This window comes from Pelodiscus sinensis, chromosome 4 (assembly GCF_052426305.1).
Source record: "Pelodiscus sinensis isolate ZL-2025 chromosome 4, ASM5242630v1, whole genome shotgun sequence".
NCBI classification, from domain to species: Eukaryota; Metazoa; Chordata; order Testudines; family Trionychidae; genus Pelodiscus; species Pelodiscus sinensis.
Window position 1 is genome coordinate 80,777,352 of NC_143055.1, and position 556,366 is coordinate 81,333,717.

The 556,366-nt window shown below is 42.3% G+C and overlaps 1 protein-coding gene and 2 long non-coding RNA genes across 13 annotated transcripts; 1 reads left to right on the forward strand and 2 right to left on the reverse strand.

The window, feature by feature from the left end:
* The first annotated feature begins 30,295 nt into the window (after window positions 1–30,295).
* FBXW7 (F-box and WD repeat domain containing 7) lies at window positions 30,296–322,774 on the forward strand. Of its 11 annotated transcripts, none has more exons than XM_075930052.2 (14): window positions 42,681–43,464; window positions 95,457–95,509; window positions 106,019–106,171; window positions 192,649–193,206; window positions 286,408–286,490; window positions 289,843–289,984; window positions 298,833–298,967; window positions 300,301–300,424; window positions 311,026–311,162; window positions 312,678–312,791; window positions 315,264–315,445; window positions 316,554–316,779; window positions 319,920–320,130; window positions 321,709–322,774. In XM_075930052.2, the coding sequence occupies exons 3-14, from the start codon at window positions 106,154–106,156 to the stop codon at window positions 321,975–321,977; spliced, it is 2,199 nt and encodes a 732-aa protein (XP_075786167.1). In that variant the 5' UTR covers window positions 42,681–43,464; window positions 95,457–95,509; window positions 106,019–106,153; the 3' UTR covers window positions 321,978–322,774. The 11 variants fall into 11 exon arrangements, with proteins under 11 accessions (XP_075786170.1, XP_075786167.1, XP_089634096.1 ...); XM_089777970.1 differs by lacking the exon at window positions 106,019–106,171 and adding an exon at window positions 117,339–117,613; XM_089777972.1 differs by having other exon boundaries at window positions 42,681–43,459.
* LOC142829601 (uncharacterized) lies at window positions 298,964–376,710 on the reverse strand. Its single transcript, XR_012904163.2, has 4 exons — window positions 376,620–376,710; window positions 310,655–310,817; window positions 300,291–300,396; window positions 298,964–299,511 (listed from the first exon to the last, which is right to left on the reverse strand). It is a non-coding gene; the product is annotated as an uncharacterized LOC142829601 (long non-coding RNA).
* A 67,939-nt stretch (window positions 376,711–444,649) lies between these two features.
* LOC142829602 (uncharacterized) lies at window positions 444,650–498,883 on the reverse strand. The gene is made up of 4 exons (XR_016349343.1): window positions 498,731–498,883; window positions 489,957–490,045; window positions 456,244–456,312; window positions 444,650–444,943 (listed from the first exon to the last, which is right to left on the reverse strand). It is a non-coding gene; the product is annotated as an uncharacterized LOC142829602 (long non-coding RNA).
* Between the last annotated feature and the right edge of the window lie 57,483 nt (window positions 498,884–556,366).

A 556,366-nucleotide genomic window follows, 5' to 3' on the forward strand; every position in this document is an offset into this window, starting at 1 on the left:
CTGCATAGGACTGAAGCCCTTAGGTTTGGACTTTGGCTTTCGCCTGAACCCCAGGAATTTTAAGCCAACCCGGGCAACTCCATCAACACAACAAATTAAACTGAAGTAGTTTGATTTTAATCGAACTTTTTTTGTAGTATTTTCTCAACTCTTTTAGGGTATGTCTACACTACAAAGTTAATTAGAACTAACAGTTGTTAGTTCGAATTAACTTTAATAGGGGCTACACATACAAACCGCTAGTTTGAATTTAAATCGGACTAGCGAAGCGCTTAATTCGAACTAGGTAAACCTCATTCTACGAGGAGTAACGCCTAGTTCAAATTAAGTAGTTCAAATTAAGGGCTGTGTAGCCACTTAATTCGAACTAGTGGGAGGCTAGCCCGTCCCAGGTTGCCCTGGTGGCCACTCTGGGCCAACCCAGGGAAACTCTTCTGCCCCCTCCCAGCCCCGGAGCCCTTAAAAGGGCACAGTCTGGCTACAGTGATTGTGCCAGTTGCAAGCCTGCCAACACCCAGCCAGCAGACCCTGCACCTGGCACGGCTTGAACCAGCCACCTGCTGCCACCCAGCCCTCCGCCTCTTCCCAGGACCAGGCTGGCGGCTCACAGGAGCCTGCCCGGGGCCGCAAGAGGCAGGCGCCCGCTTGGTCTAGTGCGGAGATCGTGGACCTCATCGAACTTTGGGGGGAGGCTTCCAATGTCCACAATCTCTACACTAGCCATAAGAAAGCAGCCGTCTAGGGCAGGATAGCTGCCAGCCTGGCCACCAAAGGCCATATGCGAACCCAGGAGCAGGTCTGCATGAAAATCAAGTTGGTCCAGTGAGCCCCCCGACCATGAGCCAAGAACATAAGAACGGCCGTACTGGGTCAGACCAAAGGGTCATCTAGCCCAGTAGCCTGTCTGCCGACAGCAGCCAGCACCAGGTACCCCAAAGGGGATGGACCAAAGACAATGGCCAAGCGATTTGTCTCGTGCCATCCATCTCCACCCTTCCACAAACAGAGGCCAGGGACACCATTCCTACCCCTTGGCGAATAGCACTCCATGGACCCAACCTACATAAATTTATCTAACTTTTCTTTAAACTCTGTTATAGTTCTAGCCTTCACAGCCTCCTGTGGCAAGGAGTTCCACATGTTGACTATGTGCTGTGTGAAGAAGAACTTTGTTTTATTAGTTTGAAGCCTGCTATCCATTCATTTCATTTGGTGTCCTCTAGTCCTTCTATTATGGGAACTAATGAAGAACTTTTCTTTATTCACCCTCTCCACAGCACTCATGATTTTTTAGACATCTATCATATCCCCCCTCGGTCTCCTCTTTTCTAAGCTGAAAAGTCCCAGTCTCTTTAGCCTCTCTTCATATGGCACCTGTTCCAAACCCCTGATCATTTTAGTTGCCCTTTTCTGAACCCTTTCCAAGGCCAAAATATCTTTTTGAGGTGAGGAGACCACATCTATACACAGTACTGAAGATGTGGTGTACCATAGTTTTATACTTCCCCTCCTCCTCCTTTCCCTGGCTTCCCCCTTCCAGCTCCCTCCTCCCAGGATCCCCCATCCCCTCTTCTACCCTCTCTCTTCCCCTCTCCCACCTCCTTTTCCCAGTCTCCCCAGAGGTTAATCCCCTCCCCCCAGTTTTGTTAAAGAGAGTTTCTATTTTTGAACACACGTGTTCTTTATTTTTTACATCAGGAAGGGGGGCTAGGGAGGGGTAAGTGGAAGGAGGTGAGAGAGGAATGGGGCATGAGCCCCCGATGGGGAGGACTGGGGTGGCTCTGCGGGCTCCTCGGTGTGGAAGCTCTCCTGCAGGGCCTCCTGGATCCTGATAGCTGCCCGATTGACCCCCCCGGATGGCAGCCTGCGGGAAGTGCAGCTGGGCTGATGGCCAAGTGCTGTGATGTGCCGAGTGTGGGCACTCCAAGACAGGACTGCTTTGCTGTCCCTCACTGAGTTAGACAAGCAAGCGGGGAACCCTGAGAACTGTCTGTCCGGAGTGGGGGTCGGGTCCCTTTAAGCACAGCCCTTGGCTAGCCCTCGGCAGCAGCTCCACATTCTAAGTCCTAACCTGATGCCCTGCCGGCACTGGTTCCGGCCAGCCTTAACTTCGGTTCAGGGTCCACTCAATGTGGACATGCTATTTCGAATTAGCAAAATGCTAATTCGAATTAGTTTTAGGTCTAGATGCACTAATTTGAATTAGCTTATTTCGAATTAACTAATTCAAATTAAGTTAGTTCGAATTAGTGCTTTAGTGTAGACATACCCGTAGCAACTTAATAAACTAGAATGTGGATGTTCCTCTGGCATTTTTCACTCCTTGCAAAGAGTAATTCTGAAAGCAGCAGTAAAAGTAGGATGATTTCTAGAAGAGAATATGGTATAAGATGTATTTTGACAGTTGTAATAACTGAGAGTGATATGGCAGTCAGTTCCACTCTAACATTTTTAGAGCAAAGGCAAGCATCAGCTAGTCTGCTCCACCTCCTTCATTTCCCACTTTCTCCTCCCTCAACTTCCTGCTTTCCCCATTCAGTAAGGCTCCTGTCACTCACTCTTTTCTCTTTCAACTCATGCCATCTCTCCTTTCCTCCATGTGGCTGTCAGGAGCAGGGGCACAAGTTGTATGGGCCTCGGGTGCCTGGGCTCCATCAATGTCAGGGTTTGGTCTCTTCCCAGCCCTGCCTGATGCCACTATGCATCTTCGCGGGAGTGTTCTCTGGCCCTGCCTGCTAGTACCCATGCACCTTCCCCAACCCTCCTTGTCAGCTGCCTCACCTGACCTGCACCCTGTCCCACCTATAGCAGGCAGCTCTGCACTACTTTGCTGCCACTCTGTGTGTGTGGGGGGGAGGGGGGGGGGAAGAAATGGATGGGCCTAGCATGGGGTGGTAGCAGCTGTCATCTCCTTGCCACATTCACCGGGGCAGCGGGAGCCGGAGTGACCCAGCAGCATCTCCTCTGTGCTCCACCCTGCTGTCCTTTCTCGGCCTCCTATGCTCAGCTTCTCCAAGGCAAAAGGAAGCAAAGTGCCCAAGCCCCAGGGTACTCCATTTCCTGCCACCAAGGAGAAGCAAGGAGCAGTAGGCTGAGAGGGCAGTTGGGTGGGCGGGCCTGAACAGAGCAGGTTGCTGGGCTGCTCCTGTTCCCACCCCCTTGGTGAGTGTGTGTGTGTGTGGGGGGGGAGGCAACCCCTACTGCTGCCCAGCTCCCTCCATTAATTCCCCAACTTCGGAGAGAGAGAATGGGGTAGAACAGAGGCAGGGCTTGCGAGGAGTTACCCAGCGTCCTGCACATGGGACACTGAGGGTGGAAGCATTGCTCCAAGCCCTGCACCCCCTCAAGATGGGCCTGCATCTCAATTTCTCATCTCAAACCTACAAGACTTCAGCATCATTAATGATAGGTTATCTAACTTCTGTGTCTCACTTCCTTTCTTTACACTTTGTTTGATCCCCTGGTTTGGACAGACTTCTCTGCTAACCAAAGACCTGATCCATTGCTCGTTGACCTCAGAAAGTTTGAATTGGGCCCCATTTTGGTTGCTTTCTCGATTTCCCCCCCCCCAAGTATTGTTCTCACACAGCTCTGGGTATGGCTAGACTGCGGGGGTTTTTCAGGATACTTCTGATATACCAAAGAAACTCTATCGTGTCCAGGGAACGCATTTGCTCTTCCGCTTTTTTTTTGTGGAAGAGCAAACGCACTTTTTTGGAAGCCCCTATATTCCTCGTTCTACAAGGAAGAAGGGGGCTTTCGAAAGAGGGTTTTTCCCCAACATTTGGCCCAGTCTAGATGGGCCAAATGTCGGAAAAGCCTCTTCCGAGAAAAAAAATCGGAAAAAGGTACACAAAATGCGGAGTGCATTTTGTGTACCTGTTTCCGGCAAAAGCTTGTAGTTTAGCTGTACCCTTAGTCTCAAGGTTTCTTCTCTCAAGCTCACCCCTTAATATTGCTCTCACCATCAACCTTTGTACTGCTCATCTGCTCTCAATTCCTTTGTTTCTTAATTTCCCTCACCTCTTACAATTCTGTGGCCATCAAGTTCCTCTTCCTCAGATTAGTTCCCACTGCTCCTACAATTTCTATTGTTATTACATTTTCCTACAGGATTGCCCATCCAGAGATGCAGATATTCGCTTTTCCTACATCTGATTATACCACCTCTGATGGTCTCACTGCTGAGTACTTCTGAAGAGATTTCAGGGACCGTAACTGACTTCAGCTGTCTCTTGGCTTTGCCTGTTTCTTTGATAAATGAGTTGGCTCCTTGTCCAGGCTCAGCTTCTCTTCTTTCTTTTTGAATAGTCTCTAGATTTTGCAAAATAATCAGTGGGGCCATCAGCTAATAGATTAGCAGTATAACTGTAAATATCAAAATCCTAGTGGCATCAGATCACATCTGATTGTTAACCTGATCTGACCTAATTCACTATCATTTTGTGCCATTGCTACCACTCAACATAGATTGAGAAAAAATATTTTAAAGGCAATTAGTACAATGTTATTCTAAAATTTCTCCTATGTTGTAGTTTAATTCTTCCTACTTGTTGGAATTGTTGCCTCCTTTTTAATTTTCATCAATTCTTCTACTCATTATAAGGTACTGGTCAATAAAATTCAATATAAATTAGATAAACTACTTATTTGTCTTGTATAATGGGGAGGAGAGATTAAATTAGTTATCAAATAAAAAAAAAGTCGTGATTGAAAATTAAATATATAAATTAATAATTAATAACTGTCTTTTTCCTGCAAGTGATTGGAAATGACTGTGTATTAGCAGAGAATTGATAACTTTGAAATAAAAACAATTCTTCTGTGAGATTGTTATGTACAGGAAAAGCTCTGTTATCTGGCACTTAATTAACCAGAAAGCTCAGTTAACCAGCAGTTTTGGTATCTCTCACTACAAATATTCAATCTTATAACCAGGATTAGCATACGGCCCAGCACATTATGTAATTGCTTTTATGCAAAAGAGGCAGAAGACAAGTAAGCAAGATGAAATCAGGGATTTATTTAAAAAAGCAGCTTTCAGAGTGTTATAGGGTCATTACTTATAACTTCTACATCTACAATGATAATTGATTTTGATAATGGTGACCCTGAGGTTCTGCAAGATTTTGAAGTGGCTTCTGAATCAAAGATTAAATTATGGTCATTATAGTTTGTGTTAAGCATATTTTTAGTGATCTGGATGTACACCATAGTGATATGTAGTATCATAAGATAACCTATTGTACAGAAACTTCACCTGTATACATCTAAGTGCTTCAAGAAACACACTACTCTGCAGTGCAATACTACTCCTGGACTGGTGAGTACCAGTGTACTATTTTATCCTTTATTCATTTTATTGTATTTTAATTTTTTGAAAATTGGTATTCCATTGGTAAAGTATAGCTCTCCCAGTTAACCAGTATATTTGATTAATTGGTACCTCTATTCCCCCAACATGCCAGATAACAGAGCTTTTACTCTTAGGGTATGTCTACACTACCCCGCTAGTTCGAACTAGCGGGGTAATGTAGGCATACTGCACTTGCAAATGAAGCCCGGGATTTGAATTTCCCGGGCTTCATTTGCATAAGCGGGGAGCCGCCATTTTTAAAACCCCGCTGGTTCGAACCCCGTGCAGCGCGGCTACACGGGGCACAAACTAGGTAGTTCGAACTAGGCTTCGTAGTTCGAACTACCGTTACTCCTCGTGAAATGGAAACCTAGTTTGAACTACCTAGTTCGTGCCCCGTGTAGCCGCGCTGCACGGGGTTCGAACCAGCGGAGTTTTAAAAATGGCGGCTCCCCGCTTATGCAAATGAAGCCCGGGAAATTCAAATCCCGGGCTTCATTTGCAAGTGCGGTATGCCTACATTACCCTCCTAGTTCGAACTAGCGGGGTAGTGTAGACATACCCTAAGCTACTAAGCGCTAGTACCACTAACTGTGAATTAGCACCATGATATTTTGACTATAAACTGAGAGATCTCTTTGATTTAGATGAGTGCATCTAAAAGAATGAACTTTTGTTACTGTATATTTGTACTTCAGTAATCCATGCATAGCTATACACAGATATGAGGGCAATGCAAATTGGATAAAATAGGCAAAATTACTTTATAATACAGAATTTGAGAAAGATCTTAAAAAATCCATTTTCCAGTCACTTTCAGTATATGGAAATGATCTGTTTGCATCAGTAAGTTTCAATTGTTCTTTTAATATAAATATTTCAAAGGGGGAATATCATTCGGTTAAGCTATTCAGAAAAGTTTCATATTTTTTAAAAAACACTTTTGAATAAAAGAGTTCTAACAGTATTCTCATTGGCAAAGACTCCTTATCTTTTCCTCACTCCTTTTATTTGCCTAGGTTATAACTATCATCCATAACATCCTTTGGATGTTTGGTGTATTCATGTAGATTTTTCAGTCCAAAAAGAAGAGAACAGAGTCACCCGTGGCAGGTATATAGCATAACCTCAAAGGATTAAAATTTTGGGAGGGTGAGTATAATAATGAGTTAGTGCACTAACCTTTCATCCTTGTTGAAAAGCTTCAGCATCACTTTCTCTTTACCCAAAATTGTTACATTGTAATGTGAAGCTCTGCTATAGGCAGCTTCCTCTTTTCATTGCTGATCCAATTACAGTTCTATTTGGATATTCCAGATAACCAGCACTCAACATGAAATTCCCCTTAAAGTCAGTTACAAAATACCCACTGACTTTTTACCTTTCTACTATATCTGAACAGAGGGGTCTTCTCTTTAATGATCAAACTCTCTTGAATCCACCAAATGGAAGTTTTAACCTGAAAAACTGTGGAGGTCAACCAAATTGCTGAGGTCTTTTAAGGGGAAACAAAGTTTCTAAATAGAGATTCAGAGACAAACAAAACAGGACAGAATTTTTGTCCATTTTTGTGACTGGAACAGGTTCACTAGGGGGGGGGAAGGAAGTGGTCTTGGAATCCTCCAGAAGGCCTGATGCACTCTCCATTTCATTTTTATAATTTTAATGTTCAAGTGCTCTGAAAACTTCAATGAACATGAATTCCCCTTCTTTCCTGCCTAAAAATCTGTATATGAGAAGAATTTCTTTTGCACCTTACTGTTTCTTGAATCCAGTGGACACCTCTGAAATCCATTTTTAGGTTATTTTCTGTTAGTTCATTTGCTTTCTCTTTTCGCTCAAGTCTGAGGAGCATGTCTAGAAGCAAATGAATACCTGACTGCCCACTTTGAGAGTGCACACACATATTGGTCTGGTCATTTCCTACCTCATTCTAGGGAGGATTTGGGTCATGTTTCTGGTATGTATATCAGTTCAAGAGGAGCAGAAATGGAAACAGTAAATTGGAAAGTATTCTTTTCTCAGGTCTCAAAGGGCAGTGGCTTTCAAACTTTTTTTCTCTTGACCCAATTTGAAGAAAATTGTTGATACCTGTGATCCAACATAATTTGACTAGAGTGTGAGTTCTCAGGAGGCAGTGGGGCTGAGGATGAGAGCTTCAGCTCTGGAGGTGTGGCAAGACTGGAGCAGGAGGGGCTTAGCTCGAGCATCTCCAGGTCAGTGATGCAGTATGGGTGCTAAGGTAGCCTTCCATCCTGACAGACTTAATCAGATTTCTTTGAAATGGTGTGCCTCATGAGGAGCAGATAGGGCAGTGGTCTCCAACCTTTTTGATCATGAGATCACTTTTTGAATTTAAGTGCAATCCAAGATCTACCTCAAATATAAATACTCTTGCCCCGCCTCCTTCCCGCCCCTTCTCCAAGGCCCTGCCCATCCTCACTCACTTCCATCAGGCTGGGGCAGAGTGTTGGGGTTATAGGCTCTGGTCTTGGATTAAGGGATCTAGAGTGTGAGAGGGGCTCTGAGCTTCTCTTGAGGCAGGCAGTTGGAGTGTAGGAGGGGATTCTAGGGTGCAGGCTCTGGGAGGGTGTTTGGATGCAGGGGTGCTCGGGGCTAAGGCAGGGGCTTAGAGTGCAGGAGGGGGTTCATGACTGAGATAAGAGTTTGGCATGTGGGCTCCAGCTGGGCCCCTGGGTGGTAGTGCAGTGGGGCTAAGGCAAGTTCACCCCTGTCCTGGCTCTGGCCCATTCCCAAAAGCAGCCAGCAAACTCCATCCCAAATCCTGTTGTTCTCCCTGCCGTACACTGTGGAGAAAGGAGAGAGATTAGGAGGGGGCACCTAGACATCAGCATCTCTCCTCTCCTGCCCCTGCCCTGCATAGAAAGCAGGGGTAGCTCCAAGGCAAAGGGCAGGAGATGAGCAGCAGTGGGGAGGAGGGGCAGCTGAAGTGCCGGCACTTGATAATAGTCTCTTGGCCAAACCAGTCAGGATCACCTGTCAGAGGCTCCACGATGTATCATTAGATCCCGATCCACTGGTTGGTGACCACTGAGATAGGCTATTCAGAGTCATTGGAATGTGGCATTCTGGAGCTGAAAGGCCCACCAGAAAATAGCCATTCTTCTATGTAAGGGTATGTCTACACTACAAAGTTAATTCGAACTAACGGATGTTAGTTCGAATTAACTTTGATAGGCGCTACACTAACGCTCCGCTAGTTCGAACTTAATTCGAACTAGCGGAGCGCTTAGTTCGAACTAGGTAAACCTCATTCTACGAATACTAAGCCTAGTTCGAACTTACTAGTTCGAATTAAGGGGTGTGTAGCCCCTTAATTCGAACTAGTGGGAGGCTAGTCCTCCCCAGCTTTCCCTGGTGGCCACTCTGGCCAACACCAGGGAAACTCTACTGCCCCCCTCCCGGCCCCGGACCACTTAAAGGGGCACGGGCTGGCTACGATGCCCGTGCCAGGTGCAAGCCTGCCAGCACCCAGCTAGCACACCCTACACCTGGCACGGCTTGAGCCAGCCACCCGATGCCCCCCAGCCCTGCCCCTCTTCCCGGGACGAGGCTGGCGGCTCCCGGGAGCTTGCCCGGGACCGCAAGAGGCAGGCACCCACCTGGTCTAGTGCGGACATCGTGGACCTCGTCCACGACTTCCACACTAGGCACAGGAAAGTGGCCGTCTAGGGCAGGAGAGCTGCCAGACTGGCCACCCAGGAGCAGGTGTGCATGAAAATCAAGGTGGTCCACTGAGACCCCCGACCCTGAGCCCTGAGCTTACAATGGCTGTCCTGGGTCAGACCAAAGGTCCATCTAGCCCAGTAGCCTGTCTGCCGACAGCGGCCAACCCTAGGGACCCTGGAAGGGATGGACCGAAGACAGTGACCAAGCCATTTGTCTCGTGCCATCCCTCTCCAGCCTTCCACAAACCTTGGGCAGGGACACTGCTCCTACCCCGTGGCTAATACCACTCCATGGACCCAACCTCCATGACTTTATCTCACTTCTCTTTAAACTCTATACTAGTTCTAGCCTTCACAGACTCCTGCAGCAAGGAGTTCCACAGGTTGACTCTTTACTTTGTGAAGAACAACTTTCTGTTACTAGTTTGAAGCCTGCTACCCATTCCTTTCCTTTGGTGTCCTCTAGTCCTTCTATTATGGGAACTAATGAAGAACTTTTCTTGATGCACACTCTCCACCCCACTCATGCTTTTATAGACCTCTATCCTATCCCCCCTCAGTCTCCTCTTTTCTAAACTGAAAAGTCCCAGTCTCTTTAGCCTCTCTTCATATGGGACCTGTACCAAACCTCTGATCATTGTAGTTGCCTTCCCCTCTCCCACCCTCTCTCTTCCCCTCTCCCACCTCCTTTTCCCAGTCTCCCCGAGTTTTGTTCAATAAAGAGGAATTCTATTTTTGACCACACGTTTTCTTTATTTTGTACATCAGGAAGGGGGGCTAGGGCAGGGTAAGTGGAAGGAGGTGAGGGAGGAATGGGGTACGAGCCCCCGATGGGGAGGACTGGGCTGGCTCTGCGGGCTTCTGGGGGTGGAAGCTCTCCTGCAGCCCCCTAATTGCGCCCTCTCCCCAGATGGCAGCCTGTGGCAAGTGCAGCCGGGCTGATGGCCGAGTGCTGTGATGTGCCCAGTGTGGGCACTCAGGGCACTCCAAGCCAGGACTGCTTTGCAAGCAGGGCACCCCTGAGAACTGTCTGTCCGGGGTGGGGGTCGGGTCCCTTTAAGCACAGCCCTCGGCTAGCCTGAGGCAGCAGCTCCACATTCTAAGTCCTCATCTGATGCCCTGCCGGCACTGCTTCCGGCCATCCTTAAGCCTGGTTCAGGGTCCACTTAATGTGGACATGCTAGTTCTAATTAGCAAAACGCTAATTCGAACTAGTTTTTTAGTCTGGATCCATTAGTTCGAATTAGCTTAGTTCGAATTAACTAATTCGAACTAAGTTAGTTCTAATTAGCGCTGTAGTGTAGACATACCCTAAGAGAGTTTTGTGCAAAGCTAGAAAGCTAAATTTTGACAAACTGTACATCATTATTTTAATCTGTGGCTTTTTTGAATTTCCAAGGAACAGCATGGTACCCAGCAAATTTTTGTGAATTTTGTGAATTGAGAATGGTATTTAAGAAAATGTACATTTTAATACAATGCATGCTCCAATACAGAAAAATGGCTAGAAATTTTCAATTCTTGCCATTTATATGTCTTAAATTTGACTTCTGTAAGCACTCTAAAATCTGAACGGTTAATCACATTGCTTTGAAATTTGGTGTGCCTCGTGTGGGCGTGGGATGATATTAGTGATCCATATTTGGGGCCATATAACCAAATTACAATATCCGCCACCCAAACTGATTTCCTGCTGTGCCTTGTACTGTTAAACTGAGAAGTACTAATGACTGGATGAATCAGACCATTTAGTGGTGGAGAACTCACCCTTCAATTAACCTATCTAAGGATAAGTTAATCACAAACCCATACTTAAGACAAGAAGTTTTTAACTGACTGCTTAGAGGTTACTGCACTTTGTCAGTATCAGGAGTCAATTTTATTTTGGGAACTCTGTAATCAAAGTATTTGACAAGAAAAATAAGACATGTTACTGCTTCCGGGAGTGGGGCAGAAAGTGAAGGAACACAAGAAGTGTTTAGGACTTCAGTGAAGTTATGAGAAGGGGAGCATGTGGGATGAAGAGTAGGAGAGGAGACAGACAGATTGGGGGCTCAGCTGAGGGAGGCATTGCACCCCCCCAGCTTTGCCAGGGCACCCTAACCCTACATATAATCCAAAGCTCTGCCAGTCCATCTTCCTGCAGCCCCAGTCCTGCCAGTTTACCCGATCCAACCTGCAACTCCACCAGCACCCCAATCTTTATCCCATAGCTTTGCTAATGCACCCCTACCCTCTGCACCCCAGCCTTCCTGTACCCTATAGTTCTGCCATGGCACCCCAACTCTGTATGAAACATAAGTGTTGGAAGAATTAGGAAACTGGAGGGTTCCTGGCTGATCAGAAAATGTATACTATCGGGCATAGAAACATTACAAGCTCTGACACCTCAGCGTTTCTCAGAGATAGGATACATCTATTAGACGAGGCCCAGAGGATCTTTCTCTGACATAAAACTTCAGGATTTTGGAAAAGAAGCCCCGTCTCAGATTTCTTTTACCAGCCCTGCTGCAGACTTCACCCACAACCACTCTGAAACACAACCTGGAACACCATCATAGCAGCATAAATGTCCTTTGCTCCAGGGCAGACTAAGTATGTGTTGGGTTATAGGACAGGGGGAGTAATGGCAATAGAAATATTTGTATACCAGGTATCATGGGGCGACTTTTCCTGCCCCCTCCAGTGGGCAGGGATAGGACCCCGAGTCCCTATGTTAAGTCCCATTCACGTAGGGCCCACTGACCCAACGTTAATAAACAAAGTCACTGGCTGTCCCTTTAAGGCAGGGCCCTCTGGCCCGAGTCAATAAACTTCACTGGCTGGCCCTTTATGGCAGGCGTTGAGCTGGCGGGTCACGGATATGGTGGGGCTGCTCCCTGGTAGGGGGACCCGGGCCCAGCCCAGGGCCCTTTGAGTGGCGGGATGGCCTGCCACTCCCTCGGCGGGGAAAGCCCACCGAAATGCACCGAGGTTCCCGGGGTGGGAGAGGCTACTCCTGCCCCTGCCCTGGGCCACTTCCTACCTCAGGGGTGTCCAAACTTTTTTCAAAGAGGGCCAGATTTGATGAAGTGAACATGCGTGAGGGCCGACCATTTTGCCTGACATTCTTTGAACCATTAAAATTAAACGCAAATTAACTATTTTATGCAAAGTTTATTGCAAACGGCATACTTTTCATTTCGTCACATGGATGACAAATCTAAACAGGTGTTAAATCACTCTGCCTTTCATATCTGAAGGCCAGATAAAAAAAAATCCAGGAAGCTGAAATATATGTCAGGAACATTGTAAAGTACATTACATATTATTGGTAATAAAGGTTGTCTGTCAACTTTTAAGTTCAAAAAATATGAACAGGAACATAACACCAAGTATACATGTTGTGTCCAAATATATTTATAACTGATTTAGACCAACTGACATTAACTGAGATTTTACAATGTATTCATCTCAATACATATGGATTCGTTGGGGGCCATAAAAGATAGATATTGCCAAATTACCTGTGGGGCCGTATTAAACCAGAACACGGGCCGCAATTGGCCTGCGGGCCGGACTTTGGACATGCCTGTCCTACCTGGTCTGACGGGGCCTCTTCCCACGTACTCGCAGGATCCTCTGCAATCCTGGGAGTGACTTCTCTGCAGGCAACCCCAGTGACGTCCCAACTGGCCCTGGTGCCTCCGCTGGCTTCTCCTGGGGTTGCTAATGGATGCTTGTCAGGAACTCCCTTCCTAGGTCCTTTCCTTCTGGCTGCCAGCCCAGACTGAGCCTCTTTCTAGGCTTTTATAGCTGAGCTGCAGCCTGGGCATGCTTGATAGGGCTGCGGGGGCAGGGCCTCTGCAGCCAGGTATCCCTGTCTGAGCCCTGCGAGTTCTGTGCGGGGCTGCTTCGCCCCGTCACAACAGGGAATAAAGACTTCAGGGAGATGAGTTCTTTTATGCTGTGTGGAGGCTGGGGTATGTCAGTGGGGATGAAGCATGCTGGAGGGGAAGGGAAGGCAGTAAATGGGCCAGGGCATTAGTGAAGAAATGTGCCAAAGCAGGGCAGGAGGGGCACAGGTGAAGTGTGCATGGGATAGGGGGAGAGTGTATGTGGCTCAGTATTCTAATTACAGGTACAACTATGTTATGGCTACTAACTCTTACTAAACAACATCTCTTTTCCTGTTCAAAAATCTAAGAAATAACTGCAACCCATCTCCTAAATAATGCAGAGTTGCAGTTACTTGGTAGTATGTTATTTCCTTATAGTACACTGAGTTGAGTAAAATGCAAATTTCTGAAAACCAGGAAATGCCAAGTTAACTCTGCCCTCTTTCAACAATGCCCCGGTAAGCCCAGTTAACAAACATACCTTTACTCTGTCAACCCCACATTTGCTGAAGTGTACAAGCTCTTCACCTCCTTTTACAACCCATTCATTTTCCCCACAGGATTCTAGCTAACAGTATTAAAAGAAAAAATAAAATAAAATTGCCCATGCCACCTACCTTCTGTCTTCTTGGAGCAATCTCTCTGTATGCACACAGTACTAAAGCCAGCAAAGTTTGGACTACAAGAGTCAGGAGTATTCATATTTTGGCTTACAGTCCCACCCTTTATCCAGTTTCCCAGAAAGAATACCACATCTACAATTTAAGATCCACTTTATGGCCTTCTACAATTCCCTAGCCCTAAGGCAGTGTTTTTTAAACTTTTTAGGCTATGTACCCTTTTCTAAATAATGTCTACTGCATACCTCCATCTGAGATCGTATCATAATATACCTATAATTAGATTGTCATGTTTTACAAAATAAAATGTATTGTCCACTATTACAGGGTTTTTCTTGTATACTCCTTGATAAGAGCTTTTGTACCCAAGTTTGAAAACCACTGCCCTAGCATTATGCCTACATTTGAACTGGGAGACTGGATTTCCAGCTCACACTGATGTTCCTGCTAGTTAGGTTCATGCTAGCACAGTAAAAATATCAGCGTAACCATGGTAGAATGTTAGGTGGTGACTTGGACTAGTTGCCAGAGTACCTACCTAAGGGATGTTCAGGTGTGTTTGTTCTACTGCAGCTAGTCCTGCTACCCTTGCTATGCAGCTGTTTTGAACATGGTACTCCAGAAGAGGAGCATGGATACATCTACAGAAATTAGGAATCACAGATGAAATGTAGACAGGGCATTACTCACAAAATACTGTCTCATTTCTCTCCTACCCCATTAATGATAGAGAACAATACTGGTTCTATCAGCAACATCTGGGAAGTGGTGAGTTGGTAGTAGTTGGTTGTTGTGATAAGGTAGTAGTCAGAGCATTGTCAGTTCAAACATTAAGTGATGCTCTGCATGAACATGTCTCTGGATTATGCAATGGCCAGATCTGGAATAAGTAACTGCATCAGCACTTACCTATAATAAGACTGTGATATAGTTATTTCCATGAAAAGTGCAGAGAAGGCTCTGGAATTTACTCTGAACTGAGGAATACACCACCTGAGCCAGTGAAACAGAGGGCTGTGGGAATGTAAGGAATTTCCATGTGTCCATAGTGCACAAACTGTGCATACTGAGGGGGACTGTTGGGCATGCCAAGTCATTAGATGGAAGTGCCAGGAGAAAGGACACATTGCTGTAACCTCTTGTACAATTCAACAGTCAGCTACACACAGTAACCATCCATCCTAGAATACATCCATGGTGGCTGGACTGAAGAAAAGATGGCAATCAGGAATGCAAAATGTGATAAAAGGCAAGAGCTCTAGAGACACTGATCAAGATCAAATATCACACGTGTTATTAAAAACAGGAGCAAGGCATGGCATCTGGAGCATATTCTTGATTGAGCAGTTCCTTCAAGAAAGAGAGCTTGGTACTGTACTTGAGGTGCCATCTCACTGATCACTGCATCTAGCTATCATCAGACTTTGTAATAAATTCCTCTGGAAGAAACTTCCATCATTTTTAAAACTTACGAGGCTAGTTTCCATCAGCCTGTTAATTCCTTTCAGGGGGACATCAACTGCCCTTCCAGTCCCAAGTCCCCCCGAAAACTACCATTCCTGCAGTGTCCAATCCCTGTCACTGGAGCCTCACAGATGTTACGTAGTACACTGTCTCCAAAGAATACTCATGGCCCTGATAGTTTGGTTGAAAAAAATCACACGAGTTTAATACACAGCACTGAGATGGTTTTGTAATAAAAGAAGAATAAGCTTACTAACAAAGAACATATGTTTAAGATATTACAAGTAAGAAAGATAGGAAAGGTGACAAATAAAATACACACTCTAGTGCCTGTAACTTAATTCTAATAAGTTAAAATCTTTGCCTTTTCCTTACTTACATAAAGTTATCAGCACCTTTAGTCCTCCAGGCAAGGGGACCCAACTTTCATAGGCTCAAAGCCTGCTGTACTCCATCACCCCCTCAGTGATGGATACAAAAATGGCTTCTTGCTTGTGCTTATATCTTTCCACAGTTCACTGACCTGTTTCAAGAGGAAGAATGGCTTCTTCGGGATGTAGCCTATATTCCCCATTGAGATTATTAAGTGATCTACTCCCACTTGGTTTCCTAATGGCTTTGTTTCCTTTTCACGTACATTTCATCGTCTTTGGGTTTTACCTTGCTTAATTTATATTATATTTGTTGTTCCTGTTTGTTGTCAGAACAATAAAATCACCACAACAGAAAGAAATACAGCTATCAGCTTCTCTCATGTTTATTTCTGTCACTATTGGGTCTAAATATAACCTGGGTAACTTTATGTCTGCATTTCCTGGGTTTCAGAAGTTTGAATTTTGATCAACCCAATGTGCTGCAAAGGGACACCATTCCACCAAGAAATCTTAACCCTGTTAACATAAATTTAATGGTAAAAACCTGTATTTTATTAATATTACATATGTAATCCTCTTCCTAAGAAGTCATCTTCCCCTGGCAATGAAGGCTAAGAGTTAATCTGAAATGTAATGCTTAGGAGATTAAAGGATCGGTGGTCACATCAACATGGCCTTATCCTATGCAGCAAACTGCACTCAACTTCTGCATCAAAGCCTCTTACTTTCTTGAATACACTAGAGTGGATAAACTAGATGTTTTTATGGAAGATTTAGGTACGTTCAGAAATTGAGTATTTTAGAACATAAAAACATGAATAATGCACAATGCTATATTGCCCTGTGACATTTATTTTGATATTAAATCACTTACTTTACACTGCCCACACATTTTCAGTACAGTGTTTTGTTTTGTTTTTTTACTGACAATGTATAACTGTATTTTGGAAACTGGCAGGAGGAAAGGGGACATTTTGATAGCTGGGCACAGGGCAGTTGAGGGTTATAACACCAAGAAGGCAGCTTGAGATCTCAGTCCCCAATAGCATTTTGGCAATGGAGATGAAATTCCAGGCTCTTTCCCTCAGATTGGAAATAACATGACATTTGGGAAAAGGGTGAGACGGAACTCTTTCTAGCTCTTTACCCAAGACACCTGTGGGCTAGTACACTGACTCTACAGTCCACAAAATAAAAGTGAGGTAAACTTCAGGCAGTGTGGTCCAGTCTTCCCAGAACCAGTTTTATACGAACTTTTAAGGAGTCCAAACAGAACAAAACGAGCAACTTATAACAAAGGGTGCATCCACAACCATAGTTTCAACATACAGACCTATAGGCAGGGCCCCAATTCCACATTCCCTGCCCAAAAGCCCTTTATACTTCCCCCCTACTTTCTCTGATATTCCAGGGTTAATTGGCTGCTACATTTGAGTGTGGCTAGGAAATGCTCTCGAACCCTTTGAGAATAACCAGTTACCTCTGGCATACAACAAATATAGATAAGCAAGGCAGGTTTGAAATTTTTTGGCAAAACAGTTTTTCAATGAAAAAAATACTATGTCTGTCAATTGAAAAACATTTTAAAAGCCAGATTTTAACAAAATTTTAATTTAGAAAAAACACAAAACAGTGCTTTGATAATGTTTAAACATCTTGTTTTGAAATTTTCAAATTATATAATTTAATTTATATATATATATCAGAGCAAAATCAGAGCAGGTCAAAATCAGAGCAAAATGTTTTGATTTTTTAAATCCAGAAAAATATTTCATTTAACCCCAAATCAACATTAAAAAAAAAACAACTCATTTTGTGACAAATTCTATTTCAGAATGGCAAACATATGTAAATCATGGTGATTCCTGTGAAATAGAAAATCTGGATCCTGCCCAGCTCTAGAGTTAAGCATATTAGCAAGCTATTTCTACTAAAGATAACTGCACAGAAATGGGCAAAGATGGCATTTAAACTGTCATCATTCAGTTTCAGAGTTAATATGCAATTAAGATTAGAACATTGCACATATCTCAGGATTGTGATTTCAGGCTACCTGCAGACTCAAGGAGAGGGTATTAACTTAGTTTGCACATGGCTCATATTGCATATAAGGGACAGGTGTGTGTATGTGTGTGTGTGCATGCACGCACTTGTGTCCATGCTTAGAATCTGCCTTAAAATCCTGTGAGAGATGGAAGTTTCCATGAATGTGGAATACATTGGGATGTATTTATAAAACAAATCATTTTTTGTTCCATACAGTATATTGGGAGGAGCAAAGGAAATATTTTGCTGCTGTCATTAGGGTCTAGGAAGGATAGCATTAAAACTAGCTCCAATTCCTAGTAGTAAGAGCCATTTGGTTCATTCTTTATGCAGGAAGATTTCTACTGGGAATCATTTTGACTTTGTAGATTAGTTTTCACTGTTGTTTTGCTATATAATTTTAAAAAAAATAAAGTACATTACATCTCCTTGATTGTAAATATGTCTCTGCATAGTATATGAAACTATTGGGAGGCTTTTCTGGTCCCTCTGAGTACTGTGGAGTGGTGTTTGTATAACAAATGTATAGTAGGCACCACATGCACTGCTAAAAATAACTGATCTGCCTCAGGTTACACAGAGCTCTTCAGATAATTTTAGTAAACTTTGACACTGATTTGTTTTAATGTTTCTTCCCTTTTCACTCTCTTTCTGTAAGGAAGATACATACACACTACAGGTTGGATCTCCCTGATCCAGCACCATCAGAACCTGATCGGTCCTGAAACAGGGAGTTTGCTGGACATGAGGGCTGCGTCTAGACTGGCATGATTTTGCGGAAATACTTCTAACGGAAAAGTTTTTCCGTTAAAAGTATTTCCGCAAAAGCTCATCTAGATTGGCACAGATGCTTTTGCGCAAAAAGTGCTTTTGCACAAAAGCATCCGTGGCCAGTCTAGATGCGATTTTGCAGAAGAAAGCACCGAGTGCCATTTTAGCCATCCGGGTTTTTTTGCGCAAAACTTCTTCCCTGTCTATACTGGCCCTCTTGAGCAAGTATTCTTGCGCAAGAGGGCTTTTTCCCGAGCGGGAGCATGAAAATATTTGCACAAGAAGCACTGATTTTGTACATTACAAAGTCAGTGTTCTTGCGCAAATTCAAGTGGCCAGTGTAGACACACCCGAAGAGGTTAAGGATGGCTCCTCTGCTGTCAACATCTAGACTCTGCTCCTGACGGCCACCATGCTGGCCTCCTGGCCACCAGTATACCCTCCCAGCTGTTGGCCCCCACTCTTGGCCCCTAGCCCCAGGCTCCCTTTTCAGCTACTCAGTGCCTCTTCTGGCTGCTGGCTCCACATCTAACTATGGGGCTCTGTTCCTGGCCTTGGCTGGGCTCCCTGCTACCAGGCTCCTGTCTACCAGCCTGGCTTCACTCCTGATCCTGGCCAGACTCCCTGCCACTGGCCCCCCTGCTGCCGGCCCAGATCCACTCCCAACTGCTGGCCCCCTTTGCCACTGGGCTCCTGACCAGACCCTGCTTCCAGATGCAGGCCCCTGCCAGGATCTGTGCTTGGATGCCTGGATCCTTGCCATGAGGCTCAAGGATCCCTGGCCCCCAGGGTTCTCTGGACTGGCACCATGCGTGGTCCTGCTGCCATGTTTTTTCTCCTTGGGTGCTCCAATGCCAAATTACTTATGGGATCCCCAAGGATGCCAGGCCGCGGATATTGTTGGATCAGAGAGTACTGGACTAGAGAGAATGAGTAATCCTGTGGCACCCTAGAGACTAATAAAAATATATATAATATAAACAGTATATAGCTGTTTCCTCTCTAGCTCAGTCTCTAAGGTGCCACAGGACTAATAGTTTTTTTAAAGTTACAGATTAACACTGCTACCCCTCTGAGACTTTTGGGTTAGTAAAGTTCACCCTGTACTCAGGTTAAAACAGGTGGTTATCTTCTTCACTTGTGGTTTGTTTAAAGCAACTGTTTAAGAATATAACAAGCTCTATGTAAAACGGCAGGAAACATAAGTACTGTCCGCAGGAGAAATTTATAAAAATGAATATTACCTAAAAGACCTGGCTTTCCCCAACATAGAACAGCTAAACTCAGTCACAGCACAGCATTGAGCCACTGTACCATCATTTTAGTGAGTGCTCAGTTGATTTATTATTAAATTTAAGTGGGCATGTTGTGAAATGAACAATCTAGATGGGCATTATGATGATAATACTCCCAACTCTGTGTTTATGATGCATACTTCAAATTAGTTAAATCAATTCAGAGCTGTTTAGAAATGTTCTGAGGAATGCCACTTTCAAACGTGTTATTTATTTTCAGTTGTCAAAGCCATTCAGTTCTAAGCATCTGTATGTTTTTTATTGAAATACCTCATTCTGTGTAAGTCTCCCATTCACAAAAACACAAGCAAAAGCAAAATAAATGAGACATCACACTGCTCTATTTTCCCTTCATAAACTATAACAACATGCTTCAGTTTTCATAATATATTTCCTGTGAGTGTTTTTAACAGGGTTATACAGTCCTACTGTCTGTGACACTTGTTCTCTCATTATTGCTGATAACTACCAGTTCAGTGATTTGTTTGGTTTTTTGGGGGGCCAGGAGATGCTGATTTTTTAAAATGTATATTACTTCACACTCTTTTATATCCATTGTAAACAACCCATACAACAAAATGTAGCTAGAATTGGATGGCAGCAAACTGGTCTACTCCTAATGGATCAAAGGACAATGTGTTCAGAATACTAGTTAGAAGGATAATTAGGGTCAGTAATGCTCTCACCATCTGGAATGGTTACAGTTGTCAAGATCTGAGATGAGTCATTGTGCTGTGGAGACTGTATCTCTAATGGTAGCACTAATCATAAGGGAACAGTAGACAGGGGAAGAGACTCTTAATGTCATAGCTTGAGAAAAATCTTGAGCAAGAAAAAGAGGAAGGGGTCTTCTTTGACCTAATGTTTTTTCCACACAGAAAAACAAGATGCTCTGGCTCTCACCAGAGGGTCGTGTGACTTTTATGAATCCCAGCCAGAACTGGGAGTGCATTTCTTTATATTTTCTATCCAAACAAGAACTTATTCTATAGATTCTTATGTATAATCCCTAGAGACCTTTGTTTTACTATGCTCTGAATAAAAAACAAACAAACAAAGCAAAACAATCCCATTACAGTCTGGTAAAACACCCATTGAAATAAACGGGAGCATTGGCAGAGTACGGACTGCAGGATTGGGCCCCGAATGATGAAAGCAGTGATTAGTGTATATATATGGAATTGTTTCAGAAAAATTAACATAATATGATTAAAATAAAGCTTTAAAGGATTTTTGTGGGAAAGTCTAAACTATTCAAGAATGTGAAAACAAAATCTACCAAACTGCTTTTAGGTTTTCTTAATAATAGCTATGACTGGTGTGATTAGAAAAAATATAGTTAACATTTGTAAGGAAGTGTGGTTTTAATGCACTTCAGCAATACAATCAGAAAAATTCAGAGAGACATTTTTAAGTGGATTAATTTGAGAAGCATAGGTGCTGTAAAACAGAATCAGGCTTCTGAGTATAAGCTAACATAGTAGAGACTGTGCGAAAAGCTAAATATATTCTCCTCAAACTGAGCGTAAGGAAGAGAAAATTGAGAGAGACATTAAACCACAAATCCTTTTAGAGAAGTAGTAAGTAGTGTATGACAATATATAAGGAAATGTGCATCAGACATTGCTGTCTCTGTGTAACTGTCAGACTGTACTAATAATTAACAGAGCTAAAGGCAGTAGCTGAAGAGAAATAATTGGCTGGGAATAAAATTAAGAGACTATGACCATAAAGCTGAGGTTTTATATTCTTGCATGAAAGAGAAATATATTTAACTTTTGCTCGTAAGAATTTTTTATTTTAGAAGATACTGAAACCCAAATGAAAGACTTACTTACTATAGTAAATCAGATGAACGTTAAACACAGTGTTTCACTTAATTTAGCCATGGCTATTTCTTCCCAATTTCTACAATAACATGAATAGCTTTAGAGGGAGATTCCAAAACATACTATGGGTTGGACCTCCCTGGTCCGACGCCCTCGGTACCCGACTGGTCCCAGATGAGGGATTTTGCCAGACCAAGGGAGGTCATATTTGGCTCCTCTGCTACTGACTCCCCCCAGCCCTGGACCAGCCACCAGCCTCCTACCTGGCTGCCTCTTGCCACCATTCTTGGGTCTCTTGACCACCTTCCCTGCTATGCTGGGCAGCCCAGCTCCCTGTGTACCAGGCTCCTGGCCCTGTCAGGCTGTCCTGCTGCAGAGCGATGAGCTCCTGGCCCTGTGGGACAGCTCCGCAACAGAGCACTGGGGTCCTGGCCCCTCTGGGCAACCCCACTGCAGAGCCCTGGGTTCCTGACCCTGCCGGGCAGCCCTGCTGGGTTGTGCCTGGCTGAACAGTTGCAGTGCACCAGGGAGCCCAACCGCCAGCCATCCACCAGGACTCTCTGGTCCTGGAACACCAGTGGTCCTGCCAGACAACAAATGTTGCTGGACCAGGGACTCCTGGATTACAGAGGTTCTACCTGTAGTACAGGTAGTTAGAAAAACAAGGCAGTTTGTGAAAGACCAGTCTAAAAATGCCTGACTCCTATTTTAGCTGATTTAAAGCTAAATTGCCAAATGCAAAAGGAAATATTAGGCTAAACCAAAATAATCTATTTTAATATACCCTGAATATTGGGAAAGTTCAGATATTTATCCAAAACTTGCAGCTCCGGCCCATCTAAAGAAGAAATTAAGTCTCTTTCTCCATATTTCTGCTTTACAGAGATTAATTTTTTACTTAATGAATAGTGAGATCATTCACTCAAGACTTGATATTGAGTAGAAATGTGTCCAGAACAGTATAGCAACTTTGTACTCCCCTGTGAGTTTTTGGGCAAGTTTGGACACAGATTGGAATGTCTGAGCTTGAGACTCTACTTATTGCTTTAATTTAATAAACAAATAGTTAAACTAAAAACACCATATGTGATGGATAGGAGTGCTGGCCAGCACCTGGTTACTGAAGGGTTAAACTCAGGTAGCTAGCAGGGGAGTTGGCAGAGAGCCAGAAGAACCAATGGGATGCAGTGCTGAAATTTGAATTGTATAAGATACCTTGCCTGCTTTCTTTCCTGTGGGAGTTAAGCCAGGAGTTAAGTCATGGAATTCGGGGCATGGAAGTGGACTTAATCAGGAAGGGATCATGAGTAAATAAAGGGAAAACATGTATTTAGTTGCGATCAGGGTATTTTTCTATATTTTGGTTGTTTGGTTAAACTTCTCTATGTGAATCTATGCCTTCCCTCCCCCACTCACCATCTAACACTATGATTCTTTGTGGTTTTGATCTGTTCTTTTCTTAGTTGCTCTGTAACACCTAGCAACCAAGTATGCTTTATCAAGTATATCTTTTTGTCTTGTTAATGACTTGGATGCACTCTTCACAAGTTTCATACACCTTAGCCTCACTTTGAAGGTTTTGCCCATTTCTGTTCATTCCTTTACTCAGTCTACAATCATCTTTTTAAGGCAATAATTTGATTCTTGTGTCCTGTAAGCTAACAGGAGGTCTCTGTGTGTCTGCCTACCTTGGAGGTCAGCCATCAGAGATACAGTTTGTTTTTCTGTGCTTTTTGCTTCTTCAAGATCTCTTAGGGCAAAAGAGCTTGGGGGTACCCCGGGGAAGAAATTCAAGTGTTCCTTCCTGTTTTTTTCAGGGTTCAAGCACTTGATGGTGGCAGCTACCCCCCAAAGTCAGTAAATCTGAGATTCTGGGGGATTTTGGTAAGCAGAGCCTATAAAGGCAAGGTATTTAAGATCCTTTGCAGGCCCCCATCTTCTGCACTCTGTATGTCTAAGTGTGGGAATAGCCCTCCCCCATGAATGAGCCACTAATCTGAAGCATCTACTTAATCATTTCTGTTTACTCAGATACTAGAAAGAGGAAAGTGATGCTTTTGGATCCAATCAAATTTCCATTAAAGTCTGTGGGTATCATTCCACTGAAGTCTTAGGGAGCTGCATGAAACCCTTGATTGTCCTTAAATAATGCAAATGTAAAGGAGCCATTTTTATCAACCCAAACACATCCCAATTTGGGGTGCAATGTGTGACAGACCCAAATAAAGGGCACAAAAATTATTTGTATAAGAAACACTGAGGAGTTTGGGAGGGGGGTTCTAACCTGTTACATGCAGCTATTTCTCTGTTACCATGACACCCACGAATGTGCAAGAGACTGGAATCTAAGAACAGCAAAGTCACATGAGAAGATGGACAAGTTAACAAGAAGATGATGCTAAAGAGCAGACACCAGATCCTCAACTGGCATAAATCAATACAGCTACATTGAACTCAGAATTTGAAATCATCCCTTAAATGCCGCTGTAAATATTTTTAAGGTACACATTTATTAAAGACCTTTACTCACACTGTTTATTATTACAGCAAATATTGTATTACAACTGGCTATTAATTGGCTTAGAATTATTAAAGACACCACACATTTTGGAGTGATCATTGATTAGCTTGTCCAGTCTGAGACACCTTGACATGTCTGACACATTGCTATTCCTATATTTCAGGAGTCCAGAGCAGCTGTATTTCCAAGTTAAATCTATGGGAGCTGTGGGTGTTTGATACCTTTAAAAGTCAAATACGTCTCAGATCGGGCACCCAGAAACAACTGGTCACTTTTCAATAGCTTTGACCTAATGTTCTCTGATATTGACTAGTTTTCTGACAAGAGCAACAGAAAGTGTTCAGAAAGGTAATTAAAAACATTTTATAATAGCAATATTGAATATTACACCTTTCCTCACACTACTTCAAATTCTAAGACTATCCTTTGCTTGAAAGCACTGAAAAGATAGCAGGCAGCATGTTTGTTACCTAACATTCTTGTTTTCCTCTTGTTATCAGTGACCTACAGTTGTTTTCTCTGCTGCATGCCACACTTCTAGTAACACCTCCAATAACAAACAACCCAAAAACTTTAATTTTAACAACATCTGAATACCCTTGTTTCCATGTTGTTTTATACCTGCATAAGTTTTAGTATTTTGAGAATGAGAGGTTTGATAAAATGCAGTGTGGACAGGTGCTGTTCCAGATTCTTTTCCCACTGCATCTGATGGAAAGCCCCCTTTACATTCTGAAAGTCAACAGCTCCAGACTCTGCAGTGCTGGGCTTTCCTTGAACAGAGATTATTAATTATATCTATTACAGAACAGATTTAAATAATGAAATTAATGTCATCCTGTCACGTATGAACCGATCTGAATTAAAACATGGGTCTTCATCAGTAAAAACTAATGCATTAACTCACTATACCCTCCTGACATTCAATTTGTTATACATTTCTTAATTAAACATATTGCAATTACTCTTTAAAAAGATGATAGACAAGGGTGTAATTTATTTTAGGGCAATGCAAGCCTTATGAGAATTTTATTTAATGAGGTAGGATGGAAAACATATCATACTAATCATTTTGTCTACCAAGGCCAGTACAATGAAAGTATCAGTGACAAATACTTGGTTCTTCAAAGACAAAATCCTCCTGCAATGTATCTAGGTTTCATAGTGTTTTGTGGTACACAGTGACAAAGATTCCTTTCTGATTCCAGATGGTACTACAAAGCATGAGATTTAATTATATAAATACGGCTATTATCCAGTCACTTTAAAATTTCAGCCACAGCACTGGATTCTAGAAATTCTAGTTACGGCAAATGCCACAGGTTTATTTGATGGAAAGCAAAGTAGTATTTCTTTTCATTTGTTTATGCCAAGCTATTCACTTTATCAAATGACTCATTCTTTTACTATGCATTAAAGTATTAAAGAAGGGATTAATTATTTTTTACTAGAATTATCATACTTTAGAATAACAATCTATTCATATCTTCTCCACTTCAACCTCTCTGAGACTTTACACCAAGGCTATTTAATAGGGCCAGTGCTGTAGCCAGTTCATTGGATTCTTATGTAATGCAATAGGCAGGGCTGGTGGCAGACCTCACCAGCTCTGGGCTTGGCTCTGGGCCCCCCAGAAGGGGTGGGTAGGAGCTAGCCTTCCCCAGTGAGCCCTCAGCGCTGCCCAGACTGTGCCACATGGGGCTGTGGCAGCAATTTTCTCCCCCTCCCTGTCGGCACAAGTAGTCCACATAGTGAATACCTAATTCTGCCCTAGGAAAAAAAGCTAAAGAAATTGATTCCTTTGCCTATCATTACATTTTTTAAAACTCAAAATAACACGACACTCGGAAGTTACCAAACAATAATTGCTAAAATAAATTAATTCAACACTTCTTATGACTTCTTAGTCATTCAGATAACCTTCCCAAAAAAGAAGCTAACAGTATATGAAATATAACCTCAGCCTGGACCATTCCACATGAGATATCCATTTCCTGGACACCACAGTACAAATCAACAATGGAAAATTAAACACCATCCTCTACAGAAAACCCACTGACTCATACAGTTACCTACATGCTTCCAGCTCCCATCCAGCACACACCATACGATCCATCATCTATAGCCAAGCCCTTCGATACAACCGCATCTGCTCTAATCCCACTGACAGAGACCAGAAACTTCAGGATCTCTACCAAGCATTTATAAACCTCAACTACCCACCCGGAGAAATACAAAAGCAAATTGAAAGAGCCAAATGAATACCTAGAAACCATCTACTACAAAACAGACCCAAGAAAACCAACAATAGAACACCACTTGTCATCACCTACAGCTCCCAACTTAAACCTGTCCAACACATTATCAATAAATTACAGCCTATACTGGAACAGGACACTAAACTCCAAGAAGCTCTGGGAGACAGACCCATAGTCTCCTATAGACAACCACCTAACCTCAAGATGATTCTTACCAACAACCACAGGACATACCACACTAATACCAACTCTGGTGCTTTCCCTTGCAACAAACCCCGTTGCCAGCTTTGTCCACATATTCACTCTGCTGACACCATTATTGGGCCTAACCAAGTGAGTTATAAGATGAAGAATATATATTCCTGCGCATCCAGAAATATAATTTATGCTATCATGTGCTGAAAGTGTCCGTCTGCTATGTACACTGGACAAACATCTCAGACACTTCGCCAAAGAATCAATACCCACAAAACAGACATTAGACAGGATCACAAAGAAAAAACAGTTTCTTACCATTTCAACCAGAAAGGACACTGTCTCAATGACCTAATCACATGCATCCTACTCCAGAAGACTTTCAAATCTGCACTTGAAAGGGAATCCTCTGAACTGGCATTCATGCTAAAATTCGACACTCTCCATGGGGGGCTGAACAAAGACCCCAACTACCTTACCCATTACAAAGATAGCTTCCCCAATTATCACCTCTAATACCATTAGCTCACAGACATCCACCTTTCCCCACCTCTAATATCGTTAACTCACAGACATTTACCTTCCTTCCCCCCACCCCCGCATCCTCCTTCTGTTCTGAAATGTGATTTGTCCTTTTCATATGTGTTCACTTTTTTTTAATTGTATCCTTTGGTATATATGGTTGTGATATTTTCTTCCACTATTTGATCTGAGGAAGTGGGTCTAGCCCACGACAGCTCATAATCTAATAAACCATCTTGTTAGTCTTTAAAGTGCTGCATAGTTCTGTATTTTGTTTCAGCTACACCAGACTAACACGGCTACATTTCTATCACTAGTATATGAAATACAAATTTGAAAAGCAAAGTAGCATGCAAATCAAAATCTCAGACCCAAACTTGCAAATAGTTTTGATATGGATTTGAATTAACAACTTAGATATCACTCCCCTGAAGAGACACATGAATGTCAAAGAAATGAATGTAGATTAGTAATGCTGATTTAATTGTATTAAAGGTGACCTGAAAAGGAAAATTAATTGGAATGTGTGTCCCCCACTTCTGCTTTACAATGTCCAAAGAAGACCAGAAGTATTTTGTCTCTTATATTAGAAATTCAGGTCTTGTCTATCTTGGAAAACTTTATGGCAGTTGGAAGACAAATAGAGTTGTGACATCACGAGCACAAAGAAAGAGAAATCTGATTTAAATTAGATAGGAAATTATTGTCTTTCCTGTAGGAGAAATCCTGACCCTACTGGGCATAGATTTCAGTGGGGCCAAGTGTTCAGTCACAATTTAAAACTATTTTTGGTTTGTGTTGCAATAATCTATTTAACATGAATGACTGAGAAGCACTTGGAAGAAAGGATGGCTCTAAGATTCAGCACTGTTGCCTCTTCTGTTAAAAGTGTGAAATGTTCAAATCTACATTTCTAAGATTTCCCACAAGTCTGCTTGCAAAACTCAGGAAGATCAGACAGTCCAGCTATTTATACAGAGAAACCAAGCAGATTTTATATTTCAATACTTCTTTATACTGTACTTCCTAATATTTCAAATAAATAAATTCTTATCTTTATAGGTCAGCTTTAATTGTCTTGATAAACTACCTCAATAGCAAAAAAAGATAAATGGATTTTCAGTTACCAACAGCTTCTTAACACTCTATCTAGCAACAGTTGCTAGGTAGGATAAGCCTTTCTTACATTGAATCATTAACACAATAACTTGCCCCCTTTTCTTTCAAATCTCGAGCTTATCTGAAGAAGTGGATTTTGCCACAGGACTACTCATTGTTTTACAATATCTTGCTGACTCAGAGACCTTGCCTATAATTCAAACTCCCACAGGAAGGAGGTGCTTATCTGTATGATGTCTGAGAGCAGCAACCTGATTTTTGAAGAGGACACTTTGTCTACATGAAATACTTTTTACCAAACTCTGACTTAGTTGCATTAGAGAGACTCCTAAGCACCACTGCATTGCTTGGAAAACTATCATGCAATTAAAAGTAACCTAATTCAGCAGAAAACCCAAAAGACCCAAGGAATTTGTACAAAAATTCTTACAGTTGTAACAGTGCATCAGCTGCACTAGCATTAGCAATGTTGAGGACTAATGTAAACAATTTTCATTCTCCAGCAGCTGTTTTCAACATTGTGTGAATCGGATGTGCACCCAGAAGGTATAATTGGCATAATGCTGAAAATAGCTAGTGAAGTTTGAGAGCCATCTATATTAGTGCTTTCCATATTGCTAATATTCATACAGCTGAAGCAGCACTACAACAGAATGTTTTTTTGTACAAACTCCCCAAATTAAGGGTCAAATTGCTGATTAATTTAAATCATTTAGCATATATAGTTAATGAGATAGTAGAGTATGGCATTTTGATTGTTTATATTATATACATAACAGGGTTTCTTGAGGGTAATTTCCTAATTACATTAATTAGGATTTTAAAAGTGCCATAGTTTCATCCTACAGGGCATAAACCAAACACTAACAAAAGTTTTCCCTAGGTATAGGTGGTTATGAGAGAGAGAGAGAGCACTCCCTGTACAGGGGAGTTATGGAATCCCATACATACACACACACACACACACACACACACAAACCCTGTATTACACAGTTATGGAATAATGACCCATCACTAGGGAAGCTTCTGTTTTAACCTCATCAGTTAGTGGTTGGCTTATGCCCTGTAGGATGAAATTGAATCCCTTTTTAAAATCCTAATTAATGAAATGTAGTTAGGGATTTTCTTATCATTCTTTCATTGGATACATATAATTCCAGATCCTAACTCAGGTACTAAAATAATGGATTAGTCCTGCTGTAATTAGAGAAGAGGGCTACTATTTTAACTCCCATACTTCTGCCCTATATATGCTTTCAATGGATAATGTATTTGGATTACAATGACACTCTCATATTAGGAAGTGTCACTTCCTGCAAAAAGAATGATGAGATACTGCCTACACTGATTGAGGAAATGTCTCTTCAGGAAATACTTGTGGCTTGCAGTTTTTAATCAAGCAGGAGTAATATGCCAGTAAAATTACATATGCCAGAATGCTATCTCATAGCCCTGGCAGCACCACAAAACCACCATTATAAAGCAGATTCTTCCAAGTAAGCATGTTCATCAGCACAGCAAAGGAAATGTATATAATACCCAAATTGAGTCTAGCACAAAACCTGCAGAAAATGTGCTTGTGCCTACATTAGCCAAGAACATACCCAGCTACTCTGAAAACATGCAGTCCCTCCCTTTTCTGCATATTAGGCTTTAAAACAGTGTTAGAAAAGCTTGACTTATTCAGAATTTTGAAATGCATTCATTACTGTGACAGGATTATAAAAATTAACAGCTATTCCAAAAATTATAGTTTCCCAGTTAGTATGAGTATCACAATTATCTTGTGATATGCTGTGAAATGGAACAAAGGTTTGTTTGTTTAATTACATCATAAGCCACTCTTGGGAAATTAAAGGAATAAGGTGAAGAGATGGGTGTGATAGAACACATCCCTGTATTCACACCCTTTACACTATTGTGGTAATCATTGTACAAGATATTAATATATGCCTGATGAGGTATCATTTGAAAACTCATAATTTACTAATCAGTAATATGGTAGAACACATGTACCAACATATGAGTAAAAATAGGAACAGAAGCTGAAATCAGGATTGTGTTTCCAATGTAGGTCTGGGGGGAAAGGCTAAACTAATTTCCCAGAGACAAAGGGCAAGCTGATGGGCCATCACCTAACAAGTGATTGTTCTTTGGCAAGAAAGAGGGGGCATTGACAAAGAGATCTACACCTTAGCAAAGACACAGCATAAGGTCTCCTCCACTAGATCCTACGGTTCTCAGATGAAAATGTTTTTCAATGAGGGACTGAAACTATAAAGAGGAGGGTCAAATATCTCTCCTCCCCCACCTCATTCTACGCACCTGAGAAGACAAACATTGGATTCTGGAGAAGGGGTCCTGACCCGAAGAGTTTGGTCAGTAATGATGTTGGATGCATATGGTGAAAAACTTTGCTTTCAACCAAATATAGTTTGTTGAGTTAGGTTATTTTATTTTATTGTAACCATTTCTGACCCTTAAGGTTCATTACTTGTACTCACATCAAATCTGTCTCTCTGTAATACATTTGTTTTATCTAGTCAAATGTGTTGGAGTTAAAGAGCATGGGTAACCCCATTTAGGGTGGATAATTGTATGTTTATCATTCCCTTAAATAATGGATTTAATATATTGGGATCGTCCAGATGAGGGCTGGGCAGTAAAATACATACATTCCTGGGGGAAAACATGAGACTGTGAGTGTGTTGGCCACTCTGTGTAACCAAGTCTAGTGAGAGCCAGTGTATGACTGGCAAGGTGCAGTTCTGCAAACACATCTGAAGATGACCTGGGTGCTGGCAGGCTGTTTGTGAGTGTTCTAGATTGGGAGTTACAACAATAAGGCATTTTAAGGCATCCCACATACAGGGCAAGTGTGGCACAGTCATATTGCAGCCTGGTATGTCAGAAGGAGCCAAGCATTTTAATCTGAAGGTGACTGGATCTCAAGTAATCTAATATCTTGTGGAAGGGTGTTTCATAGCTGTGGGACCAAGTCCTTATACATCCTGAATGTTTTAATTTTAGAGTCCCTGAAGAGTGAAGCTCTCATGGTCAAGAGAGAGTTCTAACTCCTTTTGTTAGAACAGGATGGGAATTTAGGCATCGAGACATTGGTAGCATAATCAGTGGTGCTTAGACTTTAAATTGTTGTTTCTCTGCTAGGCTCAGGCTTCATCAGCTATGCAGGATGGCTTATATCTTGGCAATCCCATAGGCGGTCAATAATTTTGTGGAGATTTGTACTACAGAATTGGAGGAAGATACAAAAACAATAGATTTGGACACTGCAAATGGGTTTATTTTGCTCAGAACTTCTTACTTGTCTGCATAGCTTAACTTTGTGATTAAAATAGTCATGGGGCCGGGGCCCCCCCCATAGCCGCGCGCCCGGGGAAGGCGCCCCCTGGCAAGCGCCGCGCGCCCGGGGCCGGCGCGTCCCCCCTGTAAGCGCCGCGGGGCCAAGGCCGGCGCCAGAGCCGGCAAGGGCACGCGCAGTGCTCCCGGGGGCGGGGCCAAGGCCGGCGCCGGAGCTGGCAAGGGTACGTGCGGCGCCCCCGGGGCCGGGACCGGCCATGCGCCCGGGGCTGGCACCTGCCAGCCCACATTGCTCCGCGGGCGCCGGGTTGGGGACCATGGTTTTAAGCAATGGTTTCTCCTAAACAGGGTTTGCAAATGTTTTTAATATAAATGTCAGAAACAAATCATTTTCAATATCACTTGATAAACATTTTGAATTTTGTTTTCACCACATCTCAGTGGTTCTATCTATCAGAAGTTCAAACTGCATTAGGTCCAATGATATTTACATTTGGCTTATGCCAGAGATAGCCTTGGGGAAAATGGCACTCTGGGCGAACTTATGTTTTAGCACCTATGGCCCCTATTTCCCTTGGTCCCCATGGGCCCTCAACCCCTGCATACCTGACTTACACCCATTTGTCACTAAGGGTACCTCTACACAGCAGTGTTATTTTGGAATAGTGTCAGTTATTCCAAAATAACAGTCTGCGTCTACACTACAAGCAGTTATTTTGACATAATGTTGAGCTGGAGGACTTCTTACTCTGACTCCTGTATCCCTCATTTTATGAGGAGTAAGAGAAGTCAGAGGAAGAGTGCTCTACCTTGGACTTCCTGCTGGGTAGACTGCACCAAAAGCTGAAATAAGCTATTTTGACTTAAGCTACGCAATTGACATAGCTAAAGTTGTGTAGCTTATTTTAGCTTTAGCCCTGCTGTGTAGACTACCTTACTCCTACACTTTCCCCCCTATGCCTCTAACTCGTGCATTGTGCTGCCTTCACCCCTAAATTCTGCCCAGTGCTGCCTGCACCTCTAACTCCTGCATTTCCCTCTAGCCCTGCACTGCCAGCATGCACTGCCACACCACACCCTGCCTAGAATGCTCATCACTTTATGTCCACTGGCCCCTCACAACAGATCCATGTGATAGGGTGCGGTCACAAAAGACCCCTTGAGATTGTTCCCCAGCATGCTGATCATGCCATTGACACCTGCCTTCTTGCTCTCTGGGGCTTCCCACCACCCTTTCCTGCTGGGCCAGATCCTCTGGTGTCCCCCGGACAAGGCACAGGGTTGGGGTTACTGCCCCCCTGAAGAGCAAAGCAGACACTGAACCACTTCAGCTCTGAGAGGAACAGCACCCAGGAGTTCAAAAGGATCAACCCTCTCAAAAATTTGTCTCTCTGTGTAAAAGTTTTACACAAGGAAAGCTCTTTATGAATGTGTCCTAGCAGTGTCTCCATAGTGACAGGTCATGGAATCTTGTGCAGGCCTTGTGGAACCAGGTGCCACCACCTCCCTGGCATGAGGCCCAGTTTCTCCGAGCCTAGCCATGGAGGAATTGCTGAAACGCTGCGTGTCCCTGTGACACCTCCTCTCCCCCCCCCCCCCCCCGGAGACTTCGGAGAAGGCGCTAATGCTAGCTGAGCTCTGCAGTGTGGAGTTCGTGTACACAGCTAGGACACTTCAGCAGGACCCATGGCCAACAGAGCAGGGATCTGTGGCAGAGATATATGGATGAGGGACCTCTAAGCTTGGGGGTTGCTGGGCATAAAGTAATGGGGGTAGTAGGCAGGGGGGTGGTGTGTCAGGACATGCTGGCAGTGCACGTTTGGAGGCTGGGCCCGACTGATGGAGCTGCTGCCCGGTGTGGCCCAGGACTTCAGTGTGGACCAGGGTGGGGTGGCCAAGTTCAGCACTAAGGTGCTGCAGGATCTAAGGTGCAGCAGAGGGGGGGCACCCTACTACAGGCTAAAGACTGGCTCTGTTACCTCAGAAACTGGGGCCTCTTATAGCATCTGGGTCAGCTGGAGGGTAAGCATCACTTCCTGGTGGAGCTCATGGGCAACCTGATGGAGGTGCTGGAAGTGTGGCATGTGAAGGGGCTGCACATTAGGCTGAGAGGGGGATCCAGCACTTGGGCATTGTGGTGGCTGCACTCCCAGCCCTGAGCTCCCCCACACTTTCCAAAACCTTCTCTGAGACCCCCCACTCCCCTCAACCTCCTGCCCTGACTCTTGTGCACACCTCCCCACTGCTGAACTTCCCACCAGTCTTGACTCTTGCACCCCCCTTCAACCCACTCCCAATCCAACCCTCTGTGTGGACTCCTGTACCCTCCACAACCCAGCTGCATGCCCTAATTCCTGTGCCCCCAGACCTCCTGCCCTGAGATTCCCCACACACTCCCAGTCCTGTGCCCTGACTCCTACATCCCACATACCTCAACCCCCTGCCCAGAGCTCCTCATTCACCCCACCCTGACTCCTGCACCCTCATATCCCAACCCTCTGTCCTGAGACTCTACAGTTAAATTGCTTACAGGTACTGTCGTATCACAACCTCCTCCACCCCCTGCCTTCAGCCCACCAAGGAAGGGCAGGCTGTGAGAGGACAATACTTTCACCTCTGGACAGTTTTTAAATGTCTTTCCCATAAGTGAGTAAGAATGTGCTGCACTTTAGAAGGGACCTTTGAAATCTCACTCAGCACTGCACTGCTTAGAACTCTTGCTTGTTGAAAATTGTGACAGCCTTGGAGATAACTTGGTGCTACAAACAAACAACTCGTGTACCTTTTCCCTAACTAAAATTTCAGCTACTCCAGCTTTGTCAAGTGCAAGTTCATCTTCCTGTCCAGCTAAGAGGTTACTCCCTTCCTTTTATTAGTGTCAGTTTCCTGTTGACACTGGAATACTGAAGGCATGTGGGCAGATAATGGAAAAGTTGGAAGTGCAGCATGGGGTGGCTCAGAACAGCTGCTGTCCATGGGGCAACCAGCCTGCTCCTCAGGAAGCCCTGGCTAGCACATTTACTGCTAACTCACTGAGGATACGTCTAGACTACATGCCTCTGTTGTCAGAGGCATGTAGATTAGGCTACCAGGCATAGGAAAATGAAGCGGCGATTTAAATAATCGCCGCTTCATTTAAATTTACATGGCTGCCGCGCTGAGCCGATCAGCTGTTTGTTGGCTCAGCGCGGTAGTCTGGACGCGCGGGTGTCCACATCAAAGGCATTTGTCGACCACCCAGGTATGCCTCCTGGGATGAGGTTTACCTGGGTGGTCGACAAATGCCTTTGATGTCGACACCCACGCGTCCAGACTATCGCGCTGAGCCGACAAACAGCTGATCGGCTCAGCGCGGCAGCCATGTAAATTTAAATGAAGCGGCGATTATTTAAATCGCCGCTTCATTTTCCTATGCCTGGTAGCCTAATCTACATGCCTCTGGCGACAGAGGCATGTAGTCTAGATGTACCCTGAGACTCACAAAGACAACCCCTGCTTCCCATGCTCTTTTCCTTTCCCAGCCTGGTTCTCCCCTGCCCAGTTCCTCCTTTGCACCCCTACTCCCCAAAGTCCTGTGCCTAGCTGTACCCCTACCTTGCGTGGCTGCCCTCTTTTTTTTTTTTTTCCCAGCCTCTGGTCATGCCCCCTGCCAGCTCTGTTCCCAGTCTTGCCCAGTCCCCCTCTGTCTCCTGCTCACTCACATGTGAGCATTTGCTCTGTGGGGTCTAGGGATGTGAATGGTTAACCAGTAAGCCTCCCCCTTAATGGGTGGTTGCTCCAGCGGCATGGGGCCTGCCATGGGCAGGAGGCGCTCTAGCTATCCAGAGCAGGCCCTGTCCACGGTGGGCCCAGCCTGCGTGCACTGCAGGCAACGGCACTCCAGCTGGAATAGCCCTTGTCTGCAGCAAGTCTAGCAGTGGTTAAAAATTACGTTTAACCGGTTAACACATTAAATGAAATTTTACATCTCTACTGAGGCTCTTCCGCTGTTGGAGACAGAGTGGCACAGGCAGGGAGGGACTTCGGAGCTCTGAGCTCCCTGGAAGGAAGGGGGGCTGGAGGGAGCTGGAGCTTTTAGCCAGCCATGAGTGGGCAAAGGCTAAGAGGGTTGTGGAGAAACTTGCCAGTCCCATGCAGGGGGGGGAGGGGAGGGAAGCTGAACAGGAAAGAAGTCTATGTTGCAGCCAGCCAGGGGAGGCTCATAGCAGCACCCTCCCAGTTATGGTGCCCAGAGTGAGGTTAGAAAAGTGCTAATGCTTTCAAATTCAAATGGGGCCTAACCATGTTAAACTGATTTACAAGGAGTGGACTAGCTCCCACAAAATCATAGCTCAAGTCCTATCTGCAGGTCAGTGTGTGTTTCCTCTGGGGTATTCATGGAAAGATGCTGTTTTCAGCTAAATATTGTAATGTCTTGATTAATATTGGTGCTAGTGAAAGTGACATAACATTATTGGCTAGAAAGAAGCCTGATAAATGTTGTGCGTCTCCACATATTTCTGCCAACTCACTGGTCTGCAATACCGTTGCTATGTATATCTTCATTGCTCCAGAATACAATCGAGGTTTAAATATGGTGCTAACGCAGTTTTAATCCAGTTGTATATATGGCTGTAGTGTCCTTTGACAAACCTGGCCTGTATATGCTCTGATTCAGAAAAGCCTATCCAGGATAGCACTGAAGTTCAAAGCACTGCCTTAAATAGAAACATTAAGAAATTGACAATATGTACAAATGAATCAAACTGACTTTTTTAAATGATGTTTTTAATATTTTGACTTGCATTGGACTGTCTGCACTCCTTTTAGTGGACTGTTAGTTAATTTTACTGTTTTAAACATAACATATTGCAAGGTTAGATTTTGCCATTTAATTAGTTATTCTATTGTTGATTTGACACTAAAGATTGAAGTGTCTCTTCCCCAATTGTCAGAACTGGCAAAATTTTCTCATCTATTTTTCCCTCTACATCTGATGGCATATAATTCTTCCAGTTATCAAGGTTATACCTGAATTGAGTCCATTCCAGTGACTTGTCCCTGTACAAGTATATTGTGTTTTTAATTGTATTAAATGTTCAGTTGTATTACAATGTCATTGTTACTACTGTGTTTTAACATCAACTGCTTATATAGAAGGCAATGTCTAAAAATTAAGAACACCAGAGTAAGAAAATACATTCAGGCTATGTCTACACTCGCGGCTTCTTGAGTCAGAAATATGCAAGTGAGGCTAAGCGTGGAATATCGCCGAGCCTCATTTGCATACCTAATGAGCCACCATTTTTGCAGAAGAGGCTCTTGCACCAGCAGGAGCTGTCTACACTGCCCCTTTTTGCTCAAGAAAAACCCTCTTGCACGATGCCGTTAACTCCAATTAATTTCAGGAATAACGGCATTACGCAAGAGGGTTTTTCTTGCACAAAAAGGGACAGTGTAGACTGCTCCTTCTGGTGTAAGAGCCTCTTCTGCAAAAATGGTGGCTCATTAGGTATACAAATGAGACTCGGCGATATTCCACGCTTAGCCTCATTTGCATACTCTGCTGCAAGTGTAGACGTAACTTCAGAGTCCCTAGCTACATGCTCTAGCTTCAGATTAAGTGTTTGGAAGAAACGTTTCACTGTCTCACAAGAACAGTATAGTTTGGACCTCCCTGGTCTGGCACCCTTGGGACCTGACTGATCCTGGAGGAGGGATTTTTCTGGTCCAGGGAGGGCATTTCAGGTCACCCCACACCAGGCTTCCTGGCTCCCCATGCAGCCAAGCTGAGCTATGTGCTGGTTCCCACTCCTCCCCCTGCAGCCCAACTGAACTGCATGCCACCTCTCAGGCCCCCAGCAGCACACAGGGACTCTCTGATCCTGGATCATCCATGGTCATGCTGGACACGGATATTGCCGGATCAGATAATTGCAGATTTTAGAGATGCAACCTGTACTATGCGCTGACAAGTATCTGTCTCTTCTCTGCATTATTAATGAAAATAAAAAGGCTACAATTAAACCCAGTTACACTTTTTCTTTTTAAATTAATGTAAATGTTAATGAAAGGAAGTGAAATGATACTAGGGCTTGGCATAAGCAGGGTAAACTTTTCAATTCAATTCTGCCAGAACACTGATCTACAGTACTCTATTCTTTGACTAGCAAATCATAAAATTTCCATTGAAGACTAGACATTGAACCAGTTTAACTTGTAATGTAAACAATCAAAACTTTTTACTAGATGTTGATGCAAATTTAGCATTACCACTACTGCCAGATAACTACTGTCACTAAGCTTTTTGATCAATAACCCACCACTACCTTGGATGCATATTGATGAGACAGCTGACTCTTTCAGCTCCCAATTACATACTATCTATTATTTAGATTTCAGATGTACTAAGTTATTTCCAAACAGTTAAAAACTCAACTCTACCCCACAAAGTGTACTTTTTCAAATCCAGGAACTGTTGAGTTCTAATCCTAAATCTGGCACAGATTTCTTATGTGACCTTGAACATATCACTGCTTCTCTTTTGTCCCCTGTAAAGTGGGGCTAATGATACTTCTAATGACCTACCTCACAGGAGAATCCTCAGGATGCTCCTGTGCTTCATTTAAAGTCTATTGAGACAGATTAAAATTTGTAACAAAAACAATTAGACTAAACCACAGAAGAATTCTGGAATCTGTGGTTTTCTTAATTTTCTATATCCAGCATCACTTACCACTGCTTTCTGTGCTATATATTTTTCAGTACTCTTCATACTTATTTCTCTTTAGGGCAGTGTAGCTTAGTAAAGACAGCACTGGTGACCTGAGTTATTTTTCTGATTCTGCCATTAGCCTGTGGACAAATCACTTCATCTTCCATCCTGAATTTCAGAAAGGTAGACTGACTCCCTCAAAGAACGGATGGGCAGGATCCCTGGGGAAGCTAATATGGGGGGGGGGGGGAATAGGTGGGAAGGAGTCCAGGAAAGCTGGCTGTATTTTAAAGAAGTCTTATTGAGGGCACAGGAATGGACCACCCCAATGTGGAGAAGGAATAGCAAATATGGCAGCTGACCAGCTTGTTTTAAGTGAATTGTTGTTGATCTTAAACAAAAAAGAAGCTTACAGAAGTGGACACATGGACATATGATTAGGGAGGAAAATAAAAACATTGCTCAGGTATGCAGGGGGGTGATTAGGAAGGCCAAAGCACGACTGGAGTTGCAGTTAGCAAGGGATGTGAAGGAAAACAAGAAGGGTTTCTACAGGTATGTTAGCAAGAAGGAGGTGGTCAGGGACAATGTGGGACACGTACTGAATGAGAGAGGCAACCTAGAAACACAGGGGTTCCCAAACTTTTTGACACAGGGACCAGTAAATCCATTCACAAGCTTTTGGAGGACTGGTAAGTCATTTGCATATTCATTAAGCAACTGATGAATATTCAACTTAGTTGTTTCTGGTCTTCCCAAAGCCCCCAGTGCCAGCGTTAGCAAAGCTTTTGATACAGTCACCCACAATATTCTTGCCAGCAAGTTAAGGGAATATGGATTGGATAAATGGACTGCAAGATGGATATAAAGCTGGCTAGATCAGGGCTTCCCAAACTTTTTACTTTAGTCAGAACCCCCCCTTTTTTTTCAGTACTGTTTTTCAGCCCAAAAATATCAACACATAAAAATAATTAAAAATGAATAAATTTTCAGTGTTTCACTCGGCTGCCTCCTCTGCCCAGCCTGGGCCAGGGCTTGGGGGACTCGGCTCTCCATGGGCACTCCAGGAGGCAGGAGCAGGAGCAGATTGGGGGTGGGGTATCTGGCTAGGAGGGAGAGTGCAAGGAGGGGTAGGATTGCCAGGTGTCCAGTTTTGTACCGGATAGTCCGGTATTTGAGGCTTCTGTCTGGGGAAACAAATTGAGAAGATAACGGACATATAAAATGTCCAGTATTTTCTAATTCGGTAAGTTTTATTATTATTAGGTGTATCAGTCCTTAGCTGCGAACTGCCTGGCTGGTAGATGTGCTCAGGCTGCGTGTGTGTCTACCAGCCAGGCAGTTTGCAGCTACTCGAGGGAGGGTATGTGGGAGAAGGGGCAAAATGGAATCCCCGGGGCTGGACTCATTCATGTGCCCGGGTCAGTTCCACTCCCCCCCCCCCCCCCCCGCCCCTTTCTCCTCCTGATCTCCCCAGTCCAGCCCTGCTTCTGGCGACCGGTTCTCCCCCATCCCCACCGATCTCCTCTGGTCAGCACCACTCCCCCTATTGCCCCGCCCCCCGCTGTCCCATTCAGCCCTGCTTCCGGCAGCTGGTTCTCCCGTCCTCCTCCTCCTCTCTAGCTCTCCTGACCCCCCCATTCAGCCCTGGTTCCGCCACCCGCCCTCACCGATCTCTGCCAGACAGCCCCGCTGACCGCAACCCTGCTTCCGCCAGCCACCTGCTTGGATCTCCACCGTACAGCCCGCTACTCCTAACCCTGCTTCTGCTGCCCGCCTGGATCTCTGCCAGACAGCCCTGCTGCCCCCAACCCTGCTTCCCGGTGACCGTTTACCCTCCCCCCCCCGCACCTCCTCCCAGCCCACACCGCTCTTGCATCCCAGTCCCCCACCTCAGGCTTCTTTCAGCACCCAGCCTCCATCTCAGACCCCAGACCTCCTTTTTTGATAGCATAGAAAAGGGTGGTCCTTGATCACTTAAATTATTGGAATGGCCCCCTATCAAAAATTACTGCCCATTCCTGTCCTAGATCTTATTTAGGCTAGACAGTGGGTATAGTCCATTAGCCAGGGCAAATCCTTATAATAAAGTACTGTAGTGAAGCACTGCATATTAGGAAAACCATAAAGATACTAATACTTGCCTATATAGATGTTGAAGTGTCCATGATAAACAGAATCTGACCTAGAATAGTTATGGGAAACTAAACTGTAATACATTTCCTGAAACCCTACCATTTTACAGATGAACAGTGCTAAGTGGTTAGTGGATGAAATGAAGGATGAAAAAGGCAAGAATCCCTGAAACTGACTATTCTTGCAATTGATTAATAGTACAGTTTGGAATCATCTTGGGATAATGCTGAGGCACCATAAACCAGAAAAAATTGGATGCTCTTGAGGACTGGAGTAATAGAAATGGGATGAAATTGCACTTAGGGAGTAATAAGAATGTTATAAGTTGGGGGCTGCTCAAAAAGACAGAAGAAGCTGAGTGTATTAGTTAATCATAGGATGACCACAAGCCACCACTGTGTTGCAACTGTGAAAGGCAAATGTTATCTTAGGATGCATCAAGAAAGGTATTTCCAGAGGAGATAGAGACATATTAATTTCATTATATGTGGCACTGGTAAGAGCTCATCTGGAATACTGTGCACAATTCTGGTCACTTATGGTCAAGACAGACTCATTCAAACTGGAACAGATGCACAGAATGGCTACTAAAATGATCAGGGGAGCAGAGACATATCTTACAAAAAACATAAAAGAGCTTGCCTTGTTTAACTTTAGGGAAACAAAAGCTAAGAAAGGATATGATTACATATGTGAAGGGAGGGACAGCAGAGAGAGACGAGCTTTTAACCTAAAAGACAATGTCAGCACATGAACAAATGAACATATACTAGCTATATATAAATTTAGGTCCGAAATTTAAAAAGAATGTTTCTAACTATCAAAGGAGTGAGGATCACTTTCCAAAAGTAGTGGGGGAAAACTACCTAATTAGTTTTAAGATGAAACTGATACATTTATGCATGGGGATTACACACCATGGTTACCTGCAATCACAGAACTAGATTAAATGACTCAGTCTCTTCCTAATTCTGAAGGTTGGAAATAGAAGTGGAAGGGAATTATACCTGTAATTATTGGTGGTATTCTCGTAAACATTTGCTGGCCTCCACCCACAGTACCAACCCAGGTAATGATATGATGAGCCAGTAAAGGGATATTATCCTTTCCTCTTCCCATGCAAGCAAAACATTGTCAAGTATATTTGCTTGGGTATTGGTACTTGGATTCTCAGCTGATAATGGTAAAGTCTCACAATCCTGTCTCAAAACATTCACATTATTTTTGTGGGTTCGAAAGTATTAGTTATATTTAAGTACATAATTAAAGTGCTTGTTAATTTCAGTAGATGTTTCAAAATAAAATAAATTACACATTACTTAAGATACATATAGTGCTGTAAGAATGGAATAATGAATTTAAATCAAGACTATTTAGTTTTATGTACATAAACATTAAGTGTGCCTATGCTGGTGATAAAAGTAAGATGATTGAGGCACAAGATATGTCTTGTATAGTAAATGTATACAGGGAATCTAGGAAAGGAGCTCTCTACAGCAACTGGAGTCAACCTCTTTTCTGGAAAGTGGACACTGGAAAAATAGGGAGAGAATATAATTAAAAAAGGCTTTTTGGAGTGCAGTATGACAGCACCTAAATTCAGAACTGCTATGGTCCAAGTCAATCAAAGCATACTTGACACTATCTTGCTTGCATAGGAAGATGAGAGGATGCCCCACTTCCCTTCATCCAGTCATTGAATTATTTGGCCTGCTACTGCCACTGGAGGCCAGCAATTCTGGTGCTTGTGCAAACTGCTGTTGACTCTTGCTGCTCAAGGCCACAACACAACTTGTGCAAGGATTCCACATGTTTTCCCCACAATTGTGGTCTAGGTTGACAGCGACAGGCTTGTTTTCACGGATGCTTCTAGGGTGAGAATGGGCAGCCTGTTGCAACCAGAAGTTGCCATAAGGTTCCGGGGCAGCTGTGTAGGGCAAAAGGCAGCAGGACATGGAGCCTGCAGAACAGCTGCTGGTGCTGGGGTAAGAGCTAGTTCCCGTGGAGGAACCCGGAGGAGAACACGAGGGCAAGGTCATGCAAGGCCTTAGTTGAAGGCGGGTTTCTTTTCCGAACCACAGGCGAGGAGGCAGCGCGGGGCAGCCCGAGCCCGGGAGTCACTGTAGCGACAGCCCCAGGCCGCCCCAGCCCACGCTCCCGCGCGCAGGCCAGTCGCGGGCCGGGTTCAGCGGGGGTGTCCGGTCTCCAGGGCGCGGCCAGACGCTGCAGCGAGCTCAGCGCTTTGTAGCCAAGAGTCAGGAGAGGCCGGAGACTGTTGCTGCCGGGGTGCGCGCCTCAGCCCGAGTCTGCGTCCACCTCCCCGGCCCCGCCCCGCCCGTCACCCCCGCAGGCGGCTGCTCTCGGATCGGAGGGTTAAACTTCCCCCAGAAACCGAAACCTCCCTCCGCCAGCAGGCCAGGCCCGAACGGGTTAATCCCCGCCCTGCGCTCAGGCTCCACCCCCTCGTCCCGGCCTGAACCATCCAACAGTAGCGATACCTGCCTCGCACCGCCGTGTCCTTTTTGATGTCATCGCCGTGCGCCGGCAGGGAGGTGGGGCTGTTGCCTGGTTACGTCCGTCCGTCATTGCCGTGCGCCGCCGTTCTCTCCCTCCGCCCCCCCCCCACCCCACACCAATCGCTGTGTGAGAGACACAGAAAACAAGCGGATCCGAGGAGCGAGCTGCAGCCCGGACCGGTCTCCCCAGCGCCCCCTCCCGCCACAACCGCGGGGCTCCGGCGGAGGCGGTAACGGGCACCCCGGTGCGGCGGCTGCCGCCCGCCTCTGCCTGCGGAGCGCCGCGCGCCGAGGCTCACACATGCCTGAGCTCAGGGTGGGAGCGGCGCTGAGCCCGGCCGCCTGGGTTCCCCGCGCTGCCTGGCTGGGGCCCTAGCAGCGCCCCGGCCGCTGGAGCCGGGTCCGGCGGCTCCCGAGTGTATGAGAGGGAGCGCGGGGCGGGGGCCGCGGCCCGACCCACTCGCCTCGTCTCCTTCCCGGACGGCGGCGGCGGCAGCAGAGAGACCGGCCCGGGGGAAGCGAGGGGGCAGCGAGGAGGCGGTGGCTCCATGTGAAGAGTCCCGGACACGCACGTGAACCGCCGACAGCCCCCCGGAGCCGGGAGGCAGCGAGAGAGACGCGGAGACCCGGCAACCGAGGGGGCTGGACTCGTCTCTCACTAAAGTTTCCCGCGGGGTCTCTTGGGATTTGTCGTCCAACTTGCTGCGAAGTCTTAAAGCCCCTGCAGGGGAGCGTAACCCCCGCCCCCGGAGCAAGGGTGAGCTTTAGCCGCCTCTGTATCACCGATAGCGGGTCTGCTGCGTCCGGAGAGCTAAAGGAGGGAAACAGCCCGCCGCTGCTGCTGCTGCTCCCAAGGTGAGGTAAGGAGGAGGGGCCGGGTCTGATGATGTCTGTTCCGCTGATTATATGCCAGTCTAGGTGGAACACGTGGGTGCAAAGACCCCCGCAATCCTTTGAACGTAGGTTGTGACGGGGACTAAGTAGGAGCATGCGGTAGTGGCTCTGTCCCTCCCGGCGGGGCGGGGAGAGCCGTCATCACATCAGTCCCGCCCGAGGTATCCCCTGTTTCACATGCTCCTCACGTTGTCGGGAGCTTTGCACGGTCTGCTGAGCTAAGTGACCCTCCCGGGAGTGCGATCTTCTCTTTCCGACGAGAGAGAGACACTGTAGGGAAATCCTTATGTTAAATCAATTCCTGCCACTCTTCACCTTAGACTTAAGGAGCCTCGGATTTGTGAAGAGTTACTACAGTGAAGGGACTGATAGCGCCCAATCAAAAAACGAGTTTGGGAATTAGTTCCCCTTTGAAACTTGTACTTCTGGCTTTGTACTTGCAGCAAGGAACAGCAGAGATACTGAAGGCCTGAACAAAGACCAAGTTTTAAAAGCGACTTTGAACCTCCTTCCATTCACTATTGTTCTGTGTGAAATCTCTAGAGTTCAACAGAACTGTTCTTGTGCTTTATCAGGATGTCTTGTACACCAGAACTGAAAAATACAAGCCACGGTATTTTTAGTGGAACTGTTTTCAAACTCTGTAAGGGTGGGATTCATCTTAATAGAGACTGTGGATTCCTGGCTACCCACAGTTGCATAACATCCCTCTGAAAACTGCAGCAATTCTAGTATGGAAATATTAGGAAAGTAATTTAATGCATTTCACTTAAAATGCTGGGTTTTAATACAGTTTAGAATAGGGATGTCAACATGTAGAGGACTACACGATTAACCAAAAAGCCTGGATTTACCATTTAATCTTGTAGACTACATGCACTCTTCCCCTTCCCCTTGTGAAAGGGATGGGGGAGCGGGAGCTGATACCCTTGAGGAGCTGGCTAATGGCTCCAGTCTGCCTTCCCCCACCCCTATGCTGCTGCCTCTCTGAGGCAGCAGGGAGGGGGCAGGCAGGAGCTGGTGCTGGGGGGGAGCTGGCTTAAAATCTGGTTTCCCCCCAGCACCAGTTCCCTCAGTGCTGTGGTAGCAAGGGGCTCCCCAGAAGTGGAGCTGGGAGTGCACTGGCTGCTGACCCTGCCTTTGGGGACTATTAAATAGTTGTGTAATTGCTAAGATTTTGTGCAGTTACATGACTGTTCAATTACACAATATCTAACATTCCAATTTTAGCGATTGGGAATAAGAGTGAAAAACCAGCAGCATCTGTCTAGTAATCTCTCTGTCCAATACCATCAAGTGCTCTGTAGTTCTCAGTTTGAGAATTTTAAGCTGGATATTGAGCCATAAGCCAGGTCTGCACTACAGGGGAAGGTTGAATTAAGATATGCAACTCCAGCTACGTTAACTATGTACCTTAGGTACAACATACCTTAATTCAAGTTTCCACAGCGGGAGCAAATGTTCCCTTACTCCTGATGAGGTGCAGGAGTAGTGACACAAACTGAGGTGCTCTTTGAGTTTGATTTAGCAGGTCTTTACTAGATGTGATAAATCAAACTCCGGAAGATTGACCACTATAGCATTGATCTTCCGCGTCATGAAGACATGCCTTTAGTATACAGCATGTTTTTATATTGCCACATACAAAGTTACCGAAAGGGATATATAGTTGCATGAATAGCATATTTTCAGCCTCATTTGCCAGCAGTTCAAGTTGCTGCTAAATTAAGTAAATAAAATTTTATTCCACAATACAGGGTTCATACTGTATATAGTATCAGAGGGGTAGCCGTGTTAGTCTGAATCTGCAAAAACGAGGAGTCCTGTGGCACCTTATAGACTAACTGAAGTGTAGGAGCATAAGCTTTCGTGGGCAAAGACCCACTTCGTCAGATGCATGTCATGCATCTGACGAAGTGGGTCTTTGCCCACGAAAGCTTATGCTCTACACTTCAGTTAGTCTATAAGGTGCCACAGGACTCCTCGTCGCTTATACTGTATATAGGCATTTTGATTTGTCTAAATGTGGTTTACAAACCAAAAAATCTGCAAATACCATTTGAATATATTTCAGATCTAGTTTCAGAATTAACATTAGGATAACACTGATATCTGCAACTGTTTATCGATATAGAATATTTTTCCTAGTTGTCTTTCAGAAGGAGAAAAAGGTAAACCTTAAAGTTTATCTAACTTGTCTAATTTAGTAGAGAATAAACAGGTTGGCCAACTTTATCTAGATTTATTTTTAGAGAGTGTTGTTGATTTCCTTCCTACGTTTCCCTCCAATCATCTTTTACTTTCTCCTCTTTCAATCCTACATTGCAGCCACTGACCTTCCATCAGAGTGGAATGTACAATATTCGCTTGGAGTCCTATTAAATCATACTTTGTTTTGAGGGTTAATACAAGTTGTTAGACATTTTGTCTAAAAACTTTGTATTGCTAATATCACTGTCAAGTGAGATTATTTCAACTGAAAGATTAGAGGAAAAATATGTTCATTTGTTTGTTCAGTTTTCTCTAAGCATTTGACAGAACCATATGTATATTCTGGTTACCTAGTGTATCCGTGTAAAAGCTTCAGGGGGCAGTGGAGTTAGTCTGTAAATGGAAAAACTTAAACAACAAATAGTCTAGCAGCACCTTAAAGAGTAACAAAACATGTAGATGGTGGTATGAGCTTTCGTGGATACAACCCACTTTTTGTACTCATGAAAGCTCATGATAATGTTTACATGTTTTGTTAGTCTTTAAGGTGTATCTGTGTAGTCAGTTTCTCCAGTTGTGTAAAGGTCTTTAACCAGGTACAGAAACCCCCCAAAACTGGTGGAGTACTTGAAGGATACTAGAAATTTCTTGACTCCTTTTTTGAGATACAGCCACTTTGAGGTGTGCAGTACTTTCTTAAACCACAGTTGAGTGGTTTACAACACTCACTGCATTAAGGAAGGACGTGCAAGAATTGAGTGATGACTGAACAACACTTAGAGTTTCAGCTGACTAAAGGGGCCAGGAAACCATAAGTTAAATTACCTTCCTGCAGAGTAGAACAGTAGTCCCCAACCTTTTGGGGCTGCACAGGTGCACGGGGGTGGGGCCACACGGGCGCCCGGGGGCACCGCGTTGGGGACCACTGGTGTAGAAGATTAATAGGATAACCAGTGTCTTCCCATATTTGAATTATACATGTGCTTAAAGCAATATTATGATTTAGTTTAATCCTTGGAAGTTAAAATTTGCTGATATAGAGACAGCAACGGGGGGAGGCAGGGAATGCGAGTAGTCAACTCGACTACTCTTTTACATCCCGGCTACGTCTACACTGGCATGCTTTTAACGGAAAAGTTTTCCATTAAAAGCATTTTCGGAAAAGCGCGTCTAGATTGGCAGTACGCTTTGCCGGAAAAGTGTCCATGGCCAATCCAGACGTGTTTTTCCGCAAAAAAGCCCTGATTGTCATTTTCGCGATCGGGGCTTTTTTTGTGGAAAACACTACTGTGCTGTCTACACTGGCCCTTTTCCGGAACAGTTTTCCGGAAAAAGACTTTTGCCTGAACGGGAGCAGCATAGTTTTTCTGGAAGAGCACTGATGATTTTACATTAGATCGTCGTCGCTTTTCCAGAAATTCAAGCGGCTAGTGTAGACAGCTGGCAAGTTTTTCCGGAAAACCGGCTGATTTTTCGCAATAACTTGCCAGTGTAGACACAGCCCCCTAGCTTAATCTGACAATAACATTTCAGCTTCCTTTGGCATAAAGCTCTGTCAGTATATTGAATCCAAATTTAAATTTAACTTCCTCTCTTTCATTATTGTCAGACTCTTTCTAATACCTTTTTGCAATGGACAGATTGTTAGCTATAGTTTTTTAAAACTTGCACTCATTTTTCTGCATGGTCCACGTTCATAAACATCTTGATTATTCTGTATTGTGATAGCTTTCTCTTTTGAAGTAAAATGTGAAAGCTATAGAAAAAGGAGGGAGTGAGAGGTCCCATTGTAATGTCCATCTTCAATAATGTTTGCTAGAGCAATTTTTCGCTGGCTTTTTAAAAAAAGAAAAAGCTTATAATAGAACACAAAGCATCACCACTCAGCATACTCCAACCTTGATTTTATTCTGATATTTGGGCACACTTTTTCCCCCCTCTTCAAAACATACTAGAGGACTGCGCCCCCTGCTCACTAAGCTCGCCAACCCAGCTCTCGCTGGCCACTTTCACAGCCAGAGAGACTGTTAATCTTGCACTGATCCCAACTGTGCTCTCCTTGGCCCCAAGTCACTTGCATCTTTCTCTGCTCCTGCCCACCACACCGCTGGACGGGTCCCTCTTGGCCCATCCTGCCCGCTTGTGCACTTCAATTTCCAGCCAGTCCCCCTCACCCACACCCTTCCTGCTTCTGCCCCACTCACCAATAAAATAGTCCATGGCCCATAGCCTACCCCCCTTCTATCCTTAGCTCCACCTCTGTCTTCCATTCCTACACTCCCATTCCCCCATCTCCATTCCTATACAAATCTATCCTCCCTAACCCCTTCCTTTCCCCACCCCACACTGCCTACCCTTACCCCCACCTCCTTCCTCCATATTCCCACACCCCCCATCCTTCCCTAACCCCCATTGTACTCCCACTTTGCCCATCCCCCGCCTCCATTCCTATATCCCCTTTACCCCCATCATTGTCCCCTTACTGCACCACCCTTCCCCACATACACCCTTATCCCCTTTCCTCCCTACCTATGCACATCCTGCCTCCTCCCATGAACAGGCCACCTAAGCAGCAAAGAAACTGTACCAGGCCCATATGCATGAATTTCTGTGCGGAGACTGTTCCCAGTGCTGGGCAGGATCTGGGCAGATGCCTGGAGAGAAGGGTGGAATTTCTGGGGTGCTGTGAAGCAGAAAAGGGGAATATCTGTGGGCAGAGGAAATGGAAAGGAGGCAGAGAAAGAGGCTGGAGGAAGGGGCAGAGAGCAGGGGTCCTTTGGGGATGCTAGGTTGAGAAGGAAGGTGATGACAGTCTGTGAGGGAGAAGGAGAGGAACAGAGGCCATGGAGGATGGAAAGAGGGCAGGGGGGGTCTCTGGGCTTGACCATGCAGGGGCAGGCGCTCCCCCACCAGTTTCCTCGCCCTCACTCAGCTGTGTTGGCAGCCGCTGCGCTGCTGGGCCCTCACCTCTATGATGCCTTAGGGATTGCCAGGCTGCAGCTGCGGTTTCCACTGGGGTGGCTTGGCACTGAGGTGGCCACTCTGGGCACGGTGAACATGAGGCAGCTAGGGACGCAGGGCACGGAGCCTGCCTCTGTTTCCAGCGCGAGTGGGCTGTGACCAGGCCTCGCACAAGCTGACGCAGCCCCCTGGGCCAGAGGGCTGAGAACCCCTGCCTGCGAGGAGCATAGTCTTGTAGCCCCTGTCCCCAGACAGCGAGCCAAAGCTCAGCCTGCCCCACGCACATGGTTATGCACCACAGCCAGCTCCAAAAATGGATATGGTGCAGTGGTTGCTTCCCCTGAGCAGGGTGTGCCAGGGCCTCCCCTCAGGCCCCGCACTGGTTCCCTTGTGGGACTGCTCCTGTGTAATGCCTCAGGCCCTCTGGCCACTGGGAAGGCCCCCAACTTCCTCAGGTTCAGCCACCCCAGAGCTTTACCTGTGGTTTTCTCTGCAAGCAATGGTGGTAGCACTGCTGCAGCCCCATTCCCTGTGGCAAGCTGATCTATTGTGGTGCCCAGGCTCTGGATGGAATCGCTCCCTGCCCTGGACATTGTTCGGGGATGGCAAAGCCACCTGGTAGCCCGGCCTGGGCAGATTCCAACTCCGAAGGGTCCTGTCTCCTCATCTCTGGCTGCAGCCTTTTGGGAGGCAGAGTCTGCTTAAGTGTCTGGGGCAGGGAGGCCATGTGAGGGCAGAGTCTGTGAGATGCAGAGTGACGTGATGATGTCTCTCTGTTGTCCCACAGGAAAAGCTCTCTCTCTCTCACACACACACACACACACAGATTCACTAACTTAATTGACTTATACTATCTGCATATCTAAAATCTGCATGTATAACTTCAATTTGAAGAAGTGGGAAACAGTTTATAGATGATGGTGTTTTAACAGACTTAGCAAATACAGTACCACATTTTAATTCCATTTCCTGTAAATAGGCTATATACTCGCTGTGAAATGTTTTCATGCTGTTAGTGAATTCATGAATCATATAATATGAGAACTGAAAGGAACCTCGAGAGGTCATCAAGACTAGTTCCCTGCCCTTATGGCAAGACCAAGCACCGTAGACCATCCCTGGTAGATGTCTGTCTAACCTGCTCTTAAATATTTATGGAGATTCCACAGCCTTTCTAGGCAATTTATTCCAGTGTTTAACTATCCTGACAGAGAGTTTTTCCTAATATCCAATCTAAACTTGCCTTGCTGCAGTTTAAGCCCATTGCATCTTGTCCTGTCCTCAGAGGCCAAGGAGAACAATTTTTCTCCCTCCTCCTTGGCTATATCTAGACCGCAGGCTTCTTTTGGAAGAGATCTTCCGGAAAAACTTCTTCTGGAAGAGAGTGTCTACACAGCAAAAGTGCATCAAAAAAGCAATCTGCTTTTTTGAAAGATAGCGTCCGTTCAGTGTGGACGCTCTCTCATTTCAGCTGAGATTACTGTGGACCAGGACACATGTGCTTTTTTCCTCTTTCCTCTTCTTTCGAATGAACTCCCTCTTTCCTGTCCATACACACCTTTTTTTGAAAGAGCTGTTTTGGAAAAAGGCTACTTTTTTGTAGAAAGGTTTACCAATGTTGGAAAAACCTTTTCCTTTTCCTTTTCCTTTTCCTTTTTCTTTTCCTTTCTTTCTTTCAAAAAAAGTGATTGCAGTGTAACTGAGCTTTTTTTCAGAAAAACAGCTGTTTTTCCAAATAAACTCTGCAGTGTAGACATATCCCTTGTGACACCCTTTTAGATACTCGAAAACCAAAAGATGATGAAACCAACTGAATGGCAATCTGTAATTCACAAAACAGGTACGTTGCAAGCTGTGTCAGTACAAACTTTTAGTTATGGTCTTTGCCTCATTTCTGACTTGTTAGGACTGAGGCCTATGTGTTTTCAGTTCTAGGTCTCTGAGACTGCCATAGAGGGTGCAAATTATGACATATGTATTCTGAAATCATCCCGTGGAACTCCTTGCTAGAGGATGTTAAAGACCAAGACTATAACATGGTTTTTTAAAAAAAGAACTAGACACATTCATGGGAGATGGTATCTTGAGCTTCTTGTAGACAGAGGCTGGGAATGGATGACGGGGGAAAGATCCCAGGATAATAACTTGTTCTGTTAATTTTCTCTGGGGCGCTGTCAGAAGATGGGATATTGGGCTAGATGGAGCTTTGATTTTGCCAAGTGTGGCCATTCTTATAAGATGTGATCACTTGTCCAGGTCCGAGGGAACAAACTTAAGACTACCCAATTTTCATTTTACATAGATCCCTGGGCAGCAAATTCAAGTACTATGTAAACAAATTACCTGCCACAAGCAGCTCTTTCATTTTTGTGTTCTCTCCATGTACAGATCCTGATACATCTTCAAAAAGTGTCATAGCTGTCAGAAAGTTCATTACCCATATCAAAAATATACAATTCCTTCCTTAACAAGTTTTTCTGCCCAGATGTTAAGATGGAAAATTGTGGCCTTACTAGCTTACTGGCATAAGTGTGTGGTTTGAGGGAACTTGAGGTGATTTAGGGCAGGGGTCAGCAAATCAGGCCCAGGGTCTGGACTGAGCCCATCCAGCTGATTAGCAGAACGAGCATATGTACAGCCAGCAATGTGTGTTCTGCTGTCCCTCCTCCCACCTTGCTCCATCCTTCAGCTGAGCTGCTCCCAGGATTTTCTGCTAGCTGTGTAGGGCAAAGGACGGAGGGGTGGGGTGAGAGCAGGAAGTGCTAAAGTCATGGTGTGTCCCTGTATCCCATCTCTGCAGAGCAAAGGTCAGGGAGTGGGAGACACAGTGGAGCTGCTTCAATCTGAAGCATGGATGATAAGTGTCTCAGAGGAGTACCTGTCTTAAGAGGCAGTGCACTATTTCTAAGATTTCAATGCTCATACTCTCTCACTCTCTCACACACATCCCTTCTCTCCCCATGCCCCATCTCTGCAGAGTGGGAGGGGGGAGGCAACAGGGCAGGACGGCTTTCCTTGTCTTAGAGACAGAGCATGACTTTTCTGAGAAACTTACGTGACATGTCAGCTGCGGCCCCTCAGACTCCCACTCAGGATGGGGGGCGCAGTAGCCATAGAGTCTATGCCAGGGGTGGGCAATAATTTTTGGCGGGGGCCACTCCAAGATTTTGGAAAGTGGTCAAGGGCTGCATTCTTCCATGATATTAATGGAGGAGATGCGGGGTCTGGGATGAAGGTAGGATGCAGAGTGGAGCTTGGAGTAAGGGATTGGGGTGCAGGAGAGAGACTGGAGTCTGGGAGGGAGTTTGGGTGAAGGAGGCAGTTGTGACCTAGGGCAGGGGACTGGAGCGCAGGGGTTTGAGATGTGAACTACAGTTGAAGGGGATTGTGATCTGGGGTAGGAGATTGAGTGCCAGATCTGGGAGGAGGTATGGGTGCAAGAGGGGGACAGACGCTTTGGGTATGTCAAGTCGGGGGGGGGAGAGGGGGTGGTGGCGGCAGAGGGTTAGGACAGGGAGGGGGTGAAGTGCCAGAGGCAGGATGTGGCCAGGAGACTTACCAGCCAGCAGCCAAACCAGCCTGTCTGTCTGCAAAGCTAAGGCTTGCAGAGCTTAAAGCATTTCCCAGCCAGCCTGATTGCTTGCTTGGCCATGTGCTTCAGTCAATAACTGAGCCAAGGAGGGGCTTGGTACTTCTTGTTTGTCTGTTATTCAGACAAGCAGATCTCATTGGCTGGTTTCTGGCCAGAAACTGGCCAGTGGGATTGTGCTGGGGGTGGGGGTGGCACCTGAAGCTCCGCCCCCCCCTGTTGTTTTGAAACAAAAACAGAGCCTGACAGTCATGTTTCTGCAGGGGAGCAGTCATGTTTCTGCATTGGGCTGCCCGCTGTTAGGCCGGATCCGGCCCGCGGGACATATTTTTCCCAGGCCTGGTCTGTGTCCTGCAACCTGCATTTGGGGCAGTATGGCCTAGCAGTCACAGAGTCCTAAATGTTCTCCTCTGCATTCAGCGAAACATGGCCAACACACACACAATTTGTGCCACACACTTCCGTCTCTTATGCCGCACACACTCAGTCTGCGTCAGAAAATCTGTCTCTCACACAGTGTCTCTCTTTCACACACACACACTTTCTTTCTCTCTCTCTGTAGCCCCAGTCCCACCCCTTCCGCCTGAGGCCTCCCACTCTTCTAGGGGGCCAGAACAGCCTGTGACCACATACCAAAATTAACAAAGTGACCCCGCCGGCGCAAAAATGATTGCCTACCCCTGATTTAGGGGAAACAAGTACTCTTGAATTATAAAATGGTCTGGGGAAAAATGTTGCGTTTGAAAAAAATATTTTGATTTATATTGCATCTGGCTTGCTATTTATGAGGTGTGAGGGCGAGATACTTTCAGTGCTTCTTTCCAAAAAGACGTGTTGTTCCTATATTTGTCCACTACCTGGTGGGTTTTTTTTGTGTCTAAGATATCTTGTTCTAGTTGCCAGTCCAGGTCTGGCTTCTGCCTCTCTCCTTTTTATTAGTTTTAAACAAAAATGGTTAAAGATCTAGAAAACATGACCTTATGAGGGAAGATGGACAAAAAAATTTGGATAGTCTGGAGAAGAGGAGAAGACTGAGAAAGGACATACATTTTCAAATAAATAAAAGATTATTAGAAGGAGGAGGGAGAAAAATGATCCTCCGTAATCTGAGGGTGGGACAAGAAGCAATGGGCTGAAATTGTAGCAAATGCAATTTAGGATGGACATTATGAAAAACTTCCTAGCTATCAGGGTGGCAAGCACTACAATAAATTGTTTACGCAGACTGTAGACTCTCCATCATTGAAGGTTTTTAAGAGCAATTTACACAAACACCTGTCAGATGGGGTGTAGATAAAACTTAGTCCTTTCTTCAACACAGAGGAGTGGTCTAGAACAGTATTTCTCAACCTTTTTTTTTTGTTTGTTTTTTTTTAAATAAAATACCCCTTTTAAAAAAAAAAAAAAGGACCCCCACTACTTAGTTTTCAGACACACAATTTTTTTCTACCGTTGTAACCCATTTGTTTAAACAGCTTAATCGTAGCTGGGCTTGCAATGACATTTTTGGGTGTAAAAAGTACAAAAATAATAAAAAGCTGTAAAACTGAAAACAAAAATTCAGTTTTCTCCAAATTTCAGTTGTGTTGATGTACTCTCCCCTCCCTGACTTCTCTCCCTAAGGACACTCATACAAGTGGTTGAGAAACACTAGGCTAGAACACCATTCAAGGTCCCTTCCAGTCCTGAGATTTTATTATTTTAATTGAGGGCTGCATAATAACTCTGTTCTTCTGTATTATTAATCTTAGATTGAAACACCTTAGCGAATATAATTCTGATCTAGAAATATGTAAGTTGAGGAAGGGACAGATTATATGTAATACACATTTATATATCATGGCCAAAAGAAGTTAAAAAACAGCTTTAAAGTTGCGGAGTCATGCACTTAGAATTAAAGCTTGCTCCTGGTTTCCATCTCTGCCCCAGCTCCAAGTTTCCTTTCCCAGCCGGTCCTCAGTCTCCCCCTTTCCTCCACCCAAACCCCCACCTACTAGTGTCGTCTTCCTCATCTGTTTTCTCACTCCCCTATCCTCGTTCAAGTTTGGCTCTTGTCCCCTCAGCATTTGAATCTGACAGCTTCCTCCTCCGTCATTCTAGGGACCAATAGCAGAGGCAGTCTCCTTGCTCTGAGTTCAGGTGCCCAAACCAACCCAGCACAGCTTGTAGCAGCCTGCAAGGGGAAAGTTTTGTAGAGCCTTTGGCTGAAGCATGCCCATTGGAGACAGAATCCTCTAAGATATGCAGTTTTAAGTAAGGCTGTTAAGGACTAGTTGACTATCCGATAAGCAAATGGAGTATGGGCTCCGTGTGGCGCTGCCACTTTGAAATGCCATAGCGACTTTTCAAAGAGGCAGCGCCTCATGTAGCTGACCTCAGGCTCCGTGCGGTACTTCCCCTCTGAAATGCTGCTGCAGTGTTTTAAACGGGCAGTGCCGCACAGTCTGGGATCAGCTGTGTGGCGCTGCCCCTTTGAAATGCCGCCACAGCGTTTCAAAGCGGCAGTGCTGTGGAGCCCGGAGTCAGCTGGGGACTCTCATGGTGACTCCAGGCTCTGTGCAGCATTCCCAGCCAGGCATTTCAAAGTGGCAGTGCTGCATGGAGCCCGGGGTCAGCTGCACGTGGAGTTCCAACTTTAAAATGCACAAGAGCCCCCGCTGGGGCTCTTGTACATTTCAAAGGAGGAATGTGGAAGTGCCTATCGACTAGGTTAGTAGTTGATGGACGTTCCATTGACTACTCGACTAGTAGATTAATCGATATTTAACATCCTTAGTTTTCAAGTACGGATGTTAAATTTAACCATGTAACATGGTGCTGCAGGCACACACCAGCTCCCTGGGAGCCAGCTGCTGTCCCATGCTTCTGTCTTACACAAAGGCAGCAGCACAGGGACGCAGCCAATTAGTGTCAGAAAATGCCTTAGAAGCCAGCACCCAATGGAGACAATGTAACCTCTAAGTTTTTCAGCAGTTATATGTTTACCTGCTTTTTAACATCCCTACAAGCCTCTGGCTAGCATGTGAAAATGTTTTTTTTTTTCCTTCCAAAAAGACTTTAAAGATGGCCAAATTTGGGCACATTTTCTCAGACAACAAAAGGCACGTTCCTGACGCACAGACCACAATTCTGCCAAATTTCAGGTACCTGCTCCAAAGCATGGGTCTGTTTGGAATTTTTCAATAAACAGGTCACTAGAATTCTGTAACGTGAAGAAAATGTTTTTCCTAAGACTTGCTTTTGGGCATGGTGTAACCATTTTGGCCGACTTTTTCTTACAATATTCATCAAGGCAGATGCCCAGTATAGTAAATTTAAGCCCAAATAGCAAAGCTATAAGCAACTAAAATGTGGAAATGTTGGGAAACTTTTGTAATGGTAATGCACAAGCCAAATCAATACAGATACAGTGTGCAAATGTCATGATTTAAAAAAAAACTTAAACCCCTCCCCCCTTCTTAAGGAGTTTTTGTTGGGGTAATCTTTGATAAGTAGATGAAGGAGGAGAGGTGATAGAAAAGCAAATGCAGCAAGGAGTAAAAGAGGGAAGGAAGCACGGAGTGAGGCAGTTAGCTTCAACCCACTTCCTCACGATCAGGACAGAGGAGATACTCAATGTCAGAACTAGAAAGCAGTCTGACAGCATGCTGCTGAGGCTGCTTCAGTATTTAATCCTGCTGGTTTGAGGTTCTCTGGCTTCTGAGGCTAGCATCTTGCTAGGATTTGACTTCCCCTAGTTCTTATGGCTCTGTGGGAGAGGGATGTGCTACACAGTGTGTAGTATTTTCAGAAATGTTCCATGGAAAAAGTAGTACAGGCAGTCCCCGGGTTACACGGATCCGACTTACATCGGCTCCCTACTTACAAACGGGGTGAGGCAACCCCGCACTAGCTGCTTCCCCCCAGCAGACCAGGGAGACGCGAAGCTAGCGCCTCCCCCTCCCCCACCAGCAGACTAGGGAGACGTGGAGCGGCTTTTCTCAGCAGACACCTCAGCTTGAGAATAAAGGACTGAGGGAAGTGAGGTGTGGGAGAATAAAACTGAGCTCTGGAGAAATGTTTGGCTAGAGTTTCCCCTACAATATGTACTAGTTCCGACTTACATACAAATTCAACTTAAGAACAAACCTACAGTCCCTATCTTGTACGTAACCTGGGGACTGCCTGTATATGATCATCTGGGACCCGAGAAGCCAGTTTGCTATAGAAAAAGACAGATTTTTCCATTTTACAGAAAACATTTAAGTTTTACATTTTGTGAAAACAATACAATCATATTAACTACATTTTACTGAGAGTTAAGAGTGACCATGTGTCCCAGAGTGAAAATGGGATACGTTTAGGGCTGGCCAGAGCTACCCTGTGCTGGGGCTGATGTCCCAAGCTCTAGCACTTAGCATCTTTGCTGGGTCCTTTGAACATTCCTGATCATAAGTTGGCAAGAGAAAATGGGACAAATGCTGCGTTTGGTTAAGTCATAATATCCAGGAAAGGGCTTAAAAAGTTGGCTACCTTGCCAACCCTAGTGTACCAGTAACTGGTCTATTGTGACAAGGGAAAATAAAGTTCAGCGTTTCATTTTAATTGTAGAAAATATTGCTTTTTATATATTTTTTTTCAGAGACTTTTGTTTATCATGGGAATACTAGGATTCCTGTTCATCATGTATACTTTTATGGAACTTTCTTCTGAGAAACGGCAGAATCGTTTTTGCTGAAAGATTAAAAGACCCAAAAAACCCCTCCCAAAACAAGAAACAGACACCTGTCATTGAACATTTAAATATCAACAGTTAAAGTTTAAAAAAAAATATTTTAAGCAACTGAAAACAGGTCTTGTAATGAAAAGTGTTAGGCAACCTTAACTATAGGAGTTGCTCTTGCCTATAATTACACAATATATGTCTGTTGTACTAAACTCTGCAATTCCGTTTACTGGATTTTATATATTGCATTGGTTTTCTATTTCTGATATTTCTATAGTACACCTTTTATGAGAATCTTTTTCAATTGCTAACTTTCTTGACCTATTCTTAGATTTATTAAATCAAGTTGATCTTTAGTCATGAATACTCATACCCTTTCATTAGTTTATGGACTTACAATCCTTCAGAGAATTTCTTAAATTGCCATCATGTCTGTGCATGTTGGATTTGTATTTCTCATTTTGAGGAAAAAGGGTATATACTTGAATGTTATGGTGCTGGTGGTCATGTAAGAACTTTAATATGAGATAAAATATAGAAAAACAGTTGAGGCCAAAGCTATGAAATAAATGATATTAATATATTTTCAGCTACTACATTTAAACAGCGTATGAAAAACTGTCTAAACTCTGCATTTATAAATGCTTCATAAATACCTCGTGTTGTATTGAAGGGGCACAGTGAATTTAAAATGACACTTCTAGATGGAAAGTACAAAAATTGATCTAAAGCATATACAGGCAGTCCCCGAGTTACGCGTATCTGACTTATGTCGGATCCGCAGTTACGAACAGGGCTTTTCTCGCCCCGGAGGACGGGAGCGGCGGGACGCCCAGCAGACGCGGCGCAACTCTGCCTCGGGCTTCCTGTAGTCAGCCGCTGGTCAGTTTCAGCAGCGGCTGACTTGGGGACACCTGGGGCAGAGCAGCTGGGGTGCTGCCGGGTTGGTCCAGTAGTGCCGAGGAGTGGCGCTGCGGGACCAACCCGGCAGCGCCCCCGCTGCTCTACCCCAGGCGTCGTTGGCGAGAAAAGCCTGGTCTGCGGGGGGGGGGGGGGGACGCACTAGCTGCGCCTCCCCCCAGCAGACCAGGGAGACGTGGCGCACAGCCACGGAGGACGCGGGCAGGACCGCGGCGCGTCTCGGCGGTCCCGCCACCTGCGTCTCCCTGGTCTGCTGCAGGGGGAGGCGCAGCTAGTGCGCCCCCCCCTCCCCCCGCAGACCAGGCTTTTCTCGCCAACGACGCCTGGGGTAGAGCAGCGGGGGCGCTGCCGGGTTGGTCCCCGCAGCGCTGAGGTGCGGCGCTGCGGGGACCTACCCAGCAGCGCCCCACCTGCTCTGTCCCAGGCGTCCAAATTCAGCCGCTGTTGAAACTGATCAGTGGCTGATTCCAGGAAGCCCAGGGCACAGCAACTCTGCCTCGGGCTTCCTGTAGTCAGCGTCTGGTCAGTTTCAGCAGCGGCTGAATCTGGACGCCAGTTCTGACTTACATACAAATTCAACTTAAGAACAAACCTACAGTCCCTTTCTTGTACGTAACCTGGGGACTGCCTGTAGTTTAACTATGAGCTCCTGCCAGGCCACATCATGGGGGCTCCAGCTCCTCACGGACAGGGACAGCAGGCAGGAGCCAGTTTTTAAATCAGCTCCCTGCATGGACTGGCTCCTGCCTGTCGCCCCATGCTTCTGCTTCTGTATCAGAGGCAGCAGCATGGGGTGGCAGGCGGCTTCCCTGTGTGCCCTTCATTTAAAACATGGACTGATGGGCTGGGACTGAATTAGTCTGTTGATCTGAGTTGTAAATGCAGAGCATGGGGGAGGGGGTTATTGCAGTTAACTGGGACCATTGACCGATAAGCTACTGCTTAAATGGGTATCTGGCTAGCTGCTGATATCCCGAGTTGTGAACATGCACAGGTGTGCAGTAGGAGTTGCAGAGTGTTTGACTTGTGACCTGGGGAAGGGGTGCAGAGTGCTTGGGTTGTGATTTGCCGCAGGAGTGTATCAGTAAACTGGTGATCCAGGTAGTCGTTAACGTCCCTAATAAATACTGAAGGTGAAGCGAGGTTTGGGGCTAGAGGATGACAGTTGTGAACCCCCCCCCCCCGGAGGTCTCAGAATTCCCACTTTAACAATACTTTTAAAACAGGGGTTCTCAAGGAAATTAGCATTGATTAAATACCTGTAGTGTCCCCCTCTGTGACCCAGCAAGGTACCTGGCTCCTCATCTGTGTCATCTCTTGGGGAAAGTCCTGCATTTCTTTTCCTCTTGACCAGGATGGGTGGGGTTGTCAAGCAAAGTCAGGCTCTAAGCCAGCCTCCTGTTTTCCTCAGAGATGATAGTCACTTTAATTGCCACAGTTAAGCTACCATACATACAGCTTTTTCCAAGCAAGCACGTTAATGCTTTTTCTTAAGAATAACAGAGAAAATCATAAAGACATTCCGATAAGCTTAGCAGAGATCACCCCCAACTCCAGGAAGGACTCAGAAAAAACAGGATGTTTTCTTATAATCATGAGTTCATCGCAGCTTTAGCTCAGAATAAGCACATACTCTCTTCAGGGACCTCAGTAGGAAAAACTCTTTTGTTAAGCATTGGGGCCCCATGTGGACCAGTTTTCTCATTTATTGGTTAAAAAGAATGCCTTGAATCAGTTTAAACTCAGGATATTCATCCAAAAATCTTTTGTTTGAACCAATATATGCAACCTACTTTCCAGGTGATGGTAGTGTTACAACTGACTGAATTTGACTAACCACCCTCTGCTGTTCTCAGTTCCTGTAGTGGTGTAGTCCTGTTCTCTTGTTTTGTCTGGGATGTTGCAGGAAATTGCTGTCTCTGGTACATATACCTACTAATTACAGCCCTATTTCACAGTACAACAACCAGGAACTAAAGTGATTTGGTGTGTTCTGCCTCTCAAAAGGGGATTGTCCCCTCAATCTCTCCCCTTCCCATATTATGATCTGGAATTTGGGAATGGAGGGGAGCTGAGTGCCTCTTCCTAATACTCTATGTGAGCTGGGTTTAAATGGGGGCCACATCACACCTCTCTGACCTTTCTGTGCAGCAGATGATGAGTGGAGCCCTTTTTCCATATGGATCAAGTCCTGATTTTGGGTAGGTACTCTGCTGTTGTGCTGCTGCTTGTCTCCACCTGGTACATGTAGTTCTTATAACTCTCTCCCCCTGCCTTTCCCACGTTCTCCTTGCCCATTCAGGCTTATAAAAGACATAGAATGGTGGGGAAGGCTCTGAGCAATGCTTGTGCAGAGGGAATTTTGGGGGAGTTAGGGTAGTGGTGGGCAATGTGGGGTGTTGGATTAGATAAGGACGATTTCTGTGTGGGGTAGGAAGAGTGCAGGGAAGAGTGAAATGGAAAGTAATGTCAGGTATGCAGTAGGAATTGTTGGGGGTGGAATTTCAGTTCTGTCCCCCAGATTCCCTACCGTCAACCCATCTGTCAGTCAGTAGTCCACATCACAATAGTATCTGAGTGCCTTGCAATTTGTAATGTGTTTATTCTCAAAATGCCTCTGTGGGGTAGCATTTCTGTCTTACTGAGACTCTGGGTTTGTACTTGGGTCCCTCACCCATGCTACTGTGTCCACACTACTATTAAGTTGAGTGAAGTTAGTATGAGTCTTTCTACCTGTGTTGGAATGCATACTTCCAACTGTAATGTAACATACCCATTGAGACTAAAGGACCTGCCCATGATCACAGTGGAAGTCCACGGTGGACAAAATTTGAAGTCAGGTCTTCCAAATCCCTGGTCTTAACCATTGGATATTGCTTCCCATTGTTCCCTCTCTGTGTCAGAAATGTCCCTGGTCTCCATGTTAGACTGTGTGTTCATCTTCTGTCCAGTTTCTAAACTTGCAGGTCCTATACATACTTATGTTTGTGTTGGTAGGAGGGAAAATTAGGCAGAGAGGAGAGATGATACAATAGGAGACAAGATCAAGATGCTGCCAAAGCATTTTGGGGCTCAAGTAATCATTGCCAACATAGCAGAGGCAGAGGAAGGGAGATCTGGGCTGTGGAACAGGAATACATTGTGGTTTATAGAGGTGCTGAGGAATTACTTTTAAAAAAGCTTAAGGAAATTCAATGCCCAGAATTTGGTTAACGCAGACTTAAGGTTTTTCAGTAGTGTTTTTTGCTCGTCCACAATCTGGATAGTGGCTAAACAAACCTCTGAAAACTGCGATATGTAAAATTAAGGTGGGGTTACTATTAGGGATGTGAATGGTTAATGGAAAGCCTCACCCTTAGCAGGTGCGGCTTACTGGTTCCAGTTAACTGGTGGGGGCTGGAGCACTAGTGAAGGAAGGGCACTCTAGCCCAGCTGGAGCAGTCCCTGTCCTGCTGTGGGGGGACTGCTCCCTTTTTATCAGTTAACTGGTTAAATGTTCCGTTTAGCCATTTAACCAATTAAACAGGAATTCACATCTCTAATTACTACTGTAGCAGTCTTATTGCAGCCATGCCCCAACATAGTAATACCTGTAGCTCTCTATCCCCACAGATATTACAGAACACTTTAGGAACAGACCGCATGGGTCTTATAGTCCAGTGGTGGGCAACCTGCAGTCAACGGGCTACATGTGGTTCATGACAGTAATGATATTGCCAGCTGCGAGATGTTTTGTTGACATTGACCATCCATATGCACCACCCCTGTAACTCCCAGCACATCATTTTGGCCTGTTTGTTTCAGGTGTCACTCGTGCAGCTCCCATTGGCTGGGAATAGAGAACTGCAGCCAATGGGAACTGTGGGGAAGGGATGCCTGTGGACAGTCAGTGTCAGCAAAATGTCTTGCGGCCTGCAGTTAGATTGCCCACCTCTATTAAGATTGTGGTTGAATGTTTTTGCTAAGGCAAGACTTGGAGTTAGGTCAAATCAGACACCACATACAGGAACTACATGCATTCCAACACTGAGCCTACTGTACACAGACCAACCTAGATTGCAAAATGTTCTCTTTTGCCTTGAGGATTTTGTTTGAGATGTTGCCTTCATTTGTCCCTCCCTAAGCCCTGGTGGTGACTACAGGTTAACGATCTAGTCTGGCAAAACCTCTGGTCCAATATCATCGGGGTGACCCTGTGGGGCCAGGAGCATTGCTGGATGAGGGCAGGTGGAGTGCGGAGTCCCGTGCAGCTGTGGGGCTGCTAGGGAGAGCCCCTGGTGAGAAGTAGCTTGTGATGTGCCCCCCAAGGATTGGTTTTGGGACCAATCCTGTTCAATAAATTCATAAATGATCTGGAAAAAGTGTAAACATTAAGGTGGCAACATTTGCAGATGATACAAAACTACTCAAGACAGTTAAATCTCAGGCAGTCTGTGAACTCATAGACTCCTAGACTTTAAGGTCAGAAGGGACCATTTTGATCATCTAGTCTGACCCCCTGCACAGTGCAGGCCACAAAATCTCACCCACCCCTCCTAGAATAATCCTCTCACCTATATCTCAGATATTGAAGCCTTTAAATACTTTGAAGACCCCAAGATGCAGAGAATCCTCTAGCTGTGATCTGTACCCCATGCTACAGAGGAAGGCGAAAAACCTCCAGGGCCTCTGCCAATCTACCCTGGAGGAAAATTCCTTCCCGACCCCAAATATGGCGATCAGCTAAACCCTGAGCATGTGGGCAAGACTCATCAGCCAGACACCCAGAAAGTTCTCTATAGTAACTCCTATCATCCCTCCATTGACCTATTTCACACTGATAATGAATGGTCAATTAGTTACCAAGATCATGTTATCTCATCAAACCATCCCCTTCATAAACCCCTCTAGTTTAATCTTGAAACCAGATAGATCTTTTGCCCCCACTACTTCCCTTGGAAGGCCGTTCCAGAACCTCACTCCTCTAATGGTTAGAAACCTTCGTCTAATCTCAAGTCTAAACTTCCTACTAGCCAGCTTATATCCATTTGTTCTTGTGTCCACATTGGTATTAAACTTAAATAATTCCTCTCCCTCCCTGGTATTTATCCCTCTAATATATTTAAAGAGTGCAATCATGTCCCCTCTTAGCCTTCTTTTGGTTAAAGTAAACAAGCCAAGTTCCTTGAGTCTCCTTTCATAAGACAGGTTTTCCATTCCTCGGATCATCCTAGTGGCCCTTCTTTGTACCTGTTCCAGTTTGAATTCATCCTTCTTAAACATGGGAGACCAGAACTGCACACAGTATTCCAAATGGGGTCTCACCAATGCCTTGTATAATGGCACTAACACCTCCTTATCCCTACTGGAAATACCTCGCCTAATACATCCCAAGATCGTATTAGCCTTTTTCACGGCCATGTCACAATGGCAGCTCATAGTCATCCTATAATCAACCAGGACTCCGAGGTCCTTCTCCTCCTCCGTTACTTCCAACTGATGTGTCCCCAGCTTATAACTAAAATTCTTGTTATTAATTCCTAAATGCATAACCTTACACTTCTCACTATTACATTTCATCCTATTGCTATCAATCCAATTTACAAGATCATCCAGATCTTCCTGTATGATATCCTGATCCTTTTCTGAATTGGCAATAGCTCCCAACTTTGTGTCATCCGCAAATTTTATTAGGACACTTCCACTTTTGGTGCCAAGATCAGCAATAAAAAGATTAAATAAAATTGGCCCCAAAACTGATCCCTGAGGAACTCCGCTAGTAACCTTCCTCCAACCTGACAGTTCACCTTTCAGTATGACCCGCTGTAGTCTCCCTTTTAACCAGTTGCTTATCCACCTCTCAACTTTCATATTAATCCCTATCTTTTCCAATTTAACCAACAATTCCTCATGTGGTACTGTATCAAATGCCTTACTAAAGTCAAGGTAGATTAGATCCACTGCATTTCCTTTATCTAAAAAATCTGTTACTTTCTCAAAAAAGGAAATCAGGTTGGTTTGGCACGATCTACCTTTTGTACAACCATGTTGTAATTTGTCCCAATTGCCATTAGCCTCAATGTCTCTAACTACTTTCTCCTTCAAAAATTTTTCCAAGATCTTACATACTACAGATGTCAAACTAACAGGCCTATAGTTACCTGGCTCGCTTTTTTTCCCTTTCTTAAAAATTGGAACTATATTAGCAATTCTCCAGTCAAATGGTACAACCCCTGAGTTTAGAGATTTATTAAAAAGAGCTACGAAAGGTTCTCTCAAAACTCGGTGACTGGGAAACAAAATGGCAGATGAGTTTCAATGTTGATAAATGCAGAGTAATGCTTATTGGAAAATGTAATCCCAACTATATGTATAAATGATGGGGATTAAATTATCTTTTACTACTTGAGAGAGATCTTGGAATCATTGTGGATCATTCTCTGAAAACGTCCACTCAATGTGCAGCAGCAGTCAAAAATGCAAACAGAATGTAAGGAATTGAGAGAGGGATAGAGAATAAGACAGAAAATATCTTATTGTCTCTATATAAATCCATGGTATATCCACCTTTTGAGTACTGCATGCAGATATGGTCATCTTACCTCAAAAGTATTGGAAAAGGTTCAGAAAAGGCAACAAATTATTAGGACTACGCAGTACTTTTTTTGTGGCGGTACTGTCTCGTACGCGGTACCGGCACCTCCAGATGCAGTACCAGCACCTCCAGTCAGAGCTCAACAACTTTTCCCCTGGAGTACCGGCACTTTTTTTTACAAAAAAAAGAGCACTGGGAGTATGGAACAACTTATATATCAGGAGAGATTAATAAGATTGGGACTTTTCAGTTTAGAAAAGAGGTGACTAAGAAGGAATATAATTGAGGTCTATAAAATCATGACTGGTATAGAGAAAGTAGATAAGGAAATGCTCCTCATAACACAAGAACTGTGGGTGACAAATACATGGGATCACATTCATTTATGCAGAGGTGAAGAAAGTATGTCAGGGTTATGATCAGCATTGAAAAACTAATTAAAGGTTTTGAGGAAGGTGCTATATACACTGGAGGTAGGAAGACATTCAAAGTACAGTGAAAGAAGGTATAAAGTTGGATGTGAGGTCACAGAACAGTTTCTTAGGTATGCTAGGATATATAGGAGAAGATAAGAAGAGAAATGTTGGCAAAGGCCGTGTGTGGGAAAAGAACCTGAGCTCAATATAGGTAAAGATTGGATAGGCAGCCTGATGGGTAACTCGGGGGGGAGGGGGGGAGAGAACACTGATAAGAATGGCCATACTGGGTCAGGCCAAAGATCCATCTAGCCTAGAGTCCTATTTGCTGATAGTGGCCAATGTCAGGTGCCCCAGAGGGAATGAACAGAAACAAGTCATTATTAAGTGATCCCTCTCCTGTCATCCATTTCCTGCCCCTGACAAACAGAGGCTAGGGACACTATTGCTACCCATTCTGGCTAATAAGTAGTGGTTGAAGTGTTGGAAGCAGAATATAGATCTAGGGTAAGTGAAAAGTAGGATGACCATTATGGCTTTAATATCCCCGTTTGAGATTAGATTTGCTCTTTTGGGGCTCTTGTTGATTCATTAAAACACTTTATTTTAAAGGATTCTGTTTAAGTGTTGTAAGCTTTACTTGTATCTTTAAAATACAGTGTTTTTGATATAGAAATTTGACATCAAGATAAAATGTTCTTATTGTATAAAGACCTCACTTATTGGTTTAAATTCTGTGGCTTGTGTTAAGTAGGAGGGTTGAAGCTAGACTAGATGATCATAATGATTCTCTCTTTCTTTTAAAATCTCTTCCATTCTTTTTTGTAGCATGGAGAAATTTCTGCTGCTGGCAGGATCTCAGCTGTCAGCCCTGCGGTGAGGACTGTGCTGCTGGCAGTTTCCAGACATGCACAAATTCCCGGCTGCCAAACCCTCTTTTGGGATCTTAGCAGAATTAAACCATTAACAGAAACCAATAATCATTAGCTTAGTGGTTAACCAATTAAATACATCTAGACTGGCATGATTTTCCGCAAATGCTTTTAACGGAAAAGTTTTTCAGTTAAAAGCATTTGCGGAAAAGAGCATCTAGCACTTTTTGCGGAAAAGCATCCGTGCCAATCTAGACGCGGGTTTGCGCAAGAAAGCCCCGATCGCCATTTTCACCGAGGCTTTTTTGCACAAAACAGTTTTTAGCTGTCTACACTGGTCCTCTTGCGCAAAAGCATTTGCGCAAGAGGGCTTTTTCCCGAGCGGGAGCAGCATAGTATTTGCGCAAGTACACTGACCATCTTACATTAGATCGTCAGTGTTCTTGCACAAATTCAAGCGGCCAGTGTAGACAGCTGGCTCCGTAAAAGCGAGTCTAGATGCAGCCTTAAATATGTAGTTCACACTTAAGCTTTGGAAGGGACAAACAGGTGAAGTAATTTGTTTTGGGTTGCCTAGTAGGTCAGTCACAGTACTCAGAATGAATTTGTCTCTGACCTCCCATTCTAATGACTTGTCTACTAGATTGAAAAAAGCCATCAATAGGTGTCTTTTAAATTTTAGGAATAATTTCACTAATTTTAAAGCAAGTTTCAGAAAGTACTGTTTGGCTTACTCCTGAATGATGCTTTTTTTTTTTTTTTTTTTAACAATACAAATGTGAGATTTTAAAGATTTCTGTGTTTTAAATGCATTAGAAAAGTACTTATTCTATGTCACTTTCTTGTAGGATGTTTCTTACTGCTCTGCTTAATTTTTTAACTTTGGTAAGGTAAAACATCCAAAAGTCAGATTTTTGCGGCATTGGCACATATCACTTCAGAGATCCAGATTACAGTAACTTTTATCATACCAAAAACAGTGACACAGTTTTGTGTGTGTGTGTGTGTGTGTGTGTGTGTGTGTGTGTGTGTGTGTGTGTGTGTGTGTTTAAGACCAGACAGATAACTCATACGAACATGGTCATGAATGGAATATTTCTTAGCAGAAGGATTTGGGAACTGACAAAAGTTCAGTCAGGAAATTAAGGTTAGAGAAGGAAAGGAAGTAGTTATAAAATGATCAAGGTTATTGACAGTATGAATTTGCGTAGTCACATGTGAGGCCATATCAGTATTGATGGCTTTTTTCAGAATGTGTGTACTCTGCTAGGGTCCCAAGAGAGGGGTTGGCAGTACAGATGTTAAATATTGCTTAATTAAACCTCATGAATTAGCCTAATGAGTTCTGTCAGTTACGCAACTATTCTATAATCCCGGGGGGTGGCAACCAGTGCACTCCAGCCCCGCTCACGAGGAGCCGCCCCACCACTCTGCAGTGCCGCCTCTGCCTCTGGGGTGCCAGGTGGAAGCTGTTCTGCGAGGGGATCCAGTTTAAAAAAACGTTCCCCTTGCAGACTGGCTGCCTGTTGCCCCATGCTGCTGCCTCTAATATAGAAGCAGAATCGCAGGTTGGCAGCAGCCTCTGTCTGAGGCGGTCTGAGCTCTCAAACCCGGTGCGAGCCAGAACTGAACCAGGCTACCAATACACTTTAAATGCTGAGCCGCAGCAGGGGTAGGTCCTGGACTTCGCACAAGCTGACACTAAACCAGGCTGCTGGCCAGCCTGCTAAAAAATTGACTGGTGGTGGCAGGCAGGGGATGGTAGAAATTTGTGTAGTCGATAGCTTTAATGTATAAGCTTTTGCTTATCATTTAATCAACTATACTGTTACATCTGTAGTTGGCAGGTGGGACCTTGTGAGCACAGATGATTTCTGAAGTTGGAAAATTTGTAACAAAATTATCACTCCACTGATTGGAAGAATGTAATAGTATAGCCTGTCAAGGTTACTTATTGAGGGTCTTATTGCCCAGTATAGGTACGTTTTTTTTAATCCAGTCCTTATCAGTTTCCCATAAAACCTTAAAAATAAGTCTTTATATATAAGCCACATTTCTGACAGACTGTATACAAGAAAGATTCTTTATGCTAGATAATTAAATTGGGTCCAGACTTTGACCACAGTATTGTGGAACTGACTTATTCTTAGAAGTTGTAATGAGTGTGTAGTGGCTGTAAAAATTCTAAATGCGGAAGGAGATTTCATTATATTACCGGTACTTTGGAATTCTTTCTCAAGTATTGTAGTGCCAGACTACAAGGATCAGAGCATTGTTTTTTTTTGTTTGTTTTTTAAAGTGTTGTCCTTGGCTTGTAAAAAGTTGGCTGTCCTGAATAGTACAGGCAGTCCCCGGGTTACGTAGAAGATAGGGACTGTAGGTTTGTTCTTAAGTTGAATTTGTATGTAAGTCGGAACTGGTACATATTGTAGGGGAAACTCTAGCCAAACATTTCTCCAGAGCTCAGTTTTATTCTCCCACACCTCACTTCCCTCAGTCCTTTATTCTCAAGCTGAGGTGTCTGCTGAGAAAAGCCACTCCACGTCTCCCTGGTCTGCTGGGGGGGGGCGCTAGCTTCGCGTCTCCCTGGTCTGCTGGGGGGAAGCAGCTAGTGCGGGGTTGCCTCACCCCGTTTGTAAGTAGGGATCCGATGTAAGTCGGATCCATGTAACCCGGGGACTGCCTGTATTAGTAGTTGAGCCTATGATTTAGTGTCAGGATTAGAGGTGGTTATTGATTGAAATTAAATTGAGTCTGGATGCAATCACATTAAAAGACACCTGCAAAGGTGCTTTTGCCTCTGCCAATGCTTTGCTTCTTTCCTAGTCTGCTGCTTGTATATTCCACTGTTCTTTGGAATAAGCCTCAAATCTCAATGACGTCTTGAATCTAAACTTAGTGTGTTATGGGTCTCCTTCTCTTTTAGGGATTTGGATCAGTGGTTCCCTTCTTAATTCATGTCAGGCTAGCTGAATCCTCTTACATGGCTTGCCCAAGGTCACCCAGAAAGTCTGTGGCAGCGCTGTGACGGACCGGGCCGTGTCTGGGCACAGCTGAGGGTGTCCGCTCAGGGCGAATTGCTCAAATCCGGGGCTCCTTACAGCCCCCAGACTGGTGACCTCTCCAAATAGGCCACAAACCAGAATGCTTCAGCTGCCTGCCTGAAGCCTCACGAGCAAAACCCCTCCGACACCCCAGCAATATCCGTGCCCCAGATGGCCCCGGGCCTCATACACAGGTGGGGGGTCCTAGCACCCAATCCCACCTACCCTGAACAAGTTCTGTCCGGTTCCAAGAAACCAGCCACAGATCCCTGGTCAATTTACCCTCTGGACCTTACCCACAAATCACGCTGGGCCAATCCTTTAGAATATATATCTGAAGGTTTATTATTACAATAAAGAAAAGCATGAGAGTAAGGTTATTAAAGTACAGTACGTTACATGCACCGAATCTCCCAGTCCTCGATGCAGGCTCTAGCAGAGATGTTGCAGCTGCTGGTTTAAAAGTTCTTATTGCACATCCTAAGATCAGGATGGGTTCACAGGTCTTCCGGGCTCTTCAATCCCTGCAATGCTGCCTCTGGGATGAAGTGCTGAGCTGAGAACAAAATGGCATCGACCACATGGCCTCTTTATACCCCCTTCCTGGCCTCTTCTGGTCTCAGCCGGTCACCTGGTCCTCAGCCTCTCTCTGCTGGCTGCTCTTGGGTCTCCGCCCTCCTGCTTTAGGTGTGTCCTTGGGCCATCAAGTGCCATTGTTCCACAGGGCTTTGCTACTCAGCCTGTCCATAGCAATGCTTAACCACATTCAGAGAAATGTTCAGCTTCCACACAGATTACAGATTCCTATCTACTCACACAGACATTATACACTCACATAAATAGCGTACATAAGATCAACAAACGATAAGCTCCCATTCAATACCCCACATGGCTCCCTTTTATACCAATTTCTGGGGCCAACACCCCCACCTAGGGGTGCATCAGTGATCTGGCTGCTTCCCTCAAGATCCAGCAACGTGACAAGCGCCAGGAACTGAAGCTGGATCTTCTAGTTTCCAGGCCTGTGGCTCAGTCACAAGACAGTCTGCTTCCCCCAACGAAGACAGCCGTTCTACTCTGTCCCATGGACAGACTCCCTGGTGACACGACATGCTCTATGCAGCCCCAACACTCCATATCCCGCGTAACATCAACACACATATGTCATAGACTATTGCACAAGAACCCTCGTCATCTTCCCAACAGAGAATCTTGACAATAGAGACCTTTACAAATGTTGCACAAATGGTGACCTGTAATGTAAATGGATATGTCTACACTACACCTAAACACTCTCTCTCCTGGTCCAAGTCAGCTGACTTGGTCTTGCGTGGCTCAGGCAGCAGGCCTATAAATAGTTTGGATATTTGGATTTGGGCTGGAAGTCAGGCTCTGGGACCTTCCTCCCTGCTTCAGGCTGCAGCCTGAGTCCATATGTCAACGCTGCAGTTTTACAGCCCTGAGTCCTGCCACTCTGAGACAGCTGACTCCCATGTCTAATTGCTGTGTAGATATACCCAGTCACATACAGCGTATCAGCAATGTGATAAAGATTTCTGGGGGTTTCTGGTTTTGGTAGCATTTGAATTGAAAAATATTCAAAAATATATTCCTGGCCCTGTGTAGAAAAAGCATTAAGATTAAATAAATGAAAAAAAATGAATGTATGTAATATCTACAAAAATATAATTAAGCTGTTTTTCAGCCAGTTTCAGGATCCAAAAAAGTGAACTAATTTTAAGAGAACATTCCAGTTTTTATGGTAAAAACATAAATATTGCAAAGTTAGATGCACTCTGTGAGACTTCTGATGTTTCATAGACTAACAAAAGGTTGCTTTATTAGTACTTTTAATGAACAAATCGCTTTATTGGCTTAGACATACTGGTAGCTTTGTCGGTTGAAACAGCTATGAGTTCTTGTTTCAATTCACCATTGTGTTAGAGTAGAGAAGTGATAGCCATTGACCTTCTGTTAAAGCACAATAAAAAGTTTTTTTTTTTGTGAAGAAGAAAGTGTGCGAAGAACTGCATTGCTATTTTCTGACTTCAGTTCAGCATCTTAAAAATTAAGAGCCCTTGTACTTCTCCTTTACACTCAAATGGCATTATGAAGTGGTTCAATACAGAAATGTAAAAGAGCATTTACTTCTGACAGTTTTTCAAAGGATTTGTAGGTGAAGTAATTGCATTTGTTTTGGTAGCTATTACAAAGAAGTAATGAACACATATTTAGTGTTTATTCTGGACATTTAAAAACTCTGTGTTGAAGAGCAAGTTGTTTTATTTAGATGAGCAACCTACATAATTTTGAAGTTTCTACTTTGGATTGTAATACGTGAATATGTGCCTTATTTCTTGAGCATTTGGCTTAATGAGGACACATTTTGTTTCAGGCTATCAGTAGGGCTCTACCAAATTCATGGTACATTTTAGTCTGATTCAGGGTCATATAATTTTAAAAATAAATTTCATTATTTCAGACATGTTAATCTGAAGTTCCAAGGTATTGTAATTTTAGGGGTCCTATCGCAAAAAGGAGTTGTGTGGGAAGGTTGCAAAGTTGTTGTAGGGGGGATTGTGGTTCTGCTTCCCTTATTTCTATGTTGTTGGTGATTGTGGAAATAGCTTCAGAGCTATCACCCCAGTGGGGCTCTGAGTTCCAAGTTCTGCCTTTCCAGCCTCAAGGAGGCGCCGACCACCTTCGAATGCCTGGTGGACCAGCTGCTGCCGGGGATGGAGAGCTTTACCCTGGCTTATAGATGTAGGTAGGAAGGGTAAGGACTGCCCCTCTCGGAGGGGTGGGACTCAAACCCTCAACTTCAGACTGGTGGTCCCGACCCTGGGAGCAGACAGACAGAACTGGAGCCGGCTCCCACTTGGGGAAGGTAGGATAAGGGACACCCTTAGTGGTCAGAGAGTGGCAGTTGCTGGCTGGTAGCCCAGCTCTGAAGGCAGAGCTGCTGCCAGCAGCAGCAGAGCAGAAGAAGGATGGCATGGTAAAGGATTTCCACCCTTACTTCAGTGCTGCTTCTGGTGAGGTGCCTTCGTGGCTGGGCATCTGGCCAACAGCTGCTACCCCCCAGTTACCCAGTGTTTAAGGCAATGCAGAAGTATGGGGGGGAATGCCATGACCCTCCAAAAAATAACTGTTACCCCCCTTTGGGTCAAGACCTCAGTTTGAAAAATGCTGATTTCCCCTGTAAAATCTATATTGTAAAGGGTAAAAGCACTCAAATTTTATGAGCGGGGACCAGATTTCATGGTCTGTGATGTGTTTTTCATGGCCTAGGGATGTAAGTGACTAGTCAAGTACTCAATAAGTATATGCTTATTGGGTAATTGATTATTGACTTGACTAGTTTCCCCTCTTTCTCCTTGCTGCCTTTATCAGAGAGAGGCAGCAAGGGGGAGGTGAGCAGGAGCCAGTGCTGGGGGGAGCCATCTTAAAAGCCAGTTCCCGCAGCATCATCTCTATGCGGGGAGGAGAGGGTGGGGAAGGAGAGGGAAGGCCGGGAAGTCAGAGGTGTAGCGGGGGTACTGGGCGCCAGCTGGGAATCAGCCCTGCTGTGGCTCTGCAGTTTCCCCTCTTATTGACTAATAGATTAGTCAATGGAAATTCCATCGACTAATCAATTAGCTGATTGACTGCAATTTAACATCCCTATCATGGCCATGAATTTGGCAGAGCCCTGTCTATAAGGAAAAGGGGAAACTTGTTGAGAAGTTGAATTTAAATTTCCTTTGCAGGGATTCTTAGTGTGCAGTAGACCCTTCAATGGTTGATAGATATTGATTTTTGATATATTCTGTATAGTGATTACTGTACAACCCTTTCTTTTAAAATAATAAATAAAAGCAGGTACTTGGAAAAACTTAGTTAATACTGATAGTCCAAGAATTTAAAATAATCTGGTATCCTGAGCCACATCTCCCTCCATCTGGAATTTCGTGAGTCACCCAGCTCCTACTACATTTAAACTGCAGAGTCTCAGCATTGGTAGCTTCTGGGACCAGTGCTAGCTGGGTCAGAGAATCTTCCCTTATCAACTAATTGTGTAGTCGATACAGTTTGTATCGACTCTGTGATTAGTCAGTTACTTGCCTCTTAACATCCTTAGTAAATTACCACGTTATCAGAGTTACTAGGTTGACGAGCAGGGCTTGACCCGGAAGAGCTGGGTTTGGGCGATCTGCGCATGCGCAGATCGCTGGACAGCGCAGCTAGTGAGTGGGGCTCGCCATGGTTCGGCGAGCCCTGCTGATGAGGATACCTATTGTCTAGTAAGGGTAGTTATTAAAGAACTTGTTAATCAATATGTAGTTCTTGAAGTGCTTGTAGTAGTGAGGCTGTGGCTGTAGGGCACCTGGAACAGAAGTTACCACAGCAGTACAGTATAACCATGTAAAGATAGGTATATGGTGAGGTTCTCTCAATAGGAGCTTCATCCTGAGTCCTGGGCTGGGTTTCTGGCTGGTAATCAAGCTGACGACTTTATATGTCCGTTCCTCAACGTCTTGAGTTCTGAAGAAATCCTGGCTTTCGCAAGATAGCTCTTCACTGTCGTCCTTAAGTTCCTCCTTCAATGACTCTTGCTGCTTGTTCTTGAAGGGAGGGATCCACAACCTTCTCGGTTCACCTCTTGGTTCACTTGCTATAAAATCCTGTCCAGTTCATCAAAAAAGTACAGCTTATGTATCCATGGCTGGTGGTTGTGTGTCCTGCTGCGCCTGGCATTAATGTGAATTCTCCCAAGCTGTCTGCTTTTATCTGGCACAGGCTGACATTCTGGTTATGCCTAGTCTCACACAGCTGTCTAGTAGTGTCTGAGAACATCTTTGTTGTTGTCTGACCCCCAAGAGGTTGCTGCAAAACCACTTCTCCCCAGATGACAATGAGATCTAAGATTTGAGTGTGGCTTCAGGCATATGGTCAAAGGATGTTGCAAAGGCTGCTAGAGTAATATTGCTGTAATGCTAATACACTGGAATCCTGGAGTAAATAGGCCAATCCTGGCACTGTGCTAGATTTTAAATGAAGGAGGAGGACTTCTGGTTAGCCTGACCCTAGAACTTTGGTGGATACAGTAAGCAAACAGGGTGATCCTGGATACCCACAAAGCAGTTTGAATAAAAGTTGGATGACTGCCATAGACTGTGCACAGCAGCATTGTGTGTGCATGAAAAAAAAATGCACTTGAAAAAAGATTCTAGAATTTGCAGTAGGTCAGAATTAGATTTAGTCTGTACTACAGACCAATATCAGTATAACTGTGTGACGGGTATGAAAAATCCACACCTCTGAGTGACTTTGACTTTGTTATACTAACCTTGCCCCTTGTGTTGACAGCACTATGTTTGTGCAAGAGTTTCTCCTATCAACTTAGCTGCTACTTCTTAGGGAGGTGGATTGACTATATAGACGAGAGAGCACTTTCCCATTGTCTTTAGAGCATCTTCAGTAAAGTGCTACAGCAGTGCACTTGTATCACTCCAGCTACACTGATGCGGCATATTTAAGTGTAGTCTTGTCCTTATTGTTTTTTTAAGAATTGTCATTTGCAGGTCAGGTTAACTTGAGTCAGCGTGGACAAAACCTACTTTCTAGACAAGCTTTTAGTTTTATTTTTTGGTTCCTAATATGTTCCAGGCTGTAAAGTGATTAGGAATGCTGTGTTTTTAATTTCTAGTGTGAAGTTGTTTATGAACAGATAAAACAGCACAACCCACCATAAACATCTACAGTACATAACTATTGTCTTTTTTTAACTAATAAAACTGAATTTATATCTTGGACCAGTCTTGTATTGACAATGGTGTGTCAGTTCTGGGAATTGGATACAGTTTCTGGTAAACCTCATATACTGTGCTCTCATGAGGTTCTTGTGTCACTCTGACACAGTTCAGGCTGTTTCTGATGTCTTACTGTGTAGCACATCATTATATTTCATTGTGCAGATTATAAGCTGAGACATGATGTTGCAATGATATATTATGTCCCAAAACTGGTTGTTGCTCATTTTAACTGTAAAGAACATAGCTTTTTATTTCATTATTTGTAAGTTGGAAGACAACAAGTGGGCAAATACACATTAGTTGGAGATAGTGCTCTTTATCCCATTTGATACTTATTGGTTAATAAAAACAGAGGTGATTGCAGGGAGAAAATAACCGTTCTATAATGATAAAATTTTTGGAGTATTATTTATTAAATAGTTGTGATAATGTTTAGGAGTCTCATCTAGGGAATTATGGGTCCATAGTGATAAGCGTGTAACACATGTTAAATCTCCACAAACTTTATGTCTTAAAAGGAGAGAAATTACAGAAACTGAAAGTTATTCTGTTTTTTAAATATATTTAAGGCCAAAATATTTTACAGTTTTTATATCAAGTGTTACTATATATAGTATAACTTGCATGAAAAGCACTACCAAGTATTTAAGCTTTCTATTTTAATGTCCCAAAAGGCATTGGGTTGTCAGTCCTATTATACATGAAAATTCTGTTCACACAACAGATATAGCACAGGCAGTTACAGAGGGGGTGCTCCATAGTGAGAGGCTTAAATAATAGAGCTGTTCTGAAAGTTAGCCCTTTTAAAACAAAACTTCTGACAAAATGTAAAAACTTTAATCAGACACAGTGGAAAAATGTTAGTTTTCTAGTGAGATGTATTTGATGCTGACCTGAAAGACCTCACTTGGAGGAAAAGAATATTCTTAATTTCCCAGTTTATTTTGGTTTTTAGACTCTTAAGATGTCTCGAAGTATTACTTAAAATTGTTTTATCAGATAATGGGTTGATCACAAACAAGTCCGTGTACTTTTTGAAGGCCGAAAAGGATATGGTGCCTGAACTAAGCATACACGAAGGTGGTAATCTCTTTAGCAAAAGTGAACAGCACACAAATGTGTGTTTATACAGTTGAATCAGTTCCATTCCACTGTCTTAGTTTTGTATTTTCAGAGGGGTAGCTGAGTTAGTCTGTAACAGGAAACACTTAAAAAAACCAACAAATAATCTGGTAGCACTTTAAAGACTAACAAAACATGTAAATTATATCATGAGCTTTCGTGGGCACAGCCCACTTCTTCAGATAACTGGAGTGTTGGAAGTCCAGAACCAACCATAAATAAGGGGAGGAGGAAGAGCGAGGGAAGGAAAAAAATTGGAAGGGGGGAGGCAGAAGAGGACATTGGGGAGATAAGTTTCAAAGGGATAGCCGAGCCAGTCTGTAACAGGAAAAACTTAAAAAACAACAAAATACAGGACTATGTAGCACTTTAAAGACTAACAAGATGGTTTATTAAATGATGAGCTTTCGTGGGCCAGACCCACTTACCTTCCTTCCCCCCCCGCATCTCCCTTCTGTTCTGAAATGTGATTTGTCCTTTTCATATGTGTTCATTTTTTTTTAAATTGTATCCTTTGGTATATATGGTTGTGACTATTTTCTTCCACTATTTGATCTGAGGAAGTGGGTCTGGCCCACAAAAGCTCATCATCTAATAAACCATCTTGTTAGTCTTTAAAGTGCTACATAGTCCTGTATTTTGTAAATAGTTAAGAGGATAAGAACCATTAGTTTGCACTAGGAAAGGAAGATGACAACACCAGATTCTACACAGACATCAGGAACCATTAGCACCTTCATTGTTTGGTTGGTTGATAATCTACAAGCCATCCAGTATTGCGATTTAGACCATTTGCATGAGAGCTAAACTTGAGAATGAAGTGGAGTTCCAATCCTTCTCTGTGTATTTGGCATGTAGAATTGGTCTGAAACAAAACAGCAACTTGTAGATCCCTTAATGAGTGTCCAGGGAGGTTAAAGTGTTCCCCAATAGGTTTTTGTGTGTTGCCTTTCGGATATCTGAATTGTGTCTATTAATTCTTTCCCATAGGGACTGTCCAGTTTGTCCAATATATATCGCAGTGGGGCATTGCTGGCATAGATCACATTACTGGATGTGCAGTTAAATGAGCCTCTGATTTGGTGGCTGATGTGGCTGGGTCCATTGACAAAATCGCTTGTATAGATGTGTGGGCAGAGTTGGCACCGGAGTTGATTGCAGGGGTTGGTTCCTGGATGCTTATGATGTAGCTGTGTAGCGTGGTTACCGGAAAGTATTTGTGTCAGGTTAGGGAGTTGTCTGCAAGCGAGAATAGGCCTTTCCTCCAAGGCCTCTGAGAGTACGGGGTCATTTTCCACGATAGGTTGTAGATTGTGGATAATGCACTGGAGGGGTTTAAGTTGTGGACTGTAGGTAATGACAAGTGGCATTCTGTTTGCTCTTTTGGGCCTGTCTTGAAGTAGTTCATGTCTGGGTACTTTTTTGGCTCTGTAAATCTGTGTTTTCACTTTACCAGGTGGATATTTCAGTTTTAGGAATGCTCTGTGGAGATCAGAGTTTCTTAAAGTGTGTTCTGCGGCACACCGGCAGTTGGAGGTTTAAAATTGCCGCCCTTAAAAGGGCAATGCCTGAACAGAGTTCAAAATGGCTGCCCTTAAAAGGACAATGCCTGCTCTCCTGATAAAAGGGCAAACTGGTTTTTTTTTTGCTTAACAACTTCTTTTCCCTGTCCTTTTTTGTTTTTGTTTTGCTCAACAACTTTTCCCATGGCTGCCCTTAAAGGGTCTCAACAAAAAAATCTTTGGTGTTCCCCATTAAAAAAAAATGTGTTTGGTGTTCCTCGGTCTTAAAAAGTTTAAGAAATATTGATATAGATTCTGTAGGTGTTCGTCTCTGTTTGTGGGATTGGAGCATATCTGGCTTTATCTTAGGGCGTGGCTGTATACAATAGATTGAGAAATATGTCTGGGATGGAAGCTAGGGGCGTGAAGGTAAGTGTAGAGGTCATAGACTTTAAGGTTTGAAGGGACCATTATGATCATCTAGTCTGACCCCCTGCATAATGCAGGCCACAATCTCACCCACCCACTCCTGGAATGGTCGATAGGTTTCTGTTATAGGGTGGTGGAAATTAGTCCATCAATTAATTGTACAGTAGTGTTAAGGAAGTGGATTTCTTATGTGGACTGATACAGGTTGCTGGTGGGATGGAAGTTGTTGAAATCCTTGTGAAATTCTTCAAGGGTCTCTTTCCCGTGGGTCCATATGATGAAGATATCATCGATGTAGTATAAGTAAAGTAACAGTGTTAGGGGGTGAGAGCTGAGGAAACGTTGTTCAAGGTCAGCCATAAAGACTTTGGCATATTGTGGTGCCACGCAGGTGCCCATGGCTGTGCCGCTGACTTGAAGATAAAAATTGTTTCCGAATCGGCAGTAGTTGTGGGTGAGGTCTAAGTCACAGAGCTTTGCTATCAGTTTTTCAGTGCTGTCATCGGGTATGGTGTTTCTGATGGTCTGTAATCCGTCTTCATATGGAATGTTGGTGTAGAGGGCTTCTCTGTCAATAGTGGCCACGATGGTATTATCAGTTAGATCACTGATGTTCTGTAGTTGCCTCAGTAAGTCAGTGGTCTCACAGAGGTAGCTAGGAGTGCTGGTAGCACAGGGTCTGAGGAGGGAGTTTTGTGTGGTGATTTTTGGTTAAGTTCTTCTGGTTAAGTGCTTCAGAAGGGACCTTGTCTTTCTCTAACAAAACTGAAGAAGGGCATTAAGTATTTTTGTTGCTCTCCTATGTCAGGGTATAGCACAAAGAAAGAAGCTGTTTTTAAGGTAACAGTGTACTTTGCTAATGACCACATAGAGCCCAAGTGTACTCTTAATTTAATGGAATCCACTCCTTGTTTCACAAATGTGGGTGTCATTTTTTAAAAATAAACTTCTAGCTCTCATTTTTATGAAGATAATCCACAATGTTAAACAATCATTGTTTTCTTGAGGCTGTTTCCTACTATCCGTTACCCTTTTGATGAGTATAAACTGCCATACTCAGTAGGGATTTAAGTGACTAATCTACTAGAGAACTGTCTAATAAGCAAAAGCTTATCGGATAATCGACACACTAGTTGACTAGTCACTCCCGTCCCCTTGCTGCCACTATCAGAAAGAGGCAGCAAGGTGGATAGAAGGAGGGGTGCTGGGAGGAGCCGGCTTAAAACTTAATTTCCTTCAGCTTTGTGGGAGGGGGCGGGGGCTCAGCAGTGGCTTTCCACCTTTGAAATGTACAAGAGTCCTCGCTGGGGCTCTTGTACATTTCAAAAGCGGAAGTGCCACATGGAGCCCTTATCAATTATTTGATTAGTTGATCTAATTTTAACATCCCTATTACTTATCTGTCTTGCTGGTGGATTCTGAAACCCCAAAAAAGATGAGAGCTTAAATGTCAGTTACACACAGGTACCTTAAAAGAACATGACTAAGGTTGCAAAGTCTTTAAAAAGTTAGGAAAAATTAGAATTGCCATTTGCTTTTCAACCTTATTTCACCTCCCTTATGCTTGTACAGTATTGTAGAGTTTTTAATTACATGCTTATGTATTATTTTTCCATAGAACTCTTGCCAGAGTGGATTTGATTTAAATCATGATTTAAATCACTAATCAGGATCATTCTATATCAGGACTGCTCAACTCGCGGCCTGTTTGTTTGTGGCCTGTGGTGTGGTTTGGTTTGATATGTGTTGTGAAGCCAAAACAAAAAAATAGTCAATAGCATTATCTTCTCTTGATATGCTTTTTAGTAGTTAAATCCTTGGACTGTCATTGCTCATTAAGAGTATTGTCATATAGGTGGAAATCGGGTAAATATTGCATTTTATTAACATCAGCAGAACTGACTTAAATGGGGCCTGTGTGTTGTGTAGTTTTGCCTTAATCTTTGTATTCATGCCCGTCAGTGTGAAATAAGCTATTTGCATATATATTTTCATGTACAGGCAGTCCCCGGGTTACGTACAAGATAGGGACTGTAGGTTTGTTCTTAAGTTGAATCTGTATGTAAGTCGGAACTGGCGTCCAGATTCAGTTCTGACTTACATACAGAATCAACTTAAGAACCCCAGGCGTCCCCAAGTCAGCTGCTGCTGAAACTGATCAGCAGCTGATTCCAGGAAGCCCGGGGCAGAGCAACTCTGCCTGGGGCTTCCTGTAGTCAGCGCTGGTCAGTTTCAGCAGAAGCTGACTTGGGGACGCCTGGGGCAGAGCAGCTGGGGTGCTGCTGGGTTGCTCCAGTAGCGCTGCTCCTGGGTGCTACTGGACCAACCTAACAGCACCCCATCTGCTCTGCCCCAGGCGTCCTGATTCAGCCGCTGCTGAAACTGACCAGCAGCGGCTGAATCAGGACCTGGGGCAGAGCAGCTGGGGTGCTGCCGGGTTGGTCCCGTGCCTCTGAGGCTTTGCCAGAGCAAAGCCTCAGAGGCGTGGGGAACCGCCGCTGCTGCCGCTTCAATCTGGGTGCCTATGGTCTGCTGGGGACCGTCCCCAGCAGACCACAGGCTCCCGGACTGAAGCCGCAGCCGCGGGGGGGTCTGGCAAAGCCTCAGAAGCGCGGGAACCCGTCCGGTGCCCCTGGTCTGCTGGAGACGGTCTCCAGCAGACCAGGGGCACCGGAGCAGCTTACGAACGGGGCTTTCTCGTAAGTCGGGGACTGCCTGTATATGCAACCACACTTAAGTTGTGGCCCTTGGCATTTGCTGTATCATTCCAAAGTTGAGTAGCCCTGTTCTATATGATCATGGTTTTCTATATAAAAGTGCATTCTTGGAAGAATATGTATTAAGTTTATAACAACTAACAACTCAGAGATGTAGCTTTCATTTTTAGAAGGTACACACTATACATTTTTAAACGGTGATTTATTTTGAAAACTTTTCAGATTAGCGTTACAGCTATATCAGAGGATGAATGATTATTTGGTTATTTCATTTATAAAAGGTAGTCGAAGCAGACATTTATGAAGTCGTTGGGAGGTGAACTATCGCCAACTCAAGAGGTTAATCATTGATATTTGGAGGATTTTCTTGCCATGCTGTATTAGGAGGAGAACATCACCAGACAGACATTTACATTGTTTTATTTAATTAAAACAACAACATTATGTATTCTCAATTTTTTTTCAGCAGCAAACATACAATATGATAACAAGAATATGAATTTTTTAATTTAAACATTCAAGTTTTTTAAAATCAAGTTTGTTTTTGTTAAAATTGTTTTAACTAAAATAGTTAAATGGAAATATTAAAAAAAATAGAATGTGTTAGCCAGGTCAATGTGAGAAACTTAAAATATTGGCTTCTGCAGCAAAGTCAATCATCTTTACCTTCATTTTTCTGTTTGTTCACAATCTGGAAAAGAAAAATAAGCTTTCACACATTTTCAGGTCCCAAATAATTTCTCAGTTTGGAATGAATTAGTCCGAAGGAAGAAAATATTCTTTCTACACCAGTACAAGAAGCTGTTGCTGTTAAGTGAGATTATCTCTTGAACAGTCTCTGCATCCAAGTGCTTAAGTGACTTCCACCAGATCACCGGTGGGAGTCAGTTAAAAACATCATCAGCAAACATATTCCTTGAATAGTTCACCCTTGGCCAGCGGTGGGCAATAATTTTGCCTGGGGGCCACTTCAAAAATTTTTGAGGTAGCCCTGGGCCACCCCAGGCTTCTTGCAGGGCTGGGGCAGGATGAAGGAAGTTTCACGCAGCTCCCCTGCCTCCAGATCCTGATTGACCTGGGGGTGGGGGAGCACGCAAAGCTTCCTCTGCTCCCCCGCCCTATGAGCTGCGTGCAGCGCTTCAAAGCGCCATGTGCTCCTGGCAGGGCGGGAGGAGGCTTCACACGCTCCCCTGCCCGCAGGTCCTAATTGGCCTGGGGGCAGGGGACCAACAGGGCCTCTGCGGGCCGGATCCTCCCACTTGGCGGGCCGGATCCAGCTCATGGATGCCCTTTTGCCCACGCCTGCCCTTGGCTCTGAAGTTTATTATAGTTAGCATTATGAAAGGATGATTGCTGAATGCTCATGTCATAGCCAATTCTCCTTCAGCAGTTAAGATTGGATCCTGGTACCAAGTATTGAGAAATTTGCAAGAAAATGAGGTGGAAATAGTGCTTATCCCATTTTTTTTAATGCTTGTAATTTAACTCTGTCATTGCATATTTTTCTGTTAAAGATCTCACTCCATTGCTTCCAAATTTCAACAGCATCAGCAATCAAACTGTTGAAATTTGGTTGAACACTGCATTGGTATTCTACTGCATTTTGTTGAACACTACAAAAATAAGCTTCCGGGTACTCAGCAAGTGCTCAATATTTCTCTTACTCCCAATGTTGAGAACTTTGGCTGTGACGATGCCATTTCTTTTTTCATGATTTTGTTAACAAACTGACATCAAATTAGGCCAGTTCTTGACATAGTTCTCAAAACATTCCACTGCTGAGTTCCATTGCAGGTCTTGTGGGAAAATTAGCTTGGTTCCTCCCCCTTTTTTTCAGAGCAGTTGATGCAAAGTGGTTGTTAAGGAACTATTATGCAATTTCAACAACATTAGCCTTTATTTTTGGAACACTGAAGTGTTTGGCTAGGAGGTGCATCAAATGAGCATTGCAACCACATGGTATAATCTTCGGACTCTCTTTACTCTCTCTATCTTGGATACATTTGCAGCATTATCTGTGACTAAGCTGTGTACTAGACTTTTGAATCTTTTTTCACAGTTTGTTATAACTTTTTCTGCTACTTCTTGTAAGTATTCTGCTGTGTCTGCATTTCCTAATATATTGGGGAGGTCAATATGTGGCCTGAGTTTCAGTTAATCCTGTTGACTATACGCACTCATATTTCCCCTTCTTCCTCCCATGCATTCATCCCTGCCTCTCTCCCTGGCTGCCTCTGCATCAAAGGGAGCAAGATGGGGGAGGCAGTAGCCATTGTGTGGGGAGCTTGCTTTTTGGCTCTCCATGTACCACATGCTCTCCCTCTGCCCCCCAACTGCTGCCTCCCACAGAGGCAGCAGCAGAATGGGGGACACAGGCTTCCACAGAGTGGCCTCCCCAATGCTTGGGTGCAGGGGAGAGCCAGCTTAAAAGACTCTCTTCGAGCTGCTTGTCTCACCTCCTGGCATTGCTGCAGGGTATGGGGCAGGAGGCAGGGGCGCGGGCAGGAGCAGGTACACACAGGAAGTGGCTTTCAAGCTAGCTCCCTGTGCATATTGTGGAGCCACCCGCCCCTTCACGCTCTGCACTGCTGCTTTTTTATTAGAAGCAGTGGTGGGTGGTTGGGAGAAGCAGGCGAGATCCAATGCTCACAGGGAGCAGGCTTTTAAACTGGCTCCCCACCAACACTGGCTCCTGCCTGCCCCATCTTCTGCCCATGTGTAAACATGTAATTGCTATATCCAGCAGTTACACATTTACATTACACAAATACCTGATAGTTAACATCCCTATGATTTATCAATTGTTTCTGTAAGGAAGACATTCCCTTCTGTTGTCACACAGGCGCACATACAACAGGATCATTGTGGACATTGCTCTACCAATCAAGACTGAGATTAACAATTTTACCCTCTAGACTTTTTCACACTGCTCAGTTTCTTTCTCATATACTTTATCCAGAAATTTGTCTGTGAAATTTACTCTGTTGGGGGATGTATCCTGGCCTTAATGACTGAACCATGTTCATGAAGTATGGGTTCTCAATTACCTCTTTTTTCTAATCTGCTGGTTCTTATCACAAATTTATTTATTGTTTCTGATTATGGCTTTTTTTCCCCTTTGAAATACTGTGGATATCTGACATACATGATATGACTGAAACACTATCATTGGCAGATAAGTCTGAAACTATAGAAAATGATTGTGATCTTGAAGGTGGGATAGTCTTCATAATCCTGTATGTTGAGGATTAATTCTCTTAAGCAAGCTAAGTCAATGCAGTTATTTAAGTATTATTGCTATACTGCTCATTTAGTAGTACTCATTGTATTCATTGACATGCTATGCTACTTTAAAGGTGAAATTGTAAAAGGAAGATCTGCCTATTTCAGCTATTTATTTTTTAGCACAAAAATGATAGTACACTTCCGATAATTCCGATAGAAAGATTAACCTAAATAATCTGTAGAGATGCCTCTGCAATCCCATAAGAATGAGTCCCTAATCTATGAACTATTGGAACTCATTTACAAAACTATTCTTAATTGATATGACTATATTGTATTATACTGTAGAATTTGAATTTTTAATTCCTATTCCATGATGAGTATCTTGGAGTTATAATGTGTCTTAAAGATATTTTTAGAGAGGTTTTTTTTCTCAAAAACATTTTATCAAAAAATCTCATTTAAATAAAACATCTCTTTTTAATTTGTTTTAATTTGATTCTTATTCATTCTGCATCATTCATTGCATATGGTGGACCAGCTCCAGGGAGAAATCATAGATGTGTAGTGAAGCAGGTTGTTGTCTGTAGGATACCTGTCTCATTTTTGAAGAAGTGGGAGTGTGTGTAGCAAATGTAGTAGGCAACTCCAGGAAGAGTAAAGAGGCACTTGAATGGTGCTCTAGTCTAGAGGACAGAATTCTATCCTTTCTTTTCAGTGCCACACCATCTCTATATCATAATAGTCAAGTTACTTAAATGTAAATTTTATGGGTGATCATTGCTTGTATACACCCCTTTTTCTTGATGCAGGGCTCTTGGGTCTGATTTGTGAACATGCTGAGTGCTCACAATTACAAATGTAGTCAGTGGAAGCTGTGAGGTGTTATAGTCCGAAATACTGTGAAAAGGTGGGTCTTAACTGTCTCAGATTGGGTACTCAGAATTAGTGGATAGTTTTGACCTTTCTTTCTCTGTTTTTCCCCAAGAAATCAGCCAGATGCAGAAATCCAGCATGTAACATTTCAACCCAAATAGTTAAAGTTTGGTAAAGCTTTAAGTATGTTTTCAGCTGCTTATAATGGCAAATACTGACGATTTAATACACAATATTACCAGCCTTATCTCTAATACTGTTAAATATTTTACTCCTTTCATTTTTTGCAGGTATGCTTCAATGCTAAATTTTCCCATGCTTTTCTATATGTGGAATTCAATATAAAAATAAATGAGGATCTAATTATTGTTGTTTTTCATATTTAATTAAATCTTAATATTTCTGGATGGCCACAAATGTGAGGGACTTTGCAACAGAACTTAAATATAGCTTTTCACATGCTGCACCAGATTTTCGCTGATAGGCTTAAACTAGGAGTCATTAACTAGAATGCCTTTGCTGATCCTTAACAGTGATAGAATCACACAAGGAACTGAACTGTTTTGTGAGATAACCCAGATCCAACACACATTCAGCATCAGGTGAGTTTTCCAAGTTGTGTTAAGAAATAGCTTGACATATATTGTATAGCAGTAATGCAATTTGAAGGTGGCAAAAGGGATGGATTAGTATGGTGAGGTCTGCATCTGAAAGAAAACGTTTGACACTTCCAGCTAAATGCAGAAGATACATAATGTTAGTTGCAGCTGCTACGCAGATATGCAGAAACAACTGATAATCCAACAGGACTCCAAATATCAAAGCTGAGGCCACAACTGAAGGAGTGTATGTCACCTCTGGTATTTCTTCAAGCTGTTTTTCTTAACCTACATTATAACTTCAGTCTAGTCTGTATTACAGTCACACTATCTTTCTACCATTCAAGGCTATCTTTTCTCATGTCAGCAAATAAACCCTTAAACTGGACCAAATAGGTCAGTAGAATTGCAGTTGCATAGTGGAATTACATCTGATTATTGGAAACACTGCAACCCTTACCTATTTCATTGTATTCCATGTTTGGATTCATATACGTGCTGAAAAGGAAAGATGTGGCACTCTCATGAGAGTTAGGTTAGGGCCCTACCAAATTCTTGGCCGTGAAAAGGTCTCATGGACTGGGAAATGTGGCGGTCTGTATGTTTTATCCTATAGCTGAAGAACAGCTTTTCTCAAACTGGGAGTCCTGACCCAAAAGGGAGCTGCAGGGAAGGGGAGAACTGTGGGGGAAGTGACAAGGTTTATTTTAGGGAGGTCATGGTTCTGCTACTCTTATTTCTGTACTGCCTTCAGTATTGGGAAGCTGAAGATCAGTGGCTGATAGCAAAGCACCAGTTCTGAAGGCAGCACCCTTCTCGTCTCAGTACAGAAGTAAGAGTGGAAATACCATGCTATCTTTATTTCTGTGCTGCTGCCTTTGGGGCTGGGCAGTCAGAGGTGGTTGCATATTGAAAATGCTGCTCAGCAGATAGCAGTGAAGTAAGGGTGGCAATACTATACTATGCCATCCTTATGTGTCGCTGTCTTCCTTCCCTTTACAAATGGCGTGTGTGCATGTTCATGGAAAACATCTACATTTCTGGGTTATCATAAGAATAGGCTTATGCAGTGTTATTTGACTTTCTCTTGCACATCCTAAAGCATGACTACTGTGAGTGAGTGACTAAATGAGGAAGGCTATCACAACTATCTATGTAATTGCTTAGATTCCCAAAAATTCTTTCACAAAATGCTTACTAAATCTTTCTTATGCTATGGTCCCTCAGCCACTTAAATTGCTACACTTTTAAAATCCTGTAGGTCTTTAACTTCCTCCACAAAACAAAACAAAGCCCTTTTCTCCACCCCATACCCTGGTCATCTTGTATTTTCTATTTGGCTTGACAGCAGTTAAAATACTTAGACACATCCACACACACACCTTCCTTTTCAAAGGCCATGGATTAAAGCAGTGTTTTCCAACCTTTTAAAGCACAAGATCACTTCTATGAACTTAAGGCAAACCAAAATATACCTCAAACCCAAATACCCTTACCCCCCACCTCCTTCCCCACTCTTTCTCTGAGGCCCTCTATGGAGATGGGGTATAGAAGTGAGGGGGGGAGGACATCCCAATCTACTGGTTGGAGACCACTGGATTAAAGTGTAACTTCACCATAAAAATGTCAATTTAAAATATCCCGTTTGACTTGATTTCTTTTTATTTTTGTGACATAAACCCTTGCTCATATTTATACAGCTGAACCTACAGAAGATTGAACTGGAGTCTGTTTATTCTTGTCCATTGTTAGCAGAACTATTGCTAAGACCTTGATTATGCTACTGCTTAAGCTGATGTAAGTTACACTACTCCAGGATGTGAATAAAAAACCATCCTGAGTGATGTAATTTACATCAACTTAAAGTGGTTTCTGTAGCACCCTATGTTAGTGGGAGATGTTCTCCTACTGATACAACTTCCACCTCTTGTTAAGGTGGAGTAATTATGTTGACAGGAGAGTGCCAATTTAGCACAGCAGTGAAAACAAGTACTGAGTTTCAATTGGTTAAACCTGTGCAATGCTATGGAATACAATAGGTTGCTCCTTGAAGGCTTACCCATGAAGGCAGTGAGGCTGTAGAGGTGTAACTGAGAGGTAATTGACTTTAAGAAGTCTGTTGTGACGACAAGATTTAAGGAGCTACTTCTAGAGAAATGAACATTTTAATTATTAAACTGAGCAAATGTGAAGCAGAAATCATTGACACAAAATATGGAACCTCTTTAACTCATTTTTTGAAGTAACAATGTACTTTAATCCAAAATTTCACAAAACCTGCAGAGTAGTAGTCCCTCTCCCAAAATAAACCAATCCCCTCCACCCCCAATTACTTTTTGTATGGCCCTGAGATTGTTTGGTTCCTTTAAAGAACACAAGGACTTGCTTCACAACTTATAACTCATTCCTGGATCACCATGACCGGAAGTATAAAAACAGTTTGTTTACTTTTTAAGGATCCGTATTCAGACCACAATTCTTTTTTCTTGTATGATATTCAGTACACACTGTTACCAGGGCTGCTTGCGTATTTACCAATATGATGATTGTGGTGTCAAATCTATGTTCCATAAAGTTTGCCAGCTGCATTTATACTGAAAATCTGGTATCTTATTACTTGCATATAATGTTTCTAAGAGTTTAAGAAAAGCTATAACTTGCCTGAAAAGTGGTTGATGTGCCCCAAAAGGAAGAAATTTTAATAGTGATTTTATTGGGTGGTATTTGCAATACTTTACCCTCAGAAAATGAAAATTAATGTGGGAGGTTTACTTGCAAGATAACTAATGAGTTGCTAAGACAGCTCTATGGTTTTGTCACTTCTCTGCACTGAGAGAGAAACCTGATATGAACTATTTTCTGTACTTTTAATCCATTTCCTATGTAGCTGCTGTTGTAAAATATCCAGACAGAACTTAAATTTCATAGTGGGTAAAAACTGTATCGGGGGGAGGGGTCTCAGGCAGAGAAAATATAGGAAGGCAGAATTTTTTAATGACCTAAATACTGACTCTCCACTTCTGTAAAGCTAAGAAGTAATTAATTCTCCATGCTTGCACAGTCAGTCTTTTCCTCTTTAAGACAGACAGCTTGTGTCTAATTGGAGCTGGTGGTATTGAAATGTGGGCTGCTTTCATAAAGGAGTAAAACAAGACCACAAAATCTTCCCAAAATTCACAAGCTGAACTCAAACCATGGTCTCAGAAGTAAAAACAATGGATTCTTTATGGCTTTTAAAGGCCAAAGACAACTATTATTAGTTTTAAATATATGGAAGATTAACAAGTAAGATATAATTTAATATTGTTGGATGAAAATAAAGGAGGTAAAAGCAACACATTTTTAATGACACTAAGAGAAGAAAACAGTTGTGAAATTAATCAGTAGTTTTTAAGTCACCGAGAAATGGTCTCTGTTCTCAGTTCATCACTCAAGATGGTGTGAAGTTAAAAATAAAATAAGTAGTGAATAAAGTTAATAAAATTCATAATGTAAGTCTGCAGCAATCATCAGACAATCAAGGCTATGCAGGCAGAAGAATGAATAGCTGAAAAACCAGAGGCAAGAAACTTAAAGATGTACTGGTAATTCATTTGAATAATGTCCTTTTTACTAAAAGTGACTGAAGTAACTTAATTATATAATTGTGATTTAGTGATTTCAGTCATACTTCTAGATAAGTGTTCACCCCATAGGTTGGCACACTTGTAGAAATCATTTTCACCTAACATTTGCCATAGCTATATCTGAAATTGTATGACACATTGATATGAGTCTTTAAGTTATCTAAATTTCTTCACAGTAAATGTTATTTGTACCAGACAAAAATGTTAGACGATTAAAGTAATAATTTTGGAGATGGTGTATAGATATGCTCCACTTTTTTATATGATGGAATGTCTTCAAACAGAGAGATGTGTTGGCAGTGATCTATGCTTGTGGGCCTAGGTAAGCACAGGCATCAGTCTCCAAATTGTATTTGCTAAGAGGCTACTTATGAAGAAACTGGTTTATATCTTACAGTACTTTGAAGCTTCACAGCTAATCAGCGAGGATGATTTGAGTCTCAAATAGATAATTCCTTTGCTGCATCTGTCAGAGTGGACTGATGCAAATAGAGAACCTCTTCAAGGAAAAGAGTGACAGATGTGGTGAATCTGGGGTGGGAGTCATGCTGTATGATGATCTGAGAAATAGCCATTTCAGAGCCAGCAGGGAGAAGGAGCACTACTTGATATCAACAAGTCATGACTTCCTTCCTTCTAGCAGGGAACAGAAAGCGGACATGCTCCACTGGGAAAAGAGACTGATAAAATGGCTGAAATCATTGCCCATGGGTGTTCATGATGTAATTACTGCAAGAGAGCTTCTCTACCACAGATGCTGCAGCAGAAAAGGAGCACCACCCTGTATGCCAACAGGGAGAGCAAAAGGTTCTTTGCTCATTGTGGAGGGCTTTGTACTTGTCTCTGATTCGTCATACCTTAATGAGGAGTGTGCTGCACTTGCAGTGGACGGTATGGTAGTATGACACTTAAAAGCTAGGATGCTGAAGCCCACTGAGTCAGACCTTCTTCTTTGTATCTGTTCCCTACTTCTCCTGTCCACCATCAAACTCAGGGGTAGGCAAGATACAGTCTGTGGGCCGGATCTGACCCATAAAGCCTCCAGACCCAGCCTGCTGGCTTCCCCACCAGGATCTTCTGGCACAGAACAGCCTGTTCTTGAGCTTCAGAGCAGTCCTTCCCCACTTAAAGCAGCTGTCTGCTACCTGTGGCTCGGTGCTCCATGCACCCTAGCGAGGGGGAGGCTTCACGCACTGCCCCTGCCCCCCTGCTAAAAGCTTTCAGCTCCTATTGGCCAGAAGCCAGCCAATGAGATCTGAGAGATTTTGCTGGGAGGTGGAGGCAGCGTGTGAAGCCTCCACCTCCCCTGGGTGTGTGGAGCAGAGAGCCATAGTGAGCAACCAGCAAATTTGAGGAGGCAGGAAGCCTGCCTCAGCGTCCTGCAGGGCTGCTGGTTGGAAACCTGTCTATGGCACCCTAGTCCCTCGCTTCCCCAAACTCCCTGCCTTAGGCCACCACCAACTCATGCCCTACGTCATCACCCAAACTCTCTGCACTACCCTCCCCAGGTCACAATTCCTAGGCCCTGCACACCCGTCTTCCCCCCTCCCCTCCCCCCTCCCCTTTGCCCCTGACAGTCCTTTCCCAGGGTAGAATCCTCTCCTGCACCCCAAGCCTCTTGCCCAGTTCACAACGCCCTCCTTCATCCAAACTCCCTCTCAGCCTCCCACCTTCTCCTGCACCCCCTTCTGCACCTAACCTTTGTTTGAGCCCCACCTATAGAAAAATGTGGCCTTTGACCACTTTCACAATTTTGGCCATCCCTGCTCAAGTGTGTACTCAGAGTTTCTTTTTAGCACAGCTGTGCCACATTCTCCAGCATACGTCTTGACAGGGAATGTGGAAACATTTTCAGTAATCTAGATCGATACTGGCTTCCTCAGGAACCCATCCTGTGTGTAACACAAGACACGTAAAATTTGTGTTCAGTTCTAAATCAAAATGAAAATAATTTTTCAAAACTCTAAATCCTTCAAAGTTAGCTGCTGTTCTCAGCATAACTCTGTTGTCATGAACCTTTGATAATGTGAGGGGTTATAGAACCCAATCTCACCTACCCAGAACGGGTTCTTCTGGTCCCAAGAAACCAGCCACAGGTCAATTTACACTCTGGATCTTACCAACAAGATCACACTGGGCCCATCCTTTAGTATCTAAAATCTAAGGGTATGTCTAGATTACATGCCTCTGCCGACAGAAGCATGTAAAATAGGCTACCTGACATAGTCAATGAAGCTGGGATTTAAAGCTCCCCGGCTTCATTAAAATAAAAATGGCCGCCGTGCTGTACCGGCTCAGCTCATTGTCGGCACAGCACGGCAGTCAAGACGTGGATCGGTTGACAAGGGAAGCCTTTGTTGACTGCTATGTTATGTCTCGTGAAACGAGGTTTACAGGAGCAGTCGACAAAGGTTTCCCTTGTCGACTAATCTGCATCTTGACTGCCGTGCTGTGCCGACAATCAGCTGAGCCGGTACAGCACGGCGGCCATTTTTATTTTAATGACGCCGGGGAGATTTAAATCCCAGCTTCATTGACTATGTCGGGTAGCCTGTTTTACATGTCTGTCGGCAGAGGCATGTAATCTAGACATACCCTTAGATTTTAGATACTAAAGGATGGGCCCAGTGTGATCTTGTTGGTAAGATCCAGAGTGTAAATTGACCTGTGGCTGGTTTCTTGGGACCAGAAGAACCCGTTCTGGGTAGGTGAGATTGGGTTCTATAACCCCTCACCTGTGTGTTAGGCCTGGGGCTAATAGGGGCACAGAGGGACCTGGAGAGTCAGGGGTTTTGCTCGTGATGCTTCAGGCTGGCCAGATAGGCAGCTTGAGTGCTCGGTGTGACTGATTTGTGGCCTATTTGGGAAGGTCTCCAGTCTGGGGCTGTAAGGAGCCGCAAGTTTTGAACAATTCGCCCTTGAGTGGACGCCCTCAGCTGTGCCCAGACCTGGCCCAGTCCATGTCAACCCCCTAAAGATTTTTTTGAATGGAAATGCAGATCCCTTTAAATATGTAGTATGTGGCCACAGGTTAGGAAACACTGTGTTACCAGATACTTTATCGCTAGCTTAGGAGATGTGCAGAACACTGTTACATTTTATCTAGGAAACTGGTACCTCTTGATTTGAAGACCGAGCCTACAAGTGCCACCATAGAATTAGTAGCATGTCTTAGGCAGGTTCACTTCATGGAGATGTGCAAAGCAGAAACTTGGAAGTACAATGTACAATGTCACCAGATATTAGTCCTTGGGTTTAGTATTGTGGTCTCATGCAAAGTGGGAGAGTAGTGCTACTATCCACATTTACCTCTGTCTCTTGTCTGTGAAGAAGCTGGTGGTGTGCTGTTCGCTAAATTCCTACAAATGGAAATGCACAGAGGCTCCTAAAGCAGAAAATGGTTAGTTATTGGTAATTTGTTTTTCAAGAGATATTTTCATGAGTTCATACCATCATTTCATCTTCCCACCTAACTCTGAATTGTCTAACATCAGAACAATGTGGTTTAAGGCAGAGCCATCCCTACGGTATGTCACCCAGCAGCAGCCCCGGTACCAGAATTATCTCCTTCCCATAGTGTCTTCTGCCTGCCAGCAGGCCCCACCAATCAGCACTTCCCAGCCTTCTCAATGCCTACTGCTTGCTGCTAATCAGATGTTTTGAATCAGGAGGCACTGCTGGGGAGGGGAGAAGGGTGAGGCCATAACACACTTGGTGGGAGGAGTGGAACTTGGCAGGGAAGAGGTGGGTTGAGGTGGGGCCTTTAGAGAAGGGTGGAGTGGGGGCAGAGCTGGGGCAGTCCTGGCAAATTAGGCACTGAATTTCTATGTCCCAGACACCTCTTCTCCTCCTCCCGGATGGTCCTGGGAGAAGGAACTGAGATGTGTGTGTATTTTCTTTTATAACCGTGATTGATAAGAGTGCCTCCTGAGAAATCTCAATTGACATTGGTTTTGAAGACTATTCTGCAGCTTCATATCAGTCCCCTTGTTCTCTGTTCTGCTACTCATTGTTAAAGCAGTGTCTGGCAGTGAGAAGAAGCAATTTCAGGGCAATTCCTGCTATAGCCCCTGATACCATAGTCTGGAGCATGCGCTGAGTTAGTGATGTAGAAGCTATGTTTGAACTGGACATCCTCAGTATGTATCAAATTCTTTGAGAACTTTGCCACCATACTCTAAGAAGTCTGTACAGCACTTGTGCAAAGAGTTGTATGATTTTATCATTGTACAAATAGCTTCATTTTTGTTGTTGTTACTTTTTTTCTGAACTAGCTGACCTGGTTTTTCAGACTAAAACTAGAAAGTTCAACTTAAGCCCAACACTCATCATGGTAAATTACAGTCCAAATCATTCAAGTTTGGCCAAGCTGTAAAACTTCAAACAGGGTCTTGAAAACCCTGAACAACTGTAGCTTACATATTGATGCCACCACTATATAGAGAGCAGTGAAACCAAGGCTGAAATTATTCAACTGCACCGAGCAACCTGTGCATAAAACTAATGCCTGTTTCTTGTTTGCTATGATTAATTTGTTGTAGGGTTAATGGTTAGTGTTTGCATTTTTTGTTCAGGTTTGCATTCAAGTTGTTGACTTGCTTGGTTTCTTTTTCTCTTTTTTTTTCCTCTGGTCTGAAAATCACTGGACATGGGAGTTAACTCTGTTGTGAGGTTTAAAAGTTTAACACCACCAAGAATACTGTGGAGAAATTCTAGCATTCATCTGTGAATAACTTAATTCACAAACAAAAATTTCACCTATTTACCTCTGTGGTGGTGATTTACAGAATTCTCATTTCTAGATCTCTCTCTGTCCAAACAAAAGTCATCATCTCCTAGATGTTGAATTTGAGCCAATGGTTAGACACCATTAAAACAGAGCTCTTAATTTTTGTCCCTCCCCCACTTAAAAAAATCACTGCTCCCTCTTTTCTCAGTCACTGTGGACAATATCACGAACTTGCTGTTGTTCAAGCCATTAACCTGATTGTCCTTTTCAACCCAGTTATGCTACTAATGTAATTCAAATTACGTAGCTTAGATCAACTTGTCCTTGTAGTGTAGTTCAAAGATCATATTCCTAGTATCACTCTGAGTATGTCACTCTTCTCTTTGCATTCCTCCATTGGCTACCTCTTTTCTATCATACCAGATATTCACTACTTATCTTCTGTTTTCAAGACCATTCAGAACCTCTCCCCACTCAACCTGTGATCTCTCATTCACAATGGCGATGTTGGTTCCTGCTTCCTATAGTCACATGATGCCAGTGTTCCTAATCCACTTATTAAAATTTCAGTTGAGCACTTTTGTGCTTTCCCCATGCTACCCTTCATTCTTCAGAGGAACTACTGATGACGATATGTACAACTTCCCCATTATTCTCCTTTAAATCCTTCCATAACACTCTCCATTTCCATGACACAAAACTTGACAACTGTTTGGCTGCTGGTACCGGGCATCCCCACTATGTCGCCCTGGTATACGTCCATTCCACACTAAAGTCGTTCACGCTTGTAGAAAACGATGCGTTATAAGGCCTCCCATTCCCCACTCTTAAGTTGCACACAACACCCCCCCCTCCCCGTTTGTAAAAATGGAAGTGAGCTGCAAGAAAAAAATTTCCTGCTTTAAGTTGTTTCACTATCAGTCCAAGTTATTTGGAACATATCTTGGACATATACAGGCCATCCTCACTATGCTGAAACAACAGCGTAAGATGCTCTTTATTGTAATAACTGCACCTGTTTTTTACTTATATTGTAATCTCTTAAGCCAGGGGCAGGAACTGTCTTTTTGTCTGTTTTGTACAGTGCCCAACACCATGTATTCCACCTCTGTGATTAGGCCTCCTAAGAACTATAATATTACAAATGATAATCACGGATGTAGCTCTCTTTGGTGTACAAAAGCATTTCTAAGGTGTCATCAGCTTGCGGCTGCTGGAGACATTGATATGCTTTTTTACTTGTGGTACTACTTATAGTTGTAATAAGCTGTATTTGCTTGCACTCTAATGGTGCAAGTTATTTTTCTGTTTCTTTGGTACTATACATATAATTGTAAAACAATTTTACTGTATAATTTTATTATCTTCTTTTTGAGCCTTTTCCTAAGAGCAAGGATGACTGTTTATATTAAATACAAATATCTAGCAGCTTTACTCAGAGTTGCTTGGGTCCGTAATTTTGGGAATTCCATCAAGTATATTTTACTTTTTTCATCCAATAAACTCTTACCCTTCGATACTTTTTTTTTTTTAAAAGGGTTGGTTTCCAGTAACATACTCTTCCAGTTTTCAAGCCTTAAGCCATCTATCTAGCTGTGTCAAAATAGAGCACCACTCCAAATTTCTCCATTTTATCACTTTTCTGTAAGGTTTATTGAGAAGCAGTCCTATTCCAGGTTCATCCTATTTTTCTGGCTCATTTTGGTTCAATCTCTTTCAACATTTGCTCAGGTATATTAGTTTTGAGGATTGTATTTGCTTTAGTGATAGTCTTCTTTCTGTTTGGTTTTATGAGAAGCAATCCCATTCCAGGGACATCCCATTTTCCTGGCACACCAAACCCTTACCTTGCTTTAAGTTATGATAAGAGGAAGCTGTATACCGAATTTGGTGGTCCTAGCTTTTACAGTTCAGGAGGAGTTTTTGATCAGACAGACTCTCTAAAATATATAGTGGATTAAGGAGTCTTTATTTAATGTGGGATTATTTGCTGTTTACATGGGTTTTTAAAAATACTTTTTTTTTTTGTTGTTGTTGTTATACAGGCACCATATTAGATTACCAGAGAGACACTGAAAAGGTTATCTAAAGAAATCTGGTGAGTAACTGTTAGCTTTCTTTTTCCTCTCTTTGTTCATAAACCAATGTAGGGGTGCTAATGTCTCATTTTTTGGTTAGACTATATTTTTATGAAGTATCTAAGTTATAATGCTTTCTACATTTCCACATTTGTTTTTTTTTGTTCAACGTCTGAGTTTATATAAAGAACTTGCTACATAAGCAAACTATAATTTTGCCGCACAAAGTCCTTGTTTTAGTAGTAGTTTCTCCTATCACACTGTGTTCTAGGATTTATGGAGATACTAGGGATATTAAATATCAGTTAATTGAACAGTCGAATAACCTCATGAATTCAGTTACTTGACTATTCTATAGTCCCCAGAGGTGGGGCCAGCAGCCAGAGCCCTCTGACACCACTCGCGAGGAGCCCCCTGCCACTCTGTGCTGTTGACTCTCATAAAGAAGCAGCAGCGCGGGGTGGCAGGAGCCCCTGTCCAGGGAAGGATCTGAGCTTTTGGACTTGGCGCAAGCCAGAACTGAGCCAGGCTGCCTGCCCGTGTGGTTCCTAATATACTTTAAATGCAGAACCGCAGCAGGGATAGGTCCTAGACCCGGCGCAAGACAGAATTGAGCCGTGCTGCTGGCGAGCCTGCTGAAAAAATTACTGGCGGGGATGGTGGGTGGAAATGCATATAGTCTATAGCAGTGGTCTCCAACCTTTTTACGTCCAAAATTACTTTTTAAATGTAAGAACAAGCCAAGATCTACCGCCTCATCCTTCCCCCAAAACCCCACCTCCTCCTTGAAGCCCTGCCCTCTGTTCTCTTCCTCTCCATCACTTGCTATCCCTAGCCTTATATACTCTCAGGGTATGGCTACACTGCCGCTCCCCCCCCCCCCCGATTCTGTCTAGACTGGGCCAAATGTCAGAAAAACCTCTTCTTTCGGAAGCTGCCTTATTCCTCATGGAACGAGGAGTACAGGGTTTACCGAAAGAGCATGTTTGCTGTTCTGCTAAAAAAAGCGGAAGAAGAAACGCATCCTTGGACATAGAGTTTTTCCGGGGTACCTCTAGAATCCCGGAAACTCCTGAAGTCTAGCCATACCCTCACTGGGTTGAGACGGGATGTGTGGGCTCTGGGGTGGGAATGAGGGATTTGGGTGTGGGAAGAGGTGAGGTGTGCAAGGTCTGGGAGAGAATTTGGATGCAGGAGGTAGAGAAGTGGATCCTGGCTCGGGGAGAGGGCTTCAGGATGGAGAGTGTTGGGGTTGTGGATGTGAGGGTTCAGGAGTTTGGGTTGGAGTATGTGAGGGGCTCAGGGCAGGGAGGTTGGGAGTAAGATAGGTAGTGTGTGGATGGTGCAGGAGTGTTGTGGCAGAGACTGAGGATGTGGGGCTGCAGGAGTTTGGGGTTTTGAGAGGCTCAGGGTAGGGGGTTCCAGTGTATGATAGGCTCAGACCTTGGGTCCGGGCGGGGGTGTGTGTGTGTACAGGAGTGTTATAATACTGTGGCCAGATGGGGGCTTGGCCCCAATTGAGGGTTTGTTGGCCAGGCTTAATTTTTAAATAAAATATTATGTCAAACACAAAAAGTTTCAGCATTGTCTTTATTTATGAGAAGGACGGGGAACCTGTTTTGAGTCAGGGGTCACTGGCCCACAGAAAAGTCAGTTGGGGCCACACAAGTGAGTTGCAAAAAAAAAAAAAAACTCCTCCTCCAACACCCCCTCCCACCTCACTTATGTGGCCCCAACTGTGGTAGTGGGAGCAGAGGGCATGGTACTGGGGAATGGTGCTAGTGGATGCTGGGGCAGGGGACAGGGTTCTGCGGCAGGGGACAGGGTGCCAGTGGGTTCTGTGGCAGGGGACGGGGGTCAGGGGACAGGGTGCCAGTGGGTTCTGTGGCAGAGGACAGGGTGCCTTTGAGGACAAAGGTCAGGGGGCAGGGTGCCAGTGGGGACAGGGTGCCAGTGGGTTCTGCTGCAGGGGACAGGGAGTCCCCAGCACGCGCCTCTTCCAGGGACCAGGGAGTCCCCAGCATGCACCTCCTCCAGGGACTCTTTCCTCCCTTCCCCCCAAGAGGAGGGAAGTCCCCGCGCGCACCTCCTCTGGGGACTTCTGCCCCTCCCCCCCATGCAGAGAGTCCCCGGCGCACCACAGAGCTGCTTTGTGGTATGGCCCCGGTTGTTTGGGGGAGAGGGAGCAGCTTGCGCACTTCCTCAAACCCCGGAAGTGGCGCACAGCTGCTGGACTTCCGTCCACCCCGCAAGAAGCTGGCACTACCTCCCTTGTTTCTGGAGGTATGTAGTGGGGCTTCTTTGGGGTGGGGGGAATATGGCGGAGGGTTCTGAACGCCTTGCGATCAATTGGTCGGGGTTTCCCAATTGACAAGTCGATCGCAATCAACTAGTTGGTGACCACGGATCTACAGCATTAACATATAAACTGTTGCTTATCGGTTAATCCCTAGCAGATACAGCAATTAGTTGCAAAAAATTTCATAGCACGTAGGTCCATCTCTGTGACAAGAACAAATGTGATGGGACTTTATTAGTAGATGTCTGGTTGAATATAAGTACTCCGTTATACAGTTGGAGCTAGAACTAGTAAATACACTAGTTTTGCTCACAGCTGGGGGTGCCTTAACTCTTTAAGCATAGACGTTAACTGTGTCACTCCGTATTTGAAAATAACTCCTTTCGATTTTGAGTAATTTATGTTACAAACACAGAAGACAACTATGGATTTTTCATGGGTGCTTGTATATCAAATGTAGTTGTGGCTTTTCTGTTAATTGTGGAAGTTTTGTTATAGTTCAAGAAAGGAATAATTTAATGATTCTTCTGATCAAAATCTAGAGAGCATATTATGTGACATCATACATGAGCCTTGTACAACAGCTGTGCAGACAGAATGTCACTAAGCTCCACCCACTAAAAACCACCTATTGTAAACTAGGGAGAAAAAATACATTGGAAGAGGGAAATCTGTGGAGGAGAGAGCATCTAGGAAGTGGTAATCATTGTGTTTTATAAAATATTTCCAAAAATTATAGTCTGTGCAGGATTCTCACTGAATTTAAGCTACTTCGTGCAAGGCAGGTGAAACTCTGCAACTGCTGACTGCTGAGATGTTTTAGTGCCCAAAGTAGGGATGTTAAAATGTGTTTATTCAAGTTAACATGTAACTGCTGAAAATTGCAGCAGTTACATATGGGGGGGGGGGGGGGGAGTGCTAGTCAGCTTCCTGGGAGCTGGTGTGTGCAGCTGGCTTTTAAGCTGGCTCCTTATGTGCACCAGCTCCCCTTCCCTCCTGCCCCAATACTGTGCCTCTGATACAGGTGGGTGAGTGGAGGGGGGGTTGGGTAGGCAACTCCGCAGGAGTTGATATGCACTGCAGCCTCTGATACAGCCTGTGTAACTGTTCACGTTAATCAATGAGCTCATCGGTTAATTGTGTACCTGGTTACACATTCACATCCCTACTCTAAAGATGATTTGTGTGCTGGGTTATGAACACCACACATTTTGTCCTTTACTGGCACTCATGGGACACCCAGAACTCTGTTGCCTTTGACATGGTTGGTTCCTTCTTTATGGACTATGAATGAACTTGTGTAGGACTTGCACCATTTTAGCTGCTGTTCTTGCTATTTGTGTTGCCTAAGTCTAGCCTGCTCTGGGTATCTTTTTATTGATATGTCCCCTTATGCCTCTAAGTCATGTTTCTTTGCCTCCAAGTTATTTCATTTTATTTTAATTTTCTGTTCATGCAGAATACTATAAACAATTAGCAACAATGTATTTCACAGGATAATTGAGAGAGTACAGAATGGTTTGAATTATTTCTGAAAACTTGATTTTATGATGATTTGACGTGCTTAAGCTTCTGTTAAGAGCCTTTCTTGTTCCATAGGAATTAATTTTGCTTCTCCCAGGAGGATAGCTACCTCATGGGTAGAGTACAATTAGGTCTCCTGTGAAACTTTTGCAAATTTTATATAGTGTTCAGTAATTATTTCCACTAGGCATTGACGGTCTCAACACAACCTATTTCTCATCTTTTCCAGTCTCACATTGTTGGTTTTGAAGGTATGATGAGGCATAACCCACACTCCATGTTGATGGAAATTGCTGAGCAGAAAAGAAAATATTTATTGTAGCCTTTTAAATTGAATTTCTGCAAAGGTCCTTTCCAATGCAAGATCCCACCTGTGTGTTGTTTGTTTTTCAAAATTATGGTTCCACTTTCTCACTAAGGTAGCCAATAATCATTTGAAGGCAGATGCCAATGCAGGATTACTGAGAACACAAAATCCTTCTAGGATTGTGACTGAAAGTGTGTGTGTGTGTGTGTGTGTGTGTGTGTGTGTGTGTGTGTGTGTGTTTAAATCTACAAAAGGAGCAGCAGCAGCCCATGTTTTGGACTGGTAAAGCACTTAGGCAAAAAATTAAATAAATAAATAAATTATATATTCAAAGATAGATAGATTGTGTGTGTGTATTGGATAGGGATGTAAAATCCAGTTTAATTTAGTTAACAGTTAAACGTTAAGTTTAACCCTTCTTCTATTAAAGAAGATGGGCAGGGGGGCACGCCCCCACCCCTTTAAGGAGGAAGCAGGCAGGAGCCGATATGTGCAGGGAGCTGGCTTTTAAGCTGGCTTGCTGCACATGCCAGCTCTGCAGAGCTGCCTCCCTCCCCTCCCCACTTGCTGCCTCCCACAGAGGGCTCCTCATGAGCACTGGCTATGTGGAGCCACCTGTCCAAATCTTCCCCACATCCTCCCTCACTGCTGCCTCTCTGTCAGAGACAGCAACAGGGAGGTAGGGGGCAGGCAGGAACAGATATGCACATATTGGCTCTGTGGAGCTTCCTGCCCCTGTGCTGCTGTCGCTTTATCAGAAGTAGTGGGGGGCGGGGCGAGGCAGGAGCTGGTGCTCACGGGGAGCTGCCTTAAAAGCCCGCTCCACTTGCTCCCCTGCGTGTAAACATGTAACTGCTAAAAATTTCAAGTGGTTATATGTTTTCACAAAAACATGTTCGTTAACTTCCCTAGCTCCCAGCCTAGATGGGCTCATGTGGAGCCAGAAGTGGCAGGCTGCCGCTACACTCTCTCTCCCTCCCACTGACTTCCAGCCAGCGTAGACAGGTAGCTGGGAGCTGGAGCAGCTTTCTGCCTTCTGCGGGCCGCAGGTGAGTTGTTGCTCCAGGGTAACGGTTAACCATTACCTGGTAAGCCTCATCCTTATGCTTACTGGGTAACAGGGTTACCTGACCACATCCCTAGTATCTGAAAGACCAAAATGATATTTCTGTAGTTTAGTTACATTCAAAATATTTACTTATGGGACTGTATTAATTATGATGATCTCCTTAATTTACATTATTTTGAGTTGCATGCTAAAATACTATCAGAGGGCAGTGAAATAATTTTTTTAATGCATCTCCTGGAAAAAAATTAGGGAGCTTTTTGTTCTGAAACTGTGCTATACTTATTTAAAAACAAACAAAACAACACACCCACCCACTAAATAGGTTATCTGCAAATTGTCAGTCTTCTTAATTTTAAACAGTGTTGAGAAGACTGGTTGTATACAAAGACTTTTTTTTTTCTTGCCTTTCCCTTATTTTTCCCCATACAAACTGGTGCTTTTGCCAATGGCTTAAACATGTGGGTGGATGACATTAAACAACACTGACATAACTTTCATTCAGGCCCAAAGCATTTTACAAATATTATGTCTTAAAACCCTTTTAGGGTATGTTGCTAAACAAGGGCTTAAGGTTGAGGAGGGAAAATGAGTGGCTAAGAACACAAACTGTTGGTAGAGGAGAGAAAGCAAAGCAACAGATTGAAATATGGTTCTGAAGCAGCAGAAAATGCTATTAGGTGACTTTGAAGAAATCGCTGAAAGGGACTGAAGCCGCCTGAAAAACTTCTGGAATTATATCTTTTCTTTCTTTGTTTGATGGGACTATTGGTCCCAGTGTTGCTGGACAAACACCATGAAGTTAAATGCTAATAAATAGGGAAGTAATACTACTTTTATTTAAGATTTTCAGTATCTATCAGAAGTCACACATTAAATATCTTATTACAGCTAAATTTTTGCATTTCACTCTCATACTTTTCTGTTCTCTCTGGTTCAGAAATGAATGTACTCTAGTCAATTTCATTTTCTGTTTTTGTTTTGTATTCTGGCAACACAGTGTTATTTAGTTTTGGTAATATTACAAAGAAATATTTTTTCTAATAAACAGTTTTTACTTCGCTTATTAAAAACTTATATAGGTCAATGGTTTAGAAAACACTGTTTAAAAAACTAAAACCTTTGTGGGTCATCCACAATATGGACATTAACGAATCAGTACTTTTTCTAAATTCCCATCTGTTTAATAATCCATGGCACCTTGAAAATAGACTATTACCTAATTACTTGGTTGTTTTGGTGTAATCCATTGGGCTTTTTAGCATTAGAAGTTACTTTTTAGGCCCATCTTCTTACCTACCTCAAGTGACTTCCCTGCCCTTCTGAAGCTGTGTGGACATGGGTGTTTCTGGGGAAGTCCAGTTCTGCTTGGTGGCATGCTAAGAAAAGGCATACTGAAGCCACCACCAAAACACACTGCTGACACTGGCGTGAGGAGTGATGCATATCTGAGGATCTCCATCGTTGGATAGGAGAATGGGAATACCCACTGACATGAAAGGATCAATGCGCTCATTTCAGAACCATTTAAGGAAGGGTTCATATCAATTTGGGGTGTAACCATCAGCTGAAACTATCATATTGAGAAGTATTTCACCACTCTGAGTCTCCTGTGCTTTCAGGATTAATCCTGTGCTAGGAATATGCATGTATAGCAAATAAAATGGAGTGATACCTCTTCTACAATTGTCACCATGTAGTATAGCTGTCAATGTCTTGGGACTTTGACCATGTCTGAGATTTTTCATTGGCTTTGTTAGCAGCTACACATTGCAGACATTTCAAAGCACAACCAGTATTCCCAATCTACTGCAGAAAAGCGTATGTTTGGGTGTGTGGGATTTTGGAAATACATAGGTCACATGTGATCTAGTGAAGAGAACTGGGCAGGGACTTGTAATACCTGAATTCATTCCCAGCTTTTCCACTGGTCTGGTACTTGAGCCAAGTAATTTTGCAGCTGTGTGCCTCAGTTTCCCCATCTGTTCAAGATAATTAAGTTCTATAGAAGAGCTACAGATTATCATTAGCTGACCACCAGGTGTCAGTACTTTACACCTACATGATAATTTCAGCTGCCTAAATAACTACTAATTCTTACCCACAATGTTTCTTTTTCTGTTAATTTTCTTCTTTATTTTAAGTGGCAAAAATCTTCAACACAAAACTAAGGTTCTCCTGGTGGTGAGAGCTCGGGATCTTCTATGATGTCGAGTTCAGTAAAACTCACATTTATGAAAAACAAAAAATAGAGTTAAGGTGCATATCCGTGCAATCTTAACTCTGCCCTCTTTTGAAAACTGATAATATATATTCACTTGTTGCTTTTGTCCTGTGCTGAACAGGGATTTCCTATACTCTGGGCTTGTCTAGATTTAAAACACTGCAGTGCAGAAGACACTACTTATGGTGACAGTAGGGTTTTCCGGTCTGACAACATACTCTACACCTTTGAGTGGTGGCAGCTATGTTGTCTACACAATGATTAGGTCGGTTTAACTGTGTGCCAACCTCATCATACCAATCTAATTTCCCTATGTAGACTAGGTCTGATATACTGATACTGCACCAAAATAATGTCATTACTAAAGATTAGATCTCCTTCAGCTCCTTTTACAACCCTTTCATCCTTATTTACACAATGCCCTTTTGTGTTTAATACCATGAAAAACTTTCACATACCCGTAATCTTAGACCATGCTTATATCCCACCTAACTGCTGAGAGCCTGCATTGCATGAAGTCCTTTTGCCCCCCTCCTGCACAACATAGCACTGAAGGGACATACATAGAATCTATAAATGCATGTGCACCTTCTTTCTTTGATTTCACACATAGCGTATTGGGAGACAAGCTCACGTATACCCCGAGAGTGTCTCAGCCCCCAGATCTCCTCATACCACAATTGCAGCTCTTCAAAGCTGCTCTAGTTAATTCCTCTACCATTCAATATAGCTCTATTTAACACCGTGAATGCAGCAGGAATGCATGCAGATAGTTTTCCCTAGATCTTGCTAGCTGCAGGGAGGGCAGAAAAGATTGTGTAGGCCTGTACCTTGTACTGTGTATTTGTGGGTTTTCACAAGTCTGAATTTTTTCAGTGGGTAGCCTTTACCTTGTGTTAATGAAGTTTTTGCCATTTAATATATTAAAGAATAAAGCCTTTAACTAGGCTGCTAGCAAAATCTGTTTCTAAACCAAAAGATCTTGTATTTCTGAGATTAGCAGTCCTTCCTCAGACGTTGTCAAAACAAGGATAAATGGTGAGATGTTAAAATGTTGCCTATCATATGTATTAGGTGTATATGCTATACTTCAGTTCTGCCCAGGATGTTTGTGGAATCTTCATCTGTGGAGGTATTTAAGAGTAGGTTAGATAAATGTCTATCAGGGATGGTCTTCTAGACAGTATTTGGTCCTGACATGAGGGCAGGAGACTGGACTCGATGACGTCTCGAGGTCCCTTCCAGTCCTAGTATTCTATGATTCTGTGATTTGAAGGTGTAATGCATTACATATTTTTAACGTGATAAATTGGGGGAGTCTAAATTCTCATATGATCTGTTTAGCACCGTGGTCCCCAACACGGTGCCTGCAGGCGCCATGGCGCCCGCGGGGGCATTTGAATGCGCCCGCCAGGTGCTCGGGGCTGGCCTAGCCCCGGGCACATGGCACATGGGCGCTTGCGGGGGGGGGGGCGCGCATGGCGGGGGGGCGTGCTGGGCGCGCGGCGCGAGGGGGGGGGGGGCCGCTGGCCCCGGGCGCGCGGCGCTTACGGGGGGCGCCGGCCCCGGGCGTGCAGTGGGGGGGGGGGGGCGCCGGCCCCGGGCATGCGGCGGGGGGGGGGGCGCCAGCCCCAGGCGCGCGGCGCTTGAGGGTGGGGGCCCCGCTCTCGGGCGCGCACGTGTCCCTGGCGCCCGGCGGGCGAACGGCTACGCCCCCTGGTGCCCGACAACCTGAAAAGGTTGGGGACCACTGGTTTAGCACATGCTAACTCATACAATTAGGTGTATATGCTATACTTCAGTTATCTGTACTTCAGTTTTGTATCAGAGGCACATCTTCCTAGCTAGACTCTTCAAATCATCTTCTACTTTGTGCAGTTGAATGTGTTCTCCTACAGAAATGCCATCCACACCTACAAAGGAGAGGGAAGGATTTGGGAGGAGTGAAGTGGTGTATGTATTGAAGTTGTTGTCATTGGGCTAGAATTGTCAGCTGTGCACTTTGCCTACTGGGCACAGATGGGGAATGAAGCTGTTTTGCACTTTTCTAATCTTTACGTGCCATCTTTATATTGTATGGGGGTTAGCAATGGCACTACCGAATCTGTGCCATCTGGAGATCAGGTGACTTTTTTATCTCTTTACTATGGATGTGAATGAGTTGTCAGTTAGTTGATTAACTGATAAGCCTAGGCTCATCGGTTTATCTAGTAGACTACTTGCATTCTCCCTCCCCCACCTCGATGCCTCAGAGGCAGCAAGTGGGGGGAGGGGGAAACAGGAGCCGGTGCCGGTGGCAGCCTGCTAAAAAGCTGGTTTCCCCCCAGCACCATATCTGTTGTGCCACCTGCCCCCCTTTCTCCACTGCTGGCCATGGACAGAGGCTGCTCTGGCAGGGGGGACAGGGCCTGCGCAGGGGGGACAGGGCCTGCTGCCACCATGCACTGCTGCCTGTGTGTCAGACAGCCGATCTGCTAGGGGAGCTGGCTGCCGGTCTCATCCTCTGGGACTACAGAATAGTTGACTATTCTGTTATCTGCTATCTAACATTCTTGCTCTTTTCACTGACAGAGTATTGCAAAAGGATCAAATATAGAGGAGAATGTATGGTTCATTATGTATAGCTTTACTCGGAAAGTGTGTGTGTCCCTTTTGTATTGTCTGGAGAAACCAATACAATAGAATGTCTTACATCCATAGTGTCCAACCAGGTCTAAAGCAGTTGAGTAAAGCTATTGTTGTGGCTAGTTTGCTATAACACTCAACAGGCCAAATAGTTACTTGTAGCTAGCATGTTGGACACCACGATCCTAAATGTTATGTAAAGGAGTCATGTTCCAGCAACTTATTTGGAAGTTAGAGAGCCAAGGCAATCTCTCCTATTGAATGAAACTCTGTTGATACAAGAGACCAATTTTCAGTCTTAGAGCACTTTTCCAGGTCTGGGAAATGTACTCGGAGGTCAGATCTATACTGTCAATCCATATTGGTATAATTATATTGCTCAAGAGTGTGAAAAATACACACCTTTGAGTGACATAGTTACACTGACCCAGCCCCCTATGTAGACAGAAAGTTGATATGAGAGACTCTTTTGCTCCTTCCTTAGCTACTGCCTCTCAAGGAAGTGGATTAAATAAATGGACAGAAGAAGCTATCCAATTGGCATAGGAGGAGCATCTTCACTAAAGTATTACGGCCATGCTATATGTGAAGATGAGTCCAGAATATCACAGCTAAACACATGGCGGAACATACGAGGGTAAGTCAAAAAGTATCCATGATGTATTTATTAAAATTAACACAACAGCAATACAGAACTCATAAGTGTATAATTTTTCAACATAGTTCCCCTGCTTTTCAACACACTTGGTCCAGCATTACACAAGCTTCTGTATGCCTTCAGAAAAAAATGTTTTCGACCGGGCAGCAAGCCATGTATGCACCGCCTCCTTCAAATCACGGTCGCTGGCAAATGACGGCCTCTTAACGCATCTTTGAGGGGTGTCTCTGACGTTTGCTCTCCGGCTCATAGTGGTAGATCTACGTTTCATCACCAATGACAATGCGACTCAAAAAAGCATCACCTTCCTCATGATATCAGTTTAAAAGGTGGTTACGGATGTCCAAATGGTTACGTCTGAGCTGTTCCGTGCGTTGTTTGGGAACCCACCTTGCACAAACTTTACTGAAGCAAAGTTTGAGGTGGATTATTTCAGAGGCAGAACCGTGACTAATCCGCAGTTGGTTTGCCACTTCATTGACAGTCACCCTCCTGTTTTTGAGAATCAGTGCGCGGACATGTTCAATGTTCCTTTCATTAGCCGATGTGGATGGGCGTCCTGATTGTTCTTCGTCAGTGACACTTGTTCAGCCATTTTTGAGCATGTCAATCCATTCGTACACATGTTGCTGTGGCAAAACACTGTGCTGATAGTCTTCGATGAATTTCCACACCTCTTACACCTTGAGCCCACAAAAATCAAACCACTGCACGCTGCTCTTCTTTGGTGCATGTGGTAAGCGGAGCGGCCATGTTGACTCCACTAGTGGTGAAAGACATCTAAATGGTCAAGGTCAAATATGTCATTACAATATAGGGAGGTTCTATGCTTACGGTTGTGCGTGAATTCTGCAGTTTGGCTAAGTGCAAAAAAAAGATATGAACACTTTGTGGATACTTTTTGACTTACCCTCATAGTTAACAGATATTTCAAGAGGTGATTCAAGATGAATTGGGCTGTTAACTATAACTGAGTTGTTAGCATTTTATGCTTACTTTTTTTTTCTGATGTTATTTAATCAGTTTGATTTATCAATTTAAATATTTATCTAGTGATTACAAAGGGATCAGTTTCTGTCTCCACTGATGCTTACTGATTTGTAATTCCTGAGGTATGTGCAGATGTGCACCACTAGTAAGAAACAGACGCTGCTGACTGTGGGGCAGCCTGCCAGTGAGATTCTGCTGGGATTATCTTGTGTTTCTGAGAGATTCCCATTTTCGATGGTGGCAAGGTTAGATAAGGTCTTGAATGGGATATAATTCCCAACCTCAGCTCCATCTGTAATGATGGATATTGTGGCCCAAGGACCTGTTAGTGTCAACAGGCAGAGAACTCAGTGCATAGGGCTGGATGGCCAACCAGTTAAACACTAAGGGCCAAAATAACTGTGGATAGTAGTGCAAAGAACCACGCACCCCTCCCCCCGAACCAGGCACCCCCAGTCTCCTTGCTCTAACCCAATGCCCATCCCCTGCCTCAGAGCAGTGACGTAGCGAGGGGGTTATGTGTGCAAGAGCAAAGGCAAAATTTGCGCCCCCCCTCCCCCAAATCTTTTGCGCCGGGCCCTAGGGCAACAGTCCCAGGAGCAGCAGCACTTGCATGGTCCCCATGCCGATGATGACCTGGAGCCACCTGCAGGGAGGGAACTGAGCAGTTGGGAGCACAGAGGGGCTCTGCCCCTGCTCTGGTTGGCTGCAGACTGGCAGGGGCTCCAGGTCCTGGAGGAACTAGTCCCAGGGGTGGGCAGTGCTTAGTGGGTTGGTCTCCCTGTGCCGGCTGGAGCTGGAGTCCCTGGCCTGGGCCTGCTGTTCTGTGAGCAGTGCATGGTGTCGCGGAGACGCTCAGCCCAGCTCCCATGAGTAGCGAGGACAGCGCCTGGGCGTAGTGGGCTGGGGCCTGTGGCTGGTGCCCAGGATCTGTGGCAGGGCTCAGGGGTGCTCGGCTTTTCTTGGTGCATGGGCTTGTCTTCCCATCCCAAATCACATGCCTGGCAGAGGGGCACAGGGAGCCCGCTGGTGGGGCTGCAGTCAGCCAGCCCCTGCCATGCCCTCCACCCCTTGGAACTCAGTTGGGGGGTGGGATCCGGCCTCTGCTGTGCCAGCTCCCAGTCCTGTCCAGTCCAGGAGCCGAATTGTGCAGTGGGGACAGCAGTGGCTCCCAAGCCAGGGGCGCTGGGCTCCTGGGTAGGCCTTTGAAGTGCCTGCTCTCGCTGCCCGATGCTGCCTGGGAGGCTTGTCTGCAGGAAGCAAGTGGCCTGCCAGTGCTGGGCTTGCCACGTGGGGCCGTGTGCTCCCACCCCAGCCTGGCACCCCCCTAGTGTGGAATCCAGGGGCAACTGCCTCTCCTCGCTACGCCACTGCTGCAGAGCTAGGCCACCCCCTTTTTCCCCGCTCTAACCCAATGCCTGAGTCTCACAGGAGCCACCGCTGCAGCCACGTGCTTCTCCCTCCAGGTGCTGGGGCACGTGCTCAGAGTGGCCATGAGCAATCCGGGCATGTGGCTCTGAACAAGCTGTAACCCTAAGAGCTGCATTTCTTTGAGCAAAGAGCCGTGGGTTGGCCACCCTGTCATAGCGTTTTACAGCGATCCCTAGGATTGGATATAAATATGGATAATGGTTCATTGAGGGATGGTATGAGAGGTTTCTACTTAGAACCTCTCGTCATTGTCAATACTTGCTTCATCAGTCCTTGCATGCATAATGTTTAAGAAGTTGCAAAGCTATCTGAAAAATTTAGTGTTATGATATTGGAGTTAAGACAAGCCACCAGTAGATGACATAACTCAATAATATTCTTTTCAGGCAAGAGGCACAAGACACCTTTCTCCCTTTCTGTTCACTTGTGTATTGTGTACCTCATAAAGAGTCCGAGACAACCGTGTGAATTTCCTCCCTTGTATATTTTACAAACAGTGGAGATGCCCTTTTTTTGACCAAAGACAAAGGTATTTCTTGAGTATAAAGAAAGGTGCAAGATCTCTCATATGAGACAATTGATAGCCAATGTTGCTTGACAGACTTCTGCTGGCCCTTGGCAAGGTGGCTGTGTGGGGAGACAGCACTCCAGGCCCCAGAAGGGGCAGTGCTGCGTGCTAGCCTTCCCCCAGCCAGTCCTTTAGCGCTGCCCAGAATACATCACCTGTGGAGCCCTCAGCAATTTCAAGAGCCTAGGGCTCTGGCTACTTCCATTTCCACTTCAGTTGTTCCTCTGTTCAACCTAGGGTTGAAGAAAACTCAGTGAATTCAAATTACTTCACCTCTCTTTGGCTAAGAGTGATAGGCTTGCATTCTAAGCATTCATTCCTTTGATTATAGTTGAGGCAGTGAAGAGTCTCTCAGCTAGCAGCATGGCAGTGTATTACTTGAATTGGCAGGGAGATTTTTTTTCGACCTTTTATCTTTTCGAGTTTCATAAGTCTTTGGAAATAGTGTGTTTTGAACAAAGTAAATCATTCAGCTTGGCATCTGATAGGAGTGAATAGAACTCCTTAGTCAAACAGGGTCTGAAGAATGTGTCTGCGTCTCTCAAGAACTAAGTGGTAAGCATCAGAGGGGTAGCTGTGGTAATCTGAATCTGCAAGAACAACGAGGAGTCTTGTGGCACTCGTTCCATGAGGAGTAACGGTAGTTCGGAATAGGAAGCCTAATCCAAACTACCTAACTACCGTTACTCCTCATGGAACGAGGTGTACCGGTAGTTCGGAATAGGAAGCCTAATCTGAACTACCTACTCCGTGCCATGTGTAGCCGCGGGCACGGAGTCCGAACTAGCGGGGCTTTAAAAATGGTGGCGCCTGGTAAGATGCAGATGAAGCCCGGGAAATTCAAATCCTGGGCTTCATTTGCAATTTCGGTTGCCTACATTAACCACCCTAGTTCGAACTAGGGTGGTAGTGTAGACATACCCTTAGTCTGTAGGGTGCCACAGGACTTTTCATTGTTGTAAGTGGTAAGCAGGGCTCAGATCAGTGGCATAGTCAGGATAGGACAAGTGGATGGATTCTGAATTCGGGTGGGTGGGTAATGATGGGGGCCACCTCTCCCCTCCCTCTAGCTGAGCATGGCTAAGGGAGGGATAACTACATTGACCTGGCACTCAGGGCTTGACTTGTGCTGCCCCATAGGGTGCTTCTGCTAGGGAGGTGGATTGGGGGTTTACTTTGCTTCCCTGTGCAGTGCTTCCAGTGGGAAGCAGGATTGCGGTGTGGGGTCTTGCCCTGCTTCTTTCCCCCCTTGTGCCCCCTCGGTGCTTTGAGTGTGGTCAGGACATGGGGGACTGGCCCAGTTCTGGGTGATGCTCCCAATGGTGAGCAGGTTCAGGTCTTGCCCTGCTCTACCTGTCGAGCCCACTGTTCCCAGTAGGGAGCAGAGTTTGGGATGGGGCCTGCCCTACTCCAGCTGTCCTTCAGTGAAGAGTGAGGTCTGGGATTCTAGCTTGTACGCTCTCCACCTAACAGGATTGGAGGTTTACCATCCCCCAGTTCTGCTTCCTGGTGTTTCAGAAGGAATGAATTCAAGTGGTCTAGATCAGTGTTTCTCAACTTTTTTTTTTAATATAAAGTACCCCTTAAAAAAAAAAAGTACCCCCAGTACCTACAGTTTTCATACACACACAGTTTTTTTTTTATACCATTGCAACACATTTGTTTAAACAACTTAATCGTAGCTGGGTGGGTGATGAAATTTTTGGGTGTAAAAAGTACAAAAATAATAAAACGCTGTAAAACTTAAAACAAAAATCAGTTTTCTCCAAATTTCAGTTGTCTTAATGTACCCCCAGACTTCTCTTGATACCCCTAAGGCTACTTGTACCACTGTTTGAGAAACACTGGTTTAGCTCACTAGCTCCCCTGCCCCTCCAACTCCATTCTCTGGAGCTAGAGCTCTGGGTGGAGAAGGGCAAACCCCTGTGTCTGGGTTGGAGCAATGGAGGACTGATTGTGGATAATAGGGATGTCCGTGAGTAGTCGACTAGACGATTAACTGAAAAACCTAGGCTTATCTGTTAATCTTGTTGACTACTCACATTTCCCCAGGAGCCGGTGTGGGTGGGGCCGGCTTAAAACCTGGTTCCTCCCGGCACTGGCTCCGCGTTGCTGATTCCCCCTTTTCCCTGGGCTGCAGCCTTTGTCTGTGGAGAACTTGGACCTCTCACGGACAGGGATGCTGCCACTTTTTGTCAGGTGGCAGGCAGCCGGTCTGTGTGGGGAGCTGGTTTTTAAACTGGCTCCCCTTCCAGACCGGCTTCCTCTGCCTCTGATACAGAGGCAGCAGCATAGGGTAGTATAGGGACTGGGACTGGGAGCGCATTGGCTGCCGGTCCCACCCACGACAACTATTGAATAGTTGTGTAGCTGCAAAGATTTCATGCGGCTACATGACTATTCAGTTACCCGATAGTTAACATCCCTAGTAAGTAGGCTTGGATCCTAAGTAGGTGGGTTGTGGCCCACCCATGTCTACTCCCCTGGGTCAAGATTTGACCCAATCAGTGATTCTGCAGTTCTTGAGATGCTAAAGAGCAGATGGGCATCCTCTTTTTTTATGAAAACAATCTAATCCGTATGATTGCAAGGAAAATCTTGAAAATCTAAACTGAATGTAACCGATGTAGTGAATGTGAGGTGTAGACAACCTTAAACCAATAGGTTTGAATTCCTATTGCGATAAATGATCGAGACTGCCCCTTTCTTTAGAAAATCTACTAACTGCCCAGTGATTTACCTCTTGACTAGATTAGGGAAATCTGTACCAGTGTATATCTAACTACAAGGCTGTAGTTACATCAGTTCATCGCCTGACTGTAGACATTTAACAGTTGCAAAACAGAGATTACATTGGTGTGATTACCCCAGTGTAAAAGAAATATGTTTTAGATTCTGTTGCTATTGTGTTTCTGGTAGCTGGGACCCTAAGCACATATCTCTGCTTTAATCTGGCTGTTCTGATACAAGTATCATAATCCTAAGTGATGTGGAACAGAGTCTAAGGAGCCCAACAAAGTGCATTTGATCACATTTTGAATACCTGTGTAATCTGCTGTGGATGTCATCACATTTCTTCTTCAGGAATGTGATGGAGTTTAAGCAAGCCCTACTACTTTTTTCCAGTTTATTTGTTGCTGGCGAGTTCAGTTTTTGTCAAGTATGATCCTCCAGATAGCTGCTTATTTAACTGAAGCAAAAACACAGTGTGTGAAGATGAATTTCAGGTCAAACATGAACCTAAGTGTATATCGGCTTTAGGGTTATAAGCGAGTAGCTGAGTACTCAACTATCCGATAAGCCTAAACTTATCGGGTAGTTGAGTTTAGTACTTGACTACTCGCTTCCCCCCCCGTTTCCCCCGCTTGCTACCTCTGTAACAGAGACAGCAAGGCGGGGGTGGAAACAGGAGGCGGTGCTAGGGGGAACCAGCTTAAAAGCTGGTTCCCCCCAGCACAGTTTCCCCAGTGCTGCCTCTCCCCCTCTGCACTGCTGCCTCTGAGGCAACAGTGTGTGAGGGGGAGGGGAAGCAAGGCTGCTGTGAAGCATTCTCTGCCCACAGTGGGCCGAGGCTCACTGCAGGCAGAGGCTGCTCTGGTAGAAGACCCTGACTATGGGGGGGATCCCAATGGGGAGCTGAGCCCCCTAGCAGATAGGGGTTGCTGCTGCAAAGCAGCCGCTGTCCTCAGCGGACCAAGCTGGCTGTGGGCGGAGGCCACTCCAGGAGTAGCTGCACCTGGGGCTGCCAGAGCAGCCTTTGCCCATGGTCAGCATATGCCGCTGCGAACAGGGGCTGCTGGACATGGCGTGTGCTGGGACTGAGTAGTCCCAGCTCGCACCAATCCGGGACTGCTGTGCCTCTGCATTTTAAATGTAGTAAGAGCCGGCTCTTACTGCATTTAAAATGTAGAGCTGCAGTGGTCCTCATTCTGTTCTGGCTCGTGCTGATCCGGGACCTAATCCCGCTATGGCTCTGCAGTTTAAATTTAGTAGGTGCTGGGCTGCCTGTGCACTCAGCTCCTACTACATTTAAACTGAAGAGCTGCAGCGGGGGTAGCTCTTGGAGTGGCGTGAACTGGGACAGAGCACCGTATCGTATCGACTAATTGTGTAATCAATACAAATTGTATCCTTAATGTGCTCACTAGTAAAAGACCTGCATCAGTGAATTTTAGAGCCTGGGCGGTGGACTTGGGCTGTGGGTAGATGTTTGAGTTGGGTTGGAGCCTGGATTCTGAAACCCTGGAAAAGGGGAGGGTCTTAGAACTAGGCTCCAGCTCAAATTTCTACCCTGCTCTGTTTTAGCTCTCAGAGCCTGAGTCAGTCAGCTGGCAGCTAGTCTGAGCTCTGTTGTGACTTTTTTTTTTAATTATTGCAGTATAGGTCAGGGCTACTCAACTCTGGAAGCCCCAGGGGCCACAATGATACTCCCAGCACATACTGAGGGCCACAACTTAAGTGTGCAAATATATATGCAAATAGCTTATTTCACACTGACGGGCATGAATACAAAGATTAAGGCAAGACTACACAACACACAGGCCCCATTTAAGTCAGTTCTGCCTATGTTAATAAATGCAATATGTACCTGATTTCCACCCATATGACAGCACTTTTAGTGAGCAATGACAGTGCAGGAATTTAACTACTAAAACACATATCAACAGAAGACCATTATATTGACTACATTTTTGTTTTGGCTCCCACCCGTGGGCTGCAAACAAATGGGCCATATGTGGCCCATGGGCGGCATGTTGAGTAGCCCTGGTATAAGCATTACCCTGAGGTTCATGTCAGATATTTATTTTGAGTTTAGGGAGATATCGCTCACTCCCTCTTGACCACCCTAGTTCCTGCTAACTTTGGATATCAGAAGGCTTTTTTGGAAAACATGAATTAAAGTGGTCTAGGTCGCTTACCTCATCATTTTTTCCTTTTGAGTGTGTGCCTGTCAAGCAGATGTGTATGTGGAAGGTGCTACCAGACATAAGAATTTTTTCTGTTGTGTTAGATTACGGGTCAGAAGCATTGCCAATACTTGAACTTGTTTCTTCTGAGGTCATATGTGTTACAAACTCAAGTCACTACAAGTTGTTACCATGTATCGGTTGACTGCAGTACAGAGGTGGGCAATATGCGGCTGTGACGGGGATGCAGCTGTGCCCCACACTTCAGCTGCGCCATCCCCAGCGTTCTGGGGCGAAAAGCCACTGCAGCTTCTGCCCCGGCTTTGCTGCGCGGGCTCCGTGGCCACCGGCAGCATCAGGTGCCCGAACGGACCATGGGGAGTTGAAGGGGGAGTGGCTGGAAGTAGCTCCACAGGCTCCCCAGTGGCAGGTGCAGCGGGATGCTTAAAAGGAGAGCCCCCAGATCACCAGAGTGGGGGGGGGGGGAAGGCTCATCTGGGCGGTGGAGAGGAGTCAGTGTGAAGGAAGGTAGGAAGTCACCCAGGGCACGGCTTGTGGAATAGCCCGTGCGGGGTTGGTGTGTTTCGGGTAACTACCCCACCAACCGGACAGAGACAGATCTCTGTCCTTAGGGCCCTGGGTTGGGGCTTGGAGAGAGGGCAGGCCCGAGCCCCCCTACCTACCTTATGTGACGTAGTGGGGGGTACCTTGCTGGTTGCTATGCTGAGCAGTGGGCTGTGGGTGACCTCCACTGGCTGCTGTCTGTAGCACAGCCCAGCAGGGCAGGGGATGAGTCATTATGCAAAGGGGGCTCCAAACCTGTCTGACCCGCTCCCTGGGAAATAGCTGAACAATGGGAAGAAGGCGGAGAGGAGCCCTGGCTGGGGGCAGGGCTGGAAGTGAGGGAGTTAGTTTCTGTCTGGGAGCATGGAGGAGACAGCCTAGGGAAAGAGGCTGGAATTTAGGGGCCTGGTCTCCCCCATCTCAAGGGGGGCTGAGGCATCCTAGGCCTGCCCTGGAACCAGATTACATCTGTGCTGTGCTGTGCTGTGCTGTATCCTGGAGAAGCAATAAACTCCCTCTATTCCACTGGCTGGTGGAGTCTGTTTGTGCCATTATGGGGGTGCAGGAGATGGGAAAACCCCAACATGCCGTCACACGTTACTACCCTATGTACCACACTACCCTACCTACTGGACCCCTCCGAAGGGGTAACATCAGTACTTGGAAGTCGCGCGGATTGAGCGGCTTCAGATTCCACGGGACAAACATGGATGGAGCGCCGCAGACTAATACTTCTAAGCTCGGGAGCTGGAGCACCTGGGGGGTTCTGATGGGGCAGGTCAGAGTGCTGGGGACTGGGACTTTGGACCCCAGGAGAGGCAAACCCTGCCCCTTTTCCACGGTGCAGGCTGGGAAGGCCGGGTTTGGGGATTGTACTTGGCCCACAATAAAAGCAGGCTTGGATACGACCCTGGTCCCCGTTGATTGCAGTGGCCCATCAGGGTTCGTTATGTGGACCACAAGATGTTTTGTTTACCATTGTCCACATGCAGGATTGCCAGATTCTGCTAGTTTCTGTCCGCATAATTTTGTTCCTACCGATGTTGTTAAATTGACACACATGTAAAGCAAAGGCATGTGAAGTGAGGTGCATGCTTATTGCACGCAACATTGACTGTAAGAGCCATGTGCTCCCTCGGTATCCAGTTTAGTCGGCACACTCAGCATAGTCTAGGTATGCAAGCACAGTTAGCAAGACTACCTTAGGTTGGGAGAATGTCTTGGTTATGACAATCTTGCAGTCCACTGAGATGGAGGGCCGCTCGTGGTCCACTCACTAGCCTAGATTGTCCATTGCTGCTCTAATTGGTCATGTGTGCGCACTTGGACACTTGCATCAGCTCTATGTGTTTTCACAATGAGTGGCTACATCACTGTAAAATGCACTTCACCATAGGTAGGTATCTCACCATTCCCCATGCCACTGTCCAGCTTAGTGTTTTGTGGGATATTTCTTCAGTTTTGTGGGTTACCACTTGTCTGCCCTAGGATTTCTAGGGTCTAGGTGTGAAGTTTCCACCATGTTTCTTTCTCTGATCTATAGTACCTCATCCCATAATTTTGGTGCTGTTTTTCAAATCTTATTGTTTTGTATGCTGCTTAGTCTCTGCCATCTCTCTGGCAAAGAGTGGATTGATTTAAATCAAGGAAATGGTTTCGGCCACCAAGTGGAAACTTTGATTTTAAATAATCTATTTTAATCAACTTTTCCATTTGTACTTGAGTTATTTTCTAAAGAAGAAGGTACATTCTCATTGTTTGAGAGCTATTAAATCATGTTGATGTCTAACTAAATAGAGCCTTTTTTCGCTGGATTTGCTACCTACTTTTGCTACTTAGTAGGGTACACTATAACTATACACATTCATATAAGCAATCTATTCATATTTTCAGATGATTCTTATCGTACCTTTTTAGTATGTTAGGAAATGGTGATTATTGCTTATTAGCTAGGTAATTCATATATAATGCATGATTTGTGTCAATCCATTCAGAGGGTAACTGGAATTTAATTAAACATATAATCCATCATATTACATGTATAGTTAAACAAAACACCCTTAAATGTTTTGGATAGATAAACGTCATGGTTTTCCCAACAGATGGAGAATAAGTTCACATGGTGAGTGGAGTCATAAAGATTCATTATTTAAGAACTAAGCCAATCAGAGCTCATGTAGGAAGAAGCTATGAAATAAGGAGTGAGAGACCACTCAGCTGGCCTCAGTGGATGATCATGATGATGGATGGTAGTGAAGCTGAGAATCAGATGCCAGGTCCCAATGCCTGTGATGACTTTGCCAATCTGTTGCACCTAGTAGCCTAGCCCCTCTGGGTTTCTCACAGGATCATGCTCTTAATACACTACCCTGTGTGCCATGTGTGTAAAGCTTGATGTCAAAGGATAGTTGTTTATTCACTGAGTCTTTCCTTTTATAGGAAAGCAGCGTTTAACTCAGAGTTTTTGATAGAGGTTCATGGATTCATATTAATTCGTATTTAAATGTTAGGAAATGATAGTAAGTTTAGGCCTTCCTATATTTTTTTAAATTCAGATATAATTTTTAACGAGTATATTTTAAAAAGAAAAACTTACTATAATTTAAATACCAAAATCAGACCATTTAAATGCAGGTTTTTTTTAAAGGTTGAAAAAAATAAATTTGTATCTTTCCTGCTATGGCAGAAACATGGACCCTACACAGCTCAGTGCAACTCTCAAGAGCATTGCAAGAACAGAACACACAGTTCTCATGTATTTGCTGAACTTGAAGGAAAACTACCACAGACAGAATGGCAATGATGAAGATATAGGGATGTTCAAGCACGATAACTGAATGCTGATTAATACAGCAATGGAAAATGAAAGTTGCTACTGTTATTCATGAAGCAGCTCCACATAGAAGATCACTGAATATAGGGCTGAAGAATGAGCAGTGCCTGATGGATTTGCATCATGTGGTAGGTTTGGGATGACAGGGAGTGGCATTAGAACTTTTGGATGTAAAAGATCACATTCCTGGGACTGTTTGCTGAGTTGGGTCCAGCTATCCAGAGCAGGGACACAAAAATGAAGGCTGTATTGACAGAGAAGCAGGTAGCGATCGTGCTCTGGAAGCTTGCAACTCCAGATTGTTATAGTTCGGAAGGCAATCATTTTGGAGCTGGAAAATTCACCTGGTGAGCACCATTGTCTTGGATGGGTGTAAAGGCCATTAATTATATCCTGCTAACAGAGAATTGCTATTCTTGGTAGAGTGCAGGAAGTACTGGATGTCTTTGCAGGAATGGGGTTCCTGAAACGCAGTGGGACAGTAGATGGCACACACATTCATGTTCAGGCCTCTGCTCACCTTGCCACTGAGTCTATCAGCAGAAACAGATGCTTTTATGCAAGCACCAATGGATCACTGGGAAAACTTGACTGACATCAATGTGGGCTGGTTTTAAAAAGTGCATGAGAACATTGCACCTCTAAAAGAGTACTGAACAGGGACATTCTTCCCCCAACTGACACACACACCTTTGGGATGTTGAAATATCATTAATGAATCTGTGAGACCCAGTCTAGCTGTTGCTCCTCTTTTGGCAATTTTTCAAAGAGTCTTTTTAAGGGCTCGAGCAAAGTATTCCACTGTTTAGAAAAGATACAAAGTATGGCAAGAGATCACATTTACCAGGAGATCTTGAAAGATCTAAAAATCAAGAGAGTCCTATTAAAAGAGGAAAATAAGTCAATTACAAAGGATGAATATAAACAAATAGCACAAGTATGTAGGGTCAAATTTAGAAAGGACAAGGCACAAAACAAGATCAAACTAGCTAGAGACATAAAGAGTAACAAGAAAACATTCTACACATATATAACAAACAAGAGGAAGACCAAGGACAGGGCAGGCCCATTCCACAATGAAAAGGCAAAAACAATAACAGAAAATGTGGAAACACCAGATATGCTTAATGACTTGTTTGTTTTTGTTTTCACCAAGAAGGTTGGTGGTGATTAGACATCTAGCATAGAGAATGCCAGTGAAAATGAAGTAGGTTAGATGTTAAAATGAGAAAAGAACAAGTTAAAAATTACTTAGACAAGTTAGATGTCTTCACATCACCAGGACCTGGTGAAATGCATTGTAGAGTGCTCAAGGAGCAGATTGAGGGGATTTCGAGCCATTAGCTATTTCCTTTAAAAAAGCCATGGAAGTCGCAAAAGATTCCAGAAGTCTGGAAAAGGGCAAATACAGTGCCTATCTATAAAAAGGGAAATAAAGACAATCCAAGAAACTACAGATTAGTCAGATTACCTTCTGTGCCAGGAAAGATAATGGAGCAGATAATTAAGGAATCCATTTGCAAACATCTGGAAGGTAATAAGGTGATAAATAATAGTCAGCATGGATTTGTAAAGAACAAATCATGTCAATCTTGTGGATAAGGGGAAAGCTTCACATGGCACTGTTGCTGATCTGTCATACCTCTTTTCCAGCATCCCCAAGAAATCTGCTTGTAGATTTTGACATTTCAGTGGCTCTTGTGTAACTCTGCTTGCACATTATCTTTTCTCCAGAGGCCAAAGAGATCCAACACTTCTTGCCTGCTGTAGGCAGAAGCAGGTCTAGTAGTGTTCTGTGTGCATGGATCTGGCCTGGCGAGTTTGGCTGACTGGTGGTGGACCATTGGTAGGCAGGCAACCTGTTTGAGTCCTGCTACGATGCCAGCTGGGAGCCGCATGCTTCATATCAGAGCCTGCACTTTGAAACCCATCCTGCATGCCTGTCCAAGCCCGCCCTCCCTCAACAGCCAGTACCCACACCTCCACTTGCACCCCAACACTTTGCTCCAACTTGAAGTTCCCTGCCAGAGCCATCAGCCTTCCTCCACCATCTCCTGAACCTAAACAGTCTGTCAGCCTGGACCCCCTCCCAGAGCCAACACATATTTCACCCCCTGCTGCAACCCAACATGCTGTCCCAGCCTGGAGCCCCTACCTAGAGTAAGCCCATCCTTCCCCACCTGCTAGAGTACTTGAACACTCTACTCCAGCCTGGAGCACCCAAATTTCCTCCCACAGCTTGCACTCCTCACCCATTATGGCTCCCAAATCCCTCAGCACTGGGCTGGATACTGCATCCTCTGCCCCAGCCCAGTGAAAATAAGTGAGGATTGGGGAGAGTAAGTGATGGAGAGTGGGGTATTGAGTGGATGGAGCTTTAGGGAAGGGGTGTGACCTCGCCTTGGGCTTCCCTGAAATTTAAAAAGCGATCTTGGATGTAAAAAACTTGAAGACCACTGATCTAGATCATCCTTGACAGGTGTTTGTCTAACCCTCTCTTAAGTCTCTAGTGATACATTTCATCAGGTCCTGGTAACTTGACAGCATCTAACTTGCCTAACTAATTCTTAACTTGTTCTTTCCTTAACTTAGCCTCTGATCCTACTTCATTTTCACTGGCATCCCTATGTTAAACATCAAATTGCCAGCTACTTTCTTGGTGAAAACCAAAACAAAAAAGTTGTTTAACACCTCTGCCATTTCCATGTTTTTTGTTATTGTTTTTCCCCATTATTAAGTAATGGGCCTCCCTTGTCCTTGTCCCTTGTCCTCTTGCTTTTAATATATTTTATAGAATGTTTTCTTGCTACCAGTGTTTCTTGTTATGCTTCTAGTTAGTTTGATTTTGTTTTGTCACAGCTTTTCTAATTTTGCCCCTACATACTTGTGGTGTTTGTCTGTAGTCATTCTTTGTAATTTAGTCTAGTTCCCAACTTTTTGTAGACTTGATTTATTTTTTTTTTAATTTTAGACCATTGAACATCTCGTGGTTAAGCCATGGTGGTCTCTTACTATACTTCCTATCTTTCTTACGTGGTGGGCTAGTTTGCTACTGTGGCCTTAATAATGTCTCTGAGAAACTGCCAACTGTTCTTCCTCTTAGACTTATTTCCAATGGGACAGAGTTTGCTAAACTCTTTCTTCTTAAAATTCATTCTTTATATTGCTAGTCTCACTCTTACTATTTGTTAGAATCATGAACTCATCATTTCATTATCACTTCCACCTAAACTGCTTTCCACTTTCAGATTCTCAACCTGTGCCTCCCTATTTGTTAAAAACAAATCTAGAACAGCTTCTCCCCTACTAGCTTTCTCTAGCTTCTGAAATTAAAAATCGTCTATAACACATTTCATGGAAGAGTCAGTTCTAGCTTAGCATGAAGTCCACCTCTGTTAAGAAAAGTATTACAATTCTGTGGTTGGATATATAAGTTGCTAGGGAATGAGATATTTGCAATAAAGCATTTTTATTACAGAACAAGATTAATGCCTTTTTAAATTACTAATATTAAAAACTATTTTAAAACTTTAAAACTGATAGAAATATTATAAGGGTGTTAAACTTGTGAAGTGGTATATCAATAGTTCTGGCATTTGCTTGCCTTACTATACATTCTATTGAAGAATAACTTGAAGGGTAACTCAATAAATTAGAGTTTGTAACGGGAAAGTGAAGGTCAGGTTGATCTTGTGCTCAATTCATAAAAAACAATTTTAACTTCAGTGGTAACTTGCCTTTGTCACAGTTAAAGTATGTGCAAAATTACCAGTGTCAGGGTTTGGAGTACTTACTTGTTTTCTGAATGTAGCAGTAACACTTTTCAGATAAGACAAAATCTGATTTTACACGTGAAAATATTTTATAGAATAGTTCAGTGCAAAAAAATTTCAAGTTGTCATCAGAATTAACTTCTATTGGAATTGTTTTTTCCTTTCCTGAAAACAAAATTCTGCAGTGATAGTAGTATTTCTCTAAACCATCTTCCTTTTGTCTCTTCTGGATCATTGTTCTATATATATCTGGTTTGTCTGTCACTGGCCCCATCTGTATGCGTTCTGAGAATCAATAGTACATTAAGGAAACTGACATGAGGAGGGAAAAATCATAAATAATGAATAACAGCCTTTACTGCTGGTGTTTCATTTCTTTTAAGAGGAATACAAATTCCAATGAAATGCTAGTGTATTTCACAACCATGTTAAACCAAAAATCTTTACCTAGCGCATTAGTATTTTATTATTTTTTGTTGTTGTTTAGAACTAACATTTTGTAATGTTTAATTATGTGCTGCCAAAGGAAAAAATAAGCTTTCCATTTATTAGAGGTATTGTGCACAGTTAGAATATTTTATTAGAACTTATCTGCAGTCTACTGAGATACAAAGGTTTTGTTTTTGACAAGATCTCTCAGCTTTGTAAGCAGTAGCATCTTCAGAAGAGAGATACTGTGGCATGAAAGACATGAAGTATTAATGGACAAAGCGTGATCCTTGCACTTCAATTCTGTGTATTAATTTTTTTCATTAGCTCTCTGCACTTCCACATCCTGCATATTGCTGGCAAGCATGCATCAGCAGTAAGACTTTCTTCACCAATGTGTCTGACATGTCTCTGAAATGTGACTGGTCAAAGCAGTAGCTGATTTTTAGATGTCGGTTGCTTTCAATCCATCTGAGTAATTTCACCTGATATTACTTTAATTTTTCGATATAATGTGCTCTTTCAATGAATAGACGTGTAGAATCAGCACAGGAAGAGCAAAGTCCTTGGCAATACCAGCTCAATTGCATCTGCAGATGAGGATTTAAAATTCTATGCAGCAGACAGTACCTCAAGCAGGCGAGTAAAAGGTTATAGCATTATTTTGCTTATTTGCATCCATAGTCTTTATCTATAAAAGGGGTTTTTATTCTATTTATAGTGCATGCTTTATATTTAGATACCACTGGAAACTGATTGAAAAGAAACATAAAATCAAAAGGGCAGAGCAAGGTGAAAGGGAGAGGCAATACTAGCTCAATTCAGCTTTAAACCTAGGAAGGGGAGGGAAGGAAGCGGTGGGAGCAGGAGAGAGCAAGAGACAGATTAAGCTTTCAGTGCAGTAAGAAAACTGAAGTTTTCTTCTGTGTGTGTGTGTGTGTGTGTGTGTGTGTGTGTGTGTGTGTGTGTGTGTATAAAAACACACACATATATATAAACATACACACACATATATGTTTAAGCTGCTTTTACGTCATCTACTTTTTTGTAACCTTTTGATAGGGGTGCTGTTGAATTAGACCAGCACTGATAGCTCTATAAATGCAAATGACACTTACTTCAAGTCATTTTATCCTGTAATCATTTTAAGCATTTGTGTTAATATGAACCCTTTTATTTCAGAAACCATATTGCTTACTTTAGTAAGCTGGTTAAAATGAAGTTTTTAAAATATTTGTAATGCTGGCATATTGTTTCATCACATGAAAAGGGAAAATCAGTATATGGTTCACTGATTTTATACCCTGAGAAACAGTCAAGTTTTTGACTGAGACCGAATTATATAGATGCAGTTAGACAGGTAGAGAGTGTTATTGAGAGACCATATTTTGGTTTCAGCACATGAAATATTTTTGGAACAGACCTGGAAGCCTATGAGATATGACTACTCTTTTGAATTACTGTTGCTTTTCTGTGCAATTCTTCCTCTGAGCCAAAGACTTTGTGTAACTTTTTTTTCTCAAAGCTGCTTATCCTAGACAGTTCTATTGGGGATTGATAAGAGAAAGGTTATGTTTCAACTTACTTTCCTTTCTTGGTCCTCCTTTAGTTTAAATTTGTGTTTTTTTTTTTAAATGTTATCACAACTCATATAGGTTGGTAGCAGCCATTCTCATTTCTTTACAGAATTTTGTATGTTTCAGTGCAATCCTTTTGTTGCATACAAATTATTCAATTTACAATAAAATTAGAAAATATATATTGTAGAAAATCTATTGTAGAGTATAACAGGAAGACAAGTCTGTCATTCTTCTTGAATGTATTGACAGGTCCCTCTTGAACACTAGAGTAATAAAAGGTCAGTTGCTCTGATTGGCAGGTCAGCCTCCATCCAGTAATCCCTTCCCTGTTGTTGTTCTAAGCAATGCAACAGCAGTTCTTTTTTGAGATATTGAGCAGCTCTTGAATAGAGTGCATGGAGGATGTTGAGGGGTGTGGCTCTTTTCTGTTGGCTATTGGAATAGTGTGCACTTAGAGAAAGAACAGGTTGGATAGGCTGAGCCGTTAGAGTAGGTAACTGGACTTGAAGTGATGGAGAAGAACAAACTGTAGTGAGTGTGCAATTTAATGTATCTGACACCTTGAATCTATTCCTCTTAAGGTGCCTTTCTTCCTTTTATAAACCAGTTAAGAGCCTTAAAACATCTTACCTTGTAAAACTGTCTATATTTTAGTGTTGAATTTTGCTTCGTGTTGGGACTCTGGCTGGGTTTTTTTTTTTTTTTTTTTTTTTTTTTTTTGAGGAACACGTGTTTTGTTTTGTTTTTCTCCTGTTTATCAGTGTTAATTTCAGCCAGGGAACTGCAGAATGAGGCAGTCAGCCAATTTTGAGTATATATGGGAATGTACCAGTTCTGGTTTCTTAAGGAATAAAGTCATCTGATGAGCAAGTCAATGTGTGGATGTGGCTGCAGCATTATTTTTTCTTTAATGAAGAGGCTGGGCTGTTCGACCTGCTGCTCTGATCTTCTATCTTGCAGCCATACGTCAGACCAGTTACAGAGACTATCCACCGAATGTCCCAATCAACCAAAAAAGGTAACTATATAGATATTTATTTAAAATCTAAACTATACCATTAAATAGATGCATTATAATTTAGACTTACATTAAAAGAGAAATTTGAGCTGTTCCTAGCAGTTTTCTTGACCTTGCAGTAGCTATCCAATATCATTTTGCTATCATCAGGTTATGTAGCAATAGAAATGTGCTGCAGTAATTGATTTTGTAATAGGATCAGGTGATTTACTGGCTACAATGACAACCACTTGCTTGCTTGCTTGCTCTGAAACGTGGAACACTCTAATGGATGTTGTGATTGCAGCCTAGCGTTGCTTTGAAACTGCTGGATGCTTAAAGATGCAGTATCTTCTTTATGTCAAAATAAAAATTACTTTTAATGAAATTCTTCCCCAATGATATTATATGATAGAAGCATCTGACATCTTAAAATTTTAGATAATTTTTCAGTTTAGAGAAAATTCTCTATATAGAATCAGACGTCATCTTTATACATTTAACATGTAGCCTTTTTCTGGCAGTTATTTAATACATATTTTTCTTAATGTCCTTTACTCATTTCTTGAGAACTTGGCAAAACTAATGCTACTCTTTAAAGTACAAAGATAGAAATTATCTTTACCATTTTATCTACATGGGACATTGATGGGTAGGAAGCAAAATGCTGGCTCTGGTTGAAAATCAAACTAAACTAAACTGCAAAACTTCAGGTCCAGTTACGGATTTTACTGCATGGAAGTGACTATATATATCCCTGAAATTGAACCTGTGTTTTTATTTAAGTTTCTTATCTCTAAGATTTGTAATGCTGCTTTCATTTGCAAGGTACATTTGTGAATAAACAATATGTATAAGCACAAAATATGTCCCTATGTCTGATGCTGGTTTATATTTAGTCCTTTTCAGTCAAAAATTTTCAAAGTGCATTGTTAATATGTTTTTATTCAAGAATAAGCATACCTTTTTGTAGATACGTATTGGCTGCTATAGGACATTTATTTTGTGAGAGAGAGCTTAATAATTATTTCTGTGTTAAACATTCATTTTAACTTTTGTTATATTGTGCCTGTGCTGCACTGATAAGTAGAAAATAAGTACACCTATCAATGGGAAATTCCTGTATGAATTTTGAAGTCAGAGACAGATAAGTTAAAAGGTAACATGAATTGTGGATTAGTGTGCTAAAGTTAGGTGACCATGCAGTCACCTCAACCTGAAAATATCAGTCGGATCTGTATATTAAACAATCACTTGTTAAGATCAGGATGTTTTCAAGGTAATTTATAGAGTGCAGTGATTTAAATGTTCCTTCATTTAACGTTTTTCAGGGTTTATTTTATAGAGTAGTTGTTACTTAGGTCACAAATAATACCCCATACATAACAATTTTACTCTAGAGGGAGATGGCACGATTCACTCTATTTTGTGTCTCTAAACCTCATTGATATAGGGATCAGGGGTCATTTTTTGAAGTTAAAATATAGGTTGAACCCCTCTAGTCTGACATCCTCAGGACCTGACCAGTGCTGAACCAGAGAATTTGTCAAACTGTAAGACAGATCTACTCAACACATGGCCCATTTGTTTGCAGCCCGTGAGGGGGTTGGGTTTACATGGGGCTCAACGTGCGGCCTGCAGGTGAGATCGTTTGAGTATGGCCTCCCCTGGGAGCACGCTCCACAATGGCAAGTCAATTTAATGGTCTTCTGTTGATATGTGTTTTAGTAGTTAAATTCCTGGACTGTCATTGCTCATTAAAAGTGCTGTCATATGCGTGGAAATGGGGTAAATATTGCATTTTATCAGTATCAGTAGAACTGATTTAAATGGGGCCTGTGTGTTGTGTAGTCTTGCCTTAATCTTTGTATTCATGCCCATCAGTGTGAAAGAATCTGTTTACGTATATTTGCATATATATTTGCGTGTATATGCAACCCGCACTTATGTTGCAGCCTTTGGCATGTGCTGTGAGTATTACTGTGTCTCTCAGCTACTCAACTTTCCAAAGTTGAGTAGCCCAGCCATAGGAGGTCAATATTGTCTAGCAGCGTTACCAACACTTCCACTGCTTAACTGGGCTCTTAAAATACATTTAGGAGTAAATTAGAGCTAAATAACAGCACAGAACACTGAGAGCCAGGCCTAGTTGCTATAAACAGACTTCATGGGATACTTTGTCACACCCGTGATAAGTGGACGTTCTGCTAATTAAAATCATGTCGGACCATGGATGTTGCCAGACCAGAGATTGATGGACTAGAGAGGCTCAACTTGTACCTGAATATATTATACTTAAGTAAAATATTTGGGAGTAGAAGAGTTCAGCAGTTGCAGGTGTAAAATTTTAAAGAGCGAAATTAACTTCAGTAGGAAAAAACAAGTACAGTAAATCTCCAGTTGTCCAGCATCCAGTGGTCCGGCACTCCCAATATTCCAGCACCAACTGGAACCCGGAAGTGCTCCAGCCAGCTGGACAATTGGAGCTGCTGGCGGGGAACGGTGTGGCAAGGGGCGAACCTTTTGTCATTTTGCAGGAAGGCAGGGGAAGCCCTGCGCCGCCGCCGAGAGTTCCCAGCCCCCATACTGCAGATGTTATCGCCGAGCAGGGGGGTGAGGGGTGACGCTGCGAGACCAACCCAGCAGCACCCCAGCTGCTCTGTGCTGCTGCTGCTGCTGAAACTGACGAGCGGCCAACAAGCGGTGGAGCAGAGCAGCTGGGGTGCTGCTGTGTTGGTCCCGCAGCATCACCCTTCACTCCCCTGCTCGGCGATAACGACTGCAGTCTGGGAGGCGGGGAACCCGCTCCCCTCCTGGAAACTCTCGGCAGTGGTGTGGGGCTTCCCCCGCCTTTCTGCAAAACGGCGGAGGGTTTGCCCCCTGCCGCACCATTCCCCGCCCACCCCTCCCCCCGCAGATGCAGTGCGGGTCCCGGCAGACCCATCACAGTCCCCCACCGGAGTACCTTCTGATACTCCGGCATATCCGATAATCTGGCACCACCTAGCTCCCAAAGGTGCTGGATTATCAGAAGTCTACTGTATTGTGTGTTTTCACCACAGTTGCATAATTTGATGACTCTATAGTGATAAATATGGGATAAATAAAGCACACTATTTTTCCAGATATTGAAAATTTCACTAAAAATGGTGCTGTGTTACATGTGTTTATCACAGTGCCCATGACAGCAAGTGATGGGAATTTCCTTTTGGCTGCATAAATAGTATGGCTATTAAAATTAGTCATGGCACTCAGAAAGTTCATGTGGTAGAAAGTAAATGTATATGTACGTGTCTGTATTTCTAGAAGAACATACATATATAATAAACTGGAAATAAGGGAAATGAGGCAGTTTCTCGGATAGAATCTTTATTTCAGTGCAGCTATGGTAATTACAACAGGTGAGGAAGTCTTCAACCAGCTATCTGTCTGAAAGATATTTGCAATAGTAGGTGTTCTGGCTGTGCTCAGTCAAAGATCTTAAACTTTTTAGAGCTGTCGATTAATCACAGTTAACTAATGTGATTAATTAAAAAAATGAATAAAAAATTGCTATTAATCACAGTTTTAATTACACTGCTAAACAAAATAATACCAATTTAAATTTATTAAATATTTTCTATATTTTCTGCATTTTCTGTTACAACACATAATATAAAGTGTGTAGTGCTCACTTTTTTTACAAATAGTTGAACTGTAAAATATTTAAAGAAATTATATTCTACAATTTATGCTGTAGTACCCGTATGAGGTAATCTCTTTATTTTGAAAATGCAACTAGCAAATGTAGAATGTTACATAACTTCACTTCAGAAAAACAAGCAAAAGGTAAAACTTCAGGGCCTACAAGTTCACTCCTACTTTTTATCCACTAAGGGTGCGTCTACATAGCGGCGCTATTGTGGTATGCTTCCGGTATCCTGAAATAACAGTTTTGTGTCTTTAAATGCACCTGTTATTTCAAAATAATGAGCACGCTATTCCAGCATCCCTGTAACCATTGTTCCATGAGGGTTAAGGGACTTGTCAGAATAGCACTTTATTTCAAAATTCCTCAAAATTAGCTATGCAAATTGTGTAGCTCAAATTGCGTAGCTTATTTTGAGGCAAGGGTACAGTGTAGATTCACCTTAAGACAACCAAGTTTCTTTACATTTGTGGAATAATGTTTGCTTCTTATTTACAGTGTCACCTGAAAGTAAGAAATGGCATTGTTGTAGCAGGCATTGTAAGGTATTTGCATGCCGTGCATGATAAATATTTGTATATCCTTTGTGGTTCGGCCACCTTTGGAATGGTGTTTTACCTGCATTCTACCATATATTTCATGATGATGATGACCCAGCACATGTTCATTTTAAGAACACTTTCACTGCAGATTTGACAAAAGGCAAAGCACGGGTACAAATGTGAGATCTCAAAAGATAGATACAGCATTTGACCCAAGGTTTAGCAATCTGCATTCCAAAATCTGAGGTACAAGCATGGGTGAAAGTAGATGCCAGGACTTAAAGGTGCATCTTGCACCAGGCCCAGCATCTGTGCAGGAGAGGGTGAGTGGTCTGTACCCTTTCAGAAGGAGCGGGTGGGTCTGGGTTCAAGGCCTCTCCTCTCATGCCAGCGTTTCATGGGAAGGTATCTGGGGCTGTAGTGGTATCTTGGATCCCTTGGGTTCTGGTGGAGATTTGAAGAACACTGGGCTCCTGGCCCTTTTAAATCACTTCTCTCCCTGGGGCAGCTACCCCTTTTGCTGCCCCCCGCCCGCCCCGTTAGTCATGCATTTTTTTGTACATAATTCTACATTTGTAAGTTAAACTTCCATGATAAAGATACCGCATTAGACTACTTGTATTAGGTGAACTGAAAAATACTATTTCTTTTTTTTTAGTGTGCAAATATAAATTGACCACTAGTACTCTGAGTATTTTGTGTTGTAATTGAAACCACAGTATTTGAAATGTAGAAAACATCCAAAATATTTTAAATGTTCTTCTGTTGTTTAATAGTGCAGTTAATTGTGATAAAGTTTTTAGTTGCTTGACAGCCCTTAAGCTTTTAAAAAGTTTATATCCTGCTGAAATATCATTCTAGTAATATAAGAACTGTACTCTGAAAATATGAACCATTAGAATAATTTAAAATGTAACTCAATATTAACAACATTAAAGATGAAAACTGGCTTTAAATCTTTACTCGGAGATATATGTGTATATATAAATATACTTGTGAACATAAATACTTGCTAACGGAATGGAAGAATTCAGAATTATCTATTTTAGCATGCTTAGCAAGGTGCTTTTTATATGAATTTCAGTAATATAGTACACACATGGCTTTCCTTTAAACTCAAGGGAAAAAGAATGCTTTGGATCCAAAACTTGACTTTCCTGTTTTATTGAACAGCCTGCAAACCTTAAAATGTTTTTTTTATTTTAAAACTGCCGTCTTTGCAGTTAAGAAATCCTTTAAGAGAAACATTACATCCTTCCTTCCAAAAACAACTAGGAACTATTTTTGTAAGATAAACAATCCGTATAAATTATTCACCTGTTAGCTGTTGCTATAGAACTTTTAATGCCGTTCCCCAAAGACATGCTGATGAATGTTTCTTGAAGGACTTTGAAATAGATTGCATTAGTTAAAATACTGTTGAATTATGGTATCACTGTTTTTAGCGTATTGAGGTGATATATTTGCATAACCATAGTTTCTTTTTTTAAATAAACTAATCGGTTACCACATTATTGGAAATGATTTACTTCAAATGGCAAAAATCTAACCAGGGGTCGGCAACCTTTCAGAAATGGTGTGCCATCATTTAACTTATTCACGTCTATTTATGGATCTGTGTGCCACTGATACTTTTTAAAGTCAATAGGGGTACATCCACACAGCAATGTTATTTCAGAATAACGTCTGTTATTCAGAAATAACTATGCGAACATCTACACAACTTACCCATTTTTTTGACTAATGTTGAAATAATGGGCGGCTTATTTCGGTGTATGTAAACCTCATTCCACGAGGAATAGTGGCACTTCCAAAATAGCTATTTTGGAATGGTAGTTGTGTGGCTGCTCCATTGCTGTTAATTCAAAATAGCTTCTCCCCCAGGCCATTCAAAGTAATTACTCCCCAGTGCTTCCTGGGGTTCTAAATCGAGGTATCGTGTCCATGTTAGAGGCGCCTGCCTCGGACTAATTTCAAGGCTTCCCTGTAGTGTAGACGTACTATTTCAAAATAAGCTATTTTGAGAGTATGTCTTCCAGAATAGCGTACTCTGAAATAATCGTGCAGTGTAGACTGCCTTTTACTTACATTTTAGCGTCTTCATTAATAAATAAATAAAGATGCAGGTCTTACCATTTAGAGTGATCCTTGGCCTTGTTTTCCCTTGCTGAGTTTTCCGATCTCAGGCTCGTAGTGTGATGCTTTAAGCCAGTGGTTCCCAAACTTTTCGGCATCACGCCCCCTTTTTGATTTTTGAGAAACCCTCACACCCTTCTCCCCCCCCGCAATAGCAGCAAAACTTGTTGGGGAGTGGGGAGGAAGGGAACCGACTGAAAAACAAAAAGAGCAGCAAAACTTACGGTGGAGGGATTGATGGGAGGGGCCGGGGGGAAAGGGGCGGCACTGAGTTGCCTCGCGCCCCCTCCCCCGTTGGAATTTCTTCACACACACCCAGTTTGGGAACCCATGCTTTAAGCACACATGAGCTTCAGAGTTCAGTCATTGACCAACTCAGGGAGGGACAAAGAACTGACTTCATATGTGAAAATATCTGTTCACAGTGGTATGTAGATCCAAATGCTCAGAGCAAATGAAAATGCCACTTTCTTCTAACAGTCAAATTCACAGGCAGGAATTTCAACAAGTTATGATAGATCCTCAAGTGTGTGCAGCAGATTTCTAAACTTTGAGGCCCATAAGTCTGAGCATTGTAATTCAGTGAACTGCATTTTGAAATCCTCAACACCCATTCATGGAAATACTATCAAATCCATATCACGTGGCTAGTATCAAAATTGTCTGGTTTGATTAGAAAGGAAAACATCGGGCCAAAATGTAGGAAATCTGGCACAAATTCTTGCATGTACATCCTTCTCTCAGCAACACTGATGGTACAATTTTTCAGTAGTTCTTTAAGATGTTGGAAATAGCATAAAGTCAAGGTGTCAATGTCCTAAGGAGAAAATGGGAAGTTTCATAACAAATGCCTTTCATGTTTCAAAATACCCAGTTTAGCTTGCACTCTGCTGATGTAGGTTGAGTTCATTTAGACGTGCAGTGATGTCAGTTAGAAACAGTTGCGTGATCCACTTGTCATCATTCAGTTCGGGGTAGTTTTGACCTTTTTTTGACCAAAAGATCTTGATTGCATCCACATAGTCCACAAAATGTGTCAAAACCTTCCCATGGCTTAACCAACAAATATTGCTGTGAAGCGAAATGTGCTTGTATGTATCCATGTCCTCAAACAGAGCTTGAAACTGCTGATGCGTCAAGGCAGATCAAGCAACAAGAAAATTCATGATCTTCACCACTGTAGTCATTATATTATTAAGCTGAGAGTTAAAAATCTTGGTACAGAGCTTTTCTTGGTGAATAATACAATGAAAATTTACCGTCGGGTGGCCAATTTGATCCTCAATTATCTTTACAAATCCCTTCCATTTTTCTGACCATAGCAGGGGCACCATCAGTTGTTACAGAAAATATATTTCAGATAGCAATTCCTCTTTCCTCAAAATGATTAACATCTTTGCTGAATCTTCCCCTGTTGTGCCATGCATGGATTTTAGGCAGCATAGCTCTTCTCACACTTCATCTGAGTCACAATATCTCACAAGAATTGCTAACCGCGGTTCCTCATTTATATCCATACGCTGATCAAGCGTGACACTAAATACCACTGCATCTTTTAATGCCACCGTCTGTTTGTTAATGTTTTCTGCCATTTCACTTATGCGCCTCTCCACTGTCCTGGCAGATTTATTCTGGAGATGATTGTATCTTTATTGGGCAAACCACTGACCAAACATCCAAACAACTGAGAAAAGCCTCTTTTGTATATTTTCTATCTGTAAATGGCTTTCCATGTTTCGCAACACATTGTGTGATTTTTTTTTTTTTGGTAACTTCTTTCTGTGGCTTGATTTTTAATGACACAAAAGTTAGTAAAGATACTGCTTTGCTTTCTGTACCTCGCATTGGCCCATTTGATTGACTCAGCCTTGTCTGCCTCATCCTTGAAGTGTTTCTCATGCTTTGTCTGAAAATGATGTTGGACATTTGATGTGTGGCAAACTATGCTCTCACAACATGGAGCACAAGCAGCATGGTCTTTATGTTGAACAAATCCGTATTCATCTCTCCAAGAAGGCTGAAATAAGCGAACATCTAACTTGGCTTTCTTTGGCATCACCAATTTGTCTAAAATGTTTGACTCCCCTCCCCCCCTTAAGTGTAAAAAAACGTGATCAGTGGCTCTCATCATGAGCATTCCTGTGAATGGGAGAGACTAAGGGGACTTTTCTGGTGAACATACCCATAATACCTTTAGGCTTTCACGCATGTGCCACTCAGAATCATCTTGCGTGCCACATGTTGCCAACCCCCACCTAAACAATTCATTTGTTTTTTTTTTTCAGCTCTGTCATGGGGCGCACGCCCCCCAGTAGCCTCAGTGCCCCCTGACTGTCTTCACATGGCCCATCTCAGGGCGAGTTACAGTCTGTATGGGTTGCTCATCATCGGCTTTACAGCAGTTTATACTGGCCCTTTAAACAGGCCGAGTCTACAAACAGATTCTCGTCGTAGCTGGGCACCCCCCCAGTAGGGGGATCCGGGCCCACCCTACTCCACCGGGTCCCGGCCCAGGGCCCTGTGAGCAACCAGGTATAGGGTCACTCCCTCGGTGGGGCTAGCTAGCCAAACCCACCAGGTCTCTCGGGCCAAGAGGAACGCCTCCCGCTCCTGCCCTGGGCCACTTCCTACCTGGCCTTGCCCAGCTGGCTGCGATCTCCAGGCCAACGTCCCCTCGGCGGGTAGTCTCCAGGTGACACCCACTCGCCTCCGCTTTCCTCCAGGCCTCTCCTGGAGACCCCGGCAACTGCTGAGGGAGAGCTTCCCTCTCCAGTTCCTTTCCTGTAGCTGTATCCCTCTCAGGAGCTCTTGCTGCCTCTGCAGTCAGCCCTGCTTCCTCTCCAGCAACCGGGCCTCTCCTTTTATAGCTGGCAGCTGGGCTCATTAGCCTAACCATCTCAGCTGGTCTTCCAGCTTCCCTCAGGCTCGGGCCTGAGCCTTGGGCTTAAAGGCCCAGTGCAGGGCAGGCGCCCTGTCACAAGCTCACAGCAAAAACGTTATGCAACGTTTGAGATGGTGGTAGGCCTCAATTACTGAAGTTTTCTGTTAATGCTATTCCGAATAAACACTCCCAGAATGAGCTCTTTGTTTAATAGAGAGCATAGATATAACTTGTTAGTGGGGGACAGAGTAGAGACATGCAGAAAGTTACTGCAGAGTTTCATCAAAATACACTGACATTTTTTGATTGTCCCGGACAGTAACCTTAATCTTAGACCATCAGCGATCTGGGTTTGACAGATATAATAAGAGCCTCTGCTTTGTCCCTAAATAGGGAAAAGGTAGCAGATATCTTTTTAGTTACTAAGGGTAAGAGATTCTTACGCGGATAGCTATTCTAATTGTCAGTATTTGAATCAAATGTAAGTTATTTAGGAGTATAACAGTGGTTTTCATCCCCTATATATGCATTCATATACATGTCATTTTGAAATAGATACCTATATAATTGTATCTTACCTAAGTTTTTATAAAAGGTGTGAATGGTAAATGAGTAGAATTGTGGAAAAAAAATACTCAAAAGATATGGGGGAAATGTACCTTGATTTTTTTTTTCAAAGAATAAATGACCTTTTTCTTAAAATATTAAACTTCACATTAATTAGTCGGGAGTGGACTTCAGACAACTAACTGACATGGTTGGATAAATAGTCAAAACATTTTTAGTAGCCTAATTTTGAAATGTAGTACCCCTAGTTATTCAGTGAGGATGGTGATTTGCTGTGACCACAGTCACCACAATCATCACATTCTTTTTAACTATTTTTTCCTCTCCTTATTCTCAGTCAGGTCTTTTAGCACAAAATCATTCTTAAGGAGGAGTTAGCAAAGATTTGATCAGTAGAATTTTACTGATGATTTCAGTGGAAACTAGAACTGGTTCATTGAGGTTCAGTGTTTATTAGGGACTTTCCATTGATTCAATGTGAGAGTTGGCTATTGGGTTGAGTCTGTACTCCGTGTTAGGATTCGGAAGCTAGGCCATGTTCTGGTTTGAACAAAAGCACTAATTGTAAAGATTCTGCAAATGATATAAATCAGAAAATATTCTCTCAACTGTATATGGCTAGTAGTAAAATAAACAAAACAAAATATTATAGTTGTAAATAAGCAATTGGAATCGAAATAGAGATGTAGATGTCCTGAAAAATAAGGTGTTGTTTTTAAATAGAAAATACTTTTGATAATAATTGACTTCATGCTCCCCTGTTGAAATTGTTCACACTTAAGTGTATTCTCACACAAACAATTCAATAGTAATAGAGATGTCTTTATGGCTGACTTAGAACAACGTTTCCTCAGATCCCGTCCCCTTTTAGCCCTTCTCTACTTACGCCACATCTATGACATCTTTATGATCTGGACTCATGGCCAAGAAACACTGGAGACATTCCACTGAGATTTTAACAACCTAAACCCCACCATCAATCTCAGCCTGGACCATTCTACACAAGAGATCCATTTCTTGGATACCACAGTACAAATCACCAACGGTAAATTAGACACCACTCTCTATAGAAAACCCACTGACTCATACAGTTACCTTCATGCCTCCAGCTCCCATCCAGAACACACCATACGATCCATCGTTTATAGCCCAGCCCTTCGATACAACTGCATCTGCTCTTATCCCACTGACAGAGACCAGAAACTCCTGAATCTCTACCAAGCATTTATAAACCTCAATTACCCACCTGGAGAAATAAAAAAACAAATTGAAAGAGCCAGACGAATACCCAGAAACCATCTACTTCAAGACAGACCCAAGAAAACCAACAATAGAACACCACTTGTCATCACCTATAGCCCCCAACTTAAACCTGTCCAACATATTATCAATAAACTACAACCTGTACTAGAACAGGATACTGCACTCCGAGGGGCTCTGGGAGACAGACCCATAGTCTCCTACAGACAACCACCTAACCTCAGGATGATTCTTACCAACAACCACAGGACATACCACACTATTACCAACCCTGGAACTTTTCCTTGCAACAAACCCCGTTGCCAGCTTTGTCCACATATTTACTCTGCTGACACCATTATTGGACCTAATCAATTCAGTTATAAGATCAAGAACACATATTCTTGCTCATCCAGAAATATAATTTGTCATCATGTGCCGACAGTGCCCGTCTGCTATGTACATTGGACAAACGTCTCAGACTCTTCGCCAAAGAATCAGTGCACACAAAACTGATATCAGACAGTATCACAAAAGAAAAACAGTTTCTTGCCATTTCAACCAAAAGGGCATTGGCTGAACGACTTGATTACCTGCATACTGCTTCAAAGGCATTTTAACACCAGACTTGGAAGAGAAACCTCTGAATTGTCATTCATGCTTAAATTTGACACTTGATGCCAGGGTCTTAACAAAGACGCTAATTATCTTACCCATTACAAAGATAGCTCCCCCAATTATCACCTCTAATATCATTAGCTCACAGACATTTACCTCCTCCCCCCATTATTTCCCCTCTGTTCTGAAATTTGATTTATCCTTTTTATATGGGTTAACTTTTTTTGCTTGTATCCCTTTGGTATATATGGTCATGCCTATTTTCTTCCACAGTTTGATCTGAGGAAGTGGATCTGGCTCACTCTGGAAATCTCATCACCTAATAAACCATCTTGTTAGTCTTTAAAGAGCTACATAGTCCTGTTTTTTGTTACAAACAACAAACAATTCAGGCAGTTTAGGTGCTTGTTTGAACTCTGATTCTACACATATGGCATCTCATCCTTTCTTAGCATATAGACACAAGCATCCTATCTGCCTCGCCAGCCCCTGGTCCAATTTCACTTGAGACAGGAGGGGGACAGGAGCTTTGGGGAAGGGAAGTGGGGATTTGTCTTGGGCCCCCTGTGCCACTCTTGGGACAGCCCTGTATATGGGACATCAAAAACGTGCACTGTATTATATTTAGCTTTTCTTTTCAGTGAAGTGATTCATCATCACCCCAACTTTTGCTCTTTTCATGTACATTCCTTAGTTTCATGATGTTAGGGATCTGAATAACACTTGGATAATTTGTTGCCCTCTGCGAGATATAATCCTGCAAGGTGCTAACATATGAGTAGAATGCCCTCAGTGCCTATGACAATTGTTCTCATAATGAAGAGTGAAGAATGATTTTCTTTGGGGAAAAAGGAATTTGCCACATCGTTCTGTGTGGCTGGAAGGTCAAACAAGTGCTATAAAAGTAAAATATATAGTTTCAGTGGTGGTGATAAAGCTTCTAGTGCATGCAAAGGAGAATGTGGATTTTTTAGGGCTTTGCTGCAAGGAAAAAAATTCAAGTTGTTTGTGTGCCTTTTCTGGAAAGTGCTACTTTAACTCTGCATTCTTTGAGTTTACCTTTTTTGAATATTAATATTCTTGATAGGTAATATACATTCAAAGCATTGACATGTCTGCAGATTAAATTCACCTTTAACAGTGAGAGTAAATAACCATTGAAACAATTTAGCAAGAGTTAGGAATTGAATTCCCCATTGCTGGAACTTTTTAAAATAAAGTTTAGATGTTTTTGTAAGATACATGCTCTGATCCAAACAGGAAATAATTCATGGAAGTCAGTCTAAATGCAGAAGATCAGTGGCCCTTTCCGGCTTTATAATCTATGAATCTGGTGTCTTGTGACAGAATTTTATTTAATCTTTTTCTTTTTCATGGTTGTAAGCTCAGGATGGGATGCAGAGAGATATGTTCTTGATACCTTAAATGACTCTTCTTGGAGCAGCTGGTTCTAATTGATTTAGTCCTAAGTGGAGCTCAGGATTTGGTTCAAGAGGTAAATATAACTGGGCTGCTTGGAAATAGTGACCATAATGTAATAAAATTTAACATCCCTGTGGTGGGAAAAACAATTCAGCAGCCCAACACCGTGGCATTTAATTTCAGAAAGAGGAACTACACAAAAACGAGGAAGTTAGCTAAATAGAAATTAAAAGATACAGTGACAAAAGTAAAACTTTTCAAAGACACCATAATAGAGGCCCACCTTACATATATACCCCAAATTAAAAAAACACAGTAAGAGAACCAAAAAAGGGCCACCGTACTTAACAACGAAGTAAAAGAAGCAGAGACAGATAAAACATATCTTTTAAAAAGCGGAAGTCAGATCCTAGTGAGGAACATGGAAAAGAGCATAAACTTTGTCAAAGTAAGTGTAAAAATATAATAAGAAAAACCAAAAAGGAGCTTGAAGAACAGCCAAAATCTGAAAAGTAATAGCAGAATGTTTTTTAAGTACACCAGAAGCAAGAAGCTGGCTAAACAACAAGTGGGGCTGTTGGATGATCAAGATGCTAAAGGAACACTCAAAGATGATAAAGTAATTGCGGAGAAGCTAAATTCTTTGCTACAGTCTTTGCAGCTGAGGATATTGGGGAGATCCCCAAACTTGAACCATTCTTTTTAGATGACAAATCTGAGGAATTGTCACAGGTAGAGGTGTCATTAGAGAAGGTTTTGGAACAAATAGATAAACTTAATAGTAACAAGTCACCGGGACCAGATGGCATTCACCCAAGTGTTCTGAAAACTCAAATGTAAAACTGTGGAACTATTAACTGTGGTTTGTAACCTATCCTCTAAATCAGCTTCTGTACCTAATGACTGTAAGATAGCTAATGTAATACCAATAAGGCTCTAGAGGTGATCCTGGCAATTAGACTGGTAAGTCTAATGTCCGTATCGGGCTCATTAGTTGAAACTATTGTAAAGAATAAAATTGTCAGACACATAGATGAACATAATTTGTTGGGAGAAAGTCAACATGGTTTCTGTAAAGGGAAATCATGCCTTACTAATCTGCTAGAGTTCTTTGAGTGGGCCAACAAATATATGAACAAGAGGGATCCAGTGAGCATAGTGTACTTAGATTTCCAGAAAGCCTTTGAGATGGTCCCTCACCAAAGGCTCTTAAGTAAAGTAAGTTGTCATGGGATAAGGGGGAAGGTCCTTTCGTGGATTGATAACTGGTTAAAAGACAGGAAACAAAGGGTGGGAATACATGGTAAGTTTTCTGAGTGGAAAAAGGTAACTAGTGGGCCCCCCCCAATGTCTGTCTTGGGACCAGTCCTATTCAACTTAGTTATAAATGATCTGGAGAAAGAGATAAACAATGAGGTGGAAAAATCTGCAGATGATACCAAACTGCTCAAGATAGTTAAGACCAAAACAAGCAAGGGTGTTATGCGCCCGGGGGCAAAGGAAAAATTTGCACGCGCCCTCTGGTCGCTGCCATGTGGCGTGGCCCCAAACCTGGTGCACAGCTGAGGGGAACTTGTACCGCATCTTCCCCCACCCCCTACAGTTTGGGGCCAGGCTTCCACATGCACTAACCCTCCAGTGGAGATGGAGCAGGGTCAGGCTTGGAGCAGAGAGGCAGGGAGGAGGCTCCAGCTGCCAGTGGCAGGCAGAGTAGGAGCATGTGAGTTGAAGGGATAATGGGGGGGAGCAGAATGGAACCATTATGGACCCCTCCACACAGCCGGCTCTGGTCCCTTGTCTCCTATCAGGGCCGGCTATTGTGGACGGGGGGACGGGGGATCCGGGTGTGGGAGAGTAGGTCTCTAGAGGGTCTGGGGCGGGGGGGGGGGGGAGTGTTGCTCAGCAGTGGGGAAGGTTTGTATGTTTTGGGGTGCTGGGCAGTGGGGTTTTTTTGGGGGTGCTGGGCAGTGGGGGGTGGGGAGATGTGTGTGTTGGGCAGTGAAAGGATCTGTGGGGGGGGCCTCTGGGTGGGTGGGGGTGTGCTGGGCATAGAGGTCTGTGGGAGGGCACTGGGCATAGGTATTTGTGGGGGTCTCTGGGTGGTGTAGCACTGGGTGTTGGGGGAAGAGGTGTGCTGGGTAGATGGGGGGTAGCATGGTGCAGCATGGGCCCACCCCCAAGGGGAAGAAGTACGATGGCCACAGTGCAGGGCCGGGCGGGCCAGTCTGCGTCTGGCATCTGCCACTTTGGAAACAGTGCCCTTGTGCTGGGCTGGGTGGAGCGGGGCTGTCCCTGCCGTGCCATGACTCATTTCCCATTGCCCCTGGCCAGCCCCTCGCTCTGAGGACTCTGCCCGATGTCTCCATTGCCCCCATGGAGACCCACAAATATGTTTAGCACTGGGTCCACAAAAGGTTAACCTGGCCCTGTTTGGGGCGCAGGCTCTGGGACGGAGTTTGGGTGCAGGAGGGGTGCAGGCTATGGGGAGTTTGGGTGAGGGGTGCAGCCTCTGACCTGAGGCAAGGGATTGGGGTACAGAAGGGTTCTGGGAGGGAGTTTAGCACCTCAGCACATGATATAAGAGAAAGGAGCTGCAGTGACTTCATATAGACATAGAAAATGAGAGAAGACTCTTAAATATTCCCAACGTGAGAGGCAGAGTTTCAGGGAGGGACTGTCTGCACAATATTTCACAGCATTCAGTCTCCTGGCTGTAGCAGGAAGGTAGCCCTGAAGCACTTGTGTACGATAGAGAGCATCTGCGGCATCTAAGCATTGACAGTCTAGGAATTGGGCGGCTTGTGCCTTTAAGAACACAACCACAGGAACCTGCCCTCTGCTCTGGTGCTGACATCTCCTGTGAGGAGAATGAGAAAGGCCTTTGCACCCCTCGCACCCCGATATTCACAAGCACAGCAGGTGGCTCATCCCGCGGGGTAACTGTTCCCCCCTCCTCCCTCCCTAAACGGGGGTTTTGTCCCCACACAGGTTCTGTCAGTCTCCCCCTCCGCCCCCCCGGACTTAACCCCGGCTACCACCCCCCACCCCCGATTCTTCCCCTTCAGACCCTCTTCTGACGCTACCTACAGTAGCTTGATCACACCCAGTCGGTAAACTTCTGCCCCCTACTCAGACCCAGACACCCCCCACTGAAATTTGCCCCCCTTAATCCTTTTAAACCCCTCCATGGAGGAGGCAGCAAATCATAAGCAGAGAGAGGGCAGTGGCAACAGCGTAGGTTACAGAGTATTCTCATTTCTGGTGTGCATGCTCAGTGCACCCAAAGTCGGGAATTCTGAGAGGGAGGCTTTTCTGTTGTTACACTGGCACTTCTGGGTTCAGGGGCGCGGGGCCTCCTTAGACGCGGGGCCTGATTCGACTGAATCGGCCTAAGGCCGGCCCTGACTTGAGAGAGATCTTGGAGTCATTGTGGATAGTTCTCTGAAAATATCCACTCAATGTGCAGCGGCGGTCAAAAAAGCAAATAGAATGTTAGGAATCATTAAAAAAAGGGGGGGAAAGAAAGCGAATATCTTATTGCCTCTATATAAAACCATCATATGCCCACATCTTGAATATTGTGTAGAGATGTGGTCAACTCATCTCAAAAAAGATATATATTGGCATTGAAAAATGTTCAGAAAAGGGCAATAAAAATGATAAGGGGTTTGGAATGTGTCACATATGAGGAGAGATTAAAAAAGACTTGAACTTTTCATCTTAGAAAAGAGGAGACTAAGGGAGAATATGATAGAGGTCTGTAAAATAATGGCCGGTATAAGGATGTTAAATACTGGTTAATATAATAATTAAGTAGTTGATGGAATTTCCATGAACTACTTGACTAGTTGATAGGCACTTCTGCATTCCTCTTTTAAAATGTACAAGAGCCCCTACAGGAGTCCTCCGCTGACTCCTTGAGGGTGCTTTTACTTTGAAATGTCCCTGCTGAGGGCTTTTGTGCATTTCAAAGTGGAGGTACGTGCGTGGAGCCTGGAGTCAGCGGGACTTCCTGCTGGCCTCAGGCTGCATGCAGCATTTAGCATTCCTCCTTTGAAATGTAAAAGTGTCCCTGCTGGGGACTCTTGTGCATTTCAAATTGTGAGTACCCACCTGGAGCTTGGGGTCAGCGGGGGACTCCCCAGCTGATCCTGAGCTCTGCATTTCCGTGGAGCCGGGGTCAGTGGGGGACCCCAGTTGAACTGGGGCTCTGCGCAGCATTTCCACAGAGCCCAGGATCAGCTTGGAAATGCTCTAGGAGGTGTTGCCTCTTTGAAATGCTGCCACGGATGAATGGGCAACGTGGCTGGGTTACTGGTGTGTGTGTGTGTGTGGGCGGCAGGGGGGAGGAGAAGCAGGGTATCTGCTGGGGCAGGGGCTAGGAAGCAGCAGGTGGGATTTGAGGGCCAGTCTCAGGGGACCTCCCTTGGTTTGCAAATTCTCTTGTTCAGGACAGATCTAGGGACGTGGCAGAGGCAGCAAATCGGGGGGGGGGGGCAGGTACTGGTGCTAGGGGGAAGCCAGTTGAAAAGTTGGTTTTCCCCCAGCACCGCTTCTGTGGTGCTGCCTCTCTCTGCCCCGCTTCTTATCAGAGGCGGCAGCAGCGGGGAAGGGGATAGGGGAAGCTGCTGTGAAGCAGCCTGTACCTGTGATGGCTCTTGCTACGTTTTAAAGACTGAGCCTCTAACTTTTGGCTGTAAGTGTCTTATGGAGCACATTTTGAGAACTTCCAAAACCGTCTTCTCCATTAGAGGATATCTTTGTGTGCCTTTAGGAGGCTTCTGTTCCCTCTCCTCTTTGAGCCATACCACGCTCATCAGAATCCTTGCCTGTCCTCCCTGGGGCCCTAGCCTTTTGAATGCCAAAGAAGCTTTAAAATGGGTTTCAACGATCCAAAATGGACTCATCAGCAAGTCTACAAAGGCTTTCATAAGTTGGAGAAAATTTACAAACAAGGCCAGTGAGACTTATAAAGAGGAACAGTTATCCTAAGAATTGTTGGCAGGTCTCCTCCTGCAGACCTCGGGAGGTCCAGAAGACAAGAAAGAATGGCTACTTGATCTCCTCAGTCCTTCTCCCTATTCAGTATTTCTTTGTCATCTTCCCCCCTCTCCTCTCGACTGCCTCCAGCAGTAATTCTAAAGTCTACAGGAGTAGGGCTTAATTCCTTTTGACCCAGTTATTAATTTTTTTGAAAGCCCAAAGTGTGCTAGGTGCCTTACTAGAAAGACAAGGAGAATGTTTTATTAAACAAACAAGTTCAAAGCTTAAATTTTATGACATAACTCCTGAGTGTCAAACCCCAACGAAAAGTGGAGCATGGAGAGAGATGAGATGGGTCGCAATAGATAAGATCATGTACTAACACACTAATGATACCATCTACATATTTTGTTAGTCTTTAAGGTGCTACTAGACTATTAGTTGTTTTTAAAGTTTTTTCTAGTTACAGACTAACTTGGCTACCCCTCTGAAGCTTTTGTACTAACATAGTTAGGCACGAATCCTGCTTTAACATTTTTTAAAAAGTAGAAACAAAATAAAGGTTCTAACTGTGGAGTTGAGAATGTCATCTAAAAAAAGTTATCCAGTGATAGAATGGAATGGGAAGCCCCAGAGGAGCAACTTAATTTATAAATTGATCATCTCTTGTAAACAGCAAAGAGAAGATGTAGTGGGTTGGAGAAGTGAAAAGAAGAAACATTCTGTTTGTAGGAGTTATCAGACTATGCATAGAAGAAATAGAAGGAAGAGAAGATTAATAGATTGATGGTCTGAGAGGCTGTTATGGGCATCTAATTTGACCTATGTAATACAGTACAGGCCAAAGATTCCATCCAGCATTTCATGCACCAGATATACAAATTGTGGTTAATGTAGATTTTTTTAAAGGTAGGCTGTTAAAATATAACAAGGATAATTAATCACTTGAAGAGGTCTTATTTCTAATTTAATTTTTCTAGTATTTCCCAGACAATTGGATCTTGCCACGCTTGTCTCTGCTAAATTGAAGAGTCTTTTATGATCAGTAGTTTTCCTATGTAGGTGTTTTGCAGGTTTTCCAGACTCAAAATCATTCTTGTAGCTCTTTTCAGACACTTTGCATTTTTTATGCTCTTGAAAGTATGGTTACCAGAACTGGGCACAGTATTCCAGTAATTCACTAATATCATATGCAAAAGCATTCCACCTCTTCACTCTTACTCTGTATTCTCCTTCTTGTATATCCCAAGATTTAGTTCTCCTAGTTACCGAGTCACACCAGGAACTCATGTTCACTAGGTTATCCACCGTTAAATCCTTTTCAGAGTCTCAGCTTTCTAGCATACTGTCCTCTGTTCTGTAAGAGTGACCATTATAGTTTTGTTCAGAGATTTGCAATCTTTGAACAGGCTATATTAAAATAGATGTTCAAATGAGCCCAGTTTACCAAGCAATCCAGATGACTGTTGAAATGATGTGTACAGCTGGTCCCTAAGTTGCGAACAGTTGACTTACAACCATTGGTATTTACGACTGAAGCTGTCGTAAATGGCGGACCCCGAGCTATGAACGCGATCTGTAAAATCATGACTGGTGTGGAAAAAGTGAATAAGGAAAAGTTATTTACATATTTCCACAATATTAAGGGGTCACCAAATGAAATTAATAGGCAGTATGTTTAAAAGAAACAGAAGGAAGTTTTTGTTCACTCAGCGCACAGTCTGTGGAACTCCTTGCCAGAGGATGTGGTGAAGGCTACAACTTTAACAGGGTTCAGAAAAGAGCGAGATAACCATTGATGGACCTAACCTCCATGAATCAATTAGCCAGGATGGGTAGGAATGGTGTTCCTAGCTTCTGTTTCTCTGGAAGTGGGAGACAAAGGAGGGATTATGTGAGGATTACCTGTTGTGTCCCCTCCTTCTGGGGCATCTGGTATTGGCCACTGTCTGCAGTCAGGATTCTGGGCTGAATGAACCATTGGACTGACCCAGTATGGCTATTCTTATGACAATTTTTACCATCCTTCAGAGATACCTGATACCACTAATACAACTCTACCAACGACAGGAACAGTGCAAATGCTAGTGAAGACTGCTTGCTCACTAGAAAATATATCCTGTGTCACCTAACCATAAGGAGAACATAGTGATTAATATGCTCTGCCATTGGCCAACCCCCACACTTCCATTGTTGAAGCTATCCAGGAAGCAGCACCAATACAAGATTTTCAGGGGATCGTTACTGTGGGTGAGATCTTACTGTGCCTCTCCATTTCCTCTTCTACAACATCAGACTCTATTCAGCATGAGTTGTCAAATAAAATTATCTGAGGAGCGCTCTGTCATGGGCTGTTTTTGCTGAGAATGGCATGTCTTGAATTTTCTGTAAGATTTTGTCCTTGTGAAACTCATCAAGTAGTTTGTGATAGATTTTTAGCATTCATCTCTTCACATAATCCCCATCAGTGAAAGGCTTCCCTTCTCAAATAATGCTGTATGAATCCACAAACCTTGCAGAGTTTAAGCTCCCACCTTTTTTTGACCATGCCAGCAGGCTATTTTGTCCAGTGTTCATTTTTCACTGCAGCTCCTTGTAGGCTTTTTTTCTTGCGTCATCCTCTGAGTATTTTGTAGCAAATACGGCATGTTTTGGCATGAAATTTGTTTGTTTGTGAGCAGTCAGTCTTTCGCTACAAATGAGACAGTGTGAAGATCCAGACCTATCCACAAATGCATAAAAGTCTGTCTACTCCTTTTGAAAATTTTGGTACTTATCTTTCTCTTAGCTATTTTTACTGGTAGGAGGTTACAAAGTTCGACGTCACATATGACAATGGAAAGATTTCTTGACCAATAAAATGCACGACACCCAATGAGTGGAGAGGATGGATGGTTGTTCAAATGAACAGTTAAAGGTGAAATAGACAAAAAATCATTTTGACATGAGTAATTACAGGTTTTTTAAAATTTTGAATTTATTTTTTTCATTTAATTTAAAAAATTGTGTGTATTTTGGGAATGACAAAAGCCATATTTGGTTCTGTACTGAGCTATTGGTTGCAGACCCCTGCGCTATACCATCACTCAGCAGGCGAAGGACAATACAGCCTTTGGTAGGGCAATACTGAAGCCAGCAACTTGGTGCAGTCTGACCCTTCCTCTGTGGCAGCTGTTTGGGGATCACCTATTGGAACGGACATGACCAATCACCTAGAGAATAAAAAATGATTAGAGAAGAGAAAATGATTTCATAACTATTGTTCATTCCAAATCCCATCCACTTTCCCTTTGTTGGAATAGTCCAGCAAGAAGGAACTGAACAGATTGCAGGTCAGCAGGGACCTAAATACACTACCATAAAGGTGCCATTTCAGGGGGGGCTCCACAGCTGACCCAATGATACCACTAAGATAAGACCTTCTAACGAGCATACATGTGATGTGCCCACGCACAACAATTGAAATGGACGTAAACAACACATCTTGAAGAACAAGTTACAAAAGATTGGTAACTGTTTCTAATCTATTTAGAGCATTCTAACAGTGATTATTCCTGATTTTAATAGTCAGCTTTCTCATGGCATCTTCAATAGTTTTTTGCATCTACCTTGTAGTGCAAGTAAATCAGAACAGACATAGATGTTTTTGTATTGGTATGTGATGTTAAGCAATCCCTGTTTTGAGATTAATTCTACAAATAACTAATAAATGTTGGGATATCTTCTACAACCAGCTTCCCAGAGCCTTCAAAAGATCCGTATAATTATGCAAGTTATTTTCCTTAATTGCTTAACCAGCCTAATTTCTCTGAGCCTGTTCAGTTGCTGATGGTAGTGAAGTATTGATCCATTAAAAAGGCTTCCAGTGAAGCTTTTTACTTGATGTATGTTGTCTTTTTAATTATGGCTGTGCTGCTCTATAGTGCAAAATGCTGTAGTTAAGGTTGTGTCAGAACTTCCATTTAAAAATTACTTGTTTTTATCAAATTTAATTCTAGGCCAAAAAAAATTGCTTTGAGATAATTTGCAACATGCACAAGATGTTGGTTTTCAGGGGAAATTTACAATTGTAAAAATCTTTTGTCAGTGTTTGGGTTGTTGAAATGTTAGCATTCTTTTTATTTTACTGGTGTACTTGTGTGTGTATATGCACATACCATCACGTCTCTTCTGATGGTCAGTACAGTCCTCCAGGATACAACATTTATATCTGTGCATAAAAATTGGTATCTGCAGAGCTGCAGGGCTCTACCAGTAATCATAGAGGCAAAAGCCACTAGGCTGCCACTCCCAGGAGTCAATGCCACATGCAGGTACCTCTCCCAGGATGGCTTTACCACCCCCAACCTCACCTACTTGCTTGACCAGGGACAGCTGCCGTGAGCCTGATGTCTGCCCTAGTAGGTGGGGCTAAGGGCAGGGCCGGATTAAGGCATGGGCTAGCGGGGCAGCTGCCCGGGGTGCCAACCTATGGGGGGCGCCTGATGGCAGCTGTAAGGGGCGCATAGCGCCCCTTACAGCTGCCATCAGGTGCTGCGCACCCGGCTCCCGGATAGCAGGCTGCAGCAGCTCCCAGTGGCCACCCTGCAGCTGCCGCCCAGGGTGGGGGCTGCGTTAACCCCCGCAGCGCCAGCCAGCAGCGCCCTTCACCCCACGGCTGCGGAGCCCTGCATGGCCAGGCTCGGCTCGCCCGCGGCAGAAGCCGGGGTGGGCCAGGCCGGGCATGTGTGTCCTGCCGCCGCCAGCTCTGTGCGCCCTCCCCCATGCGCTGGGCAGGGGTGGGGCTGCGCATGCGCCCTCCCCCACGCTCTGGGGTGGGGCTGTGCATGCGCCCTACCTCAACCTGGGGTGCAATTAACCTGTATGCCTGGGGCGCTGGAATGGCTACTGGTAGCGCAGCTATGCCAGAGGAGCTGACAGCGTGGGATGCTGGCTCGCAGCGTGGTAGTGGTGGCAGGACAGGTTCCTGCTTTTGCTGCTGTGGGTCCTGGTAGAGCTCTGCAGACACCAGTTTATATCAGTGTATGTAAGTTTTCTTGCTATGCAGGCTCTTAAGTGTCAGAATACTGCAAGTTGACCATTGTTTGTTCCATGTTCAGCTTCCTTTCTCTGTGTAACTCAAGCACCTGACATTTCTGCAGCTGTTCATAACTAATTTTTTCATGTCTCTTCCCTGTTACTTTCATGAAAAGACTGAGACTCACTCCTCCCCCCGGCTACTTACTTTCACTTCTGTGCGTACATATGACAATTCACTCTGTAGTAGATCCCATGCACACTAATTGCAGAAAGTGGAACAACCTGCCCTGCCCTTTTTCTGAACCCCCCCTCCCCCATTCCCCCAATCACACTCTCTCCCCCTAACACTTTCTTACTTCCTCATGTTCATTAGATTGGGGTTGGGAAGGAGTGAGGGCTCCAGCTGGGGTTGAAGACAGGGATGAGGGGTTTGAGGTACGGAAGCAGGCTCCTATTGGAGGAAGGAGAATGGAGTTTGAGGAGGAGGTATGGACTGGGGTGGTAGATGAAAGGGTTTGGATATAAGGGTGCGGGTACTTTAGGCTGGGGCCAAAGAGTTTGGAGTGTGGCAGAGTGTAGTGGGCAGAGGCAGAGTGTTGGAATGTATGTGTGTGTGTGGGGGGGGGGGAGGGCGGGGGGGTTCCAGTGTGGCTGAGAGAGGTGTTTGGGTGCAGGAGGAGGCGGCTGAGGGCTGGGTCAAGAACTTGGGGTGTCGGAGGGCATTTGGATGTGGACTCCAGATGATGATGACCTCAAGTGACCCATGCATTTCTAGGATATAGAGGAAGTGTGCTCAACTTCAAGGAAGTGGCTGGAATGTCACATTGGCTCCTGGGCAGAGGGGTGGCTGGGGGTGTCTACATGCCACCCCCCTGCCTTCAGGCACCGCTCCCATAGTTTTCATTTACTATAGTTCCTGGCCAATGGGATCTGCAGAGCTGGTTCTTGGGGCAGTGTCTGTGGGTGGGGGCAGCATGTGGAGCACCTTGGCCATCCCTTTGCCTAGGAGATGGCGGAGCATGCCGTCCACTTCCCGGGAATTGCGCAGAGCTGGGCTTGTAGTCTGCCTGCCCCTACTGTGGCCAGCCAGACTTGTAACAGCCTGCTCAACTGTGCTGACCAAAGCCACTATGGTCCTCCGGATGCTTGGAAAACCTGAATGTGTGTCACAGTTGAGGGTAATTACATCTGTGTTCCTGGTCCACCAAGGGGGTGCAGGAACTGGTGCTTGGGGAGGAGCTGGCTTAAAAGCCGGCTCCCACCAGCACCATCTCCATGGGAGCGGGGGGGAGGAGACAAAGGTGTCCCTGCTGCTGCACCTCTACCTTTGAAATGTACAAGAGCCATGGCAGTTCCTCTGCACCTCTTCCTTTGAAGTGTACAAGAGCCGTGGGTGGCTCTTGTATATTTCAAAGGGAGAGGCAACGAGATAGAGTGCCCCCTCTTAATGACTACTTAGTTGATTAATCAAAATTTAACATCACTAGTTACATGTTCATAACTACTTATGGTTCAGAACCCAGAATACAAACTGAGCAGATCAGCCTGTTTCTTTATACAGTTTGAGCCTTTGATCTCCAGTCTTTGAGAACAGGTAATCAGCAGACAATGATTCACTGCTCTGGGCTTAGCTGCAAAAGGCAGTTTTTAATGTAACGGGAGGTGAAGGCATTTGGTAACCTCTTCCTTTGTATGTCTCAGGAAACCCACTTCATGGTATTGTTCCAGAAACCCATTCCTGTCTGGCATGCTTCCTCTACAGTTCCTCAACTCTCAGCCCTCGCATCACATCTGCAGTCCTGGCCCGTGATAATACATAAACATTGCATTTAATAAATGGAACCCTAAAATACTTAGATTAGAGGTGTAAGTGACTAGATAAGTCTAGGCTTATTGAGTAGTCGAGTCACTACTCAACTACTTGTCCCCCCCTCCCCTTGCTGCCTCTGTATCAGAGGCAGTAAGTGGTGGGAGCACAAGCTGGTACTGTGGAAAGACTGCTGAAAAGCCAGTTCCCCCTAGCACCATCTCTGCACCGGGGGGGGGGGGGCGGGTGTCAGGGGAGGCAGAGCCACAATGGTCTGAGTCCCAGCTCATGCCACCCTTGGCAGCTAACCCCCTTATAGAGTAATTGAGTGGTCAATGAAAATTCCATCAACTATTCAATTAGCTTATTAATTACTACTTACCATCCCTAAGTCATATTTAATTTAGTAAGGTCTCCCAAGGATATAGAAGACATGACCTTATTTGTCACAGTGCCTCTGTTTGCAAGGTTGAACAATTCCCCACTATCGTATATCTTTGCATATAAGTTCTTACACAAGTAAGTGATCAAGTTACCTCTCAACCTTCTCCTTGATAAACTGAATGGGTTGTGTTCCTTAAGTTTCACATCATAAGACATGCTCTTTAATTTTTGTGGCCCTCCTTTGAATTCTTGCAGTGTTTCATCCTTCATGAAGTGATTACAATATTCTAGTAGTGGTCTTGCCAATTTTGTGCAGAAAGGTCAAGAAGACTTCCATACCTCCTCTTTTTTTTTTAGACATTGAGGATCTCTAGCTTTTTTGTCTAGTATTGTACTGACATCCTATGTTGAGACGAGTGTCTATGATTACGCCTGTGTACTTCTCCAAGTCACTGTTTTGTAACATCTCATCTTGATTATTGATATCTTTCTATTAACATTTTGAAATCTGAATGTAAACCAGTTGTTAATCCATCTACTATGTATTCTGCTAATCTTACTATATATTTTAGAATTGTGCATTTGTCTGTCCATCCATGAATCCATTCGTTCAAGAGCTCCTCCTAAGTGGTAAGAGCTAAGACTACTACATAAGCTCCCTCCTATAATAATTTAAAGCAAACTCTGTGGTTGGTTATGCCAACATAATGGGATATGCATGGAATTTGATTTTCTGTTAAATGGAAAGGGAGGAGGTCTGGTCTGAGGGAGTTATACTGCAAAATGACCACAGGCGGCAGCAAGGGGCCAGAGATGAGGGAAAAAACCCTGGGGCCAGCCAGGGAAAAGGGAGACCTGTATATTTCAGAGAATTTATCTGTTTGTGTGTGTATCTCTGTGTGTTTGTCCTCAGCTGGGACCCCTAGCTGCTGCAGTGAGAATGGGCTGGGGTTGTCTTCTCTATCCCCAGTCACACCTCAGAACCATGGTCACCAACCAGTAGATCGCGAGCTACCGGTAGATCTCAGGGGCTCTAAGAGTAGCTCTTGAGCCCTCTCTGAACTGCGCACCTGCGCAGTACATTTACATTAGATTTCCTCATGTAATATAGGCGGGGCTTCAAGGAAGGGGCGGGGCAGTAAATCTTCGCCTGTTCTGAGACTTAAAAAGTGATCTTGGGTGTAAAAAGGTTGGAGACCACTGCCTCAGAAGAATGATTTAAATGATGAAAAACAAAACTTATTTGAGTTAAGAATCCGAGCAAAGTGGGGTAAATCTTCTAGCTCTATATATTTTTCAGAGTTTTTAAAAAATGTCATATGATACTAAGTTAAATACCTTAGAAAATCTGTGTGTAGTATATAAATATATTTGGCTTTATCAACCAGATTTATAACCCTGACCAAAAAAAAAAGTTTGACAAGACTTGCTTTCCCTCAAGCCATGCTGACTGCCGTTATTTATTTTTAGCGTCTAGTTCTTAGGTAGAGCTTATGCCAAAATAAAATTAAATCTTTAAGGTACTACTGGACACCTTGTTTGCTGAAACAAACTAACACGGCTACCCTCTGAAACCTTTCCTGGATATATCACATCAGATTTTATCTCCCACCTATAACGATAATTATTGTTCACAATATCTTGAATGACAGCAAAATATTTTCTGGAGCAGTTTTGGATAGGTGGAAAAAATGGTGTAGCAAAGGAATGGCTAAACAGAATGGACTGAGAAGTAGTGCTATAGCAAGCAAAGCCATTCTGTGGTATGTTTCTTGTACAGCTTTGACTGTAATTTTACATGCTAATTTAATAATGTAAGACAGGTCATTGCTTTAGTTTTCTATTCCGAAAAGGCATCCTGTGCTTCACTGACAATTCATGATTTTCAAGTGCAATATGAAAACCATTCTGCAAAATCAATGTAAGATAAAAGAAACAAATTGCAGTATGGCAGATGAATTTTGAACAAAACATGAATCTTAAATTTTAATTCATGTGTACAGTATAGATGGGTTTTTTCACTGTGAATTGACTGTATACCTGTGTTCTGCCCATTCTCCCTGAAAGTGAATCTGAAATCCTAGAAAATCACTGACCAGTACTTGGGTACCTCCTTGCAAACTGGAATGCTTAGAATTAAAGTTAGATGAGTACTGTTGCCCTGACTTCCATCTAATTCCATTTTTGTAATCTTTGCTGTCGGGCATTCTAGATCCTTTGGCATCTCCAGTACATGTAAAATGTTGTGGGCAAAGAAACCATTTCAGGATGCAGGGTGGGGGAGGGAAGGGCACCCTGCAGCTATGCATACTGATCATTGCTTGCTCTTTCCCCTCACTCCCTGACAGGGGAACAGGAAAAGCCCACAGCTTGTGTATATTCCTTTCACTCCCAGCTAGTAAGGGGAGGGAGCAGAGGAGTAATTCATGCAAGCTGTGTACTTTCCCTCTTGCTCCCTGATAATCAGAGCAATGGGAAGAAGAGCAAGCATTATGCTGGTACACACAGCTGCATCCCCCTTCCCTCCTGAAATTGCATCATTGGTTGTGGCTCCCAGGAATTTATTGGTTATTGTATATAGGTCAATATTTGAGTGTTCTTTGCCACCTTGTACACACACACGTCAATTTTTGAGTGTTCTCTGCTGCCTTGTGTATACACACGCATACACACGTACATTATTTCTGCTCTGTAGCATTCTGATGTGGTTTATCAATCCTAGACTGACCAGGAAAGGTCAGTGAGGTGGTCCAGGCTCCATCAGCCACATGGTGATTGATCTACAGTAGTTGTCAGGCTTAGTCTGTCAGGTCTTGTCAGGTTTCAAAGGAGTGGTTAAAAGAAGAGAATCAGCTCAGTTCAGAGCTGATTCGGAAGGAGAGCAGACTGGCAGCTTCCATTTGTGTGAAAAACTTGTTGGGGCCAAGAGTTGAATAAAGACTGTGATTTGCAGAGGATAGGACTGACACTGACTGTTGGATTGCTTACTAAGAAATCTCAGAGCTGCGAAGGCAAGAAACTGACACGAGAGTCTGCATGAAAGGAAGGGAGCTAAAATCTGAGGCCAGTATGTTGAACTTAAGCTTGGAGACTCCGCTACCCTGAAAGGTGTTAAACTTGTGACTTGGCAAGAGACTTAAGACATATCCATAACTGAAATGTGCTGAAAACGCTTTTGGGAAAACTGAAGCAGAACTGCTTTAGTGCTACATGATGATGGGACACACAGGGACTGATTTGTGCCACAAGAATCATTTCACACAATCTCTTCTAAATAGTTTATAAATGAGAATTGTTATAGTGCCAGAGAGACACATCAGCACATCGCTGCTCCTTTTTCAGAGTCTCTTGATGGAGACCTGGGGATTATTTTAAATTCAAGACTACATGGGGGAGGATGGCTTCAGTTCTGGACCATCCAGAACCAACCTCTTAAATTGTCTTGACATGTTGGCAGTGAAGTACAGGGACAGATTAATGTTTTTTTATGCCTTGTAGTGGGCAGGTGCCTCTGATGTATGTTTAACCGATTAACCAGTTAAATGGGATTTTACAAGCCTAGTACCAGTGTCATGCTTTCTGGAATGACTCATGACTTTGAGTGCCTCCATTAGGGCAGACACCCCAAACTGGCTTTGGATATTTGTTACAGCCAGTAACAAATGTGAACTCATTGACCACGATAACAGTCTTACCATGGCGTCAGATACTCCCTTTGGGCTCTCCGTCTTGCCACCAAGACAAACTGGACTTAGTGATAAATGGTAACTTACAGTGTTCTCTCTAATTATTCCATCCAGGTATGTAATAAAGGTTATGTGCACCAGGGCATGTGGCCCATCAATAGAAACACATCCTGCCAGCTGTGGGTGCCTATGGGTGCTATACTCATCAGCTGGGCAGCACCTGAATCTCTTCTGGGTGGCTACCTAATTGCTCAGCTTACAGGAAACACTGGTCACTTGCATCAAAAATTGCACGATATTAGGTTGCTTCCAGTCCCAAGAGACCAATCATTTATCCCAGTTGAATGTACTCCTGATCTGGTGTTCAACACACTAGACATATGTGGCTATTTGGCTGGATGACTGTGGCTAGTTGGCTTGAGCAATGTGGCTATTTGGCTGGTTGAGTGCAGCTAGTTCACTATAGCAGTAGCCGGTATAGTGGCTACTGCTTCAGAACTGGTTAGACACCACAGTCCTACACCAAAGGCAATGCCTATAGCCAATGCTATAATAAACTAACCAGGCAAAAGGAGTTATTTACAGGTAAAAGCAAGAAAGCCTGTATAGACGTGTGTGTGTGAGTGTGAGAGTGAGATCACCAAAGTTTTAGTCACAGCCTACCATGATGCTGTAGGATGCCCATGCCCCAGCAGGACCCTAAGACGGGCTCCTACCTGCTGCAGCCACACATTGCTCAAACCAGTCACTGCTGGGGCCAGCCTGTGCAGCTCTGCATGGCATGTGCCCTTGTCCCCAGGACAATCTTTGCAGCTCCCATTAAACTGGGCAATATGAGCTGCCTGGGCCGTGCTTGCAGGTGCAAGCAGTTCATGGAGCCCCCCACCTATGGTGTGCCCCACAGAGATGTGAATAGTCCCAGCAGCTAGATACTTTGAGCAGCTTGCAGAGTGCTGCGTTGTAATAATTATTTAGTAATTGTAATAAGCTATAGACTTTGCTACTAGAAGAAAGTTTTCAGCTAAGTTGAGAGAAATTTTCCAATCATGCTTGCAAGGTTTCTGCTTTCCTCACAAGTTATGGACTAGCTGTTCTTCACGTTCTACATAATGTAATTATAAGTCACATTAGTTATTTTAAGTATACATTAATTACATCGGTTATTTTAGTAATATGTAGCTGCAACAATTTTTAGCTTTTACATGTTTACTCAAATGTTCCCCTCTGAGAGTGGGGCTGGCAGCCAGTGTGCTCCTGGCTCCTGCCCCACTCCCAGAAAACCCGCTGCCACCTTGTGCTGCTATCTGATACAGAGGCAGCAGCACAGGGTGGCAGGTGGAGTCGGTCCATGAGGGGAGCCGATTTAAAAATTTGCTCCCTTTGCAGACTGGCTCCTGCCTTGCCACCCTGTGCTGCTGCTTCTGATACAGAGGCAGCAGCACAGGGTGGCAGCAGCCCCTATTTGGGGGGAGGGGGAGGGGAGGAGCCTGAGCTCATTGTAGACAGAGGCTGCTCCGGCATCTTGCCTGTTAACCTCCCCCCCACTCCCTGCACTGCTGCCTCTAATGGAGAGGCAGCAGGGAGGGAGGGGCAGGTGGCACTATGAAAGCCGATACATGTGGGGAGCCAGCTTGAAAGATGGATTCCTGTGTGTACTAGCTGCTGCCTGCCCCTCTTACCCTATGCACTGCTGCCTCTCTATCAGAGTCAGCAGCATGGGAGTGGGCGAGCAGGCAGCTCTGCAGGATCCAGTGCTCGTGTGGGAGGCAGCAGCGGAGGGGTAAGCAACTGCGGGAACTAGCATGCATGGGGGAGGCAGCAAGGTGCATGTAATCGTTTAGATTAACCAATAAGTTTAATTCTGGGCTTATTGGTTAATCATTTAAACGACTACACACTAAGATCCCTAACTGTAAATAGTGCTCTGATTCTCTACCTATGCTTACTTTAACTGAAGGTATTAATCTGGAAAAATGGGCATTTTTGCAGTTTTGTTTTTTTGCTTCATGTTTTGCTGCCTGTCATAGGATAGCTGCTAGAAGTGGGCCTCACCCTCCCTGACTGAATTAACCTCGTTATCGCTAGCCTTATCCTGGCCTGCATATTTATACCTGCCTCTGGAAATTTCCAGTACATGCAGCTGATGAAGTGGGTCTTTGCCCACGAAAGCTTATGCTCCAATACAACTGTTAACCTATAAGGTGCCACAGGACTCCTTATCATTTTTGCAGATCCAGACTAACACGGCTACCCCTCTGATACTTGTCATAGGGTAATAGTTGACTGAGTGAGTGAAATCTGGTTTTTCCACAATCAACCTCCCCTACCAATAGCAGTCATGAATGACTTGTAAATTTAAAATGTTTACCCTGTTGTATCAACACACATTTTGTTTTGATAGTTCCAAACTTTCTGAGATGTGCAAGGCAAGTTTAATGTCAGATGCTTTGCTTTACCCTACGTTGTTAACATTATTGAAACTACAGCATCTTTTGTTCATAGGATGAGGCAGATTCTAAAGGTAAAAAGAAACACAATGGCTAGTAATTCAGAAGACTCAAACTTTATCTGTGTACCAGGTCTACAAAACTTTGGACCTTTGATTAGCTTGGCATTTCAAAGTGGGTCTCCTGCTGATGACAGCGGGAGACTTGTATTGAAGGCTGGAGATGAATTATAGCCCTTATTTAATTATTTCTGTTGTGCTAATCCTGTAGGCCAGGTCCCCATTATGCCAGGTATTAGATAAATATATAACAACATAGATAATTTCAGCCCCCAAAGAGCTAGCAATCCAATTATGACATTATAGGCAATAAATGGGAACAATAAGTAGACAGGGAAAGAAAATAAAAATAATAATTGATATTAATCAGCATGATGAGGCGTATGGTAGAATTCTAGCTATTTGTTCCAGGGGCTTTTTTGTAGCCTTCACATAACCTTTTAAATAATTTCGCTAATATATTCTCAGGACATTGTTGATGCTTGGACTTCCCTCATCCTTCACAATATGGGAAGTTTAAAATATAATATAATATAATTAAATTAGAGAATTTAATTATTGGTCTTTATGGCCATGTTCTTAACTTGGCTTTGTGCAAATAAAAGTAATCTATAATCTTAAAATACATAACTGAGTGATAATACTATGTCATCTCATTTAGTAACCCTGGTGTTACTAAATATAAATTGGTATACCAGCAAGAACATTTATTTGAGTCCTCTATTCCAAAGCTCTGCATAACAAAGTAGATCAATAATGCACTTTCTTGGCTGTGAGTGCTGCATAGTTCTTTCTTTGCCTTGAGTACCTCTAATCATTTATCTCCCATTACTCTCCTTCTTGGGTCTTTTGCTATGCTGTGTAGTCTACATTTCATGTTTCTTCTCCTTACGGTATTTCTGCCCTTCCTCCAATGTTACCTTGTTTGCTTGGAATATTCTCCTGTATGCTGCATATTTTCTCCTTCGTATCCATTCTCTAAGCCCAGTCCTTCTCTCAAAACTTTTCCTGTATGAATACTTGGAAATAATAACCTTAACTAAAGTAAGAGGAACTAACAGGATGCAAATGCATACTACAGTAAAACTCCGATGGTCCGGCATCTGACGGTCCGGCACTCCTGATTGGTCCGGCACCATCAGGAACCCGGAAGTGCTCCGGGCAGCTGGACCATTGGAGCTGCTCTGCCCCCAGCTTCCCCGATTCAGCTGCTGCTAAAACTGACCAGCGCTGAATCCGGGAAGCAGGGGGCAGAACAGCTGGAGTGCTGCCGGGTAGGTCCAGTAGCGCTGCCCCTCGGGGCTGTGGGACCAACCCAGCAGCACCCCAGCTGTCCCGGATTCAGCCGCTGCTGAAATTGACCAGCGGCTGACTCCAGGAAGCCCGAGACAGAGCTGCTCTGCCCCAGTTTCCTGGAATCAGCTGCTGGTCAGTTTCAGCAGCAGCTGACTTGGGTACACCTGGGACAGAGCAGCTGGGGTGCTGCTGGGTTGGTCCCCGCAGCGCTGAGGTTTGGTGCTACCAGACCAACCCAGAAGCGCCCCAGCTGCTCTGTCCCAGGCGTCCCGATTCAGCCGCTGCTGAAACTGACCAGGGCTGACTCCAGGAAGCCCGGGGCTGAGCAGCTCTGCCTCTGGCTTTCTGGAGTCAGCCGCTGATCAGTATCAGCAGCGGCTGACTTGGGGACACCTGGGGCAGAGCAGCTGGGGTGCTGCTGGGTTGGTCTAGTAGCGCCGAGGAGCGGCGCTGCGGGACCAACCTGTCAGCACCACAGCTGCTCTGCCCTAGGCGTCCCCAAGAGCAGCTGGGGTGCTGACGGGTTGGTCTCGCAGCGCCAAGGGTCGGCGCTACCGGACCAACCCAGCAGCACCCCAGCTGCTCTGCTGCAGGCGTCCCCGATTCAGCCGCTGCTGAAACTGACCAGCAGTGGCTGTATCGGGGACTCCTGGGGCAGAGCCGGACTATCAGAAGGGAGGGCTATGAGGGAGTCTGGGGTAGCATCCTCCCACCCCACCCGAGACCCCTCATAGCCCCCCCTTCTGATAGTCCGGTATATCTGATAATCCAGCACCCCCTGGGTCCTAAAGGTGCCGGATTATCGGAAGTTTACTGTATTTCAAGCAAGTAACTACATAACCTATTTAATGTAGTTCTTTACTCTACCTTGCCTGATGTTGGCAAGCATAGAATATAATAAACTGAGTAATTCAGGTAGATATATATATATTTGTAGAAAGTATTGTAGTTAATTTGAAATAGTGGAAAAGGATTGTAGAGGTTAGTCTAAAACAGTGGTCTCCAACCTTTTTACACCCAAGATCACTTTTTAAATGACAGACCAAGCCACGATCTACCTCCCCGCCCCTTCCTTGAAGCCCCGCCTTCTCTATTCTCCTCCTTTCCATCACTTGCTATCCCCAATCCTTATACTGCTGCTTATTTTTTTTTATTCTTCTGTAGGAAGAGGTTTTTCCAACATTTGGCCTGTCTACACTGGACCAAATGTCAGAAAAAACCCTTCTTTTGGAAGCCACCTTATTCCTTGTGGAAAGAGGAATATAGGGGGTAACCAAAAGAGCCTGTTTGCTCTTCCACTAAAAAAGCGGAAGAACAAACGCAACCCTGGATGCAGAAGAGTTTTTCTGGGATATCTCCAGAATCCTGAAAAACTCCTGCGGTCTAGCTGGCCCCTTGCTGAGTTGAGACAGGATGTGTAGGCTCTGGGGTGGAAATGAGGGATTTGGGTGTGGGAAGGGGTGAGAGGTGCAAGCTCTGGGAAGAAATCTGGATGCAGGAGGAGGTGGAGAAGGGGACACTGGCTTGGGGAGGGGGCTCCAGGCTGGGCAGTGTTGGGATACTAAGCAAGCCACAGGCTTGCGGATGTGAGGGTGTAGGAATTTGGGTTGGGGTATGTGAGGGGCTGAGGGCAGGAGGTTCCAGTGTTTGATAGGCTCAGATCTAGGGTCTGGGGAAGGAGCAGTGCAGGAGTGGTTGTGGCCAGATGGGGGCTTGGCCCCAATTGGGGGTTTGTTGGCCAGGCTTCATTTTTAAATAGAATACTATGTTAAACACAAAAAGTTTCTACATTGTCTGTATTTATGAGACGGGCAGGGAACCTGCCTTAAGTCAGGGGTCACTGACCCATAGAAAAGTCATTTGGGAGCAGGGGACACAGTACTGGGGAGGAGTGCTAGTGGGTTGTGGAGCAGAGAACAGGTGCGAGAGGGGGCAGGGTGCCAGGACAGGTTTCTGCAGCAGGGGACAGGATGCTGGGGGGGGGACAGATTTCTGCAGAGGGGAGCAGGGGGACAAGTTTCTGTAGTAGGAGACAGGGTGCCAGAAGGAACTGGTTTCTGCAGGGCGGCCAGGGGGCCGGGGGACAAGTTACTGCAGGGGGGGGGGGGCAGGTTTCTGCAGCGGGTCCAGGGGGGCAAGAGAGAGGGAACAGGGGGCCAGGAGGGCGGGGGACAAGTTGGGGGCAGAGGAGAGGCCCAAGTTTGGGGCAGAGGTTTCAGCCCTCCCGACCTCCCAGCTCCCATCATTCCTCGCAGCTACTCACCTGTGTTGTTGCTCAGGGTATGTCTACACTACAAAGTTAATTCGAACTAACAGATGTTAGTTCGAATTAACTTTGATAAGCGCTACACTAGCGATCCGTTAGTTCGAACTTAATTCGAACTAGCGGAGCGCTTAATTCGAACTAGGTAAACCTCATTCCATGAGGACTAATGCCTAGTTTGAATTAACTAGTTCGAATTAAGGGCTGTGTAGACACTTAATTCGAACTAGTGGGAGGCTAGCCCTCCCCAGCTTTCCCTGGTGGCCATTCTGGGCACTACCATGGAAACTCTTCTGCCCCCCTCCTGGCCCCGGACCCCTTAAAGGGGCACGGGCTGGCTATGGTGCCCGTGCCAGGTGCAAGCCTGCCAGCACCCAGGCAGCAGACCCTGCACCTGGCACGGCTCGAGCCAGCCACCCGCTGCCACCCAGCCCTCTGCCTCTTCCCAGGACCAGGCTGGCGGCTCCCGGGAGCCTGCCTGGGTCCACAAGAGGCGGGCGCCCGCCTGGTCTAGTGCAGACATCGTGAACCTCATCCACGACCTCCGCACTAGGCACAGGAAAGTGGCCGTCTAGGGCAGGATAGCTGCCAGCCTGGCCACCCAGGAGCAGGTTGGCATGAAAATCAAGGTGGTCCACTGAGACCCCTGACCCTGAGCCCTGAGCATACAATGGCCGTACTGGGTCGGACCAAAGGTCCATCTAGCCCAGTAGCCTGTCTGCCGACAGCGACCAACACTAGGGACTCTGGAGGGGATGGACCGAAGACAGTGACCAAGCCGTTTGTCTCGTGCCATCCATCTCCAGCCTTCCACAAACAGAGGCCAGGGACACCATTTCTACTCCCTGGCTAATAGCACTCCATGGACCCAACCTCCATGACTTTATCTCACTTCTCTTTAAACTATGTTCTACTTCTAGCCTTCACAGCCTCCTGCAGCAAGGAGTTCCACAGGTTGACTATTTGCTTTGTGAAGAAGAACTTTGTTGTTTGAAGCCTGCTACCCATTCATTTCATTTGGTGTCCTGTAGTCCTTCTGTTATGGGAACTAATGAAGAACTTTTCTTTATGCACCCTCTCCACACCACTTATGATTTTATAGACCTCTATCATATCCCCCCTCAGTCTCCTCTTTTCTAAGCTGAGAAGTCCCAGTCTCTTTAGCCTCTCTTCATATGGGACCTGTTCCAAACCCCTGATCATTTTAGTTGCCCTCCCCTCTCCCACCCTCTCTCTTCCCCTCTCCCACCTCCTTTTCCCAGTCTCCCCGAGTTTTGTTCAATAAAGAGAGTTTCTGTTTTTGATCACACGTGTCCTTTATTTTGTACATCAGGAAGGGGGGCTAGGGAGGGGTAAGTGGAAGGAGGTGAGGGAGGAATGGGGTACGAGCCCCCGATGGGGAGGACTGGGCTGGCTTTGCGGGCTCCTCGGGGTGGAAGCTCTCCTGAAGCCCCTTGATTGATCCCCCCCTCCGGATGGCAGGCTGCGGCAAGTGCAGCCGGGCTGATGGCCGAGTGCTGCGATGTGCCGAGTGTGGGCACTCCACGCCAGGACTGCTTTGCAAGCGGGGAACCCCTGAGAACTGTCTGTTCGGGGTGGGGGTCGGGTCCCTTTAAGCACAGCCCTTGGCTATCCTGAGACAGCAGCTCCACGCTCTAAGTCCTAATCTGATGCCCTGCCGGCACTGCTTCCGGCCATCCTTAACCCCGGTTCAGGGTCCACTCAGTGTGGACATGCTAGTTCGAATTAGGAAAACGCTAATTCGAACTAGTTTTTAAGTCTAGATGCGCTAATTCGAATTAGCTTAGTTCGAATTAACTAATTTGAACTAAATTAGTTTGAATTAGTGCTGTAGTGTAGACATACCCTCCGTGAGTAGCTGCTCCTCAAATGAGGAAATCTAATGTAAATGTACTGCGCAGGTGCGCAGTTCAGAGAGGGCTCAAGAGCTACTCTTAGAACCCCTGAGATCTACCGGTAGCTCACGATCTACTGGTTGGTGACCATGGGTCTAAAACATGTCTATTGGAATTTTATATTTTGATATCACAATGTGAAAGTAAGCGGGTATCTGTGTGTGGAAGGTGAAACTTATATGTACACCATGAAAAGCAAATTCCAGTAATCTGTTCAAATGTTCAGAATCTATTGGTGCAAAACTTTCAGTAAAAGTATTAGTACTTTGCATTATACGCTGGGCATTTGAGCCACTGAGTGTTGTCAGTGAAAGTAGTAAATGATAATGCAACAATAATGTAATGTGTAAGATAGCTAGTATAAGTTCATTTTGTGACTCGGTTGTAGGGAAGGCATTAAGTGCTTTGGGAACAACACATTAGACATTAACTTGTTTTGTGGTTGCTGTTATTAGCTGATCCTCCAGAAATATTGTAACACCTTTCAAAGCAAGTAAAGGTAGCTGCTTCCCAGAAAACTGTAAAATCTTGATTTGTTATGAGAAATGAGAAATACATAAACAGATAAAAATGGAGTAAAGGGTCTAGAACACACAAGTATGCTTTGAGCATATAAAATATACATTCAACTGGCCTTAATTTGACCAGCTATGAAAATCTCCTATCAGATTACTTAAATCCCAGGTAGCCTTTTGCAACAAATTGTCCCTTTTATAAAGACAGAGTATTGAAGTCTGGTCAGCCATAGCGAGCTGCCAGTTCAAAGCTTGATTCTGTATTCTGAAAATTCCCTGATCTACTGTGGAGTAAGAACTGATTCTGTGTCTGTCTTAACATATTCTTCTGTATTAGAGTTGAGATTTTGTGTTGATCTTCACTTCATTTTAATCAAGTGCATTATACACATTATATACACTAGCATTACCTGTCCCGTTGTGACATACATGTGGCCATTTCCCTCCCCGCTGCTCTGGGGATACTGAGGCACGCACACACGTGCTCTTCCCCCCCCTGTGGTGGGGGTGGAACCTCAGCAGAAGGAGCAGAGCTGTAGGTGGGACTGGGGCCTGCCTTCCCCTGGAAACTTCTCAAGTCTTCTGAAATGTTTTCTGTGTGATGGGATGGTATGATGGACGCCTCTCCTTTTATAATTGTATAAATTATAAGTAAAGCAAACAAAACAAACCAGCCAAAGTGCTGGGTTTTTTTAATTGTCTTGGGTGTACCCTTATGCTGATGTGTGCCGATGATTCTACCCACTTTAATTTAAGGAATATAAAGTTTACAGCTGGCATGTTAGACAGTCATTCATATCCTTTTTTCTTTGCTGCCATTGTAGTATAGTCTTTTACTTGCAGATTATAGGAGGTTGTAGAAGTTATGTCCTTTGTCGTCTGGGTTATAATCTTAATCAATGCAACATGCTTTCGAGAGAACTCAGTGAGCAGGCCCTAAATAAACACAACAAATTCTGCAGCAGGCACTCCCAATTCTTTGGTATGAACTCCTAACTTCTTCATCAGTGTTAATTTATTATCTCTCCATGAAATGCCTTCTTCATAATACAAGAATTACACATTTTTTCTCTTTTTGAAAAATGGTAATATCCTAGTAATTTTGTAATTAATTGTGCACTTAATTAGCTATGTTAGAGATCATAATAAGATGCATCTAAATCCTGGAATAGAAGTTAAATATAATAAATCCACATAGTGGGTCACATGCACATCTATTTGCAGTTTGAGGGGAAAATATTTGATAGAATGTGATTAATTGCTGCCCTTCGGTGATCTGAGTTGAAATCCTAGGCCTACTTAAGTCAATGACTGTTTTCTCAATGGCTTTAATGGAGGTAGGATTTTACCCCAATGCTGTTTATAATTTAATTTTGTTTTTCACTGATATAATCAGCTTGTGTTGTAATCCTAGGGAAGACATAAAATCTGTTTGCTGGCTTGTAATAATCTATATTTCAGTGTCACTGTTGCTCGTGTTGTAAAACTGCTATCACCATTTCCATTACAACACCTATATATAAAGTTTACAGCTTTTTGACAGTTTTGTTCTTGTGTAATTTTTTTAAATGACTAAATGAAATTGTATTTTGTAAGCATATTCTAAAATGGTCTTTTCTCTGGGTATTTTGAGGTCCATATGTTAAGTTTTAAAAATTACTTATTGTAAATCTACCAAAGTTTTTTACTTTTTAAGAGATGTGTTGCCTGGTTTTATTGTGTCTCAAAGAAACATCAACATTCAATATCAAAATATCTCAGAGTGTTTGAATGTCTGGGTAAAAAATGCAATACAAACTATGTTTATATATATATGAGAGAGAGAGAGAGTACATATATATTTATGCATCCTAAATGTCTGTTCATATGTTCACATCTGGAATAAGTAACGGGGTAGTTACTTTGAAGTACTGATCCTTATCATTGTGTGAATCAGCTACCATTTCTGAATATTGAAAAGGCCGAGGCCTGCTTTTTATTATGAAAGCAGGTCCCTCTGGATATGTCTACATGTAATTAGATGTGCAGCTGGCCCATGCTGGCTGCCTTTGGGATGTGAGGCTCAAGCTGTGGGACTGTTTTACTGCAGTGTAGATTTATAGGCTCATGCTGAAGCCCAGGCTCTAGGATATGATAAGCAGGGAGGTCCCAAAGCTTGGGCTTGAGCTTGAGTCAAGGAATGAAATGACCATGCAGGCTGACCTCTGTGAGCCTGACTTGGTTGACATAGGCTAGCCATGGGTTTTTCTTTGCTGTGTAGACATACTCCTTGACAGCACTGGAACTCTCAAAAGAAATTTCTGACTCAACAGAATCTGATTAATTTAGATTAGTACTCCTTTCCAGTACTAATACCTCCTCCTTTCTTTAAGTAGGCTTATATTCTGTACCTGCAGTTAGAAATGAGGATATGAGAATGCAGATCTTTTTTTTTTTTTCTGAATAGGGTTTTGCTGTTTTGCTGAACTCAGTTGAATCATGGCTATGTTCTGAACATGCTATGGGTGATGTAATGCTCCTACTGAGGGCTCTGTGGTGATAAAAATAGTAAAGCAAAAACTTGGCTGCACACAAGAACAGCAAATAATATACCACCTTAGTTATACTAGTTCAATTACCTTAGTTTGGATAGTTAGATGAGTATAAAGGTGCTGTATACTGGTACAGCTTATTCCTAGTCCTGTACATGAATAACTATACAAATATAAGACACCTTTTTATTAACAATCATCCATATTGGGTAAAAATGGAGGTGGGATGGTACCAGTATAACTGCACAGACTAACAGTTATGCCAGTACAAAAACTGTGTGTAGACGAGTCCCAAGTTATCTAGCCTGGTTTCTTTTGATAGCCTTAAAGGGGGAAGTAGGGTTGTCAGTTCAGACACTCTCATAATTTAGGCTAGTGTCTGTGAGTATTATTTTATTACTTAGGCAGTTTCCAGTTAGACAATCACATTTAACTAGATTCAGATTCCTACTACTTGAGTACAATATAAACAGACTTCCTGAGAGTTGTAACTTGAACTCAGCTCTGGCAATTTATGTAAGCCTAACTCTAGTACCAAGGTTTGAAATCACAGACAATACCTGCTTTCAGTCTCTTGTTCCTGCATCTCTTCCTGGATGGTGATTTTTCAGTGAAATAATTCTCTTGAGACATATATGGCCTTCATCACCACACTATCTTTCATGTATTTCACTCTTTTTACACATCTTCACAATGTAGTAGTACACCCATTGTACAGATGGGAGAACAGAGGCACAGGTTTTAAAAAGTATTTAGGTGTCTAAAGTAAGGATATCAGTAATTGACTAATTGAATAGTTGATTCATTTTGCATCGACTATTCAATTAGTCGATAGGGTGCCTCAGCCTTTGAAGTATGCTGAGGACTCCCCCACTAGCCCCAGGATCCATGCGGTGCTGCCGCTTTGAAATGCTGCGGTGGCATTTCAAAGCAGCGGTGCTGCATGGAGCCTGGGATCAGCTGGGGAGTCCCCAGCTGATCCCTGGCTCCATGTGGTGGTGCTGCTGCTTTGAAATGCTGCGTACAGCCTGGGGAAACCCCAGCTGATCCAAGGCTACACATGGCTTTTCAAAGCAGCAGCGCCACTTTTCTGCCTTCCTCTATATTTTAGCCAGCTCCATCCCTAGAACAGCCTGTGTTGGCTGTCTGGCTGCTTCCAGGGTGGGCATGGGGCCTCCACTCAGGAACCCACTCACCTCCCTACCTTCAGAAGGTTCCTTATCCTGTTTTGGTTGTCTGGCTGCTCTCAGGGTGGGTGGAGGAACTTGGGCTTCAAGTGGCACGCCACTTTGAAGTACCCCTTCTTCTCACCCCCCCCCCCCTTGCTGCCTCTATGTGATAGAGGCAGCAGGGGGGAAGGGGGAGAAAGCGACTAGTCGACTATCCAATAAACATTTGCTTGTCAGATAGTTGACGAATCCTTCACATCCCTAGTCTAAAGATGAAGACCGGTATCTAAGTCTCATTGAAATCAGTGAGTTAAGCAATTGTGTGTTTTGGAAGGTACCTAATGGGGTTATCTTTATGTATTAGCACCTAAACTACCTTTTAAAAAACCTGGTTTAGGCTCTTAAGTGGCTTCCCCAAAGTCACAAAAGAAGTTTGTGAAGGAGAAGAAATTGAACCCAAGTTTCTGAAGCCATAGGCTAAAGTTCTGCCTCTTTATCACCAAAATGTGAAGGTTATCAGGATCACTTTAAACATATGAAATGGATTATAATTCCAATAATTTCCAATTCTTTGCCAGCATACTTGAGGAGGTTTAATTTGGGCCTGTGGAGGGCCACAGCTAGGCTGCAAGACAGGAGTTCGGACTTCGTCTGTTTTCACACTTGACAATTCTGTATGCTGTTTTTCACCAAATTTCCTGTTATTTATAGGGTCAAACTTCAGATCTATTCACCAGATGATGGTGTACATCAGAATGTTCTGGGAAGCATTTCCTGATGATGCACAGAATAAATCACTTTAAGAACCAAACAGTAAAGACAGTAGTGTATTGAAAAGAGTTGACGTCTTGGGTGTCCATAAGTGGATTTTTTCTCTTCTGAAATAGTCTGTAGAATCCTTAATTTAAGACAAATGTCAAATCACTAAAACCAGAGGAGAGTCAAAGGTTTATGAATAATAAATGAGGTATGTACATAGGTGTTAGCAAGGTTGAAGAAAGTTTCTTCTGTAGTTCACACTACTTTCCTTCTCTGTTCCTAGTTTTTTTTTTCCTTATTTTTAAGTAGAGATTGGAGATCTCGGGTGGGTGTTGAAGCAGAAACATTTCACAGGTTCATTGATTAACTTTCAGAGAGCTGTTCTTTAGCATACACTGTACAATGTCTGTACAGAATATGCAGGGCTGCACAGTTTATAAAGTGTGAACTGGGATGCTGGACTACTATATACCCTTTATAAAATACTAAAGAGCTCCAAATACAGAAAAGATGCACAGAGGAACAGGGCAGGGAAGGCGTGTGTGCAGACTTTCTCTCCTTCAACCTCTGTGGTAAAATATACTAAATGATATTGTGTATGTGAAATGTCTTCTCCACTCTCACTCCTTAATTTTACTCCCTCTCAACTTCCCCCTAGCTTATAATGCTGCTAAACCAAATCCATTTTCACTGTCAACTTTTCATGCTGTTTCAATTTTTTCCCACAGTTATTTTGATGTTTGTGGTAAACCATTTTTACATGTGTGTGCATGAATAGTAGAAATGTAAAATCCTGGTTAATCAGTTAACCAGTTAAATGGCCTGTTGCTACCGTCTCCCTGTGTGTGAGGCTCTTGGTTCCAGCTGCTGGGGCCAGGCAGCAGGAATCAGCAGACATGTGGGTGGGGGCAGGGGTGGCTTCTGCTCCTGGCTGCTGCTGCCTGTTCCCCTGTGCGGGGTGCCAGCAGTGGAGTGAGTGAGTGAGTGAGTGAGTGGGTGTGGGGAGGGGCCTTTTGCACCCACCCTCTGTGGGGCTGCTCCCAGATACTGGTTAACTGATACCCAGTAAGCATCATTTAGTAAGGGTGATGCTTCCCAGGTAACGGGTTACCTGTTCACATCCCTAATGTACACACACATTTTCAAGGACTCTTATGAAATACAGTACAGTTTGCACCTCCCTGGTCCGGATCCCTCAGGACCTGACTGGTCCTGAATGAGGGATTTTGTCGGACTGGGGAGGTCATAGATTCCTAGGGCTGGAAGAGACCGTAGGAGATCGAGTCCAGCCTCCTGCCCAAAGCAGGACCAGTGCCAACTAAATCATCCCAGCCAGGGCTTTGTCAAGCCGAGACTTAAAACTTCTAGGGATGGAGACTCCACCACCTCCCTAAGCAACCCGTTCCAGTGTGTCGCCACCCTCCTAGTGAAATAATTTTTCCTAATATCCAACCTAGACCTCCCCCACTGTAATTTGAGATCATTGCTGCTTGTTCTGTCATCTGTCACTACCGAGAACAGCCTCTTTCCATCCTCTTTGGAACCTCCCTTCAGATAGTTGAAGGCTGCTATCAAATCCCCACTCACTTTTTTCCTTCTATAGACTAAATAAGCCCAAATCCCTCAGCCTCTCCTCATAGGTCATGTGGTCCAGTCCCCTAATCATTTTGGTTGCCCTCTGCTGGACCCTCTCCAGTGTGTCCACATCCTTTCTGTAGTGGGGGAGTCAATGAATGTGTGTGGGGGGGGGGGTCCACTTTCCCCGGTCCTCCAGAGGTTCCGCTTTTCCCTAAGCAGCTTCACTGCTACCCAGGACTCTGCTTTCCCCACAGTGCTGAGGAAAGGGAGCTCTACTTTCCCCCGTGGTTTAGCTGCTGTTTGTGGCTCCACTCATCCACCAGTACTCCACTCCCCCACAGTGACTGGAGACTCCACTGCTGTCTGGAGCACCTCTGTCCCTGGTGGCTTTGCTGCCACCTGGGGCTCTGTGCTCCTGCTGGTGGACGGGGGCTCCTTTTTGTTCCTGGCGGCTCTGTCACCGCCTTGGGGCTCTGCTACTGCCCAGCGGCTCCATGCTCCCCCCAGCAACTCTGCTATCACTTGAGGATCTCTGTGTCCCTCTCAGCATTTCTGCACTCCCTCCCGCCCCTGTCCCAGCACACCACTATGGCCCAGCCATGCTGCTGTCCTCCACCATGACGGGGAGCTATGCTCCCATTCCCGTCACAGGGACTGGGAACTCTATGTTCCTCTTGGTGTCTCTGCTGCCCCATGGGCTTCATCTTGGCTCCCTAGTTTGGCAGTGCTCCCGGTCCCAGCCTAATGGCTTATCCCCATGAATACTCTCATGGGGCCACCCAACAATAGCAGACCAGGGGTGTTGCTGGACCAGGGAACTCCGGATTACAGAGTTTCAACCTGTAACTTAATATTTGTAAATCCTGAGATCCTCAGGTGGAAGTTGCTGGTGGTGATTGCTTGACAGCCTTTTCTGGCTGCTGCCTCCTAATAGGACTGGAGTGGCTGGAGAGCAGCAGTTAAAGTTTATCCCTCTGCTGGAGCACACTTAATTTGTATAGTAAGCTAGTATTCTTCATTGAGTAGTGTCCCCAGGGGTGCTCCACTCAAGGTGCTGGGCTTGTCCTGGCGCCGCAAACTGGAGGATTTTTGCTAGCAGTAGCCCTACCAGACTGCACATGCGCGACTGCTGCCTCGTGCCACTCAGCTGAGTGAGGTCCGGTCTTGTCAGTTTCCTTTCAACCGTCTGTGGACACATACGGAGTCTAGACACACTCCCCCTCCTGTCTGAGGAGAAAGGGAGATTAGTTTTAGAAAGTTACCCTGTTTCTTCCTAGTTTATTAGTGTTCGAGTAGTTGTTCTTAGTAGTTATACTTTCGTTCAATTAAAAAAAATCTTTTTTTCTTTGTACTAAGTTAACTTGTTCAGAAGGCTTAACAAGGAACTATGCCAGGATCTCCTGGTTTTAAGAAGTGCACTTGGTGTCAGGATGCCATACCAGTGCCAGATGGGCACTCACGGTGCATTAAATGTCTCAGGGATGGACATGTCCCGCTGAAGCGCATTCACTGCACAAAATTGACTGTGCGCACCAGGTGCGCCCGGGGGCTTGGGCTGAGGGTCCTTTTATTTAATAAAGCCCTCCAGACCTTCGAGATGTCTCAGTCACCCTCCGCTACCTCAGGAACGCCTGAGGCCCAACCACCCTCTGAAGAGACTTCCCACAGGACTCTTAACATTCAAGACTCTCGGGCTCATAATCAACTTCAAGAAGTCCTCCCTGCCACCGAGTCACGAACTAGAGTTCATAGGTGCAAAACTCGATTCCCTGACCGCAAGGGCGTACTTACCCACGAAGAGGTTCCAACTAATCTGGGATTTGGTACAGACTGTATCAATCTCTCCCAAATCCCGCATACTTACCTGTCTACAGCTGCTCGGCCATATGGCGGCCACCACATATGTGGTACTGCACATGAGACTCCATCTGTGCAGCCTTCAGCATTGGCTGTTCACTGTTTACACACCCAGTGAACATGGCACAAACAGGACAGTTTCTATTCCCAAACACATCAGGACCTGTATGGTGGGACAGCCCCAGGAATATGCTAACAGGGGTCCCTTTTCATGGCCAGAAGCCTTCACTGCTTGGCTGGAGTGCCCATTTACAGGAACATTGAGCTCAGAGTCTCTGGACGCCCCAAGAATCCCTGCAACCCATACACTTCCTTGAGTTACGAGCAGTATTCAACTCCTGCAGGCATTTCTTCCTCATAATCCGAGGTCTTACGATCCAGATTCTCACCGATAACATATGCACAGTGTATTATATCAACTGATAAGGAGGCACACGTTTACGCCCCCTCTGTGCAGAAGCCATACGTTTGTGGAACTAGGCGAATTGACAGGGTAGTACCTTGACCTCATCATACCTTCCCGGCAAGGACAATGTTATCGCCGATACCCTCAGCAGGCACTTCCTTCCCCAACACGAATGTGAGTTACACAATGAAGTCGTTCGCAGCCATTTCCAGCTCTGGGGATTCCCCGATCTAGACCTCTTCGCCACCCGTTGCAACAGGCAGTGTCATCAGTATTGCTCACGGACGGGCATTGGAACACATTCCTTGGGGGATACCTTCCTGCTCACCAGCAACTGCTATACGCCTTTCCTCTTCTCCTGTTCATCCCAAGGGTGCTGGAGAAAATAGCATTGGAAGGTGTAAGAGTAATTTTGATAGCACCCTTCTGGCCTCAACAAACGTGGCTAACACAACTATCGAGAATGTCGATAGCCCAGCCACGACGACTACCGAGGTGATTCAACTTACTATCTCAATAACGTGGTACAGTGATCCACCCACACATCGAGCGCATGCACCTGATGGCATGGCTCCTATCTGGCTCCAAGGGCATGAGTTGATCTGTTTGCAGGGGTAAAGCTCGTGCTGATTAACAGCAGGCAACACACTACTCGCAAGACTTACCTTCAGAAATGGTACCGGTTCCAGTCTTGGTGTTCAGCAAGAGATCTCGACCCTCTCTCCTTACCTGTTCAACGGGTGTTAGATTATATTCTGCAGCTAAAGGTGGCAGGGTTGGCAATTCCTTCCCTCAGAGTTCATTTGGCGGCAAGTTCGGCCTTTCGTCTTCCTGTCAACGGTTATTCGGCGTTCGCACAGCCTCTCACCAAAAGGTTTTTAAAGGGTCTCGACAACCTAGATCCGGCTCACAGGATCCTGCCGGAGCCATGGGACTTGCCTTTGGTCTTGGACACTCTGACTCACCCCCTCTTTGAACCACTTGCAACATGCGACTCGCGAATGCTCACAATGAAGGTGGCGTTCCTTCTTGCCATGACGTTGGCCCGCCGAGTCAGCGAATTAGCGGCTCTCTCTGCGGATCCACCGTACACACTATTCTCCGACCGTGGTGTGGTTCTTTGCATACACTTCATCTTTCTACCGAAGGTGAATTATGCCTTCCGTATAAACGAACCCATTAGCCTGCCAACATTCTACCCCAAACCTCACTCCTCACAAGAAGAGTCATGACTGCACATGCTAGATGTCAGATGAGCGATGTCAGATGAGCGCTGGTCTTTTACCTCGACAGGACACGTGTCTTTAGGAAGTCTCAGCGCCTGTTCCTGTCTATAGCCGAGTGTTCCAAAGGCAAACAGCTCTCCGCACAACACATCTCCAGCTTGATTGTCGCATGCATCACATGATGTTACGCTCTATGTAACAAGTCACTTCCAAGGTGACCTCATGCCCACTCTACCAGAGGCATGGCTGCATCCATTGCCTATCTTAAGGGTGTGCCACTGCAGGATATATGCTGTGCAGCAACCTGGTCGTCTGTTCTTACCTTTGCTAGACACTATGCCCTGGCAAGCATACTGAAGACTGATTCAGCGGTGGCCCAAGCTGTCATGTCCACAGTGCAGAGGCAATAAGTCCGAAGCACACGTGTAGCATTGGACCAGTGCTGCGTACTTACCTCGAATGGAGCACCTCGGGGACGCTGCTCACGAAGAAGCGAGAGTTACTCACCGTGTGCAGTGATGTCTGTTCTTCAAGATGTGTGTCCCCATGGGTGCTCCATGTCCAGCCCTCCTCCCTGCTTCGGAGCTTCTGTTTTCTCTTTATCAGATGCTTCTGGTTGGGAGGAAACTGACAAGACAAGACCATGCTCAGCTGAGCGGTGCGAGGCAGCAGTAGCACATGCGCAGTCCAGTAGGGCTACTGCTAGCAAAAATCCTCCGGTTTGTGGTGTCGAGATGAGCCCAGCACCTCGAGTGGAGCACCCACGGGGACACACATCTTGAAGAACAGACATTACTGCACAAGGTGAGTAACCTTCTCATAGTTTGATTATATCAATTTTTTGATTGTATCACTTTGTTATATATGATCATACCAATTTTCTTCCACAATTTGATCTGAGGAAGTGGATCTGGCCCATGAAAGCTCATCACCTAATAAACCATCTTGTTAGTCTTTAAAGTGCTGCATAGTCCTGTCTTTTGTTCCAGCCAGACCAGACTAACATGGCCACATCTCTATTACCTCTCATAGTTGGCATACTTATTAAATATAACGAGCCAAAAAGTTTAGAAACTAAATGAAGTAATAGTGGTCACTTATGAACAGTCATTAAGGTGTTTGCAAGTACTTTGGGTGACCCTTTTTGCTGTATATTTAGCTTTAGATTTGTTAACTATGTATTTGAATGTTTAACCAGTTAGTTGGAAAGCATTACTCTTAATGTGTGAGGCTTACCGGTTAAAGTTAACTGGAGCAGAGGGGGCTGAGTGGGCCCAGGTGTCTCTCAGGCAGGGGCTGCTCTGGCCAGGATGCTTAACCAGTTAAATGGGATTTTACATCCCTATAGTTAAAATGACTGACTGGCTGTTCATGCAGTTCTGTAAATATTGATATCTTATAGCTAGGGCCCTACCAATTTCACAGCCATGAAAAATGTATCACAGACTGTGAGATAAGCAACTAAGAGCAGCCCCTACCTGCCGTGCTCCCATCAGCATAGGGGAAATCAGACCCACTTCTGCTTGGAATCTTTTGCAGCTGCAAGAGGCTATGCAGTTGTTGCCTTAAGAACCTAGCTCTGAAGAAAGCACAGGATTGCAAGTGGCAGTCCCATGATAGCCCTGCTCCCTAACTGATTTGTGACCTCCCCATCTCCTTTTGGGTTGGAATCCCATGGTTACAAAACGGTGACATTTCAGGTTTAAACTAGGGCTGTCAATTGACCTGCGTTAATGCCTGGGATTAATGCAGGACAGGATTAACGATTTAATCACAGGTGTTAATGCTGCTGCCGCTCCAGCACTTCAAAGGGGCAGCACAAGCAGAGCTTCCAAGGGGCAGCGCTGTATGGAGCCTGGTGTTATTTGGGGACTCCAGCTGATCCTGGGCTCCATGCAGTGCTACCTCCTTGAAAATTTTTAATCACTTGACAGCCCTAGTTGAAACAGCTGAAGACGTGAAATGCATCAGTTTTTAAATCTGATGGCTGTGAAATTGACCATAATGGGCTGTGAATTTGGTAGGGCCCTACTTGTAAATTGTGCTACAGAAGTACCACAGGCTTTGTCCCTAATACCAAATCATAGATCATTGGTTGTCAGCCTATTTATAGCAATGAGCTGAGACAATGCGTGGCAGAGGTGGGGGCTTGTTGGGGGCAAGACAGAGGGTCTCTGACTTTACTCTTTGTCTGTTCCAGGCATGCTTGGGCTACTGTGCCTGGTAACTGGGCCTAACTGGGGAGTGGAGAGGGTGGGGCTGGCCACTCTGGGTCACACTCCCTGTATAACATAACAGCCTCCTGAGAGAGCATGACTGGGGAGGCAGCCACTTCTACTCCCTGCCTGGGCCTGGCTGCCAGGGTCACAGGGATCAGGTGAGCCAGAGCCCCCTCTGTACCTGGAACATTTGATTACTCAGCCCTTGGCAACTAGGCCTGGGCGGAGGAGGTAGGAGCGACTGGCCACTAATGATGTTAAGTAACGAGTAAATGACTAATCGTGTACTCAATACAATTTGTATTGAGTACATGATTAGCTGATAAGAGGCCTGTACAGTTTAAATATAGTAGAAGCTGGGCATGGGCAACTCAGCTCTTACTAAATTTAAACTGAAGATCTGCAGCTAGTAGGTCTGGGACCTGGTGCAAGCAGAGTCTGCTTCAGTCCTGGCTTGTGACAGGTCCCTCACTGCACCTCTCTGGGTGGCTCTGACAGCATCTAAAAGGCAGAGCTGCTGTGCCTTTGCCTCCTTCCCCCCTAACCCAGCCCATGCTCCCGCTCCTTGTTGTCTCTGAGTTAGAGGTGGGGGCGGGGGATAATGCGAGTACTCAACTAATTGACTACTCTTTTACATTCCTAATCCATGCAGTTGTGATCCATGCAGCAGGTGTCAATTTTGCAGGTCTGATGAAGACCCACTAAATCAACCACAGAGCATGTACTCCTCTGGAACAAGAGGTGCAGCTCAATGATCTAAGCTATGGCAACTCCAGCTATATTGTTTAAGTTACTGGAGTAGTGTGATTTAGATTGACTTACCCCTGTAGTGTAGACAAGTGGGTCCTTCCCGCAGCTGCCCTGTTGTTCCCCCAACCCCAGGTCAATCAGGGTCAGGGAATGGGGGAGTGCATGAAGTCGCCTCATCCATGCAAGAGTTGCATCTAGTTTTTAAAACAGCTGGAGTTTATCTCTAGCTCCCCTGTGCCTTTTGCAGGGGGAATGGAGCTTTTGTGTGCTCCCTGCTACCAGGTCAATCAGGGCCTGGGGGCAGGGAGGGCGTGAAGTTTCTCTGTCCTGTTCCCACCCTGCCAGGAGACACGCAGTGGCTAGAGACACACACTGGCTGTTTTAAAACAGCCAGCATGTGTCTCTAGTGCCACGCACTCCCCCATCCCTAGGCCCTGATTGGCCTGGGGATGGGGTAGTGTGGCAGGGCGGCCGCGGGCTAGATCCACCGGCTTGGCAAGCTGAATCTGACCCACAGAGGGCACTTTGCCCACCCCTGAGCTAGAGAGACAAGCCAGCTGTTTTAAAACAGTGAGCGTGTGTGTCTAGCTGCTGCACGCTTTTGCAAGGAGGAGGAGACTTTGTGCCCTCCCCCTTCCCCACAGTTGGCCTGGGGGCAGGAAGAGTATGCCAGGTTTTCTCCTGCTAGGTGCCTAGAGGGAAGCGCCAGCTGTTTTAAAACAAAGAGGAGGAAGACTTCTTACACTCTCCCACCCCAGGCCAATCAGGGTGGGGGGGAAGCACGAGAAGTCTCCTGGCCCGACCCCTTCCACCCAAGGCCTCACCACGTCCAGGGTGGCCTGGGCACTTGAGAAATTTCTGAAGTGGCCTCCTTTTAAAAATTATTGCTTATCCCTGATCTAGAATCTAGTTTTCCTGACAGAATAACAAGACATGAAACTACTACCCATAATGATAATAAAAGAAATGTAGAGAAACGGTTAACCAAACCTCACTTATTTCATTTGATTAATGTGATGGTCTTACAGTAAATGTCTATCTTATATATGAGTTGAAGTCAGTCCTTGCTTACTGCACTAACATGTTATGGGCAGTTTTGTTCCCAATTTGACAGTGTATTTCACTGATTTTTTTGTGATATCTGTAATGGCATACTTTTGGTATGGGAAAATTGATACAATATTTGAACTCCTTAGAGTCTTTCAGGGTTTCACCATTCCAGGTGTCCAGATAGCTTAAAGTAACTGCAAACTTATTTGTGCTGGGTAAAGCTAAAAACTCCTATTGATAAGTTATCAAGAAGCTGAGTGTCAGCTCCAGCAACTTTAGGTTTTTTTCTTAGGAATGCTATATGAGTGTAAACAAACATGTAGATTATTCCTTAAAAGTCTCTGGCCATTAGGAGATTTGCTGAAAATATTTAGGGGTTAAAATTACTGGGGGATATTTGCATCTTGCAAACCGATACTGAAATGCCCAACTGCCATTTGTGACTTTGAAGAGCTCTTTTATTATTTTTAACTTACGTTTTAGAGTCCACAAGCCATTACCCATTCAGAGGCTAGGACCTCACTGCCTTGCTGTGCAGATGAGTAGACTGAAGATGGTCCTTGTTTCTAAATTAAATTTTAGGACATGATGTTAATAAACAGGTAAATAGAATAGTGATCACAGAAAGGCACCAGCCCTAATAATAACTTTCACAGTAAAATAAAAGCCAGAATCAGGAACCAATGCTTCAGAGAACATTAATAAGAATACAGGCCTTGTCTCAAAATATCTTCAAATCTGACAGGGTAAAATGTAAAAACAATAGTTGAGCCAAGACTCTTCCAGCCACAGAATAAAACACAAATGAAAACGCTTAAGCAGAGCATAGGAGACAGGAGCAGTAAGGAGAAAAGATTGGATGGAGAGAAGAGAAATGTAAATTGTGGTAAGATTGTCATCACTGAGGGATTTGAAATGTGATACCCCTTGAATAGAACCTGTTTACGAATATATGAAGTCTCATAGCAAAAATCGCTTCTAAACCCAGAGTATTATCTATATGCTGATGATACACAGCTGTATATATTTTGCTCTGTGTACACTATAGGTTGTATCTTTGAAGTAGGAGAACTCATGAAAAATAGATTCCTTGCATGCAGTTATGAATACTTTGCTCTTGGTCATGAAGACTTAACCCATATCAAATTGTGATATTTACCTGTATGGGAAGCTTGTTCTTCTTTTTCATTTCAGATTGTGCCTATTGAAAATAATTTGTTTTTAGGCCATGAGCTCGATTGTCATCTTGGCATCATTTTTGACATAGAATGTCTTGTCTGAAAAGAGGAAAGAGATTTTCAGTTACTTAGTTTATATTGGCTGCTCTTCTTCTTCCTGTAAGTTTTTACAAAGGCAACACAACACATACCCTCATACTATTAAAATGATGTATATTTTTTCCTCTTAGAAAGATTGCTTCGTCACTCATGACTTGTTTGTAGCATGGCAGCACATTTGCTCTCACTCACTTGAGTTAATGTGTGATTCTCTTTTGCCTATGCTGTGATTTAAAAAATGTTGCCCAAAAAGGGGGAATTGACTTTAAACTGATTGTGTTTTTAAAAGCCCTCATCTCCTTTGTTTGAGCTGCAGGCAATACTTGCTTACTGCACTAACATGTTATGGGCAGTCACATATAACGAACACACAGGGTTACTATGCTTGCATCCAAAGTTAGCAGACTATCCTTTGCCTGTATCTGAAGACATTTCTGTCCTTTAATTTGTCTTTTGGCTCTCCTTCACTGATTCTTTAAAGAAAAAGAGAAAAATTAAACATGACTTCTTAAAAAACTGTTGTGCTTTTTAGTGTTGTGTGAATAATGCTTGGTAGGCTGTGTTAGTTTTAGTGGTTTCTGCATGTTATGTTAGAAATTCAGGTCTTGTTCATCCTGTTTTTCCTGAAGGACAATGTGGACACCTGGAGAACTATAGATTTGTGACAGGAATATCAAAATGAGTCTGTGGAGAATGTTTGAAGACTCATAATTATAGTCTGTAGGCCAATATATATATTAGTACTACATGTTAGAACCCCAACTGATGCAAACTGGACATTTGCACAAAGATCAGGAGTAGTGTATGGTCTTCATATAGTAAGTGGAAAAAATTAATTACTTGGCCAGTGCCATATGCAGCATTGCTCAGTGGTGAAAATGTTTACTTATAGGACTACCATCCCTTTTTTTGCCCTCTTTTTCCCTCTTCCTTCTCCATCCTTATTTCTTTTTTCCTCATATGCCTGTCTGTTTCTCTCCTTTTTTCTTTCATCTACATTTTCTTTCCTGCCACATCTCCCCATTGGCACTTGTCTGAGGTTCACTCCTGCCTTCTTCCTTGTTATATACATTAAAATGATCATAAATAAAAAGAATTAATACCATCATTTGAAGTATCACCATCAAGGTTATCCACTATGAAGACATAAATGTGGGGTAAGGGAGGAGTTCATATCTTACTGCTTCAGGCTCTCTGCAGACTCTAGGACCTACTGCAACATTCTGTTTGTGCCTTCAAGGTTTTCTTTAACATAGTGGATTGGCTTTTTTATTTTTAATGAAAGCTTAGATTTTTAAGGTCAGAAAGAACCACTAAAATAATATCGGTTATTACCTGCATAATATAGGTCATAATATTTTACTCGTTCATACCTTGGGGCCTTCCAAAGCCCAGATATGGGACTCAATATGCAACAGAAATCCTTTGTAATCTACAGTTTATTCAAGAAGGAAATGGAAGTTACTTAACTGTAATTAGAAGTTCTTTAAGATGAATGTTCCTCTCTGTTTCACACTATCTGCCTTCTTTCTCCTCTGATCTAGATTTGGGGTAAAAGGAGGAACTGTGCAGGTGTTGGCCTATATGTCTTCTTATGCCAGGGGTGGGGAACTTTTTTCTATACCAGGTCATTGACCCACAGAAAATATCGATCATAGGCCACACACACACAAAAGCAACTTAATTTAGGGGGGCTTTTGTAGAGTGTGGAACATAAATCATTCAACTCCTCCAGCAGGGTGGTGAAAGTGCTGAGGTTTGGGGCTTCCTGCGTGTGGTAGAGTAAACCAGAGCTTGTAGCTCCAGCCTCATGGAGGGAGTGGGGTGGCTCTGAGACTTGCTGTGGGTCAGATGAAATTAAGCAATGAGCTGGATCCATCCTGTAGGCTATAGGTTCCTCACTAGGGATGTAAGCAACTAATCAATTATCCAATAAGCAAATAATATATTCATGTGCCTATGTGCTCCTGAATGTAGCTTTCAATCAGCAGCGTCTGTCAGTTTGTCCCTACACCTCTCTCTATATACCCTTTTGCCCTGGTACAGTGGTATATGGGGAGGGGTTGTCCTGCCACCATTCCAGTTTTTCTCAACTGCCTGAGATGGAACATCATGGTGACCATTAATTAAGCCTCTCATCTTGTGTTTATTTTTTCTTTATTTTACTAATTTTCCCCCTTATGTAGTGCATTTTGTGCTTGTGGATGGAGAGGTTCTCCTTCCCCCCCCATTTTTTCCTTTGCCAGTAGGAGCCTTTTTTTTCCCCTTAGGCATTGATCCACAGTCTCGAGCATGGGTTATGCCCAATACCACAGCTTCAAGCCTTGTTATACCTGCCATATCTCTCCCTGCTGGTACATTCAATCTTTTTCCACTGCATTGTTTTTCTCATCCCAGTTAATTTTTTAACTTATCTATTTATTGTATGGTATCATAATAAAAATGTATGGTTTGAGGACAAGAGTTTCATTATTCACTGTGAGAACTGTGACCAGTATGGGTTTAATTTACGGGCAGTGCCTGCGAAAAAAGGGCAGCTTGGTAAGAAACAACACACATAACAGTCACATCAGCACTGGGCCATTCATGAAACTGGTTTACAGAACATGTTGGATATGCAGTGCACCTCAGTGTGCAATGTACTGCTGTGGTATGTGGCTGCTTATAAGTGGCAGCCTGGTGATGTGTGTCTACTTACCACCCGGCCAGAAACTTTCCCACTTACTTTCACAGATATTGTAGAGCACACAGGAAGCTGTCATCATGATGCTGAGCTGAGCTGTTTTGTTTGCTGTAACCTAGGTTTAGGGGAAAAAGGAACAAAGTATACTTTTGCCATTGTTTTCAGGGGAAGAGGGGGAAAGTGTGTCATGGAAGACTGATTTCATGTACCCAAAACTTGTGAAAACAGTCTGTCCAACGGGTATTGGGACAAAACCCCAAAATTCCAATCGGCAGCAGGAACTGGGATAGCTGCTCAGAGTGCATTAGTGATGTGAATGAGTAACTGGTTAACGGATAAGCATCATCTTTACTGAGTGATACTTACCCGATATTGATTAATCTGTGCCTGGGAAAGCAGCCCTCCTGCCCATGGTCTGCTGCAGGTTGAGGGCTGCCCCAACTCTGACCAGGAGTCGGTGGCAGCCACAGCCCCAGTACTGGAGGGATTGGGAACTTGGCGGCAGCAGTCCTGGCCCTAACACTGGGGGAGGGCTGGGAGATTGGAAGTAATAGCCTGGGCACTTCATGGCAGTGACCTGAAGCCCGGGCCTGGGAGCCTGCTGCTGCTGACCCAGGCCTCAGAGCCTCATGGGCTGAGGGCGCTCCAGCTGGTAAGCTCCTGGCCCTATTGCTGGGATCCCACTTGGTTAACTGGTTCAATGTTAGTTTAACCTGATGTTTAACTGTTAATTGGGATTTTACATCACTAGAGTGCATCACTCCATCCGTTGATGTGAGCTCTGGTAGTGGGGATACACTCTACGGACTGTGCAGAATGAGTCATGCAGCATTTGACTAGGGATGTTAGATGTAATTTAATTTAATAATCCTGTAACTGAACCAAAATCTTACTGGTTATTGGATTATTCGATGGTCGTTGGGGGGGCAGGGCCGGCAGCCAATGTGATCCTGGACCCACTCCTGGGGAGCCCCCTGCTAGTTGGTGAGGAGAGCCAGTTTAAAGACTGGCTCCTGCCTGCCATCCTGGATTGCTGTTTCTGATACAGAGGCAGCAGTGCTGGGCAGCAGCAGCCTCTGTCCACAGGGGGCCTTAGTTCCCCACAAATAGGGGCTGCACTGGCATCCTGCCTGTCCCTCTTACCCCATGCTGCTGCCTCTGATACAGAGCCAGTGCTTACGGAGAGCCAGCTTAAGAGAGATTAAGCAAATGGCTAAGAGATCAAGCAAATAACTGCTGTGTTCCTATTGTTGTGTATCACTCTATCAATTTTTATGTCATCTGCAGATAGGCTTGCCAGGTATCCGGTATTGAGCTAGACAGCCTGGGATTTTTGCCTCCTGTCCAGTAAAAAAAAATCAGAAAATACTGAACACCTAAAATGTCCGATACTTTCTGATTGTTTTTCCCCTGGCCAGGAGGCGAAAATCTCGGGCTGTCCAGCTCAATACGGAGGCAGCCTGGAAACCCTAGTTGTTACTGGGTTCCGCAGGGGAACTGTCCAGCCTGGCGCAGGGAGGCAAGATGGCGGTCAGCCGCCGGCAGCCTGTTAGGGCCAAAAAGCCTCACTACACATTTTTTATAAGGGCCACGGTGTGGGGTTTTTTTTTTTGGTTTTTTGTTTTTTGTTTTATTTTTTTGCTTAACAAGTCTCGGGGTCCTTTCTCCTTACCTCCACCCCCACCTTTCTCAAAAAAATTTTCCTGGCTTGGTTTGGTGGTGGCGGTTGTTCGATATTTTTTCTGAAACCATCTGGCAACTCTATCTGCAGACTATAACAGCCAAGTTTTTGTACTGTAGTCCAGATAATAGATTAATATATTGGCCCAGAAAAACAATCTATGCAGTACCCCTCTCGATGGTGATTCCAGTTTTTAATTTGTATGCTAGTTTTAATCCACTGTGCTATGGACTATGTTGATTTTTGTATATTGCTAATTTTATCAGAATGTCATGTGGGACTAAGTTGCTGTTTAATATTCTGTCTAGTTAAATGTGAAATATGAAGTAATTATCACTTTAAGATTTCAATTCATCATTTTACTTTCAAAATAGAGAACAGAATCTATGGTTGTAAATGAAGTGTATCTGCAAAAGGAAATGATTTTTGAACAGTCTCTCATAGTTTCTCCTAACATAGGGGTAGGAAACCTTTTTTGAATCAAGGGGTGCTGATCCACAGAAAAATCAGTGAGAGCTGCACACAAGCAAGAAAAAAAAGGGGGGGGGGGAAATCCTTCACTGATGTGGCCCCCTGACTAAGGAGGAGATATACATTCCCCACCTTCCCTTTTCACACCAGAGCCTAGGGGGGCCCACTCTAGTAGATTTTGTGAGCTCCAGCCCTGTGATAGGGCAGTGGGGTTGCTGGAGCACTAGTCCAGGCTCCCTAATGCTGGGATGGAGGCCCCGAGGCTTGGGGGCTGGATCCAGGCAGCCCCCAGGCCTGAGGTTCCCCACCCCTGCCCCAACATTTCTTCTACATGGTCTTGTATAGTTGTTCCTACATACTAATGTTTAACTTGATATTTAAGAAACATAAATAATATTTTGTGTGAGTTCTATGACAGGAAATATTTAATACTGGATGTTGGTCAACTGCATACTTAATTTACCATAAAACCCCTTTAAAACTCCTTCTTGGGTTTTTGGCATTCTGAGTGGGCACCGTTGTCTTTCCTTGCCAGAGACAATATAGTAATATGTTGTATATTTGCCTGCAAATGGCATATTAAATGTATGTTGACCAGTTAATTTCAATCTGATTGGTTGTATGTAACTTTGCAGTGCAGTCAGTATCTGTTACTTTGATGCAGATACACAATTATTCACTAGCTAACATCCTTACTAGAGACCCATTCTTGACTGGTAATAAATTAACATTTTTATGTGCAAACTGAAATTCTGTATAGTTAGGTTGGGATCAATAATACCATCCCTGTAAAAAGATGCATGTTTATGGCTGTCAATATGAAATATGCATACTTCAGTGTGGACTTGGATCCCTCTCATAGGCAGGTTTGTGATGGGTCTTCATGACTGTCAAAATAGAGTGCTTATTTTTTGGTTTGCTATAGTTAACTTTCCTCCTTTCTGACTGTTGCTTACTAGTCATCCACAGCAGAATACACATAGGGACCAGCACTTAAAGGAGGAATGAAAATTAAGTATTTGTTGAAAATGGAGATCTTTTTGAGATGGTACTTACCTATATTCTCTTATTTGCCCACCCTTCTAATTGGATCACAAGCTTCATTAATGGCAGAGAAGGAACTGGAGAGGCTGTTAATCCTCCTCACAAGCGTGGCGCACAGGGGAACTGGTATAGACCAGTGGACACGGTTGGTAAAATTCTGTGGGCTCAGACCTGTGGTGTGCATGTCTGTGCACCATGGAATATAGATAGGGACCATATATAGTTACAATAAGGTCAATAACTTCACAGTCAGTAAATCTTCATTATAGATTTTCAGATTACCAAACACTATTGTCCTGTTAGGATTTTTAGGAACTCTAGTAAGTTCTCCATTTTTTTTTCTTGATAAGTTACCATAGGAGAACTATGAATGATTTGTAGAGGAGCATTTAACGGCAAGAACATCTCCAAATGGCACTGAATGCGGTTGACATTACACAAATACCGTGGTCACATATTAGTAGTTATTAGACAGAATCCTGGCTTCAAAGTTCCAGGTTTCTACGTGAGGTTGAATCAGTAGTGAAAGATCAACCTTTTGAGGTACTGAATCTAAAATGCTAAATGTAATATTTGGTTGGATTGTATCCCTGAAATTTGTGTATAGATTTTGTCTTCTCAATATGCATACACACACACCATGTAACAGGGTAAAAAATAGTTGTTTCAAAAATGAATTTTCAAATATAAATCACATTTTTGTATTACATTGGATTTTTTTAAAATTAAAGACTTATTTAAAAACATTTAAAATTAAATTTGAAACTGACAACTTTTATGTTAAGCTCTAAACTAGCTATAATGTAGTAAAATAATGTAAATACAAAAAACTAATTAGTACATGTTTGCTGTTTAAGTCTGAAAGAAAGTTAAGCTACTGAAGTGGTAGGAGGATTTGGTTAAGCACCTAATACAGGTTAGAACCTCCTCCCTTGTTCAGCAGCCTCGGGACCTGACCTGTCCTGAAGCAGGGAATTTGCTGGATCAGAGGATGTCCCTGCCACCAGCCTCCCAGGATGCTCCCTCTCCCTGTGGTTGGCTCTGCTCCGGCCCCATTGCCTCTAGGCTCCAGCCTGCAGGGCTTGGACTTGGGCTCTGACCCACACAGGCTCGCAGGGACAGAGCTCCTCAGCTGTAGCAGCCCCACTTCTCCCCTGCCCAACCAGGAATTCCCAGGGACGGGGATTGCCAGTTTCTCCACTTCTGCCACCCTCTGCTGTGTATCCCCGGGGACGGGGCTTGCTGGCTGCCCTGCTTTTGCTGCTGGCTGCTCTGCTGATGCCCCACCAGGGCTTCCTGGGGATGTGGTTCACTGATCCTGCTGCTGTCCTGCCTAGCCAGAGCTCCCTGGGGAAAGGGCTTGCTGGTCCCACTGCTGCCCCGCCTGGGCTCCCTGGGTTCGAGGCTCACACTTCCGGGTGCTGGGGCTCTCTGCTCCAGCAACTTCTGTGGTCCCGTGGCAGGACCACACATGTTGCTAGACCAGAGTCCCGGATTTTGGAGGTTCAACCTGTACTGAAGTTTGTTGAAGTGCTGAACCAGTTTGTTAGACATAGCCTCTTCTGCAGATATAGAGAAAATATTTTCATTAAAGGAAACCCTCGCATTTTGTGATTCCTGGGAGCTGCGGCTTCTGGCCGTGGTGCTGAGCTCCCTGCGGCTCCCAAACTCACCGTAGCTGTCAGGAGTCACAGGAGACTCACTGTAGCTGTTGGCAGCTGTGCTGAGATTTCTCCCTGGCTTCTTTACCTCTCAGAATCACCCCAAGGCCAGGCCAGGAGATCTGTGACTATGAGGAATCATGAATCAGGGTCTCCTGTATTGCAGTTAATTCTACTAGTTCAGATCAAGGGTTAGTTCATTCAAAGTTAAGAAACCAGCTGAAAGCTGAAAAAAGAGAAAAGCTTGTTTTCTTTTTCCAATTTGAGTGAGAGCATATAGCGAACATAAGTGATCTACTTAGTTCACTAACTACAAATAATGTTTTCTTGTTTTAATAAATCAATTAGTTTTAAATGAAAAAAAAATGTTTTGATAATCTTTCTGGGATACATTAGTAAAAAAGTATCCAGCACATTTTAAGGTAGTTTTTTTGGTGCGTTTTGAATTGTCATTCAGAGTTTGATGCAGAGCACAAATTAAAAAAATTATCCAGTAAATAGGAAATGCACCATTTGCCATTTTTAGCGTAATAAAAATTAGGAATTCTCAAAAAATATTTTACAATATATAATTGTTTAAATAAGTGTGTTAGAAGACATAATACTAGAAGATTTTCTGGGCGTTGCTTGGGTCCTTAATTCAAATAAATTTGGTTTAATTCATTTTAATCTTTTCTTCATTTAAATCATTGCTCTGGAGTTGTTCTGGGGATGAGGGGTTCAGTATGCAGGCTATCTGGGGGGGGGAAGGGAGCTACAGCAGCTTGGGGTAGGGTTGCCAAATGGTCCCCCCCAAAATACCAGATACGCGGTATTTTTGTCAAGCAAAAAAAAAAAAAAAAGTGCAGGATAATAAGCACTGCCTCTTCCAGCCATTCCTCCCACCCCTTCTGATGCGCACAGACCAGTGATCGTGGCCCCACGTCCCAGCTGGGAGGCGGGGCCGTGATTGGCACTGGGAGCCTGCGATTGCGCAGAAACCTGGTAAGGGCGGAGGAGTCCCAGCCACTTTCCCCGCCAGGCTTCTGCTCAATCACAGGCTTCTAGTGCCGATCGTGGCCCCGCCTTCCAGCCGCTCCCCCCACCCACACCAGGCTTCCGCCCAGTGCGCAACTGAAAAAATCAGAGAATACTGGACATTGCACATGTCCGTCCCGTATTCTGATTTTTTTATCGGACAAAGAGCACAAATACCGGACTGTCCGATAGAATACTGGACACCTGGCAACCTAGCTCGGGGCCAGAGGAAAAATGTCTGTCCATGTAGCTGCAGCAGGCACAACTGGGGGAGGGGTGCATGTCCTCCCAACTGGAACACACACTCTGTGTCTCTGAAATATGTTGTACAGGGATGGAGAACCTTAGGCCCAGGGGCCAGATGTGTCCTCCAGCGTGCCTGGATCCAGCCCCGCAAGGCTCAGGGCCCCCCAGCATTGGGGAGCCTGTGCTGGCACTCCAATTCTATAAAAAAACAACAAATGGTCTGGTAGCACTTTATAGACTAACAAAACATGTAGATGGTATCATGAGCTTTCGTGGTCACAACTCACTTCTTCAGATGACCGGAGTCATCTGAAACTCCTGTCATTTGAAGAAGTGGGCTGTGCCCATGAAAGCTCATGATACCATTTGTTGTTTAAGTTTATCCTGTACAGACTCACTCAGCTGCCTCCGAAGCTATTTTATCTGTCTCACCCTGGGTAACTGTTACTTGTTCTCCTGAGTGTTCTCGGAATGTGAGAACATGTTTTATAGGGCTGGTCTTCAAGACAATGTGGTTGGAATGAGTTACTGGAACAATAGTTCCACAGGAACTTTTCTGCTATGGAAGAGGGTAGCAGGGAGCAGCTATCATGAAGGCTGATTGGCTCTGCTTGGTTTCAAATCAATGGGGATCCTCCAGATTCTTCAGCAGGCCCTGCAACTCATTTTGTGGGAAAAGAGGGCCTGTATAGTAAGCAAAGGGCATAATTTTATTTAACTGAGCAGTAATTGGGTTTTTTAAAAATCATAATTTGGACTAAACAATTGTATAATCTGCTCATCTCCATTTTCATAATTACGGATTTTTAAATTATTTTTGTGTCTGAAAACTTGTCAATTGACAATAAAAAATATTGTAGGGTTCTATTGACTACAATAAGCAAAAGAAGCATATTTAGAGTGGAAAAAAATACCATTTTGACAAAGTGCATCTTACTGTATTTTCTTTAATTTGTGGATTTATTAAAATTATAAATGTGTTTTTATTGATTTTTTGTGTGAAATATAGCTGTCAATTTTGATTTCAGAATGCAATATGCATTGTTGAGATCTATAATTTATACATCAAGTAATATTACAGAGACAGAGAAATAAAGAATTAAGAAACAAGTAGCATTCTGAATTTATTCATAGATCAGTGTTTCTCAAACTGCTCTGTGGAGGCCTGGGGCTCCACGAGACATCTCCAGAGGCTCCGTGAGGTTGACAAACTAGAAACATCGATAGGTACAACACATACAATCAGTGAGCCGCTGGAGTTCTGCATAAATTTTTATGCATGTAAAGGGATCCGGAGCCCAAAAAGTTTGAGAACCGCTGTCATAGATAATGTAAATATTTGTCTGTGACTTGATGATCAGAGGGCATCTCCCTCTAGTGGAGGGAGATGAGAATTTACTTAGCAGATTTCCTTTTGAATAAATTTTTTGGTTATACCACATTACTAGTATTATTGCCGCTGTTACTGTTTCCATGTAATACAGTAAAATCTGGCAAAAACTTGAATTTCATTATTCTAAGCATAATTTAAAAAATTGCAAACGTACTGTTTGCTTTTACATTATGGTTCGCTAGAGATTTGGTTTACACAAATAATATTCAATTAAATACCTGTGCCCTATGAAAAAATATATTCTAAGAGTATTATCCCTGTTTTGCATCATTTCTATAAAATAACAATACAAAATCTAGATTTCAGAGAAAATATTTCTTAAATCATTTTGTGTAGTGTTCTTATAGGTACTTAATAGAGATTATAGTGTAAAATACTACATTTTTATTAATACAATTAAAATTCATTCAGTTATTTCCCATATAAAATAAATTGTATTCTCACCACCCAGTGGGAGTTCAGGGACTTACTATATTCCTTCTCACTAAAGTGTTTTTCTGCAGCTCTTGGATTGCTGAAAACTCACAATTGTTTAGTAGAACATTTTACTCGGGCTTCTATTAGGAAGACACAGTCTTGTCTCATAAATTGTATATGTCTCTCACCCCATCTGTTTCCTGATAGTGGAAAAGAGTTGAAACCTGGCATTGGCTACAAAGGACTCCGGGGTGAGACTTTTGGGCTTCTCTTGTGGAAGTCAGACTAGGTGATCATCCCTTTTAGCCTTAATCTATGACACTAGCAATAGCTAAGAATCAAAATAATTTGATTAAATTAATGCCTTCCATTAGGAAAGACATTTTTGGTGAATGTGTATTTTCTCATTCACTGCATGAATGTAATAGATTGGTGGTCATTAGTTGAAATAAGGCTCTTGAACGTGTTCTTAATAAATAGAGATGTCATCATGTAGACAACAACATGATTAACCGATAGCTTGGCTTTATCGGTTAATCTCTCTCTCCCTCACTCACACACAACCCCGCCTCTGTATCAGAGACAGCAAGGGGTGGGTGGGAGCAGGAGCCAGTACCAATGAGGAGCTAGCTTAAAAATCAGCTCCCCATGAGCACCAGATTCGCCTGCTCCCTCTCACCAGAGGCAGCGGGGGGGAGGAGAGGGGAGGAGGGTATAGGCTAAAGCCAGTATGTGCGAGGAGCCGACTTTTAAGCCAGCTCCCTGTGTACATCAGTTCCAGCCTACCCCCTAACCCTCCTCTATCAGTGGCAGTAGCATTGGGTGGAGGGTGGGGGGGGTTGCCATGAAGCAGCCCGAGCTCCCTGCAGACAGAGGCTGCTCCACAGCAGGGGACACTGTTGCTGCAGAGCAGACTGTGTCTGTGGGATGCTCGGATCCCCCGGGACAGGGGCTGCTGCTTCTGTATCAGAGGCAGCAGTATGAGGCAGCAGGCAGTTGGTTTTTAAAGAGATACAGAGGGAGAGGTGCAGGATGGCAGGGGCTCCTGGAAGTGTGGCGGTGAACATGCTGGCTGCCAGCCCTGCCCATGGGGAGTATCAAATAGTCGTATAACCACTAAGATTTTATGCAGTTACATGACTATTCATTTACACAATATCCCTATTTAAGCTTTCCAAAACAAAGATTATTTTTTACATCTATTTCTTGAGTTTAGAGAGTCATTTTTTGACTAGTGCAAGAAAATATTCTAACTGCAACCCGATAACTTACATACGCCTGGCATAAACATAAATACAGATGTATATTGACTGATGTACCTGAAGCCCTTGCCCATTCAACCGCCAACAACTGCTGAAGAAGTAGAAACTTTTGCAAACACATTGTCGTTTTACTTGTATGTATATTATAGTTTAAATACCTAACAACGTATAAGATTTTTAATCACTTGATTCTTCTCTCCCCTTATCACTTTTTTGAACAGCACTGCCTCAGACTCTCTCCTCTTCCCCTTCGTGTTGCTGTCATCTGCCATCTACCCATCTCCTCCCCATCAGCCCTCCTTTCCTTATGGTCTCTCACATCTCATTTGACTTTAGCTGACTGACTCCTTTGCTGTATGTTTCCTCTTGTTCAGTTATTCAGTTGGCCTGCAGCTCTAAGTTCAACTCTCTCACCAGAAGGGCCATTCACTGAACTTGCTTTTCCCAAGCATCCATTTCTCTCTGTTACTAAGTTTCCCTTTACTGACAGTTACCTGGGCTATGTCTACACTGGCGCGATCCTGTGCCAGAAGTGTGAAAATGAGGCTAAGTGTGGAATAAAGCTGTGCCTCATTTGCATATCTAATGAGCTGCCATTTTGCGGAAGAGGTTCTTGCACCAGAAGGAACTGTCTACATTGCCCCTTCTTGTGCAAGAAAAACCCTCTTGCGCAATGCCGTTATTCCTGAAAATAATCGGCGATGATATGCAAATGAGGCTCAGCCTTATTCCACGCTTAGCCTCATTTGCATACTTCTGGCGCAAGATCATGCCAGTGTAGACATAGCCCTGGTGTTTTTCACCATTGCTTGTCATCTGTCTGTCTCTGCATTCCTATGACTTCTAGTCCATCAGTCTTGCAGACTTCTTATCTAGTCTCCTCTGTTCTTTTCTTCCACTGATACAGTGGTTGGTTGATTCTTTCCATTCTTCAGTTTATTGTACTCTTGACTTTTTTGCCTCTCCCCCATCGGAAGGGACAACTGTGCTAACCCCCAGCCCTGGGTTACTTCGAACAACTGATTCCTTTGCTCCTACTCTTGTGCTGTGGAGAATGTCTGGCAGAAATCCCATGATCAGGCTGACTTCCTCCACTACAGATTGGTTTTCCCTTACTTCAATTCTGCTGATCTCTCTCTAGTGTGCACTCTCATCCCCACTTTATTCTTCTCCTCAATTTCTCACTCTTTTGTCTTTTTCCTCTAACAATTAAAACATGTTGTAATCTCTCCTATTTTAAAAATAAAGAACACCTTCCCCCAAAAAAATCCTTAGCCCCCTTTGCCTCTCTATCACAAATACACTTCTGAATAGGGTCGTGGCCTCTTTTAATTGAAAAAAATACAATCCAAAACAAAGTCCTACTGCCTCAATTTTCCCAGATAGGGGTTACAACCCTGCAATTGGGTCCTCCAGGCTGGTCCCTCCACCCCGCCAGGTGGCCTTCCTAGCCCCAGTCAATTGATTAGGAGTCCTGATGTCCCACCAGAAAAAGGGGCTCAGCCACCCCCAACATCAGTATCTCCGGGCCTCTATGCCCGAAATACAGCTCTCTCTGTCCCAGTCCTCCCAAGCGAAGCCTCCAGGTCCTCCAATATCATGTAACACCCCCAAAGGGTGGGGGGAGGTAGGGACCTGGGCCCACCCTCACTCCGGGTCCCAGCCCGGGTGCGAAGGACAGTGGCAACGCCCACTGCCCGGTTGGTGGGGGTCATCACCCAAAACTCACCAACCCTCAGGCTTATGCGGATAGCCCTGCCCTGGGCCTCTTCCTACTCCCTCTCCTGAGTTAATGTGACAATTACACACTATGCAGGTAGTTTCACGAGGCAGGGTGCGCCTGCACTTGCCCCCTGGTTGATAACGGGTCTGGCCTCTGCGACGTAGGCAGAACGGTGCTGCTCGGGAGGAGGGTCCGCCCTCTCGGTCCATGGCTCCTACCCTCCAGTCACCTGTTTCCCAGAAGTCCTCTGCACAATCCCCAAGCCCGTTTGGTGGTGGAGGGTCTAACTCCTATGGTCTCCAAGGCGCTACTCCTCCGCCTCCCTACTCCCCCCAAAGGTGAACAAACCTTTTTAATGTCCCACCGCGCCAGCAGAGACGCCACTGGAGATGCTGAGCTGTGTCTTCTGGCCCTACATTCTCTCTTGCCCCAGGCCATCCTCCGGCCCCGGATGTTGTTGGTGGCCCAGGAGCATGCGCCGCAGAGCCACGGTCAGAGCCACGGTGCCCCCTTGCCCCAAAACGCCGGGACCGGCTGAGCCAGAGTGCGGGGCGCGGCCTTGGCCCCTTCACATTTTCTAATTACTACTTGATTTCCATTTTGAATTGGTTCTATTGTGATTAGTATAACATAAATAACAATATTGCAGTGTTAATGTAGTGCACCAGTGATGGGTAACCTGTGGTCCAAGGGCCGCATGCGGCTCATCGGGGTCATGTGTGTGGTCTATGTGACATTTTGTTTACTGTTGCCCAAGCACATGGTTGCCAGATTCCGCTAGTTTCCATCTGTGTAGTTTTTTCCTACCAGTATTACTAAAGTGACACACATGAAAAGCAAGGGAGGTATGCTGAGAGCAAAAGCTCTGCACACTCTGCATCCAATGAAAGCACTGCTATGGTTCTATCAGCACACCCTGCAAATTCTGGTGCACAAACATAGTTAGCAAAACTACCCTTTCCTGGGAAACGGTCTAGGTTACAACAGTCTTGCAGCCCACTGAAATGGAGACCCACATTCACTAGCCTATGTTGCCCATCTTTGGAGTATATTGCCAGTATGCTTGTTTTTTGTCTTTCAAGGATCTGTTCCCTTCCGAACTTTTGTTCAGATTTTTAAAAATCAGTTCTCAAGTAAAGAAAAGGCAAAGTTATTGCTGATAAAGTTTACTGATTACAGAGTGGTTAGATTGGTTGGTAGGTAGGTAGGTAGTAGTACTGAACTGAGTGGCTTTGTAAATTGTGGAGCCCAATGGTGGGTGGGTGGGTGGGTGTGTGTGTGTGTGTGTGTGTGTGTGTGTGTATACTACAGCAAAATGAAATGTCATACATAAGAAAAACAAAGACAACATACTAGTGTCTTGGAAAGCAATGACTATGGGATAATGCTAGATAATGCCTTGAACATGAGTTCACTAAAAGGTTTAGTGACATGATGTCACTAAAAGGTTATTATGATTATTGGATATATAAACAGGGTGGTACATAATATTGGGTACGTCTAGACTACATGCCTCTGTCACCAGAGGCATGTAGATTAGGCTACCAGACGTAGGAAAATGAAGCGGTGATTTAAATAATCACCGCTTCATTTAAATTTACATGGCTGCCGTGCTGAGCCGACAAACAGCTAGTTAGCTGTTTGTCGGCTCAGCGCGATAGTCTGGACGCGCTGGTGGCGACATCAAAGGTATTTGTTGACCACCCAGGTAAACCTCATCCCAGGCGACATACCTGTGTGGTCAACAAATACCTTTGATGTCGATACCCGCGCGTCCAGACTATCGCGCTGAGCCGACAAACAGCTGATCAGCTGTTTGTCGGTTCAGCGCGGCAGCCATGTAAATTTAAATGAAGCGGCGATTATTTAAATCACCGCTTCATTTTCCTATGTCTGGTAGCCTAATCTACATGCCTCTGACTACAGAGGCATGTAGTCTAGACATACCCATTGTTATGAAGTTGATGTTACTATTGTATGTTGTTAATGTGATCCCTAATGGGTGTTGGGGGAAAAAAGGTGACTTTGGTTGTGGAAAATACGTTTTAGATAAGAAACTATGTAATTTATAGGAAATAATAAGATCTGTCATTAAGGTTACCAAACACTTTCTGTTATAAGAGTCTGGTTTTGGTTATTAGCAACTGTGCTAAAACTGGGCTGCCTTGGACTAAAATTTTCCTTTCCGAGTGTCTGCTTGAGGCTGAATTTTTTTTAAATGTCAGCATAAGCACTTCTTTGCTTTGCTATCAGTATTCTACCTACAAAGTCATATTTAACAATCCAATCAGACTTTTTCCTGTTACATGGTTGTTGTCTTTTTAAGAATGTTATTGTACTGCACTGACAGTTTTTTTCTAATTCACATATAAATTATCCCTCGCTGATTTGTACTTGGAATTTTACGTCAGAAATAAGCCAATTATTTAAGAAAAGAATACTATAATAAAATAAAATACTTTTTAATCATTCTCCAACTTTTCTTTGTCTCCTTAGAATGTGAAAGCATTTGCATCATCAGATAGTCTAGCTAAAGTCCAAGAAGTAGCAAGCTGGCTGTTGGAAATGAATCAGGAACTGCTGTCTGTGGGCAGTAAGAGGCGACGAACTGGAGCATCTCTTAGAGGTAATGCTTCCTCAAGCCAAGTAGATGAAGAGCAGATGAATCGAGTTGTGGAGGAGGAGCAGCAGCAGCAGTTACGACAACAAGAGGAGGAGCACATTGCAAGGAATGGGGAAATAGGTGGAGCAGAATCTGGACTTGGTGACAGACTTGAATCCCAGCAAGAACAGTTAGAAGAAAACAATAATAGGCTTAATGCAGTGGATGAAGAATCCACTGGTAACCAAGAGGATGAGGAAGAGGAAGAACATGGTGCTGAACAAGAGGAGGAGATGGAAGAAGAGGAGGAAATGGACCAGGAGAGTGATGATTTTGATCAGTCTGATGACAGTAGCAGAGAAGATGAACACACTAGCAGCAATAGTGTCACAAATTCAAATAGTATCATGGATTTGCCCATACAGTCATCTCAATTTTACATGAAGACAAAGGTGAGAAACTTAATTGATTTTTTTCTGTTTTGTACTTGAGATGCTGGTTAATCAGAGTTTAGAAAATAAGTTGCATTTCTAACTCACCCTGAAATCTCTTTCTGAATTATGTTATCTGCTAGAACAATACACTTCTAGGAATACATTGATTATTAACAATCATAAATGCCTCCCCTATGACTAATCAAACTCTTTACATACATTTGATGTAAATAAAGCTGTTTGTAGACTTACAGAAAAAGGAGGCTGAAAGAACTTTGAGAGGTAATCTAGTTCATTCTCCCATACTGAGGCAGGATTCATTATACCTAGACCATCCCTGAAAGGTTTGTCTAAACTGTTTTTGTGATGATGATTCAACAACCTTCCTTAACAACCTGTTCCATTGCTTAACAATCCTTCAGAAACAGAGCATTCTTAACTTTTTTCATATCATTCTACAATCTCCCTAAAATGCACTAAAGAACCATTTGTGACTTTCTTTCTCAAAGGAAGTATAAAATCTTCTATCAAAAGATGTAGTTCTAAGGTACTGGACAATGCACTTTAAATCAAAGACAGGAAATGGGAGAATACTCAACTCCTCATCCTAGCCAGCTTCAAGTGACTTCTTTGGCTAAGTATATATGGAGAAATAATAGTTCAAGTACAAGCCTATAGCACTGTGGGGTATTGCTGCTGCTGAAGAATAAGGAAATCACATTTACTAATTTAAAGGGTCATTGTCAATTTAAAAAAAAATCATTCTTCTGTCTGAAAATGTTGAATTTACAAGTAGCTGCTGTGGGCTTTTTTGTACATGAGAATTAGCGTGCAGCAAGCCTGTGTTTGTTCAGTATGTGGCTGCATGGACCCTGTTGTCATGCATTAAAATTTCCTTTCCATAAAGGTCAAACAGCACTAGGCCAGAGTGTACATTGGAATTTAGTACATGCAGGTTGATGCATTGTAGATTACAGCCAGTGAATCAGGCTTGCTGTGGACTAGATCCCTGAATAGGCTAACCCACAGATTATACAAAGACCGAAAAAAGATTTAAAAGATCATCTTTGTCTTTAAATGTTTGGTGTGTTATCAGTTTAACTGTTTTCTGGGAGTGCAAGTCATTTCTCATGTTCTTCAAGAGGGAGTTTACTAATCTTAGCAGCTGCAAAAGTGAAATTAAAGCAACAAACAATAATGTGGACACAGAAAGAGATGGAAGGAAAGAAGCTATGAGAATTAATGCCATGGCTTCTGGGCCTGCCCAGCAGATTATTCTAAATGTCAAAAGCAGGAAGAGAAACCCCTTTTACTCACCCAATAAATAAATAAATAAATAATGTATTTAAAGTGCATTGTCAGAAAATGTATTTTAGACGATTGTTTAATACTTTACAAAATCAATTAGGTAGTGTCTCTTCAAATCCACTACCTGAATTTCAAGATGATGGCCCTATTTTAATGTCAAATGTACTCGTATAAGCATGTTGATAGAAATATCGTACCAGAATCTATGCAACCACACTTGTACAGACACCATTTGTTTTTGAAATTTGCAGTAGTATGTTTCAGGTATTGGTAGTTAGAGTATAAATCTCCCTTATTTCAGTTTTATATCTATTGTGTTGATTGAGGTGCTTGATTTCAAAAGTTATGGGAATCTTTCTAGGTTTTTTAAGGAAACAATTGATTTTTGCATTAATATTGTTAGCTATCATAAATGTGGAATCTCCTATCCCTGAAGAAATCTCATTTTAAAAGGTATTGCAATGGAAATGCTAGCATAACATTATCAAGTTTTCTGAGATTTTCTTGGGTCAGTTAGTCTTAAACCACTAATTATTCTGCTATGATGCTTTTTCCTCCCAACCAGCTCAGTGTGACTTCAGGAATAGTATAACTGCCTATACTCAACCATTTTGAACTCTATGCTGAAAATACAATATCCTTCTACCCAAAAAGCATTTAAACTTGAAAGATCAATAAGTTCAGAATTTGCAATACAACTATCTAAATAACAATTCAGTAAACATATGTGTGCACAGAGCAAGAGATGGTGGTTAATAGTCTTTCCTTTGGCTGCTTTTTTTTCTGTTTTCCATAATGAATAAAATCCTTATTTTTTAAACAAGGCACATGTGATGCAAATAAGTTTATGATATTAAGGAAGGATGCATAGTTAGCATTGTTCTGTGTTGTCTGATAGTCATCATAAAAATTAAAATAGCGCAACAGAAAAAAATAATTGTTTTTAAATAATCTAAGTTTAAAAAATAATCTTCTGTATAAAGAAACACTGCAGAAATCCTGCAAAAAGTTAGATGTTGTATCACACTCAGTCGATGCCAGAACATGAAAATTTACTGGCCAAAGCAGATTCACAGAAGGCTAAAGATATTGACATAATTATGCGTAATAGTATTTTTAGGACAAGTACAGTATTTGTGGATTCTTATTAGCACTGTTAAGTGCGACTTCTAGCTCTGACTATTGTCAGTTTAAATCAACTGGTATGTTGTATGAAAAGAATGCCATTCAAGTCAGAAGACTTTTTCATCCAAATAGTCTCAAAGTTAAAACTATATATTTTTACATGTGTTTTTCTGGGCTCATTAGTGTCTGATGATGTAGTCTGATTACTTACTGTTATTGGTCAGATTACCTAATCCCTTATTTGGATCTATGCATTAATTTAACATGTTTTGTACCTCCATCTTCAGTAGAAATTGTGTGTTGGATCTACTGTGTACTAACAATCAGCCATGAGTTTATGGTGTCCCTCGCCTCTGTTTGTCAGAGGCTAGACATCGGAGACAAGGGAGGGATCACTTGATGATTCCATGTTCTGTACATTCCCTCTGCGGCACCGGACATTGGCCTCTGTGGGAAGACAGGATACTGGGCTAGATGGACCTTTGGTCTGACCCAGTATGGCTGTTCTTATGTTTTTAGGTAAAACTGAAAATATATTTGTTTTAGGTATTTGTTTTGCAGTAATTTTTAAAAATCTCCACTGGCGTGGTAAACTTTCTCATTTGCAAAATGAGAAAATGAAAAAAAAAATCTCTACTGGAGTGGTAATGCAACAGAAAATGTCTGTTAATTTTCCAGCATTTAAAAGATTCATTCATTGCCTCATTAACTTTTTTGCCCAGAAGGTCATACAAAAGTATGTCTGGTCTTTCTGCACTAACTACCACAATTTGCTGAACCCAATGAAAAAGTCGTTTCTATGCTATATCAGAAAACATGCAGAGTAATATTTACATTTCATTGCAATAGTTACAGTATTTGATAACTAATCAACTATTGCCAAACAAATGCTAATGATGAGTGCTGTTTATTATAGTTAATCTCATGAGCGACAACCACCAATGTAGAATTGCTGTTTGTCCTATCTTCCGAAGTAGTGAAGACAACAAATGCCATTAATTTTCTTTCTACAGAGATTATAAGTAGCATACTTCTAACAGAATACTAATGCCTGTATCATGCAGCTCATGTTAACTATCAGATCTCATTTTAAAATCTTTTTAATTGGACTTAAAATGCTGAGTGAAGTATCTAACCTGATTTTGTTATTGTAGTTTCTTGTTTAGAGGAATGCTAGAATATTAAGGGAAGCACCTCAAGATTCACACAAAGACCTAATGTATCCTAGTGATGCTTGCAACTAACATGTCTAGTTACATGTGCCCCTCAAATATGTTTTCTGTTAAAACAATTGCTGAAGTGGCCACACAGATTATATTTAATTGTAATGTGTAAAGGAGGTGTCTGTATGATTGTGAATGGGAGGGAAGTTCGTTCTTGGAATATTTAGATGTGATCTATGTTGTTAAAAAAAGAGAGAGACTATTCAGGCAGCTGAAACCAATCAGCCTAATTCTACCAAATATTCACATATCTCTCTGATGGAAAACAGAAAATAGCCTCCCCTGTGCAAAGAGTAGGAGTTGTTGGGAGATTGCGTCTCCACAAAAAGCCCCGAAGCAGGTCCAGTGAATAAGGAATGTAGTTCCTCTGTCTGTTCCCCCTCCTGAGGAAAACCCCAAAGGCAAGATAACTATGACAGTACAGTCAGAGTTGGCCCAAGCTATGGGTTTACCGAGCTACCAACCGGGCACTCGATTGTAGGGGGCTGCCATGCAGGGTGGTGGGTGGGGCCACGCATGTGCTGGGCACCCAGGGGTGGGGCTGCGCATGCACTGAGGGCAGCACTGCGCTCCCAGGACCTGGGGGAGCATGAATGGCTCGGGCCAGCCCTGAGTACAGTGATGCAATTTTAAGAGTTCAGGAGTGCAGTGAATTAAGGTTCATGGCACAGGGTTTGGTTTTGAAGTCACAGGAAATTGTTCCCAAGTTGTTGAGTCAGAGGAAGATGAATGGCAGTTTCTCTACATTGAGGAGCATGCCCATTCTTTGTAGGTAGATATCATCTTGAATTTTGATGAAGTTTTATTTTGTTTCACATCAGTGTCCTTTTTGCCAAGTGGAACTTCAGCCATTTCTCATATGCCTATGCAAGAGGAGGTTTTGCCCAATACTGCTCCTTTGCAGGGTTAGAGCTCCAGATTTCATTGTTGGCTGTACTTACTCATCCTGTAGGATGCAAAAGGACTCACATTGTGAAATCCAGGTCGATAAGATGGGGAATTTTTAGACAGAAGTTGGTTCTTTCTCTCTCTCCCATCTCTGCCATAAATTCAAGTGACAGGAAGCTTCTTGTCAAGACCTTCCTTTCATATAACAAGTTTCATAGTTTGGCTTGCTGGAAGTCTAGGAGAATTGTTGATAGGCTTGGCAGACTATTGGATGCTTATTTCAACATTTCTTATCTTCCTTCTCACCAAATAGGCCTGAGGTTCAACAATTTTGAGTTTTCACGTGCCGGTGGCTAATGAGGATCCTTGCTGCAACACTTCTGCAGAAACATATATGTTTGCACACATACGTGGATAACAAAACGAAAGCCAGGTCTGCAGTAGCAATGAATCAAGTATGGGGGTGGGGGTGAGAATGGGTTGGTCAGCAATTAAGAATACTTTGATTTCCTTGCACAAGTTAATGTATTTGATTGAGGGTTTGCTTCATTATTGAAGTGGTCAAGATGTTTCTATCATATGCAACAATGACAACATTTAGGGAATGGATTAGTCATTTTATAGACATATTGGGTCCTACTGTGGCAGTACATCCAGATTCTGGTTTCTAATGTAGCTTGTCAGGACATAAATCCGTGGATATGCTTTTACATGAATCTTCCTTCTGTTCTTTCTAATGAGTTATTTAAGTCGGAGACTACTCTACTTTGGTTCGTCTTGTCCCTCCAGAATCAAAGAGAAAACAGGTTCAAGATGAAAACTCTACATGAACATACCAGAAAACTTTTTTTATATATGTGGTGAATTTGAAGAACATGCTCAGATAACATTGTGCACAATCAGTCTCTAACTAGCAAATTCTATATACATGTATTTTGACTTATCCATCAGCCTTTGTGGAGTTAAAAGGGCATTCTGATCTTTCCTCTTTGAAAAGTTTTCTGGTCAGTGTTATTTCTTAAAGAATTGGCTCAGGTTCTTCAGCAGGATGACCCTACACTAGAAGCTTGATTTTTCTGTGGTGGGATCACTCTCAGATTAAACTGGCTTTTTGCCAACCTCCATATTGCTCCAGACACCAGGAGCCAGAGTATTGGAAAATGACTGAGAGTGCACTCTTTGCTTCCTTTGTTCTTAAAAGGCCAAATAAATTAATTGTCCTCCTTGACACCAAAGTGTTCTATTCTTTTAGAAGTTTAATTCAGGGAAATATTGAGATCTTTACATTTAGGGACTCCTGCTCTTGAAGTGGCCAAATTAATCTAACTAAAGGTTGATAGGATAGATTTGGAAATAATCTCACAGCAGATTCGCAGCTGTTGTAAATTGTAGTTCTGTTGTCTTCAGTGGAGCTGTGATAATTTACACAAGCTGAAGATCGCCTCCTAGCCCCTGGAATTTAAATACTTGCCATAGGAACTTTGAACAAGGCTTGCAGACATTTCATTAAGTCCTGAAGAGACTCAAGCATATGGAAACATAGGTCCTATCTGCAGGTCAGACAAAATTATCCTGTACTGTAGAGACTATTAGTTTCAAAGTGGTACAGAGAGCTCCTCAGTGTAAATGAAATCAAATACTGCTTTGCTGATGTGAAATTCTGACTGAATCCATTTCAGTAATTTTGCCAAATTGTTGTGAACGGATAGAAGTCTTTTTAAAACAAACGAAATCTTTGGTAGTGAAAAGTACTGCAGGTGTGATGTATACATGGGATCTGCTGTCATACTCCAAATGGGTAGAAAATTAAAGGGGAAAACTAAAAACTGGAGAGGTGGTGTAAGCTGGCTGGCTTAGTCCTGGGCCCCTGACTTGTACTCAGCCCTATAAGTGATGGTTCAGCAGCCCGTTTTAGACCATGGGTCCTGAGGACAGGGCAGGCAGCAATGCAAATGCAGCTCTAACGTCAGTACAGCCCAGGATGGGGCAGACAAAACAAACACAGCTCCTTAAGCATGAGTGGGGAGGGGGAGACTGCCACCCGGTATGTGGGGTGGCAGGGGGGATGCTACTCCACCACTTCCCGGCCTAGGGCCCTAGCAGTGGCAGCTTTGGCAGCCACTGGAGTCAGCAGGGATCTGATCCACAACATGCGGACATACCTTAAAGGGTTATTCGATTAGCCTGACAATCGTTGGCTTCCCCGGGCCACTTCCTGGCTTCCCCTTGGTATCTACCTGGCTCCCGGTCCAGGGCTGGTCTCTTCTTCCTCCAGTGGCTAGGCCCTGATTGGGCTCCTGGGTTGGGCTTTTATGCTCCCTGCCCCACCCCTTGGATTCTGTGGAATTAAAGGGGCAAGACCCAGCTTGGCCCACCCGGGCTCGGGGAGGGGTTCTTCCCTCTTAAGGTCAGTGATGGCCACCCTTGCTCACTACAGATGGGGAAACAAGAATTAATTACAGAAATAATGATCCTTGAAAAATTGGTTCTTCGCTTATGCACAAGAAGTAGACATAAACAAGGACGCCAACTCTTTAAATTGTTTGCTGTATGTGTATATTTATTTTAACATCACTTTCCATTTTTTAGCTTTTTGAACACCAGAGGGCACAGTCAGAAGGTTTATGACTGTTCTTTACCTGAAGCTGTTTAATATGTCTTGATAAATGGGATTCCTCTGCGTTGCTGCTAACAATTAAAAACACCATTTTTAACTCAGATGAATATTTGTCATACATAACACTGCTTTTGGTTTTAATCTACCCAATATAAGGAAACATACTACTGCATCTTTTTTTTTAAAGTGTGCTAAGCTTAAAGCATTTTCCAGCTCGCTTGGTTATTAGGACTTTAATGTATACCCCTTCTCTCCCCCCGGAATACAAAAAGTAAAAAGTGAAGTGAATACTTAATATAAAAATGAGTAGCTAACTTTTTTGATAGGGACCAAACCACGGGAAATAGAAATTTGTTGATTTTTTTTTCATGCCTTTAGTCTCTGAGATTGTAAACAGTTGCGGCAAACTATTAACTGAGTAAACCAAATAAAGCTTTGTCATAAAGGAAAGGCATTAAGAATTGTTCAAGTCCAGCTATGAAAATCATTGGTGATGTGGTCTGTTAGTCTAAATACCCCTTCTGTATGTCTATTCTGGTTAGTGCATTTTCTTTTCTCTCTTCACCCTCTTGTAATGAAAACAAATATAATGTATCTTAACTTCATGGCTAATGTAGAATATAGTGACAAATGGTGAGTACCTTGAAGCAACGAACATATTTTCCTCTGTGTATTAAACTGAGCACACTAATAATACTCAATAAAAATTGCTTTGATCAGTAAAATTATTGTTCAGGGACTTTTACAATCTCAGGTTAGAATAATTTTTAAGTAATCATAACTGTTAGATTATTTTGGATAAGTCATATAATAGAAGAAAACCTGAGTTTCTTGACTTTTTTAGAAGCAGGTGTATTAAAGCCTTGTGTTTAGAATAATCTTGATTAAGTATAGAACTTCTGTTTTTTATTCTGTACTAGAATGTAATTTCGTGTACTACATACTTGAAGGTTAAAATAAGTCAAAATATATATTTGTTAGTTATTCATTCAGTATACAGATTAGTTGCTAAAATTTCAAATAATTGTTTTAGCTGTGCAGCTTACATTAAATTACTGTATGCATCTATCGTAGCAGTCAGGAACCAGTTTGATATCTGTGGTAACATCCTTCCATCACGTGGATGTAAATTGAATGTGTATTAAGCTTCAGTTTCTCTTTTTGTTCGGTATAGAAAAATTGAGGTGCCTCTAGTGGCGGCTGCACAAAGGGGCTAGATTATCCTAGCAAAGAAGTCCTCACCTTCATACAAAAGCAACTTTTGGGGTACAATCTATACTTTTGACATTGGGGACAGACCTATAATTTGGAATACCTGGCTTAGGACGTTCATCCTGTGGAGTTCACAGAAAGTGAGTGATGAGGGCAGTAATAAAGCATCATTATGACCTGCCTTCCTCAGCTGAATGACAATACTTAATTACAACACTTTCTAATGTATTAATTTGGACCAAATGCCCTCAGAATGGCAGAGGTCCCAGAACTATGTGGAGATTTAGAAATGCTTTATGAACTTCCCAGGCCTGTGTCCACTGTGCATACGTTAAGGTTCAGGAACTTAATTAGCCTGGAGTTCAGTAAAAAACTCTGGGAATAGGATTTATCCCAGCTCTTGGAAAAAAAAAATCTTAGTGGCAGAACATATTATGTAATGTTAAAAATATCTGTTGCTCTCTTGATTCAACACAAAAGTTTATTAAAAATGAATTGGTCTCCATGTTGGTAGCACAAGATAAAGCCCTTAATATCTGATGTCTGTTGAGATTGTAACAGAGAAAAAGAAACTTTGATGCATATGCTGTGGGATTATTCAACCTTCAGGCTGCTGTGAAACAGGATGGAAACATGTTAAGATGGTGCTCAGCTTCGGTAGCCAAACCTCAGCTGAAAAGTATATTTTAGGTTACCAACCCTTTAGATTACTCCCCAAAAAGACTTGGTCACTCGAGGGTCCCAGTGACCATTAAGTGCATGATTTTACAAAAATTGAATAGGTATATGGCCATAATAGAGCAGTAGTATTCAGACCTTTCAGAGTTAGAAGCTAAAGAAATAACTGTTCTCTGAAATGGTAAGCTGTTACATGAATTTGAAGAAAATTGCACCCCATTTCTAAATACACTGATAAAAAGGGTGAGGTCGCTCAGAGAATGTCAGACCTATATTCCACATAGCTCCCTCTTTCCCTTTGGCACCTTTCTTCCTTCCTCTCCATCATTTTGTATGTCTGCTTCCATTTTATTGCCATTACACCAATCCTAACATGTTATGTGTTTGTAGTATTGTCTGGGTTTTTATTGTGAGGTACTGAAATTCTGAGAAGTTGTAAAATTGTGTAATGTCCTAATTCTACCATAAAGCTTGTGAAGCATACATTATTTGAACACATACAACCTTTTTTGTTATTTTTATTGTTTGTCTTTATGAAAATCAAATAATTACAAAATGTAGCTTTTAAAATAGTATATTTATGAAATAAGTACTGATTCTGTCTTTGTCTGGCATTCTGGTGATATTTTTAGATTCTCCCCTCACACACGTTAAAGAAATAACCCCAAAATTATGATTATGTACTCTTTCTGCGGCTAGGGATGTGATAGCCCATAGACGCAGCTTTTTAAGAAGAATTGGTCCCAGAGAGCAAGTTTCACATGTTGACGACTTTGGCCAAGAAGCAACTCCTGCCTGCTACTATCTGAGGTGGGCATATGCTCCTCCATTCCACATTCAAAAGTGGGGGTTATGTTTCAGTTCTGCTTACAGGTAGCGCTAGGCCTGTATTAATCATAGCTCTGCTAGTCTTGTCTAGCTTATAAAGGAGTAGGAAGAGTGCTAATTGGTGCATGGAGGATGGGCTTGGATTCTGACAGTGATAAGTAGCTCACATGGTGATTGCTCCCTGCAATAGTGTGTGATTCGTAAGAACTTAGCTACTGAGCTCTTTCAAGGAGAAAGCTTGAAATCTCTACCTATTAATTATATCTGTTATTAAAATGTCACATGTCATTTGTTTTATACTATTTTCCGTTGTCCTTTTTATGGTCACCATACTACTTTTCTCTATGGTTTCCAGGGGTGGTGCTTTATAATTGAATGAGCAGTGACCAAAAGTGTCTACACTAGAACCTATATTAGGTCAACTTACAGGTAATTACTGTGGTGCTCCATGTCCACACTATCCTCCTTGGGTTGATGTTGCACATTCTCACATGGAGTGCTTCCACCAAACTAAGAGGGGCTGTGTGAGTAGATGAGGGCCTGGTCTCAGCCCTGCTGGCAGCTCCCTGCTGCCCTATTGGACCCCTGGACTCCTAGAGGATTTCCTCTCCCCCCCCCCATGAAATTGACAAGAGAGCCAATGTTCCCAGTATTCCCAGCAAAGGGAAGGGAGAAGAAAGCTGTCTGGGCTTCTTGCCCTGGCTCCCAGATGGGAGCAAAGTCCAGCTGCCTAGCTCTCAAGGGAAGTTTGGGCAGGCTCAGATGGGCTAGCTGCTCAGCTTTCTTGTCAATTTCATGGCTCCTTCCTGAAAAGACAGCTGACTTGTGTAAGTAACAGTGTCTACACAGATGATGTGCTGCTCAGCTTCCCTGATATAAGCCCTATACCTCTTGTGGAGATGGATTACTGTGTTGATGTAGTAGGGTACATATACTGACTCAACTAATTTGTAGAGAAACTGCGTGTAAGTAGGTAGGCAGGCAATAGTCCTAAGTCTTGATTTAAAAAATGATACTCATTTTTTAAATGAGAGAAATTTACTTTGATAGTCTGGGTTGCTGTTTTAACCAAAGACTTAATTTAACTACCAGTATTTTCTTTGACTTTGTCTTCACTGCAAAAAAGATGTGATTTTTCCACTAAATTAACAGTCTCAATATAAAGTCTGAGTGGAAAACAAGGACACGGGTATAGTAACTTAAACAAATCTCCATATTGGGGGAGGGATAGCTCAGTAGTTTGAGCATTGGTCTGCTAAACCCAGGGTTGTGAGTTCAATCCTTGAAGAGGCCATTTATGGATCTGGGGCAAATCTGTCAGGGATGGTAGTTGGTCCTGCTATGAAGGTAGGGGAGTGGACTCAATGACCTTTCAGGGTCCTTTCCAGTTCTAGGAGATAGGTTTATCTCCATTCATTTTTTTTTTCATATTTCCTTGTCGCTTCCTATAGCTTAACCATTCATCTGTTTGTGTGGGTATTTCTAGCACCTTCCTCCAGAAGGCAAAATGCCAAAATCTCTTAAACTGTAGTCAGGAAGTAATTTCTCACAGATTATCACTGTATCGAATCTTCAGTTTTTAAGGGAATGTTATTCAAAAAGGTGGTGATACTTAGACTTTTTCATTGCAAGGCCTATATGGAGCCCCATTGAAGTAAACTTCAAAATGAAGGTATCCTCACTACCTCAGCTGCTATGTCAGAATAGACATGGAGACTCTCTAGGATTTGATCTAAAGGTATCTTAAAATGTTAATTTATCTTAATTTAATTACCTGAAAGAGGTAGTTGTGAATCCAAGCAGTGTCTTGTGTGTAAATGGTCTTTTTAAAGCATTTTAAGTGAAATTCTTTAAACCTATCAATTATACAAATATATCATGAGAATACTCAGAAATGTAAATCATGAAAATGAGTGTGAGGATATTTTAACTATGCTTAGACAAGCCATGTACTTCTTAACAAATACACTTGGGAGCTCTGCCCCACTTAAAAATGCCATTTGTTCCTTATGTTGTTCTTGGCAATGTGGCAGGTGCTGTTGGCTGATGTGGTCATTAGCCCAAATATCTCTTGTGTAGAGTGATACAGCTGTATTTACTGAGTACTTTATTAGTGGATGTTGTTCTCAGAGTGTGGATTAAAAGTGCTTCACTTTTTCTGACTTGGCTTAAATTGACATTACTTGTTATGAAACTCAATACAAATGGTCAGTCGAAGTGTGAAGAAAGTAAAACTTTTGCTGGTGAGTTTGCATTATAAGAAAAAACAACAATCACTAACAATTTATTCAGTTTTAGCCTTATATTTTTAGTAGTTGTAATTGTTTACAGATCCATGTGTTAATGAAACCAATAATCAGTTTGTGATTGTGAACTCATTGCTGCTTATACAACAGTAGTAACATATACTTGCAAAAATTGTTGCATTTGGAATTGTGTTGGGGGGGGGGGGGGGCGATGATTCCTGAAGGCCAAAGCTATGTTTAATGCCTATATCAAGACTACATTTTATGCAGTAGCATATTTGCTACTGTTGTCTGTTTCAGTAAAGTAAAAGTAATAGTATAAACATCTATTTATTTGTAAGTATTTATTTTTCAGTGTATCTGAATATATGCTGTCGTGACAAATGATAAATAAGTGGTATTATTCATATTTCTTTAAACCTGACTCTGCATAGTCCAGCTTTACTTTTAGTGTACATTTTCTATCCGGTTTCAATTCTGTGCAGCAATCGTCATATTTAGAAGCAAAACTGTTCCAGGTAAACGAGGAATACTTGGATAATAAATAGCTAATGTGTATCATTGAGGAAAGAAATGTTTTGACTCTTAATACCACAGCTATTTATCTTCAGTGACGTACTAGAAGTTGCTTAAATTAGTGCTATTAATGATCAGCACAGTCAGAATAGTTTATGATGTCACTTAAATTCTTTGTTCTGTTGTAAATTTTTTTGCTTGCTACCAAAAGCCCATGATAACTTTTAACCATTAACTACATTGGGCAAGTTCAGCTTCCTTCCCCACTCTCCTCCATCTCAGCCCAGACATCAAAACACAGAGAGTGTGGGAAATATTAAAAACCAGTACACCACTTTACTCCCTCACAAATCTTGTAGCTACTGTCTTTCTGAATTAAAGCCTCTTGTTTGTTGGATAAATTATTGTTGTTTGCATCTTTTCTTGAATTGTGTGGATAATTTAAACAATTTGCAAATTGAAATTTCCTTGATCACTTGTGAAAATTTTAATTTCAGCATTGTAACATGTTTGTACTTCTTAATCTAGTAATGTAAATAATGTAGTAAATTAATTATTAAGCAGTAACATTTGATTTATATATGACTTTATATAAATCTGTGTATATAAAATTAATTCTATTTTAAATAAATTGTTAGTGTCTTTTTAAATTGGCTAACTCACAGACGGTCTCACAAGTTCTCAGTCACTGAAAGGACAATAGCTATTCATTATATGTACCTGCCATTAGAAAGCACAGAATACTATTCCTTTCAGACACTGTTGCTGTTCTTATTTTCAGTTGCCTTGGTTAGCTGGAAATGGTTGTAATGAAACCCACCTTTCTTCATTTCCTCCCCTTTCCTTCTCTGTATCCCTATCTTAAGTGATGTGGTTACTGATGGTATTCTGAGATGTACTATCCAAGTTGAATAGGTCCAAACCTGATAGTACAGCATCTCCTTTTCTCTATGAAAGAGCCACTCATCCTTACTTAACTTGTATATTTGGTCCTGGCTTATCAAAAGCTGTGACTTTCTCAGCCAAACTTAATTACCTGGTTATATGTTATATAAAACAAAACAAGCAAATGCTCAATTATTGGGATTGTTAATTTTTTTTGAATCAGTAGCTGTTTTCTTCTGTAACATGAAATGTGACTTGGTTATTACTTAGTAAATTTTATCATGCTCTCTGTCCATGGTCTCTCTGAAGTGTTATAAATACTAGGTGATACAAGTACAGGCACACTATAGATTTTCAACAGGGCTGAAACTGTACTTTTTGACTCACAGCCACTACTAGCTTTACAGAGTAAAGTAGTAGAGGGGTGGGTGTGTGTGTGTGTGTGTGTGTGAAAGATCGAGAGCCAATCTTTGGTCCCTTAGGGTGTGTTTACACAGCACCCTAAACTCAAAATAACACCCAAAACTTGATTCTATTTCAAAATAGCTTATTTTGAAATTTGGCATGTTTACACAGTGCCAGATTTTGAAATAACATACTATTTCGAGATATCCTTTAACAAGGATCAGAGGGGTAGCCATGTTAGTCTGAATCTGCAAAAGCGGCGAGAAGTCCTGTGACTAACTGAAGTGTAGGAGCATAAGCTTTCGTGGGCAAAGACCCACTTTGAGATGCATCTGACAAAGTGGGTCTTTGCCCACGAAAGCTTATGTTCCTACACTTCAGTTAGTCTATAAGGTGCCACAGGACTCCTCGCCCCTTTAACAAGGGTTACCGGGATGTCAAAATAGTACATCTGTTATTTTGAAAAATATTTTGAAATAACAGGTGGTTTGTGTAGATGCTGGATAGCTATTTTGGGATATCTCCGGTGAGTGCCCCTCCAATGAAAACTACTTTTGTTTGCTGCTGACCTGAATATAGTTAACTATTTTACTTCAAAGGCAACATATGCTGAATCCCGCCTTACTAATTTCATGAGTTATCCAATTGCCTCTTAGTCAAATACAACTGGTCTAGTCCTTTACCTTAATTAAAAAGGTCTGAGTAAAGAGGAACCCTAAAGATGAAAGGTATAAAAATTATGAAGTGATGCAGCTAATTAATTACATTTTGGGTTTTAAAACTCATTCCAGCTGAGAGTGATGCTTCAAGGTTGTTCTGAAAGACTGGTCTGGGACTTTCACCAAACTACATCATTTCTGACCACAGCCAGCAGTACTTCTCCAAAAGTGTGGAGGTCAAACTTATTTTTACAAAGCTGCTGTTAAACAAATCAGCCATCAAGTACGCTCAGGATTCCTGTGTTCTGGGAAGTCTGAACTATCTTTTCTATTCTGTCTAAATTTTATAAGGCATAAGGAGGAGAAATGTAGATGTGATTAATAGTAATGTGTCTCATTTGATTTTTTGAAGTGTTACCAATTAACTTATATTTATTCTGAAGACTAAAATTTTTCTTAGTCTTAAGGAGTAACCGCTGTTGTACCTTGTAGGGTTAACAGACACATGAACCAATGAAAGGAAACAAAAGTTTGTATGAAAATATAAACACGATGAAGGTAATAAGTCTGAGGCAGCCCAGAATGTCAGTCCTTTGTTGGCCTACCTGCTTTTTTCGGTAACCCAGACATTCTTTACTTTGCATATTTTGCATAGCCTCACACCCCTTTGCAGTATGCTATTAACCAGCTGAGAAGGATTATGTAGCTTAATTTGTCTACCATGTGAATGCCTGTGAGAGTATTGGTTATATTACATTCATTATGTTTTCATGTATTTTATAGTTATAATATGAAAAATTTAGTATATTTAAGGTCTCCAGCCACAAAATGAGTCACTCTTTTTATACTTGTTAATAAACTGGAAATGTAATTCCTTCTTTGGGGTGTTAAACTCTAGAAATGGAAGGAACTGGGCAAGTGAAGGCCTCCTGTATTGTTATATTTTATATAAGAACAGTTTCTCTAGTCTGAATGAAAGGTGGCTGGGCAACAATTTACACCAACAAAGAATTATTGAATGTTATATATTGAAACTGACATTAATAATTTTCATCCCTTTTAAGGCCGCCTTAGGGTTGATTTTTATAGTGAAAGGAATAGGGGAAATCACACAACAGCATACTTTTTAGTAGCTCTTCCCAATGAACACTAACAGTCTTTTTCAAGATTTTCAATGCTGTTTTGGAAATGAATACATACCTGGGTAGTTTCTAATTGAAAATCGTATACTTTTTTATATATTAAAGTAGCATAATGAGCATAAAATGTAATTTTTGATGTGTAAAGTTTAATATTGCAGTTTTCCACTTTTACTATTAAATTCACATTTCCCTCTCCTAAGGGTTAAGGATTTGATCTTTTAACCCATTGTTAAAATGTTTTGAATGACCTGTCTACCTGTTTTAGCTTGCAATTTTCTCTTACATTGCAATCACAGCATAAATAAGTAATCAACAACTGAATTCTTGGATAACAAGTGTAGGAGGTTTTTTTTTAACAGCTGGTGGCACCAGAAACAGACCAAAGAGTTAACCTTAATCATCAGACAAATCATGTTATAGCCAATAAAGATTGGTCAGACATTTCTAGAATATTTGTAAAATGTAAGATGATGCATTTGGGTTTGTGTTACATATCTGAAATACTTGCTCAAATATTTAATGAAGGAATGAAGACAAATGCTTTACAATAATTAATAAAAAGAAGAAAAGGAATAAAGTAATTTTAGGAGATGTGGGATTAAAATAAGTAAATTATGTGTATAAAGTCTTTTCCCAGTTACAAACAACACAGTATATATTCATCTAGTGATGCCAAAATTCAGTAAGAATTGTAAGAATAAAATAGAATAAACTTTAAAAATATCTATAAGTTAACCATCAAGTGGGAAGAATAATTTATATTTTCCTTGCCACAATAAGGAAAAAGAATATTATTAAACTTTCATTAATATACTTTTGACAAACTAAGTACTGGTTACTTGAAAATGAAAATTTATATTTGAACATACACACAGTTTTTGTTCCCTCCACTTTGTTTCAATCTGTCTAATCTATCCAGTTTGTGTGTCTGTGTACATAAAATATGCATAAAAGATCTCCTAGCTTCTCATCAAAGATTTAACTGTACTGGTCTCATAGAAATTAATAAGGGTGAAATGTGCAGAATTCAATTGAAAAAATTCAGGTCTTCTATATGTAGCCAGTCTTTGTTCTGTTTGCTTGTAGTTTTCCTCAGGTGTTTATATTGGGGGATTTGCTTTCTTTTGACTGCTGATATGATCATTCCATTACATATCCTTGACCTGCACACAGATTTTGTACAGTATAACTATTCCAGTTGTGTGCTAGTGTTAACCACTCCTCTAGTGTGGGAGCAATGTACTTATTCTTCTGCCTATATGTAAACAAGCTATATTTGTATAAATCAACTTTATACCAATATAATGAGGAGTGGTAATGCATTAGCTATATCAGTTTAAAACATTACTACATTCTAGTGTAGGAAAGCCATATTGGTAGCTTGTCTGATGAAAAGCTGGTTTCCACCGAGGAATTGTTCTCAGCAACATGAAAAGACTGATTTTTGTACATCTGTGGAGAGTTAAATTAATGGTGGATGATGAATAAGACTTCTGTAAAATGTTTAGACAGACAATTGTGTGTGTGTGTGTGTGTGTGTGTATCTGTACTGTATATGGTTGTATTTTAACATGGTGCAGTGTTCCCTTTTATCCATTTGAGGGCAGCTGTTCACCAATTATAAGAACTCTAGGAAAAACATGGTTTTGTTTTTTGGGTTTTTTTCCTTCAACTTTCTTGTATCTGCAAATGATTAATATGGCTCTTTGTGGGGGTGCATTTTGTGTGTTTCTTTATTTTCTCAGTAATATTAAAGTTAACATTTCAAAACTGCCTCAGAGTAGCAGTCCTATGTCACCATAGACACTAACAGATTTATTAGGGCATGAGCCCACAAAAGTTTATTCCTAATGAATCTGTTAGTCTCTAAGGGTACATCTCTATGCAGCAGCTTTATTTCAGAATAACTAACGTTATTCCAAAATAACAACAAGCACATCTACACAGTAAGCCATTATTTTGAAATAATGTTGAGCTGGAGGACTTTTTACTCCGATCCCTGTAACCCTCATTTCATGAAAAGTAAGGGAAGCTGAAGAAAGAGTGTTCTTTCTTTGACTTTCTGCTATGTAGACAGTGTCAAAAGCTGAATTAAACTCTTTCATCTTCAGCTATGCAATTGATGTAATTGAAATTGCATAACTTAATTTGACTTCTGCCCTGCAGTGTAGACGTGCCCTAAGGTAGAGAACTGCTTGTTATGTCAAAACTTAGTAGCCAAAGTTATTTAGTTTTAGCAGAAGATTATATAAAATTTCAAGCTGCTTGTTAATGTATGTAAACCAAAATCCATTCTGAAATTCTCAGGTACAGTTTTTAATGTAATCTTCCCAGTGAGCGAGGTTCAAGGAGTAAGCTCTTTTAATATGATTTGCTTACTTAGACAAATGAAGTAAATTTGCTCCTATAGAACCCTATTAGTGATCCACTTTCAACTTTAACCTAAAGAAATAAAAAGTTCTGTCATTTATTATAGCTCTGAATTTGAAAAGTAAATTCTCTGCAGTGCTGTGTCCAGGAACTATCTTGTTTAAGAGGGCCTAACCAGTATAGGAGAGCAACTGATGAGAAACTGAGCCCAAAACTTTCAAACACAAGCTCCTGAAGTTAGGCACCAAAATCAATACAACTTCATTTTATAGCATGAAAACTCAAATTTTCAGCTTACCGCACACACGTAAATCTAGTGGCTGGTATAAGTAACACAAACCAATCATTAAGGATGCGTCTATACAGCACCTTGAGCATTGAAATAAGCGACACAATTTTCACAGTGCAAATTGCATAGCTAATTTTGAGCTATTTCAAAATAGCTTATTTTGTCATTTGGTGCTGACTACACAGTGTCAAATTTTGAAATAACTCACTATTTCAAAATTCCCGTTATGTCGGAATAAGCCACCCTATATTTCAAAATCTATTTCAAAATAATGGGCTGCTCAATAGATGCAGAATAGTTATTCGGGGATAGTTCCCTGAGAGAAATAGACACATTCAAAAATAAAACAACCCTGTACAGCTCTACACTTGAAAATTAATTTGAATTAAGTTAGGATCTGAACTTAAAGTGAAGTAGCTATTCTGAACAAATCCATATATGGACACCTTTTCTGGAATATTTGATTTCATAAAAAGTCTGAAAGTGAAAATGCCAGCCTCCGTTGCTCACTTGTTTGAAAATTTAACAACTGCCTTTTTGCTTTTTCCCTTGTTGCTGCAGAGTCCTGAGCAATATTCCCTATGAACATCAGCACAGCTACTTCAGTATGCACCTACAAATCCCTCCTCAAAACTCTCCGTTGCCATGAAACCTATAAAAAACTTGACAAGGCTCCTGGACCATTATTGTCTCATTGTTTTCTTGTACTCCCTTGTCTGTGTCCATCTGTTTTTGTCTTAGGCCTTATTTACACAACATTGTTTTGTCAGCAAAAGGTGGCTTTTGCTCCTTTTGTCAGCAAAACTGCTATTTTGCCATCAAAACAATATCACAGAAAGAGAGAGAGAGAGAGAGAGAGAGAGCTTTTTGCAGCAAAGTTAAAGGGACAAAGAATCAGTGTTATAGATGCTGCCATTGGTTTCGTTGTCTTAACTGGGCTCCACCAATAGCCCACTATTACCACTCTGCTCATTGTTTTGAACTCTATTGCCCTGTTAACATGTTTCCCCTGCTTTTTTATTCCTAGGACCTATGATGAAATACTACAGGTTGTACCTCCCTTAACTAGGACTCCCTGGTCCAGCAAAATCCGTGGTCTGCCATGACCATGGATGTTCCTGGGCCACAGAGCAGCAGGGCAGAAGTGCCATAAAGGGCACCGGCAACCCGGCCAGGAGCCATGGTCAGGAGGAGGGAACAGGCAGCACAGCGGGGAGCTCCGGCCCCAGCAGTGGCCAGGGAGCTCTGGCCCCAGCCACAGCGCTGCAGAACTCTGGCCTTGGTGCTTTAGTCCTGGCAGCAGCAGGGCCAACAGCATCTAGAGAGTCCCAGGTGGTTGGGGCAGTAGCGTGGGCAGCATGGAGCCCTAACCCAGTGTTAGCACGAACTGCCTCTGCTCACTTCTGGGATAATATGAGGTTTGATTTGTGTTTTGTTTTGTTTTTTTAAATTTAGGATTGGCAGGACTGTTTCCATGTGGATTATGGCTTAGAAATAAAACTGAGAGTTTATTTTTCATCTAAAAATTGAAAGCCTATAAGAAAACCCTATTCTTAGAATCCTGAAGGCTTGATACTATGGTAACCCCTAAAGTGACTCAAGTCTGAATTTGCCATTTCCCTGTCAAAAGGCAAGTCTTTAATTTTTCTAAGTCAAGTCCTCGTGTAAGTAGATCTGGCTGTTTAAACTGAAAGGGGATGTGGGATTATTTAAAAAAAAAAAACTTATTCTCTTTCAGAAGATGGTGTCTTACTGATACTGCATAGAAGGTCCCCCAGCTGTTTGATTGGCAAGAGCAGTCTGCCTTCACATTAGTCGCTTGTAATTCCTATCTATACTGGGATAGATTGCACTTCACTTAGCAGCAGAGAAGTCCAGATAGTTGGCAGGAGAAGGTTGAAAGACAAAGGCAGCAGGCTGTGGAGAGTTGACTCATCTGTCTGTAAACTTTATTTTTAAAAGAAATCACGCAATTTTGCTTTTACATTCTTTAGCAATGGCCTTACATTGCTAATAGATTTGTGACCAAGCAAGAACTGTAAAATGTCGAAACCAGGAAAAGCTGCCATAAGCCATGTTTTGGTTCCTGTTGATTCCAAAAGTACAAAAGAACCTTTGCCCCACCAAACTGTGATGAAGATATTTAGCATCAGCATCATTGCTCAGGGTCTTCCCTTTTGCCGTAGACGGGTAAGTGTAGAATTCTTAAAAATCTGAAGTTTCTTTGCTTAGCCTTAAATGTGTTGTCTTGTGATTTCTATCCACGAAGAAGCATTTAAATGTGTAGTGCATGTTGTCCTAGCTAGCATTTACATAATTTGATTTAGTTAATATTTGTGTGTCACTTTATAATTGAAAATACAGTATACATATGTTGTCTTTAAGATATCCTGGAGCCTTTTTTATTATTTATATAGTGGAACATGGCAAAGATCCTCTTTTGGTAGTTAACTACATTAGATAAATTTCAAATAACATACTATATTATAGATGCTGCATAAAACTAAATAAATTAGGATTTTTAAAATTCTCTTAAATATGGTGTTTAGATGTTTTATTTACAGCTTCATGCTAAAATCAATTGCATACTGTTCTGAAACTTAGAACATGTGACTTGTTAGATACTTAAATAGAAAAGTCAAAGATCTTTAATTTAATATATTTTAAAGATATTTTAAAAGTTTAGTCTTAATACTTTTTCAGTTCACAATTAGAGAACATATTTTCTGTGACAGAAAATAAAAATAGCATGTCACTATGGGGAGGTTGTGATAGAGTTTATATATAGACAGTCCTAGACTGTCAAACTCTTATGCTACAGCGTCAATAATTGTAATAATAATAATAATAAAGTTACTCTAAAACACATATTATGAAGAAAATAATTCTTTTAAATTTTTATCCAATTTACATTAATGTATATTTAATATAATTTCTAAAATTAGTGAATCTTTTCAAAGTAATCTGAATTTATATTATTCTTAATTTTTTCAGTTTGAATGCTACTGGGTTCACACTTTTTAAATTAAAATGTAGTTTTTTCTTTTGTGTTACTCCTTTAAATCTACTTTTCAATAAATTTACCTCATTTTATTGTGTTTTTAAAGTACTGATAATTTTTTTTCAGTTGGTTGAAATCAGTCAAAAAAAATCCCTAGTTTTGCAAATGTGCTATTATGTTGAATTTTAAAATAAGACGTTTTTTGTTAGTAAACTTGAACTTTAAATTAAACTCAGTTATGAAATCTTTTTAGTAAACAGCTTTTGTTTTTCTGTAGTGACAGAAACAAAACTGCTCAAAGCGCACTTGACCAAGAAGATTATTTTCCATATAGGAGGGGTCTGGACATACACTGGAAGCTAGCATGTGACGTACGCTATGCGAAATAAATAAGGAAAGGAAGAAAGATATTTCCCAGTTGTATATAATGGATTAATACATTTATATTTCTGATTAATCATATTTTATTTCACATATGATCTCATTCAGACTGAAGAGTGCATTCATTGGAGGTTGAGTAGGAACATTTTGTGGTAAATAGGTGGTAAATTGACTTAAACTCATTTTTCAGATAGTTCTTCAGAAAAGTAAACAAATGTAATTAGGAGCTGGTTGACTAATAATATGAGCACAATAGAACATAAGACTGTTGACCTGTCTATTCTAATGTATTTGTTTATCTCATTAGGCTTATGTTAGCCCGGGCATTGTAGCTCATAAACTTATGAAGAGAAGTAAAAATATTTTCATCTTTTTAGGAGAAAGATGTTAAGTTCCTTTAGAGTTATTTCCAAAAAGTGGCTATTTTACATTAACTCGTTCTGACAATTTTTTAATTTGGTATATGAAACAGATACTAATATTTTAGGAAATATTTTTACCAGCAGGAGCTACAACATGAAGAATTTTAAACATATTACAAATGTGAACAATTAGTAAAAATGCATTTCTGGAAAGACAACCATCATTCCAAAGGCAGTCAACTTAAATAGTTAGTTGAGTTCTAACTCATGTTTGAGCAGGCAGTTCAGCGAAAGTTGCTACAGGCTTCAGATCTAAGTGTTCTAAAGAACTACTGTTGACTTAATTAATTTTATTTGACCAAATTAGAGAAAACTGAAACTGCAGAAGTAATTTGCTAGCCTAATAGTCAAAATATATCCTTTTATTTTTAACGTAAGCATCATTTGTTTTAACTAATTTGTTGTATAAACCTACTAACTTCTAGTATGGTGGACTCTAATAATGGGACTGAGGGACTTCGCCTTTTCTTTCATGCCTAATAACATACTCTACATCTGCATATATCTCATTACAGCTCCCTGTCCTTGTGTGTGTGTGTATAGCTATCTGTGTATTTTCATTGTTAAAAGAGCCTTATTTGTCAGAAATGCTGAGCATCAAATGTCCAGTGGAATTAAGTGGGATGGATGCTAAGCTTCTCTAAAAATTGGACTCTAAATTAATGTTACCATTTTTATAACTCTCTTTAAAACTGCCATATAACACAATAGAAAGTTTTATTCAAAGACTGTCTGATCTTCTTACATTTCAAAACCTATGCAACTTAAAAAAACTCACTTATTTCATTTTTAAGAGTTGCAACAAGAAAAAGAATTATCATTTATGTTCCATGGCTTCAATTAAAGTATGCTACAGTTTTATTACTTCATTAAAGATACTGGTAAATGCAAAGACATTTTCATGTAAAATTTGTAAAGTTTTGACATTGAAGGTCTTAATTGATGTGGAGTTACAATTAAGCTTTCTTTGATTAAGTGACACTTTCTTCTGCAATGCTTCTTCAAAATCAAGGGATTATATTTGTTCATCTTAATTGTTGCAAACTGATGAAAAAAAATTGTAAATTTGCAAATGTTAGTTGCTTCAAAGCTTTTTCAGAAATAGTGAGTATGAAATGTTAGTATTAATGCCTACAGGTTTTTTCATTGCTTGTCTGCTGTTGCTTCAGTCAAACTGTGACATGACTTAACTGATAATCAGCTTTCTCATTCTTCAAACTCAGTGCTTTTCTCTTTTCCCCTTAGTTTTATATTAATGTAATCTCTGTGGTGATCATTAGGGTTACTTCCATTATGAGATCCAACAGTACATATTTTGTCTATCTCTTGCATTAGTTATATTCAGCTTCTGTCAAGTAGCTCACTGTAAATCAGGGGTGAGTAATAATTTTTGGTGGGAGGCCACTCCAAGATTTTGGTAAGTGGTCAAGGGCTGCAGTTTTCTGTGGAGCAGGTGTGGGATCTAGGATGGAGCCTGGGTACAGAAGGGCGCACAGGGTAAGGTACTACTGGGGTGCAGGAGATGGTGTGGGGTCTAGGATGGTGTTTGAATGAAGGAGAGGGTTATGACCTGGGGCAGGAGGATGCAGAGGGCTTGGATAGTGACCTGGGGAAGGGAGTTGGGGTGTGGGAGGCGCAGTGATGCCAGAGGCAGGCTCTGACTGGGAGGCACTTGCCTAAGCATCTCCCAACCTGCAGCACCCCCAAGGTAGTCTGGGCTCCCTGCTGCTGCAGCCCCAGACCACTTGAAAATACAGGCTGTTCCCTCCACTTGGCTCTCAGTTCAGGGTGGAGGAAGAGGCTTGCCCTACCCTTGTCTCCCAGGCAAATATCTCAGCTCTGATTGGCTGAACGTTTCCAGCCAATAGGAGCTGAGAGACTGGCCGAGGTCAGTTCTTATTTGCCAGTTGCTTCTGGTCAATAGGAGCTGAGCACTGAGCTAGGTGTGGGGAGATCACACAACGTCCCCTCCGCCCCCCCACAGAGCCCCCGGTCCGTATTTTGCCCAGCCCTGCTGTAAAAGGTCACAAGATCCAACTGGATTTTAAACACTTCCACGTATAATGCCTATCCGAGATGCATTGAAAAATAACTCTTTTTTTTTTGTTTTTTTTAAGCTTTATTTGTGTAGTATTTGAAAATCAAGAGTATCAGTATGATAGGATAGTATTAGCAAATAAAGTGGAAAGGTTTATTCATATTGTCTGTCGTTCTCCTCCTTAAGAGATTAATATGGCAGCCTCTAAAATAGTGTGCCATTATGGTCCGCAGTTATGGAACTTGTTTCATAATATAAACACTAACTATAAAATCTTTGCACTCATTCTATCATTTATTCTGCATATTATGTATCACTTAATGTTTAGTTATATTTAAACTGTATTTAACATTTACTCTAAAGTAGTTATGCATAGTATGTGTGTTCAAAAACAATATGCCATGTTTCATCTGTGGGTTGGTTCTGTTCTTATGGTTTATTTTTATGGGGGAAATATTGCATGTTACATTTCAGTACTGTTGCTTTTAATGTTGCTGTGTTATTTTCAGCATATTAAATATTATTTTTATACAAACCATAATGAGCCTAAGAATATTTTAAGTTTGAGATACTAATTTAAATACTATTGCATGCAAATATTTTATATCACTTCATGTACTACTGAATTGTTGCAGAGTATGAATTAGGTATATGATGCTATGTGAGAGGTGTTAACTGGGAAAATTGGATCAATACACTCATCCATTTCTAGTACCTTTTCTTTAAGAAAAAGAGTATCTCTAATGTACTGTATGTGTCAGTGAGAATAAGGGCAGTTTATTTTTATGTTTTACTTTTTAAAAGGTATGCTACTGAAATTAGGCAAATGATAGAATCCTTTGCCTCATATTTACTGCATGCAAATCAGTATTTTTGGTTAATTTAGGAAAATATTATGTCGGATCCTTGTGGATGGAAAGGAGTTGCTGCAGAGCAGTGTCTTTGTCCCTCTTTGTGCAGCCTGTGTAAGATCCAACAACAGTTTCAGCCCCTTTCTTTAGAACACAGCATGGCATGCTCCCTTTCTCCACCCCAGAGGTGAAATCCACACCAAAAGGCAGAAGGGGGAGTGATCAACTCTCAGAATGAGACCAGTGCATGGGGTTGTGGCGGGGGAGTAGGCTGTAGTCATGAAGAAGTTGGATACACTGATTCTTACATGTCAGGGAGAAATTCTTTCTTTTTCCCTTTTTCTTGAGCCAGAATTACTCTAAGAACCCTCCAGGATGATGCAGCTCCACATCTTTCCTTGTGTAGACTGTTTGCAATTGGCAAAATCTGGCCCAAGATTGTAAGTTCATATCAGGGATGTTTTTCAGTTTCAAATTGAAAACTGACCTTTTGAAATAATGTATAAATAAATATAATGTATAAGGCATTTGATACGGTCTTGCATGATATTCTTATAAATAAACTAGGCAAATACAACTTAGAAGGGGCTACTATAAGGTGGGTGCATAACTGGCTGAATAACCCTACTGAGAGAGTAGTTATTAATGGTTCACAATCCTGCTGGAAAGGTATAACTAGTGCAGTTCCACAGGGGTCTATTTTGGGACCGGCTCTGTTCAATATCTTCATCAACTATTTAGATATTGGCATAGAAAGTAAGCTTATTGTTTGCAGGTAATACCAAGCTGGGAGGAGTTGCAACTGCTTTGGAGGATAGGGTCATAATTCAAAATGATCTGGACAAATTGGAGAAATGGTCTGAGGTAAACAGGATGAAGTTTAATAAAGACAAATGCAAAGTGCTCCACTTAGGAAGGAACAATCAGTTTCACACATACAGAATGGGAAGTGACTATCTAGGAAAGAGTATGGCAGAAAGGGATCTAGGGGTTATAGTGGACCACAAGCTGAATATAAGTCAGCAGTGTGATGCTGTTTCAAAAAAAGCAAACATGATTCTGGGATGCATTAACAGGTGTATTGTGAGCAAGACACGAGAAGTCATTCTTCCGCTCTACTCTGTGCTGGTTAGGCCTCAGTTGGAGTATTGTGTCCAGTTCTGGGCACCGCATTTCAAGAAAGATGTGGAGAAATTGGAGAGGGTCCAGAGAAGAGCAACAAGAATGATTAAAGGTCTAGAAAACATGACCTATGAAGGAAGGCTGAAAGAATGGCTTAGTTTAGTTTAGAAAATAATAGATTGAGGAGGGACATGATAGTTTTCAGTATCTAAAAGGGTGTCATGAGGAAGAGGGAGAAAATTTGTTTATATTGGCCTCTGAGGTATCCCTTTTGGCTTTCATCTAGTTCTTTTGTGTCAGTGTGGCTTAATTGAGGTTGCCATTTTACCAGTATTTCCCTGGCTTCACTCATCTGTAGAGCCATATAATCCATACTGTCTGTCTGTCTGCAAGTGGATCTTCAGAATTGCTTTCAGTTTCTTCAGCGAGTATGTGTATCAGTGCAGCCTAGTCCAGCCACTCATCTGGTTTCTTCAGTAATGCTTTAAAGCAGCCTAGTCTTTACCGGCAGACTAGCTGTACTATGCCAACAGCCCATTCAGGTCGCTGATCTTTAGAAGGTAATCTTGAATTTCTCTACATTAAAGTCATCTACATGGATGTACCAAAACAGTCAATCATAGAAAACAGAAACGTTCTATCTCCTGTTTACCTGTGTACTCACCCTTTCCTGCCTCTGTATCAGAGGCAGCAAAGGGAGGGGAGACAAGAGCCGGCGTTCCACCCATGCTAGTTCCCACGGAGCCAGCTGCCCCCTTCTGCTGCTTTCCACAGAGGCAGCAGCTCAGGGGGGCAGGTGGGAGCTGACTCTCCATGATCACCAGATCCTGATAGAATAGCCTGTAGTGATTTCTCTGGCCACAACTTTCAACTCTACTGCTCTCCAGGTGAACAGGAAAAGCCCCAGGAAAATCTGAATTTAATTTCCTGTGTGGTTAGCATGGTGAGAACATCATAGAACAAGCAGCACACCTGACCATGAATTCCATGAGTTCCCAGGATGGCAAGTGAGCACCAACATGGAGCATGCAGGATCCTGAAGCTCGTTGTGTGGGGAGAGACTCAGTCATTGCAGAACTACAAACCAACAGAAGAAATGCAGATATCTATGCCAATATTGCAAAGGTCATGGAAGAGAGAGAATACGCCAGGGACACCGACCAGTACCAAGTGAAAATAAAGGAGCTGAGGCAGTCATACCAAAAGGAAGCAAACGGACAGTCTGGAGCATTGCTACAAACATGCCACTTCTGATCGCAGCTGCATGGGATTCTTGCGGGGAGACCTGACCACCTTCCTTAGCCAGTCCATGAATTCCTCCGAAGACACTGTCAGCCTCAGTCAGCAGCATGAAAGAAAGTGTGGAGGAGGAGGAAGATGTTCAGCAGGCAAGTGGGACAACTGCTGTCACTGAGAGCCAAGCTACCCCCAGTGCATCACTCTCAGGGTTGATGATAGCCAACATACTGGGAACATGCTACTTTGAACCACGTCAAATTCTTGTGCTCAGTGGGGACATGCACCATCGACTTTACAAAATTGGGTGCTAAAAAGTCAATCTCAATAAATTTCACCTTATCTTGTAGTGTAGACGTGGCCTGAGAAGCATAGAGCTTTGGATAGTGTCATTTGCAATGCAGCCACAATGCCACACGTTCTGCAGAGAAAGGCTGAACTTAAAGGGTGGAACTGCCTCTGTTGTTGAAAAATGAACAGATATAATGCATGAGTAATGTCCTGACCTGCAGCTGCTCTCCCCCAAATGTAAAATTACCTGTTATCAAACAAATTTTTTTAAACATCGTATGTGTATGAATTACTAAAAATGTTGTGGTCAGCTTTCTTACATTTGAAATACAATGTAATAAAAGGAAAAATTAACTGAAGAAGAAATTAATTGGTTTTCTTACCACATTTGTAAGGATCTAATACACTGTGAAATATATTAAAATCAAGGGTTAGTATAAAAGGCTGATTTGTAAGCCCTATGCACCCTAGCCTCTCACCTTTTTCTGTTTATCTCCTTCACTCCTTTTTCTCTCCCAGTCCTTATACTCTTTTCCTCGTGCCGAGCTAGCTCCATGGATATAAAGCAGATATCTGCAAATTTGCAGGGTTCTAGATAGAAAATTTACATCCACATAATTGAGCCACAGATATCTGCAGATTTGGAGAGCTCTAGAATCTTGGTTGGAATCAATGTTAAACAGGATTCAGAAACAGCTTTCTGACTTGTATTTAGACATTAACTGCTGTTCAGCTATTTCAAAATTTGTATAAGTAACACCTACATTTTAGTTGAGGACATTTTTCTGCTGCTGTATCTTACGTTAAATTCAAAAGAGCCTACACTTTAGACCTCTTGTGTTCCTTAAAATATTTGCTGACCAGCCAATTGGAATGAAAAGCTGTTATGTATAGGGACTGAGAGGATTGCAGGACACAGTCATGTGTTAACTTTGATCATATTTCAAAAAACAACTTCTCGTCTTACTGCATCATAAATGGGGTAATTTTAATAATGTAAAAAGCTTGCGTTTTAGTTTTAATTTAAAAATGGTAAGTTTTATAATGATAGACTGTTACATATTGTATACTAAAGTAGAGATAGGCCAATCCATTAAAAGATACTAATTTTCTGCATAAATATGTGTCTTATATGTTAGAAGAAACTGTTGATACTGAACAAGAAAATGTTAGAGTGAATTTCAACCTATTTAATAGTGTTGCTACTGGTATAAAATTTAATAAAGATAGAAAGCAGAGCATAATAAATAATTGTGTGCAGTATTACGGACCTATAACCTGCCTGACCTGTCAACTTACTGAAACAGTGGAATGCATTATTTTGCAGATATATTTACTAGATGATCATCTGAGTAATTTTTTTGTAAACAAATTTGTAATTCTACTGATTTAATCCACTCTATCAAAGGATCTAATTGTCCTGGAGAGGTAGGAAAGTATCCTCCTTTTATGGAAGTACAAACATTTGTGACCTGCAAAATCTCTCCTGTACCAAGACCATGGCAGATTTGAAAGGAAAACCCAAACCCTATCTGGTTCTCTATGTAGAGAGCTGTTTCTAACTATTGATTCTTTATTAACAATTCCTAATTAACTTATTCAAGGGACATTCTTATTTTGAACTAACAGTATCATTTTTTGAAATGGCATAATCCGTTTTTTGTCTTAGCTAAAAGCTACTAAGTGAATTAAACCAATTTGAAGTCCGACACGCTTATTCTAGAACATGTATGTTCAGATATGGAGTTAATTAGGAAAGATTAAGCTGCTTTAAATTCTCACACTACCTTTCTCTGGATCAATTTTCATGTTTAGACAAGTTCTTGTTCTTTATCCTGTCCTTAAATTGATAAACTATGCTACATTTCCTCTGTTATTTGCCTGTTATTTCAAATACTTTATTGAGCTTATGTATGCTCTGTTGCCTTATTGTGTAAGTGGTCCATAGGTATCAACCTTTTGTTCACAACTGGAAAAATTAATGAAGACAAGGTATAGATGCCTCACATAAAGATATAAAACACTTTTATATAAGTATATAGTTTAGAAATCTAAATGTCTAAACTATGAACAGTTTTGTTGGCATCAATTTATGTCATTTAAGATTGAGTGACTTCTTATGAGGGAGTGATTGTTTTGGTTTTTTGTTAAGGGATGTTGTTCACAAATTCTGAATTTCTATAGTTAATCTATATTTCTTGTGGTATACAATAAACAGGGCCATACCAAATTCATGATCATGAAAAATGCATCATGGACCATGAAATTTGCTTTACTCTTGTGAAATCTGCTCTCTTGTGTGATTTTTATCCTATGTTATACAGGTTTCATATGGGGAAACCAGCGTTTCTGAAATTGGGAATCCTGACCCAAAAAGAGGCAACGAGAGCAGGGATTATAAAGTTATTCCAAAGGGCATTACAATATTGCCATCCTTATTTTTGTGCTGCCTTCAGCATTGGATGGCCAAAAAGCGGTAGCTGTTAGCCAGGTACCCATCTCTGAAGGCAGCACCCTCTCAGCAGTAGGCAAAAGTTGGAGTTAGCAGTACAGTACCAGCAGAAGAGCAGGAGTAGAGCCCTTTACTTCTGTGCTGCTGCTTTCACAGTTGGGTGGCTGAAGAGTCATGTCTGCTGAGGGCCTAGCTCTGCAAGCAATATAACACATGTAAAGGTGGCAATTCTTGCCATTCTTACTTCTGCACTGCTGCTGTTAGTGGTGCTGCCTTCAGAATGGGGCTCCCAGACAACAATCACTGCTCTCCAGCTGCCCACCTCTGCCAGCAGGTGTACAGAAATAAGAAGAGCAGTACCACAATCCCTCCCTGTAATAAGCTTGTGACTCCCCTCCTCAACTCCTTTTAGGGTCAAAATTATAACAACAAGAGATCTGAAATAATGAAATTTACTATTTTGAAGATCCTGTGACTGTTGAATTAACCAAAATGGATCATGAATGTGGTAGGGTTCTAATAAAAATGGTTAAAAAACCATCTTCAAAAATTAATTTGATCTCTTAAAGCATGCTGCTTGTATCTAGTATTTTATCATCTGATATATTTTCCTTTGCAGTTAAAATATTCTTGTAGGCTTGTGGATTTTTACAATTGCTTTTTAATTACCTTCTCAAGTCTGTTGTTGGGATTATAATAATTTCCTAGAGTTAACCCATTAACTTTAGGCCTCCCCTTGTGCTCAGCACTTAACAAACAATATGTGCCCAGAAGAACTTTCTATCTAATCATTAGAAGGGGATATAGGGGCGTAGAGAGGTGAAATGGATTGCCCGGTGTCACATAGCAGGTTCCTGGTTGACCTGGAAATAGAAACAAGGTCTCATGAATCACAATCCACTGTTCTATATACTACACTTCACTGCCTCCGTACTCTTCCGTTGACATTCTTTCCCTCCAAAAGACAGAAAAAGAACAGCACAACAGATGCTATAGAAGGTATTTGTGGTATTTTTGTATTAGCCCAGTACTTTTTACATATTAACTGATTCAGTATTTTGGTATGCTTACTGATACTCTTGAAAACAATTTAGTAATTTATGGTACTTAAATTGCATCTTCATATACAGTGTTCAAAAAGTACAAATGATAGTCTTTTCCAAAGCATGTTGCTATTAATAAACCCTACCATAAAATTACTTCTCCTGATAGCAGCAGCAGCTGACAAAGAATGCTTGCAATTTTGACGTATTTGGTATAGTACCACAACATTCCATCTTACATTTCTACCATAGCTTGTTGTCAGTATAATTTCAGGTTAAACTTACTTTCTTTTCCTTTATAGTAGCAAAATATCCTCTGTCCCCCCCCCCCCCCCCACACACACACACAGAGTGTAGGAGAGATCCAGCTTCTGTAGCAGATGGTGTTTCTTGATCCTCTTCTAGCTAACAAGCCTAAGTACCTCAGTAGTCTAGCATGTATCTTGTGAATCAAGCATGTGCACACTGCTTTTAAAAAATAAAGTTTCACTCCATCTTTGCACAAACAGAGCCATTCTGTTTTGTTCTGGCAGTTTTAAACGTAGATTACATGGAAGACTGGCAACCCTTCCTCCTTACAAACTTTCATAATGCAAGGATAGGATTTCACTTTAGCTTGAGAAAAAGGAGCTCTAGAAAGTCTGGGTTTTTTTTTCTAGACTATTTAAATAAAGTATACTCAAAGAACTGATTTTTTTTTTCCTTTGAGATTTTCTCAATCAAAAATACAGCCGTTACTGCAGGTGCTAGTTGTTTTTTGCTGTTCTGCTGTAATTACAGTAGACTTCTGATAATCCAGCACCTTTGGGATTTAGGTGGTGCTGGATTATCGGATATGCTGGAGTACTAGGAGGTACTGTAAGGGGGCATACTCCCAACCCAGTCTCCCCCCCCCCACCACCACCTTATGCTTGGGTCCTGGAGCCGTAGGTACAGCCATGTGTCTCCCTCCAGGTGCTTGGGCATGTGCGCTGAGCGGACGGCTTTTCAATGAACTGGCTGGGACGCTGTGCGTGACCCAATCACCTTCCCCTCCCCTCCTCTCCCCTTCTCTTCCCCAGAGCCAAACACCTCCCCTCCCTGCTGTCACTCAATCCGCCTTTTCCCCTAACCTTATGTCTGGGTCCCAAAGCAACTGCCTGTGCTCAGCAGCCAGCTGCTAGCACGTGCAGGCTAGACGCCGTGTGCGCTGGAGACCGGAAGAGGAACGGCGCAGGCCATGAGCGTGCATGCGGCTCACCGTGGCCTCGCCATGAGAGCGGCTGACCTAAGCAGTTCTGGGAGAGCCAGACACCTGGATGCCGGACTATTGGAGTTTTACTGTACTAGGTTTTGCTCTTGACCCTATTTTTAAACATTAGTTTTTTCTGAGCTTGTGCAAATCATTCAGTGCTGGTACCTTTTCTCGTAACCTGCAGTATAATCAGACCAGATAGTTCATCTTATGTTTTGTTGGGAGTGAAGGATTTGTTCCAAGCTGTGGTAATCTTCTCTGTTTTATCTATTTAGACCTGTAAATTTGCAACTAAAATAATTGCAGTTCCCAGCTTATTTATTGACGCCAGAAATTAAGTCCAGATTATCAAATACAATGACTACACATGGCAGAAAGAAAGTAATATTGAGTAATGTTTTGCAGTATAAACTCTCATAATCTCAATTTAGTTTTAAACTCACATTACTGTGTGAAATATTCTGATATTAGAGGGTCACGATCCACTATCACAAATGACTTTGGCTTTGATTGCAATCTCTTGAATCTATATCAGGGTACTGACATTCGTACAAAGGATTTAAATATTAGTAAAAATGATTGTTGCATTATCTGTTGTATCCTTTTTGTTAATGTAATCCATTATCTGTCCTCCTAAAACTAGCAAATTATTTTAGTCGATGCTCAAGTCTTATTTCGTGTTGTCTGTCTTATAATTTGATTAGATGGACACACTGATATACTGCTTTTGGTTTTTTTTTTTTTTTTTTAAAGTAAAAATATCAAACAGGACTAAGGGAAAGTAAAAAATATAAAAACAATTTTATTTTAATCATACTGCTTTGTTTTAAGAAATGTTCACATACAGAATGAAAGTAATGTAAGTACATATTTGAAAAGTATATCACTCCTTATTCCCTTTAAAATTCCAATGTATTTAAAAGTAGAGGAAACCCTGTAAAACTAGGATTTTTTTGTAATCTCATTGAAATTATTGTTATTACATGGAAGATAAAATTGGCATACGCCTCTGATTCTCTGCTTCAGTTGCCTTCTCATAGACAGATGTGGCCACCAAAGGGGAAAGCCTTGTTAAAGTTCTTACTCACTGTGGTATTCTTCTTCCAGAATGAGAGAAGTCAACTTGGACCACCTCATACCTGTTTTGAGTTGGTAATGAATGTGTTGTGTTTAGTTGTGCTACCATTGGTAAAGACAGACAGCTAACCAGTTGATTACTGGATGCCCTAAAATTTTGTTCATGATTGATTATTACTTGTGGCTTTGTATTCAGATAGACCTGTGGTCCCCAACCTTTTGGGGCTGCCGGGCAGGGCGGGGACGGGGACGGGGCTGCGCATGCGCTGTGCGCCCAGGGCAGCACCGCGCATGCACCGCACCCTGGGGCCCGGGGCACAAGAATGGCTTGGACCGGCTCTGGTCACTAGGTGGGCGCACATAAATGCCCTAGCGGGCGCCATGGCACCCACAGGCACTGCGTTGGGGACCACTGAGATAGACATTTAATCCTTGTTCTAAATCCACACTTGAATTTTTCTTTTCTTTATTTTTAATTAGTTGTCTTCCCAGTTAAGGTTGTATCCACTTTTCTTTACTTTGATGTCTTACATAAACAAATACTGATGGCTTATTGCTTAGCACTGTGTATAACTTGAAGTTTCTAGGAATAACCTTTTGAATGAGCCGAGAGATAATTTTCTACTCTAAAATGATGCCCTATTTGACTTTTGCCATACAGGTGAATGTTTGGCCTGTTGTGGGGAGAAATGCTACATACTTGAGTGTTTATGGCACAATTTGCAGCTTTAGTCGTGGCTTTTACTATTTAGGTAGAATTTAATAAAGTGTGATTTGTTTTGATTTTTTTTCCTGCTGTCTGATGACATTTTTCTACTTTTCAGATAACCTTTGCTAAATTTTTACTGTGAACATTTTTAACCTTACTAAAATAAAATGTATAGGTATTTCTGGACTACAGCTAATGTTGTAAAAAAGTCTCAGATAATGTATTATGGACCCACTAGTGGTCTGACCTTAGCACTGAAGAATCATGTTCTAAGCTGGACCATCATTCTATGCTAGGTTTTCATACAAATGTGCCTTTCCATCCTCCATATGCTGAGCAATGAAGTATTTCCCTGAAATTTGGCCTTTGAGTAAGAGGGAAGGTGCTTTTTGCTGTTTTTATGAAAATACCTTGTATGAATTGTACAAGTTACAAGCTGCCGAATATCTTAATTTCCCAAATTTGTGTTGCTCTCAGTTGTCTGCACTAAAGACTGATCTGCAAAATTCTTCAAATTCTATAAACACAGCACATGCGTTGCCCTGACCTGTGGCTTTAGCATGCCACACAGATTTGAAATCAGCTCTTATGGGTAGTCATGGAAAATTTTAGGGAAATTGTTTGCCTATGGTCTGGATTTCATATCACAAAGATGGAGCTATATGGGCATAACAGAATTTATTATTTTATATTTTTAAATGCCTAAGAAATCGCAGACAATTATGTTAAAAGAATGATAAGGAAATAGTTATTCAAAAGTATTCAAGAATTAAGGCTGCCTGTGTAGTCCTTAATTCTGTCCCCTTGTGCATAAGCATTATGATATAGTTTCTACGTTCTAACATACATTCTGGATGTGGGTGATAATAGTATGGACCTCAGGGAATGAGGTAATTGTTGAGTGGTTTTTTTTCCCCATCCAGATGACTGTGTCTACCGAACCGATCTAAAACTCTCCAGCACTAATTAAAGAATTATAGATTTCCTTATGGCCTTTTTATGGTTCTTATTATTGTAGCATCTGCATTTAACAAACTTTAATTTCTTTGAAATGCCCCTATGAGAGAAGGACATTTTTTTAAACAGAGTTGGAACTGAGACACAGGATTATTAAGTCCAAACTTGCAAGAGCATCTGCTAATTTGAGGTGCTTCAGTAATGTAGGGAGCAGTTTATGACATCATCTTGGGCCTCTTTTGTATGTAGTATTTTATTTTAAGGGTAGAGACGTTTAACTATTATCTTAGTTTCAAATCCTTCTAGGAATTTTTTTTCTTTTATTTACATCTATTCTATTTTGTCAAGTATCTTGGATTGATAGTATCAAAATCACGTGTTTCAGCTGATCTTTCTAAAGCCATGATTGCTAACTTTTTCCGCTAATTCTGGTAGCACTAGTATTTGATCTTACTAAAATATCATCTTCTTTAAATTTTTGCTGTGTGTTTTATTAATGTTGGCAAAATAATATTGGTCAGCCATTGACTTTGATATCTGAAATGAGCCATTTACAGTTGCAGCCATTCTCAGCAGTATCCTTTGTACTTGGATTGATTATTTATATCCCCTGAGGTTATTCAGACATAATTACCTGAGCATAATCTAAACTGCAGACCTAATAAAGTATTCCTCGAAGAAATGTTCCCATTTATTTTGCCCTCCAACTCACATTAACATAGCCTCTCTTTGCTTATGAATACTGAGATGAAAAAATGAAATATCACTTAATAATTGGGCATATAGAAAACCCACCTTCTCTATGGTTCTCTGGATTTCTTAATTTAAGAACAATTTAAGAACTCACTTCCTAAACTTGTACAATATTAACTGAGGAAAATAAGGCTTTAAACTGAACTGCCTTGCAGTCTTGATTATGGAACCAGGATTGTAACTACATAATATGTGCACACACTCATGAGTGATGTATGGGTGGTTAAATATCTGTATACATGTGTGTTTTTTCAATGTTTTTTTTCTTTTTTTTTTCTTTTTTTTACTTTGACCCAGAAGGCAAAACTCAACTGGACCATAACCCCAAAAGGCAGAGTTCTTGAAAATTACAGAAAACTATTGGCATATATAAAGCTATTTCCCAGTACAATTTTCTCATTTTAATTTTCAAGAAAGCTGCATTTTCAAAGCAAAAATGATAAAAATTGTTTCAGGTTTATAACTATCATTATAAAGAACTCATTTTTATCTTGATCAGAAAAAATGTAAATGGAAACACTAAGGCTGCTTTTGCGGAAAAACTTGCCAGCTGTCTACACTGGCCGCTTGAATTTCCGCAAGAACACTGACGATCTCATGTAGGATTGTCAGTGTTCTTGCGGAAATATTATGCTGCTCCCGTTTGGGCAAAAGCCCTCTTGCACAAATGCTTTTGCACAAGAGGGCCAGTGTAGACAACACGGTATTGTTTTGCGCAAATAAGCCCCGATGGTGAAAATGGCAATCAGGGCTTTCTTGCGGAAAACCACGTCTAGATTGGCACGGACGCTTTTCTGCAAAAAGTGCTTTTGCGCAAAAGCGTCCGTGCCAATGTAGACGCTCTTTTCCGCAAATGCTTTTAACGGAAAAACTTTTCCGTTAAAAGCATTTGCGGAAAATCATGCCAGTCTAGACGTAGCCTAAGACTTTGATAAGCTATTCTATAATATGAAGTGGTAAATTGTTATATAGTGCTTTATAATGTCATTGTTTAATAACTCACTGGCTGGAGAAATAAATGTAATTATCTGAAACAACTAATAAAATGAGAGCACTCATTAAAGCCATCATTTTCCTAATACAGAATTGACAGCCTCTGTATCTCTTGTGCCTTAGGAATGTATTCTCCAATTGCTTTTATTCTTTAAATTAGCTCAGCATTATACTATGAGAACACTGTATCGTGAATCATACAAATAGAAAGGCATACAAATTTACACTCCCTTTGAACATTAAAAATATGCCAAATATTGGGTGTGGCAGTCCAAAGTATGTAATGACGAAGATTACAAAGCTGTTGTCCTATTAAAAACTTTGTACTGTATGTACAACAACCAGTGTTTAGAAAAAACTTTTCATTTCCGTTGCCATCACTTATGAAATATCATTCTTCTTACTACACTGAGTAGTTTGCATTCAGGAACATGCAATATTAAAACTATTAGTTGTTTACTTATTTGTTCCTTCCCTCTCTCCCTCCCCCGTGAGGATGGTATGCAAAAGTGATGAGTCATAGCATTTTTTGCATTCACTCTCAACCATCTTGATATCTAATACTAATATTGGTTGTTTCCTTCAGAATACAGAAAAAGACATTGATGTGGTCAAAATTCCAGTTTCTGCCAGAATACCTTTCTTGGTTTGTTTATACTTTAACTTGCAAAATGCACGTAGAGCTTCCAGCAAGTTATGGAGATAAGCCCTATTGTACTGGTATTACAATGTCCCCACTAGAGGGATGTACTGCTTTATCTCTGTTTCTAAGCAGATATTTTTAAAGAGGTATGAAAATTATGTGTAGATCAGTGGTCACCAACCAGTAGATTGGGATCTACTTGTAGATCTTGGAGCCTTTGACAGGTTGATCCTGACAGGTTTGGCCAGGAGGCTGTTAAGTGCCGGCACTTCATCTGCCCCTCTGAGTACTGCTCTGTTGCTCCTGCCCTCTGCCTTGGAGCTGCCCCCCAAACTCCAGGAGCCTCTTGCTTGCTGTGCAGGGCACAGGAAGAAGGGGGGGGGGTGCTGATGTCAGGGTGCCCCTTCCTTCACCCCATCTCCACAGAGCAGAGGGGGGCAGGAATGGAAATACTTTGTTGGCTGCTTTTGGGAGTGGTGCAGGGCCAGAGTAGGAGTGAGCTTGCCTTAGCCCCCTGCACGACCACCCCGAAGCCACCTGTGGTAAGCAGTACCCAGCTGGAACCCACATTCCGAACCCTAGCCCCAGTCCTGAACCCCTCCTGCACCTCAAACCACTGCCCTAGCCCTGAGTCCCCCCTGCACCCAAACTCCTTCCCAGAGCCAGCAACCTAAATCCCCTCCTGCATCTCAACTCCCTGCCCCAGGCTCAGCTCGGAACCCCTCCCACACTCTAAATCCTTTAGCCCAAGATAGAGTCCACATCTCCCTCTCGCACACCCTAGCCCTCTGCTCCCAGCCTGATAAAAGTGAGTGAGGATGGGGGAGAGAGGGAGGATGAAGTGAGCCAGGGTTGGGGCCTTGGAGAAAGGGTGTGAAGCGGGGGGGGGGGGGGGGGGGGGGAGCAAGGGTATTTGGGTTTGAGGTGGATCCTGGATTGTATTTAAATTTAAAAAATGATCTCACGATTAAAAAGGTCGGAGACCACTGGTATAGATATACAAGCCCTGAGAACTTCTCTAAACTGTTTCAAGTGTTTATTCATTAGGGGTTTCCTCAACAGTAATTAGGTTTTTTTAACTTCTGAAAATGTTTAGTAAAAATCCTCATAACATTGGACTTCAGACTTTATGTGGAGAAATACTTTTTCATTTTTAATAGTGGTAGTAATATTTCTAAAGAAACCGCACATTTATATTTTTATGGTGATGGATTTTAGGAAATTCTGAATTTTCAGAAGGGTGGATATAAATTAATGATTTGTTACAAAAATTTAAAAAATCAAATAAAAATCTTTTTTTAATTTGAAACAGATTTTTTGATAGATTTTTCTTCAAAAAGCATTTTATGTAAAGATTGTTTTAATTAAGAAACAGTATAGCTCAAAGATATCTCATCATGGAAAAAGGGATTATTAATTCTAATACAAGTTATGTTCAAGAATTTTTGTAAATGAGTTCCAGTATTTCATGTATTACGGACCCAATTTTATGGGGTTCAAGAGGCTTCTGTATACATAAGAACGGCCGTACTGGGTCAGACCAAAGGTCCATCTAGCCCAATAGCCTGTCTGCTGACAGTGGCCAGCACCTGGTTCCCCAGAGAAGGTGGACCGAAGACAATGATCAAGCGATTTGTCTCCTGCCATCCTTCTCCAGCCTCTGACAAACAGAAGTCAGGGACACCATTTCTATCCCCTGGCTAATAGCCTTTTATGGACCTAACCTCCATGAAATTATCTAGCTTCTCTTTAAACTTTTTAAACCTTTTTAAATATTGGTGTCACGTTGGCTACCTTCCAGTCATTAGGTACGGAAGCCGATTTAAAGGATAGGTTATAAACCACAGATAATAATTCAGCAATTTCACATTTGAGTTCTTTTAGAACCCTTGGATGAATGCCATCCGGTCCCGGAGATTTGTTAACATTCAGTTTTTCTATTTGTTACGAAACCTCCTCTAATGAAACTTCAATCCAGGACAGTTCCTCAGATTCATCACCCACAAAGGACAGTGCAGATTTGGGAATCTCCCTAACGCCCTCAGCCGTGAAGACTGAAGCAAAGAAATCATTTAGTTTATCCGCAATGGCTTTATCATCCTTGACGTACCCAGTCAAAATGGGGATAATTAAAATCCCCCATTATTATAGAGTTCTTTATTTTGGTAGCCTCTCTAAATGTCAATATCGCTGTCCTGGTCAGGTGGTCGGTAATATATCCCTACTGCTAATTTCTTATTATTGGAGCATGGAATTACTATCCATAGCGATTCTATTGAACATGTTGATTCATTTAATATTTTTATTTCATTTGATTCTACATTATCTTTCACATACAGTGCCACTCCACTACCCACCCAGCCTGCTCTCTCCTTTCGATATATTTTATATCCTGGTATGATTGTGTCCCACAGATTTTCCTCATTCCATCACGTTTCAGTGATGCCTATTATGTCAATCTCCTCCTTTAATACCGGGTACTCTAGTTCACCCATCTTATTAGTCAGACTCCTAGCATTTGTGTAGAAGCACTTTAAAAATTTGCCACTGCTTATTTGTCTGCCCTTCCCTGATGCATTGGATTCCTTTATATGCGGTGGTTTGTCTGCTCTGGCCCATGGTTTGTTCTCTCCCCTCCTCTCTTTCTGACTACAGCTTAGAGAATCTCTATCAATGGATTCTCATCTAAGAGAAGTCTCCATCCGATTTACATGCATCTCCGCACCAATCAGCTTTCCCCTATCTCTTAGTTTAAAAACTGCTCTACGGTCTTTTTAATGTTTAGTGCCAGCAGTCTGGTTCCACCCTGGTTTAGGTAGAGCCCATCCTTCTTGTATAGGCTCCCCCTCTCCCAAAAGTGTCCTCAGTTCCTAATAAAGCCAAATCCCTCTTCCCTACACCATTATTATAGAGTTCATTATAATTATATCATCATTATTATAGACCTACAGTTTTAGCCACGCATTGAGACTCTGAAACTCTGCCTGCCTACCTGGCCCTGCGCATGGAACTGGAAGCATTTCCGAGAATGCCATTATAGAGGTCCTGGATTTCAACCTCTTTCCTAGCAACCTAAATTTGGCCTCTAGGACATCTCTCCTACCCTTCCCTATATCATTGGTACCTACATGTACCACAACCACCGGCTCCTCCCCAGCACTACACATAAGTCTATCTAGATACCTCGAGAGATCCGCAACCTTCGCACCAGGCAGGCAAGTGACCATACGGTTCTCTCGGTCATCACAAACCCAACTATCTATGTTTCTAACAATCGAATCACCCACTACTAACACCTGCCTCTTCCTATTGGTATCCTCAGTGCGAGAGGATACCTCAACATCCTCTGGAAGGAGGGTCCCAACTACGGGATGGTTTCCCTCTGTTCCCATTGAATGCTCTGTTCCCTTGAGACTTTCATCCTCTTTAAGAGCACTCGGGCGCTCAGACTGGAGGTGGGACAGTACTACAGTGTCCCAGAAAGTCTCATCAACATATCTCTCTACCTCCCTTAGCTCCTCCAGTTCAGCCACCCTGGCCTCCAAGCCCGAACTCGGTCTCTGAGGGTCAGAAGCTCCTTGCAACGGGTGCACACATACGCCACCCGCCCACAGGGCAGGTAATCATACATGTTACACTCGACACAATAAACAGGATAGCCCCCACTCTGCTGCTGGGCTTCTGTCTCCATTTTTATTATAAATAAGTTTAAGTATAAACTGGGCTTCTTATTAAATGTCTGGAATATAGATTATTATAAAAGTTATGTTTAAAGAAGGTCAGAAGTCACTAGTGCCCTCTAAACTCCCTCTCCAAACTCCCTGTTAGCTGCTCCTGTTCACAAGCTCCCTGGTCGCTGACTCACAGGCTTATAAAGCTCTGGTAGTCCCTCCTCCTGACTGAGGCTCAGCCAATTAACAGAGGTGTCTAGATTTCAAACCTTTTAGAAGATCCTTCAAACAAACAAACCAAACATCCAAACACAAGCTCAGCACACAGCAAATAACCCCTCTCCCCCCCCCCCCCCCACAAACACATACTACAGACAGCCACTTACCACAAGGGTCCCATATTTACTTCTTTTTTACCTGGAGAACTCCCTCTCCAAATTTACGTTATGTAGGTTAATCTTTCTATCTACCCAGTGGAACTCAATGCTCAGAAGATACCATCAGAGATGCTTAGTTCTGCAGTTCTCAAACTGGGGATTTCTGTCTGTGGCGGTAACATGCTTGTTAACAGCAAAAATGTTTTTACATAAATAATATATAGTGATGAGAAATAACGGACCTCAACTCAGTTGTCCCTCTGCAAATTTGTATACCCAAAGTCAATCCCATAACTCTCTGAAAGTGCAAAGTTTGAAAAAATTCAGTGAATAGAAGGCAATATTTTAAGTTTCTCATGTTGACTTGGCTGACAGTCAATTTAATTTGTTTTTTTTTTAACATTTCATTTAACTCGTGAGGTTAAAACAGTTTTAACAAACATTTGATTTAAAACAAACTTGAATGTTTTAATACTTAAAAAATTCATATACTTGTTTTGGTAAAATTAATGTGTGTTTGCAGTTGAAGAAAAAAATCGAGAATACAAAATGTTGTTGTTTTAGTTAAATAAAATAATTTAAATGTCTGTCTGGTGATGTTCTCTTCCTAATAGAGTATGGCAAGAAAATCTTCCAAATATTAATGATTAATCTGTTGAATTGGAGATAGTTTACCTCTCAATGATTTCATAAATATCTACTTCAATTCCTTTTGGTAAATGAAACAATCAAACAGTTATTCATATTCTGATATAGTTGTAAAAATAATCTGAAAAGTTTTCAAAATAAAATCACTGCTTAAAAATGTATACTGTGCACCTTCAAAAAATGAAACCCACATCTGAGTTATGAAGAATATGTATTAAGGTTATGACAACCAACAAGAATGCACTTTTATATGGAAAACCATGTGATTAAATCAGATCTTTATGACTAATAATTTAAATAATGATTTACAGGGCTTGATAAACCGCGGTGAGATCTACTTGCCACCGCGCACATGAGCCAGACCAGTGCTGCGCATACACGCAGTGCCGGTGAATGGGGCAAACAGAGCTACTGGCTGAAATCTACTCGCCACGGGCGAGTAGAAAGAAACAGCGATTTGTTGAGCCCTGATGATTTAAATCAACTTGATTTAATCCGATCCACTCTTGAATTCAGCACTAGGAAATCAGTGCCAAATTCTAAGCTGAGAAATAGGCATAATAGGAAAATGTTTTGAAATATTGATACTTAGGTTTCCATGGATTTTCCAGAAGGAGAATATGAGGGGATTTGCTTAATTAAATCTCTGAAATTGACTTTTCAGTTAGCTGAGCATTTTCAAATGCAATTTATGGTTTCTGTTGACTTATGAATGGAAAGTTTGACCTCAGATTTCAAGTGTCTTGAATTCTGTGATAAGTGCCACATAATTGATTCTCTCTGCATCCAAAAGCGCAATTTAAAAATGGACAAGACTTTTTGATATAGTACTTAAAAGGAATGTTGGGAGTGATACAGCTGTATATCACAAGCTGTTTGCTTAATCTAGAAATAAAACTTGAGCTGCTCCCTGTGTGGTCTCTGGCTGTGATTAGTCACTTCACAAAGGTTGCTTGAGGGAGATGGCATTTCCTGCCGCTCTGGCGGATGTTTCAGATTCAAAGAATATTTAGCAACATTATAGTTATCACAAGATGGAGAAAGCTTAAGCACTGCTATTCCAATCAGAGACTTGTGTCATAGATAGAATATTGCTTCATTGGCTGTAAATGGAGAGATGTACAAAGTGAGACTGACATAAAACAGCACAGAAAATGAGTGGGTACCGTATAGTATTGAGGAACAGCAGGTAGACAACTGACATTGTGACTGGTGATCGTGTTTCATAAGTCATCCATGTGGGAAGTAAAAAGTTAAACACCCACTCTTTGGCAGCCAACTTAGATGATTTTACCTTAATAAGGCAAAATGAAGAATACAGACAGTTGGTGAATCCTTAAGATCAAACGAGAATACAGCAAAAACAGCATTGCTTAGCTGAGTGTTTATTTCCCACATGGGAGGGGGGGAAACAGTCTTTCATTGTACTTTATTTGGTAGACAGTTGAGTTATAGTTTCAGCAAGTGTTTAATTTTGAAAACATTTCATGTCTTCTTTTCAGTAGGAAGAATCAAAACTGGACTGACTGTAGTTACTAAATTCTTACTTCCAGATACTCGCAATATATAAACAATCATTCCCATTCAAAATCCTGTTGTTAAAAACTTTTTAACTATTGTAACTTTTACAAATGCAAGTTATTTCAAAGCTAAGAATTTACTTAAAATGTTTCTGTGATAGGTTTTGGTAAAAATGGCATACATAAATGTATAGGAAAAAATAAAGCATATCAATGCACAGGAAATGTCACGCAAAGAATTGTAACAGCTATTTGTCATGTTTTATTCTTATTTTAAAGCAAATGTCTTGTTTCCTTTATTATCACCTCTTTTTCTGCTTTATGCATACTCAGAAAAGGTGGTTTGAATTTAGCTGTTATTGCTTAATGTAGAATGGATCCTTGTGGGACATAGTAGAGGGTTGAGAGAGAGGCGGGGGAATGGTTATGATACCCGAGTGACACTATTTATAAAATAATGTATGTTGTTGGGAACTGTTACTTGTAAAAGTTCACCAAAAAGGGGTTCATTTCCCTGATCTCAATGGCGGTGCTGCGCTATAAGTCATCTTTGGTAGACCTGATTATTACATACAGTGTATGTATACAATGTCAGGGCAACAGTAGCATAGTGAAGTCAATATTATGTATGGGAACACCAGCTCAGCAACTGTTTGATGTTGCCTGATGCCCTTGAGGTGCCCCCTCAGTCCTGTTCTTTCCTATTTGTGTGAATCATCAATATTGTTTTCTTGGGTTGGCAACCTGTCTCAATTTATTAACAGAAAATAGTATTTGGGGGTAAGGTGCCAATTTGGTAAAAACCAAATCTAATTTTTCCCTTCTTACTTACATAGCCTGTATACAAGCAGAGAGAAAACATTCTATGTTTGGAAATTGTAATTATTGACTCTAGTACAAAAGATATGAAATTTCCTACAGATTTAAAAAGATGAATACAGAAGAAAGAACTACAGTATATGATTTTTTTATTATATCTATGTAACTAGCATGAATACATTGGAATTTTTTGTAACACAGCCGGATTTGCTAAGGCACATCTTATGGTAAGGTTATAAATATCATATCAACATTTTGAACATAATAGATGAGCCAAGTGATCATTATTTTTGAAGTATAGCAATTTGCGACATTTCACTACGAAGTGATGTATAAAATATGATGTTGTGATGACAAAATTCTCTTTACATTTTCATTGTGTACAGTTTCATGGCTGATTGAAAAACAAAAATGTTTATAAGTACATCTGGGGTGAGAGCTTAATCCTGCTGTTGCTGCTTTACTCCAGATAATAGACCCTAGAAGTCCTGGTTCTGTGTGGGGGAGAATTCCCTTTGTGCAGACAGTGTGAAAGTTGGCTGTAGGGTTGTACTCTAATGAGATTCACACAAGTCCTGTTGTAGAGAGCATGACAGGAACAGGAGGGCTGTGTTGGGAGGTGACAAAGCACACAGTGCGACAAAGTTACCAGATTGTAACAATAAAGTGTTTATGGCTTGTGTAGTCCAATGTGTGTCAAGAATAGTGACCTTGAAATAATTTGGATTTTAAAAAGGAAAAAGTTTCACAAGACAAAGTTAGCACTTTTCTTTGTTCGTAGTGATACTGCAATATCTAATCTTACAACTTTGAATTTTGTAGCTGTGAGGGGGTCACTCACCACCGTAGCAGGGGTCCGTCATCTGTCCCCGGAATCAGTCCATTCCGCCCGCACAGGCCTCCGCTCACGTGGCGTTTCCCCTCTGGAATCTTCTAGTCTCGTTGCTCCCTTCGCCACACTGCCCTCCGGCAGTGCCCAAGTCACTCGCTCTGAGCCCCCCTTCCGGGGGATTGGTGTCTCTCCAGCAGGCCTGTCCGCAGGCCTAGCAGGCTGGCCGGCTGGCGGTCCGAGCACCCTGGCCCAGCCTAACTCTCTAGCCCTGCCCTAGCTCCAGAGAGCGTCCTGCTCCCTCGGCAGCCAGGCTCACAGCCTTGCCGCAGGCCTAGCAGGCTGGCCGGTTGGCTGTCCAAGCATCCTGGCCCAGCCTGACTCTCTAGCCCTGCCCTAGCCCCAGAGAGCGTCCTGCTCCCTCGGCAGCCAGGCTCACACTCCCTGGGCGGAAGCAGCCCCGCCCTTTTATAGCCCCCAGCTGGGCCTTAATTGGCCAATGCCGCCCAGCTGGGCTGAACTCCCCGGGCCTGCTCCAGGCTGGGGTTTGGCTCTTAAGGGGCCAGTACAGGGCAGCTGCCCTGTTACACACCCTCCCCCTTAAATATCTCCGGGGGGGGGGGGGGTTTCCCTGCTGCCTGCCCTGTTCCGCAAGCCCCAGCCCCCATCTCGCTATGAGGCAGGCCACAGTTCCCGGCGTGTCCATATCAAGTCCTCCTCCCGGAGTGAACCCGGGACGGCCCAGCCGGGGGTGAGGGAGGGGGGGGAAGGGGGCGCAGGCCCACCCGTCTCACTGCGCCCCGGCCCAGGGACCCTGAGTGCAGCCGCGCCGCTGCGATTGGCTCAGTCCGGGCCTTGCTGGCCGTGGCGGCTCTCCCGCCTGAGCGATCCCTGGGCCCCTTCTTCTCCCCCCCTTCCCGGGTACCTGTTCCTCTGAGGGCTCGTCGGGCTGTCGTGCTGTCCCAGTCATCCTAGTAGGGTCCGGGTGGCCCACTCCAGGGGTCCAGGGTTGGGTCCTGCGAGGTCCCGCCGGTGGGTCGGCCGCGGCGTTCCAGCACCCATCGGGGATCTAGCTGGTCCAGCCCATCTGGGTCGTCCTCGGGATTCAGGGGTGCTCCGGCCGCTGGTCTGGGCCAGGTCTCCGTGCCCCAGTCTGGGGTGTTTCGGCCGGCCTCCAGGAACTCAGCTGGGTGCCGCCCAGCCCGGACCTCGGCCTCCCCGGGCAGGAGTTTGGGGTCTGCCTCCAGCTCCTCCGGCGGCTGGGCCCTGACTGCCCTCTCCCGCCGTCTTCTTATCCTCCCCGCCCCACCCTCTGGGTTCCGGCCAGGTGACGGGGTGGGGTCCGCCTCCGCCCACCTGGGTGTCCTGAGGGGTTCCTCCTCCTCTGGGTCAGTGGGCGGCCAGTCCGCCCTGCTACTTGCCCTCCCCCACAAGTCCAGGTCCCCCACCTCGGGATTGGATCCCGGCTCCTCGGCCAGGCGGGACAATGCGTCCGCATTGGCGTTGGCCTTGCCTGCCCTGTGGCGTATGGAGAACACATAGGGTTGAAGGGCTAAATACCACCTCATGAGGCGGCTATTGGTGTCCCGCATAGTGTGTAGCCACTTTAGCGGGGCATGGTCTGTCCATAGTGTAAACTCCCCCCCTAGCAGGTAGTACCTTAGGGCTTCAACCGCCCATTTGATCGCCAGGGCCTCTCTTTCTATTACGGAGTACTGGCGTTCTCGGGGAAACAGCTTACGGCTGATAAAGACCACCGGATGCTCTTCTCCATCGACCTCCTGGGAGAGTACGGCGCCCAGCCCAGTGGCGGAGGCGTCGGTCTGTAGACAAAAAGGTTTATCGAAGTCTGGGCTAAGCAAAACGGGCTCGCTACACAGGACTTCTTTAAGTTGTTGAAAGGCCGAGTCACACTCTGTGTCCCACCTCACTCTCTGAGGTTTGTCCTTTGTGAGCAGAGAGGTGAGCGGCGCCGCTATGCTAGCAAATTGGGGAACAAATCGGCGGTAATACCCCGCCAGTCCCAGAAATTGTCGGACCTTCCTTTTCGTGGTCGGTGTGGGGTAACTTCGTATGGCCTCTACCTTCCCCACCAGGGGCCGGACTAGCCCACGCCCCAAACGATACCCCAGATAGGTGGTCTCTTGCGCGCCGATTTTACACTTTTTGGGGTTGGCCGTGAGACCCGCGTCGCGGAGCGTCCGTAACACGGCCGCCACTTGGTTTATGTGGTCCTCCCAGTCGCGACCATAGATGACCACGTCATCCAGGTAAGCTGCAGCATATTCCAGATGAGGGGCGAGCAGGCGATCCATCATCCGCTGAAAGGTGGCGGGTGCCCCATGGAGGCCGAATGGCATGCGCACGAAGTGGAAGAGCCCGGACGGGGTGGTGAACGCTGTCTTCTCCTGGGACTCCTGGTCCAGCGGGATCTGCCAATAGCCCTTGGTCAAGTCGAGGGTTGTTATGAACTTGGCTTTTCCCAGGCGCTCCAGCAGTTCATCCGTCCGGGGCATCGGATAGGCGTCAAACTTCGATATCGCGTTCACCTTTCGAAAGTCGATGCAAAACCGAATGCTTCCATCTGGCTTAGGGACCAACACGACTGGGCTCCTCCACTCACTTCTGGATCGCTCGATCACTCCCAGCTCCAACATGGTGTGAACCTCCTGTTCCACGACGTCGCGCATCCGTCGGGGAAGAGGTCGGTTTCCCTCGCGAACAACCTGTCCGGGCGGGGTTCGGATCGTGTGCGTCATCACCGAGGTTCGGCCCGGACGCGAAGTAAAGGTCCTGGTGAACGTTTCGATGAGCACCTGGGCTACCCGCCGTTGGTCCGTAGACAGGGTATCCGCGAGCTGGGGTATCTCCTCCTCCTTGGCGTCAGGTACCCGGGGACCTAACACGGGCTCCGACGGGTAGGGCGCGACCAACATGCCTTCTCGCCCTCGCCAAGGTTTGAGGAGGTTCACGTGGTAGATTTGGTTTTTCCTTCGCCGGTCTGGCTGATGAATTTCATAGGTAACCGGACCCACTCGTCGGGAGACCTCATACGGCCCCTGCCAGCGGGCCAGCAATTTTGACTCCTCTGAGGGGAGTAACAGCAACACCCGATCCCCGGGTTCAAACACTCTTTCCTGGGCCCCCCGGTTATACGCTCGCTCCTGCGCTTCCTGGGCCGCCTGGATGTTTTCTTGAGCCAAGGCCCCCACCTGCGTGAGTCTCTCCTGAAGCCGGAGTACGTACTGCAGCAGCCCAACCGAGGAGGAGGGGGTCCGTTCCCAGGTCTCTCTGACCAGATCGAGGACGCCCCGAGGTCGTCTGCCGTACAGGAGCTCGAAGGGGGAAAATCGAGTGGAGGCCTGTGGCACCTCCCGCACCGCCATCAAGAGCAAGGGGATGAGCTGGTCCCAGTGCTTCATGTCCGGTGGCGGAAATCTTCTCAGCATCCCCTTCAGGGTGCGGTTGAACCGCTCTACCAGCCCGTCGGTTTGGGGGTGGTAGACGGAGGTCTGTAGTTTGTGGATACCCAGGAGGTCGCAGACCTGACGCAGCAACCGGGAGGTAAAGTTCGTTCCTTGGTCGGTCAGTAGTTCCCGAGGTAGCCCCACCCAGGCAAAAATCCTCACCAACTCATTCGCGATCGTGCGGGCACGGGTGTTTCGAAGGGGGACGGCCTCAGGGAACCGGGTTGCATAGTCCATGATCGTTAAAATATATCGAAATCCCGCCGCGCTCCGTGGAAAGGGCCCCACTATGTCCAAGGCGATCCTTTCGAAGGGGGTCCCTACCACGGGCAAAGGGACGAGGGGAGCCTTCGGCACCCCGGGGGCTGCGGCGAGCTGGCAGGCTGGACATGACTGGCAATAGTCCTTGACCTCTTTGAACACCCCGGGCCAGAAGAAGCGGGCCAAGACTCGGGCCAGGGTCTTCTCATGCCCGAGGTGCCCGGCCGCCGGAAGGTCGTGCGCCAACCTCAGCACGGTTCGTCGATGGACCCGGGGTACCAACAACTGGGCCTCTTCTTCCTGCGTCTGCGGGTTCCGCCCGACCCGATAGAGCCGGTCGGCTCGTAGCTCAAACCGGGGCCAGTGAGCCGCCCTCTGTGGATCCACCACCGTCCCCTCCACACAAGCAAGCTGGACGTAGGCCTCCCGCAGGGTGGGATCCTCCCGCTGGTCACGGGGAAAGTCTGCCGAGTCCAGTGTAATCGGCACGTCCTCCATGTCTGAGCGCCCTGGGTCGGCCGGGCCAGATGCGTCGTGCTGGGTGGGGCCTTCCCGGTCGAGGCCTTCCCGGTCGAGCGACCCCGGCGGTCGGTCTGCCTGGAGTTCCTCCCCTAGGAGTTCCACATGGGGCTCGGTCGGCGCTGGTGAGTCTGTGATGAGAGCTGTAAGACCTGGCCAGTCGCGACCCAGCACCATAGGGTATGGTAGGTGCGGCACCACGCCCACTCGCATCATTCGGGTGACTCCCCGCACACTCAAGGGGAGCCGGACCTGAGGATAGGTCTTCACATCCCCATGGACGCACCGCAGCTGCATCTCCCCCTCGGGCGCCGCGGTGTCAGGCAGTACGTCGGGGCGGATAAGCGTCTGGCTGCATCCTGAGTCAAGGAGGGCAAACACCGCGGGGTCCCCCGCAGGTCCCCGCGTGGGCAGGGATGGGGAGCTAGCCGGTGGAGTCGGGGCGGCCCCCATACCGGCCTGGTCCTGCTCCGCCACCTCCTGAAGAGCCTGGCGGTACTGGGCATCCAGCTGCTGTACCAGCCTCTGCTGTTGTCGGAGCTGCGCCGCCAATCGTTGGGCTCGCAGCTTCCCTGGCGGCGGTCGCCCCTTAGTCAGTCCTTCAGGCATTGCCTCTCCCTCCATGGCCCTCCCGCCCGAGTTCGCCGAGAGGAGAGGAGGGAACCCCCACAAACTTCTCTCTTTTTGCGTGAGGGTTTTTTTTTTTTTTTTTGGATTAGGGTCCACTGAGGCACCCGCGGAGCCCTTACGTCAGGGCCGGGATCGCGTAGCTTCAAGTACCCACATTCTCCACCATCTGTGAGGGGGTCACTCACCACCGTAGCAGGGGTCCGTCATCTGTCCCCGGAATCAGTCCATTCCGCCCGCACAGGCCTCCGCTCACGTGGCGTTTCCCCTCTGGAATCTTCTAGTCTCGTTGCTCCCTTCGCCACACTGCCCTCCGGCAGTGCCCAAGTCACTCGCTCTGAGCCCCCCTTCCGGGGGATTGGTGTCTCTCCAGCAGGCCTGTCCGCAGGCCTAGCAGGCTGGCCGGCTGGCGGTCCGAGCACCCTGGCCCAGCCTAACTCTCTAGCCCTGCCCTAGCTCCAGAGAGCGTCCTGCTCCCTCGGCAGCCAGGCTCACAGCCCTGCCGCAGGCCTAGCAGGCTGGCCGGTTGGCTGTCCAAGCATCCTGGCCCAGCCTGACTCTCTAGCCCTGCCCTAGCCCCAGAGAGCGTCCTGCTCCCTCGGCAGCCAGGCTCACACTCCCTGGGCGGAAGCAGCCCCGCCCTTTTATAGCCCCCAGCTGGGCCTTAATTGGCCAATGCCGCCCAGCTGGGCTGAACTCCCCGGGCCTGCTCCAGGCTGGGGTTTGGCTCTTAAGGGGCCAGTACAGGGCAGCTGCCCTGTTACAGTAGCACACACACACGCCAAACAATACTATATTTGGAAAATTATAGTTCTCTTGGCTGCTAGTAACTTTTTTTTTAGAGAATATGGAATCTTGTGTATTTTACCTGATTTGGAACAATAAACCATACTATCTGATATGATCAGTCAAAAAGTTTCACTAAACTGTGATAACTTGAAATATTGTTAAAAAACCTTGGCTTAATAGCAATTTGGACAGAAATATTATGTATTCTTAGTTGTCAACGCTTGACAATGTAGTGAAGCGTATTCACTGACTTTTAATTAATAATATCATTAGTGAGGTTTACTCAGCTACAGTGTATTCAACTCTAAGAGACCATGAAAACTTTTAAAGAACCTACGTATTCTCTTTCTTTACTGAAAGATGATTGAGTTTAATTGGAATGTTTTGTTTTTAATAAAAATGTGCATTATCCTTTATATTTGTTTTCTGTCCAGATAAACTGCTCTGGAAAGAGATTCTGAAATGTGCCTGATTGCAGACTTTTCACTGAACATCTTGATTTTTTAAAATATGTATTGTGTTTATTTAGATATCTTTTGGTTATTCAGAGACTTATTTATCAAGAGAGCTACAACCTTTGTTTTAATTATGCATATGTATTTTCTGCTTTAACTTTCCTTTATTTTGAGAAACAAGAGGTGGAGGATTTTATAAATGCTGATCTATCACATTGGACTGATTGTTACAGTCACCAGGTGCACTCAATACATTTTCAGTTAATTGTACCCATTTTTTCTTTTCATTATAGCAAACAGACTTCATTTTAAGTTAGCAGGTTTTTTTATATTAGCGTATAAACTGACCCAAGTTTCTCTTGTCTTGGTGTTTTTGAAGAAGATTTTCTTTGAAATTTGAGGTAGCTGCTACCCTCAGATTAAGCACCAATCTGTGATATGTCCATCCTCTGCAAATAAGCACAAGATCTAGACACCAATGTTATAACTATGGTTAAACTGCATAATCTAGCATCATAGGCTTCTTTTGAATTAATAACTCTACCTACCAACCTAGTCCCTAAAGATAACTTTAAAATAATGTAACTACTTTCTTCAGTACCTGTAAATAATCTTCAAGATGTTTTTGTTGGAAAGCCTTTTTATGAATGTGATCTTTAAATACTGATGTTTAAGCAAACTTATTTGGCTCACCTCACATTTGCAGTATATCTGCTGGAGCACTGGGTGATTCATTTGCTTAAGTTCAAATCCTATAATTCATGAGGTTGCAGCCACACCTAAGTTTTTGTAGGGTTTATAACAAGCCAGTTATGTGTATATCATTGCAATAACATGAAACCCTGTCTCGTATTTTGCTGCCTGGGTACTATTACTACACAAGAACAATATGACATTATCTTTGTTGTCCGCAACTGGCCTGGTTTGCAGATCTGATTCAGGTATCCATAGGCATATACTGGTTTCTTCAACCCAGTCCCAGTCACCTTTTGTGTTAATTTTTTCTGCTTCCTTCTCTCTTGGTAGCCCTTGCTCTAGTCTGAAAATGTCCATTAATCTGATGCATCTGGTGTAATCTCGTGTTAAACTGATGTATTATGAGCTAAACTTTCAGTGAAAGAATCCTTTCTTCTGAATATTTAACATTCCTGCATGATCATGCATTAGGTAGCATAGTATGGTAAATGGGATTTTTTTTTTCCTTTTCAGTGCTATCATTTTTCCATCATTCCTCTTTTATATCCTGTTTACTTCCTGAGAGTCTGTAAATTCTTTCTAATATCCTGGGAACTACATGGCTACAACTACATTGCATATAAATAGAATGCCACTTGCTTCTGCAAAACTCTTATGAGAAAAATCTTTGTCTCGGAATGTATGACCAATAAATTTCTGTTTGTAGGAACCATCAGCTTCAGCTTTGTTCTTCAAACCCGCTTCTCAGATGTCCTTTAGGGATGCATTTTAGGGACTCCTTCCTTCTCCACTGTAGAGTCTCTTGCTTATCTGTCTGTCTTTAACGACAAAGGAAGTTCTACTCTTACATTCAGGCATTTGATGTACCTAAAAATGATAGATAAAATGGGGGCGGGGGGATAGCTCAGCGGTTTGAGCATTGGCCTGCTAAACCCAGGGTTGTGAGTTCAGTCTCCTTGCAGAGGCCATTTAGGGATCTGGGGCAAAAATTTGTCAGGGATGGTACTTGGTCTTGCTGTGAAGGCTGGGGACTGGACTCAATGACCTTTCAAGGTCCCTTTCAGTTCTAGGAGATGGGCAATCTCCATTAATTTATTTTAATATCTTCAAAGATTAATGTTTTTGTCCTATGTGATTTTTACCAGTTATTATAGTTTAACGCCTACAGTACGGGAGCCATGGATTTGGCTGTAGAGTGTTGAATACTGGTTGTCTCTGAGTGACCTTTTCCCCATCCACATAATTCCCAGCATTACTAGATTCAAATATTTACAAATTGGAAAAGAAAGAAAGAGAAGATAAGAGGGCGCTGTTTTCATTTGGAGTGGGGACTACAGGTATTTACTCTGTTCTTGTGGTTTTATTTGGCAGAATTATTCTCTATTCCTCAGCAGTATGGATATTAATTCTGCATAAGCCAGGCGACACAAGCCGTAATAACGTTTCTGCTTTGAAATCCTAAGTGATTTCTTAGAGGAGACATCATTGAACTTCTAGAGTTGGAAATGCATTATAATTTATCTAAATACATTTTAAAAACATACCTGCATGAAATGAACAAGTAATATACCCTTTCCTAAAAAGGAAAAGATTTACCCTACCATAAATGTGAGGTACTATGGATATAAATGTTAACTGTACTATATATATGCATTCATATGCCTATATAAAACTGAGACAACTGAGTTTATTAAATGTATTACATTTCCTCCTGTCATGGCTATCTTGTACTTTGGCATAATTCAATGTGCAGGAAAAGAAAGGGAAGAAAATCATGATGAGGAATTGTACTTTATTTAATAAACTCACTTCCCATAACTCTTATGTAAAAATCCATATTTTTGTAGCAATTCATAATTGATTTGAACCCAGATCTCTTACATCCCAAGTGTGTGCTCTAACTAATGACATAAGGGAGTTTTCCTTCTTTTGTTGCCACTTGAAATTCATTTCAGGTTGAAAGAAAAATGTTTTATTTGATCCAAAACATTTTCTTGTATTCACCCAGACTTTTCCTCTTTTTCTTCAGTATTTGGATTCTGTTTGACTCAAATCTATTTTTTTTTTATTTGAAAATTTCAAATCTTCCTTCTCTGTTCTATCTGTGTTGTTTACCAAATGTAGCTGATTTCAACTGCCTATTTCAGTCTCAAAACATACAGATGCCCACTTATCCCAACTGTTAAAACTGCATGTAATGCCTCCCCTCCCCATATCTAGTAAATAAAACATCAAAATGTGGCAGAAACTGTCTTATAGGGAGAGGGGAAAACTTGGTTTCTGAACTGATAAGGAGATTTGTTTGGGTCCTTTGTATATAATGAAAAAAAATGTTCATGGACAAAAGAAGTTGCAATATAGCATTTAACCGGGATTGGTGAGGTTTGCTCCAGCCAGACTGGGCTCTCTGCAGGCAGGGGCTGCCCCCGCCTGGCCAGGATGCTAGTTAACTGTAACCAGTAGGTATCACCTGGTAAGAGTTATGCTAGCATGTTAACTGGTCAACCGTTCATATCCCTAGTCCAGGTCTTTTAAATTGATAATTCCAGACTTATTCTGACTATTAAAGAATGGAGTGCTAGATGAAAAATTACAGTCAAGAAAAACTGCATATTGGAGAGTTTTCACTTAAGTCTGCAGTATTATTTAAAGGTAAGAAGTACACAAGGAGTGAAATAAACAATACTAAATTATAGATGGATATACTTCAGTGACTTTCCTTTAACAAAAAACAGGACTATGTAGCATTTTAAAGACTAACAAGATGGTTTATTAGGTGATGAGCTTTCGTGGGCCAGACCCACTTCCTCAGATCAAGGAAGTGAGTCTGGCCTATGAAAGCTCATCACCTAATAAACCATCTTGTTAGTCTTTAAAGTGCTACATAGTCCTGTTTTTTGTTTCAGCTACACCAGACTAACACGGCTACATTTCTATCACTTTCCTTTAACAGTGAGAGATGATAATGCAGTTTGTAGTACAGAAGTTAAATTCTTATCTTTGTGCAACCATAACTTCGGATAATACCACTGACACATCCCATTTTGTATATTTTTATAAAATAGCATAATTGACCCATATTGTTACTGAGTTTATTGTACAAGATTACACGTCTTTTGAAATTAATTACACGTTTGCCCATTTAGATGAAAATGTTCATATTCAATTGCTATAGTTCCCAATATTCTGAAGATTTCAATTTATTTTTGTTTTATGTAGGCATGATAGTACACAATAAAACATGAAGTTTAACTAGTTTAAAAATACTCCTTAACACTGCCAAACTGTAGTTTTTCACTTAATTCCTGGGTGAAATCAGTAAATTGTACTGCTGTTTCTGTTGTGAACATGTAGGGGCACTATAGTACTGTCTGTAAATCTTCTTTGTTTCCGTCTCTTTAATAGATTCTGAAAGATAAAGTTGAAATACAATTATTGTATAAATTGTACTTAAATACACCACTTCCACAAGATATATAATTAATACTTTTAGGTAAAAGGAGTACTCCAGTACTAATATAAGGCAATAAAATACCTTAATTTTACATAATTCACAGTTTCCTCCGGGATGTTGCATAGAGTATAGTAGTAAAACTGATTTTATTCTGTTCATCTACACACAAAAGGAAACATCTCTTGTTTATACTAAATTGATCTGGAGAATGGGAACAAGATGAAAATTAAACAAATCTATTTAAATGACCTTCTGTTAGGTTCATCATCCTTTGTTGTTTGGACTGAAGAATGCTTATGATTAACAATATTCATTGTAAGCAGTAGTTAAAATGCAACTAACACTCACCACTCAAATGAGAATAACACCTTTTTAAAATCTCATTTGATACTTACATTTTCTCTTTATAAATTTATAATAAAAATAAGGTCATGATTACAAAATAAAACATGTATACAGTGTGAATCAACATATTTACAGATTATTTAAAATACTCAGAACAGCAGAATGGATAAGCCCAACCCTCCTATTGGGAATGTTCCATATCTATGTATGCTTTGCCCCAAAATTATACTTACATTGTGCTCTTCTCCAGCTCCCTTCTCCCACTCCCCCCAGAAAAAGAGAGAAATTATAAGGAAAAGGCAGGTTAATTAGAAACATAAAATGTTTTTCTCTATGGAAGAAGTGGTTGGACCAAAATATTGATTTTTTTTTCCAAAGGATAATTTTACAGAATTTTTACAAGTAAATATCACTTCGAAGGCTCCTGATGTTGGAAGATCTTTATAATCTAGTCAGCAAACAGGCCTCATTTGCAAAATACTGACAAATTGGAATTGTGTCTTTGATCAAAAGAGGGAGTAAGAATGCAAGCATTGACTTTTTTTTAAAACTTTTACATGCTGAAGTATATTTAAAGGGGCACATGTGTTTTTAATTGTAAACAGTGCATATGTATTACACGAGATTACCACCCTTCTGAAACATTTACTGATGGGTAAGAAGTGCTAAACTGGAATGCTTTACTTGTTCAGGTAAGTATCCAAAGCAGGTAAATTACAAGTAAGAAGGTGGAAGATGGGACAATTTTTTTTCCACTTTTGCTATGGGCCAGATTTTCAAAATTAGATGCATGCAACTGTGAGTGCAAAAATGCATGTTAAGTTGTCACACTGTTAAATGTCTAGCTGGTTATTTGCAGATGCAGATACTTAACTGCATACCGAATGTATTCATGCCAATTGCTGAAAAATGGATAAGGTATCCACAATTTTTTTTTTTTTAAATCATACCCATATGGCCTTGTAATCCCAGATCTTTAATAGTAGTCTGGACAGTGAAATGTTAACTTAATGTTGTCAGCATCTTTTAAAAACTTGTTTTACAGCAAAACTATTAGGCTACAAAGACTGCTATGTAAAAACAATAATAAATAATATGGTGCTTGTTGGTCATATATGGTAAAAGTAGCAGAAACTTAAATAAGAGAAATAATGTATTTTTGTTCCTAAGGCCTGCCTCTTCCCCCAAACCTGCAGCTCAAGAAGACATTTGTTAATGAATAGAAAACTTTCATTAACAAGTTGCCTTCTTTGAAAACTAACTGAACTTGCAACTGATCAGAATGGCACTTGGCATATCATTAGTATACAAAGGAATAAGCTTTAGAAAATGTGAAGAATTGGTTCGCGCAGTTTAACAAAAGTACTTTAGAATTTAGGCTTTTCTTTGGTAACTTGTATGCCCCTTTTAGTCTCCTTTCATTCCTTGGCTATCTGTGCAGAACCTTTACATTTTTTCCACACCTCCCCCCACCTCTGTTCAATAGCTAATCTGCTAAACTCATGCTGCAACTGCTTCATTGAGTGGAAGCGTTGTTCTGCCCATTTAGTACCAGCTTTGTTACTGTGCAGTATTTTTCAGCTGCTTGTGCTCATTACCATACAGCTGGTATTTAGAGGAGAGAAGGAAGCAGGCAGAAGCTGCACTCTGCGCAAGTAGAAGAAGCTCTTTTGCAAACGGGATACTGGCAGATGGGGCATGTGTTTGAACGGGTTTTGCTGATAACAGACTGCATTAAAAATCATTTTGAGAAAGTCTAAGGTCAGCCCCATGAATTCAGAGCTTGAGAGGTATTCAGCTTTTTGAAGACCTTTATAGAATATTAATTAACCCTCATACATGAAAGTGATAAATGGACTATTTGAAAAAAGAAGTTAGATGCTATCCTGCCTCTCTTTCTTGCAATGTTTCATTTTATTCGGGATTTCCTGATTTGTATTTAACCACAGTAAAGAACATATATTGTGTTTACTTATTCAGGGCCACTTCAAGAAAAATGTTAGAAGATACGATGAGAAAGTAATATTTTTTCTTTGTTCTTCCAACGGATTCAATATCTCTATGTAGTATTTTTACACTTACACAACTCATCCCAAGAAGTCTGCCTTCATAGAAACTTTTCAGTACATATTTCATTTTGTAAATAAAAATACCGAGGCATTCTTCTGGATTTGTAAACTCTGTTCCTACATAAAGTCAAATAATGTGAGTAATTAAAGGCAATGAGTTGGTCAGAAAATGGGTTCTAATCCTAAATCAGATTTGGGAGTGTGTGATCCAGGCAAAGTCTTTTTGCCTTAGTTTCTTCCTCTGTAAAATGGGCATACTTGCCTATTTACTCAGGTTTATTTTGTGGCTTTTTGCAAAGCACTTTGAGAACTTGAAAGAGAAGGTAATTGGAATGCAAATAATGTTGTTACCCTGCTTGAGCTATGATATGTAGAAAGATTGACCCAAAATATTTTTTTCTTTGAATGGCATACGTAGTGATCATGTTTAAAGCTATGTTGACAGAACTGAAGACTAGAGTGGGATTGCTGGGAAATCTGCACTCTAAGTTAAATTGCTATCTGGTGGTTGAAATTTTAAAGCCATTACCATCATATATTTGTTCTAACAAAATTATATGTTACAAGAGGTTAATTGAAACCACTGTTATATTTTATTAATTTATAAGCTAAAAAATACTATATTATAGTATGTTGTCCATATTGCAGTAGAAATGAGAAGCCCCACTCATATACGAGACCTAGGCAGTGTTAGGGACTGGACAGACACTGAACAGAAAGATGGCCCATGGCTATGCCCCAAAAAGATTATAATCTCCATGGCCTTGTCTGTGCACAAATGTTATACTACTTTAATTGTCAGAGGAAGAGGGAACCTTGAAGCTCTCTGTAAATTGGGGATCTGGGGCAGTATGCGGTACAAGGAAAGCTCCTGAGTTTTCATATGTGGGAGGCAGCAACGGCAAGGTATCCCAGCAGTTCCTACTACTATTCCCGTGGCTCCTCTTGGCTGGAAACAGTGACCCTGAGCCCATGAGAGATAAGACTGGAAAAGGGCAAATCTAAAAAAAGGGAAATAGCGCCCATCTATAAAAAGGGGAAGAACAGCCCAGGAAATTACAGACTAGTCAGCTTAACTTCTCTACCAGGAAAGATAATGGAGCAAATAATTAAGGAATTCATCTGCAAACATCTAGAAGATAAGGTAATTAGTAACAGCCAGCATGGATTTGTAAAGAACAAATCATGTCAAACCAATCTGATAGCTTTCTTTGATAGGATAACAAGTCTTGTGGATAAGGGAGGAAGCAGTGGTGGATATGGTATATGTAGACTGTAGTAAAGCATTTGATACGGTCTTGCATGCCCTTCTTAACAATAAACTAGGGAAATACAATCTAGAATGGGGCTACTATAAGGTGAGTGCATAATTGGCTTGATAACCATTTTCAGAGAATAGTTATTAATGGTTAACAGTCATGCAGGAAGGGCAGCAGGAGTCTGTTTTGGGACTAGTTCAATTCAGTATCTTCATCAATAATTTAAATGATGGCATAGAGAGTATGCTTTTTAAGTTTTCAGATGATATGAAGCTGGGAGGGGCTGCAGGTGCTTTGGAGGACGGGTTCATAATTCAAAATGATCTGGACAAACTAGAGAAATAGTCTGAGGTACATAGGTTGAAGTTTAATAAGGACAAATGCGAAGTACTCCACTTAAGAAGGAACAATCAGTTTCACACATACAGAATGGGAAGTGATTGTATAGGAAGGAGTACTGTTGAAAGGGATTTAGGGGGCATAGTGGACCACAAACTAAATATAAGTCAACACCTTGACTGGGGGAGGAGGGAAGGGGAGGCAGGCGGAGAAAGAAAGCAAACATGATTCTGGGATGCATTAACAGGAGTGTTATGAGCAAGACACAAGAAGTAAATCTTCTTCTCTACTCTGCACTGATTAGGCCTCAGTTTGTGTATTTTGTCCAGTTCTGGGCATCACATTTCAAGAAAAGTGTGGAGAAATTGGAGACGGTCCAGAGAAGAGCAATAAAAATGATTAAAGGTTTAGAATACATGACCTATGAGGGAAGACTGAAAGAATTGGGCTTGTTTTTGTTTAGAAAAGAGAAGACTGAAATGGTCCTGCTTTTCCCTCCATGAGATATGGAGGAGCTGTAAAACGTTAAGGGGCAGAAATGTACATCACCCCCTCTATTTGCATTGCATGTCGGGGCATTCTGCATCCTATTAATTATACAGGCAGTCCCCGGGTTACGTACAAGATAGGGACTGTAGGTTTGTTCTTAAGTTGAATCTGTATGTAAGTCGGAACTGGCATCCAGATTCAGCCGCTGCTGAAACTGATCAGTTTCAACAGCGGCTGAATCTGGACACCAGTTCCGACTTACATACAGATTCAACTTAAGAACCCCAGGCGTCCCCAAGTCAGCTGCTGCTGAAACTGATCAGCAGCTGATTCCAGGAAGCCCGGGGCAGAGCGACTCTGCCTCGGGCTTCCTGTAGTCAACCACTGGTCAGTTTCAGCAGCGGCTGACTTGGGGACGCCTGGGGCAGAGCAGCTCGGGTGCTGCTGGGTTGGTCCAGTAGCGCGGCCACTCCTCGGCGCTACTGGACCAACCCAGCAGCACCCCAACTGCTCTGCCCCAGGCATCCTGATTCAGCCGCTGCTGAAACTGATCAGCAGCGGCTGAATCAGGACTCCTGGGGCAGAGCAGCTGGGGTGCTGTCGGGTTGGTCCAGTAGCGCCAAGGAGCGGTGCTGCGGGACCAACCGGCAGCGCCCCACCTGCTCTACCACAGGCCCCGGGCTTTGCTCCACATCTCCCTGGTCTGCGGGGGGGGGTGCGGGTGGCACTAGCTGCGCCCCCCCCCCCCCCAGCAGACCAGGGAGATGCGGAGCAAAGCGGCGGAGGATCCGGGCCAGATCAGCAGACCAGGGAGACAGGGAGCAGCTTTTCTTGCCCCGGAGGAGGTGGGCAGCGGGACCAGGCGTCCCGCCGTTCCAGTCCTCCAGGGCGAGAAAATCCCCGTTCGTAACTGCGGATCCGACATAAGTCGGATCCGCGTAACTCGGGGACTGCCTGTATTCATATATAGTAAAACTCCAATAGTCCGGCATCCAATAGTCCGGAGCTCCTGATAGTCCAGCATCAAAATGGCAAGAGCCTAGTGAGTGAGCTTTGGCAAAAAATGAGTCACAAGGTAGCAGCAGCAGCTGAACTGAGCAAAAAGGGTAAAAAAGGCTTAAAAATCCTAAAACATTACAGTATACTGTACAGTATACAGTATGTACAATAAAAAGGGTTAGGAATACTTTATATACAGTATATAATGTATACAGTGTGTGTGTGTGTGTGTGTGTGTGTGTGTGTGTGTGTGTGTGTGTGTATATATATATATATATATAGCCAGCTTATAGTATCTCCTGATAGTCCGGCTTATTTGATAATCCGGCACCACATAGGTCCCATAGGTTCCGGATTATCAGAAGTCTACTGTAGTTATTCACTATATTCATAAAGTGGAGTTATATTGATATAGCTTCTTATTGTCTGAGAGGGGGAATATATACCAGTGCAACTGTGTCTATGCAGGCTTGTACTGGTATAATTATTTTGGTAAATCACATCCCTAACTGACACAATTATACCAACAAAAATTCTGTGTAGACCAGGGTTAAGTATGGTCAAGAAGCTATCTTCAGTAAAGCATTTGTGATTTAAAATCAAATAGATAAATAAAATCAAATAGCTATTTAAGCATGTGCTTAAATGCTTTGCTGAATATGGGCCTGTATGAACAAAAGTAGACAGTAGAAAAAGTATTTCTGTAAAAGTTTTAGGTAGTTGAAAATTACCTATTAGTCCTCCTATTTAGCAGAAAACACTGTATTTGAAAGCTAGGTTTATGCTTACAGTACTGAAGAGAATACAAACACTGCATGCCAACTAGAGCTGGTACAAATAGCAGTGTGTGGAAGAGTAAAGTACAGACATAGCAGAGCCATCATTTATATATCCTACATAGTTCTTTATACACCCAAGCATGCCTCAAACATCTGCACTGCTATTTCTAGCAGTATAGTATCCTGCTGCCTTACCATAGCTGGAGCCTTTTCCCAGTGTCCCATTGCCTAACTGTGACTGGAGCCTGTGCCTGCCACAGTGAAAGACTCCAGCAGCAGAGAGAAGCTCTGGCCGATGAAAGGCAGCAGGGAAAATCTCCTGCAGCTCCTTGCTGCCAGAGCCATTCCCTGCTGCCTCCCCTTGCCAGAGCCTTTCATTGCCCTGTGTAGCTACACAAACACTACCTGCCACCACATGCGTAGACATGGCCTAATTCAGATTGGGTAGTTAGATTTTATGTCTGGATTTCCATAGGTAAACAAAATGTAGTGTTGAATTCAGTATCAACTGAAATATTTACAAGAAAATCTAGATACAATGTATTTCACACTAAATATACCATCAATATACAAGTTGTGCAACTCAGCACTTTTAGACACAAACTACTTGATGTTTTTCAAAATCTACCAAATTTAACATCCTTAAACTTGTGATTGGAAGTACATCTGGGATGTATGATGGACAGGGAATTGTAATGTTATCTAAGGAGCTGTCTAAGCACGTGATCTTGTAAAGTCTTATACACATGCTGCATGGGGTATCTCATTGATGGTATTTAATGTGTTATTAAAATATGGGTGTCTACATTATTTCTGTATATTTGAAAGGAATTTCTCTGTTTTAATACAGATATTTTTCAACAAACTGTAAGTGAGAATTGAAGTATTTGAATAGCACCACTGAAAGTGATGTTTCATAATAATGCTGTACCTACCAGCTGAACTGCAGTGACATTTTGGCATCTATGTATTTTTCACTGAAGTTGCTTGAAGTATTTAGAATTATAGGATATCTCTGTTCTTTTACTGACACATCTAACCAAACTGAACTGGTATAATTATAAAAAAATGTTGCACATCAAATACATCTGACGAAGTGGGTCTTTGCCCACAAAAGCTTATGCTCCAACACTTCGGTTAGTCTATAAGGTACCACAGGACCCCTCGCCGCTTTTGCAGATTCAGACTAACACGGCTACCACTCTGATACTTGACATCAGATTGTGAATGGGAAGATAGACACTGCCAGTATTGAAGATCATGACTTGTAAAGTCAGGAAGTGAGATTAGGCTTGTAAAAAGACAAATTGATAGTTCTAGAAATAGAAGCCCTATCTTGGTTATCATTGCCAGCAACAGTGCAAGCTGTTTAGTCTTTCATATTCATGCAGGACCATATTTTTCTAGTGTCCAGGTTCATTTTGTTTCATTTGTCCACTAGAGAAATGTCTCTGTGTAAGAATCTGCACATGCGTAGAGCTGGTGGAAACACCTCTGTTGCCTCTTGCATGAGCCCCAGAAAATGCTGTGGTACTCCCAGCGTAAGAAGAGGAGGGATTTAATCAGGGAGGTGAGGAAGGCAACAGATGTGCCACAATAAGGCTCCTCTAAACATAATTTTTTGCATTAGGCTTTCTACTATGAGTCCAGTGTTTGCCCTGCTTGGTGGTAGCCTCCCTGAAACCTGCTCTCGGCCTCCCCTGGTTGAGATCTCCAGGTTGAGAAACACTGGATTAAACAACTATATTTTCATTAAAAATATCTACCACCATGTGCAAATAAATATGATCTGAAACTGTGAGTGTACTACATTCAAACACAATAATACAGTAATTGTTATGGCTTGCTGAAAAGGTGTGAGGGGAAATGGCCTGAAGTTTTGTTCCATAGGTTAACAAAATATCAGGTCTTCAAACAGGAGTTTTACCGTACAGCATGAAAAGGTCAGAAAGTCTTTGTACTGTCTTTTACTTTGTGTTATTTTGTATATTTGAACTATCCCTCCTAGAAATGTTTTCATTTTACAGACTTTTTTGTATATGAGTGGATTCATTAAAAAGCTTGCAGACTTTAGTTTCTAAAGATGTCCTTCAAGTAGCTATGTAGATGTCATATACAAAACTGCGGTAAGCTTTTATCAGGATTTGGCATAGTTTCAGATATCTTATATTCATTTTTGATCTAAGTGGCATTATTTTATATGATCTTTACATATCTATCTCGAACATCAACATCAGTGATGAACAAAGCGTACCATCGATGCACGGGGCAAACTCATTAATTCTGAATATACAAAATGTATATAATGTTATAAAATGTGTGATAAAACTGGAAAGTTGGTATTTTTAGCTATGGGTACGGTGCATTCAATTAAGAGTTTGGAGTAAAATGTTATAAAAGTAATATCCATTTCCATACCCTTTAAGGGTAATGGTGAAACCCTGTAGTATCAAGCTACAGTGAAAACGACTTTCAAGGCTTAGCAAACCCAACAACTAAATTTATCCTTGTTCAAAACTTTCCCTTTTCCCCACAGTTCCTCAAACTCATCATGTATCATAAGGTAATTAAAAACACTAGCAGGGTAGCATACAAGGAATTCCGTAACTTGATTTCTTTGCAGTTACCATTCTTACCTTCATTGATTGATTCTTATATTGTAAACTCAACACATAGACTCTACGTCTGTACTGACAGTCTAAAGTTCCATGTACATCTATAGTGCCACATGTAAATGTTTACTAAATCATCTGCAGTCTGCACATTGTAGCAATTTTTCTAGTTAATTATCTATGAAGACTTTCCTTCATAGGGGTTTGCCTGGTAGTTACCCTGAATAGTTCTGGATTTCTTCCAAGCAAACACTATTGCAGTGATCTAAGAATGTTGAATTTGTTTTTAATCAGGGTGGGCATAACTTATACATTTTGAAAATGATTCCTAGACATGAATTAAGTCCCACTTTCTTAAAGAGGTTTACACACTGAAGAGTTTTTGACTTTCAGTGAGACAAAGTGCCTAAGTCTCTTTTGAAAATGTTGCCCTATGTCTAATGATTTTAATATGTATAATCTTTATTATACTGGTGTAGTCCAGTTCTTTATTGTGTGAGTAGATGGCTGCAGTAGCAGGAAGAGGCTTTTTGACCATGCTTTGGTTATATAGAAGTGCTGGATTCTAACTTTTTTATAATATAGTTTCAGGGTGCTGCATCTTTGTCGAGCATCTCCTTTTGGGTAAATTATAGGGCAATAAGTAGCCACAATGTAGTTAAGATGGCAACAGAGTTTCTGTTTCAAGTCAAATTTCCAATCCTGTCTAAAATCCACACATGTATCAGATTATTTTAAAAACTCCATCCATCACTAGTTCAGGTCTAATGATAGCTTCTGAATAGCAAATTTGGTAATATTTGATCAGCAGATTCCAAAGTTATAGCTCCTCTAATAAATCACTTGATTTTAAAATTTCAACTTCCTTAAATTCCTTTGTGTCAAGATGAGGAAAAATCTAAGCAGTTGGCATTTTTACACCTTTGAAATTCCTGTCTTTAGATCTAGTATCTGACTCAAAAAATAAACTCCAAACTGAAATAATTAAAATGCTATTAAACTTTTATTTCTGATTCTGTAGAATAGTCTTCTGGATGAAATGCCAGCACTGTGTGCAGACTGACTAGAGAGGAGGAGAGAAGATCTGGGACAGTGACTCACTACAAAATAGCCCCTAACCTAAGGGAAAGTGTAGTGGACTTGGAGACAGACCATGAGATCACTGAACTGCCTGCATTTAACTTTGCTGTATACCTCTCAACCCATATTATTGGTCAAGACTTTGTATCTTCACCATGAGGGGTTACCATTACTCCCTCATTTTGTTAGACAAGAGACATTGCATCAGATCAGTTCTAAGAGGGTTTAGAACCCAAGCTATTTGAAAGGCTTCTCCATGTCTGATATACTCAGCCACTTTGAAATTAATATGTAATATCTGTGTGCTTGACTGTACTTTGTGCATACCCACCTCTAAAAAGCACTCTGAGACACGTAGCTGATTTTCCCTTCCCAAATAGTTGCACATGATAAAATGTCCATGTACTACATAAAGTAAGGTGCTGCAAGTGGTAAAACATGGTCCTGTGGTCAAGGTGCTGGACCAGGACTGAAGAAAACTGGTTTCTTTGCTGGGCTGGCCCAATATCACGTTGGAAGTTTTATGGTAAAGTCACACCAGAATTTTGGGAGGTAAGCAACACTTATGAGGTTTGTATGGAGAAAAGAGCCCCTTACTGAGATTTAGAAGAAAATTGTGTAGGGTGAAGATATTTTCTGGGAACTTGGAATACCTGGGTTCATTTCTTGAGTTTGTCACATACTTCCTGTGTGACCTTGATCATGTTATTCAATCTGTGTGCCTCGTTTCTTTATTTTAGTCTCTTTTGACTATTGAAGATTTGACTACAGGTTGAACCTCTCTTGTCCGGATCTCTGTGGTCCAGAATCATCCCTGGCCTGACAGGACCACAGATATTGCTAAACCAGAGATCCCCGGCCACAGTGGTTGAGAGCCGGTCTGGTTGGTGGCAGCCTGTAGGGCCAGTGATCTGGGGTTAGAAAGCCCCGGGGGCGGCAGCCAATGATCCCCGCACAGGGCAAGGCAGATGGGCTGAAGGAAGTTGGGCCTCCAGGTTCTCCTGGGGCAGCAGCCAGGAGGGGAGGTCTGGGAGAGCCTGGATGCCTGACCTCTCCTGGTCCGGCAAATTCCCTTGTTCAGGATCACTCAGGTCCTGAGGGTGCTGGACCAGGGAGGTTCAACTTGTAGTATAATTCGAATTGTGTTTTCCAGAGCTGATTTTGGCTACTTTGGTGCTTCTTTCCTAAACTTCCCCATCCCTCTATGCTCTTGAAGAGGAAATTATGTATAGAAGTCCAGGGTTGTGCCTGGTGTAAACCTTCTTAGATTCTCAGAACTGTGAGGAGTAATTGCTGCTATTTGACAAGATCACATTGGATGCGTTCAGTTATCTCCTCTCATTTCCAGTGTAACAATTACTATTAAAAAGACTAAAAAGGCATTATGAACTCTCTAAAATTAGTGTAATGCAGGTTAGGCAAATGTTCACCAGCACTCCCAAGCCCACCCAAAGGAATGATGCATCTACATCATCACCAAGAAAGAAAGCTATGGCTGTGTGGTTGTGTTGTGTGTGAAATGTCACTAAATTTATTTTCTCAGTTTTAGAACATGTTGTTTTTTCATTTAAGGCTAATGTATTTGTATGGGGATTTTTTTGTTCATTGGTTTTCTAAAGTTTGAGTATTGAGAAACTCATGTTCTGGGAGAGCCCAGGAGTGATTTTGTGAACAAAGGCTTCATGTTGGGGAGATGGGAGGCTTGAGGGAAAAAATGGAGAAGAAATAGCAGCTTTAAAAATAACTGTCAAAGGAAGAGAATCTGGAAGATAAGCAGAAGGCACTTTGCTTGTTTCCTGAAATTCTTGTGTAGTCTGGGAAGAATTAGTTGCCAAATTCCTTTTGCATGAGATTTTGCTTGGTCAAGGCCCAAACTATTGTAAAATAAGTTGAGGCTATTCATTATTATTCTATGGAACATAACCCAAGTTTGACATATGATGGGCCTTGATGAATATTTGTCCAGTCCTACTCATGCTAAAATTTCAGATGATGCTCCAACTCTTTTTGAGAGGGAGCAATACCAATAGGTAGCTACAGTATGTTTCTTTGAGTAGCCCTTACCTATTCTGTCTGATCAACTTCCAAGTCCTTTTCTAGGTTTACCTTCGTAAGAAAAGCCAGCATGTACCTTTTACTGGAAGATTAAATTTCTCCGTTTGACTCAACTATTTTGAATTCCATATGTTTAAGATACATGCGGGTATAATTACCCCTTCACAGATCACTCAAGTCTCAGATACAGATGCAAACAAAGAAACATGTATAAACAAGTATCCAGAGGGGTAGCCATGTTAGTCTGGATCTGCATGTTAGTCTGAGGGGTGACAAGGTATCCTGTGGCACCTTCTAGACTAACAGATTTATTGGAGCATAAGCTTTCATGGGCATGCATCTGACGAAGTGGGTCTTTGCCCACGAAAGCTTATGATCCAATAAATCTGTTAGTCTATAAGATGCCACAGGACTCCTCATCGCTATGTCTAAACAAAACACCCTGAGCATGGCTGGATTCAGTCCCATTGCTATTATTCATGGAGGTATAAAATCATTACCCTTCAATCTGATACCCTTCTATTCTCACACATAGGCCTCCACTAACCTGGACATGATGAGTTGCAGTTACTCCACCACAAAGGAAGTAGTTTAGGTTGCTTCTTTTTTCTTTTCTTCCTCTTTTGTTGGCCTGTTGTAGCATCACACTTGTATCTCAATAAATTCTGCCTCTATTAGGAGATCAGCTTTAGAATCAATGCTGTGTACAACAGAGACCTTCAGAATGTGTGGATTTCATCTCAAATTGTTGCAGACTTGAAATGAATTGAATTTTCAGTAAACCAAATGGTCAACTTACCTTTTCTGGAATCCTGAAGATTTTCTGCATGCTTTCTGGCTGCCTTGTCTGCTGTTTGCTACTTTGCAGCCTCACCTAGGTCAACATTTTACTATGTCTACAATTAGTTTTCCTCCTCAAAACAACAGGCATGCATTAGTGTCCTTAAAGTCACTGGCCTGTCATGTATCTGCTCAGCTAAGTCTCAGAAGAGAGGCAGACGCCCTCATTAGGAACAACACTCTTTGTAGTTACTAACTATTTGAACATGAAAGACTGCTGTAGCTCTTAATCTGAGTGAGGGGTGAATTTTCCAATCTGAATTAGAAAATATAGGCTCTTGGTGCATCTTCAAGTCTTTCTTTCAAGATGAGCTTTCCTCTATTTTGTGTAAGATACCACGTTTGCTCCATTTGTCTGCTTACGACTTACTAGGCTGGCAATCAATGTAGGTGCCTCTGTAGCCTACAGAAATTGGAATGAAACTGATATCTGTCCCTCAAAGGGATTTCATTTGTTTGAGAGAATTCTTGATTACACTTCGATGGATAGCATTGATGAATCTCAAGCATAAACCTTGTTTATTGTGCAGGATTTTAGTAAAGCAGTCTCTGACTACTAGTATGGTCTTGACTTAAAAAGTGAAGTGGATTGCACTTAATAGTTCTTTTCACTCCTCATTCCAGACAGAATCATGATCTGATTGCTCTGTCTAAAGCCCGAGTCCAGTGAGACAGACTATTAAAAAATTAATTATCCATTAGACTTAGTCAAAAGATGAGCCTATATCAGGGTTTTTAGAATCATTAAGTACTTGACAGACTCTCTGCAGCTGCTTTCATCCAATGTGGTCTATATATACCTGATCCCATGTAGGTACTAGGCATGTGAATGGGTAACCAGTTACCCAGTAGGCTTCACTCTTACTGGCTGATTCTTACTGAGTACCAGTTAACCAGTACCCGTGAGAAGCCTTCACCCGCAGCCTGCCCGTGGGGGCGGGAAGCCGGTGGTGGCCAGGGCACAGAGCCTCCTGCTGTCAGTGGTGATAGTAGCTCAGGGCTGGGAGCCTGTTACTGGCAGGGGTGGCAGCCACAGGGCTGGGAGCCTCCAGCTGCTGGCAGCATCAGTGGTAGCCCCAGGCCAAGGATCCCACTTAGTCAGTTAACCTAACATTGAACCGGTTATCTGATTAAACAGGATTTTACATCCTTAGTAGGTACACAGACCCTACACTACTTATAAAAATAATTGAGGATATGTCACATGACCTTGCAAATACTAAAACCACTATTCTGATCCTACATACCAGAAAATTTAGGGATTTATTCAATGTATATGGCTATGGTCCCTTTAGGAAGACATTGTGGCACGGGTCCGTTAAAAGCTTTCCCACAGTGAGCCCGCAGCCCACTTTGAGAAACACTGACCTAGTGGGTGGAGAGAAGATGTGATGTGTCTTGGTTTCAGTAAGACTTTTGATGCAGTCTGAAATAACATTTTCATAAGCGAATTAGGGAAATGTAGTCCAGATGAAATTACTATAAGGTAACAACACAGCTGGTTAAAAGACCATACTCAGAGAAGTTGTCAGTGGTTTGCTGTCAAACTGGTAAGGAGTATCTAGTGAGGTCCATTCAGAGTCATTCCTGTTCAATACTATTCAATAGATTCATTAATGATTTGGATAATGGAGTGGAGAGCATGCTTGTAAAATCTGCAGATGGGAAAGGTTGCAAGAACTTTGCAGGATACAATTCGAATTCAAAACAACCTGACAAATTGGAGAATTGATCTGAAATCAACCAGATGAAATTTAGTGAAGATTAGTGCAAAGTCCTTCATTGATTTAGAGAAGGAAAAATCAAGTGTTCAATGGAGAATAACTGGCCAAGTGATAGTACTGCTGAAAGCATTTGGGAGAACTGGGGTTACAGTGGTTCTCAAATTGAGTCTGTCAACAATGTGATGCATTGTGTAAAATATTATAATCTTGGGATGTATTAACAGGAATACTCTATCTAAGACACAGAGAGGTAATTGTCCTACTCTACTTGGCACTGGTGAGACCTTAATTGACCTCTGATGTCCAGTTTTGGGGGGCCACACGTCAGGAAACAGGTGGACAAATTGGACAGTGTACAGAGCAACAAAAATAAGAAAAGATTTAGAAAACCTGTTCCATGAGTAAAAGTTAAAAAACCAGCGTCTTGAGAAGAGAAAACTTGGAGGGTGGGGACCTTAAGATTCTTCAGACATATTAGGGAATGTGATAAAGGACTGTGATCAATTGTCTCAATGTCCACTGAAGATAGGACATGAAGGAATGGGCAAAGTCTGCAGAAAGGGAAATTTAGGTTAGAGATTAGGAAAAACAGTAAGAGTTGTTAAGCATTGGAATAGATTTCCAAGGGAGGCTGTGGAGTCCTCATGATTGGAAGTTTTTTATATCCAATCAGGTTAGACAAACACCTGTCCAGGCTGGTCTAGGTTTACTCAATTCTGCCACAGCACGAGCTGGATTTGATGACTTCTCAAAATCCTGTCCAGCCCTATACTTCTCTGATTCTATGTCATAGAAGAGAGAGACCAAGATTTTCATTTTTGAAAGAAAAAGAAAGGTCTGGAGTTGAGAGGTAAATCTGTAGTGAAGATTGCCCACACCTAAGGTCCAGAGTGAGAAAAGAAGCAAACTAATGACAAAAGTCTGTGGAATCCCACAGAAAGTTGTCGGTTGGGGGTGGGGGAGAAGGGGATGGGAAGGACCTGTAAAAGGACATGCTGAAGGAGTGATTAGAGAGACGAGAGGACAACTTGCAGAGGACAGAGTCATTAAGTCAATGGAGGACAAGATTTCAATAAGAGAGTGATCATGGCTGCCACTGTCAGGTCAAGGAGGCTGAAGATCGAGTACTGGTTCTGAGCTTTGGCTAGGAAGCGATAATTAGAAAGTTGGTGAGAGCAGTTTCAGTGGAGTGCTGCAAGGGATGGAAGCTAACTTTCAAAGGGTCTAAGATGGAATTGGAGGAGCGGAACTCTAAATAGTGATTGGAGGGTAGTGCATATAATGAGCTGAAAATGAAAGGGAGATAGGGTGAGACAGGAAGAGGAGCATCCAGCAGAGGGTGAGAACTGACTCTTACACTCTTCCCTCTGTTTTCATGTCCATTTAATGCAGCTTTTGTTGGGTGTCACTGAATAGAGAATGTGACACACATCACAATACCATCTCTTTTCCTTTCTTTGTTTTTAGCTGATGAGGAGATGGGATCTGTTTACTAATCAGTGCCCAATTAGTATATTGGTGCAACATTACATTAAGAACACTATTTAACTGTTATAAGTCTTCCACACTTCAATATGGTTAGTTGAGATTTGTTGGAATATCTCTTGTATTGCTTTACAGGTAGTTGCTTGAGCATACTCATAGTTTACTTGCTTTAATAGTTGCATGAATAAAGGGAATAATGGATACAAATTAAAACCATTATCCATTGTGAGTTTTGTATAAACTATATTTTTATCCGGTTAAAAATGGATTTGAAAGAATAATTCTGGATAGTTTTGTGGCTTTTTGAGAGTTTTAAACATAATTTACAGTGCAAGAAGAAAGTATTTTTAGGTAATCTGCCACAGAGGTAGGTCATGTCCTCACATGTTTTAATTTGTAGTCTCTCATTGGTTTAATTTTGGTTTTGCTTTTTTTTTTTTTTTTTTTTAATCAGCAATATCAGTGGCTCAAATTCGCGTAAGTAACTGGATTAATGAAATACAGTACTAAGAATCGGCATGCCATTACAAATTTTAAAACAATGTTTGTCATCTGATTTTGTGGTAACAAGATGAACAGAACAGTAAACCAAATATTGCTGAAATCTTTAATTTACTTCAACCTGTCTATGAAAAAAACAGAAGGCTTTCACAAAACAGTAATATAGTTCACTGTTCATTCAACAATGAATGGATTTTGTTTAGGGAAGGCATCAGTTGGTTAGCTTTCAGCTGGTGAGTTTTTAGAAACAGTGGAGAAATGGTTCAGTGTGCAGCCTTTTCATGTCCATGAGCATTAAAACATGCAGTTTTTCTCTGGTACAATCTGTCTCTTTGAGAGATTTACTTCATGATATTAATATTTTTCATTGATAAAGGCACATTACTTTTCCCTGATCAAAATGGTTTCCCAGACAGACAATAATAAAAAGCTATTGGTGTTTAGCAGTTGACATTTTTCTATATCATTTAGCCAGTAGGACTTTTGGAAACTTCTTTTAATGCTAAAATAACATCTGAAAATGGGCAATTTTTGGAGACCACTCCTATCCTCTTGGAAGTTTCTCTTTTCACTATCTATTCTGAGAGGTGAAAGAACTAGAGCATTCATTTCTACTCTTATTTATTTAATGCTACATTCAGTGCAAAAATCAATGTAACAATCCTGTGTCTTCATTCTAGACTGTAAAATACTTACCCCTGATAGTGCCCTGTTGCCTCCCTTGCACAGACAGAAAAGTCTGAGAGACTATTTCCTGACTCAAGGCACTGGTTTGCAGAAGACTTTCATTTAGATTGGAGGGTTCACTAGCTTGCCAACTCCAATTGCAGTCATTGTTGATGTGAAATTGCACAGCAGAAGGTTAATGGCAATGGTTTAGAGAGGCTTCAAAGGGTTTTGTATGACCCCAGCATGCTTGGCATTCCTTTCTGCTGTGTAAAGGTTGGAAATTTCTCCCCACAGTCAGAAGAGCTTAGGGCAAGGAACCTACTAGCTCTGTGGTAGGTGTCTCTTATGCTCTTGCAGAGAGGAGAAGATTGTTATGGCAATAAATCAAGAAGGATCATAGACATATGGAGGAAAAGTAAATTCTGTCCTCCATAGTGAAGCGTATATATACATTTTCTGAGGGGGAAAAGGAGGCAAGTGAAGTAAATGTCATGTACCATACCATGTCTTAACAGTAATGTGAGAGTTAATGGTTACAATCAGCCAGAGACTGCAAAGCAAAAGTGGGGGAAATTAGTAGTTATGGGAAAAAAATTGTTCTGGTATTTTTTAATACATACTAAATTGCTTTTGTCCTAATATGCGAAAACATGTTGCATAAAGATATTTTAAGAAAGTGTGAATGTTCTATTTAAATTTGTACCAAATTAATTCTGTGTAGCACGGTGCATTTAATTTAAATGCTTGCTGGGCTAATGAATGGCTTAAGCACTTACAGAAAGTGTAGATGTTTACATTTAATTCTTTCTTCTCCTGAAGACTTATGGTGACTATTTGGACATATCACTTGTCCGCAGTTTCCCTTTGAGGATAACTGTACACTTCCTAGGAGATTAATATTTGTAAAGTCTTATCCTTAGGACAGAAAGTGGTGATGGGAGGAGGAATGGTAGCACTGACTACTATTAAGGTTGCCTACCACTTCCAGTTTAGGACTCTATTTATAGTTGCTGATAACTTTAACCATTCAATTTCAGATTTTCCATAACAGGTGTTTGTCTCAAGTTAACATGTTCTGGAAAAATTCATCCAAAGTAGTTTAGTCACATTAGAAAATGTGCGTAGGGGAAAATGTTTTTTACCTATGTTAAAATATTCCAGATATCTTTTCTTTAGAAATCTTTAGTGTCAATGTCAACATGCTTCAGAGGATGGATTATCAAGGATGTGCATTGGGACATCCCTGTGAACCTTCCCTCCCGCCTCCTCCAAAAAAAAATTTGGCTAAGTTATAAGGCTTTCCAAAATATTACAAGTTTGCACATGCTCAGTAGAGACACCTCGGATATTAGCACTAAAATCTCTATAACTATGCAATTGTCATAGCTGGAATTGTATATCTTTTTTCCCGACAGTGTAGACCTAGTCTGAGACTAGAAACATTGGGGGGAACAGGGTGAGGTGGAATGGTATACAAATCTAACAAGAAGTTGCAGTGCAGGAGACTGACTGGGCAAAGTGCCTGGTACAAAGAAGTATAGAGGGAAAGAATTAGGCAGCAAGTTGGAAGAAAAACTGAGATTGGATAACGTCTGTAAAGGGGTTGGCCGGAGCATCCCTCCCCACCCTGTGGTGCAGCAGGCTCAGACATGGCTTGGCTGGCACAGCCCATGGCATGGCTGGCCCAGTTGGGCTAGAGCAGTCCTGGTCCTTGCCCCTCAGTGAGCTTAGCCCGACCTGGCCAGAGTAGCCCTACCTGTGCACAGTGCAGTGGGTTCAGCCCAGCCTGACTTGAGCAGCCTGCAGCACAGCAGACATAGCATGGCTGAGCAGCCCTTCTTCCCCCACTCATGAGCATAGCTAACTGGTTAAACTTTATGTTTAACTGGTTAACTTTTTAACCAGGATTTTACATCCCTAGATCAGATGAGGATCTGTGGAGGGAGACTGCATCTGGAAGCCAGCGGGTGGAGGGCAGGAAAAGAGATCAGAGTTGATGCTAGAAGGGGTACTGAGACTGGCTGGACAAGGAGACTGGGGATGAGAAGCCTGAGATGTGGAGAATGGGACTGGAGAGGCAAGTTAGAATGGGATTGGGGGCAAGAAACGGGTGGGAAAGAGTCAGAACAGGGATGAGTTGGAGGGAACAGTAAGAGAGAGTCAAGCTTAGCAGGTTCTATGATCATACTCCAGGGCCTGGATTAAAACGCAAGTTTTGTGAGTATCATCGTTACTTTGTTGTTCAGAAATATCTGACACACCCACTGCCAAAGTGTGTCCTGCATCCCTTTTTATTGATGATGCATATGGAGGATGATAATATACTATTGCTTTCACTTTACTTCAAGTGGCAGCAGCTTGAGGAATGGAACTGAAGATTGGAGCTCCACTGATGTCGACCCAAGTGGGTGTCTATATGATGCCACATAATGGATTTTTATTTTTTCAGTTTGCTTTTTTTTTATAAAACTAGCAAATTGCACACACCACATTATAAAGGTTGCAAAGCCATGTATGTCAAAGTTAGGAAATGCCAGGCATAGATTTATCTTAAGTTTGCTTTCTGGTGCATATACATTACAATTAGATTTGGTGGAATTTTCTTATATAATTTTGATGGATAATAGCTATATTTATTTTCACGATGGTGCAAAATTATACTATTAAGGCATTTTTTCAATTTCTATCCATTTATTTCACAGGTGTGAAAAATTATAGGGGAGGTCAGACAATAATTATTTAGTGACAGCAGATATTGAGATTCAAAAATGTAAAGGCTTATGACCATTAAAACAAATCATCATCATCACAGGTGAGAAGATACGATCAAACTCTGATAAGATCTCATACATCATTTTTTCTTTGCCTATCTATACATTTATATAATTGATGAGAATTTTTGTCAGTTTGTGCATGTGGTGAAATCAACATTTACCAACATTTACTGATAAAAATGTTCTTTGAAGCCTAATTATGATGGTGTTTTCACATGATCATGTTTGCCACAGGATTCTGCTTCATTGAGAGCACAAGGTGGACCTGTTCTAGGGATGGATCAGAGTTGTTCAGTGAAGGAGGCAGTCGTTTATAGAGCTGCTGCTTCAATTGCTGCAGAAGATGGAAGGTGTATAGTGAATTAAGAAGGGTATTGCTAGAAGACAAAGGAGGGTCTCACAGTAAAGGTAGCTGAATACTGCCCTGGAGGATTGGATTCTATCCCTACCTCTGCTACATAGTTCCTATATTATAGGCAGATCACTTAAATCAGACTTTTTTTGTACAGGTAATATTGTGTTCGCCTCACTTAGGTCCTAGATATCTTAAATTAAGGACCTAAAATTAGCAGACACTTTTGACCTTTGTCTCTGTGCCTTAGCAATCCATGTATAAAATGAGGATAATACTTCTTCCCCTTCATCTCTCCAAGAGTGTTATAAAGATAAATTAATTTGTTTGTGAACCACTGAGATATAAGGAGAAGTGCCATGGAGAAAGTCATGAAGAAGTTAATAATTCTGTCTTCAGATCAGGGTTTGAATAGTGTGCAATTAAATAAAGCATGGACCCGGGCCACCCACTGAACAATGAGCGTAAAACAAAATATTGCTCATTAAGCAAATACCATCCATCGTGCACTGAATGAGGCTGGGATTCTGTGAATAAAAAAAGTATGTGATCATGTAATCAAATATTTAAATTCTGGCATTTCCTAACTTTTGTGTGTTTGACTTTTCAGTCTTAATAATGTTCTATTTTGTCAAAGGTTTTTTGATTCACAGTGCAAAAGTTCAGTCTTTATACCCATTTAGTCTCAGCTGAGATTCTTGGCTAAATCTCCAGACTCTTGTGCTATAAACCCTAACACTACCATTCATCCTTTCTACATCCTTAGTATTGGTGAGATTGGGATTTTATAAATGTAGGATTTATCTTATAATTCCAAACAATCCACATACATTAGAGTGCAAGAACTGTTCGCAAACACTATAAATGAAGCACTTTCATCTCCTATAGTTGAGGTTACTGGCATGTTTCTTATTCTAATCAACTGGAAATAGGAAATTAATGTTTTTCTATCATATTCATATTTCAGGCTGCAATTTGCAGACAGGCCTTATTTCTGCACAAAATTTTTTTTTATGTTAAGTGTGAGCAAAAACAGTTAAGTCACTTGTGTTAAAAAAAAATACACTTTTCCCCTGAAAATACAAATTCTTGTGATTTTTTTTTTTTTTATAAACAAGTTCTGTAATTGAATCATGAAAGCAGAAAGCTACAGTTTGGCAGAAAAATATTCCTGATTGTAAACAGAACACTTAGTTGATTTGGCAAAGTTATAAGCCTTTTGTAAAAGTCACGTACAGTAAGGTTTAATAGGGGAATTGCAGATGCATGTTGTTCCTATTGAAGTAAGAGGAATGAATACATATGCTTTTATTGAAGGGCAGAATTTAATCCTAGTTTTTATCAGTGATAGTGGTATTTTAAATAAGTACAAATTCAACTAGACACTTTTTAAAATGTACACAAGGAATCACAACCTAACCGTTGGCTCTGTCATCTTTGCAATGCCCTAGAAGAGCAGTCAGGGATTACTCTGACAGCTGGAGAAATCCAAAGGATGTATAAAACCCACTTTCCCCATCTTTAGCTTGTCTGTAAGAATTCAGTGGTATGCTAAGAGCAGGGCCAAATGCATTGTACTGTGGTCATCTCATCTAGACAGTGTGGGATTCTGTCTGCTGTAATTTAGAGCAGAGCATCATGGAGAAGCAAAGATTGCACAGAACCTCTCCATCGGAGAGGGTGTCCTACGTTGACCATAGGTTACCTTAACCTGGGAACTAACTCAGGGTTTGTGCACTAAGTGAAGGAGGATTTGGTATTGATATTCGTTCTGCTACTGTTGTGTAACAGGGCAAACTTAAACTCACCAAAAATCACCAGTAGTGTTTAAATGTTAATTGTATAGTACCTTAGTGAGACAGTCACAGAGTCTCTCCATACAAAAAATGTTCCTACAACTAAAACTGGAATATTCTTTCTATAGTGTAATGTTTTGCTGTAATCTCTGTCTTTCTGGGGATTCTATAGCTCTGTGGGTGATTTGTGTAATTCAATCTAGTCTTTCATTAGAAGTAATAGACAGTCTTAATTACAACATACCACATAACAAAATGTTAAAGGTTCTAGAAATGTTGCCAACAGGAAAAGGATTGGACAATGTGAATTTTGATTAATTAAGAGAACTGGCAAGGTTTTATGTCCACTGGAAGCTCTGTAATTTTGGTGTTGAAATTTTTCTATTTGTTGTAAATTGTAACATTTAAGCGGTATTTAAAAAGATGTCTTTTGAAATGGAAAAAATTTGTTGTTGTTGAATATGTTATAACTGTAAAATATAGATATTTACTGAACTATTTTTTTCTCTTCTGAAGAAAGTGTTAAGTGTGTTTCAGTGGGTGGTTTGCCTTAGTTGTAAAATAGTATGCTAATTATGTGGAGGGAAGATGATTAGCTATGCCTCAGAAAGTGTGTTTTTAAAAAATGGAAACTCTCAAATGGTTTTAAAGACTATTGTATGTTAGGAAAAGATGAAAATGAATATTGTATGTAAAAGAATGTAAAGAGTTTACAAGTTAACTGGTTACCTGGTAAGCATACCCCTTACCAACATGTTTAGCTGGGTAACCGGTTAACCAGAAGAGGTATGCTCTGGCCGGGCCTGCCTCAGATGACCCCCGCACCTCGGTGCAGCAGGTTCGGCTTGGCCCAGCTCAGCCAGAGCAGTCCCCACCTGCAACATGGTGCAGTGGGCTCAGCCCAGCCTGGCAGGTGCAGCACGTGGCACAGCATGCCCAGCTGGGCTGGAGTAGATCGTGGGGCGCGTCACAGGCAGAGTGTGCTCTAGCCTGGCCAGGCCAACAACAATGCAGATGTGGGGGCTTCAGTCCAGCCAGGCCAACCGTGATGTGAGCCAGATTGGAGCAGGCCCCCTACCTGTGGTACTGTTGGCCCTAACAAACCTGGCCAGAACAGGTCCCTCTACCCCTCTGGTGCAGCAGGCTCGGCCCAGCTGGAAGAGCCCCTGCCCACAGCATGGTGCAGCAGGCTCAGCCCAGCATGGCTGGAACAGCTCACCACACGGACTGGAGCAGCCGACGGGGGCAATGCAGTTGGGGGGCATTCCAGCCCATCTGGACCAGCCACGCCCACAGGCAAAGGACACTCCAGTCTTGTCAGGCCAAATATGATGGGAGCCCTCCGCCCTGTGGCGTCATGCAGCAGACCCTGCCTGGAGCAGCCCCCTTACCCCTGGTGCAGTGTAGTGGGCCCAACCCAGTTAGAGCAACCAGCAGCACAGTCTGGGCTGGAGCATCCCCTCCCCATGCCACAGGATCACGGTTAACCAATTAAACATTATGTTTAACTGGGATTTTGCACCTCTAATTATAGGTTTGTTGTCTACCATACCCCAACCTCTCTCAAACAACCCATAGCTGCAGAAGAGTAGGTCTGTTTCTTGTAGATTCCAAAAAACAGCAGACTAAAACTATGCAGAACTCTGATTAGCTTCACTGCTGCCTAGTATTCTGCAGTTTTAATTTCTGTCTGTGGCTCATTGGGAAACTAACAGCAGCAGCAGAACCCTGAATGACTTAGCAGAAGAAGACAACCACAGTATGAAAAATGTTCTTGCCTATTTATCTCTTTTCAGTGAGAGACAATCTGGCAATTCGCAGGAACAAGGTAGGATGATCTCTGGTATCCCAGAAAAGCACTGCTGTGTCCAAGGAACACAAAATGAACGAACGGTGTCGGAAAAGCGGACGCGTTTTGTCGCAATCTCTGTAAGCCTCTTTTTATGAGGAAGAAGGGATGTTCCGAAAAAGGGTTTTTTTTTTCCGAAATTTGGCCCTATGTAAGTGGTCCAAATTTCAGAAAAGCCTCTTTTGGAATTAAATTGGAAAAAGATACACAATTTGTATACCACAAATTGCATTTCTTTTTCTGCTTTATCTTTGCAGTGTAGACATAGCCTATGATTGGTGGAATGTGTGTGCATTCAGTGCAAGGGACTGGCCCTCAGGGACCATGTATGGGCTTTGGAGACCAGGGTAGCTAAACTGTGGAAGAACTATGGAAGGCAGAGAGGTACATAGATGACACTTTCTAGGACACAGTAGAATGGTCTTATTTCCAGTCAGATAGACCTCTGTGCTGTTGAGGAGAGTATAAGTCTCATGGAAGGAGAACATCCAGTTGGAGCAGAGGGAAATGATCCTATAGCCTTGGTCTACACTTGGGATTTATTTTAAAATAAAAAGCAGAGCATTCATGCTGCCACGCCCACTATTTCGAAATAATACTCCTGCTTTTCTTGGGGAATAACCTTATTTTGAAATAGTTATTCTGGGAGTTATTATTTTGAAATAAGTTACTTTGAAACAATTTCCTGCTGTAGACAGACATATCCATCGTTGCAACCTTCGTTTCCAGGCGATGTCGTGATATCCTCTTGCACTGAGGATACCTCTCTGGAGGAGAGAACTCCAGTTTTAGGAAGAGACAGGTGTTAGTAATAGGGGATTAGATCATTAGAAAATATAGGCAGCTGGGTTTGTGATGACCAAGAGAACTGCATGGTGACTTTCCTGCCCGGTGCAAGGTTGAGGATCTCTTGAGACAAGGGATAGACTTATGTGTAGTGCTAGGAGGAGCCAATGTTCCTGGTATCTGTCGGTACCAATGACATATGGAAGGATAGGAGAGAAGTCCTGGAGGCCAAAATTTAGGCTACTAGGTAAGAGATTGAAAACTAAGATCTCCATGATCGCATTTTCTGAAATGCTTCCAGTTCCATGCGCAAGATCAGTTAGGCAGAACTGCAGTGTTTTCATATGTGGGTGAGACCAATGGTTTAGGAAGGAGGGGTTTAGCTTTATTAGGAACTGGGAACACTTCTGGGAAAGGGGGAGTCTATACAAGAAGGATGGGCTCCAACTAAACCAAAATGAAACCAGATTGCTGGCATGTAAAATTAAAAAGGTTGCAATTTAAGGTCTTGGAGAAAGCTGACTGGTGCGAAGTTGCACATGGATCATACAGAGACATCTCTTAGGGGCTGGTCTATTAATAGAGATTTTCTATGTTCTACTAAAGAGAAGAGGATGGAAGATGATAAAACTGGTAAGATCTGATGAGAAACAGTCAAATGAAAGAGTTCCATTCAATCACATCATTTAATGGCAGACAGCTACAAAATTATTTGTTTTTTAAGTGCTTACATACAAACCCAAGAAGATAAATAGTAATATGCGTGAAATAGAGTGCCTTCTTTGAATGAAGATATTGATATAATAGGCAACCCAGAAACTTGGTGGAACAAGTTTCAAAGGGGCACAGTAATACCAGGGTACAAAATATATTGGAAGGATAGAACAGATCATGCTGGTAGGATAGAGGCATTAAATGTGAAAGAGCATAGAATCAAATGAAGTAAAAATCTTAAACAAACCAAATTGTACTATAGAATCACTAAGGATAGTAATTCCATGCTCTAATAAGAAGAATATAGCAGTAGGGATATCTTCTCAACCACCTCACCAGCATAGTAACTGAGAAAACGCTAAGGGAGATGAGAGACTATAAAAATAAAAAACTCATTAACAATGGGGGATTTCAACTATCCCCATATTGACTGGGTACATGTTACATCAGGACGGACTGCAGAGTAAAGTTCTTCCAGTGCTTGCTCATGTTCATATATGCTCTACTCCAGGATAGTGCTGAGGGAAAATCTTCTGGCCCCAGTGCATTTGGTGAGCACACACCACCTATGTTGAACGGACATGAGCAACACATCTTGAAGAACACCAGTTACAGAAACAGGTAACTGTCTTTTCTTGGCACCTTGAATAACTGCTTTGTGGAGCAGCTGCTTCTAGAATCCACAAGAGGAGAGGCAATTCTTGATTTAGTCCTAAGTGGAGCACAAGATCTCATCCAGAAGGTGAATATAGCTGGGCCGCTTGCAAGTAGTGCCCATAATTTAATTAAATTTAACATCTCTGTGGTGGGAAAAATACCACAACAGCCCAACACCATGGCATTTAATTTCAGAAAGGTAAAGTGCACAAAATGAAGTTAGTTCAACAGATTAAAAGGTACAGTGTCAAAAATGAAATTCCTGCAAGCTGCAAGGAAATTTTTCAAAGACACCCTGATAGAGAGGCTCAACTTTAGTGCATGTCCCAAATTTAAAAACAAATAGTAAGAGAACCAAAAAAAGTGCCACCATTGCTTAACAACCAAGTAAAAGAAGCAGTGAGAAATAAAAAGGCATTATTTTAAAATAGGAAGTTAAATCCTAGTGAGGAAAATAGAAAAGAGCATAAACTGTGGCAAATGAAGTGTAAAAATATAATTAGGAAGGCCAAAAAACAATTTGAAGAACAGCTAGCCAAAAACTAATAGCAGTTTTTAATGTACATCAGAAGCAGGAAGCCTGCAAAGCAAACTCCCTCCCAGAGCCTTAGGCAGGTTGGGGAGAGGAGTTGAATGGGGAAAGAACTTGGGGGCTGGGCATTCTGGGCACCACCAAAATTTCTGCAAACCTGCTGTCCCTGTCCAGGTCAAAAATCAGGACCTTCCTATTGTCAGACTCAGAGCAGCTAAAGGAATTCTGTATGCAGCTGTCAGTACAAATGCCAAGTAGAAAGTGGTTTGACTTCCATGCAAAATGTCACAGTTTTGCAAAGATCTGGCCTCCCTTCAGTTGTTCATCATATCCAAAAGCAGTATTGCATGTGGTTTGGCCACACACTAATGCACATGCATGCCCTGAGTTTACCTGGTGCCATCCAGGGGGTGACTCAAAGACTGATGGATTTGAAGGACTATATGTTTCTTCTCTTCCCCAAAAAGCAAGGGAGTTAGATTGCCAGATATAGTAGTCACCATTAAAACATTTGCATCTGCCAAGTCATAGCTTTCCATACATTTTCCCCATGTAATTAAAAGTATAATACCCTGTATTTAGGCTAAATTAATATCTGATAAACTACATTTCTATTTTGTGATAACTACTGGAAAATGTGAATATTTGGGCTAATGTGATGGTCATTAACAGATAAAGCATGTTTTTGGGGGAAGGAGTATTTCCTCAGAAAATGACTGGCAATCATGAGCAGTGGGTGAAAGTAATCATCAGTAATGTACCAGAAAAGAAGAAAATGGAAAAGTAAAGTAGAAACACGGTACTTCACCTTAACCTCTAAAACAACTACTAATGATTATTTGACTACCTCACCCTGGAACCCATTTTGTTGAAAAGTACATCCACCTAGGCTACAAAGTCAATCTTGTAATCTTTAGTAAATGGCTAGAGCTTATCCAGGTGGATCACCTATACATTTTCTCTGTTGTGGCTGAGAACTCACTACTTACTCCCAGAATGAGTTAGCAGATTTACTGAGGTTTTAAGTGGCTCCACACACAATTTTTGAATCCACATAGCAATTGTATCCTCAGTTTCTACCCCGACAGTATTGGTGCTAACTTAATTTCTGTGTCTGTTTGTCTTAAATCCTACACGTACATCCAGTTGTATGCCTTTTTTCTTGAGATGTATTAAAGTAGAAAGTGGTGAGTCTCCTGAGACATATGCAGTGTTGTTCAAATCTGAAGTATGAAGTCAGCTCTACCACTTTGTTCTCATAAAATACACAAAACTGAAGCTTAATGGATAATAAATGCCAAGATTTGATGGGCAGGCTTTAAGATGATTAAGTGTAGTTGGGAGATACTAAAAGAACTGAAGTTTCGGAGAATTATATAGAAATCATAGCTAGATAAGAATGTGTGTTTTGTGATAGAAATTATGCCTTCCTCTGTCTTTGCTATGACAGTCTACATAAGGAAACAAAAGAGTTGAGAAACTAAATTGATATTTGTAAAGAAACTGAAGGAGCCCAGATGAACTCTGTCCCTTTGAGGATATGCTCCATTTTCTATACAGGCAGTCCCCGGGTTACGTACAAGATAGGGACTGTAGGTTTGTTCTTAAGTTGAATTTATATGTAAGTCGGAACTGGTGTCCCGATTCAGCCGCTGTTGAAACTGACCAGCAGCGACTGAATCGGACACGCCTGGGGCAGAGCAGCTGGGGTGCTGCTGGGTTGGTCCCGCAGTGCCGCTCCTCGGTGCTACGGGACCAACCCGGCAGCACCCCAGCTGCTCTACCCCAGGCATTCCCAAGTCAGCCGCTGCTGAAACTGACCAGCGGCTGACTACAGGAAGCCCGAGGCAGAGCTGCTCTGCCCCGGGCTTCCTGGAATCAGCTGCTGATCAGTTTCAACAGCGGCTGAATCTGGACGCATGGGGTAGAGCAGCTGGGGCGCTGCCGGGTTGGTCCCACAGCGCCGAGGTTCGGCGCTGCGGGGACCAACCCGGCAGCAGCCCAGCTGCTCTACCCCAGGTGTTCCCAAGTCAGCCGCTGCTGAAACTGATCAGCAGCTGATTCCAGGAAGCCCGGGGCAGAGCAGCTCTGCCTCAGGCTTCCTGTAGTCAGCCGCTGATCAGTTTCAGCAGCGGCTGACTAGGGGACGCCTGGGGCAGAGCAGCTGGGGTGCTGCTCGGTTGGTCCAGTAGCGATGCACCTTGGCGCTGTGGGACCAACCCGGCAGCCCCCCAGCTGCTCTACCCCAGGCATCGGCAAGAAAAGCCTGGTCTGCTGGGGGAGGGGGGCGCACTAGCTGTGCCCCCACCTCCCCAGCAGACCAGGGAGACGCGGAGCGGCTTTTCTCGCCACGGAGGACGCGGGCGGTGAGACCACCGCGCGCGTCTCGGCGGTCTGCTGGGGGGGGAGGGGCAGCTAGTTCAGGGTTCCCTCACCCTGTTCGTAAGTAGGGATCCGATATAAGTCGGATCCACGTAACCCGGGGACTGCCTGTACTAACGTTTGTGCGATTTTTGGTTACAAGAAAAAAAGTAATAGTTTTCCCTCACTTTAGCTTGGTATTGGCATTTTTCTGTAGAGTGCTGGTGTGCATTGTCAACTCTCATTGAAGCCAAAGGGAATGGTAGGTGACTGTATCTTAGTATCATGGCTTTAGTATAATATGCTTTGCTGAAAAGTTCAATGCCAACCAATCTTGCAAAAGCCAGAATCCACTTAATGCAATAGGTTTTTTTTCCATGCTCCAGAGTTGTTACCCATGGTCTGGTTGAGAAGTTGACCTAGCTAAAAATTAGAAAAAGATGTCTGGCAGATTTTTGAGTGGATTTTTTTTGCCATGTGCTTATATTTTTCCAGTATGTCACTGCATCAGGTTATGATCACTGTAAGAAAAACATGAGAAGGAGATTTAGCATAGAGGGGGCTGAAGATTTGAAAGAACGCTCCTTAATGAAGTATTTAAAAATAATAATTACCTGGTTTGTTAATTTTTTCTCTCCATCTTGTTAAACATTTCTCTGAAAGGATCACTATATCTTCCAAATGGTCATCACCATTATCACAGTTCAAGACAGCTACACCTGTATTTCCTCTTAGTGATTCAACAAAGGTATCCACTTTCAGCTTCCAGCTCCCCTGCTGTTGCCTTTCTGGGTGGAGACCCAAGGCTTTGTTCAGGCTATGCAGTATTTCCCAGCAAAAATATTCTGCTTAAACAGATCTGCTTGTGTTCTCTTCAGGGACTGTTAATATCTGCAGTGATCAGTTAAGAATTCTTTCTATGCGAGCCTACTTTATTTTCAAGGTAAAAAGCATTACAGAGAATACATTTAAAATTATACAAGAACCTATACACATGCTAATAATTTTACTAGGCATCACGTCACCCAGGTGTTTGCTGTGGTTACAAGTTCATCAAAGTTCATCACAGTATTACTGAGGCTAAGTCTTTCCAGTCCTTCCATAAGGATTGGGGCCTTTGTATTCAAGGAGTCTCCCCTGTTGCATCAGAGACAAAGGCTTAAAACCAGGGCTTTTATCCAGAAGTTGTAGGGGAAGTTATGTTTTGAGGTTTTGATGGGTGGCTAGTTGATGATGATGATGATCCTGGAAAATCCACTTTGAACTAATAACGTACGTACATATGTATTCACAGAATGGCAGTGGCTTAAAAAACTGATAACAGAAGAAGTTTATTAACATCCATTCCTTCCTACTAAAGCAGGTTCATACAATGCCACAACACCAAATATATTGTAAAGATATTAACCCTAATTTAGTAAGGTTTAGGTTAATTCAGTACAATTTATCTTTATTCCATAAGGTTTGTTCAGGATATTGTCAGTCTATCAGAGCTGTATCCAGCTTGGTTTGTCCTATGCAATATTGAAACAGTTTCAAGGTCTGTCTACTTCGTCTTTTCCTTTTGCTGGGAATCTGTTTTGCATGGATTTGTTCTTCCTTTACTTCCTTTCAAGTGTTGACAAGCTCTTTTTGGAGAGCCTCAGTGAAAGTATTTTTTGCCAAGCTTAGCGTTCTCATATTGTTCATCCTCCAGCTCAAAGATGTTCATTATCTTCTTTAACTTAGTTTCAAGGAATTCCCCTGGGAATCCATACCAAACTTGTTTTAGTTGGAGTTGTAGAATTCCCATTTTACTACACAGTCTTCTGTGACTTGGGGCAAGTGATTTTAATCTCTGCCTTAATTCCCATGTGTAAAATAAAGATAATGCTTGTCTGATTACTGGTTGTTGAGAATAAATCCAGTGAATGTTTGGGAGACACCTAGACACGGCAGATTAGGGGCTACATTACTATTTACATAGAAGATGGATGGTAAGACGATGCTCTTCTGGGATTGCATATCTTTTCTGAGGCAGAACTTCTGTGGCACATGGAACTCGTGTGCAGAGCTTAACATATACTTAGCTTCTGGCCTGACCACTCTTAACTTTCTTATCCTCAGTATAGCAGCAGGAGCAAAACCACAATTATTCAGGAGCTCCAGAATCATTCTCATGGGAAGAGGCAGCTGGAACAAGGGGCATAAAATCATGTTTAATCAGTTACACTTAACTGATTAAGTGGGATCCCATGGGCAGGGGCCCAGCCAGGCCAGAGCAACCTCTGGCTCCATGGGGATTCCAGCCCTCAGCAGGCTCCTGGCTCCCAGCCTTCCAGGGCTGCCACCTGGCAGTATGATGGGCCTGGTTGAGCTAGAGCAGCCCCCTAGTTAACCAGGTAAGGGTGATACTTATCAGGTATCCAGTTACTCATTCACATCCCTAGCTGGAACCTACCTCATCTCTTTCATTCTCATGGGAAGAGGTAGCATATATGTGGGACCCCCAACTTATCAGCTTTCTTCTGATGTTGATAGGAAAAATGGAAATTCCAAGCAGGCTCAGGAGAAAGTTCTCTTCTAAGAATCCCAACGACATCCAGGGTCATTGTCCTAGTTGTGGGGAAAAGTAAGATTGACCTTAGATACTGCATTAAATAATGTTTGTAATGCATTTTGGCTAACAGGCAACTAATAAAGGAGAACAGTATATTCAAAAGTTTGTGAGAAATATAGATTTGTACAACCATAAACTGGAAAAAAATATATTTTGTATATCCTTCCTGTGCTAATGTTGGTGAACAGGACAGAAACCAATCTCTTCCATTCCTGTCATTTGCTGTTGCTTCCTTAAGATTGATTATTCTGCCTTCACTGCTAATGGTTATCATTTCTCTTGTATACTTTCATTTCCAGTTTGTTTTGACTTGACATTCTGTATGTTGACATTCAGAATATGTACTCCAAATATGTCCAGAGCTTCCTTGGGATTCTGGTGAAAAGAGGTACTGTTTGGTGTTATTTCGGATTCCTTTCTTGGTGCTGAAGTCTTTTCAGTCAATGTTCAGAATCTTTCATAGGCGTTTATTTTGGAAGGTGTCTGTTTTTTTTGTCTGTTTTAGTAGATCTCCAACTATCACCTCCATACATTAACACTGAGATTGTTTGAATTGAAAATTCTCAGTTTTGTTCTGGCACTGTATGTCTTTGATTGCCATACTATGTTGAGTTGCCTCTCCTATCATTAAAGTCTTGTTTCCTCCTTGAAGTCTCCTTTGGTTAATATGTTGATATTTTTGCCTTCCTATGTGGTACTACTGCTTGACATCTGGGTTCTAATAGGGTTTCTTATAGCATAATGAATGTTGAACCTCATTTAGCTTGTTATTTTTGCCCAAGTTGTCTGCCTTTCTTTTCAGGGGTGTCTCTGGATGGCACAATATCATCAGCAAAGTTGTTCTACCAGTGTTTGTGTTGCTCATAAATTTCATTTTCCATACCATGGCAATGCCAAACAACAATGAAAATTAAGTGCAGAATTGTTTTCTGCCAGCAGCCACATTAAACCATTCTGCTGTCTGGTTATGCACTCTCACAAAACACTCTGTACATGGCCTTGATGATATTGACTGTTTTAACTGGGATTCCACAGGACTGAAGAATATTTCATGGTGCGTAGGTCAATCTCTCAAAAGCCATTTGAAATTAAAAAAAGAAGAGGGGAGGGGAGCTTGTCATTTTTCTGTGATGGACCTTTATTGGAAATATCTGATCTACATGGGATGTCTTGGGCCTCAATCCACCTTGTTCTTCTCAGAGCTCTGCATCATCTGCCTCTTTCATCCTCTGCAATATCATATTACAGAAGGATTTCTCTGCAGCAGAGAGTAGTACAATTCCTCTGCAGTTGTTACAGTCAGTAAGATCGCCCTTTATTGGTGTTTCCATTGGTCAGCAGAGGTCTCTTTTCCCCAAACTTTATTGAACAACTGTATCAATTTTGGAACTTAACTTCATTCACAAGTTTAATTCTTATGCAAATGGTATGAATCAGGATATGGGATGGCTCACATATTATCAACCAACCAAACAATGAAGGTGCTAATGGTTCTTGATGTCTGTGTAGAATCTGGTGTTGGTCCTCTTCCTTTCTAAGTGCAAACTAATGGTTCTTGTCAGCCTCTTGTAACTACTTAGTCTTTAAGATGCTACTAGACTATTTGTTGTTTTTTAAGTTTTTCCTGTTACAAACTAACTGGGCTATCCCTCTGAAGCTTATCTACTCACTGTCTCTTTTCTTTTTCTTCCTCCCCTCCATTTTTTCCCTTCTTCTCTCCCTCTCCCTCTCCCTCTCCCCTTCCTTATTTATTCTTGGATCTGGACTTCAGACACTCCTGTCATCTGAAGAAGTGGGTTGTGCCCACGAAAGCTCATGTTACCATCTACATGTTTTGTTAGTCTGTAAGGTGCTACTAGACTATTTGTTGTTTTTTACGTTTTTCCTGTTACAGACTAACTCAGCCACCCCTCTGAAGCTTTTGTATCAGTTTTGCTAGGACGTTTTTGTCAAGTAATTGTAAAATGTTGTTTGAAAAATGTGTGTCCTATTCAAAGCTTTCCTTAAGGTTTTTCTAAATATGAAAGAGAAACTATCAAACAGTTTGTGTGGACTCCAGAAGCAGATATTAGAAGCTTTCTGTTTGGGATTTTTTGTGTGACTTCAACCAGTTTTAAAAATAGGGAGATGTTCAGGGAAGAGGATACACCAAATATTAATGGTGCACTGGGTTTTCCAAGGAAAACCTGGACATACTCTTGAATTTTACAGATTAGCAACTACAGTAATTAATATTTAATCCATATTACATAATTGTCAGTTTTGAAAGTTGCAAGTGTTAAATTCACCAAACCAGTTTATTCTGCTGTGTAGCCAACAGAATATTTCAAACATCTTTTTGGTAAATAGTTTATGTAAGGTCATTTAAAAATGAACTGCACTTGTTAAGTACTAATTTATTTCCATTATAAGCACGAATATAAAAGTCCAGTGAACTGGCCCAGGGCTACACTACATTTGTAATTAGTGGCAATGAGCTTGCTTGCTTCAGCTGGAAAAATTGGAAGCATGCTGCACTTTGAAATATTTAGAAATGGGTTGGTAACATTCCACCAGCCTCCAAGTCTGCTTTGAAAATGTATTTTATTTGCAAAGCAAAGAGGAAGACAGGTTTGAGGCGGGGAATGTTGGTGTGTGGGGGTTATTTAATTTCCTGCTGAAGTCCTTCCTGTACTCTGTGCTTACAGGCTCCGTGGAGCTGAGCACCATGTAATTGATGTGCAGCCTGCATTGCTGAAGGTTGGACTGCACCATTCCGTGAGCGAGGGAAGATGTAATCTGATCCTCTGCCGCTAAAGGAGGAATCTGTTAAGTCAAGGCTTTGACAGGGCAGAGTCTCCTCCAATAATCTTCCCCCTCTCTCTCATTATTCCCTCAAGTTCTACTCCAGCAAGCTGCATGTATGTATGTGTCCTGAGAAGCGGTTTGATACTGCGCTTCGTTTGCCTTTTTGTGGAGTTTTGTTGCTGGTTCTGCTGCCTAATCTTCCTTTTCTGACGTGCCCGAGCATGTCCACATTAGAGTCTGTGACATACCTACCTGAAAAAGGTTTATATTGTCAGAGACTACCAAGCAGTCGGACGCACGGGGGCACAGAATCATTGAAGGGAAAAAATACAGAAAACATGGGGTTCTACGGCACTTTAAAAATGATTTTTTACAAAGTAAGTAACCTGTTTTTTTCTTGTTTGAGAGTGTGTGTGTGTCTGTGTTAAGGAAGAAAAAAATCTGTATCATCAGAGATGGCTGCAGTATCTTCTCTTTTTGGTGGGTGGCTGGATGCCTGACATTCTTTTCTACAGCATGAATGAAGGGAAATAATGAAATGGCTAAATGAGATGTGAAAAGCTTTTATCCTAGGAATCTAAATAAGAAGTGATATGTTGATCTGAGAATTTACCTTCAAATAAACTGCTTGACTTTCAAAATGCAGCTTAGCTATATATTAACCTGAAACCTCTCCATGCATAACTGTTCTTTAGTGAATCTTCTTTCTGTACCTTACCATATCTCTCAGGCTTATTTTATTTTCATTTTGTTAATGTGAATGTACAAAATGGTGCAAGTAACGGTGTTGATATTTACATGTAATGCAGTGGGCTATGGAAGACTTAGGTACCACTCTGTATTTGCGGTAATGATGCAGAATACAGTTTGATATTTTGATCCAAGATCTGTTATTTCAGTAAATCAACACTGTCTAAAGGACTTTAGTCACAGAGAATTATTTCACAAGGATGTTTGCTTGGGTATTTCTGAAACAAGTTTTCAGTCACACAAAAATCATACTGAAATCTAAATTTTGTTACTAGAGCAGTTTTCTGGAAACAAAGTTTTTTCTTAGTATGGTAAATGCAATTGTGTCAATAAATTTACTTGGCATTCCTGTGAAGTGCTGAAAACACATATATGTCACGAAGCTGATAAGAACAGATGAAAAAGTTTCTTAAAATAATTGAGAACGGGAAATTGGAAATGTCATTATTAGGTAAATATAGGATTGTATGTTGATATAAATATTTTCTATGTACCAATAGAAGAATAAATGAATATACCTGTTTATACTATTGCTAGTACAGTATTATATTTCTTATACCTAACCATTTTTGCTTTTGAAAAAGTAAATCTCTTGTGATAGGAGGGAACCAAAACACAAATATAAGTATTGGTTTGAAATATCCTCTCAAGAAAATCAGTTTAATTTTAAAAACTTCCTGTAACATTAAAATACTCCCTTAAGATTCAGACTAGAAGATTTCTCTAGCATGATGTTACACTAAAACAAATGAGATTTAGGCTTCCAGTGGTCCTTCTGTCTTGCTCCTGTACAATGATAAAAGATGGTCTCCATTATTCTCAGTGTTGCTTAGAACAATTTGTGGGGGAGTGGTGGTGGGAGGGTAGGGTTGGTTCTTGCCTTTGGGATTTGTTGGGTTTTTGGGGGGGTTGTTTGTTCTGTTTAATGTTTTTATGGTGACACGGTTTATTGTGTCCCATGTGAGCCATGGGCAAGAAAACAAGATTTAGCTATAAGGAATGTTGTTTTGTTTTTTAATTAGTATGTATAACCTTAGTAGTCCTTTCTCTTAATTACTAATGGAAAAAAATACAAAAGCTTAATTGAATGTTTCCTAAGTGATATGTAAATGTCAGAGTATTTTAAAAGGAAATGTTTCTAATGTAAACATTGTATATCTTTAGAGAATCCAGTTCCTTTTAGGAAGGAAGACTGGTACAATAAATGGTTGAAACCAATCATAAAGATGAAAGAAATAACATCTGCAATATTTTAAAAAACAGAATCACTGAATATTATGCATCTAAGATATTAACTTTAAGCCATTCATCTTAAAAACAAAGCTAAAAAGAAAACCTAAAAACCCTCACAAATATTTAAGGTCCAAATTAATGCATGGGTAGTTCATACATTCTGCAGCCAATCGTTGTTCTTGCTCTACTAATGGCTAACATGTTTTGCCTACATCAAAAACAAATCTTTATTTGGCATAAAATGATTTTCAGTTGAGTCCAAAAATCTGTGGTTGAAGATTACCAACATATGTAGGAAGTAATCCTTATTTGTCTGGATGGATGAACATGTCTTTCACTGGTTTCCATCTCTTTGGTAATTTTTGCAGACTTGCTTCTCCTTTTAACAGCTGCCCTGTTCATTATTTGTTTGTTGATCATATCTAATTGTGGGTGACATTCTTTTAAATTTTAGTCCTTTTGTAAAAATGTCAATGCCATCTTTGTCAGTGTTGCTGTCATTTCATAACTGTTTGAAATAGTAAATTAACAATGTTAAGATGAGTCATTTTTAAGTATTTGAAATTTGTTTTTATTTAATGCCTAAACATACATTTGCTCTACAGTGCCCAGAGACTATACAAAATTTAACCCACTTCTCATTTTCAGACTTCACAGTTGGTATAGCTATGAAACTAAAATAATGGGGTGAAATTCTTTCCAGAGGCTTCACAAAGATACATTTTTTTAAAATAAACCTTTTCATAGTTATATCCAAACTCTCTTTCTGTATAAAATAACTCTTGGAAGCAAAAAGTAAGATGGTAGTTTTAAGTATCTTTAGTCCCCAAAGTAGCAATGGTATACACTTTAGTCATAAAATAGTTTTAATGAATAAGTATTTCACATTTTATTACTTCAAGATATAAATGAAACATTATTTCAAATTATTTTATTAATGCGGGATTTATGAAAATTCAGGTAAAAGGGAAAATGTGTTCATTTTAGATATTAGACGTGATTTATGCTGGTCATACAACTAAATCTTTGGGGTTTTTTTTCCCCTCCCCATCTTGCAGATGAAGAGAAAGTTGGACCATGGCTCCGAGGTCCGTTCTTTCTCTCTGGGAAAGAAACCCTGCAAAGTCTCAGAATACACGAGGTAATTAAATGTAATAACAGATGATCTGGTCATGATTCTTACATGTACATCCTGTCTTTCCAGCTGCTCAGACTGAATATTCATAGCTCATCTTAAATGTTAACACTATAGAAGGGAATTGGTGATATTATACCTATTACAAACATGTAATTCAGGTGGTTAAAACTATAGAAACTGAAGTTGAGTTTTAATACAGTAGCTGAAGTTTATTTCTTTAGAGGTTTACTTTTAATTTATAATATACTGCCCATCTACAAAGCTTTCTACAGGGTAAAAGCATCCCTCAAAATACAGTGTGAAGTTAGTACAGTATTAAAAGGGACTTAATGGTAAAAAATTCTAAAAATAAAGACTTTTCAAAATATCAAATATATCAACGGAAATACTTCAGTGGAAATTTATGTAGGCAGAACTGAACATATGATCCTAAGAAAATTACAGAAAAATACTTGCTATCTATAATATAATATGAGTGCCAACTTCTCCCTTACTAATGTTGATTTGTAAGTTAGTGCACAAGTAGTTGCATTTATTTCAGTGAGACTCCTTGCAGAGTAAGATACTAATCAGCATGAGTAAGGGAGTAGAATGGGGCCCGGCCCTGAATTAGCAAGAATACTTTATTTTCTAAGGGAAAGATTTTAAATGGTCTATATGAATACATTAGAATATGCTCTTTACTTACTGTAGTTGCCATAACAACTAGATATAATTGTTCTCTAATGTCCTACTGCATGCCATCATTTTGGAACTTGTATCATCATAAAACTTTCCCAGTTACTTTCCACTTAAAATTGGTTTAGCAGGTCAGTTCTTGAATATGTCACTGTGAATGTATCTTAAAACTGTAAATTACATTTTATATGTTTCTTCTTTTAAAAGGGCTATTGCATAAATAAAAAGTTTAGAAAATTTAGGAAAATTTTCTGTATTTGGTCTTCGATTTTTATAAATGGCAACATTAAAGAACAACAGACCATTGTTAGAGAGTGAATATAACTATTCTGACTTCTTAGATATCTCTAGTTAATATATTTTTTTAATTGTTCTCAGTTTTCTGAACTTATTCTGCCAAAAATCCGTAGTTTTTTGTGGTCCACCAAAAAAAAGGCAAGTAGATAAAGTATACCATTTAGCAAAATATATCTGCTTGTTTTCAGATTGTTTCTTTTCCAGCTTCCTCTAGGAGAATGTGACTGATACGTTTTAATTGAATGAAAACATACATTCTGAAAGCACTAAATATAAAAAAGTATGAACAGTGATCAGGTTTAAAGTGATTTCAAAAGGATGTTGCTTTTAGTTTGTTGTGGATTATTGCCTTTTTTGACCAAGAAGCCCAATGTAGCAGTGAAAGACATTTAAATAAAGGTATAACATCCTCCCTGATACTACATTAAAATAAATAGTTGTCAGACATTTTATTTACTTAAAATATGTATTTTAATTCCTCTAGCCTAAGGAGAGCATTTATATTTTGTGTTGCTTTTAACAGATTTCTAATTTTCTAATCCATTCCTAATATTTTCTAATCCATTTTATCACCAACATTCAAAAATTAGCTACTATAGATACTTCCTTACAGAAAAACACCATTATTCGATCCTACTGAATATAGTTTAGAAGAAATGAAAATGGTGTCCCTCAGAAACATTGATAGCCTTCGCTTTTTCCCCTGATGCTTGTTCACCCACACCAAAGGTAGAATTCACTGATTGCGCACAGTGGCAGTAAAAGGCCTATGCACCAGTCAAATCTCACATAAGATTCATTCTCAAGCCTTATTTTGGAGGCAAAGTGTGGAATTGGCTTTTTGCTGGCCTTCTGCACAGGGGAGAATAGAATTAGAAAAGTCCTTGATTTTAAAAGTATCATGGATTAACTTAAAAGCAGATTTTTTTTCTAAGTCTTTCCATTGGAATTCAGAACTTTGAGTTTCTACACAATAAAACCCTTTTTGTAAATAAAACAGGACAATTTCATGCCTTGATCTTTTAAGTCATTTGATATTTAGCTTTGTTGGGTAAAATGATGTAATTCTTGCATCTCAATGTCTTTATGTATTCTTCTTGTTGTTAGAAGAAGATTGACAGGCCTGATGAACATATTTGCACCTGTGAAGAAATTCTTTGGTTATCTGTATTCGCTGACTGTTCTTAAAAGACAGCAGTGTTCTGTGAAATAAAGTGCTCTGTACTAGATCTTGTTTATATTAGAACTTATTGAAATATCAAGTCAAGAAATAAATGCATTTGTATCTGTTCTTATTCTTCGTCAGTTCATGCAAATTTTTTATACACATGGTACTGTCTTACAGTACTGGAGAAAAACAAAATAAAATAAAAGTAAAAATAAATGCCAGTTAGAAATACATCTATATTGCATCAGTTTACAGCAATCATTTCTCCAGTGAAATCCTGAAGAGTAAATCTACTAGATTTACTGCAAAATTTTAAATATAATAAAGCAAACTATTTAGGAATCTGCAGTGTATTTGAATTCTGCATGTCCTGCAGTAAGGTATCTGTACAAACGTGTTTTAAAATAGATCCAAGATATTTAAGTAGGGGCTATATCGGTCAGGTATCTTGTAAATGGAGCATTTTACATGATGTAAGGTGAGAGAAAATTAAAGGCTGGATGACAATACTGTGGTAGACTTCTCTAGGAATTTTGATCAGTCATATGGGATGGTCAGGAAAGAATAAGACATATTCCTGTATCTGATCTTTTTAATCTATTAAAAATGTTACAATTAAGAATTGATAGGGGCAAAACTACTGCCTCTCTGCCCCCCAATTGTAATGATGGTAATCTATTAATATGCAGACTATGATGATATTTATCAATTAAAACACAAATTTGTAAAATACATTCAAGTCAAAATATAGCTAGGATTTAAACAATGGGTTATTTTGTTTGGCAGTGAGGCATCAACATGTTATAACAATACAGTTGAGACCTGTGACGTCCTGCTTCCTACCTCATTGGAGACAGGCACACAGGAAACATTACACATATAGTTGGAGTGAAAGGAAGTATCATAAGCATTCTTGCCTTTTTTTCATAAGCATTCCTTGCTGGCCAGTGGGATAAAGTGGCATTCATTTGGTCTTCAGTGAATGCTACCCATTTTTAACATTGGAATGATAGAAACAGCTGTATTGATGTGAGGAAACTGACTCCCTAAAAGACAGAGAAGATTGTCCAAAGTTGTTGTTACCTGTGTGCAGTCTCAAAGCTCAAAAAGTTATTTTAATTCAGATTTGTACCTGCAGTACTAAACACTTTAAGAATATAGACTTTTTCATAATGCAATAATTTTTCTGACTTTCACATATTTGTATCATAGCACTACTGGACTTGTGCCATGTTCAGCAACACCTACTACATTTGGGGACCTGAGAGCAGCCAATGGACAAGGACAACAGCGTCGCCGGATTACATCTGTCCAGCCACCTACAGGACTTCAGGAATGGCTGAAAATGTTTCAGGTAACCAGCAACTAGAGTGTGAGATTAAATAACCATCTGGAATTGTTTACCTTGATGATTCAAGAAAAAGTAGCCAGCTTACTATCTCCCCAAAAGTCTTTGTTATTGATTTCACATACTGTTGACAAAAAAAAATGAGCCCCAGCTTTAAAGGAAACAGTTCTTAATTCCAGCTAGTTACTACACAAATTCAAAAAATGTTGCTTTCTTGTCTTTGTTACCAAAATAAACTCTAAATACTTCCAATTTTTCTGCAAACTATGTAGCCTGTTGCCACTCTGGCCTCACCTGAACAACCATTTTGAGTCTTGTAAGCATTAGTGCATGGTTTATCCCTCTGTAATTATGGTGCTAAATGTATCAGAAATCTGGCATATTATAAATATACAAGAAGTAAATTTAGTTTATAATGCTTTAAAAACTTATTTTATTTGACAAAATATATTTCTGATGAAAGGGAATCTCAATGTTTATTCTTATCCTTCTGTGTTTTAATCACATTCTTGGCTTGTGTATATTTGTACAGTTAAAAAGAAGAGCAAAAAGATAACTTTTTTCTTCCTTCAAATAGTCTGGTCAACAATGTTTACAGTAAAACACTGACAAAGACTCTGTAAAATAAAATGGTGTGCACCAATGAGTAATAATGCAATGGAACTAGAATATGTGCCACGTAAATGTCTGTTACTGTATTTGTGTTAAAAAACATGAAAAGATTGCCCCATTGATTAACAATAAAACAGCCCCTAGCTGATCCCACTGACCCTGGGATCCATTCTGTACTTCTACTTTGAAATGCACAAGAACCCCTGCTGGGGACCCTTGTACATTTCAAAACTGGCACACCCATGTACAATCTGGAGTCACCACTGACCCCGAGCTGCATGCTTTGTATTCTTCCTAGTGGAGGCTCTTGTACATTTCAAAGAAAGAATGCAGAAGTGCCTATCGACTCGTCGAGTAGTCGATGGAAATTCCATCAACTACTTGACTAGTAAAATAACCGATAGTTAACATCCCTAGAAGAGCTGGAAAAGGAAGAGGCTTTTAGTGGGATTTTTGCTCACCACATTGCAAAATCAGGCCTCTTTATGGTTGCAGATTGTTATGAATAACATGTATTAGCCTACAGCAAAATTGTTTCTGTAACAAATAAATTTGCTCTTGGTTTAATTAATATGTAGTTTGGAATTTTGAAAAGAGCTAAAAGTTAGGCTCCTAAATAAGTGACCTGATTTTTCAGAAGTGCTAATCCTCTAGAAATTCCCACTGATTACTTCAGTTAGAACAATAGGGCTACATCTAGACTGGCATGATTTTCTGCAAATGCTTTTAACAGAAAAGTTTTTCTGTTAAAAGCATTTGCGGAAAAGAACGTCTAGATTGGTACGGACGCTTTTCCGCAAAAGCACTTTTTGCGGAAAAGCACCCGTGCCACTCTAGACAAGGTTTTGCGCAAGAAAGCCCCAATCGCCATTTTTGCCATGGGGGCTTTTTTGCGCAGAACAGTTTTTAGCTGTCTACACTGGCCCTCCTGCGCAGAAACATTTCCGGAAAAGGGCTTTTGCCCGAACGGGAACGTCAAAGCATTTGCGCAAGAAGCACTGATTTCAGACAGTAGAACGTCAGTGCTTTTGTGCAAAATCAAGCAGCCAGTGTAGATAGCTGGCAAGTTTTTGCACAAAAGCGGCCTCTTTTGTGGAAAAACTTGCCAGTCTAGACACAGCGTAGATGTTTAGAGCTTTTGAAAATCAAGCCAGTTTTTTTGGAGCCTTTTGAAACTCTTTGACCTTCAGCTTTAAAGTCATATCTCCTGGATTCCTCCAAGAGCTTCTCATTTTGCACTACCTTTATCAGCAGGAAAATAAAAACTTGTACAAAGTATAGTTCCTTAACGTAGCACAGTTTCTAAGCATGCAGATAGTGTCTCTCTTACAGTGTGGGTTTTTTTTTCCTGTGCAGCAATTAAAATGGGAGCACTTTCTCATTTATTAATATAGCATGTTAGTTAAGTAGCACTATCCTAATTGTCTATACATCTATATATACTGACAGTGTCTTGGCAATCAATTTTAAAATTGAAGTTCCAAACCAAAATACAAAAAATAAAGCCAACTTGTACAGTTATAAATGTCTGCTTGTTGTGGGGGAAAAAACTCTATAAAAACTTTGCAGTTTTCTAAAAACTTTGTAAGGTTTTGTTGGACATCAAAATAAGATCAGTGTATGAAAAAAATTACAAACGACTGGAAATACACAGTTCTTGGTGCCCATGCAACCTTATTGCCTTTCCATCTTCTACCAATCTGCCATCTAGTATTCCTGTCTGCCTAGTGTGTAAGATGGAGACATTTTGATGAAGGACGTTTGATTGTAAGGACTTCAAGTAGTTCATAGTGTGGAGCTGGGAATGTCTTAAATTCTCTTGACTTATGTTACTTCTTGTTGAATCAAGAAACTCTGAAGTATACCACTTTGATTTGTAATGTATTTTTCTGCTATGTAAGTGTGATTTGTATTCCATCTGGTGCACAGGTGTATCAACTATCTAAAGTTTAATTTAGCCATTAAGATCAGTTGTACTACAGTATATTTCTGTATAGTTGGGTATCTAGCTCAAACACTTGTTTTGAATCAGGTCATTCCTGAGAACAGAGATTATCTTTTTCACCCATCCTAAATGGCTCAAAATAAAACACAAGTACAGTAGTATGCTGTAGTGTACATCCTGCTTTAAAAGCTACAGTAGCATACAGTTACTATCAACTTGACTGAAATATTTCAGTAAGATCACTGTGCAATTTCTATAATTTCACTGCTTCAGTGGAGATGTGCATTGTTTGAGGATTTGTCCCCTGGTCTTGCCCTTTCGTACCCTGGTCTCATACACCTGTTCTAAGGATTGTATGTGTGGCACTGAAGCTCAATATTTGAATTCTTTTAACTGTATAGTTCCATTCATTTGAATTTCTAGGCTAATGTCTGAGTCTTTTAAGAATGCCAAAATGTTCTCTGAAGACTTTGAATTTACTGTTTGACCAGAACTTAGTGCTTTGAACATGAGAAGTAAATGACAGTCTCTGCCCCCAAAAAACTTATAATTTAAAGGGCACAATCAGATAAGACATGATGGGTTGGGGAGATAGGAAAAAGTGTTCCATCAGAAAATTTCCAATCACAAAATACTGATTTCTGCAAAATGTTCTGCTTTTGATTAATGTGTCACTTTCAACAAACATTTGTTTTGAAAGAAAAGTTAAGAAGCATTTCAATTAAGTTGAAACATTCAGTTCACTCAACATTCAGCCTGCCTGAAACAGAATCTTTATATACTACTTTTACTATCAGATACTTTTGGCAAAAAGTGTTTTAATTCTATCTTGCAAATTTTGAAACTGAAGTTCCTCATGAAACCCAAAATCCAGTTCCTGCCAAGTTCCTCTAGAGGCAGAAATACATCAAATATTAATCCCTTCTTTACTCTCTCCCTACTCTTTTTCCACTTATATACCACTGTGGTGAGAGGGCATTTGTCTAACAAGGTCAACGTTTGTGCAAACCACCTCATTTGAATGAAGAGAGTGTGAAAATCTTGTACACTGTGATTGGAAAGTCTTTTTCTACACAATGTCAAATAGTAGGGGTAATCTCTTTGAGGATCTGATAAGCACAGTCCCTTCGCTTGTAAGTGAGGGTGTTTGCATCTTGCAATTATGGTAGTGTCCAGCTTCTGCCATTTCTGGTTGGCAAGACAACTTACTTCTTTCAGATGAAGACCTAGACATGGTAATTCACACATTTATTGCTTCTTCTGTGGTGTTCTGCTGTTCTCTTCTACGGAGGCAAGATGTTCATGAAGAAACTGTAACAGGTACAAAACAATGATCCATCTTCTGAGTGGAATAAGCACTAGACCACATACAATGCCAGTGTTCTACAACCTACACTGTCTTCCCATGCACTTTCAGATCTAATTTAAGGTTCTGGGTTTTGTGCAGAAAGCCCTCATCTGGACAGGTCCCCACCGTATCAAAGATTGCCTTCCTTCAGTCAACATAGTTATGTTTTGTCCTCCACCTACATGTATCCAATTCAAATACAGGCTAAAGGGAATTGAAGGCATGGTTCTCAACAGCAAAGCCAACACATTGGTTCACTTTCCCAAAAGGAGATCAGAAAGAGTGCCTCTTCTCCATCTTCAGGTTTAAGACCTACCTTTTAACCACAAAAAGAATTTAACAGCACATTGAAAAATAATAACTTGGGTTAAATGTAGAGCATCTCAAAGTATGAATATGGTCAAACTAGGGGCCCTGATTACAAGCAAAGTAGGAGAGAGATCTAATTGCTAGTCCACAACATGTATTTTTAGTCAATGTGCTGATCTTTTATATTAGTGTTAAGTATTACTTAAATGCTTCTTCATAAGTAAGACACTGGTTAGGAGTGGGAAAGAAACAAAGGAATTGAGTGAGTCTGATTATCTTTTATTCCAAATGGTTCAGAAACCAAGAACAATTCTTCAGTGTTTTAGGGAAAAAAAACACACCACCAACCACAAAACAAAAATAACCCTCTCTCTAACTAGCACATTTAAAGAAGTAGATGGAGTCTCATTCCTTATGAGCCTCCATGTGGTCAACACATAAGAATCCACTGCATTCTCCACATTGCTTTCAGTTCTTGTGGTCAGATGATCTTGAGCAAATGTGGCAGCATCCACTGCCAAGTCTGTAGGGTGATCCGATGGTATCTGTTTTTTTCATAGTAGTCAAGAGATGAGAGTTCTGCTTTGATGGGCATGATGAGATGATGGATATCAAGGATTCTTTTCTTTTTATGCAAACCTCTGAATCCTTTTCCTAGATTGACGAGGGATAAATGCCTTGTTTTGGTGGAGTGTGGCATTAAATGGGATCAATGCTGACTCAAATAAAGAACCTGGGATGCCAACATCATCAAGCATGTTGAAGAAAAGAACCATTGGCCACCTTTTTATCTTGCACCCAGAGGAGTACATTCTTGCAAGATGGTCCATGTTGTTGACAGCACTTTTAAAGTGTTGGAATGGAGAATTATGTGGGGTTTCTTTTTGTCTCTTCCTAGAACCTTGTATGATGCATCATCGATACTATTATTACCAACTTGCCCTTCTTTGGAACATAAAAAAACAGGGTAAGTGGCCCATGAAACCTGAACAATAATGGAAGTTTTTTTCTGCTGCAACGTGGATATATCTTACTCTGGATTGTTTCACTGGATTGTTCTAACATAGGTTAAACTTTCATTAAGTGGATCTTCAATAAGCTGAATACTGGTGGAGTTGTCCCCAGCTGCATTTCTGCCAGTATTGTACGAGGGCTGAAGATGAACCTGGTTGAGCAGTCAATGGAAATGTAGTCTTCCTTTTCAGAACAACTTTTAACATGATCTGGCACAAAGCTATTGTCATCTAATAAGTTGTCACAAAATGACTTACTTCAGAGTTGCAAATCATTTTTCGAAGGTCAGAAGCAGAATATCATGCCTGTCTTGAATTGCACAGAACAGAAAAGCCCTTCAAGAATCTCCTTAGTCTGCATTGTTTAGAGCACAATCCCTAGACAGACAATCCTTTCAAGAGTAGTAGGCAGAGAGAGCTACCATCGTCCACTATGTCTTGAGCATATCTAAAAAGCCGAGATATGAAGGCCTCAACTTCCCTGGAGTGCCTTCTGCAAAAGAATAAAACTGTATGCAGCAAACAGTCACTGCAATGCATTATCCTATTATTATATGCTATTAAAATACAAGATACGCTCATTAAAGCAAATGTGTACACAGAGCTCTAAAAACAGGATAGTGCAATATGTTTGGGCTACATTTGTACCCCTCTTACTATACAGAAATATTTTTCATGCTAAATTACATTCTTTTATTTAGCTGAATTGTATACTTGTACACCTAGTTAACAGTGGCCTAAAATATCACAGTTGGAGGGCTACTAGTTCATGAATTATCACAACATTCATGCTCACATGATACAAGATTCCCACCAATTTGGATGAGGGTTAATGGAGCTCTTTTGCCTGAAACATTTTTAGGCATCTCAAATGTTTGAGTTGTCAGTTACAAGAATCTCTACTGAGTCTACAAGTTGAACAGGAAGAGATCGTGTGGTTTATTTTTCTAAACTACAACATAAAAAGATGTATTTAATTTTGTATCATAGTTAATCTATAACAAGCTTTCAAGACACACATAAGTAAATTATACATATGTTTTGAAAATCTGTAACTTAGCCCTTGTAATAGTATGCAATTTAATGGTAGCAATCCAGAATATCTGGGCTGTATACCAAGTGTCTCAGACTCCCTGGTCTGAAATTTTGCATTGCTCTCTGGCATCTAATTATTTTTCTAGTTTGCAAACATGTTCCCTGATATAATTTATACAAAATACACACTCTTCTCTGTCTGCCATTTTTTGCTAACAGGACAATCTATAGATCATAGAGATACTAATCTGATGAACATAATTGTGTCTGCTCCATTAACATAGATAGCTGTACTTATTTGACAGGACTACTCACTCTAACAAAATTTTCCACACCAAAATATTTTTCCTCAGAGATCTCTTACTGACGGTTACCAGTTTATTTTAAAAACATGAAAGACCAACAGGAAGAGCTCCCTAGAGTAAACTTCTTTTAGCAGTTTTAGCAGTTGATTGTTTGAAAGGGTCTTAAGGTTGTTGCCTCTAGCCATCCTATAAAGTTGAAGGAATAGATTTTACTGACTTAGTCTGTTTTTCCCTTTGAAGGGTGTGGGAGGGAGGGTGGGAAGGAGGTGGTGTGCCCCTCAGTTTAGATATACATTGTATTTTATCAGTAAAGATAAGGGTAAAGATTACTTATCCTGATATGCAAAAATTTAGGTGTCATTAACAATTTTTATTGATTCACATTATCAAAACTTTGATATTCAAGTTCTTTGAATTTTTAATATATTAATTATTAACAAAATTGTATTAGAATGATTTTGGAAATTATGGGAGACTAACATAGATACTGTGGCTTCAGTGTATTTTCCCATAATTCAGAAGTTGTTTGACAGGTCAGATTAAATTATACAAATATTTCTAGATAATGTCAACTAGTGCCTTAGAATAAAAAATAAAACAGTTTTAAAGTAGCTGATAAGTGCCTGCTGTGTATGCACACTAATTTACTTAAAAGAACTTTCAGAAGTAAGGTTTATTATTGTACGATTTATAGTTGTCAATTGAGAGAATTCCAAATGAAAAAGTTCTATTGTGAAGCTCTAAAAGCTGTTAATAGGAACATCTTTGAAATCCCTCTGACATTTTTGGGGGGGGGGGGGGGGGGCAGAGCCCATATTTTTAAATATGCTACTGAATTCCAAACATGCTTCTAGCAGCATGCACCATCTTGTCAGTTGTCAGCAGAGACTGCCGTGGTTCAGATTTCATTCTCCTCTGACGTCACATCCCAGTCCTCAAACATCACCAATGTTTTCAAACAAGAAGTGTGAAATCAGGAGCTAGTTTTCCTGATATTTATAATGATTTACTTTAAAAAAAAAATCTTAACCATTATAAAGACAACTTTTTACATCATAAAGAACAGTAAATTACTGTTTATTTTTATGACTTCTGCTCTATCCTTAGCTTGCCTCACTGTGTCTAGGTATTGCAGTACATGATCAGTAATATACTCTAATTTCAAATCGAAAGCATAATACACAGTATGGCAAATCTAGGTCTTGAGGCCCAGGTTTAAGGTGGTATATCAATCTTAATTCTAAAATATCTTGCTTTCTCAGATTTCTGTCAGCCCTTTCAACTGTAATGTAATTTGTATGTGTTAATTCACTTGCGTATGCCATTCTAGAAGACCCCATATGTTCAAAAATAGGAATATGAATCTATTTAAACAGTTTCATTTTTTGTTCTCTCCTAGATTTTGTTCATGTTGTAATTCGATAGTTAAATCGGATAGCTTTTTATTGTTTTTTCTCTTGAGATTGTTTTTACATTAACAAAATAAAATCTGTGGAGCACAGATGAGTTTGAGAAAGACATGCTTGTCAGATATGCCATACATTGTTATTAATTTTTCTGCAAATGATGACGCTAATCTGCTGTACTCTCAGATGAGTGCCTATTTAAAGTCATCAAATTTTATGATGCCCATTAGTAAGAATGTGAAGTAAGAAAATTACCAGTCAAAATTCTCTGTTTACTTAGTTAAACTGATGTTTACAAAATAAAATACCAGTTTACAGTCGTGATTCTGAAATATAACATTGTAGCAGATGAGCATATAACTGGAGTAACCTTTGGGCAAGAAACAAAGTAATGTATTTTAGAGACAGCTGCTCCTTAGTGGTTTGGTTTAGTTTTCTGCCCACATCCTATTTAAAGTTTCTAATGAAACAATGACATTTTGATGGCCGAAGTTGGACATTTCATTTGACTACTCATTGGAGGAAATACTCTTGCAGTAATTACTCTACTCTCAATACATTCTAAATTGGCTTTAAAACCATGTACAGTTTTTAACTATTCGTGCTGTATTTTTGTTATAGATCACACCCATCAAAACAATAGTTACACTTCTCTGTTGGCACTTGTTTGGGTTCTGAACATTTTCCATCAGTTTTATTTTGCCTAATTTCAAATGATCATCACAAAAATCCTAACAAATTATTTTGCATAGGTAATGTACTTACCCACAGGAAGTCTAAACATGCTGTTGGGTACCTTGCATACTCACTTTTTTGCAACATAGCTTTATGAATATTGCATTCTAAAATACAAACATTGAACATATCTTTCTCTCTCACAGAGCTGGAGTGGACCAGAGAAGTTACTTGCTTTAGATGAACTCATTGATAGTTGTGAACCAACACAAGTGAAACATATGATGCAAGTGATAGAGCCCCAGTTTCAACGAGACTTTATATCCTTGCTCCCCAAAGAGGTGAGGATTATCAATTCATACTGGGCTCTGGGTGCTGTTTGACTATGTAACGCATTATCTGTCACCTTTTAAACATTTTCATGCTAATTATGGTATTCAGTATTGTCAATTTAACACTGTTAATTGGTGTTAAAGAGGACAGAATGTTGACAAACTGTCATGTCTTAATAATGTAATTCTCGGATTAAAATGTATGCTTCTAAGCTAAAGACCAGATTTTTGTAGATATTTAGGCACCATGTGGGATTTTTCAGAAGCGCCTGTTTACATCTTTAGGGTCATTTAAAAGCTTCAAAAAAAATTCTCCTAGTGACTTTTTTCTTTCCCAGTTACTGAAATAAGTTCCATGTACTACTGTAAGTCATTTGAGTTCTTTCAGTTTAGTTTTGTTTTCCTGAATCATGTCTTCCTCTGGTTATTTAGTGTCTTGTCTCTCACTGATTTTCCAGATTTATTCTTGCCTATATTCTGTGCCATATGTTTTCATGATAATCCACTGCACACTTTGAAGAGACAATGAAATACTGTTTGCAAACTTCTTCACCTAAAAAAAAAAAAAATTTAAAAATGTATTCTTGATTTGTAACACATCTATCATTCTCTAATTCATTAATCCATTATTAAATCTGCATTAAGTTAGTATAGGTTGAACCTTCCTAGTCCAACACCCTTGGGACCGGACTTGTCCCAGACTAGAGGAGGTCAATGCACTGGGGTCTCCACTTGTCCTCCTGGCCATCCCACTGCTGACTGGGGCTCTGCTCTCCACATGAGCAGGGACTTTGCTCCCTCCCACCCTGCTCTGCTGTCACCCTGGGTTTCGCTTTTGCCCTGTGGCTCTTCCCAGCACCTTCACCTACCCATCTCTGGTAATGTTCCTGGCCCCATGGGATCACCCTGACGATGCTGGAGCAGGGGTGTTGCCAGACTAGGAAAGTCCAGATTTCAGAATGTCAACCTGTACTCTGTTAATGTTACTTATATAATTACATTCCCCAGCAACAAGATTCCAAAATGCCAGTCTCCTTATTTTAATCCCCAGGCAACCCATTGGGTAGAAAGATATCTTTCAATATATTCTATATGTCAACCACACAGAGTCTGTCAGCTCAATGGAGAAGCAAGTACTAGATTCAAGAAACCTCCATTGTGAACATACAACTTAAGGAAAGTTCTTCTGAAATAGTCTACAATTGATATAGGTAGTCCATTAGGCTATGTCTATGATATGAAGGCTAAGGGAGCACTGCCTAGCATATATCTATTTTGACTATCTGGTTCTCAGTTTCTGTGTTCTCTGAATGATGGGGTTTAATCTCCTACCTCTTCACAGCTGGCACTATATGTGCTTTCATTCCTGGAACCCAAGGACCTTCTGCAGGCAGCACAGACGTGTCGTTACTGGAGAATTCTGGCTGAGGATAATCTTCTGTGGAGAGAGAAATGCAAAGAGGAGGGTAAGGCTAAGGAAAAATGTTAATGTAATGGTAGAAGCAGCTCTGAGGGGCTCATCTTCATTTATGTATGTTTAAAATGTTGAGAAGGAAATTGAGTATAAATTTATTACTAATGCTTGATGTGATATTTTAAAATAAACTACAGTTAAATGTTAATATTCGATACTACATATGAATAACCCTTTTATTGATAAAGACAAACATGCTGTATCCATTTAGTACAGTATATAACTGTAAAATGATATTTTTACTTTAGAGTTAATTTCAATATAAACTATCACAGAACACTTTAGTTACAGGGAGAGTAGAAAGAATGCTTTGAAGAGTTTGAGTACAGTGACTCATACAAAGGGAGAATGATGTACAATGAAAGTAAAAAGAGTTGAATTGTGAAAATGATAAAGGTTGAAGTAAGTATTCTTGTGGTAACCAGGGGAGAATAGAATGATATAGTAGCAAGGGAAAAGGGAGGTTAGCATTGTCTAGTGCCAATTGTAGGCTTAAAGGAACAGGGAGATTTCAAGGTTCAACTTGAAGAAAAGTGGTAATTTAGTAACATTTGGGAAGAACACCGTGAAATTGACAAGGTAATAGATTTGCATAGGGCCAGAGAAAACAAGACCTTGGAGAGTTTGAAAAATATGCAGATCTATTTTTACTTCCATGAATTGTGAACCAGTGTAGGGACATGGAGTCCTTCTTTGAGTCATGGTCCTTGTGCGTATTCCACTTTTCCCTCCCCCAGCCACAAAAAGACTGATCACAAATGCTTCCCTACCAGACTGGAAAGTCCAGCTGGATAAACGTGATATAAAGTAACTGGACCCACCAGGAATCCCTCCTACACATTAATTTCTGGAGCTGAGCGCAATGTACAAAACCTGTAAACAATTTGTGCCATTTCAGAGTCATAGAGCTTAAGGCCAAAAAGGACCACCAGATCATTTTCATGACTTCCTGTATTTTACAGGCTATCAACATCAACCTATACTAGCACACACAGTCCAACGAGCAAACTTGGACCAACGTATGATAGACCACAAGCAACTGACTGCCCGTGGCATATCCCTAGAGAATAGGAGGAATAGAGATGCACCAGTACCCAAGTCTCCCACAGTAGAAGGGAAATGTTTAATGATGATCTTGGAAAGTGACATGCATGCTCACGTTGCAGAAGGCAGGAAAACAAAACCAATCCCCAATCCCCAAGGTCCCTGCCAATTTAATCTGAGAGAAAATTCCTTCCCAGCTCCACATACGACAGTCCAGTCAGACCATGAGCACATGAGCAAGAACCTACTTGAGAGAGAATGCTTAGTGTTGTCTCAGAGCCCTTGCCTTTCCTCTTCAATCTCCCATTTCCAGCCATAGTAATACCTGATGCTTCAAAGGAAAAATATTTTTAACAATACGTGGGGAGGAGGAATGTGTGAGAGGCTTTCCTTCCAAGTTTTCTCCTAGGATGCGTCTAGACTACATGGCTCTGTCGACGGAACCATGTAGATGAGTTTACTAGACATAGCAAAATGAAGTGGCGATTTAAATAATCGCCGTTTCATTTACATAAAAATGGCCGCCACGCTGTGCCAATCAGCTGATTGTTGGCACAGCACGGTAGTCTAGACGGGGATCAGCCAACCCCAGAACCCTTTGTCATCAGATCCTGTAAGCCTTGTTTCACAAGGCATAAAGGGTCTGATGACAAAGGGTTCTGGTGTCAGCTGATCCTCGTCTAGACTAGCTCGCTGTGCCAACAATCAGCTGATTGGCACAGCGTGGTAGCCATTTTGATGTAAATGAAGCGGCAATTATTTAAATTGCCACTTCATTTTGCTATGTCTAGTAAGCTCCTGTATGTGGCTCCGTTGACGGAGCCATGTAGTCTAGACACACCACTACATGCAATTTCAAGATAACCAGCAGTGGAACAGAGGTGGTGACCTACAGTGGATATGCTATTTTTTTTTCTGCTTGAAGTCAGAAAGGCCTTCTTTTGTATGAAGTGCATGTTGGTGGCTGTGCTTGAGGAGAAGAATCTGGGAATGGAGGGCAAGTAGAGACATAACTGAGAATCACAAAAGCTGAGAAGCTTCCAGACAGCCAAGTTCAGGCAACATCAGTGTGCAAGGTTCAAAGAAGAAAGGTCACCAATGAGGCAAAGAGAGGAGGCTTAGCAGTTGTTAAAGGCAAGAAATAAAGGCATTAGTCTACATAGACGAGGATGGATAAGCTGTGGCCATCAGAGAAGTGGAGCAGGAGGAATTCCACTTAGCCAGAAGTTTCTAGTTGATACCAAGTTTTTGACAGGGAACTGTGAAAGATATCACATCTCTGAGGATCCAGCTTGTTCAAGAGAATGGAAGGATGAATGGGACACCACCCCCGTGGATGGCAGCCTGGCCCAACCTGTAAAAAAGCAAGCCTGACCACAAACATATCCCTAACTGTTAAAGGGAGACAGACCATTCTTGTTGAGGATTCCATGTTCAGAAGCATTAAATGAACATTTTGCAACGGACAAATGGACAGCAGACTGGCTTTTACTGTCTTCCTTAGGCTTTTGAAGTCAATGGGCAAGGATCCATGGATGGTTGAAATTGGCAATAATGACACTGTTGTGTTATATCTCACAGATGATAGGTGACTTCAGGAAACCTTGGAAGCAAGCTGAAGAAGAAAAAGAATGTCCATGATATCCTTTCTGTCCCAAGACTGAAAGAAGACCGGTAGAAGGTTCTGAAAGCAAAGTGGAATAGGGCAAATTAGTTTAGTTTTGTCCACCTTCTGTGGAGAAAGGGGGATGTTTAGTTCAGATGTTTTTCCCCTGTGCCTGAGAAAGGAGGCACAGGCTGGCCAGAGAAGTCAGGAGGGCACTAAACTACTAACAAAAAGGAAGGGTAAAAGATGAAAGATAAATACTCATTTAGCACAGAATTTATGTATATTTTTATCCCGCCTCTCTAAGAGCCATTTTATAGCCAGGGACCAATGGGTCATTTGTTTATAAATAGTTTTACCCTGCCTCTCCCTCTTTAAAATATTCGAGGTGGCTTATAAAATTTTAGAACACAATATATATTTTTTTAAAAGTAAAATAAAAGAACCCCAAGAGGACATCAAACCTACTGAGACATATCAAAAGGAGCAGCATATCCCCCCAAACTGAAGCTCCCAATAAAGGTAAAAAAGGTAGCTTTAGCCTGGTACCAAAACAATACTAGCGTTGGCGCCAGGTGAACGTCCCAAGAAGGGAGTTCCATAGCCTGGGAGCCAAAGCCCTGCTCAGCGTAGATGTCAGCCTTATTTCCATAAGTAGAGGAACATGGAGCAGAGCCTCCCCAGATGACCTCAATCCCCAAGCAGGTCATAAGGGAGAAGACGGTCTTTCAAGTACCCTGGTCCGAAACCATTTAGGGCTTTATAGGTCATAACCTTGAATTATGCCTGGAAACATACTAGAAGTCAGTGCAGCTGCCGGAGCACCAGCATGATGTGCTCCATACAGCGAGTGTCAATTAGAACTTGAGCAACCACATTCTAGACCAGCTGAAGTTTCCAAAGACTCTTCAGAGGCAGCCCCACATAGAGCGCGTTGCACTAGTCCAATTGGGATGTGACAAGGGCATGAATCACTGTGGCTAGGTCATTCTGAATCAGGAAAGGTCGCAGCTGGCGGATCAGCCAGAGCTTCCCAAAAGCACTCCTGGCCACCAAGGAAATCTAATTCTCAAATACTAGAAAAGGGTCCAGAAGGACTCCCAAGCTGCGTACCTGTTCCTTCAGGGAGAATGCGAACCCTGTCCAGAACAGATAACACACAATGTTTCTGCCAGATGGATTCTGAGCCACAGGACCTTGGTTTTATCTGGATTCAACTTTATCTTATTCTACCTCATCTAGTCCTTCACTGCTAGTTTACATCCAGTTCTGATTAGTTGCTGCCACAACTGGATCCAATGTTGCAGAGAAATAGAATTGGGTATCATCTACATATAGATGGCCCTGACTTCCAAATTTCCTTACGCCCTCTCCCAGTGGTTTTATGTAGATGTTAAACAGCAGATGGAATCACCACAGGTCAAACAGTAGCTCCCTAGCGCCACCTTATGAAAGTGTCCTGACAGGTAAAACTGGAACCACTGCAAAACCGCACCTCTGGTACCCACTAGGGTATCAGCAACTCCACTAGGTGCTTCAGAAGGATTCCATGGTGGATGGTATCAAAAGCCACCAACAAGTCCAAGAGAATCAATAGATTCCCCCGCCTATCTCTTGGTGTAGGTTGTATGCCAGAGCAACCAAGGAGGTTTCCATTCCAAACCCAGGCCTGAAGCCAGACTAAAATGGGTCTTTATAATCACTTTCTTCCAAGGAAGCCTGGAGTTGCAACACCACTGCCCGCTTGAATACATTTCCCAGAAAGGGAATATTAGCAACAGAAAGGGAGATAGTTATTCAAATCGTGCAAGTCCAGGGAAGGCTTCTTAAGGAATGGTTTTACCACCTGCCTCTTCCAAGGCAGTGGGAACTGTCCCAGATTTAAAAGAAGCATTAATAATTCCCTGGACCCAACCAGTCATCCCTTCCCAGATTGATTTAATAAGCCACAAAGGGCAAGGGGTTGAGTGAGCACATGGTTAGTTGCACCCCTCCAAGTATCTTGTCTGCATCATTGGTCTGCAAAAGCTGAAACTGATCACAAGAAAAACAACTAGGTGGTGCACTTGACACATTTCGTATCCCACATGACAGTAATAGTCTAAATTAGATTGGACGTGAGCGATCTTATCTGCAAAGTGCTTCACAAACAAGTCACAGTGAATTGCCAGTGGCTCCTCCATCTCATCACAAGAGCCAAACTGTAAGCCCCACACCACTCTAAATAATTCTGCCAGGTGGCACTGTGCAGATGCGATGCGGGCAGAGAGGCAGCTTTTCTTCACTATCAACATCACTACAGAATAGGCTCGCAATTCGGCTCTAACGCACAATCAATCAGACTCAGCTTGAGTTCTCCTCCAGCGGCCATCGCAAAGACCATTTCATCGCCTGCAACTCCCCAGAAAACCAGTTTGCAAGCTTGGCTCAACAGGTCCAAAGAGGGCACTTAGGAGTAATCATGTCAACCGCCCAGGCTACCTCAGTGTTCCATATATCAACCAGGGCATCAACAGGACCACTGGCTGTAACAGCTGAACAATACCTCAGGGACTTCATGAAACCCTCTGGATCCATCAGCCTCTGAGGGCGTTCCATCTTAATTGGTCCCCCACCTCTGTAAAAGGAAAGGTCAGTAAATAGTCTGAACTTGACCAGGTAGTGATCAGTCCAATGACAAAGGAAGAACAACCACATTCCTTATCCTGAAATCTCCTATCACCCCTACTCCAGAAGACAAGATTGAGCATATGACCTGCCACATGCATTGAGGCAATTATTTCTTGGGATAGTCCCAAGGTTGTCATGGTGGCCATGAAATCTCAAGCTGGACCATACAGGACAGGCTTAGCATGAACATTAAAGTTCCTCAAGACCAAAGGCCTCTGGGTCCTCAACGCTACATATGAGACCACCTCAAGCAAAGCATCTGCCATGCAGTGAAGTAGGCAGTACACCAGCAAAACACCCAATCTATCCCAGCCATCCAACACCAGATACCTCAAATATAGCACTTTGGTGGATCAGGGCACTGGTCAGTCAGATGGTAGCCCAATAGACAGTCACCGCCACCCCTCTCTGACCATCAAGCCAAAGCTGGCGCTGGACCAAGAACCCAGCTGGGCACAATTGGGAGAGGTCAACGCCTCCCTCCACTCCCAGCCAGGTCTCAGAGATATAGGCCAAGTTGGCCCCTTCATCCAGGATTAAATCCTGGATGATAGCTGTCTTGTGAGATACTGACCTGGCATTCAGCAAGAGCACGGTCAGGCCTGATGGCCAGCTGTTAAGGTTCCCAGGGTCATTGAGGCTAGGGGCAGACCCAGAACGAGGACTAGTCTATAACTCTCTAAACCTCGCTCCTCTCAGCTGGCCCATGCTGATGCCACCACCATAACTCCTCCTGCCCGTCACAACTCCCAGTATGTCGAATCCTCCCCATTAGTCACCCTGCCTGTGTCATAACACATAATGAGAAAAAAATGAGACGTTGAGATCAATCAGGATCAATCCAGGCAACCAAATAACATTGAGAGAAGTGATTCTTTAATTGCCTATACACCAGCACTGGAAGCCTGAGTAACGTGAATGCACTTGGAAGCTTTTAGCTCCATTCATCCCCTGATGACAACTGTTTGATCTTCACCATCCTGTGACAGTACACTTTCTAAAGAGGAATGTCAGCACTTCTCTTAAACTGATCATGATATTGAGACCACACCCTAATACTGTTGGCATTGACAGAGGATCTGTTTGAGCCTCAGGTGTCACGTTCCTTCATAATCCTACCTATGAATGTTGCCTTCCTGGTTGCACTCACCTCAACCAGGAGAGTAGGTTGACTGGGGGCCCTCATGGCAGACTTTTTTTATACCATCTTCCATTGATGCAAAGTTTCTTTAAGATTACACCCCAAATTCATCCCCAGAATAATCTTGGGGAAGTTCATGTAAAACAGATCATATACTTAACTGGTTTGTATGTGAAGCCATGCGCTACTAAAGAGAGCATGAGACTGCACTCTGGATGCCCATAGTGCCCTGGCATTCTACTTACAAAGGACAGTACCTCAGTAATTGGCTTACAATGTTTTCTTCTTTGTGAACATATGAGAGAGAAGCCATATCTTCACAGAGAGGCTCAAAATGGGTTTGGGGATGCATCATGCTGTGTTATGAGTTAACAGCCACCTCCTCTTCCCTCAGGGAATGAAGGCCCATGCCATCGGAGCCTCGGCTGTCAGCTTCAACTTTTTTCTTGTTGAGGCCCCCACAACATGCTATAAAAATTCTATGGCCAATCTGTGACACGACTACTACTTTTCTGTATATACCCGCCAGGTTGGCGTTAGAAGTAGCAAGCAGGACAATTGCACAAGACCCCCTACCAAGGGACCCCCGGGAAGCTAAGCTGCTCAGGCTTTGGCTTCCACCCTGGTTGGTGGAGCTTAGGGCCTCAGGCTTTTCAGCCCCATGCAGAGCTTAGGCCCTTGGCTTCAGCATTTTGCCAAGGGCCCCAGTAAGTCAAATGCTAGAGCTGCTTGGTGGACCCCCTGAAACCTGCTTATGGCCCCTAGGGGGCTCCAGACTCCTGGTTGAGTAACTGCTTTGAAACAGACCGTTAAAGCAGAAACACACTGCAAAATGATGCAAAATGCAGGACAATGTAGCACTTTAAAGACTAACAAGATGGTTTATTAGATGATGAGCTTTCGTGGGCCAGACCCACTTCCTCAGATCAAATAGTGGAAGAAAGTAGTCACAACCATATATACCAAAGGATACAATTAAAAAAAATGAACAAATATGAAAAGGACAAATCACATTGCAGAACAGAAGGGGGATGCGGGGGGGTGGGAAGGGGGAGGAAGGAAGGTAAGTGTCTGTGAATTGCTGATATTAAAGGTAGGGAGAGTGGGATGTTTGTGAGTTAATGGTATTACAGGTGATAATTGGGGAAACTGTCTTGGTAATGGGTGAGAAAGTTCAAAGACTTGTTAAGTCCTTGAACTGCAAAATGATCACGCCTCTGCAAAATATTACATTGGAACTCTCTACAATAGCCACATCTTTTGGCAGAGCAGTCCTTCAATTTTTAGTACAGAAAGCTTTCTTTCAGACTCTCCCTCCTGAGTTAATACAGCATGTGAGTCATCTGGAGTGGAATCCATATAGGTATTCTCACTTGAAGAAGAAAAAAAGGCTAAATACCTTGTACAGTAACTGGAGTTCTTAAATATGAGTGGTACCTATCTGCATTCCACTACGTGTCTTTTCCTTCTGGAGTCAAGCCATATTCTATGGCCATTTGCAGTAGAGAAGGAAGTGGTGAGGCAGTGGGTCTATGACTTATGTCTTTAGTTCAGAACACAAGGAGGCAAGGGGCAGAACAACAGACATTGCTAGCAAATTCTTTTGATGTCAGGCACATGGAGTGCATGCAAACATGGAGTGGAATACAGGTAGGGACCACATATCTCAAACTCCACTAACTCTGTACAAAGTAAATAACTTTTCTTTCTGCCTAGCATGTCAAGGTGACATAACCACAGTGTTCTGGCCCTGGACTTTGGACACACACAACCATCCTTCCCTGAAGTTTAGAGAGTTGGGCTTTAGAAAAAAATCCATAAAAGGGCACTTACACAGACTAGCATATGAATCAAACTGTAATTTTTAAAGGCACGTAAGGTAGCAAGGTGCCAAATCCTATTGGGATTGGAATTCTCTTATCTCGTTAATCTCCTTTGACAATTATTGCCTTAAAGATTCACTGAACACAGAGACAATATATTATATATATTTGTCTTGCTCTTACAATGATAGTATTGAGAAAAGAAAGAGGAAAAAATGGGGGGAGGTTCAAGAATAATTCTATACATTTTTAGGCTTGGAAAACAAGTATGTGTAATTAAGAGTGTCAAAGGGATGAACACAGGAGAGAACTCTTTTCCCGTAAAATGTATTTCAGAGTTTGAAGCACTCAATATTCTTAAAGTACAGTTCAGTCAAGACTGGAAAATATAGTGGGCTACAGACAGAAACATATGGTATTCATGAGTAGAAAAGATGAAGCAACTCTGAAAAGCCTTCAGCAAAAATATGGACAAGGACCATACAATAGTCATAGTCTTAAAGCAGGGGTGGCCAACCAGTTAGAGAGGAAAAGCCAAAATAGCTGTGGATAGAGTGCAGAGAGCCAAGTATTATATATTTATTTTATATTTCTATTATAGATATATAAAAATAAAAAAACCTTTTAAAAAAACCCTTTAAAAATACAGTAATATTCTCACACAAAAAAAGCATCTCCACTCTGTATTTTAAATTTAACATTACTTCCCTATTATGTCCTGTGAGTTTTTTACAATTAAACTGAACTGAGAAGTAAATTAGCATAATCTGAAGTGCCTGTTTCACTCCAGCTTGTTGATCTCTGGTATGGTTTCCTAATTTTTTTTTTTTTTTTTAACTTATAAAGATTATGGCTTTTTTATAGTTCTAAAAATTCAGGTCTGTCCCATACTGCAAATACAGGCAGTCCCCGGGTTACGTACAAGATAGGGACTGTAGGTTTGTTCTTAAGTTGAATTTGTATGTAAGTCAGAACTGGCGTCCAGATTCAGCCACTGTTGAAATTAACCAGCAGCGGCTGAATCGGACACTCCTGGGGCAGAGCAGCTGGGGTGCTGCTGGGTTGGTCCCGCAGTGCCGCTCCTCGGCGCTACTGGATCAACCCGGCAGCACCCCAGCTGCTCTGCCCCAGGCGTCCCCAAGTCAGCCGCTGCTGAAACTGATCAGCGGCTGACTACAGGAAGCCCGGGGCAGAGCAGCTCTGCTTCGGGCTTCCTGTAGTCAGCCGCTGATCAGTTTCAGCAGCGGCTGACTTGGGGGACGCCTGGGGCAGAGCAGCTGGGGTGCTGCTGGCTTGGTCCAGTAGCACCGCACCTCGGCACTGTGGGACCAACCCGGCAGCCACCCAGCTGCTTTACCCCAGGCGTTGGTGAGAAAAGCCTGGTCTGCTGGGGGGAGGTGCACACTAGCTGCGTCCCCTCCTCCCCCAGCAGACCAGGGAGACGCGGAGCGGCTTTTCTCGCCACAGAGGACGTGGGCGGCGGGACCGCGGCGCGTCTTGGCGGTCTGCTGGGGGGGGGGGGGGGGGCGCAGCTAGTTCGGGGTTCCCTCACCCCGTTCGTAAATAGGGATCCGACGTAAGTCAGATCCACGTAACCCGGGGACTGCCTGTATGAGAGGTTCAAAAACAATAAGGGAGAGACTCATATCTCAGAATAATTGCTTCAGCCTGGCAAACAATAGCCTTTGAATTTTCTTTAAAGAAACACAGGGTATACCAAGTACATGCTGATTTTTTTTTTCTTGAAATTTAAATGACATCTGTGTTGGCTGCCTTATTTGGCATCCATGAAAACTTTGAGTTTAAGGTGCTTCAGCTCCCCGCTCTAACGCAATGCCTCTCCTTTCCCCCAGAGCCAGGCACTCCCAGCCCCCTGCTCTAACCCAATTCCCCTCTCCACCCCTCCCGTCCCCCAGAGCCAGGACCCCCAGCTCTAACCTTATGCCTGGGTCTCACCAGAGCCGCCACCGCCATGAGCTTCTCCCTCCAGGCGCTGGGCGCATGTGCAGAGTGGCCGGCCATGAGCAGTCCGAGTGCGCGGATCAGAACAAGCAAGAGACACATTTCTTTGAGCAAAGAGCTGCAGGTTGGCCACCCCGTCCTAAAGGAAAGGAAAGAGCTTATATAAGGAGGGGGATGGGCTGACATCAGTGATGCAGAGGACAACAAATGAGGTTGGAACCAATATTGGTAAGACACAGTGATCATGTCAGCATAATATATAAAGTCAGTGGTTGCTTTAAAAGTTTGTGGGGGGCGGGAGAAGGTTGTTTGGTGGAACTGACAATATTTTATTTTTAAATTCATAGGGATTGACGAACCATTGCATATCAAGAGAAGGAAAGTAATAAAACCAGGCTTCATACATAGCCCATGGAAAAGTGCTTATATCAGACAGCACAGAATTGATACTAACTGGCGAAGAGGAGAACTTAAATCTCCTAAGGTAACCATTTCTGAACCATGAACATGTCAAGAATTAAGTAGGATCAGCCCATCAACTAACTGCTAATTTTCTTTTCAGCAAACCAAATAATTTCTGACTCTTAAAAATTGTTATAGTAATTTGAAAAAGGATGTTAAAACCCCCTTTTGCCAATGTCTTTCTAAACGTAAATAATTAAATCACAGAAAATCATGTATATGATTCCCTGGCTGGACTGCCTGCCACTCCTCTGCAGCTGGGGGTTCGCCGGCTCAGGCCAGGACTCCCCAGATGCCTGACCCAGGCGACACACTAGGTTTCCCTGGCGGGGGCAGGAGTTCCCTGGTCAGTTCCTGATCCCGTTGATGCTGGGGGTTCTCCAACCGGGGCTTGGACCAGGGAGGTCCCACCTGTACTATAATATTGATAAAAATGTTCATTTCAGCCTGATAAAAATAGCAGATTATGCCCACGTTTTAATGATATCGATACTAGAGTTCAGTCTCATAATGTGCTTTATATATGCAGTAATATTATCAAGCCTGATTGTGTCTCTGGATGCCCTTGATACATAAAAACAGAGATTTACACCATTCATTTTAGAGAAATCCTGTCATTTTCTCAATTTTTGTATAGTAATCCAGAAAGCTAAACAATACAGGAGTAAAAATCTGAGGAAATCTGCCATTTGAGTATCTGACTGCAGCTTTCAACTGGCCAATAGCTCTGCGTCTTTTGTCATGTCATGCTATACTGGAATTATTAAAATGGTAGCTCCAGACATTGCCCAGCTTCTTCTATTTGTATAAATAGACATTTTGAAACGTGTTCAAGTATTTTTAAATGGGAAATTTCTTGTTTAATTTGCATGTTCTGATATAATTGATTTTTACTGTAGTAAAAAAAGTCTTGTTGCAATTTTACATAATCAAACACGGAAAATGCCATTTTGAAAAATAACATTCCAATCCACAAACATATCCACATACATATTTTCTTCTTGTTAAGTCAAACTAACTTTTGCTGCTTCTTAACTGAGAAAGCTTTCTATAGTTCTCATCTACTGGATACCAGCCAAAAAGAGGAGAAGTTGAGTAGCTCAGAAGATCAGTGAACATTAAGACTTGTTTCTGAAAATAATTTGCACATAAGAGAAGCAAATTTCTGTTCATAGGAAAATATTTCCATTAAATTAGTCTTATGCTTTTAAAGATAATTTTAATGTTTTTAAAATTAGGTTTTAGACTATATTAGTCTATTCAATGTAGTTTTAGCAATGATCTCTTTCCAATTATTTAAGAAAGGTAAAAATAACGTTAATATACCTGGTCAGCTATGCAGTATTATACCACAGATTCAATTTTATATCAAGGAAAGGTCTTTCTGACTCTAGCTAGTGATAAAATAAGTCTGAAATATAAAGACTCATTACAATAATTTTTTAAATCTAGTTAAAGTAATGTTGATTCTGATTCTCTTTTTTCTACTTATCTTCTAATCTTTTGGTTCACATTACAACACGTTCTCTATTGTCAGGTGCTCAAAGGTCATGATGATCATGTGATCACATGTCTACAATTCTGTGGTAACCGAATAGTCAGTGGTTCTGATGACAACACATTAAAAGTTTGGTCAGCAGTTACAGGCAAGGTAAGTTAGCACTTGATAAGATCCAGTGAAATGGACCATTGGTCAAGTAGTAGCAAGTTCAAAGTTGTGTTAGTAATTTATTCTGGTCCCCAAAATATCTTATGTCTTTGTCTTTTTTGCTGTGTGGTGCAAGATACAGAATACCGTATTAGAAAATATTTGGGCAATCTTTCACTACACAGAAATATATCTACTTTATGAAAGTCAACTTGATGTGAAATTATAATGCTGTTGATGTTACCATTGGCATTTATCCTTGTTCTCTTGGCAGCTGCTCTATTCATATGGAGTCATTTTTGACATTGATTACAGAGAATTTAGACACATACTATTTTATCTTCCCTATAGGTTAATTCATCCTGACTTCATCCACATGGATCTTGTTTCTGGCTAATGCTTGTGGCTTCCATGTTTATTTATATGGTTTTAAATTTTTCAGATGTTTCATTTTATTGGCTATATATAGCCTTAGAATAGTGTATTTCTCCTTATTCTGGCAATAAGAATATCTTCTAATTTCAACAGCCCAGATGTTGATAAGTTAAAGAGATAAATGATATCCACATTGTAATATTAGTCTTGGATGAATGTAAGGGTTTTGCTTTGTCTTTGAATGCCTTGACTAGATTGTAACTGCTACCTTGGAGAAGAATAAAATAGTATGTGGCATGCAGCCCCACCCAGTTTGGCTGGCTTCCCCTTCACTAAGCCTAATTCGTAAAAGGAAGGCACGGTACAACTTTAACATTCTTTCATGAAAAGGAACAAGATGAAGTCATTTTTTAACAACATTTGTTTTATGTATTCTTCTCCCTCAGAAATATAATGTGCCACTGACTATATGAAATTCAACATGACAGGATGACTCGCCAACAGTTTTAAATTCTCAGTAACTTATCTAATACTTAAAACATCTTGATATGAGGGATTTTTATGCCAGACCTTAACAAATATTCAGAAAGTGTTGCATCCAACATGGAGAAATATTTGACCTCATCTCGATTGAAAAAAGAGAAACTGATCACAGAATTAAAACATTTACTTGACTTGATTGTATTCATGTAAAAAAACATAATAAAGTCCAGACCAATGTAATGTGATATAATATAATATAATCTTCCTAGTTTTAAAAGCCAAGTTCACAAAGCTGAAACATCTGGGAAAGAATTTGAAAAGAAAAATTTGAATAATTAGGAACTGTTTGAGAAAATTTTGCTTGGTGTTCGAAAAGCCACAATAAAGGAAGTAACACATTTAAAAACAAACATAAGCATGGAAATGAAAGAAATTACAGGTTGAACCTCTCTAGTGTGACACCCTCGGGACCTGGCCAATGCCAAGCCAGAAAATCTGCCGAACCACAGGAGGTCAAAATTGTCTAGCAGCATTACCAACGTTTCCACTGCTTATTGGGCTCATAGAAGACATTTAGGGGTAAATTAGAGCTATATAATAGCACAGGACACTGAGGGTCAGGATTGGTGGCTTTAAGCAAACTTCATGTGACTGCAAGCAACTTGGCCACACCCACAATAAGTGGACATCCAGCTAACTAAAATCATGCTGGACCATGGATGCCACCAGACCAGAGAGTGCTGGACTGGAAAGGTTCAACGTGTGTGTGCATGCGTGCGCGCAAACCAATGGAAAAAGAGAAGCTTATATCAATTGAAGCTAGTAATTGTTTAAAAAAAAAAAAAAGAAGGAAGGAAGTAGGACATGAGAAATCTGTGGCAAGCAGTGTTAAGGACAATAATGAGCTGGTTAAGTACATTAGGAAGCTAAGTAATCCTACCAATTATATTAGTCCATTATTAGATGGAAGTGCTGTAAGAGTCAATAATACTGGAAAGCCTAAATGTTCAATAAATATCTGTACTATATTTTGGGGGAAAGAGATGATGCCATTGTTAAATATGATGATGCCGAAATACTTTTCCATTGCAGCAATTACTCAGGGGGATATTACAAAGTATGTAATGAATTAAGACTTTTTTTTAATCATCAGGTCCAGAAACTTGTATCCAAGAGTTTTAAAAGATGTGATTGAGGGGCTATAAAAGCTAATGTTGTGCCAGTATTTAAAAAACTATCCCTGCCCTATTAAGGGTAATTAGCCAATAACAAATACTTATGTGCATTCTCCATCATTGGAAAGTTTTGTATCGATATTGGGTGTTTTTTGAAAAAAAGAGATGCTCTAAGTTCAAACAAATTAATTCAGAGAAATCCTGTGGCCTGTGTTATATAATGTGTGTGTGTGTGTGTGTGTGTGTGTGTGTGTGTGTGTGTGTGTGTGTGTACACACACACACACACACACACACTCTCTCTCTCTCTCTCTCTCTCTCTCTCTCTCTCTCTCTCTAAAGGTCAGATTACATGATCAGAATGGTCTGGTCTGGCCTCAGTCTATTAACTGATTAAATTTCTTTCACCTTCCAATATACTAACTATACAAAATATTTTTCAGTGTTTAAGAACACTAGTTGGACACACAGGTGGAGTCTGGTCATCACAAATGAGGGACAATATCATTATTAGTGGATCTACTGACCGTACACTTAAAGTATGGAATGCAGAGACTGGAGAATGTATTCATACATTATATGGACACACATCTACTGTGCGTTGTATGCATCTCCATGAAAAAAGGTAAATGTTTACTAAAAATTAGGCATCTTTTTTACTTCTTGTTTTGTGGTCTTTTTAAAGGAAATGTACATATTATTTCATTAAGTAGTCCTGAAACAGTAACGGTGCAATATAAATGTTATAATATTCAGTAAAACTACTAAAAATTAAATTATATACACCACATGAAGAGAAAAGAGCAGCCTACTTCAAGAAGACGTGAAAGAATTGTACAATAAGACACAAAGCTCTCCATATACAACCAAATAATTCCCTATAACTTTCTTTCAATGTTGTTTCAGTTATTGATGCATTGTGCTATGCCATGCTATGAATGATCCTTGTTTTTAACTTATGTCAATTTGTTGCAAACCGCTACCTGTTTAAAAGATTATCTTTTTAAAATTGTCTTTGGATTGAAATACATTTTATTTACATTTCTTTTGCACTGCCATTTCAACAATAATATCATTCAAGAGACTTTGAGATGTTGTGATTTTTTGTTTAAAGGTTTGCATTGATATGTAGTTGTGTCTTAAAATGTTGTCTTGGTTATTCATCCATTTTTTTCTGCCCAGATAATCAGTGGAATTACTATATTCTTCATCACTATTCATTGTACCAGTATCAGTACTTTCAATATATTTTAAACTAATATTTACTGTAAATGTTGCATAATGAAGAACTTTCAAAGAGGGTTTTTTAAAAAATAATTACTAAGTGGGTTTAGTGCTCATTAAAGCAAGACCATATTACTGGCTTGATCCAACTGTAAGCAAAAGCAGATGGTATGTAGTCTATCACCTAGAGCTCTCCCAATCCATCTCAGTCTTGACTTACCGTATCTTATTATTCAAACCTGTGTCTTTCCTCTTGAATACTGACTGCCAATCACACCAGATAGTTTGGTGCTATGAACATGCTTTAACTTTCAACCTGAATAAAATCTGAAGCCAACTCTTCAGAGGCAGGCAGACTAGTCCTCATACCATCTAGCCTTCCAGAGAAATAAATTCAGATTAACTGCTTTATGCACAAAAGGTTGGTATCAGGCTTTCTGCTTTAGCTCACGTGATACAAACATGGATGTTGATATGCTTAAGTGTCATTTTTATTTGTGTTTCTCCAGAGTTGTCAGTGGGTCTCGAGATGCCACGCTGAGAGTTTGGGACATAGAGACAGGCCAATGTTTACATGTTCTGATGGGACATGTAGCTGCAGTCCGGTGTGTTCAGTATGATGGGAGGAGAGTTGTTAGTGGAGCATATGATTTTATGGTCAAAGTGTGGGATCCAGAAACCGAAACTTGTCTACACACACTGCAAGGTCATACTAATAGAGTCTATTCATTACAGGTAAGCAATTTGTATCCAGTGCTTTTAGATTAGACCACTTTATGGTTAAACTACTAAAATTGTGGCTATTTGCTTACTACAGATGCAGTCCTAGAAAATACATAGAGATTCAGGTTACCCTCTTTCAACGTCCCTTCTCCTGCTACTCTTGCCATTAATTTAGAATGGGAGACAAAATCATGGTTTAGGTCTCGTGAGAGCTGCCACAGTTCAAATTAATAAGATTTTATTTTTAAAAAATCATTGGTTTTTATTGTAAATTACTGCAAGGAATTTTTTTCTTTATGAATATTCTTATTTTCAGTGTCTCTGTTTTTCATAGCTCTTCAATTGCTGATCATGCTCAATTAACCAAAAGTAATGTTCCTTTTAAAATCTAAAAGTTCATGTATTATATTCTAGAATTTAAGTGTCAGAGAAGGATCTTAATGCTAAGGTATATGGGGAAGTGCTAGACTGGTTTAATGTGTACTGCAATAGCTAAAACATTCATGTGCTTTTTCATGTGGAACTTTTACAGCCATGAGAAAATGACTTCCTCCCCAAAAACCTATAGTGTTGATCTTTAAAATTAAACCAGGAGAGAGAGCTACAAAAGACAAGTAACTTTTGGCAGCTTTGTATGATTGAATTTTCCTTATTCTGATGTTTGTAAGATTTTGTCTGTCCTCCAGAAAATGCATTGATTGAAGCACAAGGACTTAGTTTGCATGTTGTCCCTTTCAGTATGTAGTTGTTGCTAAGCAGGAATCCAACACTTGTTATAAAAAGGAAAACAGTGATTTATATGTATGTATGTGTTTAATCACTTCACCTAGTTACAAAGTTGTGAACTACCAATAGGACTGGACCTAAGATTTTAATGGCTGTTAGTGAAGAGCTCTGATCAAGCTCCCTGCCTTCCTATGTTAGAGACCAGGTCTACATATGGATGGTTTTGTGTCATAGCTGTACCAGCCCAGTAAAGTATACCACCAAAGCATTCCTAGTGTGGACACTTTCTTTGGCATACTTATTCTATCCACATAACCTCACCCCCATTCCAACAGAAATGTAGTTTTACTGTAATAAGAGTCTGTACAAAGGGCTTTTACAAGCACAACTATATTTGCTATAAATCACACCCCATACCACATAGTAATGCAGCAAAAGTTTGTAGTTGGAGACCTGTTGTGGATCTTCCTTTTTACCTACCCTGAACCTTGCTGTTTCTCTGCAAAACTGAAACACAACTAAGTCTGAGAAGGCATTTAAGGATTCATTTTATGCTAGAGCTTGCTGGCACTACAATCATACAATATAGCAGATGGAGAACTTGGAATGGCACTTTGGCTGGTGAATGGGGGGTTGTTATGGAGTCTAATGCTCTATAAAGACCCAAAGCTAACAATGATCAAACTTTAAAAAAAATTAAATATAATTTAAAAAAAAGAAATTGCATCCTACACATCTGCTAGCCTGGGTTGTGGCAAAGGAAGTATGGCTCATAAATTGAGAGGCAAGAGGATTTCATAACTCACTTTTAGCATAGATTCTGTTTATTAGAAAACAACTGTTTCTTAACATGGAGCCAGAAAGACACTGTGACTCTAAAGAGGTTTGAATGTTCAGCTGTAATGTGGAGACCCCAGTTTAAGTCCCTATTCCCAATGACTATTTGTACAAAGTATAACTGTTTGAGAGCTTAGGTACAAACTCTAGGGGAGAGTTCATGGTTGTGAATCAAACAATGATGAATGTCTCATTAGTAGTCATATAAGTCCCTTTGAAAGACAGCGCTTAACCTGCACCCCTCTCAGCTTGCTAACTTTTTCTGTGCATAGTATTAGGAGCTTGGGTACCTATGTTACAGTGGTAGATTTCATGAGGCATCAGAGAATATATTATAATTAGACTTGCAATGCTGAGCCTATGTGAACCTAGCCCATAGATCAGTGGTCTCAAACTCACAACACCCAGGCCAGTCCCGGACAGAGAGATTGTGCAATCTGCCCTGGAACTTCTGGCAGGTTGTGGGAGGGAGAGTCTGTCTGTTACTGGCCCCCAGGCTCTGCCCCTTCCCGCCATTGCCCCACCTTCTGCCCCAGGGCATCCTATCACTCAGCCATGCAGTTTTGGGATCATTGAGGGTAGGAGGCTGGTGCTGTGTGGCAGCATTGTTTGCGCCCTCCCCACGGAGCCACTGAGAATGCGAGGGAGCATGAGCTGCTTCCCTGTGGTGCCTGGTGCCATGAGGGGAAGGGGCAGGAGCTGGTAACAGATAGCCCCATCCCATCACCTGGGCCTGCTGGGAGTCCCAGGCTGGATTGCATAATCACTCCGGCTGGGACTGGACCATGGGCCATGAGTTTGAGACCCCTGCTATATATGATAGTAGACTGGACTTCCTGCTAGAATGCACACACAAAATCCTAGTCCTTGTGGAAAAAGTGGTCAGGACTATTAACTTTTAGCACATTAAAATAGTGATGTGTTTAAAAATCTTTCAAAGGGTTTACATTCATATTCTTTTGAAATTGATGATTCAAGTTCAGTGTACTACCTGATCGCCTCTTGGCTTTGGCAAAGCGCTTGTTTTCACTTTTTGTTGTGAGACTAGATTGAGATAAATGTTACATAGAGTGAAGCTGTTGCTCTGATCAAATAAAATATTCCATACGGTTTTTAGATGATTAGGTTGACACTTAAGGCAGAAGATTCTTTAAAACTCTTTGCTGTTTGCTGTTGGCTTGATATCAAAAAGTCCTCAAATATGTTCTGTTCTGTTTGAGTGAATTTTTAGTAATGCATAGCACTATTCAAAGAGCGGGACAAGGTAAAGTGTCTATCAATACGTATTTTTCTTTTTAATCAAGATTAAGGTCTGTAGGTGTTGAACTGCAGAAATCAATAAGTCTTGTCCCCGTTATGAAATTGTAATGATTAACCATGAGCACATGTTGCTATGCTAAACATAAGTGTGGCCACTGAGTTCTAAGTTATATTTAACATTGTTAGTTAACATAATGTAATTTCCTAGCTTAGGGAATAGTGAAAGGTCTTATTTTGTGAAACTATGAATTAAATGCATGTAGCACACTTAATGTTTTTTCACAGTATGAATGCTAAGAGCTTAATACAATGGCATGTGTTTATTGTAGTTTGATGGCATCCATGTAGTGAGTGGATCTCTTGACACTTCAATCCGAGTTTGGGATGTGGAGACAGGAAACTGCATTCACACATTAACAGGCCATCAGTCATTAACAAGTGGAATGGAGCTCAAGGACAATATTCTTGTGTCTGGGAATGCAGATTCAACAGTCAAAATCTGGGATATCAAAACAGGACAATGTTTACAGACATTGCAAGGTGAGCTTACACTATCCAAATATAAGCACAGTCCTTCAAAATACTAAGAGGGCTGGTGCAAGATAGTGATTCAGTCCTAAATTTAATAATTCAGTGCTGTGTGCTACTGAAATAGTTAATGTAAAAGTACTTGTTATATCTGTTAAATCTGAGCATGTCTACTTCCCATATATTGCTAAAGGACAAATTAGCCCAGGGGAGAATGTTTCAATTTTATGTCAAGTCAAGCTGTGTTTAAATGTGCGGTCTTACTCAATGCACCAATCTGGAAAAGGGAAGAAATAACCTATATTCAAGGAAAACAACTGCAGATCATTTACTGCTCAAACATTGGTCATGGCATCTGTATTATCTTCTGTGTTTGGTGAAACTGTCTGTGAATTAAATCTTTTGTTTTTCTAATTTAATCTAAAATCATTTGCCTATTATGGAAAGACTGCTGTCTGATAGACTAATAAACCCAAAAAATATGTAGGAAACAGCATCTCAGAACAGCCAGTTAACTTAGTTATTTAGGTCACTCGGACATTTCAAAGCCTCCAGACTAATTGGGTTGGGAAGGCAGTGAACACTGTCTGTAACAATAAATCAAGAAAAATGAATGGAAAACATTTCCTGTATTTAAAAACAGGAGTGGGGGAGAAATTTGAGTTTTCATTATGACTGTTGCTGTGCTCACACACACACATTCACTTATTTGCCTAAGCAAGTCTTTTGTAATATCTTTTCCTGCCTTTTGCCTGCTAGCTGTGGTTCTGGGAGAAAATCCATTTCACAAAAAAGGATCCTCCACTGCTTAATCATACTTAATTATTGTACAAAACAAGCATTGAACTTTTAAAGGACAATTACTATAGGATGGCTTAAGGGAAAAAGGCATATAATAGAGTTTTGTTATTTGAGTTAATATTTAACAATGACTTCAACTGGAATTTTCTTGTTGGTGAGAGTTCTGTAACATTACATCAGAACGGATTTTAATTAGACTAACATTTTGGCAACAGCATCATTTCTTGCCATCAAGGTTTAGCAATTATTTAGGAATAAGCCCACCCTTTCTTCCCAAAGGGCCTGGGAGTGCCTTCTACTAGGTAAGTTCATTTTGATGAATCTCAGATGAGACTACACACACACCCTTTTTTTTTTTTTTTTTTTTTTTTAAACAACAACTAGGGATGTAAAAGGGTAACTATTGGAGGCTGGAGCAGCCTCCTGCCTGCCCCGGGCAGTGTGCTGGCAACAGATGGGATAATCTCATCTGGAGCAGCCTTTGTCCTCAGCAAGCCAGGGCACTCCGCAGGCAGGGACTGCTCCAGCTGGGTTGGAACGGCCCCTGCCCAGATTCCACTTAGTCCCTAACATTTAACTGGTTAACTTTTATTACATTCCTAGTAATAAAAGACATCTTGGAGGACAGGGAGATTTTTCAATGCCTGCGCTAATCCTTTGAAAACACAGAATAGGGTTCCTGTGTATGTTAAATATTTGGTTTAGTTGCATATGAATGTATCTAAATACGGTAACCCCTCATACTGATTTTTAACCACAAGCAAAATTCTTTTGGTTTTATTGTTTTAGGTCCCAACAAGCATCAGAGTGCTGTGACCTGTTTACAGTTCAACAAGAACTTTGTAATTACCAGCTCAGATGATGGAACAGTAAAACTTTGGGACTTGAAAACGGGTGAATTTATCCGAAATCTAGTCACATTGGAGAGTGGGGGAAGTGGAGGTGTCGTGTGGCGGATCAGAGCCTCCAACACAAAGCTAGTATGTGCAGTGGGAAGCCGAAATGGGACTGAGGAAACAAAGCTGCTGGTGTTGGACTTTGACGTGGATATGAAGTGAAGGGCAGAAAGATGAATTTGTCCAAATGCGTAGACGATGTTTCCCCTCCCTCCCCCACAAAAAGAAGAAAAAAAATCCCCTGCCCTTGGTGGTGCAGGATGTTGGCTTGGGGCAACAGATCCTAAAGACCTACAGACGATGAAGAAGGAGACTGTGAGATGACAAACTGTAACTGACAAGAGAGGCATTTGCTGTCTCATCACATAAAAAGCTTCACTTTTGACTGGGGCGGCTTTGCAAATATAAGACTTTCTAAATCAAACCAGGTGCAATTATTTCTTTATTTTCCTCTAAGTGCTCATTGAGCAGAATGGAGGTTAAAAAGTTGTTACAGTTCTTGCTAACCTGTTGTTTTATAACAAGAGATCTAGAAAGTGCTGCATAACATCCATTACTGGATGACTTTTAAAGTTGCAAGCTTCTGCAGCAACAACAAAGTCAAATCCTGGTGTGGAAAAGCTACGTTCTTACTGTGAATTGTTTTTGTACAGTTTTATCGGGGTTTTTTTTTTTGTTTTTTGCCAGCCATTGCCAATGTCAATCACAGTATTAGCCTCTGTTACTCTATTCACTGTTGCTTCCATCTACACTCTTCAATGCATATTGTTGCTCTGAGATGGCAAGTTGTCCTGGGTTCTGAGAGTCCTTGAATGGATTTAACTCATAATGCTGGTGCTAGAAGTAGGTCTTCAAGTATGGGATTGTTGTCCCACCCCTGTACTGTATTCCCAGTGGCCAAACTTATTTATATGCTGCTAAATGAAAGAAAGTAAAGCAAATTATTTCTTGTTTTTTAATTTTTTTTCTGCTGTGACGTTTTAGTCCCAGACTGAATTCCAAATTTGCTCTAGTTTGGTTACAGAAAAAGACTTTTTGCCACTGAAACTTGAGCCAACTGTGCCTCTAAGAGGCTGAGAGTTAAAAAGTTTCAGACAATTAAGAGTGAAGTTTGCTTGCAAGTAAAGAATTGAGTGTGTGTGCAAAGCTTATTTTCTTTTTTCTGGGCAAAAATTAAAACACATTCCTTGGAACAAAGCTGTTGCAGCCTGTTCTGTGGGGAAACTTTTTTCTTTGTGAGGGCTGTGGTGAATGGAATGAACATGCATAATAAAACTGACAAAAATTTTAAAAATATAAATACAAATAAAGTTGCTGGTCAGTCTTAGTGTTTTACAGTATTGAGAAAACAACTGTTACAGTTACTGCTGCAAGAAACTGACAGAGCAAAAACTATTATGTTTTTGTAATAAAGATGTACATGCAAACTTAAAACAAAAAGAGAAAGTCAAATGGTTTGCCTCATTCTCCAGAAGCCACAACTCAAGCTGAACTGTGAAAGTGGTTTAACACTGTATCCTAGGCGATCTTGTTTTTTCCTCCCCCATTTTTTTTGTTTTGTTTTATTTATAGTCTGATTTCAAACAATCAGATTCCAGTTGGTTAATTTTAGTTATGTAACAACCTGACATGATGGAGGAAAATGACCTTTAAAGGGATTGTGTCTATGGTTTGATTCACTTAGAAATTTTATTTTCTTATAACTTAAGTGCAATAAAATGTGTTTTTCATGTTAGCATGTCTTTTTCTTCCAATGGTTTCCTACTATACTAATATGCAATACTGAAGCCAATATGTGGACAAAATCTTGACTTACTGTACATATGCCAAATAGTCTGAGAGGGGGCAAGTTTCTCAATTGACTGAAAAGACAGCAGTGAATCAAAACCAAAATGCTGTCAAAGACTTATGTAACCAAATTCTACAGAAAAACTTACTCTCCCCCCCCCCCCCCCCAGAATGTGCAGGAACACACAGTCACCATGTGCATAAATCAGTGGTTTGAGTTTGTCATGGGGGCTTCTACAAACACAGGCATTAATCCAGAGGTATATTCTTAGTGATAGAAAGCTTAACATTTTTACACTGGTAGGAGTTATCAGTAAATCAAGAAGAAAGAAAATTACATGAGTAAGCTTTTTGTGGCTTTTACGTTTTTTTTTCTCCAAGCGTTTTCTTAATTGCATCTGAAATTGAAAAAGTCTAATCAGAATGAAATCTAATGTTTATTATTTGATTGAAATTCTGCAGAAGAGAATATACAGTATCAAATGAAAAGCAAGAAGCAGTAAAATCCACATCGGAATTTACAACTACACCAGGTCAGTAACATAAGTGAACTGTCCAAAGTAATATTCAAAAAGTCCTACCCAATCCAGTGTGTCCCAAGCAGTTCTATCAACTTGTTCAAAACAGAAAAGTCAACACAGATGAACTAATCAAAATATCAATTGCAGTGGAAACCTATCAAATGTTATATATTCTTCTAAAATCATGTGCATAAAACTAATACTGGGACTTTTCAGTTTAGAAAAGAGGAGACTAAGGGAGGATATGATAGAGATATATAAAATCATGAGTGGTGCGGAGAGGGTGAACAAAGAAAAGTTATTTATTAGTTCCCATAATAGAAGAACTAGAGGACACCAAATGAAATTAATGGGTAGCAGATTTAAAACTAATAAAAGAAAGTTCTTCTTCACATAGCGCATAGCCTGTGGAACTCCTTGCCAGAGGAGACTGTGAAGGCTAGGACTATAGCAGAGTTTAAAGAGAAGCTAAATAATTTCATGGAGGTTAGGTCCATAAAAGGCTATTAGCCAGGGGATAGAAATGGTGTCCCTGGCCTCTGTTTGTCACAGGCTGGAGATGGATGGCACGAGACAATGATCAAGTGATTTGTCTTCAGTCCACCCCCTCTAGGGCACCTGGTGCTGGCCATTGTCAGCAGACAGGCTACTAGGCTAGATGAATCTTTGGTCTGACCCAGTACGGCCATTCTTATGTTTTCTCATTCTAGCTTGTGAAATCAAAGGACTTCATATTTGACCTCACTGTGTGCGAGTATTTGGCTAAGCTACTAAAACTTAAAACTGGATACTAAATTCTAGCTTTTCAAAATTATCCAAATACTTTTGAGGCTCTAGCCTCTGTATACATGTAATTTATAAAACTGAGCACAAGTTCAACCTTTCCACTACATTTCTTCTACACTGATGCAATCATTGTAATAAATATTTTTTCTTGATCCTCATAGGGGTTTCCCCCCCTACAATGAAATACTTTGCTCCTAGACAAGCAAACAAAGGCTGTTATGGCTATGTGAGGTATTTATCCCTTTCACAACTGTTGTTCCTCTGCTCATACTGCACACCAGTCTATATTCTGTCAATAGTTTATATCCGAAATATTTAGTCAATGACATTTCTTAGATGCCTGCGAAGCTTCACCCTTATAGGCACCCTTCCTTTTTTCTCAGTTTACTGGTTTTAGGGATCATTTTTGACTGGTGGGGACAAGACACAAATGGTCTGTCCAATCAGAGACAAGAAAAATACCCACTGGCAATATTTACTCAAGGTCACTGTCAGTGTTCCCTCTAAGATTTTGCCATCCATGAGTGCCCTGAGTTTTGTCTTATGCACCAATATTGAGGTCATGTGTGCAAGTTCAGCTGTGTGCCACCACTGCACCCACCAGTTAATAACAAATACATATAAAAAAATAGATCTTTCCCAGTCACAAAGAATAAAAAGAGCTGTTAAATCAGCACTTTCACCCACACATCTTTATTATAATTAGGGATATTAAATTTTGATTAACTAACTAATCGAATAGTCAATAGGATTTCCTTTGACTATTTGATTAGCCAATAAGGACTAGTGCAGCGTTCTGCCTTTGAAATGCACAAGAGCACCAGTAGGGGCTCTTGTGTATTTCAAAGATTGAAACGCAGTGTGGAGCCAGGGGCCAGTGGGAAGTCACCTGCTGACCTCGGGCTCCATGCGGGCACTTCTGCTTTGAAATATAAAAAAGCCCCAGCAGGGATCCCGTTAGAACCCTTCTTCCCTCTCCCCTCCCCCCCCAGTCCCCGCTTGCTGCCGCCTCCTGATAGAGGCAGCAAGGGGGTCAGGGGAAGCGACTATTGTGTCGACTAGCCGATAAGCTTTTGCTTATCGGATACTAGATTAGTCGCTTACATCCCTAATTATGATGGCTGACCCAAAGTGCCAATGTATTGTCTTTGTCCCGCAATCTGCTTATTGACCATCCCATAACTGTGTGTGGTGACAAATGACATAACACGAAAGGCCTTACAGTCCTTCTGAAGAAAGTGGGGGCTTCTTGGCAAATGAGCCTGTAAATAATGAACTGTGATGGTTGCAGCAGGAACAGGAACAATCCTATTTAGACTGTTTAACTATAAAAAACTGAGTTAAGATCAGATAGCTGAGAGACAGAAGGAAAACATGGAACTAAACATTGCTAAAATACAGAAGTTATCAAAGCCCAGGCCAAAAGATCTGAGCTGGAAAAAACAACCAACCTTGGTCAAAGCTAAAATATAAAAACGAATGGCAGTTGAACTGTAAGCACTTAAATGGGTCATTTGTTCATAACATGTAATTTATACACCTCCACTCCCAACGGTATTTGAAAGTCTAAAATCATTTTAAAAACAAAAATATTCAAAACTGCAGCTAGTAAAAGGCAAGCCAAAAGTTTAAAATATTTAGTGCCTCTAAAGCAAGGGTCCTCAAAGTTAAAAAATAAAATAAAAAAACTTTAAAAAATGATATATATAAAATCAGCTTTTTAAAAATTCCACTAAAAATCCATTCAAATATTTTATTCAAGGTTGCGAAACTGACAGCTACTCTTTATCTGGCAGTGAGCATCTACTGACAACCTTAACTTTAGAGGGGTAGCTAAGTTAGTCTGTAACAGGAAAAACTTGACTAGTCTAGTAGCATCTTAAAGACTAACAAAACCTGTAGATGGTATCATGAGCTTTTGTGGGCACAACCCACTTCTTCAGGTGACTGGAGTGTTAGAAGTCCAGATCCAAGAATAAATAGGGGAAGGGAGTAGGGGTAGCAGAAAGCCTCTAGCTTCCATCCCAGACACATTTCTCAATCTGTTGTTTACAGCCAAGCCCTAAAATACAACCAGATTTTCTCTAATCTCACAGAGAGAAACACCTACAGGATCTATATAGAGCATTTTTAAAACTAAAATATCCACCCGGAGAAGTGAAAAAACACAGACAGAGCCAAAAGAGTACTCAGACACGAACTACTTCAAAACAGGCCCAAAAGTGAAAACAACAGAATTCAACTTCAACCCCTCCAACACATTATCAACAATCTTCCATCTATCCTGGAAAATGACCCTTCAATCTGAGGCCTTAGCGGACAGGCCAATCCTCATCTACAGATTACCCCCTAACCTCAAACGAATTATTTCCAGGAACCACGCAGCACACCTTCATCACACTCATCCAAGAACCCACCCCTGCAATCAGCCTCAGTGCCAACACTGCCCACACATCTACACTAGTAATTTCATCAATGGACCCCACCACATCAGAGGATCATTTAACTGCATATCCACTAATGTCATCTATGCCAGGAATGCCGCACTGCCATGTATATTGGCCAAACTGGACAGTTTCTACAAGAGAGAATTAATGGACACATCACATATCCGAAAAGCCAATACACAGAAACCTCTTGGACAACACTTTAATCTGCCTGGACACTCATTAATGAATCTCCAAGTCACTATGTTGTTTCAGGCCAATTCCACAAGGCAAATACACAGGGAAGGAGTGAAACTTAACTTCATTTACAAGTTTAATTCTTCTACAAATGGAATGAACAGGGACATCAGCTGGCTCGAACACTACCTTCCACATCCTAAAGACTCTACCAACCAACCATAACAATGGAGGTGCTAATTGTTCTTATCAGCCTCTTGTAACTACATGAACCATCTGCTGTCTCTCTCCTTTTTCCCCCCTCCATTTCTTCCCTCCTTTCCCCTTCCTTCATTTATTCTTGGATCTGGACTTTTAACACTCCAGTCACCTGAAGAAGTGGGTTGTGCCCACAAAAGCTCATGATACCATCTACATGTTTTGTTAGTCTTTAAGGTGCCTACTAGACTATTTGGGTTTTTTTTAAGTCTTAACTTTGTTAAACTCTTCAAGTGTCCAGATGCTTTCACAAAGTTTAACTTTTTTCCTTAAGTGATTAATATTAAACATAAAATAAGTGAAAATAAAAAGAGAAACCCCAAATAAACATCCTAAATCCCTTTGTCAATAAGGAAACTAAAACAATACAATTATTAAAATAAAAAATAATTATAGGTATTCCTATAAAATTTTTTAAAAAATACTTCTTAATCTTTTGAAAGCTCAAAAAAGGCCATCAGCTTGGTGGTTTAAAAACAAAAACCAACCTAGCATGCGAATGTGTGCGCGCGCGCACATACACACACACACACAATCAACAAAGCCCAACTATTGAACTAATTCAAAATTGGGATGTGAATGGTTAACTTCATTCTTACTGAATATGGTCAACCAGCGGGCTGCTCCAGCTCTGTGGGGCCTGGCATGCCACAGGCTGAGCCGCTCCAGCCTCCGATGATCAACTCCCACCACATCCAGGACACCGGAGGAGCAGCCGACTGCCACACAGCTCGGCCTCTGGTCCCAGCCGGGGCACCGGAGGAGCACTCCCAACGTGCCCCGCAGCTCCAGCCCTGAAGCTGGGGCTGCATGGTGGCTGCCCTGCTGCTCCTGGGGTGGGGCAGTTGCCCGCCACGCAGCCCTGCCCCAGAGCAGCTAAGCAGCCACTGTGTGGCTCTTATAAGGAGGTGGGCGGGCGGTAAATTTTTTATGCGGACCGGTGCATGTGAGCACCTTAGAGGGAATGCTGATTACTATATGAGCAACTTTATCAGTTCAATTATATTGTCCTTTCCTCCACCAATCAACTTCTAGTCAAAATACTCTTCTCACATCTATATACTGTACTAAACATTTTCAATATGGCCAGGTGCTCAGATCTAAGAAGTTTTAGAGGTCGATGCTTTATGATCCATAAGAGATCTATGTGAGACTGCCACTTCACATTAGAAATTAGATATACCTCAGTTTTGTCAAACATTTTACAACTTCATGCCTTGGTCACTGATTTCAGCTTATAAACACGACAAATAATTCTCACACAGATGGCTTTTCAAGAGCCTCATCTATTTATTATGGCAAACTAAAGTAATTAATAATTGAGCATTTCACTCTGGGATCTTACTTCCTGCTCAGTCTGTAAAACAGCAATTCTTCAAAGACAAGGAATTCATAACTGAGTGATCCTCCCTCCAACAATATCACATTAAGTGACCCCCCCCCCCTCCCTCCCAACAGTATCACCTCTGTCTTGTTCAGGTTCAGCTCTTTATCCAGGATCTGATGTCAACCAAGCACTACTCTTATCTTGGTAGTACTGGTATCATATGTAGTGAAGACTGGGTAGAACTGTGAGTCACCTACATATTGCTGGCTCTTGAGTCCATGTCATTTGACTACTTCATTAAGTGGCTGCATGTAAATGTGGAATAGGACTAGAGAGAGAACAGATCTTTGTGGGACTCCTAAAATGATCAGTTTAGTGGCAGATATGCAGTTTCCATCACTGCTCATTGGTTGCATCCCTCCAAAAAGGACAAACCATTTTAGCACATTCTACTGGACCTGTATTATTTCTTTTAGGGGTGACAGTAGTATCTTTTGACCAAAAATGTCAAATGCTGCAGAGACGTCTATTATAAAAATGGTGTCTGCCTTCTATCCATTTTTAGTAAGAGACCATCCATTTGCACTAATGAAGGTAATCTTGCATCCTGCACTGCATCTAAACCGTTCTGACTTTAGGATATTAGTTTCAATTAAATGAACTTGTAGTTGGCTAACAGGAATGGGACGCTGATCCTGAGAGGAAGTTGACTAATACGGACATATCCAGGATGGGTTTCTCCAGTGCTGTTTGGAGTCATGAGCAACTGGTGCCATTCTTTCATCAGACAGTAAACGTTGGCTTCGATTCCTTTAAGTTGTCCAGAACTTCCTGATGAGTGAATATTACTGAACTCTGGGAATGTAGGTGAGCTATTGGTTGACTGAAGTAGGGAGAGTGGACCAATGCTTTTTAAACAGATTTCCTATGTGTTTGTGATCTTTTCAATGAAGTAGAATCATAGTTCTTTGTTGCCACTCTATTCCCATGCAAGTATAATAAGCACTCAGGGTTGATGAAGTAGTTTGCCACCCTGGATATGTCCTTAAAATTGAATTTGGTAGCTTCAACTGAAGCTGATGGACTCTACGCAATCTCAACACATTCTTGGAGAAATGTTTTCTTTCAAGCCTTCATTCTCCATCACTGGTGCTTGAGTTTCTGACCACTCTCTTCAGCTGGCACTAGGGCTGTTAAAACAGTTGACCAAATAAATGCTAGCATGTATCTGGTTAACCACTTAACTTAGGGCCTGCCACATGGTCTGAGGTTTTGGGGCCCTGCCATGGCCATAGGCTCCTGCTGCCCAACCTGCCACTCCCTTCACAGCCAGGGCTGCTCCGGGTACCGATGGTTAACTGGTAAGCATGCCAAGAGTTTCACATCCCTATTTGGCACAGTGTGTTAGAAAATTAAAGAGATCAGTCCAAACAAATTGTATATTCTAATTCAGCATGTCCCTATTAGAATACAATGATATTTTACATTTAGTCTCCATTTTTGTCCCAAAGCAATTTTCAGTTTATATAAATGCACCCTGCTTGAACTGCCAGAGCAGCCTCCAGGATGGAAGGCTGCAGCCATCTGGCATAGAATGCAGCAAAAACATTGAATGAGAGAAGAGACTGTTAGCTGTTAGAAAAATGATCAGAGGCTCTAATGTCCACACAAAGCAAAAGAGCTCATTCTTGAAAATCCACAAATGCATAGAAATTATAGGGCAGTGCTACCTATAGTTGAACTCATGATTCTAGGGAGACTAATTTCTAACTTAGTTAAACTACTGAGTCCCCACTCCAACAGAGCCCAAACTTCCCTACCTGCTGTGTCCCCCCCTTCCCTCTTTCCTTTTTAATATTGCTTTTCTTTTCAGAAAATGCTTCTCCCATATAGTCCCCTTCCCAAAGCTTCCTTTTCTCTCAGGCTCTGTGCAAGGTAGTAGGCACAGAGTCATATTTGCTCTCCCTGCTGTGGCCTGTGCTTCTCCAACCTGCAGGAAACTAATAATAACAACAGTGCACCAAAAGCACCAGTTGGAAACAGAAAGAGCAATAGCATAGCACACAATAGGTGCTCCAAGGTCAAAGCAACCCTGAGGAAAAATTGGTGGGTGCTGAGTACCCATTGGTTGCCCAGTCAGCTCCCCAGTGCAGCTTTGCACCTCCCCCTCCTCCTCCGTGCCTTCTGCCTGTGTTTCAAGGCATTTGAGAGGTTCTGGGAGGCAAGGGGAAGATTGAGGATGCCGCACACTCAGGAGAGGGGGCAGAACTGGGTGGGAAGAGGCAGGGCAAGGGCCTTGTGGGAAGGGTTGAGTGGGAGTAGGCCTTGTGCAAAGCCAGGTTCAAGTATCCCCTGAAACTTTTGAAAGTTGGCATCTTTGAGCAATAGATTCAATCCTGTTTTCATTCCTCTTAACCACCTAGCATCTCTGACTGGGCACAACTAACCCATCCGCTTCATTATTCTGGGATTCCTGAAAGGCCGTTGCAACTTAAGAATACTGCAATGTTTAAAGCAGCTGTGAAAAGCTAAGAAAAAAATCTTGTGATGTACGAGGAAAACATTTTATAATGATTATGAATTGCCAAAGAAGGAAAAATGAAATCCACAAATACCTGGCTAGACAGCGATACAGCAGGAAAGGATTGGGAATTATTACGAATCAACATTGTGATGCTGTTGCAAAAAAGACAAATGCCTGGGATGTATTCATCGGTATGTAAAACATGGTAAGTAATTATTATGCTCTATTTGGCATTGGTGAGGCCTCATCTGGGCAATTGTGTCCAGATTTGGCACCTCACTTTAAGAGTCTAGAGGAGAGTTACAAAAATAAGAGGTCTAATCTGAAAATCTGACCTAGTAGGAAAGAGGTTGAAAGACATGACCATGCTTAGTTTACAAAGGAAAAGGCTGGGGAGGGGAAATAACAGTCTTCATATGTAAAGACCAGTGTGATTGTTATCCATGTCTAAGGACAGGATGTATAGGTTCAGTTGGCAGAAAGTGAGATTATGTTTAAATATTAAGAGAACCTAATTCCAAGGATGGTTAAGCACTGGAACAGGTTACCTAGGGAAGTTGCAGATTCCCTGTCCTTGGAGGTTTTTAAGAACAGGTTAGACAAACACCAGTCAGAGGTGGTCTTAGTAAACTTAACCCTATCTCAGCATAAGAGCATGGGATGCATGACCACCTGAAGTCCCTTCCAGCTCTACATTTCATAACTACCGTATTACTGAGCTGGTTTCTTCTAAACTTGGTTTGGTCCTTAGATGTTGGAGGAGTTAATGTGGAAATGTGTATATGCACAAATTGTTTGAGTGTAATACAGGGGCGGTCAGGAGTTTGCATCTGTGTAGAACTTAAAAACAATTAATTTTGTTCAGGTTCCAAACTGATTCACCTCTGGGCTGTGGCCAAATTTAGAAAAATTAATCCCATAAGAAATTAGGCTGAGAAAGATATGAGCAAGTAAGAAAGCCAGGATATGATTTAACTTGTACTTATAACAATAGTAGTCAATATTGCTCCATTACTAATATGCAGTGCAGCTGGGACACTGTGACTTGTCAGTGCGTATTAGGAATAACACATAAAACATATCTCAAGTAATCAAGTACACATTTCTTACTAATTGTTAACATGAAGTGACAGCATATGCAGTGTCAGCCCCAAAGCTAATGTATGCTGTGAATGCATATTAAGCATATTACCCTAAAGCCAGATATATTTTAACTGCTCTGTTGATATTGTATATGCAATTCAAGAGTGTTTTGGAACAACAAGCACAACTCCAAATTTTTTCTTGTAATACTATTAAAATAATGTAACTGAATTCAAAATTATAAATCAACGTAGAGCGACACAAACTGACAAAAGCAACAACATGGTGAATTAGATACGATGCACTTGTCCCAGCAAGATAAAAACAGTGAAAATACAAAATTATGCACTATAATGCATTTCTTGTTTGTCACATTCCTAATTCTATCCTCACAGTTGGCGTCATGATTTTGACTAAATCTGCTTGCCACAGAGGTGCATGTGTGTACAGTACTAACTTGATTTGTGCTGTACACATATAGCACAAGTATATATTTATACATCAAGAAAAATGAAAAATTTGCTTTTGTTGTCGCACTTTTCTGGGATCTCAGCTTCCACACTGGCTAAATGTGCTTTGTGTGCATGCGAATGGTTACAACAGTAGCACTGCAAGGCTCTTTTTTTCCCCCCGGCCTTGAAGTGAAAGAGGACATATCAATCAGTCAGTACGGCTGCTTATCCTTGCTAAGCTGAAGAATCATGACATCGATGAAAATAAATTAGAATTAAATCAGACACAGAGTCAAAGTCCAAGCAGTCTGACATGACATGACTAGCACTACTGGCTGTTTATATCTTTAATGCCTGAGGTGTAGAATCTTTCCCCACTAACAGGACAATGGGTATTTAAGGCTAGTTAATATCAAAATCCAGAGGAAGTTTACATAACAGTGAATAGTATATACTCTTTTTCTACAGATGCAGGAAGCACAGAAGAGAAAGAAAAACCCTCAGCGTTTTAGTGAATCTTGGGACAAAATTCTTTATCTGGTGCCAGTATCTTATTTTCTGCTTTGTTCACCTCCCTCTTGGAAAATCCAAATGAGGCTGATTTATTATACAGGGCAATGCAGACAAATTGTCCTCATGGGGGAGAGAGAGTAGTTCCTTTAATCTTCGACTCTCCAAACAAATTATCATTTCTACTGGATCCATTTATATACAGTAACTCATCTTACATTTTCTTCCTCGCAGACAAAAAACCATCAGTGTGTGTGGCCGTGACCAGCATTGGCAGAAATGCCACAAATCCCTTTTCACTAAACTTCACGGGGTCAGAGTGGAAGAAACATCAACTCCTTAACAGATTACAATAAAAGCCTGTTTCTCCCTAGTTCTACTCTAAGATCATTGTTATCTGTAAAACTGAACACTGTAGAGACTACCTTACACTCTATATACCATATATGAGCTTAGCAATGCATAGACCTCATGCACTGATTCTATCAACAGACAATAGCATTACCACCTGTCTTTCCCACCCCACCTTACCCCCACTTTATTTCTTCACACTGATCGCAAAACTAATCTAGGTAATCAAAAGCAGTACAGCTACAAGTAATGATTTCTCACTCTGGAAGCTGAAGTCTGTCTTGGCATACACATTTTTGGGGTGTCCAGAGATTGGGAATGGAGATGTAGAAAGGACCAGTCATGAACGTTAACATTTTTGTGACTAATGAAAAGGACACTTTGCAGCTTGTGTTTAGTCATCTCTTAAAGTGATTTGCATGCTTCTAAGAGCCACTCCACTTTAGAAGTTTGTTATAGACTGTAGAGTGTCTTTTGAAATTAGTGTTTAGTAGTAAGAGCATTTGTCTGCCTAAGTATTCAATCTCACAGGCCCTTGGATATTTTAGCATCTGATGTGCACTTAACTGAGCAGCTGAGTGTTGAAACAACTGATATGGAGGAATGGATAATTAGTCTACAGGAGGCCATCCAGTTTTGATTATACTGCACTAAGGTTAAAGACCAGATTACTCCTTAGAATTCAAATCTGGTACTAAAGGAATTTATAGAGCTCTACCCAAGCTACTAAGTCTCAGTTTTACTGCAAACAATGTACACTCAAAATGAAGTAAAAATTAAACATGAAGAATACATTAAAAGTTTACTTTTCTTGTTTGGTTTCCCTTCCATTTTATCTTTTACTGAAGACCAATTTTGCCAGTAAATAAATACAAACCATTTGTAATTTAAGCCAAATTGCTAATACAGCATTCTTTGCAGAAGATGACCCTATATTGCAATTCTTTAACAAAACGGATCTGGGAAAAGGCACTGCTTATGGTACTGAAAACTCAGCCTCAGTGCAAGTTACATACAATGCTTCTTATAACACAGTCTGCTGGGAGCTTACTTCTTTTCCCCCCAAATGTCATTTGCTACATTTGTGTTCAGGGATTTGCCTGGAATGGGTGAGCAGAGAGTGGTTTGGTTCCTTGCCTATGTTGTAGGAGATCCTGGTTCAAATCCTCCAGCTGCCTGATCAACAGAGATTTACACAGGCCTGGCCTTAGGGTAAGGCAGCTGCCTTCAGCTCTGTGATGCCCATGTCTGCCTGCCTGGCTGCTTACCTGTTGCCCTGGTTGGGCGCTGTAGGGTACAGTGTGCTGCCTTGAGCCCTGGATTTGCACAGGGATTTCCTGTCTCTTAGGTGGTCATTCTTTGCACTTGCCATCCTTGTCCAAACCCCCTCTCTTTCTCAAGAGTCCCTTGTCTTCATGCGATGCGGTGGTGATTTATACAAGGATTGCTCACTAGTGAAACTCTTGCCAGGAGGTGGGAGCCCCCAGTTCACACCCCTCAAAAGAGCAGGGGAGAGCCCTCATATCTGTCACAACCTGGGCCTGCTTATCCTGATCATGGTGGACAATGAGACTGGCCAAATTCTCATTTCATATTTACTGAACATGGCCAGCCATCAACAGAAGAGGCTGAAGGAGCTCTGACCACCCGCTAGCCCAGCACTTAGGCCATTCATTTCAGAAGTAAGAGATCAATTAGTCAATAGGGCCCCTCTGCCTTAGAAACACCCGGGGGAGCATAGAACCAACAGGGGACTGTTGCTACACTTCAAAGTGGCAGCCCACGTAGAGACCAAGGTCAGCTGGGGACCCCCCCACTAACCCCGGGCTCCATGCAGCGCTGCGCTTTGAAATGCTGCATGCAGCCTGGGAACACCCCCGCTGGCCCAGGGCTGCATGCGGTGTTTCAAAGCAGGAGTGCCACATGGAGCCTAGGATCTGGCCAGCATGGTAGCACTTTAAAGACTAACAAAAAATGTAGATAGTATCATGAGCTTTCGTGGGAACAGCCCACTTCTTCAGATGACCGGAGTGTTGGATGTCCAGAACTAAAATAAATAGGGGAGGAGGGGAAGGAAAAAAATGGGAGAGGGGGGAACAAGAAGAGGTAGTAGGTATAAAAATATCAAGGAGAAAGCCGAACTGGAATGTAACAGGAAAACAAATAGTCATAGCACCTAAAGAGGTTAGTCAAAAGAGGCAGATAAGAATCATTAGTAGGCAATAGAGAAGAAGAGTACTGACACCAGATACTATACAGACAAAGATTTACTGGCACCTTCATTGTTTGGTAGGTTGATAATGTCCCAGCCATCCAGTATCTTTATTTAATCCATTAGCATGAGTATCAAACTTGTGAATGAACTGTAGTTCCAGTCCTTCCCTGTGTATTTGGCTTGTGGAACTGGTCTGTAACAAAACAGCCACTTGAAGATCTGTTAATGAATGCCCAGGTAGATTGAAGTATTTCCCAACAGGTTTTTATATGTTCTCTTTACGGATATCTGATGTGTGTCTATTAATTCTTTCTTGTAGGGACTGTCCAGTTTATCCAATATATATTGCAGTGGGGCATTGCTGGCATAGATTACATTCTTGGATGTGCAGTTAAATGAACCTCTGATTTGGTGGCTTAGGTAGTTGGCTCCAGTAATGAAATCATTTGTATAGCTATGTGGGCAGAGTTGGCATGGGGGCTGATTGCAGGGCTGGGTTCCTGGATGTTTATGATGTAGCTGTGTAGCATGGTTACTGGAGAGAATTTCTTTCAGGTTGGAGGGTTGCCTGTAAGCGAGAATAGGCCTTTCCCCCAAGGCCTCTGAGAGTGAGGGATCATTTTCCAAGATAGGTTGTAGATTGTGAATAATGTGTTGGAGGGGTTTAAGTTGTGGACTGTAGGTAATGACAAGTAGAATTCTGTTGTTTTCTCTTTTGGGTCTGTCTTGAAGTACAAGCAGTCCCCGGGTTACGTACAAGATAGGGACTATAGGTTTGTTCTTAAGTTGAATTTGTATGTAAGTCGGAACTGGCTCCAGATTCAGCTGCTGCCACTGAAACTGACCAGGGGCTGACTACAGGAAGCTGGAGGCAGAGTTGCTCTGCCCCCAGCTTCCTGGAATCAGCCTGATCAGTTTCAACAGCTGCTGAATCTGGAGCCTGGGACAGAACAGCTGGGGCGCTGCCCGGTAAGTTCCCACAGGACCAACCTGGCAGCACCCCAGCTGCTCTACCCGAGGCGTCCCGCAACAAAAGCCTGGTCTGCTGGGGGGGGACGGGACGCACTAGCTGCGCCCCCTCCCCCCCAGCAGACCAGGGAGACCCGAGCAAAGCCGCACAGGCGGAGGGACCCCGCCGCCCGTGTGGCTTTGCTCCTTTGCCCCCGAGCAAAGCCGCCCAGGCAGCGGGATGCTGCCTGTGCGGCTTTGCTCCTGTCCCCCTGGTCTGCTGGGGGGGTCCAGCAAAGCCGCTGGACCCCCCCAGTAGACCAGGGACACCTGAGCAAAGCCGCCGCCTGGGCGGATTTGCTCATTTGCCCGGGAGCAAAGCTGCCCAGGCAGCGGGACCCCCGCAGCCTGGGCGGCTTTGCTCCTGTCCCCCTGGTCTGCTGTGGGGGGTCCAGCGGCGGCTTGCTCGGGTGTCCCTGGTCTGCTGGGGGGGGGTCCAGCGGCTTTGCTGGACCCCCCCAGCAGACCAGGGAGACCGGCAGAAGCTTTTCTCGCCCCAGAGGACACGGGCGGCGACCCGCCGCCCGTGAGCTCCGGGGAGAGAAAAGCCCCGTTCGTAAGTGCGGATCCGCATAAGTCGGGGACTGCCTGTAGTTCCGCTTCTCCCTTGTCCTTAAGACTAGTTATCCTAACAAAGAAAGCTATTGGATTGGTTTGACAGGATTTGTTCTTTACAAATCTATGCTGGCTGTTACTGATCATCTTATTATCTTCCAGGTGTTTGCAGATGAATTCCTTAATTATTTTCTCCATTATCTTTTCTGCCACAGAAGTTAAACTGACTGGTCTGTAGTTTCCTTAATTTGGTGAAAGACAGACAGTAAACCACACAAAAAGACTACAGAAGCAATGCTGACTAGGGAAGAACTGTCAACACCAGCCAGAAAGGTGAAATGTTGTAAAGGAACCTAGAAAGTTCAAGGAAGAGGGGCTGGAAACAACAAACAACAAGAGAATCAGTGTGGAAAGATGTAAGCAAATACATCTGGGAGAAAAATAATTAAATGCACAGAACTGATTCGCTACCACCCTGTACCTTGGTCATTTATATCTCTACAAAGTGAGCAAAATGAATGTTAAATGCAAATTAGAATGGTTGCACTTTACACAGACATAAAGGACTACACGAGGTGTACAGTACTGGAAATTCAGGCTTGCATTCTTGCTGAGGGGGAGAAACCTATGAAGCAGCAATGCCGGTAAGAAATTTTGAACCTGAGCTTTAGATGTGGCAAAAGACTTTGTACAAATCAGAAAGAGAGATAAAACTGACTTTTACACTCCCCAACCTTGAAGCTACTCAGCACTGGACCAGCCTCCTAGGACAAAAGTCAAAGCCGCTGGAAGGTTGCTAACAGTCAAGAGCCCTGAGAAGTCATTACAGCAGTCACCGATCACTGGGGATTGCTGAGGTGCTAACCTGGGCTAGATACACCTCCCCCTTCTTTTAAAAGCACAGAAGCGGATAGAAGAGCTCCATGCCACACAAAAATCCCTTTCACTTGAGCGCTCTATTATCGGCTGAACTGACTATGGGCACCAGCAGAGTAGCATAGGGTGGTCTGACCTCAGGGCCTTAGTGATAGTGGAAAGAATTAGACAAAAGTTTTCAAAGTAATAAGATAACAAAGTGCACAATACAGGTGCAAGCAGAGGCCTGTGCAAAAAGCACATGCAAAGCAGGGGCTAATTAGGCTTTGATGTGACCAGCTCTGTAGTTCAGTCTTGAGCATCCCAGTATGAGACAAATTAGAGGAATTCAAAAAAGAACGACAAAAATCTGAGGGCTGGAGGGACTCCATAGAAAGACTGTTTGTGTCTATATGGTGTCTTAGTCTATGCCAACTAGCTCACGTAGATCCTGCTGACACTCACTAATAATTCCCTTAATGTTCCTTCAAATAGTCCTATTCCAAATTACATTAACATACACATGCGTGAGGGAACTTTTAGCGCACTCCAGGGAGTGCACAAAGGTCACCTAGTGCATGATATACCGATGCACATGCTGATTGATGTGTATTAGAATTTACACCACAGCTGCTGTAAGACACTACCATAGACAAACCCATTGAGAGAATAAAATATAAATAAGACCAAAGCCGTGATAACACACAGTTTATTTCAAGGATATGAAGACCAAAGATGAAATCTTGTGGGATGATAAATAGGGGGAGCTCTAAGTAATGGCAAGAAATTAAGAAAGAAAATTTAGGCTGTATATAAAGATACTTCTTCTTGACAATGAGATTTATTGGTGCCCCAAGGGAAGCAGCAAAATCCCAATTTCTTCAAGCTTTTAAAACGCTATTAGAAGTATGTTTTTGTATATTTTGTAGGGAGCTATCCAACAGCTGTAGGGAGATAGAATGCTTGGTCTTTTCCATCTCTAATTTTTATGCTGCTCTACTTCTTATGATCTTGTACAGAAACAATGACAACAACTTCTGCTATCATATACAAAAGTGGATTGTGTTCTAGTAAAGCAAAATTACCGTTTGTTGCTTGATTTTACTTTTATAGAATCTCAATAGGGGTCATTAATGGAATATGTCTGCTTTAGTCTCATTTCCACTGAGACAGAAATCTACATCTCCTGACCATGACAGTCGGAGCTAGATTGCTCCTCTGAGACCACACAACTACCACTAGACCAGGCTGAAAAATCATTTTAAGAAATATAAGAAGGATGGTGCTTTGGCCTGGAGTCAGTGTGGGATAAAGAGATGTTAAAAGCATAAGATGTTTCAGGGTTAGACTGTCTACACTTAACAGTTTAAAGCCCAATTGTGGCAGCACTTTAAACCAAAAGTGTGGCTACAGCATAAGGACTGGGAGAGAGGTCTCCCAGAACTATTTATACACCACCTCTGCGAGGGGAAATTATTTATTTATTTATTTATTTATTTATTTTCTTTTAACTTTAACCAGACTTCCTTTACTGATATAAATCATCATGTAGCCAAGTTAGCCATTTAAGACCACCTACAGCTCTGTCAGGACCAAGGATTTAGCTCCTGGTTTCTCCAAGAGGGCAGTACATTTGCTTTGCACCACTACCAGGAACAGCTCATCTGCATCTGATTTCTTAGTTTCATGTCATTTGTCTCCCTGGCTTATAACAATTTATCTTCTAATAAAATAATTAATCTTGTTTCCCTGAGTCTTTAGTTTCATTCACATTCACTGTATCACATAGGCAAGGGCTCCCTGTGTAACCCACATATACAGATCACAACCAATAAAGTACTTTGCAATAAATACCTATCAAAGACTTTCTGCAAAAGTAAATTATTAAATTGATTAATTATTGAATTAATTTATTAATTTATGGGGGAGTATATTTTGCCTTATGTAGTAATAAGTATGGATTGTTCAGTATGATTTTTTTCTGGAGGATATTTTTCCTGTATGATTAATTTGTGCTTCTGTGACAGATGGGACAGAATTGCTTCAACTGTGGACCAAAGTCTGAGAATTATTCTAGTAAACCAGGCAATAATAAAGATAATAAATATTAAAATGAAACATTTATATTTTACTCAGTGCCACTAAATTGTTCTTGGTTTGTCATCTTTTTGCACCAGCAGCGAGGCTCTGTGCTTGCGACTGCCTAAAAAAAGCATTTAAATGACTTAAGAGTAGAGCTAGAAGAAATTTTTTCATATGCAACTTTTTTTTTGGCCAAACACATTCAGCCAAAACAATTGGCAAATTCAAGTCAATATCAACAATTGTCTCTGTCAGGGAAAAAAGATTAATACCCTGAAAAGTTAAAAAAAAATCATTTGGCATTTCTGAAATCAAACATTTTGATTTTTCATTTCTGAATCCTCCTTTATTTAAATGGCTATTTAAAAACCTGCAAGATCAAGACAAAACTTCTCTCAACATTTAGGTTTTTTTGGAAAATTTAAAATATTTTTGTTTCAGGTTCACCTGAACAATTTTTTTACCTGGACCTAAATAAAATATTCAGTTATTCAGCCCTACTACACAGTAGAGCTGACTAGAAATTGGAGTTCTGTACTTTGGGAAATCCTAAAATATCTGTAGAATAGTGATAGAAATGTAGCCGTGTTAGTCTGGGGTAGTTGAAGCAAAATGCAGGACAATGTAGCACTTTAACAAGATGGTTTATTAGATGATGAGCTTTCGTGGGCCAGACCGTGGTCTGGCCCATGAAAGCTCATCATCTAATAAACCATCTTGTTAGTCTTTAAAGTGCTACATTGTCCTGCATTTTGCTTAAAATATCTGTATAATTGCTATTCTGAAGCAGAATGAAAATAAAAGAAATTTCAGAATTTTCTACAGAAAGGGAATCTCAGAACTTCACTTAAAGTTAAAATACTTTAATTTCAATATTTCTGATATGTTTCTGGGGCTTGTCAAGTTGCCCAAAGCCCCAACAAATACCAGGTGGATAGCCAGGATGCATCGGGACTCTGGGAACCTAGGCTCCCAGGGCTTCTGGGCTGTCAAGGAGCTGGGGTGATCCTGAATGCCCTGACTTTGAGGCAGGCTGTTACGTGGCAGCCATAGAGCTGGCAAGCTTGAAAGCTCTGGGAATCCCAACTCAAATAGAGCCTGCCTAGAATGCTGCCTCAGAGCCAGGGAGTCTGTAAGACCTGGGATATTGAGGAGCTGGAAACCTCAAAGCCAGGGAGTCCAGAGATTCCAAGTTCTCGGTTCCCTGTTAGTCCATCAGGTATATTATCCACATGCTGAAAGCCTGGAACCCTGGCAAGGCCCCTTGCAGGAGAGCTGGCATGAACCCAAGCAGGTTTTCATCATCAGGATTACATCAGAAACCTGCCTGGTTATTTCCACCAGAGGGATTTTATTTAAAAATCTGACACATTGTCTCAGATCATTTCTCTTTAGATAGATCTACAATTAGCTGCGTAAAAACATTCCAGCGGAAAACGTCTTACCGGCTTTACTTAGGAGCACAAGTCGTATTGACCTTCAATTAAACTTGCACTCCTAAATAGGGATTGTAATGGTTAACCAGTGAGCCTCACCTTTAATGCTGCGGCTGGGGAGCACTGCAGCCTGGCCAGAGCAGCCCCTCTCCACAGTGGGCCAGGTATGGGTGTGCCATGAACAGGAGCGCTCCAGCTGGCCAGAGCAGCCCCTGCCCATGGTGCCCTCAACCCTCACCCATCCCTGTTTAATTGTTTAGCCAATTAACTAATTAAACTGGATTTTTCATGCCTACTCCTTACATTTACTTAGATCCTTATGAAAATCCAACCCTCTTACAATTACAAGTATAGGAAAAAATCTGAGGAGAAAAAGATTCAGAACTGCAAAATCATCTATGATTAGGGCCCTATCAATTTCACAGCCATGAAAAACAAGTCATAGTCCGTGAAATAAGCCCTTCCATGTGAAATGTGATCTTATTGAAATCAGCAGAACTGGGGTGGGACAGGACTTATCCTTCCCCTGCAGGGTAGTTATCAGGAGATCAGGCCCATGGGGCCCTACCAATTTCATGGCCATGAAAACTGTGTCAGGAACTGTGAAATAAGCCCAATGAAATGTGATGTCTCCATGTTTCTAGGAGCCTCTCCTCCTAACCCCATCAAAAAGGACTTCCTACCTCAGACTGAGCAGGGGAAGGACAGGACCTGTCCCTTCTCTCAAAACGGCTCTGGCTGTGGAAGGGGAGAACCAGACCAGACCCATCTCTACTTGGAACCACCTGCGGCTGCAGGAAGCTCTGAGGTTGCTTCCTTCAGAGTCCAGCTCTAAAGGCAGCACAGAAGTGAGGGCAGCAGTTCCATGCCCCCCTACAACAGGTTTATGGCTGCTCATCTGCTATACATGGGCAGTACAGAGATGAGGGTGTAGCACCCTCACTTCTACACTGCAGCAGCTCCGGAGCTGGGCTCTGGGTTTCTGCCCCCAACAGCTCTTGTCAGCACTCAAGGCACCCAGGCAGGGAGCTGCCAGCACCCATAGCTCTTGCCACAGTTCTAGGCTGATACTCCAGCTCCCTGCCCTCCCCCACACACTCTCCCCAGCTCCTGCCAAGGCTCAGGACTACCACCCCTTGGGATCCTCCTGCCTAGGCTTAGAGACATCAAGTGGGAGTTTGCCCCCTGTCCCAGCTCCAGCCTCTGCAGCTCCTGCCCAGCTTGTGGCTGCCTCTCCTTCCCCATGGTTCTGGGCTGCCACCACTATCCCAGTGGCTCCTAGTGAGGCTGGGGACACCTGGGTTCCAGACAGGACTAAGGGCTTCTATACCCTGCAGCTCCTACCTGGGCTTCCTCCCACCCATGGCTACTGCTTGTAGCTCCTGCCCCCCACAGCTTCTGCCCGGGATCTTGGCCCGAGTTCAGAACTTCTGCACCCCATCCTGTCTCCTGCCTTGGCTGGGGCTTCAGTCCCTGCGACTTCTGCTGGGGCTCAAGATGTCCGAGCTCAGGGCTTCAGATCCCACAATACCCGATTCAACCCCATGGCTCCTGGAAGGCTTGGGATACTCATTTTTCAAAACTGTTTAGGGCCTGGATATGGACCTCATGAGCCTATGAGTTAATTCACAATTGGCCCTGTTGTGATACTCCCAGTAGCACTGGGAAAATCAGACCTACCTCCACCTCTGGAGGTAGGAAACTCCAGCTGCAGGAAACTCCATAGCTAGCACCTGCGAAGCCAGGCTCAGAAGGCAGCACAGAAGTGATTAGGGCAACCCTGCAACTCCGTATAATAGCTTTGGGACTCCCTTTCAATCCCCTTTTGGATCAGGACCCCTATGGTTACAACTCCATGAAAGTTTAGATCTAAACATCTGAAATCGTGACATTGACAAATTTTAATATTCTGTGGCTGAGAAATTGACCAAAGTCAACCACAAATTTGGTAGGACCCTATTTATGATGAAAACAAAATATTCAATTATATTTGCCAAAATGCTCTCTGTAAAATAGACAGAGATGAATAACAACTCATTGACAGGACTCTGACACCCAGAAAAGCAAGAAGTACTTATTTCACAATTTGACGCTTTCCGTGAATTGTTAAGTATTTGCCAGAGCGCCACAGTGCAGTATGTTTTTGGGATGCTTACTGCTAACATTTCCTTTCACTTTACAGTCTTTTCAAGTACTGTATGGAGGCTTTCATGATGAATGAGCAAGCCAAGAAATGTGTGATAGCTGGTTTCCTCTGAATTTAGCGGAAATGGAAGCATGCACATTTGTCTCCTGCTTTTGAAGATTTAAAAAACTGACTAAACCTGTACTTCACATATTTAGTGTTCTTCTCCACCTCTGATACAGTATTTAATTAGATGAGAAGGTGCATGATTTTGCATTAAGAGGCAGATGTAAGTGTTTAAACCAGGTGGGAAATCCCTGTAAGGAAAATTTCAAGGTCTCAAAAATATTATTAAATTATAGCTTTCTGCACTGTTCAATCTGTTTACCTTCCAGACAAAAATCTACCAGGTTAAATCACATGTGCAGCCAGAAGGCACAGTGCGAAGAAGAATCCATTATTCAAATCATTTTATATAAGCAAACAGACAATGTGAAAACAACGAATAGTCCTGTGGCATCTTAGAGATTAACATATATATATATATATATATATATATATATTAATTATCTTGAGCTTTCATGGGCAAAACCTACTTCTGATGCGATGATCTTGAGTGGAGAAAAAATTATCTCATAGGAAGAAGTGGGTTTTGCCCATGAAAGCTCGTGATACTATCTATCTATATATTTGTTAGTCTCTAAAATGCCACAGGACTACTCATCATTTTTAAAGTTACAGACTAACACGGCAACCCATCTGAGACTTTCAGAAAATGTAAAGACATTTACATTAGTATCTCCTGCTAACGCAAATGTTGGGCTATGGACGGGAGCATGATACTGCTCCTGTCCATACTGTATATGATTGCAATATTGAATCAGACTTTTTCAAGATGCCTCTTTTTATTTAAAATGAATTAAATGTATGTACACACACACACGGCACTGTGCAGCAGCTATAAAAACAGATATCATTCGTCTGCTATTTTATGCAAACATGGAACCTGAAAGGTTATTATAAATTATATTTTTGTAACTGGGCTTTTAGTCATAATCCATTCATTTCTTTGTATTATTTCCATTGCGTAACAACTCATTATCCTCCACTGGAGTCAAAGTTATATTAACAATACTTAGAAATTATAGCCAATACAGCCATATCACTTTGGGTGAGGATTTCATTAGATCTCTTAAGTAGAATTAGTGCTGAAAGTGAATGGGAAATTTCCAGAGAAAACCTAGAGATGGAAAGGCCCCTGAGGATTCAGTAGGTGACACACTTCCTTCAGAGTCAGGCAATCAAAATGCCCCACCATAATGTTTGGCGGCACAAAGCTACTTGAGTTATTGTAAGAGATGAGATGTAAAACTACAGCTTTCACCATCTGAGCCCATTAAATATCCTACATTACAATTTTTTAAGCAGGGGTCTTATTCAAGCATCCCGTCAAAACTCCTGTTTGGGCGATTCAATTCTGCATACTTAAAATTCTTATACCTGCTGATTAAAGTTTTTTTTTTTTAAACTTCCCTTCCTAAAGCCACTGAATGGGAATGCCTGTTCAACTCCTCCTAAAAGACAAGATCTAGGACCACCAAATTTGCTATACATCTTCCTCTTATCGTAACTTAAACCCAGGTCAGGTTTTTGGTTGTGTCAGGACAATAGGATGTACGGGGGATGTGATTTTTTTTTCTCATCAAACGGAAAGGGAGGGCTGTGATATCAGGGACAGTTATATTCCCAAATGACCATGGAGGTCAGCAAGTGCCTCAGACCTGAGGAGCAGCCAGCAGACAGGCTACATGGCCCCCACTGTGGGAAACAGCCTCCAGCCAAGCAGTATGGCCCCCTCCATCCTGAGCCAGCCCCAAAGAGTAGCTTCTGGCCACACCCACCCCTTGCCATGAGTTCCCCCCGACCCCTCTTCCTCCATCCTCCTGATTCCTACACTCCCATGTCCTGCCCTGAGCCCCTCCTTACCCCAAGCCTGACTCATGCACATTCCACACTCCCAGGCCTGAAGGCAACACTGGGTAAATCTTCTAATTTATCTCTAAAGAAAAGTGATCATCATTAAAAAGTCAACTAGTGAGGATTGAGATAGCTATTTCACTGTTTCAGATGCAGAACCACAGTTGAGAAATGACTTTTTAATGGCAATCACTATATTATTAGCTTTGTTTTCATTCCTACTCCACTAGGAGATGCTTTGGTGCTGAGTCACTGAATGAGAACTAATTCACATTCAAAACATTTTTTTTAACATGAACAACAATGAGCTTAGGTCTTCCGACCTATCCCGTCTAGCTGAGTTCTTCTACCCCACACTATCGCAATTATCATTCTTTTTCACATACTAAAGCTCTACTTGTTATAAATACTGATACAGAGGCAGTAGCGTGGGGCAGCAGCAACCCCTGTTGGGGGTTTGAGCTTCCCACAGACAGGAGCTGCGCCAGCATCCCATGGAGCCTGGGCCCACTGTGGACAGAGGCTGCTCTGCAGCAGCCTCCCCTGTCCCCCATCCACGCTGCTGCCTCTGCTAGAATACAGGAGAGGAGGGGGCACCAGCTCCCACCATCAAGCACCAGCTCTTGCCTCCCCCTCCCCCCTCAATGCTTCTGTGGGAGGCAGCCGGGGGGAGGCGGAGCGGGAAGGAGCAGGCGGTTCTTCAGCTCCAGTGCTCATAGAGAGCTAGCTCCCCATAAGCAGCAGCTTCCACCTTCCCCTCCTTACTGCCTCTGATGAGAAGTGGGTGTAGTCGATAAGATTAACCAATAAGCCTAGGTTTATCAGTTAATCGTGTAGTCGACTACACACTGACATTGCTAATGAATATACACAACACCGATCCTCTGGCTTTTCTAGAAAAAAATAGACAGAAATCCCAATGGAGGATTTCAGCTCTTAATAATGTTAACTATCTTCTTTAAATTAAAATTTTGTAGGGAAAATGTCTTTAGATTGTCCATGCTGAATATATATTAGACAACTAAGGTTTCTCTCTCCATTGAGTGATAACTAGAAGACTCTTTGGATGCAAGTATTCTATAACACCTCTCGCAGCTGTGATTACTTAAGGCTGAGTAGAGTTTAACAGAAGCAAGTGACTGCACTGAAGTTGGACAGGTTTGGTTTATTTTTTTCCTTTAGGGGAGTTCCTGGATGCCACAAAACATTCATAAAGATGTATGTTTGATATGCAGGATTTAAAAGGTTGAATAAAAATTACATGGAAAGAAAAGGAATGTCATTTTCCAATAAGATTATTTAAAATTGACAGCAAATTCCTATGTTTTCTCAGCCTGACACAGTAATTATACGTATGCAGAGAAATTCATTCCCAAACCCCCTATAGGCCTGATAAATAGTTTTACAGTTTTGACAGCTGAAGAAGACTGTCAAGAAAGTCTTCTTAATTTCTGAGGTGGAATACCAAAGATTGACACTTACGGTTATGTCATACATTAAGACCATTAAAATGGTATTCAGAGATAAGTAGAACAGAATTGGGGTTTGACCTTTGCTGCACGTCATAATGGTAGATCACACTGAATCACTATTGTTTGCATGTGTCTCTGGGATCATTTAGGGGTCTGTGCTTCCTTGGATGTGTTCTCATACTTTTATTAATGTAAGCAGAACCAATAAGAGTTGAAGGGAGAATGAGACCCCTTTAAATTTGGTCCTTCCATGAGGGCAGGGGACTGGATTCGGTGATCTCTCAAGGTCTCTTCCAGTCCTAGTATTTTATTATTATGATTATGATTAAATTGACCAGATATTGATTTAATATAGGTATTTAATCACTGCATCTCAGAAGACTCCCAAACTATAAAATCCAGCAATGCTGATCACTCATGTCCCACAGAGATCTCTCAATCCTGCCAAACTGGCAGTAGGGAAAGAGAATATTTCCTACTTTATCTTAGTTCTGGCTGGAGCACAATGCAGGTTTCCTTCTCATCCTGTTTAACAAGAAATTCCACCCACTATTCCCCTAACTCACTCCACAAACACCACATTAGTCCTGGACATGTTATCTCTTTCAGCATCCACCTGTACACCTCCCCCAGATCATAGAATCATAGAACCATAGAGCTGGAAGAGACCTCAGGAGGTCATCAAGTCCAGCCCCCTGCTCTAATCCCAACTAAATCAACCCAGCCAGAGCTTTGTCAAGCCGAGACTTAAAAATCTCTAGGGATGGAGACTCCACTACTTCCCTAGGTAACCCATTCCAGTGCTTCACTATCCTTCTAGTGAAATAGTTTTTCCCAATATCCAACCTGGACCTCTCCCACCACAACTTGAGACCATTGCTCCTTGTTCTGCCATCCGTCACTACTACGAACAGCCTTTCTCCAGCCTCTTTGGAACCTCCCTTCAGGAAGCTGAAGGCTGCTATCAAATCCCCCCTCACTCTTCTCTTCTGCAGACTAAATAGACCCAACTTCCTCAGCCTCTCTTCGTAGGTCATATGCTCAAGCCTCCCTAATTATTTTGGTCGCCAGGACCAATCTGCTGGACCCTCTCCTTCCTGTAATTGGGGGCCCAGAACTGGACACAATACTCCAGATGTGGCCTCACAAGAGCCGAATAGAGAGGAATAATCACACCTCTGGATCTGCTGGCAATGCTCCTCCTAATGCAACCTAATATGCCATTAGCCTTCTTGGCTACAAGCGCACACCATTGATTCATATCCAGCTTCTCATCCACTGTAATCCCCAGGTCCTTTTCTGCATAACTACTACTTAGCTGGTTGGTCCCCAGCCTGTAACAATGCTTGGGTTTCTTCCGTCCCAAGTGCAGGACTCTGCACTTGTCCTTGTTGAACCTCATCAGATTTTTTGTGGCCCAATCCCCCAATTTGTCTAAGTCACTCTGGACCCTATCTCTGCCCTCGAGTGTATCTACCTCTCCCCCTAGCTTAATGTCATAGAATACTAGGACTGGAAGGGACCTCGAGAGGTCATCGAGTCCAGTCCCCTGACATCATGGCAGGACCAAATACTGTCTAGACCATCCCTGATAGACATTTATCTAACCTACTCTTAAATATCTCCACAGATGGAGATTCCACAACCTCCCTAGGCAATTTATTCCAGTGTTTGACTACCCTGACAGTTAGGAACTTTTTCTTAATGTCCAACCTAAACCTCCCTTGCTGCAATACTCCAACTGAGGCCTAACCAGCGCAGAATAGACGGAAAAATGACTTATCGTGTCTTGCTCAAAACACACCTATTAATGCATCCCAGAATCATGTTTGCTTTTTTTGCAACAGCATCACACTGTTGACTCATATTTAGCTTGTGGTCCACTATAACCCCTAAGTCCCCTTCTGCTGTACTCCTTCCTAGACAGTCACTTCCCATTCTGTATGTGTGAAACTGATAGTTCCTTCCTAAGTAGAGCACTTTGCATTTGTCCTTATTAAACTTCATCCTGTTTACCTCAGACCATTTCTCCAATTTGTCCAGATCATTTTGAATTATGACCCTATCCTCCAAAGCAATCACAGCCACTCCCAGCTTGGTACCATCTGCAAACTTAATAAGCATACTTTCTATGCCAATATCTAAATCGTTGATGAAGATATTGAACAGAGCTGGTCCCAAAACAGACCCCTGCGGAACCCCACTTGTTCTTCCTTTCCAGCAGGATTGAGAACCATTAATAACTACTCTCTGAGTATGGTTATCCAGCCAGTTATGCACCCACCTTATAGTAGCCCCATCTAAATTTTATTTGCCTAGTTTATTGATAAGAATATCATGTGAGACTGTATCAAACTCCTTACTAAAGTCTAGGTATACTATATCCACCGCTTCTCCCTTATCCACAAGACTCGTTATCCTATCAAAGAAAGCTATCAGATTGGTTTGACACGATTTGTTCTTTACAAATCCATGCAGGCTGTTCCCTATTACCTTACTACCTTCCAGGTGTTTGCAGATGATTTCCTTAATTACTTGCTCCATTATCTTCCCTGGCACAGAAGTTAAACTAACTGGTCTGTAGTTTCCTGGGTTGTTCTTATTTCCCTTTTTATAGATGGGCACTATATTTGCCCTTTTCCTGTCTTCTGGAATCTCTCCGGTCTCCCATGATTTTCCAAAGATGATAGCTAGAGGCCCAGATACCTCCTCTATCAACTCCTTGAGTATTCTGGGATGCATTTCATCAGGCCCAAGTGACTTGCAGGCATCTAACTTTTCTAGGTGATTTTTAACTTGTTCTTTTTTTGTTTTGTCTTCTAAACCTACCCCCTTCCCACTAGCATTCACTACGTTAGACATTCCTTCAGACTTCTCGGTGAAGACCGAAACAAAGAAGTCATTAAGCATCTCTGCCATTTCCAAGTTTCCAGTTACTGTTTCACCCTCCTCACTGAGCAGTGGGCCTACTCTGTCCTTGGTCTTCCTCTTGCTTTTAATGTATTTATAAAAAGTCTTCTTGTTTCCCTTTATTCCCGAGCTAGTTTGAGTTCATTTTGTGCCTTTGCCTTTCTAATCTTGCCCCTGCATTCCTGTGTTGTTTGCCTATATTCATCCTTTGTAATGTGTCCTAGTTTCCATTTTTTATATGACTCCTTTTTTATTTTTAGATCATGCAAGATGTTGTGGTTAAGCCAAGGCGGTCTTTTGCCATATTTTCTATCTTTCCAACGCAGCGGAATAGCTTGCTTTTGGGCCCTTAATAATGTCCCTTTGAAAAACTGCCAACTCTCCTCAGTTGTTTTTCCCCTAAGTCTTGATTCCCATGGAACCTTACCTATCAGCTCTCTGAGCCTACCAAAATCCGCCTTCCTGAAATCCACTGCCTCCATTTTGCTGTTCTCCCTTCTACCTTTCCTTAGAATTGTGAACTCTATGATTTCATGACCACTTTCACTCAAGCTGCCTTCCACTTTCAAATTCTTAACCAGTTCCTCCCTATTTGTTAAAAATCAAATCTAAAACAGCTTCCCCCCAGTAGCTTTTTCAACCTTCTGAAATAAAAAGTTGTCTCCAATGCAGTCCAAGAACTTATTGGATAATCTGTGCCTCGCTGTGTTATTTTCCTAGCATATATCTGAATAGTTGAAGTCCCCCATCACCACCAAATCTTGGGCTTTGGATGATTTTGTTAGTTGTTTAAAAAAAGCCTCATCCACCTCTTCCACCTGGGTAGGTGGCCTGTAGTAGACAACTTGCACGACACCACCCTTGTTTTTTACCCCTTTTAGCCTAACCCAGAGACTCTCAACACTTCTGTCTCCTATGTCCATCTCCACCTCCATCCAAGTATGTACATTTTTAATATATAAGGCAACACCTCCTCCCTTTTTCCGCTGTCTATCCTTCCTTACCAAGCTGTACCCTTCCATACCAACATTCCAATCATGTGTCATCTACAAACTTGCTGAGGGTGCAATCCATCCCCTCATCCAGGTCATTAATAAAGATATTGAACAAAACTGGTCCTAGATCCGAACCTTGGGGCACTCCGCTAGAGACCAACCGCCATCCTGACATTGAGCCGTTGATCACTACCCGCTGGGCCCGACCTTCTAGCCAGCTCTCTATCCATCTTACCGTCCATTTATCCAATCCACATTCCCTTAACTTGCTGGCAAGAATATTGTGGGAGACCGTATCAAAAGCCTTGCTAAAGTAAAGTTATATCACATCCACTGACTTTCCCATGTCTACAGAGCCAGTTACCTCATCATAGAAGCTAATCAGATTGGTCAGGCACGGCTTGCCCTTTGTGAATCCATGCTGACTATTCCTGATCACTTTCCCCTCTTCCAAGTGCCTCAAAATGGATTCTTTAAGAATCCCTTCCATGATTTTTCCAGGGACAGAGGAACGACTGACTGGCCTATAGTTCCCTGGATCATCCTTCTTCCCTTTTTTGAAGATGGGCACAGCAAAGGAGTCTGAGGCAGCTGTGGGAGAAGCCTGTACATTCAATTATGCAAATTACAGTTGGGTGTGGGAGACAAACATTGTGGAACAACCAGAACACACTCTTGCTTATCTCCACTGCTAAATATGGGTGAATGCTACTTTTGCCCTAAAACCACATTCTTGGGAGCACAGAGTTTTGAGGGTCATAAAGGAAACGTTACAAGAAAAATAATTAATTGAAAGAAATTATGGTAGTTGGAACCAAAGATAATGTATTGCAAAGAGGGATACAGTAAGAGCAGATTTTGAACTCAAAGTGGCAAGCTGCATACTAAGGACTTGTCTACACAGGAATGTCCAGGAAAGTTAATCTAAATTAACTTAAGGTGCAAATCCCTATGTGGATGCAGTTATTCAGAAGCAAAGTGGCTTTAATTCTGTTTTGGGATTCACCAATGGGGAGAGTTGTGGTCAATTTGCTCCAAGGAAAATGAGATCTTTCCCTTTAACAAAAGCGGAACTAAGCTTCCATTAAGTTATATTATGAAGGTTTGTGGTATCATTTAAAATAGGAACCGAAGAGGATTTGGATTGGACAACTAGAGCTGTTCAGCAGGCATAAAATGAAACTAAGCATCTACCAAGAGTGAATAGGATTACAATTCTACAAAGACCAGGTGAAAAATAGGTTTGAGACAGCAAAGAACATTCAATTAGATAATACTAGCTAAGGTTAAATTTACAACTGCTATCAATCCTCATGCTTGAAGGCATAAATTAAGCATCCAGTGAGGTCAGAATCTCCCTCCTATCATACAGTCTCAAACAATCAGGTCTCTGTCTATTTCTTCCTCTGAATCACCATGCATTGGAGACTGTTAGAGACAGGATGCAAAATTACAGGGATCACTAGTCTGTTCTGGGCAGCAATTTCTACATTCTTTATGGTTCTTACTGTTTGTGATCAAGCTATTTATACTTTAGCAGGCATGTCTACTACAGATTGTAATTAGTTTTTCTAATTCTGCAACTACCACAGATAGTGACTTGAATGATTCCGACATCTATCCAGAGCAGCACACTATATTTTTATAGGTTTTGGTGATTTACTAGTTTTGTTTTTGAAAATAAATCTCACACTCTAAGCTTAATTACTTGTTTTTAAATTACACATAAAATCACAGTATATTACTTGGCAATTGATATAACAATAGCAACAACATGAAGAAACAGCATCAATGATCTTTAAAAAAGCAATTTAGAATTTAGCTTTGAATTTATTTTAAAGGAAAGATGTAAGTACTGTCTCCATGGCTGAGATTTATTAACACACTGCTTTTCCATTATCCAAGCATCTCAGTTACCCTAAAGCACATCTGTAAAGCAAAGACAGAAAGAGACTGCAAGAGTTTTCTATATCCATAAATTACAGATGTTGCTCTGAGCCATTCATCTATCAAGACAATTTTCCATAAAAGCAAGACTTACCTGTAAAGTATCTGATCTAAACAAGTAACAGAGGATATGAAAAATAGTTCATATATGCACACAGTCTGCAGACCCAATATGTTTTATGGGAGACATTTTCATTTCTGTCCCCAAGGTCTTTAACACTCATGGACAAAATTGAGGGTAGCAAATCAAAGACCAAAGAAGACCTTTGACCAGCAAATCAAAGTGTTAAATATCTTTCTCTGCTCACTAACACATGCTCCAGTGTAAGCCTATTAGCATTAACAACAGAGTGAAGAACATGAGTAATTTATGACTAATTTGTATTCATTTTAACTTGTACATTAAACCACTAAAACTAAATCATATGTTCAAATCATTAATATTTATTTCTCATACTTTATATTTATAGCTACTGTTGTAGCTTGTCTATATACAATCTTTGTATTTTGCTCCATGAACACATGCTATTTGTCTCTACTGTGAAAGAGAGAGAGTGTATCCAATGTGTTTATTGTACAAATAAAGGTTACAAAATAAAAATCAAACTGAGAAATCTGCATAGCAAAATCCAGAAGTCAGTTTAAAAAAAATGTTTTTGTCATTGTAAATATCAGTTGGTTTATTTGAATCCTTAGACTTCCATGGGCAATTGAAAAATCAATATACACTGAAGAAGCAGATACATAAGATTAGGGAAAGTTATTCAGCCATGGAGAATTTTCTAGGCTGTGCAAAATATAGAAGATGATTTAGCTGAATAGGGAGTGGGAAAACAGTTCTTGGGAGAGATAAAAGAAAGATTCTTGAGTACTCAGTGCTAATAAATTGCATATCCAAAGTAGAAGGAAAATACTGTGCTGCTGTTACCTTCAGTGCTGCATGAAGCTTCAATTTATTGGAAATGTTCCCTCCTACCCCACCATAAACTTCTATTTCAGAAACAGCAGAATGCATTGGGTTTCCCCTATATTCTCCTTTTCACATAATCTTGGGCTTGTCATGATACTAACCAACTCTGAGAGACCAGAGCTGGGAATCATACTTACTTCTCTTGCATGGCAGTACAAATTTATGTCTATATAAGACATAAGGCAAGTCCTAAAAATTCAATATTTATATGTTTAAGTGTTTAACTTATTCACAGTAGTTTCTGAACTGAAACCAACTGTGTTCATCATGTAGATGAAAAACTGCAAACCCTTCATAAACTGGTGTGTTTAGTGTTACCAACATTACATTTTGAGCTCCTGAAATTGATTAATAGATTTCAAGGCCAAACAGGACCATTGTGATCATTCCAGTACTGACATGTATAACACAGGACATACACCTTATCCCCAAATTATTTCTAGAACAGATTTTTTGAAAAAACATCCAATCTTGATTTGAAAAATGCCAGTGTTTGCCATGAACCCTGGAAAATCGTTCCTATATTTAATTACTCTCTCTGTGAAAGATTTATGCCATTATTTCCGGTTTTAACTTCCAGCTACTGGATGATACCTTTCTCTGCAAGACTGAAGAATCTGTTATCAGATAGCTGTTCCCCATACAGCTATTCAAACAGTAATCAAATCACCCCCTTAACCTTCTTTGTTAGGCTAACTAGATTGAGCTCCTTAAGCCTATCACTAGAAGGCATGTTTTCTAAACCTTTAATCATTCTCAAGGCGCCTCATCTTCTCTCCAATTTATTACCATCCTTCTTGAATTGTGGACACCAGAACTGGACATAGCATTCAAGCGCAATCACACTAGTGCCACACAAAGATTAATAACCTCTCTATTCCTGTTTGAGATCCTCTATTCATACATTTAAGTATTGCAGTAGCTCTTTGGGCCACAGCATTGCACTGGAAACTCAAAATAAACTGATTTTCCACCCATGGTCCCCAAATCTAGAAAGAAAAAATCCCAAGGATGTTTTAATATGGGTAGCATGAAACCTCCAGCATATGTCACTCAAATTTAAGCCCCCCATGTCATGTCACTTCTAATAGCTGCATAAGAAGCTAATCATCCTGTTCCCCTAGTGCAGGGCTACTCAACATGCAGCAGCCCATGGCCCATTTGTTTGTAGCCCGCGGTGTAGTTTGGGTTTACATGGGGTTCAACACGGGGCCCATGGATGGGATCCTTTGAACAAGTTCCACAACGGTGATGCATTTCCCAGGTGAGGTGAGCACTGAAAGAAGCAAGCGGGCGGGCTGGCTGGAACAGACAGGTACAGGGTGTTGGCGTTTCTAGCCCCCAGAAGGAGGTGCTGGGAACGTCAGGTATTGTGGGAAGTGCTGGCTGCTTAGCCTTGTGGGTAGAGCCTGAGGGGTGTTGACTGGCTCACACTGGCCACGTTTGGGTCCAGCTCCGTGGTTTAAGGCTTAATCTTTGTATTCATGCCCACAGCGTGAAAGAAGCATTTGCATATATATTTGCATGTATATGCAACCACACTTAATTTGCGGCCCTCGGCATGTGCTGTGGGTATCATTGTGGCCCCCGGGGCTTCCAAAGTTGAGTAGCCCTGCCCTAATGTGATTTGGTTGTCTATGGCACCCTTCCTGTGCTCAGTCTGTTAGGACACAGACCCATAGGCATTCCAGGTTCTGAGTTATAGGGAGTCAGAAACAGGTAATGCCATTTTTTACAGGGATAGCCATTCCCCTGCCCCTTTTGCCTACTTAATCTTTCCTAAATAAGTTATAACCGTTTATTTTAACATTCCAATCATACAAATCATCCCAGCAGGTTTAAGAAATACTAACTTTATCAGATTCACGCTCATAAATGAGTAATTCCAATTCCTCTTGTTTGTTACTCAGGCTCCCTGCACTGGTGTATATGCAATAAAATAATTTCTTTTCTTAACATAGATTGATTCCTAAATTGGTTTTGTTTTCAATATCTCGATTTTGTGCTAAATGAGTGCTCATATTAGCCCTCTTTTACCCTCCTCCTTTGTTATTGATTTAATACTCAGTCCTGACTACTCTAGGCAGCCTGTCTCTGAGTTGACAGTGTTGACAAACACATCAAGAAATGTACAAACTTAAATATTTTTCATATTTTAGCAGAGTGTAGCCTAAACACAGCATGGGGATACATTCAGTGAAATCTTGAGACAAGGCTTACTGGATTAAAACTAAAACGGGTGAAGGCAGTAAATCATTTACACTAAATACAAAGAAACAGTAGGGATATTTTAAGAGCAGCAAATGCTTTGATCCACTGTCTCTCATCTTCAGTGGAATCTGTGAAAACACACAGCGAAATATATTTTATAAACCCTCAGGATACTGAAACAATTAATTAAGGACTAATTTTTTTGCCTTTTGATCCTCCCAACATTTTTTGCCTCTCTCACAGTCATGCACACGTAGCAATAAGAGAATGAATGGCTTAGGTCACTGTTGCTAACAGCATTATTTTCTGTAACTCCTTCCTCTCACGGTATTAGGAAGAGCTCGGAGACACATGCCTATGATCACTGCATATTATCATCCTCAAATACACTTAGATATGCACTAATGAGGAATGGTTGACCTGGCAACAGAGTGGTTTCATTTCCTAATTTAGCCTTCCTTTCTTTTAATAATATTTGTTTCAGTTAAGTAGAGAATAGATCAGGCATGAGCTATTTGGCATATGTGTAATCACACCAAGTATGAAGGGCAATCCTGAAACCATTCCACGTTCTGAGTTTACTCTGCTATCAATGTACATGCAGAGATGTGAATCAACAGGAGAAATAAATAGATTCTTGAAAATCAAATTCTCTCCATCTGTTTACAACTTGATACTGCATCATTTCCCCATTGCCCTCTCCCCCCGCAGAAGTTTATTAGCATCACAGGTGTTAAAATATAGTTGAGGAGGGAAAATATTCCCTACCTCCAATTTATTTTCAAGTTATCTACAATTTTCCCATTTTCCCTTAAAAAACACACCATGGGGGTTTATTTGGTTTTTGTATTGTATCCCTGTTGTACCTGTCCAAGGATCTGATTTAATTTTACTGTGTTTTAAAGCAAAGTGACCTTTATGTGATGGACATTAGTAGGTTGTGTGGTTCCACTTGACTAGAGTTCCATATACCCAGTGATAGCAACATACTACAGAGACTCTGCTTATTTATAATCTAAATCAACTGAAAAGTCTTTAAACAAACTCAAACACTGTCAATGATTCCTTACAAACATTTATCAGAAACTGCTGACAAGAGCACAGCTAAACTGTTCAGTGGACATACAAAATTGTTAATTAATATAAGGAACATCTAAATATGCAGTTAAGGGACTAATCCTAAACTCATCTAATACAGAATTAGTCATAAATTATTTTCCATTAGTCATGACTGACAATAAATCATTTTATGTTCTTGTTACTTATTAGTACTGAGCCAAGCTGTTGCAGAAAAATTGGAATAGCCATCTGTCTTTTTTTAAGGCAACAGAAAGTTTTTTCTTTTTTAAGACTTGCTCTGAACACCTTCAGTCTGGGATATATTTTGCACACTAAAGCTCCCAAGCACTTAGAAGAGCAGTGCTTGTCAGACACATTAACACCACAACTTAGCAATTGGTAAGTTTTTCACTAGAGACTACAAAAATAATGTAAAGTATGCAGGTTATCCCAGAACCTTCCAAATGCTAACATGCACTGGTTTCAGGACTGTCTCTGCTGTCCCTTTGCTCTTGTATTAGGCAGATTTTTTTAAATCATTTAAAATTCTTTTCCCATTATATATTCTGTTTACTTGCTGTTAATGCTAGCATAGGTACAGCAGTGTCCGCATGTTCAGTTGTTTATTGTCTGAGATCATACCATTGGTTCAGGTCTTTGATGTTTGGTTGCAAATTGTTTTGCCTATATTGACTCCCTGTTCTGTTGAATCATGACTGACCCAAAAAAGACAGTAAGAACTAAGAAGTGTCCACCATGCCTCTGTAAAATGACTGTGGCAGAGCAATACTCACTGCTTTCTCTCTCCTTTGCTTTCTGTTCCCTTTCACCAAAATTTTCAAAAGTGATGGTAGTTTTACTTAGATGACCACTGTATTTCTCCTTAGAAGGAGCTGATTTTTAGTGAGTGCTTAGCACCTTTTGAAAGTCAGGCTTATGGGGTGTACCTAGCTAGTCCCCCAAAAATGGAGGCAGTCATGAAAATGCATGAAGTGTCATCCAGGGAATCTGCTGTCCTGGAATCTGAACAAATCTGGGATTCTGGGACTTTCCTGCAGGCCTATGGAAGTCTAGCTTGACTACTAGGAACTGCACAGTCTTTGCTGAGTCTTCATTAATTCTAAAAGGTCCGAAGGTGCAGAGAACCCCAAGGATCCAGGTCCTTGTTACAGATCCTTATTCCTAAAAGGCTAATACCTATTTCAAGATTCTCCGTAAACTGATGGAGTTTTCATAACATGCATCTGTGAAGAAGACTGTGGTTCCTAGGTTGCATTGCTTCATTCTTCTTATACATGGCATTGTCTATCATAGAATCATAGAACACTAGAACTAGAAGGGACCTCGCGAGGTCAGTGAGTCTAGTCCCCTGCCCTCATGGCAGGACCCAGTACCATCTAGACCATTCATGATAGATTTCTATCTAACCTGCTCTTAAACATCTCCAGAGATGGAGATTCCACAACCTCCCTAGGCAATTTATTCCAGTGTTTAACCACCCCGACAGCTAGGAAGTTTTTCCTAATGTCCAATCAAAACCTCCCTTGCTGCTGTTTAAGCCTATTGCTTCTCGTCCTATCATCAGAGGCCAAGGAGAACAATTTGTCTCCCTCCTCCTTGTGACACCCTTTTAGATACCTGAAAACCGCTATCATGTCCCCTCTCAGTCTTCTTCTTTCCAAACTATCATGTCCTCTCAGTATTCTTCTAAATCCTAAGTTTAAGTCTTCCTTCATAGGTCATGTTCTCTAGGACTTGAATCATTCTTGTTCCTCTTCTCTGGACCTTCTTAAATTTCTTCACATCTTTCTTGAAATGTGGGGCCCAGAACTGGACACAATATTCCAACTGAGGCCTAACCAGCGCAGAGGAGAGTAGAAGAATGACTTCTCATGTATTGCTCATAACACTCCTGTTAAATGCATCCCAGAATCATGTTTGCTATCTTTGCAACAGCGTCACACTGTTGACTCATATTTAGCACTATGAGTCCACTATGACCCCTAAATATTTTTCTGCAGAACTCCTTCTTAGAAAGTCACTTCCCATTCTGTATGTGTGAAATGGATTGTTCCTTCCTAAGTGGAGTACTTTGCACTTGTCCTTATTAAACTTCATCCTATTTACCTCAGACCATTTCTCCAGTTTGTCCAGATCATTTTGAATTATGACCCTATCCTCCAAAGCAGTTGCAACTCCTCCCAGCTTGGTATCATCTATGCCAATATCTAAATCGTTGATGAAGCTATTGAACAGAATTGGTCCCAAAACAGACCCCTGTGGAACCTCTCTTGTTATACCTTTCCAGCAGGATTGTGAACCATTAATAACTACTCTCTGAGTATGGGTATCCAGCCAGTTATGCACCCACCTTTTAGTAGCACCATCTAGGTTGTATTTACTTAGTTTATTGATAAGAAGGTCATGCAAGCCCATATCAAATGCCTTACTAAAGTCTAGGTATACAACGTGCACCACTTCTTTATCCACAAGACTCGTTATCCTGTCAAAGGAAGCTATCAGATTGGTTTGACATGATTTGTTCTTTACAAACCCATACTGGCTGTTACCTATCACCTTATCATCTTCCAGTTGTTTGTAGATTAATTCCTTGATTACTTGCTCCATTATTTCCCTGGCACAGAAAGTGAACTGACTGCTCTGTAATTTCATGAGTTGTTCTTACTTCCCTTTTTATAAATGGGCACTATATTTGCCCTTTTCCAGTCTTCTGGAATCTCTCCCATCTTCCATGATTTTTCAAAGATGATAGCTATAGGCTCAGATAACTCCTCTATTGCTCCTTGGCTTTGTCTACACTGCAGGGTATTGCGCAAGAAGCCTTTTGCGGAAGAGATCTTCCAGAAAAACATCTTGTGCAAAAGCGCGTCCATACCTCAAAACACTTTGCAAAAACAATGCACACTACATGGACACTCTCGTGCAAGAAAGCTCTGATGGCCATTCACAAAATGAGCACCCGTGCTTTTTCCAATAGGGGTTTCTTGCGCAAAAACCTCTCTGGAGCGTCCACACCTACCTTTTTGTACAAGGGCTGTAGCGCAAAAAGAAGTTATTCATTGTGTGGAGAGGAATAACTCTACCAGCAAAAGCCCTCTGTTCTGTCAATTTTTTTGTGCAAAAACACGCTTGAGGTGTAGACACTCCGCCAGTGTTTGCACAAAAACGACTGTTTTTGCACAAAAACCGTGTAGTGTAGAAATAGCCTTTGAGTATTCGAGGATGCATTTTATCGGGCCCTGATGACTTGCAGGCATCTAACTTTTCTAAGAGATTTTTAGCTTGTTCTTTTTTTATTTTACCTTCTAAACCTACCCCATTCACACTAGTTTTCACTATGCAGAGACTCAAACTGCCACTGAAACAGCAGAAATAATTAATTATCTTTGGAAGAGGTGTATTTGTAATTTAATTCATCCAACTGCTCTTCATTTAATGGAAAAATTTACTTGCAGATAAACTGAGTTACGGGTGTGAGATACAAAAGAAGTGCTCCTTAAAGAAATCAGTGGTCGAGTTTTGTTCCCTAAATGAAATAATCTGTTAATCTTTCTGCTATAAGAAACAAAGTATAATGTCCAAGAGTAAGAAAAGAAACCAGCTTTCTCACAGACATCTTATTATTGGACTAGGATAATCAATTCATGTATGCCTTCTGTCTGATTTCCTTTCTTTCGCAAATCATCAGGAAGATAAGACAAGCCTCATGTGATTCTTATAGCTTCAAGCTGAGCATATCTAATCTGGTGTTATGATCTCAGAAACATGTAATCTCTCTGTCATTAAAGCTTTTAATAATGGTTGTTGGGGCGTCTACATTTCTGTACTAGGCATAGTAAGAACAGCGCCTGAGACATAAGCCCTTGTATCAGAGAGCTAGTACGAAGCAGAGCCTGCTCACAAAATCTGGCAAGATCAGGGCTAATGTTGCAGAAATGCACATTCCTAAGAAGTGGTAGCCATAGGCCTGGTCTACACCACGAGTCATGCAAATGCATTCTAATATCAATTGGTACCAGAACATCCCAATATCAAAGATGGTACAAAAACATTCCTAAAGGATAAGAGGAACACACTGATTGCCCTTAGAAGATTATATCAAGATGGCAATACATAATAGAGATGCTCTGAGTGAGCCAACATGTACAAGATGATGTCAGTGTGCAATAACTAAGTACATCAGAGGAGGAGTACTAACTTGTTTGTATCAGGGTATAAAGATGTATCTCCGAGGGAGTATTTTTGTAAAGCTGAGAGGAAGAAATGGGAAGTCCTGCCATTCACTGAACTGTCCCTGCGGGCATCCACGTCTTAGTATCCTCATACTAAGCACCTCTGCCAGGGCTCTTACGTTGGTTTGTCAACAACAAATCTGGCCTGATGCCTTCTTCCCTTTATGGATATTGAGGTCATTGAGCAACTCACAAGAGATCTGCAGCAGCACACAAGGGGAACACATGCACACAGCCAAACATCTATCAACATCTCACCACACTTGGCAACAAGGTGAAATTCTCCATCAACATGTGATGTGCTTTCACCTACCTCACAATAATTTGTTGAAGACAGATGTTCAATAATCAAAGAAATGTAGAACATACTTCAACAATCGAGGAATAAGTTTTCCCAGAAGCATCTGAGTTTTTCTCTATCATGGAAAAGATGCAAATTCACTTTTCTATGTGGAATTAAGCCAACAACATTTTCCTTTGGCACTACCCATTCCTGATTTTTTTTTTTTTACTACTTAATTCAAACAAAGTAGTCAAGTCTATCTGTTATTACCATCAAAACACACTTAAAGATTATGCTAAGGCCAGAAGAGATCACTGAAATCACTGGGATCAGAAAGCTCCCCCAAATTAGTTCTAAAACATCATTTTTTTAATCCAATTTTAAAATTGACACTGACAGAAAGTCCACCACAACCCTTAGTAAATTGTTCCCACAGAGTCTCCCTGTTAAGACATCACACCTTATTTCCAGCATGAATTTGTCTGGATTCAACTTCCAGCCACTGGACTGTGTTATGCTTTTCTCAGTTAGATTGAAGAGCCTATTATCAAATATTTGTTCCTCAGGTAGGTACTTACAGACTAATCAAGTCACCCCTTAACCTTCGCTTTGTTAAATTAAATAGATTCAGAGTTCTTTGAATCTATCTCTATAAGGCATAGTAACAGAAAGGTAGCCATGTTAGTCTGATCTTGGTAAAACAAAAAAGCAGTCATGCAGCACTTTAAAGACTAACAAGATAGTTTATTAGGTGATGAGCTTTCGTGGGGCAGACCCACTTCTGAGCTGCTTTTTTTGTTCTATAAGGCATGTTTTCTGATCCTTTATTCATTCTGATGCCATCTCATCATCTGCCATTTTTGCTTGCCACCCACTAGTTCACAGTTTTTCTATCTTCAATCATGCTATAATTAAGTTTCCTGACAAGACTAATATGCGTCTGCACATCTAAGAACTTATTCCACCTTGGGTCTTGAGTTCAGTGCTTACAGGACTGATGGAGCCACCTTCTGCACTTCAAAGAAAACACTCTCTTTAGTAGTTATCTTAAAAAATGAGCTTTTTAATAGCTGTAACACCTGAAAATGCAATGAGTAAACCAAAAGGCTTACTTGCCGACTTTCCTGTGTTCTACAAGAACAAACCATTCAAAAAAATTCAAAGACAGTTTTACTTCTTCAATCTATATTTTTGCTTAACATGGTTTCAGATTTCAATTTCAACCAATTAATATCTTTAATCCATTGCTATGTCTACACTGGCCCCTTTTCCGGAAGGGGCATGGTAATTTTTGAGATCGCAATAGGGAAATGCGCGGGGGATTTAAATATCCCCCGCGGCATTTAAATAAAAATGTCCGCCGCTTTTTTCCGGCTTTTAGAAAAGCCGGAAAAGAGCGTCTACACTGGCTCTTTGAAGTAAGAATAAGAGCCTCCGGAAAAGGGCACTTTTTCCGGAGGATCGGGGCCAATGTAGACGCTCTTTTCCGGCTTTTCTAAAAGCCGGAAAAAAGCGGCGGACATTTTTATTTAAATGCCGCGGGGGATATTTAAATCCCCCGCGCATTTCCCTATTGCGATCTCAAAAATTACCATGCCCCTTCCGGAAAAGGGGCCAGTGTAGACGAGCCCCATGTGTTTCCAAAAGGTATATCCATTATATAGGAAGCTAGATTACACTAATTTGATTTTAAGAGAGCCGAATCATTATTTAGGAAAAATAAAGTCCTTGAGGAAATCACTCAGATTTTATGTATCTTTGATAACAGGCTTGGATAATCTATTTCCAAGCATCTTTTTTCAATTCAGAGATTTTCCAAATGAATGAAACTCTGCACACAGATCAGGAGCTGAAGTCCCATTCTATGAGATTTAAGGCAGCATTTTGGAATGTTTCCATTGTGGAGATTTGCACCTTGATACTCTAGTCATGCTTTTATGAAACACTATACTTTTCATTTGGCATCTCACTGTGACACTCTACAGAGGAGAGCAGTTTAATCACTGCTGAATTAGTGTTTTCCCCATTAGTGTATAGAGCAGGGGTGAGCAAAATGTGGCCGGCAGGTCAGATCCAGCCCACCATCACCATCCTGTGGCCCAATGAGTGCCTCAGGCAGGCTCTCTGCCTTCCTCACTCTTTCATGCCACCTCGAGTAGCTGACTATGGGGGGGAAGGGGGACATGTGCTTTGCATATCATGAGCCCTGCAGATGGTGGGGAGATGCTCTCTGCCCCCAGCCGGAAACTGGCCAATGGGAGCTGTCTGTGCTGTGACAACGCCTGCCCCTTCCAAGGGCTTGCAGCATTCAGAGAGCACATTGCCACCGCATACCTGAGATCCCACTGGGCTGCTGGCCAAGTGCCTCCTACATAAATGCCTCCCAGCTAGAGCCTGTATCTGGCACCCCACTCCTCTGCTCCCCATCCTGCACCCCTACCCGTGAAACCCTAATCTTCTGCATTCCACTCCTGCACCGCTACCACATCCCAGATCTCACACCCCAATCCTCTGCCCCAGGATGCAACAACCTCCTTCACCCAAACTTCCTCCCAGACGCCACACCACCTCCTGCACCCTAATTCCCTATGCCTATCTCCCTTCTGCACCCAACTTCCATCCCAGACCCCTCACCTCCACCATTAATAACATGGAAGTGTGCAGCACTTGACCACTTACCTAATTCTTGGAGTGGTCCTCCATCAACAAATTATTGCCCACCCCCAGTACATAGTTTGTCCTAGGTAAGCTGCCACAAGTGGGTATATGAAGAAGCAATTCTCAAAAGAGAAAGAGCAATTATTTATCAGTAACTGCTGGGCTCCAAGAGTATCACCTCTACATATTCACCACTCTGCCCCTCTTTCTCTACTTCCTCAGAGACTTCCTGGGATTCTGTAGGGTTTGGGGTTTTTTTATTTTGTTTTGTTTTTTTGTTCCACAGTACTTAAAATTTATTTATCCATGGTAATAAAGTCCCAACCACATACAAAGTAGCTAATGGACTGAGGAAAAAAGGGGGTGAGAGAAACTGGCACTAAACAATCTAGCACTCTTGTCTTTGACAAGGCAAGCACACACGCTGCTTGGAACTTTCTGACTAGTTTGGAAGAACCCGCTGCAAAAGAAACCTGAGGAGGTGGAGGTCTTCTCCTGTTATTCTTGCCCATTTTTCTGGAGCACTCCAGCTATCTAGGAAGGGAAAATGGGTAAGACTGAGGGCAGGATTGGGTTTTTTTAGGGAAAGGATGTAAATTCCCAATTACTTCAGAATGGACTTCGAGTCTTTGAAATTGTGAAGCTTCTCATCAGTCTTCTGTGAGAAAAAGGTAGGATCCTCAAAGGGGAGTTCCTCGATAGTATGCAGATCCTCCGGTGGAGAAATCCAATGATAAAAGGCATGAACTCCTGTGTATCATTATCACAGATGCCAGGGCCTGGCTGCCACATCTTAGGCCCTTTGAAAAGAGGTCCTTTGCCCTAAGACAGGCTGGAACACCTGCCTGGCATTCTCTGGAAACTTCAGTATATTGCTCCAAAGGGAGAAATTGCTGCTCCAGAGGGAGAAACTGCATCTAGGTAGCAAGGCTTGCTAGTTAGAGGTATGACCTCAGACTCATAGACTCGTAGACTTCAAGGTCAGAAGGGACCATTATGATCATCTAGTCTGACCCCCTGCTCAGTGCAGGCCACAGAATCTCACCCACCCCCTCCTAGAATAATCCTCTCACCTATATCTCAGATATTGAAGCCTTCAAATACTTTGAAGACCCCAAGATGCAGAGAATTCTCCAGCTGTGATCTGTACCCCATGCTACAGAGGAAGGCGAAAAACCTCCAGGGCCTCTGCCAAACTACCCTGGAGGAAAATTCCTTCCCGACCCCAAATATGGCGATCAGCTAAACCCTGAGCATGTGGCCAAGACTCACCAGCCAGACACCCAGAAAGTTCTCTATAGTAACTGCTATCATCCCTCCATTGACCTATTTCCCACTGATAATGAATGGTCAATTAGTTACCAAGATCATGTTGTCTCATCAAACCATCCCCCTCATAAACCCATCTAGTTTAATCTTGAAGCCAGATAGATCTTTTGCCCCCACTACTTCCCTTGGAAGGCCGTTCCAGAACCTCACTCCTCTAATGGTTAGAAACCTTCGTCTAATCTCAAGTCTAAACTTCCTACTAGCCAGCTTATATCCATTTGTTCTTGTGTCCAAATTGGTATTAAGCTTAAATAATTCCTCTCCCTCCCTGGTATTTATCCCTCTAATATATTTAAAGAGTGCAATCATGTCCCCCCTCAGCTTTCTTTTGGTTAAGATAAACAAGCCAAGTTCCTTGAGTCTCCTTTCATAAGACAGGTTTTCCATTCCTCTGATCATCCTAGTGGCCCTTCTTTGTACCTGTTCCAGTCTGAATTCATCCTTCTTAAACATGGGAGACCAGAACTGCACACAGTATTCCAAATGGGGTCTCACCAATGCCTTGTATAATGGCACTAACACCTCCTTATCCCTACTGGTAATACCTCGCCTAATACATCCCAAGACCGTATTAGCCTTTTTCACAGCCATGTCACAATGGCGGCTCATAGTCATCCTATAATCAACCAGGACTCCGAGGTCCTTCTCCTCCTCCGTTAATTCTAACTGATGTGTCCTCAGCTTATAACTAAAATTCTTGTTATTAATCCCTAAATGCATAAACTTACACTTCTCACTATTAAATTTCATCCTATTGCTATCACTCCAATTTACAAGGTCATCCAGATCTTCAATATCCCGATCCTTTTCTGAATTGGCAATACCTCCCAACTTTGTGTCATCCGCACATTTTATCAGGACACTTCCACTTTTGGTGCCAAGGTCAGCGATAAAAAGATTAAATAAAATTGGCCCCAAAAGCTGGTCCCTGAGGAACTCCGCTAGTAACCTTCCTCCAACCTGACAGTTCACCTTTCAATATGACTCGTTGTAGTCTCCCCTTTAACCAGTTGCTTATCCACCTCTCAACTTTCATATTAATCCCTATGTTTTCCAATTTAACCAATAATACCCCATGTGGTACTATATCAAATGCCTTACTAAAGTCGAGATAGATTAGATCCACGGCATTTCCTTTATCTAAAAAATCTGTTACTTTCTCAAAAAAGGAGATCAGGTTGGTTTGACATGATCTACCTTTTGTAAAACCATGTTGTAATTTGTCCCAATTGCCATTAGCCTCAATGTCTCTAACTACTTTCTCCTTCAACATTTTTTCCAATATCTTGCATACTACAGATGTCAAACTAACAGGCCTATAGTTACCCGGGTCGCTTTTTTTCCCTTTCTTAAAAATAGGAACTATATTAGCAATTCTCCAATCAAATGGTACAACCCCTGAGTTTAGAGATTTATTTAAAAAAATTGCTAATGGACTTGCAATTTCATGTGCCAGTTCCTTTAATATTCTTGGATGAAGATTATCTGGGTCCCCCGATTTACTCCCATTAAGCTGTTCAAGTTTGGCTTTTACCTCGGATATGTTAATATCTACCTCCATATCCTTAGTCCCATTTGTTATGTTACCATTATCCCTAAGCTCTTCATTAGCCTCATTAAAGACTGAAGCAAAGTATTTGTTTAGATATTGGGCCATTCCTAGATTATCCATAACCTCCACTCCATCCTTAGAAATCAGCAGTCCTACTTCTTCTTTTTTTGTTTTTTTCCTATTTATATGGCTATAAAACCTTTTACTATTGGTTTTAATTCCCTTTGCAAGGTCCAACTCTACCTGACTTTTAGCTTGTTTCACTTTGTCCCTACATGCTCTAACCTCAATAAGGTAGCTTTCTTTACTGATCCCTCCCATTTTCCACTCCTTATATGCTTTCTGCTTTTTCTTAATCACCTCTCTGAGATGCTTGCTCATCCAGCTTGGTCTAACACACCTGCCTATAAATTTTTTCCCTTTTCTTGGGATACAGGCTTCTGACAGCTTCTGCAACTTTAACTTAAAATAATTCCAGGCCTCCTCCACCTCAAGATCCATAATTTCTTTAGTCCAGTCAACTTCCCTAACTAATTTCCTTAATTTATTAAAGTTAGCCCTTTTGAAATCAAAAACCCTAGTCTCAGATTTATTTTGTTTATCCTTCCATTTAATTTGAACTGAATTAGTTCATGATCACTCGAGCCAAGGTTGTCCCCTTCAACCATTTCATCTATGAGGTCCACACTACTCACCAAAACCAAATCTAAAATAGCATCCCCCCTTGATGGTTCAGCAACTATTTGATGAAGGAATTCATCAGCTATCACATCTAGGAAAATCTGAGCCCTATTATTATTACTAGCACTTGTTCTCCAGTCTATATCTGGAAAGTTGAAATCTCCCATGATTACGCAGTTTCCATGAGTATTTACTTCATTAAAAACATTAAATAGGTCTCTATCCATATCCAAATTGGATCCTGGTGGTCTATAACACACCCCAAGCACTATCCCAGGGGAGGATCTGACAGTTTTCTTTCCCAATGTGATTTTTGCCCAAACAGACTCTGTCTTCTCCATTCCATCACTTTTTATTTCTTTACAATCTACCTCATCTTTGATATACAATGCGACTCCACCACCTTTACCCTTATTTCTGTCTTTCCTAAACAGCACATACCCTTCAATACCTGTACTCCAGTCATGCCTAGTATTCCACCATGTTTCTGTTATTCCTATAATATCTGGTTTCACTTCCTGGACCAATAGCTCTAGTTCCTCCATTTTGTTAACTAGGCTCCTCGCATTGGTGTACAAACATCTTAATTTTTGCTGTTTGGCCTCACTCACATTCTTTACCCAATTTGGCACGGACATTGTACCTCCAATATGACCTATTAGACTAGCATCCACCCTACCCTTCCTCATGTACATTCTCCTACCCCCAGCTATATCCTTTCTTACTTCATTTTCCTCCCTCTCAGTGTTAAAATCCGGCGTAGAGATTACCTGGACATCTCCCAACCGTCTCCCCCAAATTCCTAGTTTAAAGCTCTCTTAATCAGTTGAGCCAGCCTCCATCCTAGAAGTCTATTTCTGTTGAGGTTCCTTCCAGTTCTAGTATTCTGTGAAATTGAAGACCTGCAGTAGAATAAAGGCTTCTACCGAAAAGGTCCAGTCTCTTTACCTCTTTATCTTTTGGGATGGTAGTAGACTATCTTCAATGTGCCCTGCCATTTAGGAGAAGAAGGAGGTACTTCAAAGCAGCAGTGCTGCACAGAGCTTGGGGTCAACTGATCTGTGTGGTGCTGCCACTTTGAATGCCATAGGCTCCTCACAGCATTTCAAAGCAGCACAGCTGCTTGGAGCCCAGGATCAGCTGGGAAGTCCCCAGCTGACCCTGGGCTCCCTGCAGTGCTGCCACTTTTAAATGCTGTGGGGAGTGCCACCTCGAGCCTGGGATCAACTGGGAGTCCCCAGCTGACCCCGGGCTCAGTGCATTTCAAAGCGGCAGCACTGCAGGGAGCCCAGGATCAGCAGGGGAGTCTCCAACTGACCCAGGGCTTCTGAGCTTTCACCTTTAAGTGTAGCAACAACCCTAGGGCTGGTGCTAAGTTCAAAGGTGGAGGCACTCTATCAATTAATCAGTCAATGCAAAAGTGGACTTAATCGTGATGAAGTTTGGTTGGGGCACTACCAACTTAACAGCAGATGAAGGTGCAAACAGCTCTTTGTGTAGACTCCTATGTCAGGAAGGATACTATCAATTGACTTTGATTCTTATCTGCTTCGTTTTAACTACCTAATCTTCAGATACTTACTGATTCCCTCTAGCTCCCTGTCTCCCACCTCTCTCCTTTTTTCCCCTCCGCTTCCCCTCGCCTATTTATTTTGGGTCTGCACATCCTAAACTCATAATTCCGGTGATCTGAAGAAGCAAGCTGTACCCACAAAAAATCTACATGTTTTGTTGGTCTGGTAGCACTTTATAGACTATTTGTTGTTTTTTTCTGTACAGACTAACTTGGCTACCCCCTGAAGCTTCTCAACTATTTGATTAGTCAATTACACGATACTTAACATCCTTAATGGAGACAGGCCTGGAGGCATGCCCAATAGGTCCAAACAATGACCTGGTGAACAGAAGAGCATTTTAACCCAAGGAATCATGAAGCTTCAAGGATACTTTGGCTCTTCCTCTACTTCGGCTATTTAAAAAGGACATTCTCCATCTACAGAGGAAGATTCAAATAGCATCATTCCCTACTGTTCTCTTCACCCTCCACATCTTTGGCCAGTGACCAGTTTTGCAGCCTCATAAGAGACAAACTTTTTCCAGTAAATTATGAGGTTTATCATGGGATATTAGTGTCTCAGGAGATTACAACATGAAATAGAACATGGAATGCAGCAGGCAGAAGCAAAGTGTCAGTACAGAGAAATGGGGTGGGGAAGGCAGGAAATCTTACTTCCACTCATTAGTAATCACCTATCAAGTCATTACCTCAGGGAGGGCCCTTCTGGCATAATCTCCTGCCAATGATATGTACAACTAAGATAAAACTGAAGTCCTGACACTCTTCTCTCTCAACACTACCAACACAATAGGTCTAAAAGTTAGAGCATTCTACTTTTCTACTTATTGTAATATAAATATCATATACATACAGGAGAGCAAGATAACTTTTAAAAAACTTGAGTGGATAGCTCATCAGAAGCTCCATATTCTGGTGATATCCTTGAACAACCACATTTATAATCCATGGGGTTGCATAGTTCAATAACTCCCACTACAAACTCTACCAAAGAATGATGTCTCTATTCTTTATGCTGATATGCTGTGTGAAGCTGAAACTGCTTTTCTAACTCATCCAAAGTCTGAAGAATAGCAGTCCCAAATGCCTTTCCAATATGGAAACATCGCCTCCTGCTTGTTTAAGCAAAATTAATATATGTCAGCTGTAAGTAATTTTATTTTCTGGTAAAATAACTCCATCTGTACGCTGCCAATGCAATAGCGAGCCGCATGTACTTTTAAAGAAGGCTGGTTCGTTGCCTTCTGAAAGAGAGCTATGGTGCAATCATTAAGAAACAAAGCAGTATCAATGGGGCAGTGATGCATGCTGGCAACACTTTTGTGACTACCTGTTATGAATCTTTCCAATGTTCAGATGTTAATTCAGCTTTCCACATCTCAGACCACTTACAGCTTGAAGAAAATGTGCTCAGTCATCAGTGGGCACACCACATTGGGACTGGGATGGAGGGAAAGGGAATTCCAGCAGCACTGCTTTTACAATATTCCCTGCCAGATCATTCTAAGCATGGCACGGCTTGTGGGGGAAGCTGCTCTTTTCTGCTTTGTAAGACAGAAGTAAGGTGCTTTAACTGGGAGTTTATTGGATAAGAGGAAAATAAGAGAATGAACGACAAAAAATGCTGGAGCAGAAGCTGCTAGGGGAACTCTCTCTGATCCGGCGATCAACAGAAATATTTTTTTTCCAAATGAACCTCCACAAGAGCTATTTAATTAGAAATGTTGGCCTTGGCCTTGGGAGCCGAGCTTGCCTCTGTACTCGGCTCTGCCCTATGGCAGCAGCATACTGCATTACTAATGTGGCAAAGTGCTACTGAACATGGAACAGGAATATATATTTCAAAACCCAGTAATTCTGTCTCAAAAATCTCCACTAGTATAATGGACAAACCAAACTTTGGGAGAAATATACAGTTACCATATGCTACCAAGGAAGCATTATCTTTGGGAACTCATGGAGAATGGGAGAGAAAACAGAGGACTGGAAAAGGGCAAAAGAGGAAAAAGGACAACTCAAGAAATTATAGATAAGGGATGTTAAATGGAAATGTGTAACTGCTGAAATTTTTAGTGGTTACACGTTTACATGCAGGGGGGCCAGCTCCATAGAAGGTGGAGCACGCACTGGCTTCCTGCGACACCAGCTCATGCGAAGTTGCCTGCCCCTCCTCCCGCATCATTGGCATCAGCACGGGGGAAGAAGGGAAGGAGGAGTCAGGCAGGAGCTGGTGCTTGTGGGGAGCCTGCTTAAAAGCCAGCTTCTCATTAGCACTGGCTCCCACCTGCTTCCCAGCCCAACCCTCATTCTGCTGCAGAGGAAACAGCAAGGGAGGGAGGGGCTTACATGTAACTGTTTAAACATGTATACTAACACATCCCTATAACAGACTAGTCAGCTGAATTTCAGTACTCAAAAAGGTTAATGAAACAAATAAGCATACAACTTGTAAACATTTAGAAGAAAATAAGCTGATACACAAATCATGTCAAACTAATCTAGCATCCTTCTTTGATAGGATAACAAGCCGCGAGGATACAAAGAAGCAGTAAATATGATATATCAACTTTAGTAAGTCTTTTGATATTGTTTCATATGATCTTATAAATAAACTAGAGAAATATAGCTTAGACCAGTGGTTCTCAAACTTATTCAACTGTACCCCTCTTCTTTTTTTATCTAGCAGTTTTCATCCTCACCCCACCACACCAATACATCATATATATAGTAGCCCAATGGCTGAGACTCTGTAACACTGAAATGCTGGCTGTTCCCTCTGGGCAGCGTTGTTGCCTGAGTCATGTCCTTCGCCTCCCGCCGTGGTGCTCGGCTGACTTCTGCACCGCTCAGCCAGGCTGTCGTGGAGGAGCAAGCGGCGCAAGAGGACATTTGGGTCTCGCACTCCCCATGCAGCACCCCCATGCTTCGGCTGAGCGGCACAGAAGTCAACCGAGCACCACAGCGGGAGACGAAGGGGGGCGGGACATGCGGTGTGACAGCGGCTCCAGGCCCCGCCCCCTGGCCGTGAATGTCACTGCCCCACCCCCTTCGCCTCCCACCATGGCGCTTGGCTGACTTCTGCGCCACTCAGCCAGGCTGTTGTGTGGAAGCAAGTGGCACAAGCGACCATTTGGGCTCCGCGGTCCCCCGAGTGAGAGGCAGGAGGGGGAGGAGAAGAGAAAGAGAGAGACAGAGAGAGAGGGGCAGGAGGTGGAGAAGAGCTGAGAGAGAGAGGGAGGCAGTAGGAGGAGGGGGGAGAGAGAGAGAGACCCGAGGCTCAGGAGAAAAGACTGATGTGGAGGAGAGACCTGAAAATCCCATCTTATGATGGGCTAATTGGCTAGCATACCAATAAAAACCAACATGCAACTCCCACCAAATATTAAAATCAGCGATGCATTGATTCAAACAGAACCAACAATCCATTGTACCAAGAGCAAAAGCAAAGCAGTGATTGTGGTTAATGCTTACAATTACATATCCACATTGCAGCATAGAAAATGTATTAACATAAAGATGGAAAAGATCTTGCATAATACACAAGCTTGCCAGAGAATGGAGAAAAAGCACAATGCCTTTTGAGCAAAATGGACAGAGCACCCACCAAGGACCTGATATGTCAAAAGGAATCCGCGCTGCTAGCTATTCATTGCTGTGGGTAAAACATACAACAGTTAGCTTTTTTTCTTAAAGCTTCTCGTGCTCCCCCAGGATACATTCCATGTCCCCCAGTTCAAGAACTTGTGAACTAGATGAACCTACTCTAAGATGGGGCAGAATCGGTTGGAAAACCATACTCAAAGAGTAGTTATCAATGATGTGTTTGTTAATTCAGAGATAATACTGTAGGACTGGAGAATAGTAAACACTGTAACTATATTTAAGAAACAGAAAAATAACAGATCCAGGCGATTACAGATGTAATAGTATTCAATGTTTGGAATACACTGTGAAGGAAAGCATGATTAAATTTACGGAGGTAAATGAAAAAGGGGATGTAATGTAACTTGGGTTTAAACCCACAGGTAGATTGTGCTAGAGAAACCTAATTTATTTCTTTGAGAAAGTAATTGACTTTATAGCTAAGGGAAACACAATACATTTAATATACCACATGGGAAACTTAGTTAAATTAGAGAAGATGGAGATTATCACAAGAACTGTAAAGTGGGTAAGTATTTTGCTAATGGGGAAAAAGCATCAGGTTGTGCTGAAACGTGAACTATCAGACTGGAGAGAGATCACCAATGGAATTCCTCATGGATCAATCTTGGGCCCAATCTTATTTAATATTTTTACTAATGACCCAACACAAAAAGGAAGAGTGTTAAAATAAAATTGGCTGATGATATAGGGGAGGTATCATCATACAGAGGAGGATTGGAATATGATACAGGAAAATCTGGATGACCTTGAATGCTGGAGTAACAGAAATAGGATGAAATTTAATAATGCAAAGTGCAAGATCAAGCATACAGGATCTAATAAGAATTTCTGCTACCACTGGGGACTTATAAACTGGAAGCAACTGAGAGAGTTGATTGATCAGAGGATGACAAAGAGCCATCAATATGATACATCTGCATAAAAGGCAAATGTAATCCTAGGATGTACCAGATCAAACATTTTCAGTAGGGCCAGAAAAAAATTAATGGCATTCTACAAGGCACTTGTAAGACCTCATCTGAAATTCTGTAAACAATGTTCTGTGCAACCATGTTCGAGAGAGTTTAATTCAAAGTGAAACAGGTCCAGAAAAGAACAATCAGTATTATCAGGGGGACAGAGAGACCACCAGGAAGATAAAAGAGAGTGTTGGTACAACAACAATGGACATAAACTGGCTATTAACAATTTCAAACTGGAAATTAGAAGAGGAGTGAGTGAATGTCCACCCAATAGGAGCTGTCAGAGCAAACAATGAGTTTTAAAATTAAAAAATGAGTTTTAAGAGAGAACTGGACAAACTTATGAGTGGGGTTGCATGATGGGGTTGCTCATTGTGGGTGCAAACAGGGCTCAATAAACCTAGAAGTTCCTTCCAATGTAAAGCTCATGTTTCAGAGTCAGCAAGGGATTTCCCTTCCTCTGCGTGCTTACCTTGCTAGTTTTTGCTCATATCCTCAAGGTCTAACTAATCCATATATGTAGCATCAGGAAGGAATTTTCTCCTAAATCAGATTGGCAATGACCGTGGGGTATTTTTGCCTTCCTTTGCAACATGTGAGTATCTGGTAAGATCATGTGAGTATAGCTTTGTGCAAGGTTTCAAAATGGAAGTGTGGACCGCTTTTGAATTGTTTAGAGGTCCACAAATGAAAAACAGATAAAACACACTGCTCTATATTAAGAAGAGGTCCTTTTTAAAGGTTTTCTAATAATACATATATAATGGTGAATAATATAATTTAAAACGTTTAAAGTGCTACCTTACCTTATGAAGGCAATTTTTCAGAAAATAAAAAATTATATTATAATACTCTTAATAAAGAGTATTATATTATACTCTTTATTAAGATCATAAAATATAATTTATAGCCTAGAAAACATTAGCATCCTCTTAAACATTAGACTGACAGAAAAGGGTTAATACAAGGATTAATAGAATTAAATTAAGAAAAGGAAAATGTAGGACATAAATTCCAAACAATGGTATCTTCTGGATTGTGGAACAGGCTCCCGAAAGAACTGGGGGAACCTTGTCACTTGAGACAATAAGAGTGAGAGTTGCCAAAATACTAATAAGGTAATGTAACGAATAATTCTGTACTCCCAGGGGTTGGACTGGCTAGCCTTTTACAACATTTCCACATATTCAATTATTACTTTCAGCGGGAAGCACAACATCTAATAAATACCAGACATCCTCTGTTTTCCTTTCTTGTGTTTCTTTAAGATATCAGAGGATGGCTGAGTAAAAGATCATATTATCACAACCAAATCTCTCTAATCTGATGAAGATAACTCCATAAAGCCTGATCCTATGAGGTGCTGAGCATTTCCTCCAGCAAGGCAGTGAGTACTCTAACTTCAATGATGTTAACTAGAGTTGAATGTGCTCTGCAAATTGCAGTAAATTGCAGTAGGGACTTTAAACATTGCAGGATGGAGTTCCATATCTCTACATTGGCACTGGCTACGTGAAATGTGAATGCAGGAAACAATTTTTTTTTAATCACAGAGAAAGATCTTGGGTGCTGAAAAAGGGGAGTTAAAGAGTGTGAGAAAACAAAAACCAAAAGCCAGATATGTTAAATGTTCATAGACCTCTGCAAATCTGAAGATATCCTAGCTCAAAGCAGGGAAACAAACATTTGGGTCTCCTAGCTCAGGCAGAAAGCCAACAAGCACAGGCATGTTGCTTGAAAAGCAGGGTAAGACTGCTTCCTACTGACTGGGGCAGCGGACGGGAGGGGGAAACGCAGATTTACCCACTTCACTGTGTCCCAGTCCAGAGCCCTAACAATGGCAGATTATATATATACACACACACACACACACACACACACACACACACACACACACACACGGACAGTACAAAGCTCAGAGAAATGTGTAGCAATAGTTAGCAGACTGTGTGGGGAAGGGCGGGGGGGGGAGGTTGTATTTCTACATATGCTAGTGATAAGACACAAAGCAAATAACAATTATGTGTTAACAGTGTTCCACTGGATCAATCCATTTTTTGCCTGAGTAGGGGTGCCTCAATCTCTGCTGTTCTTTTTTCTCTTCATTAAAGAATTTCCCTCTCTTTAACGTGACCAAATTCATGAATTTGCATGCTTCATTAATTTGGCACCTAATTAGGGATGTAATAGTGTAGTCAATTAATTGATTAACCGATAAGCAAAAGCTTATAGGTTAACGCTATAGACTGCACACATTCCACCCCCGCCAGTACAAGGCTGGCAAGCAACCTGGCTCAGTCCTGGCCCACGCTGGGTCCCGGACCATCCCCACCATCAGATAGGGGCTGCTGCCACCCCGTGTTGCTGTCTCTATCAGCCAGTCTGCGACGGGAACTACTTTTTAACTTGGCACCCCTTGTGGACCAGATCCTGCCTGGCACTCTGAGTGGAGTGTCAGGGGGCTCCTTGGGAGTGGGACCAGAGCGCACTGCCTGCTGGCCTCACCCCTGCGACTATAGAATAGTTGAGTAACCGATAAGAATTCATGAGGTAAATCAACTATTCAATATTTAACATCCCCATCCGGAATCATACTGCATCTTATATTCATGCTATAAATATAATTCATTCATTCTCTATCTCTTGTTGCTACTGGTATTTCAAACTATGTTTGATTAAACTGGAAGCGAGAATTGCCTTGTAGGCAGGAGGCAATGTATTTAACAGAAGGGTGCCAACTTTGGCCATGGGTGAGGAAGTTGTAATGATAAAAAAAACACAGACCAAACAACCATCCTATTTGCAGTGAAAGAAGCAGTTCAGTACTTTCTATCAAAATGAATGGGCTTTGCATAATTGATTCCAACATACTATTAGCCTAAGGTCTAAACTGCTCAAACCCAGAACTTATTAGCAATGCTACAAAGACTGAAAGGATAGAAAGAAACCATGCCATCTGCTGAAGGTTAGGTAGAGAATAACGTTGCTAATACAGTAAGAACTTGAAAAGTAGGACAGAGCTACTAAAAAGACATCTCTTGAATATATTTCAGTGTTCCTCACCTGTCTCACTAATGTAATATAAAACACACTCCTGTATTGTTTCAGAACTACCAAATACTGGGATGTGGAACTTTGCTAACCAGTACACTTGATCAGGGCTGGCCCTAGAGCAAATGGTGCCATTTGTAAAATTTTTGAATACTTTATTTGTATTGCATTTGTAACCCATTTCATGACTTTAATGCACGATTTATCCCTGTCACAGAAGATGATACATTTGCATGCTAGGATCTTTAAAGCTGTATTTATTGATGCCCCATATAAGCAACTAAAATTCATTTCCTCTAAGCGTTAGCTTATAAAATCTTTTTAATTTTAGAAATAAATGTAGTGACATCAAGAAATTGAATTGTGCACCAACATTAGTGGGCCAGTATTAAATAACATTAAAGTACATAACAGCTTTAGAATGTTACCACTAGCCCTTTAGCTCAAAAGGTTGCTTTTCTCACTTTTGCCCTTGTGACCTGAAGCACAGCATCAGAGAGATCCAAAGACTGGCCAATGGCACTCGGAAGTGATAAAATATCAAGCAGTGTCAGTCAGTTGTTGGCCATTACCATTGTTGATTGAAGATACGTTTTAATGTCCCTGACCTTCAAAAAGCTGCTTTCATCACTTGCAACTGTTACTGTCAGCATGAGCAGAGTCCTCAAACCGTTAGGTGCTTTGCAATTCCGCATCATGAATGAATTGGAGAACACAGAATAGAGAGTGTCTGTGCTGCAAAACGTGACAGATGTTGTCCAGCTTGACACAGAGATCTTCATCACTGTAATCTGAACATTCATCAGGTGTCTGTGTAGTGAGGTGGAATGGCTGCCCACTGAGCTGGAGGGGAAGGAACCCCTCCCTGAACCTTGGTGGGTGGAGTCCTGCCCCACCTCACCATCAGGGCAGAAGTCAGGAGACAGGACAGGAGGTAGGCCCAGGACCCAGATGCCTGGCCCAAACTCCTGAGATGAGAGGCTGTTTCATACCTTAAGGAAACTGAAGACTGGTCAGGACCGCCGGGTCCACCTCGACCCAGATGAACTGCCAACCCTGATCAACATTCCGGCTCCCAATGACTCAGGGGGCCTGCTACTGAGCCAGGTATGGTCGGAGTGGGAGTTAGGAAGTAGCCCACTGCCTCTTGTAATGATCTCTGTGGCAAGAGAAAACCACTTCATCTTTTTATGGAAGCCTTTCAAGTGTCTGAAAACTGCTATCATGTCCTCCCCGTAGGGTATGTCTATACTACAGCGTTATTTCAAAATATCTTATTTCGAAATAGTTAATTCGAAATAAGTTATTTCAAAACAACGCGTCTACACACAAAATGCATTTCAAAATAGCGTTTTGCTATTTCGAAATAGCATGTCCACACTGAGTGGATGCTGAATCGCATTTAAGGTCGGCTGGAACCAGGTCCAGCAGGGCATCAGGTCAAGAGTGTCTTTGTGTGGCTGCTGCCTGAGGCTATCTGAGGCTTGTGCTTAAAGGGATACCACCACCCTGCCGCCCTCCCCCAGGGCAGCTGGTTCTCGTGTTTCCCTGCTTGCTTGCCCACTTCCATGAGGGACAGTAAAGCATTTTGTCTCTGTGTATTCTGGTTGCCCTCACTCGGGACACCACAACACTCTGCACCATGGAGCCGGAACTTCCCCTGGGCACTCCGGTGCTTCTCTTGGATGCATTGCTGAGAGCCTGGCTGCACTTTCTGCAGGCTGCCTTCCGGGAGGTCCATCGTGGGGCTGTCAGTATCCAGGAGGCCCTGCAAAAGAGCTTCTACCCTGAGGAGTGCTAAGAACCTCCCTGGTCTGCCCCACTGGGGGCTTGTGCCTCATTCCTCCCTCACGTCCTTTCACTTGCCCCCTCCCCAACTCCCATTCCTGATGTAAAATAAAATATACATTTTTTCATAAACACGAACTGTCTTTATTTGGAGGGGGGGAACCAAGGGGAAGAAGGGGGAGGGGAAGCTCAGGTATGCGGGGGGGTCTCGCTGGGCCAACTGTCTCCCAGCACCTGGGGGGATGGGCAGGGGGTGGAGGAGGTGGAGGGAGAAGCAGGAGGAGGAGAAGGAGTGGGAGGAGGAGCGGTAGCTGGGGAGGCAGCACTGGCTGGAGCAGCAGAAGGTAGCACACTCTACACCAGGGTCTGCAGGTGCTGGCAGAAGGCACGGCTCTGGGCAAGCTGCTCCCACCAGAGCTCCAGGTCTTCTTGCCCCCAGTTCTGGAGGGTGCAGTGCAGGGCTCACAGGGCCCCCAGATGCTGCTGTCGGTACCCCTCCACTGCACAGGTGGTCCTGACGAGCCCTTGGGTGCGGGAGCATGTCCCAGGTGGAGTGGTGCGCCCTGCACATGCAGCTGGTGCGGCTGTGGAGAAACAAGAGAAGTGGTCAGTTATCCCTGAGGACGCAGTGGGTGAAGCCCAGCCCCCCTCTGTGAGGTGAAGATGACTATTCCCTGCACCATCAGAGTCACTGTGCTGGCACAGAGGCAATGGTTGGAATGTCTGGCTATCCCCGTGAGTGGGAGCTGCCCCAAGACCGCACTAGTGCCCCTGTGCTGTGTATAGTGTGGGTGAGGTTGGGGGAGATGTTCCCTGCCTCTGTATAGAATGGCCTTGTGGAGGGAGGGCATCCTGCTGTGTCCTGCCCCAGGGTCAGGAGCATGTCATGTCTCTTCAGACATGCATGTGGCTAACAGGCCAAGGCCCCTGTGTGGCAGCCAGCTGAGGCCACATGCCCAGGGGTGGCACGGTACATGCTCGCACGTGCACAGGTTGCTGTGTGATCTGTGGTAAACAAGGCCCATGCACGCAGTCCCTGGTCTCCCTCCCCACTCTCCAATAAGGGGACAGTGATGGCACTCACCCGTTGTTGCCTCCCCGGATGACACTGGTGACGGGTCTGCTGGGAGGGCTTGGGGGTCCTGGCTCCGTGGCACGCTCCCTCTGGGCTCCTACAGCTCCTGGTGCTTTTCCTCCATGCCCTGGTCAGGACTCTCTGCTCCAGGATCGATGACCCCCGGGGTGCACGGACCATCTCACCCCTCCCCCCGGATGTGATCCAGGGCGTCAAAATAGTGGCAGGTGTCTGGCCCTGTTTGAAAGCTGCTCCCAGCATAGGCCTGTCGCAGCTCCTTAATTTTCATGCGCACCTGCTCCTGGGTGCGCATGTGGCCTTTTGTGGCCAGACTGTAGATGGCCGTGTACCTCCATCTAGTGCGGAGATCATGGACATTGGAGGCATCCCCCCAAACCTCAATCAGTTCCATGATCTCCGCAGTGGACCAGGAAGGTGCCCGTCTTCCCCGGCCCCTGGCAGGCTCTTGGGAGCTGGGGGACTGGGCCTGGGGAGCAGTGGAGGGCTGGCTGGCACTGGCTGCCTGGGGCCACTGGGTCAGGGGCAGTGACTGCTGGCTCTGTGCTGGCAGGCCTGGAGCTAGCACAGACACTGTGGCCAGAGACTACCCCTTTAAGGGCTCCGGGGCTGGGGGAGAGGAGAGGAAGCTTTCCTGGTTGTGCCCAGAGTGGCCACCAGGGCCCCCTAGGAAGGGCTTAAGGCCCTCTAAAAATAACCATCTACACAGCATTTACTTCAAATTAGCTATTTCGAATTTAGCATTATTCCTCGTGGAATGAGGTTTACCAAATAGAAATAAGTGCTCAACTATTTCGAAATAATTTTGAAATAGTGTTTTGGCTATGTAGATGCTAGGAAAGTTATTTCAGAATAACAGCTGTTATTTCAAAATAACTGTGCTGTGTAGACATACTCTTAGTCTCCTCTTTTCCAAATATTGGTTTAATTTTTTGTATGATATATTATCTAATTCAGTGATACACATGGCATTACATATAAAAGCATGTACACAATATAGTGCCAAAAATAACTAAAAGTAAAAACAGAACAGTAAAAGATTCTAAACACATAAGACAGCTGATAGGAACAGTGCTTTGTGAAAGCATGTGAATTATGACATGTTGTAGTTGATATCATATTGCAAAAATACATTTCCACATATCATTCTAGAACATCAAATGTTGCCTTATACTATAGAGAGTAAATGGACAGGCATCAAAGGCTTTCTTGGAAATGGTAAAAAAGGAAAATCATTAATCAAACATATTCTCTTGGCTCAGATTTTTCCAGGGAGTTATACTGATAGCATGCTCCTCTACCCTGTATTTTCAGCTTGGAAGGAGACATGATACTTTCACATCACTGATACTAGCTGTATTTACAAACTCACAGATAACAGGAGAGGTCCTAGAACACTAGAGAATGGCTACTAAAATGATTAGGGGTTTGGAACGGGTCCCATATGAGGAGAGGTTAAAGCAACTGGGACTTTTCAGTTTAGAAAAGAGAGACTGAGGGAGGATATGATAGAGGTCTATAAAATCATGAGTGGTGTGGAGAGGGCCGATAAAGAAAAGTTATTTATTAGTTCCCTAAATAGAAGAACTAGAGGACACCAAATGAAATTAATGGGTAGCAGGTTTAAAACTAATAAAAGAAAGTTCTTCTTCACACAGCGTGTAGTCAACCTGTGGAACTCCTTTCCAGAGGAGGCTGTGAAGGCTAGGACTATAATAGAGTTTAAAGAGAAGCTAGATAATTTCATGGAGGTTAGGTCCATAAAAGGCTATTAACCAGGGGATAAAATGGTGTCCTTGGCCTCTGTCTGTCAGAGGCTGGAGAGGGTTGGCAGGAGACAAATCGCTTGATCATTGTCTTCGGTCCACCCTCTTTGGGGCACCTGGTGCTGGCCACTGTCGGTAGACAGGATACTGGGCTAGATGGACCTTTGGTCTGACCCAGTACGGCCGTTCTTATGTTCTTATGCTGATGTAGTGTCGAATTTTAAAGGGGAAAAGGGAGGAGCAGGAGAACTATAAACAGTCATACTTACTTCAATACTTAGGAAACTACTAGTACAGTAATGCGTAAACCATTCAATTTGTGAATACCTGGAGGATGAAGAAGTATTGCAGCTAGCATTAATTTATTAATGCCAAACCACCATGATTTCCTTCTTTGAAAAAGTAATTGACTTAGTGGACAGAGGGACTATATGCAGTGGACATAATATAAATGGACTTCAGCAAAGCTTCTCAGACAGTCCTACATGACGTTCTGATGAGTAATGTGGAGAAATGTGGGTTTGGTGGATACATAACGGGTAAAAAAACTTCAAATAAAGAGTATTAATAAAATGTCAGATTGGATGGAGGTCTGTAGTAGGGATCCACAGGGCTGATTTTGTTTACTATCTTTTGTTAATGAGCTGGGTATAGGAATATCAAAACTGAAGATGACATAAAGCTATAGAGCAATTGTCAATACTTTAGAGGATGGAGCTAAAACTCAAAGAGATCTTGATAAACTGGAGAACTGGGCTATAGATAACAAAAGGAAATTTGAAAAAGACACGTGCTAGGTACTATACCTACAGAAGAAATGCCAAACACAAAAATACAAGATGGGGATAAAACTGGCTTGGCAGGAAGACTGCTAAAAATATCTGGGAGTTGTGGTGGATCAGAATCTCAACATAAGTGAGCAGTCTCACACTTCCCTCCCCCCCTTCCCTCCTGCAAGAAAAGAAAAAGCAAATGCATTCTTAGGCTGCATTAACAAAGGCATAGCATGTAAATCACAGGAGATGACAGTACAGCTCTACTTGGCACTGGTTAGGTCTCCATTGGAGCACTGTGTCCAGTTTTGGTCACCAAAACAGAATGGATATAGAGAAAATGTAAAAGATCCAGAGGTAAGCAGCAAAGATGATCAAAAGGCTGGAATGCAAGCCTTCTGGACAAAGGCTGGAAAACCTGGTTATGGTAAATTGGAAAAGAGGGGATTAAGAGGGAACCCAATGCAGTTTTCAAACCCTTTAAAAGCTTCCATAAAAAGATGGAGAAAAGTTGTTCTCTCTTGCCACAGAGGATAGGACAAGAGGCCACAGGTTCACAGAATACTAGAACATTGAGACCTTGAGAGGTCATAGTGTCCAGGACCCTGCCCTCACGGCAGGACCAAGCACTGTCTGAACCATACCGGAAAGATGTCTATCAAACCTGCTCTTTATCTCCAGTGATGGAGATTCCACAACCTCCCTAGGCAATTTATTCCAGTGTTTAACCACCCCGACAGGAAGTTTTTCCTAATGTCCAACCAATACCTCCCTTGCTGCAATTTAAGACCATTGCTTCTTATCCTATCATAGAGGCCAAGGAGAACAATTTTTCTCCCTCCTACTTATAACACCCTTTTAGATACTTGAAAACCGCTATCACGTCCCCTCTCAGTCTTCTCCTTTCCAAACTCAACAAGCCCAGTTCTTTCAGTCTTCCCTCACAGGTCATGATTTCTAGACTTTTAATCATTTTTATTGTTATTCTCTGGACCTTCTCCAATTTTTCCACATCTTTCTTGAAATGTGGGGCCCAGAACTGGACACAATATTCCATCTGAGACCTAATCAGCACAGAGTAGAGCAAAAGAATTAATTCTTGTGTCTAGCTCACAACACTACTGTTAATGCATCCCAGAATCATGTTTGCTTTCTTTGCAACAGTGTCACACTTGGTACACTATGACCCCTAGATCCCTTTCTGCAGTACTCTGTCCCAGAAAGTCACTTCCCATTCTGTATGCGTGAAATGGATTGTTCCTTCTTAAATGGAACAACTTGCATTTATCCTTATTAAACTTCATCCTATTTACCTCAGACCTTTTCTCCAGCTTGTCTAGATCATTTTGAATTTTGACCCTATCCTCCAAAGTACTTGCAACTCCTCCCAGATTGGTATAATCTGCAAACTTAATAATTGTACTCTCTATGCCAATATCTAAATCTTTGATGAAGTTACTGAACAGAACTGGTCCCATAACAGGCCCCTACGGAGCCCCACTTGTTAGGCTCTTTGATCATGATTGTGAGCCATTAAAAATTGTTGGGAATGGTTGTCGAGCCAGTTATGCACCCACCAATTAGGTTGTATTTCCCTAGTTTCTTGATAAGAAGGTCATGTGAGACCATGTCAAATGCCTTACTAAAGTCTAGGCATACCACATCTACCACTTCTTCTTTATCCACAAGACTCGTTATCCTATTAAAGAACACTATCATGTTGCTTTGACATTATTTGTTCTTTACAAATCCATGTTGGCTGTTACCTGTCACCTTATCATTTTCCAGTTGTTTGTAGATTAATTCCTTGATTACTTGCTCCATTATTTTCCCTGGCACAGAAATTAAACTGACTGCTCTGTAGTTTCATGGGTTGTTCTTATTTCCCTTTTTATAAATAGACACTATATTTGCCCTTTTCCAGTCTTCTGGAATCTTTCCCATCTTCCATGATTTTTCAAAGATGATAGCTAAAGGCTCAGATAACTCCTTTATCATCTCCTTGAGTATTCTAGGATGCACATTATCAGGCCCTGGTGATTTGAAGACATGTAACTTCTCTAAGTAATTTTAACTTGTTTTTTTAATTTTAACTTCTAAACCTACCCCCAAATTACAGCATAACAGATTTAGATTAAATCTCAGGAAAAACATCCTGCTCTCAAAACAGTAGGACAATGGCACAGAGTGCATACGGAGATTGTGGAAGCTCCTGCACTGGAGGTTTTCAAAAAAGAGACTTGATAGCCATATATGCTGAATTGTTTAGACCAGTGTTTCTTAAAGTGGTCCGTGGACCCAATCTGAGAACACTGCTAGTGGACCCAATCTGAGAACACTTTCCAGTTTACTTATCAGCTCTGCAGTCACAGACCTTCATGGCTCTCATTGGCTGCAGTTCACCATTTGCAGACAAGGGGAGCTGCAGGAAACAACAGCCCGGGTTTAGACACAACAAATCCTGCATCTTGGCAGTGTTGGATTATATGATACCTTCTCTCCCTATGACGCTATGATTCCATGCGCTCATACTATTGCTTAACTTCTAAAGTGCAAATGTGTGACAGAGACCCGAAAATGAGCGAGGATAATTTTTCTAGCAGGAAGTTTAAAACAATGGCACTTCACTAAGATTTCTGATAAACTCTGTTTCATTATACGACACTATGATTTAAGTAATTTACAACATTAAAAGTAATAAAAGTGTATGTGAGTATAGCGTAGGTAAATAGGTCTTCCATAAGGAAGGGCAATGGAGTTAATTGGAGGAGTGCAGGAATGATTGAAAGGAATTTGTAGGCACACATTTTCACAGGCATAATACATGCATTGGGCACTACAGAATAAGCAAGAGCAGCACCTGATTCTTTAGAGTTCTATTTAGCCAAACACATGTAAACAGATGTGCAGCAGTACATTAACAAATAAGAGCTTAGAAACTTTCTGGAAAAAAGACACTAGCTGACCAATCACACCTTACAAGGAACTACATCACACGGAACTGCCTCCCGCTCCAACTTTCAGAGAATTTATAAACTCTTCAGATGAAATGCCCATGTAGGAAGCACTGTGCTCACTCTCATTTTCGGCTTTGTTAGCTTACCAGTACTTTCAAAACTTGTTTCTTCCTCATCTTCCAGCCTTTCCCCACCACTTTCAAGTCAGTCTCAAAACGCAATGATCATTAAAACAATAAGTATGTCTGGCACAAGAAAACGTGCCTGGACTATTAACTATTCAGTAAGTACCTGGCACTGTATCCATCATATGGCATTCTGACATGAAAAGAAAAGCTTTAGAGCTCATTGAAAAGTACAAGCTTTTCGTACAAAAGAGTTAAAAGGGGCACGTTTGTCAGACACATAACAGTAGGCAAAGTCCTTTGTGGTGATGTTGATAGTCTCATCATTTGTGTAAGCTAATTCTCCTGTTTAGATACCACCTTTTTCAAATCGCAGATAAATTAACTCAACTTTAGCTAATGTGGTAATGATTTGTAGTGAGTGGCAGAAATTCCCCTGTAATTATGCATGAATTGATGTGTGATTTCCTAATGAGCTTAAGTGAAGAAATCATTATTTTGTGATAAATGCTTTATTTCTTAAAATGCTAGAAACACATTTCTAATAAATTTAATCAAGCTACTCTCTCACTCATGTAGCATTTGCAATTATTAAATATGCAGACTTATATACTGCCCTACTGCTTTGGTTGATTGCAGGATGTTAAAGTTCAGTATTTCATAAACAAGCCTGTAACAACTCACATTTTAAATCCCGGCCCAGAATCATGAATTATTTCATTTTGGAGTTCATTCACATTCTGTGTAGATTTCATCCCTGATTAGAGGTTGAATTCTTTTGCCATTTATTTATGAACTTACAAATGAAGTCAAGTGTATATTTTGGTGTGCACCCTCATGCTTTTAGATTTCAGCTGAGGCAGAGCACATCACAACAGAAAAAAGCTCATAATTGGAGTTAAAAAATAATCCTGGAAGCTATGAGTACCGTAGTCCACCAACACATCTGTTCTCTGTACACCCTACTCCTCCAGCTTGCACTGCAGGAATTCGTTGGAACATTCCACTTATATACCAAAGATTCATTACTACTGAAGCTCTGGGCTGAGGAAAATCAGAAAACTTCCTCAGTTTCTGGATAAAGGATTCTTGCCTGATGGACTTTTCATTTTGGTTAGTTCATATTTTTTCCGTCCCTATTCATCTTTTCAACAGAAAAATATCCACCTGGGGATAGGCAGGCTCATCCAAGCCAACTCCACCAAATCCAGAAGAGCTTCAGGCATGATTATTCTGCAACATCTTTAATTGCCCCACTGAAGAATAGCCAGTAGAAACTTTCCCCATATACATCAATGGGTCTGTACACGGGAATTTCTGCGGGGGGTGCTTTTTTGTGTGTGTAAATGTGGACCACAAGGGTGTAAAGGCACCTCCCATGGTCCCTCAAGTAAATGGGAAAATCTGCCCCAGCCTCCCCCCGGCTGGTCAGAGCACGGGAGAGGGAGATTCATGCAGCATGCCGCTTCTTCCTTCCCCTGGCCAGCTTGCTTACTTGGAGGACCTTAGGGGGTGCTCTCGCACCCTTCACACACACCCACCCACCCTCTCGTATGGGCATGATCAATTCAGACACCAGAACTAAGCTATTCTGAGCATCTCAAATGGGTTGGCCACTCATATGAAAGATATGTGACTAACCATGGCCAACACTGGGCTTCACCTAGCATAAAGAAAGGCCACACCTTCAGCTCTGATTTTTTTTTTTAGGGTTCTGCCTTCTACCTCCAATAATTCTTACATTAGAACTACATGAGGAAAAAAAGCCTAGAAGGAGATCTGGGAATCTGTCATGAAATTCCATATCTGGGAAAGACTTTTGTTCAGTTCTTCTTGAGAAGTAAGGTTACCATAGAGAAACTGAATCCAAGATTAGGGAGAAGGACCGAGGACTAAGCGCAGTCCAGTAGAATATCTTGGGCATAGTGAGGCTTTCCTTACAACGCCAGTTTTCTGTTCTAATTCTGAACAGCCTAGCTAATAGGGATTATCATTAGAACTGTAACTGACAAAAGGATCTCTCAATTGTGAAATATACATGAATATTTACCCTCAAGGTGGGACAAGCTGAGTTGTTTTAAACTCAAGTTATCAGGAAGCAAAGCAGAAATGTCTGACCTAAATTAATATTAGTATTTCTATTAAGTAAGGAAAGTGGCTTGGAATTAGTATTACTTCACTTGAGGTCACTATAACATACTATTAACACACAATTACAGTTGGGTAATTACTAATACATTGATTTTGCTTTGAACATAATGCCTTTTTAGTGAACTCAAGCCACTTACATCATATATTTTAAAAGCATTTTATTATATGTGATATGTATCAGATTGTAAGATGCTGAGAAGTGTTATATGGCAACTGTACCTCCTCAATTCTTTTGGAAATGCAGTTACTGTATTTGTCTCCCTGACCACCATGAATTCCACAACTTTAGCAGTAACATTAGGATTTCTTCTCTCTGCAGAAAAAATATAATGGGGCTAATTTTCAAAGGGCCTCAACCCAGCCCCTTTATATTCATGCCAATCCAGTCTGATAAATGGACAGCTACATACCATCATTTAAGTAATTGGTCCTGCAAAATGAGAACCACATTATTTGCATGCTCAAAATTACCCATTCAAAAGGGGAGGATAGTTTCAAATATCAGGTCCAATAAATTATGTAAAATGTAACTAATCAGCCTATTTGTTAAATATTTTTTACCATAATTTATTTGTCAACTGTCTATCTCTATATCTAGATATCACCTTATAAGGCTTCGATCACCACAGTACCTGAGTGCACACAATTTCTACACAATCTCTGTGTAAGCCCCAAAGTTTGTGTCTGTCAACAACAGAAGTTCAGCCAAAAGATTTTACCTCACCCACCTTGTCTCACATTCTTTAATGTATTTTCCCCCCAAACATCCCTGTAAGATAGAGAAGGAAGTACTATTATCCTCATTTTACAAATGGATAACTGAGGCAGAGAGAGAGTCTAAGTGACTTGTATAAGGTCACACAGAAATCCTTTGGCAGTGCAAAGGACAGAATCTGGGTTTCTTAAGTCCCAGGCTAGCATGGTAATGACTTTCTCTCTACAACCTATTAGAAATGTAGACAATAAAAACTATAACAAAAAGAGTCCATCCATCTATCTTAATTCACAAACAGCTTGTCATTGAAAAACTTTTTGAAAAGGATATACAAAGTAATCCTTCAAAGTTTAGGTTTCATATCTGCCTATTTGAATTTTAAGGCTTTGTCCATATTAGCATCACTTTGCAACACAGAAATCCTGAGTACTGCAAAAATAGTGTATCTTACATCGATTTTCTCTGCCAGGTAGACCCGGCTTTCGATGCCCAAAGTCTGTCCCATTTGAGGTAAAGCCTTTATGTCACAGTCAATAATTATGCTAAATAATGTAAGAAATATAGACAATGATAATACAGGCAAGAGTTTTCAAGGAGTCTAAGGGTATGTCTACACTACAGTGTTATTTCGAAATAATAGCTTATTTCGAAATAATGCATCTACACACAAAATGCACTTTGAAATAGCATTTTGCTATTTCAAAATAGCGTGTCCACACTGAGTGGACTCTGAATTGCATTTAAGGCTGGCCAGAACCAGTTCTGGCAGGGCACTAGGTCAGGACTTACTGCGTGGGGCTGCTGCCTGAGGCTACCTGAGGTCTGTGCTTAAAGGGACCTCCCGGACAGCCAGTTCTCAGGTTTCCCTCCTTGCTTGCCTACCTTGATGAGGGACAGCAAAGCATTTCGTCTCTGCGTGCTCTGGTTGCCCTCACTCGGGACACAACAGCACTTTGCAACATGGAGCCAGAGCTGCCCCTGGGCACTCTGATGCTTCTCTTAGACACGATGCTGTGAGCTTGGCTGCACTCTCTGCAGGCTGCCATCTGGGAGGTCTATCGGGGTGCTGTCAGTATCCAGAAGGCTCTGTGGGAGAGCTTCTACCCTGAGGAGCGCTAAGCCTCCCTGGTCTGCCCCACTGGGGGCTTGTGCTCATTCCTCCCTCTTTCCACTTACCCCTCCCTAACCCCCCTTCCTGATGTCAAATAAAATACATGTATTTTCATGAACACAAACTCTCTTCATGAAAAGAGGAAAGAGGATGGGAGAGGGGAGGGGGAAACCTGACAGGAGGGAGCTGGAAGAGGGAAGCAAGGGGAAGAAGGGGGAGGAGAAGCTCAGGGCTCAGGGTTGTGGGGGGTCTCACCGAACCAACTTGCTTGTTATGCAAACCTGCTCCTGCATTCAAATGTGGCCTTTGGTGGCCAGGCTGGCAGCTATCCTGCCATAGATGGCCATGTTCCTCTGTCTAGGGCGGAGATCATGATCGCTGGGGACATCCCCCTGTAGTGGGGTAGAGTGGTCCCCCACTGAGCTGGAGGCAGAGGAACCCCTCCGGGAGCCATTTTGGGCCCAGCCTAGCCCCGCCCCCCTCAGCTGACCGGAAGTCAAAGGGCGGGGCTAGGACTATAAGAAGGAGCTCAGTCAGGCCCCAGCCTCTGAAGGAGACGGAGGCCTGTCCGGAACTCCTGCCTGGGGAAGAGTAGGACCAGGGCCGGGCCGCTCTCAGCGGCCTCCCCGGAGGCCAGCCAAGGCCTCCCTGCCAGGGCTACGGAGGCCAGGCCAAGCCAGCCAGCAGAACCCCCCCCCCCCCCCGGGGACCCAGAGGACTAGCCCGAGCCAGGGGACTGGCTGGAACCCCGATGGGTACTGGAACGCCGGGGCAGGATGAGCCCACGGGACGCTGCAGGGCTCCAACCCCTTGACCCCTGGATTGGGCCGCCCGGACCCTGATGGGACGACACCGGCCTCGACTCCCCGACGAACCTGCTGAAGCTACAGGTACCTGGGAAGGGGGAGACGAGAGTGGCCCGGGGGTAGTCCGGGCGGCTCTCCGCCCGCAGCCAGCAAGTTATGGGCCGGAGCCCTGCTGAGCCAGTCGCAGCAGCACTGCTGCCATCAGGGCCCCTGGGCCGGGGCGCAGTGAGGTGGGTGGGCCTGCGCCCCCCCCTGCCACCCCTTAACCGGGTGGCAGTCTCCCCCCTCACCGCTGCTGTTGCCGGCGCCCTCCCGGGCCCACTCCCGAAGGAGGGAGCGTCTACTAACAGGAGTTTGAGTGCGGCCACGCCTGACGTCAGGGCCTGGCCGCCATCTACCATCCGTGCCTCGGGCGGGAACTCTTAAAGGGACAGGACTAGAACGGTTGCCCTGCCCAAACTGTATGATACTAGACTGGCAAGTGGTGGGCTTATTTCTCTGCGACCCGGACCTGAAGCAAGGCCGGGCGCGCGAACAATTACCTCTTGGCCCGACCGGAAGGAAGGCCGGGAAGAGACTCGCCCACCTGGACTAGTTTAAGGCGCGGTAACGCAGGGAGGCAGGCACGTCTCTCCCTGTGTTGGAGGTGGAGGAGCCACCTCCTGAAGGCCTACCAGCCTATCATAAACTGCCCTCCCCCAGAAGGGGGGGGGGGGGAAGCTCAGACTGTTGTGGACATTGCCGGAGGGCGGTGTCCTGAAGGGGATCCGGCCACCTGCCCGCAGTGCTAATTCCCCCACTTGGCGGCAGGTGGCGCTGTCTCAAGTGGGAAGCCGCTACAAGATGGTGGAGAATGTGGGCACCTCGACCCCACCCCTGATGTAAGGGGCTGAGTGTGTACCTCAGTAGTTTAAAAAAAAATTAATTTTGGGGGGGTTTAAGGGTTTTTTTTGGTGGTTGGGGTTTGTAGGGCGTCGGGGGGCGTTCTTGTTTGGTTCTCCAAAGCCAGGATGGAACTGGACAGTGTGGTGAGAGCGGTGGCGGAGCGCCAGAACCAACAGCTGCAACAACTGGTGGCCCGACACTGGCAGATGGCTCAGCAATTGGTCACCCAACACGGGCAGTTGGTACAGCAGCTAGGGCTTCAGTTCCAGCACCTCCAGGCGCTTCAACACCAGCACCTCCAACAATTGCTCAGCTCCTGGCCCCAGGCCCACAGGTCAGTGCCGCGCCCGTCCCCTGGGCCCGCCTACCCGGTTGGAGGGATTCGGACCCCGAGGGGTGAGGCTGAAAGTCCACCTGAAACTGACATGGGGCAAATGGACAAGCTTGGGCCTAGGGACGCTACTAGGCTAAGGGCTTGTTCCCCAACAACCCCACCAAGGACGCTCAGTCATGCACCTACTCCCCTGCCACGAACCCAGGCAGCTCCCTATATGGGACTGTTACCCGCAAAAGGCTGGGACCAGGGGATGACGGAACCTCCCAAGGGGTGGCAAGGGAGCTGTCTGGAAGTGGGATGCGACTATGGTCCGATGGGACCCGAGCAGATCTACATCCTGCCGGTCAACCAGGTGGAATTTGTGCTCCAAGCACCGACGGATGCGGACAAGGTAGCCGTCCTTCTGGACTCGGGCTGTGCGCAGACGCTTGTTCGACAGGACATCCTTCCTGAGGGCCTGAAGCCAGAGGGAGAGCTGTACCTGCGGTGTGTACATGGCGACGTGAAGGCTTATCCCCATGCAAAGGTCAGACTCACCATCCAAGGGAGGTCAGCAGAAATGGTCATTGGGGTAGTGGCAACACTCCCCTAGCCGATTGTTTTAGGCCGAGACTGGCCCGGATTCGCAGATCTGATGCGCGAAGCTACTATAAGGGCTCCGGCCGGTCACGGAAAAGTGGAAGGAACCCTTCTGGGGGAAACGCCACCTGAGGACCAGCCCGAGGAGTCAAGTGAGGACGGGGAGCACCAGGGGGCAAAGGCAGGTGAATTGCCTGACCATGCCCAGGCACCGGCGGAGGCCAGTGCCCAGGCCCTAGCCCTAACAGACTTTCCCCGGGACCAGAGGGAGGACCCCACCCTGAGGGCAGCATATGAGCAGGTAGCCGCGATCGATGGCACCGTGGTGGATCCCCAGAGGGCATCCCACTGGCCCCACTTCGAAATGAAAGGCGACCGCCTCTATCGGATGGTGCAAGACCCCCAGTCTCAAGAGGTCAAGACCCAGATCCTTGTTCCCCGGGTTCATTGCCAGGCAGTATTGCAATTGGCCCACGATATTCCGGCCGCTGGCCACCTGGGGCTGAAAAAACGTTGGTGAGAGTACTATCCCGGTTCTTTTGGCCCGGGGTGCACCGGGAAGTACGAGACTATTGCCAATCTTGCCCAAACTGCCAGCTAGCCTCCGACCCGGGAGTGCCACGGGCCCTGTCAGGCTCCTGGGAACTGGCAGACTGCTCCTGGGGAGCGTAGAGGGCTAGCTGCCAGTGGCTTGCTGGCTCATGTTTTGGGGCCACTAGGTCAGGGGCAGTGACTGCTGGCTCTGGGCTGGCAGGCTTAGAGCTGGCACAGGAATGTGGCCAAAGTCTACCCCTTTAAGGGCTCCAGGGAGAGGGGGAGGGAGAGAAGTTTTCTTGGTTGAGGCTGGAGTGGCCACCAGGGCACCCTGGGAAGGCTGGAGGCCCCCTATTTCGAAATAAGTGTCTACATAGCATTTATTTCGAAATAGCTATTTCGAATTTGGCATTATTCCTCGGAGAATGAGGTTTACCAAATTCAAAATAAGCGCTCCGCTATTTCAAATTTATTTCGAAATAGCGGTTTGGCTGTGTAGACACTAGGAAAGTTATTTCAAAATAAGGGCTGTGTGACGGGGCGCTCCCGCCCCGCACTCAGGGCGCTCGGGGGGACGCCGGGTGGACACACCGGGGAGCGGGGAGCCCGGACGGGCCCAGCACGTCTGGCTGCGCGGACGCACCAGGACCCGGTGTGGGGAGCGCCGGGAGGCAAAGGGTGCCGACAGACAAGGCCCAAGAGGGAGGGGCCAGAGAGGCGCGGGCTGATGAGGTCACGGGGGAAGGGAGGCTCAGGGGCATCGCGAAGGAAGTGACGGACAGGGGGAGCGGAGCCGGCGGGGGATTTAAACCTGGGGCCGGCACTGCAAAGGGGGGGGGAGGAGAACGGAGTGGCAGGGAAGAAGGAGAAGGGAGAGGTGAGGCCGGATAATGCGGCAGAGGCGGGCCTGGAGGCCTGGTGGAGTAGGAAGCGGCCCAGGGCAGGGTCGTGGAGCCCGTGAGCGGGTGTGTTTTGGGGCACTTCCCCCATCCGCTAGGGAGGGACTGTGGGTCCCTGCCTTCAGGGCCCTGGGCCGGGGTTCGGAGAGGGGGCGGGCCCGAACCCCCCTACTCCGCTGACCGACGGATCTAGCTCGGGGTGAATACTCAAGCGAACGGAATAGAGGGCCATCGGCCGTGTTGTTGGCTCACTGTGACGGACTAGTTTACAGGCTGTTATTTCGAAATAACTTTGCAGTGTAGACATACCCTAAGGGAGTTAAGCATCTGACTCTTAGGGTATGTCTACACTACCCCGCTAGTTCGAACTAGCAGGGTAATGTATGCATACCGAACTTGCTAATGAAGCCCGGGATTTGAATTTCCCGGGCTTCATTAGCATAAAGCCGGTGCCGCCATTTTTAAAAGCCGGCTAGTGCGAACCCCGTGCTGCGCGGCTACACGCGGCACGGGCTAGATAGTTCGAACTACGTTCCACGAGGAGTACAGATAGTTCGGAATGGCTACGTAGTTCGAACTATCTAGCCCGTGCCGCGTGTAGCCGCGCGGCACGGGGTTCGCACTAGCCGGCTTTTAAAAATGGCGGCGCCGGCTTTATGCTAATGAAGCCCAGGAAATTCAAATCCCGGGCTTCATTAGCAAGTTCGGTATGCATACATTACCCCACTAGTTCGAACTAGCGGGGTAGTGTAGACATACCCTTAGTGAGCTTCAGTGGGACTCTAGGCATCTATTTTTCTTATGCTCTTTCAAAAACACAACCATAGCATCAAACCAAAAATTAACTTCTTGTACAAAAATGTAGGGGTAGATGACTTGGATTTTTGTTTCCCTTCTGTTCCCGCAACACCAACATTTCTGATTAATGTTTACATGATTAGAGGATGGAATAATACGTTAGTATAGCATTACTTTCCATAGTATTTCTTTTAAACAAGGGTTTGTAACATGTCTGTTGAGCTAATCACACAGTCCTTACCAAAGCAAAATTCTCCTTGACATCCATCACTGATGGACTGTTCCCATTGTTTTCTTATTTCCAATGATGGGTGCTCACAATGAAGTTGTACCATTTCTGAGGGAAGTGAGTGAAAACTTCTGTTTATGAAATCCTGAGATTCAAATTCAATATTTTTTTTCTTCCATGAAAACATGCAAATTCAAAATGTGGTATGTTGCAATTTATTAAACACATTTCACTTACATTTCTTAAAGTGCATTTTACAAGGCTTCAAAACAGTCCAGAATTATGCTGAATATTGTTGAAATTTCATTAATTTTTCTTGGCAAAGTGTTAATGAATATGGTGTACATACTGTATAATGAAAAGCAGCACAGGAGATTGCTGTTTACTTCTAGAAGAATTATATGTATGTTCATTAGTCAACATTTATTTAAAATAAAAACAGCCTAACTTTTGCTAACTACAGCATACTAGCAAAAGAAGTTTCTCATAAAGGGATCCTTTTAATTTATGGAATCTGGTCCAGAACATTTTATAACCCTAATTTTCCATAATATTCCTCACGTTTAAGCAATCCCTTACTGTATGTATGTCTGATTTCCTATTTTAAAAGGTTGTGTTTCTCCTAACTTGGCTACTGGGTCACATAAGTTCACTTCAAACTTTCATTCCATATTTCAGTGCAAACTAGATCACAAAAAGGAAAAAGCTAGTAAATTAAACAAGAATTGTGGTATTAGTATACTGTTTTTAAATAAGAAAATATCTTCTGTGAAGCACAGAAAACTGCTTGCTTTTAAAAAAAATCAGGATCTCTGGCCTATCCATCAATATTAACAGTAATTCATAATTTTTTTCCATCTATGCTTTATGGATGTTACCAGCACATGGTCCTCCTGACTATAAAAATAATAAATAAAACATTAGCAAAGCATTCCCCAGAAACACAGAGGAGCAAAAGTCTAAAACATAATATTGCTAAATACACACAGAAGAATACAGATTCTATTTTTAAGAAAAACTACTGAACTACATTTTTTTCACTAATATGGATCAATTTTCTAAAATCAAAACAACGTATGCTGCTCTTCCCTTTTATAAACATACTGGATTATAAACTGCTCTGGTTATGATTTCTGTCATGCATAGTCAGACCTAATTCTTCACATAAAGTATTACTTATTACACTATTTAATGATCAATATGTTACAATTTTTCAGTGATGATGTTCATGCTTTCCACAAGAAGATACTCATTTCGTACTCCTCATACATTCAAAGGCAGCCATGTCTAATTAAGGAGTATATGATTAGGAATAAAATCTTTAAGAGTATTGGAAATTTCAACTTGATACATTATCAAGAATCTCTTACTACAATGAAGACCAGCACAGAGAGATCTAAGCTATGTACAAAGCAGCACATACCCAGTCTTTTATTAGTTCTATTGCAAAATTCCAACCAATATGCTCATTATGGCCCCAATTCATCAAAACACCTAATATTACATGAAGTATTTTGCTGAACACCTGTATCAGGAAACATACTGTGTGTATTACAGTGTGTCTAGTTCTTAATTATGGAATAAGTTAGATATGAAAAAGGGAGAATAGATGCACTTAAGATACTGTGATGAGGATACTACAGAAAAGTCAGGTAGACAGATAACAAGATTACCTGGTGGACTAGCTAGCACATGTATAACTTTCAAATTGCTTGCTATACCTTTGGCAATTAATAGTTTATTATTACAAAAGATCAATTAGACCACATGTTTACTGACACCATTAAAAATCTATGGAGTAGGTAAGATTAAGGTATAACACATAAAGGAGCACTATATACAACTGCTTTCAAACACAGATTGCGATTCGCTGATGGATTGTTGAGAATTTTTCTTGGAAAGCTATTAATATTAAATCTATAGTGAACAGTGTTCTTTACTTTAAAATTACAATCATAGCACTGTATTTGCTGGTATGTAGTTATTGGAACATATTAGATCTTAATGGGCATCATAAAATATACACATAACCATCCTGAGTCAGTGACATTTGAAGTTAAAGTTATTGCATTAGCTCACATGATTCCGCATCCGGGGAACCAGCAAGGGTTGCCAAAGAATCCCTGTTAACTTGTCATTACAAAATTTCTGTTTTGCCAACCTCTTTGGGGCAGATGCATGGATCTTGGTATGCCAGCTCTTTCTTACATGATGGAACCAGGATGAGATCATTAATTAAAAGCAAAATAAATGAGAAAAACCTCAAGCATTCTCTGTAAACTATTTTCATCTGCCAACAGATCAGAGCTATATGCCTCTACTTTATCCCAATGTGGTTACACATTTCCTTATTTACAGGGGAAAAAGAGAAACATGTTTTTAAGGAGACAATTTGGCATACAGAAACAGATTTAAAATAAACAGACACACATCAGAAATAGTGAATCTGGCAGCAACTGAGGTATCTGTGTAAATGATTTATATTTTTTAACTTATTCCTGCTTCTAACACATCACTTCCCTTTATACGATTCTGTGAATTTTAAATCAATTCAGAATTGTACAGGGAATAACTTCCCTGTCTTCTGGAAGACTAAAAAGAAAGCCGACTGCAGTAACTTCCATTTTCTTATGTACAATAAAACCCTTGAGACATTCTTATTAATATGAGAGAAATGCAAGCTAAAAACCAGAAACCTGAGTAAAGTTTCAGGCAGAAGAGGAACTTATCTGTTGCTGAATTCATCTGGGTACGATGCAGGTTGCTGCAGATGTAAAACTGTCAAAAGTCCTTGCTTTGGGGTTCTGAAATATAAAATATTCATGGTGTACAATTTTGCATAATTTGTTTAGCTGCTGAGATATAATTTAATTATTTGGTGCATAAATCCTTAAAAGAGACTGAGGAAAAGAAGAAAGTATATTCTCAAACTAATTCTTTTATTGGTAAACTATAATTGCAGTCTATGTCTATCCATGAAAATATATAACATTTTAGACATGTGCACACTATATATACAGTAGGGATATAAACTCCTGTTTGTTTAATTCACCAGTTAAATATTAGGTTTAACAGGTCACCTGATTAAATGGGGGCAGACAGGGGGCCCTCTGGGTTTGGAGCAGACCCCTGTCCGTGACGGGCATGGGGCTGCTCCAGCCTCCACCTGTTTACCATAACTGGTAAACATCACCACGTAAACGGTTAATCATTGACATTCCTAGTATATGGTACCAATATCATGCTCACTATTTCCCTAATACCATTTTTGCTTTACCACCTATTGTGTTTGATGATACTTTTTGATGTGATCTCAAAAATACACTCGAGTCTTGTAAAAACAAGCCACAGACTCCAAAGGCACCTTCTAAAGCAGGGATATTCAACTTTGGAAGCCCCGGGAGCCACAATGATACTCATAGCACATGCTGAGGGCCGCAACTTAAGTGTGGTTGCATATGCATGCAAATAGACAGGGCTTGACAAACTATGTAATCTACTCACCCGTGGCGAGTAGATTACAAACCGGAAGAGCCGGGTTCGGGTGATCTGCGCATGAGCAGAACAATCTGCACATGTGCAGATCGCCGGACAGCGCAGCTGGCAAGCGGGGCTTGCCGCGGCTCGGCAAGCCCTGCAAATAGATATACAAATATATGCAAATAGCTTCTTACAAACTGATGGGCATGAATACAAAGATTAAGTCAAGATTACACAACACACAGGCCCCATTTAATTCAGTTCTGCCGATATAAATAAAATGAAATATTTACCCGATTTCCACCCATATGACAGCACTTTTAATGAGCAATGACAGTCCAGAAATTTAACTACTAAAACACATATCAACAAAAGCCGCACCATAAACCCAAACTGCACCATGGGCCGCAAGCAAATGGGCCATGGGCTGCATGTGGTCCGCGGGCTGCCTGTTGGGTAGCCCTGTTCTAAAGTATTTGCCTACATATGAAGGCTATTGTGTTGTTGCTAAAATGTTACCTTTAGGAGGAAAACACAATTTTTATTAAACAGGAGTCAAAACTGACAGTGAGATTTTCACCATTACTCAGTGTTGGCCTAACTGATCTCACCCAAGCTAATCCTACCAGTAACCTTTCACCTGAAAACCACCATGGTGAACACTAGTGGTTCAGATGAAATGGAACACAGATCTGAATATGCCATCCGGCAAAAATAAAATCTGATCAAGGGATTTATTCAAACCCAAAATCATCTTGTTTTGTCCATTGCAAAGACTAGACAAATCCAAGATCTTTTATTTGAAACCCACTTTCTATGAAATGTTGGTGGCTTGGATCAAAAAGGGATAATTCTAATAAAGAAAAAGTATTCACTTGCATTTACAAATAGCCTTAATTGTTTACATTTTTACTTTTATATGTTTGCTTAATTATAACAGTATACAAAAAAGCTATGAAGGCAAGGTCTCTGACTTCAATAGTTCACAATAAAAAGATGACATACAAAGAATGGGGAAACAAAATGCAACAAACAGCAGAATGCTGAACCTGAAAATGTTTATTGTTGTTGCTAAGTTTTGTTTGAATTTGTGTACTGCATTTATGATTTTCAGTCAGCAGATTATTTAATATGTCACAGTTTATATGTCTTGCAGTATACTGGAAGTATATCATAAGGAAAAGGAGTATTTATGATACAGATGTACATTCTTTTAATGGGACAAATTCTGATTCTCTTACTCACGAGTAATCCCGTTGAAGCACATACACAGAAGGAAAGGAATTTCCCATAAAATTGCCAGCATAACAAAATTTCAAGTAAGTGGTTTAAAAGATCATTTGTGTATGTTGGTATTCCAGTACAGTCTTTATCTCACTTTTACAAACCACCTGTAAATCAGAGTCAGGTTTATACACCTGGTATAAGCTAAATCCTTCAGGCTTTTTTCAACTTAAGTTTCATTGGGAGCTTGTGGAGGCATCTCCACTGCACCCAGAGCTCAAAATAACTACACAATTTGAGCTATACAAATTGCATAGCTTATCTTGAGTTAATTTCAAAATAGCTTATTTTGAAATTTGACGTGGTGTACACAATGCCAAATTTTGAAACAGAGCGCTATTCTGAAACATTCCTGACTCCTCAGGGAATGAGATTTACAGGGATGATGAAATAGTGAGTCGAAATAACGGGTGCACTCAAAAGACACAGAATAGCTATTTTGGGATATTTCTGCTTTCCTGAAATAGCGCCACAGTATACACATAGCCTGAGTAAATAGCTGAGGATTGAAACATTATATTTATGTAAAGGTACAAATATAAGCAATGATTGCAAGATACAAGGAGGAATTCTCAAAAGCTGCTGGGGAATTAGGTGTCAAACTCCAATGAAAGTCAATGCAAGGAGAGCATCTTTGGCAGTTTATAAAATGTCAAAAGTTCATGCACTACAAATAAATCTCACATTGATTTATAGCTGAGGCCCAACTCTCTTAAAGCAAGTTAAATACCAAAGCCCTGAGAATTACTCATTATCTGGTGGTTGCAGAATAGTCACTGGCTTGGAAAAAAAATATGGTTGTTGTCATGAGTTACTAGCATATACAGAATAGATTTTTTTTTAAAAGACATTCCTGAAATTTCACAACTAATCTTACAGAAAATCAGTTCTTCATGATTACAGGTTGGACCTCTCTGGTCTGGCATCCTCAGAACCTAACCGGTCCCAGATGAGGGATTTTGCTAGACCAGCAGAGGTCATATCTGGTCCCCCTGCTGTTGTCCCCCCACTCTGCCATGTCCCACACTAGGCTTACTAGCTCCCCTCACAGCACAGCTGAGCCGCCGCTCCCCACCCTTGCAGCCCAGCTAAGCCCTGCGTCAGCTCCTGGCCACCTCTTCCCCTCCATAGCTCATCTGAGCTGCGTGTTGGCTCACCCCCACAGCTCAGGTGGGCTGCGCATTGCCCTCCCTGCACATTGCACTGGGCTCCCAGGCCTCCATCCCCCACAGCATGCCAGGGCTCTCTGATCCGGGACCATCCATGGTACTTCCAGACCACAGAAGTTGCCAGACCAAAGAGTCCCAATTTATAGAGGTGCAACCTGTACTGCCTTTAAACCCCAGATTTTGGTGGAAAACTAACTATGGAATATTCCACGAAGCCATCTCTCCCTTTAATACATCACCTATAAGTACCCCTTGTTTAAAATAAAAGTCTGATGGGAAGGAAATTGACAGCTATTAAATGATTTTATTACCTTGATTATGCAAATTTTAATTCTAAGACACTGCAAAATAAGAAGCCTACTGCTCTGCACACTCCCAAATTCATTTCTGACCCCCTGGTCACAGCTCATATAAGAATATAGTTTTGCACATTATTTTTATTGTTTTCTAATTAATATAAAATTCATAAAGAGTGTGAGCATGTGTCTAGGGTACAATGGAAATTCCTCTTACTTGGAAAGCTGCAAATTCTATCCAGAGTCACTAATCCATCTGATCAAACCAAACCATTTAAATCATAGCCTGTCACTGCTTCTCTCAAAGGATCTTAAGAATCTCTGGAAGCAGGAAATATCTGAATCTGGACAATTAACAGTAGTGTATGCATCATGGGCATTTAATATTTATTTGTAAGGGTAGTATACAAAGTGGCAGCTATTTAAAGTCTTTTTGAGAATCAAATCACTATTGCCATGTGTTTCTATACCTCATGCTAAACCTACCATTTTGTTTTCTTTCATTGCGATTGGTAGGCTGGGAGTTACCCAAGACAATGAACGTAACCATAACCCTTCTTCACGATAAACATATAATTTCCCCAGTGATCCAGTAGGTAATAACAATATGTGTAGTACATACGGTGTTTATAGTCCCTTGGGTTTAATATAGCTCAGAGCAAAATTGATTTTCTGGAATCTTGCAATAAACCTCATCAAAGTAAATGAAACCCACACTGGCTTTTTATAAAGTGATTGGATTCAGTGTGATAAATTAACCCTAACCACCAGAGACACTCTTGGTAACGTGCATGTTCAATTAAACTCTTCTACTTCCTGTGCAGGATTTAAATTTTGTTACAGGACTCATTTAACTCTTTCTCAGCCAGGCTAGCATTTTACCAACTCATTGCTAGCATGGGGTTTTGCAACTGAATGTTGTGCATAATTTGGAAACCAGAGATTTTCTTTTTGAACTAAGTTCATCAAGCTCAGATCCACAGAGATCCCATATTCTCTATCCAATATAAGTAGCTCCCTCCTCCCTCTGAAGTCAACAGGAGTTATTTGAATTTTGCAAGGGAATACTCGGATCCCATGAGGCAAGACTATTCCCAGTCAGAAGAAGCTCAAGAGGGAAGCTGTTTTGTAATGCTCATTATTATGTATGTTTCTGTACCTGTTTGAAATTAGAGCTGAAAGATACTGGATTGACAGCCATAAAGACAAATGCTGTGTATTAAACTACAAAATAACTGGTATTTCATGGCCAAGTGCAAGCTTTATCACACTCCTGTGAAAGTACAGTATATCAATTCTGATGTGGAGGGACCACTTCCCAGGTTAAAAAGGTGATTCATTCCTCTTACTCAGTCAATCTCTGGGTTCCTAGGTTTAGTAACTGTTCCAGTCCCATTCTAGAAGGAGGATTATATTTAGCATGAAGAGGTCTCAGGCATTGTTATGATGTAAAACATACTGATTCTAAAGAAGATTTCTTTTCAGAAAACAATAAAATTCAAAGTAGCCTTCCCTAAAATGCCTGAATAGCCTGTGGTGGCTTCTAGAGATAGAAAATGCAAGATGTATATTTACAGCTAATGTGCAGATATATGCAAACTATTTTTGTTTTCATGCTTACTCCTGGTTAAATGAAAAAATTATTCATTTAAACAAGGGTAAAACCTATGAGATTTTTCTTCTCATTTCCCAGATTGTCTGGGGAAAACAGGCTGCAGTAAACAATCATGCCTTATTTTATTCCTACTTAAATGAATTATCATAATAATAATTACTAGAAAAAACATCTGGTTTCCACACAGCACAGACGGTAGGATTTTTTGACACATTGCTCGCATTTGCCCCTTCTTCATAATCTATGGCTGAGGGTTTTCTACTCTTTTAAGACCTGCTGCAAGCAGACCCCAATCTGTCTGAAAACACAAAGTTAAGAGACTGTTGATGTCTTATACAAAATATTGAGGAATATGTTATTTTCAGAATATTACTGCACAACAGCATCCTCTCTGTAGAGTCTCCTGCTTGTTCTTTAAACTGAAGGCATTTGCATGTTAACAGAGCCTTTGTTTCTAAACTCCTCTGTTCCTACTGTTTTCCTTCACTTTTCAGCAATAATTTTAAAACGATAATCCTCTCTTTGCAACACCACAAGTGGTTGTTTTAGAAATGGTCATGATGTCACTAATAGCGATGTAAAATTCTGTTTAATTAGTTAACTGTAGAAGTTGTGTCCATCCCCCGCCCCCACGTGCCCCACTGTGGGCAGAGGCTCCACCAGCCCAGCTGCTTCCGTCCCAGGGCAGGTCTGTTGGGTACCAACCCATGCGTGGCAAGAAGTAGCAGCCCTGTGTGGGGCCAAGGCCTAGTACTTCTGGTCCCATGCAGGACTGCTGGCTCCTAGCCAGCGTGGCTGGGAGCCAACAGCTCTGTGCCGGGCGGGGGAGGGGGACAGCAGGGCTGCTCCCTAACTGATTACCCATTAACATCCCAAGATGTTAGAATCAGGAAATGGGAATAAACAGAAGGAACAACTTAATACTTTATGTTTTAATTAATATTTGTACTAAGAAGTAAGCTCTGCACATATATGATTATCACTAGGTAGAAAATAAAAACACAACCAAATTTCAATGCTCTTGCAAGGATTTTAAAAAGTATTGACGTAGCATGATATGCTAATAATATAATAATGTGAACTTCCAGGAGGCCTTTCAGAGGATCTAAAAACAGCATTAGCTGCTGCCTTGCTTCCACATGTGTGCTAACCAGCTGCAGTAAGGAAAGGAGTGCAGGAGAAGCAGTACCTTTGCTGAACTGGTAGTTTCAAGCAGGGATATAAAGGAATAACAGGTTAACCCATAAGCATTGCCTTGCAGACATGCTTACTGGAGTAACCAGTTAACCGGTGCTTGACTTTGTTGGGACTAACCCTCAACCCAGGGCCCATTAACTGGTTAAACAGAGTTTAACCGTTAACATTTTAAATGGGATTTTACATCCTTAGTTTCAAGTGCCCCAAATATAAAGTAATTTCCAGGGAGTACAAAGTGAGTGAATGATGCCCACTGTTAACAAATTAAGTGATTTCTGGTGCTTTCCTCAAAGCCCTGGGTGCTTGAATCAAATGATTACAAGAAAATCATTTTTAAACACTAAAAATAAGTTTCTATCCCTAACAGTTGCTGAGAAAATGTGAAAAAGTGAAGGCTGCACACCCTAAAGGCTGAAAAACCAGAAGAAGAGGAAGATCATTATATTTATACTTTTTGTGGGGGGAAAATATTTTTTAAGGCAGATTTAAGACCACTTAACACTACCACGATACAGAAGAGGCTTCCATAAAAAGAAATGGGGAAATTCTCCCACGGGACACTTTTGTTTTAAATGCCTGCCATTTGGTTATGCCCCAAAATACAAACACAATCCAGAAAAACCCAAATACTTATGTAATATACAGATACGCAGCTTGCTAATAAGCTATTTTAATGTAAACTTACTACATCTCTCTTACTCTTATTCTCTTTTCCTTGCCTTCCCTCCCACTCAGCTTGCCACTCCGTGCAGCAGGTGCAAGCTTGCAGAGCCGGGGGAAGCAGGTCCAAGCAGGGAAGCTACAGGGCACGCATCCGTCCAGAGCTGAACCATAGGACACAGCGCCCCCTCTGACAGAGTGCGGGAACTGCGCGTCTTCGTTCTGCTCGGAGAAAGCTGGCAGTCGCAGCTGCATAGCCCTGCAACGTGGGGAAGGTAGAAGACATTCTCTTTCCCCCTAAGCTGGAAATCGTCCCACACAGCAAACAAGGGTTTCCCTGTCACCCAGTCCAGATCCCTGGATGGAGTCCTGTTGTCAGTGGGGAATAGAGGCAGCACCTGCTCATAGTGGGAAAGTAAAACACTTGGAAATATCCTGTTGGCTGATCATTCTCAGATTGCTCTTTGCTCGGATGTTTAAAATACATTAGACAAAAAAAAAAATCTTGCAGTTAAAAATGTATACTCCAATTTACACGAATCAGAGCGGATCGGGAAACAAGAATTCTAGAGCTGAGATTGTACAGTCTCCCCAACTATCAGTTCTGCTCAGTGTCATCTCTAGCCATTGCTCTTGAGGCACCAGGGTAAGCCTCGGGGTGGCCATGAGGGTCTGGGAAATCCCCCCAAAATCACAGACACTGGCAAAAAGCCTGAAATGGGTAGCCCTCAGACCTATGAAACAGGCTTGCGTCCTGGTCTACTACAGCAGGTTTTTCCATAGAATGGAGAAGTCTCCCCTTTGGTTTCTAAAATTATTTTTTATTATGTGAGCTACATAACGCAAGCCAAATCCAAGTAAGATAATGCCAACTGTATAACTATATAAGGTTTAATTCCAGGCACAGCCTCGGAGACATTCTCTGACCACCTCAGGAGGCTCAAAGTCATAAGTTACTTTCTGCCATCTTTCCACCCCTTGAGACTGAAGTGACTCCCAGCACAGGTCAGAGTAGTCTCAGAGCAGCGCTGCGTTATGCTGGAGGATATCAGTCCCTATGGAGTTGTGTCCCTGGCCAGGATTACAAGAGTGCATCACACCACCAAACCACAGCCTACCCTGGAAAGACTCCTTTGTCACTGAGAGGAGGGCTCCAACAGTTAACACTTATCAGAGGCTGGGAATCTGACCCATAATATCTCTTATAATAATAATATGTTATAGCTTGTATGCTATTTCAGTTTTAGATCTCAGCATGTTTTAAAAAGTTAAGTGTTATCATTCTTATTTCACACATAGGATTCTGAGGCACAGAAAGATGAAATAATTTGCACAAGGTCTCACAGCAAGTCAGTGGCAAAATCAGAAGTAAACCCCAGAATACTGACTACTGTGCCTTGTTCCCTGGACCATGATGACTCCCTTAAAACCTTTTAAAGGATCTGCGATTATGTCTCCATCACAGCAAGGGCACTGCCACTAATTCTGTAGAGTAGATGCTATCTACTTCAAAGGAAAGGGTTTTTCTACTGCTCCATTAAATCCATCCCTTTGAGAGACAGCAATTAGGTCAATGGAAAAAATCTTCTGTCTACCTATCTACATCTACAGTGAGGGATAGTTTGATCTAACAATGTTGCACATGATGTGTAATTTTTCACAGCTGATTAATGTAGCTAGGTTGATTTAATTTTTTGGAGTAGACAAGACCAACTTTGAAATAGATTATTGGTTACTCTTATCACCTGAGTGATATAGATATCTGTAGAACATTCACAGCAAATGGCTTCCTATATGGATGTAACTGGGCTAGTAGGAAGAATGTGTCAATGTTGTATGATGCCATTCCTAAGGATTAGGCTTAGCTATGTGCTCTCTCACTAGTCAGTATAATCTGTTTTATGTCCCTGTTTGCATCACACACATTCCACCTTTCCTTCATCTGAATGAGTTTTGCTCATAATATACAAGATTTCAAAGTTAATCATTATAAGCTTAAGTACATAAAATCAATACAATGTGAAAGAAGCAATTAAAAATCAAGCATGTGTGCACCTCATAATAAAAAAGCCTACTCTAACAGTGGGTCAATATATTTAAATGTCTTCAGCAAGTGACTACAAATCTTGTTGCAACATTTACATTCTTTTTAGACTTGTTTCTTTATGGACTTTCAGATTCATTTTCTGATATTTGTCATGTTTTATGATGTTATAAAAGCATTTCTTACCTGCCATTAAAAACCACTAAAAATAAAACTAAAAACAAAAACACCTTCGTAATTTTACCACTGAGATTTTCCAAGCACGACTGAAACATATGGTGCAAATAAAATGTTTCTTGCACTAAGTGAATGCAAAATGTTTATGGTTTACATTGCGTATCATCAAGAAAGCAAACTTTTGTGATGTAACATTCTTTACCATAACTAGACAGCATCGTAGCAATCAGATGGTGGTTTATCTAAGTGAAGCTTTGTGTTGTAGGAAGGAGTTTATATAACATTACATAGTAAACAAAATTTAATGAATTCAGCTGTATTACAGTTTCAGGAACAAATCTGTAGCTCTCATACACAAGTATAATGTCATTGACTTCAAGTAGGAGTGCTGATGTAAATAAAGGCTAGAGAATAGAATCGTTAATTCCAAGGACATAAAAGAGCTAAAGTAAGCAAATGGAAATAAAGTTTTCAGAACCTTAAGAAAGAAATTGCTGTATCTATTATAGATTTTTAAGAGTGTTTGTTTGTTTGTGGATTTGTTTGTTCAAAATAAAGTCATACTTTGCAATTACCTACAGATATAAACTTTTGGCATGAACAATCCTGCCACTTAAATTAACTGAATGTACTATTTTTACAACGGAATAGGCTGTGTGAAAAGTTTAAATAATTATTTTTGTATGTCATAGGAAAATAAGTCATGACTATTATGATCAGAGTTCATAAAAAATATTTGCTAACAAAATTAAAATCGAGTCACCTATTCAACTGTCATTTTAGTGCAAAAAAATTTATTGTTACAAATCACAAAATAATTCAAATTAGTCATGCAAAGAGTAATTGAAGCTTTATGAGTTTCTCATGCAAATTTACTATGAATAGTAATTATTCAATAAAATGATTAATGTTTGAAGTTGAAATCCTACAAATTTAAACCTGTTCTTTTACTTCCCTTTTGCAAGCATATTAATAAAAAATTATATTACATATATTTAATTTCTTGAACTTTTCTGTAAGTATACTCTACGCAAAATGACATTGCCCAGTCAACGACAGGACACACCTGCTAGCTGGTCATATTCTGAAATACCTGAGATTTTCCTCAAAACACAGGCTGACCCTGTCCATACCTCCTCCCTGAACTCAGGTTAGTTTCCTTTAGCAATTAAAATTTAAAAAAAATTGTCATGGAAAATACTGCTATTATGTTCGGTGAATCTGGATAATAGCAGCACCCAAGAACTTTCTTTTGTATGGTTCGTGTAACCTATCCTATTCAAATTAATTTCCAGAAGGCTATGACACTACTACAATTCTGAAATTCTGATGGCCATATTAGATGCCTGGGAAATCTCCACCCAAAGACTCTGCCTCAAACCAAAAGCTAGAGTTAAGCAGTATGCCAATAATCCACAATACAGAGTGCAGCAGTTACACCATATTGTGCATTTTTCCATGGCACAATTTTGGAATTCTGGCCTAATTTTCTCTTCCATGTTAGTGTACTAGATGATTTACCCGGCATTGCTAGGGTCCTTAACTCAAATAGGTTTGGGTCTTCTTCATTTAAATCAGGGGCTGGCAAGATACGGCCTGTGGACTGGATCCAGCCCATCAAGCTGCCAGATCAGCCCCATGGCCCACCCTGCCAAGACCCTGAGGGAGGTTCTCTATCTGCTGCAGCCCAAAGCTGCTCAGAAAGGTTCTCTAGGACAGGAGTAGGGAACCTTTTTTGGGTGAGGGGCTACTGATCCACAGAAAAATCTGTCAGGGGCTGCACACAAGAAAGGAGCCAAAAAAACCCTTTCACTGATGTAGCCCCTGACTGAGGAGAAAGACTCCCCGCATTTCCCTTGTACACCAGAGCCTAGGGAGGCCCATTAGTAGATATTGTGTGCTCCAGCCCTGCGGTAAGGTGGGGCGGGGGGGGGGGGGGGGGAGAGGCTAGAGCACCAGCTGGGCTCCCCAATATTGAAGGGGGTCCTGAGCCTCAGGGTCTGCATCCAGGCAAGCCAGGGGCCGCATCCATTCTCCCAGGCCTGAGGTTCCCCACTCCTGCTCTCAGAAACTGGCCAAAGGAAGCTTAGATGATTGGGCTGGAGGTGGGAGCAGCGAGTGAAGTCTCCTGCCCCGCCCCCGCCAGAGGTGTGCAGTGCAAAGTGGCTTAGGGAGGGAGCCTCCATCTGTTATAAGCAGCCTGGGGCTGTGGCAGGCAGGGAACCTGTTTTGGGGTCCCTGTTGGGCTACTGGCTGTAAGCTACGAGGAGTCCTGTGGCACCTTATAGACTAACTGAAGTGTAGGAGCATAAGCTTTCGTGGGCAAAGACCCACTTCGTCAGATGCATGTGACGAAGTGGGTCTTTGCCCACGAAAGCTTATGCTCCTACACTTCAGTTAGTCTATAAGGTGCCACAGGACTCCTCGTCGCTTTTGCAGATTCAGACTAACACGGCTACCCCTCTGATACTTGGCTGTAAGCTGTCATTCATGCTCAAATTCGACACTTTACACTTAGGTTTGAACAAAGACTCTAATTACCTTACCGATTACAAAGATAGCTTCCCCAATTATCACCTCTAATATCATTAGCTCACAGACATTTACCTCCCCCCCATCCCCCTTCTGTCTGAAATGTGATTTGTCCTTTTCATATGTGTTCATTATTTTTAATTGTATCCTTTGGTATATATGGTTGTGACAATTTTCTTCCACTATTTGATCTGAGGAAGTGGGTCTGGCCCACGAAAGCTCATCACCTAATAAACCATCTTGTTAGTCTTTAAAGTTCTACATAGTCCTGTTTTATGATTAGATAATGTTTACTGTAAGGTCTTGCTTCCTGTTAGCTTTACAAATCAAGCTGTACCCCTTGTCTGCATCACAAACTAAGTTGTGCAAGATTCCCTTCTTTTCTCGTATTCCTGTAGTAACTATTAATCTTGTCTAAAACTCTGTAAAATTGTTTGGTGTGATGCAGGATGTTTATAAGTGTGAAAGCCATCACAAATGTGCAGGTGGTCAAGAAAAAGAAGTGGGAACCTTGAAGATAACCAGTAAACATCCTTTGTGTCCGAGGCTGAATTCACTTTGCAGCATTGATGAACCATGGAGAAAGGCAGACACCTCCAAGAGTGAGACACAAAAAAGAGACAATGATGGGAAACCTGACAAGAACCATCAAAGAATAACGTGGAAAAACCTGAAATTAACACTATTTAAGGATGAATAATTGCAGCATGACACTGCAAAACCCATAGATTCAAATGGGACCTTACACGTATAAGAAGGGGTGCTCTTGCCATTAGACTCTGGGTTCGGTCCTGCAAGCTGAGACTCAAATTGCGATCGAAAGACCCCGACTTTCTCACTGTCAGTCAGTCTTACCTGGCCAGTAAGACTGACTTAAGCCACAAAAGACTGGTAACTATATACTACCTGCAAGATGTGTGTGTGCGTGTGCGTGCGTGCACTTATGTTTATGAAGCATATACTAGCTGCTTTGATATTGTATTCTTAATAAATGTGGCATCTTGCCTTTTTCCCTAAAAAGATCATGTGCTTTTTATAAGCACCGCTCCCCAACTCTCTGACCGCAGTCACCACCCTCTCCTAACCCAAGTCACCACCCAAACCCTCTGCCCCAGATCAAAATGCCCTTCCAGCCTCTGCACCACCTCCTACATATTTCCCGAGACCAGAATCTTCACCTGCACCCATACAATCTCCAATGGTGCCACAAAATTCTCCTACATGCCTCCATTAGTCTTATCCCACACTGTCCCTCACTGTTTGCTTTTACATTCATGTTCCTCTTTTCCTCCATATTCACATGCCACTCACTATGTGTTACAACTCCTGGTAGCACAAGGGAAAATAAGCCATTTTCACTGTGGGCAGAGTAGATTCAGAGAGTGGATGTCTAAACCTAGTGTAATTTCTCTCCTTTCTGAAACAGCTTCAAAAACAAAAAAGTGGCCATTGTAAGTGAGGACAATTTGACATCATTTCCTGTAAAAATGCCAGATGGGAGCTTTTCAAGTTTGTCCTTGATCATCCCTAGACCAGAAGGCTAATAATAATGTTTATTATAATAAGATTCATGATAATATCCAAAGATTTGGCAACTTTGGGAGAACAGGTGCACCAGTCTGTGAAGTATCATGCTACGTTATAAAAGAGATGGATTGCCAATTTTTGAATATGGGGAGCTTTGCTGTGTGGTTTTTTTTAAGAACTCTGGACAAATATGTAGTTATGTATTTCTTTTACTGTGAGATTATGGGCTCAAGCCTGCAAGATGGTAAACAGCTAAAAGAAACGGAACCCTGTATTTGGCTTTGAAATCACTCATGGGTGAGATGGGGTGCTTGGTACCTCCCAGGACACTAATGACTTCAGAAAATTAGGCCATATGTAGATTATAAACACATATACAGTCCTATAGATACATGAATCTCCTTACTTGCTGTATCAAAGGAATAACCATATGATTCCCGCTGAACAAGTATAGATACAAATTTTCTTATTAATTTTTTCTGTTTCCAGATAGAAGATAGTAAGTTTGGCCGAAGCTACAGGAAGAGAGAAGGGTGTGGGTGGGGAGGAGGGTGGAAAGATAATGTACTGTACTAGTGTTGACAGTTTTTAATTTTTTTGCCAATTGTTGCTAAAATGACAGACGGTGATGTTTATGAAATGTATAATTAAAAGCACATTTGCCTAGATAGCCAAGATAAAGATGCTTTATCCTCCCTAACAAATGTTGTACAGCAATTGGCAAAATCCAAAGTACACAATGCAACCTGGGAAGAAAAAATAAATACTTTATTTTCCCCAAAAATCAACATATTTTCTGTTCCCAAACAAGGAACTTGGCCTTCTTTCAAATCTTTGTAACTAATCAATAATTTACTCAGAGGATGAAAAATGATATAGCAAAATCCTTAAAAATTTACATTTCCCAACTGTTTCCAAGGTCACATTGTTCATCCATTGTTCAGTTTGCCCAATTTTTGTTTTGAGCAAAATCATATGATCTTTGTTTCATTAATATTTAATAGTAATTTAGATTGGATCAGATTATCTTAAAGTTCATTTAAATCAGTTTGAAGATAATATTAAGCTTTCTCCCAGCATAATATAGTACCATAAATGATTGTCATCTGCATATAAATGACAGCTGAATATGATAATGAAGTGCAAAGATCATCAATATAGATGGCAAATGCATCTGACTTAAGAGAAATCCTTCAGGGACCCATTTATTCTATTTTCAGTAATAAAAGATGCATTGTTTCATTCAAAGTGTTCTAGAGAAAACAAAGGATTTGGATCATGAGATATAATATTTATCCTGTGTGTTAGGAGGAAAAAACCACGAACATGTAGAACTCTCACTTTTCAAGTATGGTAGTGACAGTTCACACATATCCATTATCTTATCTTATCTTTATTTACTAGAGGCTTTGACTAATTGTCTTTTTTTTTTACATGATTACATTTAAGAATACATTTTATTTAGACCAGGCTTTTTAAAAAAATCATTTATATTTGCTAGATGGTCATTTAAATAAGCTATTTTAATTACCAAATAAATGCCGTACTGGAAAAATGTACCTGAATATAGTTAACGATATGACACCCAAAGCTGTTCTCCCCCATTAAAATGACAGCTGGGAGGACTTCAGGGAACTCCCTTTGTTAATAAGATTTCATTAAAAAAATTAAATTGTCACATTTGCTAGGCTCTGGGACCTAATTAAAGCCAATGTACAATTTTAAAATGAATAAAACAATTACAGCAGCAAGTAATACTAATAAATAAATTAAATCAGTCAAAAGCAGTACAGGAGAAGGGAAAGGCTCATGCCAGTAGACACTGGTCTGAGGAAAGAGACACCACTGGAGGAAATGTAGGGAGGGGGACACTCGAATACTGGGACTCAGCACTAATGCAGCACTGAGAAAACAGATGCAGACAATACATCATATTCCTTTCTCAAACCATTCCTCCCCACAGAAACAAACACCAGGAGGAAACTCCTCTCACACTGTTATATCAATTGAAGAGTTCTGTTTCTTCTATCCTAGGAATAGACCAGCTGGTTCACACCTAAATAAGTGATTCCAAGGGGATCTGAGGGAGACAAAGTTACCTGTACAGAGGTCTCTGCACTAGCTCTGGCTCCTGTTGAGCCACCTTTTCTCTCACAGTCCCTAGCATCACAGCTCCTTTTCAGATTTGTCACCAGTTACATTACCTTGATGAATCCCTCAGGCCCCAAAGTTGTATTATACATTTATCTTAGCTCTGGAGGTCTGAAAGGAATGCTGTGTGTGTGTTCCCCTCCATTCTGCCCCACTCCTTCATTCGCCCAGGTAGGGTTGCCAGATGGTTTCAACAAAAATACCAGACACACTTGACATAACATCACAATCTACATTATATCTTATTTAGAAAATACCGGACATTTATATTTTCTCAATTTGTTTCCTGAACAGAAAGCTCAAATACTGGACTGTCCAGTTCAAAAGCGGACACCTGGCAACACTAAGCCCAGGCTCTCTATCCTACCTACAAGATGGACACACTTACAAAGAATTATGATTCAGAGGGGTAGCCGACTTAGTCTATAACTGGAAAAACTTAAATAGTCTTGCAGCACCTTAGATACTAATAAAACATGTAGATGGTATCATAAGCTTTTGTGGGCACAACCCACTTCTTCAGATGAATGGAGTTATTAAAGGCCCAGTTTCTAAATAAATAGGGGATGGGAGGGGGGAGCAGGGAGAAAGAAAAAAGGAGAAAAAAAGGAGGGAGAGAAATAGTCCATTAGTGTCCATGCTACATGAAGCTGATGGAGAAGTAGCTAATTGCTCTTAAGTACCCATTGTTTGTTTTTATGTCATGAGGATGTGGAATATAGCGGGACATCCAGCCAATGTCTTTATTCATACCTCTGTGATAGGAATCAAACTTGTAAATTAAGTTAATTTCGAAGGCTTGCCTGTGGAGTTGGCTTGTGGAATTGGCGTGAAACAATATGGTGACTTTGAGATCCATTAATGAGTGCCCGGAAAAGTTAAAATGTTCCCTTTTTGGATATCAGATTTGTGTCCATTAATTCTTTCTCGAAAAAACTGTCCAGTTTGGCCTATATACATGGCAGAGGGGCATGGCTGGCACTTGATGGCATAGATCATATTAGTGGATATGCAGTTAAATGAGCCTCTGATATGATGGTTTATAGATGTGCGGACATAGTTGACACTGGGATTGATTGCAGGGGTTGTCCTGGATGAGTGTGATGGAGGTATGCTGCATGGTTACTGGAAAGAATTTGTTTGAGGTTAGGGAGCTGTCTGTAGGCAAGGATTGGCCTGTCCCCCAAGGACTGTGAGAGTGAGGGGTCATTTTCCAGGATATGCTATAAATTGTTGATAATGCATTGGAGGGGTTTAAGTTGTAAGCTGTAAGTGATGACAAGTGGTGTCCTGTTGTTTTCTTTTCTGGGACTGTCTTGAAGTAGCTGATGTCTGGGTACTCTTCTGGCTCTGTCAATCTGTTTTTTCACTTCTCCGGTTGGGTATTTCAGTTTTAAGAATTCTCTATATAGATCTTGTAGGTGTTTGGCTCTGTCTGTGGGATTGGAGCAAATTCAGTTTTATTTTAGGGCTTGGCTGTAAACAATAGATTGAGAAATGTGTCATGGATGGAAGCTAGAGGCATGAAGGTAAGTAACGATCAGTAGGTTTCCAGTACAGGATGGTAGAAATATGTCAATCACGTAATTGCACTGTAGTGTCAAGGAAGTGCATCTCTTGTGTGGATTGGTACAGGCTGAGGTTTTTGGTGGGGTAGAAGTTGTTGAAATCCCTGTGAAATTCTTCAAGGGTCTCTTTCCCGTGGGTCCGTACGATGAAGATGTCATCAGTGTAGTGTAAGTAGAGTAAGGCTGTTAGGGGGTGCAGAGGAAATGTTGTTCAAGATTAGCCATAAAGATGTTGGCATATTGTGGGGCCATATCTCAAAGTTGAAATTTTGAAATATTTTTTTTAGTCTTACTAGGATTGCATGTAGCCTATATGAACAATTGAGGGCAATTCAGAAAGTCTTGTTCACTGAAGCTCAGCAAAAAGTCAAATTCTTTACAGAAACTGTGGCAACGATACATACTGTGTGCATTTATACATGAAGCACGGGCTATAAATCTGTTTCTCCCCAAAGTTGTTAGTTTGGAAGTTCTAAATATTTGTTCTAGCTGATTCATCTTGTGTTTCTGTGTATATGTACAGCAATTACTATATGTGTGAATTCTTTAATATATTAGAAATAGCACATGAGATAAGTATGTTTTTAAAACCCTAAATGTACTTCATATCTGTTTGTAGGTACATTAGGACGTTACCTCAAAGACCAAATGCCTGTAAGCACATGAGTTAAGAAGTGTGTGTGGTGGCAGGGGGCATATGCATATGTGCCCATCATCAAAACCACACCACCTCACACAGACTATACCATCCATTGGAGGGTCTCTGGAATGCTGGGGTACCAGCTTTTGTCCTGAAACAGTCCTCAGTAGTGTGCTCTGTGTTCTATGAATCAGATGAATGTGGTGTCTGCTTCTGCTGCTAGTTCTCAAGGCTTTAAGCATACATGTTGGGTACCAAATACCACCACATTCCAACCACTAGATTCCTCTCCTGGTCCCCAGACACTGTGACCCTATAGCATATTCCTTACTAACTGCTTTCCAATTGCTCCCCTTCTTATGATTTTTATCCCTCATGAGCAAAAGGCAGAGTGCCACAGCAAATTGATTTTCATCAGATTCGTTGCACTATTAACCAGATGTTAAGGTTCCAAGCCTAAAAACCTTTACTCACACCCTTAAATTGATTCTGCATGCATAAGTAACTGTTTGCAGGAGTGGACCCTTAGTTCATAAGAAGATGCACACTGTACTCAGTGTCTCTGGGTACACGGGGTCAGCTCATGCATCCACTGAATTCCATGGGAGTAAAATAAGGTCCATGTTTTGTAGACTGTCAAATGTCTGACTCTCTGTGTTGAGGAATACAGGTAGATAGTGTGTGAGGAGTTGTAGACATGGGAGTGGGACTTAGAAAACTTTGTTTCAATGACTAGCTCTGACACAGATTTCCTATGTGGTTTGCAAACCTAGAGGCAAATATATAACAGGAAAGACCAGGAATTCTGTCTTGGCCATTCTAATTTTAAGATGGTATCATTATATCTAGGAGATATCAGAGAAACAAGTAGGAAGTAGGATTGGTCAGAGGAATGCAGGCCAGGAAGAAAGACTTCGAAAAAAAAGATGTAGTTTTATTTAACATATGAACTGTTTTCCTTACAAGTAGGCCTTCCCCCAATTAAATCTCTAAAATAGATTCTTCACTTAAAAATAAAATTGTATTATTGTATTGGTTGATTTATATATTGGTTATGTATATTGATTTATACCTTACAAGGAGGGCCATCAGCCTGCTTTTTTGAATTCCAGTTCTTGCATTAAACTATGTCCCTCCTGAAACCTGACCATCACGCTGTACCCTGGAGCCCTTTTCTTCTACTGCAGGGTAAAAGTAATAGTTATTGAGTTCAATATGAGCAAATCATATATTGAAGCATAGCACCCAGTCAGGCATAAGGGTTAGGGATACCTGTAGTGTCAAAATCTTGATGGGAAATAAAATGGATGCATTGCAAAATCCAGGGGAATGACAGTGACTGTGATAGTGATTAAAAAGGAAAAGAAGGTTACAAACTAGCTATCGGCTGAGCCATGAAAGGCAAGTGTCTGTAAAAAGGCCCTGATACCACAAAGAGACCTAGAGAAGAAGTGTTAGGCAGGAGAGAATGAAAACACAAGTTATTCTTTCGGGAAAAGAAAGGAGACTGTGGTAAATTGAACTGAATACACAACAAAAATGGAAGAAAAGGAAACAGCTGAACAGAAAAATAATGAATCATAAGCTAGTTTATAGCTTGTGTGCTTGCTTTTTTATTTTTGTAAAACAGAAGTTTGTCTTCGAAAATAAAAGCAGAAAAGAAAGGCTGTAAGGGCTTGCCAAATGAAGAACACTGCAAGGGCTTTCAAGTGAGTAAAATTTTCTCTTAGCTATCTCTCATCTGAATGATTGGGCTGTGCCCACAAAAGCTCATGATACCATCTACATGTTTTGTTAGTCTATAAAGTGCTTCCAGACCATTTGTTGTTTTTTTCTGTAACAGACTAACTCAGCTACGCCCTGAAGCTCCTATCTTATCATGTAACTACTAACTTGTTTTTATTTCGAATGGCCCACAACAGGTGCCACAGTCTGGGCAAAGTGTATTTCGTACCTTGTAACAGCTGTGAATAGTGTACACACTGAAATACTAAAGAAATGTTACATAGCAGGACTCTCTCATATGGCCCAGGGCAGGTTCAGAATTTAAAATATTTTCTTGTCTTGAAGTTAAATTGAGCCTCCATGATATTTGTTCTGTAACTTAATGCTAAAAAATTTTGATACATGTATATAGATAGAGGGATAGAAAAAGCTGGTTATAGGAATCTGCAACATTTGTGACATGACAGAAGGCTATAGTTATTAGGAACTGGCTACAGTTTTTTCTGCACTGTACTTTCTGTAAAATTTGTTTGGAGGGCTGGTTATTCCCAGAACACAACTAAGCAGTTTAAAGCAACTGACCTATTGGTTAAAATGTTTCTATGGTGTTTAACTACTTACTTGATTGGTGGATTTGTATTGCAATGTGCAAAGTTTAACAAAGATTCATAATCCTGAAAGGGAGTCATGACATAGGTGGAATTTATTGTGAAAGAGCAGGTTTAAAAACAAGTCTACAAATTTAACTCTGAGCAATTATGACAGGTCCTTTCATTCTGTTACCATAATACTATGTAAAATGACTTTTCAGCAAATAAACTGCATTTGGTTGTAATGTATACTGCATGAACTAGCTAACTCCCCAGTTGATATAAATGGCATAGTGCTATTGACTTTAGTGGAGCTATGCTGATTTGTGTCATTTGATGATCTCTATGTATATACTGCATATTCTCCATATATATATATTACTCTATATATATTACTGCATATATATATATGCGCCAAAACACATTTAAAGGGCTGAATTACAAACCCAACTAAAATGAGGTTTGTAATGAAAATGTTGTCAAGCACTTACAGGAGTAGCTAAAGCAGTGCCAGTGCTGGGAACCAGCAGGTCAAAGAAAATAGAATTTTAGCTTTTTCTAATTAATTGAGCAAGAAAAGCAGAGGGCATCAAGGCGGAAGAAGTGGCTGAAGGAATGAAAAAGATCAACAGTCTAATCTAGAGGACAATTGGCTTCACAGACATAGCTACTGATATGCAATTTATTATGAAAAAGATATCTATTATATTTAACACTACAGGTTTATCTCAGTAATCTGAGCTGATTTATTAAGAGTCTTCAGATCAAAGCAACTACATTTCATCATATCAATAAAGCTATTGCAGAAATATCATAAATATATACCCCAATAATGCCCCTTTCTCTATAAGGCTCTCCACAAAGCAAGGAGACAAACACACTAAGTCTTTTTTTAAGTAAAAAAGGCTGCTTTTCTCATCAGGTATGATGAAATCCCTGGGCAAAGTCGGGGGAGGGAGGGTTGAGAGGAGACTTGGAGCCTAGTTCTGTGCTCCTGGAAGGGGTGGGGCGTCGGGCAGGAGGGATGGTGCTGGGTCAGCCAGCCATCAGTGCCCTCCCTCTCTTCCCTCCTGCCCCCCGACAACAGCCAGAGCCACCCTGACTGTGAATTGATGGGCCCCAGGGCAGTTGTTTGCTTTGCCTACCTCGCCCCCAAACCCACCTCCTCCCCCATTGGTGGGCCTGCTCAAAGCCATAAACAGAAAAGTATCTATCCATATGTGTATTTGTTTAATTGTAAATAAGTCTTGGGAGAATACTGAATGACCTTAAGAGTTAAATATAAATGGATAACTAGTTTAATAGATCAAGCTGTTCATAATGTGATGAATGTGATTTTAAAGGCACCCCATTCAATCTCTGCAAATAAAATATCAGTGGCTACTTCCATTATAAACATAATTTAGACCAGGATTATAATTAATCTGTTTTAATTCATTGCACATTGAACCGGTAGTATTTATTAACAGTTCAGAAGACAAATTTTTTTAAAAGAAATTGTAGATGAAAACATCTCTATCACCTTTTGTTTTCTTTGCTGGGTTAATATGTAAGTAATTATAACTACTGCATCAATTTATCTATTAATATTAGTATGCATACACACCTTCCTCTCAACTGTGCAAATACTGTAAAATCTGCATGATTATCCATCTTGCCCTGAAATTTGGTGTGAGTTATGGAACTTAGGGATACTGTCAGTGATTCAATGAGGCAATTTGACCACAGGGTTTTCTGAGATACAGCTCCTGGAAAGAAACAGCTTTCCTTAAAGTGGACACATTCTGGCAACCTTTTTTGCACTGCGCCTCACTGGCAGCAAACGCACACGATGCAATGTGCTGATACTTTCCTGTTGTGATCTAGTAAAATCATTACAATCGCTGAAGTAACACCTCACGTTAATTATAGCACCAAAAAGAAAAGCAAGTGATGCAGACAGTGGCCAAGAGGCTAAGAAAGGAAAAAAGGTGATGACTTTAAGCCAGAAAGTTGAATTATTGAATAAGCTTGCATGTGATTGTAGTGCAGCCTCAGCAGCTAGAATCAACGAGTTTACAGTGTGTTATATTAACAAAAGGAGAAAAACCTAAGGGACCATGTTGATGCAATTGCACTAGCTTGTGTGAAAGTGTCATGTGATAGTCAAGGTCCTATAACTGAAAAAATGGAAAAGGCATTAAGCATTGGGATTGAGAACATGGCACAGAAACGAGCACTTGGGAATGGTGCTGTAAGGGATGATTTGACAAATTTTAAAAGAGGCACAGTTTTACATAATGCAAATCAGCATCAGCAGACCATAAAGCAGCACAGTATTGGCCCTAGTAGCTTCCCATCGCAATGTTTCTTTGCAAACCCACCCGTGTTAACTCACGCAACCTGGAGGAACAATAAGATTCACGGGGAGTGAGGGGAGCACTCAGCTGCCTACCTGCCTGCCAGGCACTCTGGAGTTGGAAGCCCCTCTGGGCTCTGGTGGCAGAAGGGGAGTGGCAAGGGCAGGGCCTCAGGCTGATGGGGCAGGCAATCTGGGGGGTAGCCTACCCAGGCCTGCTCATCACCTGCCACTCGTGCTGACTCCCTCTTCCTGACTCCCTCATGTAAGCTAGGTTCTGGGTATCTGAACCCCTCTCCCTATTCCCCTACATGCACCAGGACCTGGGGAAACCCCACCTCTATGAAGAGGCATGTTCAGAAGCACCAAGAACACATTGCTGAGATAAGGGTAAGGTGCTGAAACTGGATATGCTTGACACATGTCAGAAACTCTCCAGCACTGGGAAGAGAAACCTGTAGACAATGGCATGGGAACACTTTTAATAGTGAGGGTGCAGAAAGCCAGCCCGCTTACTACCCAAGCTGGCAGTGGGCACAGGGCCAGGAGCTAAGTAAGGGCTTCCTATGAGACAGCCGCCAGAAAAAAATAAAACAGCATTTCATTAATTTCACAGATTCTAGTAACTTTGAAGTTTGAAATCGTCTGTGGGCAGAAATCTGACAATGAACTGTAAACATTTGAGAAAAATCACATCTATCAAGGTCCAGTGTTTGTTTGCTTCTTTGTTTGTTAAGAAATGTAATCCGAGTGCAGCAGAATATTCAGAAGGTGCTGAAATTGTTTTTGAAAAGAAAATAAATTGCATCATAAGGCTGGCAGAGTTCTTCCGCCTGGCTGATCCAAGCAAGGTAATACTGTAAGTACAATGTGGCTATTTGCCAGAGAGTTTGCAATCTAGAGAGCTCTAGCCGTCGTCTTGGTCAGTGCAGGAAGCTTGGTCCCAGGGGGTTTAGGAGCCTAAACAGAACCCATACCAGGACACAAGGTCTCCTTACAGACTGAATTTTTAGGTAATTTACTCTTTTCTTCAGTATCTCCCCATCAGGGTACTTAAGTAACTCTGTGTGTGGAGGGAGGGGCCGTGTGTGTGTGTGGGGGGGGGGGGGGACTTTAGGCTAGTCTCCAGGGTTGGTCCATGGTTCTGTTGGATAAGAGGAAGTTGAAGTGTACATCCAGACTGCAATAGAAAAGGGATATATGGGCCCCAACTTGGAAGAGGGGAAGAATATTGTAAAACATGAGGAGCTGTTTAATATTGTCCTCCCTCAGTTTCTTGCACCAGTTTCTGAATCCTGTGTAAATCTTGCAAGTTGTCAGAGGGTACGTCTACACAGCAGCGCTAAAGCCAAAATAAGTTATGCAATTTGAGCTATGTCAATTGTGTAGCTTAAGTCAAAATAGCTTATTTTGGCTTTTGGCGTGGTCTACACAGCAGGAAGTCCAAGTTAGAGCACTCTTCCTTTGACTTCCCTTACTCCTCGTAAAATGAGGGTTACAGAAGTCACAGTAAGAAGTCCTCCAGCTCTACATTATTTCAACATTATGGCAAAATAATTACTTGCTGTGTCAACATGGATGATGTTATTTCAGAATAATGTCAGTTATTCCAAAATAACGCTGCTGTGTAGACATAGGCAGTATGTGTCACCCCTTCCAGACAGAAATCTGGAACAACCTCACTGAAGGGAAAAGACCTCGAACATCTGGCAGGATTTAGAAAACAGGATTTGGGGCATGTTCAGTAAGAAAAAGAAATGAAGAAATATCAAACAACGAAGTCTCAAACACAGGCCCAAAGCTGGAAGGAGCAGAGCTTGAACACAAAATAAGACAGGGGAAAACCCACTCTCAACCCTTCCCTCCAAATATGTGCAAGCCAAATAAGTAAAGTATAAATAAAGAAAGAAAGATAAAATTTTAGGAAGAAGGGTAAGGAAGCTAGCTAGGACTCAGGGATGGCTAACTAAAGGACACAATAGATCTCATCTTATTGAAACTAGCACTGTTTGCAGCATTAGAAAAGTAGACAGAGTCAGGAGTCAGCAAAGGGTGTGTCAACCCTTCATGGCAGGGTGCAGGTGGCATTTCAGTGCTGGAGGGTCCTCCAAGACTGGACTGTTTAAAGGGGGCATGGTTTCTCGGCCCTCACTGCTGCTCCATTTTTGCTAGTTACTTTTACGAGTATTCCAGTTATATCCTGGAATTATTTCAAGTACTCATTTATGATAAATTGTTACATTATCAATGACAGAACTGCAATGGAAGCAACCTCCGTAACAACTATGAATAATCTATGGCATCTTGTCAATAATTTGAGGACTGTCTTGTACCAGGCATAGGATTGCCAGGTGTCCAGTATTGTACCGGACAGTCTGGTATTTGCGCTCTCTGTCCGGCAAAAAAAAATAAAAAATCGGAAAATACCGGACACGTGCAATGTCTGGTATTTTCTGATTTTTCTGGCTGATTTCCCCAACAGAAGGTTGGTGTGGGTGGGGGAGCAGCTGGGAATGCCAGCTGGGAGGCGGGGCCGCGATTGTCGCCAGGACCCTGCATGGGACAGGCAGCAAGTGCCCAGGTGAGTCCTGCTCCCTGCTGGCCAATTTGCTCACCCTCCCCCTTCCTGGCCAGGCGGCCCTCTCCCACTTCCCCTCCTGATCTTCCCCGGCCAGCCCCCCTGCACTGCACCCCAGCTCTGCATCCCACCGGCCCATTCCTCTTCCTTGTCTCCCCAGGCCAGCACCGCTGCACCCTTCTGCCCCCCACCAGCTCTGCTTCCCGCCCCCCTTCCTCCCGCGCCGCTGCACCCCCCGCCCCGCTCCAGCTCTGCTTCCTGCCCCCCCTTCCTCCCGGCCAGCGCCGCTGCACCCCACCTGCCCCTTGCCAGCTCTGCTTCCCTCTCCCCCTCCTCCTGGCCAGCGCCGCTGCACCCCCCGTCCCCTTTGCTTCCTGCCCCCCTTTCTCCCGGCCAGCACTGCTGCACCCCACGTGCCCCTTGCCAGCTCTGCTTCCCGCCCCCCCTTCCTCCCAGCTAGCGCCGCTGCACCCCCCCGCCAGCTCTGCTTCCTGCCCCCCCTTCCTCCCGGCCAGCGCTGCTGCACCCCACCTGCCCCTTGCCAGCTCTGCTTCCTGCCCCCCCTTACTCCCAGCTAGCCCCGCCCCCTTCCAGCCAGCCCTCCCCCGATATCCCGCAGTCAGCTCCGTTCCACCCGACCCCCCTCCCTCCATGACTAGCTCTGCTTCCCATTGGCATCCCCGTTAGCTGTTTCCAGCCTCCCCCCCCTTCCTGGCCCCTCCCCCACTGAAGCGTGTTCGGGGTGTGGTGGTGTTTTTTTTTTTTTAAATGATTACCTGGTAACTGCTAGCAATGATCTAGGTTCTCAGAGTTTTATTGTATTTAATTTTTTTTGCTCAACAGCTTTGGTCCCCCCCCCCCCTTTTTTTTTCCTTCAACACAATTTTTTCCCGGTAGTTTTTTTTTGGGGGGGGGAGGAAGGATGTTCGGTATTTTTCTTTCAGTCATCTGGCAACCCTAACCAGGCAGTGACACAATAAACCATAATGGTACTCAGTTTCCCACAGGTTAGAAATTGTGCCTTGACAGACTGTTAACTGTTGCTTCAAAGTCACTGAGTCATTTCCGATTTATATTGAAAATGAACAAAATAGCTTGTCACCAATTAGACCTGTCCATGAGCAAGGGGATGAGCAGAATACCCCCAACTTCATGCTTCAAGAAGCTCAGTGCTTTTGAGGCTCCTGTTTTCCGGAACCCAGTTTTGAAAACTTGCGTGCATTTGTGCCTTACCACCGACCTAATTCCTTTCATACACATACGGACTGCATTACTTAGAAATGAGTCAAAGTATGATAAGGATGCTCAAGTTCAATTCCTTGGTATACCACAGACATTGTGTGTAACCCTTGGCAATTAATTTAGCACTTTATCCTATGAGGTACTAAGAACTATCATCAGTGAGAGGTAAGGATACTCAGCACTTTGCAAGACTGCCTTAGGGCTTCCTTCTGCTACTGGTCGATGCTGCAGCGATCGATCTACCAGCGGTTGATTTAGTGAGTCTAGTAAAGACTCACTAAATCAACTGCCAATCACTCTCCTGTCGACTCCAGCACTCCAGCAGAACGTGATGAGTAAAGGGAGTTGATGGAAGAGTTTTTTTCTGTTAATCCCCTGCAATGTGGACCCTACAATAAGTAGATTGAAGCTACGTTGATTTGAGTTATGCTACCAATGTAATTCAAATTGCATAGCTTAGAGTCAAGCTGTCCTCGTAGTGTAGACCTGCTGAAAGTCAGTCTTCCTTAACTATCTCCATTTTACATGAGGGGATAATAGTAGTTCTCTATCTCACAAAGATGATGTGAAGATAAATATAACAACTAGAAGGTGCTCACATGCTATGCTAACAGGAATCATGTAAGTATGACAGATTATTCTGAATGCTTCATGAAAATGCTATTAGCAAATGAGAGGACTTTGATGTAACAATCCTATACACTGATTGGCTGGCCATAGGGTCAATCTTTCATAAGAAAGATAAGGATACAAATACAAGGAGCAAGAAACTTACCATTATAATTGACCTACTAGCTTTAATTTAACTCAGTATGACAGCACCCTTAGGGCACTGGTTGATCTTATTTACAGTAACACATGTGCAGCAGTGCTGAAGACACAGCGGGAGGAATTAAGGATTAGAGTATCAGCTTCTGAATTCTCCATCTTTCGTGGGTTTAAAGCTGAACCTTAATGTTAGGTTGTTTTAAGGTGGGGGTTTTTGTGTTTAATTTCTAAACCATTACGCACATGCACATTCTTTTAAACTGCCAGGTAACTTTGTTCATATATGGAACTGAAATGTAACCTTTAATTTTAAAGCCTATACTTTAGAAAATTATGTGTTTGCGCTGCTGAGACTTTTGGAAGGTGGGAGTGGTATGCCAACCACAAGAGAAACAGAAAGCCACAAGAGAATGTTTGTGCTGTGAATAATAAATGGGGAATTCTGCTACAGAAAGTATATAACCCACTCTTTCATCAATACTCAGATGCTTTCCTAAAGCTATTCTTGTCTTCTTAGCCACTCTCGAGACACACTAAGAACAGTTCAGATCTGGTCTAAGCAGATAAAACTTCAGTCAATGGAGTTGCACTCACCTACTTCAGAGCTGAATCTGTCCCATGACTGGATTGCTAATAATAGACAAGGTACCGTTGTCTGGAAAAAAGTATCAATTTAAAAGAATAATCCTTCCCAATTTCTTCTCTGGCAGAATATCTGGTATTCCACTGAATTAATCATAAAAATGATGGTTTAAGGAAGATCATTTGGCTCTCTGTCAAGGAACAGAAAGGGTCTTTGGTACTAAGCCAATGAGCTTTTGTCCGATGCCATACCTGAAAATCTTTGGGTTAAGTTGCAACCCACTGCTTGTGGACATAGCCACAACCGGACCCAGAGTTCCTGCTGTTCGTATTTTCATTAATTGCTACTATCATGATATTTGCTGTAACTTAAACAGAGCACTTTGGCAACAAATCTCTGTGGGAGCAAGGTCACATAGACAAGTAGTTAGAATGACTGCTAGCCTCCTATAAACTATATATACTTCATACTGTCCTTGTCTACACACACATACATTACCCTCCTCCCCGTGTACCCCCCTAAGGTACTGAGAACTATCATCAGTGAGAAGTAAGGATACTCAGCTCTTTGCAAGACTGCCTTAGGGTTTGCTTCTACTACTGATCGATGCTGCAGCGATCGATCCACTGGCAGTTGATTTAGCGAATCTGGTAAAGACTCACTAAATCAACTGCCAATCACTCTCCTGTCGACTCTGGTAAGCTGAATGAATAGACCTTAATTCTGCTGTAACTTGTTCAGTTTTGTAGTCCCCCCCCCCCCCACTTTGATTCATACAAGATTTAGTTCCCGAATAAATCTGTCACATTCTGTTTTTGTCTCCTTTAAGGAGATTATTAAAACAATACTGAAGATCATGCATCATTCCTTTCTCAAATTTTAAACACCTTGAATAGGTAGGCTACTATTCACTGCCAATTGTTATGTCTTTAGGAACAAAAACTATATGGAGGTGTCAATTATTTTACTCATACTTTATATGACCCTTAAACCTCAAGGAGTAAGGGTTATTTTGAAAGAAGGGTTTTTTCTCAAAATAAACATGTCTACACAGCGTTTTTTTAAAATCTTGGAATAGAGTATTTCGAAATAGCGGTAGGACGCAATTATGCAAATGAAACATGGGAAATTCAAATCCGCGCTTCATTTGTAATTTTGCTCACTTGCATTTGTATTCCTTTCTTGAAAGAGGAATGCAGTATAGACAATCCCTAAAGGAGCAGTGGTCATAGGACTGCTCTTGTGGCACTAGTGAATGCTCTGGAAGGTTCAATGACCACATAATGGTCCATAAATGGACATATGGATGACCGTGTGGCTGTCCTGCAAATGTCTAATATGAAAATGTCAATGAGGAACGCTATAAACATTTCTTGTGCTGTTGTCAAATGAGACTGTGTCTGCTGGGGAGGTATATCCAACACTATCTCATATAGAGTCCTGATACAAGACAATATCCATCTAGAGAGTGATGTACTCTTGGAAGCATGACTACAGGTCGATCACCTCTTGGCAGAGTGACCTGGAATTGGTTCCCCCATGTTTGTTCATATAGCACATTGGAGTGGTATTGTCAGTGAATATGTGAACCACTGAGAGATTGATACAGTCACAGAAAACATGACATGCATTGTTGATGGCCCATGGCTCCAGCCAATATTTGTCATTTTTCTGACCACAGGCCCTTTACCTTCAAATTAGTCCAGATGCACACATTGTGTGAGAATTCTCACCAATTCAAGTACTCAGAACTAGTGGAAGAAGGCAAATCATAAGAACATAAGAATGGCCATACTGGGTCAGACTAAAGGTCCATCTAGCCCAGTATCCTGTCTTCCAACAATGACCAATGCCAGATGCCCCAGAGGGAGTGAACAGAACAGGTAATCATCACGTGATCCCTCTCCTGTCATCCATTTCCAGCATCTGAAAAACAGAGGCTAGGGACACCATTCTTACCCATCCTGGCTAATAGCCATTGATGGACCTAACCTCCATGAATTTATCTAGTTCTTTTTTGAACCCTGTTAAATTCCTGGTATTCACAACATCCGGTGGTAAGGAGTTCCATTTCCAGCATCTGAAAAACAGAGGCTAGGGACACCATTCTAAGTCAACCTGTCAAAAGAATGCAGAGCAGGGTTGTTAAATCATCCTGGGACACATTTGAAGAGGGCAAAGGTGTACCCTGGTGAATATGTGACCCAACAGGCTCAGACATACATGGATCATCATGGAAGGCTGATACTTCAGACTGCAACACAGCTGTTGCCTGGAAGTGGTCTGTCAGTAGGATCATCCTTGACTTTGGGGAATCTAACAGGGTCCCAGCAAATGCTGTTGGTTGAGTGGGAACCAAGGTTGACATTTCAGTGTTTAAAATGAGTTATAGGCAGATGAGTAAGCATAGCGTGGTGCTGATGAGAACAAGAATCTCTTTCTGGAGCTACCTCCAGCAAATGGGCATCAAGATAGTGGATTCCTTTCTTTCTGAGATATGCCATGATGTAAAGGGGTACACTCACCATCACAGCATCACTAGCCATCGGTCCTGGGAATTAGCTCGGACAGCTGGTCACGGGGTCCTTTTTGGGACACTACTCTCTGGCAGTGCCCACAACAGTCTCTGAGCGCCCCCCTTCCGGGGGTTGGTTGTAGGCTGGTTGGCCTCCCGGAGGGGTTCCTCCACCTCCAGGTCAGTGGGTAGTACACCTGTCCTACTGCACAGCCCCTGTCAATCATCCCCCAAGTCTCCAGTCCCACAGTCGGGCCTTGCTCAAGACGGGTAGAAGGGGTCAATAGTTCACATGCCCAGCCTTGCTTCAGGTCTGGGCCATAGGGGAAGAAGTTCAATAGAGACTCAAGTCTCTCAGCTCATAGTTCCAGGCAAGGCAGCAGTCCTAGTCCTGCCCCTTTAAGAGGCACATCCTGGGTCCCAGCCAGGCAGTAACTACCCACAGTAAATAAGCCCTGGCCCTGGAGCAGGGGGGTAGCAACCAACGTCTATCGGCCCTGGCCCTGGAGCGGGGCGGGGTGTCAAACACACAGGTTTGAGGAAGTTCCTTGTTCAGGAGCAGGGCAGGTAGCGCCCCTGCAGCAGTGGTGAGAGGGAGACTGCCACCAAGTTGGTGGGTGGCAGGGGGCGCAGGCCCACCCACTCCACTGCACCCCAGTCCAAGGACCCTGGATGCAGCAGTGCAGCTGCTACAGGCTCAGCAGGGGCTCCAGCCCGCAACGTGCTGGCCTAGGGCTGCTATCAGCCCATGCTACCCCCTGGGCCACTCCTCATCTCCCCCTTCGCGGGTACCTATGTCTCCAGCAGGTCGGTCAGGAATTCAAGGGCGGTGTTGTCCCAGCAGGGTCGGGGCAGCCCAATCCAGGCTTTGATGGGTTGGAGCACTGCAGGGTCCAGCGGGTTCACAAGGCCCCAGGGTTCAGGCGGGCATCAGGGTTCAAGCCAGCCCCCCAGCTCTGTCAAGCTCTCAGGGTCCCTGGGTGTCTGCCGGCATCGAGGCTCGAGCAGAATCTCCAGCTCAGGCAGGGCCTCAGAATTACCAGGCACCAGCAGAGCCCCAGGCTCCTCTGGGTCAGAGGGTAGCTCTGCTGGCCGGGTTGGCCAGGCCTTGGCAGCCCAGGCAGGGAAGCCTTCACTGGCCTGAGGGAAGGCGGCTGTGCGAGGTCTAGGCCAGGTCTCAGCCTCGTCAGCCAGGAGCTCTGGGAAGGCTTCTGTCTCCTTCCAAGGCTGGGCCCTGACTGAGCTCCCTGGCAGAGTTCTTATAGTTCTAGCCACGCCCGTTGGCTTCCTGTCAGGTGAGGGGGTGGGGCTAGGCTATGCCCAAAATGTCTCTTGGGGGGTATTTTCTCCCTTCTGGTAGTGGGGGATGTCTCCAACCCACTACCCATGACCACTGTCATGCTCTTGGTGAAGACGTGGGAGACAGTATAGAGGCCAAACAAGAGAACTGCATACTGAAAGTGCCCCTATCATGAAATGAAGAAACTTTCTGAGACTTGGTAGACCAACCACATGAAAATAAGTGTATTGAAGGATCAAAGCAGTAAATCAGTCATTATGAGACAGAGCAAGAATAGTCATGAGTGACCATTCAGAACCTCACATATTTGATTAATTGTTGAGTCAACAAGGGTTCAGGATGGGTCTCATTCCCCCTTTAGATTCTGATATCAGGTAACTGGATTTGCAGCAGATCCACAACTACCAATGCCGAGCAGGTGGGTGATCTCTCTTTTGACTGGGATGATGATGAAACCTCCAGAAACATCCCACTGAGTCCAAGGGGGACCATTGGTTCGGGTAAACCACTGGAGACCAATAGGTCCCCAGTCAGGGGCCTACATCACAGTCTTGGAGCGTATGTCAACCCTGATAGTCTTCTAGGTTCACCAGTGGCCTTCAGACCTCCTCGAGCAAAGTGGAGCAAGAGGATAATGATCCTTAGTCTGAAGCAGGAGCTCTGGGATCTTGAGAACATAGGTGAAGCAAGTCCAGAGGCTGCCAAAGGTGATTAACTTATCTGTTGCCTAGAATGAGGTTAGAATTGGCACTCCTGATGAAGCCAGCACTGCCAAAACTGAATATGTTGGTGCTGCAGGCAAGGTTGTTCCTGGTACAAAGAGCAGTATCAAAATGACTGAGTGCCTCAGCAGAGAGGTTTAATGACAACTGCCACAGAAGCATTTGCTACATCAATTACATCAGTGCTGAGGAAAGTCCCGGTGCTGAGGTGCCTCATACCAACTCTGGTGCTGCTTCTATCCCAAATACCAGGTGCCGTGCATGTGAATGTAGTGCTGAAAGACCCCAGGAGTAGGTGGGGTGCTTCATCTGCAAGGCACTGAAGAAAAGAATCTTGCAAAGGCCTGCACCAGAGCAAGGATGAGAATGAAGGGCAGAATAGGTCCTGCAGAGGCTGCTATGCTAGTGTAACAGATATAGTTGGTACCAGCATTGTTCCTGTCAGTACAAGACTGAATGGATGCCTGGAAGCCAGAACCAGAGATGTTGATATTGGGTTTCTGCCCTCCCAGCTCAGTAGCCAGGGAGGTATTTATGCCATCCTGCATGCTGGAGTCAGCCTGTGATTTTCTTATAATCTGCGTCCAGAGAAGGGCTTTGGTACCATATGGCCTGGTCAAGCACATGCTGTTTGAGGCAAAGGTCCCGTCCCATCTAAGTTCTCCCTTTGAATGATCGACAGATTGTACAGTGCTCCTTAAGGTGGGCTTAGCCAAAAGAGAACCACACGTGGGGTCACTGTCACCCACCTCCCCCATGCATAAAGAGCAGTGCTTGAATCCTGGGGAGGGCTTTATGGGGAGCACTACCACTAACCTTATTTTCTATAGCTTTCTTCTTCTTTTCTTCCTTTTAACTAACACTAGCCAACTGACTATGTATAAGAAACTCTGCTAAGAAAGAATGAATGCAAGGTTGTGAGCTTACAACCACACAGAGCTCCAACTCCAGGCAATGAGCAGTAACAAGGAACAGAGTGGATCAGGGCAGCACTGCCCCCTATAGGCAGAAAAGGAGCTACTGACAGGAGGTGTGAGTGCTGCCCCTCTATGGGTAATGCTAGGCTAAAGTCTCTGCTACATCTCATAAGGTGTGCACATACCTACGTGTACTTGGGGGGGGGGGGAAGACTTGTAGATCTCTATCTGCTTATGCATCTCAGTTGCTCAACAATTTCGTCTACTGCTCTTAAGCCGATCCTTCAGGTCAAATCCTGAATGCCATCACATGCAAAATGTCTATTTAGTCCATGGGAGTTATGTGGATGGATAATTTTCAAGATGAGAGCCTTTATTTTATCTCTATTTCTAGATCCTGGTCCATCATAGAGACACAGTATGCGGTGCATGATGCGTCCAGTTTACTGGGGTTGTTGGTGATAGACACATGAAGTCTCATGGGAATACACTGGGCTCAGACATTTTTGAAAGACTGACCCTTCAGTTGTAATGAATTTCTGCATTGTGAACCCAGTAATACTTCCTCCTAATGCTACATGTCACTTAGGCCTATTTGTGACTGAATTTTTGACTCATTCATTTCTTATCTTGACTGGTCAGTTTACAGTATACTTTTCTGTATTTCTGTTTCAGTTAATTTACAATCATTATAGGCTAGATCAGGGGTGGGCAATAGTTTTTGATGAGGGGGCCACTCCGAGAATTTGGAAAGTGGTTGAGGACCGCACTCTTCCATGATATTAATGGAGGAGGTGCGGGGTCTGGGATGGAGGTTGGGTACAGAAGAGAGCTTGGGTTAAGGGAGGGAGTTTGGGTGAAGGAGGCAGTTGTGACCTGGGGCACTGGACTGAGGTGCAGGGAGTTGGATTGTGTTCTAGGACAGGGAATTGGAGTACAGGAGGGGGTGCAGGGATTTGTATTGTGAGCTGGGGCAGGAGGGGACTGTGATCTGCAGCAGGGGTTGGGGTACCAGATCTGGGAGGGGTTATGGGTTTTGGGGGGCAGAGGAATTGGGTAATGTGGAGTAGGGGGCAGGAGTGGGGGGGGCAGAGGGTTGGAGAACGGAGGGGCTTGGGTGTCAGAGGCAGGATCTGACCAGGAGACTTACCAGCCAGCAGCCTATTCCTGAATCAGCCTCCCTGCCAGCCGGTGTTCCCTCTAAGCTGTGTGGCAGAACAGCTTCACAGGTGATTACTAAACCCCAGTCAGTCAGTCAGCTCCTTGCACAGAGCTTTGAGCCTCTGACTGGGTGGGGGTGATTAATCACCTGTGACGCTGTGCTGCTGCACAGCTTAAGAGGAAACACTGTTGCCCTCCCAGCTCCATACAGGCTTCAGCCATGTGCTCTGGAGCCCCTTGTGCTTTGTGGCTGCCTGTTATTGAAACAGGCAGCTCCCACAGGCCGGTTTCTGGCCAGAAACCAGCCAATGGGATTGTGCTGGAGGAGGAGCAACTCCTAAAACTTTCCCCCTTCCCCTTCGGACTCACAGTTTTTGAAAAAAAACCGCCCTGCACCGTGTTTCTGAGTAGTGTACAGTGGGGTGAGGCAAGCGGGGAGCTTGCCTGCGGTTCCCTGCAGCATCTGCAGGCTGGATCCGGTGGCTTGGCGGGCTGGATCTGGCCCACAGGCTGTATTTTTCCCAGGCCTGGATTAGATGCTAGTGATTTTAATGCATGCTGGTAAATTTGCTTTTCTTTATCAGTACATTTATGTTTACAATAGCTCTTTTTCCTTCTCACGAATCTAGATGACAAATAGCAAAGTATATTATAGAATACAGAAATTGTGATATCAGCAAACTTTTCAACAACAAACCAAAGGCATGGAAGCTAACATAGTAGGGAGCTAGTAGATTCTCGTCCTAGTAATTAGAAGTAAGTGAAATATTGCAGTATCATAATGCCAAACTCCTTTAAATTCAAAAGTCTTTGCATTTCATTGATAATTTAAAATTGCTCCATTATGTAGAAAATTTTACTAAGATATGTACATCTCATAAGGAAAAGTGGTCCCATCTTAGAGTGTTAATGAACAAAATAGCACCTGTTCCTAAGTTTTTAAACTTTCCAGCTCATCTTCAAAGTAGGACATTTTAATCAACCACTGATTTCCCATCTTATCCAACTTATATTGCTTATAGAGCCTCAATTATATCAGTTATTCCTCCTGTATGTGTTTTTCTTCTGATAGTAGCCTTGACAGAAGAAGAAACAAAAAGAAGATGGTGAAAATCAGGAGATTTTAAGGTAGAAGGAGAGATTTTTCTAAAGAAAGTTTGTTTCCAAATACCAAGAAATAAAATAGAGACCCATTGTCTATTGTGTTGGGCATGGTTGGTTCTTAGATGTCACCAAACGCCATTTGTTTACAGAAATATATATGGTATTAAGGTCCCAAATAATGAATTATAATTTATTGCTCAAACATTAAGGCCTTTAGCAAAAGATATAATGGAGGAGGGCAAGAGAATAAAAACCCAATGTCCAAGGCAGTGGGGCACTAAGGAACATCCGGGAGGCACAGAGGGGCCTGAGCCAGCCCCCACAGAGGGTGGGGAGGGGACACGACTCAATCCTGCTCTGCCCCCAGGACCCAGCAGCAGATGCAGTCCTGGCTCTGCTCCCAGTCCCAGCCTGGGCTCCAGTTCCCTGGCAGGAGGAGGAAGGGACTGACACTTCAATTTCAGGTAAGGGGGACGCACAAGAGGAAAAGTTCGGACGTCTCTGGTCTAATGGCTAGATTTTTTATGTAGTCTGAGGAAACTCAAAGTTTCTGCAGACTTTTACAACAGTGTACCACTGGTGCAGCTAAAGTGACTCTCGCTCCCTCCCCCATCTGTGAATAAATGAATTTAAATCATATTAAATTAATATCAAACATTGATACTATTTGTATATGATGTACCAGCTACAGTAACAAAAGAGGCTCCTTAAAGAAATCAAATATTATAATTGATGTATTTATAAAAGGAAAGTCAATTATAAGTGATACAGCTTAGCACAAAAATTGTAAACTTTAATAACAGCATTTATCTCAGGGGCAATCCTGTTATGAAAGAAAGGGATTACATTCATATGGATTTTTGTTGTTTAAGTGATTAAGTAATAAATAGGCAAATATTTGCAATCAAGCATGCTTCTGTTTCCTAGTGAAATACATCTGTGCTGAAAAAGGCAGTAAATGAAAAGAACTAAAACCAAATAGTGTGCTTGTAAAGATACATGACCACAAAGTGGAAGGATCAAAAATGTAACTGTCTGATTAAGAATGCAAAGACTCAGCTAAGCTATGGTGTCATCATTTTAAAACAAGGGACCAAAAATAGAGATTTATACACCTGCGCTGGCCTTCTGGAGAACAACATTTCTTGATGTGCTTTGTATTATATAACTTTAAACTGAGTATTTCGACAACTAGCAGACTGTTGAGGGAAAAACAGCAACTTTAGCAAGCATAAATGCAACGATGGCCAAGGGATCAACAGAAAGTGACTCGCAGAGGTAAGTTTGCTAACCAGCACAAACCAGTCACAGTTCAAGGTATGTTCCATGATGGATATGTACTGACACTTATGGACTAAGGTGTCTTACACAGGTTGGTGTGACAAAATGTGTTGCACAAAGAGATTAGAAAATTCCAGTCCCAGTTGCAAGAACTGAAAAGCTGGTATCTTCCTCTCTGTTGGATGGTGAGATAGGACAACTCTCATTCTGAGTGGATATTCTGAATCTTCAAGATCTTCAGCTACCATCTGAATGGTCCACTTCCAAGAAAAGCGACCAAGTCGGATCACTCATCAGAACCAGGATAAAAAGGTCTGTTCCTTCAGTACATTTCTTCCCAGAAGCCAAAAAACACCTAAAATGGAGACGATTGAGGTCCCTGGTCCAGCCACCTGAGTGTCCTCCTGGTAATATCATCAAATACTCATCCTGGATAAGGACCTTCAACTATTTCTTTCCATTTTTCAGCTAACACACTAGGAAAAGGTCTATAGTCATATACACTTTTAACTCCAGCACTGTCAACTCCTGGGGTATGTCTACACAGCAGAGTTATTTCAGAATAATGTCCGTTATTCCAAAATACGTTATGCGCTGTCTACACAAGAAGTCCATTATTTTGAAATAAATTTGAAATAAAGGGCTTCTTACTCTGACTTCCTATAAGCCTTGTTGTACAAGATTTAAGTCAGAGGAATAGTGATTTATTTAAAAATAAGTGCTGTGTAGATAGCGCCAAATTTTGAAATAAGCTATTTTGAAATAAGCTACACAATTTGCATAGCCCAAATTGTGTAGCTTATTTTGAAGCATGTGCTACTGTGTAGCTGTACTTCTGCTGAGCTGAAAACTGACGGTGGAGCAAAGATCTGGTGTTAATACAGATTTTTTCTTGGGTGATGACCTAAATCAGTCACCTGACGACTTCCTGAAACAGAGTACCTAATTAGAAAGTAAGGGTACATGCTTATGTATGTGCTTTAAATATTATCCCAGAGTCACAGTGTGTGTCTTTGTTTTTTAACAAGTTTCATTGATTGCTGAAAGGTAGTTTAAAACTGAACAAATTGCCATTAACTAAGAATGTAGAACACTGTACAGGTATCTATCATAGATAATGGCTTCACACTGTCTTTCTTGTTCTGGTGTATACAGACATAAAAAGAAACTAAGGGCACAATCTTTATGAGCTGTACTTAGTCTGTACATGCTGTCATAAATGTAAGAGTTTATCTTAGGTAGTTAAGAGAACATAACATAAGAATAGCCATACTGGGTCAGACCAAAGGTCCATCCAGCCGAGTACCCTGTCTGCTGATAGTGGCCAATGCCAGGTGTCCCAGAGGGAGTGAATCAAACAGGTAATGATCAAGCGATCTCTCTCCTGCTATCCATCTCCACTTTCTGACAAACAGAGGCTAGGGACACCATTCCTTACCCATACTGGCTAATAGCCATTTATGACTTAACCTCCATGAATTTATCTAGTTCTCTTTTAAACCCTGTTATAGTCCTAGCCTTTACAACCTCCTCAGGCAAGGAGTTCCACAGATTGACTATGCGCTGTGTGAAGAAGAACTTCCTTTTATTTCTTTCAGACCTGCTGCCCATTAGTTTCATTTGCTGGCCCCTAGTTCTTATATTATGGGAACAAGTAAACAGCTTTTCCTTATTCACTTTCTCCACACCACTTATGATTTTATAGACCTTTATCATATCCCCCCTTAATATCCTCTTTTCCAAGCTGAAAAGTCCCAGTCTCTTTAATCTCTCCTCATATGGGACCCATTCCAACCCCCTAATCATATTAATTGCCCTTCTCTGAACCTTTTCTAAGGCCAGTATATCATTTTTGAGATGAGGAGACCACATCTGTACACAGTATTCAAGATGTGGGTGTACCATGGATTTATAGAAGGGCAATAAAATATTCTGTCTTATTTTCTATCCCTTTTTTAATGATTCCTAACATCCTGTTTGCTTTTTTGACTGCTGCTGCACACTGAGTGGACATCTTCAGAGAAGAGTACTAATTGTGTCCTGGGGCTAACAGGATTCATTGGGAAATATAGGTTACAAGTACTGACTACTATAGATCCAGTGGGAAGTAACTGTTGAAACTGTCTTGTGATCTAGCCTTTCTTCTCCTATGTTAGCAACACCAGATTTGATAAAACAGTTGGCACGGGTTTTTTATTTTTATTTTGAAAACCTGAATGCTTATTGTGCCAATTTTCTAGTTTGCATTTACCAAATCATACTCCGATTCCATTTTTGCTTTCTTGTATTCTGAACTCTTAGAGTACATCTACACTTCCAGCATCTTCACAGCAAGCCCGTTATTTTGGTCTCACTGAGGACCAAGGGAAGTTTTGGAATAGTGCTTTATAGACAGAGCCAAATGACAAAATAAGCTATTTTGAAACAGCATTGAAATAAGATATGCAATTTGTGTAGCTCAAGCTAAGTATCTTATTTTGAATTACGGTGCAGCGTAGACACCCTTAGATATTATAAAGATAGTTAATTAAACTTTATAAAACTAAATTCAACCTTCAAATCCTTTGCTTTAGTTAAACAATTGACATTAACCGAACTACAAAAATGTGAAGAGGGTAATCAGTTAAGTCATTGCTTAACTAAGGTTGATTTTATACTGTATCTGTTCTATATATATCACACTTTATCCATCATATATGTGCTACAGATTGCATTGAAGTTCTTTGAGGTTTTCATCTCAAAGAAACATACCTGTGGGCCTTGTATGAGGCAGAATATATTGCTTGCCATTCTAGATTAACTATATATGCTATACACACATCACACCCTGAGGGCTCAGAGAAAGGATAATTCTCTCTCGTACGTGTGTACACACACACCCCCCCCTCTGCCTGGACATCAACAGAGAAATGCAGCAGAACTTGTAATTAAAACTGCTTACAGTACATGGGAGAGGGGAGAATTTGTCAGCATGACAAAAATGGACTCAAAGAGCTCTGTTTATCTGAGGCTGGAAAGGGATGTGTCCTCCCCCGCACATGAATCCCGAGAGGACTTACGCTCTGCAACTAATAAAATATAGTATGGTGTTCATAAGGGACTATGCTAGTGGAGAATGCTTGTAATAAGTTTATTGTCCCATCAAGGCAACTCATGCTGGGAAAACTGAACTAGATTTGGACATTGGCCAGTTTACATTTCAGCTTGAATTCTGCCTTTTTTCCTTGTTTTCCAGACTCTGCTCCACATGTGTGCTGTGTTTGAAGCATGTTGACACACTCTGCCTTGGTGCAGCTGGCACCCCAGATCAATTACTGTAAGCACAACTTGAAAACACTTGAAAGGAAAACTGCAGGACAGACAATTTGGTTGGATCTCAAGCCTGCTGGATTTTGGCTGACCCACAATGGCTTCATCTCAGTGGAGTTCCTCTGTTTTGCATCTCTTCACTGAAAGCCCTAGAGACTTTAAAACCATTTTGTGTACTAATCTGATTTTCCAGCAACTATCCCAATACTGATACGGTAATTTAGACCTTTATTAGGCAAGAGGCCCTCTCCATCTCTCATTCTGAGTGTGACTTCTCTTTGTCCTTATTTGTAAATCCCATCTTTCTCCAACCTCCATTTGAGTGGAAGTTCCTTCCTAGACAAAGACTGGCAGAATGACAGTATTACAGACTGCTGGTTCCGACTAGTTACCAATGCTCAGTCTGATGGCATCAGTATATTTTTTTATTTTATTATTGTAGCATCTAAAGTCCCATCTGGAAACATGTCCTCATTGTGCAGTGCATATAATTAGAATACAGTCCCTGCTTTGAGGAATTAAACTGGGAAAGCAAATGACTATGGCTAACTACAAGGCTGAACTCTGACACCAATTTCTTCATAGATTAGGACTAGTAATATAGGTAGGTTTACCATACATCCCAATTTTTCGGGACAGTCCCGAATTTAAATATTCTGCTCCGGTGTCCCACCTAGTAGTGAAATGTCCTGCAAAACCTTGGAGGGAGAAGGAACGGGACAGGGTGATGCTGGACGAGAGGAGGGACAATGGGGGTAAGAGGGAGGAAGAGGAGAGGGGAGGAATGGGTGTCAGGAGAAGAGGCATTGAAAGGAGGGATGGCTGTGAGGTAGGCAGGGGATGGAGCAAGTCATGTGTGAGTGCACAGAGGGGCATGAGAAGAACTGAGACAGAGGGTGGTGAGGGGATGGGCACCAGGGAGAAAGAGGGGAAGGAGGGCAGGGACAGTGAGGGAAGGGGATGGCATCAGGAAGGTGCAGGGGCAAAGGAAGGTGAAGGTGCAGAAGGGCAGACTCATGGAGAAGAGGGGAGGGCACCAGAGGAGAGAAGCAGGACAGGTGGGTAGAGGGAAGTATTAGGAGATGGGATGGCGAAGGGTAGCTATAGATGATCAGAGTGAGGTTAGAGGAGGAGTGGACACAGGTGGGAGAGAATGACTGCTGCAGGGGAGGGTGGCAAGTCCCCAAAGGGTTGAGGGGAGTGAGAAGGGCGGAAGCCAAGACAGCAGAGGAGGGTGAGGGGTAGGGAGAAGCAGCAAGCACCAAGGGAGTAGATGGGGCGAGGAGAGGGGAAGAGAAATAGCAGCAGAGGGAAAAGGGAGAGGTTTATAAGGTATTTATTAATTACTTGAGTGCCACAGTGTCACACATCTGAACTGGTGTTCAAGACAAAATTCACTCCACGCATGGGAGGAAAATCTTAGAGGGAACAATTCACCAGCCTCTCCACCCAAGTTAATGCAATGCAAATTGGGTTAATGCAATTTCAGGATAGTTGCATGGTGGAGGGTCCTATGTGGGCCAAACCCATCCCTATTGGTAGGACAATGGTGGGAGAAGTTCTTAGAGGGGTCACACAACACCCTTTATTTCTGGTCATGTGTCCATCTTGAATCCAGGAGGATTACTTCTAGGGGTGGGACTTCTTGTGGCAGGGGGTGTGGCTAATGGGAGGTAGGGAGTATGGCTAACATGTCCCTAATTGTGGTTCAGAAAATATGGTCACCATAAGTATAGGCAGCCCCTCTGATACTGAAGGTTCATGTTTTGGGTCTGTTTTGGGACCCGTACTATTCAATATCTTCATCAATGATGTAGATATTGGGATAGAGAGTACTCTTATTAAGTTTGCAGATGATACCAAACTGGGTGGGGTTGCGACTTCTTTGGAGGATAGGGACATAATTCAAAATGACCTTAGCAAGTTAGAGAAATGGTCAGAGGTAAACAGGATGAGGTTTAATAAAGAGAAATGCAAAGTGCTCCACTTAGGAAGGAACAATCAGTTCCATACATACAAGATGGGAAGCGACTGTCTAGGAAGGAGCATGGCGGAAAGGGATCTAGGGGTCATAGTGGACCACAAGTTGAATATGAGTCAACAGTGTGATGCTGTTGCCAAAAAAGCAAATATGATTCTAGGTTGTATCAACAGGTGTGTTGTAAGCAAAACTCGTGAAGTCATTCTGCCGCTCTATTCTGCACTAGTTAGGCCTCAGCTGGAGTACTGTGTCCAGTTCTGGGCGCCACATTTCAAGAAAGATGTGGAGAAATTGGAAAGGGTACAGAGAAGAGCGACAAGAATGATTAAAGGTTTAGAGAACATGACCTATGAAGCCAGGCTTCATGAACTGGGCTTGTTTAGTTTGGAAAAAAGAAGATTAAGGGGGGACATGATAGCAGTTTTCAAATATCTAAAAGGGTGTCACAAGGAGGAAGGCGAAAATTTGTTCCTCTTGGTTTCTGAGGACAGGACAAGGAGTAATGGGCTTAAAGTGCAGCAGGGGAGGTTTAGATTGGACATTAGGAAAAAATTCCTAACTGTCAGGGTGGTCAAATATTGGAATAAATTGCCAAGGGAGGTGGTGGAATCTCCCTCTCTGGAGATATTTAAGAACAGGTTAGATAGACATCTGTCAGGGATGGTGTAGACGGAGCTTGATCCTGCCTTGAGGGCGGGGGGCTGGACTCGATGACCTCTCGAGGTCCCTTCCAGTCCTATTATTCTATGATTCTATGTGATGACTGTAACAGTAGCACTGAATTTCTGTAAACAATACCAAAGACCAGTGAGTTTAGGTTGCCCTGGTAACTCTGAGATTCTGCCACTCTTAGCGATAGTGAGTAGAATGTTACTCTTCAAATAGTATTTGCAGAGTGAGGCACCACTTAACATGAGTAAGGATGGCATATTCTGATCACACACCAGTAGCAGAGAGTCAGGAGGGGGACAGAATTGCTGGGCCCAGGACAATGATTTGGCAGTGGGGCTGGCTCCCTGCTCCCAGAAGGGGTGATGCTTTGGGTGGAAGAGGTGGGTAGGGGTAAGCCTGCCCCCACCAGCCCTTCAGCACTGATCCAGAGTTCCAGCAGTGATTGAAAGGGCTCAGGGCTCCACATAACACCGCTGCCACAGCAGCTGAGAGCCCTGGGCCTTTTGAATCACCAAGTCCTGGGGCTACTGTCCCCTTTGCCCCCCTCCTGTCAGTAAGCCTGCAGTGAGTAGAAACTGCCATTGATTATCCAGTGAGAACAGGCCTCCTCTGCACACACTGCCAGTGACTACAGCCGGCTGAACCGTCCCCGAGTATGGGCAAAGGGTGAAGGTAGGACTGGGGAAGGCAAGCTCCTTGCCCCAGCCCTTCTGACCAGGCCCCACCCTCCAGCAGCACAGGGAGATGGAGCAGCCCCAGCCCACCCCCCCAGCACCACAGGGAGGGAGGATGGCATGCGGCCTCAGCCTCCCTTGCCCCGGAGCATGGGAAGGGCAGGTGCTGGGGGCAGCAACACTCCACCTCCAGTATGCCTACAGTAGGTGTTCTGGGGGTGGAGTGTGGGTGGGACAGGGCCTTCTCCCACTTACGATATCCGCCACTCCTGCCCCCAATTTTGCTTACATGATTCGTAAGCAAATGAGCAGATTCAAGAAGTTAACCATAGTTCCATGCAAGAGCCATTTCTGCTCCTCTGATGTCAGATATATTCTCATTAGATACCAGGGTACATTAAAGTCATATGCCTGAAGCTTGATGTCAGTTCACAATATTAATGAAGCCATTAGGAGTTTTAATTCTGAAGAGTGCTTTTTGGTTTTGATACCTGGTTGGCTGGCTACTAATCAGGTAAATCTAATGTCAGGAAGAATTAAAGCAATTTTCTCTCTCTTCACCATGTGTCCCTCTACGCATTGATATTTTAGGACAGTTTCCTTTATTTAAAGACTAACAAAAAGGGACAGTTTCACATAATGGAAACAGTCTCATACTTCACGCACAGGCAACATTTTAACGTATTCATATTCAACTGGCAGGCCAACAGGAGAATATGGATACTATTATTTTTCATGAAAAGCCAAGTGTGTGTTTTTCCCTTTTCTATTAATTCTGTAATGGTTTAAGGAACAGTAGAAGGAAAGATGAACCATTTGTCACTGTTCTGTGTTGCACTAGGTTACCATTTGTGTGTCAGACAAAAGTGTCCATTATATTAAAACACCTAATGATATTCTCCATGAATATTCAACCCTTTGTCCTCAGCTCTCTCTAGTCCTGGCAACAGTTTCCCCTGACCACTGCACAAAGTATCATAGGTTATTTATCCTTGAGAAGTGCTTTTGATTTCTGTAATGCCAATTGAGGAGTATAATGTTGCGGTTTGGGATTGGGATTTTTGCCCTCCGTCATTAGATTGAAAAACATAAAAACCCATAGCAGTGACTTTCAGCTCATCTTCCTTCCCTCTCCGTTTTAGATGCTGTGAAATCCACTGTCAGGCCCATCACTAAAACATGATTTATTTTAAATATACAATTTTCTCAATGGAGCTGTTTATTCAGCTTCTCCTGTCATTGTTTACTAAAGAAGAGGGGGGATCTACTTTTCAGCAATATATTCCTTTGTACCAATAAATGTGTGTTTGAGGTAAGAAATTTCCTTTATATTTATTCAAGCAATTTGTTTGAAAATATAACCTACTGTATTGCTACTCTAGAAACTTAATAGTGCTCCTATCAGGGCCACTAAAAACATTTCTGGGACTAGTGACAGGAAAGATACTTAGAACCTCCACAGGCGCCCTCTGTTTCCTATTTTATTTCCCCCTTTTGTCTCTCTTTTCTCCTCCCTTTCTAAATATCCTCTTTTCTTCCACTGTACCCACCCCCCTTCCCACTCCCCGCTTCCTTAGCTGCTCCCTACGCCTCACTGATCCTCACCAACAGAGTCTGTGGGCACTCACCACTTCCAAAAAGACCCACGGCAGTGAGTTTCAAAACCTGGCTCATTTGATTCAGGCTCACAGGGATTGTGCTGCAGGGATAAACCAGCAGGATAGATGTTTGGTCTTAAGCTGGAGCTGTCATTCCAAAATCCGAAGATGGGAAAGAATCCGAGCTTGGGTAGGAACAGCTACACTGTTATTTTTAGCTCAATAGCTCCATCACTATAAGCCTAAGTCAGTTAACAAAGGCAAGATTTCTTTCTGGGGGCGCGTAGGTTGTTTTTCTATGTCTTCTTTGGGTGTGTCTAGACTACATCCCTTTTTCGAGAAAGGGATGTAAATTAGGCACGTTGATATTGCAAATGAAGCTGGGATTTGAGTTTCCTGCACTTCATTTGCATAATAGCAGCTGCCGGGTTTTTTTCAAAATGGGGCTTTTTCGAAAAAAATGCCGGTTAGATGGGGATCTTTCAAAAATAAAAACCTTTTTCAAAAGATCCTGTAAACCTAATTTTTGAGGAGTACAGGATCTTTCTAAAAAGGGTTTTATTTTCAAAAGATCCTTGTCTAAACTGCCCTTTTTTCCGAAAAAAATCCCGTTTAGAAAAAAGTGGCGGCCGCCATTATGCAAATGAAGTGCAGGAAATTCAAATCCTGGCTTCGTTTGCAATATAGATGTGCCTAATTTACATCCCTTTCTCGAAAAAGGGTTGTAGTCTAGACACACCCAGCCCGTCACTGCTAGATTTCAAATCCTGTTAGTCTCAGTGTCTCAAGAACATTTCTGAGTAGAAAGGATAATAAAAGATACTTGGCTTATTCCCACCTTCATCTCTGCTCCTCTCTTACGTTCATCCCTTTTCTCCATTTCATCTAATTCCTTCTCTTCCCATGTCCAAAACCAAATTTTCTCTTCAGATATGTCTTTATATGTATAGTCATACTCTTCGAGAGAAGAAAGATGAGAGGGTGTATCCCAAGTCGTCCTCCTCTGGTGAGGAGAGCATGCTTACCCTATTGGGCCCCCATCTACAACTTTTTCAGCTGCATGCCTTACCTTCCCCCATTTGAGAGTTGCTCTGGCACTTAAACAGGACCTATGCATCTAGATGAGGCAGCCAAACCCACTGACCGGGGGGGGGGGGGGGGGGAGGAAGGAACAGCAATGGGGGCAGTTATCCCCGGGTCTGGTGATTCAATAGGGCCCAGGGCTCTTGGCTGCCACCACCATTACTAAGGTGATGGCTGGAGCCCCAGGTCCTTTAAATCACCACTAGAATTTCATGTGGCTTGGAGGGCTGGTTGGGAGAGGCACAGCACGGTCTAAGTAATGATGGGGGCTGGTTGCCCTAGCCCTGCCCCTTCCACCTGAGGCCCTGTCTCTTCCAGAAGTGTGGAGCAGTCCTTCCATCTTGCCCAGGAGCCTAGCAAGTCAGGCAGCAGTGCACAAGCTTAGGAAGGAGATAAATGCCTGGGCTCCTAGAGAGACACATCAGCTTGCATAGACAGAGGCAAAAACTCAGGTGCTGTGTGTAGGTGTCTATTGATCTGGGCAATCGTCATGCTGGACTTTTATAGATCACAGTCCTCTCTAAAAATACGAGTTAGGCACCTAAGTACCTTTGTGGCTCCCACCCTTAGAATCTTCCTCATCATTTAGGCTTAATCATTCTTTTGCAATAATACTAATGTAATACTAATTGTTGCAATTTAATCAGATCTATCATTAATGTTACGAGGCAAGTGGGGATTTCATAAGAATCATCAAACACTGACTTCGTATTTATTAACTCAGTGGGAATAAATCCCCCCTCCCCTTTGACTTCATTAAGATACTCACAAGGCTGCTAAATGAACTGGAATTATGTGTGGCTGTTTTGGGAGCTCTGGAACCAGTTTTTGAAGTCAGAATACCAGATTTGCTTGCTTTCACATTGTCTGTGTATTTAAAAATTAATACATCTGATGAGGAAATGTGTTTTAATTGGTACAATAAAGTGGAAATGATAGAAGTATCATGGATTCAAATTGCAATCACTGAGTTATTTACTCTGTGACTACTCACTTCATTTTCTTCTGTGACTTGGTCAATGCAGCTATAAAATCAGGTGAATCTTTAACTGTAACAAAATAAATAATATTTTACATTCCTATAACACCTTCCATCTGAGAATGTCTGTGAAGTGCTTTACAAACATGCATACATTTATTTTCTTCTTTTCCCCTTGCAATTATATATGGGCAAAACTGGGGCAGAGAGACATCATGTGATTTGTGTAATACTACAGAAAGTCCAGGACAAGGCTGGGAACAAAACCCAGACTGCTTGACCTTAGGTTAGATTTTTAGCCATGAGACTTCCTTTTCTTCCTCCTCATTCTGCAAAATAAACGATCAAAATAAAAACATCCAACAACTATTTCAAGAGTCCACGTGGCTAGGAGGAAACCGTGGCTTACAGTTCAAACACATTTGGGGTGTCATGTCATCAAATGCAAAATTTTCCATTTGGATTTTGTTTAGTTTCAGAAACATTATGTTTAAACACTGGGTTCATCGCTCCTGGTTGGCAAGGAAACAGGCTTCCATTGTGCTGCCAAACCAATTCAGGCACCCACACAAGTTCTAGTGCCTGAAGAATAGATCTCAGGAAGAGAATCTAATCTCTTATTTGTCAATATTTGTGAAAAATGCCTCTTGTGATTTAGATTGGATGAAGGGGCATCACATATAACCTGATCCTGACTTTCATGACTCTGACAGTACTAGGAAATTTATGGGAGAAAAATAGAAGTAATGGGTGTGTTAATTATCTATTTAATTAAAACAAGATGTAATTGATATCTTCTACAGTATCAATAGAAAAGGCTTACAAAAACGAATATCACACACAAGTGTTTTTCAGTGTAACAATGACATGCTAATTTTACATAGAAAAATCAGGGCCCGCTCTTTTACAGATATCTGATTTAGATGATCAGAGCTGATAGGCTTTCAACAATGATTTACATTGCCATGTTAAATGTATTTTATGCGAGAGGTCTGTCAGATTGTTCCTTTTTATTGCCTTATCTCGTTGAAAACTTCTAGAGAAGAGGTTTTCAACTTGGAGTCTGCAGACAGACTTCTGGGGATCCACAGACATATGACTAAGATTTCTAAAGCAGTCTGCAACTCCATTCAACATTTTTTATGAGTCCACAAATGAAAAAAGGTTGAAAACCATTGTTCTAGAAGAGACATGAGTGTTTAGCAAGACTATGTCTAAGGACATGAAATAAGTTATGCAATTGACATAGCTCACTTTGTGTATCTTATTTCGAAATAGGGAGTGTCCACACAGCACTTATTTTTAAATAGAGCACTCTTCCTCTGACTTCCCTTATTCCTTGTAGAATGAGGGTTTCAAGAGTCGAAGAAAGAAGTCCTCCAGCTTGACAGTATTTTCACACTATTTCAAAATAACTGCCTGCTGTGTAGACATGAACTAAGTTATTTCAGAATAGTGCTAGCTATTTCAAAATAGTGTTGCAGTGCAGACATACTCTAAGTTCCTAATAACATCCTCTCTTTTTTACATTTTAATGTCCGTTATTTTGTAACAGCTTACCCTGGTAAAAAAAATCTTTTCTAGTGCTTGTAAATTAATATTTTAGACTTCACCTTCCATCTGTAGATAGCTAATTTATTTACAAGCTTTGAATAATTAAATCTTGAAACATCTCTAAAAAATAGGTAATACTATAAACTCCAGTTTACAAATGGGGAAAGTGAGGCCCAAACAGACTGAGTCTTGCTCAAAGCCACATAAGCAGCTTGTTGCAAAGACAGGCATATCATCCACATCTCCTGGGTCTCCACTCTGCTTATTCCACAGGACCATCTCTTGCCATGCCAAGATGGCACACCTGTTCCTCAGACCTACTGCTTTTATCTTTAGTGACAGAAACAGAGGGCAATGCACCATCTCCCAGGCTGCAGCAACAGCATGTGACAAAGGCATTCCACAGCTGTTCTCCAACTGAGGCTTTGCCACATTTGTTTTGACAATATTTTTGTGCTTAGAATGAACATGTTTGAGCACTATTCCAGGGGATAGAATAAAGCTCTCTTGAAACAATGAGTCTGTGCAGGAAACCAGCAAGGAAGAAGAACAGTGCCCATGTTATTTATGCTCAAAATTCTAAAGCAAGCATATGCTTGCTATTTCATCCTGCTAACCTCAATCCATTGTTTACTGGGACAATTGAATGTAAGGAATTTAACTGTCTCATCAGTACATAGCTAATCAGGAAAACCTCTATGGTGAGACAGTATGGCAACTCTGTTTCAAGAAAACAAACCTTCAAGCAATTAATCATATCTTTGAATGTATAGAATGACATTCATTCTAAAGTTCTAGATAGTCTAGGTAACCTGTAATCAAGACTGTAGGTCTCATGATGAGAGAAAAGAATTTGTCAGTATATAAAAGGCTACTGGCCTCATTAGAAGTTCTTCTTGACAACAGAATACTGCCAAAGATAAAAATTAACAGAGTGAATTGTTGGGACATGGTAAACACAAAGGAAGGATGGCTGGGTTGACCATAGTCACCGAAATTAGATGCTCCAAGACAGGTATGTTTACCGCTCCTTTCAGCATATGATTTATCGAATAGGGATGGTGTTATAATAAACAGTATTATTTTGGTTTGTCCTCTGATTTTTGAACATTGGATTTAGTCATTCTGGATACATCTACACTGAACCATTATTTCAAGATAACTAGCATTATTTCAAAATAACAATGCGAGTGTCTACACAGCTATTCCGTTATTTCGAAATAATTTTGAAATAACAGATGGCTTATTCCAAAAGCTGCAAACCTCATTCTACGAGGAATAATGTCTATTCCGAAATAGCTATTTTGAAGTAAGGCATGTGTAGACGCTCCACTGCTACTATTTATAATAGCCCCTTACCAGAATCATTCTAAATTATTCCTCCCCAGTGCCTGCTGGGGCTCTAAATCCAGACAGCATGTCCACATTCAGAAAGCCTGCCTCAGACTCATTTGAGGCTTCCCTGCAATGTAGACGTGCTATTTCAGAATAACTATTCCAGAATAGCTTATTTTGAAATAGCTGTGCAGTATAGACGTACCCTCTGTCATTTGCTTATCATGGAGCATTATGTTGGACTCTGTTGTATCTCTGCCCTGGTCCATTCACAGCTAGCCTTGAAGCAGGCTGATATAGTCATGAACCACTTTTGCAGATTGAAGCCAATTCCTCCTTTGCAAAATTATTTCTCTTCTAAGAAAAATCACTTTTCTGCCCCTTAAAAAGGAGGCAACAAGCCTGGCATTCCAGATGTATATAGACAAGCAGTCCATAATGAAATGTCTTCACTGTGTTTAATGCCTGGCCAGGTACTTCTCTGAGATCAGTTTAAACACTCAGCAAATAACTGTTTGGGATTGTGGGTGACAGGTTCACACACCACAGCTCCGGGTATCCCAGGCTGATAAACACATATTGATTGTGTGTGAGGAGTCGTTATGAATGTAATCTCACCCACAATACCAAATACAGATCTCATACCTGTGTACTGCTCAGTTATTTGCTGTCAGTGCACACTTCTAAACTTAGCAAGATTCAGATTACTTGAAGTGAGCTAAGGTGTAGTGATTCTTGCTAAGTTTAGAAGTATGACTTCAACTTCAATGTTGTTGAATTACTGTATTTCCTAGTCAGAAACAGTGATTAAAAAGAGCAGAGAAAATAAGTCCAATGTAAAAGGATGAGAAAGTAAAACGTAGACTGAGTAAGAAAACAAATACAGCAAGCTGGAGGAAAATTCTAATTAGAAAATGAATTCAGTGGCCAAAACATTTATCCTCCACCAACTGAGACACCAGAACTCGGTTGGCCTGGGAGTCTCCCCTCTCTCTTACTCACAAAGTGCATGAGCTGAGGTTAGCAGACTACTCTGTGTGCCAATGTACAGAACAGGCTTCTCATGTACCAAGTCACAACACTATTTGACCCAGCCACCCCTCTGTCTTGATGGAGAGGTATCCAAGGCCAAATTTGAGCAGTGTTGTGACCCGGTGAGAGAGGTAACAATGCCACTTAATGAAATTTGGCCTAGTCACCCCTCCATCTGCATGGAGGAGCAGTTGCATCAAATTTCAGAGGCACTACAACAATGCAGCCTGAGCAATGCTCCAGAGCCTTCCAACAGAAGTGTATTGATTTAGTACAGGACCATGACTCAAAAACAATTGATTCATGTTCCAACCCTGCTGGCATCAGAGTCTATGGTACTTTAAGCAAGTGAGAAAACCTGCGGGAGGGAAGTCTTCCTCCCTATAATTGGTGCCACTGCCATCATCATATTATCTGAGCGCCTCAGTACTTTTGAAAAGCAACACATTTTTATTTCAGTGATTGATCTGGATTTGTAGGTGCTTAACTTTAGGCATTCACGTTTGAAAAATACTAGGGTTGTTTTTCTATCTGTAACACGGGCTTCTCAGAAAAACAATATAATCAGTTTTAAATGACACATGGGAAAGTATGTTTGCCAATTTGAAATAGTTTTGTGAACCACTGAGTAGTTCACAGTCCACAAACCCTCAAAGCTCCGGGAAGTTTGCCCATTGGTCTTAAACTGAGACAGATACCTGGAAAAAAACCTTGAAATTTCAGCTTTCGTTTCTTAAAAAAAGCTTCTGAAAAAAATCAGGCTGCCCCCTTTATTCATTCCACCAAATGCTCATGGAGGTAGAAGCTGCCCATGATGGAAAGCATCCAGCATCAGGCTCTCGGCACCTTTGAGGCCCCATAGCAGAGTTTCATGGGAAGACCACAGGTAGAGGAGCTATGCTGTGCACACTCTACATCCTGCAGAACCGGTCCTCCATATAGGCCAAAAAAGGTCACTATTAGAGGTGATGGGGGCATTCAATCCACGTGCAAGTGGGACCTAAGCCCTATGCCCACACACCCACACCCCTGGTGCAGAAGGGCTGCCACTGCTATGTCAACTCGAACTAGATTAGGGGCCGTAAGGAAACTGTGTTGTTAACCTCTATCCTAGCCTAAAATTGAACTTTACCTCCCCAACACAAACTGTACTTTGCCGCCACTGGCCCCATGAGTATGCATTGCACTGCACTCTCCCCCCCACAAACAGACTGTAAGATCTTTGAGATGGGATTAGTTTGGCTCAGTTTACCAACTGTAGAGCACCTGTACATTTACAGTGCTGTATTAATAATAAACACTAATTTCCCTCCAATAGAATAAATATCAATGAAGCTTGTGAGTGTGAAGCCACCTGAGTCTCCTTGCGGCAACAAGTAATGAGGGTTCCCCAGAAATGGGTCCAATTTGGACTAGAAAGTAACCTTTGAGGCCCATTTTATTCCGAGGTAACTATGTTCCACCAGAGAGTGCGAACATGAGACCTATGTGGTTAACGAATGAAAGGTGGCTCTGCGGTGTATTGTACATGTCCCACTATGAGATGTTCTGGCTGGAGAGTTTCTTGTTGTGAAGGTCTTATCAATGCCCTCTTGACTGCAAAGAGTAAAGCAAGAGTATGGGACTGAGTACAAGTATAATCCTTCTGCCAGTCAAAGTGGGCAGCAGTAAGGGCCTGGTTCAGTTTCTAGAGGTCCCTTTTCAACAACACAATGCAAAATTGGCCTGAGCACCCACCTGGGGACTTGGGACAATTACACATCACCCCTTGGATGCCTCTAAAAGGAAATATTTCCCCTCTCGCAAGCACAGAGTCTGAGTGTATCCAAAACACTTAATGAAATGAGAGAAGTAACTCTGCATTAACTTAGGAAAACACCACAGCCACAAACATAAAAAATGAGCAAACAACCCACCCCCAGGTAAGCTGGGAAGTGTCCTTTTCATTCAGGTTCATAAGTCCAGCAACCCAAAAGTCCCTTTAATGAGCCAGTCCCTTCTCTTCAGTTGCTGGTCCTTGGTCAGTTCTACCTATACTGCCCAGCGGTGGGCAATAACTGGCTTGTGTGTCAGATGCAGTTCACCAGGGGTAGCCCCTGGCTGGCTGCCACAACTTTATTTACCTGTGCCTCCACAGGTATGGCCACTTGAAGCTCCCAATGGCCATGGATCACTCTTCTTGGCTACTTCCCATGTAACAATATGGTTTTTTGGCAGTCATATTGGAAGGCCTAAACTAAAGCTGCCTTCTGCAACCAGACTGAAGAGCAGCAGCCATTAGCTGTAAAGCTTGGAGTCACATACTCATCGTATTCCATCTAAATTGCATTAAAATGGTGTCACACTAGTGTCACACTAGGCTGTGAGAAGGCGACCTTGTCATAATGGCATCCACTGTCACCAGATAAAGAAATAGATCTCAAGATGGGTAGAGAAAACTTAGTTAACAGCATTTCATCTGGCAAGAAACTGCTCATCAATACTTGAGGACGGGGACTCCTCATTCTATGATTATTGTCCTCACTTTCCTATTGTCCTCACTTTCCTCACTGCACTGACTACAGTGAAAGACTCTGCCTCACACTATCCAAGAAATTAAGAAACCACCTGATAAGTATTTTATACAAGAAACAGAAAACCATGAAGAATGACATTTCTAACTTAGATCATCTCATCTCAAGACAAACATCCACACCGACTGACACCTTGCAAGACTTTTGTTCCACCAGACAAGAAATCTACTATACACACTTCTATTCCCTACAACAAAGAAAAGACAATAAATTTTCTAACCTGCTCCATACCACTGGCTACAACAGCAACTGCCTCAACCCACCGGATAATATTGTTAACCTCTCCAGCTACAAACTCAATCCAGCAGAAGAGTCTGTCTTGTCCCGGGGTCTCTCTTTCTGCCCCACGTCCCCCACAAACTGGATACAATTTTGTGGTGACCTTGAGGCTTTTTTTCGCTGCCTCCGTCTCCGAGAATATTTCCAAACCACCACTGAACATCAGTCTGACCTACCAGTTCCCCCCTATCAACACCAAAGGAAAAATAATTCTATATGGACTCCCCCTGACTGTCGGAATTACAATCTGGATTTCTATATACACAGCTTCCGCAACAACGCACAGACTGACATTATTCGCAAACGACAACAAGCGACACACAATCTTAGCCGCGCTGAACACCATGCCATCCAGAGTCTCAAAAACAACCTGGACATTGTAATCAAACCAGCTGACAAAGGGGGTGCTGTGGTCATTATGAATAAGGCCGACTATAACCAGGAGGCAACCAGACAACTCTCCAACACCACATTTTACAAACCTCTCCCCTCTGATCCCACCTTGGAATACCAAAAGAAACTACACTGTCTCCTTAAAAGCCTCCCCACAGCTACTCGGGAACAAATCCACACAGAATCACCTTCTGACCCCCGACCAGGATTGTTCTATCTACTTCCCAAGATCCATAAACCTGGGCACCCCGGACGTCCCATCATCTCTGGTATTGGCACGCTCACTACTGGTCTATCCAGCTATGTAGACACTCTTCTCAAACCCTTCATAACCAATACCCCCAGCTATCTCCGAGACACTCCTGACTTCCTAAGGAAACTACAAAACATCGATAACCTCCCCAATAATACCATCCTTGCCACCATGGATGTAGAAGCTCTATATACCAACATCCCACATGAAGACGGATTACAAGCAATTAGAAACACTTTCCCACAGGACACTACTGCCAACCTGATAGCAGACCTATGTAACTTTGTTCTCACCCACAATTATTTCCAGTTTGAGAACAACTTATACCTCCAGATCAGCGGCACAGCCATGGGTACATGCATGGCCCCACAGTATGCTAACATCTTTATGGCTGACCTAGAACAACATTTCCTCAACTCCCGTCCCCTTTCACCCCTCCTCTACCTACGGTACATCGATGACATCTTTATGATCTGGACGCATGGCCAAGAAACACTGGAGATATTCCACAGAGATTTCAACAACCTACACCCCACCATCAACCTCAGCCTGGACCATTCTACACGAGAGATCCACTTCCTGGACACCACCGTACAAATCAACAATGGAAAATTAGACACCACTCTCTACAGAAAACCCACCGACTCATACAGTTACCTACATGCTTCCAGCTCCCATCCAGAACACACCACACGATCCATCGTCTATAGCCAAGCCCTTCGATACAACCGCATCTGCTCTAATCCCACTGACAGAGACCAGAAGCTTCAGGATCTCTACCAAGCATTTATAAACCTCAACTACCCACCCAGAGAAATAAAAAAGCAAATTGAAAGAGCCAGACGAATACCTAGAAACCATCTACTTCAAGACAGACCCAAGAAAACCAACAATAGAACACCACTTGTCATCACCTACAACCCCCAACTTAAACCTGTCCAACACATTATCAATAAACTACAGCCTATATTGGAACAGGATACCATACTCAAAGAGGCTCTGGGAGACAGACCCATAGTCTCCTATAGACAACCACCTAACCTCAAGATGATTCTTACCAACCACCACAGGACATACCACACTAATACCAACCCTGGTACCTTCCCTTGCAACAAACCCCGTTGCCAGCTTTGTCCACATATTCATTCTGCTGATACCATTATTGGACCTAACCAACTGAGTTATAAGATCAAGAACACAAATTCCTGCGCATCCAGAAATATAATCTATGCTATCATGTGCCGAAAGTGTCCGTCTGCTATGTACATTGGACAAACATCTCAGACACTTCGCCAAAGGATTAATGCCCACAAAACAGATATCAGACAAGATCTCAAAGAGAAAACAGTTTCTTGCCATTTTAACCAGAAAGGACACTCTCTCAATGACTTAACCACCTGCATTCTGCTACAAAGACCTTTTACATCTGCACTTGAAAGGGAATCCTCTGAACTGTCATTCATGTTAAAATTCGACAATTTTCAAAAAGGACTCAATAAACATTTGAACTATCTCACCCATTACCAAGATAGTTTCCCCAATTATCACCTCTAATACCATTAACTCACAAACATCCCACTCTCCCTACCTCTAATATCAATTCACAGACACTTACCTTCCTTCCTCCCCCCCCCCCCCGCATCCCCCTCCTGTTCTGCAATGTGATTTGTCCTTTTCATATTTGTTCATTTTTTTTTAAATTGTATCCTTTGGTATATATGGTTGTGACTACTTTCTTCCACTATTTGATCTGAGGAAGTGGGTCTGGCCCATGAAAGCTCATCATCTAATAAACCATCTTGTTAGTCTTTAAAGTGCTACATTGTCCTGCATTTTGCTTCACTATCCTATTGTTTGTCTGTGTGATCTCTATCTGGTTTGTAGGGCTACGTCTAAACTACACCCCTCTGTTGGCAGAGGGATGTAAATTAGATGTATCGAAAGTGCAAATGAAGCCAGGATTTAAATATCCCACGCTTCATTTGCATAATGGCGGCTGCTGCTTTTTTACAAAAAATGGGGCTTTTCGAAAAAAACGGCAGTTTAGATGGGGCATTTTTGACAGAAATGCCCCATCTCAAAAGATCCTTTAGTCCTTAAAAAATGAGTAAAGGATCTTTCGAAATGGGGCATTTCTGTCAAAAATGCCCTGTCTAAACTGCCTTTTTTTTTTCAAAAAGCCCCGTTTCGAATAAAAGCAGCAGCCACCATTATGCAAATGAAGTGTAGGATATTTAAATTAGACTTTCTATATGTCTAATTTATATCCCTCTGCCGAGAGAGGGGTGTAGTTTAGACGTAGCCAAACTGTTTCTGTCTGCTGGATAATTAATTTTGCTAATTGTAAATCAACCAAGGTGGTGGGTATGATTGGTTAGGTAATTGTTACAGTATGTTATGATTGGTTAGTAAAATTATACTAAAGTAATTGATTAAGCTATAGCTAAGCAGGACTCAAGTTTCACTATATAAACTGAGGTCCAAGAAGGAGACCAGCAAGAAGAGGGAAAGGGAAAGAAAGGAACACCAAGGAGGAGTACGGAAGACCTGAAAGAACTCATCTCCAAGACACAGCGTTCTCTGCATGGCCGTGAGGTGCATCAGCTAAGATCCAGAGAGATTGACTTTGCTTGGCCAACAGGGGAAGTTTGCCCGCCTTTATCAGGATCGGTGAGTATGGCACTGTATACTTTAGCAACGAGGAGTCCTGTGACACCTTATAGACTAACAGATTTATTGGAGCATAAGCTTTTGTGGACAAAGACCCACTTTGTCATGAAAGCTTATGCTCCAATAAATCTGTTAGTGTATAAGGTGCCACAGGACTCCTCATTGTTTTTGCAAATTCAGACGAACATGGCTACCCCTCTGATACTGTATGCTTTGTATGTGTATTCTGTTTGCTTGGGAATTGTCGTTAAATAGAGAAGAAGAATATTACTGTGTAAGGCTCTTTCAGTGGCAAAAGATCCTGCAAACCTGCTGGAAGTTACACCCTGAGCCCTAGGAATTGGGTAAGAGTGGGTGTTTAAATTAAATGTACCTTGAGCCCTAGGAACTGGGTAAAGGTGTGTGTCCCTAAAGTGTGGAAGGGATAGAGAAATTTGTGCAGGTAACACCCACAGCTCCCATTGGCTGAGAACGGCAATCCACAGCCAATGGGAGCTTCAAGCAGCTGTAGCTGTGGAAGCGAAAGCAGCAGCCTGATAGGGGCTAACCCTGGTGAACTGACTCTGGCATATTGCTCACTCCTGACCTGTGCAGTAGCCTGCTTCTTCCTCTGATTTAATCCTGGGCCTCTCCAGACTAGTCCATAAAGAAAAAATCAAAAGGAGATTAAAAGAAACAGTTGGTAAGAGTCTTAGTAGAGGAGTGGGGAATGCCACTCTTACAGAATGTCTCAGGATCAGGCCCTCCCTCCCCTCAGGGAGGCACCTTCAAGCCATGGTCACTAGAGAAGTCCCTGCCTGCCGTCAGACCAACACCAGAGGAAAGAAGTCCTGTTCTCCTTCCCCAGTCTGCCCACAAATGATCTGTTTTGCTTTCGTTCCAAACTCCTCCAACCTGTGCCTGTTTCACAGATGTGACGGGGCAGTTGTTCAGTGTGGGGTTTGTATACTCCATCACACAAATCTATATCTTGCTGTCATCATCAGCAATACCAGCAGCAGGCAAAATGCAAATGACATGGAAAAGAACCATGTTTTACTCTGAAATGTGAGAGCACAGTTTTTGAACCTCTTGAGAAAATTTGTGAACATGTTTCTGTCCCATTTAATAAAGCGGATCACGGAGAGCTAATTTTGGTAGGTAAATAGCAACTGGCACATCTATTTTCTATCAACAGATGCAGCTTCAACAGTTTCAGTCCTTCATTCAAATTTGTGACTGCTTTGCTTCAATTGCACATTTCTCATTTAGCATACCTTGAAAGCATATACTGTCACTCACCCTCAGGGAAGTCTGTTTGGCTGTGCTGGGGTTTGCATAAAGCAGCACTGGAGAGGATCATCAAAGCAGCTAAAAGGAGACATTGGAACACATTCTTTTTGATTTTGAAAAAACAACAATCTGGTTAGCAAATAAGGTACACAGAAGCTCAATTTTGGTGAATTGATTTAAAACTTCTCCGATTTATCTTTAGAGTTCTTTACTGATTGACTTTTTTATAGTTACTACATAATCTCAAACATATTAAGAGTACAAAATATGTCTTTTTTTTTATAAAAAAAGACCAATTTTGAAGAGACTAAATATAGCAGCAGATTTAATGTAAGTCTTAAAAAAAACATTGCCTAGAGTAATGAATGTCATCTATAAGAAATGTTTTGCTCTCACTGACAATTGACTCATAGTGCTGACAATAAACTGGGATGTCACTTACTTATCCAACCAAAGATTTTTAATTTATAATCCCAAAGGACCAATAGCTGCTCTTCTTGGGTTCAGAAGCAGCAAAATCTATGTGGATTTCAAGCATCTGGTACATTAAGATGATAGTAAGAGGAGGAAAGATGATCTTGTGGTTAAAGCTAGTCAAAACATTTCCAGATGAATATTTTCTCATTGGAAAATGCCAGTGTGGCCAGGTCTCCCTGGCAGCGGGGTGGCCTAGTGGTTAGGTCCCAGAATTAGCCAGCAGAAGAAGGGTGCAGAACTCTGCCACTGATGCCCCAGCTAGAAACTCAAGCCCAGATTTTTCCCTTAGCTAGGGTTCTAGCAGGTTTCCCCCTTTGTCCGAAGGAGCGGGGTTGGAGGCTTCACTTGCTCCTGTGGCTGTCCAAGTGCACAGGCTTTGGTTCCTGTCTTACAGACAGCAGAACCACACTCCTGTATTCTTGCTGGTCAGCCCCCAACAGAGCCAGTCTTCTTCTTTGTATCCTCCCTCCAGGCCTGGAATTGGCTACAGGTAAAGCAGAGCGGGGCTAGCTGGGCCAGAAGGCTTTGTTTAACCTCTGTGATGCCAGGCTCTCCTCTCTTCCCTCCCCCACAGGTAGTTTGTTGAAATCAACACATTCAAAAGGAACATATCAATTCCAAAAAAATTCCATTTGGAAAAAATAGCAAAAAGCTATCGCAATTAGAATTAAATGTTCTGATTTTTTTTTGTTTCAAAATTACCTTGTTTTGAAATTTGCTATTATAGCCAGAATGGGTAGGAATGGTGTCCCTAGCCTGTTTGTCAGGGCCTGGAAATGGATGACAGGAGAGGGATTACTTGATTACCTTTTCTGTTCACTCCCTGTGGTGCATCTGGTATTGGCCACTGTTGGAAGACAGGATACTGGGCTAGATGGACCTTTAATCTGATCCAGTATGGCCATTCTTATGTTCTTAATACAAACTAAAAAGTCAGAATTACTGCAAATACTATCAATCACTAACATTGATGCAAATGAACCAAAGCAACTCTTTGAAAAAATTATTTTGCAGGGAAGTTTGAAATTGTCATTTTATTCATATTTAGAAATTGTAAAATGTCACATAAAACAGAAATTCCAGTCCCTGAACAGCTCTAGTTAAGCATTTAGGTAGGAGCTGGAGATGGGCTTTGTTTTGAATCTGTTATAGACTTCCTGTTTAACTAAGGTCAATATACACCCTGTGTTTCAATTTCTTCATCTCTGCAATGGGGATACTAATGCTAAACTAGCTCACATGAATGTTGCGAAACTTAACAGTATAATTTAATATAGCTAGTGATTTAAGGTATCTTCATTTTGAGGTGACCACATTTAGATACTTTAAAAGGAGTCCAGTTTTCAGAGGGTGGTTGTTCAATATTTTCTCAACCTACATGGGCACCTAAAATAAGTATTAGTTTTCATAAGTGTCTAATGATAAGTGTTTTGTGATCCTGAATCCTTAGGTATTTGATAAGTTTCAAGTATTATTTTACTGATGGAAGCTATAACCAAGTTTTTTAAATGTTCCTTGTAAAAGAGGAAAGCAGATATTTTAATCTTTTGAAAAAGATACGAGACACTTGCAGAGCATCTTTTTGAAACTGTGCCTCAGTTGTATGGAGAATCTATTTGGTGTGGGAGCCAGAAACTTTCCTCTTTCAACTTGCAAGGTTATTATGTTGCTTAGCTGAGAGCATTAACCTGGTGGAACAGAAGTACTCAAAGATCTCTAGGAAAAAATTAGACAACTACCAAGCCAAGTCAAGAAAAATGTGTGTGCAAGTCAATTGACTGACAAGTACGAAAGCACTTTCCTAGTAGCACTCATTAACTAAAGTAAAAATTTTGTAATACTTTGTAGATCTGTATACCGAATTGAAGATTCCTCTGCCTACATCATGAAATACGTTTTGTACCGATCATACCAAAATCATAAGACAAAAAACAAATAAAGCTAAATTGGCAGCAAAATATTACCTTTTCCAAAAGGATGCGTTATCATTGGCATCACTGCTGCTAAATTTGAAAAATATGTTACCTGCTTCCCAAGCTACAGGAAACAGTGAAAGTAAAAGAAATAACCCAACAACTCTGAATTAACCCTCTACCGGCAGTACAGGATCAAACTTTTCAAAAGTGTCCTCTTGATTTCTTAAAATTTAAGTTACTCCACTTAAGACCCCCTAGGACCAGATTTACAAAGAACTTGCACCTCCATCTATTGAGTTGGAGACTGGGTGACAACTATTTCTGAAAGTGGGCTAGCCAGTAAGTTTCTCTTGAGACTAAAAAGTGACCTCAGCCACAACAACTTGTTTCTATGTTCAGCAGCAACAACCACCCTGGAGGTCCGGGTGGTGGGGTGAGAGAAGCCTACATTATGAATAAGTGATTTCTCAGCCTTAACTATGAAGAAAGTAGATTGTAAAAAAGCAAAACACCACACACACAAAGTCATGAGAAACCATCCATTTAAACTATATCTAAATTTTTTTGCTTATTTCCGTTTGCTAACAAAACCTAGACGATTGCAAGTGTCTCTCTTTAAAAAAAACAAATAGTTTGCATACTAAACACAAACACACAGACACTGAAGAGTAGCTTGTGCTGCTGGTCACATACTATATCTCATAGATTCAAGGCCTCCACAGAGACTGCTTTTCATTTGGCAGCCATTCCTTAGTGATGACTTGATATGCTCACCATGCAGTACAAATTATTTCTAGACAGACATATAATCCTGTCTAACCTGATTTTAAAAAAACAGAGTTCACTAGTGCCTAGTTCATTAAATCATTTACTCATTAGAGAACACCTCTGGAACACCAAAACTACTACTAATGATCTCAGTTGGGAAGAAAAATATATGAGAGTGGAATATTTGACAGGTACATTTTCAAGTATGCAAACCTTTTCATGCAGCTGATAATGAAATGGATATTGTTTTATTTATTCAATACAAACAGCAAATCTCAGGTAAATGAAGCCCTGGGATTAATCAGCAGGCTTTTATCACTGGGACACCAGTTGGAATCCAGCCCCAACCAGCATGTCTACAAATCACTTTGATTAGATGCCTCTCTGAAACATACTAAATAAAATAACTTTGGCATCAGCTTCGTTACTGACAGACTATACAAGTGGGGGTGGCTAAGTAGGGGATCTTTGGAGCTTGACATGAAGGGCAAAAATTAGTTGTTTGGGAAAAAGTCAATGAATAAATAAGTCACTTCCATTATGAAAGACTATACTTGAAAGGAGACAAAATCATGAGCCACTGAACTGCTTTAAATTCCTGGATAGATGCCTGACACTAGCACAGCTCAACAATGGGAGGATCATACAAGTTATCAGAGGTGTCATTTTCCTATATTAAACTATAAAGGGCCATATAAGAATTAAAACAAATGTTTTGGAAGATTACTCTGGACATCATTTTTAATAGTCTTATACAAGTTAGGTAGATATGACTCAACTCAGCCATTCTACCTAGATTGATTCTAATATGTTAGACTCCATGTTACATCATATGTTATGTCAGCTACTTAATATTTGTCTTCACTACTTTTCTAGCTCAAGCAATAACTTGAGTTTTGTATCAGCCCAACTACATCCATATACGCAAATCTCTAGCTCCAACAGTGCTTTAAACCCAAGCTAGTTGGCCCATCAGTGGGTGGGATGGACGCAGGGATGATCAAACAATTTTTATAAAGGGGGCGTACAGCTTCACAGGTGATTAATCAGCCCTGGCCAGTCAGTCAGCTCTGTGCAGGGAACCCTGAGCCTCTGATTGGTTGGGACTGATTAATCACCTGTGAAGCTGTACTCCCCTTTAGCTTAGAAGGAACACTGATCAGACCCCCACACACTACACTCACTAAAGTGGTGGGAAGCGGAGCAACCTGGCCACAGTCTGCTCCGCTCTACCAGCTCCTAGCAGTGTGGCTTGTGGGAGTGGAGTGGGCTGGAGCTGTGGCACTCTGCTTCCCATTGCCATGGCAAAAGCAGATCATCCTGGATGGGAGATGGCAAAACAGGCTGGGGCCAGGTTGCTCCACTTCCTATGGCTCCTGCTGCCACTGGTGAGTAAGGGGGTGGATCTGACCCCTGGTGCCAGTCCCAGCCCCCTTAATAGTCCTCAGGCCACCCTGCAAGCCTCCCAAAAAGCACAGGGATCCAGGTGGCTTCCCTAAACCATCCTATGGATGGGAAGGCTCTGATGCTGACAGCCATTTAACCAAACTGTAAATCCTGTATATAATGGAAATCACAGCAAGCTATGGGGTGCAGCAGCATCCCCCATGCCCTTATTTCCAGCACCTATGGATGGTGTGTGTGTGGGGAAGGGCGGGGGGGAGGGTTAAAACTTGTGCACTGCGGATGCTCAAGCTAAGATAGTAATGCAGTGGGGATGCATCAGCTGCTAATCCTCTCAGACTGTGCTGCTAATCAAATCACTTGCTGTAGCTCAAATTTTGTTTTGCAGTGTGGTTACTCTCAGTCCCTTTCCATACAAGATAATCATAGGCTTCATTAGGGTACCTTGAGCGAAGGAACTTGAATGTGCTAACCAACTCACTGTTGCAGTGAAGATAAGCCTCAACCACACTGGTTCTTAGGGTACAATTACGCTTTGAGGGGGAGATATAATTTCCAGCTTGGGTAGATGTATGCCATACCTTTGATCAAGCTAGTGCATTCAGAACAGCAGTGTCACTGCTGTGGCACAGATGGGTGGAGGGACTAGCCAGCCTAAGTAAATTCCTAGTGTTCCGTGACAGCTACATGTCTACTTTTAGAATTCTAATTCAATTAAAGCTAGTATGCATACACTTACCTGAGCTGAAAATTATTCCAAGATTAAAGTGCAGGCTAAACTTCATGCAGGGCCTCCCAAATCTACATATTTGAATATGTTGCCTGAGAAATTGGTTTCTCTGTTCCAGTGAGTTACACATCCTCTCACCCCATGGCAGGTCCACATACGAAACACTGCTAACTGCCAGCTAGCTACATTAACTCAAGTGGTAAGAGTCTGTACTAGAATGACGAAGGCTCTGAATCCAGATCCTGCTTAAAACTAATAAAGGTGGTTAATGCAGTTGACCAAGTACTGATTTAGTTAAGGCCACATATACAGCATGGTTTAGATGTTGTTCACTAAATAGGATTGCATGATCAACCTCAACTGTGGTATCTACTAACTTTTCAGCACCCAACTTTGTAACCTTAATAACTTTCTTTTATTGCAAGGAGAGCTGTCGGTTAAACACAGTTAACTCATGTGATTAACAATGCAATTAAAACTGATTAATCATAATTAATTTTAAATCACAAGTAACTTCAAGTTAAAAATAGAACACCAATTGAAATTAAATTTTAGATATTGTTCCACTTTTTCAAATATATTGGTTCATGTGTTATGTGAAAGGGTAAATAGTACTTCCCTATTCACTTTCTCCACACCATTCATGACTTTATAGAGCTCTATCATATCATCTCTTAGTTGTCTTTTTTTTTAAATGAACAATCCCAGTCTTTTTAAAAATCTTTCCTCCTATGGAAGCTGTGCAATACAAAAAAAAAAAAAATAATAATAATAACTTCCCTGCCCTCATTCCCAACCCCTCACTCCTGTTCTGATCCCCTCCCTCCTCTGCCCTGAGCCCCCCAGTCCCTATTCCTGAACACCCCAAACGCCCCTACCCTGAAATCCCTCACACCCTCAACCCCTGCCCTGACCTTCACACTCCATCCTTCTACCATGATTCCTGCAACCCCATATGCTCCCTGGCCTGAGCCCCCATTCCTAGCTCCTAGCCCCGATCCTTGCATCCCTCACATTCCCCCTGCCCTAAGTCCTCAGCTCAGGGCCAGCCTGAGTCATGTGCGCGCCCTGGGCCCCAGTAGCGCAGCGCTACCCCCGGGAATGCGGCGCATGCGCAGCCCCACCCCTGGGCACACAGCACTCCCCGCCCCCAGTTGCACAGCGCATATGCAGCCCCGCCCCCACCTGGCCTGGCAGCCCCACGCGGCACCCCCTACAATGGGGGCCCCGGGTGGTAGCCCGGTTGGCCCATACCTTGGGCCAGCTTTGCGTCAGCCCCAGCCCTTATTCCTGAACCCCCCAATCTTCCTGTCCTGAACCCCACATCCCCTTTGCCCTGAGCCCCCCTCCACTCCACCACACACTTACACTTCTTACAAGTACTGTCACACTTCCCCAACCCTCTGTCCTAAGCACCCCCCTCAGGGTGCAATACAACAGTACCTGTAAGAATCCTAAATTACTTTCATCCCCTGAGAAATATTAGGCACAGGTAAAACTAGGCAAATTATTTAATCTTTAATACACTGAGAAGATGGGGTAAAATAATTAATGTTAGCTAAGCAGTAATGCTCCAGAGGTGAGCAGCCAGATAAGGGGGGGCCCAAAGTCATATCTTGCATGACTCAGAACAGCTTGTTGTGCCTCTGACTAGGGCTGTTATTCCAGAGAATCCCATCCACATTAGCACAGTGAGAGTATGATGGAGAGCACATTGTGGTTAGCCTTGATCAAACTAAATCTGAATCCAAATGGTGACAGGATTACTGCTAGAAACTTTCTTTGGGGATCAGTGGTATAGAAAACCTAGCTGCAATGGGATAGTTTTTGTTGGCAATACTGTGGGAAGGGTAGGCCAAGGAAGTGGGTTTTATATTTTGCTCCGACAGTGCAGGGCTCATGATGACGAATTCCATCTAGCAATGAGTTGCTCTGTCTCCTACAGACATGAGTTTAACTCTTGAAATGTCTTTGTTCTCAGGTCCTTTGTTCAAGTGGAATGTAGCTGTCATAGTGATGAAGAAATCCCTCAGGTAACCTGGGCTGATCCCTTTGAGGGCTCTCATGATCAAGACCAAAACATTTATATATGTAGGTCTAAAGGTCTTGGGGGTTCTTCCTTGCAGGAGTGGCTCCGGGGGGGGGGGGGGGGGTAATGTACTGCAAGCTACTTTTATACTTAAACTGCTTTCTCTAAATATATGTCACTTATACTACCTCCTTATGTTTATGAAGCAAAAACATACAGTCAACGCATTTGGAGCAAGTTAATTGCTATGGGCTTTCCTTAGCTCACTAATGAAAGGAATTCAGTTTTTGCAAGCAAGCTATTTCTGTAGTTCAGAATTTTGTACTTGCACCAGTTTCTAACAGCTCCTCAGAGCACCATTCCCCTCCCATCACCATCTCTGTTCCTAAAGCCCAACCTCTCCCTACTGAAAGCTATTCCTTTCTCTGCCTGTTTGTAAGTTCCACTCTATATAGGGTGCGTCTAAACAGCACCCTCCTGTTGGAATAAGCTATGCAATTTGTGCAATGCATATTGCGTAGCTTATTCCAAGTCTAGGCCAAAGGAACTTATTTTGAAATTTGGCACTGTGTAGGCAGCGCCAAATTTCAAAATAAGGCACTGTTCCAAAAAATCCCTTAACCCTTGTAGAACGAGGGTTACAGAGATGCCAGAATAGAGTGCTTGCTATTTCGGGGAATCGCGGGAGCATTTAAAGATGCGGCGTTGCTATTTCCGGATACTTGTGGTATCCCGAAATAGCGCCACTGTCTAGATGTTCCCTAAAGCATCGCTTCCCTGCCTTAATAATTTCTTCTTCCTCCAAGTGGAGAGGGCTGATCCCCACTTTGCCTGATCTCTTCCACTCCCACTGGGGGTATGTCTACACTGCCGCCCTAGTTTGAACTAGGGTGGCTAATGTAGGCATTCAAACTTGCAAATGAAGCCTGGGATTTAAATATCCCGGGCTTCATTTGCATGTTCCCCGAGCGGGTGCCATTTTTAAATGCCCGTAATTCGAATTACCGTGCTACATGTGGCATGGACTAGGTAGTTCGAATTAAAGCTCCTAATTCGAACTACCATTAAAGCTCCTTACGGGGGAATAATGGTAGTTCGAATTAGGAGCTTTAATTCAAACTACCTAGTCCATGCCGCGTGTATCCGCGGGCAGGTAGTTCGAACTACGGGCATTTAAAAATGGTGCCCGCCTGAGACATGCAAATGAAGCTTGGGACATTTAAATCCCAGGCTTCATTTGCAAGTTTGAATGCCTACATTAGCCACCCTAGTTCGAACTAGGGTGGCAGTGTAGACATACCCCCAGAGAAGTAGCTGCTGTTGGCATCTGCACAGTAACACTGGGACTTTTTTTAGGGTGGGTGAGTTGAGCTGCACCTCCCAAAAACCTTTTCATATCCCTTACTGCCTCAGGCCTGGGTCACACCTAGAATTGCCAACTCTCTCAGACTGAATGGCATTGCCACTAACACAGCAAGAGCTGGAAGCCACTGTAGGGGCCTAGGCTGGCAGCAGCACCCAGAGCGGCAGTCCAGCCTCCAGGACTGGTGGCCTGGACCCCATGGACAGCAGGCTGAAGAGCCTGTGGGGATGGCAAGCAGCAAGACCCCAAGGGGTGCTGAAGCCAGCAAGGCCAATGGTACCCCAGAGGGCCTGCCCAAAGGCCAGGACACAGGGCCAGTGGAGCCAGCAGTGGAGCCCATCCTCTGGGAGGGAGGAAACGACATGGAAAATCTGGGGAAACTGCAGCACTTCCCACACTGCTGCTTCTCAAGCCTATGCAGGGCTCCGCTCCAAACCCTGCTGGGGCGGAAGTGTGGGAGGGTGGTAGTGATGGACATAAAGTCACGATTCTCAAACTTTTTGGCCTACGGCCCACCCCACTCAACACAGATCTTTCCACAGTCCACCAGACAACCCACGATGACGAAATGGGTGCAGGAAGGGCTGGGGATGTGGGGTCTGGCTAGGAGGTAGAGTGCAGGAGTGAGGGTCTGGGTGGGAAGATGTGTGCATGAGTGGGAATAGGGGCAGGGGCACCATTTCAGATTTTGGTGGGGGTGAGACCTGTGCATGCCGTGATGTAGGAGTGGACTGAGGACAGAGGCTTCAGCAGTGTTACTGAGCATGCTCAGTACAAGCCAAGCACTAAATAAGAAGGAGAAACCAACCCCATCCACTCCACCCATGTATTATCTCTATGTAGTGGCTAGGCACTGGAAAACTAAATTTTTGGCAGATAACTTAGGGTATGTCTACACTAGCTTGTTAGTTCTAGCTAGGTAGACAAATCAGGCAACCAGAGTTGCAAATGAAGCCCTGGATTTAAATATCCCGGGCTTTATTTGCATGTTCCCGTCCGGTTGCCATTTTGAAATTTCACTAGCCCAAAGTAACTGCGGAGCGCCTATACGCAGCAGTGAAACGGTAATTTGAACTGAGGGCTTAGTTTGAATTACCGTTTCACTGCCACATGTAGCCGCGCGGCAGTTACTTCGGGCTAGTGAAATTTCAACATGGCGACCGGACAGGAACATGCAAATAAAGCCTGGGATATTTAAATCCAGGGCTTCTTTGCAACTCCGGTTGCCTGATTTGCCTACCTTGCTCGAATTAACGAGCTAATGTAGACATACCCTTAGTAATTAGCTGACAAGAGCACTGTATCTAATGCCTAGATACAAGACAGACAATTAAATAAATAGACCCCCTCATCTCTAATGCTAACATATTCTGACATCTTGTAACAAGTCCTTAAGGGATACTGGTTAGCCTTAAAATTTTAATGTACATTCTTACTTTGTTACTTACTCTGTGGAGAGAGACACACCAGATCCGGACTCCTGGGTGCTCTCTCATCTCTGGAAGGGAAGTGGAGTCTAGTGGGTTACAGCAAGGGGGCAGACACATTTCAACTCTATATAAGATCATCAGAATGGCCATACTGGATCAGACCAAAGGTCCTTCTAACCCAGTATCCTTCTTCCAACAGTGGCCAATTCCAGGTGCTACAGGAGGAATAAATAGGAGAGGCAATCATCATGATCCATTCTGTTACCCATTCTGGCAAATAGAAGTTAAGGACACTATTCCAGCTAGTAGCCATTGATGGACCTACCCTTCTTGAACTCATTTTGTTCTTATTGGAACCATGTTACAGTTTGGGCTTTTGCACCATCTCCTGACAAAGAGTTCCACAGGCTGATTATTTAAAAATAATGTATTTAGTTTGTTTTAAATCTGCTGCCTATAAATTTAATTGGCTCAGCTTCTTGTTTTATGTTAGTGAAAGAATAAATAGCATTTCTTTATTCTATTTTTCCACACCGTTCATGATTTTCTACACAGCTAACATATCCCTCCACCCTTTAGTCATTTCTTTTCCAAGCTGAAAAGTCCCAGTCTTGTTAATCTCTCCTCATATGAATGCTGTTTCTTTCTCCTAATAATTTCTGTTGCCCTTTCTGTACCCTTTCCAGATATATTGTATCTCTTTTTAGATGGGCTGACCAGATCTGCATAGAGTATTCACGATGTGGGCATACAATGATTTTATATAGAGTCAATGCAGTATTTTGTCTTATTATCTATTCCTTTCCTAATGATTCCCAATATTCTCTTAGCTTTTTAGTTTTTAGACTGCCATTGCACATTCAACAGATGTTTTCGAGGAACTATCTGTAACTGGTTGGACACGACTCTCCCCCTCCCTCCTCTTCACTGGTGTCTAGCTGACCAGACATATTCCTCTACTTTTCCCTTCTTCCCTGACCTTGGCTTTCTTAGTTATAATTTGTTAAGATTTTTATCATGCCTTTGGTATGTTATCTGTAGTACAATGCAAGATATTGTAGTTTTTTGTACCCAAGGCCATGAGGCCGCATTTTGCTTAGAAACCATATTGCTTATGAATATATATGAAACCTGTGGAACATGTATGTGGGGTGAATGAGAAATATCCAACCAAGGTGGCAGTTTAGGATCCTTTTAAGGCAGACAAAGACCCTGCAAGTAGATAAATTAACTGAGAAGTGGCAGCTCTCTCTCTCTCTCTCTTCCTTCCCCCCCCCCCCGCCCCCCGGGACTGGCCCAGAGAAAGTAAAGCCTCCTGCAGATCCAGAGGGATCTCCCAAGGAACATCATGGTCGAGTCTCTGGGAAGCTGATGCTTGGCCAGTACTCCAGCCACCAGTGAAATCAAAAGTAATCCACACCGCACTTGCAGCCTGCCTCCAAACTGCCAGCATGACTGTGATATGTGTGTGTGTTTCATTTTACTCTTAAGAATATATACCAATAAACAACCCCAAAAGCAATACTGCTCCAGCCTACCCTTTGTCCAGGTTTGTTCCTCAAACTCTGAAGAAGCGCAACACTATCCACAATGATTCCAAGATCTCTTTCTTGAGTGGTAACAGCTATTTTGTATCTATAATTAGGATTATATTTTTCTATGTGCCTTACTTGGAACTTATCAACACTGAATTACATCTGCCTTTGTGTTGCCCAATCACCCAATTTTGTGAAATTCCTTTGTAGCTCTTTGCAGTTTTGGATTAGTCCCGGTTCACCTGTTTTTCAAGAAGATTTGTAAGTTTAACACAGTAATCCAAATGTAGAACCCTGTACCACAATACTCATTCCTACTCTCTTCCCTCCTCCCCCCATCTTTTAAGTGGAGTACCAGCCAATGTTTTCATGATGATCTAACAACGCTTCAATTACTGGAATGCCTAGCTTTTTGTTTTTCTTAATCACCCTGCCTTCCTCTTTTTATAACAAACTCTCTATCCCAAAAGGCAAAGCTGTAAGCATCTTAGAACTGCCTCTGGAGTCAGGGCATGGATTTTAAGCAGACCCCTCAAGTATAAAATGCATGGGGTTCAAACTCAGTAGGGGGGCTACTGCCCAGCTAGTCTCTCATAAATAGCACCCTTGGATAAGGGGGCAGGATCAGGGCATGAGAGGGATGCGGAGCATTTACCTAGCTCTGTGCCATTCCCAGTCACTGCGCCCTACTGCTCTCGTTCGCCATGATTGCAGCCAATAGGAGCAGCAGGGAAAGCCTCCAGGTGAGCGGTTTCCTGCACTACCATTCCCTCAGCAGTAGAAGAGGACCGGCAGTGTGTGTGGAGCCACTTACTTCCACTGCAAGCTGGATCTGGCTCGCAGGACTCCCCTCCCCACCACCACCAGCAGGAAGCCAGCACTGGCACTCCAACCTTTTGGGAGAGGAGCAGGGGACTGGAGAACCAGTTCAGGGTCCCCACTGTAGAAGGGGGTACGATCCCCAAACCTGTGGCCTACCACAAACAACACTTTGAGAACCACTGGCACAGAGGATTGTGAGCAATTTTAGGGGGTTCTGTGCTTTTAACCTGTGGCCTACCTAACATATGCAGCCCACAATGATAACCCACTGATTCTCAACCTGTTTAAGTCTTTACACAGTTATTTAATAGCATAGCAATTCTGCAGGGGACACAAAGTAGTTAAGGGATTTTGGACGGAAAGGTTGAAGGGAATGCTTTTGCTCAGACCTAGCTATCTTCCCTCCTCATTCTACTCCCTGGGTCCTGAGTTGTAATCTTCTTTTATTGTTCTGACCTTAATTCTGAGAGGGCTCTCCTGATAATCCAATAGGAAACAGCAGCCCCCTCATTCCATTTTTCTGCACAAACAGGAAATTCCCTCTACAGGGGAAACTTTTCACTTGGAGTATATCCTTTCCATGTGGAAAGAAATGGATTTGGCATCATTCATGCCGATGACTCTAAACATTTGTGGATTATAAATCCACATAAACAACAAGTATTTTACCTGTGTAATTTAGTGCTAAAACATTGGGTTGTGCCATTTTGTTTTATTTTTTGGGGATGAGGGCTGCCTTCCTCCAAAAATGCCTTATCCAGTTACATTTGAATGAAGTGACACTATTCTTAAATGTCTTATCTTCTGGCTGCTTCTAACAAATGGCAGCAAAAGACAGCACCTAGCAACTGTGGTAGTGTTTTTCAGAAAGCGACTCTCTGCAGGGAGAGGCGTGTACTAGGCACTTCAATTCAAGACCATCAACAATCAATCAGAACTGTACTGAAAGAAAACACTCCATTGCAAATGTAATTCTCCTTGTGGAAGATAATGAGAGAAGGAACAAACCACATGCAATAGATGTTATTCACATCACTTAGTGCACTAGCACTCAGAGAATACATCTACACTTGATCTGGAGGTGTAATTTCCAGCTCAGGTAGATGTGCACGTGCTAGCTTTGATCAACTTAGCTTGGGGGAAAGAAACAAGTGCAATAGCAGAGAAAGGAGCTAGCCTGCCCAGGGTTTCAGCTAGGACATACTTGGTGTGGCTAGCCCACCCCATCACCTGTGTTACTACACCTACACTTCTATTTTTAATATACTAGCTCAGTGTTTCTCAAACTGGTCTCACCGAGCCCTGGGGCTCCACGAGACATCTCCAGGGGCTCTGCAAGGTTGATACACGGGAAATATCGATAAGTACAACACATACAATCAGTGGACCGCTGGGGCCCTGCATAAATTGTGTGTGTAAAGGGCTCTGGAGCCCAAAAAGTTTGAGAACCGCTGCACTAGCTCAATCACTGTTATCACATGGACATCTACCTCAGCTGGGGATAGTACGTCCAGCTCAAGCGCAGGTACTACAGCGAAGAGGGAGTATGATGAATTTGCTCTACTCACTGCTGGATGACAGTTAGGGGTATGAAATGTCCACAGGGGTGGGGGAGAGGGGTAAGTACACTGCAAGAAAAGACTGTTTTGGCTGGGATGTTGCAAACTCTACTTGTGGCGGGGGGGGGGAGGAGCCGAGGGGGGAAGAACCTGGAGCTGCCCTCCACCCATTCCTCCTTTAATTGGTTAACCATCACATTTGACCAGTTAACCAGTTGTTGATCAGTTAAGCATCACATTTGGCTGGCTGGCCAATTAAACTGGATTTTATATCCCTGATGGCACTACTTCATAGAGGTTTTAGGGATTAGCTCAGTCTGGCCACACCATCAGTCACACAATCAGTACCGCCCCTCTCTCGGTGGAACCACAACTGTTCTCTTCATGATGTAGTCCACTGGCCAGGTCAGAAAGCCTATCCAGGTTCCTACTCTTCAGCCATCTCAGGCAGTCTTTTGCTTCACTGCATGATAATGCTGTTCCCGGAGTGGCAAGCAGAGGAACCCGGGGCCACACACTACTACAGATTCTGATTTAGGGGCTCTGGGTCTATTCTCTGCACCTTGCTACCATTCTGAGAGCCACTTCCATGCCTCCTGACTTTCCTAGATAAAAGTGACAAGGAGTCCTGTGACTAACAGATGTATTGGACCATAAGCTTTCATGGGCAAAGACCCACTTCGTCAGATGCATGTAATTGAAATTTCCAGAGGCAGGTATAAATTTGCAGGCTAGAGATAACGAGGTTAATTCAGTCAAGGAGGGTAAGGCCCACTTCTAGCAACTGTTGTGGAGGTATGAACACCAAGAGAGGAGAAACTGCTTTTGTACTTGGCTAGTCATTCACAGTCTTTGTTTAATCCTAAAATGATGGTGTCAAATTTGCAGATGAACTGTAGCTCAGCAGTTTCTCTTTGAAGTCTGTTCTTGAAGTTTTCTTGCTGCAGGATGGCTACCTTTAAATCTGCTATTGTGTGTCCAGGGAGACTGAAGTGTTCTCCTACAGGTTTTTGTATATTGTCATTCCTAATATCTGATTTGTGTCCATTTATTCTTTTACATTGGGACTGTCCAGTTTGGCCGCTGTATATAGCAGAAGGGTATTACTGGCACATGGAGTATATTATATTGGTAGATGTGCAGATGAATGAACCAGTGATGGTGTGGCTGATCTGGTTAGGTTCTGTGATGTTTCGCTGGTGTAGATATGATGGCAGAGTTGGCACCGAGGTTTGTTGCAGGGATTGGTTCCTGTGGTGCGGTGTATAGTTGCTGGTGAGAATTTGCTTCAGGTTGGCAGGTTGTCTGTGGGTGAGGACTGGCCTGCCTCCCAAGGCCTGCGAAAATGAGGAATCATTGTCCAGGATGGGTAGTAGATCACTGATGATGCATTGGAGAGGTTTTAGCTGAAGACTGTTGGTGATGGCCAGTGGTGTTCTGTTGGTTTCTTTCTTGGGCTTGTCTTGTAGTAGGAGGCTTCTGGGTACGTGTCTGGCTCTGTTAATCTGTTTCCTCACTTCCTCGTGCGGGTATCGTAGTTTGTCAATAATACTTATTCTTTCCTCGAGTGCAGGAGACTAGACTGCATGACCATTTGATCTCCCTTCCAGTTGTGCTGTTTCCTCCTCCTGTGGGTTTGACAGTCTCTTCATTCCCTCCTCCCAGAGGGCGGACTTCAAGCTACTCATCTCTGTAGCCACTTTCCAGGGCAGGACTGCAGACTTTCCCAAGCTGTTGCGGCTCTTCTGTTGCCAGTCGTGTGCTCCCTCTGCATTCTCTCAAAGCATTGCTACAATTCAATCAGCACATACCGCAAATTCAAGGTAGGCAAGTGCAGTTATCCTAGAAGGCCATCTTGGTTACGACAACCTTGTGGCCCATTGAGAGGAAGGAGAGCCTTCCTAGGCGGTCCATCGCTGCTATAGCTCCTGACAGAAGCAACTTCATTATTCCTAACTCTTTCCATCTATTTAGCTAGGATGATCTGAAGATTTTAGCAGGGAATTCATTCCCTGGGCTGTAGTGCAATTGTGGGGACTTGGCACCCTTTATGCAATGTTCTGATGTATGCCTAGTTAGTTTAATCAATATTTACTGCTCCCAATTGACCTAATTGTTGCATAAAAAAAGCCTCCTCCTGAGCTTACTTGATTTTACACATGCATTTTCGGAAACTACACTAACTGCAAGGTCTAAGGTTTTAAACTGCAACTCATTGTAACCTTTGTCAAACTTTGCAGCTTGCTGTAATCTTTGTAAAACTTTGTAATCTTTGTAACTTTCAGAAACTTACTGTAAGCTGCAACTTTGTAACTCTCCGCCACTTTGTTTGTAACTTACTCTAAACTGCATCTCCCCGAGTGAAAGAGTGAGTGAGTGAGTGAGTGAGTGTGTTTAGTAGGAGTTTCAAGGCTAAGGCTGGAGCACATTGTGATGAGTCATCAGAGATTGCTGCTTTGCTGGATAAAGAGAAGTCTGGGCATGCTCCCTGGTGATGAGGTGGATGTATCACAAGGGCCATTCAGATACAATATAAGGAGAGGGAGCACATGTGAGACTCTTTTTTCCCCTTGCTCCTGAGAAACTCCCCTCTATAGTCAGTGTCTTTCCTGACCAGCTCCCCAGCCATGATGAGCAGACAGACCCCCCCAGGATCTATGCGCCTTGGCTCCTTCTGCAACCCATGTAACCATGTGAGTGCCTGAGGGCAGGAATGAGTGTGTGTGTGATTGAATGAATGAATGAATGTATGTGTGTGTGAGAGAGAAAGCTGGTTCCCTCTTAAGTTTAAATCTTTGGTGGCAGCTCTATTTTTGTAGTGCATATAGTGGAGTGCTAATTCCTCAGACAATAAACCCATGCTAGTGTAACCCTGGGTGGTCTACAGTGGGAATTTTTTTGGGTAATACTAACCTGAAATTGTACTGCAATGCACACATACACACAAAATCCAGGTTTGGAAATTCAAGAAATTTCTGGGTTTTTTTTTTTTTTTTTTTTTTTTTTTACACAGTTCATATCATGTGATGTGTCTGAAGCAATGTGCTGCCTACAAAGTGGTGACCATGCGTGATATGCAATTACTTAAATTCATGGTGTGTAATTTAGCAAATTCTTACGAGATATGAAGATGTAAATGGAGGGAAACATTAGAAGACACTGTTATATTAGTGAGATAGTACCAATAAAAAAGGCTTCAATTTAAGAGAACGGTTCACTGACTAACACATAAAATCTGATAGGAATATACAGCTTTTTAGGTAAATCTAGAGGAATACGGCAGAAGAAGTTGATAGTGTGGCTTCAGTTACAGGATCTTACATGGATACCTGACAGAGATTATAATATTTGTCAATACCTTTAGCAAACTACCAGTGGTACCAAATTTCACAAAAGATTTTAGGTCAATTGACTGAAAAAGAAATAAGAAAGTAAAGTAGCTGGCACAGCATGTTTTTACACAAATATGCAAAGGTTCTGGAACATTGTGTGTTGGAAACATTTTCCATCATACACAGGAATTACAACTAGGTTCAATGGCTCTCCGCACCCCCACTCTACAAATTGCTCCAGCACAACTCCAAAGATATTCAGTTTTAAAGAAGTTTTGCAGGAGAAGCAAAGACAAATTCCAATTAAGAGTGAGTAGATTTTATAATAGAATCTCATGGGTGAAGTTTTGGAAAAAAATCTAACCAAGAAGGAAGTAAGTGATTAAAGAAAATTAAAAGTTTAAAACTAAAACAATTCCTTTTTAAGGAACATTCCTTTTTAAAGCAGAGAATGTGTGAATTTTTTTTTAAAAAGGTCAAAACAAATACACAAGACTCAGCAATAATGCAGAAAGAAGCAATTTTCCTTTGTCAAGATACCATATATCTAAAATTTCTATTCACTCCATCAGTTGCATGACCTTCAGTGGGATGTTTTAGGACAGTCACATTGGTCAAGGCTTCACTGACTGCAAAGTATCAACTGGAGATAAATGTCGGGAATGCTAATGAATCATAACTAGAGAGGTATATGAATGCAACAGCATGCTCTGAGCATTCCCAGCCTCTGTTTGCCAGAAGCTGAGTGAACAACAGGGGATGCTTCACTTGATGATTGTCTTTTTGTATGGGTTCTTCTGAATCCTGCATTTGGTAAGACTGGGTGTGAGTAGCACTTCTCCCAAGCCCCCTCACCTGCAGCTTGTGCCTCTCTGCTCCCTCCCCAAGTTCCTCTGCTCACACCTCTGTCCCCTCCCCTGAAGAACCCTTCCTGCTACTCAGGCCTTTCTGCCCCCAACAGGCAGAGACACCCTTGGGAGAGGGGATAGAAAGGCATGAGCGGAAGGTGGGGGGCCTTGGGGAAAAGAGGGACTGGGGTCAGGAAGAAGAGCATTATAGGTAGGGCCACAGGGGAAGAGGCCTCTTATACCTGTTGCCCTCTGAAGCACCTGGCATTGGACACTGGGCTCGATGGAGCATTGGTCTTACCAGTATGACTATCCCTGTGTTCAATTTAGCTTGTGTCAGTGCTTAGAACCTCATGAAAAAGGCACAGCTAATACATTTCCAGTCTAGCCAATTCAAACAAGGTGGTAGTCTTGAATGGGTCTTATAAAAAGTTAAACTGACTTTTTGTAATGCCACCTGGCAAGAAAGAGGACAGTCTATTTATATATCTTATGGGCAGTGGAGTCTGGTTCTGTATTGGGATGCAAATGGGTAACTGGTTAACCAGTTAACTGGTTACCCAGGATAGCCTGCCACCAGCAGAAGGCTATTCCAACCCCACGGGACTGCTGGCTCCCAGCCTGTGTGGGCTGGGAGCCAACCACGTTGTGGAGGCGAGGGGCGACAAAAGCGGCAGGGGTGGGATGGAATGGGGAAGAGAGGGCTGCTGGCTCCCTTCCACCCAATGTGAGGCTTCAGGCTCCCAGCCCGTGATCCCATGCAGGCTGGGAGCCAGCAGCCCAGCATGAGGTCAAAAAGTAGCTGGGCTGGAGCAGCTTCTGTCCACAGCACAGGGCCCTCTACAGCAAAGTCGTGGGGGAGAGGGATGCTCCAGTCCAGGGGGGCTGGAAGGATTCTACCCCTACCCCGTTTAACCAGTTAGCCAATTAAGCTTAACATTTAACTGGTTAACTAATTCAATGGGATTTTACATCCCTAGTTCTGTATTACAGCACAGTTTCAAGTCAATACCATGAGACACTGGATATAGGAAAGGGATAGAAAATAAGACACAGAATATCTTACTGCCCCTGTATAAAACTATGGTACGCCCACATCTTGAATACTGTGTCCAGATGTGGTCTCCTCACCTCAAAAGATATTTTGGCCTTGGAAAGGGTTCAGAAAAGGGCAACTAAAATGATTAGGGGTTTGGAACGGGTCCCATATGAGGAGAGGTTAAAGCGACTGGGACTTTTCAGTTTAGAAAAGAGGAGACTGAGGGGGGAATATGAGAGAGGTCTATAAAATCATGAGTGGTGTGAAGAGGGTGAATAAAGAAAAGTTATTTATTAGTTCCCATAATAGAAGAACTAGAGGACACCAAATGAAATTAATGGGTAGCAGGTTTAGAACTAATAAAAGAAAGCTCTTCTTCACACAGCGCATAGTCAACCTATGGAACTCCTTGCCAGAGGAGGCTATGAAGGCTAGGACTATAATAGAGTTTAAAGAGAAGCTAGATAATTTCATGGAGGTTAGGTCCATAAAAGGCTATTAGCCAGGGGATAAAATGGTGTCCTTGGCCTCTGTTTGTCAGAGGCTAGAGAGGGATGGCAGGAGACAAATCGCTTGATCATTGTCTTTGGTCCACCCGGTGCTGGCCACTGTCAGTAGACAGGATACTGGGCTTGATGGACCTTTGGTCTGACCCAGTACGGCCATTCTTATGTTCTTATGACACACAGCATCCTCTCTCTGTGAATTTACAATGAGTCCAGTCATTGTGGTCTGCGGCTGAAGATTGAGAAAATAAACAAAAATTAAGAAAGAAGCCATCGTTTTCTGTGCTTGCTAATAAATGACAAAGAAGGCCTTCATTTCCCAGCTGCATTAGGGTCAGGGTACAAAAACCCTAAAACACAAAAATCTTTTTAGGGTACATTGTACAAAAAACAGCACAGCTCACTGTTTGCCTGGTGGAGGTTTGTGGTGAGCAAAGGGCCATGAAGTGTTTTATATTCTGAAACAAATCCATCAGATATATTACAGCCTCTTCAGCAAAACATGCAGCAGCAGAAACCACACACTGAATCTTCTTGCACTGCTTGTTGCTTGCAAAAGTGTGTAGCATAAATGAAAATGCAGCACTCTGCTCCTTTCACTCTTAAGCATCATAAAGAAAAGATATGAAGAAAGCTCAGTAATGAACAGGACCAGAGGGCACTTCAAGTTGAAAGTGAGTCATTTGTGGCAGCACGAAATAAAACTTAGTGAATAGGATCAATTCTACATGAACATCCCATTAAGGAAATAATCACACCCAGCCCAAACAGACATCAGATAAAAGAATCAACAGTAAAAATTGTAAAAGGAGCATCTTAGGGGCAGACTTCAGATCAGTTCTTTAGTTTTTCCAGGATAGAATATAACCAATGTATAACTAAGGTTTTGTAAATGCCTACATCCTTGTAACCGTAACTAATTTTAAAGTTCAAAAGAGTCCTTGCTTCATGGGAAAACCACAATAGTTTGAAGTGATGAGTTTTCCTTCACTGATGTGGCCCCAGACTGAGAAGGAGAAAGACACTTCAACACTCCCCACATACCTCTCCCACAGGCTGGGGGAGGGCTAGCCTAGTAGATTGTGTGTGCTCCAGCCCTGCTCTGGGACAGTGGGGAGGGGGAAACTAGACTGTGGATGTGGGCTTCCTAATGCTGTCGGGGGTGGAGGGGACCCTGAGCCTTAGGGGCTGGATTCAGGCAAGCTGGGGGCCACATCCAGCCCCTGGGCTGCATGTTTCCCACCCCTGCCCTAAACCCTAGATGCTACCATAATACAAACATATATTGTTAATACTAGAAACTGAAGAGTCCAGAGTTGTATTACTGCAAATGAAGGCATATTTCCCCCTATTGAGTGAAAGCAATTTAAAAGTTGTACTTCACTAGATAAAGATAAAACCTTTTGTGTAAGTGACAAAAGTAGAACTGGGCAAAAAAATGGCCACTTTCACTCCCTCCACACTGCCCAGTAAACGTATAGAGTTGACTTGGGGAATTTATGTTGTTGCTTTGCACAGAGGGTGATATGTTTTACCAAAATATATTTTTAAAATAGATTTGGCAACACCCCATTTGTGGATTTATACCAATTTTGTCAAATTGTTCATTTCACAGAAACCTAAATAACTTTCAAAACTCAAAAACATACACATTTCATTTTCACATTTTTGAAATCTTATACTTTTTTTATTCAAAATTGCTTTGTTTTGAAATTTCCCTTCATTTTGTTTTTAAAAATTAAAAAATATTAAAAAATGCTCAGAATCATATAATGAGCCAAATATAGGACTGGAAGGAACCTTGAGAGGTCAAACAATCCGTCCCCTACTTCCACCCACACACAGAGCTAAAGCCAAGTATAATCAGATTATCCCTGAGTTTTTTTGTCTAATCTATTCTTAAAAACCTACAATGATAGGAATACATCCATTGGTAACCAATTCCATACACTAGTTATCTTTGTGAAAGTTAAGAGTTTTTTTCCTAATATCTAACTTTGCTTCAGATTAAGAGGATTGACACAGAAAACTGTCCATTTATGCCAGTGTTTAACTTTTAAAAAGACTTATCAGGTTCCTCCTCAATCTTTTTAAGACTAAACATGCCCAATTTTTGTAATCTTTCCTCTAATATTTTTTCATTTTTGTTACTCTCCTCTGGACTCATTCTGATTTATTTATATCTTTCTTTTTGTGTAGCTCTCAGTCATTTCCCATTTTGGGTAGCTCTGCATTTGATTGTAAATGTAGTACTTTGAATTTATCTTTGCAGAATTTCTTCTTGTTAATTTCAGATCATTTTTCCAATTTATCAAGACCATTTTGAATTCTAATCCTGTCTTCCAAAGTGCTTGCAACCCACCCTCCCTGGTATCATCTGCAAATTTTATAAGCATACGCTCCTTTACGCAAATCACTAACAACAATATTGAATAATACTCCTGCAGTACCCCACTATGATGACTTTCCAGTTTGACAGTGAACCACTGAAAATAAACATTTTGGTTTAGCATGAAAAGCACATTCTGTTCTACTTGAAACTTTTTGTTTCAAGCAATTAAAACATTGCTAACAAAGCTAAACATTTATTATTCACGCAGCTCTAGATAGGACAGAGAAAACTGTTTCCATTATGCTTTGGCTCCACTCTATAGGCCAGTGTGAGGAATGGGTAGCGCTAGGATTTGATCTCCTCCTCTCCATATGCTTTTTTTTGGCAACTTGACCTCTAAGAGCATGTAGCATAGTGCTCAGGCATGTTCAGTGCAGTTGCAATACTTTGAGAATGCCCCACTCTCAGATCTTCACAAAACTTGCCCTAATGATCCTGAGTTATCCCATGTACCTAGAGTGACATCACTGCATTGCTACCACTGATTATTAAACTAACAGTCCATCTGAACGTCTCCTAAATGCAAAAAGTCTCAGAAAGAAAAATATACAATGAGAAAAGAAATAGGCACAATGCCAGCCAGCAATTGGAAAGATCACCAGATAATTGTACGGGACAGGAGATAGCTGTTTAACTATGTCAAAAGGCCTCAGCCCAGACAAACACCAAATCCTCCACCTTATGCTGTTTATTGCTAGATCTGGCACGCCCAAACTCTTCACCATTCAGGATCTGACCCACGCTGACTCAGGGTGCATCTAGACAACACCCTTTTGTCGGAATAAGTTATGAAATTTCTGCTCCGCAAATTGAATAGCTTATTCTGAATCTAAATTGAAAGAGCCAAATTTCAAAATAAGCTCTATCTAAAAAGTGCCAAATTTTAAACTAAGGCACTATTCCAACAAATCCCTTAATCCTTGTGGGTTCAAATGCAGAAAAACATCACAACTCAAATTCCTTCTGTGTGCACCCACTTGGCCTGCAAGTCCAAAGACAAGACTAATGGAAGTATCCTACTGAAATATAAAACCTCCAGCATCACAGTCTTAGTACCCATCCCCTATACTGCATATTACATCTTTTTGCCAGGCACTATGTCACTGTATATGGTTTTATAAGTTGACAGATATGATGAAACACAATGTATCAGACATTAAAAAGAAAAGCTAGCTTTCTCCTTTTACTGAGCTTTGAATTTACTGTGACAAAACAGAAGTTCTGAGAACACTAAAATATTTGGCACTGCTTGCAAATTGAATCTATCTATATGTATCAACTGCCTGAGTTATATTTCCCTTGCTTTTCCCAATATTACAGGGGAGAGTAATCTACTAATACATCACAGACTATGAAGAGACAAGGAAAGATGCACAAATGATAGCTATGCTTTTTCCCAATGTAAAGTTAATAGAGTGAGCTGAAAATGTCTTTTTTCCCCCCTTTCTGTGCTTTAGAGAGCACCAAAAGCTCTTTTCCCCTCAGTCCTTTCATTGATAGTATTGTTTAATAGAACCCAAAATTTCTGCAGAAACGAAATCATGCTTGCCACATATTTGACACTCATTCCTGACTCCATCTCCATAAGCTTCCAGGAAGATTGTGTTGCGTGAAATAGGGACACATAAATAAGCACTGTTGAACAAGAAGTGGAATAGCTACAGTTATACACAACAAGCAGTTGTATATTGAAGTGATACAAAAAAGCTGAGAAAGTTAGTTCTAGCTACTTACAGCCAAGCTGTGAACTTTTGAAAGGCAATTTGATGAATTATAGAAATTTCATCTGATTTTCCCTGTCTTATGCACAGACATTCCAACCTCCTATCCACTATGGGAGTTGCAGTGATGCAAGTGTGCTGGGCTATTAATCACTTTTCCCTTGGAAGGACTGTGACTCCTGACAATATGTAGGAAGTAGTGGATGGCTTTGCAGCAATAGGATTCCCTAACTGTGGTGTGGCAATAGATGGCACACGTATCTTAATTCTGGCCCCAGATCATCTTGTGATAGAGTACGTCAATAGAAAGAGCTACTTCTCCGTGGTACTGAAAGCACTGGCAAATCACCAGGGTGGTTTCACTGACATCAGCATGGGCTACTCGGGGAAAGGGTAGGATGCACACATCTTCAGGAACACTAGCCTATATAAAAAGCTGCATGCAGGAACTTTCTTTCCAGATCCGTACATCACAGCAAAATTCAATCGGAACATTTTATTTAGCATAAATATTTCAAAGGGCCATTCAAGGTGAAATGGCCTATTAACACCTCGAGTCATAGGGGGACATGGAAAAATAAAAGATGGGGGGAGGAATTGAAGTGGGTTATAGATTATTATAATAGGACAAATCCAGTGTTTCTATTCAGTCTATGATTTTAAAGGCTAGGTGCACAGCCATATAATTCCAAACTAAGAAAGAAAAGGCTCTTATTTATATAAATTAAGGATAAAAACAGTATTTGTTTCTTAGGTACAGTATTTGTTTTGCTTCGCTTTTCTAAGGATATTGATTTTTTGGCATTGCTGACAGGGGCTTAGATGTAGGGATATACTCAAACTTCTAAAAGGAGAGAGAATGTCAGTAGGAGGATTTACAGCTGTTTGAAGTATTCCTCCATCCTCGCAATTGTTTTTAATGGAGATGAGTGCAATAAAGTCTTATACATATGGGCTTTTCTTCTGCCTTGGTCTCTCTGGAGGAAGGAAGGGAAAGCTTACTGCTTTTACAAGCAAAGGTATGTGAACTGACCTGGAGAGACTATAAGTGAAATATTTCCATATATAAGCAAACATTGCTTCTTTAGGAAAAAAAAAAAAAACAGAGGGCCTTTGAAGTCAATGTCCTCCACTTCAGTAATTACTGCTACACAGGGCTATCTTTTGGTACTCTGTGGCAATAAGTTTTCATTTAAGTCAACAGTGATTTCTGGGGTTTCATATTAAGTATTTTTTCAGGAATACAGTAGAGATTTGAATGCATGATGCTCTGTTTTAACAGTCAATTGAAATTACTATTACACTAAAGCATTGCACATTAGAAAGCTATGGCACAACTGAAGAACTATTAAGTACATGGTCTCTGGAAACTATTAATTATATTCATAGAGAGATTGACAGAGCAAAAATACTCTGTGCAGCAGGAATAGATGGAGAGAGTCCATGGGCCAAGTCTCTCTTTTGTCTACAAAAAACAAAACAAAAAGGTACAGGAATTTTAAGCTATTAAATCCTATTAACACTGGCTCTAGACTATGCTTGCTTGTATAACTCTTCTCTGCTGTAGATAGTGGTACTACTTGGCTTACAAGTTTCAAGGTCATCCAGTGCTCAAGTTACAAACATACTGGAGCAGAGATTTGAACTGTCGTGGCTAGCACACTACTTCCATTCTATCTGAGACAACCCATCTGTTTATTTTGCTGATTCTTATTCACCAGCAAAGAGAGCCAATGTGTTTTATGTGGCTGCACAAATATAGATACCACAAAGCAGAGAGGAAATAGTTCCTCTCCATGCTGGTGGGATAACACTTGGAATGAAGTATTCAGATTGAGGCAACTTGCTAATATTGAGAAGACATTTAGAAACCTGACAAGCTTTTATTTTAAAAGCATAGAGATGTGGAATAAGAAAATCTCTCACATTACAAAAACCAGTACATTGTAATTAACCACATCATGTTATGTGCTACACTGCCCTCTACTGGATGGAATCAAAGTTGCCCAACTGTGCATCATAAGTCCTACTCGATCAGTCGGAGACTCCAAATTTCAAGTGGCAATGGTTTATAGAAATGGTGACATTCTTGAGTAGCCACAGACTTATTACATTTATTATTTTGTCATAAGGTTTTTCCAGTGCTGTTTAGTGTGGACAGAAAGGTGCCAGTGGTTAATCTGGTTAAATCCTCCCTGAGTCTTCTGGAGTTCTCAAGCTCGATCCTGAGAATGCATGTAAAAGTTCAGATCGTTGGTAAGCTATTGTTCTTGAAGTGAAATAGTCTGAACAATTACAGCTCACAGGAGTCAAGTTAACCAGCAAAGTTGAAGGTGGATAAAAAAAGTTTCAGGTTTACCCTGTCATTTAGCAAGCACATTGAAAAAAGCAAAGATAAATGTCTCAAAATAAAGTCAACTTGTTCCCATTTAAAAAAATATCCTATTGTGTTACTTTTCTTCCATTTTGTTACATGAAGTGCTCCGTCTAAAACTTAAATTGCCTCTTGGAACAAGACAAACACAAGACAATGTGATGTTCAGATAATACCATCTTACTTCCCAGAGGCTCTGCTCCATGTGAACACACAACACCATATGTAGCAGGGCTATAGGTGTTCCACTGCGTGAGAAGAAAAGATGTCAGGAGGAGGTTGAGAGCTTTCATCCCAAATGTCCTCAAGTGATGATGTTAGTCATGATCCTGTTGTTTTGGTTTTTGATGAAGGGTGGAATTGGAGGCATTGCAGGCTGCTCAGTGTTCTAAAAGGTTTGTTTATAAGCACGCTTCTAAAGTCCTTAAGTGTATGATACTCCATGGCTACATCTACACAGGCATGATCTTGCGCAAAAACTCTTTAACGCAAGAACTCTTGCGTTAAAGTAGTTGCACAAGAGAGCATCTACACTGGCACGTGCTTTTGCATAAGAGTATCCTTGCCAGTGTAGACGCTCTCTTGTGCAAGAAAGCTCTGATGGCCATTTTAACCATAGGGCTTTCTTGCACAAGAAATTCATGTTGCCTGTCTACACTGGCCTCTTGCACAAGAACAGTTGCACAAAAGGGCTTATTGCTGAGCAGAAGCATCAGAGTTCTGGCACAAGAAGCCTTGATTTCATACATTAGAACGTCAGTTTACTTGTGCAAGAAGACGTGGCCAGTGTAGACAGGCAGCAAGTTTTTGCACAAGAGCGGCCGCTTTTGCGCAAGATCGCGCCAGTGTAGATACAGCCTGTGTGTGACCCCAGCCAGTAAAGGATGTGTGTCTAATAATTCTAATGGAGAGGGAACCCTGTAGAAATGGGATTCTGAAGCAGAGATTGTGTGGAAAGGGACCAAGGAGAAAGCCACACTGGCCCTTGCAGGAGAAACTCTGCAGGCAGCTGCTCAGGTGGCTCTAAAGTCAACTGCACCAACTGCAGCTGCAGGAATGGCTTCAGCCCTAGGGCCAGCCACACTGGCTACTACTCTGGAGGTCTCGGGCAGCTGGCCCCAGGGACTGCCTGAGCAGCGGTCTGGGTGGCAAATCTGGAGGGCAGCAGGAGCAGCCACAGCTAACCCCCCCCCCTTCTCCTCCTAGGGCTGCTAACCCCCCCTTCTCCTCCTAGGGCTGCTAACCCCCCCTTCTCCTCCTAGGGCTGCCCCCCACACTGCTAACCCCCCCTTCTCCTCCTAGGGCTGCCCCCCACACTGGTGCCACAGGCACCCGAGGGCTTCTCCCCCAAGATTTAGTTGGGGATTTATGGTAGAAGTAACGGACAGGTCATGAGCCATGATTTTGTTTCTCACCTGTGTCCTATCCATGACTTTTACTAAAAATGCCCATGAGTAAATCATAGCCTTACTTACGGCTGAAGATACAAATAAAGTTTCAAACTGAATGCCACATCATGACATCCTTACTTGATTTTTTTATTTCAGAAAAATTCTATTCATGTTGGTAAAAGTTCCACCCAGGTAGGAACAGGAGAACTGGAATAAGACTTAAGGATTTGATCTAACAGCATCTGTGTATTATCTTCAGTATTTTTAAAAATGAAAGTATCATAAAATGCCACCACAGTATCTAGATCAGGCTGGGCAAGATACAGCCCAGGGACTGGATCTGGCCCATCCCACTAGACCCAAAGTCAAGGAACAGATCCAGGGCTGAGAGTAGATGGCTGCTCCATCTGCCTCTCTTGTGCTAGGGGTAAGGGGATTCTTTGTGTGCTGCAAACTCCCTCCTTCACCCAAACACTCTCTCAGACCCAGCTCCCTTTCCTCTACCTCATTCCCTACCCCGAGTTCCCTTCTGCAACCAACCTCCTCCCTGGACTCCTCACTCCTTTCATAGAAAAGTACAACCCTTGACCATCTACCAAAATTTTGGAATGGCCTCTTATCAGAAATTATTGCCCACCCCTGCTCTAGATATTGATGCTTCATAGTTTCCAATAGCTCTGAAACTACTAACTACAAGAGGTGTTAGAACAATTTGTATAATTCTATAGTGGGATGCACCAAGAGGATCAAATTTTCTCCTTCCTCTTGGTTTCTGAGGACAGGACAAGGAGTAATGGGCTTAAAGTGCAGCAGGGGAGGTTTAGATTGGACATTAGGAAAAAATTCCTAACTGTCAGGGTGGTCAAATATTGGAATAAATTGCCAAGGGAGGTGGTGGAATCTCCCTCTCTGGAGATATTTAAGAACAGGTTAGATAGACATCTGTCAGGGATGGTGTAGACTGAGCTTGATCCTGCCTTGAGGGCGGGGGGCTGGACTCGATGACCTCTCGAGGTCCCTCCCAGTCCTATTATTCTATGATTCTATAGTGGGATGCACTGATGAGAACCACTGAACCAAACTGTAAACCTTATATAAGATGGAAATCACTTCAAATCTGTGGATGCTTCAACATCTCTAGCACTCCTATTTCCAGCACCCATATTAATGTCCACAAATTGTACTTTTGCAACTATTAATACTTGGTGGCAAGCACAAGCAGTAGTAAGTCAATAGGTACTAGTAAGTTTTGATTGCAAAGCATTGGGAATAACAAAGGATTTAAACTAAAAAAGAAAAACCTTTTGCTGTTGCGCAGTATTGATTTAATACAGCAGTGAATTGTTTTCAGATAAAGACGTAAGAACAATGTTTTGACATTTCTAGATATACTTTGCTCCTTTTTATCCAGTTTATGTTATACAAGTGTTGAATACAATGAATAGCTTCCAAATGGAACTCTTGACAACAATCTAGTGCTTTATTTTCCCTAAGAATAATTTTCTTAGCTGTTTGTAGCTTCTATTTTTCCATTTTATTCCCACCTGCCAATTCCATGTTCTCCTAGTCAGATGGAGGCTGCTTACTCGGGAGTCCACTAGTCTTACTCCAGGAGGACTGCTCAGAAGAGTCAGTGAAAAGCACTTCAAAGTACTTTTTCTTCTCCTAAGTCTGAGCTCCCTGCTTTCATTACCTTTCATTGGGTCTTTGGGCCAAATCTGCCATAAAATTGTCTGTGTACCTCTTTGCAAACATGAGTGCTAAGAATACAAAGTAGTTGAGAACATTTGACTAATCAGAGCTTGGGATGAACAAATGTACACGTCTGTATTATTCATGCAGTTTCAGAGATTACTTTTGAAAATGTAATCTTCTGTTTATAGTGCACATTAATTACGAAATACATTTTCTACTTGCTCTAAAGGATGAGAGCCATTATTTACTTATATCTCAACAAGTGAGAAGAAGTGTTGTGAAACTTCACCTCTCAATGAGTGGCATCTGTCGAAGAATGCTAAACAGAGTCTATAGCCCACTTTATATTATTGATTTAGTTCTTAAATTATATTATTTTAATGATAATCAAATGCACTTGGCATGCAAATCTCTTATGCCAATTGTAGGAAATCATGTTTTTTACTTCATGCTTGCTACAGAAGTGATAGACAACACTTGGTTATATGCCAAACACCAATTACTGTTACACAAGGCTAACTGGCCTACTTCACGACTGGACTGGCTATGGAACACTATACTCCTCCTTGCCAAATTATGCTTGTGATACTTTTCTGTATAATTCAGAATTCCCCCATGATTTAACTACTAGTTGTGTTATTGGTAGTTCAGATGCCTTTAATTTATGCAAAAATCCCATTTCTTTTCTAAAGTCTGCCTACATCTCAAATTTATTGCCTCTAAATATTTTTTACTTCATAGGCAAAAATTCTGTCCTGACCTACATCCTATGGAACCCTATTAAGGTCACTTGACTCTAGTGGGCAAGCTTGAGAAAGACGTAAAATAACATGGAGTCTATAATTGCTCCACTAGAGGTGATTCCTCTAGGACAAGGTTGAGATAAACTGGCAAGATTTCCTAGAGGAAGCTTGAATGATCCTTGCTGTCCCTATTTCTGTGGATAAAAGTATCAAAAGCATGAAAGAGACTTATGTCTGGTACCTTTTTTATTCACTTTAAAAAGTAAGTTTTAAAAATCAGTTAATTTTTATAGTACCATGTTACTTATGTTATTCTAGTTTGTTGAAAGGGATAGAATATATTCCCTGTCAGCTCAAAACTGCTTAAGGACACTTACTACATGATGGGCTAAATTCTGCTTTCACTTAATATCTTATAGCATTTTATTAAACTCTAGACAGAGTACAGCAAGAAAAGTATGTTCCCAATGCACTGTGTAGAAGACCCACAGGAACCAACCCCCACACACAAGTAGTGAAAAAAGCACTCAGGCAATAATCTTACAGCAGAAAAAAAACTGCAAAATTTGTTTTGATAAAATGTCCCATTATTGTTTCAATGGAACCCTGTAGAGAAGGATTTGCTCTTGTTATTTTGAGTGAAACACCATTTTCTATTACTGCAAGCATACCACCTTCATCCGTTAGTTTTGCCTAACTAGCCTCCATTGGATTGTTTAAACAGGCTCACTCCTTTTTACAAGATCTTTCTTTTGGAGTTACTTTGCATGCAATGTGGAACAGTACATATTCTACTAAAACATACAGAGCAGCAAACGAGGAAGTCTATTGCATATTAATTTTTGAAGAGACAGACAATAGCTTCAATGAAATTATGCCTTCATTTTTCATTTTTCTTAATTGCATGTTTGCAAAATGTTAATCATCAGTGCCCTAAACTGTAAGAATGATTTGACTATGCAAGTATGATCTTGCAAACAACTTGTTGTAGGCAAAAATTTTTCCAACAAATTTGATTTGTAAATACACTATAACTTGCTTATCACCCACAGACCCAAAGAGATTTTTTTAAAATGACTATTCATAAATCATTTAAAGTATCAGATACTGTCAGTACATTTCCCCCATTTTTCCAATTGTCTTAAAAATGTCTATCATTGAACAAGCCAGGTCCTGGGGACCCACTGAATTTTATGGGCGTTTTGCCATTGTAAGTAGATGCAGCTCCATTGGCATCACTGTAGTTATGCCCACTTACAACAGCTCTAAATTTGACTTACTATTGTCCAGAATGCACCAAAGTAGTGACATGAGTGAAACTTAAATATGTATTGAAAAATGAATGTGCTCAGACATTTCTAAATTAAGCAAAATGTTACAGAAAATTGAGCAAGAACTTGCTGACACCAATTTACAGTTGAAATACCCTTAGGTAATCCTAGAGGCTTCCCCTGCTATGTCTATAAATGTTCATTCTTAGTCTGAGCTTAAGTAGCATTGAGTGCTTGACTACTTCCTTGAAGGTCCAGAACATCAACTCCTAATTAAATTAAAAGGGAGATACTCAGCAGCACTTCACTGGATTAAGCCTCCTGTGGGGTGGTATTGGGGGTCTTGGTAGAAAATATTTAATATAATTATGTAACTGCTTGAGTAGCAGCAGATGTACAGGTTTTCAATGAGGAGTTGTAGCCAGTTAGATGTGTGCTTCTCCTAATGACAAGCTTACCACCTTCAAGCCTAAGGATATATGATGCAAAAGATCATATGAATAATTCAAGGAGCACTAGGGCCTGACCTCACATCTCCTTTCATAAAGAGAAGTAATGCTTCTCAGGTACAAAGTTTTAGTCTATCAGGACTTAATCTCTCTTCCTATTTCAGAGCTTTGTTACTAAGTGCTGTGTAGGTGTGAAAAGCTTTATTACTATGTAATTTTGTTGGGCTCAGGCTTCCAAGTATCCACTTTGCTTCATTTTCATATACACAAAAAAGATCAAAACCCATTTTATTTCCTAACAATAGCCAATTTTGTTCTAATTATTCTAAAATAGTGAATTTTAAGGAATAGCGCCCAAGTGACTTCACATATTGCTCCTATCCGCACACATGAATAAAATCGCTTATTATTTATTGCCTTTTCCATAATGAACTTTGAGATAAACAACTGAAAAAGTAATTTGTTTTTTGACAATGCTGAACCTTTGAATAGAGAAAATCACAGAGTTGAACACAGAGTGCAGTCCTGTGTGGTAAGTGGTCTCCATAGCAACCAATAGATTTTATGCTAAGTCTGGCCTTTAAAAACATTTCACGTTTACCAGTGAGAAAAAGATGGCCTTGATTTAAAAATGATACAAGTATCTTGAACGAGCATGCTTTCCGCTGTCTGTTGCAAATAAAATTAACAGATTTCTCTTTAGCACTACATCCCCTCAGTAGTGTCTGTGTAGGGATAACATATTAATGTATTGAAAATGATTCCCCCAAATGGAAGTGACTCCCCATAATTTGTTCCCCACAACTTAAAGTGTTTAGATTTATTATTATTATCAGTATTATTAATTTATTATTATTATTTGTTAAGATTGTTAAATGTTTAGATTTATAATTATTGCCCCTCTAGAATATAATTTGTTAGGAATATAATATTAGGACTATGTAGCCAGAAATAGCTTCCCCCCCCCGCTCTGTGTCCCAGAGAATGCTCAAGCTTGTGCAAGGGGCTGCTTGAAATTGACATTGCAGAGATACATTGTAACAATGCATTGTCAAGCCACTAACTCTGCTGTGGGAGCAAAGTCCTGTAATTGAGTAAGGGCATTATTACATAATTGACGCCTGTTCTCTTCAAAGCAACTGTAACTAACTCAGCACACAGACAGAGAATGTTTCAAGAAATGCCACCCAGAAACGTGTGACTTTTTTGTAACTATAACTCTTGAATAAGTAAAGTTGTTATTATACGAAATACTGTATGGGAAACATTAATTAGGGAATGTATGTAAGAGAGAGAGTGCTTGGATGATGAATGAATGGTTCTGAGAGGTGCCAGCCTGAGAATACAGCAACAAAGGGCTGAAGAAGGCGTCAGGTGCCAGTGCAACCAAAAGGTGTCAAGTGGAGAAAACCAAGTACTGGAGGTCCATCCAATGAGATCACTGACGAGCACCTGGCAGCCACCCTGAAGACATCAGCATGATGCAGCAATTTCCATAGACTGGCATAGGAAGAAATTCCTATAAGAACTGGACTAAAAAACTATGGAATCAGAGTCCAAGGTTCTGCTGCCAGCCCACCAGGAGCTTCAGATGCGCATCTGATCAGGACTTCGCTCCCCACTACCATCACTTGTGTACAGAATACCTGGCCAGTATTCTGTCACAAGCAACTTCCAGGCTGGTAACTATAACAAATACACAGAACCTGAATGAATGGATGAATGAATGTTTATATGTATAAGGGTTAAGTAGTTAAACAACGTTGTTTGCTTCTATCTTTTCTTTATTTTTTATTATCATCTTTACAATAAATGGGGCTTTTTGCCTTATCCCCCTCATAAGATCCTGCTTGCTTTTATTGGTATAACACTGTGTCATCACTGACGTAACATGCAGTTTTAAGACAGGCAAAGTATTTGTTACTTACCACTTTTTAATAGCATATCACTGCATGACACACACCACTCTGGTTGGTTTGTTTTTCTTCATTTCCCTCTCCTTGTTTTTTTCTCTACCCTGAACAAAAACCAGAACATTAAGTTCCTATCTTAGCCAATGATCATCATGACAGTGAAAATATTATTGCATGCTTATCTATAGCAGTTCCAATCATAGAAGCTTATAATAATCTGCAATAACCTATGAAGCAGTAACTATAGCTACAACATCTGCTACAAACTAAGCACCTTAATTTACTTGCTCTTCACATTCAAATAATGGAGGTCCATTACGGAATACCCTTAATAAATAAAACATCCTATCACAAGAATGTATAATTATTGATGATACATATAGAATAGCCAAGTATGATGATGATCAGCATTAGCATTCAATATGTATTTTTATAGTCATATAGGGATTAGATCAACAGTGCATGAAGGCAGATAAACTGAACCATGACTGAAATAGGCATTGTAGTTGAATGATCTCTTAACCAGCATGTTAAAAAAAAAAAAAAAAAAAAATCACTTTTCCTAAACTCTTTATTAAAAGGTGGAATCTGTATGCACAGGTTCTGCCTTGTGGCATTAGAGTGCATTCCTCCTCTGTAGGGAGGAACTTTCACACTCCTAAGGGCACTTCCAATGGCAGCCATACAACAACATACGTATTGGAATCTTCTGTGCACAATCCCATGTCCTGAAATGGACCACTGTGGGAAGTGGGTATGGCTTGAAGGAAAGTGCAATGTAGGAAAGAATGGGGCTCTAAACAAGGAATCACCACAACAGCCTTGGGAAGCAGGTAAAGAAAAAAAAAGTTATTTTTCCAGTATGTGTTGCTTTGGCACAGGGGGAATCATCCCATAAGTGGAAATGCACAAAAGTGTTCTTATTGTCCCTACTTTACAGATAGGAAATGACTAGTCTAAATGTATACAGTTGATATTAGAGCTAGAATTAGCATTCAGCAGTTCTTCGATGCTAGAACTAGCTTCCTTGTTTATTTACAGATAGGTAAAGTAGTAAAGCAATAAGGTTCAAGAGTACACCATGGAAAATAAAGCTATGATGGAAGGAAGACACATGAGGAACTCTGCCAAAGCATCAGAAGGGACGGGACTTGTCCTCCAAACATACAGTCTACAAGGCCTCCAGATACATCCTACAGATTTCATTACATCTGTGGTGAGCCCAGGCTTTCATGGAGAAGTCCTGGACCTCTTTAGTCCTAGACTCTCTAGGCACTTCTCCTCAAAAGCTGCCATGAAACACCTAAGTTGATTTTGAAAGTGAAAAGCAAGAACCAACAGACATTAATAATGACAGTATTTCCCACAGAAATTGCCTTGAAGATTTGATAGGAGTACCCTGAGATACCAATGCAGTAGATAACTTGGGTATCGATAAGTTAAGACTGAGAGGCCACGTCTACAGTGGCCCCAAATTCCGGAAAAGTCATGCAAAGCAGGTAAGTCAGCATAGGGAAATCCGCGGGGGATTTAAATATCCCCCACGGATTTAAATAAACATGTCCGCCACTTTTTTCCCGGCTTGGGGAAAAGCCGGAAAAAAGCGTCTAGACTGGCGCGATCCTCCGGAATAAAGCCCTTTTCCGGAGGATCTCTTATTCCTACTTGAAAGTACTTTGAAGTAGGAATAAGAGATCCTCCGGAAAAGGGCTTTATTACGGAGGATCGGGCCAGTCTAGACGTTTTTTTCCGGCTTTTCCCCAAGCCAGAAAAAAGTGGCGGACATCTTTATTTAAATCCCCCGCGGATTTCCCTATTCTGAAGTTGAAAATTAGCATGCCCCTTTCGAAAAAGGGGCCAGTGTAGACGTAGCCAGACAGTTTGTCAGGAAATGATGTTATGTAGCCTGTCTATCCCTGAGTCCAACAATGGAACCCCTCTGTATGGTGTGTGAATTGGGGGGTGGGAGCACTTATGTGAACTCTAGAAAGGACACTTATGATCCTCTTTCCCAATGTAGGCATACTTTTAGGGTACATCTATAGTGCACCACAGCTCGAAATAAGATATACACAATTTGCATAGCTCACATCGCTTCTTATTTCAATGTTATCTCAAAATGGCTTATTTTGTAACTTGGCAACATCTACACAGTGCCAAATTTCAGAATAGCCGGTTATTTCGAAATGTCCCTTACTCCTCGTGGAATGAGGTTTACAGAGATGGTGCAATAGCAAGCCCATTATATTTCAAAACAACAAGCTTGCTGTGAAGATGCAGGATAGCTATTTTGGGATACTCTGGTATCCCAAAATAGCACTGCAATGTAGACATAGCCTTACTGGCCACACTTCATTATTTGCATTCCCTTTATCCCCTCCGTGCTTCCCAGTGAATGGGTGTCAGTAGCCCACACTTTTAAAATGTGTATCAAAATTGTCGGATCTGATGCATCAACTTAAAAAAAATTCTACCTAGTGATTGGAAAGCACAGACTCAAAAACAGACACACACAAACAATTTAGGCCAAATTGAATTTTTATATACTGTTATCCAAAGCATACACACACACGCACACTCAATTACGTGTACCTTAGAATTATAAAATCCCTATATTATAGAATTAGAGAGCCAGTTTTAATGTGCCACTTTCCTATGTCAGTGCTTCTTCCAAACAGGGAGAAGAGTTGACTTTGGCTGTCTGTCTGAAAGAGTGTTGATTGTTTCACTGCAGGAAACATAAATCTTTCACTCCAACATTCTGTTAACGTTTACTTATACCCTGTTTTAAATGTAGAAGTGTCAGGAGTCTGTGAAAATATGTAGTGACAGGTTTAGGATGAAAATCTTTTCAGGTAGTTAGGATGGTGAGTTAGGTGGCAAATTACATTTAAAGAGAAAAGCATATACCATAAACTTCACATGCCTGCTACAAACTGACACCAACAAGGCAGCTGGGACAAGTATATGCTAGTAATTCATCTTAATTATTTGTCAGCAAAGCTATCTTAATAGAATGTGCCTTTCATTTTGATTAAAATGACCCTCCAAAATGTGGTTCTCATATAAAGCTGGCAGATAGAGGTAGAATCTGAATCTTCTGGCACTTCTAATTTTGCATCAGGAAACAGAAAGGGTGCATTTAAATACTCTTGCCTATTCTTGATATTGGTGTCTCAGTGTAATTTCTATACGTTAAAGTCCTATTGCTATTTCTTCAGTGATCAACAGCGAGAGTGCTTGTCTTCAGTCCTTACATCTTATTTTTTGTTTCTGACTTTGCACTCCCAGCCAGTGGTGGTTCATTCAATGGCTCAAAAACTATTAATTCAAGCCCCAATGTAGTTATACAATTTTTTAAACATGTACCTACAGATATGACAAACCTTTTTTTACAGTGCTTCTGAGTACCATATGGTAAGTTTTGTTTTTAAATCTCAAAATATTAAATAAATCATGTTTTCCCAGATTCAGGCACATTATATTCTTCCATATTAGCTGTTTTTGATCATGCTCCACTTCACATTAGGATTCACCTTTTTGACAATGCAGCCTCCTGAGGGTCATCAATTTACCGGCTTTAAATAAACAAACCTGACCTTTACAGATAAAATATAAAATTGTGACTAATGTGAGAGTCGATACACTGCTTTCTAGATATACATTTAATTGAGATTTTTCTCATGAGATAATAAAATGGATCACTTTAAGATGCAAGTACAATTTTAACAGAGTTATTCCATTTTAAGTTGCATAGCATTGGTAGTCAGTAGCACTGACAAGATCTGGAATGGCTTATCAGGAACACCATCCCCAATAACAACACTGTACACCTGATTACAAAGCTCTGCGACTTTGTCCTCACCCTCAACTACTTCCAATTCAGAAACAATTTCTATCTCCAAATCAGCAGCACAGCCATGGGCACTCGCATGGCACCACAATATGCCAACATCTTTATGGCTGACCTTGAACTACGTTTCTTCAGTTCTTGCCCCTAAAACCTCTACTTTACTTATGCTACATCGATGACATCATCATATGGACCCACAGTAAAGAGACTTGAAGAATTCCACAAGGATTTCAAGAACTTCCACCCTACTATCAACCTCAGCCTGGGCCAGTCTACAAGAGAAATCCACTTCCTGGACACTACAGTACAGTTAAATAATGGACAAATTTCCACCACCCTATATCGGAAACCTACCAACCACTACACTTACCTTCATGCTTCCAGCTTCCATCCCAGACACATTTTTCAGTCGATTGTATACAGCCAAGCCCTACGATACAACCGGAATTGCTCCGACCCCACAGTCACCTGCAGGATCTTTACAGAGCATTCCTAAAACTGAAATACCCCCCTGAGGAAGTGAAAAAACAAATTGGCAGAGCCAAACAAATACCCAGACATGAACTACTTCAAGACAGACCCAAAAGAGAAAACAACAGAACGCCTCTTGTTTTTACCTACAGTCCACAACTCAGACCCCTCCAACGCATTATACACAATCTACAACCCATCTTGGAAAATGATCCCTCATTCTCAGAGGCCTTAGGAGAAAAACCTATTCTTGTTTACAAACAGAATACGTTTCAGGTTAGGGGGCTTTCTGATAACGATGCCACACAACCACATCATAAGCCTCCAGGAACCCAGCCCTGCAACCAAAAAAAGATGCCAACTCTGCCCACATATCTACACTGGCAAATTCATCACTGGAACAAACAACATAAGCCACAAAAATCAAAGGGTCATTTGACTGTACATCCAGTAATTTGATCTGTGCCAGTAAATGCCAGCAGTGCCCCACTACTATATATATATATATATATATATATATATATATATATATATATATTGGACAAACTGGACAGTCTCTGCGGGAAAGAATCAATGGACACAAATCAGATATACATAAAGGGAATATACAGAAACCTGTTGGTGAGCATTTCAGCTTACCTAACCACAGTCTGACAGACCTGCAAGTATCTGTCTTGTCACAAACCAGCTCTACAAGACAATACGCAGAGAAGCCCTGGAATCCCAGTTCATCCACAAATTCAATTCACATGCTAATGGACTCAATCGTGATATCGGCTGGTGGGGACTCTACCTACTTAATAACCACTGAAGGTGCTAACAGCTCCCTAAGTGGTATCCTTCCCTGTTTTAGGTATCTATCTATTGACTGATTTTTATCTGCTTAGGTTTAAGTACACATTCTCCAGATACTTAATGATGCTCTGTCTCCCCTTCCCCCTCCTCCCCTTCCCCTTTATTTATTTTGAGTTTTCATATCCCCAACTCATAACTCCAGTCATCTGAAGAAGTGGGATGTGCCCACGAAAGCTCATGATACCATCTACATGTTTCGTTAGTCTATAAAGTGCCACCAGACCATTTGTTGTTTTTTTCCTCTAACAGACTAACTTGGCTAACCCCTGAAGCAGCTGTACTGAAGGTGTGTGTGTGTGTGTGTGTAAGGAAGCTATCTGAATAGAAGAGAAGCTTGGCAAGAGAGATTGTAACAGACAATCTTCATGTGGAGGGAGTCCATCTATACAGGTGCAGGAGATGGGATAATGGTAGAACTGGTTGACAAATCTGCAACAAAACAACTCACTATTTTTCAGCCAGCCCTTGTAAATGGGAAAGTAATTGAGGGAATAAAGAATACAAATATTTTGGGGGCTTATCCAAACCTTTTTTACTATCTACAAATTGAGTTTTCCCATCACTACACTACAAAACAATGGGAAGGCTGAAGGCTACTAGCAGCCCACTACTACAAATGCAGTGTTTATGCTTAGTCTGGACACTCAAGATGTTGCAGATTTCCCCTCCTTTCCTCCTCTCCCTCCATACGTATGAGAGGTTTGGGTGCAAGTTCAGTTCTAGATTTTATAAGGAACAAGAGAGGATTTTACAGATATCTAGCTTGCAGTTCAGTTTAAGCTCAAACTGGGTTATTAGATGGATCCAGTCAAGGCCCCTTCACCCTCAAGTTGCACTAAAACTTGTGTTTTCTCTCTAATGAGCAGGACACTTCCTTAACCCTATCATTTCTTTAATTTCATAGTTGAGTTAGTAAAAAAATGCTCACCATAATCCAAATCCCAGAAGAGGCTACCTCCCCCCTCAGTTCCCAAGGAAATCAACGATGCTCGGTACCAGTCAGGATGAGGCTCTGCATGCTTAGTCTTATATTACAACTCTCATTGACAGCAGTGAGAGTTTTAACTGCTCACTAGGATCTAAAACAGTAGTAACATTTATAAGGGACTAGGAAAAAGCGTATTAAACTCAGTCTCAGAAAGATGCATAAAATTGATTAGAGCTGGGCAAAATTCTTCAGTTATTTACAAAAAATGCAGATTAACACGTTATCCACACTTGCATAGAACTTAAGTTCAAAAACACATATTTTTCATATTTTCAAAATGAAACATTTCAATACAAATGACCGTTTAGGGAGATACAATTCTATTTAAAAATAAAAGTAAAAAAAAGCTTGAAAATAGAGCAAGATATTAAATAAAAAATTGATTTTTCCAATATGATCAACATAACAGAAAAAAATTAGTTATTCACGAAGCTCTGAGCATTATAACCATTTTGAATACAGGGAGCATTTTAAAAGAAAGTGCAATTGCATTTTCATATCAGATTATATTTTCTCAGTCCTTAATGAGAAAGAGGTAGGGATAAGAAGGGTGGTTTCCATTTATTTTGTCTGACCTACAACAAAAACAACCCCCCCAAAAGCTAGCCTGAACACCATGAAACATGTTAATTGTCAGAAATCACATGCAGACATTCGGAGTATTAAATCAATATTGATTCTAGCTTCTGAAAAAAAGAAAGGAGGCAGTGTATGTAATCTTACAGCAGGAAAGGGAAACACTAAACATTGCCAGACTCTGTCTGCCCACTGACTCCACCTCAAAAAAAATTATTTTACAAGGATGACACCACTCCTCACAAAGGTTTTCTCCCATCAAGGCTCATAAGAAAATAAGAATCATTTGGCTAGACACCACAGAGAAGATGAAACCACACTCTTAATAATTATGTTGATTGCTGCAGGAAAAAATGTTGACTGAAAGGCCTTAGCAAACATCATATCCACCACAATCTCTCCACTGCTGAGAGGACAGTTACAGTCTCTGAAATCTAAACCACCAGATAGTGATCAAATCAGCAGACAAAGGCTGCTCCAACTATGACTACTTTATAGTATGCGGTGCTGAATAGTTGTTGTTTGGCCTCCTTAAAGAAGGCAAACAAGACCCTACACACAAGTTTACCCAGGAATGTAAGGACCTGATCAAATCCATTCCCAAACATGTCCAAGTGAAACTCTACAAAATCATCCTCTACAAAACACATGCCAGGGACCTTCAACATTCTCCCCAAGATGCACAAACAAGGAAAACCCATTATATCTGACTAATGCACACTTACCAAAGGAATATTGGGACTTATAGAAACTAACTTCAAACCACTCACCACACAAAGGCATGGCCACTCCTAGATTCCAGTGGCCACAGATAACAGTGGCTGTGCCTACAGGCAAACAGGTAAACAAACTGTGTTACAGCAGCCCACCAGTGGCTAACGGTGATGAACCACATGCAGCCAGTGTGCTGGAGCTTCCCCACCCCTCAATTACAATGAGGAAAGGGCAAATCAGAGTGGTGGCCATTCTCTGTGGCACAGTTCTCAATTCTACAATAATTTTATGGATGAGTTAATACCAACAAGGAAGGTTCTCAGGGTCACCAAGCTTTTTAGAAGATTCCCGTAGAGCCATGCTACCAGTGAGCTCAGGAAGGAAATTTTGGTGTTAAGGGCCTAATTTAGGGAGTTGGAGACAAGTTATGCCTTTGGGAGGGAAAAATATATAGCAAACTCCACAAATTAAAACCCCACAAAATCCTCAGGTCTTAGGATGATAAAGCAATACAAGGAAAGGGAGACTGCATGATCAAATAGATAGGTCATAGGAACTGGAGTCAAGAAATCTGCCTTCTATTTCTGGCTCTGCCACAGATGATGAGAGAATTTTAATAACTTTTAACTTTTGTGCCTTTTTCTCTACTTAGACATATCATTAGTCTATAAAATGCACTGATATACAGAAAGATATGAAAAGTATTAATAAGATTTTTGCATTTTTTCCTAAGGTACAAGATCTTAAAATCTCTATTTCACAATTCAGTGAAATATACTATAGCAGAAAAAACTTTGATAAAAATATTTTCATTTAGATACAGTAATACAAAAATGAATACTACTTTAATGAATACTACTTTCTTATTCATTAGCTATGCTCAAGGCAAGCAGGAACTCTTGGACTAGATCTACTAACCCTTTTACTTTTTATAATTGCAGGATCTTACAGCCAGCACTATTTTTTCCCCTGCTGCCACTTAACTGGAATAAGTATAGAAATGACACAGGGATAAAGGGTGAAAGAAATAAAATGGATTATTAAATTAACCACATACAGAGTTAAAGAAAAATAAAAGCATAATTGGTAATTAGGCTGCATTTTGACCTACCCTACTAGGACCACCCTAACTCTATTCTCTCACTTTAACTCAGGCTGTTCTGCCTCCAGGCTCAATCTTCTTTTTTTATGACACCCTAATCACTTTTCCTGGTAACAAGGAGTGGAACATGGGTACCATCTCTTCTCTGGGTTCCAGACAAGGGGCTCTCTGTTAATCAGCTAATATCTGCTTCTTCAGACTCACAGTTGGTTTCCTAAATCCCTTCCTACCTGCATCTGTTTCCAGGTCTCTCACAGAGCAACTGCTAACAGTACTTTCTTCCTGCAGGTTCTAAATCCTTTCACTACTTCTTGCCAGTTTGCAGCTGAGGCAGAATCCCCACAAATGCCTTGGAAGCCTCCTTCTACCTGGTTTGCAGTGGACTCTCACCCCAGCTGTTGGATATTCACCCAATTAGCAATAACTACTGAGTTATCTACTCTGCCTTTTAAATTAGTGGCAGTGTATGGTTTGTACAGCCCTTCAGATAGGGACATAATAAGAAAGAGGAGATTGTTAAAGGGCCATGTGTTGGAGCAAAGGCAAAGCTACCCTCCAGAAGAGCAGGGATTTGTTTAGGATTTTAATTAGGTATTTAATTCTTTGGATACTAATCCAAAACTCTGAGCCCTTGCATGTTTGATTCATCACTAGTAAAAGACCAAGAGTTACTGCAAAGTTATCAACCAGACATGCTCCAGAAATTCAATCAGCCTGGAATCTAATTCCATCTCACCAAATCTGCCACCCACTAGAGAAGGATGAGGAATGTATTGTGACTCATAGATGAAACGTGGGTGGGATGGTTATAGACGAGGAAGAGGATTATTATAGAGAGTACCATAAGATGATCATTGGGGGTAGAAATATGAAACAGCAATGCTGTGTATTGTCTGAATATTGCACCTTTAATTTCTAAAAACATTCTCTATGTGCAGATTTTAAATAGCCATTTTGTTCTCAGAGTTGCTACGGTTTGTACAGAGGAAATGAACACCACTCTCATAGAGACATTACTCTTGTTCTTTTTTGTTGTGTTATTTTCTTCACCTAAAATAAAGGTCTGATTACATGTACAAAATAACCCCAAATCTTGTAACAAAAAAACTCCCACAGGCATGCAAAATACATGTGAATATATAGTACTGCTAATCTAGGCAAAGTACACATTACTTCACAATTTCTTAGCTGATTAATTCTAAGAGACTATTAAAGTGTGAACTATAGTAGCATCAGTTTATTAGATAGTGACAGTGCCACCAAGTAGCTACAGTTAAGGAAAGTAGTACTGGCCCTGTAGAGCCATAACCGTACCATTCTGTTTAAATCTGGTGGTTGGTGACTTCCAGTAAGATAACCAGAACACAGAAAATAAATTAGACCCTTGGAATGATACTCTCATAAAAAGACCTGTAAGCTCTCCCATCCTGTCTCCTTCTGCTTAGCTAAGATACCAAATATTTTCTTCTCTTATACATGTCTTCCCTCTTTCCCACTAATGCTGGTTTGTAGTGCTGAATGCTGATTACAGCTGTGAATGTTTAACTGGTTAACTGAAGGCTGGAGCAGCTCCCCCCCTGCTGTGGAGTGGGGGCAATTCCAGCCCCAAGGGGCAGGGGGAGCTGCTGCAGACAATATGTTTAACGGGTTAACCAATTAAACTGGATTTTCCATCCCTAATGCTGAGGAGATACTTAGTGCATTTCTAGTCTTCCCCTCCTTTTTGGGTATTTAACATCTGAATTATACTTTTTCAAAATTACTCCATTGCCTTGGGGTGTTTTGGTGGCTACCTCTGGGCAAAACAGGTATTTCAGTCTTGCCCTAGTCTCAATATTAAATAATGTATGCAACTTCATTTGGGAGGCTATCCACCATCCTTAACCATAAAGAGATTGTGAGGAGTGAAAAGACAAGATGATATATCTGCAAAAATGCAAAAGCTAGTCCAAAAAGATCTCCGTTACAACATGATGAATATTCCCCTAGAGTTAATTTTCAAATAATTTAATTCTGTCTTAAAAGATGCATTAGCTTTGTGGGAACAAACATTTTCTGAAATTACTGCAGCAATTTCTGTCACCATCTTAAATGCAAAGAGGAACTAAAAAATGCCAACATTTGATCATCTTCTGATAGGTCCTGCTCTCTTAGAAGTCAATGGAACTTTTGTCTTTGGTTTCAATGACAGCAGGCCCTTAAACTGCTAGCAAAAATGTGTGGAGTCCTCCCACTGACCCTTAGCAATCTTCCTCTTCACTAATGCTCATGAGTTATACTGTGCCAGAAGATGTTCTTTCAATGCCAAACATGTCTCTAAATCAGGAAACACTGTTAAATATTGCCCTGAGATGTTCTCCTTCTCCAAAACAGACAAAATTAATCTTTCCAGACGCAAGTTACAAACTTACAGGAAAGACATTTTGATTACTGAGAAACCTTAGATCTGTCAGGATGTACAGGAGACTAAAAGCAAAATTAGCTGGCATGTATCAGCTACACTCCATGTGCAGTCTTACACCAAGCAGTTCTAAAAGTTATTAGTGCTATGCTGTGGAAAGAGTAGAGTGCCATTTCATAATATGCTTTCATTATTCATTGGCTCCTTTCATGCCCTTGCAGTGTTGTAATATTCTCTTATACATAGGCAAGCCCAAACATAAAGGTTAGAAAATATTTTACACAAAATGTAATTCAAACAGTGACAATGATTTAGTATTGACAGACTTTTGATTGAACTTGGTCACTTCATTTCTAAAATGGAAAGGCCGTGATACTTTTAGCAAAATGTAATTCACAATGAAATGTGAAAATCTTACCAAGGCCGGCTCTTCTAATGGGATTTAAACATGACCCTGTTTATGAAATTCATTTAAATTAAGCTGTGAACTCTTCAAAGCTCATAAAAACTAACAGCTATCACTTAGGCTATATAATCCAATCCCAGCATCAAGGATAAAGGGCTCTAGCATGTACTTTCCATATACCATTCAGTGTAACTGTATATACAGTTAATCGATGAGCCTGAGCTCATCTGTTACGTGCAGGCCCCCAGTATGTGCAGGCAGCTGGCTTAAAAGCCGACTTCTCATGCGCACCGGCTCCTGGGGAGCCACTTGTCCATCCGTCCCCCCCTTCAGCATGGGGGGACAGGCAGGAGCAGGTGAGCATGGAGAGCCAGCTTAAAAGCTGACTGACCATGCACACCTCCCAAAAGTTACTTAATTAAATGAATTTTAACAACCCTAACTCTAATCTTGACTTCTATTGAGTTTGCCATAGTACCTTGTTAGAAAAATATCTTCCTTCGTCTGACTGTCCATGCCATCTAAAACTATTTCTTAATGGTCAAGTTGAATTTGCCCTTTATTAACTTCAACTTATTGTTCTTTGCACTCTTAGGATTTGTTAGGATGTAGATATTCAGGCCTGCCTGAAAAGGCCTATATAAGAGCAAAACCAAACGAGTATGAAAGGTAAATTACAAACATTCCAAACCAGCAAGGAAAGTACATTCCAAATTAGTAATTAAAACTTAGATTGATAGCTTTCTGTCTGGCAAGGACCCACTCCCCATCTCTCTATTGGTTTTCTGTCTGGTTCTTTGATTGTTTCTGTCTCCCATATAATTAATTTTGCTGGTTGTAAACCAATTAAGATGGTGGGATATATATAATTGGTTAAATAATCATGTTACAATATGTTAGGATTGGTTAGTTAAATCTCTGTAGGGAAAAAACAAGGGGACAGGGAAAGAAAGGAAAGGAAAGGAAACTGTATTCATGCTTGCTGGAAGCGAAACCCAATAAACGTCAAATTGTTTGCATCCTAACTTTGGATATTGGCATTCTCAGTTCACATGAGAAGGGCTAGGGAAGTGGAAGGCTTAAGGGATAATCCTTCTAAGAGTATTCAGCTAAAATACCCTTTTCTTCTCTGTTACCTTTTTACTCTTTAAGTATTTGTATATGTGGTTCTCCTGCACAAAAACACGTGGAAGAGGAAAAAGCCATTATCAATGTTCAGAGCTGTGAAGTCGATGCATTCTAACTTCCTATTCCAGAGAACCAGCAGGAGAGTGGAACAGGCAGTATTTGGGCCCAGGGCCAGTAAAAGTACAGATACACATGGATATCTACTGTACTCTCCCTTCATGAATCTCTTTATGCCTCTCACCAGCCACAGCAGCCAATAGTTTTGTTAACACTCTCACCTTTCAGAAGGAGAAAATACAGAGCATGCAGGACCATTAATGCTGCTTCAAGGACCATGCCACTTAAGCTATGTCTAGACTGCAGGCTTCTTTCAGAAGAAGTTTTTCTGGAAGAGATCTTCCGAAAAAACTTCCAAAAGAGAGCTTCCAAACTGAAAAAGTGCATAGAAAAAGTGATCTGCTTTTTCAAAAGATAGCGTCCACACTGAATGGATGCTCTCTCGCATTTAAGCTGTGATTACTATGGACAGAGTGGTCACCAGGGCACCTGTGCTTTTTTCTCTTTCCTCTTCTTTCGAAAGAACTCCCTCTTCCCCATCCACACACGCCTTTTTCCAAAAGAGCTCTTTCAGAAAAAGGTTTCTTCCTTGTAGAAAGAAGTTTACCAATATTGGAAAAACTCCTCTGGTTCTTTTGATTATTTTTCGAGAGAATGCAATTGCAGTGTGGACGTATGTGAAATTTTTTTGGGGAAAAACAGTTGTTTTTCCGAAAAAAACTCTGTACTGTAGACATAGCCTTAGTGTGCCCAGACTGGCCGTACCAGTGTCTTCTGCAGCTTAAGTCCCAACAAGACCACTGCATGTTCCCCAGGCCATGTCTTGCAAGGAGGTTATTAAGGATAACCTTTGACTGTGCTTGCAGTGCTTGCTCTACAGGAATTCTCTCCTGACCAACTAAGAGGCTACAGCAGAAAGGAAATCCCTTCCAGTAGCATTTTAAAATGTGGTTCTCCTACAAAGAGAACAGAGTACCTTTATGAAGTTCTATGGCTGTGTCTAAACTACATCCCTCTTTTGGCAGAGGGATGTAAATTAGACACTTTGAAATTGCAAATGAAGCGGATATTTAAATATCCCATGTTTCATTTGCATAATCGCGTAACGGCGGTCTTTCGAAAAAGCGCCATTTCTACAGTAAAACCGCAGTCTAGATGCGGTTCTTTTGAAAATGGCAGGCTTTTTCAAAAGATCCTGTACTCCTCAAAAAATGAGGTTTACAGGATCTCTCGAAAAAGCCTGCCGTTTTCGAAAGAACTACGTCTAGACTGCAGTTTTACTTTTGAAATGGCACTTTTTCAAAAGAATGCCAATATGCAATTATGCAAATGAAGTCTGGGATATTTAAATCCCTGCTTAATTTTCAATTTCTAAGTGTCTAATTTACATCCCTCTGTCGAAAGAGGGATGTAGTCTAGACACAGCCTATATGTCAAGTGTGCTAGATGACTCTGAAGGCAGGCCAGAGCTATACATTCAAACTAGAATTTAAAAGTTAAACTTAATTATTTCTATCTCATGCATTATCACCAGTAATAAAGGTTCTGCAAACAAAATTAGGCCGTTGGGTTCAACTGTGACATCCACAGCCTTCATTGGACACTAACATAACTTCTTTAAAGTTTAGTAAACATTCTGCTTCTCATGCACTAGAAAGAATGGAATCTAGCACAAACACAAAGCTTATTTTTTGTCAGTAAAGCCTGGTGATTAGATTCTGAACACACCAAGGGAGAAGTACTGTGGAGCAAGAGAATGCCATTTTTACAAAGGAGAATCATGCTTTAATACTCTTTAAATATTATATCATTTCACCTAAGCTTTGTGTAGTTAAGATTCCATTTGCTTTCAATGTCTAAGCTTTAATGTATGTTGCATTTTTTAAAAGTTTCCCTAAGTCCTTGTGTTATTCCATAGAGAATGTATATAGACATATGATTGTGTCAATCAGAATCTAACATATGCCAAAACACAACATTCTGCAACCAAGATAATTATTTAGTTTGACCATATCAACTGACAATTTTAAAGTATTAATAATTAATAGAAAACTAGTAACCTTATATTTCATCAAATGACATGGAAATATCTCAGAGGACAAGTAAAAACATTTCTTCTCCCTTTTCAGAGATCAAACCTAAGCAAAGCAAAGAGTCATCAAGTTACAATATGATTAAAAAACTGTAACGAGAGAAATAATGACTACAACAGTAATACTTTCTATAGGAGCTGTGATTTTATCAGAATAGGTACACATATGAAAGTTTTGTTTATTGTGTTATTTGGTAATATATAGGAGCAAACTGCATATATTGTAATCGCGCCTTGAATTTAGCACATATTTAGCTGTAACATTCATTTATATAAGTTGGTGAAATGTTATCCAAATAAAAGAATGTTGATTTGGTGGATGTTCTGGATAAATATCCAAGGATACTATAGTATACAATCATATCATATAACCTCTTTACATATCATGTAACCTGCTACAATCTGAAGACAAAATTAATCAGACTGGAATTTCAGTTGGCTGGAGGCACTGTGTATTCAGGAATTTTCCCACAGCATCTTTGGATCCAACATAGGAAGGAATCCTAAAGGTTGCTAACTCAGAGCTATTGGATCAGCCAGGCATTCCACTCTGAACTCCATCCCTATCAAGTCCGAGACTATGGGATATATCATAAGGTGAAGGATCTCGCCATGACCATTGCAGTGGGGGAAAAAACTTACAAGGCTAATATAGACAAGTAGAGGTCCATGTTATTATTTTAATTAGTTTGTGAACCCAAACATTTTAATTTGGTATTTTAGTTTGATCTTATATACCACCTTCCATCCATGAACTTCAAAATCTTTCAAGAACATTAACTAAAATTCATGACTCCCCACTACAGGCAGGTATATCATTATTATTCTACCCATTTTATACATAGTATGCTAAATAGCTAAACTAAGACACAGAAATGCTAAGTAGTTTATCGAATGGCACACAATTATACTACAGCGAGGATAAAAATCAGCATTCATGAATCTCAGCCCCTTGTTCTAACCACTACACTATTCCAAAAACTTCAGAGAGGTAACAGAGTTAGTCTGTAACAGGAAAAACGTAAAAAACAACAAATATTCTGGTAGCACATGTGGGCCCTGCTAAGCCTGGCATAAAAACATTCTGTGTGGGGTCCAGGTGTTCAGTGTAGGGCTTTATTAGCCAGGGGAGTGAAGGGTAGTGCATGTCAGTCTGTCCACGTCCCCAACCCAGATGGTGCAGTAGGGGAAAAAAGTGCCGGCACGCAGCTTTTGGAAGAGGCTGAAGTTTTAGAAGACGCATGTGTCATGAGCCTTCCCCGACCACCTGACGTAGATGTGGTGGTGCATGGGCCTGCAGCACCACAGAAAAGTACCTCTTTCGGTTGATGTATTCAGATGCCTGACAGTCGGGGGCCCAGATGGGGATGTGGGTGCAATCAATGGCCCCCCTGCAGTTGAGGAAGTCCATGGCAGCTAAGCAAGCGATGATGGGGTCCATGTTACCCAGGATGACAAGCCAGCGCAGCAGGATAGTGTTGATGGCCCTCACCACCTGTAGAAGGCGACAAGCAGGGAATCACAGGGTTGCCAGGTGCAACCCCAACTTGCCCCATCTCCCAGCAGGGCTTGGTGAGAGTGAGACTGAAATACCTTCCAGGGAGGGAGCTTCCACCACCCCCACTTCCCTAGGGAACCCTATTCCAGCAGTTCACCACCCTCCTGGGACAAGAGCATGTGAGCGCCATACTTGCATGATCACGCCCTCAACAGTTGAACTCCCCATGCTGAACTGGTTCCCGACAGAGCAGTAACTGTCCAGTATGGTGAGCTTCCAGATGGTGATGGCGACCCACTTCTGGAGGGGGATGGCGGGTCTCGTGTGGGTGTCCCCTCCCCTGAAGGCAGGAGTGAGCCATTCACACAGCTCCATGAAGGAGTCTTTCCACATGCGGAAATTCTGAAGCCACTCCTGGTCATCCCACTGCTTCACGACAATCTAGTCCCACCAGTCGGAACTGGTGTCTAGTTGCCAGAAGCGGCAGTTCACGGTGTGCAGGGGAGGGCGAGTGGGGTTGAGCTGCATGAGCAGCACCTAGAGAGAGGAGAGGAGGTTCCTCCTCCTGCAGAGCCACGAGGGTAGCCTGCAGAAACTGCAGCAGGAGGTGCAGCATGAGATGTAAGAGCCATCGACTGCTTGGAGGCAGCTCCGGCTCCATGACAGGAGATCTGTGACATTTGCAGGGGCAACCAGAGCGCACAGAGAAAAGACTTTGCTGTCCCTCAAGAAGGTAGGCAAAGGAGAAGAGCCTGAGACACGACTGTACAGAGGGGTCCCTTTAAGCATGAGCCTCAGATAACCTCAGGCAGCAGTTATTGGAAGTGACTGCTGTCCTCATGCCCTGCCTGAAGTGCTTCTGGGTGGCTTTAAATGTGATTCATCATCCATTGAGTGTGGACGCTCTATTTCGAAATAGCCTGGCACTATTTTGATGGGGATCTGTTGTGTAGATGTGCTATTTCGAAATAAGCTATTTTGAAATTTATATTTCTAAATTGTTTATTTTGGAATTAGCATGCAGTGTACACATAGCCTAAGAGATGTGACTGTCCTACTTTCATATCCAACATAAAGTTTATTCTGAAACTGAAAATGGCATTTCCCCCCCAAAATTTAACTGAACACATGGATTGGATTTACATACACAAATACCCACAAATTTCATATTCAAATAAAATATTCAGACATCCAAATGGGCCAAACCACAAACACCAAAACAGTGGTGTCCATAAAAATCCACCATTTCCTACATCCCGAAATGCAACAGCAACTTTAATCACTAAAAGTTCAGGCATTATAGTAGGGCTTTATTGTAGCTCTGCTTTTTGTGTAATGTTCCCATTAACAGCAATAAGAATTTTAGGGTGAATCAACTATGGCCTAATTTTTCAGCCCTGGCCCACTGACCATTAATTAACAATGCAACTGGTACACTCTCCAGAATGAGTCTGGAAACCCTGTGCACATGAAAATCTCTTAGGTGCTAATGCATTTGACTAGAGCACCCAAAGACAACAGCACTGCAGAAATGTGGACTATAGTTCAGTAAGTTAGGCCAGCTCCAGCTGATGCAGAATTCTAAAGCGGCACAAGTTATTTTATTTCATTTTTCCTCCACGTGTATCTCTTCTTCAGACTTTGTTATTCTTTTATAATATCCGCAAAATGAACGGGCTTTCTGGGGAAGGGGAAGTATTCTTGCAGCAATGATTCTCTTTGTGTGGGTCAAGCTGATCTTTATGATCAAAGGTAGACGAAAGTAGAGGAAGTCGGATAAGGCAAAGAACAGATCTCTTCCTGCCATTAAAGGGTGTCAATTAGGTCTCTTGAATAGTACAAGGAGATGCAATGTTCAGAATTTATGGGAAGCAGAAAGATGCTTTCCAAGCCTTCTTTAGTATGCAACTCAGTTAACCAAAAAAGACAGTGTGATCCTTTACCTACGGTAGGTCCTCTATTGTGCCAGGGAGATGGAAAAGAGAGACAATAGTGATAATTAATTTACATTCAGATAGCATTTTTTATGCCAAAGCACTTTACAATATATATACAGTGCATCAAGGAAATTCTGCATTCCTTGGGGTGCAAGTGGCAGGCTATTCTTCATGAGGAATGGGGAATTTTGGCCCAGGAAAACAAGATAAACTCCTGGTGATAACACAGTTACTGTGGGAAGAGACAAAACTTAGTTTTTAAAGTCTCAGATGAATGCTCACTTGGCAACAGGCTGATTTGAAAACACCTTACATTCCGAAGAATTCTCAGGTACACCAAATTATTAGACAATGACTGTACTGAAGCTAATATCTTCAAACATACGTACAATAAACGAACACTAAATCTAAAGAGATTGGCTGTTAGTTTTCTTGACCCCCACCAATCACTTTTCCATCACCTAAAATGAAGATGAATGTGCATCCGTGTTTGTCTGTTTCTTTGCATTGTTTTATTGTCCCCGTACATACATTATGGCTTTTCCATATCACTATTCCTTTTCCATTTTATAAGCTTCATAGTAATATGCACTGTCAGTAGAAATATATAGGAAATATAAAAGACAGATGTATGTTAATTAATAGACATGGAAGGAACACATTTCTAGGCCTTTTTCAACTCCTATGCACTGTTGGAATTGGAAACCCAGTATTATCTAGACTCCTAGGCTATGTCTACACTATTGCCTCTTGCGCAAAAAATATGCAAATGAGGCAAAGCGCAGAATACGGCCGCACCTCATTTGCATAATTAATGAGGCTCTGTTTTTGCACAAAAATCCCCTCTTGCGCAAGAGCCGTTCTTCCTGAAAAAAATGCGGAAGAACGGCTCTTGCGCAAGAGGGGGGTTTTGTGTAGAAAGGAGCTGTGTAGATGGCTCCTATTTGCGCAAAAGCCTCTTGCACAAAAATGGAGCCTCATTAATTATGCAAATGAGGTGCAGCGATATTCCATGCTTTGCCTCATTTGCATATTTTTTGCGCAAAATGGGGGCAGTGTAGACATAGCCCTAGGGTTTTTGCTTGTATCAGGGACCAGTTTGAGGTGTTGTAAAGTTTGTGTTATGGCCCTAAAGTGCACACCATACCCTCTCTGACCACTGTTGTAATATGTATTCTGTAGCTAAGATATATTCTATTACTCAGGAAAGGCCAAAAAGTTTATTAAAAGTTTACTATATTTAACAGAATTTTTACTATATTTTTTTACTATATTTAACAGAATTTTCCCATAAGAGGACAGCTACCTAAAATGAGACAGAGAAAATGGAGTACCACGTATGTACTTATCAGCAAGTCTTGTGATTGCTGAAGCTTGAGTGGAGCCAGGATTGCAGTATTGCCAACTTCAAAAGATAAAAAATCTATGATCCTGATCCTCAAAGATTACCAATAACTATAACTAATCAATAACTACCCACTCTTCAGGTGCTTACTTATTCCCAGTTCTGCCTTCCAGTTTTGCCCTTTGATATTTCCATACCTTCTGCTCCTTGTTTCCCGCCCCTCCCCTTCTCTCCTATTTATTTTGGGTCTGCACATCCTAAACTCAAAATTCTGGTCATCTGAAGAAGTGGGCTGTGCCCACGAAAGCTCATGATACTATCTACATGTTTTGTTAGTCTGTAAAGTGCTACCAGACCATTTGTTGTTTTTTAAGTTTATCCTGTACAGACTAACTCGGCTACCCCCTGAAGCTATATTATTGTGTATTTCTTTCTGTCTTTTGATTTTTGAACTATTCCTTTCTCTCCTCAATGTGTGTGTGGGTGGGTGTGTGTGTCACAGTGCTGCCTAATATTCCCATTTAGTTTTAGCCTTCACTGCAGAAATTGTCACCCCCCCACACGCATCTGCCCATCCTCTACCCATCAATTCATCCTGTCCTTTAATCCCTCCATCAGTTCTGTCTTCCCTAGCCCTCCTATGAGCCACCCCCCATTTAGGCAAATCCCCTCAGTTCAGCCCTACCAGACTCACATTTGCTGCTCTTGGAGCTCTTCATACATACACCAAATCTGAGTGTCTGCAGGGGTATCACCTCTTCTACTTCTGAAGGTGGGTGCTGGTATGTGTGTGGGTGGGGGGAGGAAGAATCATAGTACTGGAAGAAACCTGGCAAGACCATCATGTTCAGTCTCTCAAACTCATAGGAGGACCATCTAGACCAGAGGAGACCAAATACCAGCCCGTGGCCAGATCTCGTCCACGATGGTTAGCCCCTGGTGGGCCACCACCACTATGTTAACCTGTGCCTCTGCAGTATGGGCAATTACAGCTCCTGTTTTCTGCAGATCACTGTTCCTGGACAATAGGAGCTGCAGGAAACAGTGTCCTGGTCCATACCACTTCCCGCAGCTCCTATTGGCTGAGAATAGCAATCCATGGCCAAAGGGAGCTGCAATCCCCAGTACCTGTGAAGGCTCAGGTAAATATAGTGATGACAGCCCAACAGGGGCTAACCTTGGTGAGCCGCCGCCATTTTATTTCCCATCCCAATCTAGACCCTCCCTAACAAGTATTTGTCTAACCTACTCTTAAAAATCTTAGGTGGAGGAGATTTCACAACTTCCCTAGGAAATGTATTCAAGTGCTTAACCACCCAGACAGTTGGGAAGTTTTTCCTAATGTCCAATCTAAACCTCCTTTGCAGCAATTTAAGCCCATTGCTTCTTGTTCTATTATCAGAGACTAAGGCGAATAATTTTTCCCTCCTCCTTGTAACAAACTTTTAGATATTTGAAAGCTACTATCGTGTTCCCTCTCAGTCTTCTCTTTTCCAGACTAAACAAACTCAGTTCTTTCAATCTTCTCTCATAGACCTTTAATCATTTTTGTTGCTCTTCTCTGGACCTTCTCCAATTTCTCCACATCTTTCCTAAAATGTGGCCCAGAACTGGACACAAAACTCCAGTTGAGGCCTCGTCACAACCTTGTGGTCCACATATGCAAAAAAAGCACCCTCACCTCAGAAATTCCTGTATATGAGCCTGTTACATGTACACTCAGCTGCTCATAGTTTTAAGGCATTAAAGTTTACAGGTGCATAAAGGCATTTTCAGACCCCTTGAGTCTGAAATCCCAAAATGAGGGGCATTCTGGTTTCTCTCTTCAGCTTAGGCCAAAAATATCACAATTTGTATGACAGGTGTCAGTGGGGTATCTGTGTTAGTCTATATCTGCAATAACAATGAAGAATCCTGTGGCACCTTGAAGATTTATTTGGGCATAAGCTTTTGTGGGCAAAAAAACTATTGCTTTCAGTAGGAATCAGCAAATCTCAATGAAGCAAAAATGAAAATAATGATGAGGAAAATTATTCAAAGATTTTTTTTTTGAAAGTCCAGTTCAAGTTCTGGGTTAAGATTTTGGGTCACACTGTATTTTATGCGCCTTGATTTTTCTGATCACTTGCCAGACTTGTACTGGTAAGTTTCCAGATGAGGGGCTTCCCTTTCATGAATGCCATTGTTTCACTCCCAGCCCAGGAGACTGTCTAATCTTACATGCTTTACCAGTAGACCTGCAAATTCTAAGCCAACATTGCTCACTAGGAAAGTGCTACAAGGAGCTCAAACTCCTGTAGCACAGCACTTTTGTACAGCTAATCACAAAAACAACAAATCTAAAAAACCCACAAAATTCTAGACAAACACTATTTCACATATAATGCAAATGTCTTCAGAATTACTCTTTATCCTTGCTGAATCACCTAAAACACTGGATTTTAAAACTGTTACTAAATTTCCATTTTGAACCAAATACAGTTTTTACATGCTTTCAGAATTTTCCCCAATAACTTGTTTTAATTACTGAACTCAATCAAAATGTTTGTTTTTTTCTTCAACCAAGTGGTTTTTTTGTGAGTGTACATTGCGTTTTTTGTTGCTAATAACAAAGATGCACAGCTATCAGTTACCCAATATTGCCAACCCTAAGCAGTCAAAAATCACGAGTCAGGTCCTCAAAATCATGATTAGTTTATAAATCTTGAGACTGAAATTAATCAACATTGGGGTCTTCTAACTTGTTTGTAGGTGTTTGCATAACCATGAGGGCTAGAAACATTTTTTTAAAATGAGAATCTTACATAATCCCATGACTGCAGAAGGTGGAAATTTAAGCATAACACCAGATACCACAAGACTCAACATATAATCATCAGAGCTGGCAAATAATTGATATTTAATCTTTACAACATTCTCTACAAAACACTATTGCTATGTCTACACTAGGAAACTATTTCAAAATTAGTAAATTCGACTTAAGAACTCCTGATTTAATAAATTCAAACTAGCGTGTCATTACTATGGGGACGCCTTGAAATTAGTTCGAATTATTCCGAAATAGCAAGTCCCCATTGAACGGAGCCTGCCTTGGACTTAAAGCCCCTGGAAGCACTCTGATGTGGAAACCAGGAGGGACAATACTTCCTGTGGCTGCTTGATCTGACAAGCTGTGACACGAGCTTACAAGGCTCTTCTCTATGGCTGCATCGCTCAAGTCACTCCTCCACTGCCTCCCCTCTCACAGGACAGAAAAGGGACTCAGTGGGCACGTGCCTTCTTGTGTTCAGGTTGCCTGCGCGGACACCAAAGCACTGACACCATGGAGCCAAAGCTGCTGCAAAGCAGTGCCAGGCTCATGGGCCTTGTTCGTGTCTCAAGATGCAGTACTTCCAAACTGTCCGTATGTTGCTCCAGTGGGAACAGGACAAGGACAGGGCAGATGAACCCCATCCTGCCCTACAGGCCCTGCTCACTCAGGTCCTGGCAGTCCCGCTGACATGCCGTTCAGTACCCTGGACACCATGGAATGCTGCTTCTGGCAGAGGGAGATGAGCTCGGACTGGTGGGGCCGCATCGTCATGCAGCAATGGGACAATCAACAATGGCTGCAGAACTATGCCAGGACACCCGCATGAGACCCGCCATCCCCATGCAGAAGCATGTGGCCATTGTCCTCTGGAAGCTCATCATGCCAGATAGCAACCGCTCAGCCAGCAACTAGTCTGATATGGGGAAACCCACAGTTGGAGCCATGCTCGTGCAGGTAGCCAAGGCCATCAACTACGTGCTGCAATGGGGGAGACATCACTCTGGGAAATGTGGACAGCATCATTAATGGCTTTGCCACCATGGGCTTTCCCAACTGTGTGTGGGGGGAGTCCATTAACTGCATGCACATCCTCATCCTAGCCCCCAACCACCAATGCTTGGGGTTCCTCAACAGGAAGGGGTATTTCCTCATGGTGCTGCAGGCCCTTGTGGATCACAAGGGATGCTTCACTGACATCAGCGCTGGATGGTCAGGAAAGGTGCACATCACCTACATCTTTCGGAACTCCAGCCTCTTCTGAAAGATGCACGCCAGCACTTTATTCCCAGAACCACACCATCACAGTTGGGGAAGTGGACATGCCCATTGTGATCTTGGGCGATGCATCCTACCCCGTGATCCCTAGCTCATGAAGCCCTACACAGGCAGCCTGGACCCCAGCAAGGAAGACTTCAACACCAGGCTTAGCAGGTGCAGAATGGTGGTGGAATGTGCATTCAGGCATTTAAAGGGCAAGGTCTTCTCACCCATGTGGACCTCAGCCAGTACAACATCCCCTTCATGGTGATGGGCTGTTGTGTGCTCTAAAACCTGTGTGAGAAAAAGGGGGATACTTTTCTGCCAAGGCGGGGGCTGACACTGAACATCTGGCCAGGAAGTTCGAGCAGACGGACACCAGTACCATCAGGAGAACACAGCAAGAGGCAGTGCTCATCAGAGTCCTTAAAGGACCGTTTTATGCACAGCCATTTCTGAGATTCTCCCCCATGACTTTCCACAAAGGGCCCCTGCATTGCCTGTGTGTGCCTTTCATCCCACCTCTCCCTTCCCCTGCACTCCCTTTCCATCTTCTCCCCTCCCCTGCAGAGCAAACAATAAAGAGAGTGTTGTTGAAAAAACAGGACTCTTTATTTGGGGACATACAAAAGGAGAGAGAATGGGAAAAGAACCTGGAATGGGGGAGGGGAGGACAGGGATGGGGCTGGGAGTGGCGCCTGCCTCTGAGTGATCTGGAGGCTTTGGTTGTCCCAGAGCTCCCATCGCCCCATGTTCTGGGGCAGAAAGCCATGGGGTGGATGGGGAGGTGGGTGGTGGCCTGCTCCATGCATGACTCCATGCGCTCCATCCCCAAGGTGAGGATGGTGAACATGGCGTCGTGCTGCTGTGCTAGCTTTTCCCACATGACCTTCCTCTCCTCCTGGGCAACCCGGCAATCCTCCCAGTCAGTAGCCCGCTCACTCTGCTTTGAGTCCCTGAATGAGGGTCCACAGGCACACCATCTGCTCTCTCATCAGATCCTCCCAGGTGCATTTCTGCCTGCAGATCCCATTCAGTCAGATAGATGGCGTGGGATGTGGGAGATGTGCCAAGCTCGCAGCTGTCCGAGCTGTGAAGAAAAGTGGCAAGGGCAGTCATCCCAGGAGACAATCTCTGAGCCAACACCGAAAGTCTCCATTCAGATGATGGCGATGTGCTTCGAACCAGGCCACATGATGCCTAGAAAGTGGGCACTTTCCAGCTGGGGCATAGATGTCCAAGTGGAGCATTGCAATACCCATGGCCTGGGGACAAGCAGGCATGAGAAGGTACAGGCCAGGCTCCTGTGGGCGGGAGTGGGGGAAGGAGCAGCCTGGCTTCCTTCTGTGTCCTGCACATGCCAGTTCGGGCACTGGCGGTGACCACAGAGAGAAAACTTCTATCTCTGCCCGCTGGAGGATGGGGGAGGGAGGATTGGGGGAGGTGTGTGTGAGTGGCAGACGCTGCTTGCCACAGAGAGTGCTAATGGTTTCCCCCCCTTTTCCTCCTCCTGGCAGGTTCCTATACACAATATCAATCTCCTCCACATCACCATGCTTGACTGGGAGTGGATGCTGAGTGTGGGCATGACCCTGGGCCATGAGTAGCGCTACTATGTGGTTCCATGACCCCAGACTACTTAGTGGTGGCTTGGCATGGGAAGGCGTCCTACCATGGAGGCTGGAGGAAGGCCTCTCCAGGAATCTGTGAGAAGGATCGAGGGGTTCCTGTGTGAGAGCATCAGAGAGCTGAGTGCTCTGGACTGGCCCTCTATGTGCACACACATGAACAAGTTGTTGTGCGACCCCTAGGCTGAGTAGGATGAAAAAGGAGCATGCAGCCCCTCACAGCCTGTTGCCTGATGCTTGTGGATAGGGAAAGGTAGAGAACTCACCTGAAATGCCCTTCCCAGGTTCCTCAGAAGCCTTGGAGATATCCTGGGAGTTGGGAACTGGTTCCAAGGTGAGGAGTGGCTCCTGGCTTGCAAGCATGGTCTCCTGGCTGGCCTCCTCCTTCTTCTTGTTCTCCTCCATCACCTTGCCCTCCTGCAGATTGATGTTGGGCACGTCCTGGCTGGACTCAATGACAACGGCAGGGGAGGTGACCGGCCCCTCTCCCAGGATGGCATCCAGCTGCCTGAAGTAGTGGCAAGTGTGCGATGCTGCCCCAGGGCATCTGCTCTGCTCTTTGGCCTTGTGGTAGGCCTGGCACAGCAGAAGTGCTAGCAGATGTTGGAGGATCCAAGGGAGCATTGGGTCACTTATATCTGCCTCAGGTCCTGATTTCTCGCACAGGACTTCTGCATCTGGCCACATGTGGGAAGCCATTCCCCTCTTCCCAGGACTTTCACAGCTCTGCAGGAGGAGAGCAGTGAAGATGCCTGGTGTGGCCAGAGCAGTCAGAGCTGCAACTGCAGGAGGCCTCCTGAGGACAATTATTTTGAATTAGCAGCACTGGAGTGCTCACACTAATGTTATTTTGAAATTAGCATTACTCCTTGTGAAAAAGCAGGAGTACAAAGTTCAAATTCCATAGCAGTGGACGTACAGCTTGAAAATTCAACGTTAAGGAATTATTTCAACGTTAAGGAAAATTCAACGTTAAGGAATTAACCAAATAAAGTCCTAAGCTGTGTCTACATTGGCATGATTTTGCACAAAAGCAACCGCTTTTGTGCTAAAACATGCTGCCTGTCTAAACTGGTGGGGAGTTCTTGTGCAAGAACACTGATGTTCTAATATGTGAAATCAGTGCTTCTTGCGCAAAACTGTGATGCTCCCGCTCAGGAATAAGCCCTCTTGTGTAACTGTTCTTGTACAAGAGGCCAGTGTAGATAGGCAACATGAATTTCTTGCGCAAGAAAGCCTGATGGCTAAAATGGCCATCGGAGCTTTCTTGCGCAAGAGAGCGTCTACACTGGCACAGATGCTCTTGCGCAAAAGCACATCTCTTGTGCGAAAGCACATGCCTGTGTAGACGCTCTCTTGCGCAAATACTTTAACGCAAAAACTCTTGCGTTAAAAGTATTTGTGCAAAATCTTGCCAATATAGACGTAGCCCTAGTGTAGACCAGGGCTATAACAGTGACATTTTAAAAACAAGAGTTACAGTATCTTATTTAGATGTGTGCTAGCAATGAATTCATCTTTCAAGTGCAAAAATACAGATGCCCATTTTGCAGGTGCAAATTGTACCAACTAACAGGGAAGCTGGGCTCAGCCTGATTAAAATATTTGCCATTATATGATTCAGTAGATCTTTTTTTAGTGGGGCTGTGGAGGTGAAAATCGTGTATAGAGATTTCACTACAGTACTTGATTCTCAGTTTTTACATGCTTTCAGAATTTTCTTTAATACCTGTTGTTTCGGTTACTGAACTCATGTAAAATGTTTGCTTCTTTGCAACCAAATATTTTACTTTGTGAATGTGCATTGCATTTTTTTGCCAATAACAACAAAGATGCATAGCTATTAGTTATCCAATGTTTACCAGTTATCCAATGTTGCCAACCCTTAGCATTCAAAAATCATGAGTCAAGCCTTCGATATCATGATAAGGGCCTGCCTATAATTTGCTTTTAACTATAAGGCCTGAGCAGAGCAGAGCAGAGGAATATATTTTGTATGTCTGTTTGGCAGTCTGATCCAAGTAGAAGTGTATGATGCACAACCCTTCCCCATCTTCACTGAAGAAGGTTTAAAATGAAGCAATAAGAACCAATGTACCAAGCATTTATCTGTCAGATAAAGATCAACTAGGGTAGTTAAGCACCTCAGGCAAAGCTGATGGTGCAGTTTGTCCTTATCTGACTTTTAAAGGATTTTCTATGGATTCCTTTATTGTTATTATCAAACTTATTAACAATTCAATTTTGAGTGGACTTTTTAAGATCTGAGAAATTCAGCTGCTATTTTTCAAGCATTGGGTACTGCTTTTCTAGGTTTAGCAGAAGAATGCAACTACTGACTGTGCAAAGGAACAAGGTGATAGGAAATATTAGCAATAGCAGCATTGTTTCTACCCCTAGAGAGTAAAAGAACCAATGAAATACAGAAATATGTGTCCCAATCACAAAGTTTTCATGAAGATGCATCAATAGAGTTACACTGGTGTGAGAGAAGAATTAGGCTTTGTCACGACATGAGCAGCCTGTCTCCCTTGGAGGGCTGGGTGGATTGGCTTCACCCCCGTGGTTTATCCCCGGCTAAAGTCCCTCTAGTCTGGGCGTTAGGGCCCCGGGCCTAGTCCACCACACCCTGGTTGGCAGGGTAGTGCGGCCCAGTGGCTGAGTCTATAGCACCCCGGTCAGTGGGGGGGTAAGTATGGCCCAGCGGATGAGTTTATAACGCTCCTGTCGGTGGGGTAAATATGGCTCAGCAGCCGAGTCCGTAGTTCACTAGAATGGCTCCACTCTCTGGGGACAAGGAAAGGGGGGTTAAGGGAGACCGGGCGCTCCCTCTCCACTGGCTCAGCGGGGAGTTCCCCCTCAAAGCACCCTGAGCCCTCCGGGATGCCTCCTGCTTCCTGCCCTGGGCTACTTCCTGCCCATCTGCTGGCCAGCGTAGCCCCAACCTGGGCTGGCCAATGCTGCTGCAACTGCTGCTGCGGCTGGCACAGTGGCTGCAGCTGGCACGGCGGCTGTGGCTGGTCCCATAGAGGCAGCTGTTCCTGTGCTCCAGCAGGAGCTTCTTCTCCTCTGGTGGCCAGCCCCATCTGAGCTGCTCCTCTGGCCTTTATACTGGGGCTGCAGTTGGAGCATGCCCAGCAGGGCTGTGGGGGAGGGGCCTTCTCAGCCTAGTAAGCCTGGTTAACACCTCCTCTACACTATCTACACTCCAGAGATTGATCTTCTGGCATTCGATTTAGTGGGTCTAGAATGGACCCATAAATCAAATGCCAGCGTCCAGTATTCCTCCTTTTGTGAGGAGTAAGGGAAGCCAATGGGAGCATTTGCTCCCGTTGGCCTCCCATTGTGTGAATGGAGCAGAAACATGCTGTAAGATACGTCAACTCCACTTACATAAAGTTGCATATCCTATTTCAACCCTTCTCTGTAGTGTAGACCAGGCCAACGAGAGGAAGAAAGCTGGGAAGCAAAACTGCTGAAAGGAACCTTAAGATGATAGTAGACACTGGACAGAAAAGTTGACCAGAATATGCAATATCAGACAATATGACTGCAAAAAAGGCCAATATACTTTTAGGTTGCATAAGCTGAGGCATTCCCAAAATTTGGTGCTGTTTAGATATGAGGTTTGGAGCCTTCTATAGAAATATTCCTGTATTAGACCTAGTTGCAAAATAGGGATGTTAAATATCGACTTACTGACTAATCGAACAGTTGATGCATTTTGCATCGACTATTTGATTAGCTGATAGGGCACCTCCACCTTTGAAGTGTAGCAACAGACCTAGAGCTGTTGCTACACTTCAAAGGTGAAAGCATTGCATGGAGCCCGAGGTCATGTGGTGCTGCTGCTCTGGCGCCCGGCTCCCCATGCATTTCAAAGCGGCAGCGCCCATGGGAGCCTGGGGTCAGCGGATTTACAGACAGAACTTAGTTTCACAGCTGGTTCTGGTTGATGCGCAAGTAAGCGAGATGTTGACACTCCACTTTCAAGTGAACTGATGACATCATTCTGTCGTGTGGCAGGAAAACCTTTTTTATATATAGAGAGAGATACCATATAAATGGCTATTTTCCCTAAGGCATTATGGGGGTTTTACTTCTCAAATGATTCCTTGGGTTTTGTTGCAAGCCATTCAAAATATCCCACGAAGCTATTGTTTCAGAGAACTAAAATGATCACTGTATTATAGGTACCCAGATTTGACTATGATGCTATATAAGGATGTAAGGAAGAACTGCACCCAAACAAGGATAATTAGTTCAGATGCACAACATTCCTATTTAAAAAGGTGTAAGGTCACTGGTTGAATTAGTGATTGTCTAATTCTCTGTTATACACATATCTCTTATTGAAAGAGCATGAGATCCTATACAATTTTGGATTATTTTTCTCCTGGTATATTAGTTTGTATATGTCTAACCTAAATCTCTTTGTGTTATTTTTCTGCCCATGCGTCTAATCTTCCTAAGTCCTTTTGTATTATTTCTGTGTTCTGACTACAAAGTACAAAAGAATTATTATTGTGTGAGACACTCAGTGTTGTTTTTTTCCTGAGTCCATAGTCTGCATTCAGAAGAGGAGGCACCAAATGAATTTTAAATCCTAAATTAAAACTAAGTTCTATAGGATTCAAGGTGTAGCCAGATGTTATCTTTGTGGACAAACCCAAAATAATCACATTTCCATAGCAGTTATAGATTCCTTAATTATTAGGAGAAGACTAAACTCCATAAATAATTTCGAATAGCAATAATCTAATTATTGTAAAAAGGAATTTGATATTTGTTATACAGATGTAAAGAAGCAGAAGAGAATGAAATCTATTTTACTCAGTCTTGCCACAGGAAAACTGTTTACGTAATATGTCATACATTTTAGGGATTTCTGAGCAAAATATCTTTTCATTAAATAGGTAAATAGAGCAGAAAATAAAAATCCAATCTACTATATTCTTCTCTGGAATTTTGGCACTTTTTCAAGGCTTTCTTTTTAAGTAAGAAGCTTTCAAACCTTGCAAATCCTTATTCACATAACTACAGTTAGACCAAGAGTAAAATTTTTCAAAAGAACCTAAGTCCCATTTTTAAAAGTGCCTTGGGCATTTAGGGACAGATTTATAAAGCTTTTTAAATTTATTTAGCAGATGGGCATGGTAGATCGGATCTTCAAAACTATTCCACTGCCTAAATATGCAGAGAAGTGCCCAATGGGATTTGCAAAAGCACCGAAGCTGGACAGGTACCTAACTTCTACTGAAAGTCATTTTTGTAAAACCCAATAGGCACACGTCTTCTGTTAGGTATCTAAACACCTTTGGAAAGTTTGGTCCCTTGCAGCCTATGTTGCATTGACTCTCATTGAAAGTCAATGGGATTTAAAGCTCCTAAGTTCCTAAGGGTAGTTTACAATGCATTGTAGGCCCCATGCTTGTGAACTCAGTGTTTCCAATCTCATGCTTGAGTGTCCACATTGCACTGTAAACCTCGGTTTATAATTGCTGAGCCAAGGTCTTTCAGCTGTGCTAGCACATCCAAACTGCACTACACAGACCTTCTGAAACGGAGCTGTGGCATGATCTGAGGCCACACTGCAAAATAGCAGGGTTTAGATAGTGACTCCCCCACTCCCACAAACAGTCCTAGGGTCAGGATCCTGAAAGCTTGCTGACTCAAATCAGATTTACTTGTGTGTGGATGGAAGGAGAGATTGGGCTCAAACCTGAGTCAGAGCCGGTCTTAGTGTGCAGCACAGACAGTCTAAGTCAATTTTGAAAATGGGCCTTAGGTTTCTAATTCACTGAGAGTATGTCTGCACTGCAATTGAAAACCTGTGGCTGTCCCATGCCAGCTGACTCAGGCTCAGGCTGCAGGGCTGTAGATGTCTGGGGTGAAGTCTGGGCTTTAGGACCTTCTGAGGTGGGAAGGTCCCAGAATTTGGGCTGCAGCCTAAGCCACAGGTAAGCCCCCAGATCAAGGCCTGCAAGCCCAAGTCAGCTGGCACAGAGCTACTACAGATATTTAACTGCAGTGTAGATATATCCTTAGGCACTTTTGAAAATGTCACCCCAAATGCCTATTGACTTCAGTTACTCTGTGTGGGAGTAATGACTAGTCATACCACATTAGGCTCTTATCAAATATATTCTGGTTTCATTGAAATATTAAAGTGGTAGCAGAGGAGTTATGCTTGTGAGGTGAAAGAAATGGGAGGAAGATCAAACAACAAAAGAGTTAATAAATATCACAATTTTTCACATTGGAGGTAAGAGGGAATAGAAAGGGATGATGTAGGTTGTGACAATTGGGCCTACAAATTTATCCACTTTGTGAGTTCAGTTGTAAAAAGTGAGTGAAAATGTATAAAATGTAATCATAATCTATAATAACAGACGTTGGTTGCAAAAGATACAAACAGGAGTCAGGCTGAATTAATCCAGTCATAATGATATAACTTAAGGATCGTGTTAAGATCATGGTGGGTAAATAAGAGGAGTAAAGAACCAGAAATCATTGACCAAAATTCAGGAGTTAGAAATTAGGCCTAGGCGGAAGACAAAAAACCCATTTACTCTCTCGTGGGATCCTTAAAGAAAGAGATTTTGGAGAGAAAAACTGACTTCTAGAACAAGATGCATCACCATGGCTGCCACCTCCCTGGAACCCTGGGCTTTCATCCTGCTCCTGAAAGATGTCTTAACCAGAATGGCCAGAAAGAGGGAACTGCATGACCTTGCCACCTCTGAGTGAACCCTAAACACCATCTGGATGTGAGGCCTTATCCCAGTTTCCCCAAATATGTTTTCTTTCCTCACCTTATTTCCTCTTTCTCCTTTTTGTTTCTGTCTATGAAGGGGTGTTCGATGGGCGGGGGCAACCCCTCACTGGGGCTACGAGGGTTAAACCTGTTCACTTAGCTGAGGAGGCCTCACACCCACAGCCTTGCTGGGCATGCTCCAACTGGAGACCTGGTATAAAGGCCTGAGGAGCAGCTCAGTTGGGGCTGACTGCTGATGCGGAAGGAGGTGCTGCAGGAGCCCCCAAGAGGAACTGCAGGTACACCAAGATGCTGAAGCCTGTCAGTGGGGAACAGCAGCAGAAGCCCCCTGTCTGGTAGATAGACTGGAGATGACAGCATTAGAGAAACAGATAGGAAGTAATCCAGGGTGGGGAGAGGTACCCCAGATGACTGGCATGTTTCAAGGGGATCCCTGCCAAGCTAGTGGAAAATAAATGGTTGGGATCCAGTGGAGAGGATGGGAATCAGTCTCCCTAATCCATCCTCTCCAACCCCAAGTGGGGGTCTATACCCCAGTGACTATGGACTCTGGCTGCTGGCCACACTGCCCTATGGGAAGAGGGTATAGCTATTGATGGGTGGGATTTCCTTGTGGACTGAGGTGGATTAAATGAGTCACTGGGATAGTTGGGAGGGGAGGCACCATTGGGAGAGGGCATACTGACCTGCAGAATTAATCCCCAGGGTGGCCCCACGATGGCCAGTAGGAGGCAGCAGTGTGGTGAGTCAAGTCCCATCACACTGTCCAATAAGAATCTTACCACATGTAACTATTTGTGCATGGGCAAAAATGGTTACATCAGTGAAGCAAACACATTACTGAGTAAAATTGATAGAGTACAGGCAGTCCCTGAGTTCCGTGGATCCGACTTATGTCAGATCCACAGTTACGAACGGGGCCCATCTCCCTGGTCTCCAGCAGACCAGGGAGAGGAAGCAAAGCGGCGGAGCACGCGGGCAGCGGACAGCCCAGACGTATCTGGGCTGTCCGCTGCCTGCGTGCTCCGCAGCTTTGCTCTGCTTTGCAGACCAGGGGGACGGGGAGCAAAGCGGCGGAACACGTAGGCAGCAGACAGCCCAGACGCGTCTGGGCTGTCCGCTGCCCGCGTGCTCCGCGGCTTTGCTCTGCTTTGCTCCCCGTCCCCCTGGTCTGCAGACCAGGGAGACGGGGAGCAAAGCAGAGCAAAGCCGTGGAGCCAGAGGGCAGCAGGACAGCCACGGCACGTCTGGGCTGTCCCGCTGCCCCTGTGCTCCGCGGCTTTGCTCCGGACGCCTGTGGTACAGCAGCTGGGGCGCTGCCGGTTGGTCCCGTAGCGCCGCTCTGGGCGCTACTGGACCAACCCGGCAGCACCCCAGCTGCTCTGCCCCAGGCGTCCTGATTCAGCCACTGCTGGTCAGTTTCAGCAGCGGCTGAATCAGGACGCCTTGGGCAGAGCAGCTGGGGTGCTTCTGGGTTGGTCCAGTAGCACCGAGGAGCGGCGGCGCTACTGGACCAACCCAGCAGCACCCCAGCTGCTCTGCCCCAGGCGTCCCCAAGTCAGCCGCTGCTGAAACTGACCAGTGGCTGACTACAGGAAGCCCCTGCCCCGGGCTTCCTGGAATCAGCCGCTGATCAGTTTCAGCAGCAGCTGACTTGGGGATGCCTGGGGTTCTTAAGTTGAATCTGTATGTAAGTCAGAACTGGTGTCCAGATTCAGCCGCTGTTGAAACTGATCAGTTTCAGCAACAGCTGAATCTGGATGCCAGTTCCGACTTACATACAGATTCAACTTAAGAACAAACCTACAGTCCCTATCTTGTACGTAATCCGGGGACTGCCAGTATCTGTAGATAGTTCATACATTTATTATGATTCAGGTTCCAAAAAGGATATGCTAATACACATAACTATCAACTTCAAACAATGGAAAAATCTTAAGAGTCCTGCTGCAGTATAAGAAAATATAACCTTGAGACAGCTAAAATGTTCTCTCAATAAATTTAAAAGGTTTGCTTTCAGCTGTAAGATGTCATTTTTATTCATCTGACAAATCTTGAGTCACATTGGTAAACTGAGGGTTGAGAATAACGTATACGTCTTCAGTGTCTTTAAATTTAAGTTGCTTTTTACAGCGATTAAGAGAGACAAGTCACAATACAAGTGTTTGAATTTATTTATTTTAAAGAATAAAAACAAGCTGAATTTGGAATAAGGTGAATCAAACTTTTTAATGGTGTGTTTGGAGAACTCAAAGTGCTAGGTCCTCTAATCAAAGAATTCAAATAATTTTAATTCTCCTTAGAAAACTGAGCTACACAGCTGCAGGGAGGTTATTCCTTGCTTAATTAATTTAGCTGTTGCCACCATGACCTTGTTTATACTGAGGCATGGCATCATGTCTATACAGTAGATTGTTAGAAAAGTAGACCTTGATCCTGCAAGTTGTTTCCTGCAGGAATATCTCTGTGCTCCTTCAGAGCCACACTGATTTATCACGGCTCTATATGAAAGCATGAATCTATCCCTAGTGAGCCACTTGCAAGATCTGGGCCACAGAGAATTTCCATTTCTTTCAATGAGCCCTGTCCAAATAAAGCAATAAAAGGGACTATTTCCTGTTCATCCAAAATTAATGCAAAGTAGTATTCTGCTTCCTTATTATTTAGAAGCATATCAATAATAACAAACCATTATAGTAGTTTGTGGTTATAGAAAACTGGCACTTCATAAAATACAGAAATGTTCCGTTAGCTATTGTATCTCTATATTTAGATTAAAGTTTCTGTAGTCTGTAGTTATCACTAGAATGATTCACTATTTATAGACTTTTCCATTTTAAGCAGCAGGATGATAGTACAATTTTAGTCATTAAAATTCTGAAATAAAAAGTATCTACTTGTTAGGCCTTTGATGAATGTGCCCTGGGAAATGGAAGCTGTAAATGCTGCTGACAGATCTCTTCATGGTACACTGATACGTTTATCACTTTATTATCAATACAATTCTTTTTAAAAGTGTGACCTAATGTAGCCAAGTAATTACTGTGAAGCTTTGCTACAGTTAAAACTTAAGGGTTCTGTCACAGCAGGAGATCATAATTATGTATCTCTAATTTTTTCCCATAGAGTGTTTACTATTAAGGGTACACAGTTTGACCTGGCATCTATTAGCCCAAGCTTGCACGTGATCCACATGCATGCAGAGTACTAATGAAGTCAGTGGGACACTTCATGTTTGAGGACACTCTGTGCACAATTGTGTCATTAAGACTTATTATAGAAAGACGCTAACCTACAAGTGATAGTTCCTACTGTATTCCACTGTGACTGACAAGCATCGCCTAACTAGGGAGGTGCGGGGATGTAGACAGCAGAGCTAAGTGGAATACCAAAAGTGGCATCAGCACAGGAGTTCTGTGCCATGACTTAATGTCTGGCAAATGTATGAAAGAAGACCTCTGTGATCACCTGACATGCTATAAGTGTTGCTTGTGCTCTGGTAGAATAAGCTCTTCCCCATGGGGATGGGGAGAGGAGAAGGTCTGATAGCTGATGGAGCAGAATGCAACCAGAGATCCATTTGGAGATCTCTGGGTGCAGATGGTGTGTCCCCTGACTCTTTCTGCTATAGCAATCAATAGCCTCAGGGATTTTTGATTGGTTTTGTTCTTTGCGGGTAAAAAGCCAAGCGCCCCTCCCCCAACATTGAGGGAGTGGAGTCTTTGCTCCTTTGCAGAATCATGTGGTTTTGAGAAGAACACAGGCAAGTGAATTGATTCTTTAAGATGAAATACTGAAACTATTCTGTCGGAGGGATATAATAATATAGTCGATTAACTGATTAACCAATAAGCAAAAGCTTATAGGTTAATGCTATAGACTACACGCATTTCCCTTCCCTCCCTGTCAGTGAATTTTTTTAGCAGGCTGGCCAGCAGCCTGGCTCAGTCCTGGCTCATGCTGGGTTCGAGACCTACCCTCATTTCAGCTCTGAATTTCAAGTGTTCTGGCTTGCACCAGGTCTGGGAGCTCAGAGCCCCCTAGACAGGGACAGCTGCCACCCCGCACAGCTGCCTCTTTCTCAGAAGCAGCAGCACAGGATGACAAGGCAGCCGGTCTGTGAGGGGAGCTGGTTTTTAAACTGGCTCCCCTCGCAGACCAGCTCCCACCTGGCATCCTATGCTGCTGCCTCTGATACAGTGGCTGCCGGCTCTGCCCCTGGGGACTACAGAATAGTCGACTAACCAATAAAAGTTCATGAGGTTACTCAACTATTCAGTTAACCAATATTTAACATCCCTACTCTGGGGTGAATGTGGTTTGTAGATAGAAAGATCTGCCATCATCATTCCAAGAATGCCAACTCATTTAGTTGAGGTGATGGTACAAGGAAAGCAACCTTCATGGGAAGAAAACATGTGAAGCAAGAAGCCAAAGGTTCAAAAAGGGGCTTAGTGTGCTGAGAGAACATGGCTTAGGTCCCATGGGGGAGTAGGCTTCTGAATAGGTAGGAAGGTACTCATAGGGCCTTTCTAGAATATAGAGGTCTGTAAATGCATGAACACAAAGTAGCCCTGAGAAAACAGATAGAGGGCACTGACTGCAGCCAAATGGATTAGCAAGGCCATTAGTATCCAGTAACTGGCTATCTTGAACTGGAGGCTGGATGATAAGAACGTTCTCAGAAGTAGACTGGGAATGTTGCTGTCTAGTGCTTTCAAATGTGTATTGAACCACCAAGGTTTTGAGAGCAAGTTGAGAAAACAAATTCTGTCCCTTTGACTAGGACATAGTAATGCTTTTTCCACCTTTTTCAGAGGTAGAAGTGCAGGTGGCCAAACTGTCCTAGCTGGTTCCAGTGACTTCATTATTGGGAAGAATGATTCTGTTGGATCTGGATGAATGGAGGACATCTAAGAGTTTGTGCTGGGGAGTCCTGGAACTCTTCAACCAGTATCTGAAGTTCTCCAGAAACTCTGTGAAGAAAGTACCGGAACTGTTTGAAGTTACTGGGAGGAGAAGAAGATATAGGAGTCACTACTTCTTCCAGAAATGAAGATGTCAGTCTTACTGATTCTAGCAAAACTGCCAGATCTGATGTGTAATATTCCTCCTCCTCTCTTGAACCTGGAGGCACAATGACTCTGCAGGAGGGTATTGGTCCCCCAACCCTCTCAATATGGCCAGTAAGAGGGACAGATAATAGCAGGGACTCCATGGAATAGGTGTATTTTATGGAGTGCATACTGCCCTCCCGCCCCGCTTCCTGGGGCCTACTTGTACTCCCAAATAAGACTCAGAAAGCTTTAGCATAGGGTAACACCTACGTCCTTTATTCCTTTGCAGTTTTCCTACCACCAGTGCCCAGCTACATACACATTTTACAGAGTTTTCACCAATAGTCAGTCACCAGTTAGGAGGCTTCCAATTCCCTTCCTGAGTGGCTTGTCCCTGGCTGTCCCCCCTGCCTTCTGGCCCACTCCCAGCCCCTGTAACCTCTGGCTCCTCAAGTCAGCAGATGTTGCCAATCTTCAAGCAGGCATCAGGCTCTTCCACTAGCCCCAGTCTGTTCTTATCTGAGGCTGAGGAGGCAGAAGCTAATTAGGTACTCTGGCACCAGCACAATGTCACAGGGTACCAAGAGAGCTGAGTTAGATGAAGCAAAGGTTGGTACCAAACCAATGCAGGTCTTTGGAGCAGAATAGGATATATAAGATCGGGGGCAAAGGTTGGTTGGGTGGGTGATTCAGAATCTCCCAATAAAAAGTAGGCTGATTCCCATACCAAAGGCAGTACCATTGGTGCCAGAGGGCAGTTGTATTCTGCATATGGGCTAGGCAACAAACTTCTTCCAGGCTATATGGAGTATGCAAATGAGGTGTGGATTAGCATATTGTGGTGCCTCATTTGCATAATTTATGTAAGCTGTTTTTGCAGGGTGGGGGGAGTAGGAGAGTAGTGTGGACGTTTTCTTTTTGCGCAAAACCCCCTTTTCCTTCCAGATCCTTATGCCCCAAAAAAGGACGTTTACTGATCTGGCGGGAGGTATTTGTGCAAAAAGAAAATGTCCACACTACTTCCCCCCCCCCCCCTGCAAAAACGGCTTGCATAAATTATGCAAATGAGGTACTGTGTTATGCTAATTCATACCTCATTTGCATACTCACTGCCGGCAAAACGGGCAGTATAGACGTAGCCCCAGTGGAAGATTCTCTCAATAGTGTCATCTTTCAGATTGAGAGGGGTTCTGCTTGTTCAAGTTGCTGGAGCTAGTGAGAAAGATGGTGCCTTGACACTGACAATTGTTGGATTTTGTTATTGCTGATGGATCCCAGGGTTTAGAAGGTGTCACAATGCTTATGGGCTTCCTGTTGTGCCTCTTGGACTTAAAGGACATTCTAAGTCCTCATAGGCAGAGTTGATGGGCTTATTTGGAGTGACTCCAACTTCTTCAAAGTGGATTCAGAGGAAAAATTAGTCTCATACTTATGGCTGTGCTTTCCAGATTCTTGACAAGACTTGACTGTGGGGCGTGGGGTAGATTTTCCACACCAGAGTCAAACTTTTCATCAATAGCTCACTCCTTGCTGAAAGAGGACAATGTACAGGAGAGTCTTTGACCTGGGTCTGATTGGGGTCTCATTGCCTTCTCCTTCAGCTATCTGTGGAATGGTCAGCAAATCTTTCACCCAATTACAATTTGGGGTCCCTAAGGCAGTACAGACAGCCCTGGTGGCATTTTCTGACTGAGAAGGATCATGGGCAGAAAGCTCAGAGTTTGCATGGACCATGTGTTAGTGAGAAGGAACTGGACAGGCAGTTGGTCCATTTCGCTCTTTATCTCCTCAGACAGAGGTCTGAGATGAACTAGAATCCATGGGTGGACCAATGGGCACTACTTTCTAATTATCCGGCTCTGGGTGCATGGTGCACACACGTAATCCACAGTAGAATACTATAGGAACCATCACTCACAGAAGAACCATCTATTCTAAAATGAAGATGCATCTAACTCAACATCTGGTGTCTTAAAGGCTTTGTGGAAGAAGGTAAGGATAGAGGATGGAAATGGTATTGTCACTATATCAGTTGAGGCTTTTTTCCTAAATGTCAAATATAAGGCAAACAAACATAAGTTCCTTTTAAGTTATAGATCCAAAAATCTATACACTTAAGTTATAGATCCAAAAATCTAACACACTTCTCATAACAGGCATAAAAGGAACAAAGTAGGAAATTGGGAGGCATAGATTTAAGGTTGTATGGGCACCTTACTGCAAATCTCAAATACCTGGAAGGGGCTTATATTTAACCTTAATTCTCTATTTCTTGGACTACTAAAAGTTGGTTTGGTTTGTTCAGATGGGTGCTTATAACTACGTTATTGTATGGAGTTTGATCCTTAAGTTACTCAATACTCATAATCTTTAGAACAGTCTTAAATCAAGTCATAAATAAATCAAGTCTCTCAATTTGGAAGCAGAATTTTGGCAGAATTTTGCTCTGAAGAGATTGTGACAACTGCATGGAAATTTGCTCCTAAGAAGTTTTCTATCACATATGGCATCAGGAGACACATGTACTGCAAAGAATGTTTATACACAAGCTATAGTGCAGAGCAGGGCAGAGAAAAGGAGTCTTTCAGATTCATTCACAGTGGCATCTCTCCTGCATATTAGTTTTGAAAGAAGATGCAAAAAATGTTATTGACATTGCAAGCATAGTGTCAGCAGAAGAAGAAATCTTTTTTTTTTCCACTTAGAATTTTTCTGGAGGTACCGGTGATATTCTGTTCAGCCACTTTATTTCTAGCAGACAACAATATGGCTGCAACAAAAGTGAAAATTCTCCTTGCTCCCACAACACATATAGTTTGGACCTCCCATGTCCAGCATGCTCAGGACCAGACTGGTCCCGGATGAGGGAATTTACCGGACAAAGGGAGGTCCCCTGATACCAGCCCCTCAGCCCGCTGCTCCTCCCTGCTTACTGGTTCCTTCAGGGCTGCTAGGCTGTGTGCAGGCCAGCCCCAGGCCCAGCCCTAGCTCCACTGCTGGTCGGCTGGGCAGCACCAGTCCCACTTCCGAACAGCACATTGTTTGATTGGGCTGCCACAGTCCCAATCCCGCTGCCTTGAGGCACATGACCCCAGCTGCACCAATTCTGCCAGGCCACTGCAGCTAGCTTCCCCTTCCGGGCTGCCACAGCCACAACCCTGGCCCCAATACTGGATGGCAGGCAGCCCCAATCACTGCTGTATCCCAGGCTGACTTGGCCCTGCCAAACATCCCCTCTTGGGCTGCTGTGGTCCAGGTTGCGCTGCCGGGCTGCAGACAGCCCTGATCGCGCTCTGCCCAGGCTGCTGTGGCCTTGCTGCTAATAGACTGGGAGGGTTGCACCAGGCTCCCAGCTGCTGGACCTCCTATCTCGGGTGCCTCTCATCCAGGAACATCCATGGTCTTGCTGGACCATGGATGTTGCCAGATGAAAGAATCCTAGATTTGGGAGGTGCAACCTGTACTTCAAATTTTGGAAAATGTTTATCAAGAAACTCACTTTGTGTCTCAAGCACTGACCTATGCAGAACTGTGCATAATGTTCTTATTAAACCCTAAAACTGTGCCAACTTGGCCTAGTTTCAAAGTCCATAACAAAATTGAAACTTAGCCCAAGTCATTAAAAGGATTGTGAACCTTTCTCAAGAGAATCTGAGCACAGCATTGTGGAAAACTTAAGCTGTTTTCTGTTTTCTGAGTTGTTTATAACAAAGTTGCAAATATTCTCAAAATTCTTGTTTGGTTCCATGGTTTTGTTTTTGCCTTTTATAAAGACATGGCAAAGTGCATATCTAAAGCCAAACTGCTAAAACGAAGGTGTCTTGTTGGAAAATCAGGTGAAAAGGAGCATTGTTGTTTTGAACGTTAAGTGTGTCCTAACCTACAAATCAAAGTGGAAATTCCAACCAAGTAGCCAGGTTACATACTCATGCAAATCAAAAAGTATTTTTTCATAAGCTTCTTTGATCTGAAAGCACTGGCATTTGGCGACACTGTTTACGTTACCTAGTCCCTTTCCCCATGCTATGACTAATCTGTAATACACACTTGGATTTGGACTGATTTTTTTTCCAAGCAAAATTCCTCACTGAAATGCTAGTAGGCAGCAAAGCCTATTAAAGATGTCACCAGCCATATTAAGTTCTAACTTTTCTGGTTTTATTTATACCACACAACTTGAAGAGGGAAGAAACTGAATGAAGCATAGGCTTTGGGGAGTCCTATCTGAAGATCCTGTGGATCCCTAAGCAAGCTACCGTAGTCTATAAAACACATTTGAGGAAACAAGGAGGAAGGCTAAACAAGTGACAGGGAATCATAAGCCAGAGAGAGATGCCAGTTTCCAGTAAATTATACTTTTCTCTGAAGGAAACAAATTTTAATGGTAGTGGAAAAGGGAATGAAATATAAAGATCCATAGCTGATAATACGTCAGTTCAAGGGTGCCTTTGCTAAAATTTGCCTTGTGGCTATATGGCAAAAATGTGGAGGATAAAATATACACCCAGGCTATGTCTACTCTACAGAGTTTTTGTGCAAAAGCCTGCTGAGCGTCCACACCTCAAGTGTGTTTTTGTGCAAGAAAATTTACACTAAAATGGCAGAACAGAGGCCTTTTTGCAGTATAGGTATACCTCTTTCTATGAGGAATAACTCCTTTTTGTGCAAGAGTTCTTGCGCAAAAAGGTGTGTGTGGACTCTCAACAGGGGTTTCTTGAGCAAAATGAGCCTATAAGAAAAAGCACAGGTGCTCTGATGGCCATTCTGTGACTGGCAATCAGAACTTTCTTGCTCAAGAACATCCATGCAGCGTGGATGCTTTCTTGTGCAAAAGCACATCGCTTTTGTGATGCGCTTTTGAGGTGTGGGCGCACTTTTGCACAAGAAGTTTTTGCGGAAGATCTCTTCCACAAAAAGCTTCTTGTGCAAAAACCCTGCAGTGTAGACAAAGCCCCAGAGTTATAATCAGACGGATCCTGAGTCAAATGAAAAAAGACATGGAGCCATTGGATCTCTTCTGGCTTCTACTTTTCCTCCAAAACTGTAGTGAAGAGTAAAGGTATGGGAATATGAGGGGGAGTTATTACAGCCTCAGGATGTTGCCCCTTCTTCTGCTCCCTGGATTGTACTATGGAGCGCCAGGGAAAACTGTGGTTGGTAACTCTCTCTGAGTGGCCTCAGAGTATTGTCCATGGTCCAAAACAGATGCACAGTGCTTACAAGTAATTGAGATTTCCCCAAGATTATGCAAATCTCTGGAAACTGGTACATTCAGGGAATGAACACCTTGCTTTTTCCAAGAGTCGGGGGGAAAGGCTATCCCTATTACAGAAGAATTCCTAGAAATGTTTGCAAGTCAAAACTGGTGCAGTTCTCTCCATTTCAATATGGATAACTCCCACATAGCAGAGAATGAGGCCTTTGTTAACAAGCACATCTGTATCTGCCAAGTAGGACAATCTGGGTATGTGTACACTAGCCCCCTAGTTCGAACTAGGGAGGCTAATGTAGGCATTCGAAATTGCAAATCAAGCCCAGAATTTAAATATCCCACGCTTGATTTGCATCTTCCTGGCCAGTTGCCATTTTTGAAATTTACAAGTCCAGACTAACTGCCCGCGTCTACACGCGGTAGGGATCCGGTAGTTTGAATTAAAGCCCTTGTTCGAACTACCTGTTATTCCTCCTGGAATGAGGTTTAACAGGTAGTTGGAACTAGGGCTTTAATTCAAACTACCGGGTCCCTGCCATGTGTAGATGTGGGCAGTTAGTCTGGACTTGTAAATTTCAAAAAATGGCAACCGGCCGGGAAGATGCAAATCAAGCGCGGGATATTTAAATCCCGGGCTTGATTTGCAACTTCAAATGCCTACATTAGCCTCCTAGTTCGAACAAAGGGGCTAGTGTAGACATACGCTCTTAGAGGAAAAGTTTGCATTTGTGTTTATTTAAAACAAATTAATAGTCACTAGCTAGTGGACCAGTTCTTGAAAGTAATAGGAGATGTGACATACCAAACAGCAGCTAGTGGCTTAGGAAGTTCCAAACCATGTATTCTCTCACTTCACAATGTATCATCTCCTGGAAACCTAGAAAGGATTTCCATGGATTAGGAAGATGAGTTCTGAAGATCATATTCAAGAGCTACTATTGCAACTTGGAGATAGTTTTGAACTGTACCTTATAGAAATGTAGGATTGAAAGGGAACTTAATAGGTCATCTAGTCCAGTTCCCTGACTGAGGCAGGATTAAGTAGTATCTAGATCATCTCTACAAATTTGTCTAACCTGTTCTTAAAACCCCTCAGTGATGGAGATTCCACACTGGCCCTAGGTAATCTGTTCTATGTCTTTAACTACCTTTACAGTTTGGAAGTTTCTCATATCCAACATAAATCTCATAATCCCATTGCTACTTATCCTGTAGTAACTGGTTAAGGTTTATCACTCTCTTCTTTATTGCAGCCTTTCATGTACTTGTACACTTATGTTGCCCTCAGTTTTCTCCTCTGACTAAACAAATCAATTTTTTTAATATTTCCTTGTAGGTCATGTTTTCTAGACCTATACTAATTTTTGTTGCTTACATCTAGACTTCCACTTTGTCCACATCTTTCCCAAACTGTGATGCCTGGAACTGTACACAATATTCCATTTGGGGCCTTATCATACTGAGTAGAGTGGAAGACTTACTATTTGTGTCTTTCTGATAGGGTGTGCATATCCTGCACTGGGCCAGAAGGGGTTAATGCCCTGTGGGTGGAGGAAGCACTGCTTCCCAGCTGTCCAGGGCATGTCCCAAGTGCTGGGGCAGTATAAAAGGGAGCAGCTCAGTTCAGTTCAGTTAGGGCAGTGGTCTCCAACCTTTTAAAGCATGAGATCACTTTTTTAATTCAATTGCATTCCAAGATCTACCTCAAACCCAAATACCCTGGCCCCGCCTCCTTTGTGCCCCTTCTCTGAAGCTCCTCCCCCTCCTCACTCCATCCTCCTCCTCTCCCCCATACTCCCTCACTTTCATCAGGCAGGACCAGCAGGTTGGGGTGCAGGCTCTGGTCTTAGATTAAGGAATTTGAAGTGTGAGAGGTGCTCTGAGCTGAGCTTAGAGCAGGCAGCTGGGGTGCTGGAGGGGTTTCTAGGTGCGGGCGCTGGGATGGCCTTTGGATGCAGGAGTGCTCAAGGCTAGGGTCGGGGCTTGGAGTGCAGGAGGGAGTTCATGACTGGGGTAGGGTTTCAGGATTTGGGCTCCGACTTGGCACTGCATACATCAGCTGGCTCCTGGGTGGTGACCTACTTGCCACAGGAGAGCCATTGGGCTGTACTGTCCTGCAACATAGGGATGACTTCATAGACTTTAGCACCACGGTGTACTGTCCTGTAATCTAAGAGCTAATCTACCGGCTCTGACCATTAAACTGTGCTTCCCTACAGTCCAGGGCTCCTAGATGGAACTAATTCCCCACAGCTGGAGATGCTGCAGTGGTAAGATGTGCCCTGCGACAGTCTTGCTTACAATACTCAATGCTAATACATTCCAGAATGATGTTTACTTTTTTTGGCAACAATATTAAAAACCCGTCAATCTTTTTCTGCAAGACTTTTTCCTAAGCAGCCATTTTCCATGTTGTATTTGCACAGTTAATTATTCCTTCCTAACTGCAGTACTTCATATTTGCCTCATGTTTAATTGGAGCCCGGCAACTCACAAACCAGGGACCATGAAGGCTGCTTAAAGCTATTAAGTAGGCTTCTCTAAAGTTGCATTATAGACAGAGGACATACACTTAAGATCTAGTTGAATTACATGAATAGCAAAAAAGGCTATCTTACATAAGGAGAAGTTATGAATGTAACAGAGCTAAGTGATTTTTATATGAATGTATAGACTTTCACATCAGCAACTGATTAAATCATAGTTTTAATTCCATTATGAACAGAGGAAGACATAATAAGCGGTCAAGCAATTCAACTTATCTGGGAATCACCTGCTGTTAAATATCCAGCTGCATATTGTAGTACTAGTAGATTTATGTGCGTGGAATAGTCAATAAAGGTCAAGTTGCTGTAGCACCTGACATGGATTACATGGGACACTTGCATGGGAACTTTTTTCATACTTATTGTAGACTTTGGCTGGAGCAAAGTGGGCTGCAAAGAATGGCTCTCCAGCTGAGCTTTATTAAAGTTCAGGAGTAGCTAGACTTAGGACATTAGTTCTTGCCATCTCTGTTATATTTAATTTTCATCTTATGCTATATGAATTATTGATAAGTATCTTGACCGCTTTGTTAGGAAAGCATTTTAGTGTCACAGGAAAATATATATGCAGGCCACACAAACTTTGAGAGTATACCTGCAAATACTGTGTTGTCAGATTAATAGAATTTCAGTACAGATATAAAGTGGCAAAGTAGAAGTAGGATTTTCTTTCATATTTATAGTCAAATGTTTAAAAGGATGGAAGTTATAGTCCCAGTGCAAAATATGTACATCCATAAAGACCCTAATACTGTATGTAGGACCAGCCCTATGTGCAAACATACTGTACAAGCAGACAGAAATTCATACACATACTACTTCCAATTGCTGTGATTCTTTGTGTGTTAATATCCCTGTTTCTGTTAAAGCTATTCAGTGGTTGATAACTATATTAAATAAACTACAACATGCAAGCACTGGCTTACAGACTTTGAGGTTAGATGGTAACATATCAATAGATTTTCCTAACTATCTGAAACATTGTCTGAATGCCAAATGTTACTTGTATCACTGATACAAAGATCTTATGAGCCTGGTTAATACTTCAACTCTGAAGGGGCATAGTAATTTAGAATGCATATCACCAACCATAATTTCAGAGGGAAACCTCTATCATCTGTGTGGAATGAAAAAGAGCTATAATGTGTCCACCAGTGTCTAAATAGGAGTTCTGAAATTGTGTTAGCCACTTGCTAATGATTTCTCCTGACTCTCAGTGCTGCTCGAGGAAAGTGTACACTGATGAACACTTATCCATCATATTATCATTATCAATATTCACTCTAATGTTTCCTACGCTTGGGCAGACTGGTTTTTGTTACGTGCACCAATATGAAGGTGATGTATTGCATCCCCTCCACATTGGTGTACATAAAATTCATGTGGTGGGGCAAGGGATTCAGAGTGTGGGCAGGGGCTCAGGGCGGGGGCACAGAGTTGGGATGCAGGGAGGAAGGGCTCAGCTGGGGCTGTGGGCTTTGGGGTAGAGCTGTGGATGAGAAGTTTGGGGTGCAGGCTGCCCCTGGAATAGGGCAGGAAGAGAAGACTTTCCCTAACTCTCTCTCCCTTGAGCTGGGAGGGAGAGATTCTCTCCCCATGGCAGCAGGCAGCTCCAGGGCCCAGGCAAAGGCTGGGTCTGGGAGAGATGCTCTCCCCTGACTGCAGCAGGTCCAGGATTGGGAGAGAGGCATCTCCCAACCTGTCCCCACCACAGCCCTGAGCACCTGCATGACACTTACTAGGCAGCTGCGCAGCTCACAGGGAACTTAGATCATGATTTTAAAAAATATGTGAACAATCTTTATTATACAAACAAGGCTCACAGATCATGCTCTAGGGAGCAATATGTAATATACAAATATAGGTCCCCACTCACAAATGTAAATTCATGCAGTCAGTGAACTTTCACTGATCTACACCAGCTGAGGATCTGGCCTTTCAACTCTAATTTCAGACATGCAATGTAGTAAGTATTTTTCAGAATATCATGATTCCATTTCACTAACATGTTTATTGGGTTGTGTTACTCCAGCATTTGGCAAACTGCTTCAATGCCCAAAATATGTCATGACCATGCCTGTTTGGGTGTATGTGAAGCAGCACAAAAGCTTAGAGATTGATTCATAACAGTAGTTAAGAGAGTGTTCTGTAATTTTGTCCTGAATCTCCAATACAGCAGCCAGGCTGCATGCTGAATGCTTGATTCAGAGAGAAGAATACCTGCATTACATGGCAATACTGTGAAATGCTGGTCAGGTGCTGGGCAGACTGTAACTCAACACAAAATTGAATTATGGTTATCATGGGAAAATATCCTCCTGTGCTCACTGAAGGATTTAATCACATTGCCCCTATCACCTCTTTGTCTGCTAAAACCTGCCTCAAGGGGCCATGAGGGAGGAGAACCTCACAGAACTTTCTCTGAATTCTTAAGCAGGAATAGGACCTTGCACAAACGCAAGAGGCTCACTCCCAGGAGCCAGCAGATTCCCCATAGATCTGTCCAGATTTCTGAGATCTGCGACTGGAAAGGGCTGTCAGCGTGGAAGCCCTGCAACTCCTCACCAGCTGGAGCCTCTCCTGCTCCCTAGCAACTCAACTCTAATTCATTCACAGTGCCAGTGACATCCTAGCTGTGGCTGCTTCAGGAACACCCATTCCCCTCTTGGAAGTGTTGGGGGGGAGGGAGTGGGGAAGAGAAGCATTGTGCAGCATGGAAGAAGTTGTAGATTTTTTTAGCTTTACTGAGTTTTCATCGAGTGCTTGGTGAACAGAAGCTATGCCTCCTTCCCTGTACCAGCTGGGTTCTGGACTCAGTCCTAAAATGGGGTGGAAACAGTACCATGGGAAGGACTATTTCACAGACCAGTGAGAAGGCTCTTTTGTCTGCTGGAATTTATGCACCTCTTACCACATTCCTACAAATAAAAAGTACTAGTGACCACATTAAAACAAAAGCTGCCTGAGGTGTGGTCGGGTGGCCCCTTACACCAATTATGGGTCCCTTCTCCATCCTTATAAATGTTTTAAATATCCATTTAGAGACTATTATACAGGAAAGTGGAGAAAGACCAACTGTATAGTTTCAAAACCACAAAATCTTTTTGGAGATTGGGTGATTGTCTGGATAAAATTAATTATGGGCCTAAATTTACCATTGGTCTCTGTTCTGAGACTGTCTTGGGGTGCTCTACTTACTGTTAGGATGGCACCTTCTCTTGGCCATTGTGGGGAATAGTGCAGCAGGTCAATGCCTCTTTCTCTTCCTCTTACACACCATCCCTCTTTCTCTCTGTCTGCAGCCCCTCTCTCATTCCAGAACATGCCATGGCCTCTTTGTGACTTGGCCCCACAACCAGGTCACTCAGTGTTCCTCCTTTCCAGGGTATAAGCCTTCAAAGTCTCTATTGCTCCCACTGAGACCCAGGCAGTTTTCCAGTTCAGTGTCCCACCACTGCCATTTCCCTAGTGTCCCCACTTTCCATGCTGGGTTCCAGCCCAGGGACCCTATAACACACAGGTAAAGTCTGTTCAGTCCCCAACCTTGCTGCTTACACCCTATGCTGTTTCCTATCCTGGCACTTCCCTCCCTTTGATGTTTGTAGGCTTTTCTACTCCCTCCTTCCAATTATGGGCTACTTGCCTCTATTAGGCATGCTAACCTGTTAACTGGTAAGCCTCACCCTTAAAGCTTACAGTTACCCAGTGATGGCTGGAGCAGCTCTTTGCCCCGCAGGGCTCACCATAGCAGGAGAGGGGTGCCCAAGTCTGGCACCCCGCTTGTCCCCCACCTTGGTTTAATCAGTTAACTAACAAAATGGAATTTTACATCCCTAGTCTCTATAATCTCCAAACACACCTCCATTCTCCCAAAGAGTCTCTGTAGACTACTTCCCTGCATCCTCCTTCCTGCTATCAGTTCCATAGCTTCATAGAAGTCCTACTTGTTCCCACACAGATAAATATCCCCGAATTAGGGCTCTCCTCTCAATCTTCAGCCTAATAGACAGGGGTGATTGATGCCTTTGTGTGGAGGGGTTGCAGGGAAGGCCATCCACGTAGGAAGTGGGGGCAGATGGGGGCACCCCATTTAGCAATTAAAATTTTGTCAGTGGCATAGGGGGACAATGTATCTCCCTAGTGTCACATATGCTAATAGGTTAATTGGCTCATCTGACCTCCATTGACCCCTTCAGGGCAAATGTGGGGTCATCATTCCATCACAGGGATTTATCTGTTTTCATAAGATCATAGCCAAAGACCTTACAAAACTGATTCCCATATGAAAAGGAATTAATTCTTGTGAAATAGACATCACCAAATCTTATAAATATTTCTGAAAGTTTGTTTGTTTGTTTGTCCCAAAAGAAATGGTAAGAGCTCCAAAATAGTAAGAGCTAGAAACACCAAATTTTGCACGGATACTACTGATTTCCTAACTTAAATAACTGGATTGGTTATATCTCAAAATTGGTTCCCCTGGTTTCCCCAGACTCCAATTGTGCCCATTGATAATTCTGAAAGATCTCTGAAATGGTAAGAGCTAGAAACACCAATTTTAGAACAGATACTACTGATTTCCTAACTTCAATAACTGGATTAGTTAGATCTCGAAATCGGTTCCCCCAGATCCCCCAGAGCCCCAATTTGGCCCACTGATAATTAGCTTTTAGTAGCACCTGATCATAGAAACACTAAATTTTGCACGGATACTACTGATTTCCTAACTTCAATCACTGGATTGGTTATATCTTGAAATTGGTTTCCCCAGAGCCTCAATTGGGCCACTAATTAGCTTTTAGTAGTGCCTGATCATAGGTATTTGCTGGATGCTTCTGTTACGTGTGTCACATAAACTGCAGCTACGAGATCCTTCCCCTATGATAACAGACGAAGTACTAGCTATATTATTTTCTTACAGTAATATATAAGAGAAAAGTATTTCCAATAAAATATCTATGTTAATGTCATTGATGTAGTTCATTCATCACACCTTTTACTATATTTTCCCCGGACGACACCGGATATTTCTGCTAGTCTGTAAATAAGACAAATAAACTGCAGTTGTAAAGCAGGCTTGGGAACCTTTTTTGAGTTGGGGGCTGCTGATCCCCAGACTAGTAGATTTTGTGTACTGGAGCCCCACGGTGGGACATTGGGGAGCTGGAGTGCCACTGCAGGCTCCCCAGTGCTGGGGTCGGGGGAGCCCCAAGCCTCGGGGGCCGGATCCAGGCAAACCAGAGACTGCAGGTTCCCCACCTCTGCTGTAAAGGAAAGAACATCTTTCAAACTATTAACTGCTTTAGACATTTTCCATAGCACCTAGCCTGAATTCCTGGAATGGACAAGAATTATTATAGATTTTACTACTTTCCTGTCTTCCTCTATGACAAATACAGCAGAAACCCAATCTTACCAGGAGCTATGTGCCTTCTACAAGTTGGTCAGTATACTCAATACCCAATGAAGTCAGAAAAACAATTCAATGCTTTGCAGGAGGCATTCACCTTTCTGCAGCATCAGACCCATATAGAGGCACTGCATTATATTATGAAATATGGGTATATGTACACATTTAATGTTTAAAACAAGTGATGGGTTTCCAAAAGCCTGAATCTGAAACGACTTGCACTTTGGAGGCATTCAAATCCACGTGTGGATCTGAATTATATTTTACAAATAGCCCACATCTTTATAATGGACAAAATTAAACCCCTACATCTGTTCAATATTTTTCAAAGTGACTAATGATAGTGGGTCCCAACTTGGAACACACATAAAGGGGTTTGATTTTCAATACTTTCTGAAAATGAGGCCTACTTCAAAATATGTCAAGCTGGGCACCCAAACAACTTTAGGCACTAATCCTAGGCTTCAAAATTCTGGTCTGGATTTGAATTTTGCTGCTGGAGCCAACTGCTAATCAAAATCAATACAGAGTTCAGAGATGGAGACATACATACTGAAAATAATAACAGAAACAAGAAACATATTCCCTCAGAAAAGTGTAAACTAAAACTCACATTGTGTGTTTGTGGCTTTGTGGTACCAAAATCCAGTGAGTGCACTGTCTCTCTAGAATACAGTGTTACAGGTAACTAGAAAGGATTTTCAAAGTCACATTGCTTTAAGACCATTCATATGTCTAAAGGCTAATTAACTGTGGCAAGCTGACCATTAGGAAAAAAATGTTCATACAGATGACAAGATGACAGATGTCTTAACACAACTACAGTGCCATTTTTAAAATAAAAGATGTGACAAGTTTAAATTTCAATTAATTAAATGAGTTTCAGAACACAATAGTCATTTTCAAACCACTGAAGCATATTAGACTAGGATAACAGTATTTCCTATTTAAAGAGACATTTCTACTCAGAAAACTGACAGTGGTTTCTAGAAACAGCTACTTCTTATTCAACTAATCTGTTCCCTGTGTGTATTTAAACTTTACTGACTTGTGTAAATGTCTATTCCTTTTTATTCCCAGAAGCATAGCAAAGCCAAATCAGCTATGAGTGAGACAGAGTTGGATTCTATTTTGATTCCTTAATCACCTAGAGAAGTTATTTAAGTTAAGTTCAAAGTTCAGCATCTTCAAAGCTGATGACACAAGAGCCAGAAAGAACTCAGCCTGACTTTTAGATTCCAGGATGAATATGCAGAGCTACCAGTTAGAAATAAACATTTTTTTTTAATTCTAAGCTTTGAATGTTTGATCTGAAATTAATTGCCAGTCAATAAACCTAAGACCCCCCCCCCCCACAATGCCATTTTTTTCCAGATCAATGTTCAAAGCAGAAGAACAACTGAAGGGTCTTCATCTTCAGCAGTACAAACCCAAAAGCAACATTCTAGAACTCTGGTAATCAGTCATTGTGCTTTGATGGCTGATTTAAGGATTTTTTCACAAATTTGGTCCAGACTGACTGGTCCAAATCCTGAGCTGCACCCAGGGCAGTTCAAGAGGGTCAGGGTGCAAAGGAGGCCTCAATCTACCTTTCAACTCCCCAATTCTGGGACCATCCTGGTACTGGATCAGTTCACGGCTTAAATTAGAGCAGCTTTCCAAGGAGCAATTCTTGTATCTAGGACATAAGGGAGCATTCGTCATGCCTTCTTTCCTTTGAACACATTGCCTAGGCCAGGAGCCAGTTATGACTGAACACTGTTAAAAATTTGCCTGCAAAGAAGTGTAAAGCTGCTCCCAAAACCCTGGGAATTCTGGGCCCATGCCTCTCTTCCTAGCAGTGAGAATAATTTTCTGTAGGAAAAAATTCTAACATTGGAGCAAAAATAATTTTTTGTGACTTTTGTCACAAGGATAAATTAAATATTTTTGCAAGGAAAACACTCTTGACAACTTTCTAACCAAATAACTGCCTTCACCTTCTATGATGGCAATTTAAAATGAATATTTTGAAATGTTTCTTTTTTCAGAATTCATCAAAATGAGATGTCTCCCCCCCAGCCAGTTGTGCTATAAGTGATTTATCTGCAGAGCTTTCCTAGCAACAAGAGAGAGAAATCCAGTCCCAAAATACACACTTTTAATTAGCTTGGATCTGGATGCATTTTTTTCCTCTTTTCTGTCCTAAGGCATACTAAATTATGAATAACTTAAATAAGCCTTTGTGTATATATATATATATATATATATATATATATATATATATATATATATGGCTGGGATACACAGACTAGCTGAGTCTTGCAAGCATTCACTCTACCAGTCTGTCACCACACTTTAGCATACAGTCTGAATCTTACACTGTAGAACAAACTTCAAGGCCAGCACTTATTCATAAGCACTCAAAGCCACAAAGACATTGGAAACAGGCTCACAAATTGACTCTATTCAGAAAAAACTGCATTATTAAAAGTTGTTTCGATAATGCTTAATTGGAAGCTCTTCTGGAGTTTTGCTTCAGAAAAGCTACTAAGAGCTATGTTGTGCTTGGAGCGCACAACAAGAGGGAAGTGCATGTAAGAACCCTTTCCCTATCTCACACCCCTGTGCAGGGGCCAGGTACCAACACAAGTCCTGTACCCCTTAAGTGTGATATCTTTTCCCTCTTTACTACCCTGGGTTGCAAGTCCTCATCACCCTCTTTCACATACCAAGGGCAGAACCAGAGAGTGGCGAGGAGTATGCGGCAGCATTTGAAGGAGTGAAGCAGCAAACATGTTCCCACAGTCCACAGGTGAGCTAGAGGAATAATTCTACATACTGAGTCATCATCCCTGAAGTTGCAGAGCTCTGCATCACCTTCAATGCATACCCATTTCAGTAAGGCATAATCAAGGCCTAAGAAGAAATGATCATTCATATTACAGGCAGTCCCCGGGTTACGTACAAGATAGGGACTGTAAGTTTGTTCTTAAGTTGAATCTGTATGTAAGTTGGAACTGGCATCCAGATTCAGCTGCTGCTGAAACTGACCAGCAGCTGACTACAGGAAGCCCGAGGCAGAGTTGCTCTGCCCCGGGCTTCCTGGAATCAGCCGCTGATCAGTTTCAACAGCGGCTGAATCTGGACGCCAGTTCCGTCTTACATACAGATTCAACTTAAGAACCACAGGCGTCCCCAAGTCAGCTGCTGTTGAAACTGATCAGCAGCTGATTCCAGGAAGCCCGGGACAGAGCAACTCTGCCTTGGGCTTCCTGTAGTCAGCCGCTGGTCAGTTTCAGCAGCGGCTGACTTGGGAACGCCTGGGGTAGAGCAGCTGGGCTGCTGCCGGGTTGGTCCAGTAGCGCCAAGAGCTGGATAGGAGGCCCCAGCAGACCAGGGAGACGTGGAGCAAAGCCGCGGAGGACCCAGGCAGGGGGACCGCCCAGACGTGCTGCGGTCCCGCCGCCCGGGTCCTCCGCGGCTTTGCTCCGCGACTCCCTGCTCCGCGTCTCCCTGGTCTGCTGGGAGACGCAGAGCAGCTTTTCTCGCCCCGGAGGACGCGGGCGGCGGGACCACGGCCCATCTGGGCAGTCCTTCTGCCCCCGTCCTCCAGGGCGAGAAAAGCCCCGTTCGTAAGTGTGGATCCGACATAAGTCAGATCCGCGTAACCCGGGGACTGCCTGTACTTCACTTAAGCCATTGCAATTCCATACTCTCGATTTACATAGTCAAATCAGAATCTGGTCTACAGAGTTCAGATCCATACATATGTAAATCAACGTCTGGGACATTTGAGTCCAAAACTTTGGTCTTAGCCCATATCTAATGTCGTACCTCGGTGTTCTGTACCTCGGTACCTTCGGTGGTCTGAACTGGCAGTGTCAGCGTCATCTGGTTAGGGTCGTCCTGGCGCGCTCCTGACAGGACCTGTACTCCGTCGGTGATGATAAATTTCAGTTGCGTGCATAATAATTGGTACTCCCTTTATCTAAAGTGTTAGAACCCGTGCACTTGGGTCAACACAGGAGATCTCTGAGAGGCCCTGGAAATGACAGATGCAGGCTAGGTTTGAAATCAATCGAGCAGGTTTATTGTCAAATGTGAAGCTCTACCAGTTGGTAACAGAGATCAGTACAATGTTACACCACTGGGCACTATGGCCCACGTTGACAATGTACCAACACTGGGCAGGCCTATTGCCGTATAACAGATATTAACAGCAGTTAGTCAAAGTTAAGCTACTGTGCATTCTGTAATTTTAGGCAATGACACCTGCCGTTCAGAGGCCTAGTGCACCCCCCCCAAGGTTGGCCGGAGAGCACCCTCTGCGGTGTCCTTTTATAGACAGGTACAAACAACTTACATCATTTCTTTACGTACCAGGTTGCCACCCTCTGTTGCCTAGTTGCCACCCCTCACCTTACAGAAGGGGGGCTTACTTACTATCCTTCATCGACCCGATCCTGAACCTAGGTCGGTATGTACATTATTTTTTGGGGAGTCTTTGTACCAAGACATTTCTTATTAAGATGTTCCGCTACTCCCCTTTGGCTTACAGTTTGTACCCAGTGCTTCCCTGTGTCCTTCCATGCTCAACCTAAGGGTACGTCTAGACTACAGGCTTTTGTCGACAGAAGTTTTGTCGACAGATACTGTCGACAAAGCTTCTGTCGACAAAGAGCATCTAGACTACATTCAGTTCTGTCGACAAAGCAAGATGCTTTGTCGACAAAACCCTGTAGTCTAGACACAACCCTAGATGCAATAACACCTTCTGTCAACAGAACTCTGTCGACAAAAGGCGTTATGCCTCGTAAAATGAGGTTTACCAGCGTCGACAAAACTGCTGAGTTCTGTCGACGTTATGTCTACAGAACTCAGCGGTAGTGTAGACGCAGGTATAGTTTTGTCGACAAAAGTCCACTTTTGATGACAAAACTGTAGTCTAGATACACCCTAATTTACACAATTACACAGTTATCAGTGGGGCCTCTTTCTTGGCTCCTGTGTTACTGAACCAAAGTCTTGCTCACTAGATTGCAGGCCTGTTGCTGCTTTCATGTTATTGGCCTCTATTTAGGCCTGCTGACTCCATGTTACTGACCCTCAACTTACTACATCTAATAAACAATAGAGAAAAAAAATCTATAATACATTAAATCTTGACTTTTGTGGGTGTGTATTGTGGTGCCTTTGATTATCATTTTAATCCATCTGAAAAGAACATTGTATTTTAAGGCCTTGGAAAGGTGACTGTTAAACCAATGGCTACGTCTAGACTGGCATGATTTTCCGGAAATGCTTTTAACGGAAAAGTTTTCCGTTAAAAGCATTTTCGGAACAGAACATCTAGATTGGCATGGACGCTTTTCCACAAAAGCACTTTTTGCAGAAAAGCGTCCATGCCAATCTAGACACGCTTTTCCGCAAAAAAGCCCCGATTGCCATTTTCGCGATCGGGGCTTTTTTGCGGAAAACAAATCTGGGCTGTCTACACTGGCCCTTTTGCGCAAAAGTTTTGCGCAAAAGGACTTTTGCCCGAACGGGAGCAGCATAGTATTTCCGCAAGAACACTGACAATCTTACATGAGATCGTCAGTGCTTTTGTGGAAATTCAAGCGTACAGTGTAGACAGCTGGCAAGTTTTTCCAGAAAAGTGGCTGATTTTCCGGAAAAACTGGCCAGTCTAGACACAGCAACATGTAGAAAAGGACTTCTATAGAACCTCAAAGTTCAGGAACACCAGGAATGGAGGGTTGTTCATACCTATAACATTCATTACTTTGAACAAAACTTTATGATTGTTCTTTTAAAAGTTTACAGCTGAACATTGACTTAACACAGCTTTGAAATTGTACTATGCAGAAGAAAAACAATGAAACAAGTTCAGAAACAGTCTCCTTATATGATCAAATGTTTTTGTTTTACACTTTCCTTTTTCTCAATAGTTTACCTTTAGCACAGTACTGTACTATATTGTGTCCAATAAGACCATGGATGTTCCTAGATCAGAGAGGCTAGGGGCAGGAAGCCCTGCAGGACAACTGGGAGCCCTGGGGTGAGGGGGGCAGGGTCAGCCCAGGCCAGCAACACATCTGGCCAGAGGCAGGGTGGGTTGGCAGGGGCTGGAAATGAAGCTGGCAGTGGGCTGGGAGGCTAGTGGTGGAGGACCTCCCCTGGTCCAGCAAATTCCCTCGTTCAGGACTGGTCAGGTCTCGAGGGTGCCAGGCGAGGGAGGTCCAATCTGTACTGTCTTAGCTTTTTGGTTTTGGTCTCTGCTGCTACGTGACTGAGTCCTTCTGGTCAAGGGCAGGCCTGCCAACAGAGAGAGTGAAAGGGGGCCCTTTAAATCACCCCCAGAGCACTGGCAATGCTGAATGGCTCAGCGGCAGATGGTATGGACAGCACTGGGGGGGGGGGGAGGAGAAGGGCGCAGCGTGTTGTGGTCTAGGCAGTGCTGAGGGCTAGCTGCCCCAGCTCTGCCCCTTCCACCTGAGGCTCCACCCCTTATGAGTACATGGAGCTGGTCCTCTTCCCATACCTTGCCCAGGGGCTCGGCAATCCTGTCAGCTGCCCCTGATCACGGGCAGTGGGCATCAGAGGCAGGGGAAGGCAGTATCTTCCCAAATCGATATATGTGGCCCCAACCACATTCCACCCCCAGGTCTCCCCACATTCACCAGCAGAAGCAGGGGAAGCGGAGCAATGCCTCTGCAGCTTGCTCTGCTCTCCCAGCACATGGAGGCAGAGCGATGTGGCTGGGGGAGCAGTGCAAGCCGGGGCAACGTTTCCTTCCCCGAGCTGGGGGTGGTGATGGGCACATGTCCAGTGTCTCCCTGTGTCCCTCTTCACTAGTTGCCCCAGTGTTTCTGCTGAATAATTAATCCAGCTGTGGAGAGGCCAAACAACTCAGCAACTCCTGAGCACTCTGTTGAGCTTCTCTGCCACTTTGCACTGGGGTGAGGAAAGAGCCTCGTTAGTGAGGCAAACAGGAAATATGTGGAGATTAATTGCTCCCTTCTGAGTGCAAGGCCCAGGCATTTTTTAAGGTCCACTTAAACCCTGTTTTAGCATTTGAGTGGAATTTAAGAGGTATACAGGCCCTGGAAGGCCCTTTACCGTGAGGCCAGATTTCAGCCCAGACAACTGGCAAAAGCCACTGGAAAGAAAAATGAAAGTAACAATTGTATACAATTTATGCTAGATCTTTGACAAATCTGTGCTAAATTTCATACCTTTGTACTTTCTGATCCTGAATTTGGTTCCAGTTGCAGGACGATCACTAGAATTTTAGCTCCTTTTACAGACCAAGGGATTTACTATCTTCCTGTGTGTATGGACAGTGTGTCACGTACTGTGACTGCTACAAAAATAAAACATTAATAGAGCTGGACATTGTTCTCAGTAAAATGGTATAAATGCAGCATCATATTAACATTTGTGAAGTTGCTCTAAATTTCACCAGTGTAACTAAGTAAAGTGTAGCTCAAAGATTAAATTGAAAGATAGTTTTACCTGGATCCTAAACTATTAGGTGGCTTAATTAGGTGTAGGTAAAGATATCTGTTCACTGAAGTATGGGGCCAGATTCATCACTGACCTCGCTTGGTACAATTCATAAATGCAGTGGAGTTGCATATGCTCATACCAGCGGCAAATACAGCTAACCACCTGTCTTATCTACCAATCCGTCTACCTAGATATCTATCACCTTGGTGTCTAACCCCCATGCTTAATCTACAGTTAAAGTGATAGCTTGCAGTAGACATAACTTCATGTGGATTACTGTTGAAAAATGTACTATATTATAAAATTTGAAGTTCTGGATGTCGAAGCTTAGAAGATGTTAATTAATTTTCTGCATTAAAGGAAGCAAAGATTTGTATTAACAAATTGATAGTTGTGAAAACGGCAGATTTTCATCAGATAATCAGTACAAATCCTAATTCTTAGATCTTACACAATACTTTTCATCTGGAGATCTCAACACACTTTACAAAATAGGGCAATCATCTTTATCCCCTTTTAGTGATGGGGAAAGAGAAGCAATGCACCCAGAAGTTAAGCAATCAAGTCATGCAGCATATCAGTACTACAGCCAGGTAAAATCATCTTCTGACTCCTAGTGCAGTACCCTGTCTCCATTCCCCACAGTCTTCTGAAGTGTACTTAAATTGTGTTCTGCCTCCAATTGTACAATTGACACAGAGACTTACGAGGATCCTAGACCTTGGATGGCCCACATAAGCGAAGAGCACAATAACCATCCCTGTGAATAAAGACTGCTTAATCCTTGATCCTTCCTGAGAGCAAATGCATGGGACAAATCCCAATAACCATTCTACACATTTCTGATTCACTATATTAAAAAAATGCTTCCTATCATTTCTTCTTATTCTTTTTTTCCCATTGTCGTTTATATTTTTCTTCCATCAGTTGGATGAACTGAAGAAAGAAATAATTTTAAATCCAACTGCTTTAATTCAATCCAAACAGCCTCTCTCACAATCCTAGAATCAGAGTTAAGAGAGTATAGATATTCTTCAAACAATCTGGTTGTAGATTAAATAAATCCTCATTTTACTGTCTTTCATTATGAACCTAGAAAAACTTTTGTTCTTTTCAGCTGGCTTCCCCTTTAACAATAACAAGCTGTAGAAAAGGGATCAACCTCTATTTTCTCAGTGCTTCAAATTAAATAAAAAATATTAATACATTATCCTTACTGGAAATGCACATGACTTTAAATAACATCTTAAAAGAGGATTATGTAACTAGCAACCCATAGTATACCTTTACATTTATATTCTGCTACACTAAGATCCTATTTAGAACTCATTCTCTTTTTCAGATTTATATAGGAGCTTTGTTGGAAGGGGAAATGAATGAGCAGTAGTAAACAGAATCCAAAATAGTTTTACTGCTTCCCAGTACGCTACTGGAATTTGTAATTCTTCTTCCATTATTTGCTGTAACCAATACAGGTCTTTAGTATCTGTTCATCTCCATCTGAAGTGAATGTTTTCCCATTTATATCAATAGGAGCTGAACTGGATCCTTGAAAAACTAATCCTTACTCAAAGCTCTTTTTAAAAATCCTTCTGATCCTTTCATTCTTTATTTGTCTTGACTGAGTGCTGATCTGCAAATTTGGCTGTCTAATTGTATCTTTTTTATGGTAACTTTTGAGGCTTTTTCTTAGTTGAAGCAGTTAGGGCTGTTTGTCAAACCAATGCACTTCACTAACACTGCAGCATCTGAAGCTCACGTTTCATATCAATCTGTTTTGTGTTAAATCACAAATACTGTACATTAGCCACTGTAGTAGTTGTGCGTGACTTTTTTTCTTTTGGTTAACAAATGTACCTGCCAACTCAGTTTGTGAAGCATTGCTAATATTTCTAAGTGTCATGGTGTGAAATCTTTTTTATTTTCCTCAGAAACAGATCTTCAGAACCACATCACTATTATAACTTCCTGCTGCTTTGCAGGAGCAGTTTTATGGATAGTCACAGCAGAAAGAACCCTCAAGCCCTTTTCTTCCTTCCATCCCCCAGTAAGTCAGACTTGACAAGGTAATTTTGAACAACAATTCTTCTGAATGTACAACCCAGTTTTTTGTCAGCAGGAAAAAACGTACATAGCTCACAAAATAAAAGCTATAAACTTGTTTTCTCAGTGACTTGCTAAATAGCTCTTGTTAAGAAAGTTCATTGACACTGGCTTGGGCAGGTCCAAAATACATACATATGAAATGGTCGAAAACTAATTCAGAGAGAAAGTTAATATGTAATATCCAGGTGAAAACATCCACTCAGCGTGCAGCAGCAGTCAAAAAGCAAATAGAATGTTAGGAGTCATTAAAAAAGGGATAGAGAATAAGATCAAGAATATCTTATTGCCTCTATATAAAACCATGGTTCGCCCACATCTTGAATACTGAATACAGATGTGGTCGCTTTATCTCACAAAAGATATATGGGCACTGGAACAGGTTCAGAAAAGGGCAACAACGAGTAGGGGTTTGGAACAGGTCCCACATGAAGAAAGATTAAAAAGGCTTGGACTTTTCAGCTTAGAAAAGAGGAGACTAAGGGGGGATATGACAGAGGTCTATAAAATCATGACTGATTTGGAAAAAGTGAATAAGGAAAAGTTATTTACTTATTCCCACAATATAAGAACTAAGGTCACCCAATGAAATTAATAGGCAGCAAGTTTAAATAAACAAAAGGAAATTTTTCTTCACTCAGTGCACAGTGAACCTGTGGAACTCCTTGCCAGAGGATATGGTGAAGGCTAAAACTTTAACAGGGTTAAAAAAAGAGCCAAATAGATTCATGGAGGTTAGGTTTATCTTGCTATTAGCCAGAATGATTAGTTATGGTGTCCCTAGCCTCTGTTTCTCTGGAGGTGGGTAACAGGAGAGGATCACGTGAGGATTACCTGCTGTGTTCCCTCCCTCTGGGGCATCTGGTATTGGCCACTGTTGGCAGATAGGATACTGGGCTAGATGGACCTTTGATCTGACCCAGTATGGCCATTCTTATTTTCTTGAAATATATAAAACACTACATACACAGGATGCATTCTAAATATCCCATTGCAAATACAACAGTTTAGCTAAAATGAAGACAATGATAAAAAAAATTCCCCAATTGGCTAAAGCCAAACAGAATTAAGATTAATTCCTTGCAAATATAAGGAATAGCAGTGTTCAATGTATACTGAGATTCAGAGGGTATGTCCGAAAAAACTCGTCCAGGGAATGCATTTGCTCTTCCACTTTTTTTTGTGGAAGCGCAAACTTGCTCTTTCAGAAGCCCGGTCTTCCTCATTCTATGAGGAAGAAGGGATCTTCTGAAAGAAGGGTTTTTTCCAAAATTTGGCTCAGTGTAGATGGGCCAAATTTTGGAAAAGCCTGTTCCGAAAAAAAATTTGGAAAAAGCTATAATGTAGACCTAGCCAGATTGACTCCATATAGGAAAGCCAGTGAATCAGTGGAGAGCAGCAGAAAAACACAGCCTAGCCATCGTTCCTCTCCCATCAATCACCACTGCTGAATTGGGGAAGCTGCACAGGTGCAGCAGCCACCATCCTGAAGTCCCCATTCAGCATGCCAACATTTATAATATTTAGTACCTATGATGATTCTTATGGCCATATCAATGTATGATGGCATGGGAAAGTGTCCTACTGCAGAGGAAGAAATAAGGCTGCTGAACCTAAAAGCAGCAGGTCTGCAGCTTGGCATCATCTTGTGTCCCTAGCCTTATGATAATGTCTGCTGAGGTTCCTCTGCTCTCATGAAGCACTGTTGTCATACCCCATTGCCTATATCCTCTATTCAGTATTTTTGTAGACGTCTGTTTCTACAATCTGTTCATAACTGTGCTTCTAAAGTTTCTTCTCCCTATAGGCCAAGGAGATCTAATAATGCCTGTCTATTCTTGGAGCACCTCTAGTGTGTGGAGTTGGCATGGTCAATAGTTCAGAACAAGGGACAGACGCTAGATATGCTTGCTAAGGTAGGCAATCAGGAAAAGGCAGTTCAAAAATATGCAAGGGTTTCAAAGGGGAGATGGCTTCTGATCACCACCTATGGGCAGTTGACAACTGTGACCAGAATGGTCATTGTCAGGCATTGTGGGACAGTTGCCGAAGGGCTGTTAGGGTTGGAATAGCTCATGCAGTATCTACACCAGGGTGGGGAGCCTCAGGCCTGGGGGGGAGCCTCAAGAGCCTCCTCAGAGGCACACTCCAGCCCCCTCACTGTGAGGCTGAAACACATAATATCTACTTGGCTGGGCCCCCTACTCTCTGGTATGGGAGGGGAATGTGGAGAGTGTCTTTCTGCTTCTCAGCTGGGAGGTCATATCAGAAAGTGGACCATAGCCATTACACCATAATAAAGTGCTTATGTCACCTGGAGACAAATTTCAGTACAGACCCGGGATGTCAACGTGTAGTTGACTACACGATTAACCAATAAACCTTGATGCCTCTGTATCTGAAACCTGTGGAACCGCCTGTCCTCCCCTCACTTCAAGCCGCCCGCCTGCATGTATTGGCTCCTGTGGAGCAGTGGTGTAAAAAGTACCCCAAAAAGTTACTTGAGTAAAAGTACTACTATTTTGAAAAAAGTGTAACTAAGTAAAAGTCAAAGTATCCTTCTTGAGTAAAAGTACAAAAGTATTGCATCTTAATTGTACGTAAGTATCTAGAAGTAAAAAGTAGCCATCCTATGGAAATATATGGTTAATCACCCAAGTTATTGCAGGGTACCATTATTTTTATATGTGTGTGTGCGCGCGCGCGCACGTGCTCATGTGCATATGAACAGACGAATCAATCATCAAATGATCCATCTCACCCACTCCCAGCTTCTGGGAAAGAGAAGCTAGGAACACTATTCCTGCCCATTCTCGCTAGTAGTCATTGATGGACCTATCCTCCATGAACTTATTTTCTTCTTATTGGAACCCTGTTACAGTTTGGGCCTTTCCACCATCTTGGTCAAAGAGTTCCACAGGTTGACTGTGAAGAAATAATTTGGTGTAAATCTGCTGTCTATAAATACAATTTAATTCTTGTAGTGTTAGTGAAGAAGTAAATAACATTTCTTGATTCTATTTTTCCACATCATTTGTGATTTTTAAATCTCTAACATATCCTCCCACCCCTTAGTCATTCCTTTTCTAAAATGAAAAGTCCCAGTCTTTTTAATCTCTCCTGATATGGAAGCTGTTCCTTACCCCTTATCATGTCTGTTGCCCTTTCTATACCTTTTCCAAATCCAATACATCTTTTTTTAGATAGGGTGACCGGATCTGCATACAGTAATCAAGACATGGGCGTACCATGATTTTATATACAGACAATATGACATTTTCTGTCGTATCTATTCCTTTCTTAATGATTCCCAATATTCTGTTAGCTTTTTAGTTTTCAGACTGCACTGCACATTGAGCAGATGTTTTCAGAGAACTATCCACAATGATTACAAGATCTCTTTCTTGAATAGTAACAGCTATTTCAGAGCCCATCATTTTTGGGTGCATAGTTGAGATTATACTCTTCCATGTGCAATACTTGGCGCTTATTAACACTGAATTCCATCTGCTGTTGTGTTGCCCAATTACCTAGTTTTGTGAGATCCCTTTGTAACTCCTTGCAGTCAGCTTTGGACTTAAGCATTCTGAGTAATTTTGTAGTATCTGCAAATTTTGCCATCTCACTATTTACCCCATTTTCAAGAACACGTATAAGTTTAACAGTACTGATCCAAATGTAAATCCCAGCAGCACAACACTCATTGCTACTCCTTCTTCCCTGCCCCAGCTTTTAATGATTTCATGATGATCTAAGGATCCCTTAATTACTTGAATGACCAGTCTTTTGTTTCTTCAGGGAATAGCCAAGTTAGTCTGTACAGGATAAACTTAAAAAACAACAAATGGTCTGGTAGCACTTTATAGACTAAGAAAACATGTAGATGGTATCATGAGCTTTCCTGGGCACAGCCCACTTCTTCAGATGACCTGAGTCTTTTGTTATTTTTAATCACCTGCCTCTGCTACCTCCAGTTGTGTAGATTCAGCAAAGTGAGAGACAAGAGACTAGTAAGCAACTCCAGTTCAATAAGTTGTGAAGGCCTTCTGCAAATCCGAGTATCCTGATAAAAGACAGAAAGGTTAAAAAAAGAAAAAAAACTAATATTGTATAAAATGAAAACATTTTGTATAATGTGAACTCTAACTGCATTTTTGTGGTTGTAGATCGTTAAATTAAGAATGCCTTTGTAAGCATTTTTCATTATTGCTAGTGCCCTTTTCTGGCATTCCATTCTAGTGCTATTCAAACCCTTTGAGTTTCCATGGCTTGACTAATCCTATTTCTTTTTAAATCTCTTTAAGTACCTTAGTATGTGTTACAGATATTGAAAGGAATGAATGCACACCTTGCAAAAATAGCAGAATAGGTCTCTCACATGAAGAGAAATTAGGTGGCCAGCATCCCTAAGAGCAATATTTAACTTTTGAACAGCTCAGCATAGAGACATGGCTAATGGATTAGACAGTCTGTAAAATGCTTTTTAACTCCTCTATAATGGTTATTAGTTATGCTGGCTTCCATCACCTGTCTGGGCAACAAACATGGCACAAGATTAACAAATGTCAATTTTTTTTCTAGTATTTTGACATAGGACAGTACAATAGGCCTTTTACCTTCCAGAACAACAACTTTGGAAAAGCTACGAAATCTTTTACTGGCCAACAATAGATACATCTGTCACAAATCATTTGCTCTGAATGTGGCCTGTCCTGAGAGGCTTCAACTGAAAACACAACTGGCTTTGTTTGACTTACTGTTGCATCAATAATCCACACATTGTGTTGCAGTCTGAATGACTCCAGTTTGTGATTTTGGGGCATGGGTTAGCACTGAACCATTTACCATTAAATAGTAGTCATAGTATCACTTTCAAAAATATATTAAATATTAGGCTCACATAAGGTAGTAAATTTATAGCCCTGGAAAATGAAATTCTCAGTTTACCTATGAGGCACTGTCAGCATGGGCATGAACTTCTCCCCATGCCTAAGTTTCCCAACTCAATTCTGGATGGAGAACCTCTAGGGGTTAGAGAATGCATCAGCCTCCATGCTTAAACTGTCCTTGGTCTCTCTGCTGAGACTGCCAAAAAAGATGGCAATTAGTGCCAATTGGGATGATAGCTTTTTGTAATGTGCACACCTGTTCACCAGGAAATGGCCTGAGACCACCAATTCATTTCACATAGGCTATTGAACACAACAGCTATTGTATAATAATGGGTCAACTTACAGCCCTCGTCTACCAAGGCTGAATTTAGCTAGTAACCTGATGATAAAAGAACCCATATTTAATTTCCAATTCACTGAGTTTGATAGGCCACCTGTAATATTTTCTGTAAGCTTTTGTTGGTAGGCCTGTGATTTCAGTCGTTGTATCTATGAAGAGTTATACCTTTTCTTACCAAATAAATTAGTGAGTTCTTAAAGTAGTTTTATGCACTAGCCTCTCCTTTGAATTCTGCATCTTGTTGAGTTTTGCTTGCTGAAAACTGTTGGCTTTATGTCTAGATGACTTGTGTGTACATAGCCCAACCTGCCATTAATTTTTCAAGTGTTGTGGAAAACTAATTTTCCTAGTGCTTATTTTTCCCTCCCAGACGGCAAAGGCTTTGGATGTAAATGTGTCCTCAGCATTCTTCTGGCCATATAATAGATATGTTTCTCACAGCTCTATTCAGATTAATATAACTTTTGTACCATTCAAGATTATAAATGTCTCTCTTTTGTTCCACAAATCATTACAGAAAGATTTGGCAGGATAGACTGGGACAGTTCTATACCTTTATCTCTTAAATCACAGGCAGCATTACTTCCATTGTATAACAATTGGCCTGAAAAACTAAAATGAGGAGAGTTCAACATAATTATTGATGCCAGCCTCACCCTCAGAAGCAACATTATTATCCTTTTCATTATCTAATGTGGAGATGTTATCAGTGCTCTTACTAATAATTGCACGGTATTTAGCTTTTTGGGGCATTTTTCGTTTGTTGGGTTTTTGAAAGATGTTTAATTAGAAAAACAAGAACTGAAGTCTCAACAAAAGACAGAACTACGTAGCACTTTAAAGACTAACAAGATGGTTTATTAGGTGATGAGCTTTCGTGGGCCAGACCCACTTCCTCAGATCAATATGTGGAAGAAAATCGGCACAACCATATATACCAAAGTGATACAATCAAAAAAATGAACACATGTGAAATTGACAAATCAAATTTTAGAACAGAGAAGGGGTGAGGGGGGAAGGTTAGTTTCTGTGAGGTAATGACATAGGGGTGATAATAGGGGAAGTTTCTGTGAGGTAATGACATTAGGGGTGATAATTGGGGAAGCTATCTTTGTAATGGGTGAGATAATTAGAGTCTTTGTTTAAACCCATACATAAAGTGTCAAATTTAAGCATGAATGACAATTCTGAAGCTTCTCATTGAAGTCTGGAGTTAAAGTCTCTTTGAAGCAATATGCATGTTTTAAGGTCACTGAGGGAATGATCCATCTGGCTGAAATAGCAAGCAACAGCTTTCTCTCTGTGAGATTTACATACCTTTAATTTTTAAGGTATGTAAATCTCAAAATGCCAAACAGGGAAAGATCATTCAGAATGATACAACTCTAACTTGTCCCATGTACTTGCACTCTCTTGGTCTGGTTCTTCTCTCATATTGGAGTAAATACTGAAGAAATTGTACTGAATTCAATTAAA

Bases quoted from the DNA above. Each gene is read 5' to 3' on its own strand.
- FBXW7 (XM_025185387.3), top strand. From the start codon at position 124,130: ATGAGCAAGTCAATGTGTGGATGTGGCTGCAGCATTATTTTTTCTTTA. The intron at 311,163-312,677 runs GTAACCATTTCT...CTCTATTGTCAG, and splicing joins GAGAACTTAAATCTCCTAAG to GTGCTCAAAGGTCATGATGA. The intron at 316,780-319,919 runs GTAAGCAATTTG...TGTTTATTGTAG, and splicing joins ATAGAGTCTATTCATTACAG to TTTGATGGCATCCATGTAGT.